The sequence below is a fragment of the Pimephales promelas genome, chromosome 16, assembly GCF_988280905.1.
Source record: "Pimephales promelas chromosome 16, fPimPro1.hap1.1, whole genome shotgun sequence".
Taxonomy (NCBI): Eukaryota; Metazoa; Chordata; class Actinopteri; order Cypriniformes; family Leuciscidae; genus Pimephales; species Pimephales promelas.
This window is the reverse complement of record NC_142784.1, coordinates 20655111-21231826: the sequence shown is the minus strand read 5'-3', so window position 1 is coordinate 21231826 and position 576716 is coordinate 20655111. Positions and strand designations below refer to the sequence as shown.

General features: G+C 38.2%; 14 protein-coding genes and 2 long non-coding RNA genes across 30 annotated transcripts in view; 6 read left to right on the top strand and 10 right to left on the bottom strand.

The window, feature by feature from the left end:
- The window catches only part of rtn4rl1b (reticulon 4 receptor-like 1b), a 175856-nt gene extending 118271 nt beyond the window's left edge, over window positions 1–57585 (top strand). Inside the window, exons 2-3 of the mRNA XM_039670973.2 lie at window positions 52404–52855; window positions 52965–57585. Coding sequence (XP_039526907.2) covers window positions 52404–52855; window positions 52965–53936 — 1424 coding nt within the window. The 3' untranslated portion in view covers window positions 53937–57585. The remainder of the gene's footprint in view (window positions 1–52403; window positions 52856–52964) is intronic.
- Window positions 57586–101698: 44113 nt separating this feature from the next.
- On the bottom strand, window positions 101699–129465 carry rpa1 (replication protein A1). The gene is made up of 17 exons (XM_039670667.2): window positions 129302–129465; window positions 128791–128838; window positions 128105–128183; window positions 127603–127711; window positions 126883–126971; window positions 125513–125593; window positions 124213–124330; window positions 124000–124102; window positions 123857–123925; window positions 123541–123733; window positions 122866–123002; window positions 121515–121663; window positions 112707–112833; window positions 105322–105498; window positions 104757–104864; window positions 104460–104546; window positions 101699–102331 (listed from the first exon to the last, which is right to left on the bottom strand). The coding sequence occupies exons 1-17, from the start codon at window positions 129332–129334 to the stop codon at window positions 102227–102229; spliced, it is 1812 nt and encodes a 603-aa protein (XP_039526601.1). The 5' UTR covers window positions 129335–129465; the 3' UTR covers window positions 101699–102226.
- An 865-nt stretch (window positions 129466–130330) lies between these two features.
- On the bottom strand, window positions 130331–134093 carry serpinf2b (serpin peptidase inhibitor, clade F (alpha-2 antiplasmin, pigment epithelium derived factor), member 2b). The gene is made up of 9 exons (XM_039670675.2): window positions 133957–134093; window positions 133092–133163; window positions 132920–132997; window positions 132529–132829; window positions 132259–132402; window positions 131653–131841; window positions 131344–131486; window positions 131055–131259; window positions 130331–130882 (listed from the first exon to the last, which is right to left on the bottom strand). The coding sequence occupies exons 2-9, from the start codon at window positions 133146–133148 to the stop codon at window positions 130551–130553; spliced, it is 1449 nt and encodes a 482-aa protein (XP_039526609.2). The 5' UTR covers window positions 133149–133163; window positions 133957–134093; the 3' UTR covers window positions 130331–130550.
- Window positions 134094–134620: 527 nt separating this feature from the next.
- On the bottom strand, window positions 134621–147236 carry wdr81 (WD repeat domain 81). Of its 2 annotated transcripts, none has more exons than XM_039670665.2 (12): window positions 147009–147236; window positions 145620–146029; window positions 141638–145155; window positions 141392–141499; window positions 141081–141274; window positions 140798–140979; window positions 140514–140679; window positions 140066–140231; window positions 139149–139976; window positions 137964–138109; window positions 137646–137828; window positions 134621–136491 (listed from the first exon to the last, which is right to left on the bottom strand). In XM_039670665.2, the coding sequence occupies exons 2-12, from the start codon at window positions 145976–145978 to the stop codon at window positions 136165–136167; spliced, it is 6177 nt and encodes a 2058-aa protein (XP_039526599.2). In that variant the 5' UTR covers window positions 145979–146029; window positions 147009–147236; the 3' UTR covers window positions 134621–136164. The 2 variants fall into 2 exon arrangements, with proteins under 2 accessions (XP_039526599.2, XP_039526600.2); XM_039670666.2 differs by having other exon boundaries at window positions 145620–146019.
- Window positions 147237–149645: 2409 nt separating this feature from the next.
- On the top strand, window positions 149646–158621 carry slc13a5b (solute carrier family 13 member 5b). Its single transcript, XM_039670673.2, has 12 exons — window positions 149646–149993; window positions 150788–150916; window positions 151002–151138; window positions 151232–151443; window positions 152206–152377; window positions 152475–152597; window positions 152678–152890; window positions 153113–153219; window positions 153360–153481; window positions 153843–154004; window positions 154404–154541; window positions 157187–158621. Exons 1-12 carry the CDS (start codon window positions 149892–149894, stop codon window positions 157310–157312), a joined length of 1743 nt encoding a protein of 580 aa, XP_039526607.1. The 5' UTR covers window positions 149646–149891; the 3' UTR covers window positions 157313–158621.
- LOC148973347 (uncharacterized) lies at window positions 150843–165812 on the bottom strand. Its single transcript, XR_016146869.1, has 3 exons — window positions 165633–165812; window positions 151017–152872; window positions 150843–150927 (listed from the first exon to the last, which is right to left on the bottom strand). It is a non-coding gene; the product is annotated as an uncharacterized LOC148973347 (long non-coding RNA).
- Window positions 161331–168215, top strand: slc47a3 (solute carrier family 47 member 3). The gene is made up of 17 exons (XM_039670674.2): window positions 161331–161598; window positions 162118–162219; window positions 162314–162382; window positions 162469–162617; window positions 162810–162852; window positions 163027–163071; window positions 163146–163243; window positions 163342–163439; window positions 163527–163640; window positions 164168–164235; window positions 164308–164416; window positions 164564–164639; window positions 165463–165532; window positions 165744–165876; window positions 166307–166401; window positions 166500–166542; window positions 166627–168215. Exons 1-17 carry the CDS (start codon window positions 161482–161484, stop codon window positions 166839–166841), a joined length of 1644 nt encoding a protein of 547 aa, XP_039526608.2. The 5' UTR covers window positions 161331–161481; the 3' UTR covers window positions 166842–168215.
- Window positions 167674–179552, bottom strand: slc47a4 (solute carrier family 47 member 4). Of its 2 annotated transcripts, XM_039670669.2 has the most exons (18): window positions 179386–179552; window positions 178901–179234; window positions 178157–178258; window positions 177963–178031; window positions 177011–177159; window positions 176857–176899; window positions 176723–176767; window positions 176536–176633; window positions 176351–176448; window positions 174497–174610; window positions 173192–173259; window positions 172981–173089; window positions 172801–172876; window positions 172568–172637; window positions 171713–171845; window positions 171498–171592; window positions 171299–171397; window positions 167674–169873 (listed from the first exon to the last, which is right to left on the bottom strand). In XM_039670669.2, the coding sequence occupies exons 2-18, from the start codon at window positions 179039–179041 to the stop codon at window positions 169571–169573; spliced, it is 1812 nt and encodes a 603-aa protein (XP_039526603.2). In that variant the 5' UTR covers window positions 179042–179234; window positions 179386–179552; the 3' UTR covers window positions 167674–169570. The 2 variants fall into 2 exon arrangements, with proteins under 2 accessions (XP_039526603.2, XP_039526602.2); XM_039670668.2 differs by having other exon boundaries at window positions 178901–179552.
- A 494-nt stretch (window positions 179553–180046) lies between these two features.
- On the bottom strand, window positions 180047–192783 carry slc47a5 (solute carrier family 47 member 5). Of its 4 annotated transcripts, none has more exons than XM_039670670.2 (17): window positions 192569–192781; window positions 192223–192324; window positions 191943–192011; window positions 191015–191163; window positions 190141–190183; window positions 189969–190013; window positions 189609–189706; window positions 188816–188913; window positions 188603–188716; window positions 188311–188378; window positions 184859–184967; window positions 184686–184761; window positions 184540–184609; window positions 184255–184387; window positions 183877–183971; window positions 182408–182479; window positions 180047–182329 (listed from the first exon to the last, which is right to left on the bottom strand). In XM_039670670.2, exons 1-17 carry the CDS (start codon window positions 192707–192709, stop codon window positions 182054–182056), a joined length of 1758 nt encoding a protein of 585 aa, XP_039526604.2. In that variant the 5' UTR covers window positions 192710–192781; the 3' UTR covers window positions 180047–182053. The 4 variants fall into 4 exon arrangements, with proteins under 4 accessions (XP_039526604.2, XP_039526605.2, XP_088977330.1 ...); XM_039670671.2 differs by having other exon boundaries at window positions 192223–192337; window positions 192569–192656; XM_089121204.1 differs by having other exon boundaries at window positions 180047–182479; window positions 192569–192783.
- Window positions 192784–197923: 5140 nt separating this feature from the next.
- pitpnm3 (PITPNM family member 3) lies at window positions 197924–278582 on the bottom strand. 3 transcript variants are annotated; one of them, XM_039671157.2, is made up of 20 exons: window positions 278298–278582; window positions 261108–261203; window positions 252143–252247; window positions 238003–238070; window positions 237689–237909; window positions 226110–226299; window positions 224880–224987; window positions 222431–222603; window positions 220407–220564; window positions 220094–220264; window positions 212428–212628; window positions 211387–211535; window positions 209295–209411; window positions 206318–206434; window positions 204264–204412; window positions 203881–204030; window positions 203357–203540; window positions 202605–202733; window positions 202115–202500; window positions 197924–200693 (listed from the first exon to the last, which is right to left on the bottom strand). In XM_039671157.2, exons 1-19 carry the CDS (start codon window positions 278320–278322, stop codon window positions 202180–202182), a joined length of 2832 nt encoding a protein of 943 aa, XP_039527091.1. In that variant the 5' UTR covers window positions 278323–278582; the 3' UTR covers window positions 197924–200693; window positions 202115–202179. The 3 variants fall into 3 exon arrangements, with proteins under 3 accessions (XP_039527091.1, XP_039527092.1, XP_039527093.1); XM_039671158.2 differs by having other exon boundaries at window positions 197924–200673; XM_039671159.2 differs by having other exon boundaries at window positions 237689–237906.
- A 1495-nt stretch (window positions 278583–280077) lies between these two features.
- Window positions 280078–305859, bottom strand: kiaa0753 (KIAA0753 ortholog). 3 transcript variants are annotated; one of them, XM_039671224.2, is made up of 17 exons: window positions 305467–305859; window positions 304713–305244; window positions 304531–304634; window positions 303964–304026; window positions 303617–303838; window positions 303343–303535; window positions 301810–301979; window positions 300956–301089; window positions 300723–300863; window positions 300455–300544; window positions 299623–299710; window positions 299302–299355; window positions 298980–299150; window positions 298425–298500; window positions 298093–298213; window positions 287835–288056; window positions 280078–281467 (listed from the first exon to the last, which is right to left on the bottom strand). In XM_039671224.2, the coding sequence occupies exons 1-17, from the start codon at window positions 305581–305583 to the stop codon at window positions 281329–281331; spliced, it is 2637 nt and encodes an 878-aa protein (XP_039527158.2). In that variant the 5' UTR covers window positions 305584–305859; the 3' UTR covers window positions 280078–281328. The 3 variants fall into 3 exon arrangements, with proteins under 3 accessions (XP_039527158.2, XP_039527161.2, XP_039527159.2); XM_039671227.2 differs by having other exon boundaries at window positions 300956–301086; window positions 301816–301979; XM_039671225.2 differs by having other exon boundaries at window positions 300956–301086; window positions 305467–305858.
- Window positions 305860–310309: 4450 nt separating this feature from the next.
- Window positions 310310–325247, bottom strand: ccdc9 (coiled-coil domain containing 9). Of its 2 annotated transcripts, none has more exons than XM_039670948.2 (15): window positions 325131–325247; window positions 323625–323680; window positions 323128–323232; window positions 322793–322942; window positions 320682–321017; window positions 320251–320334; window positions 319993–320160; window positions 319165–319349; window positions 318661–318719; window positions 316929–317043; window positions 316031–316172; window positions 315450–315921; window positions 314556–314672; window positions 314383–314481; window positions 310310–311621 (listed from the first exon to the last, which is right to left on the bottom strand). In XM_039670948.2, the coding sequence occupies exons 2-15, from the start codon at window positions 323625–323627 to the stop codon at window positions 311617–311619; spliced, it is 2040 nt and encodes a 679-aa protein (XP_039526882.2). In that variant the 5' UTR covers window positions 323628–323680; window positions 325131–325247; the 3' UTR covers window positions 310310–311616. The 2 variants fall into 2 exon arrangements, with proteins under 2 accessions (XP_039526882.2, XP_039526883.2); XM_039670949.2 differs by having other exon boundaries at window positions 319165–319346.
- A 1035-nt stretch (window positions 325248–326282) lies between these two features.
- Window positions 326283–332073, top strand: ppm1da (protein phosphatase, Mg2+/Mn2+ dependent, 1Da). The gene is made up of 6 exons (XM_039671219.2): window positions 326283–326879; window positions 328163–328391; window positions 329605–329729; window positions 330352–330533; window positions 330618–330848; window positions 330954–332073. The coding sequence occupies exons 1-6, from the start codon at window positions 326396–326398 to the stop codon at window positions 331329–331331; spliced, it is 1629 nt and encodes a 542-aa protein (XP_039527153.2). The 5' UTR covers window positions 326283–326395; the 3' UTR covers window positions 331332–332073.
- A 916-nt stretch (window positions 332074–332989) lies between these two features.
- bcas3 (BCAS3 microtubule associated cell migration factor) lies at window positions 332990–555490 on the top strand. Of its 5 annotated transcripts, none has more exons than XM_039671015.2 (25): window positions 332990–333325; window positions 334006–334097; window positions 334319–334373; window positions 334583–334658; window positions 335384–335490; window positions 341318–341399; window positions 344888–344960; window positions 358523–358630; window positions 358750–358826; window positions 361884–361960; window positions 363615–363698; window positions 366498–366668; window positions 369084–369177; window positions 383019–383152; window positions 389495–389759; window positions 403698–403848; window positions 411385–411429; window positions 417571–417695; window positions 417930–418095; window positions 418559–418659; window positions 423678–423778; window positions 425708–425904; window positions 426375–426472; window positions 539497–539664; window positions 553874–555490. In XM_039671015.2, the coding sequence occupies exons 2-25, from the start codon at window positions 334027–334029 to the stop codon at window positions 554023–554025; spliced, it is 2778 nt and encodes a 925-aa protein (XP_039526949.2). In that variant the 5' UTR covers window positions 332990–333325; window positions 334006–334026; the 3' UTR covers window positions 554026–555490. The 5 variants fall into 5 exon arrangements, with proteins under 5 accessions (XP_039526949.2, XP_039526950.2, XP_039526948.2 ...); XM_039671016.2 differs by having other exon boundaries at window positions 333184–333325; window positions 334009–334097; window positions 553877–555490; XM_039671014.2 differs by having other exon boundaries at window positions 333184–333325; window positions 334009–334097.
- On the bottom strand, window positions 366351–372714 carry LOC148973346 (uncharacterized). Its single transcript, XR_016146868.1, has 2 exons — window positions 372542–372714; window positions 366351–366651 (listed from the first exon to the last, which is right to left on the bottom strand). It is a non-coding gene; the product is annotated as an uncharacterized LOC148973346 (long non-coding RNA).
- An 8105-nt stretch (window positions 555491–563595) lies between the features above and the next one.
- On the top strand, window positions 563596–571517 carry tbx2b (T-box transcription factor 2b). The gene is made up of 7 exons (XM_039671020.2): window positions 563596–564369; window positions 565236–565503; window positions 566696–566842; window positions 567943–568019; window positions 568186–568352; window positions 568919–569532; window positions 570035–571517. Exons 1-7 carry the CDS (start codon window positions 564008–564010, stop codon window positions 570464–570466), a joined length of 2067 nt encoding a protein of 688 aa, XP_039526954.1. The 5' UTR covers window positions 563596–564007; the 3' UTR covers window positions 570467–571517.
- Window positions 571518–576716: the final 5199 nt, after the last annotated feature.

Below are 576716 nucleotides of genomic sequence, written 5' to 3'. Positions count from 1 at the left end.
ACATTCTAAGAAAAATCCTAGTAAAGAAAAAGATAATACAGAAAGTATTTTAACCCATAAACGAGGTCTTAAGGTCAAAATTATTAGGAGTAGAGACGATGACTTTTAAGAGGCTTAAGAGTTTCTTTAGCAGAGGAGGAAATGGCAGAAAGACGAAGAGGGAGAAGAAATGGGTGGAAAGACAATGGATGACAGTGAGTTAATAAGATGCTATAGATTGACACCCGGCCCGAATTTTCCTTGAAGGATGGCCTTGTGTTCATCCACTAACTGGGCTAACCACTGTTCCTCTGTCCAGTCGGACTTTCTCGTCCTTCTTGGTTTTGATTCCATGTTTGTTACATTAAATCAACATTCAAATTCAAACCACCACTTAGACATGCCAGCAATCAGTGTAACTGGAAAGAGTGGAACAATTTTTATCATTCTAAGCCAATCAAATACCTTATAGGAAATTAACGGCAAATATAAAAAAAATGATTTATATACATATATAATGTGGGTGTATGTGTGAGAATGGTCGAATAGAAAAAATTATGTATGTAAGTTCAAAGTAAAGGCTTAGCATAGACCCTATACTTAAAATCACAATTTTTTTTCATCTTGGACAACCAACCAATCACAGTCTTCAAAAGATTGCGTCACACATAGCAATGGGGTCAGCCCCGCCTCCTCACTAAGATGAAAGTTTTTTTCTTTTCCTTACTCAGAGTTGCTCTCAAATCGGTCCCGAATCGCTCTTATCTAAGACTCCTATATACAAGTTTTTAAGATAAATTAAGAGTTTTCTGAGAGGATTCTTAGAATCTTTAAGAATATGGGCCCTGGTACTAGGAATAGAGGCGTCTACCTCTGTGTGAGTTGAGCCTTGGGTGAATCATCGATTTGTAATGTTACAATTGTATGCCGTCTAGACAGGCCGACGTTGGGAGGGTGGGAGCAACGAGAGGGCCATATTAGTTCATTCATCTCAGAATGCTCTTCATCTTCATCTCTTAGAAATCATTCAGGCTGACACAGGATGACTGAACACTACAATCCTGCTAAAGACTTTATTCTTTTCTGTTTCTATTCTTCACTATCATGCAAATGCCTGCCTATAAGTCACGTTAAGGATGGCATCCACACACTTATGTGCCACATGTCCTTGAAAAATCTTTTAAAAAGCAGAACTCCCATCTATATTATATAATTTCATGATTTTTTTTGTTCCACAAGTTATTTTACCATTATTTATACTAATGTAATATGTATTCATATTTTCAATTAGCTTTTATATTCGAAGTTTTAATTGTATTATTATTTTTAATTTTTAATTAAAAATGTTGCCTTGGCAACATGTAATATTGCTATTTAATTTTAGCATTATCTCAAGGAAAATTATTTTTAATAGTTATAGTCAGTAACAACACTGCCTTGATTTTTAATGACAGTTTTCTTATGTAATCAATAAGTAGTGACACTGTTGTAATGAAAATATATACACTCACCTAAAGGATTATTAGGAACACCTGTTCAATTTCTCATTAAGGCAATTGTTTAATCAACCAATCACATGGCAGTTGCTTCAATGCATTTAGGGGTGTGGTCCTGGTCAAAAAAAAAAATCTCCTGAACTACAAACTGAATGTCAGAATGGGAAAAAGGTGATTTAAGCAATTCTGAGCGTGGCATGGTTGTTGGTGCCAGATGGGCCGGTCTGAGTATTTCACAATCTGCTCAGTTACCAGGTTTTTGACACAACCATGTCTAAGAATGGTGTGAAAAGGGAAAAACATCCAGTATGCGACAGTCCTGTGGGCGAAAATGCCTTGTTGATGCAAGAGGTCAGAGGAGAATGGGCCGACTGATTCAAGCTGATAGAAGAGCAACTTTGACTGAAATAACCACTCGTTACAACCGAGGTACGCAGCAAAGCATTTGTGAAGCCACAACACGCACAACCTTGAGGCGGATGGGCAACAACAGCAGAAGACCCCACCGGGTACCACTCATCTCCACTACAAATAGGGAAAAGAGGCTACAATTTGCAAGAGAACCAAAATTGGACAGTTGAGGACTGTTGAAAGAAAAATGTTGCTGATCTGATGAGTCTCGATTTCTGTTGAGACATTCAGATGGTCAGAATTTGGCGTAAACAGAATGAGAACATGGATCCATCATGCATTGTTACCACTGTGCAGGCTGCTGGTGGTGGTGTAATGGTGTGGGGGATGTTTTCTTGGCACACTTTAGGCCCCTTAGTGCCAATTGGGCATTTTTTCTGACCATGTCCATCCCTTTATGGCCACCATGTACCCATCCTCTCAGCAGGATAATGCACTGTCACAAAGCTCTAAACATTTTAAATTGGTTTCTTGAACATGACAATGAGTTCACTGTACTAAAATGGCTCCCACAGTCACCAGATCTCAACCCAATAGAGCATCTTTGGGATGTGGTGGAACAGGAGCTCCATGCCCTGGATGTGCATCCCACAAATCTCCATCAACTGCAAGACGCTATCCTTTCAATATGGGCCAACATTTCTAAAGAATGCTTTCAGTACTTTGTTGAATCAATGCCACATAGAATTAAGGCAGTTCTGAAGGCGAAAGGGGGTCAAACACAGTATTAGTATGGTTTTCCGAAAAATCCTTTTGGTGGGTGTATACATATATATATATATGTTTTTTTTTTTATTCATTTTAATACATAAAACATGTTCATCAAAGAATGTGTATTGAAGTCATTGTATGTTACATTGCAATTATAATGTATTTGTGAATAAATAAATAGATCCGATGAGCATCACATCATTGATCTCTTATCAGAGAGCACAAGGAAATCTTCTGAAGTTAACAAAAAAGCTTCAAAAAGCTTAACAAAAGCTTGCAGCATTTCAATAACATCACAACTGTTATGGGTTAGAGCCTTAACAGCCACCTGTCCATCACTACTGGTGGTGACCTCATAACGAATCACAGACATGTTGGGAAAGAGTGTACCATGCCCTTCATTATCACGGAAGGTCGGCTCCATCCGTTTTCTTCCTTACTTCCTTTTTACTTCAAGATTTCCATTTGATGTTCTTTTTTTTTTTTTTTTTTGAATGAGCAGGGACCCCTCTTTCCAGACAGCAATTCAGAGGGCCAAAGCAAGAGCAATCAATTCTTAAACCAGAGACTGCAAACTGAAAAAGAGCAGTGAAGAAAGGCTGCAGACGTATCCATATCAAAAGCTTTAAGGGCTACGGCTAAGAGTGGCGAGACGCTGAATGGGACTGAGGGTGTGCGGATGATTAAAGCTAACCTGCTCAGAGCAGCGACGGCTGTGCTCGGTTTGAGAGTACGCCACTCTCTCTTACGGGTGACATAATTGATTTCCACTGCTTCCAGCTTCGTCTGTGTTTGCCTGCCTGTCTCTCACTGAAATCAAGAGCAATATTGGACATTTTCTCTGGGCCCAAGAAGGATGCGGTAGGAATTAGCTAGCGGCTGGGTCAGTACAGCAAGGTTCTGCGACATTCAGAGTCAAATTGAGAATACCCTTTTAATTCAGTTCTTGAATTTGAAATGAGGCAACAAATAAGATGCAATTGCAATTTACAATCGCTTATTATTATTATTATTATTATTATTACAGACACACACACATACATATCCAGTTATAATCCAAATCGTTCAACCTCTATTGCAAATCAGGTTTATTGGCAAAATGTACAGACTTTCAGCTGTTTGGAATGAACAAATCAAACAGAAGTAATTGACATATCTCAACACAGCAAGGGCCAGATTTACCAACAGCTTGAGCCAGCTCAATCCCTCTTTTCGCGTTAAAAAACTACTGTCAGGATTTACTAAAGACACAGTGGGAAGGAAAGCACTTCTTAACCCAGAAGCTAACTGGTTTATTGTGTTGGTTATTATGGAAATGATCCAGCTGCCTCTGTGTTCTTTAATTTGTATGTCGTCAGTAGATCACGCACAGAACTTTCCACTTCCATCAAAGCTTTTTTTTTTTTTTTTGGGGAATTGCGATGTCACGCTATATTGCCCTGTTTAGTAAAACTGGACTCAAATGTTTCAATGTTTAAACTTCAAATGCAACTTTTAATGATTTCTGCATTCTCAAAACTATTAAATCCCTTCATGACAAGCATCTTTAGTACTTAGTAGAACACCCTTCTGCTGTTATGACCTGCTGCAAACAAGATGTATAACCAAACACCAGTTTCTGGCAGCGTTTCTGAGGAATCTTAGCTCATTCCTCAAGAGCAATGGCAATCACTAATATTCTTGGGTTTGCGTGCTGCAACCGCCTTCTTCACATTCCACCAAATTCCATTTTTTTCTATGGGGTCCATGTCAGGTGATGGCCACTAAAGAATTTTCCAGGACTTCTTCTTCAACCAAGCCTTGGTGGAATTTGAGGCATGCTTAGGATCATTGTCCTGTTGGAATGTCTAATAATGCCCAAGCTTCAGCTTCCTCACTGATGGTATGGTGTTTAATCAGAGGATTTCCTAATACACCAATGAATCCATGTTGCCTTACACATGCTGCAGGTTTCCAGTGCCAGAGGATATTGATAGGATAGCATCTTGCAGTTGATGGAGATTTGTGGGATGCACATCCAGGGCATGAAGCTCCCGTTCCGCCACATCCCAAAGATGCTCTATTGAGTTGAGATCTGGTGACTGTGGGGGCCATTTTAACACAGTGAACTCATTGTCATGTTCAAGAAACCAATTTGAAATGATTCGAGCTTTGTGACATGGTGCATTATCCTGCTGGAAGTAGCCATCAGAGGATGGGTAAATGGTGGCCATAAAGGGATGGACATGGTCAGAAACAATGGTCAGATAGGCTGTGGCATTTAAACAATGCCCAACTGGCACTAAGGGGCCTAAAGAGTGCCAAGAAAACATCCCCCACATCATTACACCACCACCACCAGCCTGCACAGTGGTAACAAGGCATGATGGATCCATGTTCTCATTCTGTTTACGCTAAATTGTGTCTCTACCATCTCAAATGTCTCAACAGATATCGAGACTCATCAGACCAGGCAACATTTTTCCACTCTTCACACCCCTAAATGCATTGAAGCAACTGCCATATGATTGGCTGATTAGATAATTGCATTAATGAGAAAGTGTCTATAACTGTAAGTAATTACAATCAAAATGAATTGAAATTCACAGAAGTTCATATAACTGGCATTTTTTTAACTTGAAAAGCCAATTTGTTTGTAATTGTGTAAAACTTAGATAGATGGATTGATCTGAGATGGATCTCATTTTGTCTACACCTTTCTTGCCATTCTTGCTTTAAAGTGGTCGGCTGATGTGAATCATTCATATTCATTTAACAATGCTCCACATAAATCTCCATTTTCAGGCGGAATAAGAGAATAGACCCGCTCTCAAGTTCTTCATTGCAACTTAATTATGTAAAGACTATCTGAAGTCCCGCCAAGGGAACGCTAATCTACACCTTGAAATTGAACAAGATATATTATTGATGTCTTGCCTTCTTTTGATTCATAATAGGAAAGCTACCCCTATCCTCCCACCCTTTCATCCATTCAGTCCCCTCATTCGCTCACTCTTACTCACATTAACTACCAAATGCGCTCTTTACACCTTCTCAATCACTCCTTGGGAGATCCTCCCTGTCCATTAGCATTCAGATTAGGAAAGAGAGGGTTACAAATGACTTCTCTGATTTCCTGACTCCATGAGCTTTTAAGCAGCATCTAAAAAGCCAAGGCTCTTGAGCTATTTGCTTACCCTTTTTGTTGTTTAGATGGCATGCTTTTTCAAGTGCTCCTCATTGATTTGATTAAGATCTGCCGCTGCATAAAAACACCACGGCTCTCTAATGTACTTTTCCTCGTCTTTTCTGAAACATAGCAGAGTGATTAGAGAGAGGCATTCATCACCCCTCATTACGCTAGCAGCTGCACTCTAAGAAACGTGATCTCTCGGTCTCTCCTCGCTATCTTTGACACATTAGCTCATATGCTCTGTCATCCACAGATACTGCATTCTGAAAGCTAGTTGCAGTGTATCTCCTCCTTCATCTCTGTTGCCATTGTCCTGTGTGTCTATCTCTCCTTTACAAACTTCAGGAGAAAACCTGCAGTTGTTGTTATGAGCACTTGAGCGATGTCAAGCATATTAGTGCAGTGGCATGTAATTCAGAAGACGGAGTCAGCTAATTTGCCACATACAGTTATAGTTGACAGAGGATCATTTCCAGCCACCTCAGCTGAAATGCTTCAGAAACCACACACTGCAGAAACATGCAAACTATGATAGCGTTACACATCTCTATAGGCTTAAAAACCAAAGCAGATGGATAAAATGAGATTTCTAATGTGTGGATGACTGCCAGTGTGACTCATATTATGTGTCCCTATCTGTCTTGTATTTCTTGAAAGCTAAAGATAGGCCTATCTGTTGTTGCTGGCAGTCAGATCAAATATGAAAGTTATTTTTTTTAGTAGTTTAACTAATTCAGAATTTAACAAAACTATAATTACCTTTGGTTGAACTGTACTACAACTACATTTTCAGAGCTTGACAACACTTGGTTATATTGAAAAGAGCACTGTTCCTCAACAAAGAGACACATATTCAGGTTTGGAACATGAGGGAGTGCAAATGATGACAGAATGTTCATTTGTGTGTGAACTATTCCTTTAAATGGTACTACTACCACATTTTAGTAGTAGAGAGTTATTAAAGCACAGAAGCCTGCAGTGGAGTATTCAAGGCCATGCCTCTCTCCAGCCTCAATCCGATTACCAATGACACTTTCACATCTACTTGAGGGAAGAGCTCTTTTGAAGCTTCCTCCTTTTCTTACTAACCCAGAGCCTGATTGTACATTAATGACATGGCACATATCACAAGGGCTCAGAAGCTGACGTTAAAGCCCATCGCTCAGCAATCCAAACTAGTCTAATTAGAGATGTGACACAGGGAAGGTCAGTGGCTGCCTTTGGTGGGATTACAGCAAATGGACTCCAGAGCAGCCTAATAGATCATCAGAGAAAGCCCCTATGACTGTGGTCCATATATTACCATATTACCAGCTACCGGTAATATTCCCACCTTGCTTTTTTGGGAATCAAGACACAAAGTTGCAGGTGTACTTTTTAAGTTTGGATCAGCACACTTCTAAGTGTTCTCGGTGGTGTAGTTACACACCGGCATCTGATCATTCAGCCATACTTCTCCATTGCAGTTAGCTAAAGCATACTGTACACTTTCCATCCATAGATTAAAGCACATCAGTGACCATCAGAGCTACAAAACATCAGCTCATATCCATCGTCATCAGGATTGATTAATTTCATGGACATTGTGATGAAAACAACATTGGACTTTGACAGATTTGGAACAACATGAGGGCTGGAAAATTATGGTAATTTTAATTTTTAGATATATCATTATGGGACAAATTTGGGTCTTCAGCAAATGTGTAAGATTTAACTTTATTTTAAATAAATAAATATAAAACTTTAAATTAAGCTAAAACCGCTAAAATAAGATTTTTCTTATTTTAATTTACCCCCTCAACAGCTTTTTTTTTTTTTTCCATGATATAAAATGGAAGCCTAATTTTAAAAAATTTGATTTCTGGAAGAGTCATGTAGTTTAATTAAATTTTTAATTAATAAACTTTGGGCTTTTTTGTAAAAAAAAATATGTATATATATATTTGATTTAAGACATTGTGACTTAAAAAGGAAAAGTAATGTAAATGTATTGGTTAAACCCTGAAGAAAATTCTGCTCCTAAAATTTCTGGAATTCTGAAAATGTAATTATTTTCATTCTAATTATTTGTATTACTTCTAAATAATTTTATGTAGTTTAAAATATTCTAATATTATTATGGACTTAAGGTTTGTCATTTATCTGGTTAGTCTGGTTGTGTAAAAGCTTGGTTAGGGCCGTCATCATGTGAGAAGAACCAGAATTAAGCATTCAATATATTATCTTGACAACTCTGACATTGATATCTCAGCTAATACAAGAGATTTTTTTTTTAATTTTTATTTTTTTACAATCATGGTTACAGTTAGGTTTGGGTCATCCGTTTTTGTATAACCCAACCTGTAGAAATTATTGTGAATGGCGAATGCTTGGTTAAGCTTCTCACCTGATACCAGTCTTGACCAAATTTGTATAAAAACCAAAGCTTAACCTAGAAATGGTTGGAAGTATTACATGATTTAAAGGGGATTTTGTACTGTTATAGTGACAACTATATTTGCCATGCCAGATTGTTACACCCAAATCACACAATACTATCCTGCCTCTTATGGGGAACATATTTGATTTGACATTAAAAGTGCTCGAGGAGAACAAAAATTATTTCTGACTTCTCACCTCTGAGCTTACATGGTAAAAAATCCAATATAGCAAAGCTGTAGCCTGGCAGGAGGTGTTAAACGGCATCTTTTAATTTCGGTCTCTCTTCATTCGCCACCCGTTCTCCTCTACTCTTCCTCTCATTCCCGCTCATCATACTTGCCAATCTAGAAGGAGGGAGGAATGACCTCCAGGGCTGATATTAAAGAGGGCTGAGCAGAGAGCTGCAGTGTGTGTCCAACAGACTGGGGTAGAGCAGCAGAATGCAAGCCAGTATAGTCCAAGATTCATAATTTATATTCCATTCCTCATGTTTGCTTCAGCATAGATCATTTCCCGCTCTCTCCACAAACACAAATCTTTTCACTATTCCCTGCTGCCTGCCCATTTGCCCCCTTCCCTGTCACAAGCATCCCTTTCCAGATGGCTGCCACTACATTTCAGTGTTAACTATGGTCAGCACGTCCTTCCTCAGGGGTATTGGCACTAACCCACTTTCCTAGCCCCCTAATATTGATCCCCTAATCATGAAGCCTCAACTACTTTACTATCTCTCCTCCTCACACCTCCATTCCCATTCTCCCAGGAAGTTGGGTGTGAATGTCTTCTTGGATTAACATGATCTGTTTTCCATTGAGAGATACAGTCTCTTGTTGGCAATCTTTCAAAGAGATACTGTCCAAGCAGCTTGGTATTAATAGTCAACTACATATGTAGATTAAACATTGAGTAATCTTTATTTGCCTTTTTTATAAGCAGGGGTCTTGTTTTGAAGACCTCTGGCTTTAAAATGATGGCAGAACAGCTAAAGTTGAAGAAGAAAAAAAAATGTTACAGAGTTCTCATCAAACGGACAAGAATGTATGTTTATTTGCACACTCGTGGACAATAAATATGGACAAACCCAGCCATTGGGTTACATTTTTAAATGACATTTTTAACCCAATGGCCTGGTTTGTCCATATTTGAATCAAAATTGGGTTAAAACAACCCAGCATTTTTTAGAGTGCGCACAGTTATTCTGCTTTAATGTGTCTGATTCAGGAATTATGCAAATCAGGTAACACGAAAGTGTTTCACTTTATTAATTTACTTTATTGATCATGCAAATTAGGTAACATGAAAGTTAATATGTTCTTCAGCCAGTTAAAAACTATTTGCTATGCAGTACAAAGAACAGACTTAACTCAAGATATATTCTATTAAAATCTTAACCTCCACGATTTTGCTTCTCAGGTAAATCTACGGTGTAAATATCTTTACTGAGAAACAAGACAAAACAATGATTAAGAAAATGATTTGTTTTTTTGCAATAAACATGCTTTATGGTGCTTGCAAATGGATTTTAAATTAACCTACATGAGGTTAAATCAATATCTGTTTGGCATACACACCTGACCTCCAACAGATAGGAACACATTGACCTGATACGACACCATTATATCTCCAATGTAATGCAATGCAATCTCATTTGTCTACTTTAGAATCTGAACTTTGGATTTTCTGTACTGTCTGCCAGCTAATATTCCAACGGTGGAGTGAGGCTGGCTATTACAGATTGACTGTTTTTGACATTATGCTGCATTTGTTTACAATGCTGCATGCTGAGACTTCATTCCTAATTGTCAGCAGTAAAATGCCAGACGGTAGCAGAGACACATCAAGGCCGGAGAACTCCTCGGTAAATAGCAGCCTAAGTGGCATCCCCCTTCTAAAATATCAGCGGGTGTGTTGAGTATACTACAGTTATAAAAGCTACTCAAACCGCCACTTTGGAGCCCTGAGTAAATCTACAAGCAGAATTCATCAGTTAACAAGGTGGTTCTTTGTGAGACCCGGCGCTTGTGACAGAAATGCATCTAATGCATCCTGAGAGAGGAAGATGAGGCAACCATTTGGATTGTGAGTTTAAAACGTACTAAATCATTCTGCTGAGAACTCACCAGTAGGGGGAATGTTACTGTTCTAAGCATTTACAAGGAACCAGTTATTGCTTTCAATAAAGGCTCAGCAATCCATTTGCCATAGACGGCACATCCTGGAGTGAGCAGTATAATACTCACAGCAACACTGATCTCAATAAAGAAAAGCTTTTTTTTAAAATCTCATTTTGTGTGGCAGCTGTGTGTTTAGCGACGTATAGGGTTTTGTTAGCATGTGTATGTAATCTTCACAGTGTGAACTGGTCTGATCGTCACATACAACTTTGAAACAGCCGTTGAAAGCTTCTATTACAGTTCCACTGGCATGATGATTTTATGCTTTAGGTACATTTAAGAGCATGCATTTTAACTCTGATACTTAAATAGACATCAATTTGAATAATCACAGACATGTCCCTGACGTGAAGGCCGTTCCAAACAGCAGGTCGCAAAATTATGCTACCTTCTAGAATACCTACTTTAAGTCAAATTGCATGTACTGCAAAAAGCTCAGGGGAAATGTTCATCCAAGAAGGCAGGCATGAGAAATGTTATTATAAATCTGATTATATTTTTTATTCAATACTGGAAAATATTGATTGAAAATGCTCTGCTCTAAAATTTTGAGTCACTGAGTGCCAGAAACACATTTGGAGATTCGTGCTCTGGAGTAAAATGGAAAGCCTCTTCTAATGATAGTATCATGTTGCAACTCCAAAGCGACTGTCACCCAAACTTTTAAAATTTGCTAGTGAAAAAATGACACAATTAGAAAGTATGACACATCAAATAAATGAATTTAGGTATATAATAATACATTTACATTAGTGGAGTGACTAAAATATTTCATTAAAAATCTTCAAATCAACAATTATTGTTTGAACACTAAGACTAGTTATGTACAGCATGAAACTAGAGTGTCTATTTACACCAAGTAAAAATAGCCGGTCTTGTTGGCAGAGGCTATTTATACAATACTAACTCCACCCACCAATTTTCTTACTGAGCCTGAAAAAAAGCTTCACTGGGCAGCTTCATTAGGTTTTGGAACAGAGATTTCTTTATGATATTTAAGTATTTTTTGTTGTTGTTTTTGTTGTTATTGTTGATAAAAGCCAATGTGATTTGAATGTGTTGTGTAATCATAAGCATCATTTCTGGCTTACGACACCCACAAGCACATTAAATTATGTAGGGATGTCAAATTTTCATACTCAAATACTGAAAATTGGCTGCGGCGTTATGCTGTGTCTACCCGGCTGATTTAATTTGGAGAATATTAGCTGATATTCATGTTTTGAACACAACAGCTGTGTCTCTGCCCCCGATTATTATTTCAGCATCCATTTCAGCTTTTTAAGAGCTCTGTCACAAAATCCACTACAGTTAAGCTGATGGACAGTGGGACAAAAAGACAGCTGTATCAAGCCTTTGCTTTTAACAAATGGATGGTTTTCAGAGCATAAATATCCACAGGCAGGCAATTGGCTGGCCAAAAACAATGGCAATAGCTCTTTTTATGCCCATATGTGATCAAGCTGTGTTGTACTGATGATAATGGGCTGTTGGATTAAATGCCATCTGTAAAGTAGCCATTAAAAGGGCTGTCAGGCCCATGCAGGCAGCTACTGTATAAATGTCACCCTTTAAGCTAACTACACAAGAGAAAGGCCTGTCGATGAGAGTTCAATGAGGGGAAGGTATAATATGGCCCCTGAAACAGCAATCGATGAAGTGTGTCTGTAGGGGTGTGTGTGGGGAGGGGGTTTACGCGGGGATACAGTGCTCCTCTGCCGCCAGAGATTGGATCAGGCTCTGTAATGGAAGCCTGGCCAGGGTGAGTCAGATCTTACTGGCCTGTGTCTCAAATGTTCCTATCAAAGCCAACAACCACTCCAGTTTCCATCAGCCTTCCTTCTGTTCCCACTCTACCAACTGTTAGCACTAGGAACCACCAGAGGAGAAAGACAAACACCCTTCCAAATAGTAGCCATGATGATGGGGGAATGAATGAGCAGACTGCCAGCAGCTTCTGTTCAGACTCTCCTCACTTGGGCGGCCCTCACACTGGAGAACCAGGGACAGATAAAGGGGAAAGGAGAGATATGAAAGAGACAGGCATGACATAATGATGTACAAACCTGAAAGACAAGAGGTACCGGATTAATAGACTCTGCTGTGCCACTAGAATGAGAGGTTAGGTCTGGGAGATAAAAAAAAATGGAGAGAAATAGAATGAGGATGCTCATGCTTTTGCCTCTGAATGAATCATTCCTGTCAGAAAGGATAAATGGATGTAGAATGCACATACTGTACACTCAGCTAAAGGATTATTAGGAATACCATAATAACACTGTGTTTGACCCTCTTTCGCCTTCAGAACTGCCTTAATTCTACGTGGCATTGATTCAACAAAGTACTGAAAGCATTCTTTAGAAATGTTGGCCCATATTTAAAGGATAGCATCTTGCAGTTGATGGAGATTTGTGTGATGCACATCCAGGGCACGAAGCTCCCGTTCCACCACATCCCAAAGATGCTCTATTGGGTTGAGGTCTGGTGACTGTGGGGGCCATTTTAACACAGTGAACTCATTATCATGTTCAAAAACTATTTGAAATGATTCAAGCTTTGTGACATGGTGCATTATCCTGCTGGAAGTAGCCATCAGAGGATGAGTACATGGTGGCCATAAAGGGATGGACATGTGGCTGTGGCATTTAAACAATGTCTAATTGGCACTAAGGGGTCTAAAGTGTGCAAAGAAAACATCCTGCACAGTGGTAAAAAGACATGATGGAGCCATGTCCTCATTCTGTTTACGCCAAATTCTGACTCTACCTGAATGTCTCAACAGAAATCGAAACTCAGACCAGGCAACATTTTTCCAGTCTTCAACTGTCTAATTTTGTTGAGCTCTTACAAATTGTAGCCTCTTTTTCCTATTTGTAGTGGAGATGAGTGGTACCCGGTGGGGTTTTCTGCTGTTGTAGCCCATCCGCCTCAAGGTTGTACGTGTTGTGGCTTCACAAATGCTTTGCTGCATACCTCGGTTGTAACGAGTGGTTATTTTAGTCAAAGTTGCTCTTCTATCAGCTTGAATCAGTCGGCCCATTCTCCTCTGACCTCTTGCATCAACAAGGCATTTTCGCACACAGGACTGCCACATACTGGATGTTTTTCCTTTTTTACAGCATTCTTTGTAATCCATAGAAATGGTTGTGCGTGAAAATCACAGTAACTGAGTAGACTGTGAAATACTTAGACCGGCCCGTCTGGCACCAACAACCACGCTCAAAATTGCTTAAAATCACCTTTCTTTCCCATTCTGACATTCAGTTTGGAGTTCAGGAGATTGTCTTGACCAGGACCACTGCCATGTGATTGGTTGATTAGAAATTTGCATTAATGAGAAATTGCTGCTAAATGGGCTGTGAGTCAAGGCTGTATTCTTTGTGTGTATGTTAGACAACTGGGAGCATCCTTAACCAATGTGACTGTGTTTTTGAAAACAGACCTTTGTCTGCAGCTAATGATAACTGAAACTTGATGACCTCGGAGTATCCCAGAGTCAACTGACGCAAAAAATTAAGTAAAATGTACCAGAGTCCCAGATCCTGTAAAATATGTGGGTTTTTTGTTTTTGTTTTGTTTGATTGAGTAGTCAGTCTTTCCATTGCTATACAAGAAGACAATTCTTTTATCCAGTGTGATAAAGATGACAATAAGTACTTTTCCAGTGTATGGCAGTCAGGCGTTTCGCTTGCAATAAACACAGATTTATAAGCTTCTGTTTTAATTTTGGGGCAAACAGGGATTTCCGTCTTCATTTTTTGGGGCAAACAGGGATTTCAGATAATACACTGATTACTTCTTTCCAAAAGGATTGTAAGTGCTCACATTGCCAGATGCAATGAAATAATGTTCCTTTATGAGTTGTACATTTTTCACAGACAATTCTTTTCCCAGATATTTATCTGGGATATTTGGATTGAATCTATTCAACTTTTCAGGTGCTATGTATGCTCTCATTATCCAATTATTGGATCATTTTAAAACGAGTGTTGATCAATAATGTTTGTGCTTGGACACAAGTTTTTTCCCATTCATTTTCTGTAACATCCATTTAGAGATCATCAATCCAAGCCAGTCTTTTATGATTTGTTGAGTCTTTATAAGCATTAACAAATTGGCTGTATATCATAGAGATTTTACCTTTATCATTGGGATTTTTAACCGCCATTTCTTCTAAACTACTTATGGGTGGTCAACTCCATTGACTTGACTTGGACAAAAACTACAATAAAAGTGAGTTTCACTTCTTTGTAAACTAGAGTTTAATGTGTTTTATGAAGGATTGTTCCAGTGCATTCATACAACAATTGTGGAGGTGGGGAATTGGGGAGTTGGGTCCACAGAAACTGAAAATTCTCGGGACAGCAGCATGTGTCCAAATTTTAATCTTAACCGTTTTATTTCATCAGAGACAAATCTAAAAAAAGGGCTTTAAGTGTAAAATACCGAACTTGTCCTTTAAACATTGCATATATGATAATTTCCCCTCAAATATTCGTTGAACTGATTCAGTCTCAGATTGAGTTAGTTTTAAATAAGTTGTTTTAACTTTGACAGACTAATACCGTCCGTTTACACATCCGAGTTAAACTGACTGACTCGTGAATTACCTCGGTTATGAAATCAGCATTGATAAATAAAACTGCCTGATGTTTCGGTCAAATAATAGGATCTTTTCATTGCTCTCCTGGCGCTTCTCTGAATTCCTGCATGCATTTCTGTACATCCCCTGCCGTCTTACAAATCTTCCACTGTCCCTTATTCAGCAAGCTCAGTTTGGCTGGATAAACAACTCTGTATGAGATTTTCAGTGTCTGGAGAATCTTCTTCACATCATCGAATTCCTTTTGTTGTTTCCTCACCGCTACTGAGAAGTCCGGGAAAAACATTTTGTGTTCCTCATACACTGTTCCCATCTCCCTGGCGGCTTGAATCACTCTCTGACGGTCACGGAAATTAAGGAATTTCATGATCAGGATTCGTGGGTACTGTTTGTCGGTGGCTTGCCGATTCTGTGTGCTCTTTCGATGACTATTGGACTTAGAAAGGTGGATGCTCGGAACACATCAAACAGCCACTTTTGGAAAGTTTGCTGCATCTTTCCCTTCTACTTTTCCAGGCAGGTTGACTAAATGGAGATTGGAGTGACGGTTGCGATTCTCTTAGTCATACAAAGCAGAGGTGAGGTTTCTGTAACTTTTCCACATTATCCTTGGTTTCGCTAATTCGGTGCTCCGCTTCTGATACTCTGCCCCCAAATTCGGAAATGTCATTATCTCATGAATAGCATTCAGGACGCCTTTGAATTTTAAAGAGAAAAAGGTCTTTATGTCAGCCTTCATTACCTCATTATCCTATAACGCTAGCTTTGTTCCCGTCAGGAGTTTCCACAATTTTATCCATATTTTTCTTTGTGGTTCCTTGATTTGCCGTGACGAATCAACAATCTTTGTGGTCACGGCTAAACTCGGATAATACTCATTCAGCTAAATGTCTTTAGCTGGCTGTTTGTGGTAGGAGCGTTGAGTCGTACGTCTACCTAGCTCGCTGTTGGATCCCCCAATCTTACTATTTTAAATAATATGTAAAATATAAAATGGTAAATAACGTTTTCTACTTTTATACATTTTAAAATGTAATTTATTCCTGTGATGCAAAGCAGAACTTTCAGCATTATTACTCCAGTCTTCAGTGTCAGAATCAGATCCTTCAGAAATCATTCTAATATGCTAATTTGCTGCTCAAAAATCATTATTTTTCTTCGTATTATTTCATCTTATTATTATTATTCACTAAAGAGTGAATGTGTCTAATAAATAAGCAGGAACAGTTCTGGTCACTTGCGCAAATGCATTTCATTCGAATAAGTCTTTCAACTTTTCATTCAACAATTCACATTCTCAGCATCACCTTGCAGAGTAATTTAACAGTACCTATTTAAAGAAAAATGCTAGATAAAATGCTTTGCAAATCACAATTCATTTAAGCCCGTGTAAGAAACGGAATTAAAATGAACTACTTTATGAGCACAAAAATCTCCAATTCATGGGCTGTCCTGCGAAGCTTGTGAAACTTGGATGCATGCAGCATTTGAATCCCAAACCACAATTCTACACCTCGACTCTCCACCATCAGGCCTGTCACAGTGCAGAGGAACACAGCACATGGTCCATAGCATGTGCCATCTGAGCTTTACACAACACAGTCCCTACCCACCATGGCAGACCTTGGTCTAGACAGCTCTGCTCCTCCAGCATACGGATGAGGGAAAAGAAACAGCTTGTACAAATCACTACTTCTCCCATATCAACACAACAATAGAACAGGACAGCAGAATTACTGTAGCGCTAAAAAAAAGGGGGGAGTACTTCGAAAACAGACTCGCATGAGGAGAATAAAGTAAACACTGGCTGTAAATTTTATTGTTCCATTAATCAATATGACAGCCGGCTGGCTCCCGTAGCCATCAGCAGGGGGAATACAGAGCAATGACATACAAAAGGTAGAATAAACCCCTGAATGAGTGGCCGTCATCAATCCAGACGACAAAACTACCTCTGACCCCGATGGGATTGTTTTTAGGCCACATGTATCTGTTGGCGCAATTGAAACCAACACTAGTCTTTCTGTGCTAATATTCCCTGCCTGTTTTAGTGATGACACAAATAATATGCAGACAAAAGTCATGTTTGTTAGCTGTGGTATCCTTATTGCTTTTACTGTAAATGAATTGTTATGGCAAAGAGACAATATACTTAGCATGTTTTCATGGTGAATAAACCGTGAGAGAGAGAGTGAAGGGGGGTGGGCATCTCTCACTATACTCTAAATGTTAATGTATAGCAAAAACAAGGTTAATGTGCGACATATGTGTTGCATATTTATCACGAGATATAAATACATCTCTTGGGTAGCAACCGTGCACGGTTATCACACATGTGAATAATGGATTTTTTCGGTTATGGGTTTTCCTTTGGTGATGGCAGTGACATGAATGACCGTTAGTCAATTAACTGCAACCTATTGCTTTGAGGGTTACACAGCGAAACTGACAGCAAATTCCCTGTCCATTATCCTCACCAGGAATCATAAAGGACCAACAAATATATGGCTTGCAGAATTTATTCTAGTCTTGTAAACCCTTTCAAAAAAGAAGTTTATTCAAGTGTGCAATTAGTACACTTTCTTTAAACTAAAAAAATAATAAAGTATACTTTTCAGTCTACTTTATTTATTTCTCAAAAATATCCTTAAAAACTACAAGGTACACTTGACTTACTGTATACAGACAGAAAAGTCCTAGTATATTTGCACTTGTACTCAATATTTTCATCAAGATATACTTCAGTATAATTATGTATTTGTATTTGATGCTATTTTCTTCTAGAAACAAACTTTGTTGCATTATATCACTTGAAAGCTTCTTTGAAACAATCTGTATTGTAAAAAGCACTAAATAAATAAAGGTGACCTGACTTGTTTCACTGTTATACGGTAGGGGGCGCTATTACTTATCTTCTGAAAGTGTACAGAATCTCCGGATCAAATCACAGGTGAAGAAATAGCAGACACAAGCGATAGAAGATTGATTACGCAATTGTAAAATAACGCGATCATCAAAACGTTAAACAGCGCAAGTTCAAAACTGCCCAACGTTACCTAATGAAATGTTGAACTCATGAGGAGGAAACGACTGTGAAGCTTTGGAGGTGTTGATGGACTGTTGTATGATGCGGGGTGCGATTGCTAATGAGAGACAGATATCAGCGCCACACGCGAGTCCCGCAGATATAAAGTAATAAGGAAATTTCATACCGAACTACACGCAAGTGCTGAATTACTCACACAGGTCAGTTTATTAGACGAATGAAACTTGTGAGGTAACGCAGCGCTGTTTCACTTGGTCTACACTATCACACTAAACTGCATTTGAGTGTGTTGAAAGTTATAATGTTATTCTATGTGTTAGTTTGTTGGCTGTCTGAGACAAGCTCGATCAACATTAGAATAACATACTGGTCATATTCTAACATTTCATCATGTTGTTGAGCTATATAACATTGACTACGTTTACATGCAGCCAATTTTCGGGTTATGGTCGGGTTAAGGTCACTATTCGGGTTTCTGAAACATTAGGAATAATCCGTTTACATGTGTGAGTAGAGAGAGTTTCTCCTGTATACATGGAATTGCAATATCCCAATGTAAACGGCAACCCGGTTAGCGTCTGGACATACGGACAACATTAAGACGCAATATGCGTCACTTCCGATTCTTCTTCCTGTATCCAAAGACAACAACAACAGCAGCACGCGGATAATGAATAGTTCGGGGCAGATAGCGATCGCCTTTGTTTGTGCTTTGATGCTGGTAATGTTACTGACCTCACTCCAAAAGTATGCTGTGCTGTGTCTCGCCTGGTCTCGTCATGTTTACTTCCGGTATACTGCACGCGGATTTTTTTATGCGCCGAGAAGTTTCGCTACTCAAAAAACCAAGATTACTTGCGAATAGAACATGCGCAGAACACAAATTACTATGGGGATATGCCGATACACGTTTACATGACCAAAAATTCGGGTTAGAAAAGGGGTACAATATCAGGTATAATATCCCGGTTTTTAAAATTCAGGATAGGACCATATTCGGGTTTTTGCCGGTGTTTACATGGCCGTTCGCGACCGGGTTATTGTTTATATCCTGGTTTTGAACGGGTTATTGGTTGCATGTAAACACAGTCATCACAGTCACAGTCAAACTTTCCCTCTTCTTTAATTTCCTAGCACATTGTATTTTCCCCTCCCTTGTTATCCCTTGCCTCTGAATCTGGTGGGCACAAAGAGTCTTCATTGTGGTGCCTGGGGAGATGTTTAAAAGCCTTTTCTCTGTGCTTATATGAAATGCTTGCCAGCCCTGCCATTGTGCTCGGTAACTGACCACCTAAAAATACATATCCATCAGATGCATTCACAAACCAGAAGCCTGCAGTGAAAAAGCAGTGAATAGCACCCCCTTTCTCCACTCTCTTAAAACCACACAGAAAACTTACACCGAGGGGCAACTCTCCAGACCTCCTCAGATGCTGCCCTATGCTTATCTGGGCAGCAGGAGAGTGTGGAATTGGATTTAGATGATGCTGCTTTCCAGTACTTCTTAATGCCACAATTCCCTCCTTGATACTGTGATTCCTGAAAGCCCAAGCAAGACTTGATGAACATATTGGGCTCCCTCTGCTTGTCTAATTTGCTCAAGGCATGGTCAGCTCTTTTTACAGTCTGAATTCATTTATCAGTCAAAATAAGTTAGAGCCTCTGAGTGTAAGAACTGGGATGTGAGACTGTAAAGTAGGACAGCACACTAGAGGAGAATGAGGATACAAATGCATTTTTACAGCTTCTAAATAAAATGTGTGTGGTACGACAATATTTGCCAACACCCAAGGTGTCGCTATGCGTTTGCTATGAGTTGTTGCTAGCTTGGTATAAACTGACCCATGATAAGAGCACACCCCAAAGGGCGTGTTCACACTTGGCAGGTTTGGTTCAATTAAAAAGAAACGTTAGTGCACTTTATTTGAATAAGTGTGAATGCTGCTATCTGAACTCTGGTGCACACCAAACAAGAGGACAGAGAATGCTGAAAAGAAGAGTATCTGTCCACTCCCAAATGAACTCCCAAATGGTGTTGCTATGCAGTTGTTAGGGTGTTCTTAAGCTTTTTGCTATATGTGCTAAATGAAGCCTCACTAAAACTGGGCCGTAACACACATGTCTGGAACAAGCCACATAATTTCACCAACAAATCAGAAAACTAATCAGAACAAAATCACTGGAAACAGTGAGATCACAAAACGACGGCGCTGCCGTCTCCCGACCAGGTAAACTCGGTTCATAACCACTCCTCAAGCTGAGTTGGCCCGCCTTGGACCAAGGTATTCATTGGGCCAAAAACACTGGCCGTTGACCCAGAGGAAGCAATTATGAGTCCTGATCAAGCCCCGGAAGTGACCATGGAAACGCGACTGGCCCTGGCACGACATGCCCGCTATTGGCCCGACAGTGGAAGCGCTGCTACAAGTGCTGCTACAAGTTACAAGTGGCTTGGTGATAATCATGGTGAACGTAATCATGGACAGATCAGGTTACTTTCCGGTTACTTTCGATATGAAACATATTAAACAAAGTCTCTTAAAAGACATTTAAACAATAAATACCGTCATCAAATAAACATGAATGAACATAAGAATGAATGTTGTTTTAACCGCGGAAAGGCATTAGTACACTTCATTTTTCAAAATCCTCCCATGTTAATCTTCTATCTCTCCTGACTGCTTTGTCGGACAAAATGGCGGAGGGCGAAGTATGATTGGTCAGATTACCTGTCAATCAAGCTCCCCACGAAGGGTCAACACTGATTACCTGACATTTCATGTTTGTTCTTTTGTTAAATAAATCTTATTATTAATGAAATTTCTATCATCATTTACTCACCCTCAATTTGTTCCAAACCTGTATGAATTTCTTTCCCCTGCTAAACACAAAAGACGATATTTACGAATAACGGTAACCAAACAGCTGAAAGATCCCACTGACTTCCATGCTATTTTTATTTAATATTATATTCAGCAGAAGAAAGAATGATAACAGAATTTTAATTTTGGGTGAACAAGGTTTAAAACTTTAAACAGTGGTGTTAAGTCTCCCTTATTTTTGTTGCAATCTATGCATATAATATTGTTTGTTCAAACCTCTAACCATAAGCAGTAGTAATAGTGATGTTTGCATAATAAAAGATAACATGAGGGAGTGAACAAGAAGCCCATGCATCCTTCAGCCAATCAGAAGCAGAGCTCTTTTTCTTTGTGGTTTCTCTCCATGACCTTGATCGCAAGCAGAAGCTATACAGTAATTAGTGCAACTTGTGGAGATGTTCATCCAAGAGGCATTAATGCATATCAGCCTTCAGGTCCTCATCCATATTTCTCCTCCTCCTCTTTCTCGTTTGTCTGCCGCTCCCTCTCTCTCTCTAGCTTCCGGAGTCACTCAACCTTGTGATTCTGCGCACACTGCATTGCCAAACAGGCCCTGGTCCCAACAAACAAGCACACAGCATTTTATCATTCCATTTACAAATATCTGCATTCATAGCAAATGCACATGGAATAAATAAAGAGAGATGCAGGGGACAGAGATGTTCTTTCCTCCCTGGTGATTTCAATGACACAGTGGTCAGATGCACAGATGCTGGAGGCTCCGCAATGAGATGCACTCCATGAAAACAACAAGAGAGAGACCTTAATTGTTCAGTCAAGCAAAATGATGGATTTTTTTCATAGAGATATGTAGTTTTTGATTTGGAATAAAATGCACAAAAAACAATGAAGTAAGAAAATCAAATAGAATAAAGTATAAGCCTTCATTACACAATCAAGCGGTAACCAGTCCTTTAAAGTAGAGATGGGTTCGAGTGCTTGGACGTGACTACAATGACTGATCATGAAAATAAAGGTATGAATAATTTCAAAACTTTTTCAATGAAAAAAATTCAGTAACAACTACACTAATCTATCTAATTTAATTTGGTTCATTTTGCATTGGTTAACTATACAGTAGTAACCAAATGTGATGTCCAAAGTGCATATTTTTCACACTAATGACATGCACTCCAGGTTCAATTAAACAATCAAAATATGAGGAGTATGTTATATTAGGAAGAAAAAATACACCAAACTTGGTTAAGGTCTTAAAACTACAAAATTAATTGGCAAGAAAGGCAAACTCCAGCATATAAATCGAAGAACCACAAAGAAAAATATGGATAAAATTGAGAAAACTCCTGACGGGAACGAAGCTAGCGTTAAGCCAGTGGGTGCTGTTAGCGTGATTTTTCTATTTAGCAAAAAACTAAAAACTCAAAGGAAATAAAGCATACATTGACTACTCATTGTAAGACCTGAATGACTTATCAAAATTCAGGTTTGTAATTTCACAGAGGGTTTAGGTCAGGGGACTGGGGCCACTTAAAGACTTTCATTGTTGCATGCACGTTGTTTTTGGGATCGTAACATGTTGGAAAATACAGGGATTTGATCTCCAGATTCTCCATACTTGGCTTTATTGCGCTCAGCAGGATTCCCAAGTAGCCTATTGGTCCATTTTTAAAGTGCCAGCAACTTTGTAGATCCATCCAACACCTTCTGCAGACATGCATCCCCAATACCATAATGTTTCCCTACCATGCTTAGCGGTGCCACAATTGTATATGGTATATGGTATTAAACCACTCCAGTCATCTCTTATGAGCATACCATACACCATCCATGGTGTGGACTTGTTGGACTGCAGAACACAGCTCCAATCTTCCACACTTCAGTCCTTGTTTTCATTGGCAAATGCAAGTTGTTGTTTTTTTTAACATTTGAACTAATAAAGGGTTTCTTTACTGGTACCTCTAAATCCAGCCTCTTATAGCTGTTGGCTAACAGTTTAAGATGAAATTGTGGGAGGTCTCATCCAGGTCTTTAGGTCTTTAGGTGGTCTTACATTTAGGTGATAAATGTATACTTCCTTGAAAAGCACAGCACTTAACTCTGCATGGTAGTGGTCTCACTGTGCTTTGAAATAAATTTGCGGAAATTGTGACCATTCACATCCTAGACATAAGCAATATCCAAAATTGGTTGCAGAGTACAGCTCCTTCCATCTGGCCATTTTCACTAAAACCCATAAAATAACATCTAACATAGCTAATACTTGCCACATAGTGATTTATTGAATCATAGGCTGTGAACAATGAGTGCAAGCTTGGTATGACCATTAGAAAAATGACATCCACACAATTCGGTATGTTTGGATCAGTCACATTGAATGAGTTGTACAACATCCATAACTTGCATACAAAATGTGATGACAATTTCCCTAAAGGCCGGACATCCCTTTTACTATTGTACATTTAATGAGTTCAGTTGCCCATAGAATCTTTAAGATATTAGGTTGAACTTATTTGGCTTGCTGTCCACTGAGCCATACAAAAAAGTATTCAAGTTTGAGGATCCAGAGAAGGCGAGAGAAACAGTGCTGAACTGAACAAAGCAAATCCCACTATGGGTTCGATGGACACCGATGGACATTGTTGGTTTTTCTGAGATGCTCTGAAAAGGGTTTTTTTTTTTCCAGAACATAAAGAGCAGAGATTTACAGCCTGAGGCAGAGCTTGTCAAACCACACTCCTCTCCTATACTCTGCTGTGTGAGACAGAGTCTAATGCTGCAGACATCCAGACCACTGCACTGCTGCAGTTCCTCAGCCTTCACAGTCTGCAAACCCAAACAGAAGTATCAAGCAGCCATTCGCTGATACATGATTCACCACTTTCAAGTACAGGAAGCATTATCAGGGAAGCTCTGAGAGTATTATGATTTTAAACTCTCCATATCATACAATAAAAGAGGCTTTCTGGTACATCTTCCTAATCGATGTGTGAATTAATAACAAGTTTTTGGTTTTTGCTCTGAAAATGGGTTGGAAGGGAGAATCTTTGTTGTATACATAAAAAAAAATTGCAAAGCAGCCCCTGTTCTGGCTCACCATTGAATAGGAACAAAACTGTTTCCTCTTCGTTTTTGTTCTCTACTGTTTTCATTTGTTGTCTTGTTGGTTGAGAGAGAGAGAGAGAGACACACATCAAATAGCAATCATAGCTTGATGGAGTGAGGCTGTGGGCCACAGTCAAATGGGAGGGAAGCAAATGACAGCCTGGTAGGTGTAAAAATGAGAATGCAGGTAGCAGAAACATTAAATCTGCATATAAACGTTCAGTTGACTAGCACAACCGAGACTGTTTTATGCCACAATGAAACCATGGACCTGAACATTACATGTCTTCACAAATACTTACACAGCAGCATATTAAGACAACAATTTACAACCAGTTCCATTATAAAAAGATCGATAGAACGACAGATGTAGAGATGGATGGACAAACAGAATGATAGATAGAACGAAAGACAGAAATATGCGGTTAGATGTTGCTAGTGTTCTAGCTGGTTGTGATTCTAGTTAACTGCTAAGATGTTTTGGGCGGTTGGTTGGGGGTTCGATATTAGACGCTTGCTAAAGTGTTTTGGTGATTGCCAAGATGTTTCCAGGTGGCTGCTAATGCATTCTGGACAGTTGTCATGATTTTTATAGATGATTGCTAAGTTGTTTTGGTCGGTTTCTTCTCAACCAGTCGTAATTATTTTATTGGCTTGCCACACAAGAGAAACACCTCTAACCCAAACACAAAGACCATACGTCCCATTTGCATGTTTTTATCTCGCTAGGCAAGTCAACTGCTTGATATTCGCTGGCTCACACAACCAGATGTGTTTTATAGTTTATTTGGATCTGGATCAGTCACAGTGGCAGTAGGACGGCTTAGATGTGCTCTGTGTTTGGAGTCCCCACCGGGAGGTGTGAGTCCTGTCTTGGTCTACTGCAAATACCTCACAACATGAAACAGTTGGACAATCATTAGGAGGAGGATGGAGTATTGAAGTGATGAAGAGGATGTCTCCTGGAAGTGTGTCAACAAGAAAGCTGAAAACTAATTAGCGAGGTTGGCTTTCATTTCTTTTGCTGGATATGCAACACGACTATAGGGTGAGGACAGTTGCAGGATTGAATGACATCACAGGATTCTAACAATATTGATTTTTGGCATGTGGGATATGTTTGACAGCTATCTGCTCACAGACAGTGGCCAGGGGAGCAAAACACAGCGCAAGTGTGGAAAAATCTAAAAATATAACAATGCATGCAGGCCTCAACAATGGATGTTTTCTGCTTCAGTAGTTCAGATTTTTACTGGCCCTGTCAACATTTCGACTGGTCCTAAGATGAAAAAGCAATATTTTACAATATATCTAGCTACATATTAGCATTGTTCTTAAGTAAATAAATTTAAAATCATCGCTGGGGGGGCATGATCTCTGTCAACCCATGAATCATGAGGAGTGTCTGTGGGTTTTACCTGATCTCTGATCAGTTTTATACATTGGTAGACTATTTAATTAGACATTAGTATAATTAAAATGAATAATGGTAGTCAGTCTCATGGGCCCATTTAGCTGAGCAATTCATAGAACTAACAAAACAAACGCTGATAATTGATGGAAGAAAATACTGTATATATACACTTGATAATCTTATTAAATGATTAGATAAATGCATTTGAAAGATTTACTTTCAACAAAACATTTGCAAAAGATTTGTAAAAGTTTTTTTGTTTTTGTTTTTTTTTGCATGTTTGGCTGGGTTATTGTTGCATTTACACTGTTCTGACCATTAGGGATCACCATTGAGACTTGTGTTGGATTGTTTCGAAGCCTCTGCACAATGGCACATTTTTTTCAACTGTTTCAGTGTTTCACAAAGCCTTAATCTGACCATCACTTGAGCCAGGTAGACATGCTGCTGCTGTATAATATAGAGTACATGATTACCTGTAGCAAATCTATACAGGTGGAGCTAGGGAAGGTGGAGGGATTCTGACCAAGTTGAGCAATAGTTAATTGGCTATTGATGCAGCAGGAACCAATCAGCGGTGCCCTATAGAGAATTATGTGTTTATAAGCAGGTGATTGTGATTGAGTTAAGTACCTACTGTATTAACACCATCTAAAGTTTAATGATATAACTTTTTCTATCATGACTTTTTTATTTTAACCTGTATTTTGATGGCACATTTATGCTAGCAGAATACATATAAATACTCAATATATCACACAAAATCAAATGTTTGCCAGGCATAAAAATACATAGACATACTGAATGAATGTAAGATGTGATGTTATGTTTGGACAAGCTAGCAAGAAACACTCTTAAACATCCTAAATCCAATGCTAGCATGACCCCTATTCTGGATTCAGTTAGCAACAAATATTAGGATCAGCCCTCTGCTATAGGAAACCCTAAGATCATGTATTTTTGTCAATGGCAGTGTTTTATAATATAATTGTGCTATATGTGCCAGTGAAGTAACTAAAAAAAAGCACAGATTCTCTCAGGTTCGGGTGTGTGAGCGGACGTTACTGCCAGCTGCAATTTGCTAATGTATTCAGAGTTGGTAAGTGTTTGTTTCATAGTTGGAGGTGTGAATATGCCTATTTGAGGCAGACATATGCTCTTAAACAGAGCAACACGGACCACAGGGAACAGATAGTTGTGGTACATATTGCCTCAAACCTCCCCGAATGTTCCTATAATAAACATGAAAACATAGCTATTTGCTCTTATGTTTATCAGAAAAACAAACAAAAAAAAAACATTATGCTTATACACCAATAACAATGTTTAAAGGCCCACTGAAGTGTACTGAAACGTGTTGAATTATTCATTGAGTTGACGTAATTTCCACTGAAACAGGAAGACAGGGCGGGACATATAAAATAGCTCCTCCCCTTTTTTTAAATAGCCAGTATAGTCTTTAAAATATAGCTCAGCTCCGCCAGAGCCCTTGAGCTCGGTAAAGCCGCAATTTTCTCCTCATCTCTAACCGCTTTTTTCTCTTAATATCCTCCATTATCGCTTTAAAATGCAGCATTCTGTGCAGATTTCAAGTGGATCCATTAAGTTTTCTTGTCTGCACCGACTCGCGCATATGATCTGCTCTGTACTAAGGTGTCTGTGCGATGGTTTGCGTGACCACACTTCATTTGCCCAATTGAAAGCATATTTACACCGTCTGAATCGTTTAGTATCCACTATATAGTGCACTAGTCCCTATAGTGTAGGGAGCAGGACACTTTATATTCTAGAGAGCATTTGATTGGTCAGAAAGAAATTGTTGATCAATATTGGTGGAATTAAGAGAAGTTTTGAATGCTTACGGTATATCTTCTAAATACTAATTTTGTAATTGTTTTGGAGCACATAGCTTATTGATTACAGTAAGGCATGTTCATGTTACTAAACATACAGTCATAAACATGTTCATACCTAAAGCTAAAAAAAAATCAATTTTGATTCCATGGTGAAATTTGTTTTATTTATTTATTTTACATATTGCTATGAGGTTGCTATGGTCTTCTAGGTGGTTGCTAAGTGCAACCCTCTTATTTCCAAGATATTCTAGCCCCTAGTTATGGTTCAGCTGCCTCCCCTTACATACAATACAATACGTAAATAAATACACACATTTGTAAGGTGTAAAACATATGTAAATAGATGCATCATGACACTTATCCCATTATTTAAGATCCAAAGCACCACCTTCCAATCATTCCAATCAAGCTCAATCAGATTGAGCTGTCAAATCCAATTACTAATAGATTATTTGATTAAATATATCTGTGGATTTTTGTTTCCCATTTTATACTCTGCCCGTCTGTTAACTAAAAAAACTAATATAACACTTCTTCTCTCAAGCTGCACAATTTTATATACGATTCATTTCTGTAGCAAAAAGAGTAAGTTGCCCTCTGATGTCATTAAGGGTTAGAGGCTTGTTCAAATTAATAACCCTATACTATTGCCCTAATAATAGTAAAGCTATTAATAGTGATGCTCCTCTTATCAAGCGCCACTTACAAGAAGCTATACATACATACTAATTACATTTGAAAGTACATCACTGCATACTTATGTAATTAAACTGTAAAGTGAACCCTAATGTAAAATGTATCCTGATTGCACATTTTACTGTGGGAGCGAATTACAATAGATTAATAGGTGGCAAATGTGCACCTTTGAGACACAAAGGAAAGTGTGGAAATGAGAGCTAAGAGAGGGAGGAGTGCGATAAAGACCAAATTAGGACATGGAAAGATATGCAATTTATGAGCTTAGTATTTCAGTCGGTGGATGGCAAAGAAGGCTCGATTGGACAAGCTCACTTACATCAGAGCCCCCACTAATACAGTATGTGGCAGTTTTTCAGAAACCCAGTTTAGATATAATAGCCAACAGCAGAATATATAGTGTGAAATGGGATGTGAAAGCTATTGTGAAGTTACACAAGTCACATTACTCATCAGCATTGAGCATCGTGTCAACTCTGCAGCGCTTTTTGAAGGGTTTCCCATCATGCTGTGTGCCAGAGCCATTTTGAAGGATTTACTATGTTACATTAACAGTATTGCAGTTTAGTTATATAAATCTAAACAGCAACTACCGCCTAACATTCTGTGTGAACATGTAATATATAAAGGTCAAGTGGGGATCTTGTCTCACACTTAAAGGCACACTATGCAAGAATTGTACCTTAATATAGCAGCAATGCAAGTTTGAGAGGAGCGCCCCCGACAAATCTCACGAGAATCACGACATGCTTCACGGCAACGACGTCACACACGTCAACAACAACATATGAAGCACGAAGACACTTGCACACATTTCAGACGTGATACTCGACGATGGAAAAAGCAAATAAAACGCGATCGGAAAAGACTAGGAAAGGGAAAAGAGAATCTGACCGCATAAGGAACCGGACAATAGTCCCACTCGGTCGGCCTTTCACTTGTTGGCACGAGCTAAAAAGCACCACAAGTTTGTGTGCATTTTATTTCATGATTTCATCGGAATGAATAGAGAGTCTCCGCAACTGCGATAGATTGAACATCGTGTCCGAGTGAAGACTGTGCGTGCGCCGCCACAAGAGACACTATGTATATCCATGACAATGATAGCCGCGAACACGTGCGGTCAGGTTGAGTTCAAAAACACATCTCTTATTTAAAAGCACCCTATGCAAGATTTGTACCTTAAAGGAGTAGTTCACTTTTGAAAAAACTTTTGCTGATAATTTACTCACCCCCATGTCATCCAAGATGTCCATGTCTTTCTTTCTTCAGTCGAAAAGAAATTAAGGTTTTAGTACAAGTACAGGTTTTAAGTACAAACTGCAAACTTGTTCAAAGGGCTTTAAACGATTCCAGACGATGAATAAGGGTCTTATCAAGCGAAACGATCGCTCATTTTATAAATAAATAACAAAGTTTAAGTTTTATAAGCTCAAACGCTCGCCTTGCCCTGTTCTGTAACGCACTCCTGTTCGAACTCGTTCATCAAAATGAACAACTCTTTTTCCGTGTCATTTGGTTCATTCGGTGAAAGAAACGAACGAATTGATTCGGAAAAAGATTTATTCATTTTGTTGAACGAGTTCGAACAGGAGAGTCACGAACGTACACCACAGAACAGAGCAAGGCGAGCATTTGATCTTATGAAACTTAAACTTTGTTATTTAAAAAAAAATGAGCGATCGTTTCGCTTGATAAGACCCTTATTTATCGTCTGGAATCGTTTAAAGCCCTTTGAACAAGTTTGCAGTTTGTACTGAAAGTTTCTTTTGGAACTTGAACCGTCTGGTTCCGACTGAAGTCCATTATATGGAGAAAAATCCTGGAACGTTTTCATTAAAAAACCTTAATTTCTTTTCGACTGAAGAAAGAAAGACATGGACATCTTGGATGACATGGGGGTAAGTAAATTATCAACAAAAGTTTTTTGAAAATCAGGCCGTGAGTGCAGAGACGCTCTGCGTGAGTGATATTTACGACAGTAACGTTAAATACAAGTACCCCACAGCGACTCTAGGAGTCGCTGTTTGACCAAAATGGAATTGCTGCATTGTAAGCCGTTAAAGGGATACTCCACTTTTTTTGGAAATAGGCTCATTTTACAACTCCCCCAGAGGTAAACAGTTAGGTTTTATCGTTTTCTAATCCATTCAGCCGATTTTATGATATTTAGAGGAATATCAGTAACCAGACAGTTTCTGGTCTCATTGACTTGCATAGTAGAAAAAAATATATACTAAGTGAATGAGACCAAAAACTGTCTGGTATCCCTTTAAGGTGTTTTACACTTGACTGCTATTATATTGACTGCTTGACTGTTTTACACAACTTGCTATTCTGTCCTATTTATAACTGAAAGACTGATCTGCATAACATTTGTATGGAAGTTGTAAGTAGTCATTGCACAATTAAGTAATTAAGCACCTTTATAAATATAAAATAACGGGGGCCCGAGGGAAACATTACTGGGACATATGACTAAAATAAATAAATAAACACATATTTATTATACAATATATAAAAACTAAACTAAATTTAATAAACTGGGACTTATGACTTGAAAATAGAAAACTTAAACAATTCAAAACTATAATAGCCCTGCCATTAACATACCTACTTAAATAGATTGCATATGAGTTCAAATGTACATATCAAGTGCACACTTAAATCCCCAAGAAGTAAATAGTCTGTTTAAAGTGTGCGCTTGAATTATCTATTAGTATGAATGTGTGAAATAAAGAGATAGTGTGCATTTTAAGCATTTTGTTTTGCTATTACTTGTGTGTGTGTGTGTGTGTGTGTGTGTATGTGTGTGAGAGAGAGGTTTAAGGTGGCCGGCTGTCAAAACCGGCGCCGGCTGCAGTCAGTCAGGGGGAACATGGTGCTTTCTGCTGCCACTCAACCCCCATGGTAATGATGATGGGCCTGCGAAATGCCGCGCTCCAGGATCTCGTTACACTCAAATAATTGGAGTTTGTTAGAAGCGGCTAGCTTCAATCTGGGGCCCGGGACAGTCAGGTGTGTGTCTGGGATTAGTTGGAGTGCATAACTGACAGCACAGCCCATTTGTATGACCTTATCACCTCTGACTCCCTTGGTCTGGGCCACCGCGCATACATTGGCATAGGAAAGAAGCAAGAAGTGAGCATTCAATATTATCATACCATATCTGTCAGCACAAATAAATAAGCATTTGTGCATGGCGTACTAACTGCACTATGCCCTCTCAAACTCTAGTACGACAAGATATCGTCTTCTTACACGAGGCCGAGAAAGTTTTTAGAGTTGGCCTGGATTGAAGAAGCTGCATCTTATTTGCTTTGAGATGCAATTTTCACCCCACTGCACACAAACAGACACACACGCATATTGACTGCTGCATGCTGGTGTTAATGAGTTACTAATACATTCACAGTCGAATGGAGGAACATCTCATCTTGTGCACACAGGCTTCTCTATCAGAAATTTCGCCTTACGCACACACACAGACACACTGCTGCAAGCCATTAAAACATTATTCAAGAGACGCTCCTTGGTTTTCCACTCTCGTGTCAGTGGCATTGGCGTTATTAGGAATATATGCTCTCACACATGTGCTATTAAACTTCACTTCGCATTTCACCGCATTTAAGCAGCAGTGAAAATCACCATAATTACTACAGCTTTCACGCAGCGGATGAGTGCCCCAGCCAAGGGAAGGCGCTGGGAATCGTTTGACGCAGCAATCCAAAATTAAACGCAACACACGTAAACAAGGGAATAATAGACGAAAACATGCAATTACACGTAATTAAAAAGTGAGAGATCTTTTTCAGTGGGGTCAATAAATCTCTTGCATGAGAGATGATGAGTCATTATCATAATATAGCGCAAATATAGCCTCACCAAATACACAACACAGCCAGTAGATTTTGTATTTGGTCGGCAAGCTCTCATAACCTTAATTTTTCATTCATCTGTTCAATTAAAAATGAAAATCATGACTAATCAATATCATTGTTAACTGACGCTTATGTCGTCAAAAACTCAAAAAGGAGATAGAAGATCTAAAGAGTATTGGCTGCTGAAAATTCAGTTTTAAGATATATTCAAATTGAAAACATGTATTTCAATTGTAATCATATTTCAATTTTGTTTTTATAGGATCAAAGACACTAAATGCAGCCTTGGCGAGAGACTTCTTCTGAATTTGAAATATTTAAAAAAAGAAAATCGTAATTTTTTCCAAATTTTTCACCAGTAGTATAAAGCCACCGTATGGCGTACAGCTTCAGGAACATGTTAAAATAGTGCACATGTAGCCTACTTTTATCATGTTTTTTTATGATGCTTTTATTGCCATTTTACTGAAATATGGAGCTTGACAGCATCTGGTTATCAAACTCTTTCACTGTACGTAAATAATAGCAGAGTATGCATCTTGTCTAATGGCAGCTTTTGTGGTCTAAGGCAGAAAGAACATCATACAGGTTGAGTAAATGATGACACAAATGTTCATTTTTTGGGTGAACTATTCCTTAAAGCTGTAAATCTGTTCTTGTCTCAGAGCACTCTGGCATGAATACTCATGCTGCTCAAATAGAATCAAAGTCTTAAAACTAGAAAAGTGCAAGAAAAGGGAATGTATTACACCCCAGTGATCATCAGAAGACACAACGGATGTTGTGGGGTGTAATGCATTTTCAGTTTCATAACATAAGAACTGCAATGTTTCATCTTTGGAGGGATTTTTTTTATTATTATTTATTTGATAAGCAATTTCATCGTAAGAAGGCAAACATTACTTCCCTAATCAGTGTGCGAATGTACACGAATGTTCGATGACGTGCCTACTTTTTATTAATGAGTCGACATGAAACAGCATTGACAAACCATGTTGTTGCGGGGCAAATCATTTTTTCATTTTATTTTGTTAACACTTTACAATAAGGTTCATTAGTTAACATTAGTTAATGTATTATCCAACATGAACTAACCATGAGCAATACATTTGTTACGGTATTTGTTAATCTTTGTTGATGTTAGTTAATAAATATCAAGCTGTTCATTGTTTGTTCATGTTAGTTCACAGCGCATGAACTAATGTTAACAAGATTTTAATAAAGAATTAGTAAATATTGAAATGAACGTTTACAAAGATTAATAAATGCTGTATAAATGCTGTTCATTATTAGTTCATGCTAACTAATATAGTTAACTAATGTTAACTAATGAACCTTATTGTAAAGTGTTACCTTTATTTTTTATTTGCACTGATGAATTGTGGATAATAAAGACTAGAATTGTTTATTAAGAAGCTACAGAGTCAATTTTAATTTCATGCTAACTTTAAGTACTAAGAATTGGCTTACTGGTTTTGACTTGGCCACAGCAACATGGCCAGAGTTCAGTAGTCAAGCACCTTCTTACAGAACAATCCAGAAAATTCAATGTGTGGAGCCTATGTGGTTTGTTCCTGGATTTGTTACTTTCTGATGGCAAGAGCCTGTGCAGCTTGTAGAAAGAGAGATTGTGAGAATTGGCTGTGTTTTATTTGGATGAGCATGCCAAGTGAACAAAGCACTGAAAAATGAATTTGTGCCGAACATAATATGTTTGTGCGTGCAATTCATTTACACTTCATAGAAGTTTTTTGTTCCTCGCTTACTGCAGCCCTGCGAAAGTCTCAATATGAACATATTACATAATTTAATCTATAGTGAAAACAAATTGCTTTTATTTACAGAAATATACCATGATACAATGATGGTTTCAGATGGTAAAGCTGTCAAATTGTATACTGTATACCCAGCCCATTCTCATCCCAAGGCATCATATACTGACGCTTTTGACAATGCAATGCGTATACAATATGACACGTAGATATATATGGGCCAGAAGGCGCCTCCTAGTGGTCTAACCCTAACCCTACCCCAGACCTAAACCTATCTATAACCGAAGTGTGTTATATTGACTCTAAAGTGTGCCATGTGCGCTGGATGTGTACGCACTGTCAAAAGCGTCAGTATATGACGCCCTAGGATGAGAATGCGTTGGTATACCATATACTGAATGATTATTTAAAAGTACCCCATGGTACTTTTGACCAAATTAATACTTTTGTTCAGTAAATATGCATTAAAATGATAGTGAAAGTGATAGTGAAAATGATACTGAAAGTGACAGTAACAATCTTTTAAAAAGATTTCGATATCAAATAAATGCTGTTCTTTTGAACTTTCTATTTATCAAAGAATCCTTAAAAATGTGTCACTGTTTCCACAAAAATATTAAGCAGTTCTACTATTATTACCATTAATAATAAGAAATGTTTATTGAGCATCAATCAACATATTAGAATGATTTCTGAAAAAAACACGAAAAGACACTGAAGATTGGAGTAATGACACTGAAAATTCAGCTCTGCCATCACAGGAGTAAATTAGATTTTAAAATAATTTAGAATACATTTATTTTAAAATTTAATAATTTTTAACAATATTACTGTTTTCACTGTGTTTTTGATCAAATAAATGCCGCCTTGGTAAGCATAAGATACTTCCTTTAGAAGCATTTTGCATTTTACAGACCTCATACTTTTTTAAAGATATTTTTACATTCCCATTTCCAGTTCTAGATTTCACTTTTTCTCATTTTTGCAGTCGGTATTGTAGGTATATGTAGTTCCAGACAGCCAATAGTAAATTCGGTCCCACTTTATATTAAGTGGCTTTAAGTGCTATGTACTTTCATTGAAACAAATAATTTGATACAATGGACTTATTGTGTACATGTTTTTACATTGTACTTATATTTTTAAAATACCAGCATGTAATTACAGCTGTAACTAATTTATGTAATTACATCTGTAATTACACAGCTGACCCATCCCTTACACTTTAACCTACCCTTAAACCTACCCATACCACCACACCTGTCCCTAACCTCACCAAGATCACACTTCAATTGCAGCAAAAAAGTATTTTACAATACAACATGAGCACAAGTATTGTACTTATTTTTCAATGCAAGTACGTAGTACTTAAAGCCACTTAATATAAAGTGGGACCGTAAATTCTTACAGATATCAGCATAGAGACATAATGAGCAATCCAGAGATTGTGTGGGTGTGAGGGCTAGTCATACGACCCAGCCTTGTCAGGCGCTTCAAAAACAAGAAAACAAGCAGCGCAGAGATCCGCACAATATTTTACTAGCTGCTCAGTATGAAGTTGTTATCATTCCAGTTCCAAAAAGTGAATCTGGCAGAGTAGGACAGCCCTCAGTCTCTGTTGTTCTTATGAGGTTTGAGCAGTCCCACAGCCTGCGACATGTCTTTAGTGGGAATGTGAACATAATGGGCCCAAAATTCACAGCAGACAGATGCAATTATCGTCTTGTATAAAGGTAGTTCGTAAGAAACATCAGTCTACAGCATACACATCCTAAGCAAAATTTGCAATAGCAATACCTCAGAGTAGCTTACAGGCATCGGGTCTTATACATCAAGTAGTAATAAGTTAAATCACTATACCTCTCAGATTTCCCTCATCAACTGTATTACGTTGACAGTGGGCCCACGGCTCACTTGTTTCTGTGTGAAAGATATGCTTCTAATTTTTGTTTTGTCATTTCTAACTGGAGCAATCCACCGAGCCAATTCCTGCCAGACAGCTAAAAAGTTTGTGTTAAAGAAACAGAAGGGAAGATGAAAAAAGAAGCCTGTCTCACTCAATGGGAGATTATTCAATAATTCTAAAATAAAAAGAGTTTGCAGGGACTTTTCATCCACCATCTCAATGTCCTATCCTCCCTGGAATCATTAGTCCCGTACTGGGGAACACAGACTGGGATTGTGAAAAAAAAAAAATAATAATAAATAAATAAATTCTTCTCGCCTCAAGCACAGGGTGTGTGAGATCCGCTATGTATTCTCGTCCGGCATTTACACACTGAAAACAGCTGAAGGCACAGTCAGGGACATGGAGCAAAGCCACCCGCAGCTGGAGGCGCTGGGTAGGCATAGCTGAATTACAACAAAAAATGTAAAGGCGATTGTGTAACTGTCTGGACTCAGTCCACCAATAACACTGATTCAGGCCTACCCTTAAAGCTGCAGTCCGCATTTTTTCCTTTTTGTCGCCATCTCGGTTCGAAATCTGCAGTTGCAGTCATTTGCGGAATTATCAACTTTATGCGAGTTGTAGTTCGATACCGCACAGTGTGGATGAACACAATGCGGAGAGTGCATTTTTTTCTGTAAGTTGGCCACTCCTAAGTTTGAACGAAGTCTTTTGCATTTTTTGCATGAATCTGTTGTCACTAGTGATCGTCGTTTGAAGCTTTCTGGATCCGTCAGGTTGTGTATTTTCTCAAATATGTATTTTAGATTATTTTTAACTCAAAAAAAGTTACGGACTGCAGCTTTAAAAAGAGAAAAGAAGATGCTTCAAACATAACTCTGTTTCATCTGGGCTAATTTGAACACCGAATAGCTTATTTAAGTTATTCAAAGGAACAGGCTAAAAACAACAAGCCAAAGCAATTACATGCAAAGGCCAATTTCTTTTCTGATATCTGTTTCATAAGTGTAGCTCACTCTCATAGCTCTGAATTTTTAAAGGGTGTATCGAACGGAGATGAGATGAACAATTGATCGAGAACAGTATACTGAGGAGACATGCTTCTCCTTCTCATTTTTCTGGAGGATGGCATCTAACTGTCTATTTGGACCATTTTTGCCCTATTGCCCTTTAATGAAAAGAGAATGAAGGAGCACACAGGGTGTGTGCTGTTGAAGTGACAAGCATTTAAGAGTCTCATTAAAAGTAGAGTGAAGTGTGTTGGGCTGGCACAGGATGCCCAGATATGAGATTGAAATATCAAATCTGTCTTCATGTAACCACAGAACCTGAGCTGCAAATATTATTTTAAATGGAGATGATAATAGTAATAATGATAATAAATGTGTTTTTAATAATAATACAATACAAATATGAACGTAAAATATAAAATTAAAATGTTGTTAAAATTATGTTATTATTTATGAAATGATAAATGATCTGCATACTAATTTTAAATTGTAAAATGAAAATATTTTAAGTATGCATATAAAAATATTTTTCACCTGAAAACACAGCTAATGATAATGATAATAATAATCATAATAATAAGCAGGTATTGTCAAATATCTATAATAAAATAAATTATATAAATCACAATGTAATTGAATATAAAATAAATCACATTTTGAAATAATACATGACAACTATTTTTAAATGACAAAATGTTCAAATACATCATATGTGCAAAAATATTTAATTTTATCTGAATACACAGCTATTTTGAATGGGTTTCAAAGGAAAATTATTCTTTTTGGTAGTAGAAGGTCACAGTGAAAGCATTTACTGTGAACCACCCAAACCTTGAAGTGTACCAGTGCAAAAGCTCATTTTCATTTCTTCTTAGTAAGCACAAAAAAAACAGTGAGAAAATAGAAGAGACAAGTTGTCTGGATGTATCATTTAAAAATTGAACTGGAAAAATGCTTAGTGTAGCACTTTGGTACTACTTGTAAAACCGAATAAGCTATTCTTGGAGTTGTGACTCAAGTATATGAGGATCCGATGGGAAAAAAAAAAGTACAGCTCTCCTTGTTACATTACATTCAGAGATGCTATTAAAAGTCATGTGTTCCCCTTCAAACCATCAGACCATGCATTGGGGGTTTGTAATATGGAAACATGACAGGCAAATTCATTCAGTTTTTGGTGCAAGAACGCTTTATCTGTCCCCCCAGACCCTGGGTCCCCTCTGAACTCTCTGCTGGTGAGAGATTTGCTCTCTCTCAGCTCTCCTGCTTTAATTTTCCTGTCTTCCTCTTCACTCCTTTGCTCCCATGAGTGTTTCCTTTGCCACTTCTCTCTCTCTCCCCCTCTTATTTCGGCCTTTCTCTCTTCATACATCTGCTGACGGGCCCTGTCTGAGACAGCTGAGCCCACAGTTGTCACCGGTGCCACTCAGAGTCCCTTCACAAAGCATGATGTGGAGCTGCCTGCAGTGTTTCATTAAGGCCTTACACTCCAAGTCCCACAGGCAAAAGGCCTAAACCAATCATTTCCCCTCCACGACCTTTCCTAAAATGGAAGTCCAGCCGAGTGGCCAATAGAGGCCAGCGTTAGTGGAACAAGGCAGGAATATGTGTTGATAATAACCCCAATGGGGAGATAAGCTGAGCAAATGTAATTTTACAGGACTAAGCCGGCCTGTTGTGAAAAGAGTGAAGACTGGCATAGCACAAATACTCTCTCTCCTTCTCGTTTTTTTTTTTTTTATGTTTCATACTAAAGTGTTCCTTTACGCTCATGGTCATTCTTCAAGGATAGTGAATTGTTACGATTCTATGGGAAATATGCTATAAAATGGAAATATGGATTTCCCTCAGCCAAAGGACAGCCATCCACAACAGATGGTCTTAGGATGGTTCATTTTTGTTGACATCCAGGTACCCTGCTTGGCTCTGAAAGGACAGCAAATGCAGTCTGGGAGTGATGTGAGGTATCATATCTCATTCCCTCTTCTATCAAAACACATGACAAACAGGAGGTTCAAATGAGGCATAATGGCACAGTTAAGAGTTCGTTTTCACAGGCGTTTATGGTTATATTTCTACTCTTAATAGTAATTTGTGTTCTACTGGTAGCAATCAACTGGTTAGTATGGTACAGTTAGCCCGTGCAGATGTTGCAACCGTATTGTATTTATAGTGTTGCTTGCTATGTTGTGATTATAGTATTCATGGAGTTGTCTAGCAGATATATCAGATATATCTATCAGTTGTCTATCAGATATATCAGTTTTGAGAGTTTGGGCTAGTTTACTCCTTCAATACTCTTCGCCCGGTGTGCAGGGGAAAAGGGGTATAAAAAGACTGAAAGGCACTCATGTTACTCCTTGTGTTACCTATGGTCTTGTTCAGGAGAGCAACCCACAATGTTCTTTCATAATCCAGAAAGCCCTTTTCACGGAACAAAAAAAGTTGGTTTTAAGTTTAAGTATTTAAGTAAATTAGCATGATGGAAGACTTTTTTGAAGCCTGATGAATAAACTTTGAAGTCGGTGTTCAGCATGATGTGGCTTCCGTATGACTCAGTGAATCCCGTAAGCTGCTGTACTATCTCTAACGTCCAGATTGGCTTTGCCTTAATCAGGGCCGTACACTGAATGTGTTTTATCCAGCTGAGCCTCCCGTGTCGCTTCTCCCGCTGAAACAACCAAACAAAAACAGAGCGGAAAGAGTAAACAACCCTGGGATAGTGACACTGGCCGAGTAGGAGGAATACAGAAGATAGGACACAAGGGGAAGAGTGTAAGAGAGACAGCGCGAGATGGCGAAAAAAAGGGTGGGTGTTGATTTGCTTTGCTAAAAGGAAGATTATGAGCAAGTATGTTTTGTCTAATATGTATGCTTGATGACTGTTGTCATTAGCAAATAAGACAAGGAATATATCTCCTTACCAAAATCAGGTTCAGAGCTTGTGGTAAACAGGGGAGACAAGGGCTAGATGTCACTCATGTGAATATTTGCTATTCTTCTCTCCTGGCATAAGTGATGTGATGTGTAGAAAGAAAAAATGACGTAAGTGCTCGAGTGTGGAACGGATTTTTGCTTTCCCAGCACCAGTGGTATTCTTTCACCATATAGATGGGCTACATGGCCCATCATATTATGAATTATACAACAGCTACTTGTTATACAACAGTATACTATCTGTTCCAAAAGTGCTAATATTAGTGAACAGCCCTAAAGAGACTTTACATTAAATTAAAACATAAAGACCAGGACCACCAGGACCAAAATGATTTTAAAACTACACCACGAATGCTCCTGGATTACAAGCCAGTACATAAACTTTACACAACATTTGGCATGTCACTGTCTTCTCACTATAGGCTTATACCTTTCCCAAAAGACGCTATTAACCCTCTGATGATCCTCGGTCACTTCTGACCGAATAATTTTATGTTTTGAATTATTAAAAATCACAGCTTCATCGGAAGGTTATGATACTTGGTGACTTTTATGGCATTAGGTATGTGAACACACGAAAAAATTGAGGTCATGATCTGAGCATGCTAAGTGGTCTTAAAAAAATAGTCACCCTTGTGGTCTTTGGTCAAAAATGAACCCCATAGGAAATGAATGGGAAATTGACAAAAACACAAAAAATTTTATTTAAAAAATTAATTACTATTTTTATCACAATTTATATTTATTTTTCTACAATTTTTTTTAATAAGAAATAGTTTTTGAGATTGTTTCAACTATATATTCAAATCCAGCAAGAAACAAAAAATGTGTTCATAAACAGCTGGGGAATTCACATGCCTCTCCATAGACAGATGCACATGCCATCTAATGATTACATGGTCCTACGCTTTTTCTCTATACTGTAACCAGATGGTGCTAATTTTCTTTTAAAAAAAAAATTTTCTGAAGGCCTAGACTCTATATTAAACAAAAATACTGCATTAATAATTAAATAATAATAATAATAATAATATATATATATATATATATATATATAGAGAGAGAGAGAGAGAGAGAGAGAGAAAAAAATATATATTTACATTGAAAAAATAGACCATAAATATTGCATAAATATTTATAAGTTCAATCAAATTGTCTCAAAATACTAAATTAAAAAGAATAAATATTATAGAACAAAAATAAATTGCATTGGTTTTACTGGGATGGAAGAAGTTTCTTCATCAGAGGGTTAATTATGACGCTCATACATTTCTATGAGATTGCTATTTGTTGCTGTGAGATTTGTCAGTCTTATCACAGAATGAGGGTTACCAAGCACGACCCCTGGGTAGTGGGTATCAATGTCCTCATCAGTTACACAGCAATAGAGTGCAGGCGAAGCCTGAAAAGAATATCCTGGGTCATAAAGTTCCATCAGTGACATCTGGAAATAGGCAAGAAGAAGCTCATGCTGGTCAAGGACATGCACAAACACACAGAGCTTCAAGCAGCATTTATATTGGGAAGAAAGTGGTGGCAAAAATGTTCAACAGTCATAAGCGCGAGTGTTTGTGTGAATGGGAAGCGTTTTAACAGCAGTCAGTGGAGAGGTCAGAGCAGCAGGTCTGGGGTCTCCTTGCTGTACGCCGGCTGTCAGGACTAATCTGTTGTGCCCCTGCAAGTGAGGGTATTACACATATCTTTTTCACACTTAAGTTAATGAGCTGATAGTGTATCTTGTTTTTATTAGCAATTTGCTGCTTGACTTCTCTTAAGAAGAGTTCCTTAACCCTCTGGGGTCTGAGGCGTTTTCTGGACTTTATTTGCAACCAATACTTTTAAAGCATATCTAATACGCATAAATGTTTCACAGTTGACAAATGTTTCAACTATGTAATGAGATGAACACCTAAGTCCCGCCCCTCCGCTTCCGGCTCATGGGACCTTATTTCGGAAAAAATATGTATGGTAGTCAATGGCGAGAGACAATTATCTTATTATTCCGGCTGAACTGTGCCCTGAATTACACATATGATGTTTGCCAATTTAAAAAATAATTCTAAAAGTGAAGAAAGTCGGCAGTTTGTCATAAAACAGAAAAGTAACATTTAGTTTTATGTGAAAAATGGTACAACACACTCAGGTATGACGGCGTAACATTACGATTATAACGTAAAACTATAGAAACAATGGCAGACATTAGCCTCAGTAAAGTTAGCTTCATTCATTGAGAGAAAATGTGCGCCTTTGGGGTTTGTAGCCTTTGTAATTACGTATTTTCACAGTCTTATACCTCAACGGTTTTACATCAAACTGCGACTTTCTTTACTTTAAAATGTATCTTTTAAATTGACAAACATCATATGTGTAATTCAGGGCACAATTCAAACGAGATCAAAATATTTGTTGTCTCTCGCCATTGACTACAATACAATATTTTTCCAAAATAAGGTCCCATGGTGGTCGACCGGAAGGGGAGGAACTTAGGCTCTCTATAGCGTCTTCGTTTCAACACTAATATAATATTATAAAATACGCTTACACTTTATTTGAAAGTGTCGGTGTTAGAGTGTTGTTATATTATTGCGAGACACGGCAGAGAAATACATTGATTTTTCATGCAGTGATCAGTTTTGAGATTTTGGGCTAGTTTACTCCTTCAATATGTGTTCTTTCAAACTGTTATAAAGAAAAAGTTGAAAAATATACTTTAGATGTTTATTTTATTACATGTTTAGGGTCAGTTGCATGTAAGTATACATAATTTATTGTTTATTACTATGGCATGCACATGTAACTTATGTAACAAGGGCACTGTATAAAAAAGTACTTCCTCACAAATACATAAGGAATAAATATAAATAAAGACGATTAATTACCATTCTGTCGCAGACTGCGGGATATCATTGGTATTTGAGGTGTAGGTTCACTGACTCTGGCTCAAACGTCCATGGCTAAATTTTACCAGTTGCCATTTTTCAACATTGAAAGTTTTTAAAACAATTCCATAATGGCGGGGACATTGAAAATTATTTCGATATGCAAAACTGTTCAAAGATGCGCAAAACTCAATCATAGCAGTCAGTGCGTGTTTAGTTTAGTCTTGAATGCGGAACCCTGATCAAAATTTTGTGTTACAAAATGAGGGTCAAAAACAGTCTAAATTAGGATGTCTTCTCTTGCTGACATTAAAATTGGACCTCAAAGACCATTACAATAAAAAATATGCAGTTCATGACCCCTTTAAAATGATATTCATTCATTCCATTCATTTTTCAAATAATATTATTTTATGTTCCACGGTAGAAAGAATCTCATACAAGTTTTGAATGATGACAAAAAATATCCCTTTTATGTCATTTTGACTTCAACACTTTTAAACCTGCCTGTATGACATGGATTATACACCACAAACAAACATACGCTCACACATATCCAGACACCGCGAGTGAGAGGGGTAAGAAAAAGAAGGAAAGAAAAAAGCTTCTCTGGTGGTGACAGCAGCAGTTTTCAAATTGAGGAGCTAAAAATAATTGGTCTAAACAAACAGCCACCATTTGGGGAACGTAAATAATAAAGAGAGGGATTTGAGCGGGGCGTGCAGATGAATATACTCTGTTGTCAGACGATTTAGGAGGTAACAGAAATGCAGAGGCGGACAGCTGAGGAATCCGCAGATGTTTAATACCTGGATTTTAATTATGGGAATTTAATAGATGTCATGGTGATGTTAATTCTATTTACTTGTGTTGAAAGAAGAAGGGAGGGTTATTGTTTTATGCTTTGTTTAGTATGCTGGACCTTCGAGTCATTAGAAAGTATTGGCGGGGGCTTCAAAACGTCCCGTTGGTCTTGCACAGCAATCAACCCCAGGATGGCACTCCTTTATCAGAGAGATAGACTGTGAATGATGATTCTGCGGTTTGAGAAGCCGTCTATCACTGCATCCCCAGTTCGGCCATGCATAAATCAGACCGTCACACCCGCCCAATGTTGTCTGCATGAGCTTGTGCCACTGTATAACATAATTAATAGCGCGTCGTATTGAGCCCTTTATGCTCAGCTATAACTCATGGAGCTCAATGGGATGCTGCGCAGAGGAGGCGTCTGAAGGCTAAAAGAGTTTTACATCCAGCACTTGGCCTTGTTCAGAATGTCTTGCACATTCTTTTGTCCTTTAAGACGGACTCGCAGTAAAACATCCTTAAAAAGGGCATGTTTTTCAGGTTACGAAGCTTTGGTCGCGTAGATTGTTAATGGCTCATATCAAGGCTAAATACAATTCACTTTGCCATCAATTCATCTTAGCTCCTTTAATGTTCAGCCTTATTCAATGGCTGGCTAATACAATGCCTAAGGACATGTATAGAGCAGTTTTCAAAGAGCTAATTTTCCAGTCGTCTTTAATTTAAATTTAAAGCTTGATGTTAGCCATTGATCAGCCAGACAGAATCGTCTGTTATTGGGCCGCTCAAGAGTGCCGTGTTTCCTCCACTGTATTCTTACTGGTTGAGCGCCGGCGGACACGCGACGTGCTTACCGAATGAACTGTCGGTAAAAGGTTTTTGTGATGAATGATTTACAGCTTGAACATACCTTGCTCAAGGCAGGCCTGCACACCCCAGTCTTGCTGCAACCAAAGGGGCCAATTTTCCAGCTCACTTCGTTTTAGTATTGGCATCCTTTAACACATTTCTGAGACTGCCTTCAAAGAAAACAGCGCTCCCTCACATGTGTGTGCCTATGCTGCATGCCATGCAAGCTAACTAGTCGCATGGCCCAGATTTGGAGGCAATAAATTATGGAACAGTAGTGGATTTTTACTCTTTTTTTTTTTTTGGCAACTCCTATCTTAAAAAGTAGTAAAGGCACACATACACAGACAGACAGACACACACACACACACACACACACACACACAGGGATAGTTTACAGAAAAATAAAAGTTATGTTATTTAATGTTTTTCTTAAGTGTATACAGTCACTATACAGTACAGCTTTAACGTTTGGGGAAGGTAATGCAAAGGCTGTGTTTTTCCACAACTTGGCACTGCAAATTGGCTTGAAATCCTTAGAGGCATATGGATTTGTTCCTGGATTAAGTTTGTGTCTCTCGTGTATTTGACGTGTGAATCGGTGGGCGGGGCTAAAAAGTCAATGATGTAGAAGCAGGTGTTGATCTTCTGCAGAGGCGGTCTTTCATCGCACTATGATGTCATACTGAGACCAAAACGAACTGAAATCGTTTTGGGAGCTTGGTTTTTTTTTAAAAAACTGCTATTTTTAACTATTTTTATTTTTATTTATGTATTTGGCCTCACTAGGAAGTTTTGAGTTCTGAAACAGGATATTTTTATAGTACAATGACATCTTGTATGTCAAAATACTGTTGACTGACTACGCAAAAAGTAAGTGGCTCATGAAAATTTGGTAACACTTCCTTTTACAGTCCAGTTACCCATGTAACTATGTACTTATTTTAGTAACTACAAGGGTAATAACTAGTACTAACCCTGAACCTACCCCTGTTCCATGTACTTACCTTATATTAGCCAGTACTTTCTAAGTAAGTACACTGTAAGTACTGTACTGTAAAAGGAAGCGTTACCGAAAATTTTGTACAATGGTTTTCCAGTTTTTGCGGTTAAGGGCTTTATATTTGGCAGCAGGGAGGCAAAGCCATTTGTTTTTAAGGCTAGCCTCGATCTGTTTTGCCCAGGTTTTCTTGAGTGCCATGTTGAACCTTCCAGCTCACAGGCCGCTGTCGCCAAGGTAGTTGATATGGTAGACAACGTTCGTTCATTCAGCATCCGTGACCGAACCACTGCAGCCTGCGCTTTTGGATTTTTTTTTACTATTGGCTGATTCCCACATCTCAGTCTGATGGTGTCATATCGAAGCTGGTCACCGAGACACCGGATTTGTCACAGACAATCCATTTGGATCACTTCTTGTTTATTTAAATTTGATTTTAGTGCAAATATTGCAAGATTTAAGAAAGTCTGCATTTATATCTGGATTACTTGTAGCCTAAAACAATGGCTAAATAGCAATATATTCAATAACCATCATGTTGGGACATATCAGTCAAAGTGAAGCAATGTGCTCTGATGATTTGTGCACAATATGAGCAGGAATGTATACAGGAAAGTAAAGGGCCAATTTAAAATGTAAAGGTTAACCATATTCATTTTTCCTAAGTCATTTTTTCACTCTTAGATATATATTCAGTGGCTATCTCTAATCTCAGACACATCTACTGGCATTACAAACCAATTAACTTGTTAAATGCACTGACTTTCAACTGCAACAACACAAGCGTAAAAAGCAAGCACTGCAAAATAAAATCAATATCGAAACTGTCTACTTAGCTCAGACACTTAGCTCGGACAGGAGTTGGCAAAGCACAGGGTTTCCGTCATGGGTGAACGGTGTCAGCACAACCTATGCCGTATTAGTCAACCTGGTGGAGAATGGTTAATATGGCAAGTGGGACTTACTAATTTAGCGCTAAAATCTCCGTCAGGCTAGAAATTAAGGATTGACACTGAAAATCAGCCTATGCTGATCCATCCTAATGTAGAAATCACCCATTATATGTAGCCTATCATGTATGAATGTGACGATTTTTTTATCAATAACAGTATGAAGAGCTATTTTATATTCTGTCCTGCTGCATCGAGTTTAAGGATCTGGAAGGAAACGCTCTCAAGGCTTAAGTTCTCCAAATGGCCACTTTGTAATCACTCTGCAAATTATAAAACAATCACAGAAAATAAGTGCTGGTTTTACTGAAGAGAGGGCCAAGACAAACAGTATAATTGCTGTTTTATTTTCCTATTTTCCAAGTGTGGAGTGATTGAGGAAAAATATTAGGAAAGTGACCCTCAACACGAATGCTTCTGTTATGTTATGTGCTGTATGGTTTTTTCTTGGGGACATTTGTTCCCGCAACACATGCACTCACTTGCAAAGATTATATAATCTAAATTGTGATTTCTCATTGATATAATTGCTATAATTACCTAATTGCTAATGCTTATAACAGACTAAATATCCTAAAATACAAAAATTTAACAAAGCCAGAAAATATTTAGAATAAAGATAGGTCAGAAATACACACACATATGAACTATACTTGGGAGGACTTCTCAACCTCTATTTTTCTGAAAATAAGTACTTTGAAGGTAGAAAGTTATTAAAAATATAAAGTTGCAAAGCCATATATTTTCAGGTCAAGAAAAAAAAACAAGCAACTTTTAATGATTGTGCCTTACGCTTTTAATGATTGTGGTTGATGGTGAACAAAAGTTTTTATTGATTTATTTTAGCAAGAAATCAATAATTGTATTCAGCGAGGTGGAATTAAAATTAAACTCTAACTCATTTCATTTGAGGAAAACGATTGCCTCAATTCATTTAAGTTTATAAAAACAATAGTTGAGTACTCTGAACTTATTTTAATCGAGTTCACAATAATATTTCTCAAAACACAATTAAACTTTACACTGCATTTAATAATGTATATAGCTGAGACTTCACTTTATTGAGTAAAAACAGTGTGCGACATTGAAGACTATAATGACGGTGAAAACTTCAACCATATGAATACATTTTATTTTAAATATTTAAATAAAAAACAGTTATTTAGATAATAATTGCACTAATAATTTAGATGATCAAATAATTGCAGCCTTGAGGGAAATAGAGGAACTTAAAACTTTAAAAACTAAATATAATCAAAAACATTTGAATGGTATAATTACCAATTTATTATTTTTGTTTTATTATTTACCAATTTTATTTAATGTGTACGTGATATTTTCCCATATATTGCCTCATTCCTGCATGGTTAGGACACGTAAGAGGGGTTTACTCTATTTATAAAGTAATACAGCCATGTGTTAATTTATTAATAACATTTTTTGGAAGAGACATAGCAACACACACACAAACACAGTCATTAATTATGAGACATCTCAGCCTTTCATTATTGTTGTAATTAATTAAGCACAACAGAATGTTGCCACTGCAATATCTTATTTAATAAATAATAACCATCTCTCTCTCTCTCTCTCTCTCTCTCTCTGATGAAGGGGTTAGGCCACTGTGCTATGAAAAGCAAATAAACAGCTTGTCATTTCATATTAAGATTGATAGATGTTACATTAGCTAGCATAAGCTTGCCGCTAACTAGCAAGCTCAGGGCGGGCTGTTTTGGGGAAACAGAACCACCATGTCATATTAAAGCAGCGGATCACACAAATATAATAAAGTCAAATTGCTGCCATTAATCATTGCAATAAACTAATAGCCACTTCAAACAAATGTCACGTGAATTAATGAAATCTGATTATTCAATGAACAGTGTTTAGTTGTTCACAGGCTAAAGCCTCAATCACTTCTTTGATAAAGGTCTGCCGTGCTGGAGAGATCAGCCTCGCTTTCCAGGTAATTGGTTTTCACACCACTAAAGTGACCTTGCGACATGATGACATAGTGGTACTTTTCTTTCCCTAAAACAGCTCATCCCGACCTTTATATCTTTAACAAATTGCCTGACACATAAAGACCAGTGGCCTTTAACCTTTTCCAGGACAAGAACCTCTCTGTGGATTTTGCATTTTAAGCTTGGCCTATACAAACACACACCTAATACAATGTTAATTTATTTACACACTGTACTTTGTGCACAAAAAATGTAGGATTTGCAATAAACATCATAAATGAGTCATACTTGTACATTACACATTCATTTTTAAAACTGAACTGAATTTTAGCTTTGGTTGAGGTGTGTTCGTTTGTTATATTTTCACAAGAATAATTGACGAACCCTCTGCGGTATCGTTATAGACCCCCTGTTGAAGACCCCTGGTTAGGTCAAAACGTGTCAGGAGGACAAAGATGAAGTCGCCTATTATGTCAGCAGTACATTAATCTTGCTTTTGTGCGACACAGCGAATACTACACTTTAGTTCACAAACAGCATGGGATCATGTTTTTAACCTCTCTACGATTAATTCATCTAATGTCTGTCTACGTATAACCACAGTTTAACTTGGAAAATAACTGTCTGCAATGACTAAAAACTCACTTGATTTCCCTTTGGCTATGCAAACAAGGCTCAAACCAATCAATGCAGAGCTTTATTGCTTTGCCATTAGCTTGATTGTCAAAGCTACTGTGTGTATGTGCGAACATCAGCATGAACACCTATTATGTGAAAGCATGTCATTTGCGGACTTGTGCGAGCAAGGCAACAAACAGCCAAGTGCTTATCAGGGTCCTTAGAGAGAAACAGGAAATTGAGTTTATCCAGTGTAATGGTGGGCAGAGTCACGGAGGGAAACAGACGGACCATTTCTCTCCTATTAGCAACCATGTGTTATTCATGAGGGCGAATTTAGTGTGAACTATGTTTCATTGATATTCTGTGCACTTACTTTGCACTGACTGTCTGGGGACCGAAGCCATTCTGTTTTATGCCTTTATTAATTTATTTATTTATTTCCACGCTTAAAATCTGCATGGCATGAAAAGGCATGGTGACCGGGGGTCAAGGGGTCAAACATCGAGCCCAGTGGAAGGCCGCTTAATCAACCTCAGCTTAACAAGCCTTCAAAAGTGGTAGCAAGGTTGAGAAAAAAAAGACAGACAATGAAAGGGAAAATAAAAGAAGGAACTGAGGAAGTGTTCTGGGTGAGATTGGTGGCTTACAATAGCATGAGACCAAGGAAAATGCCACGCACAACGACACGACTTCCATTGTTCCAAAACCATAATCCCTCTCCTAGCTTTGGGAGCTGGGATTGGTGTTATTGACCGAAGCATTGTTGAGACTGAGTGGTCAAAACAAATCATTTGGTTCATCAGCACTGTGAACTCAAGTTCCTCATTGGTTCTCAGTCTTTGTCTGGTATTGTTGTGTTTTACATGCAGACCATTCCCATCTGTGGATTACTTTTTCCTGTTTAATTTAATAAATTAGTTATTGAACTTATTCGGATCAGTCTTCCCCATCGTTGGACCAGATTGTGACAGGTGACAGGCTTATTGAGAGCAAAAAAAAAAAAACACATGATGACAATATTCATCCTTATGAAATATATTCAGTAAATGACAAACCCTTGGCCCCTGTGCCATCACTCCTTCTCATTATTACTTCTCATCACTTCACAGCACTAAAAATATCCGGCCTCCCCTATTTTTGCTCTCAACTTGTCTCTGGATGAGGAGGGTGTAAATTGCTGTGTGTAAGGGTTCCAAAAGGGCTGAAAGAGGACCAGGATCAGGGAGGTGACAGGTGCGAGGCAGCAGATCTCTCTGGACTTAGTTTAGTATTGCAAGGTGGAAAAAAGACAAAAAAAATCCTCACCAAAAATAACATTGAGCTAATGCATACCTGACAACTCAGGCATGGTGTGATATGGAGGCAGATATACTTTAATATATAGTGTGCAAGCAATTACCATGAAACCACCATGGTAACCAAAAACTGCATGCTATCATGCTAAAAACGCACTAGTTTAACCGCATGTTGCACAGTGAAAACATTCAGAAAACCAAGCAACTGCATAGTTTCATCCTAGGTTGTTCTGAGTGCTTTTTAGATGGTCATGATTAGCTTGTGATGATTAGATTAAAAAAATCTTTCTCACTTCATGCTGTTATCTACAAGGCGATGCCCAGTTCTGTTACAGTTTTATATAAAAACGGAAGGAAAAGCAGGAGTTTGAGGAAAATAATTACACCTGCAGTGTGACAAAAGCTGAGACAAACAGAGGGAAGCACAGTATGTGCGATTAGGTGATACGCCTCCACAAAAGCCAGAGCTACACCAAAGGAATAAGTCTATTATGTAAAGTGCTGAGGAAGAATTTCATTATATGTGATATGCAAAGTTTAATGCAAAGGGGTTTGAAAACAGACGTAAACAGCCAGCAAGTAAGGAAAATAAGGGGAAGAGGCTCAGCAGCTCCGCCAGTCAAAGCCGAGTTGTTTGCCTTGTCTTTTCCGATTTATTTGGCAGAAATCCCCAGAAGCTTAACTTTCCGTAAGCAACACAGCGCACACACACCGTCGCTCATTCACTCAAAGGACAGGTGTCACACTAACAAAACATATGGGGAAGGAATGAAAAAAAAAAATCCAGTAGCCTACTGAATGGATAACAGTAAGTAATATTGGATTACTACAGATCTCGTTATTTTATATCTTTTAAACATGAGGAGTTTATTACGATCTATCTTTTCAGCTGTTCCTCTCAGCTAGGTAATTCTCAAACCCACAGCTGTACACACAGCACTGAGATTGTTTGAGGCTTGTGAACCAGACATCATCAGATTGTTATCCGATTTAATGTGGAGATAGTGTATGGAAAGATAGGTGGCTATAATCCCTCATGCTCAATAACCTGAGAGAAAAAAAACCCCCAGACCTATCCCATCCTCATGTTTCCCATCAAATGTTTGCTATCAGTGCTAAAATTCTTTTTTTTTTTTTTTTTTACCATATCCAGGCTTAAATTCTTCAAGTTTTTGTTAAGAAACAGATAAGCCCATGTGTAACGAATCAATAGAATAATATCTAATTCTTCTCAAGGGCACTGTTTAGCATTGCTGACCGACATTACAAAAACAACAACAATTTTTCTGTTAATCCCGCACGTATGCACAAGGCCCAAGGGGGAGCTTGAGAGGGTTCCGGTTGCTTATTTAGTCAGTTGGTCAGGACATATTTCATTTTGGCATGCTGTTAGGACAAATGGGATTACATGGCCACTCTGGGAGCGAGACTCACTTGCAGGTGAGGCAAGCTGCTCTGGCGCTGTCATCAGACGCCCATGGAATCATTGGTAAAGGTCAGCAGAGTCTGCATCTGAATGCCATAGCTTAGACACATTTGGAGTCGAAAGCTATTCCAATAAATATCCGCTCATCTCCTGTAAAAGCGTAATTCCTGCCTCTGTATTTTGAAGGCAGAAACCTGGAGGATTATGGTGATGTTAAGAGACAGCAGGAGCGAATCAATTTTGACTGAATGACAGGAATGATGCTTTGAATAATGCATCTTTTAATAGAAGGGCGGGGGTGCCGGCGCTCATGAGCAAATGGGACTCTCATAATAGTGGAAAATTTTCTCCTTCTCTGCCATTCTGTGTGTAGATGAATTGGTTGATAGGTTACACAAAATGGTTCCAAGGAAGCATGTCAGAAAGCAGCAAGGGTATTGTATGCCTCTCAGAGGCTTAACACAGGTTTAACTAAGCACTCGAGAGGTTGTTGGTAGGCTCTGGGATCAGTCTCAGCTGAAGCAGGGTGAGCCAGATTTATACACACTTGGACAAAATAAATACTTGTAAAATACCAGATTTTGCAGCTTCCCCGAAGGGCTCAGAATCTCAAAAAACGATTCTATTTGCTTGTCATTGTTTATTTCCTTTTCAAAATGGGCTTAGTTTCAGAGGGCATACCTTATTTCATTGAGTCACAACCATTACTGCTGAAAAGACCATCTTAGACCAAACCAACCTCAACAACTAATAAAGTTGAAATTACGAGTATGGTACTTTGTTTCAGGAACTTTGTTTTGGTCACTCATCATCACAAAGTTTACTAGGATCTGTAAATGTATTCTCGCATCTATCCCACTCACAGCTCTATCCCTACAGACTAGGGTTGGGTACCATTCATATTTTAACCGGAAATTTGCTGCCGGTACCCAACGGTACCTTTTTTTCAGTAATTTAGGCAGGTTTACCTCAATAACTAGCACTTATTTTGTACTTAAGTAAAAAGTGTTATTGACATTATGCCAGAGCTGCCTTGGTCGCTGTCTGCCATTGCAGAGCAAATTCAAACAGCGAATTTATTATTCATGAACTAATTTAAATTTGGATCATAAATTCTGTATTGTAGGTTCAACATAGCAAACACTAAGTCTCTCTGTTTTTCTCTCTATCTCTTTTTAGGCTGTGGGCTGGAGTTCCTGTTGGTACTCTGCGGGCTAGAGCTCTCCTGGTCTTGCCCACGTCACTGCATTTGCTACACGGCCCCCAGCACTGTCAGCTGCCAAGCCCACAACTTCCTGTCCGTCCCAGAAGGCATTCCCCCACACAGTGAACGCATCTTCCTCCAAAACAACAAGATCCATCGACTACTGCGGGGCCACTTTAGCCCTACCACGGTCACTCTGTGGATTTACTCCAACAATATCACATATATCGAGCCATCAACTTTCCAAGGATTCACATTGCTGGAGGAATTGGACCTGGGAGACAATCGCCACCTACGTTCACTGTCTGCAGAAACCTTTCATGGGCTGAGCCGGCTCCATGCCCTCCATTTATACCGCTGTGGCCTCAGTGCACTGCCGAACGACATCTTCCAGGGTCTCCGCAACCTCCAGTATCTGTACCTGCAGGTGAGACACACACATAGCTGCTTGTATATAAAAAAATTAAACAGCAATGTAGGTTATCCTGTATTATTGAAGTAAAGATATAAACACTGTTTTGTTTGTGTGTCTGAAGGACAACCATTTGGAGTATCTGCAGGATGATCTTTTCGTGGACTTGCACAACCTGAGCCACCTGTTTCTTCATGGGAACCGTCTGTGGAGCCTACACCAAAACACATTTAGAGGACTGGGGGCTCTGGACAGGCTGCTCCTGCACCACAACCAACTGCAGTGGGTGGATCGTCTGGCATTTCACGACCTGCGACGACTTACTACTCTCTATTTGTTCAACAACTCCTTGACGGAGTTAGCTGGAGAGTGTCTGACCCAGCTGCCTGCCCTGGAGTACCTTCGCCTCAACGACAACCCTTGGGAGTGTGACTGTAAGGCTTTATCACTGTGGGACTGGCTCAAAAAGTTCCGGGGGTCCACGTCATCAGTGGGTTGCTTAGCACCGGCAGAACTGGCAGGCAAAGATTTGAAACAACTGAGGAAAGAAGACTTCCCTAACTGTTCCGGATCTGAGTCCCTGCACCAGAGTAAGACCAAGACTTGGGCAGGAACAGATAAGGTCTCACTGAAGCAGGAGCCCCATCCTGCCCAGCCTCCACAAACACACCCACACCACCCCCAACTGAATGAACAATACCCTTCTCCTCCCTCTCCCCTGCCCCAGCCACCCCCTGCCATAAATGGTGTACTAGCAGGACCAGGAGGGTCTCCGGGCGCAGACCCTGCTCAAAGACCCGGCCGCTCTCGGAACTGCACACGCCAACGTGTCCGAGGCAGAAAGGGAAAAGGACCCAACGAGGTCCATATCTTAAAAGAGATGGCGGATAAGGAGTATTCCTCACCCGATTTCACGGGGAAATATGATGAAACATCTTCCGATGGTTCAAACACCCGCAGAAAGCACAAATGTACCCCTCGGACCTCTGTGCGTCCCCCAAGTGGGGTCAAGCAAGCCAACAACTGTGGACACTCTCACGATACAAATCTCTTTCTCTCTAGTATTCTGGGAATGCTTGTGCTCATTCTGCGCTGAACTCAGTATTGGACTATCATGGATACGCCGCAGTCCTCAGATCAGTTCTAGCTCCAGCATTACCAGGCCTACTAATGTGTGTATGTTTGTGTGTGTATGTGTGAGTGATAAAGTGTAATACATTGTATAAGGAGCTTTGCCATTTAGACTGAAATAGATGAAAACTGAACACTGGATGTTATAAACTCAAATTTGGGTTGGGGAAAAAGAAGAATAGTAAAGCAAACCGAACATGCTTGCACTGCCACCGTTGCTTCTCCCCCCCCCCCCAAAACAATCAAAAATGACCCTGGGTCATTCTAAACTCCAGGTAAACTGAATCCTGGGTTTTCTTGCTTCACGTTTCACACTGCTCATATTTTTCCCTGGGTAAACAATTAATCCTGGGTTTCATAAAGTGAAGTTTCATATTGAACATTCCTAAACCCTGGGTTAACGTTCTTATTTGCATATTTGCAGGGTCAGTATCATTAGTCCCTTTCACACAGCAATTCCGGTAAAATTACCAGAATGACTTTAGCTGTAAATACACAAATATGTGTGTAACGCAGTTCAGATGTTATGGTAAGAAGGAGGTGGGAACCGGTGAAAATTTTAAGAATGTAATAACAAAGCAATTACAAAACGAAAGTAAAAGACAGCAGCCCCTCAAGGATGTCTGGTGTCACATAATAAAACATAAACAACCCAACATAAATCCCGGGCTGGCAACACGTTGAAAAAGCAATCTCGAGCGCAACACGTTGAAAAAGCTGCGAGTCCAGGAGCAACAGTCAAAATGATCATCTAGCCCATATTTAAATAGAAAAACTATTTTTCCATTAGATAATCACATAATCTCCATAAGAACTCTGATTGGCTCGAAGCAGACTTCTTACATCACCATGTTTTGACTATATACGTGTTTCATACCGCTGATATTCATTCTGTGTTCACACAGAGCATATTAGAGCCCAACCGATAAAGGATTTTGAAGGCCGATACCGATACAAATATTTTTGGGTTTTAAAATCCGATATTCCGGTATATCGGCCGATATTTTTTTTTATTAAATATTGTTGGATTTTACACATGTGTAAAAGAAAAACTAACTTTTCTGCAAAAGATACATTTGATACTTTTTATCTATGTCTAAATGTTCACTCCTCGCAAGTATAACTTACATTTTACAATACAGGGACTGTAACTAGAGATATGCTAGTTATAAATACAGTAATCATTACTTTATTTAACCAGTTTATTTATTTATTTAGTTTCCACAAGGAGAGATGATTGAAGCATGTTTCATCCGTTTTTATTTTTATTTTTTAAAAATTCATTTATCGGCCATTATAACTGCCGATACTGTTATTTTGGAAAATGCCTAATATCGGCCGATAATATCGGCTGGCCGATATATCGGTCTGGCTCTAGAGCATATTACCGATAATTTACTGGTAATGTTACAACTTCCCTCACTGGTAAATTGCCAGAACTGATGTACCGGTATTTTTGAAAAGGTCCTGTTCTCACATGATCTCTTACTGGTAATTTACCACTAAAGACTGTATGCAAGGGGCTATTGATTGGATGAATGCAACACAAAAGCTGTTTACATAAAAGCTCAAGAATTGTGCATCCTTGTATTGCCGACTGTAATATTGAGTTTATACTGAATGGATACTTTGGACTATAAAGGTAAGAACAAAACAGTCGCTTCAGTCTGCAGTGTTTCCGTGACTGTACAAAGCATGCATATATACGTATGCGACTGGTTCTCTGTTGCAAGGTTAAATCATCCAGCTTTAACATTCTAACCCTGCATCGTTTCACACTGTACAAGTTTGGCACTGCAATGTGGGGTTAACACTGCTCCGGAGGAGGGTTTCATGACCTCGGGTAAAAAGCGGTGCTAACCCTGCATCTAAACAAGTGTGAAACGTTTCTTTACTCTGAGTTAAAAGCAGTTTAGAATGAGGATAACCCAGGGTTATTATGCGCAGTGTGAAAAGCCCTAATGTGTAGAAAGAATGTGTGATATGAGACCCAAGCAAGCAACATAGATATGTGAAGATATGTGTAACATTACTAACACCAAACAAGCATATAGAATACCATCAAATGAAACGTATATAGTAAACATAGTAAAAGTACATTGCCCTTTGTTTAATTTATCACATTATTGCCAAATGTATTGGTGCACGGTCTCCTAAGATAAGTTTCAACCATTAGCAGGACTTCCTTTCTTTGTGGTTGAAATATTCCACTGAAAGATGTGAAACAAAACAAAGGTATTGTATGAAATGAAACAGTGTTATGAACGGAATAACCAGTTAAAAGCACATATATGATCTTTACCTCAGAAAAGGTAAGGCCCAAAACCAACATATTTTCACTTTAGATGGATTTTTGTTTCCTTTCAATACCTTCCTGCATTTATTTTTCAGATTTCCTTTACCTTTGCTCTAAAAAGTGACTTCAGGTGATTCATTCTTGTTTTGGATTGTACTGTTTATAACAGCACATAAAAGCCAATGGTTATACTAGCTGCTATATTGTTTATAGAAGCAAATGAGTCCCATTTTACCTCATCAGCTTAAAAAAAAAAAAAACTCAGTATGTGTGTGTGTGTGTGTGTGTGTGTGTGTGTGTGCGTGTCCAGTATAAAAAGCTATGAAAAAAAATTAGAGTTGTGTTTGTTTCTTGTCCTCTGTGTTGTTTGTTTTGTTTGGCTGTGACTCAGAGGACTTAGAAATGGACTGCTGATGGGGGTGTGGACTCTGGAGGGGACACAGGTCTAATTGAAGTGAACTCTATTTTGAAAAGCGCCTTCAGCCTAAGCCCGCCATCGAAAACATAGACACCTCTCTTTCTTAAAGCGGTGTGAAATCATCTGTTTTAACAAGACAGAGAAGAAAAAAAGAAAACGACAAATAAAAACACAAACATGAAAACTAAATGTATCTTTAAGAGACTTGATGACAAAAACACATTTCAAATTTAGCATGGCCACAAAAAAAAAAGACCTTTTGGAGCCATAGGCCTGCTTGATTGCCTCTACAGTGTCTGCTGTGAATGCAAATACGAGTCAAGGAGAGGGACAATCGCGTGAACACTCGGGACATTATGGACGACAGACCGTCAGGTTGCCCGTCACAGATGCTGTGGAAAACAGGAGAACTACGACTCCTGTTCTAAGACACACTTTGTAAAAATAAGGAGAACTGTATCATCACAATCTGCAATGGAAATATTAATCAGTACTATGACACTGACATCATTAATGACATTTTTGATTACAACAGGGTTCCTGAATCTCTGAAGGACTTCTCTTCAGAATGCAATTATTATTTTTAATATTACTTTCTTTTGATTTTTCTGTTTTTGTTTAAACATTAATTTGGTCTGTCCGTAGGGCACCATTTTCTGACTAAACTGCACAACCCAGTCTCCTCTTGTCCTTCCCTTTCTCTCTCTTCTGTGTCTCTCCATCCTAGTGATTTGATGGTTTAACGAGTCGTTCTCAAAAAAAAACAGGAAAAAAAACTTTATAAAGATATTAAAATCTATATCTTCTTATGTTAAATGTGTTTGTTTGCATTTACTCTGTGTGCTTGTTTACAGATGTTGAAGAGTCCTGACATAAGATGCAATTTTACATATGATCGCTTCTCCTTGCCTTAATTATTTTGAGACTCTTTGATGCCCCTGAGCACTGGCACCTAGATCGCAGGACAAGAAAAAAAAAAACTTATAAAATAATGAAAATAATAAACTTTCAACAAAACATTCAGGGAATTTAGAATGTTCTGGTTTAAGGGTATATATAGGCCTAGGCTAGAAATACGTTTGATAATGAATCGCTCGTTTTAAATGAGAAAAAATATTTGCTTGGTGCCCCTGGGCACTTGCCCAATTGCCCATATGATTAATCTGCCAATGGGTGTGCATTTTCATAGTGTGGGTATCTACAGGCCAGAGAAATGAGCGTGCCAAAAGTGGGCATGACAAAAGGTCGCAAAACCTGCCTGTTAGGGTGTTGGGTAGGGTTAAGGTTTCAACAAACATGTTTGGTCCTGAGACTTCCATAGAGGATACAGAATATATCTTTTTTATATATATATATATTTAGACCCCTTCTATTATTAATTGCTATCAGGACGTGAAGAGAGTTCCAACACTTTAATCAGTGGCCTATTTGTCTTTTTAAAATCTAAAAGATGTTAAATCTCAGTTTTTAGATTAGAATTTGGATTAAATTGAGGTTTGACTTATTTTGCAAGACATATTGGCAAGATATTTATATATATAAAGATAAAAAGATAAAAAGTTTAATGGGAAGACTAATTAAAAAGTAGGTAAACAACTCACCCACTTATCATTGCTTTATGTCATGCCAAAATCAAACTTGAAATGGCCTGAAAACATGTGTGTGTGTGGGGGGGGGGGGGGAAATAATTTTTAAAATAAATATAAAAACACTAACTTGATGAGATTTATACTTTGTTTTAATAAATAGAACAATACAAATCGTTTCAATGCAACTTTACAGAAAAAATGCATGTGTCTACATTACAATTTAGAGTGATCTGAGGTGACTGTGTCAAAGTAATGTCCACACTGTATATAAAACATTTATAGTACTAACAAAAACGTTCTCCCTCCTTTAGTGGATTTTGATATCCTAGGTACTACTAAAAGTCCAGAGTTGTGTGACCTTAAAGAGCGTGATGAAGTGTGAGCCATTTAGGGCCTTATAGGTCAGTACCAATACTTTGTAATCGATACAGAACTTAATAGGAAACCAATAGGGATGATAAATTTGGGGTTATATGATCATACTTTCTTGACCTGCATTTTGGACAAACTGTAGTGTGTTGATTGAGGATGCAGGATAACCAGCTAGTAATGCATTACAGTAATCCAGTCAAGAGATCATGAATGCATGAACTAACTTTTCTGCATCAGAAACTGATAACATGTTCCATAGCTTAGCGATGTTTCTGAGGTGGAAGAAGGCTGTTTTTGTAACATAAAATACAACTTTCAAAAGACAAGTTGATGTTAAATATAACACCAAGTTCTTTAACTGTAGAGGATGAAGTAACAGTACATCCTGAGATTCTGTGAACAGGTTTTTGGTCCAAAAGGTAATACCTCAGTCTTATCCAAATTTATAAGAACAAAATTACTGGTCATCCAATACTTTATATCTTTACCACACTCTGTCAACTTGGATAATTTAGAGATTTCAACTGGTCGTGATGAAATGTATAACTGTTCTAACAGAAGCTAGAAGGAAGTCATTTGTAATTTTAACAAGATCTGGATCCGACTCCTCCCCGTGGGTTTCATGTTCTGCAGTGAGAACCATCTCATATTTTGGGCGAACGTGAACTGAACGTACTGTACTACACGCACGCTCTCTCAGTTTAATTTCGTTCTATAGGGTGCCATATGTCTACAGAGCCTTCCAGGCGAAACCCCGGCTAAACACAGAGTTTAATGAGAAGGTCGGTGAGGGTGGGACAAAATCTCTGTGCAAACTTAGCCCGCCGATAAACTAATTGCTGACAACAGTAGTTCGGCCAGGATGTTGTCATTTAAAAAGTGAATTCGCAGCCCTTGACTGATGTTGATGTCGTCAAGTTGTGTTTGGTTCTGATGCGTCACCCTCCACCGATCTACCAATCACGGAGTCGGCATTCGGGTTGCCAGCTCTCCTCTAGTTACCACAGCTGCAGATACAAACATGTCGGAATCGGATAAAAAAATTCTAACGTTGCGAAACCCCAAAAAACTTGATATGAATCTGAAATACTTTGTTACACAGTCTGAAATAAATAATTAACAGAAAAAAACTCACTGTGTAGAACTCGTCACTTGCCATTAGAAGCTTCTTGTAGCAGCCTACGTTGCAATATATAAGTATTGATCTAATAATTATAAAATCTTTTTTTCTTCACCCGACTGGCCAATAGGAACATGGCCCCGGCCATGACAGTTTTCACAATGAAAGCAAAATTCTGACTCGAGAGCAAGAAATTGCATCGAGAGCAAAAAAAAAGCGTTTTGCGAGAAACACTTTTTTTTTGAGAAAATGTTTTCACACTGATAGCAAAAAAAATATGTGACTTTTTTTTTTTAAGTATTTTGAGAGATTTTTTTTCTTAGAAATAATTAAAAAAAATTCAAATTTATATTTTTTTATGTTCTATGAGAAAATACTTTCAAAACCTTTTTAGTCTCAAATATTATTTTTTGCTATCAGTGTGATAACTTTTTCTCAGATCATTTATTTTCTTGCATGTACTGTAATAAAGACACAATTCTAGCTCCATATTTAATTACCCATCTTACTAAACAATGAGTGACGTGCACGCGCGAGAGATCACTTGGAGAGTGAGAGAGCACCCTCAGATCACTTGGGCCATCAGTGTGTACTTACGAGTCATTATGTTTAATTTGGACTTCTCTGTGCATGCTCATTGAGGTGGTGACCATAGACCTGCATTATATGACTGACAGACAAGAACGGTTTGATCTAAAAATATCAAAATTGAAAATACTGCAGAAACAAAGACACCTACATCTTGGATGCCGTTGGGGTAAGCTAAAACATACCAAAAATTAATTTCAAAGTACACAGGCACAGGCTTACTGATATATTTGTGTGTGTGTTCAATCACTGAAACATGCAAAACTCATACAACTAACCCTCTATAAATCATCTCTCGAAAGCATTGTGTATTTATGAATGTGTCACTGCAAATCTGGAGATATTCAAGGTTATCGTTATGATTTTTAATCGGACTCTACAGCATAAATCCCATTTCCTCTCCCTCTATCCTATCCACCCACCATGATGGAAATCGATTCCTGCGTTAGAGTGTAAATTACTTTTTTTTTCTTTAATTCTGTTCAATGAAAAGAGGGGAAAAGTTAGTTTTCTGCATGGCAGAGGACGGAAGCAGAAATACATATGAATTGATGAGCATCTCTAAAGTGATAACATGGTGGATCTCGGCTCAGTCTCTCTGACGTGCAATCACTTGCTTCACCTCTCCATCTCTCTTCTTTCTCGCTCTCGCTCTATTTCACCATCCTCACCTCCACATTTTGTAGATTTACAGCATCCAGTGGATAAAGTAGGATTTCATGAGAGCCTCAGTCATATTCAATAATATTGGCACTACAGGAAGTGAACACAACATTTAAAGGGGCAAATTAAACACAAGGGAACAAAATATCCTTGAGCATCCGAGACAAACAAAAATGCTAAAATACTATGAAAACATAACTCAAAACTTCTTTCTTAGAAAAAGAGTATTGATTAAAAGTAAGATGCAAAGACTATTTATTCAGAATTTCGGTTACTTTGATGTCACACGGATGACTGCAACAATGCATAATGATCTGAGACCCTGGCTAGTCATGGTCAGGTAGTAAGGAAAAGTCAAATAGATACTATTATTCCTAAATAACAGAAGAACTTATGATATAAAAGTAAAATCAGGGAAAATCTTTCAAATTTTATGGAATTCCTGTGTGTGCATGGCACTTGCCGCACCACATATATCTCAATGTTAGAAACAAGCTGATGAAGTTTTTACATTAACCTTATCATGCCAGTTTAATCTCAACAGTTTGTATAGTATATAGTTAAGTGCAGCAGTTTGGTGATCACAGTAGCTATGTTTATATCCACCCAAAAATCTGCAATCTAGTAAAAATAACCATTTGTATGTGTATAGGGCCGTAGCCATCATTTCATGAAGGGGACAGAATGTCAAGTGTAATACCAGTTTTTTTCTTCAGAAATTTGTTGACAGGTTTTTGCTAAATTGACTTAATATGCTATTTATTTTTAAAGTAATAAAACAGAAAGAAGGAAAGAACGAAAGTTGTCCAGCACTTTATATTGCACAAGCAGGTTTTTTCCTGGCTTAAAATGAGGCGGAGGTGGTAAAATCCTGATCATGTATTTTAATAAGATAATAAAATGTGTATTTTTCGTAGACCATCATAACAATCTACTGTGTTTTTGTAGGTGGATCTCGGTACCTCTGGTGAGTCCGGGGGCATGCAAACCCTTAAAGGAGTAGTTCACTTTTGAAAAAAAAAAAAAAAAAACTTTTGCTGATAATTTACTCACCCCCAAGTCATCCAAGATGTCCATGTCATTATTTCTTCACTCGAAAAGAAATCAAGGTTTCTGAAGAAAACATTGCAGCATTTTTCTCCATATAATGCACTAATAAACTGCAAACTGTTCAAAGGGCTTTAAACGATTCCAGACGATGAATAAGGGTCTTATCAAGCGAAACGATCGCTCATTTAAAAAAAAAAAAACAACAAAGTTTAAGTTTTATATGCTCAAATGGTCTCCTTGCTCTGTTCTGTGATGCGCATTTGTGACTCTCCTGTTTGTATCTTTTTCTGAGTCATTTGGTTCATTCAACAAACGAAACGAACGAATTGACTCGGAAAAAGATTTGTTCATTTTGTGCTTTTTAAAGGCCCAGCAGCAAAAAAAAAAAAAAGGTTGCTGACACAAAATGTTTTGACACAAAAAACAACAACATTGAAGTAGTTATAAGTAATAAGATATGACACTTTAAAAGTGTGTGATGCAGATGACATTTTGTCTTGATGATCATCCCAGCTAGAATTCAAAACATTTCATATTTTAAACACTTGCTGAGGGAATAAAAGCAGCACATTAGTGGCTCAGCTAAACCCTGCGAGCTAAACTGTGTTCGAGCCAAGCAGTCGTGAGGGCCAGACACAAAAAAAAACATGCAGTATTTCTATTCCCAGCTCTCTGTTTTGCTCTCTATTTTACAGGAGCTGCTTCAAAGCTGCTAAAAATAGCCAGAGCTCAGTCCCCTCACAACTTCAAAAAACATCTGAATGAAGGAGGAGAGGATGTGAGAGGAAGAGAGGGCAGAGAGGGGAACAGGGTTAAAGGGAAAGAGGAGAGCAGCGGGCTGGGGAACGAGGTAAGGTGGGACCGATGGGAGAAGAGGCGATAAAAGAGACAGATGCAGAACAGATGGTGGGCCGGGGGGAAGAGTGGAAGAGGCTCACCGGGCCACGGACAGAACCGGAGTACGAGAACTACAGCAGTCAAGGGAAATGAGAGCTGATGAGGACGACCGGAGCTGAGGGAGAAAGATAATGAGAGAGTGAACGAAGGGTGAATGATGCTACAGTAGCTACTGAACGCAGTATGGCTCTCAATGTACAGTACCCTGAGATGAATTTGGACCGTTAAGCCGCACTCTTAAAAACAAAATGAAATCAAATCCCTTGGACCTTTTTCATATTAGTTGAAACATATACAGTAATATGAACAACTTCTACAGTACAATTTTAGACACAATCTAAAATGTAAAACTATATATAATGTAGGCTACACAACTTTAGGAATCAAAAATATGAATGTATTTGTATCTTTATGAATTATCTATTTTATATGTATAGTACTTGTATAGTTACTGTAAAATATGTCAATGTATTATTAAAAACATACGTACAGTCTAATGAGGTTCATTCTCGTGTTGCGCAGCACGTTTGAGCTTCTACAAGAACCAATGAGGGTTATTTTTGTTATGCAGCACGTTTGAGTTCAGCATGAACAAATGAGGTTAATTCTCGTGTTACGCTGCACGTTTGAGCTTCTACAAGAACCAATGAGGTTCATTCTCGTGTTACGCAGCACGTTTGAGCTTCAACAAGAACCAATGAGGGTTATTTTTGTTACGCAGCACGTTTGAGCTTCAGCAAGAACCAATGAGGTTCATTCTTGTAGGGCTGGGCGATAAATTGATTTTAACAATTAAATCGAATGTAGTTTACGGCAATTTGTTTGAATGAAAATCGGTTTTCTCTTTAACAACCGCCGACGCTCCCCTCTGGGCTTCCGACCAGGCTCAGCCATGATAGAGATACACAAACACCATGGCAAATTAACAAGACCGCGGCAGCACAAGCACACACATTCACATACATTTACCCGACAACATTTACATACTGCGGGGCCACCAACTCTCACAAATTCACTGAGAGACACGCAATTGTCACTTTTTACACACTCTCACGCGCTCTTACACATCCATAACACAGAAAAAATCGTGAAGCAAAGAGCACACTGACACCGACAGACAACACAGAGAAGGTTACTATTGATATGAAACAAATTCTCAGCTCTCAGATTCTGTCAATTTTATAATGAAATTCAAACAATAAACACAGTTTTTTTGCGCTTGTAAATGTGGCTTGAAAGATCGCTGACAGATCTTAGTTCAAGCGGCACGTCAACCAATCATCTGTTACTCTTTACTACATGTTAATAGTAAATTAACACAAATGATCAATAGGTGATTTGAATGATACAGTATAACTTACCGAAATGTAATCGATCGATCAGTGTTTTTCAAACACGGAAAACGACATATGTCACGCTAACGTTACATTTACCTCAGGAATGCCTTTTAATGACCCATAGCACGCATGTTAGTTGGACTTAAAATAATTGCTATAATTGCCATTTAAATACTGAACTCCTAAGCCGGGTTGAAAGCAGGAAATTTGGTTGAGGGGCCATCAACCCCTCCCCTGTAAAAAACCTTTTGCTACAGAAACCCCAAGAGGCAAAATAACACACACCATGGCCCTGGGAGAAAATGGACCTCCAACTGGAAGGTCAACTTAGTATAGTAAATGCAATTGCATTTACTACACTAAGGGGCAATGAAAAGACGGCTTTTCACGACCCATTTGATTCTTGTCCTATATGTTATCTTACTGAATAGTATAACTGAATAGATGCAACATGGTTTTACTTTTATAATGTATGTATCTAAAGTTATGACATTGACTCTTTGGTTCAAGTGTAAATCTATAGATTTATCTATGTTAATGTGCCACTGAGAGACTGTATATGAAACCAAAAGAGTGTGGTGAGGAATCCAGTATGCAAGTGAGATGCACAGGTTTAATTGACTTCCTTTCAATGGTGTGTGAGTTTAATTAAAAGCAAGCCTTTAGAAAATTAAAAAGTAAAAGAAAAATGGAGCGAGGAAGAGTGAGTGAGGAATAGCGGCAAGAAATGCAGAGAGAGAGAGAGAGAGACATGATAATTAACAGAATAAACGAAATGACACAAACGTCATAGCACCTGCCTCTCACCACCTCCCCTTCCTCCCCACGCAAGTCCCTCTTTCCCCAATCAATCACAAACCTAATATCATCTTTCTCTATTGTAAGCCTTTCCTCTCTCCACTCCACTGTTTATTTATTTAGCCTGAAAGTCCCATTAGGCCCTGCTTCAACCTCACTTGCCTCCGCTGCATATAAAACAGCAGCCACTTTATGGCTAACATGGTGCTACTTGACTCTGGAAGTAGAACTTTACCTGAAGAAAGTGCAAGAATAAAATACAACATGCATGAAAAGAGACTTCCTCAAGTCCTTGATGATTTTATTTGATCTCGTTTTTTTTAACAGTTCGGTTTTAACCTGTCATGAATGAGTTATTGCCACAAACTCATCTGCTTAAAGGGATACTCCACTTTTTTTGGCAATAGGCTCAATTCCCCCAGAGTTAAACAGTCGAGTTTTACCATTTTTGAATCCATTCAGGCCATTTTTCTGATTTTTAGAAGAATATCAGTAACCAGACAGTTTCTGGCCTCATTGACTTCCATAGTACATATTTTTCCTACTATGGAAGTCAATGAGACCAGAAACTGTCTGGTTACTGATATTCTTCTAAACATCTGAAAATCGGCTGAATGGATTTGAAAATGGTAAAACCCAACTATTTAACTCTGGGGGAGTTGTAAAATGAGCCTATTTCCAAAAAAAGTGGAGTATCCCTTTAAGCAAGTGCTGCCCGCCGGTCAAATGCAGTCTGGTGTATCTGCGGTGCCTTACTTTGATTTACTGTAGCTGTTTATTACCGTTTGGTAAAAGACAACTGTAATCACACAGGGAGAAGTGGCGTGCTGAAACCATCTCTGTCAAGCTAACAGCTGATCAATGGCTGTAATTAAAAAGCCAGATCAATTTCAGCTGGGGCAACCCAATGAAAGTTGGGCTCAAACTGCATGGCCCGTAGCCCCATCAGTCCTGAACAAATTCCTAGCGGAGATGAGGCCCTGACCAGCAAGGCTAATGGCATAACAGCACTTTCTGCCTTTCAATTAATCACACACACACACACCGGCATGACACAAGGTACACTCCCAAACACAAAACCATCCACTTCCCAAGGCTTTGTGACCCTCTGCAGAGAACCTGTGGCCATGTGCATTTTTTTATTCATTTTCAATACTTCACTTTTTATAACACAAATCCTGAAGTGTCTGGTTACCAGAACTCAATGGTCATGATGAATCTCAAAGGGATTTTTGGAATTTCCTGGCATTATTTACTTCCCTGATACCGATGTGATGTGCATAAGCTGCAGCCCTCAAATATCAAAATCAAAAATCAAAATGACGCTTGTTTATGAGAGACTTGATAAACAATTATGTGGCATGGTCGATAGCCATGGAAATGGAGCCATGGTAACAGCGTCTCTCACGGAGGAGCTCCGGAAGGATAAAATGAAGACAAGAGTGACGACAGTGAAGGCCAAGAACCAGGCTTAGAGTATTACGTTATGTAATACCATTTTTATTGTATTTTTGATTAAATAAATGCAGCCTTGGTGAGCATAAAAGACTTCTTCATAGACTCGTTCTTTATGTATATATATAAAAAAAACACCACATGGGTTTGGAATGACATGAGAGTAAATAAACAATCAAACAATCCCTTGAAGTAAAATTGTCCATTATCCTTCAGTTCAAATGATCACATCATGCAATAAAAGTCTCATCAGGTTCACATTTTCTTCAGGTCATTTATTTATTTATATTAGCTCGTAGTCTCGGTTTCAATTTGCATTGAGTATTGTTATACATACATGACACTGAAGAACATCATAATCCTCCAATAACATCTGCTTAATCACCTTGTTGCAACCAAACCAAGTCACTGAATCCTCAGTCCCCTGTGTCCCCGGCACCAAATAAACATTCTCAATAATGAAACGCCAATTAATCACAGGCTGGAGGACATCCCACACAAAAGCAGGTTCACAATGAGGGCAATGCACATGTGCTCTGGACTGAGGACACTTACGCTAATGACTTTTGAAGATCTGTGACAGACGGAAGCTTTCGTAAACAAGTGTTTCTCAACAAGCTGCAGTCCAGAGGCCATGAGAAACAGACTCATAGGAAAGAAAATCACACATGAGATACAGAGCAATGGGATTAAAAAAAAGTCATCTGCATGTTTTTCTCCTGTAAAAGTCAATCTGGTATTCACAAATGTCTACAAAGTGGAGAAGGACAAGAATACATGCAAAGATAAATCAGTGCACCAAAGCACAACTAAAATAAACTGCTACAGCAAAATAATTAAATAAAAATAATGAATTACATTTAAAAAAAAAAATTATTTCAAATTAGGTCTGAACTTGACCCTATTTGAGTAGTGATACCATCTATTGGCTAGAGATTTAAGAAAAAAAAATTATATATAATTTTTTATATATAATTGCTCTCTCACTCACGTACGTCTCATCTGGGGGATGGATGTCGGCAGCGGAGCCCCTTCTGCCTCTCACCCCTGCAGCTCTTCCTCAACTACAGCGCCGCATCAACTTTTATATATATATATATATATATATATATATATATACACATATTTATTTTTATTTTATTTTTATTTATTTTTTTGCTGTAAATTTAACTATTAAAGTTTTTACAAATGCCACATATACTTTATGTTGTAATATGTTGTAATACTGGCCATAACAGAATCATTGTATCAGTGCATCCTAAAAAAAAAGAATTACACATTAGGGAAATTTGGCAGTCCCCAAAAATGAACGGGGGGCTTTTCACACCCTCCCAATTGATGGGCTGCATGCTGCCTTCCAGTCAGAAGAAGAAAACTAATGCAGCAAGTGCCACCACAGCTTGGCCCCTAATTAAAAGGTTTAAGATTAAGTCAGTGTTCACGCGTATGCTCGTCTTGTATGTCATCCCATATTTTGTCTGTTGTGAACCACTAAAAACTCTGCAGAAAACTTTCTGTCAGACGACAATCAAAGACACTGAGATCCATTGCCATGTTCAAGGCTGACACTTTAGACACAGTTCCTCACCCCAAAAACACACTATAGAACATCATCTCTTGATTTGCTCTCTCACTCACATACGTCTCATCTGGGGGATGGATGTCAGCAGCGGAGCCCCTTCTGCCTCTCACCCCTGCAGCTCTTCCTCGACTACAGCGCCGCATCAACTTTTAAAACAAAGAAGAGATGGGTGAGCCTTTCTCTCCACCTCCTTGCTCTTCTGCGCTGTGGGAGGCTGCGCTGCTTGCGAGACGGAGTTCAAACTTCTGCTGTCTTTTAATTTTTACTCGGTTTCTCCTACTCTTTTTTTAGCCAGGAGCAACATGCTCTCGCCAAGCTCACACTGACAGAAGCTACTGTGTGCATTTCTCTCAGCCAGACACTATTATCGAGGCATAAGGTGACGCATATGCCAACACACACATACCTAAACACAAGTGTCGTGTTTGACAGTTACAAAAAAAGTTAGGCTACCCAAGAAAAAAGGCTGAGACCAATTTCAAGTCACTTGAAGGAAAGAAAAAAAAAAACACATTGGTAAACTAAAATGATTGATAATAATATATTTGTAATGCATCAGAAAAAAAATATGGGGCTTCTGGCAGCCCCAAATAATAGACTTGGGGGGTTTCAAATACAATTTTGCTTATCATATATTTTGTTCTAAAGATGGTTTACCAAGAAATGGTGATTAAGAAAATGATTTTTGAATTGTAGGCTATATGTCTGCTTTGCCTCTACTCATTCTCAAGCTCTCAAACAGTCTGACATTTTTGCTCCGGTGAGCATGTATCAGTCAGTAAAATTATAGTCTTTAAAACAGGTGCTGAATAAATCAGTCCAGATAGCAGAATTCAATCTGGAAGAATAGGGAAAAGGCAGCTCATTGTGATTTATATTGGAGTTGTGAGTCTTTATTTCCTGCAGAGAACCAGGCACTCACAGGAAATAAATGTCTTCAATGCACAAAATTACATGATGTCATGAGACATCAGAATAATACAAAAGAGAGACAGACCCATTTGCACAATGCGGGAATGCACCTTTCTCTCCAATTGTTTATCTGTGATTGAACAGAGCACAGATCTACTACTAAAACAGCCATGAAACCCATGACAGAACGTGTCATTTAGGTCATTTTGTTCCACTTTGTGAATCAGCCTATTCTGAGAGACGCTGCAAGCGGAAAACAATCTGGAAAATCTCCCAGTGAGAAGGTATATAATATGCGACAACTCTATACAACATAACTGTCACATATAAATGCATGCTAATGATATTTGAGCTTTTAAATCCTGTCGGTTTGTACCTACATGACAGTGACCAAATAACTGCAGTCAATCATTTTACACCTGGCATTCTACCTAACATCTCCTTTTGTGGACGAAAAATGCAATACAGGTTTGAGACAGGATGAGTAAATAATACAGAATTTACATTGATTATTCATTTAACACACACTTCTGCATCACATCACAAAAAGGACATCTTCTACATTGGAATTAGAGCCAGACCAATGTTATCGGCCGATAGACATTTTCCAAACCATCCGTATCGGCAGTTATAATGGCCGATAAATGAATATTTCAAAAATAAAATAAAAACGGACGAAACACGCTTCAATCATCTCTCCTTGGCCTGTTAAATTGAAAATTTACGTTTTACAATTTGCAGTATAATGTTATCTATTGCTTAATTATGGCTCATCATAGACTAGCTAACCTGACATTGTAATTATAAGGTAGCTTATAAGGCAAAGGTAGCCTGCGCATCAAGGTGAATCGTGGTTTAAGGACCCTGATTCCCTTGTGGGCAGTGGTGGAATGTAACGAAGTACAAATACTTTGTTACTTTACTTAAGTACATTTTTCACATATCTTTACTTTACTGAAGTAAAATAAATAGTGCATACTTTTGTTAAATTTTGCCGCAATTATTATACTTTCTACTCCACTACATTTCTACAACTTCTGTTACATTTTCATTACATTTTCTGATCAGTTTTTCCCCTGCCAAAACGTAATCTGACCGTCCGTTCGTTCGTTGCAAGTTTGTCTCACCAGTGACGTTTGGTTGCCATAGATATATCAACCCAGTCACACTAAATGCGTCTCGCACGCATCGTGCAATTTATACGCGAAAATTAGTTTTTACGTGCATAGGAAACGCACTTTGTGTAATATACGTTTGATTAGGATTATGGCAAGCCAAGAGGTTCAGAATAACACCATAAATTAATGACGTTTAGGCTACTGCCAAACATAGTTATTAACATATAGTAAGGATAAGCATGATGTGTAGCTATATTGCCTTATTGCAAGCTTGTTTCAGAAATGGTGACAACAATTTTTTTCCATCATTATTGAACATAATTATAGGAGTATTAAGTTGAATGAGTTAGAATTAAATGTTTTATTAATCATTAGAAAATAGACATTAAGAGAATAAATTGTTATGCAAGTACTTTTACTTTTAATACTTAAAGTACATTTAAAATAAGGTACTTTTTACTTTTTACTTAAGTATGGTTGTCATTGTGTTACTTCTACTTTTACTAAAGTAAATATTTATCTGGATATTTGTACTTTTACTTAAGTACTGAGATTCAGTACTTCCTCCACCACTTCTTGCGGGCTCAGGACTGGTACCAAGAGGGTGTGACAATGGGGACAATTTCCATAAGGAAAGTGGCCGAGCACGGAGTCGAGGACGGAGCAGAGCTTACCCATCAACTGTCTGGAAAATGAAAGCAGTTGGTTTAAACAAAATCTTTTGTTTAAACAAAATAGATTTTGTTTGCAGTGAGTCCTCATACACACATGGAAAACCAAAAGAGAACACATATTGCATCTTATTCAAACTTAAGACAGTAAAAATTGACTAATGACAAAAAAAAAAAAAAAAGTTTGTATCAGTCCAGAACAGATTAAAACACAAAGCAATAATAAAATAAATAAAACAAATAAAACACCTGTGCAAAGTATAGTTATGACTTCAGTGTAATGGCTGCAACAACAAAACTGTTTTTGTGTCTTTGTGCCACCTACACCCAGAGGGTAGAAGCTGAAACTCTGGGTGTAATTGATGGGAACTGTCATTTAAGATTAAACCAGTTATGCGCTGTAACTGTTTTGCGTACAAGGTCTCCACATTGAGCCTGCTAGACCACTTTACTATTTAGTTGAGGGAGTTTTTATTTTTCTAAGAGAGCATCCCCCATGCTGCTAACGCAAATGATAAAACTGATTCAATAAAAGCGTGGTACAAAAGACTCAAGAGTCATGATGGATTTGTCAATATGAAAGCGAGAATAGGCACTAATGCCCTTTTTTGCACACAACTTCACAGTTAGTTTCAAATGTGTTATTGTCTCCAAAAACCTTTGAATGCATCTTTTGGATATGATGTTTATTAAAGGGATAGTTCATCCAAAAAAATGTTTAATTCTGTCATCATTTAATCACCCTCAAATTGTTTCAAACCTGTATAAATTTCTCTGTTCTGCTGAACATAACAGAGGAAATTTTGAAGAATGTTTGTAACCAGCGGTTGATGGGCCAATCAATGTTACCAACCATTGACTTCATATGGGGAAATAAAATATTATGGAAGTCAATGATGCAACACAACTCTTTGGTTACAAACATTCTTCAAAATATCCCATGGTTCGTGACACAGAGAACATGGTCATGTGAAATGTCTATGGTCTCAGCTGTCCATTTTCAGACATGTTATCATAAAGCTACCAGATGTACAGTACACAAACATGAAAACCCAAATACAAGCAGCAGGACAGAATTATTGCACCAAACCTGCTCAGCTTGAAAAGGAAAACCACCCACGTGGCACCACAAGACACAATACCACAGCCCTATCATTAATCACATAGCTTCTCCCTGACCCCAGCACATTTCACCCACTTTACTCTAATGTGATGGATTTACGTAATCATTGAACATACAGCACATCATCCTAAAAATGCTAACATTTTTAGATTAGAGGCTACTCCAAGACTTATAAAGAACAGAGATCTATTAAATTAAGATTGCAATACAATGGCAATAAAACTGTGACGCTGTGCGGAGAAACAGAGCTGAGGCTGGGTCCAAACGCAGTGTAGCTTTATTAAAGAAACTTAAAACAAGACACTAGAAGCAAGAAACTTGAGAGCACCAACGCAACACACATAAATTCAACAACCAACAAAGACAGGGCAGAAACACAGGGCTTAAACAATCAATGACAAACGAGCTAGACAAGATAACAAGGGGGCGTGAGAAATGAGAAACACCTGGGATAAATAATGGACGGGCAATAACTAATAACGAAAACACACAAAATCACTACGTGACATAGCCTCCCCCCTATGGGCGGCTCCCGACGCCCATACAAAAAACAAACAGTTCAGGAGGGCGGTGAAGCGGAGACAGTCTTGGGGGAGGGACGGAGGGCCAGGCCCGTGCAGGGGAACAGGACCAGGAGGTAGCCAAGGCGGGCCTGGGCCGCAGAGCATGGGCCTACCAGACTGGGCCGGAGACCAAGGCGGAGCAGGACGTGGCAGAGGCCAGGGCGGAGCAGGACGTGGCAGAGGCCAGGGCGGAGCAGGACGTGGCAGAGGCCAGGGCGGAGCAGGACGTGGCAGAGGCCAGGGCGGAGCAGGACGTGGCAGAGGCCAGGGCGGAGCAGGACGTGGCAGAGGCCAGGGCGGAGCAGACACAGGCAAGGTCCATGACAGCCTCGCCTCCATGGCCCCCACAGAGTACCTACTGCCCCCCCCCAAAAAATACTTGGGGAAATTCACGGGAGGAGCCTCTGGGTGGTAAACGGGTTCAGGAAAGGTCTCCCGGAGCTTGAAGGGCGCAGTCAAGGTGATGCGCAGAGGCGGGGCCGGCAGGGCGAGGCGCAGAGGCGGGGCCGGCAGGGCGAGGAGTCTGGGCACGCTCACCGGGGCCTGGCGAACCAAACGAGTCCTCCTTCTCCTCCTCCTGCGGCGGCGCGTCACAGGGCTAGACACACTCGCTGGACTGGACAACTCACTCACTTGAAGAGGAGATGCAGCGCTCACTTGAAGAGGAGATTCAGCGCTCACTTGAAGAGGAGATTCAGCGCTCACTTGAAGAGGAGATTCAGCGCTCACTTGAAGAGGAGATTCAGCGCTCACTTGAAGAGGAGATGCAGCGCTCACTTGAAGAGGAGATGCAGCGCTCACTTGAAGAGGAGATTCAGCGCTCACTTGAAGAGGAGATTCAGCGCTCACTTGACTCGATTTGGACCTGGACACACTTGACTCACTTGATTTGGACCAGGACACACTTGACTCACTTGATTTGGACCTGGACACACTTGACTCACTTGATTTGGTCCTGGACTCACTTGACTCGGCCGTTGACTCACTTGACTCGGCCGTTGACTCACTTGACTCGGCCGTTGACTCACTTGACTCGGCCGTTGACTCACTTGACTCGGCTGGCACGCGCTCAGTGGAAAACTCTTGAGGCAGGAATGCAACGGAGCTCACGTGAATCGCGAGTTCGGCTGGGCTGACGTGAAGCGCGGGCTCGGCTGGGCTGACGTGAATCGCGGGCTCGTCAATGCGCACGTGAAGCGCGGGCTCATCGTGACTGACGTGAACCAGCGGTGAAGACGACGAGGGCTTCGCGGGTAAAGTACACTCGGCAGGTGTCGAGTAGAATAAGCGCGCAGTAGTGAAGAGGTCCTGCAAGTAACGAGCCCGAGCGACATACCCGTCAAGAGTCCAGTTGGCAAGGTCCCGCGGCATCCATCGAGCGATCTCATAATCCAGCCCATTCAGAAACAGGCCCATGAGCTGGATATCATTTAGCGCTCCCACACTACTAATGGACAGGAACTCCTTCGCGTACCTTTGGACAGACCGGCCCTCTTGCAAGACTGACGACAGGTATTCTGTCATAGCCCGGTTGCTGACGACTGCTGGACCCATATTGAGGTTGGTTGTTCTGTGACGCTGTGCGGAGAAACAGAGCTGAGGCTGGGTCCAAACGCAGTGTAGCTTTATTAAAGAAACTTAAAACAAGACACTAGAAGCAAGAAACTTGAGAGCACCAACGCAACACACATAAATTCAACAACCAACAAAGACAGGGCAGAAACACAGGGCTTAAACAATCAATGACAAACGAGCTAGACAAGATAACAAGGGGGCGTGAGAAATGAGAAACACCTGGGATAAATAATGGACGGGCAATAACTAATAACGAAAACACACAAAATCACTACGTGACAAAAACCATTGACAAAATATTTTTTAAATGGTGTCAATTTTATTCAATCTTTTGTTCAACCAATGTAACATTAATTATAAATTAACCCTATGAAAAGAAAATGTATATTTTTTTCAATATGGTGTTAAAACTCAACTTTTATATCACCAATAGGGACAAGAATTTTTCTTAGATATTTTAGTAATGAATCGTTTATTCTGACTTGCTTTGCACAGTTATTAGACCATGCTTTAAAAAAAATAAATTGCAAATCTCAGATGAAGGTGACAAAATGTTTTCAGGCACTTGAAAAATTCTAAAAACATTCCTAACAATATAGATTGAAACCATTTCATATTTAATATACTCAACGTAAAATATTTTTACTATTGAGAATTCACAAGGTTTATCACCATATGTTGATAATACCCAGATGCTCAGATTTAGTCTTGGATGAATTTGATGAGAAATATTTGTTTATAATATTGAATTCTCCGACAAGCTTGGCAAATCTAAGGGCAGTGTAAAATATTGTTGGGAAATCTTTGGAAACTGGCATTTTTCTGTCTGAAACTGGCAGCCTTCTCCATTTGCTTTCAATTTAATCTGTTTATGGTCTACGAGAAACGTTAAAGAGATTCCATTTGTGATTATTACTTTATATGGAATGGAAAAACAAGGAACTCAAGAACTGGGAGGTTTGACAGATGAAAGGTATGTCTGGAATGCCTTAATTTTAATCTGGGAATAAAACCGCTTGAGCGTTTGGTGAAATGGCGTGAAGAGAAAGCTCCAATAGACATGTAAAAAATAAGTCGGGAGGCATCTCACTCTGACGGTCTGCCCAGGGGACACAGAGCCCCACATCACTGACAGCACTGAGGAACACAGACCTGTGAGTGGCACTCTATCACTGGGGAGCACACAGCAGTGTTCTTCACACACACAGCCCAAACACAGGTGGAAAAACTACTGGTGAAAAGACTTTTTGCTTTGACAGTTCATACGGAATAGGAGCTTGGTTCCTGCAAGGACATTTCTCTGCATTGTTTTGTTTGTATGTAATAGAGAGAGAGAGAGAGAGAGAGAGAGAGAGAGAGAGAGAGAGAGAGAGAGAGAGAGAGAGAGAGAGAGAGAGAGAGAGAGAGAGAGAGAGAGAGAGAGAGAGAGAGAGAGAGAGAGAGAGAGAGAGAGAGAGAGAGAGAGAGAGAGAGAGAGAAATACAACCCCATAGAGTGGCAATTTCCATCAACTGAATAATTTTAAAGAAATTGATTTTTAAATACAGTTGTCGGGACCTTATTTGTCCTGTGGCCAGTACTGGAACATATTGAGTCTTCAGCCACCCAAATACCATACAGTTATTTTATTATTTAACTATACCTCCCCCCAAAAACTATGTTTTCTATGCATGTCTCCTAGCTCATATATACATATATATATATATATATATTCTACACTTTATTGGCTTTTCATTAATAACTACTGTAAGAATCATGGTATCATGGTAAGAAACTAGTCATGACTCAAGTGTTACTACATACTTCTTATGGGAATTACTAATTATTTGGATCCGTACTCTAAAGTGAAGATTATGGGAACTAACTAGTAATGATTCAAGTGTTACTACATAGTTCTAAAGAAATTTTCTAAAAGTATACTAAAGTTCTACTTAAGTTCACCAAAAATCTCAAACGCTTGAAATGACTTGTGTTTGGTTGCACAAATCATGACTAGATCATGTAGTAACACTTGAGTCATTACAAGTTAGTTCCCATGATCTTCACTTTGGAATACAGATCCAAATAATTAGTAATTCCCATAGAAGTATGAAGTACCACTTTCATCTGTGCACAATTACTTACTAATGCATTATATCAGAGTTTCTTTTTAGTTAATAGTAGTTACTAGATTATTAATATACTTTTTCAGCAGTTCTCTGGGAAGCAATAAAAAAACAGTAGTTATTGATTAGTTAATAGTGAACTACCACTTTCATCTGTGTGCTATTACTTACTAGTTCATAAATCAGTTTCTTGATAGTTAATAAAAGTTACTAGATTGTTAATATTGTGTTACTCTTGGGTCTAGTTATTCATTAACAAAGGAACCGTATTCTAAAGTGTTACCGCTTTTAATTGTCTTGTAAATGAGATATCTAAAAGTGATGGTAGCATTGAAGTCATGCAACCGTGGTGTACATCGTTTATAGCCTACAATTAGCTTTTGACTTCTGAAGATTGTATTTACTTCGAAATTTATAAACTTTGTGCTCATTTGTGAAGATTATCACGATGAACAAAGCATGTTAGAAACATACGATTTTGTTAGTCACGGACCTATTTACTGGAATAATACAAAAGCCAATGGAAATGTTGTTGAGGGAACACTAGGGTGATGCTAACTTCTGGGTTAGCCTACAAAAATGTCATCCCTTCACCACTCGATAAGGCTCAATTTCTTGCTTCAGACTATTTTATTAAATATTCATGTGTCGTTGATCATACCCCAAAACACAATGACCTCAGCTGAATTAACTACATTTTTTGATTGACTTTAAAAGATTAATGGAAACATAGTTTCAACATAAAAAATGGTTTTACGAACCACAGCAAAATGTCATCATTTACCAAGGGGCTCATACATTTTGGAGAAATCAAAGCGAACAAAGTGTATATCGCTCTGGTGTGTTCCTGTGTGGTTCACAGCATAATCGCATTCACCTGGCTGTGGATCCTCCATTCAAAGCATGGATGAGAAGGTGAAAGAAGGGACAATGATTAAAACAGCTCAGCTCTCCAGTGCCTCACTGTGTCCATCTCCTCCATCTGCCCTCCTTAGTCTAAACCCAGTCAATTAAAATTTGACTTGTCAGATCAAACAGACTTCCATTTACTTTTGCACACATAACAACCCCCTGAAGAATGCAGAGAGGCTGAAGAGCGCTGCCTTTTATTCACGACTAGAGACGGATCAGGAGAAGAAAGTTGACGTTCGAGGACAGGCGAGCACTCTGCCCGGAGATCCCATGGTGCATTCGCTGCTCGATACGTCCCTCACAGCTGCTCCAGTTCAATTAGGAAAGTGGTCTGTGAGGCCGTTTGATCTGCTTGAGGAGCCAAAGAATAAGCTACAATCTCCACATGAATGCAGAACACACACACACACACACACACATAAAGGAGGGTCCTTCTCACCTCCTATTTGCATACATTTCATAATTTAAATAGTTACATAAATAGTTTAATAGTTACAGTTATTTTCAAATATTATTACTTTTTTGTGGCATGATTAAGGAACATCACATAAATATTGCATAAACTCATACTACTATACATACAACTACCTCCGCCCCCAAAAAACTACAAGGATATTAAGATGACAAGGTCTTGTTTTATTAGACCGCTGACACTGGAATGGAATGAAAGACAGGGTTTTTGCTGGACATCAGACAGCACTGAGATCAGAAATACTTCACTGAACATCTAGCATACCACTATAGGTAATGAAATTGTGCTCCAATGCAATTCAATAATGCTAAAACACTCAGTTTCCAGTAGAATGAAAACAATGAAATATGACTCCATATGTACAAATATGCCACTACTGCAAACTGCTGACAAAGGCTTTTGGTCTAATTCCCAGTTTGTACAACAACATAGTGAGGCGAAAATTATTTTTTTTATTTTAGGATTTTGGATTTGTAATATTTCTATATAGATTTTCCCTCTGCCAAAAAAAAAAGAAAGGGAGTGAACTTTTCTGCTACCGTTGCTTATTTTGGAGTCAGAAATCAACTTTTCTCTTACAATGAAATATTTGATTTCAAAGGCATTTTTATATTTCTGAAAGTAATTTTCTTTCTAACCCTAAAATAAATGTGTCACCCTCATGTCAAATACTTCAATTAAATTAGTTCCTTGAGAATTATAAACTCTTATCCATAAATGTAAACAATTTAAACGTATATGCAGTATATATGTATAACCAGGCATATAGCTAAATATTAATGCCTATTTAAAATGTTATCAATACAAAATAAATTAATTCATTTCTGATATTGTTCTTCGATTTCTACAGCAGCATACAAATTATCAGACAAATTATCTATGAATCCAGATCTCATGTTACAAATGCTTTCAACTTGTTTAACAGAGCTTCACAGCAAAATCTCTTTAGGAATTTTATAACTTTAATATTTGAAGTTCTCCTAATGCTGTCACAACATTTTTTCCACAATAGCCTAATTTGAATCATAAGTGATAAAGGCGTGCATAATGACTCTCATTATACTGATATGACAGGAGAATTCAGGTTCCTTTCAGCGCCTCCTTTATTACGAGACTCGAGCAGCCATGATGAGGATTACAATGATGATGATGATGATGCTGACCAGTACAGTTACCTCTGAATCACACGAAGAAACACACACAGCATCAACACTGACTGAATTTACTTTCAAAAATATGCCTCAGAAATACTTTGAATAAGTGAGTGATATCTTCATGTTGATGGGACTGAGTTTTCTACGTGCTGAGATGTTCATATGTCTTGTCTGACCTTGTCCCCCTGGACAAGAGAGCCTTGACGCAATGACACATACAAGACACCTCATTTTGGAGAACTAACCACCAGTGCTTTGGCAGAGATCAGGTCAAACGTCTGCCGCTCACCCCACTTTTTACTTAGCTTAGCATTTTGTCAGGTTGCCAACAAGGCGCACTTTGGACATGACAGAAGGTCGACATTTACAAGGCACCCTGATGACCCCGCTGAACCCCGAGAAGAGAGGCCATGACGACGTCACTCACTACACCAATGGTTCTCGAACCCTTCTCATCAGCGCAGACGCAAGAAGGTCACGCAGACCTTGTAACGGGATAGAGTCTAAACGTAATCTGATGAACTGCCATATCCCATAACTGCCATCCAGCCTGAACGAGAGCAGTGTTGAGCTCAGAAAGGTGTCAGAGGGGAGCAGATTCTGACATTAAACAGTAAGAGCATTATCATCTTCACCCTGACAGAGCCAAAGACTAGTTTAAGATGATACGTCTGAGAGGGTTTAATGTCACTCGGTGGGAGAGCTTAACAATACCACCGGCTGTCAGACAGGATCTGCAAAAGAGCCTGTGAGGGCAGTCAGATGTCCTGCATCAGAATCTAGAGGGTGTTTCTCATTTGACCTCCTGAAAGGTTGGGGGGTGGGTTCATGCACTTGACAAGAAGAAGGATTAACCTTCCATGCAGCAGCAGGGGAGAGAATTAACAACGGTGAGGAAGAAATTCACTATTCTGCTTCACACTGACATTATTAGATCAGCAGTGAGTAATTCTACGAAAATCGGGACCATGAACTTGAATTAACCTAGACAACATACAGCAGAATTGTAATTCAAAATTGATTCATTCTGATTGATTTATTCTGAATAAAATAGTTCATTTCTTTCTAAAGTGAAGCTTACTTTCCCTAAACTTTTTAAACGTTCACCCCATAGAACGTTTTACTGAATTTTACACACTTTTACATTGTTACAAGCAAAGTCTTTTTCAAATAAATGCTGTTCTTTTTAACTCTTTATTCATCAAAGAATCCTGGGGAAAATATTATGATTTACACGAAAAAATAAATAAATAATATCAAGCAGCACAATTTTTCTCAACATTGATAATAATAAGAAATGTTTTATTTAGCAGCAAAACAGCAGAAAATTCAGCTTTGCCATCACAGGAATAAATTACATTTTAAAATTCATTAAAATAGAAAAGAGTTATGATATTTCACATTAATACTTTTTAAATGTATTTTTGATTAAATATATACATGGATTTCTCGGCAATGTCATCACTGCTTGCGCACGCAACCAGGAGGCAGAAAAAAAAGACATGTATCATGGTTTTATGTAGTAGTAGCATAGCGGCGGCATGATTTTGTACAGTAAAACAACTAAAGCACTCTCTGGCCCTGAGTTTAATGCCTAACCTAAAAATAGTTAGAAAGAACAATGTTGCACAGATACATACTGGTTTGGTAAAACATTAGGGTAAGTAAATTATCATAGAATTTTCATTTTTGGGTGAACTATCCCTTTAAAGGTGGCATATGTAATAATTGAGGTAAAAATATCAAAAAAATGAGCTACACGCATCAAAAGAATGAGAAGAAATAAGTGCAATGATGTAATTAAAAAACTGGCAAGTTATAGTGCTGCCGAGATATAAACCTAAATTAGCATGCTAAATTACTAGCCCCGGCCCGGCAGGTGTCGTAATACCAGTTCCGGCCATGGGAGGCGGTATGCGGCCGGGCAACGTTACCACCCGCCAAACTGCACTACACGAGTGAGTCGCGCTCGCGCCGGCTTGTGTGTACTTGAACCTGATGTCAGTCGTGTGGAAAATACAGCCCACTACTACATTTCAGTTCAGGGAAGAGTTCAAAAAATGATTGGTTGACATTATGCATGAGGAATACATTTTGGTAAGTTGTAGCATACTGTATCTTTCAACAGTGTTCGTGTTCTTTTTCCATTAGCTAGTAGAGATGATCGGTTCACGTGCGCTAGGGATCTGTAACATGTACAAGCGCCAAAACGGTATTTATTGTTTGAATTGCATAATAAAATTGACAGAATCTGAGAGCTTAACTAACCTGCTTGCTAAGTGTTAATTGCATGTGTCTCACGGTGAATTCATGAGAGCTGGCAGCAGCGAATACTGTCAGTCAAATTAATTCAAACTAACAATAAAAGTGTAATATGAACAAAACGAATACCATAAACTTAAAATAATAGCCTGCAGGCTTTTATTTTCCCATATCGTCGAAATGCAACAGCTTGTTTTTGAGACAGGCGTCTATGAGTCGGTCTTCATCATTTAGTGTTGAGATGTTGTTCATTTAGTCTCTGATCTCTAGAAATCTCCAAATGCTCCATGTGAAACTGCGGTCTTCCGACCTTTTACTATCATGTCAAATGATTTGAATAATGTGCAGAGAAAGAGAGCAAAACAGAGCTCGTTTGTGTTGTTTGAAGACGTGAGTGCGTGCGGCAGCGGCACAACACATTTTCTGGAGGTATACTGCCCCCATCTGTTATGGAATATGGAATATTTTTTGATTTTTAGTTCCAGATGGCACCTTTAATACCAAAGAAAAGCCCAGAAAACACACACACTCATATTTTTTTATAGCGTCCACACTAAAAAGCTAATTAAACGATCGATATTTGCACTAAACATAAATACAGAAGCTCTTGTAAGCTAGCTGTTTCTTCTGCAGGCCATAAATACTGGGCATTTAAAGCGTTAGTCTGGACACCGCACATCACTAAAGCCCCATTTACATTGTAGATCTTGATGCCCAATTCCAATGTGTTGACTATATGCAATTTTTTTTGACCACCAGTTTACATCTTCTTTTAAAAGTGACCCATATCAGATATCTCTGGCGAAACAACCCAAGGTAAACTTATACCCCTTTTCCACCAAAAAAAAAGAACTGGTTCGAAACTGGTGCTGGTTCAAAGTTGGTTCGGAGTTGGTTCAACTTGCGAACCTGTTCAGAACCTGTTTGTTTTTCCACTGACTAGAGCACCCAGGGAACAACGTCGTTACGTCACTGTGTACGTCGCCATACGTCTTAGCTAGAAACGCTTGCAAATACAACATTACTTTCCAATTATCTCTAACTCGTATACCAAGAAAGCTTTAAAAACAATTGAAATATGTAAGTCTTTTAATCTTTTCGTTTGATATGTATTTTTTTCTGATAAGTTGTGTACCCCTGTAATTGTGTCTTTTTTTCTTTCCATTTATTTGTTCTATATTGTGACTTTTCTTCTTTGCTTATAATGTCTTCAATAAAAAAAATTACAAAAATAGAAACGCTTGCGTTAACTTAAAGCATAACAATTACAAAGGCGGACTCCATCGTGTTTCTGCAAATGTTTCTCTTGGCTTTGCGATCCTTTATTATGGTCAGAAAATACGTTTAGAACACATCTAAACCCGCCCCCAGCCCCCGACGTAAGCATGACGTGGTAAAAGAACGGTTCTAGTCCAGCAAAGAGTTGGTGCCGCTTTGGAACCAGTTCTCTTGGCCGAGAACCGGTTCTTTGGCTGTCGAAACACAAAAAAACTGGTTCGCACGCAGGCACCGGCTCCGAACCGGCTCTCAAAATGCTTTGGTGGAAAAGGGGCTATAGTGATCCAGAAATCTGCAGCACAAGACTAAAAACAGCACAATTTGCAATGGACACAGACAAAATTATAACACAATCTTTTGCTTTCCGCACCATCTTTAAGGTCAACAAAACATTGGTTTAAGCCAGGGGTAGGCAAGTTCGGTCCTAGAGAGCCGCTGTCCTGCAGAGTTTGGCCCCAACACTAAAAAAATCTCACCTGCCTATGGGCTCTATGCACGGCGTTATTTCCGGTGAAGGATTAAGGATGCTCGATAACTTCTGCCGATCATAGAGTCCAATGCAATACCGAGAATTTATATTGAATTTTATACTCCATGGTTATACTAATGAAACGTTAGTCACAAAAACAGATAAAACAGACACCCCTCGTTGTGTTTATGCTTCTTTTTAAAATTATATTAAATAAACATAACTATATATAAAATTACATCTAAACGTATGTACGTTTCGTTTCAAAGACGGGAGGACAGTAAATATTGAAGACTCTGCCATAATCCCGTTTTCTCCGGTTTTCCTCCGCTTTAATCTACACAAACGGAAATGGACGAGCATCCTTACGTCAAATGCGGAACTTATGCGTGCATATTCACCTTTTTCACGGGACGCGAAACTACCCGTCCTGCTTTGCGCGTGCGCGTTGGCAGGATGCTCGAAACTTCCGGTTCGCATGTTGACGCGTTTAGTTTAGGCGTTATTGGACAGCTCTGAACCGAAGGTTGTAATCTGTTTTATATATATATGCAATATCCATAATGGCAACAAGCAATGGTAACATTAGTTCGCGATGGCAGCACGGGCAAGACTATTTAACGAAGACCGTAAACAACATAACTTTGTCTGTCCCTCATCCTACGAAGCTAACAAGCGCCACCTCCTGGATTGATGATATGAGTCAATGGCCAGCAGTCACATATGTTGACATAATTAATTATCTTGTTTTGTCTGAGGGTGTCGACGGCGAGGAGCTTAGAAATTATAAAAGCACGAAGGCATACAATTACTTACACAGTAATAAAATTGGTCGAATTCTGTCCCATAATCATCAGCAGTTCACTTTCTTAAAAGCGGAGGTAGAGCCCAGTCAGACAATAAATAAACCCAATCACATCGCGTGGGTTATGGTACAAACAGCTGGATGCTCCTGTGTAGCTGGCCCTGGTGGGTCTTGTAGCCATGCTGCTGCTGTGTTGTGGAAGGTGGGTATTTATAAATACCGTACACTGCTAGCCTGGCTTGACAAACAGCAACTAAGTTACATTTAAATAGTCTGTGCAGCATGGTTCAACATGAGTAAATTTTTACAAAGCAATATTTAAACTATAATTAAAATGTAAATTATAAAAAATAATACATGTAAAAATAAATATATTATTTATATTATATTCTGATTTTTGAAAGGTGCAGAATGCAGTGGTGTGACAGGGATATCTTGCACTGATGAACAGCGTAGATGGAATGCAGGGACCAAAAGAAATCATGAACAGAAAAGTTTTTTTTTTTAGTTTTCTGTAGCTGTTGTGACAGCCTTTAACGGCACAAATTCTACCAGAGCCGCCACTATTTGCCATCACTCGTAACTGCGTTTAGCTGACGACAATTACTTAACGGAAGTTGAGAGCATCTTACCGGAAGTCACTCGCCGCTATGGCGCCCCCCACGAAGAAGTGAGGAAAAAGGTGAATAGCCCATAGCCTTAGTAATCCTGAAGACATTGATTAGCTTGTTCAGGTGTGTTTGATTAGGGTTGGAACTAAATTCTGCAGGACAGCGGCTCTATAGGACCGAACTTGCCTACCCCTGGTTTAAGCCTTCGTCCTCCATTGTCACTTTGAAAAGAGTCACGCGATCTCGGTTTGTGTCATGCAGAGTTCACATAATTCAGTTGCTTTTTTAATGACGTATATGCCTCGCATTGACAGTGGAATATCCAATCTGTCCACTTGCATGGCAGATGCAAATGCACATAGCTGATTCATATCAGATTTATTTCCACATATGAATGAGGCTTAAAACCGATCGGAGAATATCTAAATCCATGTGCTTCCTGCGTTTGTGGGACATATCCGATCTGTGCAACATGGGAGAAAAAACAACCCAGAATTGGGTCGCTTGAACATGTAATTTAAATGCGGCCAAACTGACAAAGGCTGAGGCCAATAAGCCGCCAGCTCCACTTCAACACATGAATCAGCTGAACCAGCCACACAGCATTCACTTCACAATGACCGGCGGACACCAGGTTAAATATCCAAAGAGCACCGCGGAATGAATGACCGTAATTGCAGCGAAACCTGGCCTTGTCTTACTCACTGCTGAGGGAATTTTACCGTGTTTTTTCCTAAGCGCCCATGAGGTTATTTAGAAAAACGATTTCACCGACAACAAGCGTTGTGGTGTCCGGGAAATCATTTGATTCCATGTCAGTCTCTGTGTGCGAATTCTTTGATCACTGGGCAGAATCTCTAAGCTACCACTGGCCATGTGATTATCCAAGAACAACCTGTTACTCTCAGTTTCTGACCTAATCCTATCTTCCCCTCACAGTCCTTTTATCTGGCTCCCATCTCCCATCTCTGCTTCATCTAGAAGCACTTTCATTCCACACCACCTCCCAATCTCACTGTCTTACTTAGGCCACAGTCCATTGAAAAGCCATCTGAAGCCATAATCAATTCCAGCTGAATCAATAACACTTGGCTAGGAGGAGCAGGAGGTGACAGAGTGCTCATTGAGCTGTCAATCAAATACTTACTCCAATCTCAAAGTCCACAGCGTCCATAGCCTTGGGCAGGGTGGATGCCAAATGAAGAAAAAAACTGCAGAGCTCCCTAGCGCAATGTTTGAAATTCCAGGCGAGTAACGAAAACACTTCAATTCATGCCATCAAATGCAGAGTAATCGAAAACAGTTCAGTTGGAGTGTAATCTTTATTACTCCTTGTATGTTTATCAATGTGGGATTTGAAGCGATTTGATGGAAAGCGTTGTGATTTTTAACTTGGAAACGTGCCTGTTGTGAGTAAGAGAATTGCTTGGTGTTTTTAAGATTACTAGCCAGTGCAAAGTTTCTGGTACTAAGCTGATCTGGGAGAGAGAAAAAAAAAAAACACAGGGAGAACAGAGAAAAGAGTGCCAACAATGCATTTGTTCACCTGAATTGGTACTTTTTTGTTCACTAGACAGAACAATGTGTCTGGTGGGAATATAAAGCTAACTTTGTTTAAGGTGCACACACACACACACACACACACACACACACACATACAGGTGACTAAACTATGTTGTTCTTAACAGACTGTTAGCCTTGGTTCTTTTTCCAAAAAAAGGCTGTAAAAGGACCAACCATAGAGTCAGAAAAAATCGCTGTTATAAGTGACTGTGAAATCTAAAGCCTGTGGATCCTCACATCTAATGTTTATGTCTGCAACAGATATTTTATTTGTAAAATAAATATCTTAAGGAAAGAAAATCTTCTTCTGCATGAAGAAAATCTGCATGAAGTGATGTTTTTATGATCACCACAGTCATGAATCTGATCTGAACTACACTATTAAAAAAATAAGGGTTCAAAAGGGTGTCAGAGAAGAACTGTTCACCGGTTTTTGGTTGTGCTTCATCTCTGCATGATTGTGCAGGTGAATATGGTTTCCCAACTGCTTATAAAATATTCACTAGGATTAAGAGATATAACCAGTTTAGATGAAAAAGACCTCACGCTGATTAGCTGAAGACGTTACTGTTGCTATACCTTGACTATGTACTACTCCAGCACAGCACTACAACAGCCATAATATAATGACCCTTCATTCTCAAAAATTCGTTAATGGCATCTATGGTATCAACCTTAAACCTTCATAGAACCTTTTTGTTGCACAAAAGTTTCTTTATAGTGGAAAGGGGCTCTTTAAATTATTATTATTATTTTTTTAAATTTTACTTTCAGACTTGTTCACTGAAAGTTTCTTTAGGAAACCAAAACTGCTTTATCGGTTCACTACATCTGAACAGCATCCCCGCAAATTCTTCCGCAGTTCTCGCCATCTCTAATAAAGCCAAGCCAATGTTGATTCTTCTTTTATTACAAGCTCTGTCGCATTATCTTTTTGACAGCAAACTCTCTTGTTCAGTGTTTTTTTAAACAACAGGTGATTTCCCGGAGATGTAAGTGCTTAATACGACCTATCTTGCTCGTTGTAATATCTAACCTATGCTAAACACTACACACTCGTCAAAGTAGCTGGAACAACTTTTCTCTATTTGCGGATATGATGAGAGTCTGAGACACACATGGGCAAGTAACATGGTGAAATCCATCCTGCCCAATCTAAAATATAAAAAAATGATAATAGACTTTCCATGGTGGATCAAGGTAAGACAAAAACAAGTTTTGGAAGAAGGAGTGATGAAGTTTTTTTTAATTAACAGATAGAACAAAAAAGTGAAGTAGTGTACTTGTAAAAAAAAAAAAAAAACTCTTAGTGTGAAGAACATTTTAATAATCTTAACCACTATAAAGAAACTGTTTATGTACTGGAAATGTTCAATGGGTCTAAAAGGTTCTTCATATTTTTGTTTATAAATATTATTGATATCATTTGTTTATTTTAATTATTAATTATTTTTACAATGTAAAAAAAAAATTGACTGATATAAGTATAGAGACATAATTAAGATCATTTAGGAAAGGCCTTTGTGTGGGGACTATATGCTGCCTAAAAATGCTGCTGTTTTGGAGCAAAGCAAATGTGTTAGACATGATTATTTCCACTCTCCATAGCTTAAGATGAAAGTGAATGACTGTGAGGTATATATTATTTTAGAACAATCTGCATTTTTCATTAAACCCATTCTTAATAACTTAAATGCTCTTTTGATTCTCAAGCGTGTTGCATTTGACAAGAAACTTTAGGCGATCTGCAATAATTGTATATATTTATGTACAGGGAGAAAAAGAAAAGGAGACACACTAATGACGCCAAACGATGTTCCCCTTAGCCTAACATATCCTATCTCTCTTTATCGGTGTAATTCAGGTTTCAATGAAAGCTGCTGTTTGTTTTTCACATTATGTTCTGCCAGATCTCCCACACGGAGCCACAGGAGAATCTGGGGACAAGACCTGGAAAGAAAACCAATACCGTGGGCTTAAAAAAGGCTGGATTTAGTTCAGGGCTCGCCTTCTGCTCAGAACAGCTTTGAAGCCTCGAGTCGGCCCTTCGTCACACTGCCCACAGCGTCACTTTCCGTGGCAGAGCTCACAGTATACCTTTGCTAACAAGACATTTTCGCAGCTTACAAACAGACATATTTCTTTCTTGACAGGTCTGTGCAGTCCTATCACGTTCCAGAGCAGACTGCAGGACAGGCTGTGCTTCTGATCTTACAGAGGTCTGCCAACAACATCAATTGCCCACTAGGAAACATAGGGTCACCAGTGGGCCAATTTAGGACACAATGTTTCAGCATAAGATGGGAGAGTATTACTACAGATGTAGTGTCTTTAGCTGTGATGGTTAGACCTTGCCTCCTCACTGTCTTATCTCTCATTTTACAGGCCTCTATTTTTGATATTGGTTGCTTTCCAGTGATTATATCCACTCAAAGTTATGCAGTGGCATAACCTTGTTTTTTTCTTCCCTGATGCTTGTCGCAATGACACAATAAACACACCATTGCTCTCAACACCATGCACAGCCTGGGTCTGATAGCTCATTTGGCAGTGAGCTTACTTAGCCAAGCAGGTCTGTAAATAATGCTCCACAACAAGCAAAGTATCTGCCAAACAAAAACTAATTTGCCCAACTGCATTTACATTGATAATTAAAAAGATTTCTGGATTTGTTGGGCCACTGCCTTTTGTCTCTGTGCAGAGAAGGTAATGTCAAAAAAACATCATGAAATGGCATTTAAAACCAATTGAACCTTATGAACTTGGCACATTTCTGAGTGCTAAATGAAATGCAGTGGCAAATAAATATATAAACAAGGAGTGATTTGAGTGGATTACAATCAAAGCAATCAGCTTGATTCATGAATTAGATGGTGCCCAGTAGTTCTAACTGGGGGTAAATGAAGCACTCAACTGGGGGTAATGAAGTCCTGCATTTACATTGATAATTAAAAAGATTTCTGGATTTGGATTTTCAAGATACAAAACCATCTTGAACACATCTTGGGATTTACAACCAATTTAACATTAAATCAAACTCATAATGTCGAGAACAGGCGTACTCAACTCAACTTGCCACCCCTGGGGTTAAAATATTCCACCAGCGACTGGATACCCAAGTGTTCTCCATTTGCTTCCTTAGGGTCATGGGTGTATTCCCTAATTCCTGGAAGTTCTCTAACATTCCGTCTTCCTGCCACTTTCCGCTATACTGCGGGGATCGCGTGAGCTCAGGTTTGGCTCCTCAGTGAAGAAACATTTCTGTATTCTGCCGCCCACGAGGTGGGGCAGAGTTACGCCATGCAAATTCCACAGACCCATGGCATTTTTTTTGCCATTGGCTCGTTTTGTAATACTCAAAGTTGATAGGCTTCATAAGCGAAATTTCGCATTTCACTTAGAAAGCCTATCAACTTCGAGTTTATATTATAGAACAAAAAGTTAAAGTATAGTCAAGTTATGTTCACCGCAGGGCAGGCTTTATTTTACACATATACCTCAAAATCCCATTATAAAAACTTTTTACATTTTTCATTATAAAACAATTAGAAAAATCGAAAGAACCAGCAACAAATTAGACTTCCGGTTTTTGACATCATACCTGCACCAATCTTAACTGGATGGTTGAATCATTGTGGTGATCCAGTAAAAACTTCAGAAAAGAGAATAGGGCTGTGTTCAATTATATCAAGTGTTGTAAGAAAAGGCTATAAATCATCACCTCCAACATCCTCACTCGCAATAAAGCTTATATAGCCGAGACTCCTTCTTTATGTGTACAGATGTGACGTACAGTAATAACGCAAACACATATTCGAATTTCCTGCGGAAATCCACCAGTACCACTGGAATTAAAAACATTATTACAAGCATATACCGTTTTGAATCAAGCTAAGGTAAGGACAGAGTTTTGAACACTGGCTGGTTATATACTTGCTCAAAAATGTATTTCAACCCCAAAAAGTTACGGACTGGAGCTTTAATTAATATTTACCTCTTGATTATCTGTTGAAAAGCAATATCATACTCACAATTGTGCTGTTCGTCTAAAATATGTCAATATAAACCAACTTGGTTACATTACCTAGCAGTAGTTAATTGTTGATACGTAATTAAATCAAATGCTTGCTTTTTCGTTAGAAAAGCATGCACTTATAAGTTGTTCACAATAAAACAAATGACATTTATTTAGAAAATGCATTTTGATCTCATAATCTCTTTTCCACATATGTTGGGTGGGACCCAAGGAGGATTCGTATATTCACTGACAGATGGAGTGGAAACAGAGGAGATAAGAGTAATGTCTGACAGCACTGCAGAGGATTCTGTCATTGTAGCACTCCACGTTTCAACTCAGTCATCATCTGTCTGTCTTCTCCCCGGCCCACTCACAACCATACTCATGAGTGACTGGAGGGATCCTCTCAAATCTGCCTTTGCTTTTAAAATCTAAAATCAAATGTCAGATTCTCTCCCACTGACCTGGAGTAAAGATAACTGAGTGTGCTTTAAGTGAGACACAACATTCAAATAGACATAGACAGATTTCCCCACTCATCTTAAGAAGGTTTAACTGACAGAAAGAAAATGAGCCCACTTCTTTCAAGTGTATGAGGTGGTCCGGAACTAACGGCGGGTGGATAGAGTGCAGATAAAATTGCACTGATCAAACAATATCACACTAAGATTAGACAAAGGTACAGAAAGTGCGAATTCAATTCACTTCAGACATGTTCTTTTGTGATTGTACCATCTTTATGATTTTTTGAAGTGGAAAAAAACTATGATGGAGCCAAAGGAATAAATACAGAATTATATGACTCCAGGCGAATAATGCAGAAATCATCAGTGTATCAAACGAATGCGAAAGAAAACCGGTTCAAACTCTCTTCAAACATTTTTGGGTGACCTTTAGGCCTTAGCATGTTCCGATGTACAATTAAACGTACAGTATGCGATTTTTGGCCACCAGGAGTCACTTTTTGATGACGTCGGGAAAGAGCGTGGGCTCACGGGAGTTGTTGTCGCTGTCAATGACAACCAGCTCAGCTCATGGCATGACATCATCGTTTCACAAAATATACGGATATACGGCATCTCTCTGTAGATTTAGCTTGTCAAGAAGCTTTAAATGCAACCCCAATGTTTACCTGTGTCATGCTTCTCCTGTCCCAAACCCCTCTCGATTCATATTTTTCACCCGTACGTTAGAGCTTTACTGAGCTGGCTGCAGCAGCAGAACGTGCAGGCAAATCGTAATCGTGGTCCATAACAATAATACAGACCAGACGAATATAAATATTTATATTACGCTCCTTCAATGAATTACCTATTTTAGAACATTTTTCATATATAGGGCGCACCGGATTATAAAGCACATAAGATACTGCAGTCAAACGTTTGACTGGGTTTGCGTTATGCAGATCCACTATGTGCTAGCTAAGGGAATGTAGTGAGTGCGCGGCGCCGGAGGTGAGGCGTTTATTTAGTAAGCATGAGCGTGCTGAAGCGGGCACGTACATTCGCAGCCTGACTCATATGAGTATTCAATGTGCGCGGCTCGCTAACAGCAACGGTTGGCTGTTTTGAATCAGTTTTGAATGAGACGACCCGGTTACTGAGAACGGGGAGCGCTTTATGCGTGAGCAGTACCAGGGACAGTGTCTGTTAAGAGTGAGCGGGCACGTGATTTACACACATAAAAATATTCTTGGTCAAAAATTTCTTGGTCATTTTCTTTGCTTTATTGGCGACAGTCCAGTGTTCCCCTTTGTGTTTGGCGGTTTCGCCGGGTTCCGCAGGAAGTTAGAGAAAATAGAGGAGTCGTTATAGTATGACGCCATAGACGGGCGACGAAACGGAAATAAAGAAACGTCCCGTGTCTTCGAATTAAGCTATAAATTTCTCCGTATTTGAAAGTTGATGGAAACTGTCGGGATAATGTAAGTACACATCTAATAGAAATATATAACATAGATACAGTTATTTTTGCTATTTTTAAAGCAGAAAAATACATATTGTGGCTTTAAACTGTATGAATGCAATGGACTGTTACATAATCATTTGTCTGTACTCTGTAGAGAAGCAGAGAAAGCAGTTTACTGAAGTCCAGAGTTGTTAAAAGCTTTTCTGGATGGTGGAAGCACTGCAGCAGGTAGTCATGAAAGTGAAGCAAAGAAAAACGAGAAAAGAGAAATTAAATGAAGTGAAAACATTTCTTCCATTGAGCCATTCTGCCAGTTATTGTCAATATGAAAAGGCCACTATGTATTTTCTTGTAAAAATAACCTTTTTTTTTACAATCAATAAATAAATATATTGTAAATATTTATATATTATATTTCAATAATACTTCTAATATTTTAATATTATCAATTTGTCAATTTATCAACTTGTCATTGTTTTATTAAGTCAGTTGTGTAAACCTTTTTTATTTCTAATATCAAATCTGATAAATGTGCTAAAATGTATTGTGTAAAAAACATTTAAAACCTTAACCTTAGTTTTAATCTCAAATATTCCAGCTTGCCCTTGTGTCCCAGTTTGAAAACCTTTGTCTTATGATAATATTGTTTCTTCTTATTCCACCAGCAAGATTTAGTCTGAACATAACTTACAGTATAAAATATCAAAAGATTTTTTTGAGATTATCAAAAGTTGGAGTATATGACTTCAAAGTTAGGTTTTAAGGAGAATGTAGACGCGCCAGTGATGCGACACAACTTTGATGTTCTGCCTTTGTATTATGTTTCTTTTATGATTTATCTCACTTTCCAAAGCCTTCACCTGCTTAGTGCAAAGAAACAAAACCTCTTGACAAACACATTTTTGACAAACACAAATCAGTCCACATTCTCCAGACACAATAAATAACTACAGAATAGGTGCTTTATCATAATGGCACTATTAGTCTCCATCTCATAAACTGCACCCTGTGTCTATTTATCTCTGTTCAGTACAAGGCAGTTTAGCTCGGTTAACTGGATTGCAATTTGAGTCACATGGTCTAGTGCTGGAGGACCAGAACAAAAATGATCAGTCATAACTCAAACTCTGGCCTTATCAGATAATTTTGTAACCATTTAGCAGATATTAAATATTCATTCATTACAGTGGCACACTTTAAATTGCTCACTGCAGTCTCCTCATCCATACATTACAGTGATTTATGCATGCTAATAGTCCTGCAAGGCTTTAAGGCAGCTGAACATATGTTAAGTCCTCAAAGCCTTTTTGTTTGAATTGCACGAGGCTTTTTTTATGATAATGCATACAGACCTTTACAGCATTTTGAGACCAAATATAAACAGATAAATTTAAAGAGTCATTATAGCATCTCATATTTTTATTAGTTTTAAGCAATGCACAGCATGATCAATTAACTTTATCTTGCCTGTGTGTTTAGGGGCAATTGTGGCACTATTTAAATACAATACTGAATAAAAATTGAATAATGAACATTATTTAAAGCTGAAAATTCAGCTTTGCCATCACATGAATAAATTACATTTTAAAATGACGAATGATTTTCAGTGTCTCCAAATACAACCAGTTGGAACACGGTTTTGAAAATGTTGTGCCTCTGTCGCTACAAAATTCCATCCATATTTAAATGATCCACTTTTTAAGGGTTGTGGGGATCGGAAGGATGCTCTGCGAAATTTTATTTCCACAGACTGACACTTACACAAGGATTTACAGACTAAAGCTGAATAAAAAGGAATGATCCACATTTGGAGTAAAAAAGCTCCTGTGTGACAGATATAGGTGCTGCACAGGGAAATAACAACGCTATTGCTGCCAAAACATTATTTATTGGCATGAAAGAAGACATCCAAGTAATCCAGTATCTAACAATAGAAAACAAAAACACTATCTAGAACCTAATCCAATTACAGAAGAGAATAGGAGAGGAGTCACAATGTCATTTGTATCTACAAATTCAATCTTAGACACGTTTTTCACAGGATACGCAAATGGTTTTCTTTTTATCTCAACAATTATAAAAAGTATCTGCCTTGCACCTGCCAACCACGTAACGGTCTGTGGAATTTTCAAAATCTAATTGAATGTCATGAAGTGGTTGAAGCAAGGGAGGAAGCAGGATCCAAATGCAGCACACTTTAACAAAAGCTCAAACTTTACAAACTTATAGCAGGAAACAGGACTCAGGGACAGAACAACCAACATCAATGCTACAACATCAAGAACTCACCAAGACAGGGCTGAAACACAGGGCTTAAATACAGGGGTAAACGAGCTATACACACAACCAGCACATCCGGAAACTTAACTGTCAATTTTGTCCCCGCCCCCTTTTGGGGGAAACAAACTAGACTCACCATAGACATTTAATACAAAATAACGGCAAAAACCAACATCCGTACACAGCCGACAGTAGAGCTGGGTTTCGATTCAAATTTCAAGAATCGATTCGAATTCCGATTCTTAAGATCTTGAATCGATTATCATTATACGATTTGATCTGATTCAATCCGATCTTCGAGATTTAGATATTGGTTTTTGAAAAAAGCATTTTTTACCTGAAGGACTGTAGTTATGAAACATATTGATACTATTATTATAGACATTCAACTGCAAATTAATGTTGTATTGATTGTTGTAAAGAACAATCCCCCTTCCGTGTTGATACTGCTATCACAAACTTGCACTGGTGTAGACGACAGAGGACGCAGAGGTATATCACCAGGAGGATTGCAAGTAACCGCAGCCAGGAACCGTGATATTCATGTTTTTTATAAGGCTATACCCTTCTTGTTTTGAACTTAATGCATGTATATTGAATTGAATGTTAGACAAGTTCATAATGATAACGAGACTGTTTATCGTGGTGATGTGTAGCCTACAGAGGCTTCGGACAGACAGTGAATGAGAGAGATCGGCAGAGCGCGTGCGACCTGCGTCTGTCTTTGAAGTCATGTATTCGTGGAAAGGTTGCCGTGTCAAAGGAACGCGAAATAGTTTTCGAATCATCCTTTTAACGTTCACGTTACGGGTATTTGCCATAAATGCGCATCAGCAGCAGCGCTGGTCAGCATCCCACTGAATCCCATGAATGGGTTTTACATTTTACGTGCGAGCTTTGTCACGGTGCTCACACTATTGTAATTCACTTGCGCGCTGTGTTTATGCGCTTGCGCAGTTTTGTCCATCATTTGACACCATAGGTAAATTAGCTATATGCACAAGTTTTCTCCTGTAAAAAATAGTGGGTGAAACTTCCGTGAGGCAGCGGAAGTAGCATTCCAATGGTATTTTGTGTGTTAGTTAGCGAAGAGGCTAGCTGTTTTTCTGAGAATTATTTTACTATTTAAAGACGCAAATCTTTATGAAAGATGTCGTTACGGAGCTCAAGGACAACATGTGCTGTTCGCGGTTGTATGTATAACCGGACTAAACTAATTCAGTGGCTTAAACGTGATTGTTTTGGACATAAGCTGAAAACGAAATCAGAGTGATCCTGCCAGGGCCCGTCTCTGATCCTGCCAACGAATGTTGTTTCCATCACCTCCCAAAAGACGACTAATCTTCCTGTGTACATTTGTTTAAATTCTTAATATTCTATAAACTCTCTCAGCATGTGATTGGCTGTTCGCTACTGATGTTACACCTAAACTCAGGATCAAAGCCTGTGTTGACAGAATACCAAATGTGCCAGTTAATGTATTCAAGCAGCACATTCATTTATCATTTTGAATAAACTCCAAAGCACAATGACTAAGTGTGTATTTTTTATTTTCAATTGTTTGTCAGCTCGCACAACTGTCTGTCACAATGCCTTGATGAGTATTGATTATTAATAATGTTATTATAATACTCCCAATCAACTACTGCGGAGGGTAAAGGTACTGTTATTTCACCCTTTTGAATTTCGTTGCGGTTGTGTTCCCACATCGTTAGCTAGTTTGGATCGCTATAACTTGAATGATTGTCAACTGTTGAATGAACGAGCGTCAAGCATGTCAAGTCGCGCTTCGTTTACTTCGAACCGGAAGTCGCGCCCACTTTTGACGCAAGGCCTCATGGGGCGTAGGAAACTTGTGGATAGGATAACAAGGGGCTGTGGTTAATGAGAAACACCTGGGATGACTAATAGACAGACAGGGAACCACCAAACATGACCAGACAAACCCACACCGTGACACTGAAAGGACAGGACAATATAACTAAGTTACACTATCAGCAGAATGTTTTGTCTATCTATGGAGATGTTAATGTGTACATCTCAAACCCTGCTTGGACTATAAGTCTTACTGACACCCGCTTTCTCTCTCTCTCTCTGATTCTCTTTTCCAAGCCTCCGCATCTGCAACAGGCCCATGAATCTTAAGTGAGACGCCCACATACTGTTCTCCCCTCTCCATTCATTACAATTATGGTCTCCCATCTGAAGGCTATCTCTGCATTTGTCTCGGGCATGTTGCCATCATCAGTACTGCTGCTTTACAGTCTGTTTAAGAGTCAAATCACATGAACGCACAAACAGAGGCAACCACTTCCAAAACAAATGTGTGATTCAATTTGCATCACATTTATGCCACTAGTGACACCAAACCAGTTTCCACCTCAGAGTAAATATAGTATAGTATAGTTTACCCAAAAATGAAAATACGGTCATCATTTACTCACCCTCAAATTGTTCCAAACCTGTATGAATTTCTTGGTGCAGAAGGTGTGTGCATCAACTTCATTTGATAGAATGAAAACACTTTCAGTCTTGTCACAAAAAGCAGGGCTAGACCAGTGCAAGTCTAAAAGATAATCTTCATCGCTCCCCTGAGCCAAATCACTGTTTAAGGTCTTAATCAGGGTGGAAGGCCTCAGCGCAATGCAAAAACACAACTCCAAGCAACCAGGCAACGGGCATCTTCATTACCACACACATCTTCCTTTATCTGCCGTTCTGAGACCTGCCAAGATCCCTTTCGTAGTCTGGGTAATAGCAGAGTGTATCTCTCTCCAAGGAGTCTCCGATAATCCTCTTGCAGAAACTTCTTCACCACTCTCTTCTCAGCGGTTATCACTGCAGTGGATTTATAAGACCTTTCATGGTGTTTAGATTTTGTTAAGTGCAGCTGACAAACCGTTTATCTCTTTGGCTTTATCAGATAGGTAATAAATAATTATTTTAACATTTTATTTGTTTATATTGAGGTAATGTACCTTTTTTTTTGACTGTTTTCCCCTTTGCAATTGAATTGTCATTATATATGAACTACTGTGCACAATCAGAAATTTCAAATATAAATGTAGAGAAAGGTTGATTAATGTAGAAGAAGAATAAAAAATATGCTTATTTAGTTGCTTTATTTATTAATTTTATTCGTTTTTTTATATTTTCATAATGAGGTATTTCAGTTGTCATTATATTTGAACTTAATTTATTGTGCACAATTAAAAACACCACGCTTGAATACAAATTAGACCCAGAGAAATACAAACGATTCCAATTTTCCATTTTAAATTATTGTTTGATGTTCATACTAATGTTTACGCATGTTAAGTTCTTAGCCTAATGAGTCAATTAAATAAAATACTCTGAAAGCATTATGATCTTAAGGCGAGACAGGGAAAAACACGCATCTGTATATTATGAGATTTTGAGCTTTTCATAAAGTTGTTTTTAGATAAGCGGAAAGAAAACATCCAAAATACAATTTTAAGTCTATCTTTTAAAGAAATGTATCTATTTGCGTCTGCATTCATTTATAGTACATATCTTTAAAGGCTGTTTTCTCAAAATGAGTTTTTTCTCCTTTCTCCTGAGTCAGAAATCTCCACTCCAGTATGTAACATATAAGACTGAAGAGCGAATACAAATGCAAGCACTATTTTAATAATAATAATAATACAAAAAGGTAATCCAGGGAGAACAAGAACAAGGAGACAGCTACAAGCCACAGCAAAACATCGACCGAAAAACAACAACTAAAGCACAGGGCTTTACATACACAAGCAAACAAGCTAAACAAGATAACAAGGAGGCAGGGCTAATTAGAAACAACAAGAAAAACTACAAAGGACTACAAAACATGGCACAGAGCCCACACAAGACAAGGAAAACATAAGAAAGGAGTCGTGACACAGTAGCATTTATATACACCAAACTTTACAGTTCTATGCATATCTATATTCTGAAGATTTTAAACAGGGGTTTGTTTATATATTAGCCTGGTTTTATAAATGTAATTTTTTTTGAAAATGTCCAAAATCCCCTCAGTAAAAATCTTTGACTCTATTGTCAACAAAATGAAATAAGTGAATGAATAATTTTGAACCTGGCTTTATCCATTGATCAAATATTTGCTCTAGAAATGTATGCATTTTGTTGTATTTTTAATTAGATAATGCCTCATTTCAACATATTCACCAGATCCACTGTCGTGACAGTGACACTATTGATTGTGTTCAGTACTTGCTCTGCAGTAAATCGCTGAGCCATTTCAAGTTTCGCTAATGATACTTCTTTTGTTTTCTGCCTGCTGTAACTAAATGAAATGTCTCTTCATCATTGTGTATGACATTGCCACCTTGTGGAATAAAGGTGTTTTGCACATATTCAGTCATTGTGCAGAAAAAAATATCTTTACATGGTCACACATCTCGGATTGTTAGCGACCCTATACGATTTTTTCAGAAAATGAATGGAAAAATGGGCATTCTTTTAGAATTTTGTCATTTTTTTCCTCATACTGTTTATAATTAATTGATTGAGGAATACTAATAAGGTTGATAAAAAAAAAAAAAAAAATGAATGAGAGGGAGGTAGTGAATGACAACCGGGGTCACTAAAGACCCGAGGTAGGCGTTTAAGGGTTAAAGCAGATTGTGTGAGCCTTAGGAATATAAACGCAACTGGGAATGTAATTCTTAAATTGTAATGTGAAGAAACACAAGCTCAGTACCACTTTACCAGTACACCGTTAATGGAGACGAATGGAATATACAGACTTCAGATGGAAATATTCATATTGACTAAAGTGAGTTCAATATCACATAAAAAAAGAGAAATGAAGCCATTTTTCAATGCTGTTCTTAAAAGCCAGGGGCAAACTTAGAGGCGCAGACTTGCACCATGTGCGCCCGCCTCTATCCCAACCATGGACTTGCCCTGAGGCTTAAACAAAATACATATCACTCACTATGTCTCTATGCCTCATAAAAAACTAAGTTGCATTAATATGAAGCATTAAGTGATGCTATGGATGTAGTTTTTACTTAAATGTCTTTAAATAGTGCGCAAGTCACCGTGACGCTCGCTTCTCTCCTTGCGCAGATTGTTTCGCGTGAATAACAGGAATGAATATGAGCAGGCCTTAGTATTTACAAACAGATTTGCCAACTAGACCTTAAGAACAGGAATAATAAAACTAAGAACTACAAATCACAGCAGGCTGGTGAAGGATATGCAAAGGTGTGGTGATGAAGAAAGAAAAAAGAATAAAATGAAAACAGGCTGTTTGGCCTTCACGCAGGATACAACAAAGTACCTCCGATGTTAACAGTGTGCCAAAACGATGTTTATGTTGTGTGGTTGGCTGCTGGGTGATTTCACCAGAGCAGGTTATCGTTAGACAGCTATAGACAAACAGTTGTAAGGGGGCTTTTTAAAGATGTCTTGTGGTCCAAATAAGATATTTTGTAGGCGCATTCATCAGATATACTGTAATGGAAGGAAAAAATAAGTCTTACTGCTGCTTCCCTCAGAAAGTCCAGAAAACCAGAATTAAATAGATCACATAATCTTTAAACATAACTTTCAACAATACAGGTGAACAGCGGACAAATTTAGAAGGCCATGTTTTAAAAAGAGGTGTGGAGGAAGCATTATAGCTTACAAGGTCTGTATCTTAAACCATAAACCTGAAATGTAACAGACAAGTGGCTACTGAAGGTAAAAAAAAAAAAAATGCATCAAATGTATAGATTTAACTCATCAATCCAGTAAGGGTGTTCTGATTCTACGTTAAACTTTGTCTATTCTATGGCTGTCTCTTCTTTAAATGTCCTGTTCATGCTTTTGTTTTTTGTTTTTTGTTGTTGTTTCTTTTGTTTGTTTTTTTAAGCTTTGATTGTGTTTAGTGTGCAACATGCGTTCATGTTCCGCGTGTAAAAAAATACAACAGTATTTCTAACACAATTTACTTTTACCATATATTGGAGATGCATGCGCTGATTGTTATTGTAAAAATGTCATATTACCATATCAATTTGAGCCTGAATCAGGCCCGAAGAACATAGATGAAGAGAATCGATTAGAACCTGTTCAAACACGACTTTTGCAGGATGTTTCACAGTGGTAAGCTGTTTGTTTAGTTGTTGTCATACTTATAATTGGTTAAAACTATAGTATACGACGTTAAAAATAGGTCAAGAAAGCCTGATACGGTAAGGACGTTTTTTAAAAAAAACTCATCCCGCCCCTCCACACACACACCCTCTGTGCAACCTGGTGTCACTTTTGAGTTCACGTCAACGCAAGATTAGCAACACATGAAATGTTCTAAACTCCCCACCATCATTAGTCCAATACTACTAATATTGCTAAGGTTTTCAGTAATTGTTATTGCAGCACACAGCGCATCTTGTTAAAATTGGCGAGCGGCTCGAACAGAAACCCGCTCGGCATACTGAAATATATTCAAGCACTTCAAGAAATATAACTACTTTGACCCGTGATAGGCGATGCTAAACGGCTAACATTTCAATGCCGACCGTCAGCATGAGCAAGTTGTCAAACTGATAAAGAGCTATTTATGTAACACGTCACACCATAAAAGTATAAATAAATGTGTACCTGCTCAACAAAAAGTCAGCGTCGGTTTTCAGTGCCACATCTCCCTGAAGCTTCCTCCAACGGTCAATTGTGGATCCAATATTTCTGCTCTTTCCTCTACAGACTTTCTCTCTCGTCCAAACTTTACAGTAGGGGCAAGCAGGGGCCGCTTGCTGCTGTCGTTTATATTTTTATCCATTGCTAACCTGAAGTAACGTTAGCTACTATAGACTGTCTCTGTCAGCTGTTTGCTCGCGTAAGGAGGGGGCGGGGTCGGGTGTGGTTGGGTTGGAGACGCGAGCGCCAGGTGAGTTTCAAGTGGAGCTGGTGATTGGATGAGAGCAGTTGACCAATGTAAGCGGTCCGGCTGGACAGCTTACATTGGTCAACTTCTCTACGGCTGGACAGCCAAAAGAGTGAATGGATTTTTTTCATTCTTTTTTTCTATTTATATTGTTAGGATCGTAATATATAACCATAACCAGCATCTAAATGACAATATTAATAATGAACAATCGTTGAAATTGTATACCATAGCTTTAAATTATAATGATAAATGTTACAAACTGTTATAAAAGCTTGTGGTATATGGTTTTCTTCCGTATATCGAATTAACGGTGGTTGTTGAATTTTTTTAAACAAGTCCATTGTTTACTCCTACCTTAGTTACTTGTGCACGAGTTTTGATTAGTAATATGTTTTATAGGTGTACATATGGTAGAAAACATCTGCTGCAAAGAAATACAAAACTGATTGGAACACCTCCTAATTAAACCATTTTTTGTTGTCTAGTTCTTTTGAAATTGTTGAGAGATGTAGTCCAAACCGAACGTTCGCTGTATGCTTTGAAAGGGGACTTCTGTTAAATAAAATATCTCCCTAGGAATTGAACTTTGAGCTTTATAATTTTACAGGTATTGTTTATACTCTATTAGCAACATTACACACTAACTAAAGTTTGAAAAATGGAATCGCAAAGAACGGGACCATTAATAAATATCACACTACTTAGGGTGTATGTAATATTGTGTTAATACTTAGTGTTTGTGCTGTAAAGTCTGTCTCATACACCTTTAAGGTGGTGGTGGTCATCTAGAAGTCACTTTCAAAACATCTGTTGCCAACCCATTTTATGAAGCAAAAAATTCAGAACATAAAATAAAGCCACAAAATTAGACTTGAGAACACAAACAGCTTTATTACTTGTACAACAGAATTAGCAGAGACATACAGTGCATCTCTATATAAATACAGTGTGCAATGCAAGCACACAAGTATAAACAGGCTTATCAACGTTCTGCAGGTTTGGTCCAGGCATGCTTACACAAAAACAGGGGTTGTACTTTCCTCTAGCCAACCCAAGATATCACAGCAGCTGACCTCTGAATGTACACGATTTACGATTCTCCAAACTCCAAGTGCATTTCTATTTCCATTTGTCTCCAACAGTTCCGCCTCCATCACAAACCGCATCAGCATTTAAACTTCAGGGCCTTTTCAATCAGTCAATTCTGGTGGACAACTGCACAAGCTAATCTGGTCCTGCAGCATTTTTTTTTTTTAAAGTTTTTTTGTGAAATTGAATGGCAGAAAAACAAAATGGGGAAAAACAGCAACAGAAAAGAAAAAAATATACTGTAATAAACGTGGGGAAAACACAATGGCAGTGGGATTTGTTCTATGTAACTATGGCAGTTCTTCTACTGTGCAGCCATCTTCCTTATGTTGATGATCAGCCGTTTGCTGTATTCTCGGTGGTCTACAGGCTTGGCATCCACCACTGTCACTTTGATGCGAGATTCATCCTATGAAGACAAAACAAAAGGGATTACAATCCATGTCCCCAACTTCTACAACTCAATCCCATCCAAGAGTAGCTGTAAGTAGGGATTGTCCTGATCGAGATTTTGTGCCCTCAATCCGATCCGAGTCCTTGAATATTGAGTAGGCACCGATATTAAAATTTTGGCTAATACCGGCAACACATAATTCTTTATGAAGCCAAAAAACGATATATTGGCCGATAAATCTAAATTCAAATTTTTTCATTATTTTTGAGCCTGATTACAAAAAAAGTCACTATTAAAAACCACATCGCAAACACACAACTATAATGTTCTCATATGACAGACTTGCGCTGCATGTTGCACTGAACTGTTTTTTTTTTTTTTTGCAGTAATTTCAATAATATTTCAAGCAATTTAAAACCATCATGTGGAACAGTGTGCATCTCAAGTGTCTCAGCTGAAAGAAATAATCCATTATTTATCAGCTTTAATATGTAGGCCAAATTCTCTTATCGGGCCAATAACATATATGGTGGCCGATATATTGTGCAACTCTAATATTGATCTGCAAATAGAGAGTCCCGATCCCGATTGTGAATATGAGACTACTGATATAAACTTTTTGTAATTTATTTGAACAATAAGCAAAATAGCTAAAGCATGAAGCTCACGTTGCCAGAATGCCAGAAGTAATATTCTGACTGTTTGAGTTTTATTAAAATTAACCATTGGTCATCCCTTATCATGCATTTAGATCATAACCAGAGATAAAACTAGGCATAGCCTGTAGCACCTCACTATCATGGCATAATGTAACTTTATGGTTTCTATGGTATTTGTATGAAAAAGTAGCCTAAATACATTATTAAATAAAAGTTAATTTTACTAGGCTAACGTTACAGTAAATTCGTGGTAAATTATGAGAATTTATAGAGGGAAAAGCCTTTTGATTTTCACTGCGCAGAGTGTCTCCTGTTTGTCAGCGCTGTTTCATCTGCCTTTAATCTGGTTTAAATCACAGACATTTGTGTTCTTTGCTGAATTCAAGCGCTTCTCACTGGATCTCGTAACCGAGACCGATCCGAGTAAAAGCATCTGTTCTACTGAGCTCGCGCTGTGCTTTGTGAGCAGAGGAGGATAAATGGTTCCGCTTTCGTTCCACTTTTGGAGCATAAACATTATCGAACATTTATCGAACTCTTCAATTTTTCGAGAAAAAATTATATTGTGATAATTATCTTTATCGTTTTATCGTCGAGGCCAAATTCATATCGATTAATAATTTTTACTCATCACAAACCAGGTTTTTAATACTCCAAACAAACTCATGTCTGTATCTGGAGAAAATCCTTAAATCGGATAAAATCCATATTTTATTATTCACCCAAGTTAAAGGTGACCTTCACAAGTGCTGACTTTGGCCTTGTATTGTGATTTTATTACCTGAACATGCAATTTTTCAATGTGATGGCTGGAAATTTGGATACTGATACAGCATTTCAGGCGCATACTAATTTCCCTGCAGAATAATAAATCGCATTACACAAAGACCGACTGCAGCTCCGCTATATGTCCAACTCAATTAAAGAAATAAGCTAGCCAATTTAAGGCTATACATTATATGTAGCTAATATGGAATGTTAAAATTAAATTTCAATTGATTTGAAATTTGAGAAGTAACACGAACATCAACTCAGATTATCAGAAGGAAAATAAAGGTGATGGAAAAGAAAATAGCCCTGAGATTGGATTGGATTTGCATTGGGGTTTGTGACCAGGTGTGTTTGAGGAAGGCAAATTAAGTAGGTGGGGGGTTTTCGCTTCAGGTTCACAGAAACGACACAAACATCCTTAATATTCACAGCTAATCTGTCAATGGAGTTCTTACACCGATCTCGTGTAGCACGTCATGCGGATAAAGAACAAGGCACAGAGCAATTTTCATCAGCAACGCTGTGATGGACGGGGTGGCAGAGATGCTGTGTCAATTTCCATAAATCTCAATCACATGAAAGGAGCAAAAAACATGGCGAAACACGTAATTAAAAAACTGAAGAAAAGAAAACTGTAATTGGCCAACACCCAGCTGTACCTATATAGACCACATGCTGAAGACCCCTGAAATGTTTTTATCAGTTAAACTTACATTGTAGGTCTCCAGCTTCACTCGGTTCCGGAAGACAAAAGTATTGAAGTTTGCATGCTGAAAGACCTCGTCAAATGCAGCTTCGTTCTGTAAAAGCAAGGCAAGACAATATTACAAGAGGCTTATAAAGAAAACATTTTAAAAGAACAATTTTTGTCTAATATAAGAGCACTCCATGAGAGATTGAATCAACCTCCCAGTGATTGGTCTCCCGCACCAGAAAAAGAACTCCAAATTGATACACAATGTGCTGCTCTTCACCAGGTAATAAAAAAAAAGCAGGAAGAAGAAACTCACAGAGTCCTTGAGTTGGCCGAGATAACTTGAGTTTTGGCCCAGAAGGATCTCAGCAGTGTCCTGAAAGCAAGTCACCCATTGGTTGTCTCCAAAATCAGCGACGTTGGCCTGACAGAGAATGAGGGGGCAATTAATAAAAAGCACAAAATAATGAATTCACACCTAACTCATTAGAGGTCGCATCCAACAACAAAAAATCAGTATAGTGACACAGGCCCTTAACATCAGAGCCTCTAGTGCAGACCAGCAGTAAGGATTTATTTATTTCCCCATTCCTGCCCTGTCTCGGAATTCAAGATGCCACTTTAAATACAAAAAGAGCAATTAACAAAACACTGAGCTGATTAACAGCAAAACAGAAAAAGTAGCCTCAAATGAGCGATGCATCTAGATCTAGAAAACGGCAACAAACTCTGCTACCATTAATTTTAGAAATGACTATTTTCAGAGAGCATAAAGAGGATGGCAGAGATATTTATTTTACAGGACAACCAGAGAATACAGACTGGAGGAGCTCAATGTATTATTTCAGAAGGGGCAAAAAAGCCAAGGGCAAATCCCTTACCGAGAGCATGAGGCGGTATTTGAAGTCTGGGAACTCTTTGTCACATTTCTCACAGCGGTACATGCCATTCTGCTGGTCCACCACCTTCTTGTTGCAGTCTTTACTGGGACAGGCCTGATACAAGCAGTTCTCTTTTCGGATGTAGACTATGGTGGCGATGCAAGAGAAATAATCAGCCTGGGAAAAGACAAGAAGACATCATAATTTAAGTTGATAGGATTTTTTTTTTCAGAAGCATAAAAAGACTATTACAGTACTAATGTTTATAGCCAATTTATTAAACACAGTAGCAATTTATTACTATTTTGCACATAACGAATAGTAAAGACAGAGAGGGTGTGTCTAAACATTTGACTGGTAATGTATAAAACCTTAAGTTTTAGTGATATATGCAGGACTTGCATAACATGATATATAGAGATAAAAAAAAGCCACCTAGTTGCAAAATGGGCCAAGTAGAAAGGCATATAAAAACCCTATAGTTACAATGATATATTGACTTTTAAAAGTGGGATATGCAAAGCAGAGAATAATGCATAAACATAAAAAGGGCTTCTGAACAGCACTGGAGGCAGAAAGAAAAGAGAAACCATAGAGGCACCTGGAGGGGAGGTCAAAGGCTCTGCGCTAAATGTATGCAGAAGAGACAATAGGAGTACAGGAAGTTCAAAGCCACTGGGGCTGGAGATTAAAATGGAGACGGCAATACTAGGAATTATTTTGTGCAGTTGGCACTTTTACTGAATACGGTACACTTTGGTGTTCCAATGATGCCTTATGCCTGGTTCAGATCACACAATTTTTTTTGTCAGTTACGATAGTCACTGTGTCAGATTACGCGATTTTGACTCCTAAAATCTTGCGGTCATGGACAAGACACATGTCGGACTACACTTTGTTTCCTGACCAGTCATCGCATGTCGTCTTTAACGCCTTGCCTTTATGTTTCATCGAGAAGGCGAAACTAGAAGTGAGTGACTTCCGTAAACAAACAATGGATGAAGCGGTGAGTGTTGTATTGGCTGTCCTGTGTTCAGAAAAAAGTAAAAAAAAAAAAAAGTAAAAAAAAAAGAAAGAAAACCCGACAATGGACACGTTCCTGGATTGCTCGAAGAGGACAGTATGGTCTGTCAATCCTCTAAAGTGAACTTGAGGTAAAATATTGTTTTCTTATATATTTTTACTTTTAATGTTAGCACCATCGTCTCTCTTTCGTTTCGCCATTCTTGAAAGTTGTGTACGGAAAAGCTTCTGTGCTCCTATTGGTCAACCTCATACATGTGACGGAACCGTCGTGGACGACCGTTAAAAAAATTAAACATGCTAGTCTTTTTGTCGTGAAGCATCACAGACGCGACATAGGTTGTCGCCCACTATGACACACTATACAAGATGATACGATCGAAATCTTGCGTCCTGACGCCCGGTGTCATTTAAGAATCCCCACGACACCCTACGTCAAACGGATCGTGCCAAAATCGGGCTAAAATCATGTAATCTGAACCAGGCATTAGAGGCACACCATGTTTTTGTTGTGACAACTATTAGATGAGCCAAATAAACTATTATCTAAAAGAATAAATGCATAAGATTTTTGAATGAGACAATTTTTAATTGTTTAACATTTAATCATAGTACGAAAAAAAAATCAATGGGAATGGGAATTAGGTTTATCAACAACTACAAACCAACATTTGGTCCTAAACACACGGGTAACGAGTACAGTTCGCACTGTTTCAATAAATGGAACTAATTTTCAACAAATCTTTGATTCATTTTGTCCAGCATTTGCAAGCTGTAGAGACTGTGTCCAGTCAGAGACATATATTGTGTAATTGATGTTTTTAGTTTTCAGCTCAATTAATTCCATCCAAGTAAATGGAACACTCACAAGATGTCACCAAAGCCACTCTGTCCTCTTTAAATCTTTCAGAAACTGATGTAAGTGTACTGAATTATATCGAATCTTATCCATGACTGAATATCGTGAAATATGTCGTATCGTGAGCAGAATATCGCGTATCGTATCAACCCTAGATTACAAGGTGAAAAAGGGGTCTGTGGCTGGACCTCAGCACGACTCTGCACAAGGCTCTGGAGAAACACATTAAATCAATTTTCCTACACACACAGCACCCATGTTTACCCTGCTGACAACAGTGCTGATGAGAGAATTAAGATTTTAAAAAACCCTGCAATGACTAAGAATGAGCTTAAAAACACTGCTCAGAAACCCAGGTCTTGATTCATTTTTCTGCAGCGATGTTGACTCTTTAATGAAATGCAAAAAAATGGGCACACTGCCTTTCTGCGGCGGACTGAGAATTAAGCTTGCAGTGGATTTATCATCTCTCTTTAGACCATAATCTATACAGAGCCTCTGGCAGAGTCTTAACCCCATATTTTCTAAGGAAATGGGATACAAAAGCAACAACAAATGGCAAAAACGTGTTACTAAGGTAATTGATTTCTCTTCTAACAGGTTTAAAGCTGACCACCCAGTTGTTTCGCTTTGAGAATTTAACCCCAATTAACATCTCGAAGGGCTAGAATTGATACTCCATGTCACTTCAAATAAATAAAAAGCCTCCAAGGAAATGTGAACGACAAAGGCAGAAAGCATAGAGAAAAATGGGCTTGAAATTCAATAAGTGAAATATCTTTGTAAACTAAAGTAAAAAAAAAAACCTCTAAACATTTGTGCATCTCTAAAATACAATAATTAATCCAGTAAATTCCTATGTAATTATTGTCACATTTGTTTGGTAGGTGAATGGGTCTTCGCAGAGGGTGCAGAGAAGAACATTACTTCTAGTTTTCTGTCAATGTGGCAGACAATTTAACATTTTATTCAAGATAGAGTTGCTGTTTGTAAGGTCAGAGCAAAGTATATATATTAAAACGACACAATTTTCAATAAGAACCTGTTTAAAAGCTGCAGTCCATAACTTTTATGTGTTCAAAATGTACAAAATTTAAATAAGCAAATACATCATGAATACATTCTCCAAACCTCGTTTTTGTCTTATCCTGAGTCACTATGGTACACTTATCAAGTGTTTAAATTCAGACTATTTTAGACTGGTTCGGTAGTATCACAGCGGAGAAGCTCAGTACCTGCATGACTCGTCATAGATATAAACAGAGAGGCAACTCTGGCTATAATTGTTTTTCCAAAAGATGCACGCAGTTCTGTTTATTTACCGCTAGAGCGACAAAAGTTGTGGACTGCAGCTTTAAATTCCCAATGTGATATCCATACCTTTTAAACATTTTATTTCCATGATTTTTTATGATTTTAGTTGATACTGGATAAGAATGAAAAGGATAATATATTCATAAATATTTCTCAGTGCAATTCCTTGCTGATATGAAATATTTAAAAAATGAATACGAAATAACCATGACTTCTTCAGGCCTGGAAATCAATTAAATTCTTTTCAAAAAACTTTGACAAGGAGTTCCATCATGGCAGCATGGGACAGAATACTAGGACAAACTTTTTTGGAGGAATGTAGTTAATAACAAAGAACTGGCTGTGAGCTTTTAGCGACCTGGCCTTATGTCCCAACAGAGCAAAAAGTATTGGATCAGGGTGAAAACATGAGCATCTCAGAGAAGAAACTTATGAGGTTAAAGCACCTCTAATGTGACAGGCTGTGGTCTATCACAGCCAGGTATTTAAGCAAGTATAGACTTAAAAACAAAAAACAAAAAAAACATCCAGTATCTCTGTGTAGTGTTTCTCCAAGGATTTTAATAAGGGGGGAGGGGGTGAACCTGCTAGTGGTGCGGAACAGGCATGTTGTTTTTTAGCAATCAAAAAGCATGTCCAATTAATTGAAATTGAAAATTTCACACCAATTCTGTGTTGTGTTTTTTCTGGTAATAAAATGAAGACAAATTTGATCATTTATCCTAAATTTTAATCATATGAAATTACATAACCTTTTTTTGTCAAATAACGTGCTGCACAATGAGCTTTACTTTTATAATTAAAATGGATAATTCTTTAAATTAAGTATTGTTAAAACATTTTACAATTTATTTGTATTAGTGTTAGTGTATTATTACATTGGAACATATCTATATTCAATTGAACAACAGTAAAACATTTCTGTCAAGTTAAACCGAATTTTTATTTTGACGGGTTGTCATGAAGACCTTTTGAGAGTTTGAGTGTCTAAGTCATGATAGTTTTTCACAAATGAAGCGGGTAAATCATCACGAAGTGACTTTTAGAGTGGATCTAGAGCCTTGAGAGGAAGTTCATGCATTTGTGTCTTCATTTAGCCAAAAAAACAGCGCAAGCATCACACCTGCTTCAGTGTGTGTGTGGGGTAAATTAAACTGCATGACGGCTGCACCATTCATTCACACAGAACATGCAGGATTCATATTTAAATAGTCTTTATGTTTTAATATTCACACACACTAGTCTACATTGTGTTACTGTTTTGTTTTCAAGTGTACTGAACTGCTTTCTATTTATTCCTCAAAAAAATTACAAATTCAGTGTTATACAGTAATATACAGATTGTCACCCATCCCCCGCCCCCCTAAAACAATGATAATGGAAACACTGCTGTGCTATATCAAATACTTTTTCACAGTACAGAAAGCATACATAAGAAATTTACAATGATGAGAACACCGTACTCCCATTTTTCACCCTCTCATCTGATTGAGACTTCATTGTGTGTATGACACCCCCCTCCCCTTATCATTGATGTGCCCTCTCTCTATATAAAATAGAAATTTCTCCTTTTCTGGACATTCCCTCTTTATTATTTCCACTCAAACAGATAATGATCTCCCATTAGACATAACTAAAAAAACAGCCTGTTATGTTTAACTCGGGTATAAAAGAAATAGATCCTTGAAAACAAAACAATATGGCAATCGCCGTCTCTTAAAAAAAGTCATAGATATTAACTTAACATTACAATAATAAACTCTTTCCAACCAAACAAGACCAAGTTAGGTAAATGAAACTAAATAAATATTAATTTGTGTAATCATTTAATTTAGAAAAATAAGTTAAATTATTTCTACACTAAAATTATTTTGCTGCGATATTCAAATTGTCATTTACAACTGTGAAATTTCTGTTACTGATTTCATCCACAATGTTGGTATTATGACAACCGCACTCCCACATACATGCCAGAAAAATATTAAAATAGGCAGCAGACAAGGTCAGACTTATTATGCAGCTTATCTAGTATAATCTCTTAATTATTAGGCTCAGTAAATGGAGTCCTGCTAATCTCCATTTTTTATCTCCAGCGCTGAATGTGAGTAATGCTTAAGCACACACCTTGGGAAGATGGGAAGGGCATTAGAATGTGTGATTAATGAGGAAAGAAAAAAGTAACAGTGTAACTAAATGACTGCATCCCTGTGTCTTGTTTCAGAACATGCACCACACAGGACTGACTGATTACCAACTAATCAGATGAACAGACAATTAAGGTGGTGCTCTACAAGACATTTAGAGGAATTCCTCAAATCAAGACCAGAAAAATATACCCTCAGCCTCGCCTTGCAGTCGCTGCTTAGAAGTGCAACATTGTAAAGGGTCTATCTGAAACTGTCGCATGGCGCTGCAAATTAAATACATCGGTATGGCGGTATATTAAAAATTAATATCATAACAAAAATATACACCAGTTATCGGTATGAACCGGTATACCACCCAGCACTACTGTAACTGATATGTACTCATCGAATCAAAATCAGAATTGAATTAAGAATCGAAATCGAATCGTAAAATGTTTATACCCAGGCACCCAGCCATTTTTTAAGAGAGGAAATGTTAATTACAAAATGAATAGTTTATCCAAAAATAAAATGTCTTATAACTTCCCATTATAATGTTTGTGGTACAACTGGTCAAGACTGTTTTCCAAAGATGGTTCCTGCCTGTATACACGAAGTGGACTGTCTTTATAAAATATCTTATTAAACTGTACACTTACAGAGTTCTCAATGCTTTGTTTTATGTAGGGACCCTCATTATATTACTGTGTGGCTATTTTGAGCCTTGTTAGAGATATTAACTAGTCATTTTTATTTTTACTTAAGCCTAGTTCACACTACGTGATTTTAAGCCCGATTTAAGCCCGATTTGCAAATCGTTGAGTCGCCGACAAGTCAGGGTGTTATCGCGTGCAAATCGCGGACGATTAACGCTCGCCAATCCGTTAGTGTGAAAGAGCCAACAACGCATCAAAGACAGCTCGCAGACAGCTCGCAGACAGGTCACCGAGCTCAGAAAAATATCTAGCATGCTAGATATCTCGAGCAGTCGCGCGACTCAATCTCAGTGATGTCATGAGTACAGCCAATCATAGCAACGCATGGGTTGAGGACACCAGGTAAATCTTTTTCTTTTTTGCATTTTTTTTCTCAGAGCAGATCGTCGAGCAAACAGTGTGCAGCACTAGTTTCTGTCTGACGTCCATATTCGCGTGTTGTGTTCTTCTCTGTAGTTTCGCGTCATTTCTGGTTCGTTTTATTGCGTGGTTTTTCGTTACAAAACATGGTTTCTAGACCAGATAGAATCGTGTTGTTGTCAACTCGTTATTTATTTGATTATTTTCAGGATTTAGACCGTACTATAGTACTGAAACAGCTCTCATTGAGTCACAAATGATATGCTCTTATCATCCGATCGTGGTTGTATCTCTATGTAGTGCGTTGTTAACTCGTGTAGTGAGTTACCTCCTGTTGTGGATCAATCACGTTGTGTTGTGTGGTGTGAACAGCTAAACAACTTGAACACTCATGATTTCACTGAGAGCAAGTCATGTAGTGTGAACTGCACAGTTCAGCCCAACATTTTAAAATCATGTAGTGTGAACTAGGCTTACACTCTATATACTTGCCCTATATACTAGCGTTAAAAGCTAATCTGTGGTTCGAGCTAAAACTGGGTACATTCCATTATCATGAAAACACATCCCAGAGAACGGTCGACTCGGTACCCATGTGTTATTAACCCCTAGGTTCATTTTGAGCAGGAATTGTCCTTTAACATAAAAAGATCTTAATAATTCCAAACTTCTGACCAGTAGTGCAGGTATACAAGTTTGTCATGTGCTACATAATGACCTGTAATACATTTTATAGTAAGAATTGGTTATGTATAAATGTGTGCAACCATGTGTTGATTTCAGAAGGAGCCGCTTTAAAATTATTAAAAAATATTAAATATAATTAAATATACATTTTAAATAAATAAAATGTATAATCAAAGTTGTGTAGATAAACAAATAAAAAAAGTAATGAAGTAATTTTTTGGAAATGTATTCTAATGTAGTCTCTACACAGACAACAAATTAAATGTCTTTGAGAGTCAACTAAATATTAGGGCAACTTACTTTGTCTCCATGGCCTAAGTGCTCATTCTTGACTTCTGCCAGGGTCTTCCAGTTTGTGTTTCCACCACCAGGTCCTCTCAATTCAGTCATCGACTGTCCATCCAAAGCATGTCCTTCCTTATCATACCTGTTTAAAAATAAAAATAGCTTTTAATGCTGTCAATCATCAGAAAAATAAATCAGTCAGGCATCTGTTCGTCTCTACATACAAGGCAATACCTCATCTGTTCAGGCAGATAAGTAGCAGATATCCTAACTAGATCTACAGAGACTGAAAAAAGCATTGACTAGCTACGGAGACACAAGCAAACAACAGCAGCGGTGGATGCAGAGGTGCTGGAGGCTACTTGTGAAACGAATCAAGTGTAGGAATGGTTCAGGGACATGGGGTCAGGGCTGGAATGGTGAAATCAGAAACCCATTTTCACTGACGCTACAGAGTGGCTGGGTAGGAAAAGAGAGTAAAAAAAAACAAAAAAAACAAAGCTCTCTCAGGATGAAGCCGTGTGTCTGAGGAATCGATATAGCATTATAATCTAGAAACCGGAGGACTGGGTACCAGAGGGGTAGGACGGGTGGATCGGTAAATACAAGGGTTCAGGGCTTGTTCTGGGATGCACGACTAATTGAAAATATCCACATTAAAAGACAAGCGTGTGGCCCTAGACAAATGGGCTGTGTATTTTTTCCAACTGAAAAATGGGCTTAATTTTAAAGCACAGTCTCTCACCTATGCTTTCAGCTCCTTTGTTATATTGCCACACTTGCGAAATTCCCCAAATAATTCCCTTGAATATAGCGCTAGTCGTGCGTTTCAAAAAAGGATCACTCCACTTTTGATTAAAAATATTGTCTTTTGTCCCCACCATTTCCAGCACGATTCGAGGAATTGCAGATAATCAGAAAAGTCAGGCCTGTTGTCAAGTATATTCATACAGTGTGAATAGTCGATACTATGGTGAAAAAGTAATTGTGATTCATAAAAATAAACAATTCAGCAGAATAAAACAAACGCTTCACATAGACAAGACCTGATGGCGTGTGGTAATTGGCTGACTGAGCTCGAATGTATGGATGACGGGCAGTGCCATCGAGGAAGGCAGAATTCACACCAGAGGAGCAAATTGGAAATGGCATGTGCTTTAGAGCAGTGGAGTGACAGGCTGGCGCTCAGTGCAGCATGTCTGAATTGAGCCGAGCAGACAACAAGAAGAAAGCAGCGAGATTGAGCACTGAACGGAGTGTCACATGTCAAAGGACATAAAACACTTGTGACTAGAATAGTAAGAAGCAAAGATAAATAATATGCATGAATCTATCAGGGTCTGCCATTAATAAGGTATTGGTATAACTAGATCCTTCACCTTAAAGAAGTAGATAATTAACGTAGTGATTAAAAACTAAAAATATAAAATGAATGTCATAAAAGGGACCAGGGGCATCATGCACATGGTATTTTGGAGGGGATAACACTCATATGGGGGAAAAACCCAAATAAAAAAAAGGGTTATTCTTTAGAATAAAACTTAACTTTAGATTTCATTTAAATAATATCTGATTATATTTTGAATTATCAAAGCGAGAATATACATTAGGACTATTGATGCATTTACTGTCGCTATTCCTATTTATGACTATAAATCCTGCATCGATTCAGTCTTACATGTATTTTTTAGGTTATAGAAACAAACAAATTTAAAACATAAGCACCGACACTGCAAGGTAAATTATGGTTTTGCATGAATTATCTACAACAAAATTTGAGTACTACCTACAATATTAAGTTTACAGTAAAGTTTCCAATGTGTATATTGGATATCAGTGAATATTTTACAAACTATTCATGCTTTTTGCTAGTTGTCTGTATTTAAATGTCAAAAACTAAAAAAAGTAAACATTACATGGTTGAAAACACTGAACAGTTGTGATATATAATGAGACTTGAGTGTGTCCGCCACAGCTCAGCCAAAGCGTGAATGCAGATTTGAACTTAGCAATAGATAATGTGAAGCACAGCAGTGCGATTGTGTGCTTCAAAGGGTTAATTATCAGTATTATAAAATTAGTATTATTCATCTTTTGGAAGCTGCATTCAAATCCATGAGGCTCAAAAATCTGAAGGGGGCATGTGCCCCCTCGGTCGGAAAGGGCATGACACACCTGCACGAGACAATTTTGTTTTCCTTCAATGGAGACAAACCTGAACCTTAGCGACGTTTTAGATTTTTAAATAAGATACCAGTTAAAAAAAAAAAAAAAAAAAAAAAAAAAACACCAGACATATGGACTGCTGTCGTGGAGCTTTGCAGAATAAATCCTCTTTAACTGTATGGAAAAAACATTCTGCCCAAGATGTCCTTTTGTGTTTCACAGAAGAAAACACTGGGTTGGAACAACATGAGGGTGAGTAAATGATAACGTTTTCATTTTTGGGTTAACAATTCCTTTGACCTGGAAACAGCACGGCAGCCAACGTTCTCTTAAAGCTTATTGTACAGTACAATAGCGTTCCCCAGGAAGAACTTTGGTCATGACAAGTGAGCCAAGCGGACACCACCCAAAATCCCATTAAACAAAACGGAATCACTGAGAGTCGTGACCATCGCTTAATATCTCACAATGAGTTTGATTGAGATATCTAATGTAGGTAGGGCAGGTGCAAGCACAGACAGACTCCTGGGTGTGTGTTGCTTTATTCCGCATGCTGGTTTGAAGGCTCTGACAGGTACGGAGGATGCAGGAGAGGTTTCACTGCCTCTGTGAAGACTGTCGAAAATGAGCCAGTCAGAGTAATTGGCAACCTATGAGTAAGAGTGCATCAGTGAACGAGAAAGAATGATAATGAACAGGTCGAGAGTGATGGGAGGCATGACCGATGGTGGAGTGTGAAGTCCACTCTGCAAGAGCAGCAGATTGAGAATGTTTCTAATCTCTGACGCCATCTATTGGACAAAAGAATGCTTGCATCATAATGCTGAGATATCCATTACCTAGCAGCATTAGGGTTAGTTTATATGCTTATGGAAGCTTTGACCAAATGTGTAAACTGACTGCTAGGCTAAAACCAACCGATGCAAGCAGTTGTGACCAACATGGGTTTTCCCCATTTGACTGGGTGTCCAGGTGCAATATTAAGACAGAAGAATTCACAGAACTTCATAGGTCAAATATTGTCTGACAAAGAGCAATTGTTTGCTAATTAAACAATTTAGAGCGGAGCATAAAAAAGAAATTATATATATATTTACTATAGAAATGACTAATTGTAATGACTTTCCCAGGCTTGGAAAGCGCAAATTTAAAATGTCTTTATCTGGGAGTGTCCAAAAGAGCGTTACCCAAAACTGACATTTATTTACTTAAAACCATATTAACACATGTGTGTAAACAAAACCATGCGTCTCAACAGACATTGGATCATTAATGGATTTTTAACATTAAATTAAAATCACATTTAACTACATATTCCATCAATTCCTGCACTATAAGTTTTGAAGAAATGAAACGCATTGTCTTGAGTGTCAAATGACACAATGGCAGAAATTCTGACAGTAAAGCAGCACAGCAACGACACTACACTGAGCTCTAGAGCGTGAGAACGAAGGATCCTCAATCAATGTGATTAATTGGATTGACTTTAAATGGCAGGCAACATCTGAGTGCCCCAACATGTTCAACTCCATGAGGACCAGACTTCAAGGGTAAATCCCATTGGGCCTACAGCTTAACAGATGAAAGATGGACAAGTCATTTAGAGTCAAAATGAAAGAGTTAGTAACACATTTCACATAATTTATGTAATGCATTTTCAAGTAAAACAGGAGATAAGAGAAGAAAAAAAACAGGATGTGTGACAGATGGTTGGAGGGAAGGGGATAAAAAACAAATGTATTTGGTGAAGCTCAGTCACAGGAAATAAAAAAATTCAAAGCAAACTATTAGACAAACTTTCCTTTGGACTACCATGCACAATAAGACTGGGAATGTGTATAAAACAAAAAGAATTTGGATCATATAGACCCTATTGTCTTCCAGTCTGTATTTTCACAGTGATCTTGCCTATTTATGAATGAACAATACATGAAGAGTTCAGATGCAAAAGCCTCTAAGTGCCATTTGAAATTTTCTTCTAGAATAATCATTTTTATCAAGCTTGTATATATAAGTTCAGTAATTTCACTTAAATGACAATTCATAGGTAATCTTCATTGCCATTTAAATGAAATTACTGAACTTAAATATACAAGCTTGATAAAAATTATCATTCTAGAAGAGAATTTCAAATGGCACTTAGAGGCTGTTGCATCTGAACTCTTCACATGTTTTAAAATCTTCCCAGTCTACTGACATTTGTTAAGATATCTGCTTTAAACATTACAATCCTCATGATAACTTTCTTTAACTTTACATTAAGTAAATCCACTTCCAAAGTGTATTACTCCTGGACAGCAATGCCATAGAGATATACAGAGCGACCGCAAAAATGGAAGTTCAAAGACAACATTCTAAAGATGACGGCGCCCTTCTTTCTCTGGTGCATAAGGTCTATAAGCTGAACATTAACAGATGTGACCTTAACTTAAAAACAACAACAGTATTTTCTTAGCACATTATTTTAACCACTGGTAGCAGTCAAATGGACCACTACAACAGCTGCAGCTTAAGTTACAACTTCGAGAGGTCTGCGAAGTAGAGAACTGACACAGTGTGTCAAGTGGCTGAATGAGTCCTTGTACTGCAGGCCCTCAACACCTCCAGGTTCAAAACACCACTTACTGCAGCTCTGCTAATTGAAGGACATCTATTGATTCCACGGTTGCCCGCTGGACCTTCAGAAATATGGCCAAGAGGCCGTGCACTGTGCAATGGCCCATGATTTGAAAGCTCATTATCACTGGCTTTCCAAGTGAGAAGAGGACAGATGTGAGCCTAGAGACAAAGTGGTTGAACTTGCCTACTAGAGATGCGCGGTTGGCTGTTACAGCCGCGGACTCCACGGATAAACTGCGGATCGGGCAGATGACACGACAGTAAAAAATATTTTTACTAAATTCGGGCGGGGGGCGTTCGGTTGAACCAATCATATGAAAAATATATGTACACATTGTTCAATAATAAAATTGTTATCTAACTATACCTACATCCCTACATCCAAAAAAAAAAAAAAAGCACATTTTGAAATAGTCAAATTTTCGTTATGCAATATCGAGGCTCTAATTTATTATATGATTGTTAGGCCTGTTGATGGAATAAAATGAATTGCACTGTACCTGGAAAAAGACGCATTCTCTGCTCTCTTCCTGTGCATTCAAAATTAACGGGAGTCTTCAGAACAGGCTTGTCCTATAGTTGTCACCCTGACATGACAGTGCGTAGTAATGTTTAGCCTACAATGTAAATTATTTGTAATTTTAATCAAGCTTTCTATTTGCTAAAAAACTAAAAGTGAAATATGCATTTATTAGTAGTAGGCTAAATAGTTTAAAATAGGTTAAAACTATTTAAATAATATGCAAATTAAAGTTTCACCCAAAACATTTAGATTTAACATTTAGGTGTAACATTTAATATTTAGATTTAACTATCTCAAAGCTGACAAATATTTTTGTAAATATGCTAAAAAGTGAAAAAAAAAATTAAGAAAATTTTTTTTTTAAACATTGTTTGAAGCTAAATGTGACAAAACGTTGCTGTTATTTCCAGCATGAGCCACTTTACAAACGGCGACCCAAACAACAGCAGCATGTTGAAATTATGTGCCAAAATGCAAGTTGCCGAAGTGCATTTAATTTAGGAAATTCATTTATTTTTGTCCCTGCGTGCGGATCGGAGAAGGAATTGACTGCTGATATTCTGAGAGCTTCCAAGTCACGCAACTGTCAACAACACACCCAATCAGAGGATGGCGGGAGGGTAAGGTTTTGAAAATTAGTCAAAAACGTTGGTGCGGATGGATGGTTGACGGATGAGTTTTGTGACGCAGTTGCGGATGAAATAATAGCCCATCTGCGCATCTATTACCTACGACTGGATCAGCAAAATTTAAGTTCTGAAACGCTGACAAAGAGCTTTTTTAGTCCTTAAAACAATGCAAGGAAATACGCAGTCCAAGGCCTACACAATGCCATGCAGAGAAATCAGACACTTTGAGCTGACACTCCAAAACTGTAAGGAAAGCTGATCTACCTCACCCTGTGTTCAGTCACATTCCACTACACTCATTATGTAAATGAAGCCCCAAAAATAATTACCCTCTCAAAATAGTAGACTAGAGGCTGGCGAAACAGGTTTTAATCACTTGTCAAAATGTCCAAAAAAGTGGAAGATAAATAAACAGAATTTCAATTCTGCAACCCCTCTTATGCACCACTTTCATGTTATTTCCCTTCAAGGCTGGGGGTCTGTGTTACTGGTAGGTAAACAAATGGAGCACATGGAGAGAAATTGATTGAAACCTGCAGGGAGAATGAAGAGAGACACTCATGGACTGCTTTAGCCAGGTGGGCTGTTAGGTGGCAAGTATGGATCGTAAACAGGTGAGAAGTAATTAGTCAGTGTGGCCCTATAAAAAAAAAAAAACAGGGTTAAGTGAGGTTCGAGGCAGAGTAATACTTCATAGGTAGCATACCAGGACTCCAGACTGCAACCAAATGGTCACTATTTATGACCTTTTACGACCTAAATTTAGTTCAGATTAGTTTAGGTCGCACTGGTGCCACCACTATGCTGCCCAACTGATAAAAGCTGCCATTTCTGTTGCATATGAGAAACCGCAAAAAAAAAAAAACGAAAGCAGAACGAAACCATGCTACTCCCTTGAGCTGCGCAGATCGTTTATCAGCTTGGACCAATAATAGACAGTGCAGCGCTAGCTCAGAACCAGTTTACTAATGGTGGGCCAATCTTCATCACGTGACAATACTACATAGTGCTGGGTAATCTATTAAGAGGCATTTAAATTCAGCATAGATACAGAATTCTCTGTTACAGATTTTAGATCAAACAGAGCTGAAGTGCATGAAGCTGAAGTATACTCCTGTATATGTATTTTGCTCGTAAGACTAGTAAATTTGTTACTGGTCACAATTGTGACCGGTAGTATAACAAAGTGCTTCAAGATCTTTGAGTTCAGCTCATAAAAAATGGAGGGAAAAAACAAAAGTGTTCCATTTAAAATTTTGTTTAGTGAGGCAACGTGGAGGCAGGATGGGGAGTCGCAATGACAATGATGTGCGCACTTGGTGCGCGAAGAAAATCTGGCAGCGCTGCTCATATCATCTCTCATGATCTGTGCCTTGCCGTGGCGAGTGAGCTTTTGAACTAAACAGGTCTTGTCTACTTGTTTTTGTGTGTCATGAATAATATATATGAGCCCCATACATGGAATCAGAGTGCTTACTGTATGTAGTAAATGGAAAATCTCTACTTCAAAAGGCAAACCACTACATGGATTCAGTTTCTTTCTATCATTCATTGGTAATGATTTACACAGTTTGTTTACTACTAACAATATACATGAGTATTCAGATACAATATAGCATAAAGAAGGTGAGGGACATTTTTGTGGGGAAAGAAGTGCTGCATTTTATCATTTACACGTGACTTTTAATGAAGATTCTATAATCCAAGATTGCCACATAGGATGTCATGATATGCAAATTAGATGGGAAAATGTAATCCTGCATAAACTTTGGGTCTTCCTTAATATTTCTCTAATTTACAGAAAGTCTCTATCTTTTATCACTTTTAAGATATAAACTTTTCAAATGAAGATGTCAAAATTGAACGTTTTTGGAAAAAAAAAAAAAACTCTGGTGCCTAAAGAATTAAAACAACATTAAATTCCTATTTTATAGGAAATAAATTATTATACAAACAGTTAAAATTAACTACCTAGTTAAAACATTACACTTCTACCTTGTTTAGATTTAAAAGTGGAGCTGTAAAAACAGAGATGATCCCAGTTCATTTGCTGGATTCACATAAAACTACTTCAAAGGGAAAAGCAGATTACTCCATGGATTTCAACAATTAGATGACAATTTATGTTTCCACTGAAAGTGCTCAATGATTGTGGCTTACTCAAATCATCACAATCTGGTGATTATGTAATAACTGTAACAGGTCCATTTAAAATATTTTAGGACACAATTTATTAATTATAAATTTGGCAGCCCCAAAACAAACCTAAATTGGCATGATAAAGCAGAAGAAAACAAGAGTTATTGAGTCATAAAAGTTTTTAATTCCTTCAACAGCCAATAAGAAGAATCTACAATTAGGACAGCCCCTGTGCTCAAAAAACACAGGAAGCCATCATATACTCATTGCGACTTCCTTGTATGCACGTATTTATAACATCATCTCTCAACAACGCATTCAGCGCCTCCGTTTCCCCATCTTCCTTGTTTCACATCCCCAGAGCAGAAATAAACATTCCTGTTCTCAAAGGACCCGAGTCACACGAGTTCACCAAGGAAATTGAACATCTTGGCAGGGGATTAGCAATAATTTGCATTCCTACATCAGCCTGAATGCAAAGCCCAGCAGAGTGCCACTGATAGAGTTAATCTTGATATCAAAGGCATGAGCATGCTCACCCTCTCTGAGTTCTGGAGTGTGCATTTTAGTGTCTGCTCTCTGCTCGTCCCAATTCTCACAAGTGGAGAAATAAAAACAGGGGAGCATCAGAACGCATCTGTTTCATCTAGGACAAACACTTAACAACAGATGCAGCGTATATTCTGGGTTGTATGATTTGAGAGAAACAGAGGAGGTATATTAAAAAAAAAAAAAAAAACCACTCACCAGCCCCGCAGTTTGTATGCCTCAGGAATATCGGGGTTGATCATGACTGTGCTGCTGTAGAGAGTCGAGAGAGAACGCCCACCAAAGTCAGATAATCTTGCCCCCTTAATGGCCAAGATTGGCTGCCCACTACCATCAAATGTCTCTGCCTGGAAAGCGAGGAAAGAAAAGGCAAATAGTTAAGCACTAAAAGTGCATACATTCCTTCTACGTTGTAAACATCTTTTACTTGCTAGCAACAGTGCAGAAAAAGATCCATAAGGATTTGCCATTTAATTGTAATTTTATGCATTTGGTCTTTCATGGCAAATCCTGATGAGACGAGAACAGCTGAAATGCGAAATAGAAGCTGAAATCTGGCAAATGTCATAGAAGGAAGAAGTTTTTCTCCCAATGATCGAGAACCTCATCTGGTACAAGATCACAGTGTTTAAGGCTGGCTATCACTGTTTGCATGAGGATTCCAGTCAGTTACCGTTACACTACTGTTCAAATGTCTGTGGCCAATACTTTTTAAAAAGAAATTGATTAATTGAATTGATCAATAGTTTCAGTAAAGACAGCTGTTACAAAATATTTTTTACTTGAAATAAATGCTGATGTTTTGAACTTCCTACTCAAAGAACATATATATATATTAAACAAATGTATATTATATATATATATATATATATATATATATATATATATATATATATTACACACACACACATATATATATTACACACACACACACACACATATATATATATATATTATATATATATATATATATATATATATAAATATAAAGCAACACAACCGTTTTCAGCATTGATAATAAAAAAGAAACTTTTGTTTGGGCACCAAATCAGCATATGATTTCTACAGGATCATGTGACACTGAAAACTGCTGAAAATTTAGCAATTTAATTTAATAAATTACATTTAAAATTGAAAACGGTTAAACTGTGCTCATATTTCACAGTATTATTTATTTATTTATTTTTTTATTACTGTTTTTGATTAAATGCAGCTTTGGTGAACAAGAGATTTCTTTCAAAAACAACCCCAAACTTTTGTGCAGTAGTTTACATCATTTAGGCAATGCAATCGGTCATCCATGTAAAAACATATGGTAGCACTTGGTAATTAGTCTAGCTTTTAAAAATTTGTACACTTTTGAGTTGACAGTATTCTGACAGTCATATGAAACTTTATGGTCCAAAAAACTAAATATAAAAGGTAATGGAAAAAAGGTAATGACATTTTTTTTCATTTACCTAATTTATATTGAGAATATTTGACATTTTACTGTACTATAATGCACTGAATAATAAAGTAAAATTATTAAGATGAATTAATTACATACATCATTGCCCCACATGGTGAGCTGGATGACTCTGCCGGACATGTCCATCAATTGGATGTTTCTTTTGGAAACCTCACGACTGGTCTTGGTCACGATGCGCGTCACATCTTCTGTGTTTTTACATACTCCGATCACATCTGTAAACACATGCACCACACAAGTTAACAACACTCCTACTCCCACAAATTCCAACACTCATCCAAAATGTAATTCCACAACACCCGTCAACGCTCCATTGCAGCGCGCCATCTTAATCCTCTCACATCAGACGCCGTTATGAATCATTTAGCTGCCATTAGGAGCGTTTCACAAATCACTGCCAGCACCTTTCTCAAATCTCAGATAAGAAATATGCCTGCCGCACACAGACATGCTCCGACTGCTATTACCATAATTAGAGGCATACTTATTGACTCCTCAGTCTACCAGTGACAGCATCTTTTTCCTCTGGTTCTGCTAGACCCCGACAGGGACACAAAGTCAATCTGCGCTACAGGCCATTACTGTCATAAGCATTATTAATATTGTGTTCATCATCAACGTTATAATTACCACAGCCTCCTGGTCCTCAACACATTTGTTACGCAGAGCCATGCTACTGTCTCCACAGCAGTTAATTATTAAAATGCTGGTTATTGATGAAGCCAATCGCACAGAGCAGGGGGCGATGCTCACCTACAATGGTGTCTTTCTCCCGGGACTCCAGGTCAGCAATGGAAATAAACTCGCACTGTAGCATGGGGACATCCTGGCTGTCCTCACAAGGGATGATGCTTGTCTCTCCATTGAGAGTCATCTCATAGTCATTCTTAAGTGAAGAGAACTGTTTGTTAGCGATCTTCAGGGTGCCTTTGGAGATGAAGTAGACCTGACGACAACAAGAGAGAAAAAAAAAAATCAGGTCATGTGATCAACAGCTGTTGCATCCTTACATTGCTTAGCCCCACATTGTTTGATAATGTGGGGCTAACAATTAAGAAGTAGGCCTTACTTTTCCCTGCTCGATGAGCGAGTAGAATTTATCCACCTCGTTATTAAACCCAGTTGCTCTGATCTCCCCCTATAGTAAACAAAGCGAGATGTCATTGCAAAAGAATACTCTTACAACTTTCTGATCTGCTGATAAATGCTTACGCTTTCATCCACTAGCTCCATGGAGAAAAGCTTCCCTTCTCCCCTGGAGTTACTCCATGTGCGGATAGCACTCTTGTTGGTGACCCGAGCTCTGACAGTCCACCTAAACAAAACACACTCTTATGATCTATGCACAACACAATGTTATATGCAAAGGTCAATTGGATAGAAAAGAGGGAAGTTCAGGAGTGTGGATGTGAAATTTAGACTGACTTTGACTGGTATGGATTCAGGCCTGCAATAGGCACAACTTTAGAGCTGCCTCCGGGGGTGTTGGGGGCAGCCATGGGCTTTTTCCCGAAGCTCTGAGCTGGAGGTCTGTTCATTGAACCTAATGAGAGTAGAAGAGAAAACAACAGATCACCACAAAACACTAAAACAGAGTCACAAGATAATCAAAATAAAATAGACTGCAACTTTGCATTTGACATGTTGTCGTGAAAACACCTTTAAAACAATCTTCGGTGACAATCTTTTAAGAGTGAATTAAAACGGCTGTTTAACACAGCTTGAAAATCCTCACTGAATTTTAAACTCTCACCAAGAAGATTAAACTGTGCCAAAAATACATGAAATTAAGAAGCCTTCAAATGCTTAAATAAAAAAATGGGTATATGAATATTAAAGGGAATGAAATAAAGACTTTCTACTAGAGATGCAATTATGCTACATTTTTCAGCGGATACTGACAGTTTGATTTTTTTTTAAGGAGGATGCTGTAGAATACTAATGAAAGTGTAAACTACACAGGGAACCCTCACACTTGATACATTACTTACCTCATTACTCATTACTAAGAGGTCAAAATTAACAACAGAACCTTTATATTCTGCTCACTGCTTTAATCATTTTTTCATTTTCAGATTTAATAATCATACACAAATAAGCACCAAAATGTTATATAAACACTTGTCTTAATGACAATTTTAAAACAAATATACATATTTTTAAAAAACATATTAAACAGTAAATAAGCTCCTCTACAGAGCTTTTTAATAGCTAACCAACAAACTGAACATTGGACAACTTTCCTGCGGTAAATGCAACACCAAGTGACATTGTATCTCTTTTTTATTGACATCTTTCCATGGTTGAAAGTAACACAGATTGAAGAATTAAATGAGACATGAAACAGATTTTGGTAAGTTATACTGTAACTTTTAATATACCGTATGGTGTTCAAACATATTTTTTCGTGTTGTAACTTGTATTAAAGTGAAAGAAATGACTCACTAGGGAATACCAATATGGCAGCACCGTGGCTTCACTGTTTATGACGTCATGAGCTATCCAGTCATTCTATATAGATCAGTTGTAACACTGCACTTTGTACACCTATGTGTATCTTTAAAATTTGTCAACCTTCAACAAAAATACTTTATTAACCATATGGTCAGTCAGCTAATACATTACAGCTCAGTAGCACTGTATGGTAATGTAAACATTTGAGGGATTTTAAAGAAATAGCTACACTAAATAAATAAAATATATATGTGCGTGTTCATTTCTTTACCTTCACTTCCATTCTGAGGCTGCAATGGACGTACAGATGGAGCTGGAGCTGGAGCTGTACTCTGTTGTGCCCTTGACTGACCTACAAAAAAAACATGACAAGAATATTAACATTAAACATTTGATCAAATTAAATCCCTCTAGACAAGGTGACATGCATCAATGCTCAAATGAAACTGTTTATTAGACATCCCACCCTGCAAACATTTCAGGGAGATATATACAGAGCAAAATTAAATGTATTAAAATAGAGTCTCAAACATCAATTTCATTACAAACTTACTTATTTTAGCACTTCTGTCAGTGACTCAAATCCCACAGAATGAATTAGTTTAATTTCATTCAGTGTCATTCCAGTGTGTCATTCAGTGGGACTCAATATTGTTCAATATTGTGAACAATATTGTTCTCTGTATAATCTTGTGTAATATGACAGTCCCAATAGTCATTATTAGTCGTGCATTGTCGTTTGAGCTGTGCACGCTAAAGATCATGTCAATTCTTAACCAAATGCATCCAATATGAGATAAATCAGATATAGATAGGCGAACACCAAAATAAACTATTACAACTTACATTTGCACAAAACAAAAGGCTGCAAACAAATAAAACAAAACAAAAACTTAGTCGAAGTTGACGAAGGTGTAAAATAGTCCCAAACAACTCCAGTGTGTATCATTCCAGTGTGTCATTCAGTGGGACTCAACACTTCACCACACGGGCGCGCTCACTTACATGTTTCGTGGTTGAGCAGCACGCACGCACTGCTTAATCAATGAGATACATTTTATCGATTAAATGTATTATCGACAATTAATCGATCGTCGATTAATCATTGACATCCCTAGTGTGATGTAACATTTAATTTCACAAAGTAAAAGAACATTTAAAAAATAAATAAATAAATAAAAATTGGCACTCTATTGGTGGGGCAGTTGTCAAGTTAACCGGTATAGCCCTAGTCATAGGAGATGCAAATGAAATGCATACCAGGTGTAAAAGGTAATGCCTCTTGACTGACCACCTGTGATCAGATTACTGAAAACACAGAATAAAAGGACAAACACATTTCTGTGGTTGAAACCGAAAATTCTCGGGACAGTAGCATGTGTCCAAATTTAAATCTTAACCGTTCTATTTCATCAGAAACGATCTTGAAACAGGGCTTTAAGTGTAAAATACCGAACTTGTCCTTTAATACCAGGTTGAAACCACCTCACTCGATTATTAGGATATTCTACATAATTTGCAAGCATAAGGGAGCCACTATCAATTTGCGGGAGACTCCAGGATGTCTGCTTTATATGAGCAAAAAAAAAAGAAGAAGAAGAAGTTTCCATTAAATTTGACATGGGTCAAATGTAATCTCACCTTCTACATAAGGAGTTGGGTCTCCAATTTTTCCTGGCATCTGGTCGGCAGGCTTGAGTACTTCCATGTCCAGTATAACCACCACACGTCTGTGTAGAACAAACACAAAAGCTCAATAATATTCATTAATGAAAATATACTACAGTTCAAATGTTTGAGGTTAGTAAAAAAATTTTATAGAAATTAACACTTATTCCACAAGAATGCATTAAACTTCCCACAGGTATTCATAATGTTATTCATAAAGATTTCCATTTCACATCAACACTGTTTCTTATTATTCTTTAAAATATCCTGAAAATAAGCATACAGTTTTCCACAAAATATTATGCAGCACAACGGTTTTCAACACTGACAGTAAGAAATGTTTCTTGAGCAGCTTAATCATCATATTAGAATGATTTCTGAAGGATCATGTGACAGGAGACAGGAGTAATGATGCTGAAAATTCAGCTTTGCCATCAGGAATAAATTACATTTTTAAATATTTTAAAATAGTAAACATTTATTAGTATATTTATAATATTGTTTTACTGTATTTTTGATCAAATAAATGCTGCATTGGTGAGCATAAGAGACTTCTTACAAAAACATAAAACAAATCTAACTGCCCCCAAACATTTAAATAGTAGGATAAACAAAGCAGAGCCACAGGGACATTTGCTAATAATAACTACTGTAAGAAATGTATCTGATAAAGACCTGGAGACGAATCCTTACCGTCCATCCTTGAGAACATTAGTGACGCTCCTTTTCAGCATACACACACAGTTAGAGGCCAACTGGTTTTGCTCAGCCATGGGATTGAGCTGTGTGGAGAGCATGAATGCTGCATGCAGGGGACAAATATTAAAAAAATACATGGTTTAGGACAGCCTTTCTCATATTTGCATGTTTTAGAAAACCTGGGGTTTACATCCTAATGACATGAGCAAAAGACTACTTTTAACAAATATCACTTACTCGCACTTTTATAGTCACACTGCTTATCCAAATTATCTCAAATAGACCATTCAACTTTCCAACACATAAGCACTGAACATGGACATTTAAATGTGCAACAAAAGTACTAGAGAAATATATGGCTTTGGTGCTGATGATCAAAAAGCAAACAGATGTTTTAAAACAACATCCTACTGCTGCACATGAAAAATGACAATGTATTTTAAGGACAGACACCAAATGAAACACACAAAGGCATCTGAAAATTGATCAAACTTACAGGACATAGTGTGCAGCCCATCACTCATCATGAGACGGAAACGGGACAGGCCATTTCCCCCATCAATCTTGCGGATGTTCTGGAGAGAATATTCAACATTTAACAGTCTAATAGTAAAGATAACTAGAATGGAAATAAATGGTCTGGAGTATTAAAGAAACCAAACTTTCAGAAGCTAATAAAAACATTAAATTACTAAAAATACTAATAAAAAAAAGGCTAGACTTAAGGTTTAACTTGTTAACATGAACTAAAATTAAAAAAAAAAATCTACAGCATTTATTAATCTTAGTTCATGTTTATCTCAATATTTATTTAACAAATGTTAACAGACACAACTTTTAATCTTAAAGATGTTTAATGCACTGAACACGAACATTTGTATTAAATAAAATTAACAACGGTTAATAAATGGTGTTATTAATATATTGCTCATTGTTACATGCATTAACTTGTGTTAAAAAATTATACCTTATAAAAATACATTATTTCATGCATTAATTTACTTAAATGTATACATTAACATTTTATTCCCCTCGGAAATCACAGAATCTGATAATTGTCATTGTTTACAATATTGGTCTTTTGTCATTGTCTAAAACTTGGATACCTAGAATATAAGGTGATGTAACAAAATAACTTTAATAACTTGTAAACAGTGTGCAATGAATTGACAGTTAACTTACCACACATTGAAGAACAGGGTTGCTGACTTCCACCCCTTTAGTCAGGGACTGGGGGGAAAGTACACAATACAAAACACTGTTACACTCAGATCATAAATCATGTCAACAATATCAGTGAATTCAGATATCGGACTTATTCCACACACATTCACAGACCACATGATTAAGTATTTTCCATCTACAATGACAGAGACTGTTTTTATATGTTCTGTTCAGTATCCGCTGCTGCAATTGCATTGAGCAGTTTAACGTTAACGTTATATAAAAACACTTGCGTCTCTGCATTGCATCGACACGTTTCATCCTGGATTTTAACCTTTTTACAGTTCACACGTGTCATTATCGAAAAGGGTGAGCAGAATAAACAGAAGGCAATGTTAATTTTTTTTATTTTATCTCACTCACTGTCACAGTCCGAAACCGAAGAAAGTCTTGCTGGCTAAGTAACGTTAACTAACTTAGCATGTTTTGGTCTGCAACGGTTGAAATAATGCTGCGGTCTTATTCTTACCTCAATTGCCCCTTCTGACAGTATAACAGTCATGTTTTCACAAAAATATAGCGAACGAAAGATTAATGTTGTATTGACAAAAGATCACAAGCGTCTCTGGTCCGCAACACTTTCCTGTATCCTCGCGCCAACTCACACCAAACCCGCGAAAGTGCGATAGCGATGACGCGTTTCCCGTTTCGATCTACTTCCGCTGAACGTCAAAATAAATACAGACAGAGATACACATAGACATATGTCTATGGCGATACAAACCATACAGACGAGACAAATGTTTCTTGAAGCGGACTACTTTTATTCCTTTTTTGATTCAGTAAGTTTTGCGAGTCTGAAAATGTTTTAATCATTTGTTGTGAGGTTGTGAACTATTTAATGTGCTAATGTTTATTATTATATAATTTTATAGATTTATTTTAAGTTAATTTAAAAATAAGAGTAATGTCTTAATAAACTAAATAATTGCAGTTTTTTTTACATTGCAAAAAAATGTTGCTCTGAAAATAAAAAATGCATTTTATACACCCCAGTTGTAAAAAAAAAAAAAGGTTTCTATCTTCTTTCAAAATAATGATATAACAAATGTAGGCTACAATTGTTTCTTTTTTCCAGTCCACAATGTGCTCTGTGTAAAACGGATAACTCAGATAAATCATATGATATATTATGATATATCATTTAAATTTAAAAGAAAGTTGTTTCCCCTGCAGCATAAGAAAAACTGACAATCAACAAACCTACTTAGTGTTGTCATGTGACAAATACAATTTAATTTATAAAATACAGTTGATTATTGATTTGTGATTTTGTGTCCAGTACATTTTTACCAGTATTTATAAAAAATAGTGATAATCTGAAGAACGTTTGTAAAATCGGACACAATTCTGAAAAGTGATATCTCTGTTAACAGATTGTTGTTATCGTACCTGAAACAAGGCAATATTTCACTAAAATAAAATAAAATCAAAATGATAATTTTCATTTTTGGGAGAACTATTAACCCATTAAATAAATCCACTTATGAGACACATATGAATTTCTGTTAAAAATGTCTTTAATTAAAAAAAGAAAATCATGACTTTTTAACAAGATTAGCAAGGACAACATGAATTCACATAAGGGGGAGTAATTTCAAATTATCTTATAGACCTCAATGTACTTTTACAAAATATGTCCTTAATTTGCTTCCCAGTGGGGACCAACTATGCAGTCAAAAATCACTTACGGACTCATTCTGCTAAAACTATGAAAACTACTTTGGATCAACTTCAAAAGATACTGGCTTGTCATTAGTTTTATCTGAATTTCCAGGGTTTGTGACCATAGTGGATGCTCCAGGGTTTGGGTTGGAAATTACTCCCAGAAAAAATGGCGTTTGGCTCAGGTCATCCATTAGGGCAAAGAAAAATGGCTGATTGACAGTAAATGTAGGGTTGGAACGTGAGATGACCACACTTGTTGCGGCCGCTGCCTCTGCTCCTTCTTCGTTTATCTCAATACTGGACATATGCTGCACACTGGACACAAACAAGGGGCCCTCTGAGATGCGGTCCAGCTTCGGGTGACTAAATAGCATTCCTAGACCTGGATTACAGTAGAATTATATATTTGTTAGCATACATAAATGGAAGAAATAGTAAAATGACTATGAATCCAAAGTGATCTCCTTGATCATGAGGCAACTGAACATACAGTATAGATGCTCATAGCTGGTTAAACTACTAACAAGTCATAATGTACATCCAAGACATCTTACCCATGCTTGTCATGGCCTCTTGGAGGTCCTGGTTGAAATCAAGCTTGAATTTTGGGAGTTTGACTTGCATGTTTCTCTCTCGTGGCAATCGAATATACAGATCTGAGATATTGAGCTTAGCTGCAATGGCTGACACATTCACATGTCCAGATGTTGGCATTACCACTACTAGACTCCTGTCACCTTTAAAGGGGAATCGAGCAACCTGTAGAGGTCAAAGCAGAAGAAAAGGTGAGGAAAAGAGATTTAATCAGTGCTATTTATGAAGTAGCATCTTAAAGGCAGTAACCTGGGCATCCAGCTCACGGTGGGGGAAAACACTGAGAGGATACTTTGGCCCAAGCATCATGTCCACATTAACAATCTGGTTTTCATCTATGTAGAAGGGCTCAGTTGAGGTGAAATGAGGATCAAAGCGGGTGAGCCACTCTCCTGTCAGAGAGATAATAAGACTTGGATTATATGGTCCTTTTTTGATTTACACTTGTGAAATAACAAGGGAACGATAATGCAACGGATCTGAGTAATGCTGACGTGACTCACTGAAGCACAAGAGGAAATTGCTAAATACTTGCTGGTAACAGGTGTTTGTTCTGACCTTTGTAGTGCATAGCATTGATCAGCATCATAACAATGCTGGGAGGAATACTGGACAGAAACTCTGAGATGTGCCCATTTGTGGCTTTCTTAACCCATTCATTGATCTCATTGACATCAGTCAAAATGGCTGGCTCTGAGTCATACAGTTTCTGAGAATCTTCCATGAACTCCTGTTTTGCTTTAAATCCTGAAGGTAAGAGAAAAGAAAAACATTAATAGCGTTGCATAGTACATCCATCCATCCATCCGTCTATCTTTCTGTCTGTCTAGCTTTTAAAACTACTAAACTAAAACTTAAAACTATTTCAAACTTAAAACCTTCAAACTTAAAGCTGTTAAAACTACTTTAAACTTTCTGGCTTGGTCTACAAACTTTTTAATGTAGTTTAAAATAAACTGAATGTACATATTAAATATGTTGATGTGTGAACTTAAGGGGAAATTACTTCATAAATGCACTAATGCATAATTCACATGATTTTAAGTGACCTAAATATACACACACACGCACACAAAAAAAACTTTGGGGGGCCACTGTATAGATCTGCAGGCAATTGCTGACAATGTATATATTTTGTGTAAGCTACATGTGCGTGTCTCTCACCAGTTTGCAGATAGATGCGGCTGGCGAATGACAGGCTCCTTTTGCGGAAGTTGCGCAGGAGGCTGCTGAGTGCAGTGTGGTAGCAGGGCAGTGCGTCTGCATGCAGGTGGTGTAGAAGCAGCTCTTCTGTCTCATTTGTCGCTCCTGAGATTCAAATAAACAAGAAGATTGTCTCAGGTTTGTAATATGTATGCATGCAAAAACAGAACAGAAACCAAAACATTTGCTATTCAATGAGTTTTTTGTTTTTATTGTAAATTTTGAACTTACCCAGCGCTAGCTGTGAGAGTGCGACGGACAAGCTAAGAGGGGAAATGATGAGATTGGGCTGCTCAGGACTAGGCTTCAGGTTTTCCAGGAACCAAAGGCCAAGCTTCATAATGCCATTTCCTATGGTCAATTTAATCTGTTGGCTAGACATTTCCCCATCACAGAGCGAATCAAGGTCCTCCTCAGAGGAGCCCTCTTTCTGCCCAGGAGAGGGAACCGTGGCTGAAGGATCTGCTTCCAGGCCATCTGGAGTACTCGTGTGTGCTTTTGATATGGTGGGGTCAAGAGTGCCTTCCAAATCCTAAAACGGGACAAAGCGATTGGAGTGTCAAATGTCTAAATGTGTGGATACCCTTAAGGATGAGCACTGAGCATTGTGGGTTCTTCTTACTGATATGGGTTTACTTGGCATCAGTGGGACGAGAGGAATTACAGGATCCCTTCCATCCTCTGGTTCTTTCGCATCTTCCTGCAGTGAAAAGGAGCAATTTATGGCATTTCATTGGAAAAAAAAAAAATCATTTTAAAATAAAAAATAATATGAGATTTGTTGAGTGCTTTACCGTCCAGCCTTGCTTGGCATAACAGAGGAGGAGGAATGCCAGAAAACACAAGTTCATGTTCTAAAAGGTTCTCTAAAAACCAAAGAACAGAACAACTTATAAAGTATTTGGAATACTTTTTTTTATTGATCACTGGTCATTTGTTCAAAGGTACTCTTTAGTTTTACATATTATTATGGATAAAGTACATATTACATCCATAAATACAAATTTTGCGATCTATTGTTAAGATGTTAGCACAAGAAGCACCCTCATACATAATTTATTGATGACAGAAAATATTTTCAAAAATAATTCCTGTAGGTCTTCCTCACTTGCACAGAAATCCATAATCCAGCAACTGGCATTAAAATCCGCCAATAAATTTCAAATATAGACGTGAACTCCAATTTCAGGTGGATTATTTTTAAATTCACAGATTGTCGAATAATCAATAAATGCTTAACATGGCTAAAGGTCTGTCAGCTCTTGCATAATTCCAGGGTTAAGCCTTTTACATTTGTTTAAAGCTACAGGTTAAAATAAATTGAGATCACAGGAAAAACAATATACACTTATATATATATATATATATATATATATATAAAATAATAAAAATAGATATGGAAATGTTATAGCATTTTACCACTGATACTCCTCTGTGTAATTTGCATTTTCAAAAACGCATTATATCAAAACATTCTTATGGGAATTAAATGATAATTATACTTCAACGAATCACAAAGATGAAATGTACATATTTACTAAGCCAAAGAGCTGGCAACAGAATCAACTTCTATATTTCAACACAATATCTACCAAATCCATTGCAAACAACTATTTACAGAGAAAATTTATAAGACAACAAACAAAAGTGTGTGCTTACCGCGCAAATCTCCAGTTGTGGGATCCAGCCCTGATTTAGGAAAGAAACGCACAAAATAAGCAATGGGAAAATTCTTGGCTTGGGGGTTGGCACTATCAGAGCAGGCAGTTACATTTCAACTTTCATTGATCTTTACCTCATATATTCTTAGTACCTACCTCTTCATAGATGTAAATATCGAGAGACCTTGGGGTCAAACATCAAACTCGAGTGTGTAGATTTGTGGATCTGTGAAGTTTGAAGTAGAGTATAAACTAAACTGGAACTGTATAGTTTGCTGAGCTGCTGAAAGTGAATGTCAGTCACTGAGTTTGAGTAAACATGCTGCATAAGAAAAACTGCACACAAATGAGAAGGAGATGACAAGTCAGCTCTGCCAAAGCTGATATTAATATACTGTTATTGGATAGAGAGGGCTTTTATATTGCTTTCTTATATGCCACAAAAACAAACCAGTGGCATCTGCCAAGATCTCCAAATTGAGAGCAGTTGAAAAGCAGTACGTTGCAAACAATCAAATGAACTTTGTCCTATCAGAATAACCTCTCCGTGGGTGGGTGCTCTGTTTCTAAGCAAAAAAATCTACAGAGCGAACCGGACACATTCATCAATGAGGAGGTCATTCAAATTGTTTTTCAGTTGACCAAAGAAAATACAAGACACATTTATTATCTATTTCTTTTACTTTAAATCATTGAAAAGGTTCATTTTAGTGAGAATATAGAAAAAGGTCACATTTTAAAAAAGAAAAAAAGAAAATTTACTCACAATAGAATACAAAAGAGCAATGGCCAATGTGGTTTCAGACAATGTGTTGCTTATGTTATATCAGGCAGATGTTTTTAGCATGAATTATAGGAGCATCAAGCTGTTTGAGTAAAATACAACCAATTGTAATTTTAAATACTTACAAGGAGTCAGATATAAAGCAATATCCACTTTTCCAAATTGTCTGATTCGCTGAAAACCTATACTTTGTAACATAAAATAATGTGCTTTAAGAAATGAAAACTTGAACACTAATCAGTCTATTTCAACACATTATAATAAAGGCCTGAACTTATATCAGAACACATAATTCTCAAGCCAAATGGGTTTCAGAAAATATAGCGGTGAATTAGAGTCTCAGTAATGTATGTTTTAGAAATCTGAATAAATTCTCACTACATGTTCTAAAGCTATATATGGAATGTCAAGAGACAATATTGTTTTATATAAAGCATTCCAGTAATAAATTAAATAGGTTTGATTCTAGTTCATATCTATTCAAGGGCGTTGCAAAAAAGTATTCTTTTAGATATAAGCATTAGGCTCAACAAAGATATACATCTTATATTTCATTAATATATAGATGTGTATAATATACAAGCATACATACAGTATGTTGTGTGTAAAACGTAACATGTCACTTGACCTGGGTTTGATGTGACAAACAAATGAATGAATACATCATCAAGGTTAATAAGATCTAAATAGTCTAGATACATTTTAGGCCCTTTCAGGATTTAGGACCGTCCCATTGCATATTAGGTGTTTACACTCTTAGTCAGTGTATAGTAACAGAACGAAGAGTCATCCTGAACTTGACCAAGGTCACATTTCGATTACATTTGTTTTGTTCATTATGCTTCAATGACATGGATGTAAAAACGTACTGCGTAGTATAGAAAAGAGTGCCAAACATGGTGCACTATAAACGTCTACCATGAATACTGCATAGTTGCTGAGCAAGTCTGGTGAATCGAATCATGATATGATCAACATAGTCTAACCTGTGATTCTCACAGTGTTGTTTTTGGTGATTTCACTCATCTAATGGAAAGTGTAAATGCTACACTAGAACCACACTTGAACTTTCCTGAGCAGCTCATCTCATGCATGCTTTTGACTTTTTGAAGAGAATTTACAGAGTCGATTCTTACATACAAAGCAGCTAGTGCAGTTATATCACATGAACCCTAAAAATCATAAAAAAGACAATTCTTATGATTGTATGAATCAGAGGCAAAATTCAGTTTTGGTCACTTACTAAGCAAAGTTGCGGGTTCTTTTTCAGTGAGGTTAATATGGAAATATCAGGCTTGCTCCTTCTACGACTAAAAAAAAAACGATTTCTTTGTGCATGGTTGGCAAGATTGTTTCATTCTGGGGAAGGAGCCAAAAGTGGCACAAGGAATATATTAAAAAAGCAACACAATACTAGTTAGTTTAAGCCAGCAGCCTGATGGCACCGTTGTCAGATCCGAGCAGCAGAAGCCTCTTGGTGGGCAGCACAGAAAGACTTGTGAGGGTCCCACGAAAGTTCTCTGAGCTGAGCTTGGTGGATCCCGCCAGGTTAGCTGTGCTGTCCAGAATGGAGTACACCCCGATTTTGTTGGCAACAGTTCCTGCCACAATCTCAGCACCGTAAAGATCAAATGCATGTATGGGGTCGGAGGGAGTCCTGTACTGGTGTAGTGGCTTGTGCTCCACATCTTTCCAAACGGTCAATGTGTGGTCGGATGAAGAAGTAACGAGCAAATTTCCGTCTGTTGCCTACAAAATTAAAAAAATCACGGTCAAGTAACAAACAGGTGGGGAAGTGTCAGCATTTTTAAATGACCCAGACCCAGATTTTTTTTACTTGTTGCGTCAACATTTTCACTGGCCCAAATATAAAAGAATGATTAAAAATTTGGGGTCAATTAGATTTGTAAATGTTTTTAAAAGAAGTCTCTTACCAAGGCTTCTTTGATGAATAGCAAGTTGAAAAGAACAGCATTTATTTAATATTGGAATCTTTTTGTAACATTATAAATGTCTGTACTGACATTTTGGAATTGAAATTTAAATGTATCCTGGCAGATGATTTAAAATTATGAATTATATGAATCTTACAAGTCATGTTTTGCAAAAATCTGTTATCCAGCCAGACAAAATTATCTTATGACTAATGAGCAGAAAATGACAAGAATTATAAGAGCGTCAGAAACACTAACTTTTAAATTCATAAAGGCATAAAAAATGGATGTACCATATCCATAAATGTGAGATTATCAGTAGCAACACAGCAGCAGCCCAAATCTCCCTCACACTTGCCTCAGGGCAGCAGGAACCCTGCTAAATATTGTTGAACCCTGCTAAGGTTCATCCATTTCCTAATAGAGTCAAGAATAATAAAGTAATTGTGCGACAATCTGCAAAGCTCATAGATTTTGTCCTAATGAGTAACTCGTGTCTATATTTGCCCAAACATGGGCCTCTGGTGGCAGAGACAGACCTTTGACCCCACAAATCAGGGTTAAATAAAGTTTGCCTAGTTCTAGTCGCTTGTTGACTGCATCTGAACAAACTAACAACGTACACGTTTTACTCATCATACTGAAATTCTAAATATTGATGTGAGTCAAGACATCCCAGACATGATGTGAATCAGTCCATTTCCCATAATCCACTCGACCCTCGTGATTTCTGGTCCATGCAGTAGATCTAATCCTGTACAATTGGACTAATAACTCATGATGTGTGCAAGAGAAGTAAACAATACGATTCACAGTTTTTATAAACAGTCTGTCTCCATATTACATACAATTCCCTAATATCAATAAAGGCGCAATTATTGTTTACAAGCATGTGAACTGAGAAAACATCAAAGGACATCAGAGAATGCAATCGTGCATTACACATTAACCAAGGACATGCATACTCACTTTCATTTGCAGTATATCTCCCTCGTGACCAGTCCAGCCTCTTAGCACCAGACCCGTTCTTGCATCCAGCAGCACTATGAATCCAGTGGAGAAACCTGCCGCCACAGTGCGTCCCCCCGGACTGACAGCCAGGCAGCGGATCAGCCCAGCACTCATGTTACTGTAGGCTAGACGGAACTCATGCTGTCAACAGAAAAATAACATGGTCCTAACTAGCAAATAATGAGCATTGAGGGAGGGAAAAAACAACAGCCTGGCCACTATAATGACAGGTAATAATAATCTAAAATGACTGGATGACAGAGGACTGAGCAGTACCTGCAAGCCAGGTTTGCGCGGGTCTATGAAGCGCAGCACAGAATCAGCGCTAGCAAACACTACGCTGCAGTGAGGAGCAGGCATTGTGGTGACAGCTGTGATTGGGTTCTTCCCATCCAGAGGTTCATTACAGCGTATATTCGTACCTAGTCATATGAGAAAGAGAGAGAGCCAAACAAGGATCATGTTAAATCTGTTGGCCAGACAGACATAGTCAAATCACACAATCTGTACAAGAACTGTAAACTTCTCTGTAATGGAAATTGTAATGTATACGTTTAGTAAATACAATGATTATATTAATAATAGCGTTCTGTGATGGAAATTACAGTTGTCTGTAATAAAATGGCATACTCCTTTGTCATCCTATGGCTAATGTAACAGCTACCATTTTATGCATCCAAAATGCAGGAAATTAAATATTTTTATTCTTTTTGCATCCCTTGCCAAAATTACAGCTTAATTGGATCTCATATTTCACTGGTGACACTAGAACAATCGTAGACATAGTCAAATCACACAATCTGTACAAGAACTGTAAACTTCTCTATAATGGAAATTGTAATGTATACGTTTAGTAAATATAATGATTATATTAATAATAGCGTTCTGTGATGGAAATTACAGTTGTCTGTAATAAAATGGCATACTCCTTTGTCATCCTATGGCTAATGTAACAGCTACCATTTTATGCATCCAAAATGCAGGAAATTAAATATTTTTATTCTTTTTGCATCCTTTGCCAAAATTACAGCTTAATTGGATCTCATATTTCACTGGTGACACTAGAACAATCGTAATTTAAAAAAAAAATGGAATAAAACCATTTCAGTAAATATTTGAATTAATGAATAATGAAGATATGTTGAAATAATAATAAATGTATTGTAAATTTAATGTGCGTTGTTTTTTATTGTTAAATTAATCATTTATATTTTAATGATGGATTTACAAAGTGTAAAATTGTAAGTCTAGATCAGGGACGAGGGTAAACAATGCATAAATCTACATCATTAGTAGCAAAAATAAATTAGTAAAGGCATGAGTTGAATGAAGAAACATAAAATGTTACTCTCATATGAATGCAAAAACAAAACAAAAGGTTAATCACACAAAAATTAACTATTAACATGCAATATACCACAAAAGGTTAGTAATACTACAGATGTATAATTACTTCCTCACCTGTGAATTGATCCCACAGATGCACAGTACCATCACAGCTCACCACTTCCTGTAAGGCCTCTAGCTGGCCAACATAAAATACAGATTTGCGGTGCTCTGCATATGTGAGTCGGGGTTCAACCTCTCGTGTGCCATCACCGTGGTTATAAAGCGGCCACAGCTTTACAGTTTTGTCTTTACTCCCAGACAGGAAGTAGTCCTCCCCTGCTAGTGGAGCCAGACATTTTGCAGTGCCGGAGTGACCCAAGAAACTCTGGAGACGGATCTGGTGGAAGTGGAAGTGCAAGTCCTGCTGATTAAGGCCGATCTCATACTGCCAGTATGCAAGCCAGTTACCTTGCAGGGAGCGGCTGCTGCGTGGGAGGTCCTGTTTCAGTGCGCTGTCCTCAGGAGTGGGTCCCAGGACCCAAGAGTATGAGGAGTGAGAGAAAGAAGGTCCAGCTGAGGAAAGTGCAGTGGTGGCTAGACTCGTCTGGGGAGCATTGCTACCGTAAGGGCGTGTCCATGTTTCCAAAGAGGACAAGTTTGGACTCCCACAGGCTTCGGTGTCCCGGAGTACCTGGATACGGTTTCCCACCAGATGACTGCCAAAGGTTCCTGACTCAGGCAGGATGTCTCCACCTAGTGGTGTGGAAGTGGACGAGGGAGCAGGGAATGGACTACGACCCACATGGCGGCTCATGCTAGGAGAGAGGCCTGTAGCAGATGTTCTTTGTCCTCCAACTAAGTTGGCTTCTGGGCTACCTGGACTTGCTCGTTCATGATATGATTGGGCAAGACTCCAAACTAGCTCATGATTAAGAACCAGTTTGCGAATGGCTGCATCACCTTAAAAAAACAACAACAAATGAGTAGAACACCTTTAACAATGCTTACGAGATGTGCTTGTTAAGCTAACCAGTAGAAATGTGTTTTACCAATGAGACAGTAAAAAGGAATATAAGATGCATAAGCCATTTCAGGATTAAACACAGCCTGAAGTTCCTCCAAAACCCCAAGCTCACAAGTAACCACTGTTCCATCTGGAATGCACACGTCTAGGTATGTGCAGTCTCCAACCTCCCTACGTGGGGCACTTCCCATCTGCACATAAAGAATAGTCATTTATATCACTATATATATTTGAGTAACGGTGCCAAGTATTAAAGGGATAGTTCACCCAAAAATGAAAATACGGTCATTATTTACACACCCCTACACAAGTGGTTCCAAACATTTATGAATTTTATTTCATTTAGAAAAATATGGTTAACCAAACACTTTGTTGGAAAAAATATATTTAGTTGAAAATAAGAATTCATTGTGACTTGCTTGGTTAAATAAAGGTTAAATAACATTAAATTAAAATAAATTGTCTTTGGTTACCTGATTTTGCAGACAGTTCAGGAAGGAGAAAACATGGAAGAACCTACGGAGAGTTTCTGCCATGTGCTGCTGTACCATCTCTCGGCCAATACGCAGGCAGATCAGTGCCATAAGGCTCAGAGTCTTCAGACACAATGCAGAACGAGTCTGCACTCCACTAGGAAAGCTGAACACAGAGAATAAGCCATTTTAGCCCACGTGGAGCACAGCAGAGGGCAGCTCTGATTCTCATGGGAAGTTTTAACTTCTTGACCCTGACTGATGCACTACAAGTAAGCTTTTACCCCATCTTAGTTGATGTTAACAAATCCAGCAGGGGCAGCAGAACCTCCTGGTTGATCTTCATCAGCATATCCATTAGAGTGGTGTCTGACAGGAACACTATAATCTTCTGAGTGAGTACTGCAGCACCCAAAAGCCCAGCCTCCTTTCGAGTGTTCAAACGGCAAAAAGAAGGTGGAGAGACCTGCAAGTTTTTAAGGGAGCAGAAATCAATAGAGTTTGCCAGGCTATTTTTTGCAAAACATAATTTTTCCATAGAATTTTAGATTCAAGAACTTTAGTTACCAGGTAACCAATGTAAGGTAGATATTGGTATGTCAACACTGGTTCTCCGTAGAGATGCGCTATGTAAATAAGACACTCGAGAACTGGTCTTGCAGTCTGGTCACCAACAACTGGTTTCTTTTCATATACACTTCCTATGCTCTCAAGGCTATTTTCCTCATTCGTAGTGAGAATAAACTGGTGTTTGTCAAGACCTTAAAACACAAAAAGATTATTTTTAACAGAGACCATTATGACAAATGTTCAAAGCCAAAACCACCAAGAATCTTATAATACAGAGATAAATGTCAGTTAAGAAATTGTAGATGTACCTATATAGCATGAAGTAAGTAATCGCAGCAGGTTCCTAGCGATGAATCGAGATGTCAGTGTCGGACCAAGTTTTGCAGACAGCCATCTGACAGTTTTGCAAACAGTGTCTGGAAAAGATAATGTATTTATATTGTATAATTCAAGTGTACTGTTGAATATTGTAAAATATTGTCTGAATATTAAAGATGTACAAATAAATCAAATGCATTAAAAATGACCAAAAATATAGACCTGTTTTAACTAACCTAACAATATTTTGTGTTCTTTTTCCTCAGAGTCCTCTAAAGTGTCATGTTCGGTCTCTTCTTCCTCCATGGTTTTCTCTTCATCTTCTTGCACAATTCCATTCATGATGTCTCCCTCAAGTGTGGCCACGGTTGCCTCAGACTCTAGAATCTCTAGACTGGGCAACCTTTGCACTGTAATCTCTCGATCTTCCACTGTCTCCTCCTCATCCTCAAGCTCTCCACCATCCTCACCATCACTAGCTTGCTTCAGGTCCTGACAGCTGTCAGCTGATTTTAAACTTGCCCGGTCTCCAATGGACACCTCACTAGCACTGCTCTTGTCGCTTAGTTTACCCACACTGAGAGATTCCTGGTCTTGGTCTTTATTAGATGGGCTTTGGTTCTGCTGTTTGGCGGAAAGCATTATTGTTGCTCCAGATGCATTATTATTCACATAAAAGCCATTCTGAAAGTCCTCACCTTCAGTCAGAAAAACCTGGTCATTGAGACTGATGCCTGAGGAGTAATCCACAAGTCCTTGGTCTCCAACAACCCCAACGCCTCCACTACCACCTCCACTGCCTCCTCCGACTTTGCCAGAAGATGTGGCAGTAGATGACCTCCCATCCTCACACTCATAGTCCTCCTCTTCTTCATCTAAGGCACCAGCAGCTCCCCTTAAAACTTTTAAGCCCTCCCATTCAGTCCCTCCAGCTGTATTGCAGCTTTCAAAGCCAGTGATGACCTGCAGAACATGTGGAAGAAGGCTGGAAAGAAAGGCCTGCAAACCAAGCCTTACGATAAGCTGCAACACAAAGCAATCTGTGTAGAGGTAGAAGCGGCCTCGAAGGCATCTGGGATTCTCGTACACCTCTACCAGAGGCTTTAGTAGGTACTTGGAGGCATTGCGAGGCCCAAGAACCCTGGACACAGGCTCAAATAAGTACCAGGCTGCATAAACAGCAGTGGACTCCTCTAACATCAAAGAAAGCACAAAGGGTAGAAGAATTTCAAGCCCCTCTGCAGTTATGCCACCCTTTAGAAGCGTCTCCAACTGTTGCCATAAGTTGAAGACAATGTCACGGCCCTGAGCACTGTTAATGGACTCCATCTTGGAGTGGTAAGAGAATATGAATCTATGCAGTGTTGGGAAATATGCTGGAAAGGGTAGAGGGGACAGAACAGGACTAAGCAGTTGCCAAGGGTTTGGTGGTGGAAGACCCTCACAAATAGGGTCATATTTGAACAGAAACGGCAGCCCTTGTTGGTGTATTGTGAACATTTCTGTCTTGGAACAATGCTTGCGGACCTGCAGAAGAGTCTCTAGTGCATGATGGAGTGGTAGTGGGACATCTCGAAGGTTTGTAAAGCATAGCTTCAATACTGCTTGAAACCGATCACTCAAATGTGTTCCGGGACTCAGTCCTCGCAGTTTGGAGGAATAAAAGATCTCAGCGATGAGAACACCCAAGGCTTGCATATCTCTCTGAAAAAGATCTGTGAATGACAGAGGAACTTTCAGTACAGGTCTCAGGACTTTCTTGTTCATGTCAAGATCTATTGTATGATGGACTTGGGAATGAAGACCTTTCACCAAGAAGTTGTTGAGCTTTTCTAACTCTTCCAAAGGCTGCAGAGGTTTGAATCCCTCTGGCAGGCTTATCTTGAAATTTTCAAAATTAGAAGCTTCGGGCTTTTTACTAATAGAGGCTGCTCTGTGAAGCATAGATGCTCTAATTCCTGATCCTAGGGTATTTGTGACATTTCCAGGTGTTTCACCAGGGAGAGAACCATGGGAAGGAGACACAACCAAAGAAGCACTCTCCCCACTGGTCTTTCCACCACCAGAAACCAAAGGGATTGGAACAGAAGATGATGATGATGATGAACCACTTAAGTCAAGGGCTTCCATTGCGTGTTCAAGCTCCTCATCCCTGCCTACCACTGACCAGCCACTGGATTCACATCCTGTTGCTTCTGGGACCAATCCATCCACACCATCCAGCATGGTTTCAAGTGGTGGAATCTGCCATGTTGTTACTTTCACAGGACCAAAATGAGGAGGTTCTGGAGTTGAATACTGGTAAGGTGCAAGACGAGGTGGGTGAGGGTGTTCAAACAGTTGCACAACTCCATAGCTGGTGAGATGGGTGTGGTTATCCACCAAGTGCAAGCACACATTCTTAGCTTTGACTGCTTCTTTACCTGATAGCTTATAGCCAAATGTTAGGTCGATCCAGTGATGCAACTGTTGAGACACTTCTCGACTCTCTAAGAGTTGTCTATGCACAGCAATAAACTCTTCACAGGAGTTACACCATGGAGGTACATCAAGGTCTGGCATGTCTGGGTGAATGGAGTGGAATATAGAAGGATCAGTGAAAAATTCTGGGATGCATTCATCTGGGGTCCAACTCTGAATACGTTCCATACTAGCTGGATATTCATTGGGTTCCCACTGGGAACGAACATGGCTACACAGTACAGATTTGGGTGTCTGTCTAGCTTTGTAGACATAATAAGTGATGTCTGACAGAACATCTGAGATATGATGGGGAACATGGAGGTGATCCGACTGTCCTGAGCCACCAGGTACAACAAGTCCACCAATATCTGAGGCAAAATTGCTTCCACCACTTCCATTAGCTGCTGCTAGTGCTTCTTTGGTCATTTCATATGTGAAGTCCAGTTGTTTATCGCCCTTATTCAGACGAAATTTCGACTTCCTGAGATCCCGAAACCTTCCATATGGCACAGTAAAATCGACCACCCAAGGTAAAACTGGGTGATAGTTTGGGTCTCCCTCACGCCTCCCTGCCAGTCGATTTAATTCCATCAAATATTGGAAGTTGCTGACTCGACCGTTGACCCAGTCTAGGACCAGAGATTTTAGTTCATCCAGACAATTTTGACAAAGCTGTTCACTCACACCACAGTTTTGACTCTGATTCTCTTTTGCTGTAACACTTGTTGGCACTCTACTTCCTAATGCATATGGCACCTCACCCCTGTATTCTCCAAACTTTTCATAATGTGCCAGTGAGATCTTTAGGCGACTGCAGAGTTGCTCATCAACTGCAATGTCAAGTAAGGAGAGTTCACCACACAATAGCCCTGAGGCATGACATTCGCGCATTGCTATGAGTAGTTGGTACAAAATGAACAATATCTTAGCGTGGCTGTTAGCCAGCTTAGCTGGACTGTAGGTGACAATATCATGAACAGTGTACTGCGTGTATGGGAAAACTACATAAAGAATCTCTTCTGACTCCAACAAGCATTCTACAGGAAGCACATTTGGACACACACTGTCAGTAATTTGTTTGGGGGATGAGCTGCTGGATGGGAATGGGCAGTCTTTCTCCTTCTCTTTGGCTGGAGAGAGGGACGGTGACACTCGATCGGTAGAGATAAAGGCGGAGCAAAACAGTTTCTGCAAGGCTTGGCGAACAGCATCTATGGCCAAAACAGGTGTCTGCTCAATCAAATCTGCATATGGTTGCACATGATTCATGTAAGCTTCATGCCACAGATTTCTGAAGAAAAGAAATGCAGAGAAAAAAACTCAACATAAGATATGACAAGAAAACACTAATTCACCAAATGTGTATTGCTTGGCAAATAGAATAAAAATTAACACCACAATAGATTTCTCACGACATCATAATATCGAGCATGAAAAATGGATATTATTCAATTTGATATTTGCTTAAGATTATATTAAACAGTGTTATTAAATTATTACATCTTTTAAAGAATAACTTGAAGTGAACATTAGATATGGCAAAGGCAATCTAAATGTAAAACTAGTACAAAAGAGCAAGCAAAATTAAATATCCAATTCTATCAGCAACAACAACAACAAAAAACATACGTAGTTTGTTATACATCACAATAAAAGATACATTTTAACAGATTAATTTGATAAACAGAATTAAATACAACAATTATGCAAGCATATTATTCTCATAAAAAACATAGTAAAGACAGAGTAATGTACCTTAAATTAGACTGGGAGACCCCCTGCATCAGAGTCATGAAAGAGTCCTGAGAGAGTCCCTCCCCATGGCAGCCTGGCTCCCTAGCTAATCGGTATCCCAGTTTACGCTTTCTAAGGCCTTGGATACAAACACGTGTCCAACCAGATGGCAATTTCATCTGAGAGCGCTGGAGAAGTGTGCATATTTCCCCCTCACTAAAGCACTCATATCTTGCACAGCGAGTAACTCTCCTGTTTCTCAGGGCCATTACCCAGCGAGTTGGGACCAGGACCACCAGTTCATTGGGTCGCTGACTGGGTCCAGTCTGCCGCTGATCAATACCCAGGTCCCTCTCCAAAGCTGGTGCTAACCACTCCATGATCTCTTTCAGTAAATCAGACTGTGGCCTTTGTACGCCCCCTATAAGAAGCTAAGAAAATGTCAGGAATGACAAGAAGTAAAATAAAAAGCATTAAAGATACTATTTTTTGTAGACATGCATACTGTATACCACATATGCTCAATCTCATGGCATAAAACAATAACTTTTTAGGAAACACCTGGAAATGTGTATTATATCCACTGCAAAAGACTGCAAACTTGAGTAATATACTATGGTAAACTTAAGTAATGTACGGTGCGCAAGTCCGGTGACACGAAATATATAAGTTACTGTAGACTACTCTAGATGATCTTAAAAAGCCATTTTACATTTCAGTATCCACTCAACACTGTATGACAATAATGCAGTACTCAAACAAACTAAAATTATTACAACATTTAAATGTAAAGCTTATGACGTAAGCTACAGATGTAAATTAGTGTAAAATAAAACTTTAAAACATTGTGACTTTATAATATTTTACAAACTTGAATCATTTTATAATTATTTTATTATACAAATAATGTTATGCATATAAAAATTAAAATATGTGATATTTAATAAATGTAGGTGTCCATATGTTTGCACTGTAGAAGCTTGCAGATCAAACCATCTTCGCTCAGCAACAACTAACGTAATGATTTGTCGAGGGAAGTAACAGTTCCTGATGTCATCACGCAAAATGTCATTACTCCGTGACTGTTCTAAAACACTTCAGCAGAATAACTACAATCATAATCACATCATAATCCATAACCTAATCAACTGAAAATATCGAGCGATAAAATGTATTATTAGGCTACATAAATTCGGTAACATTTTCAGTTCCTCTTAAAACTGCCCAGGGGATAAGGAAATGGTGCAGTTCTGTCAGTACTCGCCTGTAAAGTTACTCAGAGTAGCACTGCTCTATACATTAAATCAAAGGGCAACCTGTTAGGCTGATGTAAATACACAATCACTAACGTTACCGTTAAGCAAACATTTGGAAAGGAGAACAGTGCATCTAGCTGTTGTTGTTGCTCACCTCTGCACTGTTTGCTGCTTGTCAGCAACTGAGCTCTGGAAAAGCTGCCGTTACGATGCAAAGTCCCATGTTCGCTGGATGTATAAATTGTATTTCCAGTACTTTAAGGACCGCCATAACCACATAATAATTTCCTAAGAAGTCGAGACTATGTTGTTGTCCTCAGAAGCCATAGTGTTGAGTTCAGAGCCTCACGTGACTCGCATCTCTGTGCGTGCGTGCGCTCCCAGACCGTGTGATTCTCAACCCTTAACTGTGTCATAATACAAGTCACCGCAATATTACAGAAAAAAATAAAATAAAAATGAAATGACCAGATATACACGGTTTAGTATTATAATTTTTTTTATAGCAATACAACATGTTTTTTTCTAAGAGAGGTTAAAGTTTTAGAGAGAAATTCTCAACTCAACTGATCTGCTTGCTAAAAAATCGTTTAACGTTAGTGCTGTACGTACTTGGTGTCGTGGGAACATATCTATACAATAATAGTTATTAAGGAGATAAATAAAAAAAATATATTGTTAATTTTACATTTGAATAATCTTGGCTAGGCTGGTCCATGACCCATACATTGAGAAGCAATGTTCTATGGCCATGTAGTAGATAGCTTAGGATTTTTGAACCCATAATTACATACTATGCAAATAAAATAATACTCTGGAATAATGAAAATGATAAATACTGCAATTATAATACAATAATATAACTAAAATCTCTCTCTAAATAGTATATATGATTTATTATTCCTTATTTTCTTATTATTTCTGTCTTCGTGTAGCCTATTTGTATTAGTAAATATTTTTTGAGTCTGCATGCTCCTTATGTCCCTAAGTTCGTTGTTGTTGCTGTCATTTTCTCTTACTATGTGAACTGTGGCCCTGTCCAGACAAAATATTTAGCTCATTCAATTTCCATTTAGATCATCTTGATATTTATGCAGAGCTGTCAAAGTTAGAAAACAGTCAACTATAATGTAAAAACAAGCTCTTTTTGACACTGATGTAAAATTTGTGAGACATTACATTATTACCATCGAAATCATTCTTTGTGATCTTTATCTGACAGATACAAATCAGTGTTTGTCATTTCTACTCACTGGTGCCCCCTAACGTTGCACGTGTTTCCCGCGGATTCACTGACAAGGCTTTAGTCCTCGACTAAAAAAAAATGAAAAGATTTTAACTGAAAAAAAAACTTGGCATAGTGCCATTGTTTTGTGTCAAGATGCACACCAGTTGGCCTAATGTGTTTTTCTAAGGCATAGGGATACAAGCTAGCCTACTTGATTGAACTAAAGTGTGAGGCGAAGCGTTCAAAATGTACAGTGTTGGGCACACAAGAGCAGGAAAAACACTGGGATCGAGACAATTGAAAGACATAGATAGGCCTAATTGTTAGTTGTATGCATCCACATTACAAACAGACACATTTTTCATTTAATGAGCAGCTAATGATAGATAGACCATGCCTCTAGTCTAATCTAATGACTGTAAAGCGATTTTGTGCTCAATCTCCCCGAATAAACCTGCTGCCTATAGAAATCCACTAGAGGGCGTCATGCTATTGTTTCTTTTGTGGATCCATGTGTGGATCAAGACCTATGATTATGACTTATAACTAATAGTGAGCGGTTCTAATGTTCAAAGACAAAACTAAATGAAAAAATGACAAATTAAAATGTCTGTAGCCTCGACAATCCTAATTTTCAGTTCACTGAAACTAGTTAAAATCAATGGAAATTGTGGAATGTCAAGCCAGTTTGTCACATGGGAAATTTGTCACAAACATTTTCTTTTTCCATAAGAATCCTGTCCTCCCACAGTCTACAATGTCATATTTTATAGATGTCATGTTCATAGCTGTCAGGAGCGCAAGATTTCACGTTATTTAATTTTTTATACAATTTAGCAATAGCTCTTGGATATTGTGAGGCCTTTCACATTTTATTTCAATTATGTGACGTTTTTAATGAATTTACAAATATAACGAGTGAATGAATGAATGAATGAATTAAAGCAATGCACACACATGCATATAGCAGAAATTTACATTCAACAATACACACTGATAAATATTCACTCACTGTAAAAAGTGATCAGTTACTGAGAAATATATCACTGAGAAATATTCACTCAATGTAAAAAGTGATCAGTTCACTTAACTTTAAAAAGTGAGGAAAACCATTGCTTTGAAATGATTAAGTAAAACTTACTGCATAATTGAAAAAAAAAGTTATGTAGAATTGTCAAATTCACTTAACTTTTCAATTATGCATGAAGTTTATTTAATAATTTTAAGGCAATGTTTCCTCACTTTTTTAAGTTGACTCAACTAAGGTCACAGAACAAGGTGTCCCTTACTTCTTAGATTAAATTCATCAATGTACATCCAGCTAAACATTTGACTAGTATACATGAAAACATTCCATCTAAAACAATGCAGCACAATTTTCTTTCATTATTATTGGGCCATTTGGCAAAGCTGTTATAATGTAGCCCAAACAGGCACAAGTCTGTAACTGTGTTAAATAGCATCCACTTTTCTTCTAAATCTCATCAGCCCAGAAATAGCAACTGATTCCCTAGTATCATCAAGTTCTATATAAAAAATATGGTGCTGGAGTCTGTAATAATAATTGCTTTTTCTCTCTCACTCTCCCTGTCCCTCACTCACACACTCAATCACTCACTCTTCATCTCTCTCTCTCTCTCTCTCTCTCTCTCTCTCTCTCTCTCTCTCTCTCTCTCTCTCTCTCTCTCTCTCTCTCTCTCTCTCTCTCTCTCTCTCTCTCTCTCTCTCTCCACCCCGTTGAGCAGGTTAAAAGGACAAGTCCAACCGTGTCAAACTTACTTTATATGTAAAATCAGTCTTTATTTTGAGATGTTCCCAACACTAAAATCCATATGGAACTTGAAGAATGGGATAGTTCTTTTCTTCACTCCTTTGATTCTTCTCCCACTTCCAGTAGTCATCAACACAAGGGTATGTAAATTAAAGCTTTTATCTGAATTGAACAAAATGTTGGCATCTTTTTATTTCAATGCTGAGAGACTTAGACTTATCGAATTACGTAAAGTGTAGATTTTGCATGCTTTTTGTCAGAGGTTATGCTTGTTAGTGTTTATGCACCTGTCAAATGCTTTAGTAACGTAAATGTAAATGTATTCTGTTTAGTACATAGGACTACATTCGTACCCTGAGGCCTCCATGTACAATAATTCATGGTGCCTCAAAACTGTTTTTTTAACCCTTTGTCATTGTGTATGTTCAAGCGTGGGAACACATAGTATAGTCTAAATTCCTGACTCTGAATCAATGTGCTTTGTGATCATGGCTGTCATGTCCACATGACACAAAGTTCGCTCCCACTGATAGTAAATTAAATGAGTATTCATGTCTCATCCTCTGCATTTCCAGGCCCATTGAAGCTTTTTAAAGATTTTTAACAAGATATTTAACATATTTAAAAAGGCAATAAAATTACAGTGGGGTCCAAAAGTCTGAGATCACATTGAAAATCTGGGATTCATCACTTAAAAAAAAAAAAAAAAAAAAAAAAATTCTGTCATTAAGACATTTTCTGTCATAAAAAAAAAAAACTGTCAGTAAAGCGAAAGACGGACAAACCAAACGCTAAGACATTTTAAATTTAACTCAAACTTTTCAATCAGATTGATTTGTAAAATAATAAAATTATATAATAAAATAAAACAGTAAAATAGCATTATAGTTTTTATGCCTATCTAGTTTTTAAAGGGCATGTTTCCATCTTCCAGGAGGCCAGCTGTGCCTATGTAATCATTCTGATGGCAGTATACTGGTGTACTGAAGCTCTTCCTTTAGCTGTCACATCACTGCTACCTGCTGTTCTCTTTCCCATGCTCGGTATCATGCAGTCCAAAACGGTAAGTTGTTCCTGTCAAACGTGTGAATGAAAAGAATAGCCCGAAAGCACACATCAAACGCTAAAGCTTTTATGTTGTTCTCTAGGTGTGTATGCAGTACCTGAAGGACACTAACATGCTGTTTGTGGGTGGACTGATGGTTGCGGTGGCAGTTGAACACTGGAACCTGCACAAACGTATCGCCCTGAGAGTGCTGCTCATTGTTGGTGTGCGCCCAGCGCTGTAGGTTAAACCCTGTACCAGGCACAATAATTGGCAGATTATTAAATCCAAGCTTTATTCATAGATTTCAGTGCTTCCTCTGTATCAATACAGCCTGATGCTGGGTTTCATGGGAGTGACAGCGTTCCTCTCCATGTGGATCAGTAACACGGCTACCACGGCCATGATGGTCCCTATAGTGCAGGCTGTGCTGGAACAGCTGAACAAACAGGAGACAGAGCCTTCACAGATGACCTGTGGTGAGGAACGGCCCCAGGCCCCTGAGGCGGAGTACAAACAGACGGCAAAAGACAGAGACAAAGAAGGTCAGGCGAAGAATAAGATGTAGCGCATACACTACTGTTCAAAAGTTTGGGGTCATTAAGACTTTTGAAAGATATAAGTACTTTGGTAACACTTCAGTTTAGGGTCCAATTCTCACTATTAACATGCATTTGACTTGATATTGTCTGTTTATTAGTACTTATTAAGCCCATTTTAATGTTTACCTTACCTTTACTAACTATTAATAAGTGATTAAGAGTTTGTTGAGGCAAAAGTCATAGTGAGGTAGTTGATAGTGAGAACTGGTGTGACCGTACTTTGATCAAAAGTGTCAGGAAAGTCATTATAGCTTAATGTTTTAAAGATTTCCATTTCAGATAAATGAGCTTAACATCAATGAATCCTGGGAGAAAAAAGAATCCACTAAAATCAACTGTTTTCAACATTTATAATAATAATAATTAAAACGTTTCTTGAGCACCAAATAATCATGTATTAGAATGATTTCTGAAGGATAATGTGACACTGAAGACTGGTGTAATGCTAACATAGGATTTAATTAAACATAGGATTTAATGAAATTTTAAAGTACTTTAAAATAGAAACCACAGTTATTTTAAATTCCAATAATATTCCACAATATTACTACTTTTTCTGCATTTCTGATTCAATAATTGCAGACTTGAGCACAAGAGACTACTTTTAAAACATTACAAAGTCTTTCCAATCCAAAACTTTTGAATTCCAGAGAATGTTTATTTTTGAATGAACTATCGCTTTTAAGTATATTCCCTATTTCTTAGTGGTGCTACGCATTCTGGATGTCTCAGCAGAGGCCAAGCTAAAGGAGTCTGCAGAAAAGAGGCGCATGGGTAAAGGCATGACTCTGTGTGTGTGCTATGCTGCCAGCATTGGGGGAACGGCCACACTCACAGGCACTGGACCTAACCTAGTATTTAAGGGTCAGATGAACCAGTGAGTATTAACCCTCTGATAAAAAAAAACAAAAAAACACTTTACTACTAACATTCGTGTTTCAAGTAACTGAACCCATTGCTTTATTTTCCTCCAGATTATTTCCTGAGAATGGTGACATTATCAATTTCGCCTCATGGTTTGGGTTTGCGTTCCCTAACATGATCATCATGTTGACGATAGCTTGGCTCTATCTTCAGTTCGTTTTCATGGGATTCAAGTATGATATTTAATCACTTTGTTAGATTTCACCTTTGCTTTTAACATTCCTTTCATGAGGCTTTTTGTTCACATCTGCAGCATTAGGAAGACATGGGGATGTGGGGTGGTAAAGTCCGAAAAGGATATAGCCGCCTATAATGTGATCCGGGAGCAGCATCTTCTGCTGGGGCCGATGTGTTTTGGTGAACTCAGCGTTCTGGCTCTCTTCAGTTTGCTTGTGGCACTGTGGTTTAGTCGAGATCCTGGATTTGTGGCAGGCTGGGCAACACAGACCTTTAACACAGAAGCAGAGTATGATTTGTATCATTTATTTATGGCAAATTTGTAATTTCTTGAAGTCAACCATGTTTGATATCCATCTAAAATAAATGTAAATGATTTAAGCCATTTTTCACAGGCTAAACTCAAAATAGATTATTTGATATTTATACAAAATTATATTATCTGGTATTAATAATATATTTAGGACATTTTGGAATAACAATATTACTTTGATGTTTAATATTCATTCAGATATGTGACAGATGCTACAGTTGCAGTCTTCGTTGCCATGTTGCTCTTTATTCTTCCATCAAAACCACCTCGGCTTTGCTTCTGGTCATCAACAGGCTCTGAAACAGGTAGTAATATTTTACACAACAAAAATGTCTAGACTGAAAACACCAGAGCCTATTAGAGCTACTGTATATGTCAGATGGCTGAGAGTTTGGATTCTGTTTGCTATGGACCACTATATATATATATATTTTTTCATTCACAGATCCTCAGCTCTCTTCTGCACCCAGTACAGCCCTGCTGTCCTGGAAAATAGCTCAAAAGAAGTTACCCTGGAACATAGTTTTGCTTCTAGGTGGAGGATTTGCCCTGGCCAAAGGTAGTGAGGTGAGAGTGTTATGCAAATTTCTCCAAACCGTTGTCATGATACCGCAGCCATTTCGCTTGACCAACTTGATCCCTGCAATGCAAAATCTATGTAGGGAAATGTTTTGCCCTCACACAAATTCCTATTGAAATTACAATGATGGCGAACACAAATTTCACCAAGCAACGGTAAATGTGACCTTTAGGTCTCATATTGATATTGTGCATCACATGTCCAAAACCTCATAATTTACTACTAATAATAAAAACTTGACCATAATGATGAATTGATGTAATCATCATTATGATTAAAATAGTGAATAACTTCCATATTTTTGACCTGCAATTAACTTATATCTCTTCTATCTCTTTTGTATCTCAGGAGTCAGGTCTATCCAGATGGATTGGAAACCAGTTGACTCCCCTACATAGTATCCCTCCCTGGGCCATTGTTATCATCCTGTGCCTCGTGATTGCCGTTTTCACTGAATGCACCAGCAATGTGGCCACAGCAACTCTTTTCCTCCCTGTTCTTGCTACTATGGTAAGAATTGAATGCAACACAGGAGCAAAATTGAAAGCCCTAAGGAGGTTTTCTCATACTTATCAGGGAATAGGTGCTGGAAAAAAGCCTAAAAGTATGCGTATGTGTACATGTACATGTATATTTATATTTATATGTGCCCAAAAGGCACAGGTGCTCAAATTCTTGAAATAGCATCATCAGCCATGAAGTTGTATTGCTCACCAGCTGTGCAATGCTTTAATAAAAGAAGCCGCTCTGTGCAGACATGACTCACAGTTTGCTCTAATCTCTAAGATTACAGCCCTATTACAGACACTTTATGACGAGCTTAGAAAACAGGCACTTAGATCAGAGACAAATGACTCAGCGCTATCCACAATTAAATCTAATTCAAACATTTCTGATTCTGTTTCACAGTCTCAATCTGTTGGAATCAACCCTCTTTACGTCATGGTGCCATGCACACTCAGCGCATCCTTCGCGTTCATGTTACCTGTGGCTACTCCTCCAAACGCTATAGTCTTTTCCTACGGATACCTCAAAGTTTCAGATATGGTGAGTTTCATGATATGTTTTCGCTTCGGACTCGGACCCAAGAGAATCTTTTCACTCCACAGCCATTTCTGACTCTCTTGATTACGCTAGAGCAGTGTTTGTGGATGACTGACATTCTCCTCGCAGGAACGTGCCCATCAAGTCAATACGGTCGAGACTCAATGATCTCGCTAGAGAGAGAGCCCCCTCATCCACACCCCAATCTAACACTCTCCACATGAGGTGCTACTTCGGCTGGTGGCCGAAGGGTGTGAGTGTGGAACAAACCGACGACTGTATGTCCGTGGACCACGCCCCTCTCTTCAGTGACGCAACCCGCGAGTATTCAGGGGATTCCCCCGGGTCTATTTTCGGATGCCCTGCGGGTTTCCCTTGATGCTCCAGAATCGGATCTGTTGTCCATTGCAGCATCACAGGGCGGGCTAGAATCTTCAGAAAGTGAAGATTCGACAGTGCTGTCACTTTCGGGTGTGCATATGGCATTTGTCGAGTCAGATCCTGAGATGACGGCCATGCTTTCCCAGGCTGCTGCAAGCATCGGACTAGAGTGGAACCTTTTACCCTGTCCTGGGCGCTCGTCAGCACTCCTGTCAGCGTCCACTCTAATATCTTTTTTCCCGGATGTGTATCAGGAGATCTCGATATCCTCGAAGACTCCCATGTCTTCCAGCAATTCCTCGTTGATCTCCTCCTCCCTTCTTTTCCTCGACGGGGCCGCTGCCCATGGGTACACTGGGGTCCCTCCGGTTGAACGCTCTGTCGCGATGCTCGACTGTGTTCTCAGAGTGCTTCTTCTCGGCGCGATCCTAAGCACCCGTCTGAAGCCTGTAGTTTTTCGTCTACACTTGTGGCGAAATTCTATAGCAATACAGGACAGGCAGCCGCCTCAATGCATGCGATGGCCATTCTGCTGGTCTACCAGACCCAGATGCTCACGGACATGCACAAGGGTGGGACTGACCCAGGGCTCTTCAATGAGCTGTGCGCCACCATTGACCTTGCTCTCTGAGTGACGAAAGGGGCCGTACGCTTCCTGGATCAGGTGATGCCTACCAATCTGTGGCTAAACCTGATGTGCAGGATGTCAGGCGGACCCTTCTGCTTGACACCCCCATATCCTTGGTCGGCCTCTTCGGAGGTGCAGTTAAGGGCTTTGTTCTCAACCGCCCACAAGCAGACTGAGGCTTATTCTGCCCCGGCGGCCGCGCCGTCCGTTCAGATCCCTCAGTCCGCCCACCGCCAAAGGCAGCCTCCTGCAGCTCCCACCCCGCCCGTTCACCCGGGCTGGCTCTGGAAGCAGCAGGGGAACGCCACAGCCCTCTCCAGCAACCTGGTTGGGGTGCCATGTTCAATGGATGTGCTGCTGCGGGCTCCTGGACAGGACCCCAGCGCCTATAGCACGTCAATACGTTGAAGTGGAACCTCTTCGTCAACTGGTGCTCTTCTCACCGAGAAGATCCCCGGAGATGTTTGATCAGTGTTGTGCTTTCCTTTCTTCAAGATGGGTTGGAGCAAAGGCTGTCTCCCTCAAAGTCTATGTTCCCAGTATTGTCACACACTATGACCCAGTCGAAGGTAAGTCTGTGGGGAAGCATGACCTGATCGTTAGGTTCCTGAGTGAAGCGAGGAGACTGAATCCTCCTTGCCCTCCTCTTGTTCCCTCTTTGGACCTCTCAGTGGTTCTAACTGCCCTGCAGAGTGCTCCCCTTAAACCTTTGCAATCAGTGGAGCTTAAGTTCCTGTCAATGAAGACAGTGCTCCTGGTTGCATTGGCCTCCATCAAGAGGGTGGAGGTGCCCAAGGTTTCTACCACTCCCTTCCAGGACCAGGTGGTGAACCTACAAGCGCTGCCCCTGGACGAGGCAGACCCAGCCTTGGCACTGCTTTGTCCAGTACGTGCTCTCCGCGCCTATGTACTGTAGACAGAACGCAGTGTTTCAGGACCTCAGACCAAGGGAAAGACTCTCTCCAAGCAAAGGCTGTCTCACAGGTTAGTGCAGTGTTTCCCAACCCTGTTCCTGGCGGCACACCAACACTGCGCGTATTCTTTGTCTCCATTACCAAACACACCTGATTTAACTCATCAGCTCATAATCAGATGGGTTCAGGTGTGTTTGATTAGGGAGACAAAGAATACGCGCAGTGTTGGTGTGCCGCCAGGAACAGGGTTGGGAAACACTGGGTTAGTGGACGCCATTGCTTTGGCATACCAGCAGCAAGGTCTGTCTTCCTGCCACTTTCCGCTGTACCACGGGGATCGCCTGAGTTCAGTCTTGGCTCCTCAGCGAAGAAACATATCTGCATGTTGCCGGCATCCTCCTTCATACCCATGAGGTAAGGCAGAGATATGAAATGCAAATTCCGAAGATCCATGTCACTTCTTTGCCATTGACTTGTTTTGTATACTCGTCAATAAGTCAATAGGCTTTCTAAGCGAAACCCCATTCGTTGTCATCCGACGGAATGTCTCCGTTCCCTACTCAGGGTCGGGGTTACATCCGTAACCGAGACGTTATGTCTGTGAATGTAAAAACAGAGAATTGTTCAAACAAATGTGGCTCCATACATAGACAAACCATAAGTTGTTTTACCACTTCTAAAAGATGTGACTCACTCAGTGACATTTAACTTTTTGTTTTTCTCAGGCAAAAACTGGCATGATGATGAATGTCATAGGGATTTTCTGTATCACCTTAGCCATCAACACCTGGGGAAAAGCTATGTTCAAGCTAGATTCTTTCCCTGCATGGGCCAACCAAACAGTAATATGATGGACAGTATGAGGCCGAATGAAAACCAGCAAGCTGCTAGTTTTCTTCCATTATTTTCATAAACTTCATGGATCCAGGCTGTAGTACAGAGAAACTGAAACCTGCCATGTCTTGCAGTACTATTTTGCACATTGATAACCTCTTTCACTTAAGGGTCTGACTAAATAAGCAGCCATATATGCTATGTTCAAATATTTGGGGTCAGTAAGATTTTTTGATTGTTTTTTTTTTTTTTTTTTTTTAGATGGGAAAGCCGAAATTTTAGCATGCAATACCAGTCTTTGTGTCGTTTTTATATAAAAGCATTATTTAAAAAAGAAAAACTGACTCTTAGTGACCACAAACTTTGAACAGTATGCAGGATCATCACATTTTGAGTAGACATAAATTAATCTAACAAAAATAAGAAAGCATTTTAAGCAGCAGGTTAGAAAAATTATTTTCAGAAGGCATCCTAATCTGTCAGAATCACAACTAGAGCAATCCTTTCCTCAACTTAATAAGGCAGCATTATTGACATTAACTCCAATTGTAATTACCGTTTTGAAATTCTTATGACTGAGATATGAAAGCCTCATCCACAACTGCCTTAAATCTCAGGGCATTAAATAGAGAAACACATCGGGCAACTACATAAAATGAAACAAATACCTCATAGTTCATAACAGGTGTACTGAAACTTTTCAACATAGATAGATTTGGGCAATCAGATTATTAAAATATATCTATGTTGTTGTGTTTTAGCAGGTTTTACAGTATGTAAATATGCAACTTCAATACCATGTGTACATCTACGCTTCAAGTTTTTATAATTCCACTGAATCAACCAATCAGTGATTACTGTACCTATAACATCAAAATGACTTGAATGTTCTTAAATGAAATACTGCACAATTGTAAAGCATTTGACATTGGTGTGAATGAGGGACAGTCTTCCAGAGTTTATTGCACCTATACTATATATTCCAGTGTGATGTGTGAGTTCATTGATTCATTGATTTTGTTTGATTGAATGCAATGCTTACTGAATACTTATTTTGGAATTTTGGATAAATTATTAGAATAAATAAATCTGTTTATGAATATAAAGCACTTAAAGTGCATGACTGTAAATGAAATATGCTCTCAAACTGCTGTTATGTTGTGTTAAAGAGATAAAACTGAATAAAACCATATCTTTCCCTACAACAATGCACATTCTGTTCAATGTTGATTGTGGTTATGTTATGCTTCTGGTAACATGCCCAATGTTAAAAAACTGACACCAGCTGCTGTTTAATATACTTAAACATTGCACACCAAGAAAACACTAAAAGGACTTTATAGTCTTCACTTTCATTAAGTTCAAAGTGATCCCGCCAGTACAAATTAAATGTGAAGCAAAACTATTTGGGGAAAAGTCATGGCACAGAAATAATGACAGCAATGACAATGTTCTATAAACATTGAGTCCTATAAAATAGCTCAGCTGACTCTGTCATCCAAGCACAGCCAGATATGGTTCACTTAAAAATAAGGAGCCAGTCTGTAATATAGAAAGAAAGCTAACAGATTTTCTGCACAAATATATATATGAAGAGTTCAGATGAAAAAAGCCTCTAAATGCCATTTGAAATTTTCTTCTTTAATGATGATTTTTATCAAACTTGTATATTTAAGTTCATTAATTTCACTTAAATAACAATTAATAGGTAATTATCATTGCCATTTAAGTGAAATCACTGAACTTAAATATACAAGCTTGATAAAAATGATTATTCTAGAAAATTTCAAATGGCACTTAGAGGCTTTTGCATCTGAACTCTTCATATATATATATATATATATATATATATATACACACAAAAAAGGAAAAAAAAAACGTGAGACTTACAATTCAATATATTTAGGTTTCTTCCAAGCAAAACTAATGTTAGCGTATATGATTTCCAATTGGTAACAATTAATGAATTAACAAATCAATAAGTAATTCTTCTAAGAACTTTTTCCGTAGGTTTAACCAAAAACGTACCTTGTTACACCGAGTTATTACTGACAGCCTAAAGAGAACGTTCACAGGACATAGTTATTTTTACATTCACAGAACTAAAAGTTGTTAGCTGGGCCAACCCTAAAAAATGTGGAAAAATTCTGGTCTCAAGCAGGAACATGATGTATCCCTAATATCAACAGAAAGCAGGGGGTTCCACACAAAAATAGTAAAAAGCGGTTAAAACAGTGATGACTTTAAAAATCAATGTTTGGTTGTGACTGTAACTCTCAATGACAATCTGGTCAAGTTAAATCCTAAGGGGCAGACAGTGCTGCACCACTGCAAATCCACCTGATGATTTCACAAACCATCCTTGGCTAGAAGCACTGGATTAATGATAGCCCATGGTCTTGTGGAGACAAAAGACTAGACTTCACAACCATGTGTTTATAGTGTCATGCACAGCGCATAATAATCCTCAATTGCTGAGGTATGACCAGGTTGAAACCTCATGATAATTTCTTGCAATTGCTGCAATAACAGGAATGTTGCAATTTTGGTCAGGTTTAGATGCATGCGGCCAAATGGGCTGCAGAATGAAAGAAGTGTGCCAAACAAAGAAATCCTTTTTAAAAATAGCAGTCACATAACACACAAAACTCTTTGGCATGAAACAAAACGAGGAAATTGAATTACAGAAAGTGATTCTCAAAAAAGGTCTGCCTTTCACCACAGAATGCATTTTTTTTTCTATTTAAGAAATTTAATTGTTACAGGCCTAACAAGTAAGCAGCTAACAAGTGGTTGGGTGTGCTGTGACACTGTGATCACTGTGATCTTAGATCTTTGAGGGAAGGAACAGATATAATTACAGTGCCCTTTTCTGCTTTTTGGCATCTCCAACACCCACTCATTATCCAACTGAACCAAAAGCGCATATGCCTCAGCCTCCAATTTGGCTGTATTATACATATAAGAAGCCCGCAAAAAACAGTAAAGCATAAGTTAATTTTTGCTTGACTTTTTGTTGAACTAAGTGAACGTGGTTAACTCTTTACTTTCTGGTAAGTATATGTTGGATAAAAAGGCTAATTCATTTACTAGTAGCCTGTATTAGTGACACAAAATAAGTATGCTACTTTGGGAGAGAGCGGGGAGAGTTTTGTCAAAGGTTTTGTAGGTTAAAAGCTCTCCAATTAAAAGATTAAAATATTATATTATTATAGGCTATATAAATTATCATCGTTAAACTGTCTCTGTGCTTTCATCTAGTTAATTGTTGCGTAATTGTTTTATAGCTTAAACATGCTTATAGAGCTAAACTCTGACTCCCTGAGAAATATTCATTGGAATAAAAAGTGTATCCAAGACGACAATCTATTTTAATTTTAGGACAAATAGCTCCACCAAATGGCGACACAAGTAGTGCACAAACGATCTGTTTCACTAAACATAGAAACCAAGTTGAAATATCAAATGTCAGTTTTATGAGGATACCTTTAAAAATTTCATGTTTTTTCCCCCCCAATACTTTTATAAAAGGTACAGCAAGAAGTTGTGGACTCTCCCATAATAGAGCAGTCTCTTCCAGAAGCGGCTAGCCTAGCTGTGACAGCGCGCTGGCTTCTGTATTATGTTGGAAATTCCGAGGGTCACATTTGCTATTATACTGCAAACTATTAATGAAGTACACAAGACGTTTGGATGTTCTCTTTCTCACTACGATTTTAAAGTGGCAAAGTGCTGTTATAGCCTATAGGCCCTATATCTATTTACTGCTGCTGTTTTTTCATTATTACTGTGCGTGTTGAAATGAGCAAAATAAGAGATTCCTATCATTCAAAATGTACACTTATTTTTTTTCCCACTTCAGGCCTTACGAAACGCATAAATTTGGACGATAAACAAATATTAGAGTTTGAAAACTCATTTCCTCTCGACAGTGGCCAACGTCTTTGTCCAAAATTAATCCGAAATATTCATATTTCAAGATCGATCGATCCGCCCATCTCACGTGAGCTGGATTGGACTACGGATCTGTGACTCATTTATGACCAGGAATGAAAAGTGCGGTTGAACTTAATATTCAGCATACAGATAGGCAAAGGGGAACAATCATCTTAACCAACGGCTATATAGCTTTTTCACGGCTCGTGTTTCAGGTTTCTGTGAATCATCCATCAAGCTATTTTTCAAGATGAATGAAGCAGAAAATACATCCACATGTCAAGGATACTCAAGATGTTTTCTAAGTTTTTTACCTGTGGACTTCACAAGAGAAATAGTAAACTTGTGCTATATAGCTCTTCCCGTGGTAAGCCTGTAAAGTATTTTATTTTAACTCTAAATTGCGTTTAACGTCATGGTTTAATCGATTAACTGATTAATATTAGCATTATTTTATCAGTATTCTTTATTAGTTTAACCACTAGCCTTTTATTGTGTACAGTACATCAATTTGACGTCCAATGTGATTGTGAAGTGACGTAATTTCTGACCCCAGTGGAAGCAAACGGAATAACAGCGGTTATGTAAACCGCACTTTATTTCTCCTCCCAAAAAATAGCTAAATAAATAAATAAATAGAAAACCTGCTTTTTTGAAAACCCATAGGACCCTAAAAACCCTAAATTTCCTGGTTTGGCCCACAAATTGACATCACTTTAAAGCAAAGCCAACAGAAGAAGTGTAATCATAATTTTTGAGAGAGTTATATAAATCATTACATTTAATTATCATTCTTTTGAGTTTGGCTAACATCACAGAAATTACACACTTCACCTTTATTAAAAGCCGTGTTACCCATTAGACTCTCTCTGTGCTTTCTTCTCAGTTTTTGTCTTATCTTTTCGACTATTTAATCATTCTTGTAAGCACTGTGTTTTGTGGACACTTGGGAAAGATAGAGCTTGATGGTGTGACGCTTGCCATAGCTGTGAGTTTTAAATATTTATCTCCTTTTCAAATGTGTAATGTCATTTAAATTTTAGCCTAGAGAGTAATAATACATTTTACCATGTCCTCACCAGGCTATCAGTGTTATGGGTATTGGTATTGGCTATGGCTTGTCTGCAGCATGCGACACGCTTATTTCTCAGGTAGAGGCTGCCATGCATTACTCCGTTCATTCACACACAAACAAGTACAACTTTATATGTCTCACACTCTTGCTCTATCTTTGCAGGCTTATGGAGCTGGTAACTTTCATCAAGTTGGTGTTATAACTCAGAGAGCAATTTTAATTCTGTTACTCGCATGTTTTCCATGCTGCGCCTTTCTTATCAATACAGAGTCAATATTGCTGGTTGTGGGACAAAGCCCAGAGGTTGCCAGGTGAGAACAACTATTCAGGACTGGTATTATCAAACAGGGACTAGAGGCAAAAATGCAGACCGTCACAGACTACAATAGTCCATGCAATGCTAGTAATATTTTTATGGAACATATTTGGGTACTTCACTGGACTTAGTTATCAAAGAAAGAACAGGCTAAAACATAATTATCATTAACCTTCTTCTGTTTCAGAGTATCTCAGCAGTATGTGAACATTTTTTTGCCAGGTCTTCCGGTATGTTTTTCATATACACATTATCTGAAAAAGTTACCACACATCAACGTAACACACTTATTTAGTCACATCTCAAATCTACTGAATGCCTAAAAAAATTTTGCACCACTTATGGTCTAATGGTTGTTATTTCATAAACTCTGTGACTCAGTGTAGTATTTTTTTATCTCATAGGCTGCATTTATGTTCATTATTGAAGCGAAATATCTACAGAATCAGGTAGGAGAAAAATATGAAAATGAACGGTTCCTAGAAAGCATGAATGTGAAACTTAATGAAATCTCTCATTTTAGGGAATAATTTGGCCTCTGGTCATAACTGGAATACTGGCAAATGTCCTAAATGTTTTAATCAACTATATCCTCCTCTTTGTTCTGGACATGGGTGTTCCGTGAGTTTCCATAACATTTGCTCTTAAACTACAGGACAGAAAGGAACATAGAAATCAAAGACATGATAGCTTACTGACCGTGTGTATTTCAACTTCAGAGGATCAGCAGCTGCTAATACCATCTCTCAGTACAGTTTGGCGATCATATTGTTAATCTACATCCGATGCAAAGATCTTCATAAGGACACTTGGGCTGGTCAGTTCAAAATCTGTATATATTATTATGTGCAGCATGTGAAAGCCAATGAAAGTTGACGGATATATTTTCTTTGTGGCCGTATAGGTTGGTCGATGGACTGTTTGCAGGAGTGGGGCTCATTCATTCATCTGGCCATTCCAAGTATGCTCATGTTGTGTGCAGAGTGGTGGACGTACGAGATTGGAGGGCTGTTGTCAGGTTAGAGCGCATGCTTCTCAAACATTTACAGGTACAGCAAATAATATTTTTTAGAACATGTCTAGTCATTTAAGTATTATTAGAGTTGATATAAGAGTTCAATAGGCCACAACCCACAGGATGGTGAATTGGAATTATAGAAAGAAGAATGAACTATAATCTTTGGCTATTTGAACGTAGCCTAGTGTAAATAGTAGTTAGATGCTATTTGCATACATTTTATTGTAGTAGATTATAAAACAGTATACTGTAATACCAACATATTCAGTGTATATGATTAATGAAAAATACTTCAAAACAACTGCAAAACGGTCTTTAACGTTTGGTTTTGAAAGGCTTTAAGGATACAATTCTGGAAAATCAATTCTACTTTGTTATATTCTAAATTAAATTACAATTCTGCATTGCTTCTCAATTCAAATTCAGGAAATGATTTGGAATTTAAAAGGGGGTTTCAATCCAGTTCTGAATTTCACAGAACCCTGTTCCTGACCTTTGATTTATTTATTTATTTATTTTTATGGCAGGTCTGATAAGTGAAGTGGAGCTTGGAGCTCAGTCAGTTCTGTATGGACTGGCAAATATTGCTTACATGGTATATTTTCATTCGTGTGAAAGTGTTTTATTTCAAGTATGTGAACACTATAAGTGAGTGGCCTGTGTTCAGTTCCCTATAGGTTTCAGTGTGGCTGGAAGTGTGAGAGTGGGGAATGCCGTGGGAGCAGGAGATGTTGCTCAAGCCAAGCTCTCTGCTAGACTCTCTATAATTTGTGCAGGTAATTCTAAGAAGGAACAAATGACCCGCTGTATTGGATATGTTCTTTGCAAATAGGTTGCTTATCCATTTTTCATATTATTTATTATCCATTTATTCTTATTCTTAAGAAATATGTGTAAATTATGATTTTGTATTTTATTTACAGTTTCTGTTGCAGTGGTTTTGGCAACTGTCGTTGGTTCCTCAAAGAATGTAATTGCTTATATCTTCACAAATGACAAGTGAGAGTTCTTCCTTTAGTTAAAAACCATTTCAGTCATGATAACATTTTAGTCTCAGAGTGGATTATTTTAACCAGCATTTACTGGCATGGGGCATGAGCTTAATTTTGGCGGAAGAGATCTGCTACACTACTGCTGCACAAATGCAAGAATCAGCTTAGTCAAAAGGACAGACTGCTGCAAGAAAATGGTAGAACCACTTTAACCGCTTTAGGTGATGCTGGGGAGGAGGAGGCATAGACAGTAGTTTTCATAATCATGCAGGAGGGCAATCGCAGTCTAAGGTATGAGACATATGGTTTCATGGATTAGGAAGTACTTCTGATTGGCTGATGCCACTGCATTGGAAGAACCAATCAGCGCTTGGTTAGAGTTTCATGCCCGAACTATGTGTTTGCAACTTTTCCCGTAATTATCTTCTGTGTAATTTTCTCCTGGAGAAAATTGGAAAAACTCCAGAATGAACTTTGCTCAGGTGATGCTTTATTAACTTTATATTTTTAAGGCATTTCAAAATCTTTGCTCAAAAAGAAGTTTTAGATGAACATTTTTCCAGATACAAAAACAAGTTATGTATGCAGTATACACGGGATTTAAAATATACATTTTATAATTAAAAGGTTTCTTTTTAAATAATTTTATATATATATATTTTTAATAATAATTAGTTTTCTTTATAATAATTCTAGATTTTACATCTGTAAATAACAACATTAACCTGTGTTTAAAAATAACATACAAAGCCCCAAACTCATACAATAGCTAAAAATGTTTCTTGAAAAAAGCATTTTGACCAAAATAATAAATGTCCTTCTTCTCACAGAGACATCAGAGCAAGGGTTGCCACGGTAATGGTTTTATACGCTCCTTTCCATCTACTTGATGCCACAGCGGTAAGTCATTAGCCGAGTTGTGTTAGAGCATTCACAGCCCTCATTAGTGTTAATAACAAAACTGACAACAACACAATGATTATGAAAGTTGAGTTCAAACCTTAATTGCATTGGATGTTGTCCTTCATGCATAAATAAATCGGAGGCTGCACTGGAATGGGTCATCTGGGGAGATGATGTTAATTATCGTTTCTTCCTTTAATCCAATCAGGCAGCAGGTGGCAGTATAGTGAAAGGCCTGGGAAAACAGAAAATGGGGGCAATCTGCAACCTTGTAGGATATTATGGTGTTGGCTGTCCAATTGGAATATCCTTGATGTTTGCTGCTAAAATGGGAATTTTTGGTGAGATATGTGATAATACATTTTCTAATTTTCTATTATATATATACTGTATATTGTGTATATACAGTATATATATAAATATGTATATATATATATATACACACACACACACACACACACACATATAAATACATATATATATATATATATATATACAATTTATATTACATATAATATAAACATATAAATATAAATAAATTGTATTTAAAATGTTAAACATTTTTATATTTAACAATCTATGTAATTTGTTTTCACTGTCTTACATTTCATGTAAATCATTCATTTATACAGTTACACATGAGATAAGAGAAATATTAATTATAATATATATTATAATTAATATTTCTCTTATCTCATACGTGGGGGAAATATATTATTTCTATATCTATATCATGCATTTTTTGTAAATCATTGCTTAAATCTCCTCAAGGTCTGTGGACTGGCCTGTTGATTTCAGTCTTCCTTCAGTCAGTGTTCCTTATTGTCCTTCTTTTCAAACTGAACTGGAAAAAAGTAACTGAAGAGGTGATATCGGATTTCATTTTATTAAAAGCTTTATACCTTTAAACTGCTTTAGTTCTTTTACAGTGCATTTGAGCTTGATCTAAATATGAACTTTTCAGGCACAGATCAGGGCTGGTGTACTGCCAAGAAGGACGGATGATGGTACTATGTTTGTTTAGATGCTAATAATTAAAAAGTCTGATTATATATAATGAGGCATGCAAATAAGAGTCATTTTCTTGACAGGTGCACAAGAGGATGGCAGACATATTGAGGACTGTGCTGTGAATAATGCTACCGATGTGGATGGGCTACTGGATGATCAGACCGATGTGATAGTCGCTACAGTGAGGATGCAGCTGCCACTGAGGGTGTTAGTGCTGCGCCGTTGCCTGGCTCTGGTAGCTATGCTTTTGCTCCTCGCTGCTGGATTCACTGTTAAATTCTTTCTTAACAGATGACAGCCTAATAACAGTCGAAGGACTGGTATTGGGGAAATGTCTTAAAGCAGACAGACAGACAGTCCACCCACATTATGGATGGTAGGGTGCCACCCAAAAAGGTGCGCACCTGTGCAACATGTCCACTTTGTATCTGAAAAGCAGGTACAAAGCGGGGCACCTTTCCGAGATTTCAGATGGTGTCCATGCATTGTTTACAAGTACCAGTGCATTATTTTATTTTTACATCACATGGGGTGAATCATTTTGTACTTGCTCATATTGTGTTAATGTTTATATTTATTTATATAAATATATTTTATTAATCTGACTCTGTGAAACAAAAACAACCTGTACAATCTCAAGTCCTACAATAACGCTATTACCACTTGCTCTCGCATCTTTATCATTAAATTAATTTATGTTTAAAAGAGCAAATGTGTTACAGCAAACACAAATGTGAAGAATGGAAAGATGTGGAAAAATATACTTTATGCACGCTTATGCAAAAATATACACACACATTGGTTGTCATTAAAGTCAACATGCGAGGCGAGAGAGCGAGACGATAATTCCTTTCCTCTAGCAGCCTGTCACTCACATGGGATTGCAGCAATTAGTAAACAGCAGTGATCCAATTAATTATCAATAGACAAAATCAAGCCCCGCACCAAATGTACCTCATTCGAAAAGTCATTTCACTATATGCCACAATAAAGAATCAAAATTTCAGTTTTATGCTAACTATAATTGCTGAGACCATGCCACATTGCTATGATTTTCACATAGACTTTGTTCGATCAACACACAAGGATCAAGGGATGAGAATTTTGTTAGAAAACGTATTTTTCGTTTTCATTTGACCTGGCTCTAAATATAGCTCTGATGAAAAACCAGTGTTCGATTTTGCTGTATTTGTCGCCAATTTATTAGATCTCTCTTATCCATAAAATAAGTAAGCATGACCAGAGTTCTTGTGAGAAGAATTTATTGAAGGTAGTACTGTAGTTCTTGAGCAGCGATGTTAACATGTCAATCAAAGAATCTAAACCCTTCTAAGAATCTTAACTTCTCCCAAAGTTCTGTCTGTGGGACAGGACTTTATACCTGAAGACAAAAGGGCTACTAACAATAAATACTGTTAGGACTTCCGACTGAAGATGCAATCTACAATACATTCCTGAGGAATGCTGTTCTTTTGTTATTCTAACTGTATGAACCACTTGGTTCACACCTTTACAGACACAGTTTCAGTGAAATTGCATCTGAGACACAGTCACAATGTAAATGACTAAAGATCTGACTAAAGATCACTGAAATACATGAAAACTGCTCTGAATCAAATGTGCAGTTTTACAGCGGTTTTAAATTACAGACTAAGTTAATTATAGATTATCTTTTTACAAAAAACAATTTTAAAGATGGGGTGAGTACTAAAGACCGCCCACAACAGGGCATAAATAATGTGCTTAACCAGCAATATTATTATAATATGTTAATCCTGATGCAACAAACACAATGACAGGAAAGCTCTGGATGGACATATCAGCATGGATATATTTGAATATGTGTAAGCTTAGACAAGAGGCAACATTTGTATTTTGGATCCAGAAAATTCAAGATAAAAGTAGATTAAAAATAGTATATATAAATGGGCCATCCTGTTTATGTGCACACAAAGGCACTTTAATTTAAGATATATAGTCATATGCCAATAGAAGAAAGCTTACAATCTTGATTGATAGCCTTAATAGAAAATAAAAAGATATAAAGTATAATGGATGTCCAACCATAGATGACCTTAACCAGATGGAGCTAGTACATTTGATGGTTCACCAGTTGTCTGTGGATATTTACTGTAACCTTTAAAAACTCATATGTATGAAAGCTTGTTTCCGCCACTAAATAAAAAAAAAATTAGATAAAAATAATTGAAACTTTTATCTCACAATTGTGAGATATGAAGTCGCAATTCTGAGAAATAAAGTCGCAATTGCGAGATATCAAGTCGCAATTCTGTGAAATAAAGTCGCAATTACAAGATATGTTAAAATAAAACTTTTTATAAACATCAAAGCATAGTGTCCGTTCTGGCAGGTCACGTTAGTGAAATTCGCATCAGCTGACTCTCAGCTGATTCACGTCTACCTATAGGAATACGACGCCTATCACTGTATACATATATAAGCTCCTTGAGTATTATCAGCAGCTATCGCGTTTCTCAGGAGCTAATTACCCTCCTCCATCCCCAGCTCCTCCTCTCGTCATTCAGGATTTGCCATTCAGATTCCCCTTGAATCAGAAAAAAATTCTCAAATCATGTTGTACTATAAAAACTTGAATTAATGATATCTGCAATATATTCATGTTGGTTCACCATGTTTAATAATACTGCTTTCTGTATGTGACAGCGTGGCTTTGTAGAATATCTTCTTTTTAGCAGTATTTCTCCAACAGACGCCTGACTACAAATGTCAACTGAAGAGATTATATGACTGTGTCACTGGGGAACAGACCTTTTTTCTGCTAAGCTGGTCGATTTTCTCACCATTCGGCCTAATGATGTGGACAAAGCAAATGCACTGAGGATAAAATACATGATCATCTGTCTAGGTCACAATATAGAGGCTGAGACGACTGTAAAAATGTGTCTATTTTTCTAATTCAATAAAAAATGTTGTTGCTTCTCACAGCATACAGATACATACAGATAATGTTCACACACATTGAATCTACCTAAGGTCCTATTTTCATACAATACTTGTTGAATAAATAGGAGCGGCTGTGGTAAAGTTTGAGACCAAAGTAAAATTTGCACCGGCACCATAAGACACCTCAGGTAAAGGCACAATGAGATGGATGGCTATCCCTACAGCTAGGATGAGAAGAGCAGCGAGGGTAGTCAGACCCCTCCTGAGGATCAGCTGAGAGGTAGAGAGCAGAGCTGTGGGCTTTTCCTCCACGCGAGTCACGTTTGGCTCCTCATGTACCACAGTACTGTTGAGCCCCTCCTCCTGATCGTGAGAGCTCACAACCATGTATCCATTCCCATTCTGATACAGTGAGACACAATTTTACTATTATAAAGGTTTTAACTGTGCCATGGGTGATGCATTTTTAAAAAGGGTTTCTTAAAGGGATAGTTCACATTGAAATTAATTTTTTGGTATGTTTCAGCTTACCTCAAGGGCATCCAAGGTAGGTGTCCTTGTTTCGACAGTAGTTTCAATTTTGATATTTTTAGGTCAAACCATTCTTGCCTGTCAGTCATACAATGCAGGTCTATGGTCACCACCTCAAAGAGCATGCACAGGGAAGTCCAAATTAGTTTAGAATCTTCACTGTGAAGGGTAAGACTTCTGAAATCTCTGTGTAAACAATGAGTGAAATACACACGCGAGAGATCACTTTCCGGCGCTTGTGCAGACCTAAGCGCCCAAGGCCTCAGATCACTTGGACGTTGCTGTGGTTACAAGAGGAAAAACCGCTAAAACATAGTGTTCGTTTTCTCATAACAAACCACTCGTTTCATGTCTTAGGCCATCAATGTGTACTTACATTTACGAGTCATTAAATCATGTTTAATTTTGACTTCTCTGTGCATGCTCTTTGAGGTGGTGACCATAGACCTGCATTATATGACTGACAGACAAGAACGGTTTGACCTAAAAATATCAAAATTGAAACTACTGCGGAAACAAAGACACCTACCTGTACATCTTGGATGCCCTTGAGGTAAGCTAAAACATACCAAAAATTAATTTCAAAGTGAACTATCCCTTTAAGGGGATAGTTCAGCCAAAAATAATTTTACTCACCCTCATGTCATTCAAAACCTGTATGACTTTATGAAAATGGTTTCAGTGTTTTTTGTCGAAACAATCAAAATGAATGAGGTCCAATTATGTTTTGAACCCCATTGACATTCATTATCTGGACAAAAAACTGTTGCACCTTCACCAACGCATTCTCACCCCAAGGCGTCACCTTTGACCATGCTTCAATATTTGACGTTTTAGGCGCCCTTTAGCGTCACTTACATGACGCGATCCTACGGCGTCATCTAACTGACGCTAAAGGAAAGCGTCAGTTAGAGGACGCGGTTAGGTTTAGGTGTGGGGTGGGGGTAGGGTACACGCGATCCTAGGGCGTCATCTTACTGACGCTAAAGGGCGCCTAAAGCGTCAGATATTGAAGCATGTCCAAATGCTTCCCAAGGCGTCAGTTAAGTGACGCCTTGGGGGTGAGAATGGGCTGCCTTCACTTGTGTTCCACAAAAGAAGTAAAGTCATTGTTATCATAGGAACAACATGAGGATGATAAAATGACAAATTCAATTTTTGGTGAACTATTCCTTTAAAAACACATTAAAGAATCGTCTGACTGCATTCATTTTAGCATGTTATTTTTTGAATTAATTGTGGTAAAATAATGCATACTTTTTATCAATAGATTTTACTGATAAAACAACAACATACCTCTGTATTCAGGACCACCTGGTAGAAGCTGTTGCGATGATTTGAATCAAACTCAGGGGTCACTCCTCCATTTGCACTCTTTCCTGTACGCTCAATTGCCTTGCAAAGAGAAAAAGTTACAGAACTCAACTATAATCACATGATCATGAGCAGTATAATTAGAAGAAAGGTCCAGTTTTAATAGGTATAACATGCCTACCTCTTTGGTCATTTTCTTCCAGTCTAATTTGAAAATGGCCACAACAAAAAAAATTGCAAGCAAAAAGACTGCAATAAGGAGGCCCAGCCAAAAGCCTGAAAGAGCGGGAGAGAAATCATTGTATATATTAAAAGGTTCCCTGATCATTTGTGTACTTAAACATCAATAATTGTAACAGGAGTCAATATCATGCATTTAGTTGTAACAAGGCGAACCAGCAACTTGTAACTTGGCCGTGAACATCAGAACAATGCACGATGGGAGTCCAATGCAGTAGTAGCCAAAGAGGTTAGCAATAGCAGCTATCTTCTGCTGCCCGGTGCCAATGAGAATGCCCATGCCAACACACTGAAAACAATGATGAAATAAATAAAATATAAATACATCAAAATACTAAACTTGATTTAAAACAATGTATTTGACAAGATAGCTAGCCTATATATAAAATATAAATACACATAATTATATATATATATATATATATATAAGATATATATATAAGATAAACATGACTGATATGGTGAATGTAAACATGGTTTGTGCAACATTAGCAACACATTATTAGCTGTTTGATAATGTAAATGCTAATCATATTAATTACCAATATGTGTCCGACATTGTAAAGAGCGTTAACATGCAGCGTTTACTACAGTAACTTGACTGAGTGGATCTCTATCCGCATACTAAATGAAGCAAGGGTGTAGAGTTAAATTCAAGCTATTTTAAGGCTTTTTTTTCCACATGAAAAACATTTATTAAAAAATTATTAAAAGGGATAAAATTATTGACTACAGGGGGACTTTAAATCATCAATATAATCTGACAATATAATCTGATTATTATCGTTAACTTTTTTTGTTTCTTCGAAGCAAAACACACTTTAACTAAACTAAACTAAAATATTTTAAAAATTCAACTATTTTACCTTTGCATTAAGGGCAACATTTCTCATTTTTGTTTAGTACAAAAAATGGCTAAAAATTCAAATTTCAAAAATAAACATGATTTAATAACGTTAAATAAAACAGTCTCTGGGAAAAATGAGGAATAAAAGTTTGTGCAGAACTCACCACTACTCCATTAAAGAACTGAAGAGGGCAGTAGATGTTAAGTAGCTGAGACACAAGCTCTGCTATAGTCCTAAACAAACATCACAATGGAAAACACAGCTGTTGTTGACATTATTTCTGTTAAATCATAATTTTTAATGTTTAGACAAGAGCGTTTACAGATTTGTTCAAGTGTACTCATGACAACAAGCATTTTGTTTTACATGCTTGAAATAATAAGGAAAGCGGCTTACTCATCTGAAGTGAATATGAAGCCAATGACCGTTTTTGTTGAGCCCAGGACTAAACCTTGAATGATTGCTATAACAGCTGGGGAAAAAAATTAACATTTACAAGACATCAATTGGTGCTTCATATGACTAAGTGTCATGAAAAATTTAGGAATGATTGATATCAAATTAAATGAGTTTTACCTGAGCTGATGAGAGAAACCTTGCAGGTGACGATGGCAGCAGCTGTTTCCCCAGCGCCAAGTGCATTTCCCACACGAACACATGCTGCTCCTTGCATTCCTAATGGGATCTGGAATATCAAGATGGATATGATAAAAACCACACAATCATGAAAAGGATAAAGGTCAATTTTATATGATAATATGAATATTCTCAGATAATCCAAACACACCATGAAGTTGATGTACGCCAGCATTATAACCACGTGTTGAGCAGCCAGGTCAACCTCACTCAGCATTCCTGATGGGATGAGAAGAGTCAGTGGGAATGGGATAATTCAGTGGAAAAGCAATAGTAAAATCAAACTGGTTAAATATACAAACAAACATTTATTTTCTGTTCTGTGAGTGTAACTGTGATGATTTTTGCATCATCGAGATTTTAGTAATTTTGTTGTTTTTGTCATTTTTTTTAGTACATCTAGTTAAACTAAATACACTGAGCGCAACACTTTTGTTTTTGCTCCCATTTTTCATGAGCTGAACTCAAAGATCTAAGACTTTTGTACACAAAAGACCTATTTCTCTCAAATACTGGTCACAAATCTGTCTAAATCAGTGTTAGTGAGCACTTCTCCTTTGCTGAGATTATCCATCCACCTCTCAGGTGTGGCATATTAAGATGCTGATTAGACAGCATTATTTATTCCACAGGTGTGCCTTAGGCTGGCCATTCTAAAAGTCTAATGGAATTTTTTTTACTGTATTGGGGGGTCCAAAAACCAGTCAGCATCTGGTGTGACCACCCTTTGCCTCACGCATCTCCTTCGCATAGAGTTGATCAGGTTGTTGATTGTGGCCTGTGGGATGTTGGTCCACTCCTCTCCAATGGCTGTGCGAAGTTGTTGTATATTAGCAGGAACTGGAACACGCTGTCATATACATCGATCCAGAGCATCCCAAACATGCTCAATGGGTGACACATCAGGTGAGTATGCTGGCCATGAAAGAACTGGGATGTTTTCAGCTTCCAGGAATTGTGAATAAATTCATGGTCAACAGCTCTGGTGGATATTCTTGCCGTCAGCATGCCAATTGCACACTCCCTCACAACAATGACATCTGAGGCATTGAGCTGTATGATAAAACTTCACATTTTATAGTGGCTAGCCTAAGGCACACCTGTGCAATAATCATACTGTCTAATCAGCATCTTGATATGCAACACCTGAAAGGTGGATGGATTATCTCGGCAAAGGAGAAGTGCTCTCTAACATAGATTTAGACAGACATGTGAACAATATTTCAGAGAAATAGGCCTTTTGTGTAAATAGAAAAAGTCTTAGATCTTTGAGATGAAAAATGGGGGCAAAAACAAAAGTGTTGCATTTATAATTTTGTTCAGTGTAAGAAAGAAATGTTGCCTTGATAACTTGCAGAAGTAAAATAAAAATGATTTATTTATTTCAGCTAAGTTATATTGCATTTTGAGCAACAAAGTTATGGTTTAGTTAACTAAAAAAAAAACTTGAATGTACCTGCCAGGAAGCCTCCAACTTCATAGATCCACCATTCAAAACAGGTCATCAGGGTACTGGGGATGGCCAGCTTCATATAGGAACCCCATTCCTGCAGGGCCTCAGAAGACCACCCTGTTGGACGAAAACAGTAAGGCCCTGTTACACCTGGTATTTACGTTTTGGTCGATTGGATCTAGACGAGGGACACACATTCCCGTTTACATCTGGTGCTTTAAAACTTCTCTTTTGTACAATTTCAAGCACGTCTGCGCTGATTTCTTCGAGGGGAGGGTCTTTGCACAGATAAATACATAGGTTTTTTCAGATCTTTCGATCTAATGGATAAAATAACGTCACGCAATTTACGGTAGCAATTTTCCCCATGTACATACTACAGTAATTGCAATAACTGCAGTTATAAACTAGATAACGCTAACCCTATAATCCTATAACCTTAACTCATGTAGTTACCTTATATTACCCAGTACTTTCTTAGGTGAGTACACTGTAAAATAAAGTGCCACCCAATTTACATACGAACGCACACAGAGACGACGACAAAACATATGGAGAAAGGCAGTTCTTGTTTCTGCACTGACAGCTGTAAGATCACGCCGAACGCTCTGAGTGCTGTTAAAAACCAGGAATGGTGGAGAATATTGTGCTTGGTATGCTTTATTGTCTTTAAACCAAACTTGGGTCTTCAGCCAACAAAGTCTAAATCCTATCTGACTAGTGCGCTTCCCATAATGTTTACACATTAAGTCAGTAGGTGGCCTTTTGTGGTTGTTTGAACACATTCTACCACATGAGTGTCTACACCACGAAAGCAATCAGGTCAAATGTATTTTCGACTTCCTCTGGAAGTGATCAAAAGTTGATTAGCTGAAAACGTTTTAGAGCCCATTTAAACCTGTATTTAGTGTAGTTCACATGTAAATAATTCACACTTCTTACGCACATGACAAATAGCACTGTTTAGGATGCACCGATTCCATTAAAATTAACCGGACTTGTCAGGCAAATGAACAGATAGCCTAAAAAACTATTTGTGACCATCACCATGGATTCGAGTATTATAGGCTTTTTTAACAGAATAATTTTGCTGCTTATTGCTACGTTTTACTCTATATACTAAGGATGCACTGATATAAAAAAATTGATAATAACCGATAATTCTTTATATTTGATAACTGATAACTGAAATTTTGGCCGATAATATAATTTTTAAGAGCCTGATGGCAAACAAAAATTTTCATCAATAAAAGCCATATCCCAAGCACACAATTATAATTATAACACACTTATTATAATTAGATGTAGTATGACAGATGCTGTACCCTGTATATGTTGCTGTCAACTGTATTTTCTTTTTTCAAAACCATCATGGTGAACACTGTGCATCTGAAGTGTCTCAGCTGAAAGAAATAATCCACTATGTGCTTTAATATATTGATCAACTTTTTTTACCGATAATGATAACATTAAAAATAAACATATCTTGGACTATACCGATATAGTGGCCGATATATTGTGCGTCTCTACTATATACTCTTATTTAATTCATGACATTGTCTGTTTATTGTTTTGTGTAAATGTATCAAGTTTGAAGCTGATTGAGACTGTGTATTTGTTTATTCAAAATCAAACCAATGTTGTTTCAAAAGACTAAGATACAAATCTGAAACTTAAACATTCAAGAAAATAGTGTCCCTTATGGAGTTTTATTTTGTTAGTATCTTGAGGTGTTTTTATTTAGTCTTTTTCCCTTCAAAAGTGCTTGACTAGATTAATAATACGTTTTAAATATGAGTTGGTAGTTTGGCAAACTTATGTTTCAGAGTAACTTCCCTAATATTCATAGACACTCACCTCCCCAAGTTTTCTCATGGAGCTTCTGCCAGCGAATGAAATAAAACAGGGCAAAACAATTAAAGACCTGACCAAAGGTGTTTGCAGCAGCAGACCCACTGAAAATGCACAGAAAACAAATCTTATTATCAAAATACTAAAAAAAAAAAAAAAACACTAAATATGAAAAACATACTTATACTCACTAAACTCCAAAATCCCACCAGTACAGCAGAAAGTAGTTCACTATCACATTGGCAACATTGGCAACTGCAGATGCATACATCTGAGGCATGATCACTCCCTATACAGATGGTTCATGAGTATTACAAGGACAACATACAGGAACCGAATGCAGTTATTAAGTTGTTGATTTCCTTAAAAGATCTGTACCTGGTTCTGAAGGTATGACAGTTGCAGCTGATACAGAAACATGGCCTGTAATATAGACAGATTCAAAGAATTATTGGATTTGAGTTTAACAGTACTGGAAATGCAATCCATAATCATCCATTAGTGGACCTTACTGGAATTGCTGGCAAATATGCAACCACATAGAGCTGTGCAATCCTGAGAGAGAGAGAAACTGTTAGTTTTCAGTCTGACACCATATTTTGAACTAGTACAGTCAATGTCAATACAAATGTGTTCAGTCAGTGAGTGTCAAAGAGTGGCACTTACCTGGCCACCTCTGGGTCCTGTCCCAGATAGAGAAGGAGCGGTTGGGTGTTCACAAGCAAAGCACAACAGGGCAAACTGAAGAGCATCAGAATTACGATGCCTCTCTGCAGTATTATGCCCACACGGAGAAGGTTCTTACTCCCAAATGTCTGAGGGCAAGATGTTAGACTGCCATAAGATATCAGTTATTTTACCATACATGCGAGAATGGTCTGAGGGATATCCAGTGTTGTGGGAAAGTTACTTTGAAAAGTAATGCCTTACAATATTGCGTTACTCCCTTAAAAAGTAAATAATTGCCATACTTAGTTACTTTTTTAGAAAAGTAATGTGTTACGTTACTTTTGCTTTACTTTATCTCACCTGGGCAGGGCTTGTTTGTTTTTGCTTATGCCAAAAAAAGTTCTATTTTGGAGCAAATGTAAAACTAAAAACAACAAAATGCAATTTCACACGTGTACAGTAGAGGAAAAATCGGAAGCCATTTTTATTTACGGTTTCATTGAATATCAGCAGCAAGTACATTGGTCAATAATGTGTGATTAAACGAGTTTTATTTATTGCAGGTTTGCGTATTTTGATTTTGCATTTCACTGTTTTTATTCATTTTGAGGAATACGGATAATTTTTTTGGTGCAAGTGAGATCTCTGCACTTGCAATTTTTTTTCAACATGATGACAGGAGAGCTTTCAGTCAATAAATAGGAAAGCAAAGTGACATGCATTACTTATTTGAGAAAGTTATTTCTCAAAATATTTTGCTGTAAATTTAAAAGTAACGCGTTACTTTAAAAAAAAGGATTCTGATTACGTAACTCGAGTTACTTGTACTGAGGTTTTAAAAATAAAACATAGTAAACATTAAGTGAATCTTAGTAGGCCTTTCATTGTCCATGCTTTTGGTTTATTATTTTATTACACAGTTGGAGTGCTATTTGTATGGAAAACACACCTGTGATACCAAAGTGTCACATGGCAAAGCAAGTCCAAACCCCGTCGCTGCAGCTGTTACATTGATAGTCTGAAAAATAAATGCATTGGACAAATTGTGTGAGCTTGTGAATCATTGCTCATATTGTATATCTAAAAAAAATGTGGTACATAGCACATATTTGCCGGCAGAAGTTTTGATTGAAGCAGACGTACAGCTGAGGCCATGGCGTAGCCCGCTAGCACAGTGTTCCCCATACGTCCACAAAACATTGTCACCACAAAGAAAAGGAGGAAATTCAGGAACCGACACACAAGCTAAGAATACAAACAAAGAAATATTTAGCACAAAATGGAGATGAAAGTCCTGGAGTCACATGGACTGCGGTTATTAAAGTCCACAGTCACATGGATGAAAAAAAAGCACCTATTTATCTGAATTTTTTTCTAATTATATTTTAACAGATCTAGTCTGGAAATATACTGTAAAATCTGCTTTAACATAATTTCCAATTTTTTTACACAGCTTATTTTATACAGGATGCAAGAATTAACAATCGAGAATCAACTCTTCTAGGATTAATTTGTGTTCAAATGGACATGCATGGAGACATGATACAAAATGTAACCAAAACAGATCATGGTCTATTCAGGAATGGATACACTCTAAACAATGCTGGGTTGTTTTAACCCAAATTTGGTTCAAATATGGACAAACCCAAATGTTGGGTTAAAAATGTAATTAAAAATTTTAACCCAACTTCAACTTTTTTTTATTGCATTTTTAACTGCCAACATTTGGTTTTGTCCATTTAAGACCCAAATTTGGGTTAAAACAACCCAACATTTTTTAGAGTGTAATTTCTATGTAAGCCACTGCATTTCTTTGCCAGCTCTTTCACTATTAATACAGAACAAGTATAGCACATTATCATGATGTGTATGTGACAGAATCCTCACCAGGGGTCCAGTCATCCGCAGGATGTGGTAGAGCTCTTCTCTGTATACCAGAGGGATGCAGCGCCTTAAAAAACCACAGCAAAACAGCTTGGCACTGGGCTCCATAGACAAAGTGTCAGTTCTGGGACTCGAGACGTCCATGATCTTTTCAGATGTGATCCTCGAAGCCACTGTAAGGGGTCTGACTGCTAGTTCATAGACTGTTAGGGGCCCTTAGAGCTGTTCATTCTTCAGGTCCACATTCACAACCTTTGAAGGCTTACAGATTAACTGAGGTGAAGACAATGTGACGCTTTGATTTAATCCACAGGATGGGAGGAGAACGTTTGCAGTCCTGGCAAAGAGTTGCATTGTTTTGCAAGATCAATCGGTTATTTAAAAAAATCCAATTACAAGCTGATTAACAGCTATATTTACAGCACATTAATCAGCATAATGATATTGAATATATCCAGTGCTGCTTTGAATACTCATGGTGTACTTACGGTAACTGTGTAACAGCAGAAGACTCCCAGCTCTAACATGCCACAATTATACAGTCCAGCTCTAGCTCTACCTCAACAAAGAAGTTACAACGCTCTTTTCTGGAAAGTGTTACGCATTACTTATTGTTACTTAAAGGGTTAGTTCACCCAAAAATGAAAATTCTGTCAGTATTTACTCCCCCTCATGTTGTTCCAAACCTCTATGTGTTTATTTGTTCTGCTGAACACAAAGGAAGATATTTGGAAGAATGTTTTAATCTAACAGATCTCATTCCCCATTGACTACCATAGTAGGAAAAAATACTGTACATACTATGGTAGTCAATGGGGAATGAGATCTGTTTGATTAAAACATTCTTCCAAATATCTTCCTTTGTGTTCAGCAGAACAAATTAACACATAGAGGTTTGGAACAACATGAGGGTGAGTAAATACTGACAGAAGTTTTATTTTTTGGTGAATTAACCCTTTAACTTAGTGTATCATAGCTTGGTGGAACATTTACTAGAGTAGTGTATTCTGATATGAAAACTGCACACATGCAGGACACTCTGACAGGATGCCCATATCCCTGATTGAAAGAAACATGACCTATATAGTTGTTTGAGGCTTGCAACGGCAATATATTGAGCTTTTTCAGTATCATGTTTATCAGTTTCAGTTTATTATGATAATGCGCCATGTAGTACTCTAACAGTCACCAGATTTCAATCCAGATGCAATAGAGCACATTGGTATGTGGTGAAACGGGAGATTCACATCATGGATGTGCAGCTAACAAATCTGAAACTGTGTGATGCTATCATGTCAATAGGGACCAAAATCTCTGCCGAATGTTTCCAACCCGGTAATAGCAAGGTTTACCTAAAAAAGCAGTTGTGTGTGTGTGTGTCTCCCTGCATGTGTGTCACCTACATCATGGGGACAAAATGTCCCCACAAAGACGGCAATATTCAAAATACTTAAGGGGACTTTTTTATCCCCATGAGGAAAACAGCTTATAAATCATACTAAAATGTTTTTTTTGAAAATGTAAAAATGTAGAAAGTTTCGTGTGATGGGTAGGGTTAGTGTAAGGGGATAGAATATACAGTTTGTACAGTATAAAAATCATTGTGTGTATGGAAAGTCCCCATAAAACATGCAAACACAACATTTGTGTGAACTTTGCATACAACTTTTTTATTTGCCTTGTGCATGTCATACACATTTTTTCATGCTAGCTCTCTTTTTTCTTTTTTCACATCCCCCTCCATTAACCCATTTAAAATGATTCATTCAACTGCTCTTTCAGTTTTCAAATTAAAACCACAAATATGACTTTAACATTTCAAAACCCCAGAATTGTTTATCATTACAACTGTCCTTTGCCGGTAATGTCAATTTTGATCTATTTTGGCTAGTTTCTGCATACATCTCACAGCCGCATGATCATTTACAAACAAATCAGTGAATCATCAATCAGGTTCCAAAAATTAATTAATATCTAAACGTGTGTTATAATATGTTGCATCATCATAGATACAGTATGTTATTTAAGGAAAAATGGTTACTTTTTTAAAGGACAGAAATAAACATTAACATCCTCCTCACACCAACCTTTGAACCACTGGGATGTTTAAAAAGCTGAACGATCTGGCAAGATTTCAAGAGAAAGAATAAGAAAGAAGAGAAATAAAATACAAAAATGTGTTGTACAGCTGCACTGAATTGCTACAGAACTGAGCACATGAATTTTAATGTTGTAAACGTGATAAATATTAAATTATACATGTACATGTGTGAGTGAAATCTAGCTGTCCTGCTTTCCGGAGCAATCTGAACCGAGAGCTTAATACTTATTATAATTCTTAAACATGCGTCATTTAAGTCATAAATTGAACGTTTAATACGTTTCCTATCATCTGTCAAATAAATCTTGCTCATACACCAACCGGTCTCCTTTTATTTCTTATAAGTTAATTTTGTATTAAATTAAGGATGTATGCGAGAGATTAATAAATATCAGGACATCGGATTAATCATTTTCAACATTAATTATTTTAAAATATCAAATCAAGAATGCCGAAATCTACAAAATACTATTCAGAGACTGCTTTTGATTGAACATTAAGCTCTCGCATTAAGTTAAACGTGTTCTACTTTATATTTAATTTTTTTTCTTCAGAAATGCTAATGTAGTCATGCTAAAGGCTTAATGTGGCAGAGGACAGGTACAAATCCCAGATTTTTACTAGGGATTGTGGCATTTTCCTTTCTTATTACTGATGAACATGGCCATGCAGGGCTTGCTTCATTCAAAGTGACTGTTAAAATGAGTTTCTGACCCATGAATGCTTGGGGAAAAGTTGGATTATGTCTTTCTTGTCACTCCCGAACAAAGACATTAGTATTCGCTGCATTAGCTGTATTAGCTGGGAATAATAAAATGTGAATAAAATACATTTTAAATAACGATCTTCAATTTCTACAAATAAAAAAATCTGCATGTTTTTAAATTGATATTTCAAAATATAATTTTCTTATTCAGTGTTTGTCTTTGCAATTAAAAATATATATAATTTAATACGCAATATAATATAATATAATATAATATAATATAATATACATTTGTTATGTATGTAATGCTCCAACAATTGTTTGTAGCTCTATACTCTTGTTTTCAGATTTAGATTGAAGTTGAATGGATGAGAGTTGACGGTGTGGTAAAGTTTGACTCTAAAGTAGTATTTGACCTTAGAGCATAAGACACCTCAGGTAAAGGCACAATGAGATGGATGGCTATCCCTGCAGCTAGGATGAGAAGAGCAGCGAGGGTAGTCAGACCCCTCCTGAGGATCAGCTGAGAGGTAGAGAGCAGAGCTGTGGGCTTTTCCTCCACGCGAGTCACGCCTGGCTCTCCATCCTGATCATTTGAGTTCACAGTCATATACTCTTCCCCATTCTGAGAGCAGACAAGACACAAGCTGAGTTTTCCGAGATGGTTTTTTGTAACAGATACAGTAAAAGTCAACAGACATACCTCTCTGTGCCTCACAGTGAGACTATCAGGGTACACTGTAGAGATTTGACTCTTTCCAGCTCGTTCCACTGCCTGAAATGTTATGTATATAACTTTATATCTAGTTATATAATTCAGATGAGAACAGAAATTAATTAAAGTCAGCATGAAGTCAGTGTTTTTCTTTCATAATGTGCTATCTGAGTGAAACGGCTTCTCGAACAAGGAAATCGTCATTTTGCGTCATTGGAGGATTTTTTGGCCAGAGGCTACAGACCACAGTAAGTAGAAGGGGCTGTCCCACATGTTTTCAACCCGACCATAGAGGGTGGGATCTCACTCACAGCATGTACACATAGTGTCAGACATCTTTTTTTGGAAGGCTCTTGTTCGGTAGAGAAAGCTGAGTAGTAGGGGTTACCATCCTCTTTTTCCCGGACATGTCAAGATCGTAAAATGTCCTGGATTCAACTTTTGCTTTCTGCAGTCGCCACTCATTGTTTACATGTACACCTTTTGTTTCAATCTAAATGAATTCATTTCGATTGGTGAATCTGAATGTAGTGTTTACATGAACGCTAAAAATGTGATCGGTTGATGTGCGTTTTAACATTGCTAAGAAAGTTCCCGCTCCTCCGTGAGAGATACGAGACTGGTGCGTCTCACAGGTCTCGCTCATCAGTAATCACGACACCGGCCTTGCTCGGTTCTCTCACGGCCCTCAGTCTCGTCCTGCTTGCCACAGTAAACATAACGAATGGCGACTGTAGAACGCAAAAGCCAAATCCTGGACATTTTGGGCGATCTCAAAATTCCGGACAGACCCAGTAGCCTAGATTTGTTGTTTAACCACTGCGCTCTATTGCGCTGGCAGCGAAGCAAGTGCATTTTGGGAGTTGTTGTCTTTCATCCACATAAGCCAAAATACATTTTCTGGCTTTTCTCAGTCTAGAAAGCTCCAAATCCAAAAATTATTTCACATTTCTTCTATAAGTGACCCATTTTAAATACAAATTCATCTTTCCAGAGGTGAAGTATCCATTTAAATACGCATCTCTTTAGGCCAGATAATGCAAACTCAGTGTGTTCACTACCTACAGCTCCTAATGTGTGTGCGCTAACTTGGATGGGTTAAATGCAGAGGACAAATTCTGAGTATGGGTTACTATACTTGGCCTTGATGTCACTTTTAGTCATTGATTTAGCAATGCAGTCTGGCTCCATTTTGATAAATAAAAAGCCACTTTTCATAATCCGATCTAATCCTAATGACAAAATCAAGTCCCATATCAAGTCTCATACTAAATGGACTGTGAAAGGCTCACAAAAACCTAAAATAGAAAGCACACCTAAGACTGAAATATGCAGTATACAAAGAGTTTAAATGGAGTCTGCTAAATTAGCCAAAGTAGAAGGAGAAGAATTGAAAAAAAAAAAGAGTCCTATTACGAGAGTGCTACCTTGCAAGAGCTGTAATTAAGATGGCCTACCTCTTTGGTCACTCTCTTCCAGTTGAGTCTAAAAATGACTGCAATGAAAAAACTGGACTGCACACATACACAAATTAGAAGTCCCAGCCAAAAACCTGTGAAAGCAAGAGAGGACATTGCTCTAGGACAGCTGTTATCTCATTACAGAAATGTTTTAATGAATGCTGTGCTCGAGACATATTAATGCAATTCTGCAGGGACCCGTGCTGGGTCCACTCATGTTCTCTACGTGCTTCAACCCGATGAAATTATGATTTATAAAGCACATGTTAACATGGTGACTAGAGAAGATGACAAGTTCACAGAATATCAACGAGTACAAGTGACAATTTAAACTGTTAATAAGATCACAGAATAAAAAAATGAAGGAAAACAAACCAACAACTTGTAATTGTGCAGCAAACATGAGGGAGGTGCCAAGTGGAAGTCCAATGCAGTAATACCCGAAGAAATTAGCAACGGCTGCAATCTTCTGCTGCCCTGATCCTAACAGAATACCCATGCAGACACACTTGAAGAGAGAGTAAAACAATACATTTAGACATTTTTACAGACTTTATAAGTGACTGTGCATTTAAAGCTGCAGCCATCTAAACACAGCCATCTAAAACGAGAAATAAAATAAATTCCTCAGAAAAAGTAAGAGCAATGCGAAGTACTCACAACAAGACCGTCAAAGAACTGAAGCACACAGTAGACGTTAAAAATTTTGGAGACAAGCGCCACAATACGCCTACAAAATAAGACACAATCTTTAGTACAGTACTGTCTAAAGAACATCTTTCTCTGATTTGGAAAACAATACTTACTCGTCTGATGTAAATAAGAAACCAATTATGTTTTTTGTTGAAGCTAGCACAAGACCTTGCAAAACAGCCAAGACAGCTGCATCCAGATGATAAAGGAAAAGAAAAAAAGACATGTCAACCTTGAGCAGACGCTGAAAGATGAATGTGTCAAAGGAATATGGCTGTTTGTAAACCTGTGCAGGTCAGCGAGACCTTGCTGGTGATGATCGCTCCGGCCATATCTCCAGCTCCAAGTGCATTGCCAACACGTACACATGCGGCACCTTGAATCCCTAATGGAAACTGAGATCCCAGTAAAACTTGTTAAGAAAATAAACTACCGTTCCAAAGTTTGGTGTCAGGACGTTGCCTTTCGAGAACGGCTGACTCGTATAGTGTAGCTCTATACTATGGGAAAACACATTTTCTCGAGAATATTGAATCCTTTAGTTTAAAAACGCAGTGCACCTGCACAGCAAGCATAGTGCATGCTGTCTAAGCGCGCTAATTGGCTGGGCTGTAGCAACTGCACAAACCTATGGCGAAGCAGCAAGGACACGCAAACTTATCAGGGTGTTTCCCGCTTTGCATGTGCCGAAACATGCCGGAATGGACGTGGCTGCTGACTATATAAATGGCCCATTTCGCCATAGGAATCAGATTTAATCTCCTTCGGTGAGCCTAGATTAGCATTTTAATTAGTCTCGCATCTCTTCGCTGACTTTTCTGGACAAAGAAGCCTCTATCGCCGTTGGCCCAGCAGTGGAACGCAGTGACCTGCAGCAGCTCAGCGACTGGCGACCTCCTGCTCAGCTTCCTGAATTCGCTCTTCACGAGCTCTCTTTATGTCAGAGAGCAACCCTGCCCCTCGGGTCAGAGGATGAACGAGCTAGATCACGCTGGGTCAGTCCCCATGTGCCTCACTCACTCCAGAGAGCGAGTCACCAGGTCTATTCACAAAGACGGACCAGTGCCCCTCCGGCCCCATCTCAACTGTTGACCCCGCCCCCCGTCTCAGCCAGACAAAGGCACCTGGCCCGCGAAGAGCTGGGTCTCGACTGGTCTACACTGGAACAGCCTGCTAGAAACCGCCTCGATGAGTGGTTCCTGCCGAGGTGCCAACAGGCCCCTCGCCAGCAGCCAGCTCTCTTTTTCCCTGAGGTCCACGAGGAGATCACAAAGTTGTGGCATGTGCCCTACTCGGCTCGCCTGTGTACTTCAACCTTAGCGAAGCTCTCAACACTTGATGGTGCAGGGGACAGGGATATGACAAACTGCCCCCCCCTGGAGTAGGCGGTGGCTGCACATCTTTATCCTCCCACCGCGGTTGGATGGAGGTCTAAGGCAGCACATTCTTCTAAGTCAGGGTTCACCAGTCTCGGTCCTGGAGGGCCACTGTCCCTGCAGAGTTTAGCTCCAACCCTGATCAAAAATGCCTACCTGTGAGTTTCTACTGATCCTGAAGATATTGATTAGCTTGCTCAGGTGTGTTTGACCAGGGTTGGAGCTAAACTTTGCGGGGACAGTGGCCCTCCAGGACCGAGATTGGTGAACCAAGTTCTAAGTCATGCAGAACAACTTCAGCTCTCGCAGGCCAAGCTTAGGGATGTTGGTGGTGGAACCTGACCTTATTAATTCAGTATTTTCATCCTTTTGTAAATCTTTGTATAGTTTTGAATTTCCATCGAACTTGACTGATATGGATGTGTTTTTACAAGATCAAGACTTTCCGGATATGAGCACAGATGCAATTGATCAGTTGAACTGTCCACTGACTAAGCAAGAACTTACATTGGCTCTACAAAATATGCAAAATAATAAGGCACCTGGGACAGATGGGTTCCCGGTTGAATCTTTCAAGGCATTCCACAATCAACTCATTCTGCTGTTACATGATGTTTATGTAGAATCTCAGTCAAATGGCTCTTATCCTTTCACTTTGAGACAGGCTTCTATTAGCCTTCTTCTGAAAAAGTGCAAGGATCCCGAACTTTGTACTTCTTTTAGACCTATCTCTTTGATGAATGTCGGTACCAAGGTTAACAGTTATTGAGATCTGTTCAGATGAGAGCTTGGCTCAAGCCAGACCGCACTCTATTCAACAGCTAGCTGCTTCGTTCAAAGCGGGCTCCCTCACGCCCCTCGGAACGTTTCAAAGGGCACTGGGCGTTAAGGTGTCTGCAACGTAAGTACTTCAGCTCGGTCTACTGTGTATGCTGTCTACTGCAGCCCCCTTCAACATTGGCTGAAACCCCTAGATCCATATTCGTATGAAGCACCACCCGGACTTTCCTTTCTCTAAGATCTGCTGGACGCGAGCCGGACCCCCGAGTTCAAAGTGCATGAGGCTGCCATAGCAGCCCTCCATGCTGCTGTGGCCGGCCAATCTTTAGGATAACCAGCATGACCTCACCCTCTATCCCTGCCTGGGACCAATCTACGTTCCTCAAGGACCCCCTTTTGAGACCCTTCAGTCGGTTGACTTAAAGCCACTTTCGCTCAAGACCGCACTCCTGCTAGCCCTAGCATCGGTCAAGCGAGTAGACGATTTACAAGCACTCCTCCTGCCTTCAGTTTAGGCCCTACGACTCCATAGTTGTCCTCAAACCAAGACATGGTTATGTACCCAAGTTTCTCTTGTTCAGAGCCCAGGTTATTTCACTATCGGCTCTTCCCCTGTAGGAAGACAATAGAGACTTGAATCTACACTGCCCTGTCAGGGCTCTCAGAGTCTATTTAGGAGCATTCTGCCTGTTCAGGCAGTTGGAATAGCTTTTTGTATGCTTCGGTGGCCGCACAAAAGGGTCCCCGGTCACGAAGCAGAGATTTTCACAATGGATAGTAGATGCTATCTCTTTAGCCTACACTTCAATGGGCCTTCATTGCCCCATAGACGTCAGTCAGGGCTCATTCCACAAGGGGCATGGCCTCTTGATGGGCATGGTCCAGTGGTGTACCAATTGAAGACATTTGTGCTGCAGCCGGCTTGTCTTCGCTGTCCACATTTGTACGATTTTACAACTTGGAAGTGCCGACCCTGCAGGCACGGGTCCTTTCTATATAGGAGGTCTTGGTCCCTGTTGGGCCCAAACCTCTACATATCCCTTCGAGGGCCCCATCTCCCCGTTGGATTTTGACTTTAGTTCTAGTAAAAGTCTCAGGCTTGTCCGCTCTAGGCGGTAGTCAGAGCGAAGTCATCAGCTAATAGCTCAGCTTTTTAAAATAGTTTCCCATAGCGTATAACTACGCAATACGAGTGAACAGTTCTCGAAAGGGAACGTACTTGGTTACTAACGGTTACCTACAGGTAAGCAGTTATGGTTCTTTAATGAATAGAAAGTTTAAAAAAACTTAATTTATTTGAAACAGAAATCTTTTGTAACATTATAAATATTTTTACTGTGACTTTTGATCAGTTTAATGTAAAAGTGCAATTAAGAAAATTATTTTGAACAATAGTATATGTGTGTAGCTAGTTCATAATTTATTAGTTCTCTATTCTCTATGATTCTTTATAGCCTATACTTTTTTGTCTGGTTATGTGAAACAAAGTAAATCATTGTTTGATAAGTAGTGGGAGAAGAGAAGCATGTGCCATGTTCCTTCTGGAACTTAATAATTGGTGGAATATTGAGGCTTAAATTACCATGTAGTTGATAAAAGCCAGCATAATGACTGCATGTTGAGCTGCAAGATCCAACTCTCCCAGCATCCCTGAAAGAGACAGATATTTGGAAATGTGTTTCATTTGCAAATAGCCGCTGCCAAACTAACCTGAAACCACATTAAGCACTTCATCCAAACAAACATTGTAATTAGAGGATGTTCTTCATGACAATAGGCCTAATAAAATGCATAGTACTATCACATTTTACAGGCTTTCTTTCTGTATATAAACACAAAGAAATTGTTTTTGACTTCAGTCCTTTAGAAATTACCTGCTAAGAACCCTCCAGCCTCATAAATCCACCACTCGAAGCAGAGCATCATGGTACTGGGGATGGCCAGTTTCATATATCCATCCCACTCCTGTAGTGAGTCACATGACCAGCCTGTGGTGGGCAGAGAAAGATACTGCAGACACAGATGGAGTGGTATTTTATGGACTTATTAAAAGATTATTCACCATTAAGTTTATCTAGTTTGCTCACCTCCCCATGTTTGAATGTGGAGCTTCTTCCAGCGGATATATAAATATAGGAAAACACAAATATAGATCTGAGATATGGTATTGCCTGCTGCAGATCCACTGAAATACAAATACCAGAAAAATGCATGACTTTAAAACTAGTACGGTAGTTCAATATCATTGTATGGATGGACATATAAGCAATATTAAATGAAAAACTGTCAAGGCACGAATATGAGTGTCTTGTGGTTTATGGAAGGATTATGTTTGATAGTTTTTATACATTTTTATTTGACACTTTAAACACATTATGGTGAGTTACTGCATGTGTTTTTAAAAAATAAAATAAAAATAATCCCAAACAAGAATCAGATCATGCGTATCCAAACAACACACAATGGCATTTCAATTCATTCGTCGTTTCACTACCATGCAAATCCTCCCCAAGGCCTCATGGGATAAAGTGTCCATTAGATAGGCACTTCAGAATCTCATCCAGATACTTTTCGCCTACTGTTTTATGAATACTGTAAATTTTAACATTTTACTGTTTTTCACCTACTATATATAATAGAAAAGTATGCGATTTCAGATTCAGACAGTCACTTGATTCGTTGCTGAAGGAATCCGTTTGTTTGAATGAATCGGTTGAATGAATCACTAATAAACATATAAACAGTGAAAAATCCCTGTAGCCTACAGGACAAAATATTAGGAAACAGCGCTTAAACAATCAATTTCACCGACTGTAACTATAATGAATATCTAACACAATACATATTGTATGTAAATGAGATGACAGCACATCGACTTACTATAACCCAAGGTTCAACCAGTTGAGAAGGATGTAGTTTGTCGCCACATTTGCAATGTTGGCTGCAATGGCTGCATACATCTGAGGAAGAATCACACCCTACAGACCCAAAACAGCTACTGTTAAAGCTTCCTTTGGATTTATAGTCACTGCTGTGACATTATATTGAGTGACGCATACTGTATGAAGCTACATTTACAAATCATACAGCAAGAAGATCTTTGCCAGTAAAGATCACAGTTGAAGGCTGGATTTGATAGGATACTCTGCAGGTTCTAAGATCTTGCATGCAACATTACTTTGAAGAGCTCAGCTAAGGTGCTTATCTACACTTACAACTAGCCAAAAGAAGATTGCATACCTGGTTCTGGAGATAGGCTACTTGCAGCTGATGCAAAAACATAGCCTGTGTGAAGAAAGAGAGAAAGGGAAACACTGCTGGCTGGAGCTGGGTGAATATGTGTATCATTTTTCAGGATATAGAATGTAGATTATATGGCAAGAGGAAAATTATGCTATTTTTTATGACTCACTGGGACTGCTGGCAGGTAACAGACCACATAGAGTTGAGCTATCCTGAAAAGGAACACATTTGTAACTGATATAGAGGACAAGGCACCATGAATAATTTTAAATAGAATGCTGCGAGTTATCACAGAGCAGAATAAATCTGCTGCACTGTCATTTCCATCCTGGCCTGCATCTAAATTGTTTATTAGTGCATGTGTCTTTGCACATTAAAACGCCTCATTTAATATTTATTTAGGAAAGGAAGTCACAAAATATGTTTGTAGAGATAGGGAGAATTGTCATTCTAAGACGCTCTCTTGTTTGCTCAAAACCTTGGGGACATATAATTTTACACTAACATGCATAAATATTGTTTGTTTTTTTGGCTCTAGTCAAAATGATTTATTCATTCTAAATGGTAAACAATAAGTCATTCAGCACATACTTTTATTAACCTGGTTTAGTTGCAGTTTAAGCCACCACACCATAACATTTTACAGTTTTAACAGTTTTTTTTTCTTATCCAGTAAAAATATCGAAATATCTACACATTTTCTGCAAAATTTCATAAAACATGTTTTCGTAAAATATAGATTTGTCCTTGTTTTTAGCATAAACATCAAAAGATTTTGTTAGGGTTAAGAAAAAGCACTATATGTATACAATTATTAATGTATTATACTTTCGGTAGGGTTAGTTGAATAAGTTGACATATAGGCTTGCAAAGATAGTTAGTATAATGTCTGTTGGTGGATGATCAAAATAAAGTGAAGCAGATATTAAGCAGACTGTCTGCTTGACATGTACATGTAGGTGCAACGTTACTTATAGTAAACACAGTGTCTAAAAGGGACCATCGAAATAAAGTGTTACCAATTTATTTGTTTATTGACTCACCTGGCCACCTCTGGGTCTTGACCCAGCAGAAGAAGGATGGGTTGTGTGTTTATTAGCAGAGCCCAACAGGGCAAACAAAAGAGCAGGAGGATCAGGACACTTCTCTGCAAGATGATGCCAACACGGTACAGGTTCTTCCCACCAAAGGTCTGAGGGGAACATAAGACCAAATCTCAGGCACGGCACTTTAAACTGATACTGTATTCCTGAAATGTCTCATCTGGTACCAAATTCAGAATTTCAGTATTCTGTATTTAACTGCAAGAGTTCCAGTGGGGTGCAAAAATTGCTTATTTAGCATTTTCCTAATTTAATACACATCTGACTTTCTGTACAAAATATTAAATTAATACATTTGCAAGGGGGTTTTGAAACCTCTCCAGTGTGGTATGAGACTTTTGGACCCCACTGCATCCACACACACTGTAAAATGGATATGCTTTATCTAATCAAAAAAAATTGTGGCAACAGATTACAAGCAATATTATTAATTAAATTTAACAAATTTGAATTGAGTAATAATTAATCAAATTAATTCCTTAAAAGTCAACCATTTAAAATTAGTAAAACTTACAATAAATACAAACAAAACAAAAACATAAATTGAAGTCACCATTATGGTGATCAGTGTTTTTCTCCTTCAGTGATTCTGCTTGTTAACATCAGGTGTCTTCAATGTTGGCAACATAAAATAAAGAGTTCTTAATTAATCTTTGACGTCTGTCTGTTCGTGAGATATTTTTGTAAATTTTTTTGGTGTAAACTTTACTCATTTTAAATGGTTAACATTTAAGGAATAATTTGATCATTTATTACTCAATTCTAATTTGTTAAATTTAATTAATAATATTGCTTGTAATGTAATCTGTTGCCACAATTCAATTGATTAGATAAAGCATATTAATTTTTACAGTGCAAATTTTCATACCTGAGAGATAAGCGTGTCAGCAGCCAGCGCAAGACCTCCACCTGTAGCCGCAGTTGTTATGTTTATCGTCTGATAAATCAGAATAACCCGTATCAGTTACTTCTCAGCCATGCTCTGAACTCAGTACACTAGCTTCAAAACCAAGGGCTTATGATATGTCAAACCTCTGATGGCTGAACTTTACGACACTGTGCATTTCATACACCATTGTTTATTTTACAACAAAGCAAACAGGTTGAAACACTCAAGAGGAATAATAAGCAGACTGAAACAAACTCACAGCTGAAGCCATTCCATAACCAGCCAGCTCACTGTTTCCCAGGCGACCACAAAACATTGTTATGACAAACGGCAGGAGATAATTCAGAATGCGCGATGCAACCTGGAATGACAACCTGAGAATTGTCAGTAAATGAGAAGTGTGTGAGAGCACTAAGCCATTTGAGGAAATAATGACAGTCCTTCGCAGATTCATTCCTTACCACATGAGGTGAAAGTTATGGTATGTTAATATGAATTACCACATGAGGTGAAAGTCTATTATGTTAATATGAATATGTGAATATTTCATCCTTATGTTATGTGCATAATATTAGTGTATAGGTAAGAGAAGTAAGAGTTCATACCAGGGGTCCGGTCATGCGCAGGATGTTGTAGAGCTCCTGTCTATATACCAGAGGGATACATCGTCTCACGGATCTACAGCAAAAAAGCTTGGAACTAGGCTCCATTGACGAAGCTTCAGTCCTGGGACCTGAAACATCCATGAGCTTCTTCGGCCTGATCTGCAGTGAGGCCAGAGACACAACAGGGAACGATCCTGCTGCTCCAGCAGTGTTGCTCACAGGTCAATGTTGCAAAGTTTCACCATCTTAAAAGCTTACTGATTAGATGAAGCTGATGTGTTTAACTTTGCATTTAGATGACCTAAAGACAATTCGCATTTCTTGAGAATTTGAGAAATGTGTTCAGCATGTGCCATTACAGTCAGAACTTTTATTAGATGACATAGATTTAGATATGATTAACAACATATTTGTGCCATTTTAATGCTAACCTTTAAAGGTGCAAAACTATTTGTTAAATGGAATCATAAGCAACTGGAATGGTTCCAGATTTCTATCCCTATTATGTCAATGTGATTCCATATAACCTAACATGTGGCCAATGATTGGAGTTCACTGCATGAACTACATACAAGAGGGGGAAACTGTGCTTTAATTATAGGCCTATATGGAAAATGCAGATGTTGGAATTGAGAATTTATTCACCTGCAGGTGATAGGTGCGTGAAAAAAAAAGACCAAATAAGTAGGTCATAAAATCTACAAAAAAAACAAGGAAAAGCGTATATTTTTCGACAGCACTTGATTCAGTTGTACTAACACTTTCTCTTCTCTTCTATTTTAAAAAAAATTGCACTAAAAGTAAACTGAGAGGGGTTGTAGCACTTACGTATTGTTGTCCTACTGTTAGTTTAACTGCTTCTATTTTTCGCTTTGGATAAAAGCATCTGCTAAATGAATAAAAGTAAATGTAAATCACCAAACTAATTGATTTAGAGACGATAAATGATGGGGCTAATGAAATTCTGCCAATTATGTTGAATCTTTGCAACTGGCTATTTAGTTAGCTGGTAGTCCAAATAAATACAGCTTGATTTTGCCACATGCATCAATTTGGTGCTTGTTTATTCACGTTCCTCACCAGAAGTGGGCTCTCAAAACACTCTCAGCCCACTTTTGGCTATTTCTGTCAGGTATAATGTATTGTCCACTGCGTTTAGCTTTGGCAGTCTGAAATGAAAATAACCCAAATGTGAAGAGCCTTTCACCTCCTGTACTTTCTATTTTAGCCGGTTGCAGGTATAGGGAAATAACAGCATAATTTATCCTGCACAAACTTTTTGACACATTTGTAGCAATAACGAGATGGCGAATGTGATTTTTTATCAACTTTACCATTACAATTCAGCAAGGTTTTAAGTTTATGCAGCAGTTGGCAGTGAGGCAACTGCCGCTTACTTTCGTTTTGCCAATTATGTTTATTTTGTTATTAAAGTTTTGCTTGCCGGTTCCTACCTTGTTCTTCCCAGAGTTTTTAACTTTGTTAGTATTTTTAGCCAATCAGTTGAATTATAAATGCCAATTAACAAATCACTTTATCCTCACGTAAAAAAATCATATAAAAAAAGAAGCTATGTGTGTAAAGTTCATAATAAATTACAGAACATCTATGAAATAAAATTATAAAATAACTTAGCCATAATGCAAGTATATGTCAGACAGAATAAACTCATCACCATTCCAACATAAAAAAAAAAAAAAACAATCTCAGGTGTGGCATATCAAGATGGATTATTAGGTTGATTAGGTTGAGTCCATTGTGGTGTCAGTGGACAAAAAGAGAAAATGTGTTCTAGATCTAGACTACAATACCATGAAATTAGTAATAGAAAAGTTGAGACGAAATGAAACAAGAAAAAAATAAAAAATAAAACAAAAAGCACAAATTTAAACCCTAGGACAAAATAACAATAAAAAACAAACCAAAAACTAAAAAAGAAAAAAAAAAAAACATAAAAAAGCTAAAAAAACAACAAAACAAATAAAAAGAACAGCAAAAAAAAGAAAAAAAAAATAGAAAACCAAACTAGGAATGAAACAAGTTTCTCAGTACACTGTAAAACATAAACCGTAAATTTTACGGTAAAAAACCGGCAGCTGTGGTTGCCAGAACTTTACCGTTAAAAATACGGTAGGAACGTTAATGGTTTTACAGACTTAAAATATGGTTTATTACTGTAAATTTTAAGTTATTTTCTGATTAAATGTTGATTTACCAACTTATTGATATCTGTTTTAGACCATTGTAATACACTGACAACCATTAATCATCACAGCAGTGATGAGAGTTACTTGAGCAATCACAGATCATCATAAGTGATTGCCTATTTAAATAATACTTATATAAAGAAGCTGCACAGTGTCATTCACACAAACATTAAACACCATCATGGTAACACACATTAAATTAAAAAATGCAATAAACATTAATTTAACAACATTAAATGTAACATAAAACCCTAATGTACATAACGGATTAGAAAAAAAAACAATAAAACTATGAGGAACTATAGTTATTTCAACAAAAATACATCAAATGTAAAGTGTCACACAGAGAATTGTGGGAATGTCAATTTACGGTTTTTCACTGTAAATTATACAACGATTTGTTCTTTTTCACTTTCAAAAACTGTAAATTTAACGGTATTTTACTGTAAAATTATATCACAGTTATTTACCGTATAAAGTACGGAAACTTTCTGTTAACAAATTAACAGTTTTGCACTGTAGCATTTTTACAGTCTTTTACTGTTAAAATCACGGATATTTTTTACAGTGTACGCACAAAAAAATAAATAAATAAAAAACACATAAAGAACTAAAGTAGAAAACAAAAGAACACTGAACCCCCCAAAAAAGGCCTTTTCACATTTATAAGGTCAACATGCAAATCATACAAATTCTAATTGTATATTCTTGCATTGTAAATATTTTCTGCTATTTCACAAACGTTAAAGGAGTAGTTCACTTTAAAAAACAACAACAACAAAAAAAAACTTTGCTGATAATTTACACCCCCCCATGTCATATAACACATCCATGTCATTCTTTCTTCAGTCGAAAAGAAATTAAGGTTTTTGATGAAAACATTCCAGGATTTTTCTCCATGTAATGCACTTTACGGTTCAAGGTACAAAAGACAGTTTCAGAGCAAACTGCAATCTGTTCAAAGGGTTTTAAACGATTCCAGACGATGAAGGGTCTTATCAAGCGAAACGTTCGCTCATTTAAAAAAAATAACAAAGTTTAAGTTTTATAAGCTCAAATGGTCGCCTTGCTCTGTTCTGTGATTCGTGTTCGTGACTCTCCTGTTCAAACTCGTTTATCAAAATGAACGAATTTTTTTCGTGTCATTTGGTTCATTCAACGAACAAAATGAACAAATTGACTCGGGAAAAGATTCGTTCATTTTGATGAACGAGTTCGAACAGGAGAGTTGGATCTTGGATGACATGGGCTGAGTAAATTATCAGCAAAAGTGAACTACTCCTTTAAGGCAGTAATGATGATTCTGGACGTATCAACTGTACCTTTAACAGGAACTTGCTCGAGACACTGCTGGATGCTACACGACTTTCTCATAAACAACAGTGAGTTGAAAACTAGTCCCCGGGGGCTCATGGGCTTGACCCTGCAGCTGAAGAATGTTCTGTAGCAGGATATGAATTTTCACAGACTAGCTGCTGTATGTAATAGTTAGTGAAAGAGTACGCTATAGTGCTTATTTATGGTTGTTTTGCAGAAGGTTTTTGCTTGTCAGGTCAAAACAAGTCCTTGTCCAGGAAGTCATTTGATACTAAACTGCAGTCTCAGAAAGCTCCGGATCATCAAATATGCATCATAATGAACACTGAAAGTGTTCTACTGTAGTGGAACTACTGGTCTTAAAGGCCCCCTTTACAGGAATCATATCTACTATGAGTTTGATTTGCTTCCATTAAAAGGCTGGAGAAAAAAAAAACCCCTCAATGATATTGCTGTGCTGGGACCAATGTTCATAATGATATAAAAGGCTCTAATGTGTAGGCTGAATATTCATTTTTAAAGCCATCAAGTTAAATTTACAGAATTATATCAGATTGAAATAGGCTCTACGTTGTGAGGTTTCAAAATATGGTCCCTGCCTTTAAAAAAAAAAGGTTTGTAGTATTTCTATAAAAGCAATAGAGTTCAGATCAGATCAAATGAAATTGCAAGGTAAAAACAGGATGGGACATTTTCTAATTAAAGTAACCCAAATGACAGGAAAATATAAACATGAATTTGCAGAGAAGATGATTAATAGTAATGCTCATTTTGGTGATAAATTAAGTGATTATCAGCAATATTTGAAAAGAGGAATTACCACGCAAATATGATAAAGATGCACTCAATCGAAAATGTGCAACAATGCAGGCAGGTCAAGATCAATAATCCAATTGATAAATTCACACAATTTAAACCTGCTGACCTCTCCAGTACATATCTGGAGCATTAATATAATATGCTAAAGTGTGTGAATTGTGATTAAAGGATTTCCATAGCATGCAAAAGAATGAACGGGATACATTTATTAAAGGCTTAGTTCACCCAAAAATGAATGTAATTAATTACTCACTCTCATATCATTCCAAACCCGCAAGACTTTCGTTCAAGTTCAAAACACAAATGAACACCTTTTCGATGAAATCTGAGAGCTTTCTGTCCTTCCATGACATCTACGCAACTGAAACTTTGACGCTTCAAAAAGTTCATAAAGAGATCGTAAAGCGGATCCATATGATTTGAGCAGTTTAGTCCGAATTTAAACAGAAACATAAGATTAATCTCTATGAAATAAAAAATCTTTGGAGACTTTTGGGATATTGTAAATGCACAACTGCAGGAAATATATCACACTGTTACCTATAACAGCCTATTAGCCACTGAGAATATGTTCACCTCCTGACTTTAAAAGACCTGCGACAATATCTTGAAAACTGTCCCTTGAGAGAGAAAGAAAAAGTTAATTTCACTAGAAACCTTGTCTGCACATTTGTCACTTTCAAGGATATATGTTATTTGAGCTCGGTTTAAACTACTCAGAGTGGCTGACACAATTGAGTGCTGAAGACAAAACTGACTGGTATGTTTTGGATCACTCACTCCTTTGCTCAGGGATAATTTACACCAGCGCAAAAGCGATTTGCATACTTATTAAAGAATAGGTCCGTCCATCTAAAGCGTTGTGACTCTTGACAGAGTAATTAGTATAATATCACTGAGCTGCTTCCTGTATGTGTGTGTGAATTGATAGAGCTGTAGGCTACTCATCTTTCAGGCTGGTCAGAAAAAAAAAGTTCACGACTTCACAGTACTGACAGAGCCACAATCTGAATTGATATAACAAGCAGGTTTTACAATGGTTTATTTAGTTAGTATACAGCTCGGCATAGGCCCAACAGAAGCACATCCACTGAAATAGACTGACTTGACCAAATATCACAATAATACATGTTGTCAAGAAACCTATTATGGGAGGCCACTGACACAGTTGTGTATTGAATATGTCTTTTACTTGTTTTAAAATACAAATATACTTTTTCACACACCATCCAAGAATATAGATATTAGACAAATAAATATACCTCTTGATAAGGCTGAAAACAAGTCCATATACAGTATATTGACAATTCAGCAATGTTGTTTCAATGATCACACACACAAATGAATTAAAAAGTCTGCCTATAAAATCTACTTAAATTACAGGCTCGGTTTAAAACTGGAACTATCAGAGGATTAAAAGGCCACTGGCACAATCTCTGATTAAAAATGTATACAATAAATACAAAAATCTCCAAACTAACACTCACACAAGACTTGCATACATGTAATGTACATACACATATACGTAGATACAGATCCACACAGACCAAAACACTCATGCCTAGTACCCACTTTCACACAGTTTCTAGGGCGATATAAAGAATTACAGTTAAATATACAAGAAAATAAAATAATAAATACTTTAGTTGTGAAATTGCAATTTTCAATAGACAGCCCCATACAAAATACCAAAAAAATCAGTAATTGCAATAGGAAAAAATGTAACATTACAAGAACTACCGACTATGGACACCCTCTGGCAGAGTCATCGTGACACCATCATTATAACGGCCTGATAGTGCCTTTTGTTCAAACACAGTAGTTTATTTACATTTATTTATTGTAACACCAAGTTTATCCTCAAGTATAGCATAAAATACTAATATAGTATGTTCTTCAACAAGACCATCATACTCGGTGAGATGGATTTACATGTAAACAATATCAATGTCTGTTTGCGCAAGTCGTTGTACCAATAAGACTGATTAATGTGACAATTAGAGCCCAACCGATAAAGGATTTTGAAGGCCGATACCGATACAAATATTTTTTGGTTTTAAAATCCGATATTCCGATATATCGGCCGATATATACATTTTTTTTTCAGAAACGTGCAACAAAACATTAACATATTTCCCTAACATTAGTTATTTGTAGTTATTTATGAGTTTTAACTAAAATAATATGACAATGCATTTTAAAAAGAAATATTTTATTTTTGAAATATTAATTTATCAGCCATTATAACTGCCGATACCGATAGTTTGGAAAATGCTTAATATCGGCCGATAATATCGGCCTGCCGATATATTGGTCTGGCTCTAGTGACAATGACATCTTGACAAGCAAAATCACGTTACAATACAAATTTAAAATATTAATTTGGCCAGTGCACTACAAAAAATATTTTCACAATCAGATTTTGTATTTTTGGTTTTCAGTCAAACTTTATAAGTATTCTTAACAAGATGCATTTGCTTAAGAAAAAAAAATATTCAGAGAATACACACTACCGTTCAAAAGTTTGGTAAGATATTTTAATGTTTTTGGAAGTCTCTTATGCTCACCAATGCATTTATTTGATTAAAAAATATATATATCAATTTATACACATTTTTTTAAATTTAAAAATAACTTTTTTCTAAAGTCATTTATTCCTGTAATGGCAAAGCTGAATTTTCAGCAGTCATTACTCCAGTCTTCTGGGTCACATGATTTTTAATAAAAAATCTTTATTAGATTCTTTAATGAAGACGGGGAGGTCATGTCTTTCAAAAATAATAAAAAACCCTTAAGAACGGTAGTGTATGTTCTTTAATAAAAAGTTTGTATATATTTTTATTACATGATTATAATTACTTTTCATACCCTACTGGAATTTTCATTGAAATCTAACAATTTTTCTTTTATACATCTATTCCCAAGATATATTCAAGTAAATGTATCTTGTTTTCAGGATGTTTAAATATTTTGACAAAATACTGATTAAGAAAATGCTTTATTGCAGTGTGAGCACTGCTGCAGTCAGCTATTGACATGCTCGTAAACATCAAACATACTGCAGTACGTTTGTCTCAGTGCCACCACTTATATTTACAACATGGGTAAGAGACAGGCACAAAAAAGCATCATTGGTTATAAAATGCTTCTGCAGTGTACCAGAGAGCTGCGAGCTGTGGCGTGACCCGTCAGAGGAGTGGGCGGAGTTCAGCATCGCTGTCAGACTCTGTTCTGGCTGAGTGGCTGTACAGAGACGGGGCAACAAGAGGCCGCCACACTGGCACAAAAGGTTAATGTACAGTTTTGCAAGTCCATCTGGCCACAAGCGGGCCGTAGGCAGCCGCCCAGAGAGCAGACAAATGCCTGCAATATTAAAACAGGGATTATTGCAAGAGTCAGCGCTGCCACCTGTCCGAGCAGCGGGATGCTCGCGCTCCCTTTTCCTCCATATTGCTTAGGCAAAAAGAAATTTGATGTTTTCCCTTATCAGATATCCTCTTTCTTCCTGACAGGTGATGAGAGGAATCCTTCAGAGGATGCTAAATAAATCCAGAAGCTCCTGACGTACAACTCCGAAGCATCACGGACGGATGAAACATGGATGAATTGAATTTCGAAACAAGACTCCTCCGCTCCTGCTGCTGAAACAGAGGATCAAGACTCAAAAGTTTGTCTGCCGTTGTGTCAGATCCATTCGGGCGGCACTTCACGGAGGAGTTTTTATCCGCTCAGGTGGGATCTGTCTTATATGGTGTGTGATATCTGCAGAAGTAGTAAAGATGCTGTGAAGTTGAGGGAGGAGAGAGATTGTGAATTAAGGAATGCTTCGCACAGCAGTCACGCTCCAATAAGCATCTATTCCATGATGAATATCATCAGAGAAAATTACAAATGGCCATGGATGACATCTATCTAATCATTATTTGGCAAAAGGGAAGAGTGCTGGAGTCAGGGCATGTCTAGGCACTCTATTTGCAGATCACTGGGCCCAGCAGAGAAGCTTCCCAGTTGCACATTTGCATTCAGATTTGCGCAGTGTGATGGGATATGAGGTGGTGGGAGACCGAGAATCGATTAATAATCCTGCAGCCTTTTCTACAGTCCTGATTATGAATGAGGTGGAGCTGGAGGAGGGGTACCCTCTGATTAAATGTAGATGTTTGGAAGGATGTTGAGGTACTTGTACTGTCCCTAATCACTTTTTCCCAATTTGAAAGGATAAAGTCGCTAAATTATTCAAGGAGAAAACCGATACCGTGGGGGGTGAGGGCTTACTGGGGTCCGAATACAAAATTTGGGTTATTAATTCAACGAAGCTGAAATTGAATTTAGGAATATTTTACAGCGCAATTGCGATGAGATGAGAATATTGGATTTATTAGAATATTAGATGCTCATTTGAAATTTGAATTTAAATAAATGAACATGCTCCATCTTCAATATGAATCTATTTAAACTGTTTTCTTTTACAAAAACTAGGAGAGGCAACATATTAAAATATTTACAGTAAATAATTATAAATATTTTAATTCTGTAAATATAGTTTACACTTTTTTATTATCAATGAATTTACATGACCTTTACATTGTGTGATTACAGGATTTTCCAATTTAATATTTTTCCATTATACAATATACATTATACATTTTTTTTTTATAAATTTTATTGTCTATTCATTTGTCAATTTGTATTACCAATAAAGTTACATGACTTTTCTATTTTGTGATTACAGGATTATTCAATCTGTATTGTGAAAAGCGCTATATAAATAAATAAATGTGAAAAACATCTACTCACAAAAAGCTATTTTTACCCAATAAAAAAATTAATATACATTTTAATGTATATACATTTGGTTGTACTGTATATATAAAACTTCTATTTAGTATTAAAAATATATATTGAATGACTTTTATTAATTGAAGTTAATTGAAATTAATTGAAGATTTTAATTTCCATGACTTTTCTTTCCGGGAAAAGAGTTCAGATTACATTTTGTTTAATAGTTTTTTTTTGGTTGTTGTTTATTTTAAATCTTTTTTTTTTATTAATAAAAATAATAAAGTCTTATTTTAAATAATTTTAAGTGATCTTGTGGCCCCCTTGGAAGTGTTCTGAGGCCCCCTAGTGGGTCCCAATCCCCTGATTGAGAGCCACTGGTCTAGATCATGTTTACATTCAAATGGACGTGTGAATGGCTTACCTAGGCTGTCCACCGAGAGATCATTCCCATGTGTCCTTTTCCATCCCCGCTATGTTTCTCGTGGGTCAGGGAGTGGTGTCACCACGGTGCATGGACCCCCGTGCCCACATGGCATTGCCTGGACCCCCTCCACCTCCATGGTCCTTGTCCGACTCGGGTTGGCTCTGTGCTCGTTCTGGCTTAGGGTTGGGTGTCATGGGCGGCTCAGGCTGCTGCACCGACATCGTGCGACGAAGGTGTGTGCGTTTACACAAGAAGTCCGGTTTGGCCGAAAGACCAAATGAGCCCTTTCGAAGCACCATTCGCACTGAAGAGGTCTTCTTGGGCCGGGCTCTGTGACTGAACTGCAGGGAGGAGAGATGCACCGCGTAGCCCTCGCTCAGGAACTGTGATGGATCACAAGACATGAGAAAATATTAGAGAAAACTTGATCATTTTTTTCCAGTAATGGTGGAAATTGAATGGAAGACAAGGAAGAATCAAAGTTAACCTGGCACTGATTCTGGTACTTCTTGGAGGGCCGTCCCACTATATATATCTGGTTGGGGCTGAGGTCCAGCAGGCTGTAGACGGATATGTCCTTCATGGAGCCGTAGGCACAGTTGATTTTAATGTGACACTGCCAACATGAGAAAAGGTCAAAGTGTGATAGACGGCCTGAGGGTACACTAAGAAAACACCTCAGTTCCTGTATGACTACTCATGCGTGAGACAGGGGAAGTGAGCGTGAGAGAACGAGGCCAAGAGATAAAAAGGAATAAAAAAAAGTGATGTTCAATCCTACTATGTGGTATGGTATACTTTTATGTCCCCATCATATATGTCTACTATACACAGTTGTTCAAAACTTTGGTGTCAGTAGTCTCTCTTGCTCTGTCACATGATCCTTCAGAAATCATTCTAATAGGCTGTTTTGATGCTCAAGAAACATTTCTTTACTATTTTTCCAATGAGCAATTTAAACAATTGAGGTGTTTCTTACTTTTTTCTGAAATTACAACATTTAAAATCAATACATGTTTTTTGAAGAAATAATTCATTGGTAATTATATATATATACTGTATATAGGTCCTCAACTTCTCTTTCTTTCATGTTATTTTACCAAAAGCAAGTTCCTCAATGACATCATCATCAAACAGTTACTTAAACTACAATGCAGCCATATTCATATATAGTTCAAAAAAGTACTGCAGAATAGGAATGACCTATGTATGTGTGGACACGGTAGCAGACGGATTTACCTCTTGGACCAGGTTCCTGAGGAAGATGGTTTTCTGGCGAAGTGGGTCGTGCACCAACCCCTCTGAAAAGAAGATCATTCCCTGGGGGAAGTTGTGTTGAGACAGCCAGGACACAACCCTTTGCTTCTGCATGTCTGGACGGCCAGTGATGTAAATGATCAGGTAGCCCAGGTCCTGCCAATGCCTGCAATCAATATATTATCATTAACCCTCTGCACCATCCCATGATTTGGGGACTGATTTGGGGATAGTCATAGTGCCTGGTCCTCCAACAACAGATTGCATTTGACAAAGCAGTAAATTTGCCCAAGGACAGTCTGGGAAACAACCCAAGATTGTCCATTTGTGAATCCCAAACCCCATCTGATATCTGGTATCAGCACTTCCCTATCTGTCTATTAAATGAAATCCAATTGTGTTGCACCGGCAGGCCAGTTCTTTTCAATATTGCTATGGCATGAAATGAAAGCATCGATTGTCTCTCACACACATTTACACACAAAGCCACTCAGTGAATTTGTTACCTGACCACATCCACAGCTCCGGGCCGTACTTTAGGGTCGCTGCCCATTATAGAGACGCTAGCGGCAAATGAACCGTCGATGCTAAAGACGACACACTCCATCCCCCGTGGCAACACCGTCAGGAAGGCCTCTGCACTTGTCTGGTCACCCCTGCGAGGAAAGAGGGACATGAGGTGCGAGGAGAACAAAGATCCGGCTCTTGATCAAACCCGAGCTCAATTTAACAACGAGGAGTTGTTCTCCTTCAGCCCTCAGAGTGAGAGTTTTACGAGTGCCAATTGAACGCTTCTTAGTATTCTCACAAATTATCCCTGCTCTGACAACCTTGAGATAAAGCACTTTTGGGTACATTACAAGTAATCTTCAGGGTCCCATTGACTTACTTAACAACCATTTTAATGGGGTAGACTCCCACTGCCAGATTTTTGCTTTTGGGAATGGTGTAGGTTACTCTGCCACTGCTGTTGGTCACCTCGGTGTCTAAGTGCACCCAGCGACCAGATTGTGGCTGGGTCATCACGTACACATCGACCTGAGAGACAAAACAAAAAATGAAGAGGTCAATGAAAAATACTAAAATAAAGGTCACTTTATCCCATAAAATTCTTAATCTTAATTTAAAATGCATTTTTCTAAACCTAACTTGGGGATTAATGGTCGACAGGGGAAGCATGTCTTCTACAATGAACCCTGCAACAATCCTGTTCATTTCGTTTTGTGTTATCCAAGAGTTCCGAGCCTTGTTTATTCTCGACGCGTCCGCACGAGCGCAAAGGTGCGCGCGGCAATAATTATGTCATTGTGGTGTGGGCGCTCGTGCAAGACCCCATTTTACTTGAAGTGCACGGCTTTTTTGCGGTATTGCCACTTGCCGAAACCCCGTCTCCATCTCCACTTCCTTCTCTCCTTCGCACCGGCAGCTATGTCACTCAAATCGGTCTCTATGGCAACGGTGCGCACGCACCACTAGACGGAACTTTCCACACAGGCAAACACGGCTTGGGTAACGCAGGAAAGCGCGTTCCTATAGTATAGTAAAGTAGTGTAGTTACCAATATTTTTAGTGTAAAGCTTTACTTTATTTCGTTAACCAAAAAAGTAATATTGTTACTGTAATTTGTTACTTTGTAACTCGTTACCCCTAACACTGATACTAGGGTTGCCACGACACCAAAATGTCAATTTTGATACCACTGAAAACACTATTTTGCTATTCAAAGTACTCATTATTTGGCAAGTGGCAGCGGTGTTGCAAAAATCTATAGAAATATTTTAAATGTTACTCAGAAAACAGGTAACAGGTTTAATTCGTTTGAAGTACTTATGCTAAATGTTAAGCTCTTAGATGTAAGAAAGAAATCCCTATAGTCTCTAGCCTTGGCTACAGTATATTAGACCTCCAGGGCCCTATGCTGATTTCCTTTCAGATCTATTGGTCAAGGTCGATAAAGCAATAATTGTTTAACATACACGTAGATAACACAAATGGTGCGTTAGGGGCTGCGTTCACAGATTTATTAAACTCCTTTGGGGTCAAGCAAAACGTCAGTGGTCCCACTCATTATCTAAATCATACACTAGATTTAATTATATCATGTGGAACCAATCCAACCGATATAGATATTATACCGCAAAGTGATGATGTCACAGACCATTACATGGCAACTTGCATACTACGTACTGCTGAAATTTGTCATGTTGCACCATGTTATCGACCAGGGAGAACAATCCTTCCAACCACAACCACATTTTTTTTTTCTCATGTTCCATGTCTGTTTGTCATGTGATCCAGCCATGTGTCTTGTCATTGGTTAATCGTCTGTCCATTGTTCACAGGTGTCCCTTGTCTTGTCATTAGTCTCTGTATTTAAGCCCTCATGGTTGCCATGTGTCTTGGTCAAGGATTGTTTCCTCTAACCTTTTTGCATGAGTCCATGTCCAGTTTTGTTTCATGCTACGTCATGCTTTTGTTTTATGTTTTGATCTTGTTGCATGTTACTTTTGAATAAATACTACACTTGGGTTCTCACTACAACTTGCCTCCAGTGCGTCCCTACAAATAGATTCTCAAATTGCTTACCTGATCTATCTCAGTTGCTCAGTGAACCCAAACAAACAGATGAACTAGAGGAAATGACTAACAGTTTGAGCACCATTTTCTCTAGTACCTTAGAAATTGTTGCAGCAATTACATTAAAAAAGGTTATAGAGAAAACTAAAGCACCACGGTACAACAGTGCTACGCATGTTATCAAGAGAGAAACTCGTAACTTACAGCGTAAATGGAAACAAACTAATTTAGAGGTCTTTAGAATTTGCGATATGAATATTAATAAAACAAAACAACAACTACCCCCCCACCCCACCCCCCACCAATTTATGCATGCAAATAGCGTATTTGAATGTATTGACAGATAGTGGACCACTGCTTTCTAACCTTTTCACCGGTCAGGGTTACCATATCCAGAGGACCGTACATGAAACGACCAACCAGGGTCTGGTGCCAGTCCTCGGTCGCAATGACATCATTGACTCGGTGGTTGGCAGTGACATTCTGCAGACAGAAAGTGGAGATTTTAGGTTGCCTCTGCTTTTTTAGATATATAATTTGCCACAATAAGAGTAAATGACACTGATTCGCCATTACTGCCTTGCACCATTATTGACAGATGGGGGGAAAAGAGAAAGGGGCAGTTTCATTTGTATGCAGTACAAAGTCCTTCCAAAAGAGGGTGTCACACTCTAATCCTTCCCTTCTTCAATAAATTTCATTTTAATGATAACGCTGTTCACACAGCGCCCAGTGAAGATAAATGCGACAGCCCCTGCTGAGTGTGAAATGTGAAATTAAAGCAAGCAAAAGATAGAACTATGCAAATCCTGAGAATAACTGTCCACAGTCACCTTCATGCCAGCAGAGGAAGCAGACAAACATAGAGAGGAAGATAAACACAAGAAGCTTTTACTCTGACGCTTTATAGAGCAAAAGCAAGACTTTGAGACAGCGTCTGAATTCAGAAAAGCTTCCCCCATAAGCACGGCTTAAACGTCCCACTCACATACTGTACCAGCTATTGTAGTAAAACGAATACTCTAAGCATGAGACATCGTCTTCTTGATACTTGAATTAGCAAGCCCAACTAAAAACTATCAGTTTAAGTTAACATGTCGTGTAAACATTGACAACCATAAATCGCCAACTCTCATTGAAAATTAATAACTTAAGGTCATTTGGTCATGTAAGTGTGAATTACACTTAAAAAAACAAACAAACTACTTAGCAGCATGGTCACTTTAGGATGATAAGCTAATTACAGTGACTTTTTAAATATTATGCTATCGTGTTATGCATGGCATGAGCCCACACAGAGCCAGTAAATAACTAGACCACACAAGCTAATGAGACTGATTGTGCAGATTTGTCATTTAATGAAGCGGTTAAACATTTCCCAGCTTGCAAGCATTTGCATATTGATCAAGTTAGTCAATAAATCATCTTGGCATGGGCCTATACATGATTGCCATTTGATGGGCTATCCAAACAGACACGTACTGGGTGCACACACTGACAATAAGCAACACACCGTTGCTGGTGACACACCTGAGTGGATCTTAAGACACACGACTGATCCAACATTGAAGCATGTTGCTATTGACTGTTGTCGGGTAGGTGTCGACTTTATGCCTCGCAGGTCGTTCACTGAGCCAAAATTATGCTGCATACAGTATATACACAAATGCACAAGTGGATAAAGACATTCTCAAAACAGAATCAGGAGAGTCTATCGAAAACAACACGACTGCATTGAAACACCTTTGAAAGGCAAGCAAGAGCTCTGATCAAACTCTATTGAGGCCATCAGCGCATTGAGAAGGGCTCAGCGGGCGGAAGAAATACATGCAATTTCAGATCAAGGTCCTGAGTGATCAAAACACCATTCCCGGTGAAAAGAAAAGGTAGCCGTGATAACACACAGAAGTGTTTCTGTGAGCTATACTTAATTTCAGTGAAGGACTCGGAAGAACTGGTCTTTGTTATGGGGGGTTTGAAGCCTAACACATAGACTAGTAAGCCTGCACAAGCACTAGTTTAGAAACACACTATTAGGTAATTGTGTTGATGTGCCTCCGAGCCCTAAATCTAGGTCGACTGTGATGCTTATTTTTGTAAAGCACAGATTTCTGCCCACACACACTGAGCCATTGTGCCGCTTTTGAGAATCTCAAAGCATTGGCAGAGAGGGGATATATTTACTCCTTCTATAATGTCAGGACTCCACATTTTTACTTGAGTGATATGAGTGTGTGTGTATGACCAGAGCTTGAAATTAGTCAGGGCTTGGGGTGCTGTTGGATGCCATTGAAAGGGACATACTGTAAACGCTCTGAATATTCAAAGGTAAGGGCCAAAAAATGTCCCCAATCGAAACACCAATCTATTACACCAAATCTACATTGACAGCAGACGTATACCTTACAATTTGACATTGAAACAAGCCAATTAATTTAAAATTCAGCACTGACCTTAAAATTGTGCCGCATCGATAAGATGATATATATTTTTATGTAGGGCTGTCAAATGATTAATCACGATTAATCGCATCCAAAATAAATGTTTGTGTTTACATACTATATGTGGGTGCACTGTGTATAATTATTTTATATACATATATAAATACACACACATGCCTGTATATATTTAACAAAATATTTTTATGTATATACTGTATATAGATTTATATTATATATAAATCTAAATATTTTTTATATAAATAATCTTTTTTTTCTTAAATATACATGCATGTGTGTGTATTTATATATATATACAAAATAATTATACACATCGCACCCACATATACTATGTAAACACAAAACTTGTATTTTTGATACGATTAATCGCGATTAATCGTTTGACAGCCCTGTTTTTATGTTATTATGGCTGATAATATTCTAAAAATAAAATATTAAATATAAAGTATATATTGGCAAGAAATGGAAATTTACCCTCTCTATTTTCTAAATGCATTTTGTGAATTGCAATAAGGATCCAAAATTTATAGCTACAATAAAAAAACCTATCAGCCGATAAGCAATATAGTACCAATATCATGTAGTGCAATTTATAAGGCTATAAAAAAATATTTCCACATATTAGCTTCTGAAAATCAATTCTAAGGGTAAAATTTTACCTCTAAATATATGACACTGCTGCAAACAGATACTTCAATCACATTGACATCTAACGGATGGCTAGCCTTACTTAGCAGATTCTACAATTAATCAAAACAGACACTTATAATAAAGTCATCGTCTTCAGCAGGCCTGGTCTGAAGAACAAAGCTTAATGGTGATTGGAGATCTTCCAATGCATGTGAGGGTGCGTTTTTTGTCAGCATGGCCGTGTTTGTCCTTACCCTAAGTTTGACGTGTGTGCGTCTGCGTAGCCACTTCTCTCTTGGGCTTGAAGGGGAGAAGGGGGCGGAGTCAGAGTTGTCTGTCTCTTGGGCTTTCGCATAGTCACAGTGCATCACCTGTCAATCAATCACAAAGTTATTAGCAACCAACCATTACTGTCATCAAGAGGCTGTTCAACCTCTAAGGAAGATTAAAGGTGAAATAGGACATTTCTGCGGCACTAGAAACCCCACAGAGCAATTGCATTTGTTTTTCAATAGGTAATACGTTCCCCGCTTGCCCTTGGTTGGACAAACATATAATCCCACCCTAAATGTACGCCACTGGTTAAGCCAGATGCAGTAGCAGTTTTAAACATTATACTTGGATAGAAATTATTCAAAATGGACCATAAAATGTTAAATCATCTATTGTTATAGACAGTGCTTTATACAAAGCAGCTTCACAATTATAAGGAAATCAACAGAATCAATGATGCAAACCTCATCAAATATGAATTTAAAGCAGCTCTAAAAGTATAATATTGCAATTATTCAACTCAAGTCAGGTCAGTGTTGGTTCAGTTCAAAAATGTGTAATGTATTAAATCCAACTATGAGTCAGCAATATTGTCCTTTTTTCTTAAGGAATGACGAGTCAAGCTGTAATCCTTTTCCATCCAAGCGCAGATAATAAGAAATGCTATTTTCCTCAAGGATAAACAGCAAAACGTTATTTAAATGCTGCAACTGAACAGGTCTGATTGAATCAAAGGGCAGGAATAAAAACGTCAAATGAAATACAGGTCTCAAATTTTGTATTTTTTTCTGTTTCCTGCAGCAACATGACTTGCTTCTATAAGAAATACACCAACAATCAAAAGCGTTTTTATGACCTCTGGTATTTCACGAAAAACTTCACCCAGTGGATTCGGGTGTAGATGAAACGTCTTTGTTGCTGCAACATTTGAACCATATCAAGAGGATCATGTTTACCAGTCTTTCGTGTTACTCTTAAGGCTTGACGATTTGCTGAATGTAAGAAAAAAGCTGCATTTGAGGACATCAATTATGTCAATCTTTGACTTTGATGAAGTTGTTTACATGCAGACTGTCAGGGAATGCGCTAACTGAATACAGGTGACAATGAATCCTAAACCAGATTCATTATAAGACAAGATCCAAATGATCATTTTTGTGTTCAAATGACAGCCAATCAGAATGTAATTTATTTGTTTAATATACAGCTATGTGGAGAAGGTAGGAACAATGAGATTTTAGTGATGCTGCATAGAAATCACATCACGTCAAACTTGCAAGTTACATGTCAACATGTTTTATTTTGAACTAAATTACCATTATTTTTTTTCTCTGACTTAAATAAACCTTAATAAATATTAGATTCAAAACTTAAATTTGGAATTGTTGCCTTGCCAACTAACTGAAAATACGTCATTGTGCCACGTAGCTTGAAGTGACCCTAAATGGATAAAAAAAATAATAATTTTCATACTAAACGATCTAATCTGGCGCGTGACACCTAAAACGAACACTGCAGCTGGAACTCTTGTCAGCTCTTTCATGCAGGCAAAGACAATTATGAAGGGACTGCATTCAGAAAGATAGATTGGTCTATGATTTGCCTAAATTGACTACTTCCTCTTCACCTATGCCGAGACATCTTCTTAAGAATGAATTTAATAAGAGGTGCCATTTGCATTTGACACTCTGAAATGAAGCCTGCAATGCGAAGTACATTGGTGATTTGATCTTCAAAATTCTGAAAGTGAAGGATGTGCTACATTTATTTGTCTTTCAGCCAGAGGTTTGACTGATAAAAATAAAAAAGGCATATTAGAATCAGATACAGCCTGTTGGGTGAATTGAAATATCCAGCACAAAAGACCAAGAGGAAGTAAGGGGACAGACAGAAACTCTGAGAACAGAGTATCTAAAATCTTTCTTACTTCAATCTTGTAATGTTGTACTAATTTGATTTCTCTGGCATGAGGAGAGCAAGTCAGGGACTTTGAAAAGATATTTACATTTCTTTGAACCTAAAGATGCACAATAAAACAAAAAGGGGCTTGGCTGTAAATTGCTGTGAATGTACCTGTCGCAGAATAAAGGCGACCACATCGGTTGATTCCCAGTAGGAAGCGTGGAACAGGTGAGGAAGAGCCACTGTGGGAAACGCTGTCAGGACGTCCGGGCAGTACAGAGAATAATCCAACCGCTTAGACCCCCACCATGTGCTGGAGACTATCACACACACACATTTACACAGTTTAGTTCAAAATGTTGGGGTCAGTAAGGTTTATTTATTGTTTCCCCACTTTTAAGTCTGTTTTTATTAATAATGCTCAACAGGCACACTCGCCTCTATTGTATTGTTAAAGGAGCCGTATGTGAGATTGTGGCCAAAAATGGTACTGCAATCACTTTCAAATTACTATAGAGTAGTGTATCCCCTCCTGTATCCCCTGACTCGAGGTTGCCAGATAGGCTTCAAGATCCAACATTTTTGTAACTGCAGCTGTGGTAACTAGAGCAGAGCTGGCAACCCGGATGCTGCAACACTACTGACTTTGTGATTGGTAGATCGGTGGAGGGTGGAGCATCAGACCAAAACACAACATGACAACATCAACATCAGTTGAGGGCTGCAACTTCACTTTTTAAATGACAAAATCCTGGCTGGACTACAGTTGTCAGTGATATAAGTATTTGAAATGAACATGATTTCTTAATGTCTAGTGACATATCACGGCCATTTTATGATTATTTGAAATACATTTCTTACATACAGCTCCTTTAAATACTTCTCATAATAGTGAACCAGGTCTTGTCAGTATAAAGCAGTGTACAGTAAATAAAACGTCCATGTATTGGACTAATAACTGCCACTATGTCCTTTCTCTGCAGCTGAGATACTTCAACTTAAACAGGGTTAAACACACTGCGGCAGGTCTTTTGGCAGCATAGCGAGCTCTAAACACTGCATTGCTTGGCTGGAGAGCAAAAAGCATCTCTAATTATTTTAGGTTTGTGAAGTATGAAGTAAAGAGTAGGTCTGATGAAAAGATAAAAGAGCTTTAGATAAACTTAGAGTTTAATTTTGTACCCGAAGCTCGCCCACCCACGGCCCACTCACTGTTGGCGATGATGGTGCTCAGCCTGCTCTCCAAGCAGCCTGATAACTGGCTGTCCATGCTGGTCAAACTGGACCTGCGGACCTCAACGCCCACCCGCCCACCTGTGCCGTGTTCCGTCTGGAGAGAGGAGGATTGCGAAGTGCCCACTGGAACTGTACTACCGGGAAGGAACACGTCAGGGTAGCTGTTGATGTCGTTGACTGGAGGGAAAACAGATCATGATAGTGAAAGTTCGAAATGTAGACAGATTAGGGTTGGAACGATATAACCATTTTGGCTTCAGTACAATATCAGCCTCTGGTACTAATATCAAATCAATACCTCAGGCAGAACAAACAGCCTAGGGTGACTGATGGAGTGAAACAAAATTAAACCACAAATTAAACAAACCTCCATATTACTTTTCATATACACACATTCACACACACACACACACACACACACGCACACACACACACACACACACACACACACACACACACACACACACACACACACACGTAAATGCATACATACATTTTATATATATATATATATATATATATATATATATATATATATATATATATATATATATAAATATATACACATACTCATACTGTATATATATATATATATGAAGAGTTCAGATGCAAAAGCCTCTAAGTGCTATTTTAAATTTTCTTCTAAAATTATCATTTTTATCAAGCTTGTATATTTAAGTTCAGTAATTTCACTTAAATGGCAATGAAGATTACCAATTACTTGTCATTTAAGTGAAATCACTAAACTTAAATACACAAGCTTGATAAAATTGGTCATTCTAGAACAAAATTTCAAATGGCACTTAGAGGCTTTTGCATTTGAACTCTTCATATATATATATATATATATACTGTATATACTGTATATATATATATATATATATATATATACATACATATATACACACACACACACACACACACACATATACAGTATATATACAAAGTATATATATATATAATTTATTTATTATTATTATTTTTTAAATAATTATATAAAATGAATCAGAATGATTCATCAGTTGGGCAAACATTCTTAGAGATTTTCTTTGATTTAAAGGAAAGACTGTAAATTTGAATTCACATAAATGTGTGTTTGCATTTGTGTGTGAGAAAGACAGAAATAAAGAGAATTGGATTGATTATAGACAACACCACATCATGACCCCAGAAGAGCCTGTTTAAATTGAATTTATAAAACCCTCAGCCACTGCACAACCAAACAACAAAAGCCTCCTTTCACTCTCAATATAACTCACCATAACGTCAAACTATGTTTGTGCAAGGGATCTAAATTCCTCCTGACAGCGATCTTTTTTCTCCCCCTTTGACAATACAGAATGACATTCTTTAAGTAACCGTCCTGGCTAATCTGTCCTTTTACATGCCTGCTGCCTCATGCACACATGGCCTGTTATTTCTCACAGGGGCAAAATTGAATCTGTTTTCATTAGTGCAGCAGCCTGTGCAGAAAACATCCCATTATGGCCCCCATTAATGGCACAACCACATGCATATGTGTGAGCTTGAATATCTGTGTGTGACCTTGGCAGCTGTGTACCACTGACCACTACAGGTAGTAAAGATCACCTCTCTTATGTCATTCTAGCAACTGGCTTCTCTCTCATTTGCCATTGGCTCACAAATGGCCAGGGCTTCAATTATAATGAAAGTCACTGAAATGTGGGGGGTGGGGATGGTTGGATGTCAGGAGCGTAGGAACAATCCGAAAAGTGAGGGGGAGGACACATTATACATTATATCAGCCTCTTTTCACAAGCGTGACATGGTTGCCACGGACACACAACAATCTTGTCCACCTCTTTGGACAAGACATAATTCTGCTCGCGAAATTCTGTCATTGCCACTGTACCGATTTTCTTTAGCCTTATAACAGGCATTATGAGGTTGACGACGTTATACTATTGAATGGTTGTGCAACACTCTCTCATTTTCCCCTGAGATGAGAGAAATCTGCAATTTACCTTTTTCACTTCCTCCTACATATTTATCGGTTGATATGCATTTTAACATTGCTAAGAAAATTCCCACTCCTCCGTGAGAACGAGACCGGTAACTTACGTCTCACAGGTGTCGCTCATCAGTAATCACACAACCAGCCTCGCGTCGTTCTCCAAACGGCCCTCACTCGTCCTGCTCGCCACAGTAAACATAATGAATGGCGACTGTAGAACGCAAAAGCCGAATTCCGGACATTTTGGGCGATCTTGAAACATTTTCGGACAAACTCATCACGGAGACTTTTAGCGGCTTTTGCATCTGAAGTAGTATATATAATATCATGGCACGGCACTAATATTATTTTTTATTATGGTCGAGTAAACTGATTTTCTGAAAGGCTGACAATATTGATATATTAAAGGTGCATTGCGCAAGTCTCTGAGTTTATGCAGAACTATGCCCCCTCTGGCGACAAGCGAAACTGCAACAAAAGATATGCATGCTCATGGATCGTTCTTGTACGAGCTGTTCATAACCAAAGGAGCATCAGCCGTACAAATCTTTTGTTGCAATCATAATGTCTTCAGAGGTAATAAAGTTATAAATCTGCAACTAATTTTAAATGTATGAAAGGAAAGACATTTGAGTAAATTACACACTTATGTGCAAGGGGAACACGGGGGTAGTAGAAAACTTCCATCTATCTCCATGTTGAACTGTTTTATGTGCTTACTGTATCCACTTATTATGATTGTATTATTATGGAAACATGTTCATGAACAATATAAGTTATTACTTTGTATAGGATCCTGTTTGAGCCATAGAGCAGACCAGAGATCTCTCCATTTGTTGAAAGCCTTCCAGATGTTGACTTTGGAACTAGACAAAAGCTTTATTTTTCTTAGATTTTCTTGGTCTTATGTGGAGTTTGCGCTGGTATTTGGAATGAACTACAAGCTGGTCTCTTTGAATCCATCTTCTACTTTTGTCGATAGTTGACAAGAAGTTTTGTCGCTCGTGTTGTCTTCACGCTGATGGCGGCGAATACACAAACCTGCCAGACACAGCCAGGAGCGTGAAGGCGCATGATGTCACGCCCAGTCTCAAATTTCACCTGTACAGGACTATATAGAGGCTCTATTCAACCCAATTCAAGGCAATTGTTTAAGCATGTATGGGTTCGAAAAAAGGGTATTTTTAACATGAAATGTTGCGCAATGCACCTTTAATATAAATATATAATATTTTTCTGCTGGTGGAAATCTTACAAAAAAGGAGATGGGACGAGTTATAATGATTGCAACAACCCTGGTAACAGGGGTCAGGAAAAGGGGAAACAGAGGGCTAGGAGATGAGCCGGATGGAGAACTGGTGGACAGGGAGCACAATCCTGAGGCTGTGTGTGAATTCTAAACAGGGGCAGCCCTATCAGTGCTGGTCATCAGAACAAGCTCCTACCATTTTATTGCTTTCCAGTTATGCTGACATCTCTGAGAGGTGGGCTAAGGCGTGTTCAGAATGTGCTTATGCCCGCTCCAACCATAGCCACAAATCTGCAAAGCTCCAGAGAGCCAAGCGCTCTGCTCTCCTATACTATCTAGGTATGTTTTTGTAGAGTTAACCCCTACAGTCATTCAGCTTGACCTTTTCCAAGGAGTTTTTGTAGGGCGCAGGTTGCATGGCTGCTCTGCTTAATTTCTCATGTCACTAAAGGCCCCAGAGCCAGACGCAGAATACAAATTCACAGGAGCTCTCTCTTCAGAAAGCGTGGACTGGAATCAGACAGCACTATTACACCAATCCAGGATGAATACAGGAAACAAGACTGCTCTTTATGCAGACAGGAGGAACGGACAGGGAGACTGATCGCATTTACGATACAGTTCATTAGCGTTACCAAAGCCATCTATGTATGTGAGCGATGGGCTTTTTACAACAATCCTACTCAGCCTTACCAAGATGAAGCATGCATATAGCAAACATATTCTGTTGCGATAAAGACACTGTTGAAAACATTTAAGTGAGAGATTAGTTTGACAAATGAACAAACACTTGACTTGTGTGCAGCAAGAGTACACAAATGCAGTGCTAATACATCAAAGGGGATAACCAAAAATATATAATTAAATAGCCACTTCAATGTTCATGAGTCATCCATTCGATTATAATTGACAAGTGAGACATGAGCAACAGAGAGAGTACGAGATAGGGGATAAATGTAGGGAACAGAGAGTGAAACTGAGTCTGTGAAAGTGACAGTGTTCCAGAATGTGACCAAAATGGTTGCAAGTGCAAAACTAAATATAAATGCTATTCAAAATTACAGGTACATTTTACTACCATCAAGGGCAATTACGCTTAAATTGATCAAAAGTGACAGTAAAAGTGACTTTTACAGCATTGCAAAAAATATATATATTTCGAATATATTCTACTCTTTAGAACCCCTTTCTACCCAAAGAATCCTGAAATTTATGTTTCTATACAATGTGACACATTTTCACTGATTCATGTTAATGAGGAGGTCTTCTGTATGTGAATTTTCCTATTCTGCATCATTCTGTTCTATATGGCTTAAATGAACAAACACAGTGGACCCGAGATATCCGAATTGCAATTTTTTTTAAATGAATCAACAACAGATGATACAGAGACCTACATTTACCAACATGTAACTTAAAGGGTTAGTTCACCCAAAAATGAAAATTCTGTCAGTATTTACTCACCCTCATGTTGTTCCAACCCCGTAAGACCTTCGTTCATCTTCGCAACACAAATTAAGATATTTAAGATATTAAGATTGCTCCTGCATACTAGTCCATAGGCTTCTTGAGGGAATGACTTGCTGTCCTCGAAAAGTCATTAAAGACATCGTTTAAAATAGTCCAAGTGACTACAGGGGCTCAATCTTAAGTTTATCAAACGACGAGAACACTTTTGTGCGCAAAAAAACAACAAAAATAACAACTTTATTTCAACTATTCGTTTATTTCTACCTCTGCGTGAGTCAGGTTACTAGTTTAATAGCGTAAGCTTCTGTTATTGTACGTCACACACATCACACACATGACCAGCGTCAGCCAATAGTGAGCCTACGTGTGACGTAGCTTTACGCAATCACACTACGTTAACTGACTACAGGCCCATAGAGAAGGAAGTGAATAGTTGAAATAAAGTCGTTATTTTTGTTTGTTTTTGCGCACAAAAAGTGTTCTCGTCATTTGATAAAGTTAAAATTGAGCCACTGTAGTCACTTGGACTATTTTAACGATGTCTTTAATGACTTTTCAATGCCAGCAAGAGCCAGTCCCTCAAGAAGCCTATGGACTAGTATGCAGGAGCGATCTTAATATCTTAAATATCTTAATTTGTGTTGCGAAGATGAACGAAGGTCTTACGGGGTTGGAACAACATGAGGGTGAGTAAATACTGACAGAAATTTCATTTTTAGGTGAACTAACCCTTTAAAGATAGACAATTGTATTATTTTGAATTAAAATGGCAAGCATATGTTTGGTACAATCTTTCTCATAAAACATGTCAGTGATTTCAGGTTAAACAGCAATACACTATACACCAGATGTACACAACTCATCCCTTCCATCTCTTTTGTGTTTTCAAATATGCCTTAAGGACTTGATTAGCTAGTGCGTTTAATTAGGGTTTAAACTAAACTCTGCAAGGCTGTGGCTCTCATGAACTGAGTTTTCACCCCTTGGTATTCACTTGAAGAACACTAACACACACTATACATTTAATGAACTGCAGTGCGTAAAAAGGAATTGAAGAGTTCAGATGCAAAAGCCTCTAAATGCCATTTGAAATTTTCTTCTTTACTCATGATTTTTATCAAACTTGTATATTTAAGTTCAGTAATTTCACTTAAATAGCAATTAATAGGTAATTATCATTGCCATTTAAGTGAAATCACTGAACTTAAATATACAAGCTTGATAAAAATGATCATTCTAGAAGAAAATTTCAATTGGCACTTAGAGGCTTTTGCATCTGAACTCTTCAATTGTATATGCACTTCAGTCAGAGCAAGACCGCACTTCCGAATATCCATCTATATTGAGTGATTATATAATATTTAAAACACTTTAGGAGATAGTTTTAGTCTGGAACCTTGGCTGAAGGTCAGACAGAGACATGATGGTAGGGATGCATCACTTAACTTTTAGACAGGAAAAACATTCAAACATACACTAGAGCGCAATAAGAAAGGTCAATTGAGCTCAAAATACAGGCTTATTGGACTTGAAAGTAATCGGGACGACTCAGAGAAGATTGAAGACTAAGACACGGCAGGATAGAGCATTTACTGTGCTGTAGAATAACACAAGAGAGACCTTTGAGATGAGGCCGAGGTGGTGTATGAGCTTTGGGCATGAGGGGCTGAAGGCAATATGGAGAGGAATACGGAGTTCAGTGGAAAGAATCATGCTGCTCTTCAGCGTAATGAGAAAAAGACCTCTGTGATGTTGCTCCACATACGGCTTTAGAATCTCACTCCCCAGTTTTCAACTACTTGAAATGAATGGCTCCGGATTTTCCGGACGCCAAATGAAATAAATCAATCCGAATGCACAGGAACAGCATAAACAGGAAAACAGATTGATATAAGATACATTTCTTACATTAAAGGCCCACAGAGTAAATCTGTTATGATTCATAATGAAAAAACCTTACACATGGGAGGCCGTTCCAGAGATACTCCATTAGCAATTATTAACCACTGCATTAAAACAGAGCATGTGTGAGTGGTGTGTGAGTGCATGCATTAAATTAGACACATCCACGCCTCAGTATCTAACAAATATTGTGACATTCTTCGTCTATGATCAGCAGAGTGAGACTTGATATAATTAAAAGTCAGTGTCACATTTCCTGTGAGAAACAGACTCTTCCCTCTAAATGGCTGATGCCTCTCTCTGTTGCATTGTGCTGATGAGAGTTATAATCCCTTTTTTTCAGGAAGATTGCACAGCTAACACCGTATATATTTGCTTTCCTGTCAAATGATCTTTAAAACGGCTTATTTACACAGAATATTAGGAGTTGATTTTTTTGTTTCTCGTGGAAATCTTCAAGATTTTCAGATGTTTACTTTTCATTATTTCAGTTCATTATGTTAAATCAGTGTTCTCATCTAAGTATGTTTATTTTTGTTGATTGTATTTGTTTCAGTTCGTTTCGCTTCTCCGTTTACTTCGTTACTTCTAGTTCTAGGCCTAGTCTAGAATATAGGATGAGCCTAAAATGGATGACATACACCAATTAAATATGTCTGCAAAGCAGGATAAAATATGCTCTAAATAAATCAGGACCTCATTACAGGGCGAGACACCAGCCTGCAGAACTTGGTAAAGCTCCAGGGAATCTGACACAGAGTAAAATTATGTAAGGCACAGCTTTTCTCAGGTTAGCGGTTATCTGTCACCGGAAAAATCCAGAAAGAAAGACTGTAGTTTCTTCCCAAGAAAACATTGTGAACGACCGAACAAGAATCGTTCCTCAAAATAGCACATAATGTGGCAGCCCAAGATAAGCGCATTACTGTGACAAAGTAATTATGAAACATAATAAAAGGAACAAATGAGTGAATATTGTGCTTTATTTGTGCATGTGGTTTATCGGTGAACAGTTTAATTGATTCTCAACAGGATATCTCACTAACCGATAAGGGTGGAGCGGCCGTCTCCCAGAGGGTAGCGCTGGTAGCGAGGCACAGGGAACGGAGGCAGTTTGTGGAATTCGGAGTGTAGCAAGGGCTCCAGTCTAGAGGCCGACGGGTCAGAGGGATAAAACAGGTTGAAGATCTGTGAACATGCAGGCCGGAGCTGAGACACTGCAGGATAAAAAGAAAGGATAGAAATGACTAACTTAATTGTAAATATGACTGAGGAGGAGGACAATCTAATGGGTATGTCTGCCATTGTATCAGGAGGACAATGTGTTCTGGTCAGTGATAGGAGAATTTCTACACCAACCCTGGACAGTGGGAAGCACAGTGCGTCTCATGGCTAGCACCAATCCAAGAGGACAGCCCAGAAGAAAACAATCCGACACCTCAAAGTCAAAGCGACCTGGATTCAACATTATACTGGTTCTGCTGCTTGGTCTCAGGTCTGTTCCATCCTGTATCAAACTGAATACACATATACAAATACATAGATGAGATTTACTTCAAAAAGGTACACCACAGAGTTTTTGCCTTTGGACGACTCTGGGAGTTGTTTAACTCGCCCAGACAAAACAAATCTCAATACACAGTTGTGCTCACGGATAGTTTACTTGCTATTAAGGGCTGTTGTCTGTTGTCTAAACCTGGTTCTGGCTTCGGCAAATCCACCAATTATTTCTTAATCAAAATGTCTGAACCAGTTTTCTTTGAAAAATGAAAAGAAAATAAATGCAAGTATCTAACCCTAATGAATTACAGAAAGAATCTTTCTGTTAGACCATCAACAAGTATTTCCTCACTGCCTTTCAAACCTCCCCTCTTTTTGCACATTATTTGTCTTTATTATCATCACTCTAAAATTGATGACAGAAAACCTCTTAAAGACTTTGACTGGCTATCTCACCTCAGACTGAGTGTGAAAAGAAAGGGGCGTACAGGGCCCCGGGGACAGATGATTGTGAGTGAAATGTAGTAGAGCTGAGGGGTGTGAATGAGCTAAGTGATAAGTCTCCCTCAGGTCCAGTGCTATCAGTCCTGGGTGAGACCTTTATTTCTCTAGGCGGCCCTATAGTGACTACACAAAGCCCAAGATATAAAAACTATGGCAAGATAACTTGCAATTCAAGGGCTAGTAGTGAGAAGGTCGGTAGATCAATCATCAGTATCAATCACTAGGCCAGCCAGCACCATGATGCCCTAAAGCAACATTTTTATTGTAAAAAAAAAACAAACAAAAAAAACAACCTAATTTATTTGTTTATTTTTGCATATCAATATGTATTTTTTTTCCAAAATATTTAAACATACTTACAAATATGCAAAAATAGGTTGCACATACAGTATATCATGTTACATTTGACAAAAGATTAAGCATGGATTATCAAATGAAGCACTTTTACCAAAATGACACCTGTGGGGTAAAGTGTGCCAGATGCTTCCGCATAAGTTTTGCTTAAGTTGCTTAACTAATTGTGATAGAAAGCTTTGCATCCAGGAAATATGAAGTAAAAAACATGTTGAAACATGTTCTTAATTTATTCTTCAGTGACTTAATTTATCCCTCGACATGACACACAGCTTAACCCTAACTCAAATCTGCAGAAGTAGACTACTTTATTGATATATGTATGCACAATGACATTACAAGTTGCTAGCTCAAATTGAGGGTAAAAAAAACGGACAGCTACTGTTTTAGGAACTATTTTAATAAAAAAGCTGTACTGAAGGTTTGTGACAACAACAGTGCTGAGAAATCTCTCTTGACACATCAATACCCTAAATAGGATCATTTAGAAGATAAACAGTTGGATGTTTGGACCTTTGCCGCCGTGCCATTGAGCAACTTCTATTGAAAAGGCATCTTTCAGTCTGCGCCTCATTCTCTCATACAGTACAAGCACACTGACTGCAGCTGTGACTATTAATAGCACTGCAGCACGCAACATGCCATCGAGCAGCCAATATTGATAAACAGAAATGGGAAAAAGAGAGACACATTTATGGACGGCTTGGCCAGGGGGGCACATCTGGGTAATCTTGTTCCGATTTACCAGAAAATAAGTACATTCATTGATAATCCAAAAAATAGAGAATGACTAATCTAATCTTTCCTTCTCTTCAGCCATTGTTTGAACAAAAACATAGTCCCACCGGAAACTCGCTATTGGTTAGATCAATGTTAACATGTCAGACTACTCCAAAAAAAAAAAAAAAAAAAATGGTGAAAATGCCTCTTCAGGGATTGTCTCTGCATGGAGAAAATATTGTAACAGAAACACTCACTTACAGCCTCATAAAACAGCCTTTGGTCTCTGTTCTTGTATGCTGTACCTGCTGAGGAATGAGTGGTGCTGGCTGCCAGAAGAGTCTCCATCAAACGAGTCGCTCTGTTTGCGGCTGAGTGGAGTTTTCCGGTTGCGGGTCTCACTGGGGGCAGATAGGTCGATGTTGCTCCTGCTAAGACGTTTGCTGGAGCTCAGGCTCGGACTGACCTCAGGGTTATCCTGAATGTGTGGAAAAAGTGAGACAGCAGCTTGAATAGAGTCATTGTTTATATAATTGTGAAAATAATATAAGTGAGTGCGTAAGTAGAGTGTCAAATAAAGTCTGCCTGGTGTGACAGTTGGTCTATGCTCCCTGAAGATCACAGAAATGTGATTGAAAAACCCACAGGAATTTGCTCAGAAGTTGCTCCTTCATAGCTCAGAGAACTAAAGTGAGCTCTTGGTGACTTTGTCTCAGAGCGCTCAGAGATAGAAATAGACACTAATGAGACAACTGTCGACATTCAGAGTTAAAGCTATCAAATAAATGTGGACAAAATAGCTCAGATTATTTTGCTATGAATTTTAATGAGACATTTTGGATATTGAGATATTAAAAATTCAGGCTTTGACATCTTGGCATATCTGAACAGAGTATGCAACATTGTTGAGATCTCATCTACAACCTTAAAGAAAAAAAGATGTGGGGAAAAAACAGAAGCAGAAGACTTAAAGGGTTAGTTCACCCAAAAATTACTCACCAAGACTTTCGTTCATCTTCGGAACACAAATAACGATATTTTTGATTAAATCTGAGAGCTAGATCAACTCCTTCATAGGCTGCTAGGTAATTGAAACCTACCTGCTGTCCCAGAAAAGTTGGTAAAGGCATTGATAAAATAGTCTAAGTGACTACAGTGGCTCAACCTTAGTTTACCAAGCGACGAGAATACTTTTTGTACGAACCACCCCCAAAAATAACAACTTTATTCAACTATTCATTTTCTTCTGTTTGGGCCTTATTTTAGGGGGTTTTTTTGCACACAAATAGTATTCTAGTCGCTTGATAAACTAAGATTTGATCTAGTCGCTTGATTAACAATGTCTTTAATAACTCTGGACTGGCAGATATCAATAACCTAGCAGCCTATGAAGGAGTGAGCCAGCACTCCGATTTCATCAAAAATATCTTAATTTGTGTTCCGAAGATGAACGGAAGTCTTACGGGGTTGGAACAACATGAAGGTGAGTAAATACTAAACGAATTTTCCTTTTTGGGTGAACTAACACTTTTAAGCAAATGACTCCAGTTATTGTCCAATAACATCTCTTTGCAGTCTAAGGCCGGATTCACATATGGCGCCTAAAAACGCGTAGAAAACGCTGGGCGCGCCGCATTCTCCATTTTCCAAAGCGCCAGGGCGGTTGCGCTTCAGTTGGTTCTTGTCACATGACCTATTGTGTGCGTATGGTGCGCTTGCGGTATTCTGAAAAGTTGAGATGTTTTTATCTCGACGCGGCGCGGACGCGAATGGGAAAAACGAGCGCGTCGCACCGCTTCCATTATGAGCGCGCATACCGCACGCCTACATTTGAAATAACGAACTTGAGCGCGCAAAAGACGCGATATGTGAACCGGCCCTAAGAGATCTCAATTTTAGGGATGCAAAATATATCAGTATACCAGATTTGTACGTTTTCGGTATCAGTCAATACTGGACATTTTCATAGAGTGTATATATATATATATATATATATATATATATATATATATATGCATTCCCACTAAAAGTGATTTTTTAAGAAAGAAAAGAATGAAAGAAGTTACAGATGTGTTTGAAAATGGAATGAGTCAGTGTTTAAACCTGCAGTACAGTTTTTCCTCTTTGGAAAAAATTTGCGGAATTATCAACTTTACGCGAGTTGTACCTCGGCATGGCACAGCGTGGATGAATCCAATGCTTTGAGGAGAATGTGGAGCTGTCAGTCACCGCGCCGGTGTGGATACTGACATTCAGAATCACAGATTATACTTTTTGGAAGTATGAACAACGTAAGAATTTTCACCCTAAAATGTCACCTGAACAAGTAAGTAACATCCACTTCTGTTCTGTTCTGATCAACTAACTGAAAATGTTCTCAAATTGATAATTGGTAACAACATCAGCATTGCGTGACTACAAAGTTTTCACATGGGCCTTGGAGTCTCTTTTTACAAACTCTCAATCCAAAGTCTTTTGCATTTTACAACGGGTGAATCTCTAGTTGTCACTGGTGATTGTCGTTTGAGCCTTTCTGGATCCGCCATCAAATTAATAAGTTTAATTATATCAAGTGCGGTGAGAAAAGGCTATAAATCTCCACCTCCAACATCCTCACTCGCAATATAGCTTATACTAGCTGAGACTCCTTCCTTATGTGTACAAATTTGTGATACAAGTATCGCTGGAATCAAAAACATTATTACAAGCTTTTTAACCCCCAAAAAGTTATGGATTGGAGCTTTAAGAACATACCTTTAAGCTCTCTGTGCTGTTATGTCGGCTGCTGTGTCGTGGGCTGTTGCTGAAACAGAGAGCGTCGAAACACAGCACACCTCCCACACAGTCACCCAGCAAACACACCTGTATAAAACACACACAAATTAATTCAGCCAGAATCAGGGCAGCGTTATTGTATGCAATCAACACTTTCAGGCAAATCTCAGGATTGCATAATGACAGCTCAATCTACAGTGCAGCCTGACAGTAAATAACACGTTTAATTAATTGCACAGAAATAACACAGCAGCAACTCTAGCGCTTTCCTATTTGATGTTGATGAGCACAAATAATGTATAGATGCTCCAAAAACAAACAAATCCACAGGTCTAATTATCATTGTCGGCAACAGATAAGTTTGCGTCACACTGTAAATGAACTACACGGCAAATGGCTATGTCAAAAAGCACATCAATTTTTCAGCAAAACATGAGAGCTAATGCTATTTGAGTAGTCCGGCTCCCTAGAGAGTCAACACATGACACACAGATCATAAACTGCGGTCACCACTTTAGGAAATCATTGTGCCTCCTAAATTGACAGGAGTGTGTTATTGTATTTATTATGTGAGATTATGGAGTAAGATGAGTGGAAAGACCCCCTCCTTTTTGTCGGTTTTGAATGACTCATCACTGATGAGTCACTATCCCTGCCACAGACCCACACACCCTTCCCACTGCTGCTCCAGACAGCATTTGCCTTCCTAATCCTGATCTGGGACTGCCTTCATCTGCCTGTTTGGCCCAATCTCGATTGTCATGGAAAAACAGTCAAAAATGGTTTCAGGGTTGAGATGCGATCACATACAGTCACTTTTACCATTGCCTTGGTTCCAGAAGTATTATTTACATGAATTTTTCCTATAGGTTATTTAACAGGTTTAATGAGGGAAATAATTAATTTAAAGTGGTTGATTATATGAATAATAAACAATACATTTTAGGTTTATAGAACAATATGCATATACAAACCATTAAGCATTTTGAGAGAGTAGCTGTTGACATTGGGTTTTGCATGAGGATGTAAAAGTTTTCACTCATGAATGTTTCACTCATGTTCAATTTATGACACAAATTTGCCACCTTGACCAACAGAAAGCTGCTTGGTTTGAAAGGGACTTCTGTATGAAAGATACTTTATGCATGGACCTTTTGCCCATGGCTAATAAGACCGCAACTTAATATTGTTGGGCGCTCCTGAACTCACCTGCCCTGTGAACCCCATTCCCTCTGGAGACTGCAGAAAGCTGTGGTACACCTGGTTGGCCCGGGAAATCACCGTCGCGACGGCATCTTGGTATTGTGGAGCAGCTATGGCGAGCAATGGTAAAGCGGCCAGAGGTAGATGGTCTACACTGCTAGACACGCAACTCTCATCGTAGCTATAAGGGTTCAGACTGTGGAAGAGAAAAGAATGTTAGAGTTCATACTGATGGCCATGTGACAAAGCAACTGACACAAAACATTTTTGTTTTGCTACTTTTCCAAACTTTAAAAGATTTAGTTCCCAAAACACTACAGCAGCAAGTTTAAAGATGGCAAAAATCCATCTTAAAGGGATACTTTTTTTTGGAAATAGGCTCATTTTACAACTCCCCCAGAGTTAAACTTTCTGATATTTAGAAGAATAACAGTAACCAGACAGTTTCTGGTCTCACTGACTTCCATAGTAGGAAAAAAATATACTATGGAAGTCAATGAGACCAGAAACTGTCTGGTTACTGATATTCTTCTAAAAATCAGAATATCAGCTGAATGGATTCGAAAATGGTAAAACTCGACTGTTTAACTCTGGGGGAGAGGTAAAATGAGCCTATTTCCAAAAAAAGTGGAGTATCCCTTTAACATAGTAGCCAGATTCTAGTTGGCCTAAACTAGACATTAGCTAATCCAAGCTGGTCATAAGTTGGTGCAAGTTGGACATTAGATAATAGCCAGCTACTATGTTACAAAAAACTGTTTAAGTTATAGTAGTAAGATCAGCTTATAACTCGTTTGTTGTTTGTCCAAGATGTATACCAGCTAAAAACTAGCTCAGACGAGCTAATAACCAACTCGGAGGTGATAATGACAAGCTCAGACTAGTTGATGACCAGTTTTGACTAGCTAATGACCATCTAAGACAAGCTGGAATAGCTCATACTACCTAATTACCAGCTTAGACCCGCTGAAGACCAGTTTTGACTGCCTACAAACGGATTACCATGTTTCAATATACTGCTAACTGCAGAGAAGTTGGATTTTTCAGCACAGATGATTAAAAGCTTGACTCAGATCAGAGAGATGACGATGATGCAACTCGACAAGAGGAATTACAGTGCTTGTCCAAGTACCACTGAGCAAGCCGAGGTACTTTATCATGCTGCACTGCATGCGTCTGCATGAGCCCACAGTATAAAAAAGAGAAAAGTGAAAGATCGGCCTGACCCAACGTTGTCACCTTGAACAGCTGTGCTAACCCCAGAGCCATTGATCATGCACAGCGATTAGTGACCCGAAGGCTCTGACAGAGAGACACAGCAGTGCTGGGGCAAGAGCTCCAAAATACCTGTACCTATTTGAGGAGAAACACCAATCAGCGGTCTAAGTGGTCAAAACGTGCAAATATGGCTTTATCTGGTTTGACAAACTGCCCTTAGTTAAAACAATTATAGTTAGAAGTTTAAATCTTTTAATTCAAATTCGAATTGCAATTCTGGATTCTGTTTGCTACCTCAATTCAAAATCTATTTACATTCAAGTACTGATTTGAAATTTAATTAACATGCATTCTCAATTCTAATCTGACTGGTGCCAAACCCTGGCAACAAAATGGCAGTGATGTGCAGAGCGAATATGAAACTTCCCAAGTGTGTAGTTGTGATAGGCTGTTGCTTGGCCAAGTGTGGCACAGGCTATTTGTGATAAATGACTGTTGAAGGTGATGCCTCCAAGTGGAAATGAACAAGTCCCAAATGGATCTGTCTGCTCGAGACCTGAAATAGTAGTCAAGCTCATTTTATCATCCTGTTGTCTGGGGCAAACTATGTAGCTGAAGAAAGACACAGAGGAGTCACTTCTCTGATTATAATGATAACCCATAAAGCATTTTAATCAGTCTTCGGGTGACATTGCCCAATGTTTCAGAAAAGCAGGTCTATTTACAGAGAAAGTCTGCTTTTCCTTTGTCCTTTGTCCCTCTCTTATGATCTTGTAGCATTCTTCGGTTAACATGCAGAAATTTCCTCCAAACTGTGCTCTGGCCACTGGTTTTTACCCTGACTCCTTACAAGGTTAGGCTAATGCGCTATGACCCAGTGTGAACAGAAGTTCCTGTCATGTTTACATGAACTCGCCTAGCTGAAGAAGGACACAGCCATTACAGTAACAAGGCTGCAGACCAGGGGCCAGCCCTATTAGACATGCTCCACAGCAGGAGAGGAGCACCTCCAAACCACTCAGTATGCCCCCTAACCAAATGTACTGTATTATTTATTTACACAGTCTTTAAAGGAGAACTCCGGCACAAAATGAACCTTTGGTCTAATTACACATTGTTATCTAGTCAACTGTTATCTGAGATTTGTTTTCATGATTGCCGAATGTAAATAGTTTTATCTCTAAAAACAGTTTAGCCTATAACGCTAGTATAACGCTAGTATATAGGGCATAGACTAATGACAAATAAAAATCGCTTGTTATTACCACTAACAAGGCTCAAAATTGCCCCACACTAACACGGTAGCATAATAAGGGTCCCTACATTCAAAGCGAAGCATTGAGAACTTAGTCAGTGTCCATACAGTACATAATAAGAAGATATTTTATATATACAGTCAACTTCGCAAAAACAGGAAGAAGCCATCTTTGAAAAATAGTCTCTACCAGTCGATCTACGAACGCCGATCCAAGTGCGCTGAACTGTGCAGAATCTGATATGGTCCGTTGTTTCCGGAAGAAACACAAACCATTTTCTTCTCTTCAATATGTAAACGTAGCCTACTGTTCGCGCTCACCTTATCACCTTATTCACATCTCACCAGCGCACTTGGATCGGCGTTCGTAGATCGACTGGTAGAGACTATTTTTCAAAGATGGCTTCTTCCTGTATTCACGAAGTTGACTATATGTAAATTAATAACACAAGCATTTATCCACCCATCCATCCATCTAACATCTTACTAATCCTAGAACCCCCTTATTAAAGATGTTGGTAAAACTGACACAGGAGACGTGACCCCTGTTCTTTCAAAGACAAAACTTTCCAAGCCTACTCAGAACAAATGAAGACCCCTATACTCCCCACTAGCCTGCTCCACAGGCGATGGCTTCTGGGTCTCAAAATAACCCAGCTCCAGCTGAGGAGGGTGAGAGGAAGGAGTTGTGATCAATAACCAACCTTTAGATTGCCAAAAAACCTCTTACAAATGCACAAGTGGGAGCTAAAATCTAACCAGACATTCACAAACACTGCTACAAGTAAGAAAGTGATCTGAAGATCTAATTTGCAGGGGAGTCATAAGTCTCATTTATGTTTCTAAAGCATTCGCTCTCATTAATGTGATCTCTCTTCCGCCCATTAGGGCCTATAGGGCTCAGAAAAAAGATATGCATCTCAAAGCTACTTCTTTCTATCTTTCAAGCAACATAAGATTGTTAAATAGTAAATATTTCCTCTTCCTTTCCATGATGTTAGGGACCTACCAAGATACATCGGACACAAATAAATTCATTAGTAAACACAAATAGCTTTAAATTAGCACCAGTAAACTAAAGTTAATAAGCAATACCAACAACATGCCTGCTTTGTGATGCAGCTTTTATGCAATAAAGTAAATATAGTTTCTAACATTTTAGACACATTATTGCACTGTACAAAACTTGAAAAAAGTAGGGCTGTGCAAAAGTTAATTGCGATTAATCGCATCCAAAATAAAAGTCTGTGTGTACATAACATATTTGTGTGTGCTGTATATAATTATTTTGTATATATAAATACCTATGCATGCATGTATATATTTAAGAATTATTTGCGCTTAAATTCTGTACATATTTATAAATACATAATCTATATTATATAAATATAAATATTTTATATATGAATAACACATTTTCTTAAATATATACATGCATGTGTGTGTATTTATATATACAACATAATTATATACAGCACACACAAATATATTATGTAAACACATACTTTTATTTTGGATGCGATTAATCGCAATTAATTTTTGCACAGCCCTAGAAAAAAGTTGAAATGACTGATTTTTACTGTGCTGGTTCAGCAAAAATTCCACCACTGTTAAAATCTCGTACAACAAAAAAAAATCTTGGTATTCATTTCCACAAACTTTTTCTTGTTGACTCAACTTTTGTAAATAGCAGTTATACAAACTAAAAAAATAAGCTGTCTGTGACATACAAAAAACCCAAACCAAAACAAAAACGTTATCTGTTTTCAAATCTCTCATAGTTGAACCAGTTAAAAAATTGTCTATTAGACACAGAAGTTCTTATTAAGAATAAACAGGTTCAGATAGCTTTTTTATGTTTGGTCACCATTGTGGTGATGAGCATTTCCTTTGACACACACATACATCAAGAATCAGCATATGAATCACAACAATGACATGTTTCAAGCCAATTTATTTTATTAATATTTTACCAGCAAAACTTGCTTGCAGCAGATCAGACATTCTGAATTCATATTTTAAAACGCATTATGGATTTTTGGATGTTTGGAAAACGCACTTGGATTTTTCATAGTATTAAAATCATGGCTCCCAGTCCAGCATGCATTGCGGCATTAAGCATGTCACCATTGTTGAGATTCATATACTGATTCTTGCATATGAATGTGTGTCAAAAAAAATCCAAAATATATTTTCAAATATGAATTCAGAACGTCTGATCTGCTGCAAGCAAGTTTTGCAGGTAAAATATTAATAAAATAAATAACTTATCTTTAGAAATAAGATTAGGGATATGTTCTAGTTTATGAGGTTTATGATCATCTTGGTTTCTTTCTTATAGCAAGTTTTTTTTAAACACAAGACCAAGTGTTTTTTAAGACACAAAGACCACAAACTCACATAAAAAGCCAAACTGACCAACCAAATTAAATGCTCATCACCAAAATGGTGATGACCAAATGATTTTCTATCAAAAAAATGCAAATAGACAAAAAGTGTTGAACTGGCTCAACTACAAAAGCTTTGTTACACAATAGTTGCACCTCTGACGTCTCCAGAAAACAAATAATGTCAAGTTGACCCAACTAAATATTTTGTGTGTGTCAAAGACAGCTTATTTTCAGTTCATATAACTGTTATTTACAAAAGTTGAGTCAACAAGAAAAAGCTAGAGGAAATTAGCACTAAGATTTTTTTTGTTATGCCAGCTTACAATTTTTTTACAGTAGTTACAAAGTAACTGTTTTCACTCTGCCAATGAAAATGTTTCCAAACAAATGCACAGCATAAAGTTTTACACGTCTTCGAGCAACACGCTATAACTGAATGAATCTGTTTTTCAATGAATTAAGTGAATAATGTAATAACTTGTTCCTGAATGAATCAGTATTTTTTTTTTACAAAACTAAATAATTAAATAATTCACTCATACATAAATGAATTTGTTGAGTGAGTAATGACTCACTAATTTCTGAATGAATCAGTGTGTTACAACAAACTGGTTGAGTGAATGATTCAATAATTCACTTGTTGATTAATGTATCAAAGTTTTTGAACTAATCAGTTGAGTGAATAATTCAATGACTCTCTCGTGTCTGAATGAATCAGCATCTTTGAATGAATCTGTTGATCACCGACATTCACTTGTCACCACCTACTGATGCAACCATGTAAAAGCCAATTAAATCTCCACCACTAATGCAGACTGTTCAAAAATCAAGGACCAGATAATAAAATGGATCAATAATAAAATGTTTAAAGTTGCAAAGATTCATGCCTAAGACTAACGAGGAGTTACAGGTTGTAAACCAAAGCAGATGAGGAATACGGAGCAGACTTGCACCTACAACGCTCAGGTGGTGCTGTCCTCGAGAGACGAATCAGTGTACATATCCTACCTATCTGAGCTGTGACTGAGCACCAAATTGTTTTACTCCAGGAATCACGTATTGAATTGACTTGCACACTGTGCTTTGGTGAGAGAAAATCAATGTGGAAGCTTTTTTACCAGAGTTGCTAATTGGAAATCCTGTGTGTAGACGGCAAACACAAAACTCCATAACATTCCGCCCCTCCTTTGCTAATGCATGTTTGAGTGTTTTCTGTGTGTAAGACGCTGCTTCACAAACACACACACACACACACTGTAAAGCCACATCTGTAAGCAAACCTCATTAGGAGAGGGAACTCATTATCAGCCATGATGGCTTGGCAGGACCATTCCCAAAGCTCTTAAACTGAGAACATACATGCATGGCAGCTCTACTGACAAAAGATGTGTGCGCTATAAAAGGGGCTCTAAACATGGCAGTGAGCCGTTAACGTCTGGACTGTCTGTCAATGGGGAGAAAGCAGTGAGCAGTGGGTGATTCTCACAAAAACATGCCAAGGTCATATTTTACCCCAAAACAAAAAAAATGCATTTTTTAACGTCAATTTATAAAAAAATACTTTATAAAATGTATATTTTTAGAACCATTATGTTTTTCACACCAATCATCGCAAATTATAACCGAAATGTTTTACTTTAGTGTTCCTGTGCAATTCTTAATATTCTGAATGGTGATTCTCAGTAGGTTCTATTGACTATTATACAAAACTTTTTAAAATCCATTACTTATTATAAATGTATTATTACTGTATTATTAAATAAATAATCATTTATTATCATTCATATTTATCAAATAAATTAAATGGAAAAAAATATATAGTACAATAAACAGATCAATTCCAAGAGGGTCCTCTCACCATCGGTGCTCGGGCCCTAAACATATGCTAGAAACTATAAATTAGGGCTTAAAATATGCTAGAAAGTATAAATTAGGGCTGAAACAATAAAAAAATTATAAAATCAATAATAATCAATAATGAAAATATGATGAAGTAAAAACTTTTCACAGAAAAAAAGAAAAAAATATTATTAAATAAATATACTTTCATATGGGCAAACCATCGGACACCGGTATGTTTTCAAATATTTTGTATTATAAAAGAAGATTAATAGACAAAACTAGCAGATCAAATAGACTAGATATTCATATGTATGTGTGTAATTCACAAACTGCAAGAAAAATGTCAAACTGCAAAGAAAAAAATTGTTTGACAGGTTTTGTTAGATTCACCCCATTGTTTAATCCTCGCTGCTGCCGTCCAACAGACAGGACCCAGCAGGAGATAAAATCAGCCACATGTCTCTTCCTGGAGCACCAGAGCCTACTGATGTTGTTTTGGCTGATCCCGGGGTAAGTAACAGTGTAAAACTGAGCGCCTAATGCCTTCATTAACCATGTAGGAAGGAAAAAGGAAGTCGTGCTGATGAAAAGAAAACCCTATTGTATGATTCTGAAACATGTGTGTTTATGTGTATTCTGTATCCAGGGAACACAATTATGACCGGCAACAGTTACTACTGTCTCTCTCTGCAGGCTGTTGTTCTATATTATATCACTTTTATTATTTACCCTGTCTCAGTAATGGACAAATGCAGACAGTATAAAACTGGTTATGCTTTCTGCATCTATCCATTTGTCCTTTGCTCAGGTTGGTTAATACTCCAGCACTGAACCATAAAATCACAAGCATAAGAGCAAATGCAGTTTGTATGTCACTCATGAACAGGGTTTATCATGTTAATCTCCACGGTACCCCAGTGATTGACATTTTTTTATTAAACTGTGTGCGCCATGGGAACAGGCAGAGATTGTGATCATGTGATCAAAGATCCTCTTCTGCTCTGTTTGTTCCAACTCTATGGAGCTCCTCCATTTTCATTGCTTCACACAGGTGATGACAAAGGCTGACATAAAAGGCCTAAAGCTATAGAAGAAATAACTCAGAGGGGCCCTGAGCCACTCAGGCCTTGAAGCGAAGGATCCACTTTCACAGCTTAAAAGGGACTCTGTTCGTTTTAAAGACTGATTCTCACAGAAAGTATTAGCGTTATATGTTGACTTGGGGCTGTCTTCTAATTCTTATTCGCTTCATCCCTTATAAATGAACAGGGGCAGAGAGGGCCGACAAAAAATCCTTATGTCCCCTCCCGAGCAAACAAAAATCACGCTAAGCCTAAGCTTTGTATCTTATTCTACCTGCATGAGATGAACAGATGCTGAGAAAAAGGCAATGCAAATTAATATGAATTATTATGAATTCTCTCTAACCTCGGGAAGTGTTTTCAGGACTTTTCAGAGGGAAAATTGAAAGTAAAAAATACACTTTATAATTTAAAACACTGCATTCCCTTCTGGAATTTTCAGAGTGAAAATGAACAATAAATAAGAGCATTGGCCATAAGGGTGGAGAATTTACATTGCAATACACTGATCAATTTATTTTTGAAAGATTTATAATTGTATTCAGCAAGGATGCAATAAACTGCAAATTGTGACAGTACAGACTTATATAATATTTCAAACTAATGCCGTCCTTTTTGAACGTTCTATTCATCAAGGAATCCTGGAAAAATTGAATCACAGTAAACACAAAAATATTAAAGGGGACATAACACGTACTGTAGTTTCTGCCAATCTCATGTTAATCTTGAGTACCCATAGAGTAGCATTGCATCCTCATGTCTCCGAAGAGTCTTTAGTTTTATCAGATTTATATTAGACAGATACGCTGTACCGAGTCTTTCCAAAAACAAAGTTGTACCAAGTTGTACCGAGTCTTTCCGCACTTGGAGGCGTGCCGTGCAGAATTTGTTTAAACTTTGGCCATGTTTAGCATGATGATTCAACTCTTTAACAGTCTAAATAAGTCAGAATGCACAAAATAGCATTTGACATCCCCTTTAAGCAGCACAATTATTTTTTTAAATGATAATAATAATAAAGAATATTTCTTGAGCACCAAATCAGCATTTTAGAATGATTTCTGATGGATCATGTAACACTGAAGGCTGAAAGGTACAATATGTAGGATTTTTCACCACCAGGGGTCACTAACCTCTTACAATACCAAAAGCATATATCGATAATGCAAAGCATTAAGCGGAATTATGGATCTTGTGGTCAAGCTGATGGATCTTAACATGACTGTGGTATGAAGCAGGGTGTGATTGCTAATGAGAGACGTATACCAGAGTCACCACGGATATTAAGGAATAAGGACATTTCATTCTACCGAACTACACGCAAGCGGTGAATTAATACTCACACAGGTCAGTTTATTAGATGAATTAAAACTTGAGGTGACGCAGCGCTGTTTCACTTGCTCTAACAGTTACACTTTTACACAAAATGACATTCGAGTGTGTTGAATGTTTTTAGTTAGGTTGTGTGTTGGCTGTATGAGACTACCAGTAAGCTAAATCAACACTAGAATAACATACAGATCATATTCTAACATTTCATCATATTGAACTAAATAACATTGATTCGTTTTATGTACATTTACTCACCTATCTAAGTACATGGAACACTCGCGTCTCTGTCAAGTCGAAGTTAGTCGCGGACGTGGAGCTCTCGGCATCTCGAAATATTTTGATCTTCGTTCTAGTACTCTTTTTCTCTCAAAGTCTGCTTGCCATTGTCCAAAAAGTTTGAACAAAACAACAACAGCGTGAGCGTCTTGCTAAGCATAAGCCAGTTGTCCGTGTCTGTCGCCATGGTTACTATGGCAGTACGTTCGGAAACCGAGGGTAACGCAGATATGACGCCATTGACTGGCGACTCCTAACCCCTGCTGACACATCCTGTTTCCTTAGTTAAAATCGCAATTTTCTCACGATTTACAAATAGTTGGAAACATTGGGGATATTCTAAGTAATCAATTAATCAAAATATATAACAGTAGTAGTGTATAACAGGCCTAGTGGTTTTTGGATATTTTTCTGCAAAAATACTACATATTGTACCTTGAAGCAGTTATTTTAAATTGTAATTTGCTATATTAACGTTTTTACTGTAAATGCAGCATTGGTAAGGATAAGATACTCCTTTTCAAAACATTAAGTCTGTAATGCGGCTGCTGTTAGATCCAAGTGCAGTAAAAATGTAATGAAAAAGGACAACTGAAATAACTCTAGACAAGCAACACGCTAGGCACGTGGAGGTACGACAAACGCACACGATACAACCATGTATAGAGAAGTTTAGACAAAGAACAAGAGAAGCACTGGGGTATAAATAGACTTAGGGTGATGAGCAAACAAGACACACCTGGGAAACAATCAACCTAATCAAGGTTACTATGGAAACAAGCAAGGCAGAAGGCAAACAGGAAATGAACACACGACCGGGGGGACAGAAAACACTTCAACATAAAAGTCCTTTAGGAAACAGAGAAACGCAGGCTACACAGTATTCTACACACAGGCTACACACTATTCATACTAAACACACTATTCACACAGATTTAGGGATCATGACAAAAACAATGGGTGCTTCTCAATTCTTATTTGTGCATCCACCTTTCCTTTCCTCGCGTCTCAGCTCCACCCTGTAGGATGCGAGGGAAGGCTGCTGCAAGGAAAGAAAATGAGGACGAAGGAATCGAATGAACATTTTTTTTACATTGGAATACTTGATCACTCGAGTGTCACTTCATTGCATCATCAGCAGAGCTCAAAGGATCTGCCCTTATGTTGTTGAAGTTTGGTTATTTAAGAAATTAGTAATAAATAATAATAAAGCAAGATACCCTGTTGAAATAATTATGTGAGATGTGTGGTTTATATAAACTGCAAAGGTAAAGTCTTAATTAAAATTGAAATGTGCGTCAAGTTTAGTCGATAAAACACTTCCGCAAAGCATAAAACTGTGCATCCTCGCTCATAACTCCTCGATGCTCGCCTCGTCGCTGTGCAATTAGAGAATTGAGCTTGATTGGTTTCCGGGTCATAGGATGGAGGACGGAGGAGCGAGGAGACGAGGGATATTGAGAAGCACCCAATATTAACAACTTAAAATGTTTGAACAGTATAGACATTCTCCACCAGGGGGCCAATGGCAGGCAGTTTTACTTTCTTTTTATTCATATTTAAACAATTTCTTTATTTGTGAAAAATACTGAAATAGGATTAATGTGAATTATGTGAAGTTGCCATCTAAAGTCTGTTTATATTTAATTCATTGATTTATTCATTCAAATGATTTATTTCTAATTTATTACATATTAAGAAAAATAAATATTATATATATATATATATATATATATATATACTGTATACACACACACACACACACACACACACACACACACACACACACACACACACACACACACACACACACACACACACACACACACAGTGAGTTCAGAAAAACAACTGCTACTGAATCGGTCAGCATTTTCCCATAAAATTAGTTTTGTGCATTCAGCCAGTTTCACCTGAGGGTGTTCCCATGACTTCAGAACAAAACATCTATGTATGTGGGATCTCATTTCGAAAGTGTATTTGCACAACGGATCAAAACCTTCCATGCCAGAAAAGGAAGCCAGTCAGACCAGTTACAAAACAGTACTGTTGAATGGAAATCTTGATGGTATTAGATGATAGCCTATACACAATGGTATTTACTTCAAAGAATACCATGGCACATTTTCAAAAAAAAAAAAAAAAAAAACATGTTTTGTTTTTGCTAAAATGCTTTCAGTAACAACTACTTACTTGGACACAAGGCAGAAGGCCTCTGCGCATATAGCTGGGCACGGCACCAACTTGATGACGACATGCTGAGCTGCAGCTTGGAAATGAGCTTGAGATACTTTTTCCAACACTGAGGACAGGGTGTTTACATCTGCAGACTTTGCACCTGGCTCTCCGCCCACCGTGTCCAGTATGTTCCCCCCATGAACCACCAGCACCAGCAGATGTGTTTGACATTTCTTCTGGTGGACAAGGCACAAGGAAAAGTCACAGCACAGTATTATAGAAAAAAAAAAATCTGTAGAATATTCAATATTTAAAAAGGATAATCTTACCTCAGGTTCCTCTCCATCAATGCTAGTCTGAGGGACACATTGCTGCCTTTTTACACGGTAGAGACTCTCTGAGCCCATTAAGGAAAGAACATGAGATGGATAGATGGGGATACATATAAAAAAAGAGAAAGAGAGTGATTATAGCCACTTTGCACAGATGCACAGCAAACAAAACCACAAATGATTATCGATCCTTCAAAGCACACTCATCCGCCTCTTATAAATGATTTTACCTTCTGTTTAATTTTCTTCACAGTACAACAGAGAAAATGTAGTGTAAAAACACCATACTGGTACCATCATATTTTTAAACAGGTCAATAACAAACAGACAAAGCTTAAGATCTGTATCAGACAAACTCTTTCATTTTGATGTCAGATGGTGTCATAAAAAATAACAAATTACACACAAGAGGAAGTGTACAGGGCCAACAAAAAGCTTTTCGGTGCCTCCGAATTTCCAAATATGACTGCTGGCCTTTAGCCAGAGTCATTATACCTCACCTTCACCATTGCATGCTCTATTTTTTTTTTTCCATTTGTAGCTTCCCGCTACGTTCTGCCATCTCATTCTCACACTCTCATGATCTAGCACTCCTGATCTGTCTGGCCTCCAGTCATTCTGACAGCATAGAGTTTGTGCGTCTGCCATCTCAATGTCTTTTATTAGTCTATGTGCTTTTAAGAGGGAAATGTTGGGAACTCACAATCCACGAGGTTAACATTTTAAGGAATTAAATCCCAAAAGTGATTGTTCAAGGTAACATTACACATATTTACAACATGCCTTCTAAAACCAGTTGGACATTTGTCAATGGAAAACTTATGAATAACAATAATATCTGGTTTTCTTTTCTTTTTCCATATAACTTAGTCCTACTCTCATTATCGTCAAATTCCAGGTGTTTTTTCAGTGATCTAATCTGCAACAGTTATTGAAATCCAATCCCATCGTTATGTAATGAGAAAGCATAATCTGTAAAACAGAGCCAGTTAAGAGTTATACAAACAAGCACTGGATTGATTCCATCCTTTCACAGTGTGCGAAACCGCATTTATTTTGACCATAGATGATGACAACCCTGAGCTGCTGTAACATCAAACAGACTGAGCCGATGATAGACCATACTACTTCTCTTAATGGCATATTCATTCACTTCTAAATCACTAGGTCTCCAAGAAGCAATTGTGCTCAGTGAAAAGCTGTACCCGACTGCAGAAAACCCTCCCAATAGTGAGAGCCTGTGCTCATCCCAGCTGCAGGCTTTCATTCACAGTCGCACCATAAGGACACTGTATGCTGCCAATAAGCCGCAGCATTTTCGGCTCCATGCCACTTTCTTCCTATAGCCTGTCTGATTACATCCCCAGATGCATGTAACACACAAACAATTCAGCTTACGTAATGAGTCATATATATGGATAGACAAAGACATACAGACAGACGGATGGTGAGCTTTGTGTGTTAATGACATTCTACAGTAGGAATTTAATGCTCAGCCACAGCGGCCGAGCGGGAAACGCTGAGAACTCCCACAGTTTAGTTTCAATTGGGCTCAAAAGGTGAGAATATGATGGCAAAGAAATGGAGAGAAAAGAAGAATAACAAGTAATAAGGATAGGAGAATGAAATGACAAAGTGGGGGACAAAGCAGTCGCACAATAGGGACATTTTGTTCTTAATTCAATCAGCTCTGGAGTTGCTTTAGCTCACGTCCTATGTTTCCTACAGCTCTACCCCTGCAGATTTATAGCATCCTGAAGAGAAATACAGAATCAATGGACAGGGAGAGAGAGAGAGCAATTAGAGAGAGAGAGAGATACAGACAGGGAGGGCATGTGAAGAATGCGATGGAGAAAGGAAGAAAGGAAAGGAAGGAAATACTTCCAACATGTTGGACCAGGGTCAAATGTGTATTGACTGAGCTCATTACACATTTTGATTCCACAATCATATAGTTTAACAAAACGGATCTCTGCCAGGGAAACTGAGCCAGGATAACACTACAGTGAGGACATGCCAAAACAGTCCCAGCCTGAAAAGCACAGTCTGAATCATGGAACGAATTAGTTATTTTGACTAAAAATGAGTTAAAAAACTTCAGTGTGATTTTTGTTATCTTTGCAAGCAGCAACATTAAAACGCACATTTTTTAAGCTTGAAAACTATGAAACTAAAATCAATGTTTACCTACTTACTTTCATATAAAAACATACACATACAGTATACAACAGAATGTCATAGAAATAAATAAGACTGAAATAAAATAATATTATTATTTTGTACATAAATATTCTTATTTAGATGAATATTCAAATGAATAAAGGGGACGGGAATTTTTAAACTAAAATTCCGGATGGAAATTTTTGTATAGGAAGAAAATTTCACTCTCGTGTGTTCACCAATGAGAATATTTACAATATTTTTTGATCAATTCAGTAAAATTTATTGTAAAACTTTTCAAAAACAAATTACCTCTAGAGAAACTCATTAGGAAAGAGCAAAAGCTGTCTCATACAGCTGTAAACAGCTGCGCTCTACCAGGCAAACTAAAACTCTGGTCATTTCAGTTTGGTTTTGGTTTTTAGATTAGTTTGGGCAGATATTGTGTTTTGCGGTAGGTAGTATGCCATATGGAACCGTTGCCACTGAACCTACTTTAATGATGACAGTGGGGCTCGACAGCCTTAGTCAAACGGGTTGGCGCATATGGTTGGGTTGCGGAGAGATTGTGGTTAGGTCACATGTGAACTACGAGGAAGGAGCAAACTCAGCAGCAGGAGGGATGTAAAGGTCAGTAAGCTGGGCTGAGTTGAGTGGGGGACGGAGGGGGGGTGACTCTGGGATGCCAGAATCACAATCGAGCCCTCTTGAGGTGTCGTGGGCTAGTCGATGAAACACTGAGGATGGAGGGTGTCCACTTAAAGACCTCCACTACTCGGCTCAACCCAGACGGTTGTCGTGCTGGTCCACTAGGGAACCGCACTGTAGTTGCAGCCATTGTGTGTGCTGACCCACCAAGTACACTGCAGCCTTTAACGCCGGACAGAAGGAGATTCCCATCGCCATATGGAAAGAAGCGTAAATGGATAGAGAAGCATAGTTTACTGTAAAGCTACTTCTTAGTTTGTGCTTATCTTGGCGAAAGCCGTGTATAAATCAGCAGGAAGTTTTAACATCTATTCTCGTGTATTGGAAATCAAACACAAATGACCTCTAAAGACTCTCATTAGGAAAGAGCAAAAGCTTAGATAAAAATAAAGTCTCATAATTTGATGGAAGGCATGATGCGGCTGTCACGGTCACCAGCTCTGTCACCTCTACGGCACTACACTTCCCAGCATCCCTCATGTTTTTCACTTGGGCACTATCGGACATCACCTGATCACCCATCACAGCTATTTGTCATTGTCTCATCATCATCTTCTGCTTCACCTGTTTTCTGTTAACCAGTGTTCATCTGTGTTTGTATTTAGTTCCTTTCTGTTCAGTCAGTCTCTGTCCTACTTTGTTTTAGTATCTTCTGCTTTTCTGTACCTTTAGGATTTATATTATTAGTAAAAATCTGTGTTGGAACTGCTGATTCTTCTTCTGTATCACACCGTGACAGCAGTAGACAGTCAAGACAGAGAGATATAAAGAGAAAGGGATCAAGGAGAGAGAGAATGACTGAGTAACAAGAGAACAGAAGTGACAAATGAAATAGATCGAGATTGAACGAGATAGAAAGAGGGCTGTTCCGAGTGCAGTTGTGCATGTATAATGGAGATAAACATGAACGTGTTGCCAAAAATATCACGAGGTTGACAATGGCTGCAGGGCAGGCTGCCTTTAACTCAGTGATCGTTTAGCACACACAGAGTCTCAACAGAGAAGTTACGAGTATATCTCAACTGAAGAGAGCTAGAGATGATATCAATGAAATGTTGCTCTGATCACATGCTGTAGTGTAGAGGACCAAAAAGAGACATACCAAAACTGAATTGACAACGGTGCGGAACAAGCAGTAAGTATTTAAAGAAATGCAGAGCCTATGCAGATTAGATGCAAAAATACCAATCGCTTAGCTGATAATGCTGGAGTTTATGGTGGATACAGAGCTTAAACCATAATAGATTATTTAATTCAGATTTTAAATGTTATTATTTATAAACATATGCATATTTATTGATAATTTATTATAATTGATTAATTGAATTTACCAATACTCCCAGTTTCTGTTGATGAAAAAAAAATACTCTGCAAAAGGTTTTGTCATAATTACAGGAGAAATATTAGAAATACTGAAAATATTAAAGTGCTCGTATACTATATATATATATATATATATATATATATATATATATATATATATATAATGATAATTTTTATGTTGAATTTTGGTTAAAAACTGTGAATATAAAAAACTTGAATATTGTGTTGGATAACAGGGGCCTTTGAAAAACATTCAAAACATTTACAAATACACACCCAAAATCAGTGATGTACTGTATGTCATTCTGACCACTAATAAAGGGGTCCTCCTATTATGCTTTTTCACTGTTTAACATTAGTTAGTGTGTAATGTTGCTGTTCGAGCATAAAAAAGATCTGCAACGTTACAAAGTCCACTCTAAAGGGAGATATTTTATCTCCAAAGAGAGATGTTTAACAGAATCTACCTTCCAAGAACCACAACAAACAACATGTTTGGCCTACAACGTGTTATTGTGGCCTTTATGAAGTCACAATGTTACTCATTTAAACATTTCAGCCCATGGAATAGTGTTACAAATGTATTAAATGTTTAATTAGGTTCCAATACAATATAACTGCACAGTGTTTTCCATTTTGAGGCATAGATGAAGAGATTTAAAGAGCAATGCTGCTTGCTGACATTAACCTTTTGTCACTTCTCAAAGTACAGCTGGGCCTTTGTCTCTATGATAATGTTAAGGTTTGAATAATCTAATCAGGTTGATTGGATCACCATCTATACATGACACTGTTAAGCTGATGAGAACAGGAAATCTCTGCAAATGAGCTGACTCATTTACACGCCCCCTTTATGCAATTGATCCCACCCAGTTGAAATGTATATAAACTGTAATGTAAGATTCCCTTAGTTTAGACTTGACGAATGACTGCAGATACCAAAAGGAGAGGCTTCATTGAAACATGAACCAACAACTCGTTCAAGACAGATAAGGGAAAGTGGTACAGCGAAAAATATTTTTTTTTGAACAATCAAGCATGAAAGCATATCCTGGTACACCCCAAAACAAAATTAAGACTTTGTAAAAGTGCATAATAGGACCCCGTTAACAGGATTGCTTCTGCATGGTGTGATTGATGTTTTGTTGATGGGAAAAGTGTTGCAATTTCAGGAAGAGCAGAGAGGACATTTCTGACCATCTGGGAACACACCTGGCTGTACCAAATCCCAGGTGCAGAATGATAAATATAACACATTCCAGCTTGTCGTCAAATTTGCTATGGACAGCAATATGGTCAAGTAAAAAAATACATTCAACAATCTGACCCCAGCACTCACCCTCTCAGATAAGAAAATATGAAGGGAAAATACAAACTTATGCACACACAAATATATCGCCATTCGCCACACATTCACTGTGAGGAGCACAGAAGCTGAATTCCACCCAAATTCAAGTCTGTGTGTGTGTGAGCATGTGATTGAAGTTACTGCAGGAGAACATCTGTACTCTCTGCTGTGTGTATGTTGGCATTCTGTGAGTAGACAAGTCTGGGCACCCTCGTTGCACAAGTGACGAGTCCTGGTCTAACACCTGTGTCCACCAACATCACACTACAGAAACACATCAACCTGGGAGGACACAACACAACAGGTGTGTAGTGTTAACACCGAACAAGCCCATTCATTTTGGCTGGATGCATCAACAGCATTTATCTCCCATTGTAGATTAGAAATGTGTCAGCCCCTAGAGATTCTGCTGTAACATTTGCACTGAAGTACTAATCTAATTCTTGCAATATTTTTCAGATGATAATATGCTGATAGTTATTGCTTTGACTCTAGAGACTCTGACTCTAGAGACACACCAACAATTCTTGATTTTTAGTTGTTAGACCCCTAGACTGAAGGTATGCAATGCAATCACCTTCTTCATCTTTGTTTCCAAACGCAATGATTTGCATTATAGCTGTGGTAAGCAATTTGGCTCATTGGGAGCATCTACAGTACATGTTGAACAGGAATGGGGCAAGGACTGAGCCTTGAGGGACTCAGGCCCACTCAGACTTATTGTCTCCTATACTCACATAATAACCTCTCCCTTCTAAGTATGACCTGAACTATTTTAGGATTATCCCAAAAAGCCCCACCTAGTTTTCCAGCCTGTCAAGAAGTATGGCTACGTTCACACTGCAGGCTGAAACGACCTAATTCCGATTTTTTTGCCCCTATGCGACCTGTATCTGATTTTTTCATAACAGTCTGAACGACACAGATCCGATCTTTTCAAATGCGACCCGGCCACTTGGGTACGTGGTCCGTGTCCGATCTTTTGAAATGCGACTTCAATCTGAACGGCCAGATCATATCCGACCCGCACGTCATTGCACGCACCTGTAGCTAGCCAATACACGCTAACTCCAACGCGTTTCTGCACTGTTATGGGCCGCTGCAGACGTGTCTCTTCCCCAGTGTTGTGCCTGAACGCGTTCAATGAACGATGAACGCGTTCATATACTGTATTACTGCCTGATGAACATTACTGTGAACACGTTCATTCTGGTGTCTGTGAACGTGCGCTCTCTGTCAGTTTAACTTCGTACAGTAGGGTGCCAGATTTCTATAGAGCCTTCCAGGCAAAAACCTGGCTAAAACACATGTAAACATGCCTTAAAATGTAGCGAAAAAACTCCCAATCTGGCAACACCAGCCACCAGTGTCGCACCGCGGCCGCCGGTGACAAAGCAAGGAGCGCCGAGGACGCGCACTATCAATTAAATGGGTTTTATGACGAGGTCGTTGAGGATCGGAAAAATCTTACATTTATGTGCAAACTTTGCCCGTCGATAAAATAATTGTTGTCTGTGTAATTGTTGTATATGGGCTGTGGCAATAATAATAATAAAACAAAAGCTTGCAACATATGGAAAAAAAGAACTATTCGCAAACAACAAGTGACGTCGTTGACCGTTGATTACTCTTCTGCGCATGCGGGTCACTTCTGGGTCATTTGACGTCCACACAAGAGATCACAAAAGGTCGCATTTAATTGAAAATGTGAACGGCCTAGCAAAAATTGAGCATTAAGCCCTGCAGTGTGAACGTAGCCATGTCGTGATCGACAGTGTCAAATGCAGCATTGAGGTTGAGTAGTACCAGTACTACTACAGATAATTTGCCTGTATCAACATTTAAGCGAATATCGTTCATCATCTTTATGAGCGCTGTCTCTGTGCTACGATGCGATCGGAAACCGGATTGAAAATTGTCAAAGTATCCATTCCAGCTTAAGAATTTGTTAAAGAAAAACAAAGAAAAAGTAATTAAATGGGAATTAGTGTGTTAGGGAGATTGTGCCTACAAGAGGCATATGTTTAAAAAACAACTTGGCAGAGGCTCGCGAGGGGGAGAATACAGATGAGGCATGTTCGAGTGTGTGGCCGCGGTGAGGCACGGAGGGGCTGTGTCTGCAAGCAAACAGAAGTGATGTGAGCCTGTCAGATAAGCTGAGCAGATAACGTGTGTGATTCGATCAGCCAACAGAGGCCAGGGCTGTTATTTTCTGCATTAATTAGTCGTCTTTTCAAATGTATTCAGCCAGAGCTTGAGGTCTAATCAGAACCTGGAGTGCACAGAGTTTGCTCTTGTCGCAATGGCGCCGACTAGGTGATTAACATTTGAGTAAAATGTTAAAGGGGAGAGAAACAGACGATACATTTCTGTTATAGTCCCAGACAAACACTCTGGGACCCTGAGATGCTGGCTGAATCAAGAGTCAAGAAAAGTTGAGATCAATAAGCTCAGATCGGTTCCCCTGGTGGCTATTTTATTGGTGGCTATATAGCTATATTATTGTTCCCGGCTGCACATCTTGCCACGGCTTTGGAAGATCTGATAATATATGAGGGAAAAATAATTGAAAACTAGCAAAATATATTATTTTACATTAACAATATTTTGTATTATAATTACAATAATTAATGATATTATATAATACTTTAACAATGCATTCTCTTTCTGATAAAAAATACATATTCTAGATGGGAACATGCCTGTAAATAATTGCATTGGTCTAAAATGATCACATGAAACTGCTAACAACAATATGAAATACTGTTTTAAGATCGTTTCTGATGAAATAGATTGAAATTTCAGATTGAAATTTGGACACATGCTTCTGGCTCGAGAATTTTCGGTTTCTGTGGTAGCACACCCCCCACCTCGACAATGGTTGCATAGGTGCACTGGAACAATCATTTCTAAAATGCATTAAACTAAAAAGACATGAAAATCACCCAGTGGTCTGGGGTGTTCACTGATATGCACTGGTTTTACAAAAGTGATGTGACGTGATGTTTTTGTTTTGTTTTGTTTTTTAACAAAAATTACGACAAAACCTTTTGGAAGTTTTCTAGGTTTAATTCACACTTTATTACACATCCTCATATTTTCACGTTTTTCAAGACTGTTGGTTTTTCAAAGAAATAAACTGTTGTTAAGGGGTCAAATTAAAATAAGAAATAGAGATTTTAAGTTGTTTTGTATTATTTTAAATAATTTTAGATGGAAGTTTAGTTTGGTGAAGTGGGCCCAAGGTGGACCTTGGCCCTTGGTTTAGAGCCACTGTAATAGGCACATCTAAGCAAATTACATAGAAGCAGCATAAATGTGCATATGGAATTATAATCATGATAAAAGTGCATAAATGAAGAAAAGGTCAAGCTTTAAATCTCCAGCACTAACCTACTTGAGTACATCATATGTACAATGGACAGAAAAGGTATAAAGAGGTACAGGGGGAAAATTAGAGATCCAGAGACAGGAGGTTCTGGCTTCTGACTGGTGCCTCTCTATGAGGCATCATCAGCCTGTTTCAATGGCTCTGCCAATGGGCACCCAAACCTCTTGGCTCCACAGGGATGATGTGCCAACTTCCATCTGTGCTCACATAAACAATCACTGCCCGCACAACGCCCATGTAATCAAGATGATTAGGCAATGCCACTGACTGAAAAGTAATTACTTGAAAGAGCAAAAAAGCAAAGGCGTACCTGGAGGTACCCAAGACGCAAGTTTATAAGTCTCCAAATCCCTAAACTGTCTGGTGTGGCGCCAGCTATCCGTCACAGATGTGATTCCTTAAATAATCAAGTCGTCAATTAGATAGTCAATCAGGTAGCCCTTAGGGAAGGTAATCCAGATCCTCTAGATAAAAGATTGATGAGAATTACCTGTGAGGAACTGCAATTAACTGAAGTGTCTGCTTTAAAAGTCTTAATGAGCCCCCATTAAATTAAAGATTTATAGAATCATTATCATCTCGCAATGAAAAGTAAAAAATGGTGGCATGGATAATGCATAAGTCAGATTTTTAAAAAGTACCTATAAAGGCAATCCCTCAACCTCTATGAGTTAAGAACCCAGTCAAGTACAGCAGGAAACAAAGCTTGACTCATGTAAAGCCAGACTATATTCAGAAACAAAGAATAAAAGCAACAGGTACTACCAAGAGAGAGAAAAAAGAAACATGCAGTATCACTGATTTTACTAGATTTGACATCAACGGACTTGATATAAAGGACAATCAAAATAGCTCTAACACGGATTTTATGTCAATACGGAAATAACTGGGATTTCGGAACAGAAAATTCCCAATTGATGAAGAGATTGATAAGGCTGAATGTTATAGTTATATAATGTCAGTGTTATTTATATGAATCAATCTGTCTATCTATTATACTGTAGAATAGCATTCAAAAGTTTGTAGCCAATAAGAGTTTTTTTTTATAGAATTTGATACTTTTATTCTGCAAGAATGCATTCAATTCATCAAAAATGACAGTAAAGACAATAATGTAACAAAATATTTCAATCTATTCAAATAAATGCTGTTCTTTTGAAAAATCTTTATCAAAAAAATCGGGAAAAAAAGATCAGTGTTCACAAAAAAAATGTTTAGCAGTATTACCATTTTAACTGGGATGATAAGAAATGTTTTTTGAACACAGAATCAGTATAAATAATATGAATTTGATGTGAAATATATGATATAATTAGAAGTGTGAACCAGATTCAAACAGTCATTGAAGCCAAAAGTAAAAATATAATTTTTCAACTTCTTCCAACTAAATATATTTGTACAATTTCATCCTACATTTTAATACAATCTCAATGTTTATATGAACCTAAATATATTTTTACTATTACCCCCACCTACATTTTTACATTTCAATAAATGGAAAAAATAGATTTAATGGAGGATTTGAGTTCTTTGCAAAACTAGTCGACACTATCTTTCAGAAAATGGGCAAATAAACATAAAAAATCATTACAATGTTGCTTAAAGTTGTACTGCCATAAAAAATAAAAAAACAGACAGAAATATAGTGAATATTCAATAGACTGAGCATTAACAAACTTATTCTAATATCCTGAAGGCATGAACCTGCATTTAAAATATATATTATATTTTTCGGCATAATGAATGAATTTCTTTTACACTAGGTCATAGTTATTAATCACAGCTCATGGTCTTGAGGGGAGATTTTATGCATGGTGAGCAATTTCACTAAAGGGACCGCCTAAAGCTAAAATCACTTTCATCTGGCAGGAAGAAGCATTCTGGTACAAGACACTTGAAAACTAAGCTGATAGGGGCTTGGCAGGGTCAACGCCTGCCTCTCACTTAGCTCATTTATCGCTCTGCTGCATCAGCTCAAGTCTCCATCCCCCTGAGAGCCATCCAATAGACTAATCATATTTCACACGGGAGCCAAATAAAAATGTGAGAAAAGGTCACTGGAATTATTGAGGCAAAAAAGGGTGAATTATCTTGATGCACAATCTAGGTAAAAAAAAAAAAAAAAGAGGTAATACTGCACTTTCCCTCACCGCCGGTACCAAAAATATGTGGAATACAGGACAACAAACAGCTCAGAAAACTCAATAATATATGGGAATGTCATGGTTTTTATGGAAATTGGCATCTGGATGTGTGTGAGGGGTTTTTATACGGTGGCTTTACATCACTGGTATCCCTCACTATGGGCAAGTAAATCGATATGTAATTGATGTGTAATTGCATATGCCACAGGCAATAAATCACAAGAGAGAGAAATATTTTATACATAAATTCGTTTTAGACCCATCAGCTACTTCACAAGCAATCCCAGCAGAAATGTACACTATCCTCCTTCTACGTTACACTGAACAATGGTAAATGCTAGCAGTTTTCACTCAGAAACGAAATATAACACAAGCAAAACTGAAAACGTCGGCGCAATATTAGCGTGAAATATTAGAAACAGAAAATTCCCACTCGATGAAGAGATTGATAAGGCTGAATGTTATAGTTAAATAATGTCAGTGTTATTTATATGAATCAATCTGTCTATCTATTACTGTAGAATACCATTCAAAAGTTTGTGGCCAATAAGATTTTTTTTTTAGAATTTGATATTTTTATTCAGCAAGAATGCATTAAATTCATCAAAAATGACAGTAAAGACAGTAATGCAACAAAATATTTCAATCTATTCAAATAAATGATGTTCTTTTGAGATTTCTTTTTCAAAAAAATTCGGAAAAATGATACGTTTCCACAAAAAATGTTTAGCAGTATAACCATTTTAACTGGGATGATAAGAAATGTTTTTTTGAACGCAGAATCAGTATAAATTAATATGAATTTGATGTGAAATATATTATATAATTAGAAGTGTGAACCAGATTCAAACAGTCATTGAAGCCAAAAGTAAAACTATAATTTTTCAACGTCTTCTAACTAAATATATTTGTACAATTTCATCCTACATTTGAATACAATCTCAATGTTTATATATAAGTGTAAGTGAAACTAAGTGTCACGTTGTGGGTTTTGTTTCTTGTTCTTTGTTCTTGTCTGTCACGTGATTCCATGTCTTGGTTATTAGTCTCCCCCAGGTTTCTCGGATTTACCACGCCCCCTTGTTATCTTGTTTAGCTTGTTTGTCTGTGTATTTAAACCTCTGTGCTTCAGTTGTTGGTTGGTGGTCGCTGTTGCATGTAGCTGTTTTCTTCTTTGTTCCTTGTTCCAAGTTCATGTTCTGTTGTTTTGCCCAGGGTTACCTGTTTGTTTATTAAATTATTAGTACTTGTATTTGGATTTTCTCCGCTTCATTCCTGCCTAGTCGTTACACTAAGAGCCTCTAAATTTCATATATGTATGGACCTTTACACAAATACGAGATGTTTTACATTATGAAAATCAAAGCCTGAAAGCATCTTCAAAAAGAGATTTCTGAGCAAGTGAAGTATCCCAATGTTTACTTCACTAATGACTCATGCTAGCTAACTCTTATTATTACAAGAATAGGCCAGATAAGGACAAAGAGTCAGAAAAATCAATAGAGACAGCTGAGACATGATGCTTCTTAATGAAGCCTGATGTCTGTTTCCGCTGTTTTCATGGTGAAATGAAAAATTACAGATTTGTTTGGCAAGCAGCTGTTCAACAATTTTTGTGACATGGGTGGTTGATGTAAAGCATAATGAGATGCGTTATAAAATTCCATTTCAAATTATGGTGTCCTTTGTTTTCGAGGATATGAGCTAGTGATGTGCATTCTGCTGGTGGACTCGAGTGAGGTTGATGGGTAGCCGTAGCTGACGGCTACCCATGTTCAAATGAGTCAGGCTTTGTCTTTGGTCATTGCATCATGTCTCACTGTATTTTTGTCAATGTCTCACCATGAACGATGCATTTTCAAATATATCAAGTTAAGAATTGTTTTAAGTATTATTCAGATGTTTATTCGCCCTGCTTTCATTTTCACTGACCCCACCCCAAATATGATACAGATACTTTTAGCAAGTATTTTTGTAAATATTATTTTTATTCTAGTATTTTTTTTTCTTTAAAGTGACAGTGCACCCAAAAATGAAAATTCTACTGACCCCATGCTGCTCCAAACATGTATAAAACATGTAAATGTAACATTATGTATAACTTACTAACTTACTTTATTTCTTCCACTCATTAGTTTGCTTATTTTTTGTTTTATTTTAAGGTTGTTTTTAAGTCATTACAGCAGAGTTACCATATATTTGGGGCCATTTGCATGTTGATTTTGACAAGAGGGGGCTTTCTATGCCCAAATAAATACCCCAAATACTTCTGCGGGAATCTATGGTATCCGATGCATTGATGCAAAACATGACTGATTTTATACCACATGTCATTGATACTTTCTAGTCGGGTTGGGTATCCATAAGTTTCCTGAATCAACTTTGATTCACAAGTTTTTGATTCAAATTAATATGAAAGAAATTCTCACAGCTGGTGCAGCGATTCATTTGTCAGTTGTAGCGTATAATTTAATACTTTTTGTAGCCAAAAAAGATGGGTTATTAAGAGTCATTAAAGTTATTCATGAATCTGACTATGCAAGTCAAGTCTAGTTTGTTTTTCTTGTATGCAAGGACACCTCAATAGAAAAGATATTTGTTTAAAAGTATTAACACAACTCAAAATGGACTTGGGAGTAGTCATGCTTCCACTAAAAATAGAGTAAGGAGTAATAGAGTATAAACGATCCTGGGGCTTTAATAATCATTAACAAAGCTCATTTAAATTATTCAGAAAATCTGTAGTAACTAGTCATTTCATCTGTGTAAGCAAGCTCAAAGTTACCTCTGTGCTATATTTAAATCAGCAGATTGTGCAACAACAATCCTAAATCCATCACAGAAACCCAAATGTTTCAGTTTAAAGCACAAAAACACACATAGAAACAATGCAACAATTTGGTCCAAAACTCATATTATATCCATGCCATCAGTCTCAGATACACGTGCACACAGCAGTCCATGTAAACAACTTTTTAATATCGCAAAACATTTGTATCTTGATGTTTCATATTCATACGATTGCTGATTGGAAGCATAACATTTACATTTATGAGCTCTTACCCTGCGTCTGGTCAATGTGGCCCAGGGTTTCAATCTGTTCAACCAGATCATTAGAGTTCCACTGACTCATCCCCAAAAGCATGGCCGTTTTCCCCTCCAGCACCTCTGAAACACATCACACACAAACATACACTCAGTTAGACTGGAATTTGTTCAGCATGAGACAATAATTTAGCTCATCATCACAACAATACAGATAATATTATGTTCATTTCAGCTCAGAAAATCCACGGAATGCAGCAGTAAATCAAAGACTATTAGGATTCATCGAATTATCTTTAAATACAGCTCAAGCCATAAAGTGATGTCTGACTAATGAGCAGAGAGTGAGCGATCAGCCACTCTGCTGGTCCTTGTGAGACAGCCCTAGTGTTTGATGGAGGATTCAGCTGCGCGCTTCACAGCGTGTGACAGTGAGCTGCAAGCCCAGTGCCATGTCGGATCTCGCCTGGCGATATTTCAGTGTGGAAGAGAGGTTGTGACAGGCCTCCGTCAGGCCTGCTCGTCTGCATCACCCACTTGAGCCGATCGGTCGTCGTTTGTCGTGTGCTATTTGCTAGACTGTCGACTGAACTGTTTTTTGGACTTGGTTCACACAAGGGTAGACAAACAAACATGAGCATGCTCACAGAAACAATGCGAGGGAAGATCAGAGTTGAGAGACGAAGGGTTTTAAATCATAATCCAAATACTGGCAGTTACTGAGTCGTGTCAAATGGAACGGCGCTTGGAGAGAACAGGAAGAGCATAGATCTTCTGAAGTATGAAATGTGCTTAGCACAAAGAAGAGCAACGACAGCAGCTCGGCTCCTGAAGGAAAGACAACCATCTACTTCAGTGAATAAAAGAAACAAACTGATAACACAAAAGGGTCTGTCGGCAAGGAACACTGCGAAAGAATGACAGCAAAAAGTGTGAGTAAAAAGGAGAAAAAGAGAAAATGTTTAAAAATGAAATTTAAAAATGCTGGAACATGCTCTGAAGAGATCATTTTAAAGCACCATTATGAAAAACACACACATGCAATCTATATTGAATTAAGACTGTATATTAGTTTATATGGAAGTCAGGAATGTGCAAAGCTAAATATTTTTATTTTATTTTTATTTTTATGACCGACTAGTCAGTGGATTGCCTAAACAAGGGTTCACATACAATTTAAAGGGAAAACAAAGACTTTGCAAAATGTACTTTTAAGGAACTCAAAGTAACATTCACTTAGGCCGCGTGTCCACCAAAGCGTTTTTAGCCAGCTGAAAACGCCAGACGCTCTGCTGAAGACACCGTGCTTTGGGCGCTTGAGAGCGTTTTGTCAGCGCGGCGTTTTTTCTGTTGAGACGTTTCGTTGCTATGATACAGAATATCTGCAGCACAGTTTACTTGTAACTGATTTCGCATATAATTTGTTTCACACAAAAAAATATTTTTTCATCCATTTTGTTGGGTTAGCACACAAAAAGAATGTTGTGACAGTTGGTCAGTGTGGTATTAGTCCCGCCCCTCCTCCACTGTGATTGGACGGCTGGGTAAGAAGTGACAGTGATGAGCACTGCGTTTTATCCAAAGGTGAACACTTTTCAACTCTCGGCGACCTGTAAAAAACGCTGGGCGCTCGGTGCTTCATCGTGAAAAAAACACTCAGCGCCTCGTTACGCTCATGCGTTTAAAAAATGCGGCGCTCCCATTGAAAACAATTGAAAACATACGCCAGAGGCGTGGAAAAGCGCTTTGGTGGACACACGGCCTTAAAGGTGAAGTATTTAATTTCTGCGACACTAGAGGCAATTCGCGGAATTACACAAATAAAGCATGTTTATCCAACCTTATAAACACCACTTTCGTGTGTTGAACCTCCCACAACACAGATCACAAATAGAGTGGTGCAGGTCACTTTGTAGACTAACCGGCAGTTCACATTGTAAGACTGGAAAAACTAGAAGAACTGGAAGAGAGAGCTAACCTCAAAGGAAATTAACATTTGAACTCACTCTTGTGAAGTTAACATTACCATTTGAGACGAAAAGTCTCACCTTAGAATTGTAGCATATCTGTACTGTGTCAGGATGACTCATTCCATTTTACATGTGAAAATGCTTTTAACCCCTTTGACTCTTATCCGTAACTCTGGCCTGGCACCAGAAAGTCTGTAGTAGATTGCCTTTTTGGTACCTCTGCATTTCAGAAGACACACACACATATATGGACTTTTACATTAAACTCAGAATATGAGCCATTTTTAACAGTATAGACCATTTTGCAAGATGTAAACAACACTGGTCCAGAAGCACTTCCTGTTTCAGTTTTTTAACACTACATAAAATCTGGGATAAAATACAACCAACAGAACATATAAAACTGAATCGAAAAGTTAAACAAACATCTTTAAGATGTTTTCTTTACATGTAAAATAAAGAAAACAGTTACAATCTGAAACAGGAAGTGTTTCTGGACACTTGTTGTTTACATCTTGCAAAATGGTCTATATGATGCGTTCATGTACATGTTTTCTAGCTCATAATAGCCTAGTTATGACTTTTTAGTTGCATTAGTTGAACTCTAAATGCCTATAGGAATAAATCTCTGTTGTTGTATGTGCCAAACACATCTTTCTTAGTGTTGATGTAAACCTCTCGGTTTGCCGTAGATTGTGATAAAATGTATTTTACTGTGTTTTACCATCTCCTCAGTGAGACGGACCACGTTTCTGTTACTGCCATAAACAAAGCAAATTACGCCGTCCTGACAAGACAAAGAAACTTTCCCGCTCAAGGTTTGCTGAACGACTATTGGCCAGTTCACTCCAAAGAGGTGTGAACTCCACTGTCCTCAAAATGATGGAATGCCAGTTCCTCTCCCTCTTTCTTATTCATTTCTTGGACTCTCTTCAACATTTAGACCGTTGGCTACTTTTTTCCTTTATGGGTAATTTTAATCTATGTATACGATTACAGGACATATTCGTGAACAGTTATATATCCCCTTTATTTGAGCTAAGAATCACTACAGAATAGATCTCTTTCTCTCTCCCCTTACCCTTCTCCCTCATGCTGAGATCACCTAAAACTTGCCCAAAATCTATATAGTTAGTTTGTGAACAATTATCATACAGTTTTATACATGTTTGGCATCATTTGAAATGTCTCAGTTTGACTTAAATTTGTAAACCAAAAGGTAATAGAGTTTAAAAATATTTTGCACACAGAAGGGTGTGACTTTGAAGCAAATGTTTCACTGCTCTCAAAAGGTGTAACCTCTGAATGCAAATTTCCAATGTTAGCAAATATTTCCATGTGAAAGGGGTTTCTGTCTATATGAAATGCAGCAAAGGCCTCGGGGCAATTCTGTACCTCAAATCAGCTTATGAATGCTGAGAGTCGGGTTCGCTCACTTTCACTTTCGCACAAATACTATAGTCAAAAACTATAGTCAGCATCAAAGTCAAAGGGAAAACCAGCAGCATTTACTGCACAGACATCATTTTAAACTTATTTAGACTAATATCTTGTCCATGACCAGAATATGACCGTAGATGCTTGTGGCTGTTTAGAGCCAAAGAACATAAGACTCCATTGTCAGGCACAGTTTCAAGAAAAAAAGCTTTTCATGGAAAAACTGGGATTTAAAACTTCAACACAAACACTAAGAAACGGATTTGCCTTATGTGATTGGCCGTGACAGTCTTTAATAATGAAGAAAAAAACTTGGACTTGCACAATTTAACATTTAAAAGAAATGCAACGTATATGCATTTCAATTGCCTAAATTTAAATTCAAGACAAGCTCTTAGATGGTTTTATGATATTCTGTTTAGTAGTACTGATGCTAAGATGCTAGTATTTTCAAAGTATCAGGGTCTTTATATTAAAAATGTAATGCAACAAGATTTAAGAGATGCATTTTAATCTGATAGAAGTTATAAATATCCTACTTGATTTGTCAGTGCAGATAAATCTTCTATCGAAGGGCCCAGGGCTACCCGACTCCAGAGAACAATCAATGCAAAAGAAAAACACTTCAGCTCAAAAAGCAAAGCCTGGGAAGGTAATGCTAATCAATTAGCATTAAGAGTCACAATGAATGAATGCGAATACATACAGCAATCTGTCTACAGCTCAAATTTACACAGTTTTAAACGAGGGTCCGATCTTATTTCAGGTTGTACAAATGGGTTCTGTTTAGGCACACTCTGACAAATCTCATTACTCAAATACCCACACTCACTCCTGAATTAACCTAATTAGACATTTGCCAACATGTCAGTTAAATATTGTCCTAAATACCCTCATTTATAATCAAGGGTCTTGTTAAAGACCCCATGACATCACTTAACAAGCACAGTTTGCTCTGTTGTGTTGACATATTTCCTATTAAAACATGAAGTTTGGTCAGACCAAAATATATGGCAGTACAGCTTTGGGCGACCAGAGTTCGAGGTCCTTTCCCAATCCTGTTCCTCTACACTGTTCCATTCAATAAAGTCAAAAAAGGCTATAATGCCCTACAAAGCAAAAAGGCAGTAACTGCAGTTTTGGTAAAGCATTAATTATTAAAATTTTTATGACATTCAAGGCATCCTTTGTTATATGACAAAACATCTTATCTTAAATGCGTGTCGTTTTAGAGAAAAATGGTAGTCGTTTGTACAGTAACTGCAAAAAGCCCTGGCAAAAGTAATTTTTCTCAGTTCTGCACTCTGCGTAGTTACTGCCTTTTTGCTTTGTAGGGCAGTATATATATATATATATATATATATATATATATATATATATATATATATATATATATATATATATATATATATGAAAACACACACACACACACACAAAAAAAAAAAGTTTAGACAAAACTAATTACTAATTATTGTTAAATTAATTAAATGTTAATTCAAATTCATTACAAATGAATGAAATTGTGTTTTTTATTTTAAAATTTAAAATTCAAATACATTTGAATACAAAAAAATACATTAAAAAGTTAAAGGTCAGTAGGTTTTTTTCAATCTAAGAGTTTTAGTATCTGAGATTGTATGGCAAAGGATAAATACAGAAAAAACGCATCCCTGTATCCGAGAGACACTCCATGATGCGGCTTGAAGGAGATCAGCTCAGCGGATATGAGAGCCATGAATAGGGCAAGTGAGAGTCTGACATGTGTGAGTGAAAGGGGCTCATGTGTCATTGAGGTGAAGGCAGGCTGACGAAGCTGGAACCGTGATGAGCCTCAATTTATCTGCTGCTCACATCATCTGTAGCACACACTGACTGACAGGGGTCAATCTCACAGGTCAAAGAAGAGGAGTCAACAACAGCCAGTCACAGAGAGTATCTACACAGAGCATTAGACACATGACACAACCTCTGTGATTTCACAAAGACACCTTTGTGGTGTCACTCACACAAAAAGCAATTAAGTTTGCACTCAAGTCTGAGCCAAAACACTTGACTGTGGCTCTCCTGACAAGAAAGATTGCTAAACACACACTCAGCCACAAGAAAACAACATTTAAGTGTGCATATTTCTTTTGTCGTTTCTGAAAGAGTTCTCTACAGGTCAAAGCAAGTCTGAAAATAACACTCAGTGCAGGCAATTATCTGCAATGCTTTGAATCATGAAACAGACAAGTTTAATTCTTTAGAAAACTTTTTTTTCTAAGAGTAGAAACAATCATTCTCAGCATTAATGAAGCACTATAATGCTGCATGCTAAATTTCATGCTAATTTCTTTGGATGGCCCTACCCAGAGTGGATTCTCATTGGTCCAACTACACTACTGTTTAAACAACCGGTTGGTAAGATGTTTTTGAAAGAAGTCTCTTATGCTTACTAAGGCTGCATTTATTTAATCAAAAATACAGTAAAAACAGGAGTATTGCGAAACATTAATATAATATAAAATAACCATTTGCCCTTTTATAATACAATTTATTTCTGTGATCATTACTCCAGTCTTCAGTGTCACATGATCCTTCAGAAATCATTCTAATATGCTTATTTGATGCTCAAGAAACATTTATTATTAAAAATGTTGAAAACTTTTGGTGATTCTTTTCTAAATAAAAAACAAGAAATAGAAATCTTTTGTACTGTAACAAACAATGTAAAAATCTGCACTGTCACTTTGATCAACTTAATGTGTCCTTGCAGAAAAAAAAGTAATAATTTCTTGCAAAAACAAATTACTGAAATACTGAGCCAAGTGTAACTTCTAGACATGTATTTAAAAGATGAAAGAAACTGGAAACATCCATCACACTAAGAAAGTAAACAAAAATAATAATGTTTATTTATACCTTATTTATCTCTAAATCTTTTCTGAGTTGAGTAATATAAGAATGCTTTGTATGCTGTTGGTCCCTCTGTGCCACCAGCCTCGGTAATTCCCTATAATGCAATGTGGCAGTATGATACAATTCTTTAAAGTCCCTTTAGGGAAAGTCAGATCAGTCAGCAGTCATCTTGGTAATGTACCCAGGCAGTTATTTTTTATGTGGGCAATAATGTCAGTAGTATAGTGTTTAGAGTAAACAAACTCTCCCATGATCATTCAAGAGTAATGCTAATGTTTTATGCTAACTCTTCTCTAAGTCTAGACAAATTGCTATAGTAAGAAAACCCTTTACATCAATCAAGCTGATAAACTGCATTTACTTGAAATAGAATTTTTTTTGTAACATTAAAATGTCTTTACTGTCATATTTGATCAATTTAATGCATTCTTGCATAATAAATTTCTTCACATAAAAAAATACTGATCCCTAACTTTTGAACAGTAGTGTATATAACACAAATGCTGTGTGTTGTTGTGAACTTTTTTCTTCTAAAGTGTTTGAAAACTCAGAAGCGAAGACCAGGAGACTCAGGTGTAGCCTATCTTTTAGGCAGGATTCTTTATAGAGAAACACAAGCTGTTGGTAGCTGTATCGTCAAGTCTGCTTCGTCCAACAATCTTACCCAAGTCTGACTTAGCCAAAATAACTTGTGTTCATATACTTTACAAGGCAGAGGAGTTACAGTAAAGGTGGAGACACTCTGAAACAGAGCATGTAAATGAAGCACAGGATTCAGCTTGTTACCGGGAATTCATCAGCACAACAGTGTCATGTATAGATGGTAATCCAATCCTTCACGTTATCATAGAGCTTAATGGCCAGGCAGTCATAAAAACAAAAGATGATAGTCTCAGTGCTCTGATCAATTAAACTTACAATAGAGAGATCATGGCAGACAGGAACAGGGAGGTTTGTGACATAATTTACCTTAGTTACAAAATTCACACAAATAACTTTCCTCAGTTTATATTCTATAGTATTGAAAATCTAAACTAAACATTTTAATAAATTTGTAACACTACAGTGTCTTAACAAAAATATCTAATAAAAAAAAAAAACTAACAAACAAACTAACAGCCAAAAACATATTAAAACATATTAACATATGTTCTCCAATCCATGCCACTGTAACATCTGGACTTTAATTGAGGTTCTGTGCGGTGTAGCAAAGCGGGGGGCTCATTAAGAATGAATGCGAAATGTGTCTCATGAAAGACAGATGTGGAAACATGCAGGTTACCAGTTGCATTATACACTGCTTCAACCCATTCTTTAACTAATATTTTACTAATGTATGGGAGACACAACAGCTCATGTTGACAATGTGAATGAATTATAGCTCTAGATAAAGCTAATTTCATTTTGAACACCAAAAACAAAGTAACTAATTTGGAGATGCGACTCAAGAGACAATGTGATCTTGTTCGATTCTCTAATGGGGAATTATTCACCGTTCTTCACTTATAGATATGTATTTTGTAGATGCCACATTTGACCCCTCCAGTCACAGTAAGAATCATTGGTGCCACAACATTGCGCAGCTTCAGAGATGTAAATTGTCAAACAATTGGGATAATCTGCCACAGGTGAGAATGTCTTGGTTTGTGTTTTTATGTTTACTTTTTGACCATTCCAATATAGCGAATGACATGCGTATCGTGGCCCATTTAAACGGCAGCTAATAAGGAATCTATGTAAATAATTCTGTCTTCACTGACCAAATGTGAATGGCTGATCTAGAATTCGACTGGACTAAACTAGCAGGAAACACCCTGTATCTATTCATCTGCTTATTTACATGCACCATTCAATGTTGACCCAATTTCTGTGCCTATTACACATTCCAGAACATAATGAGTTAACTTAACGGTGCATGTTATTCCAAAGAAAAACCTCCAGCAATATATTTGTTTTGTTAAACATCCAGCATGGAAATAAGTCACAAAAGGAAATAAAATGGGTAGCAATGGGTTGCTTGAGTATGAAACATATCCTCAATTATCTGGATGGTAAGTTGCTTTGGATATAAGAGTCAGCTAAATGCAAATTTTGGAAAAGATAATGGAGGTGTAATGCTGACAAAGGCTAATTGAAGCACAGTCCATTTAGAAAGAAGATTTTGTTTCATCATGGCATTTTGCTGAAGACGCTAATCTTTTTTATTGCTATTTACCGCTATTTATTGCATAGGCCTCGACTGACTCGCTGGTGCAGGGACACTTATGAGCTGAAAAGCAGTTTTTCCAGTTTTCATCATTCTGATTATAAAGGCTTGTTATTTGGACCCCATTACGATCACAAGTACGCTAATGTTATATCAAGGATTGGTAGGTGCTAATTTAGAGGAAACACTAAACTGTTCAACCATGTCACATCGCAACAATCCACATCACAATAACAGAATGCCACAGTTTAGCATTTGTGTTCAGAATGAAAAAGGCCTACAAATCTACTTTATACACATTTACAGCTGTTTTAGTGCATACTTGAGATACATGTGAGGTACAATGTGAGGAAATACCTGTAATATACAGAATATATGATGGATATAAAAAAGAGAAAGAGAGTAGGGCACAGATGCAGTAGAGCCGAAGCCATCAGGTCATTACAAAGGGTAGAAAATAAGTCACACTTACCTCGAGCATCAAAAAACTCATCATCCGAGCTGTCAACAGATTCCTGTGCGATGTTCTGCATGCGCCAGTGAGAAGCGCTGTGCTTCCGCAGGGTCGCTAAGGGGAGAGAACATGAAAAAGATGTGATCAAACCAAAGGCCACAAGTTATGCATGCAATTATTGAGCATTGTGTGAATACATAATTAGACATGCATTATGTTAGTGTTATTTAATATTACGAAGTAAAGACGTCCAAAGGAATGGCGTGGCCATATTTATTTGAACCCGAATACACGGACGCACAAGATAACACGTCAGCAGCTTCTTGTCAACAGAACCGGAAGAGAATACAATGCTGAAGTCGTAGTTTGTGTTATTTTTGGACCAAAATGTATTTCCGATGCTTCAAAACATTCTAACTAAGCCACTGATGTCACATAGACTACTTTGATGATGTCTTTATTTCCTTTCTGGGCAAGGACAGTATATCGTACATACATTTTCAATGGAGGGAAAGAAAACTCTCGGACTATATCTAAAATAACCTAAACTGTGTTCTGAAGATGAACGGAGGTCTTACGGGCTTGGAACGACATGAGGGTGAGTCATTAATGACATCATTTTCATTTTTGGGTGAACTAACCCTTTAAATGCTTGAAATTACTAAGACAAATATAACTGTAAATATATACATAAACTTCTATTTTACTTATAGATTACTATTTTCAACAAATGAATAAACTTATGCTTAATACTTTAATTTATTTACATATATACATAAGCACGTGTGTGTGTGTGTGTGTGTGTGTGTATATATATATATATATATATATATATATATTAAGTGAATATATAAATTAGATTTGACAAATGAAAAATTCATTTGAGTTGAAGAGGACATAAATGTGGCAAATAGTATTGCAACGTTTATAGATAATTAGACTTAAAAGAATGATAGGCATTATGCTGTTGAAAAGCACATTGAGGTATATCATCCCTCATCTAGAAAATTACTCCACTCAAAGGCTGAAGAAGACATACACTAGTACTTGTCAACTCTGTTATGTTGGTATGTGATTTGACTTCTTTTTGTTGCTATTAAGATGACATTACAAAGCAAATGGCAAAGATCTGAATTATATTCTCGCTTAAACACAAGATGATTCAACCAAGCAGTTATGACAGCAACTATATTCCCCAACTTTGCACAACACATTAGTACAGACAGCATCTATATATATATATATATATATATATATATATATATTTATTATTAATCTCTCTTTATTGAACATGTTAAAAAAGACAACAGCAAAAACTAAATAAAAAAATTAAAATAAATAGTTAATCATCAACGTCAAAAAAAAAGAAAAAAAGATCATCTACAGATGGTCCAAACAACAATCATGTTCAAAGGGGGTAGGAAGAAGTTAGAATAACTTTTCTTGTCCTATCCCCACTTCAATAAATTCATATTCAACAAATTATTTCCAACTAATGACATGCTCACAAAGCACAGTCACAATAATCTGGGCCTTTTGGAACAACACGTTCTAATAATCATTGGACCCATGGGCTGTTTAAATCTAAAGTTAATAACTTTCTAATCTAATGACAGATAGCGGCATTACCAATCAAATTGCGAATCAGTGTAAGTCAAACGAAAGTTATCCTCTCCAAATCAAATTAAGTGGGCCATGATTTAATAATTATAGATCTGTGTCATTGTGAGAGAACATATAGCGAATAGCGATGGGGATTTTGGACGCTTTATAGCTCAGCAAATTGCCTCTTTACTCAAAGGCAAAGCATTCAAACATTTTGTATTATAAGTAATGTAAATCCAGTAATTCCCCCAGCCAGGCTTAGCAAGATCACAGCTACATTCATATGCCTTAAAATCAAAGCACACTGAAACAAACACGACAAAGAAAACCAACTGTATTCACTGAGAAAATTTCATTTATATTGATTCTGTTAGCAGATAAGCACTACAAATGAAGAAAAATACAAGCACAAGAGATCAATAATGGAGAGCTATTATCAGCAGGGCAACAGTAAATGACTTTGCCAATTTGGTTGGCATTACTCAAAAAGTGTCACCTAAGCTGTCAAGTTTTCTTACCCCTGCTGTCTTGTGTCTGAACCTCCACATGATCCTGCTCAACAATAACACCTCACCTTCCATTACTGGCGCTCGGTGTAGTGCCAAGGTTTTCATTCTCTTCCTGTGTCTGCTGAACATCACCATGCAGAAGTTAATGAGCTTTTCATCTCTCCCACAATGCCAGTAGGTCAAAAGTTGTGCACTATTAACACACACAACGCATTTGACAGCAGCTTCAACAGCAATCAGCCTTTTCATTCCTGGGGCCTTTGTCTGGACCCTACTGAGACCGTATCAACTTACAAATCTCGACAATGTCTATAGATAACAAATTGCTTACAATATCAAAGTGGCATTTTACTTTTTGTAGCATTTTAGCATTAAATATTTTTTTTTTATCATTTAAAACCAAACATTTCAATCTACTGCAATAACATTTTAAAATATTATGTCCAAATTAAAGGTGCATTGCGCAACTTTTCATGTTAAAAATAGCCGTTTTCTAACCCATACATGTTTAAACAATCGCCTGATGGGCTGAATGAGCCATTCTTTGATCACTGCGATCGCCTCTATAACCCTGTACAGTGAAATATATAAGAGGGATTCGGGCTCGAATCTGAGACTGGGCGTGACGTCATGCGCGTTCACGCTCGCCTGGCTATGTCTGGCAGGTTCGTGTAGCTATTCGCCGCCGTTCTCCGTATCAGAGAAGACAACTCGAGCGACACAACTCTAGTCAGCTTTCCACAAAAGTAGACGATGGATTCAAAGGGGCTGTTTACACCTGGTCACTTCATGTGTCTTCTGTGATCGGATAGCTATTCGATCGTAAAAAGACCAGGGTGTAAATGCCCTCCGAAACGCATTCGAGACGGATTTGAATTCGATCGCTCAAACCACTTGAGGACGTGGTCTGTGCCGTATTCCAGACGAAACTGGACAAGTGTAAATGCATCTGGTTGTTGAAACCAAGCTATATGTCATGATATTAGTCATATATGACGACGCGCATCACCTGAGCAGCTGAGCTGAGCCCCTTCATCAAGCGCCGCAATCTATCGCAAATCAAAGTGAATTAGTGAAAGTAAGTCGCAGACGCTTAACACTACCATCTTCATTAAAAGTAAAGAAATGAAATGATCTTACCAGGCCTGTTGCCGATCTCTCTTATTGCTGTCTTTGCTGATTTTGAAATTAGCCGATGATTAATAAAATCCAGCTCATATCTGTTGCTTTCGGTGACGTGCACTTCATTAAATCTGTATATGGCGCGGAAAGAGACCGGCTTTTTTTAGCTCATTACAAACCCCAACGCAAACTCCACGTGAGACAGAAAATAAAACTTCTGTCTGTCCAGTGCCAGGCGTCGGAATAAGACGAGAGTCAACATCGGGAAGCTTTCAACAAACGGAGAGATCTCCGGTCGTCTCTAGGGCTCAAACGGGTCATAGCCTATACAAAGTGATAACTGAACGTGTTTCCATAATAATTCAATCATAAGTGGATACAGTAAGCACAGGGAGATAGATGGAAACAAAAACCGAAGTTTTCTACTACCCCCGTTTCCCCCTCTCACACAAGTGTGTAATTTACTCGAATGCCTTTCCTTTCATATATTTTAAATGACTTGCAGATTTATTACTGTATTACCTCATTATGACTGTAACAAAAGATGTGTGCCGCACAGTGTGCGGCTGATGCTCCTTAGTTATGAACAGCTCGTGCAAACGTGCGTATGTGTGTGTGTGTGTGTGTTCCTCCATGAACGCGCACAGCTCTGGTTGCAGTTTCGCTTGTCGCCAGAGGGGGCGTAGTTCTGCAAAAACTCAGAGACTTGCGTTTAGCTCCTTTAAGCTTACACATTCTTGATCCAACTACATCAAAAAGATTATACATTTAAAAATTGGTCCTAAAATTCCGCTTTGCAATCATTCAGTAACCAATAAATACTGAACTAACTATCTTACATTGGTTTTGGTTAATCGTAGAGAGTCCAGAATTTTCTTTTAAATACTTTGATGGAGATTAAATGCTTTTTCCATTGGGACGCGGGAGGCAGGGGGGACTGTTTCATTAATGCAGTTTAAACATTGAGAAATGGCTTTTAAAGCTTGGAAAATAGATTTACAGAGGATATAAAGAGGTGCAGATTAGTTCGAATGAGGGAGTCCAGTGAGGACTGTCTTCAAAGACAGGAGGAGGATGGATTTAACCTCAGCTCCTGCACTAAAGTATCTCTAATTGAGTCTTTCCAGCATTCACATTTCACATTTCTAATCACATTCATCATCCATAATTCAACCTGGAAAGAAAGGGAAATGTTTACTTTTGTGGCAAAGGAAAACCGCATTAAAAAACATGAATGTTTTCAACCAGTAACATAGATGGTTATCATGATTTATTTCGCAAGCTATAATCAAAGTAATATTATAAACCACTGCATCGCTGAACCGAGATGAATTTCATTACAACTGGCACCGTTTGCCTGCATGGCTTTAGTCTAGCAAGTCTTGCAGGTGATGCTTTTGCACTAAAACAGCAAAAAAAAAATAAATCTGGCTGAGAAGAGGATTTACTTCAGCCATGAAATTGTAATGGTCTCATGAATAATACATTTAAAGAAAACCATATACAATAACAAATAATTTGGCCAGCTTCCTCAAGGTCAGGATATCATGTGCTGTTTAATTGTGTCATCATACAAGGGAATTAAAAAAATAATAATAATTAAATGCATTAAAAAAGTTTTCCTTTAAAAACTTTAAAATTGAGTTTGAACAAAAATTCAACTAAAAGCTCTTAAGGAAAGATGACTTTGTGGTCACATTTGTCTGAGGACAATATTTTAACTTTAACTTCCGACATCTTCAGACATGTTGAAAGGTAAAACTTCCGAAATCTCTGTGTAAACAATGAGTGATGTAAACACGCAAGCGATCACTTCCGGCGCATGCGCAGACCGAAGCACCCGTGCATTCAGATCAGTTGGACATGGCTGTGGTTACACAAGGTAAAAACGATATAAATACTGTTCGTTTTCTCACACAAACCGCTCGGTTCGTGTCCTAGGCCATCAATGTGTACTTACATTTACGAGTCATTAAATCATGTTTAATTTTGACTTCTCTGTGCATGCTCTTTGAGGTGAACTGAGGGAGGACCCCCTAAACCTGCATTATATGACTGATAGACAAGAACGGTTTGACCAAAAAATGTCAAAATTGACACCTACATCTTGGAGGCCCTTGAGGTAAGCTAAAACATATAAAAAAATAATTTTAAAGTGAACTATCCCTTTAACAACCTTTAAGATACTACGACACCTCTCACCATGCGTTGAATTGCACGCATTTTGCAACACGAACTGTAGGTAAGCAACAGTAATTTGTAGCTAGTTTGAACTACAGAACTTAAAGATCTCCCTCTTTTCATTTTTATTTTAATTTAATTTTTGCTGCAGATAAAATGGTTAAACTTCTGTTTTCCCGCAGGCACAGTGAGGGAAAAAACACTGAGTTTAGGGCAATCGGTTCGTAGCTTTGCTTCAACTGTGCGATATAGTCACGAGGAGCGACCAAAATTTCTGACATGCCAGAAATTCATCCGACCATCCGATTGTCGATGGATGCCTCTCGTTTCTCCCTGTACACTGCACAAACACTGCACGACAAACGACGCACGACAAAGCTGAAAATCGGTCCGACACGTAAAAAAGAGTCGCACGCACGAGTCAGAATTCGGCTCAAAATAGGACGAAAATCGCACAGTGTATGCCTGCCTTAATATAACTATATGTCTAATTTTAGAGTTTGTTATGAGTTCTGGGTTAGGGATAGTGATTCGGGTCGATATCTAGGTTGGAAGACAGAACAGTACAAAAATAACATTTTCTCCTGAGCACTCATGATACGACTCACTGAGAGCCTCGCTCTTAATCAAAAAACATAATAATTGCTAGAAACGATATGCTTTCCTCAACCTCCCTTTTGCACTTTTTCTTTCCTTTCCCGTTTCAGCCTCAACCTATCATCAGTGCACTCAAAAAGCTCATCCACCATTTCTACTAATTTGCTCATCCGCCTCATGTTAAAGCCCCAGCACTAGAGAAATATGCTGAGGTAAAGGCCATGACATCAGAAGGATTACATAGGCTCACCGCAGTGGTTTTAAAGTTGCTTGTGTATGTTTTTCTTTTTGTTGTTGTTGAAAGAAACAAGAAAATAAAGAAAGGCCATAATGGCATACTTGTGGGAAAGTAACATGATTTTGTGATTGCAATGTCTAGATGTTTGATTAGAGGGGCTGGCATGAATCATTTCCTTATGAAAATCAAAAAGCTGTTTTCAAGTGATGGTTAACATCAAACAGCTTTTTTATTTATGTAAAATGAGAAGTCACGGGTTGATTTCTCAGAGCATGCATGACATGATAAAAGGTGTACCTTGCAACATCAGTCACCTTGGATGAAAGTAACTGACAAATACATAAATGTGAATCAAATTATTTTATTAAACAGTAATATTGCATAATGTCATAAAAAATTATATTTTCATTATATTAATAAAAATTATAATATTATTAAAAACCGTTTTCAATTTCAACATACTTTGAAGCTATTTGTTCCAGTGATGGGAAAGCTTAATTTTCAGCATGATTATTCCAGCCTTCAGTGTCACATGATCCTTCAGAAATCATTATAATATACTGATTTGCTGTGAAAAAAATATTTTCAAGATTTGTTGTCACAAAATATTTTTTCTTTTGCCAAATCAACTTAAATAATTTATTTAGTTCAAACAACTTATTATTTTGAGTTTCTGATGATTAAATCAATCTCCTTCATTGTATAAACTCACTTTTTCCAGTTCAATCAACTTAAAATTTTAAGGCAACCAGGTTACTTAATTTTTTAAGTTAACCCAACAATATTTTTATACCTCGATATACCTTGATATAAATTTATCAATTTTATTATAAATTGATAAAAAAAATAATAAATTTTCTATGAATTTACCATCCGTCCAAATTATTTATTTTAAAGAAAATAAATGAGGTCAATTATAAAGGTAAGGTAAATTATCCCAGCCGTATATTCTGGAATTGATGTTATTCTTTTCCGTTGCACACTTGAACAATTAAACCTTAGAGACGTTTATACCTTTTTAGAGAGAAACAGTACAAAATAACACCAGTTCTCAATCAGTTGCATCAATTACCCAGAGGACTACTCTCATCTTTAAGCCTGCACTACCAAAAAAAGTGTGCGCTTACAGCATATGTGCTGTGCAGCTTGTAAACATCTCCGTTTGGCAGCCCAAAGCCGCACCGCACATGCTGTGAAACGCCACATATGCCACACAAAAAAAAAACCGCTAGTGTGACAAATAACTTTGCATTAAGAACCAGAACTGTGATACTGCAAGCCTAAAAGACCATGCACAAATGAAAAAGCTGATGCTGCAAGATGATGCAAATACAGACAAAGGAATTTTTTTTTCCAGGCAATTCAGGTTAAATCCCACTGCATGATCTTTCCCGTTCTTTACAATTGCTGCTCGTCACATCTTGGGTAAAAGCCAAGGGAGACTATGCAACATCTTAGGACTTTGTATATAATTTGACAATGCTGCTGACTGTCATTAGATGGCAAAATCATAGCCAAAATTGGATTATGTGCAGAGAAGAAGACCTTCCGACTAATTGGAAAGGGTTTGAAATTGGAAATTGGACATGCAGACAACAGCATGTAAAGGTAAGTAAAATCTTTCTCATCAAGGTCACATCATCACGAGGGGATTGTGAGTAAACTGCAGGGAACAGAGCCACTTGACTGGGTTACACAAGAGCCTCCTCCACCGCCTGCCAAAGCTCAGCTGAGGACTGAAACTCTCCCTGATGGACGTTAATTGTGCCTTTACATAACCCGGCTATGTATACAAACACAAAATCGAGACACTGTTAACAAGACAGTGCTGTCGTATCGCTTCCAATTTGTGATCAGTTTCTGTCACCTCATTTCTATTGAGTTGAGGCTGTTCAATAAAGCACATCTGCACACAGCGAAATTAAGTGTTTCTTTGACATGGTATTATGTGTAAATGTGCTTTCTGAAATGTAAAGATCAAATTATGAAGTCATCATTTTATTCCTTTTTTTATCATGTAGTTTTATTAAAAGAATGTGTCACCAACAACTCAATGGCATCAAAGGCATGCATAAATAAAAAAAATAGAGTTAAGAATGATAATTTGTTTTTGTTAACAGTACACCCTCCTTTGAACCACAACAATGGCAGGTTTTTACTGTACTGTTGAATGATGAATAAAAAAATTAGATTCTTTAATAATTTTTCTACTATTTATTAAATATATAACGCTTTCTTCTTGGTTACAAAAAATGTAATAAAGTACTTTTTTTAAATTATAAAGAATAAGTATACAACACTAATCCAAAAATAAACCAATAATTTACAATAGCGCTTTTCCGGAGCAATATCACAATTGGACCCCAAAATTAAAAAAAAAAAAAAATGCTTTGTTTACTTGAGTCATATATGGAGAAAAAAAAATTCCACTCAAACTTGTTATTTGTACATGAATAAGACTTTAATTTTTTTTAAAGAAAACTTGAAATTTTCTTTCTTATCTTTTCCCATTTAATCCTACTTTAATAAAAAAAAAAACATGCTATTACAATCCGCTCCCAAAAGCAACACTGTTTGATAATGAATTAAATGAAAAATAGATTAGAGCCCGACAGATAACGGATTTTGAAGGCCGATACCGATACAAATATTTTTGGGTTTTAAAATCCGATATTCCGATATATCGGCCGATATTTCATTTATTTATTTGAAACTGGACATGATAGTCACAAATTTTGTCATGTTTATTTGAGTTAAGAGAACTGATGGGGATGTTCTTTGAATTGTTATTCAAGCAATGTATGTATCGTGACCAACTCAGCGAGTGTTGCCAACAGGAACGGTGTAGAGTGCCCTCTGGTGGACAAACTATACAACTCCAACACTCATGACATGGTTCAAGCATGTTTCGTCCGTTTTTATGTTATTTTTGAAATACTCATTTATCTGCCATTATAACTGCCGATACCGATAGTTTGGAAAATGCCTAATATCGGCCGATAATATCAGTCTGCCGATATATCGGTCTGGCTCTAAAAGAGATTTATTTCTTTCATTTTATTAAAGCTGCAGTCCGGCATTTTCCCTCTATGTCGCCATCTCTGTTCAAAATCTGCAATTGCAGTCATTCGCAGAATTATTAACTTTACGTGAGTTGTACTTCAACACCCTCGACACGGCACAGCATGGATGGACACAATGTTTGAGGAGATTGTGAGGCAGTGTCAGTCACAACTCCGGTGTGGATACTGGCATTCAGAATGACAGATTATTCGCAAGTAGGACCAACATAATTTTCACCGGAAAATGTCATCTGAACTAGTAAGAAACATCCACTTTTGTTCTGGTTCTGACATTGCAGCAAATTGTGCTGATTAAATCCAACAATCGCTTATAAGTTATCATATCACACAAAACCATACAAATTATACTTTGCTCTCAAATTGTTAATGTTAACAATGTAAGCGAGCATTGTGTGACTACATGTAATGTCCTTTCGATATGTATCCTTGTTTTGTCATGGGTCCGGTTGCAGTCTATTTTTTTCTGTTGCCACTCCGAAGTCCGAACAAAGCCTTTTGCATTTTACAGCAGGCGAATCTGTTGTCACTGGTGATTGTCGTTTGAACCTTTCTGGATCCGCCCTCAAATTTATAATTTGAATTATATCAAGTTCTGTGAGAAAAGGCTATAAATCTCCACCTCCAGCATCCTCACGCAATATAGTTTATACTAGCCGAGACTCCTTCTTTATGTGTACAGGTGTGACGTAATGACGCAAAGACCTGCTCGAATCTCCCACGGAAATCCACTAGTACCACTGGAATTAAAAACATTTTTACAAACTTACCGTTTTGGATCGAGCTAACTAAGGCAAGCAGATACACTGGCTGGTAATGTATTTTCTCAAATATGTATATTGGATCATTTTTAACCCCCAAAAAGCTACAGACTGCAGCTTTAAAGCAGATGTTTTAGAAGAACCATCTGTCTACTACATCCAAACTCTATAGAACATCAACTATAGATGTTAGTTACAACATCTATAGTTAAATTATGATATATAGTTCTATCTCATTTTAAACCTATAGCCCCTGGTTAATGAATCCAATCTACAGTAAACTAGTCGTCTCACATCTTATAAAATCATTGCATCAACACAACAATGAAAAAATAGAGACCTAAATTGCCAGTAAACACACAAAAGCCAGACTGCAGTACTATAGACGATCATGAAAGGCTGTCACTCTCTTTTTCTCACAGGACCACAGGGTAGCAGTGAGTCTGTCACTGCCTCTCGTGCAAGGCTATTTTTAGTACCGTGCTCAACCTAATCATTGTGCACGTTCGCTAGAACACAATTACTATGAAGGAAATTTGAATCTGCCCTAAACTGTTGCGCTAATAATGAGGTATCAGGTACCTAAGCGCTGCGTTTTATTAGAAAAATGGGATTTTGTTTTTCTCATTTCAGCAAGGGAAACAATTTTTGCAGATATCAGGCAGGTTTGAGGTTTCTACTTGTTGATACACATGTTCCAGAAGGCCTAGAATCTTTTGACTGACACACCCAAGACAAACCTGCCATCACTTGCCAATGCCACAGTTTCACAACTTCCAATGAAGAGAACGTGCACACCATGCCAAAAATCTAACCTTTCGCTGAAGGGGAGCTAGGGGGATCACATTATGAAATACATGCTTTTCTCCAAAACATGTTGGTCCTAATCTTTGTCACTCACCAAGATAACAACTTTGTAGTAGTTGCATCAGCACTCTGAGACCGTGCTGCATTCCGGATATATTCAGCCCAGGAGAAAATTCTTGGGGTGCCAATAATTGTGACCATGATGTTTTGGGGGGAAAACATTTATCTAATAATGTTTTAATGAAAGATCAAAAGGATAAATGATACAGATTCATTTTTACAGCCATCTTAGAGCCAGACTGATTTATCGGCCGGCCGATATTAGGCATTTTCCAAAATATCGGTATCGGCAGTTTTAATGGCCGATAAATGAATATTTCAAAAATAAAATAAAAAGGGACGAAACACATTTCAATCATCTCTCCTTGGCCTGTTATATTGAAAATGTATGTTATACTATTTGCAGTATGATGATATCTATTGCTAAATTATGGCTCATCAATAGACTAGCAAACCACAAAGCTATAGCTAATGCCACTATCATCAGTGGAAGACCGCTAACGTTAATATTAATGAGCTTGGAAACCACAATGAACTTTTTCTGCCTAAATAAAGTAATGATTACTGTATTTATAACTAGCATATCTGTAGTTACAGTCCCTGCATTGTAAAATGTAAGTTAGTTCACGAGGACTGAACATAGAAAAAGTATCAAACGTATCTTGTGCATAAATGTTCGCTTTTCTTTTACACGTGTGAAATCCAACGACGCCAAGTTTGCGTTGCAGATTGTCGTTCTGTAATGGATTTAGAATCTCTAAATTGTAGGTATTAGGAGCCAGGCAGCAACTGATGATTGAAAATGGTTTGATGTAGCTTGATGGAAAGAATTTAAAAAGTGCAGGTAAAGGGATAAGCAAGCTGACATTGTAATTATAAGGTAGCTTATAAGGCAATGGGACTAATTATTATTTTATTTATCAGAACTTTAATATATATTGATGTTCCTCTGTTCTGTTGTGACAATAAAAGAAACAAGTTTCTTTTTAAAATGCTTTATCATATTATTTTAGTTAAAACTCATAAATAACTACAAATAACTATGTTAGGGAAATATGTTAATGTTTTGTTGCGTGTTTCTGGAAAAAAAAAATATAATTTTTAAATATCGGAATATCGGATTTTAAAACCAAAAAAATATTTATCGGTATCGGCCTTCAAAATCCTTTATCGGTCGAGCTCTATATTGGTGGTAGTTGAATGTAGTTGTTTGGGATGTCCCGAGTTCTCGTGATATTAAAACTTAACGATATTTCTCATCAAGGTGACATTTTTATTTTGAGTAGTTTGTTGCATTATATTGTTCTGTCTATAACTGCATTTGATGATTGATAATCAGAAAGTAGAATCTGGTTATTCATTAAAAGATGATTAAAAATATTCCAAATGTACATGTCCTGCATAGTTTTGTATTTTGTGACTTTCAGTCAATTAAAAGACTATTTTTCCAGTCATATATTTCATCATTGAAGATTTATTAAAAATAGTGTTAAAATAATGTCTGTCTCGTCTCATTCTCGGGAACCCAATATCATGCATCGTCTTGTGAGCTAAGTGTATTTTAGTAATTGTAGCAAAGTATAGTAAAGCATATAGTAGAATGTAGTACAGAATGACAACCCTATATCAGCCCCTTGCTAAGAGCTGCATCTAAAAAATCTGAACAGTAAAGGATATTAGAGAGATATAAACTAAAATTTTAATAAAATTGTATCCACTAATCTACAAGATCCTGGATGATCTGTTATGCTTTTCACGGTTACATAAATTCACCAGTTTTCATCAAGTATAAACGCCCTTGATGTATTTAACGGGAATAACAGTCATTTCGCACTATACTGCGTGGGCCCAGCAAGTGTTGAATTTTTGGGTGTGGATAAAAATAGAATTTCATTTTCTCAGTGACAAAAAAAAAAAAAACAAGACAAACAAAATAAACGTGAAACTGCAGTACATGCTGTTTGCTGAGAGATAATACTAGATCATTTGGGTCTCGTGGTCTGAAAGCCAAAGATCTAGAAACTGCTATTGACTGAAATGCCATTACACAGATATAGTGTCACAATGCTTCAATAACCAAAAACCCAATATAAAAGCGGGTTCAACGGGAAACAAAATGGGGGAAAAAAACAAATGGAAGCAAAATGTTTCTCATTTGAATGTACATCACAAGACGCCACAGAAAAACTCAGACTGAGGTGCTTGATAATTGGTTTGGCAAAAACAAACCAACTTTGCCTTTCAATCTTGGTGCTATACAATCAGTATTCCCTGTTTTTATTGTCAACCAAAGTCAAGCCAAATTAATTTTTGAGAACAGACACAGAAAAACTACTTGCTTATCTGCCACTAAAAGGTCACTTCCTGAGTGGTCACGATGATATATACACTATCACTGGAGCACTATGACCCCCATATGATGCAACATCACATTAAAGCTTTACTCAAGAAACAATGTGAAGAAACATCTACCGGTTATATTCGAGACCTGAATTCCTAGTAGCGATGAGTTCTTAGATCTCTTTTTCCAAGAAAGGCAACATGGTTGGATGGTTGGATGGTTTGTGCACACACTGAAATGAATTTTGTACAGAGGGAAATCGAACCCTTTTGAAGCTTTGAGATCATGCAGAGCTAGACTTAAAGACAAACATGACATGATGGTTTGACTCACTGAAACCGCTTTTGATGCATACTGGGGCTCTTTTGCTGAGGGAATATCACTGTTATTTTTAAATAATAGAATAAAATGCTATTGCTAATAATTTATTTGTGGTCTGTATCCTGGCTGATAGTGAAAGAGCATCAACTATAAAATATATAACGGTACGGAATAATGTTGGAAAAGGTCCAACCTCCAAACGTTCTCCCTCCATTGAAAATGTATGAAATAAAGACATCATCAACGTAGTCCATGTGACATCAGTGGGTTAGTGACCGTATACCGTACATACATTTTCAATAGAGGGACAGAAAACGGAGAAAATGGAGGTCTTACGGGCTTGGAACGACATGAGGGTGAGAGTCATTAATGACATCATTTTCATTTTTGGGTGAAATAACTAACCCTTTAAGGCATGCCATGAAGAATCCTTGCTATTTATGAAGCCAACCAAATAGTGCCAAGTGTTTGCTGATTGGCTACCAGTTCTGACAAATGTAAAATAACTAATTTTACTCCAGTGAGGAATTTCTGCTTGTTCAAATACAGTGAGCACTTTGATGCAATGGCATTGGCAAAGATGTAGTCGACTTGCACCAGCCGTCACTGCCAACAACACTGATTCAGTAACTAGAATCTTGAAACATTGTGATACATTATTTTGTAACCAAACCAAAGGAATCTGTAAAATAACATCCCCATTTACAAAACCAAATATAACTTGACTACCTATATGACAGAGAGAGGAGAACTTCTTGGCTGATTTAGAAACATGCCCGAGGAGTAATAAAATGCTTATGGCAGCTTATTAGCAGTCTAGTCATTCCCGCTATCCAACTTAAAATGGAAACTCTTCTACTTAAATGAAATACAACATGGATGGCAGGCTGTCACATCAATATCTCAGAGATTCAATAAAAAAAAAAAAAAAAAAAAAAAATACAAAAAAAACATATGACACATGCTATGAGCTTGACATCATGCTACGAGTGACAGGACTCGAGGCTACTGACGTTCTCTCCACTGGTTTCCTGATCAGTAGAGACTGATCAATGATCTACATAATACTGTTCGTATTACAAATACTCACAAATACTGTTCGTTTTCTCACACAAACAGCTCGTTTCATGTCTTAGGCCATCATTGTGTACATTTACGAGTCATTAAGTCATGTTTAATTTGGACTTCTCTGTGTATGCTATTTGAGGTGGTGACCATATACCTCCATTATATGACTGACAGACAAGAATGGTTTGACCTAAAAATATCAAAATTGAAACTACTGCCGAAACAAAGACACCTACATCTTGGATGCCTTTGAGGTAAGCTAAAACATACCAAAAATTCAATTCAAAGTGAGGTAAGCTAAAACATACCAAAAATTCAATTCAAAGTGAACTATCCATTTAAGCTAGGTTGCTTTGGGGGAAAAAATAAGTATTTATAAACAATACAATTATTAGATTCCTCAAAACAAATCTCTGCTTGCATATACCTCAGCAGTCAATGTGAATAACATAATCAATAAACTTATAGAAATGCAAAGCACCACATGACCTGACATTTACAATCATAAAATGCAAAGGGTAAGTTTCTTCCAGATCAATAATTGCTCTGACATGCTGGACAGAATGTGCTGCCATTGGATGTGTATGTTGAGAAGTTCAGTGCAACAGTGTTTTTTTAAATGACCCTGATTAAAGCATATTGGTGTAGGGAAATATGGATCATCACTGTCCAGCTGGGCTCTTATAATGTCAAAGATTGATCAAACGTCCAGTCATATTCTACCAACGTCTGGAAGAAACAAACATTCAGATGAGATTTATAGATAGAATTATTAATCACACTATATTGTCAAGAAACCTGAAGAAAAAAAAAAGTGAAAAATTAAAAAAAAAAAAAGTCTGGAGACACATTTCCTTGTAAGCCTATTGCTTGTAAGTTCATAACACTATTTTACGACACTATTCATAACCTAAATATATTATTTGCTCTATCTACTGGGGATCCATAAAGATACTGCAGGGGTCTGTAAACTGAAATACAAAACAAAGAAACTTGATGTTTGTTAAAGCATAGACCCCGCCCTGAGCGTTAATCTCCTCGCAAGAGCATTTAACAGTATCATTCAAGAAAGAAATGTTTTTTTTTAATTATAGTTACTAAAGTTGTTCAATTAAGAGCAGCAGTGAGTTATTTTCTGTTTTTCTTTTGTTGTTTGATTCATATTTACTTTATACTTTATATTACCGGTACGCTCCTTTTACTTTAATACACAGATCTAATATACACATGGGATTTCTTTACTTGCTATTTACATTTACAGACATAGTTCTTTGTATGTTTTTGACAAAACCTTCAATGTATTTGAAAGTTTAAGCGCAATAAGATGTGAAAGAGAACTTAGTTTAATACTCTAGAGCACACTGTGCTTCAGATATGTGCGTTTATAAAACCATATATCAGAAGTTTAGACTTATATAGCTTTAAAATGCATGCAGACAATAAACTATTATGAAGAACTGCAATGTCACGTGAGCGTGATGGTCGTGACCGCAATAGATATAATCAAAACAAAACATATGTTTTAGTTTTTGGCAGACTAGCAATCTGTAATCCTTCCTCTTCTGGAAAGTGGGGTGGGAGCAACATCTTATTTGCATTTAAAGATACATGCAGAACAACAGCATATTTTTCCTTCCACTCAAAAATGAATTCACAGACACATTCGGGGAACCTGAGACTTATATTACATCTTGTAAAAAGGGGCATAACGTGTCCCCTTTAATATCAGATCTACTGATAAGTCAGTATGTCTTGTTGTAACATAATAACACCTCTGTGTCTTTAACATGAAACAGTGTTGCTCACAGGTAAATAACTTTTGCTTGAATAAAAAGTTCATTTTAAAGCTATTCATTTTCAAGTCAGAAAAAAACAGCATTTTAAGCTTAACTTAATTCTTTATCAATATAATGACAACTCTATTAGCCTATTGCTAATAATAATATGTAAATGAATGTTATTTAATAATTTATGGCGTTGTTATTATTATGGAAAAGAGCAACCAAAACCTAATTAGAACAGTGATATTAGTAGGGTTATATCAGTCGTGAAAATATAAATCGTTTTCTAAAAGTTATTATTCAGTGTTACATATAAAACCTATATATAATCTATATCGTATTAGGGCTCCCTGGATTGCCTGAAAGTCTGGGTAAGGGTCCCTGGATTAGATATGGATGGCAACCCCCTACAAATATTCTACATTTCAGAAAAAGGCAAATTTGTTGAGAGAACATGCTAAATAGGAAAATAGGAAAAAGCCAACGTTTGGACTGGTTCTCAAAACCATAAGCAGTGGAATGAGCCAATGACGCCCAAAAAAAACGCTGTCTAGGTAGGCAGGAGCTCACAAGATTTTGAGACACAACCCTCGATCATCTCACGCATTCCAACAGAGATTGACGCGGAAAGTGAAGAGAGCAAACTGACTGTCCACTCTTTCTGCTTTAATACCTCAGCTGCACGTCAATCCCGTAGATGTCACATCACACACATGAAACACACAGACATCTCTCACCTTTCCCTCTGGTCTCCTTAGCCATCCTGCGTCTTTGCAGTTAGTTTGGACAGTACGCACGTCTCTTCCCTCTGTCCTTGTCTGCGCGCGGAACAAGCGATTTAAAGTCTATGCGCGTCTCATGTTTTAAGATGCAGTGGAAATGACATGTGAAGGTGAGAGTATCCATTAACGCTGAGAGAAATCCTTTTGTTGAAGTAAACGCGGAGTTGGGGCTGTTTGCATGTGTGCAGACTTTGCTGTTGCCCTCCTCTCCTCCTGTTGAGTTCGAGGTGTGATGTTCGACTGCCTCCAGTGGATCCGCGCGAACTGCAGTCCACTTGGAAACCGCCAAGCGCATTAATGCAGGCTTCAGACCAACCGCCTTCATATATTAGGTAGTTATTTATTCATGTACGTATTTAGATAAAAAAAAATAATAATATTAGTCTAGCGCATCCTTAAGGACAGTGATGTAGTGGATGTAGAAGTGGGTATACTCTTAATTTATGCCCCCAATATTTTTTTAAGCATCCCAGCAAAGGATGAATGCTCTGTGTGTTATAAACAGTGACATGTAAGACTACTTGTCTTGCATTAGTATTCAATATGCAAGACTATAGAAAAGAGTAGCTATACTGAATACAATAGAAAACATAGAATCAGTAGTATTCTTGCATATCAGGACCCCTCATATGGTTTTCTAAATACCCAGGTGCCAGGTCCCATAAATTATATTGTTAGGGGGGTTCGGGGGCAAAAAATCTGAGAAAAAACTTTTTGCTGAATATACAGTTTATTACACTTAGTTATGTATGTGTTAAAAAATTTAGTTAGAAGTTGTGTATGTTGTTGCAGGTTGTTGTTTTTAGCATCTGCAAGTGAGTAAGATGACAGAATCTGTCATAACAATTGAATGGCTCAAAACTCCTCTGAGATCATTGTTAAAATTGTTGTAAAACGAAACCACAGGGAAACTCTCAACAAGGGCCTTGCAACATTGACAGGGAGTTACCTTAAAAATCCCCTAAGTGCTTCAAAATTTGGCCTACAGTAGAACTTTCACTCAGCCGATACAAACAGTTGCATAGCTGAGGGACCACAGGTGCTGTCCATGCCTGCCAGCAAACTGAGTAAATGGATTGTGAAATCATAAGTGCAAAAGGGAGTGTGCAGTAGAAAACAGCAGTAAATATCTTCACCCTGCCAATGGCACTAATATCTCTGTTGTCCTATAGTAAGATGACTGTGCAAAATGTTAGCTTGTTCATAAATCATGATGTTGCGATTCCTCAGGCCTTTAAATAACCACCTCGGTCACAGTACATCTATCATCAGATCGTCTGATTAATGTTAAGGTGTAATGGCTATAAAATATGAGTCTTGTGCTAGCTGTCAAACAGTAATTGAATGAAAAAACCAAGGCCAAGTGTGGTCCATTTTCCATGAACATGTTCAACAGCTCATTGTCTGTATGAAAAGAGTGTTTTGTGTAGCCATGTATATAAAATAACCCCAGCTCATCCTAGTCTAATATCATTGCTGCAAATCAGGGACCTGCTCTGGAGTAGCTCTAAATGACTATTGATAGAGGTGAAGTCTGGAGTTTTTCAATTCTAGGCAAAGCCAATGCAAAGCAAAAGGACTTGGCCTATTTGCAGCAGGCAGGAAACCCCAATGACAAAAAATACATTGACGAGTTTCTCTGGTAAAATTAGCAGAAGAGAAATAGCCTGCAGACCCAACAAGCAGAAAGATAGATAACACTGATTACGCCGAAAAAAAACTATAATTCAATTAATTTCCACTTTTTCTTTCAAAAGCAATTCCACCCAGGGTACAAGGCCAGGGAGAAGCTTGAAAGGAACCTATATTTCCAACATAAATTAAATCGTGATTATAAATACAATACAATTCAACAGTTGTCTTTCACAAGCAATAAAAACACACAACCAAGAACAAGTTCATGCCAAACTGCTGACTATTTCCCTGTAGTCACAGCATCATAATAATTCATGGCACAAAGCCTAGAATTTACAGGCAAATGCAGTTATGTTGTGCTATTTGCTTTTGCCAATTAAGTAGGTTGCTGAACAGAAATGGAAGAAACCTGTGACTCACATCTGGGGGGTTTAAACTGCAGCTTGACAGGTTAAGAAACGTTCCCTAAAATCTGCTCACTACATTAGAATTAAACCGTAAAAGGACAACCGATACTTTTAAAACCACACAAAGACACAGACCCTCATTTTAGGTGACAAAACTACACACTTTCTGATTTATATAGCCTTGGTTATTTAAGAGCTGTAGGCGTGTATCATTTCTGCACACGGTCCCTATTGACAAAATGTTTGTAACTATGTGTCCTGTCCGGTGACATTCCCAGCATACTGTACCTGCCCAACATCTGGAGTCAACTGGAGGTCATTCTCCCCTCACGCCTTGACACATAAACGATACACATTCTCTAAATACCTCACCTATTAAATCACACTAGGGATCACAGCCAACAGGGGTAAGATAATTAGCATAGATGAACAAAACATATGCTTTAGCGTGTGTGAAATCAGTTCACAAAGCAACAAGTTTGTGTTCTGATGCGGATCGCATTAATGCCTCTAATAATGCTTATTCAAGAGGAAGTGAGTGATCCTCTAGTGTGAGGTATTTATGCATAACCGTGTAAATCGTATAATTCCCAATGCATTAATAATGTAGAGTTTTTTTTAAAGCTTTTCGCTATGCTGAATAGCCACTAACTACTGCATTGACTAATGCACAAAGGTTGCATGACACATTGATGTGACATTTGTTAGCCGTGTGTGCAAAAAAAGCATCTGTTTGCATTTAGAAGTCAGACCGCCCACTAAGGTTTCGCATTACAGCAAAAAATGCCGGTCTGAGTAAATAATGAGCTCTAACCGGTAAGTACTATATTTAAAGCATTGAATCATAATTCATGGAAAAAATATAATATATAAACCTGGATATTACAATTTTCAATTACAAAATCATTAAAATGTCATTGCTTGTAAGTTGTTTATGGAAGCTTCTATGACACGGATGTAGTGGGAGACTGCACAGGCTGGAGGAACTCTGACGTGAAAACAGCTTCCGCATACTCTTCACAAACATCCTGGAACTCTGCAGCCACATCAGCCAGTGCCTCGGCCAGTAGCTCATCCGCCAGACTGAGGGAAACAAGGGAAAAGAGAGTTACAATCTCATAGCGCTTGCATCTCAGTTTACTTTAAAGGGATAGGTCACTCAAATTTTGTAGTTTCTGCGACACTAGTAGCACCAAGCCGAATCCCAAAAATCCAGTAAACAGCCCCTTCCCACGCCAAGGCCTCCCCAACACAAACATCACAAACACAGCTCTTACGGGTGCCACGTGAAGGCATGTCACAATGGGTAAAACTAGGCTACTTTCAATGAAAGATCCCAGATATTAAGAATATTTTTTGCTGTATTGCTATGTGTCATGAGTAAGCAGCTGAGCGGGTTAACACTCTGTTTGAGGCTGTCTAAAATCTGTACACATCAAAGTCCATTGTAAGACGTTGCATCGCAATACCTAGTTTGCTTTGGCGTGTTCATGACCTGTTTGGTCTTTTAAAGATCTAAATGCAGTGAATTTTGGCTTGTTCTTCTGTAACCTGTAAGCTGAATGTCTTTTCTTATGGCATGACTTTAGAAAAATATCAGTCTACACATGCATTTTATATTTAATATGAGCGAAATACACATAACACAACAAATATTTAACTTTTAGGTGGCAATTTTTTTTTAGTGATTCTATGAATTACACTGCACAAAACAAAAGTAATAGCCTACTAACTGGATGAAGAAGGGTCGGCATCCACAGAACATAAAATATTCTTTTTATTTTATTTTTCGTGTTCGCATTTATGAGAAAAAAAAATGTTACAGACGTGACAGTTCTCCATTACGGACATGACTGCTCTGAGAGCGACTTTAAAGGCAAACCACAAAGCCTTTCTTTAAAGTGAATTTCGTTTTTTATTAATTATATCTTAATTTCAATCAATGTTTCATCAACCAATTGCTGGGTTTTAATAAATAAGAAGTAAACATAGTAGAAAATAGATCATCATGACGGAGGCGCAAAATGGACTTGAAATGGAAACTCGCCGTATAATTTAGCCTACTCTCATCACAGGTCTGAGAAATATATAGACTATGCATCTTTGAAAGCAGAGGTAGACAGGAGTCAAAGGGCTAACCAGCCTAAGCTTATTGCTTGGGTTATTCTGCAGCAGTCGGGGGTAATAGAAACTGTCGGATGTTCATATATTGCTGGATTAGGGAGATCGTGCAGTCATGCATCAGCAATCCTTTTTAGAAGTTAAGAAGAAATTAAAAAAAAAAATTTTTTTGTTTTTATCTGTGATTAAATAAATAATAATAAAAAAAATGATAAGATTACATTTGATGAATGTTTTTTTATTTTATTTAGTTTAGCTATGTGGGGGGTGACACAATCTGAAACACATGGCAAATGCAAATAGACCAGATTCAAACCGGAGTCGTCGTCATGGCAGCGCACATTAAGAGCAGAATAAGGTGGATGCAGTAGGTTAAGATACAAAGAGATTGAAAGATCTAAGCAGAACGCTCAATGTTTTAATGGTGCCTCTGGGCTCGGTGTTTATACTCTCGGGGGATATAAACCAATTAATGTGATACTAATAGTAGTCAATAAACAATAAACAAGATTAAGATAATGTATTTTAACATAACAAATAGTACGTACTTCCCCTTTAATCTTAGTTATTATAACTGCCTAATTCAGAATGAACATATTTTTCAGCATCAGTGTTGTTATTGATCTACTATTGTATAAACGTGTGTTATAAATCTTATTGTGAACTATTAATTTGTGCATATTTGTTTGACCTCAATGTTTTGACTAAACTGGACCTTCAGGTAAAAAACGACTCGTCTCGGTTGAGGTATCCAAACTTCTACAATCATTTAATTTGCCATATCTCAAAATCCAATCAACAACTGAAGCATAGATCCAAGTCCCTGCCCCACAATTTTACTTTTTGAAAATCCGTTTCACTCAGAAGTACATCACAATACATAGGAATTAGGAAAAGATATGTCACTACTTCGGTTTCATCGTGACTTTTAAGACATAGAAATATTGTAATTAAATTAGATAATTAAGTATTATTAATAATAACAACAACAACTAATAAACATGACAAAAGCACATAAAATTGCAAAAAAGAAAAATGAAATCTAAAAATAAAAAGATATTAAAATTAGAAATATTAATAAATACAATACTTGTCTAATAATACAATAAAACTGTTTTGTGATCTCCCAACGTAAAAAAAAAATGGTTACTTCTTTCCATACTTTTAGAAAAGAGTCCAAGGCACTTGATCCAGTACAAAAAAATGGATGCATTTCAGCCTTCAACCTTTCTTAGAGTGTGTCAGAAACAAAATAACAAAATCCTTCTGTCTATGTCTTTAGGACAGTGATAAGATCATCTAAATTCCTCCTTTGAGGCAAATACTTCTTGGCATAAAGAGCAGAGCTAACCAGAGTCCAGTCAGTCTGTGCTCACTCAAGGCCTTGACTGCCTTCAAGGCTCTTATTACCCACAATGCACTGCAGACTGACAAGTGCCCGCACCCATTCCCAGCAGCAGCACTAATTGCCGTGACATTTCACATCTTCTCTATTTCTCTAGAATAATAACCATTCAGAGTCTCTACGGTGCAACACTGACCTCTGCAAAAAATAAAAATAAAAAATAGACCCTCAATTTCATATTGTATCCATGCAATAGCTTTTTTTTCAAGTGAAATATTTTCACTTTGATTCCTCACTTTCTTGCTTCCTTAAATTATTTTCCCAACAATTCTTCTCGCCACCCACACAGCCCATGGCTGACAAATGACACCTCAGCTCTAGGATAAGATTCTGTTTTTTTTCTTCCTCTTCCCACCACTGTTAAAAGTGTGCTCTCTGTAGACTAGAAGGACTTGATAAATATCCACCGCATTGCACCAACTTAAAAATTCTGTTAAGTATGCTAATGTTGAGGTGGGTGTGCAGGAGCACTAGTGGAACAACAAAGACGCTCGTTTGCACAGGAGCACGCTCTATTAGCACCCATCAAAAAACAGAGCTAATATTTACATTTAAAATATCATGGTGTGCGAGGATCATTATAGCCGAGAGGCTGCAAACAATCTCAACTCCTACTAGCGGTGTCACTGTGGGAAACACACTGAGGCTTATGATTAATCTGCTGTTCATCTGACTGAGTGCATATAAAAGAGCTGAGCTTTTACTGTTTATACATCCAGGAACATGTCTTAAGCACAAACAAAATATGATAGGAAGTAGCAGATATCAGTGCAATGATTAAGAGCTAATTTAGGTTATATGTCTATGGGACACATGCACACTTCAGCTTGTTTCCTGAAGTCACCGCATTGAAATTCAGATAATGGCAAATGCAAGATTCCTTTCCAACCCAGACTCATTGAAAAACCTGCCTGTGGTGTAATTTCTGAAAAATATTTAATTTCTTGCAGCAGATTTCACAACACTAAAACATGAAATGTCCAGTAACCAGTATTCCATAGTGTTAAAGGAACACTCCGACTTTTTGGGACTTTAGCCTATTCACCTTACCCCCCAGAGTTAGATAAGTCCATACATACCTTTTTTATCTCCGTGCGTGCTATAAGTCTGTTTGACGCACCCACCGCTAGCCTAGCTTAGCACAAAGACTGGATGTGAATGGTTGCAGCTTTCATACTAATCCAAATGAGTGACAAAATAACGCAAACGTTTTCCTATTTACATGTTGTGGTTTGTATAGTCACAGAGTGTGCAAATATCAAGGCCATATGAGACACAGACATCTTTTGACCGAATAAATACTATACTTCTGAAGGGGAAGCACTGCTACTTGGGCAGAGTGATAATCACCTGAGACGCACCGTGACGAGGAGCAGAGAGTTCGCTTCGCTCAGCGTTGGAATAAAGAGTCAGCAATTACTAACGTTAGATAGAAAAGCATAGTTTATCATGGGTGTTTGCTTTATTGTATGAGCTGTGACAATAAACAGGGGAGACCAGGTAATACAGTACCATGTTTCATTGATTTCCAACCAAAAACGCACCCAGATTTATAAATATCACATGAATAAATAATTATTATTACAGGAATCAATATATTTTAAATGCAATTTATTAGCTGAACCAAATGTATTCAACAGTAGCCTATATAATATACAGTATTGCATTACTATAGGATAGAATAAGGGGAAAGTAATAGCACAAATTGTTTTTGCACAATGAACTCACAGCCTATCGTACCCTTTTGCACGCTCAAGTTCGTTATTTCCATGGTTATTTCAAATTTAGGCTATAGGCGCGCCGCGCGCAGGGTGCAAGTTCAACGCGGTGAACGCGCTCGTTTTTTTTTCCCAAGCGCGTCCGCACCACATCAAGATAAAAACATATTCATACCCTAATCATATAATAGTGTCACTAACGTTACATTAGATCTGGCTAATGGCACTGTTACAGTAGGTCATCTAAAAACATAACGGAACACTTACCTCAGCCGCAGGTGATCCACTTGTCCTGTCTGTGCTATCGATGGGATGGCCGTATCCTTCAGCACATTATGGTCCGTGTGGCAAATTCCATTTTTTCAAAATAGTCGTCCTCATTGAAATGTACCGAGCAAACATAATGTCCCTTGATAATCTTAGGTGTGTTTGGATAAATATCCAGAGTAAGTTAGCCATTTCTTCATCCAGTCAGCGTTTTTAGTTGGAATTCTGTGAAACATGGTTACCTCCCCTGTTTACAGTCGCAGCTATTTACAATAGAGCGAAAACCCATGACTCTAAACTACGCTTTTACTATTTATAAATTGCTGACTCTATTACCCAAACACCGAGCGAACTCTCCGCTCCTCACCACAGCGTGTCTCAGGTGATGCGGTTATTACGCCGTCAAAGTAGCAGTGCTTCGCCTTCAGAGAATAGTTCCCAGGTTTTATACGGTTAAAAGATGTCTGTGTCTCATTTGACTTTGTTATTTGTACATTATGTGACTATACAAATCACAACATGTAAATAGGAAAACGTTTGCGTTATTTTGCCACTCATTTGGATCAGTATGAAAGCTGCAACCAGTCACATCGAGTCTTTGTGCTAAGCTAGGCTAGCGGTGGGTGCGTCAAACAGACTTATAGCACGCACGGAGATGAAAAAGGTATGTATGGACTTATCTAACTCTGGGGGGTAAGGTGAATAGGCTAAAGTCCCAAAAAGTCGGAGTGTTCCTTTAAAGGAGTAGTTCACTTTAAAAAAAAACTTTTGCCGATAATTTACTCACCCCCATGCCATTCAAGATGTCCATGTCTTTCTTTCTTCAGTCGAAAAGAAATTAAGGTTTTTGATGAAAACATTCCAGGATTTTACTCCATATAATGCACTTTACTGGGAACCAAACGGTTCAAGGTCCAAAAGATAGTTTCAGAGCAAACTGCAAACTGTTTTAAGGGCTTTAAACGATTCCAGACGATGAATAAGGGTCTTATCAAGTGAAACGATCGCTCATTTAAAAAAAAAAAAAAAAACAAAGTTTAAGTTTCATAAGCTCAAACGCTCGACTTGCTCTGTTCTGTGATGCACGTTCGTGACTCTCCTGCTCGAACTCGTTCGTCAAAATGAGCGAATCTTTTTTCTGAGTCAATTCGTTCATTTTGTTCGTTGAATGAACCAAATGACTCGAAAAAAAAAATCGTTCATTTTGATAAACGAGTTCGAACAGGAGAGTCACGAACGCGCATCACAGAACAGAGCAAGGTGAGCATTTGAGCTTATAAAACTTAAACTTTGTTTTTGTTTTTTTTAATGACTGGTCGTTTCTCTTGATAAGACCCTTATTCATCGTCTGGAATGGTTTAAAGCCCTTTGAACAGTTTGCAGTTTGCACTGAAACCTTGAACCATTTGGTTCCCATTGAAGTGCATTATATGGAGAAAAATCCTGGAATGTTTTCATCAAAAACCCTAATTTCTTTTCGACTGAAGAATGAATGACATGGACATCTTGGATAACATGGGGGTGAGTAAATTATCAGCAAAAGGTTTTTTAAAGTGAACTACTGTTTTAACAAAAGCAAACGTGAGAAAAATCATTTTCTGAAGTAACCATACCATTTTAACTTGCTTCTAGCTCTTTTATTGCAGCTAAGTGCAATAATGTGCTAGGCATGCTACTGAGTAAGTTTACGATGTCAGGAACGCCATAAATATGTCAAATTGTTTAGAAACCATGCACGATAGCAAAAGGTGTTTTGAGGTTATAATATACTACCGTGCTATGCAACTAATTATTAATCAATAATCTGCCCCTGTAATCTTAATTTGTGTGAAAAAGAAAAAAAACAAACTTCCATTTACTTACATTTTCATTTGAGTTCTTTCCACATTTTAGTGTTAATTGATATGTGTTATTAATAAAGAAATTATTAGATTCAAACCTGTCTGCTATTGCCCAGGGATTGAAGCTGCCCAGAGCCTCATGTGAGACCAGGCATAGGAAGGCATCATGGTTCTCCCTGTATTTCTGGATACTCCTCTGCATGCTGGGCGGCACAGTAAGGTACGTCCCTCGTGTGCTTTCCCCTCCAGCTGAGACTGGATTCCTGGGGTCATTTAGAGTTAAACACTCCTCATCCAGCATCGACGTGTCTGATGCAGCCCTGTAAACAGAAGAAAAAAGAAATCCCCATGCATTTTGCTCACTCTTTCATAAAGGTCATATTTCAAATGTGTGCATCCAAAAGCCATAGAAATTATTTTCAGGTTTTCTTGTTCTTGTCTTTTATGCACATAGCTAAAGGCTACACCAAAGACAGCAGTTTGTCATTTTTATTCTGTATTAAACAATCCGATTACAGTACTTGACCGAATATATATATATATATATATATATATATATATATATATAAATAACTGTGTGCTCACCAAAGCTGCATTTTTGATCAAAAATACAGTAAAAACAGTACTGCTGTAAAATATTGTTACAATTATAAATATCAAATTTCTATTTGAATATATTGTAAAATATAATGCATTACTGTGATGGCATTTCACTTTCGCATGATCCTTCAGAAATTCTACTAATATGCTGATAAGGAACATTAAAAAATCTTAATTATTCAAAATGTGGTTAAACAGAAACATTTCCAATCAAATCATCATGTCTAAATAGAAACATAAGTAAGATCTATTCATGCTTCAGACGATCATACTGTTAAGGGAATTAACAAGCGATACAAACACAACCACAACAAATTAATACTCTAAATTAATATTCAATTTTGATTTAAGTGGTGCTAAATCTAGAATCAAAAGCACTCGTGTAAACATCTCTACCCCTCCCTCAGGTCACTTCCATGTGAGCTCAGCGCACCAGCCGTCTCATCTGGACCACACTGGTACACTTAGTGTTAATCAGACCATCTGAAGTACACTTTCCACCTTCATATTTAGCAGCAGAAGTAAGAAACAACTCCCCTTCTAGGTTGCCTTTAATAAAAATATTGGACGCAAGCTCAGTCTAGACACTGAAATCGCAAGGCCTCCAAAAGCTCACAAGGGCCATTTATTTTCAAATGGAAAATTATGGGGGCCGGCGCTGCTATTGTACAATCACTTCCCCTTTTACCGTTCCCACAAGGCACCTCTTTGTGCGGCTAATAGAATACCGCTCTGGCTAACAGCTACCTCAAACGTTTCAAGCGGGCTGTGGTACTCTAGAAAAGAGAGGAATTCACTACGGCTGGGAGAATAATGCCAAACTTTGAGCAGCTGAACAGTGTGAACAAAAAAACGGGTGAAAGGACGGTCAAGGTAAGTGCTTAATTTAGGGATTCAAATTAGAAGGCGTCCCTTGTGTTAATTTGGCTCTGAAGTTATGCAAGCAAGAAAGGTCATACGAGGTTCTGAAGGCACATGCAGTTCTGTAAGATGTAAAAAACAAACATGCACATGCACAGTGAAACGGGGACAGGCTTCCAGGCTTCTTCTGTCAAAACAAGCCTGGCAAGGCATGGTGGTGAGCCAAAATATAATGACCAAAATTTCTCCCTTTCCTCTGATCAAGAGAAGCTTCAGCAGTCAAAGTCAGAAGAAAAAAACTGTCAGAGCTCCACATGTGATTTATACGAGCAGACACAATGCTGGGCTGACTTGTGAACATGTTCAAGTGTGTTTGGCCGATAGCACGAGGCAAGGGAGATGTTAGGAGAACTGCTTCATAGGGACGCTTAATAAACAATGAGGAAGCCAATAACAAATTGGTAGAAGTTAACACCTATAAAACAATATTTATAGTGTTATAGTGAATTTTACACTTCTCCAGAGTGCCAGAGCCTGCCTTAAGGCCAATTAGCAGGTTAAAAAGGAGGGTGAAGCACCATAGTGAACCTCTTCACAGAGAATATGAATAAAAACACATTTACAGATGTATATTTTCTAGAATGTATATTTTCCATTTCTATTCTATAAGAGTGCAACCAGTGTAAATTGATTCAGAAGTAAATTACTTTTGTGAAAATCAATGAGTTCTTTCAATGAAAAATTATCCACTTTTGACAAACAAAATAAAACATTCAGAATAGTTGTTCATTTGCAAATGTACAGTATAGTTAAGAACACAAAATTGTGTAATAAATTATTCTAAATAAATAAGTCCCTTATACATGTATAAATGTTAATAATAGATTATATTTTATATTAAATAACTTGTATTTATACATTTTACATACATACGTAACATTGCAGGCATGTCGTTCTGTGCTTTTGGCCGACAAAGGTTTAAGAGATCGAAACATAGCTTTGAAGTTCTAGTAAGGAATACAGAATGGACCAGAAAAGCAGCAGACCATAGACGAACAGCGTTTTGACCTGATTCAGACGGGAGTGATATAATGGTAAAAAGGCAGCTAGTGCAAACAGAAATAAGACGTGTAAAAGTCAGTGGATGAGATTCTGGACGGCCAACGCTCTATCAATATTCAGAAGCCAGAGAACAAAACCAATAAAGCTAAAGGGCTCCAGTTTTGTGGTTTTCATCCAGTGAGAGGGCCATAACCAACAGCAAGGTTACCGTCAAGGAGCCAGAGAGGGAGATTAGCCAGACAAGGTTAGATGGAGAAAGAGATGGAGGGAACAGAAAGAGAGATGGCGGTATGAATTAAAAGGTTAGAGAACAGAAAATGAAGATCAAAACTGAAAGAGGCAGCCTCACCATGAGCTCTGCATTGATCTCTTTGAGCTTTGAATGAGAAGTGGGGGATCAGACACTCTCTTAAGTCCATTTCACACATACTCCGTTTGCAGTGTGTATTTTTTTCCCCCGTACCCATAATAACAGGTTAGAGCTGTCACACTGCACGCGGATACAGTCCATTGATCCGTTCCAGTTGCGGTGCGTATACAGCAGTGCAGAGATTGTTTATTTTTGCTGGGCTGCAAACGCTGAATTAAAGTGACAGCGCACGGTTCGTGGTCAAAATGAACACAGATTGACCTGAAAATGTAGTAGTTTCACCATAAATGCATTTAATTCAATAAAATGTAGTAATCACACCATGAATGTATTTAATTAAATACTACTTTTCATATTTTTACTTTAAGACCAGGGTTAAGCAAGGAAAACTACCATTTACCTCAACAATGACATAATGAACGACACTTGTTTCATTCGTGGAGGTGGAAAAACAAGTTCTTTGTGACATGCAAGATTTATTGTAGTAAAATTTAAATGCAAAAGAGAAGTCATGAGTCGGCTGTTTTTGTCAATTTTAAGTTTTCATTTTAAAATGTTTGCGATTTTAATACAAGTACATGGCTAAATATTTGACCACTTGCTTGAGCAACTTAATATGTAGAAGTAATGCATGGAATTATAGGCCTATGGATCAGTTACGCATTGCAAACGGAGTAGGTGTGAAACGGGCATTAGATGTGTTGGTCACTTTATTGTTAAGACCTCCAACACCCATAACTTCTTTATGCGGATGCAAACACATAAGCAGCATTATAAGATATCACCACTTATATCAATCCTTTATGACTCCTGTTCCTGACACTTCTGCTTTAGAAAACCTCATTCAGTGAGAGTCTGTTGCAGAGTGTAAGATTTAATAGCACTCTACTGCAAAACATCCAAGATCAATTAAAACAAGACAAATCAAGTCAGCAAATTTGTATAAGATTATAAGTTTTGTTTGTAGCCCTCAGTCGGGTCATGGCGTCTATATGACCCCAATCGACTTTTACTTAACAAAAAAAAAAGGTTCCCTTCATCTCAGTGGAATAAGATTTTGTGACTTTTCATACATTATCTATCTATACACAAACAAAAAAACTGGGCTTGATTCGGTTGTTCTGAAGGTAAAATATCTCTCTCTATATATATATATATATATATATATATGAAGAGTTCAGATGCAAAAGCCTCTAAGTGCCATTTGAAATTTTCTTCTAGAATGATAATTTTTATCAAGCTTGTATATTTCAGTTCCGTGATTTCACTTAAATGGCAATGATAATTACCTATTAATTGTTATTTAAGTGAAATTACTGAACTTAAATATACAAGTTTGATAAAAATCATCATTAAAGAAGAAAATTTCAAATGGCATTTAGAGGCTTTTGCATCTGTACTCTTCTTATATATATATATATATATATATATATATATATATATATATATTCTTCATGTGTAAAAAAAAAAAAAAAAATCCGGCATAAATCTGAAAACTTTTACACAGAAATGAAGGCCTAGTACTAGAGCATAATGCTAAAGCTAATGGTGTAGTTGAGGAACTGTGTGGTATATGGATACAAAAGTATTTTATATCTCCAAAAACACAGCATTAATGAATAGATGAGAAGTAAACAAAAAAAAAAAAGATATATTATTTGTATGATTAAAAATGTATATTTTTTGTACAATTACTCTATCAAATGTTGGGGTCATATAGACCCCGAAGCCCAGAATTGTAAACAGGAAAAGAAGACCATTTGAAGGTTAAAGAATTGACCCTGAATTATGGTTGTAGAACTATTTTCTTTTTCAATATATTTTAAATTGTAATTTATTCCTGTGCTGGCAAAGCTGAATTTTAAGCATCATCACTGCAGTCTTCAGGGTCACATGATCCTTCAAAATTCATTCCAATTTGGTGCTCAAGAAACATTTATTATCATTGTTGAAAACAGTTGTGCTGCTTTATATTTTTGTGGGAGTTTTTTTTTCATGGTTCTTTGATGAATATAAAGTTTAAATGAACAGCATTTATTTGAAATAGAAATCTTTTGTAACATAAATGTATGTATTGTCACTTTTGAACAATTTAATGTGTCCTTGCAGTCTGAATAAAAGTATAAAATAATAAAAGCCATTTAAGTAGTTCAATAAAAGAAATTTTCCAAAATGTAGTAACTCGCTACATCTCTGATCTTCTCCTTTCCTCTACAACTACCTGTAACACTTGTGTGTGCCGCCCACTTTTACTCACGGATAAGAAGTGCAAAATGTTTCAAATGCCATTTTGTCAAAATGAAATATCAACCTAGCCATTCAGAAAAAAAATGGTGAGAATGAGAATCCACATTGAAGACTTCCTCACTTGTATTGTGTCTCCATGTATTGTCAGAAATTATTGATGTTGAAAGAGCGCACTAAAATGGACTAGAATGGAAGAGGAGTGGCTGGTGATGATTTCAGAGCACAGATTGGTCTGTTTGATGCTTTTACCGCTATACATCAAATGACACTTGACTCTACAATCCACTGAGTGAAAAATCCAAACAAATCACAGAGGGAGAAAAAACGAGACGCAAACACATGTATTGCGTTAATGCGTTTCATTATAAATCTGCCACGAGGATTGATTATGCTCCAGCAGAGCTTTTTAGCTTCTCCCCTAGGTCCCCTAACATTCCTTTTCTGAAGCCAAAGTGGTTCTCTGAATATTCATCATATCTCAATAATAAAAACTAAAGCTAAAAAGCAAAGCCACTGACAGCTCTCTATCAGGACACACATTGCTTCTTTGCAACCAGTCTAGCAGTGACAAATGAACCATGTGCAGCCTTCTGAATCCAAGTCTAAATCCCCAATCATTTACAAACTTCACAGTGTTTCCGTTTCAAACAGTGTGTTGCCTTCACAAGTAATCGGAGATTAGACAACAAATAATAAGCTCTTCATGCTAATCAACATCAAGCCCCTATATCCGCTCTTTTAACTTCCCATGAACGTGCTACACCGCCAGAGCCCCCAGTTGTTGCCCCCTCTAGTGACACATTTCATATACAAATAACATTTTACTGGTTTCTCATCATAAATCCTCTGCAACTAAAGGCCTTGGCTGAATAAAGGCCTTGGCCTTTAGTTGCTGTACTAAAAGCCGAGTAATTACCATAATTCTTTGAATAATTCATTTTCCACGAGTTGTATCTTTCTTGGCCACATTCGCCCAATAATCGTCCATTCTGATGTAAATAAGCTGCAAAAAGGATATAAAATGCTCAATGAGTTTGATTGAACTATTAGGTTGATTCTAATATATAAAACGGTAACATCAGGAGAGAATTAACGATGGAGGCCAGAAGAATAAATGACAGTAAGAGACAGATTGACCAACTTTCTGATCAAGAGTGTAATGTCCATTTGTGTGTTTTTTAAACGAATAGCGGTTGCCAAGTTGTCATTAAACTGTGCAAGCAGGATGAATGCAGATATGGACACTTCTTTTGGATGGATTAGTCAAGAATAAGTTGCAAAAAGCTTTTGATGACAGTCATTTCCTAAGTTAAAGAAATAAAATATTGCATTTCACTGGCCAGCTGACAACAAGACAAGGATCCCAAAGTGATGTCAAGATTTTGTCCTTTAAAGTAAGGTGATAGCAAGTAAGTTCGTTGCTTTGGATACAAGCAACTGCTATTATTACTTACTAACTACAACGCTGTGGGTAAAAGTTAGTGCACCCTATTAAGAAAACAAAGCGTAGGCCTTACTTTTTAATGTGGTTCAACTAATTTGCACTTCATTGTATCTAACTGATCAAATAAAAGGTGTACTAACTTTTTCCATACAAAACACTTTCATGTAGTGTATTAATTATTTTGCATATTAGAATTTCTGAAGGATCATGCGACACTGAAAACTGGAGTAATGATGCTGAAAATTCAGCTTTTTCCATCTCAGATAGGGGTATTGCTTTATTTTATTTTATTTTTACTCTTAACTGTTTTTATTTATATTGATTGTGTTTACTGAATGAGCACTGTGCCACTGTTCGTCCGACTGTTACTGTACTTCATTTTATTTTTTATTCTAAATTGTTTTAATTATTTACTGTATTTTATTTTTATTATTATGATTTTTTTATTCTAAACTGTTTTAATTGTTCTGATTTCTTTTGATTATTTTAATTTCTTCCATGTAAAGCACTTTGAATTGCCACTGTGTATGAAATGTGCTATAAATAAACTTGCCTTGCCTTGCCTTTGCAATCACAAGGAATAAATTACATATAAAATTGCACAAACATATTTCACAAACTGTTTTTACTGTTTATTTTATCAAATAAAGGCAGGCTTCTTTCGAAAACATTACAAAATGTTACCGACCCCAAAAATAATAATCTAATGTGATTTCTCTACTGTATAAGTGATAGACCATTGATCCCTGCATCAAGGTTACAGTCATTGCTCATGTTTAAACACAGACAAAAGAGAGACTGAAGAATAGCCTCCTAGTGCAGTGACATTTCAGAGCCAGTGTTTTCTGACAGCATAAAGTGACTAGCCAAGGATAAATAAATCCAAACAAAGGTTCAGATCAGGGCAGTGGAGAGTACCCATAGCCCATGCAGTGAGTGCACTGGAATATGGGGAGTAAACAAATCTCCAAGTGGGCCTACTCAGTCCTTATGGTTACCATCAGGGATATTAATTGACTGTTTACATGCAGAGGTATGGTAACACAAATATTACTATAAAAGGACTACAGTGCCTTGTCCTCTATCTGTGCCGGTTCCAGATTGAAGTTGCTGCTTTTTTTAGGGGGGGGGGGACAAAGACAGTCAGTGAAGCATGATGCTCACTGATCTGAGACAAGTGAACAAATGCCCAACAATGCAACACTGTATGTATGACAACAGACAGACAGCAACAGTAGGCAGCCATATCTATCTATCTATCTATCTATCTATCTATCTATCTATCTATCTATCTATCTATCTATCTATCTATCTATCTATCTATCTATCTATCTATCTATCTATCTATCTATCTATCTATCTATCTATCTATCTATCTATCTATCTATCGTAATATTTAGCATTTCCAAGGATTAGCATCCTCCCCTAAAAATGATCGGGCAGACCAAACAGTAAGCCGTAGAGACTTGAAACTTTGAGGGATGGTAGTGCCCACCCCGTCCACAAAGTCACCTAGGACCAAGGCTTGCCCCAATCAGCCTGATGTTGGCGCTACAGCGATCAAAAGTATGCAATTGCTCATAGCCCCTAGACAGTTTGTAGTAGGCTCAAGTGTCAATTTATAACTAGTCAATTTATAACTAGTCCTAGGTTTTTCGCTGGATCGGTACCAACCAGCGCAGAAAGATTATCTAGAGTCTGATTGTCAAAAATAATCCCCCTAAATAAAATGTTTTTAAAACTCGACATTTCGATTGACGTCCGCGACGGGATGCCAAAATGATTGAAGTGACCATTGCCACTTTTACTTTTGTTTGTGTGTGTGTGTGTAAGCATGCTTATTGTGTATCAAGTGTTATTGTTCAAGCTTTCGTTTCTCATGTTTTAGCATATTCTTTTTTGTGAATATTTCATGGTGTCAGCTGTACATTTCAGGTCCACATAAACCCTAAGAACATAAATGGCATAAAACTATTGAACCCCGTTATTTATTATTGTAATGTGTATTATTTCTACATGTAAACTTACATGTAATATATATTATAAATTATAAAATGTAATATATTTTGTTTATAATATTCACATGTAGAAGCTCTTTTGCTAGATTGTATAATAATTTTCTGTGGAAAATATCATTTAAGTCGATAGATAAAAGACTACTTATTAGTTCTACCACATACCAATAAAGACATTACATCTACCAATTAATATTCAATAGTCATTCAGTGACAGAAATGTGACATTTTGTCATTTTGTAAAACACAGTGAAAAGCAGCACATGAAATACAGTATATACTGTCAGAATGTAGCAGACAGAATACACACTTGGAAGGCTTGTAGACACTGCAGTAATACCCTGAGATTAGACACGAGATGATGCTTTGAAGTTTGTTTAGACATTGTGCTCCTATGTTGAGAGAGAAAAAGAAAGAGGAGGCTGAATGTTTGCACTGCGTCCACAGAGCTGAAGGGCCTCGCTGTGAGCTGAAGCCGACGAGGAGAAAGCATTCTAATCTTCTAATGTATCTATTGAACCTGTTCCACTAAATTTTCCATCTCTCTTGCTTTAGACAACTCTAACACTCTCAAGACTGTCCCTTTTTATTCTTTTATTTTCCTCATTCATTTACTGACCCACAGCTGCTGCCAAAAGCTTTGGGCAGAAAGAAGCGAGGCTCCCGCTCTCTCTTGGCAGAACTACAGAAGGAGGAGATGGAGGGAGAGAGAGTTTTCACCAGCATATACAGTGGTGTGAATAAGTTCGGACACCCATGCTAAAGTTGCCTAAAAAGAGGAATAAAAAATCATCTTTTGGATATTGATCTTAATGCCTTAATTAGAAAAATGAGGAAAACTCCAACCTTTAAGGACACAAATATTCTTTGTGAATGAATAATGCATCATAAATAAATAAATGTTTTTCCTTAAAATACAGGGTGCATAAGTCAGGACACCCCTATGTTAAATTCCCATAGAGTCAGGCAGATTTTTATTTTTAAAAGCCAGTTATTTCATGGATCCAGGATAATATGCATCCTGATTAAGTTCCCTTGGCCTTTGGAATTAAAATATCCCCACATCATCACACACCATTCACCATGCCTTGAGATTGGCATGGTTTTACTTCAGTTAGCCTAATAGCTGGTTTGATTTGCATTGAAAGATGATCTTATGGAAAGTACCCCATGCCAATCTCTAGGTGTGGTGGAAGGTGTGTGATGATGTGGGTCTATTTTAATTCCAAAGGCCAAGGGAACTTTATCAGGATGCATATTATCCTGGATCCATGAAATAACTGGCTTTTAAAAATAAAAATCTGCCTGACTCTATGGGAATTTAACATAGGGGTGTCCTGACTTATGCACCCTGTATTTTAAGGAAAAACATTAATTTATTTATGATACATTATTCATTCACAAAGAAAATGTGTGTCCTTAAAGGTTGAAGTTTTCCTAATTTTTCTAATTAAGGCATTAAGATCAATATCAAAAAGATGATTTTTTATTCCTCTTTTTAGGCAACTTTAGCATGGGTGTCCAAACTTATTTACACCACTGTATTTTAGATTTTGATTTTCTTGTGGCTGTTATTGAATTCTCCCTAAACAGACAGATGCAGATTACAGTGCAAAAAAAAAACAAAAACAACACTCTGGTCAATGTGCTGTTCTTCTGCAAATTCAAGTAAAGACTGATTAAATTGTGACTGATCCAAATGTTCCTGGCATATATACGCAGCCAATGCACTCTAAAACTAGCTGACAGTCACTCACCCAGTCTCCACTGGCTTTTGCAGGAGGATGTCGGCTGAGCCGGGTGCATTCAGGACTGGTTTTGTCAATCGGATTGGTTGAGGAGAGGCTGGCCTGGAGCTAGAAATATTCCTCGGATCGTCTGCAACACACAAGATGTGTTACACAGCTGCCATCTGGTGGATATCACTGTCATACCAGCCAAACAAAATGCAGAGCACATACTTGTCTGTCTCTCTGGGGACAAAACTGGGGGGTGCAAAGACTGACCTTCTAATGCTCCCACAAGGACAACTGATAACTACTTTTGTCAGGGATGAATGTAAATGGACTGTGTTGGTACTGTGCCTCACCTGTCCCTTTTTCCCAAATGAGAGGGTCTGAGTATGAGATCATAGCAAAGCGTCGACGCACATCTTCCTGGTCTCTCTGAGTCACAAAACAAAGCTTAATGTGTAAGGTGATTTAATACTTCAGTTTATTTTTTGACCCAATCAAAATTATCTTTTGACTTCTTCAAAATGAAGTTTTTCCCCAGTAAAAAAAAATAAATAAATAATAATAATAACAATAAAGTTTTTACTAACACAAACATAATTAAAAACAATTACCTAACATAAATTATTATTTATAAAAGTTTTTAATAATTTCTTTTTATACAATAATTATAATAATTTCATATTACAATTGTTAAAATAAACATTTTGCTTTTTAATAATTATAATAATAATCAATTATTAAACCATTTTAATAATTATAATAATAATAATAATAATAATAATAATAATAATAATAATAAATAAATAAACATCAAGTTCAGTCCATTACATAACATCATGGACTGAACATTGGCATAACTCCAAACTCACAAATCTTATAATCTAGGTCTTTATCTCCCACACACTGACCTCCATCTCCTCCATCCTCAGCAACATGCTCTCTAATGTGGGGTCCTGTAGCTTCCTCTCAGCATCAGTCTCGGCCACCTGCTGCCTCTCCGTCACCCACAGAGCTTGAGCTGCGTCCTCCAGAAGATCGTCCAGAAGAGCGTCACTCAGAACATCCGCCCTCCCCCCAGGCTGCCAGCATTTACGACACAGCACAACGTAGTCACATTCTCACATTTTCTTTTTTATGTGAACTTTTGTAAATTGAAAATGGATTGAAAAATCTCAGTGCTCATCCAGGAATGCAAAGTAAGTCGTTTTAGAAAAGTAATGAGTTTCTCACCTTATCTGCAACCTTCAGCTGCTCTCTGAGAGTGCCACTTCCTGCTTCACCCACCTTTTGTACAAGTATGAGAAAAAAAAAAAAAGAAATGGAACAGAAAGAAATTACTGTCTATTTACATCAATGTCGACACACATGCACAACAGCTGGGCTGTTCGAGGGGAAGAACATATAATTATTGTAGAAAAACAGTCCAATGGTACACTCAGTCTTGCAAGAGATTAAATCTCCAGCACATAGACTCACTTTGTCCGTAATTTTATTTATTTATTTATTTTTTTTTTTGGTTTTTTTTTGGTTGGGGGGGATGTATGTGTTTACCTGTGCTCGATCCAACAAGGGCTGAATTCTCACTTTAATGTCCTGCTCAGTTTTTTCAGCCCATTGTGTCGATGAGCCCACTTTGGTCCTACAATGCCCACATATTAATACACATCAATGATAACATGCACTCAAAAAATTTTAAGTTCAATGAACAATTAAATTTGAGGAAAACTTTACAAAGCAATTAAATTAAGAATTTTCGAGAGAAAAAAAAGTATGCTAGTTACTAGAGTAGTTAGCCTACAACATGAAAAGGACTGAGCAGAGTTTTTAATACATACTTAATGCTTTTTTCTAGCATACTAGTATATTCTAGCATACCATACATACTTGAGTAGTACATTTACTACGTTAAATTAACTACACAAATGCATGTAAGCTTGTTTTCACCAAAGAATAAAAAAATAAGAGGTAATTTTGAGAGTTATATTTTACAATTCTCAATTTATAACATGCAATTCTTACTTTATATCTCACAATTGTGACTCCTTTTCTCGCAATTGTGACTTTAAATCTCTAAAACCTCAAAATTGCATGTTACAAAGTCAGAATTGTGAGATATAAACTCGTCAGCATTTTTTCCCCTCATAATTGTACTTTATAACTCGCAATTGCGAGCTTATATCTCACAGATCTGTATTCAAATAGCCCCAACGCTGCTATGATTGTCAACTTGCATTCTGATTGCAATTATTTAAATCTAGCGACAAAATGTTCAAGAAATGCATTGCATGAACTCTTTTTAATTAACTAAAATGAAACGAGCACAAGAATTCAGTTTTTGAACCACAGGTTAAGTATAATAATGAAGCAGCTGCTGTTGTTGTACCAGAGTTTGTTAATGCGGTCAGCCTCTTCTTTACTCAGACGATTCAGCTCTCTCAGTCTGTCTGCAGTCACCCGGTCCAGCCAGGCTTGCCTATTGCACAGCAATGAACATCAACAGCAGTCACATACTCAACAGCGAACATTAAAGCATCTCACAATTGAGGATCAGAGTGATGATTGTTTATATAAACTGAGCCAGGTAATCATTTTTTTCTTTGGAAAATCCAGATATATTTCTTAAACATCTGGAAAGAGGGTTCAATATATACCTGAGGGCTTCATTTTGGGCTTGTTTCCTATCATGTGATAAGAGCTGCGTACTGGCATTGGTCTGTGGCTTCTGCTTTATAGGGCTCTTTTGAGGTGAGAACAGACATCTGGGCTCTGGCCGGCTGGACACAGCACTACACCTGTGTTTATAAACATACATTTGAGTAGAACACAAAGGTGCAACCATGTCAAGTCTGAATAAGTAATGAATAAGAGGGTTGGATGTACTGACCGTGGGCGAGGCGGAGAGTGAGGAGAAGTTGGCATCCAAGGCACAGTGGGCTCTTTCTGGGGTACCTGGTTTTCTCTTAGTCGGGATGAGACAGTGGGCTGCTGGAAGCTGGCATCACGAAGATGAGCCACCTGCTTAATTTGAGGCATAGTGTGTCTTATCACTTTAATCAGATTTTTAAAGAAATCTAAAATCATCCAAAACAAGATCATCAACATGATCTACAATCATACACTATCATTAAAAAGTTTGGGGTTGGTAATTTTGTAATGTTTATGAAAGAAGTCTCTTATGCTCATCGAGGGTGCATTTATTGGATCAAAAATACAGTAAAAAAACTGTAATATTATGAAATATTAGTAATTATTAAGTAACTCTTTTCTATTTTAATATATTTTAAAATGTAATTTATTCCCGTGATGGTAAAGCTGAATTTTCAGCATCATTACTCCAATCTTCAGTGCCACATGACCAGTCAGAAATCATACTATTATGATGATTTGATGTGTTTAAGAATCATTTACTATTATTATTATCAATGTTTAAAACAGCTGTTATGCTTAACATTTTTGTGGAAACCATGATAAAAAAAAATTCAGGATTATTTGATGTTCAAAAGAACAGCATTTATTTGAGATAAAGCTTTTGTAATAATTGAAATGTTTAACTGGTATTTTTGACCAATTTAATGCCTCCTTATAAACATAAGAATTGTTTTTTCAACATACAAACCCTAAACTTTTGAACGTTAGTTTATTACATTAAAGTAAAAACGTACTACATTATTATAGTAGTAAAATGCTTTTATGACTAAAACTAACATCACTGAATTAATAAAAAAAATAAAAATAAACCTTAACATGGTCTGGGTTGATGGCACTGGTAGTTTTGTTGGGTTTCTGTGCTTCAGCCTCTCGTAGTTTTTGATGATGTAGTAGGTTCTCTAGCCCTGCCTTTAGAACTTCATTGCGCTCCTTCACCAAAGCCTGTGAGGCCTTGTGGGATTTCCCTGCCAGTCTGCTGCCTGCATTCATTAACAAAACTGTCACATTTTCTTTTGCAATCCCCTGAAACAAAACTCATTCTACAAATCATTTTCACATCAAATAAATAACTCAATATTGTTTTTATTTCAAAATACAGGGGCGCAGAAAAGTATTTGTAGATTTTAGATGGTTTGGTCACATAAAAAAGACCCTTTTAAAAATGTTACAAAAAGAATACAAAAAAACCCAGACAAAATATAGAAAAAAAGTTGCATCTGCATAAAAATGCTGCTAGAGTTTTTCCAAGACGCGTGTTTGTGCTCTAAAATTGGTAAAAATAGATGCCAATTGTTTTGACGTTTTCTTTTTTTATTATTTTTAGTGTGTGGAAATTAAATTTGATATAGTTTAAGTGCGGCTCAAGTGTTCAAATAATTTTTGCACATTATATACAGATACGGAAAGAAATCTTTTTCCGAGTCAATTCGTTCGTTTCGTTCGTTGAATGAACCAAATGACACGAAAAAAGATTAGTTCATTTTGATAAATGAGTTTGAACAGGAGAGTCACGAACACGCATCACAGAACAGAGCAAGGCGACCATTTGAGCTTATAAAACTTAAACTTTGTTATTTAATGACCGATCGTTTCACTTGATAAGACCCTCATTCATTGTCTGGAATCGTTTAAAGCCCTTTGAACAGTTTGCAGTTTGCACTGAAAGTGTCATTTGGACCTTGAACCGTTTGGTTACCATTGAAGTCCATTATATGGAGAAAAATCCTGGAATGTTTTCATCAAACCAAAGAAAGACATGGATATCTTGGATGACATGGGGGTGAGTAAATTATCAGCAAAAGGTTTTTTTTTTTAAGTGAACTACTCCTTTAAGAATAAATGACTTACATCAGCTGCATCCGTGTGCTCCTCCTCGAAATGAAACAGGTACCCGAGGTAACTTTTCCAGGATTATTATGACAGCATTATTCCTCATAGCGCAGCAAGACGAGGTAAGGTTAGATTACATCAACTGAGAATAGTTGCTTTTTAATATAAATTACTTTAAGAGAATTTCAGCTTAATAAAGAGAAATCTTTCGTGTCTCTGTGACAAGTATTTAATGAGTTACAGTTCATTTTTCGGACGCATTTTAGAAAGATTTTTGTGGAGTAATTAATAACTAGTATTTTAAGCCTATGTTGCAGCTATGTAAAAAAAAAAAAAAAAAAAAAAAAAAAAAAAAAAAAAAAACGAACGAAACGCGGGGACGCGTTTTAGGGGTTAAAGTCTCATGGAAGAGCATTAAAGTTGACTAGTCTACTAGTCTGTGCAACCCTTAACAGATAAGACACCAAAAAGCTTTCTGCAAAATTAACATCACCACTGGTCATCATGACTCACCACCAGGCTTTTTTGGAGCAGCTGACTTTCGGGGTCTTCGTGAGGTCCTCTCAGTTGGGTCTCTGGCAGGACGAGGAGGGGACTTGCTGCGGGCCCTGACCCGGCTGGAAGTCTTTTCCACTGGGTTGACTATCTGCAAATCTACATCTCTTTTCCTGGGTGCCTTCTGCTTACTCAGTGCAGAGTCAAGAGTCTGAGGAATCAAACACAAATAAGAATTAAATAATTTTTTTAAAAATACATTTTTGCATTTAGTATGTATTTAATTAATCACCTCTAATTTCTGCAGGATGTCGAGGGCTGTCTCTGGTACGGCAGATCCTTGTCCCGCCTGTACTTTGGCTGAGCAGAGAGAGAGCTGGCGAATCAGCTGGCCCAGCTCTTTGCAGTGGGTGGGCACTCTGCTCTCTGTAGGGTCTGACAGCTGGTTGATAAAAACCTGCATGGCTCTTACAGCTCCCCGGTGAGCAGCAGCCAGTCTGTCCATTGCCTTGGACTGAGAAGACAAGCAGAGAAACATTTAAAGACCCTGAATGTCTCATTCATGCATTTCAAAAGCAAGCTAAAATGAAAATTAAACCTTTTTGATATTGATTTGTTGGGTAAAATAAACTTTGGTACCTTTTGGGTGTGTTTGACATTCTGGGAACGCAGCTTGTCTAGATCCTCCTGTATCTCTTTAATCTTGAAAAGAGAAACAAAACAGTCCCGTAGTGAATCTCTAAAACCTCATTTTTCTCTCTGATAAATGACAGAGCAGAAGTGATTCATTTCCAAAGGAGAGTAGCACAGGAGCAGCGTGGTTTGTCGTCGATACACTTATTGCAGAATTTTCAAATGCAACTTGAGCATCAGGTGCTTTGAAATGTTTGAATTTTGCCACTAAACGGTATGCGACGGATGTGATGTATTCTGACGAGAGAGGTATGCATCAACTCGTCTTAGTTAAGGGAATAACATGGTTTAATAGGAAAAAAACGGTGGAGTATCCCTTTAATAAGCAGAGAGTAAAGGATGCTTCATTCCCAATTTAAAAAAGTTCTGTGCGTCTGTCACTTGAAACGCGACGATCATACACACACAAATATCAAAGGTGGTGAAAAGACAGCTTAAGTTCCTCTTTAGTACTCTTAAATACTTCATATTACTCTGCCGCCATTGTGTATATGAATTGCAGTGCTTACAGACCTGCTGTTGTAACACATAGATGATACGTGCGGAACGGGCTGCCTGCTCCTGCCGCCGGATCTCCATCCTGTGCTTCTCATCGGGCTCCAGAACCTCCACATGTCCTACAGAAAACCCACATGCAAGCCTCTTTAAAAGCGAAAAAAAAATATTATTTGGGTGACTAGGAATAATAAGAACACCTTTATTAACCAACTGCTCTATCCTTTGAACATATGTGTTCAGTTCCTTCTGTAATTTACGGATCTCCTGGCTGAGCTGAGGTTCACTGCTGTTGACTCTCTGATCAAAGTCTTGCGTGGGTGTCGGGCCCTGTTTAAGTTGCCTGTTGGGATTCTGAGGAGTATAAGCAAGCACCTTATCCCCGTTTTTTATTTGCTTCTTTGGACCTGATATCTTGGGGTAGATCACATGAGGACTGTAATCGGTGTTGCTTCTTTCAAGGCTGATAATCTGGGATCTCTCTGCAGGTTCAAGTGAGGAACGGCTGATGGATTCCTGTCGTTTCCTGCGCAGATCTCTCCTGGCGAGTTTGACGGCAGCCTGCAGGCGCTCTTCTGAGAGGACTGAGAGGTGTAAGGAGCTGCTGCAGCTCTCCATACCATCCTGCCTCTCCAGACGGGGTACAAGTTTCTCTATCACGATGGGAGAAGGGGGTCCTACACCGGTGGCTCGGTTAAGAACACTGGGTGCCATTGTGTTATTGAACTGAAGCTGTGATCAGAAGAATCAGAACCAATGAGAATCAAGGAGAAGCTTGTTCAAGTTTGCATAAGAATACAGCGTGTAACAACACACACACACACACACACACACACACACACACACACACACACACACATATATATATATATATATATATATGTGTGTGTGTGTGTGTGTGTGTGTGTGTGTGTGTGTGTGTGTGTGTGTGTTCTTACACTACAGTAACGTTACCTGTGTTTGCAGACCAGCCATTTGAGACACAGGGGAGCCTTTTTTAATCCATTCACGGTTTACTGGACCCATTTCACCAATGGTCATGGCATTTCCCCTTTGGAAATCGGAAATCATCCTGATAAAATCTTATTTATGAGCTGTCTTGATGAATATAATAAATCCCGCTTGAGTAATCCTTTACAGAGCAACTATTGACTCTTCCGATCGATTACAAAAAAAAGAGATTGGTTTATCACACGAAAACTCAATAAATGGACAAGTAAATCAGTGGTAATATGTTTTAACATGACAGCCAGTTGTTAAACAGCCACTAAGCTCAATAGTTGAAGTGTCCGGCAGTTTAAAACACCGCCATGACAACATTACACTTCTTCGTGATTGTTTGTCAGCTGCTGTTATAATTGAGTTCGGGCTTGTTGTCGCCCCCTGCCGGTCTGGGTACTGCTAGCTCGCAATGCGTTCACACACACACACACACACACACACACACACACACACACACACACACACACACACACACACACACAGACTTTTAATATAAGGTCTAGTTAAATTCTTCATTCATAAGTGTAGAATTGTGAAATCATCTTTTTTTTTTTTAATGAATTTAAACAGCATATAAAATCCTTAAAAATTTTGAAAGGTCCTAAAGCACAAAAATATATGATACCCTGAACACTTCCCAACTGAGATAAATGGATGAACAAAGACTGAATTTATGTTATGTCATGTTATGTTATATTATAATTCCTTACCGTTTATTTATTTAAATGTTTATTTTTCCTTATAAATTATCCTTATGTACTAAGACTACATTTAGCCTATATTCCTGTTATATTAAGACCTCCCTCAGGCTATATTTTCTTGGTATCCTATTCTGAAGAAAAGGAAGGCAGCCATGTTTGTCTGTAAATCTTGATATTTAAATAATAATAATAAAGTAAAAAAAAAAATCAGATGACACTGAAAAAAAAAAAACTTTTAATTTTAATTAAAAGTGGGAGTCCATTAAAGGGATAGTTCATCCCAAAAATGAAAATTATGTCATGATGATGTACATCGACAATGTATAATTTTGCAAAAAAAGAGTTAAACAGATCTAAACTTTTGTGGTAATGCTATAAGTCAGATTGACCAACTATTAAAATTGTGAGAAAAAGATTACAGTCCAAAATTACTCACATGCAAAGTAACAATAGCAACAATATTTCCGAATAGAATCAAAAAACACCCTTGCATGTTTACTGAAATGTAAACATGTCCAATGTTAGTTTGCTGCAACTGGCAGTTGTTGTGTTGAAAGCATGTGATATCTGGCCAATTTTACAAGTCTGTATTTAGCCTCATCACAATACATCTGCTGGAAGTAAGAAACGGAGGGAGATCAAATGTGACTTGACAACTTTCAGTTCAGTTTAATTATTGAGCAAGTGAAGAGACACAGTGTCTCCAGTATTCACTCATCAAGCACACACAGACCTAAGATACACTGACATAGACTAACAATGGGTAGAGGCATGAGTAAGAAGATAATAAATCCATTTATGATTTACTGTGTGTTAAAATACAGTCCTGTCTTGCTGGCATCATTACATCCCCATCAGATCTAATTAGGAGAAACAGAGCACAATTAAGTCATAATGATTACTGCATTACAGAAAGCTTAGATGGATATAACATTGGTTTGTAACAATAACCTTTGTTATTGCTCATCAATACACATAAAACTGCTATTTAATTGCACGATGTGCTATATATATATACCTATATAGACTTTTAACTGCAGGGAGATAAAAGTTGTTAATCTGAGAGCCAGTCATTTATAAACTTTTAACTATAAACACTCAAATGCAGCAGATCTCAACGTACCTTTTCTCATTCAACTTTTACAATCAAAGCAGGTAAAATAATAATTCTGGTGACTTTGGTTTAGTAGTGCAGTTCACAAAGGTATTGATTTGACTAGTGAAAAACACAAAACAACAAATGAAACCAAGTGAAATATCCGTAGACATTATTTAAAAAAGTAAGCAGCCCAGATTTCCTGGATGGTAAAAAAATAAAATAAATAAAAATCCATATGGGATAGTATAATACAGATGGAATAATACAAACATTAACATCCATAAATAAAGGTTTATATTCCAAAATATAAAAAAGGAAAACAATGAATACAGAAGTGTTCTGCTACAAAAAAAAAATTAATAATAATAATAATAATAAATAAATAAATAAAAATCTGCAGGTGCTAAGGTGCTTAGTTTTAACATAACTAATATTTTATAATGATATTTAGCTGTTAAAGTGTAAATTTAGTGTGTTGTTAAATGTAGTTCTAAAAGACATAGCCTACACGTTTCAATATTTTATTGTAGTAGTCTAGCCTATACGTAAAATTATATTTTTATAGGCCTATATTGTAAAGTAACTTAATGAGTTAACTATAGCACTTTAATTTCTTTTTCCTGTGTAAATAAGGAAATTATTCGATTCTAAAGCCAAACGTCAATGACGTATGTGCACCAGTGAACCAGTAGCTACTGTAAAACTATTGCTATTAAACTATGCACAAAATACCACAACACAATAATAAATCTTGTAGCCTATTATTATTGCCATTAGGCCTAGCCTATATCACAATAATATAAGAAAGTTATTAATAAAATGTAAGTTTACCAGTCGTCCATTATAAATAACCAAAGTCAGAGTAGAGGTAGGAAGGATATCTGATAAATAGTGATAAACAGTGATTCGCACTGATGTCTGTGGTGGGACAGTTTGCGCAGTGCATTAGAAATAGCTGTAACAGCTCGAGTGAATCCAGCGACGCACGTCTCTCTATCCCGAATTGCACAAGACGTTTGTTGTCTTCGTGGTGTTCTTGGAATCACCTGGTGTCCAGAAGAGCACATAGTAGATGGCTAAGAAGAAAGCTGCTACTGAAACACACATAAAGTACGCGATACCCATCGCCACTTTCACCCAGATCTTCGTGGCTCTTTTGGCGTGCTTCACCCTCTGGTCTCCTGGGTAACTAGGTCGCCGAGTCTCCTCTCCTCCGTTTGTCCGGACGGGTTTGTCTCCTCTCATTCTGGAATAACTGATTCGTGATAATCCCAGTGGTCAGTGTTTGTTGTTCAGAGGCTTTGAGAAATCTGCCGTGAATCCTGATTCAGGTGAGCGGATTCCTGCACTTCTTCTCTGAGGGCTGAGTGTCGTCTGCACCATCAGAGTGCTTTGACAGATGCACACAGACACAGGAGTTGTAGCCTACTGGGTATAAACATTGGGCGGAGTTGGCTGCCCTTCATCTCTTATAGAGACAATTCTTTAATTATCCAAAAGGTCTTGACTCTTGACAGAAGTTAGGATTTAGAAATATTTTAATTACTCAAATAAGAGATAATTAGAAATGCATATACATCACTTTCAAATATGTGCTATGTGTAACAATATTTAATAGTATATATATATATATAGTACAATATATTAGTAGCCTATAATTGCTGACTGATTTAAATAATTTTCACTAATGTACTCTACAAAAAGGTTAGCAATTTTAATGAGCAAATGATCTTTAAAAAACAGTTAACTGTTACTTACCTTATGTATGGTAATAATAATAAAAGTTACTTTAAAAATTTTTAATTGTTTTATTTAAAAAAGTCAATATTCTTCAGTGTAAAAAATAACCGTGATTTTAACGGTAAAATACTGTAAAAATGCTACAGTGCAAAACTGTGAATTGGTTAACAGAAAGTTTCCGTACTATACACGGTAAATAACTGTGATATAATTTTTACAGTAAAATGAATGTGAAAAAGAACAACTCATTGTATAATTTACAGTGAAAAACCATAAATTCCCTGTGTGACACTTCACATTGGATGAGTTTTTGTTGAAATGGTTCCTCTTAGTTTTATTGTTCTTTTTTTCTAATCAGTTAGCCTATGTACATTAGGGTTTTGTTACATTTAATGTTGTTAAATTAATGTTTATTGTTTATTTTTTTAAATTTCAAGTGTGTTGCCATGCGGTGTTTAATATTTGTGTGAATGACTCTGTGCAGATTTTTTTTATAGAAGTATTCACTTGTAATGAGCTGAGATTTCTCACGTAACTCATCACTGCTGTGATGATTGTTGGTTGACAGTGTATTACAATGGTCTAAAACAGATATCAATACATCAATAAGTTGGTAAATCAACATTTTATCAGAAAATAAAATACGGTTTATAACTGTAAATTTTAAGTTAAGTCTGTAAAACCATTAACGTTCCTAGCGTATTTTTAACGGTAAAGTTCTGGCAATCACAGCTGACGTATTTTTTACCGTAAAAATTACGGTTTTATCTTTTACAGTGTTGTACGTTATAGGGGGAAGAGGTTAACCAACCAGGCTACATGTAGACTAATAGGCTTATAAGGTAACTACATGGGTTAAATGAATATTTATGTTGTTTCAAGAAGATATTTTGAAGAATGTCAGTAACCAAGTTGATGTTTGAAAATCATTGGCCACTAACAACCATTGCCTTCCATGTTTTTCCTACTATGGAAGTCACTGGGGACCAGCAATTGTCCGGTTACTAACATTCTTCAAAACATCTTCCTTTGTGTTCAACAGAAGAAAGAAATTCATAGGTTTGAAACAACTTTATGGTGAGTAAATGACAATTTTCACTTTTAAATGAACTATTCCTTTAAGGTTAGGTTTAGGGGTAGATTCAGGTTAGTACCTAGTTATTAATAACTAAAATAAGTACATAGTATGTGCATGAGGAACAGGAATATTAAATAAAGTGATAGTGATAAAATGACTGAAGACAACATCTTGAGCCAAATTTGACTTAATAAGGCAAAGATGTCATTTATTTGATATGACAGATTACAAAGGACAGAACCATTTGCACTGCTTACTTACAGTTCACATTATAATATGGCGATAAAAGTAACCAAACAATATCTCCAGAAAACTAAAACAATGATAATATTAAAAAAAAAAAATTAAAAAAAAATTGCATGTAGTCTTAAAAGAAAACTTAGGAGGAAAATCCTACAAACACTTCAGTATCATGCTACATGCACATTTGAAAAGCCAATCCTCCTACAAGAGGCAAACCAAATTATATATATAATTACCCCAAACAGGAAGACATTTCATCTGCAGGGAGATGCAGCAGGTACGATACAATCACAAATGTCATGATTCTTTCTGCTTCATAAGCTCAATTGAAAAACAGGGATATACAACTCACATGTGAAGAGAGAAACAAGCTCGCACAAAGCATTGGAATGTTTGTCAGTTTAAAAGTTCCAGCTCAATTCATTTAAATTCAGGAACGCACAAATATACTTGTGATAAATGCATAAGATTAAACAAACATGATGAATAAACAAACCACTAAAAATGAACAAACTAATATTAGATTTGCTAGCAATGAGGTACACATTATCTGATGCCCCAATTGTTAATTTTCCTCAATCAAACCCAAGAATTCACCATGATTTTTTTTTTCTTTGGTAAGTGTGCACATAATGTCTAGGACATCAGTTGTTTATATTAAACTTAAAATCTACAGCTCATCCTCATGAAAATAATAGTAAAATGTAATTTGAGAATTTCATCTATGTAATCATTTCAAAAGTAGCCCTGACAAAAAAAAAAAAAAAAGTAAAAGAAAAGAGTAATGCCCTATAAAGGGATTGCAAAAATTCAAGCATGCCGCTCTCAGCAATAAAAACACTTTATGTTCCTTATCAACCCTCAAATGTAAATCTGAACTCAGATATTATGTATCTTGAGTGCCAAAAATAAATAGTTGTTGGATAAAACAACGTTGGGGAACAGGCACTACATCATAAAAATGTAATCTTGCTGTTTGAGAGACATGCTTTACTGTTTATCAAGGTAAACGTGAGAAAAGAGCAGCAACACAACTCGACAACAGCATAGAGTCCCAACCAATGAGGAATAATTAAACAATGCAGCGAGTTGTTTGGATGAAGCGTTGGCATCCAAAGACGCTTTCCTCGACCCCTTTAATTTAGTCAACAGTAGTCCATATTACACCTGAGGTCTCCTCTTTCCTCTGCTTACCTCCTCTCTCAGTCTGTGGACCACTGAGTTCACCTGCATTTTAGTCCTCAGCCTGTTGACATACATAAAAGTAGTCAGGATGAAAAGATTAACATGAAAACACTCTAATAATAATAAGATGATGATGCTAAACCACCATTTAAGTTGGATTGGTTGACAAAAGAGCAAAAATGTAAGTGTATCACTTCATTAAAGTACTAAAAGACAAAAAGTTTAAGGGTTTAATTACCGCTCTGATCTGAATGTTGGCTGCGGTTTCCTCATAAAAGCTTTTTAGCAATAATATACAAAAAAAAAATAGCATTTTCCTCCTATTAAAGATGCTAAATGTTGTATAGTAACTGAATTACAGGAAATACAAGAATCTTGTTATTGAGCCATTAGCGTTTGTTGATTTGATAGAAATCTGAAAGAGGGAATAGGCCACAAATCACATCCACTCATTAGTTGCTAATGAGCAGTTAGTGAACTGGGATGATGTAATGAGAATAAGCAGGAGAAGGACAGTGATCCCAAGTGACAGGGTTGAGGCGGTGGCATCGGAGAGGATATGACATCAAACATTCACAAAACACTGGGAATTCAAATTGGCTCAAAGGAAAGGGGAAGACAATCAGTAAAAAGCAACACACTATTTATTTGCCATTCCAGCATCATGCCAAATGTTAACAGTATAAACTAAAAATTCATCACTTGTGTAAAAAGTAAAACATCCTACAGACACAGAGGTGCGGCCCGAAAAGAGGCACAAAAGCTCCATTGTCTTTAGTCAATAGTTTAGCGAGATATAAAGCACCGCTCACACAAAAGCTTTTAAACCAAGAAGTTTTATGTTGGTCAATGCTGCAAATTTGCATGACCAATTTAAACTGCAAAAACTCCTTATGGAGGGAATTAAAAAGAGAATTTCAGACTTTAAAAAAACAAACTCATGAGTATAAAGGCCACCAATTTCATTTCTTTCATAATTTCTGGTTAGATTTATTAAAACAAAACTGTTTTGAGCAAGATTTATATTTGTGTTTTTCAAAAAACAATTAAATATATATTTCGAATTGTGTTTTTTTTTTCAAAATCCTGTTTCATTTTTGCTGTTATAAAACCACCAGGAATCGAGTGTGATCCTGAGTTCCCGTTCCTTTTGAGCAATGAATTTCAATGTTTACAACCACTGGATGAGTAATCTTTCAAAATAATTACGTATTTACGAGATTACAGGGGCAGATTTAAGTGCAAGATAGAAATTAACACAAAAAAATCAGATTTGAATGTGCCCAAACGAGTCAAAACTACGGAGCCCCCCCTAGTCCCACTTTGGCAAAAAAAAATAATTATAACTATCTTGTGGCCTCAAGATACTATCTCGTGGCCTCAAGGTAGTAACTCATGGCCTCAAGATAGTAACTTGTGGTCTCAAAATACTATCTCGTGGCCTCAAGATACTAACTCTATCTTGAGGCCATGAGTTACTATCTTTAGGCCACGAGATAGTATCTTGAGGCCACGAGTTACTATCTTGAGGCCACGAAATAGTATCTTGAGGCCACAAGTTACTATCTTGAGGCCACGAGTTACTATCTTGAGGCCATGAGATAGTATCTTGAGGCCACGAGATAGTATCTTGAGGCCATGAGTTACTATCTTGAGGCCACGAAATAGTATCTTGATGCCACGAGTTACTATCTTGAGGCCACAAGATAGTTATAATTATTTTTTTTTGCCAAAGTGGGACTAGGGGGGCTCCGTACAAAACTGTTAATCAAAGCGAGTAAAAAGACTAAAGTCTTAAGTCTAGCCAATTAAATAACTTGAGCACTAGAAAACTAGCAGATTACTCACATATTACCATGATTTTGAAGATTTAATTACTTTTCTATGCCTGAAAAGCATCATTTTAAAATGTCTTACTATTTCCGTGTTTTATAATACTGTGGGGAACCTTGATCATTTCAGACGACTTATTTTACAGTCTATATGAATAAGGGATGGATATTATCTGTAAAACATACCCTGATTTGCACACTGGTAAACTTAATACATTCATTCTGTGTGGCTTGATAGACATTAACACATGATAAACATTAAAATGACATAAAATCTAATAAGATGCCATACAGTCTCTAGAACCACATTTGGTTTACCCTGTATAATTTATCTCTCCAAGCTGCTCTGGGAGAAATGCCAAACAGCTTTCCCCCACAATGACATCCTGTTGGGATGATGTTACAGATCATTCCCATTTACAGTCCACAAACTCACACATTTATAAATGCTTTTGCAAAAAATGGAATAAAATTAAAAGAATGTTTATTTGCTCAAGCAGTTTGTGGCATGCATGGAAAGGGAAAAAGCCATAACCCATATCCAAACACATCATCCCGGGAGAGGTGCGAAATCAAAGAGGTGCATGAACAACAATGAGGGTGATCCGGGAGAACAGTAATTGTGGGATATTAGTCGTGCTGGAGGAGGTGTGCAAGGTTCACAGTGGAAAATGACAGCCAGTGTGAAGCTGCAGACAGAGGCAGTCGGTCCCAGAGGAGGGAAGGACTGTCAGCCTAAGGAGCTGCATTGTCATATGTCAGTCGATAGAGAAAAGCCCGAAAGCAGACACCATCTCATGCCATGAGACATGATGGACATAGGAACATAAAGGAGGCATGAGTGTAGTGAACAGGGAGGGAGAGACACAGAGAGACCACAAAGACTAAAGACTGAAAAAAGGAGGACGTTGATTAGTTGTTAGAAGCCAGCCGAAGTAAGGGACTTCTTTCGAAAAGCCACAGTCTCAAAGCTGGTAATAAGAACAGCACCTGAGGACGGTTGCTCTGAAGAATCCACTGCCGTTCCCTCTCCAGGCTTTGTTTCAGAATCACTCTGACCCGGCTCTAAAATAGGGACGTCGCTGTCCTCTGCATCAAGAAGATATTAGAATTAATTCTGTATTTGGGAGGAAATCATATATTAATGAAATGTTTTGACATACTATTGTCTGGGGTGGGCAGCACTTCGGAATCTGCTGTGTCATGGCTGCTCGAGGTGGTACAGTCGGCAGATTCAGCAGGTACCAACTCTTGTGTTTCACAGGAAGCTGACCCCACCACTGAATGTGAAAAGACACTTAAGTTTCACTTCTAAGAATCACAGAAACTCAGACAATACTAAAAAACTTTGCAAAAAATCAGTGGGCTTGAGCTTTATTTCAATTAACAAAAACTAGTTTTAATAGTTTTAGTTAGTTAGAGATTTGCTTTTTAGTGTGTTACCATGGATGTGGTTACTTGAACGCTAAAATATGCTTCATTTTCAGTTTGTATTTTCAATATGCGAGAAGGTCAAATGGTGATTGTAAAACTTGACTCAAAGACTAGAAGAACACAACGGTACCCGTCTGTATGAGTTCATGGGCAATGGAGTCTAAGTTGAAAGACTAGAATGCTTGACCATGTTTGAGATGTAATACGCCTTATTCACGGCAGCGCCATCTTTGATTTTTAATGAGAATGAAAGCGAGGCTGTGAGGGATAGACTTGCATCTCTTCAATGGGCTGTACTGTTATTTAATGTCTTTTCGGATTGTTCTGCTCATGAAACACTGGAAAAATATCTTTCCAAGAAATGTCAGTTGACAAAAAACTCCCGACAATGTAAGCTGAGGAAAATTGTAAGTAATCTAGCCGCTTTATTCAGCTTTTTACAGCGGATGCCATTGGAAACATGGTAAGTCTATCCCTCACAGCCTCACTTTCATAACCGTCATTGCGCTGCTCTGAATAAGGTCTATGGCAGGTGGAAAAACAAAACATACCCCAGGCTTTGTCTTAACAAATACCACTAACAAGAGAAACTGTGTCTTAAGTAAAGACCATGATTATTTCACCTGTAGATGTACTTTCGTGTCTTTCTGGTTCTTCTGGCTGGCTGGGGGTGGTGGACGTGTTAAGTTCGGCCTGGTTGATCTCTTGTTTGGCTGGACTGCTTTCAGTGCTGCTGGGCCTCAGAGGGCTCTCGCCCAGACTGCTCTTAGGAGAATGCATCTCCATTTCTTCACCCCAATCAGACACCGGCTGGTGGCTGTCTAGTGGGGAGAACGGGCTAAGGGGTTTGGGCCCTTCTGGTGTACTGAGCGTCTCCTGCGGGGAAGGTATGTGGACTTTGGGTCTCGGGGTACGTTTCTCTTTTGGGCTGGGAGTTGAGGGTGCAGGAGAGGAAGGGGTCTTTTCTGTTGGTTTAGCATCTTTCGAGGATTCCTCGTGATCTGCTTTTTCATCTTCTTCCGCGTTTTCCTCTTCACCATCACTGGCATCCTCCCACTCATCTTCATCCTCTTCAGCAAGGCCTTCATCACTCTTCTACACAGCAGGAGAAGGTCAGGAATAAATGAAACAGACTAATTAAAATCAACTTTTCTTCTTTTCTTCATAATATTATATACCTATTAAGTGTTGTTGGACATCTCACCTTGTCTGACAATGGAGCCTTAGGGGTGACGTCCTCACTCTCATTTTCTTTCCCTTTGTCCTTTTCATCCGTCTCCTTCTCTTGCTCCTCCTTTCTTCCTTTCTCCTCTTCATTGTCTCCTTCCCACCGATTATCATGCATGCTTTAGGAAAAATCGTGTCGCTCAATGAATGTTGTTTCAGGAAATGCTCTCTAGAACGATAATATCTCTACCCACAATGCCGCCTGCCCCAAAATAGCAATTGTATTTAATGGGATTGGAATTAAGATGCACTTTTTGTGATTCGATCACAAGTGGTCAAGCTAAATAGAAGGTGTCTAAAACATTTAGCAGGGATGTGATTGTGCAAGTGAAAAAAAGCAGGAAATTCAGGAAAAAGTACCAGTATTACTTTTGCACATAAAGAGCAAGCCTAATAAAATCACTCTATATATAGGCCTAGATATGCAGTGCCAGAAACAATTGGGAGGCTGTCCATAACTTGGTTCTAGCGCGATTTTAAGCACACACAGAACTCTAAAAAAATAAATCACAGAAACGTGCGGCGAATCTCTTACATCGAATCTGCAGTTTGTTGTTTATGATGGAATTCAGTCAGCGCACTTAAACGAAACTATTCGTTTCAGCGATGACTAATCTGCCTAAACGCCTCTGATTGGTCATCACGCTCATAAACGCAATGGACAAGTGTGCGATTGGTTAAAATGCTCAACGCTGCAAAACAAAATCTGATGGAAATGCCGTATTTGGATGGATCGGTTTTGTAGTTTGTTTAACTAATATCATCACTTAAACATATTAAATATTTTGAAACAAATTACAATGACTTTCCCAAAACCCCCCAATTTTTTTTCCCCCCAAAAATTATTCTCCACAATGAGGAGAACTATTGCATACCTGTAGCTTTTGCCCTGACCGCGGCCCATCCCTCGTCCACGGCCTCCCTGTCTGGGTTTGCCCTGGCCCAAGAACTCGCCAAAGGTTGGTGTCTTGGGCGGCCTCTTGCTGTCTTCTGCATGACAGAGATTAGAGCAATATTTATCCTTGAAGGGTGTCATGGGGCTAAGCAAGACCTTACAAAACAATTCTGCATATGAAATCTGTGGTGGAGAGAGATGACCCTGGGCACACAGTAACAGATGGCCACCTGTCATTCTGGATTGTTCAGTTCTCGCGTATGCGTCATGGAAATCTCTTGAACGTCTCAGGCCCAGAAGGAAGAAAATGAATAGCCGAATAAAGTCGTTATTTTTGTTTTATTTCCGCACAAAAAGTATTCTCGTCGCTTGATAAACTTATAGTTGAGCCACTGTTGTCACATGGAATATTTAAACATTTTCATCAATGACTTTCTGGGCCATCAAGTTTCAATCCCTCAGGAGCCTATGTAGCAGTGATCCACCTCCCAAATTTAATCAAAAATATCTTCATTTGTGTCCAGAATATGAACGAAGGTCTTCCGGGGTTGGTACAGCATGGGGGTGAGTAATTAATGACTTAACTTTCATTTTTGGGTGAACTAACCCTTTAACCAGCTGCTTTTAGGTACATTGTGATGTGACCATCAACATGCATCACATATATATTATACCTGTTTCTAGCAAGTTAAGGTTACAGGGGTCCAACTATACGTGACTTCACCTGATTTACAGAATTGTACCTCTTTCATGTGTATTTCTCTAGGGAGCAAGGTGTATCTGCACCTCTTTCTGATTTATCAGCCTGTTTTGGTCGACTGTTACTATGATGTAATAAGGTGGTAGTAATAAGAAGCTCAAGCGCTCTTCAGCCTTGATGAGAACTATTTTTCGTTAGTGCTTTGTGTGTGTTTGACATTCTGTGTAGGTTCTGGAGATCATGATATACCACAAACAGATGCCTTTCTTCAACCTGTGAAGTCACCCCAGACCTAAATCTAGGAATTGGATGACAACTAGCTTGACTAATGGCGATATACCCCCATATCTATCCATATGTGCAAACTTTAGACTTAATGTTCTCTTAACCAATCAGATTTTGATTTTGTACGATTTTTTGTTAGGTAGAGTGGGCTTTCGACCTCTTTGTGAGACTAAAATGGACGCTAGCTCTAACGATGAAACTGCAAACTATTCTTCAGTAAATTTGTATATATTTGATTGAACCTCACGACTTCTGGTCTTATTTCATCATATCTGGTTCTGGGTCCTTAAGCTGTTACCCCCTAACAGAGCCATCCAGAGAGCTGCATCTTGAGATAATCCAATCAGATACACACCCACCCATTATAATTTATTATGAAGGAATGTAATGCAATTAGAAGCTATCAGTGCAGGAACCGCTGTTTGCTTGCACTCAGACCAGGGCCAATATGAAGAAGGGTAAAGACACACACACACCATTGATGTACATGGGCATTGCACCCCCTAACTGCTAAAAGACCACAGCATAGAACATCACCAAACAGCCGAAAAGACAAGTTTCACAAAGCAAAAACGTCATAAGTGTGTATATGTAACTACTCTATATTGATTGTAGTATGACAGACTATTGATTGTCTGGCTGTATAAAATAATAGACACTTCAAAAAACATGGTGGTTTTTGCAGAACAGGTGTCAGGTGGTCACTCTGTGTGTGTGTGAGATTTACCTCTCCTGTTGCTTTGTTCTTGTGTGCCCTCTCCGGCCACAGCTGAGTCCTCCTTGAACCTGTGAAAACACCTCAGGGTCACTGGCTGTCTTATTCTCACCCAGTCAGCATGCATTACTCCTAACCTAACCTTCTCTGTCTCTCTTTTTAGCAGTTTGACAGAAATAAAATTGTCAGAGCTGAAATTAAAGGGATAATTCACCACACAATAATAATTCTGTCATAATTCACATAATTCCAAACCTGAATGACAATCTTCTGATGAATACAAAAAGGAGAAATGGTAAATAATGTACTGGTCTCTTTTCACCATATAGTGAATGTGCAGCATTCATTTATTCTTCTCTGTTCAACAGAAGAAAGTAAGACATAAAGGATTGGAACAAAATGAAGTGGAGTAAAACGACAGGAATAAAATTTGAGTGAACTGGCCCTTTAAGAGTTCAATGACTCTATAGCATATTCATAGATATAATAGTCAGCATTTATGCCTTTGACACTCACATTGTATCCGTTTTCTGTGCATCCCACTCTCGTTTCCATTGGCCAGTTGCGTTACGGTGACGAGCCAGCCGTTCTTCATCAATCTTCTCTCGCTCCTTTTTCCAGCGGAGATACTCGGCTCTTTCTCTACCCGTCATGGACAATGTCATATCCACTGAGCCTCTACCACTTGGCCTACGATTCTGCTATTAGATTGAAAAAGAGTAGGAGAGTTTGATAAGAAAAAAGAAAAAGTAACCCAGTAAAACAGTTTCTGAAGAAAATGAAAACCCTTCATAATGTTAGGGTATTGTAGGTTGCCAGGGTGTTTCTATGCAGTTGCTAAGGGGGTCAGAGTATGTTTTGCGTGGTGTATAATTGATTTTCTGGTCTCTTTATACTACCGTTAAAAAAAGTTGGTAGATTTTTTAAATGTTTTTGAATGAAGTTTCTTATGCTTTCTTAATTTGATTTAGAAATACAGTGAAAAAGTAATATTACGATTAAAAATATTTTTTTTTCTAAATGTATACATTTTAAAACATATTTGTTTAAATAATAATCAAATAAATAATACAATTATTCTAATATGATGATTTGGTTATTATATTATAATGATATATTATTATAAATATTGGAAACAGTTGCTGCTTAATTTTTTTTAAGGATTTTTTGAGACAAAGTTCAAAAGATCTTTTTGTAGCAATGTTGTACTATCACTTTTGATCATTTTAATGCATCCTTACTAAATAAAAGTATTAATGGGGTCTTACTGACCCAAACCCTTTAAGCGGTTTTGTATGCATCTTGTGTATTAAGCTAAACCAACGAAATTCAAAAGTTCAGTACCGTCCATTCTTTCTCAACCTCTGCACCAGTCTTCACATTATCAAAGTCAACTCCACCCCAGTTGCGCACATGTCGTCGGCTTCCCTCCTTGCGGTCAATGTCTGGGACTGGCCCACTGCGCCGAGGGTCATCGAGGAAGTTCCTGATGGGGTTTTTCTCTCCCTCAGCCTGCAAAAGATAAATGTTTATAAATATATCAAACAGATAATGGCTGCTACATTAATAGTAAAAAAAAACATTGAGTGCATCGAAACTTACCTTTTGACCTCTCTCATATTCGGCAATCTTTTCCATCTCCTCATTCATCTTCTCTATGTTCTGTCTTCTTTTCTCCTCCCACTCCTGAAGAGGAGAAATTGGATATCAACGGCATATCAACTCATAAAAAAATGCTTCTGTCGATACTAAATCTTTGTTACTGTTTTGAAAGATCTAAAATATTCAAAACGAACATTCATAAAAGAATACTCAGTACTGGAAAATTCCTTTTATTTATTTAAACAGCAATGTTTCCTCTTACAACGATATAATATATGCTTGAAGAAGCACCGCTGTGTATAAATAATAAATTTAGCATTCTACTTTCTGTACATTTTGCACACCTCCAAATGACTTTGTAAGTGAATATATTACAACAATGTTCTACAATATCTCAACCACAAAATCATATAGAACATGTCAATAGTAACCTTTGATTTCCTGTCTGAGCCTAATCCTCCTTGCGTTCCTCCTCGTCCTCCTCCTTGAGTTCCTCCTCTTCCTCCTCTCCGCCCCGCTCTAAAGGAGTGTTCAATACGGGGAGGACCCTCTCCACCTTCACCATCCTGAGATTGCCTTTCTGGCCACGGTTCGCTTTTGTTTGGACGAGGCTCTCTTCTTCCCCCGCGGTGGCCACCTCTGCTCAGCCGGCCTGATCCGGTTCTGTTGGGGGGACTCTCACAGCGAGGCCAAGCAGACTCTTCTTCTTCTGGACCCTGGTCACCACGATTACCAGCTGGTTTCCTGTCATTCACCAAACGCTTATCCTAGAAAGGCAGGGTAAAGTTTTTGTGGATTCTAGTCCATGAGTAAAAAGCTCATGACCTGTTTTTTTCGGATACATTCATAAGCAGCGTAATTTTAGTATTATTTATATACAAATAAAGTATTTATTATTTTTAACAACTTATAGTACTTACTCAATATTTTAAATCAGCTTTTATAATTTCAGTTATCATTTTAAACTTAAAGTTTAAGCACAGTAGTCTTGTAGTTGCCAAGACACCATTTCTAATTTTTCCAACCCGATCTCACGAGAATTCGTACAAATTTTACGAGGTGGCTAATTCGTCACAATTCGTACGACCTCACTCGTACGAATTAGTACGCTTTTGCTAAATCGTACATATTTTACGAATTGGCCAATTCGTATGAATTCGTACGAATGACCTACCCCTGACCCCGTCCCTAAACCTACCCATCACGTGGGTTTGGACAAATCGTATGAGTGAGGTCGTATGAATTAGTACGAATTAGCCACTTTTTAATCACTCGTACGCATTCGTACGAATTGTTTGTGAGATTGCGTATAATTTTTCACAATTGCTTACGTTTTTAAAGTCGTTCTTAAATATTATATATTTAAGACTTAATTCAATTCAAAACTATTTTTAATTACAAAACAGCCTATAACATATTACCATCAACAATATCTGCGAATCAGATTGTTTTACAGGGCAGCGATTCCCATGTCCATCTTTCTAGTTTAACAAGTTTATTTTCTAAGAAAATTCTCTTATCCCTCACTTTTCAGTTACTGACAGGCACGACCTTCACAGACCACGATAGGAGGCTAAATCACAGCTGCATGGGCCATCTGTGATCCACTGAAACTCTACAGGTATTGATTAAAATGCTCTACAGCTAGTCTCAGCCTTCCCCAGGTGGGAAATTAATAGCTGTGAGGTATGGGAGTGGCAATTAACTTTTACAGGCTCTTGTTCACTATTAAAGCTGATGCAAATCATTAGCAGTCTTCAAAATCAAACTTGATCCTTTATACTTATCCAAAACATTCTCACATATCCAGTTCCCATATTAATGTTTTAGTTTTAAATGGGCATCTCTCTGATAAACGATGGACTTTAGGGCTTTAAATATATATCACAATTCTTTGTAAGGGTGTGCAATATGTCTCATGTCGAAAACAAAAATAAATCCATGCAAAATGTAAATGCATTCATGCCTCCTCTGATCTGTATTAAACAGTCTAAGAACATCTAAGTAACACTTTTTTTTTAACCTTTTTTGTCAATATACAACACTAAGAACTAATTCTTTTTTTTTTTTCAAAATACCTTAATATTCAACACTATTATTGACCTGACTGTACTGACACTGAGTGAGAACTGAACTTAGCTGAACAATGACATTTTTGCAGAAATGCTTTATAGATTAAATAAACTAATTAATAATCTTTACAATGGAACACTGAACTGAGTTACTTCAGCGGAACAACAGCAAAAATCCATTATTGTCCTTTCATCACTGTAAAGCTGCTTGAAAACAATCTATATTGTATAAAGCACTATATAAATGTGACTTGATTTGACAATATTGCATTGACACTGGTATCAATATAGTTATTTCCTACAATTCAGTTAATGAAGCAGGTCATCTAAATAAACAGAAGTTCTTATACAGTATTTCTCATGAGTTTAAATCAGATAAAAAATTAGGCAAAATGCACGAGAGATCGCATCTGATGGAGAATCAGTGATAATGTAATATTCTATGAAATCATTCTGCCATCTGTCTTTACCCCAGCTGGTTTAGACAAGTCGACGGTCACTGAGAAGTTCTCCTTCTCCGTCTTTCTCCGATCCGACTCAGGCTCATGAGGGCGGGCTTTGCGAGTTGTTGTCACAGCGATACCCTCCTGTTCAGCCTTTTTCTTATCTTCCTGAATTTCCTGGTGAAACAAGAGAAAAGAAAAGTAAACTAAATGAATTATTAAAATCAGATCAAGTTAAAGCTTTGAATCTGAGCATCTCAAGGGCTGAATGTTAAATACAAAGAATACTAAAAATAAACAATACAAAATAAACTAATTGGCAAAGTGGCAGCAAAATATCAGATTTCAGTATCCAAATTCACCTGATATCTCTTGACCAAAGCCTCATTCTTCTTCCTTAGAGCTTCAATCCTTTTGTCTAACTCAGCATCTTTCTCCTCCTTTGTTTTTAGATCCACCACAGCAGACTGACCAAACGGGAAGAGAGATATGTCACACAACTGTAGCCAATACACAAGACAGGAATCAACTATGTGATTACATTTTTCTTCATTGCAGTGTTAAAACACTGGGTCGATATTTTCAACATATGTAGACCAGATCTGCTACTGGGAATAATTTGTCCATGAATTGGCATTTTTTTATTATGTTTAACATAAAATATAATTATATAATCAATTCATATAATAATACAAACATAATTAATGTATATATGTGTGTGCGTGTGTGTGTGTTATTCTTGTGGCAAATGTCACATGATCCATCAGAAATAATTCAGAAATCATTCTAATATGCTGATTTGGTCATCAAGAAACATTTCAAGAACATCTTGTATGATAGTGATGATATTGAGCCTCACCATGGCTGGAAGCCTGTCCTAAAACAAAAAGTAGAGAGATGAAGAAACTCCTATACCTAAACGGGAAGAGACCAAAATGAGATGATGCAATGGCGTCCACAACTATTATTATTTTTATTTTATTTATTTTACAAATGTAATTGCATGCGTGATCACGACTCCATTCAAATCACACAATATTTAGAGAGGTTGGCATCATCATAAACCCTCTTATGAACACAGACTATATAAATCCCTGCATAAGCGTATTAGTGAGAACACAACACTAGAACATGTGAGCTAAACGTCTGTATAGACGAATCCGGCGAAACTACCGGAAGTAAGCGGGCGCCATTACTGAGCTGTTGCTGGGTAGCGTTGCGCCATTGCCTTCTATTGTTTTAGTTGCAACTTACGTCCACTGGAATAAACAGCTCGCGATTTACGACTGTCACTAACGTTACAACGTTAGCCCTTGTATAATGTCGAGTGGGTAAACAGTTTCCGTTATAAAGTGTTTCAATGGTGGCAGTAAAATTTCAATTTTGAAGAGAAAACATTGTGAATACCCCGGGTCGACTGCCCCTGTCTGGTGCCGTACGGTTTACACAGATTTCCTGGGCGAGTACAAGACGCGGACATTCGCGTATAATAACAATTATTTAATGACATAAGTAAAAAAATATAATAAATGTGTGATATAGTGATCAGCAAAATCTCCTCTCTTGTTATTTTTTCTATTCAATATGGTCATTAAATGGCTTTCCTGAGCTGAATGTAACGTTATGTGACATAATTGTTCTCCTGCTGTTATATTGACCTCTTTCCATGGTTTAAAAACAGTAGTTGGTCGATATTATGTATACTTTCTAGCTGTAACGTTACCTTACCCATGCCCGTTGCAATGTAAAAATGAGATAAATAATGCACACAAATGAAAAACATGAAATTGTTTATTTGATTTCATTTATTTATTTATTTATTTATTGTTGCCAAATGGACAGATCTTTTTTTAGTTTCCTCGGTAGCAAACGTTAGCCTAGCTAGCTTGCCAAGCTATTTTCATAAAGTCTGTAAGATCGTTTGTACCTTCATCTGTGACTGGAGGCCAATGTCTAACATCATCAACCCAACAAGTCTGCCTGGCTGTAGCTGTCATCAAGGGTGCGTTATCACCTTATCTCCGAGGTTTGTTTACATACCGGTGCATATGTCTATGCCGGTGTAACAGCTCAGTAATGGCGTCGCCACAAGATGGCAGCCTACACAAGAACGCTCGTCGGATTCGTCTATACAATGGCAGTGCGTTCACAGTAAACAATGTAACTGAATGAATGTGTGGACTATCACAATGTATCAATATCATCAGAGAAGCCGCCAAGTGACTATGTGCCCTATTCAGCAGCCATGCTCAAGTCGTTTTTTATTTATTCAGTAAAACAAAAAGGCAATTGAAAATTACATAGAGACACACTCCAGCATATATACATTCATACATTAGACCGTAACAAATTCGCATCGTTTTACCTCTGGCAAGTGCAGCGCCCCTAAAAGTGGCTTGTAAAGTGCACTCGATCAACGGAGACCGATTACTCAATCTACTTCCGTTAACATTAGCTTCCACTTCCAGATGATGTGAGCGTCAAAAAAAGAGAGGCGGAATTGCAAAATAAAAGTCATTTAGTGTGGCATTTGACTTTTTTTCTTTCTTTTTATTTTTTTATTGTCTATGGATTTGACCGTTTTGATTTGCTACACCTGGTGGAGAAAAGCACGAAAAGGGAACAATTATAATTTATTAATTATAATTCATTTTTTATTAATTATTTTATTCATTAAATATACATTGACAATTACTTACTACGGAGTCTTATTTTATTTATTTATTTATTTGTATAGGTACAAAGCATGTTGATGACCATTTGTACAGAATACAAGATTTATGTCCGTAGTCCTTAGGCAGGTGCACACAATAACAAATACTCACTACACGAGACTCAACTAAAAACACAATACATAAAAACACATCACAAACATTACTAAGAAAAATGTTTACACACTTGATTTTGTGTTTAAACCCCCTGGATTAAGCCCCTTAAAAATACAATGGATTAAAATGAAAGCGTGGTTAACGCAATGCATTCAATTGGTGCAATTCATAAGCTTTTTGTTTCAAAAACATTTGACATAATTTACCTTCCATAAGCAAGAAATATAAGATTTCACACCATAAAATATGAAAAAAAGGGTAACATAACATAAAATATGGAAAAATGGGTAAGCACTACTAAGCAGATCATGGTCCTGAGTCTTTTAGGCTTACAGCTCCATCTGCTGGAAACAGCAAGGATTCCCAAAGCAGATCCATCCATCCGCAAATACTTATTAAACACGTGTGTGTGCATATATGTTGTATATAATATATATATATATATATATATATATATATATATATATATATATATATATATATATATATATATATATATATATATGTGTGTGTGTGTGTGTGTGTGTGTATATATATATATATATATATATATATATTAGATTTTTATTATTTATTGTATTTGTTAATACTGTATTACCTTTTTATGTTATAGCAATCAATGGCTCTTTTCCGTCAAACCAAAGGATAAATAAAGACTTCCAGTGACCTGTGAATTACCATGGTGGATCTGCGCATGCCCACAACATCGAAGGTAAACAAAGAGGAAAACGCGCACCCGGCCTGAGTCCTGCTTAAAACATTAAACGCTGCTCTTCTATCGGCCTTTCTACCTGATCAAAACATGGATGTTATATTTTCATGCCGAGCCAGTATTTATTATGACCAAGGCGGTAGGAAATACATGGAGGATTTAGTGACGATGAAGCAGGAGGATGAGCCGAGTGAGGATGAACTGGACGCCGCTGAACGTGGCGAGATCGCGGCACCAGCAAAAGACCAAAACCACGACGCCTCAATCCAAGACTCCATTCCTGGATCTATCACTGTTACCTATGTTCAAGATGATGATCCTAGCTCTACTCTTCAGCAGGCGTCGATGCCCACCTCGTCTCGCTCGTCCAAACACACCCGTGGTCCGCGGGCTGTGTCTATGTTCGCCGTGTTCGACGGACATGGGGGTCCGGACGCTGCGCGCTTTGCTCGCGACCATTTGTGGGGCCACATCAAAAAACAAAGAGGCTTTTGGTCTGATGACGACGACGAGGTGTGCGCGGCTTTGCGAAAGGGATTCATCTCTTGTCACCATGCCATGTGGAAAAAATTACGTAAGTTGGGATATTGAACGTTAGATTACATGCATATACAGTTCTCGTTTAACGCTGCTGGGTTAAGTCCCTGCCATTTTGGACGTGCATTGCAAGGGAGAGAGTCGGAGCACATTTTTTGAATGAGGACTGCAACTGCAGATACATCCCGCCAAAATAAGTTGCACAATCCCTGCAGGTCACACCGAACAATTTCTAAACATCTGAACTTAAGTGATAGTCTCATGCTTACAGGCAGAAATCACAACTCAACACTCCTGACACTTTTCTAGATGCACACATAGCATTTTTTCTGCCAATTGAAACGGGTTTTTACTCAAAGAAATGAACAGATGTTTTAAGAAACATACTTTAATGTACATTATGTACATTCACATAATATGAATACTGTAATTGTATCAGTTAAAAAAATTAAATCTGTCAAATGCCCTCATGGCACCGCAAATTGACAACACGTGGCTAGCGTGTCATGCAATAGCAAAAGAACAAGAAAACCAAACAATAAGGACAACACAGACAGTATATGTATTAAATACACAACATTTAATACATATGAACAAAAAGGAATGGAGCAAAGTTAAAGGGATCGTTTACCCAAAAATGAAAAATTTTCCCCCATTGACTTCCATAGTATTTTTTCACGGTCAACTGTTTGGTTCAGAAAAAAATGTGTTTGGCAGAAGAAATAATTTCATACAGGTTTGGAACAACTTGATATCTAATTGATTCTGCATTAAAATGATAATTCAACCAGAAATGTTCCATGTAAGAAAACCACAAAGCTTTGGAATGATGAGGGTGAAAAAATTAGGAACATTTCAGGTTGAATTATCCTTCGAATGCAGAATCAATTAGATATGAATAAATTTTACAATTGGTCAAAATAATTAAGATCATATAATCACTCTGAACTTAAAGGGATAGTTCACCTAAAAATGTTCCTAATTTATTCACCCTCATCATTCCAAACCTGAGTGGTTTTCTTACATGGCACATGAAGAGTTGAAGTGGAATGTCTAGCATGGGTGTTCCTGGACTCCATGCACTTCCCGTGTAGATACATTTACATTTAGACATTTTGCAGACGCTTTTATCCAAAGCGACTTACAAATTAAGAGTAAATTAAGCGAGTCATCGTGAAGAGGCAAAAACAACGCAAGCTTGGACTTATTTCATTTTTTCTTCCACATCTACAACAAAATCTTCATTTGTGCATCTGTTTTAAACAGAATAGTTAAGTAATCACTGATCTGTTTTGAAAAATATAATCTGCTTTCTTATAGCGGAATGGCCAAAGACGGTTACTGGACTTCCTAGCACATCAGGCACAACTGCAAGTATCGTCGTAATACGACGTGACCGAATGTATGTTGCCCACGTTGGGGACTCAGCAGTAGTGTTGGGGGTGCACGATGACCCCTTTGACGAGGTGATTGGAGCGGTGGAAATTACGCAGGACCACAAACCTGACCTCCCGAAGGAAAGGCAGAGAATAGAGGGGCTCGGTGGCAGGTGATTTGTTCATTCAAGCATTCAAAGTCACACACAACTAATCTGAACAAACTGTATTCACACACTTTTGGTACCTTCTGCTTTTGATAAAATATGTGTAGAGGCCTGTGTTAGCCACACAGATGGAAGAGATTATTTTGTGATTTGATGGTAGACTTTCATGTTTTGCTCTTTTTGGGTTAACTTTAACATGCAACCATCATCGTCCTTTTGTTTTATGACTCAACACTCATCAAGAAAACACAAACTTCAACCATGTGTGTCTGCAGTGGTGAGACTGGTTTTTGTTTGTGCACCCAGAGCTTTAAAAATGGGACAACATTACCAGACATGCTCTCACATTTGTTCTCATTTACATAATCCAAAATCAAGCTTTCTTTGTCTTTTAGGCACAATACACGATATAGACCAACATTCAATATTAATGTCTAATATTTAAAAAAAATAATGTTTTTAAATAATGACTTAGAGTAATGATTAAACTTCAGTGAACAAATTTTATTTGAGGCTTAGTTTTGGGTAGCACAAGGAATGAATATTTTTGGTCAGCATTTTTTTTGGTATATTAAAGAGACACTGCATTTTTTTTTTCTCCAAAATGTTTCCAAAAAAAAAAAATGTTTTTAAATAATGGCTTAGAGTAATGTTTTTGGTCAGCATTTTTTTTGGTATATTAAAGAGACACTATGCAATTTTTTTTCCAAAATGTTTCCAAAAAAATAATGTTTTTAAATAATTTTTTTTGGTATATTAAAGAGACACTATGCAATTTTTTTCCAAAATGTTTCCAAAAAAATAATGTTTTTAAATAATGGCTTAGAGTAATGTTTAAACTTTAGTGAACAAATTTTATTTGAGGCTTAGTTTTGGGTAGCACAACGAATGAATATTTTTGGTCATCATTTTTTTCGTATATTAAAGAGACACTATGCAATTTTTTTAGCTTAACTGAACAGCTTTGGAGTTATTGAAATGGTTATGACTTCTTTCGACTTCTTTTATAACCACTAACAACATATATTAGATCCCCTTAAATGACAAATTAAACAGAATGTAATGTTGTATACTATTTACTACAGTAACATTAAATACAAGTACTCCACAGCAACTCTAGGGGTCTCTGTTTGACAAAAACGGAATTCCTGCATAGTGTCCCTTTAAACTTAAACTCTGATGAGATCCACAACTTATCATTGTCCCATCTCTCTTCTAGTGTCATTAAAAAGTCTGGAGTCAATCGGGTCGTGTGGAAGAGACCCAGACTCACCCACAATGGGCCAGTGAGAAGGAGCACCGTCATCGATCAGATCCCATTTTTGGCTGTGGCCCGAGCTCTTGGTAAGGTGCACATGAGGATTAAGCTATTTTGTAACATGAGGTAATCTTTGGAAAAACAGTGACAATGTTGAGTTTCAATGCATCTGACAAGTCAGCAGAGACTGTGTACTGTCCTACAAATTGCAACATGCCACCATGATAAACTGTTCTTTAGCAACAACAAACAGAATGTGGAATTGCAACACTGGCTGATTAGAGGTTAAGCAAGGTTTTCAGGGCTCGGCAATAAGGACTGTGATGGCCTGGGGCCAGTGTAAATGATGCTCTGGACATTTAATTGAACTTCATCATAACACACCTGAATGGACAAATACAAACACAAATGTATCATCAACAACATGCCCATGAACAGTTGGGAAAAAATTAAATTTCAATATATTAGATCCCAGCATTATGTTTTAATGTCGGCGTGAAATGGAAGTTGAGATTGTCATTTTGTCCTTGTTGTGACGTATATCCGAGTGAAACGGCTTCTGAAATTAGAAAAAAATAGATTTCGTCCTTCGGGAATTGATTGGATCGTTGGAGGCTGGGTGTTGCAAACAAAACGTTTTTTTTTGTTGTTTTTTTTACAGTTTTTTGTTGTTGTTCATATTCAGTAATGTAATGCACATGTCTTCAGGTGATCTGTGGAGTTACGACTTCTACAGCGGAGAGTTTGTAGTGTCACCAGAGCCTGATACTGCTGTTATCAAGCTAGATTTGAAGCGGCACCGCTACATCATCTTAGGCAGTGATGGGTTATGGAACATGGTATCGCCGCAGGAGGCTGTGTCTATTTGTCAGGACAATGACAATGCCAAGGTGAATAGGTGTAAATTGATGCTTTAACTAAGGTTGTAATCGTCTTTCAAAAACATTTGCTTACCTGAATGTTTATTCCAACAGGCGAAGAACCAAAAGGAAAATGTTTCAAATGCAGTTCTGCTTGTGAACCATGCCTTACTGAGATGGCGTCAACGCATGCTCCGTGCTGATAATACCAGTGCCATTGTTATCTGTTTGGAGCCGTTCGGGACATCCAGTGAGTGCTTGCCACCTTATGAGATTGTGTATAATCTACAGGGACCAAAGTGTGGCTCTATTCCCGAATCTTGCACTGACTCTTTGCCAACTCAGGTTAGGAACGTTTATGATTTTCTAATTGACAATACAACAGTAGTGTAGATTAAGATGAAAAATAACCCCACACTCAAGCTTCATATGTGGTTCCTTCTTTTATAGGTCCCTGACACTCAAGGACAGCACATCCCAGAGAAGAAAAATGGCAGCTGTGATACAAGCGCAATATTTGAATCATCTCCTGAAAGCCTTACAAGCTATGAGGACTTGCCTTGTAATGACTCAATGGAAAATGAGGCCAATTGTGATAGAGTGCCTACAGGCAAACGGATGCTAGAGGATTCCTCGTCGCCTGTGCTGAAGAAACCACGTCGTAGTTTGTCCCAGTCCCCTGTACATGAGTCCTCATGTACATCCTCACAGAAACCGAGCATACAGTCCTCTGCGAGGAGCGACGGCGAAAGTAATGGTCAAAAACAGTCTGAAAATGTCCAGAAGCTGCTTCAGCAGCATGGGAAGACTACTGTATGTGTTTGCTGACATTTGTGGTCCTATTACAATGCAATCTGTACATTCAAGCTGGATAGACAGACTTTATTCATATAGTTCATACAAGCTACTGAGAAACCAAATCCTGAAGCAAGTAATCATGTCAAAAGAAAAATCACTAACTTCCATTCACAACACTCATATTTTAGTGTGTTTTATGTATGTTTTACTTCAGATTTTGAAGACTAATGAAAAGAAAACGTGTTTTGTTAGATTTTAAACGAGTTTTAGTTTTTCCTCCATTTTTGTAATACTTCAGGTCTGTCAGGTAGGCATGATTGGTCAACTAGGGATTTTTGCACTTTAAGTTGAATTTGTGCAGTCTTTTTTGGAAGATGGGAAGTTTGTGAAATATGACCAAAAAAAAGAAACGGTATCTTCTGAGAAGATAATTCCCTGCAGCTTACATGTCATCTGTTTAAAAAAAAAGTTCATCTGCTTGGGATCAATGTTATTGTTTTTCGTGTCCATGGTTTTACTGAGTAAGAAGAATGGTGGATCATGTGTAGTGTTCCCTTATGTCTTAACCCTTTGTCATAAGGTTTAATGTTATATGCAAGCATGAACTTTATTAATTATGCATTATGGATTTTAAACATTACACTTATTTGAATGTTTCCAAGTATTTTATTAACTTTGACAAATTCTCCCATCAGAGAAAAAAAACATTCTAAACTGAAGGTGCTGCTATGCTAAACAGGTCAATAAAGTTTTGTTTTTTTTACAACAAAAACTGTTTGTTAATTAAATCTTTGAACTTGTTGAGAGGACTAGTGAAAACAAGAAATAGGATTTTAACATGATAGCATATTAAGTTATTTTAATATTACAGGTTTAAATATTTTTAAGTTATGCTTTGAAGTTTATTTATTTATTTTATTATGCCTGCAAACCGTATAGAGATGACATAAATGATATACAACTTTGCATACAATATGAAAAATATATCAACAATATCTTCAATACAATATAACAATACAATGAAGCTCTTATTATTTACTGAGGATCAAATAATGTTATGGTACATTTTAAGTTCTTATTTTAAAAATGGAAAAAACTAGTTTGCTGTTGTTGAATTTACTTTTATGTATATAAAATTTGCTAAGAAAATAAATTAAATTTATCACAAAGCAAGCTTTGTTTTTAGGTCCAAAATCAAAGTATCCTAAAATAATGTCTTTAATGTTTACAGATACATCTTGCTGGATATTATCTTTAATACATGTGTCAATTTGTCCATAGTTCAGTACAGAAACATGACCAAAATAAATGATTAATAGTTTACGTGTAAACTTAGCAAAATTAACATCTTTAATATTAATTTTATATTTAATCAAATCACAAAATATTTAACAGGGTAAAATGTTTTTTATTATTTTGAAAGACACTTAATTTTTACTTTATTAGTAGGATTTTTTTTTTCATAATTCTTGTTGTAATGAACATTCAATTAAAATTTTTAAATAAATGATTCCAGTAATGTATCGCGGCAGGAGACTCGAGAGTAATGCTTTAAAAGTTGAGAACAATGGTTGAGAACCACATTTTTTTTCCGGAAAAAGCCGAGGATGAACGAAGTAGCTCGGCTAGTGATCATCACGCGATATTTCGATGTAAATAAACACATCAGCGTGACGTGAGGTAACATGCAGGTTTATTCGGGATGCTCTGCGCATTTTTAAACGTCGAAATGTTCGAATCGCGAACCAAATAAACCTTTCTATAACACTCCACCATGTTGTGAATGTTAATTTTAACGACACATCAGAATTGTTCAGGGAACAAAAAAAACCTAAACAGCTCCTGCCGCCCCCGATTGGTCAGAAATTACTAAATGCCCGCCTTTGTCATGAGTCTATTGGCTACTTGTCTGCTATGCTCACCTCTGATTGGCTGAAGCATCTGTTGTTTCCGCTGCATGTCAGCTTCACTGTGGCGTTTTGTGAGGACCTCTGTTGATCCGAATTCAAAACACAAAACCTCGGGTTAGTGCAAATGTCTCTTCTTTAATCATTCACCTGCATGTTTCTAGCATACCTTATGTATATATTTCTTTCAGGAAGTCTTATAAGTTATTGTCATTTGTTCAGTTTATGATGACAGCGGTAACGTTAACGTGGCTAAGCTAACAGACAAACTGGAAATAGTTGATATGATGAAATGTCTTGTACTGACACAACTGACAGCTGACACACTATTGAGCTCTCTTTGGACATTGTTTCACTATAAATTATTTTAAATTTATAGTTAAATGTTACTAAATCAAGAGTTACTCACGTTGTTATACTTGCAAGAATGTATTTACATCCTATAGTTTGGTTGTTTGTAAATATTGCTTCAGAGTGTTTTCTTTTGTTTATCTCGCGCAGATGTCTGTTGCTATTATGTGCTCTAAACATTTACAGGATCAATATTTAATAGGAATGTGCCTATGGTGCAGATTAAACTGATCCAGGCACATCTTTGCCTTATTTGTTTACATCCATCTGCAAGGTGGATGATCTGCAATGATCATTTGTAGCCTAACACTTCTGTTGAATTTGGGGTAATAGAGATCATAAGGAACAATGATAAGCAGTACTCAAAAGGGAGGCATCTCTGCAGTAAAGTTTAGAGTAATAAGCATGTAAAAAGTATGACCTTATCTTCTCATACTCTGGTCCAGCAGGATACTGAGTGGTTGGCCATGGCGTCTGACTCCCCGCGCAGACCGAGCCGCTGTGCTGGTGGGGTTGTGGTTCGAGCCCAGGCTGCAACGTAAGAGCATCATTAATCGTTTGTGAAATTAAATTTCTGTTTTTTTTTTTTTTTTTTTTTAATTTGTAAAGCCAAATGTTCAGAATTGTAAATATTAAGATGTCACAAACAAATAAGGGACGAAATATTTTGTCGCTGATCAAGCTATCAGTATTGTCTGGTCTCTTCTTGTGTGGTTGTTTTTTTTTTTTTCTTTGACAATTGGGTTTACTCTTTTGCAGAGAACAATCATACATGGAGAGCGTAGTTACGTTCTTGCAGGATGTAGTCCCTCAGGTAAATGCATTTTTTGCATCTCTGTGTTTAAAACTGTAGATTTGCAGTTTTTTTTATTATTATTTAATTTACATGACATGTTGATCTATGGAAAATTCAAGTGTTAGTATATTTCTGTTGTAAAACTTCAGAGCATTAAAAAAAAGTTAAGATAAAATGATTGATAGTGAGGGTAAGAACGATTTATTAATGTGTCTTTGAAATTTCAGGCGTACACTGGGACACCTCCAAATGATGAAAAAGAAAAGATAGTTTGGGTCCGTTTTGAAAAAACAGACATCAATGGTGAGTTAATTCTATTTTTGTTTTAGATGTTGTGGAAAAGAATACATTTTGTTTTGTCATGTTAAATTGATGCATTCTGCATAAAACACATTTTGTGAACCATTTTTATTTATTTTTAAGACAAGTGTTTTTATACAGCACAAGAAACCTTTCCAAAGTACACTACCATTTAAAAGGTTTCAGTTTGTTATTCAATGTTTATTGTCACTGTTTTTTCTTCCTTTCTGAATGTTGACTGACCCCAAACTTTTAAAAAGCAGTGTAAGAAGCATTAAGAAATCCTAAACATGGCTATCACAGTAGTTCATATTTATCTTGCCATATTGGGCTAAACAAGTTTTTTATTGCACCAATGCTAGGTCAGCCAAATGCTGTGCAGAAAACATGTGGATAAGATGACTGGCAGAAGTTTAGACATAATTTTCCTCTCAGCGACAACTCCGTTACAGACAGTTTTCTTCATGAGTATATTTAGCCTGTTAGCATCCATAGCTTTAATCCCACAACATTGATAGAACAAGTGTCAACGTCTTGCTTCACTTCATAAGACTTGTATTGACAACCTAGCCATGAGATTTACTTTTACTTTTTCACTTTTATCATTATTTATGCATTCTGTTGTTGTTTGTTGCATTGTTTAACACTTAACATGCCAAGACTTTATTTGCTGTGTTCTGTTTCATGTCTGTTTTGCTGACAATGAGTGTTTCCTGTCCTGTGTCTAGATGTGTCCCGCCTACCAGAGTTCCAAGAGATGCACGGCAGCGGCACTGACCCGCCTCTCTGCTTGATGATTGGCTACACTGATGGAATGCAGATTTGGAGCATATCAGTGAGTGCATTTTAAACTCTCACTCTGCCTTCACCACTCTGGCGGCAACCGAATGCGCATACGTCTATGTAGTTAACGAAAAACAATGTGAAAAGAGCAGTATGTCAAAATTCACAGTATTTGAACTGTTGGCCAAAAAGTACCCGGATGACCTACTACTGCTGGCAAGGTTCCGAAATACACTGGACAATTTACTATCCCATGAGGCTACTAGAGAGAAGTCGTGAATGGCAACTGATGCAACTGCAACTGACACTATCTATCACATGACAAATGTAGTCACATGTCTATCACATGACAAATGTTCTATTTTGTACGGCATTCATAATACACACATTGCTACTAAATTGAACATGCTTTTTCAAAAGAAGTATCTACTCAGAGAGTATGTGATTTCAGACGCAGCCATTGTGTTTTTCCCCTGGACCAGTCTTTCTGTATGACTGCTATAAGGGGATGTACACACACACACAATGTTTTGCACTGGGAAAAAACCCAGAAACCAGTCATTTTAGTGACAGTGATAGTTTAGACAGTGAAAGTCAGTGGTAAATCCAGCACTGACTGACTCCTCCTGACTACCTGGTGTAAACTGTGTTATTTGTCCTTCATTTTTTAATTGAATAGAGATTTTTTTTTTTTGTATTGAAATATAATGTTCACTCAAATTTGACCCAGAAAGGACATTAAGATTGATATTTTTTGATATCACTTGGTATTGCTGACTTGGTGTGGTTTATTTTTTGTGTAATGCTATTACTCTTTATCACCACTCGGTGCCGCCATAGACAAAGGTAAGGCTGTGCCCTAGAAGAATAGAGATTTTATTATTGAAGTTGGGTCAATGATATTGGATATGAAGACACATGCTAAGCTCTGAATCAAATGTCAAATGTAAAAAAATAATGGTAACTACAAATTATATCACTTCCCCAATAAAATAGTGAAAATGTCAGCGTTTTGATTTTACAGTTTCTCATGGTAATATAGATCAAGATATCCATCAGATGATGTTAGTTTCAACCTAACTTAGCATTTATTTTAGAAATTTCATGACAGTTATCATCTCAGAAAGGAGTTGCTTCTCTATTAAATTAATTTGGATGCAGTTCAGCATCATATCATCACAGACATGGGCTCACTATTTTGAAAATGCAAAAATGAATATCACATTTTTTTTTAAGAAGGTGTTACATTGTCTGGCCGTGAGTTGGCTGCAAAGCGTTTGTGACAGTTGCTTAGATGACACCTTCTGTAATGGCGTTGAAGGGAGGAGTAGGAGTGGCACTAGCTGTGGTACATTTCTGCGTTCCTGTGCATTAGCATCTTGGTGGAGCGGAATCTTTGATGGAGGTGTTGCTGGCTCGCAGGAGATAGCATGAAGATTAGATAGGGCTAATTGAAGTGGTGTTGGAGTAAAGGGATGACATGCAGTACATTGGAGGTGTCTCTGCTCTGCTGTTATTATTAAAGCAGCCTGATGCGTTTCACTGTTTGAATAGGTTTTGCCTGATTTATTCCATATATAAAGGGTGATATGTGTAATTTTTTTGTTGTGTAAATACTTTTATATCAGTTGTGGTGCTCCCAATGTGTGTGTAACGAGAGTAATTCATTAGGTATTTAATTGTTAATTTTTGTTTCCTTATTTATTTATTTACAGTTTTACTTTGACTTTGCCATCACTCACTTTATTTAAATTTGATCTTTAAAATCACTTAAAAATCGAATCACTTTAAAATCGCTAAATAATTTGATAAACACTGTTAAACATAATTTTTAGAAAATCAAATTTAAATACAATTACTTAATACAAGTGATTTCAGGTTTTAGTGTTTATTTTGCTTTACTTTGAATTTATTAAGAGAAAATGGTATAAATTATATACATTTTTAAGCATTATCCGCAATAACATGAAAACCAATTATCTGATTATTAGTTTATATAGGCTTACGAAAATCAAATTTTCTAAAATCAAATTTTAGAAAATCAAATTTAAATACAATTACTTAATACAAGTGATTTCAGGTTTTATTGTTTATTTTGCTTTACTTTGAATTTATTAAGAGAAAATGGTATAAATTATATACATTTTTAATTATCTGCCATAACATGAAAACCAATTATCTGATTATTAGTATATATAGGCTTACGTTTTAATATATCATTTTAATTATTACATGATATTATGCCATTTATTCCATATTATTAGATTATGCCATTTAGATATTATTGTATTATCCAAATCCCACATTTTCTTTAGTATTAGCTTGTCATGCACATTTATTGTTTTTCAAAAAAAAAAAAAAAGTAAACCTTTAATTATACCCATTTTATTTATGTCTTGTATTGTTTTTTAATGCATAAAATGCATAACGTCAGAGAGCACATGCTCTCTAGATAATGAATTGGATTTTTGGAGTATTGGATAGGCTTTATTAGGGTCTCTTATTCTCAGATGAAATATTCAATTCCCTTTACAGAAACAAATGATAATTGTGTTGAACATTTTAAAGTCTAAAGACCATTCTAAAAGACAAATTGTTGGTTGCAGTCTATAGAAAGCAGATCAGAAGTTCATATCTATTATTTCTATCATATCAAGAGCCCTGCAGACCAGGAGACAGAGAGGTCACCAATCATTCTTGCCTAATGTGGGATATTGTCGTCTGTTTGTTGCTCTGCTTTCAGATGCTCTCCGCTTTCTAAGTATACAAACGGGGCTGCCGTCTCTCTCTCAGCTCCAGATGCTGTTGGTTCACTCTGATTTGCTGAATTCCATCACACAGAGTGGCTGGAGATTAACAAAACTCATTGTACACTGTATCTAGTGAATGAAACTACAAGAGGGAAAAACAACCAAGAAGCTTCAATTTTGCATATTGCTGTGATAAATAGTAATGTAATAGCTGAGAGGTTGGTGATAGATGCCATCACTAAAGCCGCGTAAAGCGAGGATGAGCAGTCTGGTAATACACTATGACAGTCGCATTAATGTAAACCTCACAATCCTCTAAATTCCATTATTTCTCTGCCCTATTTGCTAGCCAAGGGTTTTGTTTTGTGGTGGCCCAAGTGCATTGCCTCTCTCTCTTGTTTTCTCCCTTTCTGTCTCTCTCTCTCTCTCTCACATCGAATGTACCGTGCTGTAGATGCCATATTAATCTCCTACTTGGCAGTTTCAAAGTCTGCACCGAGCACTTTTAATAAAAACATGACTGATCCTGCATTTGAAAAAGCTACTAATTGTGCAAAAGAGCGATCATCCTCTGTGGGCTTATCTGCTTGAGACACATGGATTATGTCCAGTAATGTGATAAAGGACGTTTCTGTAATTTAACACACATAGAGACGCACATTCAGGGCTTAATTCTTAAAACAAAAAGCTTGCATAAAAGGCTGTAAGGCTGTGGGTCGCCAATCAAAATATTTCCGCCCTTGCGATGTGATATGCCGCTCCCAGCTTTGGTTTCACAGATCTGGATTTCCAGCAGCTTATTGCAGCGTCAGTATGAGAATGACGTGATTAAGGCTAATTTGATTTTTTTGTTTGTATTAATATTACAATCTATCAAATGTAGCTGTTTGTTAAGTGTTGGATATTGGCCCGGGCTAGTTAGTCATGGCAGAGCTTTTTTTGGGGAGCACGTTGACGGAGTACATGGTAGCTTTAGTTTTGTGGTTTTAGTTGTTTGCTCATTCTCCATCCTTCATGAGAAGTTTGTTTCTGTCAGTTTTCCTTGATTTGTCCTTCTCCGTGAACAAATCTCTCTTTGTTTGCCTCCCATTGTTCTTTGATTTCTCACAACCACATTTTTGCCCCTGAGTGGCATGGAATTGATCAGCAGTTTTGAGTTTTCTTACATGGGCAAGGGCAGGAAAAGGCTTACTAACTCCAACAGACCAGATATTCTTAAAAAAAAAAAAAAACTACAATCTTGAAACAAGTTTCCCCTAAACTTTAATTGGTTGCACAGGAGATAGTACCTCCCCAAAATTACACCATTGGTTAAGTCAGTGTTGCTGGATGCTCAAACAATAGCACAGAACCACAATGTTACACTTTTCAGGGAAACCAACTTACTAGTGCCTTACTTATGATTGAATCTTCATTCTAAAGGACTAGTTTACCCCAAAATATTATGTTTGTGTCATTTATTCACTCCCATGTTGTTCTAAAATGCATTTTATTGATCTTTTAACACCTGTGACTGGATCTCTTGAGTTGAACTCCAACCCAATCACTGCACTGTAAAAAAATATTTTCATGATTAGTAATCACAACATTTTTTCTTTTGTCAAATCAACTTAAAAAATTGATGTAGTTCAGAGAACATAATATTTTGAGTTTCTGATGCATAAATCAATCTCCTTCATTGTAGTAACTCAATTTTTCCAGTTTAATGAACTTAAAATTTTAAGGCAACCAGGTTACTTAATTTTTTTAAGTTAAACCAACAATATTTTTTTTTTACAGTGTTGTGAATAAATCATTCACACCACTGTTATGATCTGGATAAATCGATTATTTAAAAAGATCCAATTCAAAAGAATGATTAGATTGTGAATAGAACGTCAGTGTTTCGCATTGCTAGCCTACTTCTCCAAGAAGAGGATCACATTTTGAATAACAACTTAGATTTTAGTCAAGAACAGACCAAAAATGTGTTACTTTACGGCTTCAGAAGGCATATAATGAGTCATATTTATAAAACTACATGGGGCTTTTTTTTTTTCTCATTTTGGAGCTTTACAGCCCCAGTTCTCATTCACATTCATTATATGGAAGATGATAGCCTCAAATTGATTAACAGTTTCCTGTTTTTTGCTCCACTGAAGTAGAGTGATACAGGGTTTCGAACAACATGAGGGTGAGTAAATGACTCACCCATGATTTTAATTTTTGGGTGAACTATTCCTTTTAAATAGGATAGGATATTTAACTATAGTATGAAAAAACAAACTTTATCTTTTAAAACATCACAAGTGTCATGTAATGCCAGGCTTTTTTTTTTTTTTTTTGCTGTCATACAAGCTCTCTGGCGTTTTTTTCTTGAGAGAAATCATGTGGAAATCTTTGATGTTCGTATAGTTGCGGCTCGCGTTGTGTGAGCGGAATTACGAGCCGAGCCGAGCCGAGTACATTACGAGCACCTCTCAACCTCACCGATAATTTTCAAACATGTTTATGTTTTAAGTGTCTTGTAACGTGTGCAATGGCGCATGGCCTCCCAAGTCGCACAGTGTATGCCTGCCTTAAGAGCACGTTTGTCAGTGACTGAAGCCTATTGAGCGTTGCGGCTTTCATCCATTTTCTGTTCATATCCGAAGGCCAGATAAAATTACACATCAGTGTTTTTTGTTTTTTTTTGTTGTGTCTTGCTTTGCTTTGTTCACAGATGTCTGATGTTTATCTTCCAGTTGTTGGGTGACTCATTATCAAGCCACATCACAGCCACTGCAGACCAAACAGAGCATTGTGTGATTTACAGTCAAGTACTTTTATGTCAGGGATACCACAGTATTTAGGGCATTCATCATGGGGTTTCTCTGTCGAACAGAATGTGTTAGCTGATGTGCAAATAAAAGATAAAATGTTGGAGCCTCGTCAACTCTAGTGCAGTTTTATAGATGCCTTTTTGTCCCTGGCCTGATAAGCTGTGTGATGTTGCTCTGGTACAAACCCATAGAAACCTTCAAGTGTATGCATCATCACATTCACACACCCACCGTCCTCTTTTCTGTGTCTTTGAACTTTAAGTTTATCTTTCTTAATAGACTGTCTGTTGTTTTTTACGTTTTCTTTCTTTGTTTCTTCTCTGTGCAGCTGAACGGGGAGGCGCAGGAGCTGTTCTCGGTGCGACACGGGCCCGTGCGAACTGCTAGGATCCTGCCTGCTCCACATATCAGTCAGTATCAGACATCCCACTGCCTCTGTCTCTCTCCTTCTACAGAGCCACCCATAGCCACATGCATGCATTACTTTTATCTTAAAGTATCCCCTTAAAACTTTTTGGGTACACTTAAAATGCATGAATAAATGTGCTCTTTGAAATAAATTATATTTGGGGCTCACTATATAGTTTAGGACTTCCTAAAATCTCCACTCAGATTTTGTCTTTGTAATCAAACAAATTAAATGCATTAATGCTTCGTAATTCCAGCAATATGTAAAATTGTTAACTTGACATACAGTATACTAGCATTCACAATTTTGTGGTCAGTATTTTTTTTTTTTTTTTTTTAGAAAATAAATGAATTATTAAGTTTTATTAAACAAGGATGCATTACATTGATCAAAAGTGACAAATGATTTTTGCATTTTAACATGCAAAAGATTGATCTTTTTTACTTACTATTTTCCATTTAAATGCGTCAAAAATACGGGAAAAAAGTGTATTACGGTTTCTACATAACTATTATGCAACACAACAATATTTTAACATTGATAATAATGAAATGTTTTTTGAGCACCAAATCAATATATTAGGATGATTTCTTAAGGATCATGTGACAATGGAGTAATGGCTGATGAAAATCAGCTTTGCATCACAGGAATAAATTACATTTTAATATATACAAATAGAAATGTTTTTTTTAATTTGTAATAATATTTCAAAATATTACTGTTTTTATTGTAGTTTTGTTCAAATAAATGCAGCTTTGGTAAGCATAAGCGACCTCTTTGAAAAACACTAAAACAATCTTACCGACATTAAACTTTTGAACGGTAGCATCTGTGTCTTTGTTAATTGAATTGCAAGACAATTAATTTCATGTAGTGCTTTTTCTTTCTTATAAAAACTGTTAAGACATTTAATTTTGCCATCCTAATTATGCCACCCCGGAAATATAAATATAAAATTAAAATGAATATTTTTTGTTGTTGCATTTTTAGCATTCCCCCCACCCCACTGTTGTCCAAAATAAACCTAACCCATTTTGAGGTCATGAAGCCCATGACAGAATTCTTTTCATCACGGCATTTAAAACTGCTGCTTTGAAATATTATTACAAATTCTACATTCCAGTGACATCTTGATTTTCAGCTTGTCAGGAACAAGTGTCCACCCCCAAATTGAAATATGCGTTGACAGAGTGTGATCTCCCACTACACGTCATATGTTACACAAATAGCATGTCATGTTTGCCACTGTTATTTGTCTAGAAAATTGGAAGGAAGTAAAATCAGTTTTCGGCAGTTACATGCTTTTGCGAATCAAGTTAAACCGAGATGTGGCAATTTCTACAATTCCATGTCTCTCTTCCTTACTGGCTTTTCCATATATCATGTTTAAATTAAAGACTGCCTCCTGTTTCTTAATAGTGCAGAGCGCTTGCCAGAGCCCCGCTGTTTTCCCATCATAATATTAAAATCAGTCCTTCACGATTATGTTGGCTTGCTGTCAGCTGGCTGCCTGGACTTTTACCGCCGCTCTGGCAGAGAGGAACTGCAGACTTCTGAGATTTTCCTTCTCTTTCATCACGGCTCACTCATTGGCCATCGCATGCCTGCTTTCATTCCATTTGTTAAAGGATGAAAATGAATCCTCTGACAAAAGAATGCACGCTACATCTTACTAAACAAAAATACATTCAACCCAATGAGCTGTGATTTAAATATCGATGTTTTGTCAAACGGTCCCATTTTAATTTCTTTGTCATGATTTATGATTTTCCATAATTTCTGTGACGTGTATAAAATTCTGAAATCAGTTAAAGTATTTTTGTTTTGTTTATGCCTCGCTAAATAAGTGTCATGGGCATAATCAAATGTAAAAACAAAAGGAATAGGAAATGCAGTCATATTGTAGTGTGACATTTATGTGCCGAATTTGCGTTCTGTCCTTTCTGCAGATTTAAACAATGCACAATAAAGGCATTGAACGGCGGCTGGATTTGGATAAAAGAGAATTGTCATAATAAGAAGCAGCAGACGGCCAACACATGAGGAGAGCGCTTCTCGGCTAAATCAAATGAATTGTACAAGTGGGGAAACTGATTGCGATCTGTTTGGCGCAAACAGTGTCACACTGTAGTGGGATTAAAAAAGAGTAATTGTTTTAGCTGGGTGGGCGGATTTGGAAAGTCCTGAAAATAGGTGTCAATTTTAATAAGGGAAGGTCTTTCCCAGAATAAAGGAGGAAGTTCTGCTTTCTCTAAAGAGGCAAACTGACTTTTTTTCACATCCGTTCTGTTTTTGACTTGTGCTGTTGTTTTTGAAATGATTTATTTCTAGGTGACTGCTATCATATCCACAGCTGACCAAAAAATATGCCATTGTTTCCTCTCCGCTTAAATGCACTCCGCTTTATCCCACCTTCGCAAACGGCCCTCCTATCAATGTATTATTTACTGAAATGCAGGAAATGTGTCATGTCTTCCAGAAAACAATCTCGTCAATACTACTCGGCATGAGTTGAAAGCAGACATTGGAAAATACAAATGAAAACCACTTGTTTCAAAGACCAGCCGTTTTCGAGGCACACCGCTACAGGCGGAGAGGAGCACGGCTTGGTTTTCTGCACCTTAATTGTTCTTTTAAATAAAAGGCAGCTGTTGTCTTTTAGAGGCCTGTTGTATTTGCATTCTGATTGGATATCGTGACCAGTGGCAATGTTTGATGACAGAGATGTGAAGATGGAGGAGAGGCCCTTTAAAGTGTTAAGGTTTGAGAATGACACATTCTCATGTCTCACGCCATGCCACAGGGACCATACTTTTCTGGAGCTGATTAGTGTCATGGCATGACTGCACAAATTACAGCTCCACAAAGGCTAACATCTTCTTCTATCCGGACATGAATGGAAACCAAGAGAATTAGATAAATATGGGATCTGTAAACTTACTACGACATGTTTTCTCCACCCAAAACATGCCTACCGGCCTTTTGCCATTCTGTAATTCCTCCGAAGCCTTGAAATGAATGCCAGTGAGACAGAAGACTCCTTCTATAGCTTTGAAGGCTTATTCTTTATTAGAGTCAGAGGAGAAATGGTTTTCGTTCAACACATTGCGCAGAGTGGCGTTTCTGTTCTCTGTCTCAATTTAATGTCTTGCATGGTGGTATTTCAATTTCAAAGTCTCTGTGAGGACCAGGGCATTATATTTTGGTGGTAACAGTGTGTGAATATCAAGGGCTGACAGGAAAGAGGTGCCCGCTTTGTTTTTACATTTTTTTTTTGTGGACATTTTCAAGGCATCATTTTTAATTCCAGAACTCTTGTAATGCAATCAGTACGCTTCCTGTTGCTGTAGTTTTTTTGTAAAAGCTTGAGTTCGAAGGGTGGGTGGCTTTGGCAGAGACACAACGGGCCTCATATGCGTGTGGCTAATGAATGTCCCTCTTTATGTGGGTCAGTGGTTAATTTTCCCCTTTCTGTCCCTCCGGCTGCAGGTTCCCTCAACACTGACAGCTTCGCTGAGAAACGGCCCCTCCTTGGCGTGTGCAAGAGCACGGGCTCTTCGGGGTGAGTGCACAACGACGATGTCACTTCCACTGTCAGCTCGGCCTAGTGTTTTGCATGGTGCCAGAGTTTTCCTATTCGCAGGTCTCTGCTGATAGTTTTTCAGCTACACACAAGCACAGTTTCAGCACAAGTTGGGATTTATGCCACAATAATAGAAGGATTTTCTTTTTGTACTCTGGTATTGGCAATCTTTCAACATTGATAATAATAAGAAGAAATGTTTCTAAAAAGAATAGAATGTTTTCTGAAGAATCATGTGACACTGAAGACTGTAATGGCTGAATAAATGATATATAAAAGTTTTATATTTAAAATATTATGTATATACACACACAGTATTTGAAACATACATAGTGAATAATTGTTAATTTTCAGCTTGTCAGAAACAAGTGTCCACCTAATTAAATTGTTGTCAGTTTTTTTTTTTTTTTTTAAACTCAACAACCATTGTTTTTATTTGTCACTGTGAAGGCTTGAGCTGTGAAAATATTTGTGTACGGTTTAAAATATTATTTTAGACCTTGTTCTTTATTGTTCATTTGAGAAACGCCAGTTGAGGTTGAATGCAGGTCAAGGGCATTTAAGATCTTTGGATTTTTCCCCAAGTGACATTTTATGGGTATAGTAGGCTTGCATCCATCTCCTGCTGTGTGCGACACAAGTGGAGACATGTAAAACTCTTCATGAGGTGAAGCCCATGTGCTAATGGAATGTTCCGTCGTTGTCCGGTTTATGGCTTTTTCCCGTTTTAAAGCGTGGTTGAGTCTAAGCCACATCCCTTAGTGTGTGCAACATTTAGATGTTATGAGCTACAGATCCTAAGTGCATTTGAAAACCTGTAATTTGTTATACATAATAACCTGCATCAAAGGTCTGATGGGACCAGGGAGTGGTCTGGAGAGAGACGGCCAAACCCTGCTGACGAACTGACCAACCCGGTCAGCTCCAGAGGGCCAGATCTGCAACCTTGGACTCCTGACAGAGACAGACTGCGATCTGTGAGAAATATGCCCCCTAAGGGAGTGAGAGGGAGCAGGGCACATCAGTTATTGGCTCTTCTCCTCCCCTCAGCTACGTCTGCCACCTCTTAAAACGAACTCCTCCGCTGCTGCAAATCTTAACTCAATATTTCCTCCCGAGGAAATAGAATAAGGAAGTCTGTCTTCAGCACACTTTGATGGAGACCACCGTCCCAGGCGTTCCAAGACTAGAGCTTTGCTCTGCCGGCGCTTATGCAGCCAAACGCCCCGTGTCCGCCCCGGCATGGAGACAGGCTCTGGCGGTTTGGCTTTGTACTCCAGCAACGGTTGGTCTAATGCTGAAAACATGCCTCGTGTTGAAAACCATAACCCTCTCCCTCCGGGTGAATGGTGTTGCCGCTGCTATGTTCCAGTAGAAGTGTTTGGTAAATAGCCTAGCTCTGTGTTTTTCTTTTTTCTTTTTTTTTTTTTTTTTTGAAAGGCTGCACTGTGCTCGGTTCTTTCCCCTTTACTGAAATAGTTCATAAACTTACCAAAGTCCTCACACGATTTTTAGTATATAATCATTTTGAAATAACAGCTTTTGTCAACCACCATTGTGGATGCTGTCTTGCCACTCAAATGGAAAACAGATTGCAGTCTTGGCCGATACAGCACTGCTGGTTTAGAAGTTGGTTCACTCAGCTTTAGGCTTAGATTACAAGATTTGCAAATTAAAGGAAAACCAGAAAGAGGAAAAAACATGTGCGCTAAATCCTTCGTTGCAGAACTCCAGCCAGACACATTCAATATCATTTTATCAATGGAGGGGATTATGTCTTAAGTCCAAACAACGTATGGATCTGGTGAATTTCCTGACAGCAAAGTACACATGCCGCCCTTCTATAGCGCTGGTACAGTTTGCAAATTAGCAAAGAATGAATGTGCTATTCAATCCACTGTTGGACCCCACTTGTATCTGGAAAGGATTTGGTTTTCCACAGTACTATTGTTTTCTTTTTACTTTAATTAGGGCTACAGGTATTACACTGACCAGGTTGAGCCTGTGTTCTTTTGTGCCAAAACGTGTCAATCATATCTATTTAAAACAAGCATACAAAAATAAATATGTAAATTGATTTCAGTCTGAATATAGCAAGAGTAATAATTATACATCGCATTACATTGTTAGTTGGTTGAATATTCTCATTGAAGAAAGTGTATGTGTGGGTGTCTGTACTGTGTGTGTGTATATATATATATATATATATATATATATATATATATGAAGAGTTCAGATGCAAAAGCCTCTAAGTGCCATTTGAAATTTTCTTCTAGAATGATAATTTTTATCAAGCTTGTATATTTAAATGCAGTATTTTCACTTAAATGGCAATGATAATTACTTATTAATTGTTATTTAAGTGAAATTAATGAGCTTAAATATACAAGTTTGATAAAAATCAACATTAAAGAAGAAAATTTCAAATGGCATTTAGAGGCTTTTGCATCTGAACTCTTCATATATATATATATATATATTACATTTACAAGTATGCCAGATGGAATATAGCCTTGCAACTTTTAATTCATGGATCTGAAATCTAACAACATTAAAACCATGAGTAGAAAATGAAAAAATAAAAAAAAATAATAATTTCAAACGATTGAAAATGTAAAGGATGTAATTTTAAAGGAAAATTAAATGGTTACCAAAAATGTCAACCATTTAGTTGCAGAACATTTGGTATAACCTCAGTATCAGAACATAAGGAATAAAAATCGGTCTTTAAGCTGGATTTAAAAGCATGTCATTTAACCATTTGTGTCCTCTGCAGTGAGTATGTTTGGAAGGGGTAAAAGTTCACCCTCGCAAGAGGCCTGCTTTTGTTCTCTGGATTGTAGAGAAATTAAGTCGTTGGGCAGGCAGAAAACAGTGCCCTCTCTTCCTTCCCCTCAAATTTCCAGATCTCCATGGAGAGGATGTGGATGTTTTTTTTTTTTTTTTTTTTTTTTTTGCAATCCTCTAATGCAATCCTCTGTCATTGTGGAGATTACGGCTGGACTGCTGTCAGGGGTTACAACACGTGGAGGTTCGGAAGAAGGTCCAGTCCTCACGGGCATAGAGCCATGACTTCGGCCACACTGTCCCTGGCTCCGGGATGGTGGCAGAGGTCCAGTAAATCTCCCACTGTATGGCTCTGAAGAGCAGAGCATCAACCCACTGTCTGCTCAGTATTATCAAAGAGATCTCTTTTTCCTTTTTCTTTAACCTTGTCCCTGATTGTCCTTACTCAAAGCTGTATCCATGCAAAGTCCTGCTGGCACCCACTGCCTGCTTATTAATTACACAATGGCTTTGAGGAGCGGAAAGCCAGTGTTGTCCACTGACTATTTTTAAAGCGATTTAGCTAAAGCCTACTGTGCTATTAAGCTGTGCTTTTCATTGCGTTTTTATTGAGATGTGAGAAATCCCTCTTAAGTGTATTAAATGATAAATCTCTGTGCGTTTGAATTAGACACAGGATTAAGGGAGGATTGGGAAGTGATGCTTTTAGAGCCCATGAGCCTGTTACTCTCTTGCCATCACACCTGGATCTGTGAGATCTCTTGGCTCGGTGGGTGCAACCTTGCAGAGATAAGTGAATGTAAATAGGAGACATGTCATCTGGTGGTGGTGTCATTGAAAAATATTGCAAACACATTTTACTGTCTCCCAAAGTAAATTTAAAGGAACGGTTTACCCAAAATTGTTCTAGTCGTCGTTGTACCTCTATAAATTAGATGGTAATTTATTAAGTGGCTAGAATGAATTGTTTAGCAATTTTTACATTTTTAATTTGTGTGTATTTAGTTGGCTGTTGTATTTATTTATTATTTTTTTTGGCACACACACAAGATATTAAGGACTGTTTGTCTCTCTCCTCTGCCATTGCACTTGATGCATGGGTCTGCTATAAAACCATTGTTTACTTTTGGTCTCTTATGTGTGGACATTAAACAAGATTAGAAGAAATAAAACCTCTATATGGTCATGAATCATCAGAGATGTCCAATTCTTTATTTGGAAGCTCAGGGAGTGAAACGCAATGTTAAAAGTTTATCACTCCGCCTCACACATAATCTCATTCTCCTCTGTCATTTGTCATGTTTTACCATATCTGTATTTTGCTTCATGTTTCAGTGTAATTTGAGGTAGGCGTTATGATCTGTTGATAGGTCTGACAGACACAATCCTCGCTCTTACAGTCACGTTAAAGATGAATGCGTTTCCTTCTTCTGATGGATCCTCCACCCTTCAAGTGATTTGGAAAGTTCAGGCCAGGTGCATTGTTGGGTCTCAGATCATCCCTGTGTGCTTTTTCATGCTGACTCGATGGCCACATAATTCAAGCTCTCTGAGGATGGGAATCGCATGGCTTTGAAGTTTTCCCTGTTTTTAAGGGCATTTGTCTCAGATCGGTTTTCCATGAGCAGACTTCTCCTTATCTTTCCGATTAATTGCAGAGGAGGCGCACAGGCGTGTAACATCATCTTTTTCATGATTGTGCAAATTTAGGACTATTGTGCCTATTACATTTCTTAAGTGGAAAAAAAAATCTTTTTTTTTTTTTGAAGATGTGATTTTTTTTTCTAGTGCATTATTTTCAGTATTAGGGTTTTTATTGTTAAATAATTTGGTAATTGTTCTAATTCCACTTTTAATGCCAATCAATGATTTGCAATTTGAGCTTATCCATAAGTTCATTTGAGGTATCATGAGAAGCTGTTCTCAGACCTGTCCACCTTGCCATCCCATTCGCCATTTTTTTTTAGTAATTAAATGCTGTAAACACCAGTACAAGAGCACCAGTGCCCCTGCAACAGGCTCATTTCAATGTGTTTCCAATATGCATGCAAATCTGTGTAGAGCCCAGTGAAAGGGGAGGAAATGTATTTCTGGCAGTGCTGCAGACATGGAGCTGCGGTTGAACTTTTTACCCTAATTACTTTCCCGCTAATGCCCACGGCGTGCTGGAATCAAAGGGCCCCCTCAGGCCCCAAGAAGCCTGTGATGTGGCCAGCGTTTGTTGTGTGTTGAAGCTCGGCTTGAGAAAGACAGGGGCAGAACGAGAGAGAGAGAGAGGGCGCAAAATTGTGACAGCTTTTTTTTTTTTTTTCTTCTCAAAAATGTCTCCGTTACCACCCACCTCACTTGTTGCCTACAAAAATAGAGTAATTGTTTTCATCTGTGTTTTTACATTGCCGTACTTGGAAATAGCTGTTATAAATCAATACGATGCTGGCTCGAGGGACTTATCACGGTCCAGAGATCAGAGTTGCGATTTGTCCGTTTCTTCATTTTCCTCAAACACCTTTTGAAAGGAATGTCTCACACTTTAAGCATCTGTTTTTCATGTTTCTCAAATAATAACAAAAAGCCAAAGAGGATAATAAAAGATCTTTATATCTTCCCTTATCTCAGAAGAAATGTTACACTGGGTGGGTTTATCGCAGTTTTAGATGATTGAACTTTTGAACAGACTTCAACTTTGTCCACTTTTAACAGATTTATTCTTATGTTTATTAATGGCATGTTTATTGAGTTTAGTTAGTGAATTAAGCTCCACATTATGTTCTGCGGTGTGAGGGTCGCCTGGTATTTCATTTGGTAAGGCAGTATTTGTTTTGCATTTCCAGAGCATGTAATTGTCTGTTCGTATTCGGAAAGCTTGTAAAGTAGCTGAAACCAAAATGCGATGACGTAGCCCTATAAATGGATTTACTCGCTAGTGCTGATCTGCGCTTCCAGACTTCCTATTTTATATTCCTTTACTCTTGTCAGTTTCCGTTCATGATAGTGAAATGATTTAAACCTTACAATGTTAAAAGCACCAAATTGGTTATCTAACAGGGTTCAGAGTCATGCTAAAATACAGACATCAAAAAGTTTACGAGATTATAAAAGTGATGAGTTGGCTAGCTTGTCACATAGTGGCGTAATGTGCGTAATTACCATTGTAAACATATGTGTTGCTAAATTTAAGCCTGACCTTAACTGTAAAAATTGTTAATGTTCCACTCGAGAGTGACTTCTCCCATTTGGTTACCACGAGGGAGGCTGAGACCAGAAAAAGGGCCTTTTTTTATTGTCTTACCACGTTGAGGGGAGATGGATTTTGCAGGTGTGTCTTGTGAAGTTTTGCGTCGCAGTTAAGATTGTTTAAGCCGAGCCGAATAAAGATGTTTGAATTTAGCAGACTTGAACTTGTGAGTGCAGGTCACCCTCACTTCCTGTATTTAAAATAATTGTGACAAAAAAAAAAAAAAACTGACTATTTTTTTTAAACACGGACAAATTAAGTAGTGCATTTCAATGAGAAATAACCAGGAGAAAAGTAGATTTTTCTCTTTATCCTTAAAAATTATGCTATTAAAAAGTTAATGCACAATAACTTTTATGACCCCATGTTAATCAGATTTAGTACATGTATTAACTTGGCCTTTGCTAAAGAAATGGCCTGGATGAAAGTGACATATATAAAGTTGGATGACTGAAACCATGGGACCAGGTCATAATATCTGTGCTCGATATCACCTAAAAGTGTGCTACACTGAAACGCTGATATGATTTTATAACGATAATTTAAATTTACTGACGCTTTCAAATCGAAGTCTCGATTCTCAGCGAGAGGAAATTGTATTATGTTGAGCGTGCACTGCATCCATTAGAAGCGGGCCATTAGTTACAATGCAAAAAGGCAAACAATTGAAGTGGCCAATTTGATGATTCTTTTTTCAAGGCTATCATTGTCCCGTTAATCAATCTGGGAGCATATCATTTGTGTCACATTGGCTCTAAAACGCTTTAAATTGGATTGATCTGACCCAGATTATATTGAAATCAATGAATAGTGGCTCTAAGACAAGTTTAGGAAGTTAAATGCCCCTATTAATCTTGGTGTCTGAATCCAGTGGGGGTTTTAGCCATGATGATAATTTTTTTGTAGATATCTGTCTCTCTCACAGAGACTTCAAGCGTCATCAGAGGGGAATAAAAATGCCGTCTAATAGCGTTTGCAGATTTCTGCAGTCCATTTGACACACTTAAGCTATGTTCACACAGCAGACACTGCATGGTGTGTCCCCAAATTCATGATATTTAATGTGTATACACCCACTGGCCACTTTATTAGGTACACCTTGCGAGTACCGGATTGCCTTCAGAACTGCCAGAGCTGTAATCTCCACTTAATTCCTCTGACCTCTGGCATCAACACAGCATTTTTGTCCACAGAACTTCCACTCACTGGATATTTCACTTATTTTCAGATCATTTTCTGTAAACCCTAGAGATGGTCGTGGAAATCCCTGTATATCCGCAGTTTCTGAAATACTCAGACTAACTTTTTTTTACTAGGAACACAGTGACCCCCAACTGAAAATTTTAAGGGCACAACCAGAAAATTTAGGAGCACACACTAAATCAACATTATACTAATTTCTAGTGTATTACTAATAAATACTTTTATAATAGATGCAGAAATTGCAATGCCTTTGCCCTTTGATTTAACGTTAAAACCTCTTGTCTTCTAAAAGCAAGTGGCAGTGTCGTTTCTTTTTAATTTATTAATATGTCACTGCCTACTCTATGCTTGAGGCTAAGATTGTGTTAAACTAGCGTATTGTGTTGAAACTGTGAAGCACTGTCGACAAACTTCATGTTCCCCGCAGTTATGGGGTAGCGACTGCAACATTCGCAGTTCATGGAGTTCGTCTCCTTCCAGTACTGCCTTAACCAGCTGAATTCTCGCAGCCAGTCTTCACAAAAATGGTGGCTTTGGCCTTTTTGACCACAAAAACCTCACACTCTGAATCGTCTTCAGACTGTGACACTATCCGCGATGTTTCAAATAGCTCACGGTTCAGTTTGTATCATGGTTTTAGGTTCACGGTTTCGGTATGATTCGGTATGTGCTGTGTTCAGTGGAAAAAAGACTACTGTCAAATAAAATAAAGAAAATATGAACAAAAATCAAAAGCACAAGCAAAAGCACAAATAAATACAATAGAGCAAAGATACTAATAAAATAAACAATGCTTTTCGGGTAGGTCTAGGTCCAAATTGAATAAAATGATCAAATGTAAAATAAAATTGCATATTTGACTATATAATCTAAAGATGAATCCGTATTAAAGTTACAAAAGCTATTAAATTCAGAGCTGATTCAGTAGGCCTACATAATGTCTTTCTTGACCGTATAAGTTCACTGTCTTAAAGCATAACAGACTATGTCTGCTTGGATACCTATCAAGACAGACATGTTGACATACTTTTTGTGTGAATTTGTTCATTCCAAGTGCAAGACTTCAGGAGAACTCAACAATAGAACTCAATATTTGCGCGCTGTCTGAGATGAGTAGCCTACACATACACACACCCGTGTGCGCACAGACAAGCGCACTAATCTTATAGAAGTGAGTTCTCTTTCGCGTCTAGCTCTTGAATGTTTACATTGGCAAAACTTAAATGAGTTTAGTTTAAACACCGATGGTAATGTCTGCAGTTCAGGTCTCGCCTGCGCTCGTGTACTATCAACTCTCGGGTGATTATGGCGTAAATGACAGATCATCTTCGAGATTTGGCACTCACATTGAACAGTGTTTACGAAGAGTAATTTTTTTGATCTTCGCTTTTGTAATGTATTATTTGGGAAGTCAGCTAGTGAATTTAACTGGCACACTAGCCACAGATTGGAAGAATGAGTCAATAGTTTGCTTGTTCATTGCACAGCAGGTCGTCTCCGTCTCCTTCCGAGAGATGTTTAAACACGCATTCCCTGACCCATTCGCATGGCCATTCCCTGCTCTTCTCTCACTCATTGGCCAGCCACAAATTCCGGATTCATTGATAAGCCCCTTCCACCTTTAAGGTGTAAAAAAAAAAAAAGGACAAATTTACTGGTCTTACATGTACAAATGGATGTAAAATTCAGTTGCACAGTCAAATTTTGGTTGCAGTCTGGAGCCCTGCTCAGACCAGCCTGTCTGGCACCAACAACCACGCCACGTTCAAAGTCACTTAAATCAGCTTTCTTCCCCATTCTAATGCTATGTTTGAACTTCAGCAGATTGTCTTGACCATGCATGCTTTGAGTTGCCATGTGATTGGCTGATTAGATGTTTAACGAGCAGTTGAAAATTTTTACCTAATAAAGTGGCTTCTAGTTATAAATGAATATTATTTGTAATATAATATTTCTTATATGTTATATTAATTGATATTGTTTTATTTGATTAAATTTACTATATTTTATTGTTTTTAAATATACAGTATATTGATATGATATACTATATGTATTTTTTGTGGAAATTATAATTAAGATGTGTACATTTACATGTATGCAAAGAAAAATGTAAATTATTTAAAAATTGTACCTATATTATATTATATTATATTATATTATATTATATTATATTATATTATATTATATTATATTATATTATATTATATTATATTATATTATATTTTCTAGTTGATGGATGCATCATATGACATTTTTCCTTAAAGGGCCCCTATTATGGATTTTTGAAAATGACCTTTCATGAATTTAGTGTGTAACATAGCTCTAAGTGAATAAAAACATCCTGCAAAGTTTTAAAATTAAAAGTAAACCATATTTAAAGCTATAGTCGACTCTGAATCAGTGAAATGAAATAGAGCTTGGCTGATGTAAACATTGCATACATGCACTGTTATTGATACAGTTTCCACGTGTTCACCATAATATATTACAAAAGTACTTGGTAAATAAATTAGTAAAAGTAAAATAATGTTTTTTTTGAAGGAAATGCACTTGTTAATGCTGATGGTGAGGAATTACAGTTGCAACATCTCATACCTCAAACTGAGTACCTTTAGTGTATCACTGAGAAACGTCCTGCAGTTGTCCTTGAGAGGGAGGTTTGGGTTGAATAACTAGTTCTTCCAATGACAGTCAGAGCTGACGTTGTTATTATGGCAATGGGCATTTTGGTTTTCAACACGGTAAACCAATCACAACAGACTGAACTGTCTGGCCAATCAGAGCAGAGTAGCTCGCTGAAGGAGGGATTGATTCATCTGACGAGTCATTTGAGATTCATTGAAAATTAAAGTGTAATATGAGGAAATTAAATGTTTTTTGACCTTTGATGCATGTAATCCTGTTGTAGGAGACTCCAAAACAACATTAGGAAACGTTAAAATAGCATAACAGGGCACTTTAAATTAAAAGCTTTTCAAAAACATGTGAAACCGACCTGAAAAGAAAGTACATTTCTGATTCTGAGAACTTGGCACGTGTTTTTAAATTTTTTTTTTTTTTATCGTCTCTTATTTGTCATTGACACAAATCAAATGAACAAACTCATGCACTGATTGGAAAATTCTGATTGGAAAGAAATATGTACAACCTCCCTCTTTTTTGTTGTTGATTCCAGCAGAGTGTGTGTTGTCGCTGACCTGTTTTTGTGTGCTTGTATTTGTGATGTGGCTCTGAGACAGCTGGCCGATGTAGAGATGCAGCTATGGGCATGCGTTCATGTCTGCGGTGGGTTCTACCGCTTACTGGATTGTGTTGTTGACACGCGTGCTGTAATCCAGCCCTGGGTAAGCCTACAAACTCCCACAGTGGGCTCAATCCAACCACGGGTCAGTTTTGCCGCGCAACTTTACCTTTTGGCCAATCCAGAACTCCAAATGGCCAAAGCATGACTTTAGACTTGTGGGATGATTCCATCAGTCACCAAAGCATCTGAGACACTGAGTCTCAGCTGCAGGCTTGACCTTTCAGGCAATGAGAATGGGATGTCTATCACACTCAGCGAGCCTCCTGCTCCTAAAAATTATCATGCTCTCTTAAAAACATTATGTGCAATCTGTCCACCCTGACCTCAAGCCAGATCGCTGAGGAGAAGTGGCTCAAATGGCAGCTGTTTGGGAACATGCTCAAAGTACAGGCTGGATTTGCACTCGTCACGGCTTCACTCAGAGATCACTCACAGTCTGTGAAAGTAATGACAAATTAAAAACCTCCCTGGCTCTTCATCACTCAGAATCAAAACTCTAAAGTATAGGATGTTGAGACGCACCACAGCTTTTTTCATTTATGGTTTAAGTACTTCCATGTTCCACAATTTGTGGTTTGATGTCTTGGCTGCTTTGTAAAAACTGATACGTGCATGTTTGAAAAAAGAAAAAGAAAAAAAGAGTTGTTTCCTCGACATGCTGTCCGTGCTGTTTTATCTAGTGTTTGAATGCTTGTAAAAACAAAGAATTGGGTTCATTACAGAATACAATATGTTGAATATGCAATCATTTTCATGATGATATTTTTTTTTTAAAATTCAGTCAGTGTAATTTTATTAAATCCTTCCGCTTGAAAGTTTGCTTGTTTTGATGGCTAATTATTATTAGCTAGTTGTCTAACAACCAAATAGTTCATTAGTGAGATTCTAGACTATTAAATATTATTATTTATTTCTATTGTTTTTCCAGTTGTTTTTTACTGGTTTCTTTATTAGCAACAGCGTCCTGTGCTTTAGATATAGTTTGCATGACAAAAATCCTCTTGTAAAAATCGAAATATTCATCCCGCTGTAGCACCATTGCTATTTGCTATATCCATACATATTCAGATGGTCTTCTTTTGCCGTTGTGTCACGTCTCGTTGTTTTTTGGGCATCCTGAAACGTACGTTGCAATTTTAAGACTCTGTGACAAGTTAAAACACTTCAACTTTTAAAAATGCAAGATGAGCATTTTGAGTCATAGATTTGACTATATTGTTGAACGTTGCATTTGCCAATTAGTATCTAGGATCTGATCTATAAAACTATCTGTTTTATGATGGCCTTCTTGATATCATCAGTCAATAGGCCAAACCCTGTCAAACCCTTGTTTTCACAGAAGTTGTTACATTAGCAGCATAGCCAATAATGCTGCACACTATGCACTATATATTTTATTGCCAAAGTAGGTTAATGCTAATCTATGATGCATGATGCATGATATAATCACTTCTTGTGAAGCGGCAGACAGTCGGTCGAATTAAGAGTCAGACACAGTGAAATCATTAGTGGTTGCCTTCAAAGCCAATTGTTTTGTCAATGAAGCACAAGCTATTGATCATTTTCATTTACGTGGAGTGCTTGATCAGCTCAGAGTCGGTGTCAATAACCCAGCCTCTTCAGTTCCAGCTTTGTCTATTGTTAGCCTCCATAGATCCTTAAGTTTATTATGTGGTTTGAGCAACTTATGTACACTTAGCCACGGCTCCAAACAGAATACCTGACTTGTTGGATTGGTATTCTGATCTAGTCCTACCGGGTTGGGCAGTGCTGATGCCATGCGTATTACTACAAGACTAATATCCTGTGGAAAGCAAAGTGCCCAGCACAGCGTCTTACCAGAAACATTCTGTTAAGATGGTTAATATGGCAGGCCAGGCTGTGCCAGCTCAGTGCGGAATGCCTAATGAGGATTAATATCTGCCTTCATCACAAGCAACAGCCACTGCTTTCTCTTAACTCTCATCTACTTGATGAAGGTAGAGAGGAAATAACTACAGGATGTGAGTGTGAGAAAGTTTCTGGCCTGTTGGGACTTGTTTTTGTAATGTGTTTTTATTCTTCATGAACTTAAACTTTGGGTATTGTGTTATTGGAAATTACGTTCAAAACGTAGTTGCCATTTTTGTGTTGTTTTTAAAGGTTTGTGGTCAGTAAGACTTTTAAAAGTGGTAAAAAAAAGAAAGAAAAGAAAATAACTATTATGCTCACCAAGGCTGCATTTATTTGATAAAAAATATAGTTGAAAACAGTAATATTGTGAAATAGTATTGCAGTTTAAATAATTTTTATTATATTTTAAAATGTAATTTATTCTGTTATGACAGCTGAATTTTCAGCAGCCATTACTCCAGTCAGTCTCACAATCCTTCAGAAATTATTCGTATATGCTGATTTCGTGCTCAAGAAACTTTTCTTTTTATTATCAATGTTTTTTTGTTTTTTTTGGAAATCATGATACCTATTTTTCAGGATACTTTGATAAATAGAAAGTTTAAAAGAACAGCCTAGAAATCGAAATGTCTTTACTCTCACTTATGATCAATATATTGCATAAATATAATGTTTTATTGAATACGAATGTGTCTGGAACATTTTTGTTCACAACTAGACCATGATTCCAGCTCACTTCCTAGATTATTTGACATTAGTTTACATGTAATGTAGTTAAGCAGACTAAAGGCCAGTTAGCACCAAAAACGATAGCTATAAACATAACTTGAATGATAACTATAAAGATAGCTATAACTATATTAGCGATATCTGTTTATTCTAAGCATGTGCCTGTCTGTCACTTTAAGTGCTCGAGCTCGGTTTCTGATTGTCTGTTAGTGTTTTTATTGTTCATCAGCTGGATAAAATCATTCTAAAAGTGATTCCAACGACATCGTTTCTCTTTGCCGTTATTGTTATAACTGTGGTGTGAACTCTGCTGCTCTTTAATATTGAGAACACATTTTTATTTATTGTGAACAGGCCTTAACTAATCGCTGCTCTGTGTGTGTTTTGCAGGACAAGTCCCCCTTATTGTTGTGTGGACCTTTATTCCTTGAGAACAGGAGAGATGGTCAAGTCCATTCAGTTTAAAACGCCCATCTATGATCTTTACTGCAACAAAAGGTGTGTTTACACACGTGTGTCCTGCACTTCACCTTGTAATCATTTTAAATGCAACATTAAGCTTATATATACTTTATTATTTTTTCCCCAACTCCATCTCCATCCCTTGATGGCCACAGGATCCTCGTTGTTAGTCTTCAAGAAAAGATCGCTGCCTTTGACAGCTGCACCTTTATGAAAAAGTTCTTTGTCACAAGTAAGTTCTTCATGTTATAGATGTGTCTGCTGAACTTGACCTTTCATGACCTTCTCTAGTCTCCGACACAACTTTTCTCTGCCTCTTTGATCTGCAGCTTCGCAAAACATGAAACCTAGTCTTGATTAATCCTCTTCACACACTGACTTCATTAAACCCACAAAACCCCACTCAACCCTTATACGTGCTGTCACACCAACGGAGCCGTTTTCCCCCGTGTCACTCCTCAGGGCTATACGATATCAAAGCTCATCCACAATCAACAGGCCTGCTTGTTTACACAAATGGCTTTTGTTTTTTACAGTGTGTCAGAATTGGGCATTACCAGAAACTATCTGTGTCAAACCGTCATTGCGTAAACAATAAACAATAACAAACAATTGCATATTGTCACTCAGCCCAGCTCTAGCACATAAAGTGCCATTTCCTCTCCTCCAGGCCAAACCACAAGCAAAATCCAAATGGCTTTTTAGCACTCTTGAAGGGGATGCTACTCATAAGGTCCCAACTGTCATGTGCGCACAACTGTGTATAGTTTCAGAAAAATACACAGTCCATGTCACCACGTGTAACCAGGCCTCTGCTGCCCACTTAAGCAATCGTCTGTTGTAAATTGCTATTAGCATTGTTTTAATGGCTCTCATTGTCTATCCGACTTCCCCGTCAATGTCTGCGCCACAGGAAACGGCGACGGTCAATAACCCTTTACATCATTAACTGCTTCTCTAAAGCTTCCTCAACATGGGAAGAACAAGACTTGACTTAATTTTTAAAGTAACCGACCGAAAAAAAGGGTTATTATAGTTAACTAAACCATAAAAAACTGAAACCACCAATTTCGTTACTATAATAATTTGCATTTTTGATTTATCTGAAACAAGCTGCGACTTCTTTCAAAGCGACAAAGACAATGCAACTAATGTCAAACACACAAAACATGTGCAAAGCGCACATTTGGATTTGTGCTAAATAAGAGAGAAATAGGTAAGACATGTATTTGTAATGTATGCGCATTACTTTAATGTAATGTGGCGCATTAACTTTATGCCCATAGTTTTAATTTGGCTCTGAATAAATTTGATTAGCCTTGCTGTTTATAATAAATGTTGTTTATATAAGGAATGCTATTATAATTTATGTTCATTTTATACTTAAAAAAAATCTGTTCTTTTCTGAACACTGTTGAGTTTACATTATTTGTTGTGGAGTGAGGGTACATAATCATAGTGTTTATGTTTGTAAACGTTTCATTTTATTTACTGGTGTTTTACATTATTTCAGAATGTAAAAATAAGATATAAAATGTGCTTTTTTTCTCTCTCAAGAATGCAATTTACGACTATCGCGGTGTAAAAATGCGAAGTCCCACTTTATATTAAGTGGCTTTAAGTACTATATACTTACAATGAAATTAATAATTTGATACAATGGACTTATTGTGTACATACATGTTTTTACATTGTACTTATATTTTAAAAAATACCAGCATGTAATTACAGCTATAATTAATTTATGTAATTACATTTGTAATTACACTGTTGACCCTCCCCTCACACCTTAACATACCCTTAAACCGACCCATACCACCACACCTGTCCCTAACCTTACCCAGATCACACCTCAATAGCAGCAAAAGTGTTTTACAATACAACAGGAACACAATAATACATTGTACTTATTGTTCAATGTAAGTACATACAGTACTGTAGTACGTAATGCCACTTAATATAAAGTGGGACCAAATGCGAATATGTATTATTGATGTAAGCGATATAATTTGCGATATACAGCTAGTTTTACCCAATGTTCAGCTTACTCTAACTATAATTCACCTGAAAACTCACCCTCATGTAATTTCAATTTATATACGACGTTCGCTCAACTTCCAAAAACAAATGAAGATATTTTTTTTATGAAACCTGTGAGATTTCTTTCTCTCCATTCTCATTCCTCTGAAAAATGTCTAAAAGATATCGTACAAATAATCAATTGAGTGGTCTAACCCAAATCCAAGTCTACTGAAAAGACACAATGGCTTTTTATGATGAACAGATTTACAACGGCACGCATGGTAAACACGGACGTTCAAATGCTTGAGTGACGCGCAAAAACAACATGAGAGTGAGTAAAAGCAGAACATTTTGGAGTAAACTAAACATTTTGGTGGAACTTACAGTTTGGAAATAGTCATTTTGACATGCTTACTAGATGCAATTAGAACTGTGATTGATTGCATTGATCATCTGATGCGCATATACACACGCTGGAACGGCACAGAGAGTCTATCTGTGTAATGGAAATGTCAAAAAATTCTAAACTTTAACTAAAGTTAAGATGGAAACATAATCCATTGTGGTTTTTGAGTTAGGTCTTCTGTCTCCTGGCTGTGAGATCTCAAAACAATTGTGAAAATTTCCCAAGTCTAGCTCACAGGATGTGTTAAACATACGTTATCTCACTGCATCGGCTCCCTCCGCCTTGGAAAAGCACAAAAGGCTTTTGCGTTACTGTGCTTGTGGCTTACCTCAAGCCCCATTCACCCGAGTTTCAGATCCTGACTCTACACCCTAAATTACTGCCTGCATATATTTTATATTCACTCTATGCTATAAATTACTGTCAGCACACTTCACACTGCGATATGCACTTGCGTAACCTTTCCGTGGCGTTTGCGAGGGTGGAGAAAAAAGTTAGGTATTTCTGTGCTTGTTTATTAGGATTTTTAATCAGACCCTATCTGATTTGCATTTGCTTGCGTGTTTGCCCTGTTTGAATGTGTCCCACATGTGATATACAGCTACATTATCATGGCATGTGGGGTCGTATTGCTGTATTGCTCTTATGGGTCAATCTGTCTGGTAGTTAATAAGCTGAGGAGCCATTCTACTGTCACAAAATGCCATACCCCTTATTTAACCTCTGGTATTACTCTAACCCTAAGCTCTAGTAAAACACAGTCTTGGACAAGATGCTGCTATGATGGATTATGTATGTCCTCTTTGTCCTGTCATTTAGTTTATCTCTTGTTATATTTGAGCGTTTTCGTTTTTGTTGCAGGCTGCTACCCCTGTCCTGGGCCCAACCTCAACCCTATAGCTCTGGGAAGCCGGTGGTTGGCCTATGCTGAGAACAAGGTAGTACAGACACCGAATATTTTAAAGAACTCCAGATGTACCAAAACACTGGTTTTCAGAAAGACAACTAAATTAGTTATTTTATTTTATACTTTTACTTTTACTTTTAGTTTCTGTTTTATTATCTTTTATAAATGTATTATTTACTACAAATGTATTATTGATGTATTGTTGAAATGCTAAATTTGCTATTACATCTGGGGTGAACTTGAATAGGCTTGGACTTGGTCCTGGTCCCCAATGCACAAGGCAATAGTGACACTAGAATAAAAATGTTCATGATTCTGAAGCTGAAAATACAAAATTATGTTAGACTCCTATGCTTGCACACTCTCTCTGACTAAATTTATATATAAAAAAAGATATGCCCTTTTTTACTGCTAAAATCTGACATTTGGCATTATAAATACCCATAAATATTGCCTTATTTTGTTATACATTCTATTCAACATTATATATTGTAGTTTTAATGTAGTAATGTCACTGAAACTCTGGAAACTTTAGTTTTTCTTCTTCACACTTTCACTTTCAATGCAGGCATTTGTTGCATCTCTTACACAGACAAGCCTCGCACACAGACTCTCCCGTTGCTCTCCCTCTAATGCACATGCTTGATTAGAAGAAAGCTTTTAAAAGGCTTTGTATAATCATACTACTAAAACAAAAAAAAAACAAAAAAAAAAAACGCTGTGATTTAAATTATGTTTGTGCCACTCCAACGCTTATGCACTTTGCAAACACAGCTCTAATCACGAAGCGTGTCTAAATGACTATTCCCAAACTTACCGGAAATTACAATTATGTCTTCATTTACTCATCATTTACTCAGCCTCATGTTGCTCTTGCATGTCACACATACTGTACACATAAATGACAAATTCTTATTAGAACAATCAGTTTAAATCGTTTGAGATATATATATATATATATATATATATATATATATATAATTTTTTTTTTTTTTTACAATGACTTTTATGATTTTTTTGGGGGGGGATCTTTGAAGTTTTAAAATAACACTAAATTTTATAATAAATGTGATTATTTATAATTGGTGATTATTCATAACATGGCCTGTTTGAACTCTCAGCACCTCTGATGAGTCAGCCTAATAATTTAGGCCTTCCTTCGGACTGATTTGTTACTTGGAAACAGTCCTAAGTCAAGCTGCAGTTGCCTTCTAAATGTTTTTATTTTCGTACGAATTGCACATATCATTATAAAGTCAATGTGTTTCATATCGATAGGAGCTATCAATATAATGTGACTTATTATTAAGTAGACCCTTGTTTTGCCGCCATTTATGTAATGGGTGCGGTTTGGTTGCCTTAGAGAGGCCAGTTGCTGCCTAATAATGGACAGATGGGACAGTGCGTCTGGGCAAAGGTAATGAGTTTCTGGCCAATGGCAGCTGAAGTGTTGAATAGGTCTGGGACAGGGACCCTAGAGGGAGTGCACTACAGAATGGGGCTGAAGAACTGTTTGTTGTCTTAATGGCATCCTCCTCCTCCTTTTACTCACCGTGCCCGCCTGCAGACGTCCTGGCGCGGGCTGTGACAGGCCTCTGTGGGTTAATGAGTGCTGGGGAGCTGAAAGGTTCTGGATGATAATATGACTCTGTTCTGTCTCTGTTTGTGTGTGTGTGTGTGTGTAGCTGATCCGGTGTCATCAGTCCCGTGGTGGGGCCTGTGGAGATAATGCCCAGTCCTATACTGCCACTGTCATCAGTGCCGCTAAAGTAAGTGCCATGCCTGCCACACTCTTCAACACACATTATAGTGCACTCAAAAAGTATTTACACACCTAAGCCACAAATAAATATCAGATAGATAGATGGATAGACGGGTAGAATAAGCATACATTTTAAATAATTAATTTCATAAAAAAAAGTTTATTGAAGTTTTTTTTCATATATAGAAAAATAGATATACTGCTCAAAACAAATACACTAAGAACTGACTGGTTGTCTAATGTTAATGGATAATAGCAGATGCCACATGGTTTGATATTTTGTACCTAATTCAGTGAAGTCTTTGGTGTCAAAATACTTTTTGTGGTCACATTGACTGACACTTTTGTCCACACATTGACCAACAATTTTTGCTCAGATTATTTCAGTTGTGTCTTGCTGAGAGACTTTCTTATGAGTATTATTTTGTTTTTATAAGATTAAAGCCAGCCATTCTGTGGTAAAATCTGACATTTATAACTATTGGTGCACAGTTGGCATGTTGTGCTGAGGATCCCCATTGCTTATAAAAATCATTCAACATGGTGAGGAAATGATTAGTTTATTTTAGCATTTACTTCTGGCCCATTGATTTTTAAATCTTAAAAAGTTGTCACATTAATTCATGACTATCCTCTTTACAAGACAAGAAATCAAACCATACACCTTAATGTGGCTCTTTTTCTCCTGTTATTTTTTTTTTTTTGCTCTTATTTGTGTGTTTTCAGCCATTCTTTCCTTCCTGTTTGCTCTGCTCTAAATGAAGCTCATAATGTGTGCTCTTCCACTCACTTTATTCACCATATAGCATCGCAGAGCGTTCTCGACATAGTCCTTAGTGATTCAGAGACCCACTAGAGTTCATTTAGTGGTGCCAGAACCTTGGTGCTTAACCTTTCATATGGTTCCAGTCTCCTCTCCTGGTTGCTTAATTGATTTATTAAGCCCACATCTGTATTCCCCGGCCGCCGGCCTGATCACTGCCTAACGAGCGCTAACGGCTTACGTGAGAGAAGAGCCATTAGCCTTAATGGCGGTATACATCAAAAGGAGCACAGCAAAGGTTAGCAGGGAGGAAAACAAGGTTAAAAAAGCCTTGATACGCAGACAGGCCGTCTGCAGACGGGGCTGTGATTTATAACCATCTCCTCCACTCTGACACACAGTCCCTGTGCTGAGTGGCTCTGAGTGCGGCCGTCTGGGGGCCAGGGGGCCATCTCCCATCAATCCTGTAACACAATCACAAAAGGAGGGGGAGGGCGCCTTTTGCAAAATTGAATTCTTGCAAGGTACAGATTGTGTAAATGAGAGCGATGTGACCAAAAGAGAGATGTCATTGTGCTAGCCACAAGTCTGCGTGAGCGGGGTGCCCCAGGGCTCTGTTTTCAGACTTCTGCCGCTGTGAACTGTGTTTGGGGTAAGTGGATAGCACAGCTTAAGTAGGGTCTCCTCTAGTTCTCACTTAATGGAGTGAGCGTTGCTGTATGTGTGTGTCTGTCTGCCAAGGCCCCGGAGAGCTTAATCAGGCATTCAGGCCAAGCGGCAGCGTCAATACCTCGTGGCGCCTGTGTTTGTTGGGCCCTTTGGAGAATGCTCTGACAAGCCCACTAACTGACTGTGTGTAAATTGCTTTGCCCCATCAATTATTAAGAGAAGCGTTTGCCTCCTAATTGATCAACACTAATGTGTTTTCTAATCACTGCAGTTAGAGTTTTTAGTGCTAATCCAAACAGTCCCCATTGATCAGGGCTAGCAAGGGGAGGGGCGGGCGGCCGGCTGGTGGCAGACACTGTACCGACTGCTGTGCCAGAACTCGGACATCTCTTCTCAGCTCATATCTATGAGTACACACTCAAACAAACGCTAACCGTTAGCCTACACGGCTAACTCACACACCTGTCTGTTGACATTGCCTCAAGCAACACTGGATGCAAACATGTTTTTAGGTCATTGCTCAACAAAATCTCTAAATGTCGGAACATTGTTTGCGGTATTGATTTGAGTGTTGCAATAGAACTTATGGTTGGCTAGCACAAATGTGGCGGAATGAAATGTTTTTTTTGTCTTAACCCTTTGCATGAACTACTATAATTTTTTGCTTTATGATTCATCATTTTTTCTTTTTGCTTAAGAACAAGCATAAAATTATCCCACATTTTTTTCAAAATGATGATTTTAAAAGATCTATCCATACGATAAATGCTAGTAGAATATATCAGCTGTTTTAAATTAATCCAAACATTTATATTTAATATTTAAATAAAATAATAAAGGACATAATGAGTACAGTCATTTACAATTATGAGTAGTAATCAAAAGTTGTGGTTTGGATGTAACCTCATCCCTTAAATTGTTAACTGTGATCTGAGCATATCAAGGGTGAAATCCAAGCAAATTCCAGTGTTCTTAACTACCGGTAAGTGATGCACCAAAATTTCGGCAAACTGAAAATATTTGAAAAAAAAGAAGAATTTTTGGTTTCAGCCAAAAAAGTTTTGGAATTCTGAAACCATTGACCGAAACACTGACATTTAACCAGCACAATTACTAATTAGCACTTCAAAATGGTTTGGCTAAAATATAGATATGCGGTTTGGTGCCAAAGAATTTAACTACAACTGGTTTAATTTACCATTTGGGAACATGACAGTGAACAGCATATCAATTACCCAAATTTAATTGGTTTCATTTCATTTTTCAGATACATGAAATGTAGGTTTCTTTATATTTGTAAAAAAAAAAACAAAAAAAAAACACTACAGCATTTTTATTTCTATTTCTATTGTTGTGTCTCTGTCTTCCTGTAAGACTTTGAAGACGGGCCTGACCATGGTGGGCAAGGTTGTGACCCAGCTTGCTGGTACGGTGCCATCAGGGGTGCCTGACGAGGAGGGCACTGCCCACAGTGGCACCCGCCGCAGCCCTCACCAACCTGGTGTGGTCACCATCATAGACACACACACTGTGGGAGAAGGACAGGTAAGAAACGCTCATAATCAGTATGGTTTTGCCAGGGATTGAGGTCTGAATGACGAGATTTCTAGCAGTGTTTATGGTACTTTCTTCACCCTTGTGACCTTGATCCTCAAGAACCCAGATTCATTCCTCTTTTCTCTGAGATAAATAATCCATTAATCCCATTCATAACTCATTCAGTATTAGAGCTTCTTGTGGCCCAAGGGGTTTGTCATCACCTTGTCATAAGAGCACATGCTCCACCGTTCGTTCACAGACTCCATGCCAGGCCGCAGTCTCCTGATCTCATGATTTAGCCATTTCCTGTGGCTCTTTCCCCCTTGGCTGGCACAACCGTAGACTTTTAGCATGAGATCACAGGCAGGTCATCGCAGGAGCGTTACCGTCCTTTTCTTTTCCATCAAGGTCTGAATGTGTGTTAAAAGAGGACTTATAGGTGTGTGACACATGATCACTTTAATAGAGCACTCGGTGTAAAGGCTACCTGTAATATTTACAGTTCTCCTGTTCAAGGATTTTTACTTGGAGAGAGGTTAAGTTGGAACAGATTTTGCTATCCTATTGATTCTGACCCATGTAAATATATCCTTCCATTTAGTGGACTGTTAAAAATAAGATAAAATGTGTTAAATCTTTGTTTAACACGTTACTCTCATTTGAATGTGCTAATTTATAAACCTGAGTCAACACTTTCTACTAAAAGAGGTTTCCTGCATTTATATCACAAGAAGCTGCGCTCCTCCCAAAGCGGACTAGTTGTGTTTTCGGTGTCCACACAAAACAGATTTTGGGATTTTTACTGTCAATGCCATTCTCCCGTGACTCCAGCAGTGGTCTTGGCATTTTTTTTTTTTTTCCCCATCTCCCCCTCTCCCAGTCTCAGGGGACACACCCCTACCTTCTCATCTTCATCATCCCCTCTCAGCTTTGTATTTCCTGCAGGTTTATTTGCTCTTCATATCTATCCACACACAAATTCTTTTCTGAAGCAATAGTATATTCATGTACAGAACAACATTGTCTTTTTCCCCCCCCCAATAAAAGCGATCTGGTTTGTGTCACAGGGGCAGTTTTTGCAGTCTAAAATAAATGTCTGGGTTTTAGAGCAAGGCTGTTTTCTGTTTGGACTGGATCCTATTAAAAGCTGCCTTGCTCCTTAATGCAACACTCCACTAGATTTATCACTCTTCTCTCCGGCTGTCTCATGTCTGGGCTTGGTTATAATCTCTTTCATGAGCTAACTTAACAGAGGACCACTGACCAGAGAATAGCCCTGTATGAGCAACACAACTCTCCTTTTTCTTTCTTTCTTGCTTTCAAGTTGATAGGCTATTTGAAACCATTGGAATTTATATAGAATTTTAATATTTACATAATTTTGTGTCATAATTTTGTTATTTATTTACATCTACATTTATGCATTTGGCAGACGCTTTTATCCAGAGCGACTTACATTGCATTTCAAGGTACACATTTACATTCTTATCAGTTCTTGCTTTCCCTGGGAATCGAACCCATGACCTTGGCGTTGCCAACGCTCTGTTGTTTGTGCTACAGGAAGGATGTATTTTTTAAATTTTAATACATTTAATTAATTGATTTATTAATTGGTTTGATTAAATAAAGAAATGGTTAACATTCTTTCTCTATCCCTCCCTTATTTTTCCTTTATATTTTTCTTGTCATGATGCACATAAAGGGATGAATTACGGATCCACATTACAGTTCTTTTTAACTGGGAGCTATTAATCTCCTTTGGGTACCAAAACGTGAAGAGACACTATAGAGTTTCCTCCTGCTGTGTTTGTTTTAACTCCTTCAACATGTCACTTTTTCTTCCTGTCTGAAACAATACTGTTGCGCTGTGGGCTTTGGCAGAATATGCACATTGATCACAGTGGTCATGTGGGTTTGTCTTTCTTTCTTTGAAGCAGTGTTCATAAAACACACCAACATATTTGCGGACATCTTTTAAAAATGTTGTCAAATTTATTTGAATTCCACAATGAAACTATTTTGCCCCACCATACGTCATTTAAAGCTAAAATCTTCCATTGTGGATTAAAGTAGACACAAGGATAATTGTTAAGCACCCGCAAGAGGGCAACATGTTTAGGGTTGAATGACATGACGGGGAATGGATGATGATCATAAAAATAGACGTGGAAACTTTTTCAGCCCATTTTTTGCTATTCGAGCACAACTTAAAACGCACTTGGTTTTAAACAAAATGCCAAAACACATCTTTGTTTAACTGATTCAATCTTATGTAACCGTGAAGATCAGATTGCACTGGCCATTGTAGAGCCAATGACCAGCTATGTGTCTAAAACACTAAGACATGAGGTAAACAAGAAGTCAGCCTTTATTTATGTGGCTTCATCAACTTACTGTAGCTTTATTGTGTGTATGTTTCAGGTTCTTGTTAGCGAGGATTCCGATGGAGAAGGAGTGATTGCACATTTTACAGCACATGATAAGCCTATATCCTGCATGGCGTTTAACCCGAGTGGTAAGTGAACACCTCATTGTGATGCCTCACTGAGTTCTACCAAAGCACAAAACTCCAGGAACTTGTTGGCAGGCGTTTACATGGTCTTAAGGGGTACAAGTTGTGGATGTTCCCTGCCTTATTGTATTAAAACTTTGAATTACAATGCAGATGCATTCTGCTCACTACACTGAGTTCCTTCCCCAGTCAACCCAGACCTTTTAGACCAAGATACAATGGTGTTGACCTGCTCTGACAGCCGACCTGGTACGACACGGATACATGGTGGTTAGCCAATCATAACAGACTGCTAATTCATTTAGAAGTCTTAAAGGTATAAAGCAGCTTGTGTGAATAGATCACCAAAATTAAGATTCCATTATATTTTGCTTATCTTTTCTGTTGTTCCAAACCTGTATGTTTTCATGCTTAAATAGAACACAACCGGATGGTGTAAACCAACCCGATTTTAAGACCAAATCGTACGAATTCGACGAATGATTAAAAAGTGGCTAATTCGTAACAATGCATACGACCTCACTCGTACGAATTAGTACGATTTTGCTAAATCGTACATATTGTACGAACTGGCCAATTCGTATGAATTCGTACGAATGACCTACCCCTTACCCCGCCCCTAAACTTACCCATCACGTGGGTTTAGACAAATCGTACGAGTGAGGTCGTACGAATTAGACACTTTTTAATCATTCGTCGAATTCGTACGAATTGGTCGTGAGATAGCGTAGGTTAAACTGGAATATTGACTGCTGTTTTCTAAATAATAGAAGTGTATTGGACTCTTGCATATATTCTTTTGAAGTTACACAAATTAGGGTATACAAAAAAAATTGGGGGGTGAACTATTCTTTTGATTATAGTCAATTAAAACCAAAGTTTGACTTTTCTTGTGCTGGAAGGCTTGTATAATATTATAAGTAGACTTCAGTGGAAAAATGGAATGATAGAGAACTGTAAAGTATGGTCAATTTGAGAAGGAGATGACGGTGTCAGTCATGTCACCTTTGTGCATGTAACCTCATCTTGTTCCCTAAGCGTTCCTGTCTGCTTGGCCCTTGAGATAATGTGAGACCTGTTGTTCTGAAAAGCAGCATTTGTGTGTCTTTTGGAGAAACTACCCTCTAGCACATCATTCACTGTCATTTTTTCCCTCCTTTTCCTCTTTATCTATCCTTCTCGTTCTCCTTTCTTGTCTCTCTTTAACACATAGTGGAATATTTTATTCTCAAAGATCTTGTTCATGTCAGTCTCTCCTGAAGTGTATTGAGGTAACAAAGCCCTCTGTCTCTTTTGGATGAAATACCCCAAGCACTGATCAGGTACAATGTCCTCACTCTGTTCAGAAGGTGTGGGACAGGTTCATAACTCTTAGAACCTTCACTCAGCCACGTCACAACACGCTTTAGGCTTGTTGGTTATTCATTACCTGTTGCCTTTTCCACCTTATTTAAATCTTTTTGAGGAATGACACCATCAGGACATTATGCAGGCAGGATTCGAATGCTATTCTGCTTGAGTACCATGACTTGATGTGTCTGGAGCAACTAGGACATGGCTCCAACAATTTCTTGGATTTTATGAAAAAAAAAAAGAGTAAAACCAAGGCTGGAATGTCCTCAACCTGACCTTGAACGAGCGTCTTGGCTCATTTTGATAGGCAGTTATCTGATCACTTTTTAATTTTACATATAGTCATGTTTGTTTCTCCGGATATCCAGTCCAGTCACAATGGCTCATTGTGAGATGTGTGTTGCAGATTGAGGGCCCTTCTTATAAGAAGGTGCTGAAAGCTGCTGATAGCCATTGCCCTTAGTGAAATCCTTCACATATGTGTTCTTACTAATGAACACTCCATTGGGGATGAGTCATTGTATACATAAGTGTACACCTTCGGGGTTCAGATGTTTTGTGCACCGTATTACTGAAAGATTATAAGGAAATGTTGCATATCTTGGTAGATCAAAACATTCCTGATGGATGTTCTGTCTCAACCGCACAATATTGAACTGATGCCAAACCATGCCACAAAACCCGGGCATGCCAGACTGAGATTGAGTTTGGGAGCTGTGATATTATAAATGGGATTTATGCAAAGAGTAGTTTAGAGCAAATAAATAAAACTTTTGAATTTAATTTTTTGAAAATAAATTATAAAACAGTGTTGACATTCACTTTTACATTCTACATTTTAATTAATATTTACTGTTATTTTATATATGAATTGTTATAATTATAGCGCTTTACTGTTCTCTTTTGGGAAGAAAAATGGTTAAATACTAAGCTTTTATTTGTATTAACCACAAATTATTGGTCAGGGAATTAGCTAAATGTATGCAAATGCACTACTTAAAAAGCCATTGTTGTCTCAGAAAAACATCAAATACAGAATTACGTTTTTGGCAGAATATGGGATCTTGTGTGTGGAGTGATGAACCACAATGAAACATGAGTTGCATGATGATGCTCCAGAGTGGTGTCTTCGGAAATCTGCTGAGAAATCTAATAATAAATGCATCTTTACCACCGTACCACAAGCATGGAGGAAGAGCTGTCATTGTGTGGGGAGTCTTTTTAGCTGCTGGTACTGGTGAGCTACTTCACAGAGAAAAGTCATTTAATTTTTTGGAGTACAGGAGGATATGGCTTGTTTTTCACAATTGAAAAGTTATCTAAAGAGGAATGATCAGAAGTTATTTTTCAACAAGACAATGCTCCTGCCCAAACTGCAAAGAAAACCAAGAAGTGGCTTGAGAACAAGTCCATTTGGCTCATATTTTGGCCTGGTCAGAGTTCAGATTTGAGCCCTATAGTGAAATTTACTTAATAATTAATAACATTTTTTCAACTTCTCATGAACAGTTTGAAGCCATCAACTCTTCTTCCTGTAAAAAGCTGTCTGCAAGTTTACCCACATGGCTTAAACATTTAAAGAAAACAAAATGGAAGTCTATTCAGCGCAGTTATTTTATATACATTATTTGTGCAATTCTTACTAATTTCCTGACCAGTGAATTGTGATTCAGATCACTAAATATTTTTACATTTTTGGCCTGGCCCAATTTTTGATTTATTTTCTGCTCAGGAGTGTAGCCTACTTGCATGAAATTTAATTGAGAAAAAGTTATCTTCTCTGAGCATTTTTTTTTTCTCTTCGTGTAAAACAAAGGTCTTTGTTTGCTTTTAGTAATTGTAGTTTTTGTGTTAATGTATCATATCTAAATTCTTTAATCTCGGTTTGGAAACCCAACGTTGTTGTTTTTTCAGAATTATACAACTGTTGCATTCTGCATTTTGCTTTTTTTCTAATTTAAGATGAGTGAAGAAAATGCATTGAATTAAACCGTTCTAATTAGATTGTACTAACCTGGCTTTGGAGATAACATGATGGTCTCTAGGTGGCGCTATTGTTTAACCTTTAGACCTCAGAGAGTGAGCCACCTTTTCCCCATCAGCATGTGTTGAGCAGAAGGTGTAGGTGAAGTCATTGTCCCACCACCACAACTGCACTGGGACTCTCAGCCCAGAAGTCCTTTTATCTTTGTGAGTCAGTTAGAGAAAAGTGCTATAGATCGCAGAGCAAAGCAAACATACAGTCAACAATCAAGGCCCGCTCAGGGACGTTACTTCTACAAATATTAGTGCAAATGTGTGTTTTTCTTAGATCATCAAAGAATTGAAGGTCTCCGTAAAAACAGAGTCAGTAGAGACTTATCTGAATTGTGTGCTTAATAAGGACGGTGTGAAAGATAGTGTGTGAGACATATTTTTCAGCAAAAGTGTGTTTGTGAATTTATATATATATTTTTTTAGAAAATTACATTGTATTTAATTATTATATATATTTTTCTAAAGAAAATATATTTATTTCTGACACCATTTTTTTCATAGTCATATAAAATGTTTTTGAAAAAAGTGTCATGATCACCAATGCCAAAATTTTAGATTGTAATTAATTCATGTGATGATGGATTTTTCAGTATCATTACTCCAGTCACATATTCTAATATGCCGATTTGTGGCTCAAGAAACATTTCTTACTATAACAATGTTAAAAACAGTTGTGCTGTTTAATATTTTTGTGGAAACCATGGTTTTCCCCCAGTTTTCACTAATGAATAGAAAGAACAACATTTATTTCAAATGTAATCTTGTTGTAACTGATTATTATAAATGCCAATTTAATGCATCCTTGCTGATTAAAACTATTAATATCTTTCAAAATAAAATCTTTTGTTTTTTGAACGGTTGTAAAGATTTAATTGGGTCAGTGAAATTATAGAGTACAAAGTACAAATCTAACCAGCCTAACTGAAAAATACTTACCTTTCTATGAGAATCACTTTTCATGAGTTTTAGTTCACTCTATCTAATGTGAATGGTTGGTGTAATGTTTTAAGTTACTCTTTCTCTGAAGATTGTTCCGGCCCAGGGAGGCCCCAGCCCCGGTCCCTCGAGTGCTGAACCCCCTTTGTCAGGCGTCCTCTGCCCTCATGTGGAGAGGGCTCTGGGGCGACTTGTTTTAGATAACAGCGGGGCGCTGTAAACTTCAAACAGTTAAACCTTCACCTGTCAGCTTTATTCAGAAATAATGGGATGTGTCTGTTATCACCTCATTTGCTCGAGCATAAATTGAAGGGGCTATAATAATTGTTTTGAGTTATGAAATTGTTCGGCACCAGGAAGGCTGGAAGAAATACCTGTCTTCCATGATAAAGAAAAGAGTCTCCAGATATGCTGACCAATAAGGTCAGGCTGAGCATTCCCCAAGACCGGTGTTCACATCCACGCTGTAATTTACGTTCCTGACATCATTAACATATTATCAAAAACAGCTCTTTGAAAATTGCAAGAAATCCCCTCTCAGCACTGTGAAAGAAACGTGAACGGCAAATTGATTTTAAAGTGAGAAATTTAGCCTCGTTCGCTTAGCCTGACTTATCTGTCCAAAATTATCTATGTTAAAGCCACTGGCAAGTGTCATTCTGGCCTCAGGGCTGACCGCTGCTCCATCCGGACGGTTTTTATTTCAGAGAAGGAAAAGGCCCGACTTGAAAAGAAACAATGTGGTTTCTTGACATTGACTGGAACGTGCAAATCTCCAAAAAATCAAAAGAACTTATGTAAAAAATCCAACTCAACAGTGCGTGTTGGACTAAAAACAAAAGGGCGAGGGTAGAAAATGGTGGCCAGTTGGGTAGCTGGTGGCTTCTGTGGTGTTGGAGCTTCTATTCATAGGCACATAATTAAAGGATGCTACTCCGAACAGCGGCGCACAGGACTCACTTTAGCCAGCACTCCTTGTCCTCTCCTGGTCCCTCCTGGCTTTCTTCTCCTCTTTAAGAATATTTCTACAGTTTAAATGACGCTAAACTGGTCTTGATCGATTAACAGAGTAAGCAATTGTTGTAAAGGCACGGTCGCGTGCAGTGCGAGGGAGGACAGGTCTCACGGCTCATGAGACTGTAATTCCACTCAATCACGGAACTGATAAGCATCAAGGAATCTGCTCTTGCGAGGCCGCTTAGTTTAGCCCAGTTCATTCTGGCAACTGTTTGTTTGTGGGCTCTTAAAGGGAAAGGGTGATCTGAAGAGTCTGTTTGTCTGTTGCGGATGTGGCCTTTCTAGCACCCAATCCCATGAGTCACTCTCAAACACCCAGCTGGAGGTCATGCTGTTTTGAGGAGAAAAATGTAAGGAAAAGCCTAGTTTGATAACCGAAGTTGTATTTTTTTTAAATTGTATCCTGCACTATTACATGAAATGAGGAAATTTGTGATACTGAACATGTATAAGATGTAAAATATGTTCTTGTTTCTCTTTTGTACATTATCAGATTTTTTCTTGCGCATTCTGTCAGCTTTATTGCTGTCATTTATGTCATTTATCAATTGTCATTTATGGCAAAGTTAAATTGTTATGCCTATAATATAATTTGAATGAACAAACATTTCATGTTTGATGTTTCAGGTAAAACATGCTTGGATGGCTTGGGGAACTTTGCAAGACACTTCATTTGACAAAGTCAGTGCCATCCAAAGGAGTTTTGTAAAAAAATCAGTTTGTAATAAAAAAAAAAAGTTTGTAATAAGCGATATATTCACACAGAAGTAGCAATAGGAGATTATCATGCTTCCGGGTTTCATGGGCGGGATTTGTCAACTTGGTGCATGTCCACTTCCGACTCAGTTCAACAATGGCTGAGACGAAGGCTATATATGTCACTGCTCTGTTCCAATTTGTAAATCTAACCAACAACGCCAACCCTACGTAAGTTTTCATGGATTCCCGACTGAATTGAGTATAAGGAAGAACTGGATTGAAACTTTAAAATAAAACAAGGTAGCACGTTTGTTTGCTGCCGGCACTTTAGTGAATCAGACTAATTTACCAGGGATGCCGTATAAATAAACTTAATGTTGTCCTTCATCGGTTCGCCAGCGAGATCGGTGATTCAACGGAAGTGGCAGTGCACAAAGATCACTGAATCCGGAAGTCCTACGTATCAGCGTGATAATCCCCTATTAAGGATGGATCTGAACTCCTCTGCTTCATTGAGAAAAAGCTTGTTTGTTGGATTTAGAAACTATCATTTGGTAAATTCACACATGAATCTGTTTGTGCGCGTTTTATTTAATGGGGCTGTGACCGTGTATCACCTTCCATTTTGCGCCGTGCCTGAGCACAGTGGGACAGTCAGCAGGGATTAAGGGCCCAGGCTGAGACGTCGCCTTTAATGCACATTGCAAACAAAGAGCAGGACATTAGTGGAATTTGCCTGGAGCATGAGCTCTATTTTATAATGGCATTATGAAATCTGATGATGTGCATATAGATTTTTTTTCAATGTTCTTTTTTTTTTGTGTTAATCTTTGAAATACATCAGACCCCCCTCCCCCAATAGATACAGTAGGAATTCTGCATAATAGCTGTTAAAATCCCTGGCCGCTCCTCTGTGTTCTAATACTTTCAGAAGAATTAAGAAGATTATTTTATTTAAAGAGGTGCTATTACGCTTTCAATTTTTCAACTTTAGTTATTGTGTAATGTTGCTGTTTGAGCATAAAAAAAGATCTGCTAGGTTACAAAGCTCAAAGTCCACTCCAAAGGAAGATTTTTTTTTTTTTTTACATTTAATTTTTATTTAACAGAATCCACTTTTCAAGACCTACAACGAACGGCTTGTTTGAACTACAATGCACTTTTCCTGGATCTTATGAAGTAAGCTTAATGTACCTCAGTTAAATAATCCCTGCCCACGGAAAGTTTTTGAGGCATGGTTGAGCTGCGCTAGAGAAGATGAAGAGTGTTGTCACTGTTCATTACCTCTCCTTGAAAAAGTTTGTCCAAAGGCTGGTGAATTTGGAGAGGTTAATTTATTTTTATACGCACTAAAACTTCTCCTGAAAGACGTAGGCATTCTCATTTTGTCAGGACAAATTTGTTGTTTATGGATCATTGTAAGTCTTCTTATTTGTAGTTGTATTTTCTATTAACAGTTCTAATTATAAGCTTTATGTAATTTCTATGATAGCTATGAGGTAAACGCCGCTAACTAACATTACAGTATTGATTTAGTGTTTCTTTTGTAAGCTCTTGGTTTTGTAAGACTGTTCACCACCCCTTAGTAAAATTATCAATGATTTTGCGATTGATTACTGTTTGTATTACCATAGTTTTCCAACAAATGTGATTAAATGTTAATGAATTAACATCGTATTAATAAAAAAAAAAACCATACTGACACATCCTATCAAAATCCACGCTTGCAAAGTCTGTGCTTGAAATTCGTTCAGCTCAATCCTCTTGTTCATTAACATTGTCAGGGTCTGAATCAGGCTCTAAATGGTTTGAAATGTTCTCCATTGTTAACATTTACATACCAGTAGAACTTGCAGTTATGAAGGGGCGTGGCCTTTCCCAAATAGGCACCAAGCATTGCCAATCCCAACACACTGGCCAGCTAACCAATCACAGCGCATTTCGTGTTTCGGAAAGGAAGGGGCTTCATCGAAAACGACGCAGTCAACCAGACTGGAGATAGAAAGGAGCTGTAATAATGTAAATATGTGCAAAATAATGCGTTTTATTTTTTTTCAACAATCAAGAAAACATTCTAGTACACCCCAACAAAATCAAGACTTGGTAAAAGGCCATAATAGGACCCCTTTAAAAAAGATTTCCTGAACTAAAACGAAGAGTTGACATTTTAGCTAAAGATGACCAGCAGAACCAGCATGTTAACCAAAAGATTTATACTTGCATTAATAAAAATTACTGTGTATGGTTTTCTGTAAACAAAACAGAAATATATGCAACAAACAAACATTTCCAACTATATTAACTGTCAAACAAAAAAAGCTAAAAGTTTGTCAAAACATTCTGTTGGCTGTTTTTAATGTTGTTTCCAAAAGGTGGTAAAAGTGGTGTCTTGGTGTGTCTGTACCTCAGTTTGTAGTTGTAAAACCTTGGTCAAGCACTTTGGTTTCAAGGCTTCAATGGAAACACCCTCCCTTTCATTCCTCTTGACCTGAGGAGGGTTACTTCTCTTCTTCACCTCTAGATACTAGTTTGTTTTTGTAGGAATGATTGCCTGTGTGGACCACGTTTTGCTGACAGCTTTATGCTTTTACGCTCAGAGGCTTTTTAGCAAATGTAGTAGTTAGTTTGGCCGGTTGGCTTTAGTCTCCAAAAGTTCCACCAGATTCCCAAGGAACATCCGACGTTAGTTTTCCAACACCTCAGCTGCAATGAATGATCCATTGTCCCAAGAAAATCTTAAGGTCGTCCCTCAAATTAAGGGCATTAACAACGAAGCACAGCATAAAGAATTGTGGAATCGTATTTGCTGTGGTAAATGTTTCAGAGGATTAATTAGCTAACAGAACCCTTTAAAATAAAAGAGAGCAGTGAAATGGAAAGAGATTATTGCGACTGTCTGTTTCCTGAGAAAGGATTACTCTCTACTCCTCCTTTCTGCCGCCAGACTCTTATCTAGAGATTGTGGTTTAGCTCATTTATTTGGGGCTTTTAAAAATCACAAAAAGGCCTGTTTTAGGCTGACTAAGCTGTTCAAGGAGACTGTGCTTTTCTACCACTGAGCATAAAATAGATTTGTACTGCTGTCAAGCATCAGCTGCATTTTGTGGCCGTAGAAAGATCCATAAGAAGAACCTAAAAGACTTGAATTGTTACCTAAAGACTAAAAGATAGCACTCGCCACATGCCTCCCACAATGTTTTTTTTTTTTTTTGGTACATGAAATTGTAATTTGGCTTAACTTCTAATCTAATATATATATATATATATAAAAAAAAAATCGACCACAGTTGTAACACATTTATGTTTTCTCTCCACGCCACAGTGGCAACACATATGGAAATCACCTTCATGTTACTCTTACAGGTCTTGTAAAAATGTTGATGCTTGACGGTACACATCTGTTTTTAAATATTTAATTATTTTCTAATGTTAATAAAAAAAATCACATTAATTGATCGCAATAAATGACATCTCATTCATTCCAGAAAAGTCTGCTGCCCATAATGGAACAGATTTCCTCCCACAATCTGCTCAGGAAATGTGAGTAAAAAGTGTGTCGATTTTGTGTGGGCCTATAGTGATAACCTACACTTCCATCCTTCCTTAATGGATGTGACCTCGTGGTCACCTTGGTTACACTGAATCTCTTGAAGGAGAATTTCGCTGAAGTGTTGTATTTAAGTAATGATTGCCTCCTGCCGAGAAAGGCCTTTATGATCTATTAATATTCAAGCGCTTACAGGTGGTATGGCTGTAAAGCAAATACATAAACATTCTCCTTCGTTACACTCGAATGTGCATCAAATGAACCGTGGGCACCTTTTTCCTCCTCCCAAAAAGTTTTTCCCCTTTTCTTCCTCAAAGCCCTCAATTGAATTGTGAATGTGGTTTCGTAGCTAAGAGCGTTGAGTGCCTCTCCAGCCAGCATGCCCACAGGAGCAGTGTACCATGTTTAAAAAGCATATCCTTGGTACCAACGTGCCTAGATAAACAGTATCCCTGGCCACACGAGCCTGTGAGACGTGCTCACGGGCCCCCTCTGGAATCCGCAGCAGTCATCCCTGCTGCCCAGAGGAATGGAAACTGGAGACGGCATTACATCTGCCCGGCTCACCGCAAAACACTGCACAGTCACCATGCCAGGGCCCAATCTGCCACCCCGTCCTGGACTCCACACACACAAACACGAGCCGCCTCCAGGTTGGGATCAAACAGCCCAGCTTTTAGAAGTTCTCACTTAGTCTGTAAAAGATTAACAAGTTATTGACTGCATGTTGACCCATGCCGGTCTCCTCCTCTTCTTCATACTGTTATCTGATGGTTGGAGTAAGGGTGGCCTCTGGACTAAGTGAGTGTTGCTCGCTCCAGGCTTGAGTGGGCGGCTTTGATGTGAGATGTGCAACCCTGTGTGTGTGTGTTCCACAGCTTTCATAAACACCTCCACAAGTGCAGCATGACAGAGGAGGAAGCCGTCCAATGGACTCGCAAAGGACCACAAACACATGCACGCACGGTTGTGCTTTTACAGCTAATGCGGGCAGCCACAAGGACAAAACGCAGTGATTGATGTGTTTATTTGTTCTTTTTTTTTTTCTTGCGTAAAGTTCGTGTCTGCGGTATTAGAGCACAACGATTCCCAGCGTCCGCCCTTTAAAGGTTTATCCACATGTTTATAATTTGAGATTTCCTCTTTTTCAAAGGTCTTAGGCGAGTGCTGTTAATTTGAAAGGCATACTTTTGTTTCAGTTCTCAGACTTTGCCAAGTTGGAGGCCTCTGCTTGTCAGGCTGCTGAGATCAACGGAGTCGGTCGGGGGGAATGGCTCAGACACTTTAAAAATAAAACATTGCTGTGTGGAAGTTAAGCAGATGTTTTGTTTAAAGACTTGTTAAGGGGGGAACAACAAAACTATGAAAAAGGAAGCCATGGTCACTCACTACAGCTTTTGGTGTAGACTCAAGGTCTTTTGGTCAAATTGTGTGTTTGTGAAACAGCCAAATCTGCTTGATATGGGGTACGTTTCATATGAACTGCAGTGTGTTTTGCAGTTAATATGAATAACTTGCGGAAGTGAACTCCTTTCAATCCATGATTTCGAAATACAAATTGACAAACCTTTCAATAAAACTTCAAACATTTACATGCATTTAAAAGTTCAGTTTTTGTGTTACTTTTACAGTAACTTAAATTGTTACAGTGCTGCATTTCCTCTATGGTTTGGTTTACTTTCACAGGGCAACATGTGAGTGAAACAGTCCTCTCATTGGTCAGAGTGCACCTGTTTATGTTCCAGAAAGCAGTGACGTTTTAATGAGCCTGGTGTAAAAATGCATACATTTTTCTTTTTAAAATGTCACATTAATTTTTTTTAGTCTAGCTGAATCCAGTATGTGTACATTGACTGTAATTCAACTAAAAATCTTCCTTTAATTGCCCACGTCATTCCTAAACTAAATACTAAATTGCTCTCTTCTTTTGTGGAGCATTTGAAATTTATATATATATATATATGTAAATGTATATTTTGTTTCTTTGCCTAGAGTACGAGGTGTTATAAATAGTATGTGTCAAAAATTGCTTTAACATCTCAGGTTCCTAAAATTTTATGGAAGCTTACCAGCACAGAGAAGCTCTCTTTTTAATTTAGCTTCCCACAGGCTAACCAACTGACGCCTCTTTGCGAGGCCCTGTATTTCGACAAGGCCACAAAAGCCCCAGCGCTTGGTTTCCATTCTCCACTGGCTTTTGGAGAGCAGAGTGTACCATCAGCAAACTTGTGTCCCAACAAGCTGGCCAAGCCTAATCTGTCAAAGCCAGGGTGAGCGCAAGAGCGGCAGGGCGGCGGTGTGAGGGAGAGGAAGCTCCCAGATAAACATACCGCAGCGCCTAAACTCCTAATCACTCTGCGCTTCCGTTTGTAGCCTCTATAATTAGAAGGCACTCTTTTCCATGTATTCCCAGTTGACGCAAATGCTTCTTGTGGCTTGGCACCTCATTTGGGGCGTGGGTTAGTTTATGGCCGGGCCATAACTTGGTTTAGTCTTCTGATACAGCATAAATAGCTAACCGCGGTCTTATTCACTGGCCGACTCTGTTTTTCTTTTTCATAGGCGCAATCTCAGCGTGACCCTTTCCTTCGCTGCCACGGCCCATTCCCCTTGCTTCCTGTCTTACTGCTCAATGAGATGGCAAAGCAGATGCTAAGTGTGAAAATGAAAACTTCTATAGGGCAGAAATAGGGCGGATGACCTCCTTTAGAACTGCCGCTGGTCCATTGTCATGTCATGTGTGTGTAAGAGTTTGTCAGACCACAAAGTTAATGCTTGCCACAAATTAAACCCCTCTGTGAACTCTGCATTAGAGATTCAGGATTGGAAAATCACTAATTATTGTCATCTTAAATTACAGCAGTGAGATCGAGACCCGGTGGCTATATCCATCTTAATCGTAGTGTTGGAGAAACTTTCCAAAGCGGTAGTGACCAGACTTTCATGTGTGTGGAAAATAGCCTGTAGAGCTGTCACACTGTTTTTAGGAATAAGTTGTATGTGAGGTTGCGTTGCCATGAAGGTTCGCTTCGGGTTTTTTCTTGTGCTGTGGTTTAGTAAGTGTGTTGTTTACAGTAAGAGCTTATAATTTCTGTAGTTTCACTTACTTCAAATAAAAGTGGGAAAATGAGAGGGCCTGTCATCAGAGGTTCCACTTGGGTTCTCCTGCGGTTGTGTTTAAAACAGATCCACATACTCTGGCCCTGACAGCTGAGGGAAGATCTTGGCATGCAGTTAATTCTAGAACACAAGTTGCAGTGGAACTCGGCTGCCCTTTACAACCATGTAAACGTGTCTCATGAAATGTTCAATACTTATAGGCAATCTGGGTGCCATTGTTTTGCATTTGTTCTTCTCAGTTTAAGCCCACAACTTTTGCATTGTAGCAAGTAAAATGTTGACATGATTATGTATATATATATATATGTATATATATATGAAGAGTTCAGATGCAAAAGCCTTTAAATGCCATTTGAAATTTTCTTCTTGAATGATGATTTTTATCAAACTTGTATATTTAAGTTCAGTAATTTCACTTAAATAACAATTAATAGGTAATTATCATTGCCATTTAAGTTAAATCACTGAACTTAAATATACAAGCTTGATAAAAATGATCAGATTTGCATCTGAACTCTTCATATATATATATTTAGATTGGACTACAACATGTATGGCCCTTCTCAATTGATAGTTTGTTGGAGCACACAGACTAATCGATAGACCACAGATGATTTTAGTCACATTGCCGATCACCAAATGAAAATGGTATACCCAAATACAATTTAATAGATAACTAGTTCTAAATAAGAATAAAAAATTGCTTCATGGGGCTGAAGTAAGCAGTATAATGAAGGGTGCATAATTTGCATGAACATATAACACAAGCTATAGGAAGTGGAGGAAAACATTGTAGCATCAGTAAGTGGAAATAAATGCTGTGTTACTTGCAATAAGCGGCCCGTATTAACTTCCAGAAATTAATGCAATAAATAATCAAATAAATAATTAATGTAATGCAAAACCCCACTTCCTGTGGCTACTAGCGTTATAAATGTATGCCAATTATGTGCCCTTCATCGTGCTGCTGCAGATTGTTATCACAATGTGATTAATTATTTCTATTTTTAAAAATAGATTGACAGCCCTCAATTTAATACTTCCTGTGTCACCAAAACTGTGGGAAGTAGTGTTAGATTGATAGTGCTTAGAAGGTCCAATATGGTCAAATAAATGGTTCTTCTCTGATCTACAGGTATGTTATTGGTGACCACAGACACCCTTGGTCATGACTTCCATGTTTTCCAAATCTTGACTCACCCATGGGTGTCTTCCCAGAGTGCAGTTCATCATCTATACACTCTTCACAGAGGAGAGACTGAGGCTAAGGTAAGAATACATGTGTATGTCCCCATTTACATAAAAGCTGTTAGGTAAATGCACTGTCCTTTAGTACAGGGGTTTTGCTGTTAGGTAAATGCACTGTCCTTTAGTACAGGGGTTTTCAAACTGTGGGCCGCCACCCCTTTGTGGGTCGCAGATTGGGAAGAGGTGGGTCATGCAATCGCTAAATTGGCTGCAGCTGGATTTATGTTTCATGAGTCGCCCATACAAACAGGTTGCACGATGAACCAAAAAGAAGAAGTTAAATTTATATAGCGCCTTTCACATGCTATAGAAATAAATGTCACGAAAGGCTGATTCAGGTCTGGGCTGCGTTTCCCAGAAGCATCGTGAGCTAAGTTGATTGTAGAGACCATTGGTGGCAATGGTTCTACGATCTACTTAGGCATACAATACTTTTGGGAAACCTCTGTTGTCTGTTCAACACAGCGCTGTTGTCTTTCAGAGATATGGTCGCCGTAATGCCGCCTTCACACTGGCAGTTGAAATCAGCTCCGATACGGCTCCGAAACGACCAGAAGTCATTAATTTCCTATGGAGATTCGTAGACCGCATGCGAATGGGTCCGAAATGGATCCGACCGAGTGCGGCGCGAAGAAAATTGTGTTAGTCATCCGGATGCGTTAAAAAATGTAACTCTTGCGAAAAGCTACGAGCAGTTCCAATCCAACAATTCCAGCGGAAGTTAGAGTTGCTATGATACTGATAAACAAACTTGAATTCTTAATTTTTAATAAAATAAATAATGATTTTACAATGATCATTTTTCATGTCCTTTTTTTTATTTTCATGATTTTCTAATGTTATTAGGGCAGTTGATACAATTAAATTGTAGGCAGACTTCGAAGTATTATTAGTACATTATACCACTAAATAGTAGTGAATGCAATGAAACTCAAAAATATGCAATGAAAATACAGGTATCGTACTAAAAATAAATTTCGGTTTGTATATATATATATATATATATATATATATATATATAATATTATGGCTCCCTCAAAAATAAAATTCTGGTTAAAAAATATGCCACTGGTCAAAACTCAGAAACTCATATTCCACATGGAATATATATCAACAACAAAAAAAGAAGCTGTCTTGCGTTCAAGTAATACATGGACAGTGTGGGGGATATTAAGTCAAACTTCAAAGCTTCCCGTCCCATCCCTTGCTTTCACACACATGCCTGTGTACGCTCACGCTATTTTCGGGGGAGTTATTGAGATGAAATATTGCCTTTCCGGACTCTTTTAATCATTAGCATAATCATTTAAAGTCTTTTTGGGCCACCCACAACTGTTTACGGTTGCCTGTGGTTGTATGGCTCTGGAAATGTGCAATTTGAACATGCTTTTCATCGTTGGTGAATCCTTGCGTGTTATCTAAATACTGTCAAGAGACATAAGGCTTGGTACCACTGAGCTCCAGCACTGCTGTTTCTTGCTCTTTTGTAGTGTGTAGGGCAGTGTGTATTCAACAAAAAGTGTGAGTATGACCCATCTGTTTGATCTTAAAACTGACTATGAAATACATGACCCCTCAATACTGTGTTATAGATGCAAAATGTGAGCTTCACTGTATCTATATACAGTATATATATGAAGAGCTCTTTTCCAAAACGCTATAAATCCATTTCAATAGTTTTCAGGAAAACTACATTTTTTACCTAGACCCACACATTTTGTGAATATTCAAATTATCCTGTTTAAATGTTTTATTGGTTCAGTCTGAACATTTTGAACAATAATTATTAAATCAAACAACAATATTGTTAATGATAATTTAAAAGTTAATTTTATTTTTTTCCAAAACGCTATAAATCGAAATAAACCTCAAACAAATAGTACCAATTTCAACATATGCATGAAAAAAAACAAATTATTAATACCAATTTCAACATATGCATGAAAAAACGAATTATTAAAAATGATCAATATATGATAACGATATTCAAAAAAGGGATGGGCACCCCTCCAGCACATGCACACACACACACAGGCTACATAACATGTGAGCAAAGCGGAGCAGCATGACGCTTAAATATAAGTAAAAAAAAAAAAAAGTAAAAAAAAAAAATAAACGTTTCACATTTGTTTTTAATAATATTACATTACTTATTTTTATTATTTCATCTATGTTGAGTAGGCTATGAAAAGGGAACCGCATGAGATGAGTAAGATAGGATCAAAATTCAAAAGCTGCCCAATATCGGAAAATATTTGGAGTGCGTCAGACATGATTTTGACCACTTATTAAGTTTTGTTTTGTAGAAAGCTTGTAAATTTCGTTTCATATAAATTGTATCTTCATTTTAATAAATGTTTCATCGACAAATTGACTGGATTAATACATTAGAAGTAAATATCAGACAATATAATCAGGACACAGAGGCGCGCAGGTGAACCGGAGCGCGTCTCATAATATGAACCGAAACACCGCGATGCTTGCCTCACACAGGCCTGAGAACTAAGCTACAGAAAGCTTTAAATATCTACTTTTAAACAAAACAATTAAAAACTAAAATAAATTGGCAACTCTCTGCGTATGTAGGCTAATTCGAAGTATGCGTTTCTCTATGCGCGTTCACTGCGAAGATGGCGAGTAAGCATCATCAACTTTATCTTTGTTGCTGACACTGACAGAAAACACTAGTTTATTAATAAACAATTCAAATGTTTCATGCATAATCATTACTTTTGCCGGTTCTTTGTGGCAAGCTTTATGCATACGTTGAGATGCGGAATATGCAATTAAAAACGCTCATATGGTTTCTCTCCCATTTAATTAAATCAATATATGTGATTACTGATAATACAAATGGCTTAAATGATCTACTACTAGTCGACTAGAAAACTGGGACTCATTTTGAGGAATGAATGAACATAATAAACCTCTGTTCAGAGTGCTGCCGTGCTGGATTGTGTAGAGCGCTCATTGAATTTGAGGATTTATCGTGTTTAGGCTAAAAACAGGGCTGGTGCTTATCGCGGCTTGGGAAGAAACTGTATCTTGCAGTACATTTTAAACAAGGAAATATAGCGATTCGGCATGAAACGTTGATAGAGCAGTGAAAGGGTTCTGTCCGCAGCAGAATGACACGACAAACTCATTTTTTTTAAAAATGTCGTTTAACGCGTTTTGGAAAAGAGCTCTTCATATATAGTTTAGTTTAGTCAGTTCTTGACTTCATTTTTTTGTGGTTATAACTGTCCATTTTCCTTTTGTTTTGTACCTGGAGAACATTTGCCCCCAGTACAAAGCAAAATTACATGGATTCACATGAAATATTTGGGCTCTCAGCGGTTAGTCTTTGCTTATTCTAAAACTTCCTCCCCTGTGGCTCCCACGTTCAGTTTTCAACACTCTGGAATCTGAAGACCTGAAACTATTAGTGTTGCCAATGTGTTTTCAATCACCATGGCTGAAAAAAGAGAAAAGTTGCTAAAAATACCCCAGACCGCTGGTGAGAGCTTAGATTGTGCTCCTGACCGAGCTTTTACTCTTGCGCCTTGGGGTCAAGCTTGGGACTTGTAACACCTATGATATCTTAGGCTATAAGGTCATGGACAAGAGGACATTCCCACTGGGACAACATGGTTGCGCTTGTGACTTTACACAACTCTTTCTTAAATCCCTGGAAATAGACCTTGGGCAGCGCTGAATATAGCCCATTTTAGCCCAGCTTTATAAATAACAAATCTAGAACAACTAACGGTGTTATTTGAAACAGAAACCTTTGTATTTTTTTATTGTTCAGAGAACTGACAGCACATCTGTCCTCAAGTAATACAATTTGAAATATTGCCCCACATTTTTTAAAAGTTATTTTATTTTCTAATATTTTATTTTACTAGTCAAATTAAGGCAATGAATGGTCTCAATCAAAGATATTGATCATTCTTTTAGTATGGTAGTATTTTAAACCAATGAATGATGGTCAAATCTACATGTCTTTTTTTTTTGTATTTTATGTAACACTACTCAGGTTGAATAGTTTAAGCGGACATCTAAGGACATGATCTGATCATTAGTGTCTGCCAAGCCTTGGAAATCTATCTGGGTGCTTAAAAGTTTAATTTACTTTTGTGCTCTATTGGGTTATTGCACAAATCAGTTTGGGAAATAACTGCAGTGATTTAGTTTTCATTTCTCCTAAATGCTGTTTCATCCATTCAGCCTTGCAGCTGTTCCACCACAATATCTCCTTCAGTTGGCAAATTGTAAGGTTTTATTTGCTTAAGTAGAACTAATATTTATTCCGAAAGGGCCTAGACCCTTACTTACTCAGCTAGTGTCATGTTTGGATATGCACACAAACCTGATCTCTGCTCTAGTTCATAGACTCTCACTCTTACATTCGATGTCTAAAAGCATGCCAGACATATTTCCCCAATTTAAATCCTTCTTCACATGACAAATATTAACACTGCAGTGGAATAAAAACTGTTTCACTGTATGTTATTGTCATATGAGTGCCATATAACTGCAGCACAATCAAGTGTTATGTCTATAAACAGACTTGTTTTTAACTACTAATGCCATTTTTTTAATAGTATGTCCATTATAGTTTTTTTTCTTTTTTCTTTCTGAAATCGCTTTGTCCCTTTACCCTTCAAGTGCACTCTGAGTGAGTCAAAAATGCAAAATTGCAAGCTGGGTACTGGCCCGTGGGTGAAGTTTATGTTCCTCTCTCGTACCTGCTCCTTATATTGAAGGTGTGATTACCTTAGCCGGTACCTCCAGGCATGGCAGAGAGCTGGAACCGAGTGTGTAAAACATTCTCATTTTCCCTCCTTTGTGAGCACAGGGCCATGGTGGCCCGCAGCTCTGCTGAGATGAGGAAGGTGGTTAATCTGTCACCGGCTCATGCCAGGTTTGCTGCCTGGCCATGCGTTGGCTTTGATCTGGCATTGTAAACAGTGCAAACTGCACAAAGCAAGCACCCTCCAAGACGCATTATCTTGAGCAGAACAAATAAAAGAAGTGATAATGCCTCGTGGGCGGACACAGGCACCCGGCCTTATCTGACTCCCAACCTGCTCCGAGCTGACCTTAGTGTGCGTGAAGGTAAATAACCTACCAGCCAACGTTGCCTGAAGCCATACACTATTTAAGCTGTTCTGAGTAGCACATGACTGGCCAAACACCTCATTTGATGTGTGTCTGATTAATCAATTGAAATATCCCAGTCTTTGTCTTTGGTTGCCTAAATCTTATTTTTACTCCTCAAGGGAAAATGAACAGATTGGCGTTGTCATTGAACAGGAAGTGGTCACTGATCTTGACTCGTTTGCTCATGTCCTGGTTGGCGTATTCAGCTCGAGACGGATCTGAGACAGATAGAGCAGAATGACCTAGAATCAGACAGATCTCCAGACAGCTGCATTCCAGTAGCTGATGGCTATCCATAAAAAGTGCCATAAAAAAGCCATTAGCTGAACCTTGCTGATAGCAGAGTGCTGTTTGGTAAAGTCAAGTGTAAGATTTCTGGACCATGTTTTGGGGAAAGCCCACCATCAATTCATAGAGCTACTTTAAGACAAGTTTAGCACAGATGGAGCAGGATTTCAAGATACTCTCTTATAAAACAATGCTCATGGCGCAACATGCTTAAAAAAACAGGGTTTGACTAAACACCCATTTTGCACATGTCTGATTGAACGTAGGAGTTGTAACACAGGAAAACAAACAGGAAGCACTGTTTTGGCAGTCTGATGGTTTGTCGGGGGTGAGATTTTAATAAATACAAAAGCCAGGTTAGAAATTCAGGTTTTTCTTGGCAGTAACCAATATCTGGTGATCAGTTCTGAAACCTCTCCACCCCAACACCTTGTTGTGATTACCAACACCTCTCTTTCATTCCTTTCAACCATTCCAGAACACATTTTTTGAAGATTATATCTTCTCGTCTTTACCAGAAGCTATTTATGAAAACATAATGTCACGACTTGCAACACCAGAGAAAATTCCTACAGAATGTCTTTTAAGTTGGCATGAAATAAAGATTCATCTTATCCTTTTTTAACAAAGCATGTTATTAATCTTATTTTGAATGATTCATATTTATGAGCTGGTCATTTTTAATTGGCCCTTTCTTACAGTCGACGGCAAGCTCAATAAACTCCTAATAAAGAAGAAAAGATCTCTGAAATTTTGAAGGAAAGGCATTGCTTTAATGTTCGTACTTTTCACCCAAGATGCTACATTCTAGCAACTTTCTACGATGACAATATTATTAATTTAATGATGATTTTATATTTTTGATTCCTAACCAAAGGAGCTTATTGTATTGAACTTACATTCGTATCTTTTCTCTAACCACTCTAGGTACAGGACATCTGCTTCAGCCATGACTGTCGCTGGGTGGTGATCAGTACTCTCCGTGGCACCTCGCATGTCTTTCCCATCAACCCATATGGTGGAGCGCCATGCGCACGCACGCATATGTCTCCCCGTGTGGTCAATCGCATGAGCCGCTTTCAGAAGAGTGCCGGACTGGAAGAAATCGAGCAAGAGCTCAGCAGCAAACAGGGCGGCCGATGTAGCCCCATTCCTGGCCTTTCCAGTAGCCCATCCGGATCACCACTACATGGTTAGTAAACACTAGCAAAGATTATGCCGGGCCTTTCTGTGACTGCACAGTTGCAGTGTTTCATTAGTTAGTAACAGTAGTTATACTAGGTCGTTCTGTTCTAACTGTCATGGAAACTATTAAGTGACTGATTTGAAACATTCAACATGGGGAAACAAAAATTGCTCTGCTTGAGAGACTAAAGGGGGCTCTGTACAGGATTTTTGGGGCCGATCACCGATTACAGATCACTGGAATTAGTATTGGTTGATACGATCACTCATACCAATCAATAAAATAAATAACACTAATCTTAATAATTTTTTTCTTTTTGTTGTTGTTGTTTTAACATGATTGACACGAGCAGCTGGAATATTAGGCTGTTGTCACTTTAAGACCTATTGCACAGATCCAATATACTGACACGCATGCGTCTTATTTCCCAACTGTTCATGCTCACTTAGACATAGATGACAGTGTTTAAGTGATTACTCACCAAGCCAGGCATTTTTACATATATCTGTGAGTATTTGGCCATTATTTAGCTCAAAATTCACTTTGCTTTTTCCACTCACTCCGTCTCACACACAGAAAGACGCCTGGAGAAAAGTATCTCTTTCGTGGCTTAATGCAGTATTTATGACGTTCTTTATTATTGAACACATTCTGCAGTTTAGCAACAGTAGACTGTATTTTATGACAATCACTAATCTTGCAGATTTGGATGTTTGTAAGTTTGGGTTTTAGGGAGGAACGAAAGCACACCGCTGTGAAGGAAAGACATGCACTAAAATCACACAGCCCTAGATTATTGCTGTCATTGCTGTAGGGTTGCTGTTGTTGTAGGGTTGCCAGACCGGTGAATGTAGTGAACCAATTTTTGCTGCACATAGAAAAAATTGTATTGCGAGTTTTGCGTCATCTGATCAACTCTTCTGATCTGCCTTTATAGAGACCACCGATCAAACTATATAAAGGTATTATCGGCCGATAATGATCGTCTCTTGATCAATTGGAGCACCCTTATTGGAGACTCAACCCAAAATTGATTTTAGTTGAGTTTGACGTTAGCAGATTGCTAAGGTAACTGCATTATTAGCTAATATTCATAAAAAAAAACATATAGCACACTCTAATATTGGGTAAAGTAATACATTTTTAATTACTCTGAAATATTTATAATTTTTTTTTTGTATAGCATTGAATAAAAATAAAAGTTCATTCATAACTGACCATGGTACACTAATACTCCTTTTAGTGGCTCAATCAATATTTCTAAGTTTAGTTTTTCATCTTTATATTTGATTTTCTTTCAGCTATATTTGAATTAACAAAAATGTTTTAAGTAGTTTTAGTGAACGATAATAGCCCTGATTTTTTTTTTTTTTTTTTTTGGCACCTCACTAGAATTTGAAACAGAGTAAGTGTATCCTGGCCATTCAGGAGTTAATCGAGTCACCCTAGCAGACCCTATGCTCGAGCCTGTTGACCTCTTTCACAACACTGCAATGTTTGTCAAACACTGTCCCTGGCTGCAAACACACACACTCTGACCACATCTGACTGTTACGTACATACACACCCACTGACACACACTTCTCATGCCTGTGCTGATTGCCACAAGAGCTGGCACGCCTGTCAGTGTTGTTTGCCCATCAGCACTCCAAAAAGCAGAGGTCTGATTAATCAATACCCCTGTACTCACCAAAGGCACCCTGCTGATACGGACACAGGAGACTGGTCAGTTGCTGGGTGTTTGCAGAGCTTTCCAAAGGGTTCAAGAGAGCCTTGCTTACTCTGACCGCTTACACACGCTGTAAAGTTTCTGTAGTAACAAACGCTTTTAAATAAAGGAGTGAGTCCCCTAAATTATCATTCCGTTTGTGTACGAAACACCAATGAAATATTACAGCGACAAAAGACTAGTGAAGTTCAGCTATTTTAACTAAAGCACAGTTGACAGTGTTGTCCTGTATTGCTTATGATTGATAAGGCTGATTCACAGAGCATGCTTCTGCAATGTTTCCATGTCCACTTATTATAAGCATTTTTGGCTTGTTGTTTAAGCTTTATTTTAAGCTCTACAAGGTGAATTGACAACCGTGTATGTGGCCTCTGTCACCCAAAGTAATATAGCAAATAACATCATATGTGCAAGTGCTCATTGTGGAAGACACCGAGGGCCCTTTCACACTAGCGCATATGGTTTCGAATGACGTCAGATTTTGGTTTGTTTGGATGATGTGAACGCTGTCTTCCGAACTCGGTTGCGCACCCACGAACAGATTCATGTGAACTCGAGTACGGTTTGCTACTGAAATGAGCACAATCGTACCAAATCATGGAAGTGAACCACTATCGATGACTAACAATATTGGAAATAAAGCTTTACATGATCTATTCTATAATCAAGAATGTAGTAATCATATTAAAGCTCAAAAAGTAAAGACAAGTAAACATCAAAACATTTGTTGTACCATTTTATGAAGTTCCTATCCTACTTAACTCTACAAAATATTTGATTCGTTTTCATAAACGTTAACTTTCGTGCGTGTGTTTGTGTGTGACGAAAAGCGGGATTGACACACTGACACGAAAAATTGTTTTCGATGGACAGTCCCCTGTCTTTGGACCGATTTTAGTACTTTTGCGGCAGACAGACACAAGTGTGTTTCTGTATCTTTTCTTTGAAAACAAAACCAAAGGTTAAAAAAAAAGAACGAGCAATTCTATCCATTTTGACGCCTTTTCATTCAAATAATATAATGTGAACACAGTCTATTGGGGGCAGAGGAAGGGGGGAGCAATCAATCGATCCAAGTGTGAAAGCGCCCTGAAAATCACCAAGATGGTATCCTTATATGTAAGAAATACAAATAAATGAATGTATGTCCGTATTTATTTTATGCATTTATTTGTATATAAAATGCAAAATACACTTTTATCTAAAGTGTCTAAAATACACTTTTTTTGGCCAATACATTGTATCTTGCTGATTTTTAGCTAATTTAAAAGATTAAAATGTCATCTTTTATATATGTTCTTATTTTTTAAATAATCATGTTATCAATATATACAACATGAAACCACGAGCGTCGCGTTTTAAAGTTACATTTATATATTTCTATATGTATATATATATATATATATATATTTTTAAATAATCAATACAATTAATATGAGTGACTCATCTTTTCTTTTGACAGTCTCCAAGAAAATATCAATAACTTGTAGTCTGTTTTGACTTTGAAGGCCGTGACATCACGGGACCGGAATGCTTGGCGTCTCGTATAGGGATGTTACCAGCAGCCGTGAATGTCGGCCATAGAAGCCCTGTCGTAAATCAGACTCACTTTTCAAAGTCGGGCATTAGAAGCACCTGTCAACAATTAGTCCTATCAGCTTCAGCCCGATGAGCCACTTTGACAACAGGGTTCTGAGGTGACATTTTTTTGTACTGGGAACAGGATGGGAAATCTAAGAAACAGACATCTGATGCAGTTCGTATGCCTTAGAGGCAACCTTGGACTGTCCGGATTTTATAACCTCAAGGATCATTCCATAATTCCTTAAGCCAAAAGATGGGAGGATAGCAGGATGTGGCTTTTGAATTAAGATGAAACGGTGTGGGGGAGAGACAAAAGTGGTTTGCACTTTTCCGTGGTCCCTGAGGGCCTCTCCTATGGGCTCGTACTTTAAGCTGGAATGCTTGAGCCGCTCGCATATCCTGCCAGAATTGTTTGCTTCTTTTTCAAATTAATAATTCAATATTTCCCATTCCCATTTTAGGCATTTCAATGTATCACAAATACACATTACACACATTACCCTTCACATTTTGTTCACACATGAATTTTCATAGCCTGTGAGAATACAACTTTTGTTTTAATGCTTTTTTTAATGTCTCTTATGCTCACCAGGACCTTTGTTTGTTTATTTGTTATTACAATTTAAAAGAACTTTTCTATTTGAATAGATTTAATTGATCGTTTAAAATGTAAAATAAAATATCTTGTGATGGCTATGGTGAATTTCCAGCAGCCTTTATTCCAGTCTTCAGTGTCACACAGAAAACTGTTGTGACTTTTAATATTGTGGAATCCAAATATTTTAGGATTTTTTTTGATGAATGTAAAGTTTTGTTGAAGAACAATGTGAAAGTCACTTTTGATCCATTGAATGTGTCTTTGCTGAATTAAAGTATAATTGTTTTTTCAAAAATACGATTTTGCTGGTAGTGCAATTGTTCGTTTGCTAAACAGTATAATGACAACAGGATTTCTACAAAAAAAAAACAACAACGAAAAAAACCAGGAAAGTTTCTCTCTAGGAAACTGCATTTTCCGTCATCGAAAAATTGTTTTTGTGTATGTCGCACTTTTAAATCCTTTTCCGCTATGATTAGATATCAGACACAAAAGGAGAAAAGGCTATCAGCGTCACTTTCTGTTAGCTTTTCCGTCGGTTTTGTTCATTTTTGGGTCCATGAGCGTGAACGGAGGCAGCAGAAATAAATGATTGATAAGAAAAGCTGAGACACGGTAGCCACAACAGTAGACTTGCAATTGTCTCCTGTGACAACTCATTGATTTAGGGAAGGAACTAGAGAAGTACACATCCTTCAGAGCTGGCACTCTGTAAAAATAGAAACCACAATCGGGCTTTCTTCTCTTCCAGTTTAATTGTGGACTTTTTTCAGTCTATTTTAGGAGGCACATCCCCCTCGCCTTAGGTTCATGGCATTGTCAGATAATTCAACAAGTCTTTCTTTGTTCAGTGCTAACAGAGAGTTAATTCATTTGTTTAGGTGGTGTTTTTTTGCTAAGTTGTCTATAAACTACCTATAAATGAACAAATGGTGAAAGAAAATGCTTGATAAAAGCATAACTGTTGGAGTGTTTAGGACTCATGTGGCTTTGATAGCCATATGCAGCGGTTAAGTTCTGGTTGTGAGGAGTGCGATTGAAAGTGCCATCTGGACTGAGGTTGTCACCTTTAGTCACATTTACAGGAAATTATGTCAATTTTACAAAGCTTGTTGGTCTGCTTCTTCACCTATGTTCATTGACTATTTTGAGAGGAAAAACAAGATGCAACAGGAAGCTGTTAATTCGCTGTTATTAAGTTAGGGATATCGGGATACTTCCTTTGAGCCATTTAAAGTCCGCATACGGCTTGTTTGGGTTTCAGGTTGTTTTATCAGTAACTACGCCTGTTTACACCATTCCTCTTCTTAGAGCGAAAACAGGCAGACATGGATGCTTTTGCAAAGCTGTTGTTTGGAGCAGAATGTTTTAAAAAGGGACACTGGTTGTAAAGTTGACAGGTGAAATCTTATTGAAATTCTATTAAATTCTTGAAATTAATGTTGATTATTCTGTTTTATAAATACACTTCTGCTCCAAAGCTTGGGGACAGTACTTTTTTCTTTTATTTTATTTTTAAAGAAAGGCATACTTTTATTGAACAAGGATGCTTTTAAATTGATCAAAAGTGACAGTAAAGACATTTATATTGTTACAAAAGTATTCTATTTCAAATAAATGCTGTTCATTTGAACTTTCTATTTCAAAGAATCAGATAAAATGTGTCACGGTTTCTGCAAAAATATTACGCAATTTATATTTAAAAAATAAATATATTATATAATCAATATAAATATATTGATTATTCTCTCCTCTAGTGTTTTATAAATACACTTCTGCTCCAAAGCTTGGGGATAGTACTTTTTTCTTTTATTTTTTTTTAAAGAAAGGCATACTTTTATTGAACAAGGATGCTTTTAAATTGATCAAAAGTGACAGTAAAGACATTTATATTCTTACAAAAGTATTCTATTTCAAATAAATGCTGTTCTTTTGAAACTTTCTATTCAGAAAGAATCAGATAAAATGTGTCACGGTTTCTGCAAAAATATTATGCAATTTATATTAAAAAAAGAAATATATTTAATTGTGTATCAAAAAAAAATTGTGTGTATTTTGATCAAACAAAAACAGCCTTTGGTGAGCATAAGAGTCTTTTTTCAAATATGTTAATTAAGTCTTACCCAACTCATCTGTAGTTTATTTTGCAGTGAATGCAATTTATTACATTATTTAACTTTTCACTCAAATGTATAACATGATTTGTAGTGAAATAATTATTTTATTGGTCTCAGAGCCTACTGTATATTTGTGTATAATGCCTAAGCCAAATATGGGTTCTAACTAGTCTTTAATCTTCTATTTAATGTTTGTTGTTAGGGCCGTATAGTGCCTTTTAGAGCAGAGTAGAAGTCTTGCTTTCTGGTCGAGAGTGGCGGTAAAGCGTGTCACAGTCACTGAGTCATGAGCTGAATCATTTACAATCATCAGATCTCGATCTCTCTCCCTCTCTCTCTCTCTGTTCATGTGTGTATATGTATATGGTCGTGTGTGTCTGTGGGACATGCAGCCAGATGAGCCGATCTGATCTACAGAGACAGGGCCAGCAAACACTCTCTGTAATCACAAACTGCCTCCTCCCTTGTTTGTGACACTCTCTCTCTCTCTCTCTCTCTCTCTTAAATTCCATCACAGCTTCACAGTGGCTCTCTGATTCTTAAAGATAAAGCTCAGCTCCTCCGCTCACAAAACAACAGTCGTGCAATCAGCCTAGGCATCAAAGCACTGCTCTTGTTTTAACATACCACAACTCTGCATCATGTACAGTCTCATTTAGACTCTCTATCCTAAAGATTTATTACTCTGGTCTGTCTGGTTACAAAGTCTTGTCCTATTGCTCTGGGTGCAGTACAAGTGTGGGCCTCTCTGTGGCGCTGTGTTCTCAGCTTTTTGTTAACAGGCCAGTTTCAAACGATGGACCTTATTTTACTCCATTGGCAGAGAGAGGAAAAATACTTAGGCCTAAATCATGCCACTACGTTTTGTCTTGATATGAATCTAATCCAGCAACAGGGCTGGAGTTACTCTGTAATTTGTCCTGAATTTTATGAATGGCCTCCTCTTAAAAGCAAACAGCAATGCTTCCTGTCCAGCTTCTGCCTTAAAGATAAATGATTTGTAAAAGATTTTTATTGCTTGTCTTTTACAAGATTTTTTAACTTTTTTTTTTGTGAAAAGAAAATATTTTAATCTAACATTTGTCAATCTATCTATCTTTGTCGGCCTTCATTAATTAAGATATATTTAAAAATACATTATTTTTGTAACATGTTTTAAAATATTCTAAATGCTGCATATGTTTTCTTGTTTTTTGTATATTAGTATTTTTTAAAATATTAGTATATTTTGTATTCTTTAGTTGTTTTATCAGAAAATTTTGCAGTTTTACTTTTTTTTGCGATACATATTTATTGTTTGATCTTAATTTATAAATATAGCTTTGCCTAATTATCATTGTTATTGATTACAACAATTTTTTTTCTTCCATTTTACTTGACAATTATAATGCTTAATGTTGAGCTTAAATATTATTTTGTAAAGAAAATCTTTTCTTAATTTTTTACATTTTTTTCTAGTATCATTGTCTTTCCCCTGGCACGATGATTGTAAACATCTCATGGAGCCTGCTAAGTCTTGCTCTCATGCGAAAACTTTTCTTGTGGGCTGGTGTGTCTTTATCAGGCATAGTGAGCCATGATGATAGGCTGCCCTTTCCCACTGTGAGGAAATGTGATTTTGACACTTCTCATGACCTGGGACCCTGCACTGTCCCACAGTGAATTTTTTACTGTACTATGATGTAATGCAGCATTTCTCATCTTGCTGTCTGCCAGTCTGATATAGTTCTTTGAAATATTAGTTTAGAATTTATGTACACATGTGTATTGTATTTACGACACACACACATATATACTCACTTATATATACTTTTTTTTTTGTATTTCAAATGTGATTTGAAAGCTTTGGTGGTTGAGTATATTACATGAACTAAATATTTTTGTTAGGCTCCTTTTAATGTGTAATTTAGGCCAAAACCACTAATTGCACTGAGGAAATGAAAACACTGATATGTTTGTGTTTGCACAATATAGTTTTATGACAAGCAAATACATGGATTAAATTGCTTATTTTGTGTCTGAAACAGCTGTTGGATATGCATGTTTTTGCCGTATTGTCAAATCAAGACCAATAATGATGAAATGTGTGGTTTTTAATTTCTTGTTGTACTGTAGATGCTTTAATGCTATTTTATGCAGACCCTTTTCATGGTTTTACCAGTCAAAACCACCTTTAGTTTGTAATTTTGGATGTAATTCTGATCATGTCTGCAGAGTTGATGTTGTGGTTTGATACTAGATATTTTAATTACATTAATGAGTTTAAACAGTGCTTGGTCCCAGGGTAAGATTACCGTTTTTTTGTCTTCGCTTGGAAATGGAATAAAGCATTTGAGTTCTAAGAAATTTTGAGGCTAGAACAATTAAAAAATATATTTATTGAAGGAAACATCATTTGTCAGTGCTGCTTAACACAATCATGGCACAAGAATCAGGAAATTCTGCTATATTTCCTTTTCAGCTGTTGCAGCATGGGACTGCACTGCTCTTTTAGTTTCAATAGTAGTAGATTAGGGGCAGTCGCTCGTGGCCTTATGGTTAGAGAGACAGACTGGTAACTTGAAGGTTGTGGGTTTCGTTTCTCAATACTGGCAGGAAATGAATGAGGTGCCCTTGAGCAAGGTACTTAACCCTCAATCTCTCCCCGGGTGCCACAGCAAAAATGGCTGCCCACTGCTCCGGGTACAGTATGTGTGTTCACTTCTCACTATTCCTAATGTGTGTGCACTAACCTAGATGGGTTATATGCAGAGGACCATTTCCGAGTATGGGTCATAATAATTGACATTCATGTCACTTTCAATTTTTTTATTTGATTTTTTTTTTTAATTGTCATTATTAAAAAGCAGTTTCTTTGTGTAGTCATTCACATCTTGGGTTACCTCTACATTTTGGATAGCCTACCTTCATTATTTACAGGCTTTAAAGCCAACTATAACATTTATTTTCTACTTTTGATATTTACAATTTCACAGTTATTCTTATGATCGATTTTCACTTATGATACATTTTCAAGATTTAGAAGCACTAAATGTAATAATTTTAGATTCAACAATTGTTGAATAATCAGAATATTGGGAATAACATGACCACTCACCGTCCATAGCTGTTATGGCCCTATCAGGCTGCAAGTTGATTGACATCCTGCTGTTTTGAATTGGACTTATTCACTGGAAGATTTCTTTTTTTCTCTCTCTCTCTCTGACACACCAGCATAGGGTTTCATTTAGACATGTTTGAAATGACACTGCAGCGTTCATGATTGGGAGGAGAGAATATGGTTCCCACTTACCCATAAGTAAATTGACATGATCAGATTACGTGCTCCTGATCAGAGCCACATGCCGAGGTGCATTGATTGAGTCTGCGGATGCCTTCCTGTTCATCTTCTCATGCACCGTTTGTGAAGTCTGCTCGACTGAGGTGAAACATCCTCTCTCACACACACACACACACATTGCCTTGCAAACAAACTCGCTCACATATGGTTTCAGTAAGGCTGTTATCTGAGCCACAGAAGAGTGTAGATTCCCACTGTCACCAAGGTACTCCTCTGATGAGCTGTAAATGCTGACATGTTGTAAACTATTGGATCTGATTTCAGACAGTCTTTCGGATGTAGTTTGTTTAGTAAATTACACACTTGAATGCTTTTACATTTTTCTTTGATAAATACGTATAAAGCAGCAATAGTTTTTGTCATGATGTAATGGCTTGTAATCATATGGTGAACACTACAGTGAAATCAGCACATGGAATGAGGGGGAACAAAAAACTATCATTTTATAATGCAGTTTGAGGTGAAAATACTTATAAGGCACAATGTCTGGTAATAGTCAGGAAGTTTCATATAATGTTTCTGCTCATTAAAGCAGATTCCGTTCAACCCGAAAACTTTGCAGGGGATAAAAAAACTCTGCTGTCACTTTAAAAGCACTCTCTTTCACTGGCGGTTGGGGAAAAGACTGGCAGTTGGCCATTTTCACATAGGCTGGCTTGACCCCACTACTAGCCTGAAAATAGCAGTGAGCAGATACTGTAAAAGCAGAGGCAACCAGAAATGGCTTTTCCACCAATGTCTGATTTCTTCTGAAAACAGTAAATCTTGTGAAGTTTATTTTCTTTGCAGCATCTGTCTTTTATAATGGTTCTTTTAATTTGTTTTCACTTTGTCCACCGGGATTGCTTTTATCCGGCACTTTCTGGCCTCTCCTTTTACTTACTCTCCCCCCCTCACTTCCACTTGTAGTACTCCTCCTTTGAAAGTGTGTATTTTAATAATGATAGCTCTGGGAATTGGCACAGGCAGACTTGACATGACAGCGCCGTCCCCCTGAGTGCGGCGGTACCGCCATTGTTCCTTTTCCTCTCCACTCATCCCTCTTTTTTTCCCTCCTCCCCTCCCGTCCTAATCCCTACCTCCTGTGAACTACACTCTTACAGGAGCATGTCTGGGAAACCTGGACGAGCGCGAAAGACATGAATGGGTGAAACAGAATATATCAAAGTATTCCCAAACTGAGAGAGTATGACTTTTTTCTAGGAATTCAGATCTTCTGCAGATGCTCCTTAAAGCCCAGCGATTTCTCAATGGCTGACAGGAACGTCATGCGCTTTATTTTGTCCCTAGGATTGTTATTCACGTTAGCTTCCGTCACGGTTGTGTTTTTTAAATTCACTTCAGTTTTAATGGGATTAAAATGGAAGGATGTTTGCGTAAGAATGTTGTGTACTGAGTACACAAGCGAACTGAAATTGAGTACGAAGTTTGAGACATCGTCATGTCTCTCAGTTTTCCTCCGGCCTGAAAACAGCCGGCCAATCAACAACCAGAGGGCGGGCTGAGAGCCGTGACGTAGATGCTAAGCGCCGAGTTTAAGATTGTACTTTAGGTTAGCGAAATTGAAAACGACCTCGGATATGGAGACGTGGGATGCAGTTCGATCTGATGTGGAGAATATTCCTGGCATTTGCAAAGTGAAGCCTGAACAAGAAGAGTCTTTGTTAAAGATTTTTAATGGAGGTGATGTTGTGGCCCTACTCTCGACAGGTTTTGGGAAAAGTTTAATCTATCAACTATTACCGATCGTCAGCGAGAAACTGGGAGGCCAAAGGCCGGCAAGGCGATGCACTCATGGAGGATCAGGTTAAGGAGGCAGCAAAACTCGGTCAGCCATGTTCACTCTGGTATTTCACTCGATGGTTTTGTTTTGACATCATACATGTGTTTACAGTGGAAGTTCGATGCGGCTGAACTGGCGAATAACAAACAAATAACCAGACGTTATGTGATTGGCTTACGGGTAACCAATGATTTTATGCTCACAAGCGCCCCCCCGCAAGAAAGAAAACACTTTACAATTATGCCACGCCCAGACTCTGTCTACGAAGCAAAGTGAAGTAGCAGAGTTTGGTATTAGCAGGCTAGTTGTTTTTAGCTATTTGTGTGCAAATCAAGCAAATAACGAATGGAAAAGTGCCAGTTTAGATGGATCGCTTGTGTTCATTGCTTTATCAGATGCAAATAGAACAGCTTGGGGGAGAAAACAAGATATCAGTGACAGGGCGGCCAGGTCTGTGCCATTAGAAGAAAATGCAAATGGAGCGGAGTGAGCTTAAACAGAAGGGTCAGGTGACAGAGGGTGACCCGGCTTACCTCTTGGAGTTTGGATTTGCATCGATAGATCTTCTTTCCATTGGCTCGTCATGTATCACTGCGCAGGCCATCACACATGAGTCATTAATCAAATGACAACTCCATAAGCAGTATCGTTTTGACTGGCCAGGCGCCTTGCCGCTCTCGGATGTGCCATTCTTGAGGGTTCCGGCCAAACCTGCCACACTCTGGTTCGCGTCATTTGGTGGCTGAGTTTCACATCATCCCATGCGAGGCGTCTGCTTTTTTTGAAGGCTTAAGCTTTGCCGCCGTGACGCTGTTTGCGTGCGTGTCCACGAGCGAGTTGGGTTTTGATTTAGTGGGGGTTAAAAAGTTTGCAGAGACTGAGTGCGTCCTTCATGGAAAGATGCTAAATTCATTAAGAATTTTCTTCCTCTACTCCTCGTCTTTGTCCACCAGAAGCACCATTATGGGTTTTCAGGCTGCTTCCTGTTCAAATTCCTTTTCTTTTCTGCTGCTCTTGCACACAAAAGGTGGCTGCGCTTGGGGTGTAGTGGTTTTGAAATGTGAAGGGCCCTTGAGATCGGGGCCCTGTGTGGAATGGCGCAGGGGTTTGTGTAATGTCTCCAGCCAAAGCAGGCCTTTATCGAGGGCCATGAGGCCTAAATGGTCTCTCTTTGGTTAAGCACAAAGACAACGTTTCTGGGTATTAGAGAGACACAGACAGGCTGGCTAATGATCTAAAACCCCTCCAACACTGTGGCACGGCCGCTCTCAGCGCTTTTGCCCTCAGATAATCATTGTTTTGTGTCTCAGGTATTTCTCGGAGCCCCTGAATGCCCTCTTCCTGGTGATTACAATGGAAGCAAGGAAAATCTTCGTTGAGATTATTGGACTGGTCCGAAATGTTGAAAGGGAAAATATAATGGGGTTAAAAAACGACTTTGTGTGAAATATTTGTGCAGCGTACATATGCATTAAATAGGTTTGTTTTTGTGGCGCGGAAGTGTGGATCAAATCGATGCCTGTATCATTTGGATTGAAAAGACAAACAAAACACAAAACTGATGAAAGTTGAATAGTTAGGGGAGAGCTATAGAAACCTTTTATCTGTTGTGTTTGTTTCTCTGAGAACACATGCTCTATTGTGAATTAATTGTATATTTTAGCACAACTGGAATGCTGCTTTCACCATTCAGCTTATTTTATTGTTAATTGTTATCACCTTATTTTTAACGCAAGAGTGGGTGCTGCCATTTGTAACTTGAATGTATCTGGCTTCCCGCGTCATCATCTTCCAGTTATTTTTAGCTGTACAAAACAGCTTTTACTACTTGATATTTCGAAGTGGTTTGTTTTCTTAGCATAATATTTTAAGGTATTGTTGTAATTCTAATCAAACTGGTTTGTATAAATAGTTTTAACGTTTACTGCACTTTGCTATTCTCTTAGTTATTTACCTATAGCAAATGAATTGTAAGTCTCACACATTCACAAAAAAAAGCTTAATTTCACATTGCACAATAAGGTCGATATAACATATCAGTTAGGACTTAAAGGGATACTCCACCGTTTTTTTATATTAAACTGTTATTCCCTTAACTAAGACGAGTTGACACATACCTCTCTCTTGTCTCAGTGCGCACACTTAATCGCCCTGGCGCGCGAGACACTTTGATCGCACTTAACTTCATTCATTAGGAATCGAAGCAGAGAAGCGACCAAAACACCTCCACGTTTTCCCTATTTAAATACAGTTACACGAGTAGTGTAACTCGACCAAGAATGATGACACAAAATAAAACCTTGCGCTTTTCTAAGCGTGTAAAGTGGATAACTATAATGTATGGCGGAATACCACAGCAAGTGCTCAAGTCTTAGTGCTCCCAAGCACTTGCTGTGGTATTCCGCCATACATTATAGTTATATTTAACATAGGCTGCTTATTTAACGTTTGGGAAAGTCACTAATCTCACCAAGGTCTCATTTATTTGATAAAATATACAGTTAGAAGGGTAATATTATGAAATATTATTACAGTTTAAATAACTTCTAAGTTCTAACGTTCTTTATATTGACAAAGCTGAATTTTCAGCAGCCATTACTCAGTCTTCAGTCACATGATCCTTCAGAAATAATTTTTGTATGCATGAGTATAAATGTTTTTACTGGATCTTTTGATATGATTTAATGCATTAAATGATGAATAAAACTACTTATTCCTTTTAAATAAATCTTAGTGTATTATGTATGTGACCTATATAATTTTATAGCTTAAATTTTTCCTTTTCTTCCACAGCCAAACTCACCAGTCAAGAATCCTATAATAACTTCACCAACAACAACATGGGTAACCCACGCTTGTCTGCATTACCCAGTTTGACGGTCGTACTACCACTGGCTCAGATCAAGCAACCGATGACCTTGGGCACCATCACCAAGCGCACTGGGTGGGTTTCTGAACACTATTTAGCACTTAAAGGTGTTCGGTATAGACATTTGAATGTTATATTACTTAGGAACTTACAAATTATTATTACTAATTATAGAGTTATAATTGAATTCTGACTGATTCATGTAATCGAAAATGAAATGTTGATGCTTGAGGACAGGAACGGGAAAGGCTGTCTTCTGTCTGGATAGATAATCTGCTACTTGCTTTTGGCTACAGTCACCTTTTGGCTACAGTTACCTTTGCCATTTGGTGTGTTGTGACTTTAAACCAAGAAGTGGAAATTATTATGTTGCCATTTTAAGGCACAAGGTACTTAATACAGGTAATATCTCAAACACCATTGATTTGTTTCATCTATTAGACCGGTTAAAAATGTCTTTATTATAACTTTACACAGTTAGCTTTCGTTGCAGACCAGGCTACATTGTCAATTCTCAAGCAGGTTAACGGAATATAATTTTTGTAAGTCACTGGAGATGTAAAGATCATTGATGCTCCAGCCATTACTGGCGATAGCATTTCTCATTTGTGAGAACTGTGTTGGGGATTTGAAACGTAGTTGAGTATGCATGAACTCAAAAGTGTCATTAAACCGTCATTTGCCAGAGGATCGCCTGCATTTACACAAACATGCAAACCTGTATTCTCCCACATATGGGACTTTGCTGTAGTCGGTCGTTAGTTCCTAAGCCAGATGCATTACAATCATTGGACGGAGCATGTGGTTGCTCTCCATGTAACATGAACACGCTGGTAAAGACTGGTTGCCATATCAATGACTGCAGTGTGCATTTACATACTGACTAAACATAATTATGGCTTATTCCACTTGTTTATTTTTATTTAAATGCAAAGTTTGAATGGGAAATTCGCTAACGAAACAGTGGCACATCGGGTCAACTTTAAATAGGCAGATTTATACAAAGCCCTGTAGCTCATTGTCGTCCAGAACACTTTGCGCTGAGATTGTTTTAAGGGCTCTCACTTCTAGTTTTGAATTGAAGAGTCATCAAGAGTGCATTAGTTTGAAGATTGAATAATTTAGCCTTGCGTAGGGTTTAGTTTCTGGCTTATATGAGCTTAGTCTCCATTTAAACAAGCTTTTCTACAGACGTGCTGAGTCTGAGGCTGTACATTGTGACAGATTGTCTAGTCCCTTTTCATTTGTCTTTCTCTTCTTAGCTGAGGCTAGCATATGTGGCCACAGACAAGAGACATCCTATGTTGTGCTGAACTGTGTTGTGTGTCTACGTACAGTATATGTCAGTCAGTCAGCTGTACCCACCTGTCTCTGCTCATATTGTCCTTGCCCATCAACATGCCTTACACTCAGATGTGCAGCACTCAGAGCTGAGGCTGGTGAATAGCAAATGATCTGGCCACCACATGGGAGATTGTCCTCCTTACAGACTCGGTCTGTAATAATGCAACTGGACATTTAATGTTGTGGCTGAAATCAGAGGAAAAGCAGGTTGAAACAGTCTTTGCCACAAATGTCTAACTTCAAGTGAGCGATATTGGATATTTCCGAAGCAGTTCGGAGATAATTTTCTTGATTCCAATTTTATTTTCTTAGCTTGATTAGATTCCTTTTGTTTCGATTCCAATTCATTTAAAGTACATTTTAGTTCAAATGTCGTTTTTACTCACATATGTAAGAAATTCTCTCTCTGTTAATGCTGAGAATGCTGTCAATTCTGTTTTTATATTATTATTTATATATTTATTATGTATTATAATACTTCAACTTCTATTTCGTTTATCTGGCAACGTAATCTTTCTAATTTTAAATCTTTTAATCTAGTTTTCCATCTAATAGGGGTCTTAAATTCAGTTTAATTGATTTAAGGCCGTTGAGTCTTAAGTCTTAAATATCTTATTTTATATGGAATAAGAAGAAAAGTATTAATCATTTCAAGAGATGTTCAAATTTAGGGACAGAAAAACAGGAATTGCAACATGGCTTAATGTGTTTGATTTTTAAACTTAAAAAGTAATGATTTAAAATAAATGTAACATATAATACATGCCCCTGCGCATTCTCCTGGTTCACGCTAAGTTCAGCCAACCCAGAGTATGTTCACGGTTAACACACAATACATTCTCAACAGAGCAATGAATCGAAAAGAAAAAGTGCGCCATTCTACTTTCTTTACCACGCCCATAAATCTATCACGCCCACTGCAGCCTCATCAATAGGGCACGCGTGCACTGAACACCTCTGAAGTAACTAACCCTGGAACAGAACCTGCTCTGGAGTAGGTTATGTTCAAAGAGTAATTTGGTATGACTACTTGCATTCCCTGAAAGTTGCTTCTGTTTTTGGAAATGAAAGTTGCTTATCTTGATATCCGGAATATCCCCACACAAAACTCGGCCCATATTTTCACACAGCAGCCGGTGGATCGAAAATAAGCAAATGTGCACATAATCAAATAATTATGAGAATCATTTATAATTTTTTTAACATAATTTTCTTAAAAAATGGTGTAAAGGCCATAATGTGAGGTTTATCATTTTATAAAACTTTCTTTGTCAACCTGTTTTTGAACAGTACATTTGTTTAAATTGTAGTTTATAAAGTCATTTTATGGTTATATTACCAAAAACACTGTCCTACCCCTTTCAAACAGCATTGATTTAATCTGTGCAGGTCTTAAAAAAAGTCTTGAAAAGCTTTAAATTTGATTAAAAAAACACTGCGGATATAACCTGTTTTATTTCAATAAACGAAAAGATTTTGATTCACTGTTTTTCAATCACTTAAAAGATCCTCGTTCAAACTGCAAAATCGCATTCTTGTGTACTTCCGACATACTTTTTTTTTTATATTTAGTACTTTAATATAAAGCTTCAGTGCGTTAATGCTTTTTTTTGCTTTGATGATGATTTTTAATGCCTATGCTGCTATTCAAGTTTGATTTTTCAGTAAATACACAAGAAAGAGCACAAACCTCATGACTCCCACATAAGCACCATGTTTGACCACAAGCCACTGTTCCAACTACTGACTTTTAGATCTTTTATCCCTGCGTAGTTCAGTATTAACACATTCACTAATACTTAACTTGCTAAAAACACTCATCTTGTAAGCATGAGAAGTGTCTGGGTGACACAGCAATGTGAGTTTTGAGCTGTCTTAATGTACATTGCCATTCCAGGAGCTGTCACTGTGTGACTTTCTTTTTCTGCGAACCACTTCAGCTGTTCTCCTGATTTCAGCTGTCAAATCAGCCAGTGCAGTGAGGTCTGATAACAGCACTGATGACTTCATTGCCCCCTTTCCATGTGTCTGTTAAGTGATGAGTAACCTCCTTTTGTTCTTTACTTCATCCTCCTCCTCCTCCTTTGTCAGCCAGCTCAGTGCCATCCTTAGACCACTTTTACCTGCCTACTAGTATACGACTGTAGTGAGGGTGCTAAATGGACGCTAATCCCACTGATGCTATAGTGGTAGTTGGTCATGACTGACTTGTCACTGCGTTGGTGTCTTATTCTTGTCTTTAAAGACGGACCATAACAGCAAATAGTATTACAGTGTGGGCTTGAGCTTGATTTAGTCCCAAGCAAATTCCTGATTCGGTTCTATTTAATGTTTACACAGTTTTACCATTTATTTTTGCTATAGGCCTGTCTGACCTAGGCTGCTCTAAGGTTACAATAACTTGATTTATTTTCCTACCTAACATATTGTTCAACTGTCATTCATACGAGCTGTAGCTATTCAAGATAGAAAACTATTAACAAAGCCGCAAAAGTATGTGTGCAGGTTACATTAAAATACAGACTTCCAGTGTTGGGAAGGATACTTTTTACTTTTAACGTATTTCGTTACAGAATAAATGATATAAAGTTATTAATTAATTAGAATTTATTAGGATTAACCCCTTGAGATAACATAACAAATTTACAATTTACAATACATCAAACAAGACACCAACAATACACAAAAACAAAAAAAAAAGAAAACAATGTATACATATACATACATATATGCACACACATATACATATAAGCAACAATACACAACAACAATACACAAAGCTACAACACCAGTTTCAATAAAAGCATGAGCAGTCTACTTTTAAATAAAGTAATAAAGATTGTTTAAACAACCGAAGTGAAGTAATGGATCTAATACCAGGTAAATTATTCCAGTCTAATGGAGCTTTAAACATAAATGCTCTCTTACCAATTGTTCTTTTAACACGAGGAACAAAAAAGTAAGTCTGGACAGAATGCCTAATTTGATAGTTTTAGGAAAAGAGTACAAAATATTGTTGTAAATAACTAGGATAAACAAAGTAAATACATTTAAATATAAATTGAAGCCAATGCATCTGCCTTCTCACATTCAAGGGTGACCACTGAAGTGCATCATACATTGTACAGTGGTGAGTGGAAAAAAAAGTTAAAATAAAGTTATTCATTGTCAAAGTGACGCCAAAATGAATGGGAGTCAATGGGATGCTAACAGCTGGTGAAGTTGTGCTACAATGGCGGCTACCGCGAGGCTTCAACTTCCGGCTGATGGATTAACCCCTTGGTTTTTACCGTAGTTTCGAGCCGCGCCGTGTAGTGGCGGGAACGTCGAGCAAACTGCAGCGAATAGCCTCTTTTTTATAATGTTCAGCACCCATTCTGATACCCCAGGATTTTTTGTCCATGCATTTGCATGAATTGCTAGGGGTAGAATTAGGGATGGGAATTGATAAGATTTTATCGATATCGATGCCACTAACGATTCTGCTTATCGATCCGATTCTTTAACGATTCTCTTATCGATTCCTGATAGCACTGTGTGGGAAAAAGTAGTCATATGCTTTTTTGGGGGAAAGAAACAATTGGTTTTATTTGTTTTAAACCTTACAACACTTAAACACTTGACAGTAAACTGTACTTTTGATGTAATTTATATAATAAATGAAACCTTATGAGTTCAGTTCAGTGTTGAGTTCAGTTCAGTGTTGGAAGATCAGTTCAGTTGTTTTAACGATTCATTAAAATGAATCGGTTCAAATGAGTCATTAGTTCGCGAATTGAACGTGTCATTATCAGACGTGTGCGCGTTCCGACACAAGATGTGTGTCATCACAGAAAACATTTCATCTTTTGGTCGTTTTTTCCGTTTATTTGAAGTGTGGTTTATGTCAGCTAAATGTGCGGACCGCTTTTTAGAGAAGATAAGGCAACGTAGACCTATTTTAGCACAATTCACACCCAGCGGTAATTCAGGAAAAACAAATCTCCGAATGCTGCATATGAAACTTTAGTCTCCCGACCTTACCATTGTGTCGATTATTTTGATTAATATGTGCGAGGGAGAAAGAGAGCAAGACAGCGCTTAGTTTTGAGCAGTGAAGCCATAGAGAAGCGCGCGCGCACGACCGGGGCTCTCTCTCTCCCTGCTCGTTCAGTTTAACACGAGCCCTGTCACGAACGCAGCGGTTCATAACTACAGAGAGAGACAATTTTACCGGTACTCACCGATCAAATAAGGCTTTGGTGGTACAAAAAATCGCTTTGGACGCCGTGCTGGTGCTTAATAAAGGACAAAGGGACAGTTGTTAGTTCACTGTCTGAAGCCTACATACTGGTTGACTCAGAGCAGGAGCATCGATAAGAGGAATCGTTAACGTCGAGCGCATACAATATCGATGGATCGTAAAATTTAGAACCGGTTCTCGAGTGGAACCGGTTTTCGATTCCCATCCCTAGGTAGAATGAGATCTGGCCACAACATAGTGGCGACAGGAGAGCTTTAACGTAAAAAGTGTGTTTGCAGCGTTTGAGGTAGGGGGCGGGCCGATCGCAGCGGGCAGCTTGGCTGCGCTCGATTCCCTTATGGCAGTTTGCTGAGAGAGAGTAAGCGGGGCAAGCCCCGTGGTGCTTAACATGTCTGTGAGTGAATCAAAACACTTCTTCTCTGGCTTTTATAGGTAATAATATTATAATAAGACAATATTTTGTATGAAATATATCACAATATTACCAGTTGTAGAAAATCAATATCACATTTGCACTCTTGCTGTATGGAATAAAAACAACACTTGTGATATTGCTCAACTATGTCATACCAAATAGGCTTGTATATGAGACAAAGAGTCGTGTGTTGCTGGATGGCTGGATCCAACCTCACAGATTTATTAGGCTTAGTGTAATACGTGAATTGAGCTGCTTTTGGGCCATTGTCTAATAGTGCCATAATGACCGCACGAATAGCTTAAAGAGCTCGGGTGCTACCCAGCCATGTGACCTGTCATGGCGTAAAGCTTTTGCTCAAATCATCTCATTTTAATGCCTTTGGAAGTGCAGCATTAGGATCACAGAGAGCAGAGAGATAAACGTGTGAAAGATTATTCTGTTGAAGTGGGGTTGTTGCCCTAAATGCTCACTGGATGTCATCATGCGACGACTTGTTTCCTGTAAACATTTCTCAGGAATAAAAACCCTCATAGCACTCTACGGATTTGGATGAAATGTACTTTTTCACTTGCTTTTTATGTTATTGTTATGGTTTTCTGGCAGGTCTGATCTTATTAGAGTGTGTCATGTGATGGACAGCATGGTGTTGCTGTCGTCCTACTTATTTTTGTCCTAAAATCTTTTATATGCATTTTATATCTCACAAACACCAAACCGATCCTAAATGCTGCTAAACAACCCAGGTTTAACATATATCCATCTCCTTGGAAACATATTCATTTAGCATTGGCGTCCATCCATTTTCACAGCTGGATATTTGCTGTGTCCATTCAGCTGAAGTGTCACACTCGACGGTTGTACTGCGCCACTTGAGATGCAACTAAGCAACCTGCCGATTTGATTGTTTAGCTCGGCCCATGATGTTTGAGTATCTTACGCCCTTTGTGCAAATATGATTAATTCATTTTCCAGAATGTCAAACACCATGGTAATTATAAGATAAACTTAGCCTGACCATCACTTAAATCTCTCACCACGATTTGTTTGATCTAAAAAATTCTCCATGATAGAAGTTTACCAATGAGAAAGATTAAATGCCTGTGTAAAACTGTAAAGGTTTTATTTTGCAGACAGTGATTCACCCCTACTGAATAGTAAACTCATCCAAAGGGCCGATGAGTGTGCGACGACGTCTGCCAGAGTTGGATTTCATGTCCTTTTTATTGCTTTTGGGAAACACTTTTGGCTGTAAAATGTTTACGGTCATCCATTGCTCTGGCTGTAGATCAGGGATCCACTTCTCCTTTCTACTAACCCTTCAGCATAAAACAACATCTCTCACAGCATCTTACTTACAATTAAACCACTATTGAACTTCTATTGAACTGTCAAGAAACGGACCTCATGTCTCCCATGTCCCACCTAAATACCACCAGTGGAGTTTTCTTTTGACATTTAATGAAAATTGATATATATTATATATATATTAAAATCCCCTATTTTATTGCTTTTTAACTTATGTATCATAAAACCGTAAATTGTTTACCCAGTCAATTAATAATAATGCTTTTCCCATCTATCTCTGTGCATCTGTCCCTTCATGAAGACCCTACCTCTTTGGGGCTGGATGTTTTTCCATTAAAACTCCATGGTGAGTTTTTCCAATTCACTCCCAGCATGCTTTGTTCGCCACTTATAAAATGACTGCGTTCATTCCATCTTTCGTTTTTTTCCAAGATTTTTTTTTCCTGTTTTTCGTTTCTTGAGTTTATTCTAGCACGCTGTGGGAAGAACCGAGAGATGCGCTTTTTATTGTACTTTTTTTCTGTTTCTGTATGTGGATTTGTTGTTTGGCTTTTGTGTATTTTTTTTTATTTGCTAACCTAATTCTTTTTAATTGAAAATGTTGCCTGTTGAATTGTACTGTATGGAAAGGACACTGTGAAAGGAATTTTGTTGGTCATAAGTATATCTAAGACACCAGCTTGGCATGGTTAGTCAGTGTCATTGAATTCATGGGAAAGAGAGAAGAGTTTTTGTTCTAGAGTTCATGGCAAAATATTGTGTTTTGCTACATTAGACAATATCAGAGCTCTGTTTGTCAGTCCGTCCGGCGGTTTAAACGAACCTACTCTTCAAAGTGATCCTTCCTTTCCTGCTTCATTTTTTTCCCAAACAGACGACAGAGGTTGTTTATTCAAAAATGCTTTTGTGTTCACATTCATATTGCTGTCGTTATGATTTTATTGGCTGGTGACATTTGCAATAAGGTTGAAAAAATGATCGGTGCTCCGCAGTCCGCACACAGCTCTCGGCGATGGTTGAGTCAGATGTGTGCAATGCAGTTCCAGCCATTCATCTTCTTCACCCTTTAATTTGATTTGACAATTTTATTTGGACAATGTATAATCACTGACTTGAATTTATATGGAGAGAAACACTCAAGCAAACCCAAAAAGTTACTTTACTATCAAAAAGGGGGATTATTATAAAAGCAATACATTATTTTGTTGAAAAAATAAGTGTTTGTAGGTGTCGATTAGGCTACTATATATATATATATATATATATATATATATATATATATACATATTAATGCAAAAATCTAACCTTTCATTGAAGTAAACTAATTGAAAGTGGGGTGAAAATAACATTTGAAATAAATGTTTTTCTCAAACACATTGGGAACAATTATTTGCTCCGTTTTATTAAACACTTTTTGCAACCTTCCTTTTTTCAAGATAACAGCTTTGAGTTTCCTCCTATAATGCCTGATGAGTTTGGAGAACACCTGACCAGAGATCAGACTTTGTCTTTTAATATTTTAGTTGCAGCTTCGAAGATTGAATCTCAGATAAATGGTCCACCCTGCATCTAAAAAATGTAATCACATGTGCTGCTGTCATTCCTCTTGCTTAGGTTTCAGCTTTTGTTGCGGTGTCCCCACATACGTTTTAATTATTAGATCTTTTTCCTGCACTGCTCTTCTGTGATCTCTGAGGACGTATGTGTTTCAAAGCATCATCATTAACATGATAAATCTTAATATTCCCCATAGCTTCCTCTTGACTGGGCGAGGCACATTAATGTGCGACACAACTGGAGCTCCACATTTCATTGGAAACATATGATTGATTTTAGATGTAGTACTAAATGGTAATTTAGTTTTTCCTTTTAGATAAGTGAAATGTGCTTAATATCACGTGGATGTATTAGAGGAATCATCTAGTATTCCAAAACAGGAACACTCCCACGCAGAAAAAAAACGATGGAAAATATCTGCTCAAATACAAAATGGCAGAACATAAGATTTCATTATGAATTAAAGTAAATTAAAAGTAATTAAATCAAGAGTAAACTGATACAAGAGTAAAGAATAATGCTATAAAGCGCCGTGGCTGTCCACCTTTTTACCTTGGTCCTGGAACTATTTTTCATTCTCCAAAAATACTGATAGAAATAGAATCTGCAACATTAAAAAAAGAAGAGGAATGGTAGAATATGAAACTGTTTAATTGATGTAGGTTATGTAAGCTTTAACATGTTGTTTTTTTTTTTTTGGACACTCACAGAAATATCCTGTACACCATAGAGCCAAGAACGAAGTACAACCATCACAAACCTCAAAACCTGCCAGCTTGTAAATACCATAGACAGCTGTGCTCACACCTGGGGAACTCATATTTTCCAGCATCTCTCTAAGGAAAAGGGAAATCATGCCGAATCAGGCACCTTCCTCAACAATATCCCAATGAGCTGGAACGTTGGAAATGGAGGGGAAAAATTTCTGTTTCTCTTTTTGCGTTTGATGCCGGCCTCCCAGATGGCTGCCACGGTGTGTGTGGACTGTGGCTGTGTGCCTGAGCCATGTCCGAGGAAAAGCTGCTGTGAGATAATAAATGTGACGTTGAGAGATATGTCTGCATTCTGCACTATCCTTTCATGAGCTTTGTAACACAGGCCCCGCTGCCTGACGTACACCGACCATATGGTCAGCTTGTCACGGCAAGTCCTCCCATACGTTAAAACGAGGCCTGTGCTTCTTCTAGCCGTTTAAAGCACGCCGTCGCATTTGTTTGAAAACAAATGGGGGCCGCCTTCCCCCTGATGGCGCCTCGTCTGTGGCCGGGACTGTAATGTGGCCGGGCTTTGATGGTGGACATCACAGATTGAATTATGCCCTTGAGGAAAAGCTATTAGCTCACGTCAAGAGTCCTCATATGTTAAATTAAAAGTGGAAATGACATGCAAGGAGTCTTTTCAGTGAATTAGTTAGAGAGAGAGGGGAAAAACACTCTAGAAGCAGCAGGGGAAATGCCAATAGGGGGAAGATGAAATTGGCTTCTGTTTAGTAGCGTCTGTCTTCCCTTCTCCTCCATCTCACTAAATATGTTTAAGTTTCATAATTTATTGATTTTCAGATACATTTTTGTGTAAGCTGCGCCCCATGCCAATATTTATTTAGAATAATCCGTTCGCTCAAATGGCCTGCTGAATCACTACAGCTTGAGTCATTTTAGCCACTTTAAGAGGAAAAAAAATGATTTCATATACAGACGAACCAACTCCAGCGGTCGTTTCAAGGAAATTCAGACGCAACGCGAGTGTGAAGTGCACTCAAATACGAACATGTTGACCAAATCATCCTCTGACCAAAGCCTCTTCAAAAGACCTCTTACCATAGTTGGCGCACCGCTAGCAGATGAGTGCTCAAAGTTATGCCCGGCTTTTAGCTCAGACTGGTTCTTTGCAGTGTTTTTGGTCTCATCATCGTTACTGGCATGACATTATATACCTTTTAAAGAATATTTCCAGATTTATTATGCAAAGCACTCAGAAACGGATACAGTTTCCTCTCAGATTTGTGGCAGACGGCGTCAGCCTGTGATCTCAGAGGAATAAATGTTTAGTCACACCGAAGTCGGTTTGGTGTTGTTATTAAAAACATCTGTGCGCCCATCTTTTACAGTTTTCCTTTCAAGAAACTGCGTCCTGAAAATGGCAGAACTTTACCTGCATCCTAGACTGGAAAACTGCTTAGCTCGTTCACTTTCCTCGTTGCATTGAACTCAGCGGTGGGGCAGGAAGGATTTAAATGCTTCACTCAATGTATTTCTCTACGGTCGGTGATGGTCAGGGCAAAGGAAGTTGCATTTTGAGGTTATCAAAATGTCTGCTGTCTTCTCTCCTTTTTCATCCCTCTTGGGATTCCTGGTTTTATTCGGCGGGGCGGGGGCTCTTCAAATCCTGTGGCGGCGGAGCGTGTTTGTTTAGTGCTGTGTGTGTCCACTGTTCCACACTGACAGATAGCGAGACGTTCTCGCCTGCTTCGGCAGAGGAGATATACTAACAAACTTCTCCTATCTTCCCATCAGCAGCACGCACTGCTCAGCTTTTTAGTTATTCGGTTTACCTCCGTCCAACACCAATAAACATGTGCCAATATCTCTCCCTGCTTTTCTTTACTTTGTCTTTTTCGTCTGTAGTTCTTCCCGACCAGCAATCCTCGCCTGGTGTCGGCTAAACAAAGATGTCAACATCACTCCTCGTCCTGAGAGTAATTTACGACTTGATGACAGTTTTAAGGGAAGTGACAGAGTGAGAGTGCAGCTCAGCAACAGGTCACTCAACACCTATTAGTGTAATGCAAGGCTGGAGGAGTCCCGGTTCAAACACTGGACAATTCATCCACATTAACTCCCGGTCCAGACTCCACGGTCTACAACAATTTCATTATAATCGGCAGTTTTGTTTTGCAGTTATCTGATCTTTTAGTGCATAATGACTAGGGCTGTCATTCGATTACAGATGGGAATTGAATTAATTGCATAATATGCTGATGAATTAATCATATGTATCAAGGGTTTTCAAACTGAAAGGCAGTGTCTGGGGCCTGCAAAACATTTTAGGGATTAAAAAATAACTTTGCATAGCATTATACAAACAAGTTTGAATTGAAAATATTTATCTTCTGGTTTATACATCTGACATTTTTAGATAATGTGTTCCAAATAATATTTTAATTGTTTGACTTGGCTTTAGTACTATAGAATTATAAAAAAAATATACTCAAGCATTTGGGGTCGGTTTTAATGTTTTTGAAAAAGGTTTTTTGTGCTCACCAAGGGTGCATTAATTTGATCAAAAAACAGTAGTATTGTGAAATATTATTACAATTTAAAATATTAAAATATAGTTTTCTATTCGCAAATGCTTTAAAATTTAATTTATTCCTGTGATTATAAAGCTTAATTTTCAGCATCATTACTCCTTCAGAAATCTTTCTAACATTCTAATTTGCTGCTTAAGAAACATTTATTATTATTATTATTATTATTATTATTACAATATTGAGCATGCTGTGCTGCTTAATATTTTTTGTGAAAACTGTTGTGCATTTTCAGGATTTCTGGAAACTTTGATGAATAGAAAGTTCTAATAGCATTTAATTGAGAGAGAAATATTTTGTGGCATTGTAAATGTTTTCACTTTTTAAAATAAGTGTAAATAAAAATAAAAAAACATCTTTACTGACCCCAAATATAATACTGTAAAATGATATTACAGTTGATTATTTCATTTAAATATGAATTTTTATTTTTGTTTTGTTTTTTTACAATTTTTTTCTCACTAAATATAAATGGAATTTTTTACATCATCTAAAAATGTAAAAAGTCCAAAGTCCCCCAAGTGAATATAATTTCGACATTTACATTTTTTGAAAAATTGATATGAAAAATTTATTAGAAAGCAGTCGCTGTTTATATATATATATATATATATATATATATATATATATATATATATATATATATTATTTATCGTTTTGTGCATTGTGCTGGCTCTCAATCCCATCCATTTGTGTGTATTTGAGTGTGCATGGCTGATGGTTCTGTATCTGGAGTGTGGTTCTTGAATGAGATATAGAGGACAGGTTTTACAGTGCCGGTTAGTGCAGGAGTCAGACAATGATACCACATGGCTACTGTTCTAGGATGAATTCCATATGCAGGCCCTTATCTCTCAGCCCATGACCCTATTTTCTCCTTGGCTTCTTCAAAATCTTACTAACATAAAGAATTATTAAATAGGCCCTAATCATTTTTCTCAAATGCCAACACTGGAATGAGGCCTTCCAAAGCAACTTAAAAGCCTCCATTTGAAGGATCTTTATAAGAAAAGTACTGCCATTATGTGGTATCTGTACCAACTATAATCCCGGAGAGTGTTTGTGTGTTGAGCTTTAACAACACCATTATACACACACAACAGAAATATAAAACATCCTCAGATTTGGTGAGGCCATGTTTTTTTTTTTTTTTTTTTCTGAGGTGAAATTGTACTTTCTAATTAAACTTAAAGGTGGCTATTTCTTCCAATACAAATGAAGTGAAATTAGAATTCTGTAAAAATTATTATTTAAAAGCATTTACAATTTATTTTATTAGCTTTTTATTTATTAAATTGTTTGATTTAATTGTATTGTAAGCTGTCTTTTTTGGATTGTGACTTTAGTTTTTTTTTTACTTGCATGAAGTATGAATTTGTGCTGTAGTATGTTGTTAGTTACAAGCCCAGTATTTTATTTGTGGATGTGCAATTTTCATTCAAAACTTTGAGTGTTATCATTCATATCCAGGAAGATTTGTCTTGATTCTGTACCTCTCAACTGTGTCTCTTTTCTCGTCTGTGAGGTGGCTTTATTTGTCCTCTTTTACTCTGGATTTCTTTTCCCGAAAGCAGAGTTTCACTCTATATAATCTTATTGTCATTTATGTCTCTTTTTTTGCAGCAAAGCCAAGCCGCCTCCCCAAATCTCACCTAGTAAGTCCAGCGGTGGGGAGTTCTGCGTGGCTGCAGTCTTTGCCTCCTCTCGCTCTTGGTTTATCACCAACCCCAACTTGAAGAGAGAGAAAGGTTTGACATGGGCATTTTATCTTGGGCTTTATTTAAACATACTTTTTAAGCTTGAACTTAATTTAGTGGTGTATTTTTCTTTACATAAGTTAATTTATCATATGCTTTGGTATGCTCTTTTTGCTTCTTTAAGTGGTATCAGATGGAACTTCAAAAAAAAATGTTGAGGCCATGTTAGAAACCACTATCTTAATCTTTTTTAAAAACGTGTATTTGGCTTTTCTTCCCTTTTAGATCAGTCTCGACAGGCTGTTGTTGAATCGTTGTACATCCTGAGTTGCTACGGAAACCTTGTGGAGCATGTGCTGGAGCCTCGTCCAATCAGCACGGCTCAAAAGATAGGTGACGACACGCCTCTGGAGCTGAACACCTGTCCGAGAGCCTGTTGGAATCTAGCCAGGTCTTGCCCCGAGGCTCTCAGCACCACACCTATTTACCTGCTTTTACACTTCACCTTCAGTCCTACAGAAGCACCTGACACGACCTACTGCAGTCGTGTCATTTCCATAAAACAGCTTATATGGCTCCTTAATGAGGGCAAGCAAATGATTAATGTCACAGCTCGCCACGGACCCAGGCAACCGCTGAGCTCAGTCGTAATGCAATAATGCTTGTGACCGAGCGAATGAAATGGAAACAGGCAGGGGTTGCTCTCAGAATGGCTTTCTGATCTGATTGTACATGTTCAATGATTATATGTACTGAGCTGTATAGCTCGTGCAGCTCACATGAGATTTGAGAAATGGAAGTTCTGCAGGGCTGCGTCCAGTTTGAGTCCATTATAGCTCAGCTGGAGACTGTTATATACATCTGGCCCTTTGATATGCGCTTCCTAAATTGATTTCTGTGTTTGTTTTGAGTAGGACACCGCAGTGGAATGAGCTACAACCACCTTTCAACAGCAACCACCCCTTGGTGCTGGCCTCAGACTTCGTGCAGTACTATCAGTACCTCCTGGCTGGATGTAAGTATATGTGTGTATACTTGGGACCGTGACAGTTGTTTTTAGCCCTTATTGGTGCACCACAACACAAGAAGCATGCACGGTAAACTCAATCTCTTCTGCCTGCACGATTTTTGAAAGGTTGCTGAAGATAAGCCCGTTCCATTTGACATACGTAGCAGCTGGTGAAGCGCTTTTCTGTTTCCGGTGGTGTCGTGAATCAGGCCTTTGTCACTCTGTCGTACATCCGTGCCCTGAAACTCATCGTAGAGCCAAATTAACCTGAAGGTTAGATTAAACCAATTAGTGTGGTTTTAAACCCATGTAATTTAATAACAAGTGCATAGAGAGTGTGAGCACTTTGGGTTGACATGAAAGGCAAGAGAATGCAACTCGAGGGCAGGAGGCTCACGGATGACCACACATCTAATATATCTTGAATAAGTGAGCATTGTTACGTTAGCTGGATAATCATAAACATTAATGAGTAATTAGCTGTCTGGGTCCTTCAGGCCAAGCTTCACATTTCTTCTCTGCCACTAAAGCCTAAGTGCTCAAGGCCTAACGGGTAGAATATTCTCCAGAAGTCGGTCTAATCGCCATGCATGTGTCAGAGTGATGAAATAGCCGGGCATGAGCGGTCGTGGCAGCGGCTCGGTGTGGATGCGGTTCACCAGGGGCAAAGAACGGCATAATGAGCTTGCTCAGTGCATTATCGTTAATGTCTAATTAAAATAAGCCAGAGATCTTTGCCCCGTGCACTTCTGTTACAGCTGAACCTCCCCGACCTGACACTCAGGAGAGTGTATGTGCATATGTATTTGGCCATGATTACCCGTCGCCCCTGGCCCTCAGTGTGCTGGGCAGCCCACGACGTGTCACCTTTGATTGCTCTCTTCTTTGTATCGCGCTGCTTCCTACTCCCTGAACACGGTATTAAAGTGGACTTCACTGACAATAATATGTGACAAAATAACGCCAAAATTTTCCTCTTTATATGTTGTGAATTTTTTTAGCCACAGCGTGTACAAATAACAATGTCACATGAGACACAGCCATCTTCTAACCATATACATACTGGCACTATATTCTCAAAAAGCGAAGCACTGCTACACATGGGTGGAGTGATTAGCGCAACACCTGAAAAGCTCTGTTGTTACCTCCGTCAACAAAACCAACGTGACTAGCTAGTAGCGAACGTGACTGCGAGCAAATCACTCCACAGAAGTAGCTGTGCGTCGCCTTCTGAGAATATAGTTCCCAGTGTATACGTTTAGAAGATGGCTGTGTGTAAATTATTATATCTGGAAATAAATAGTAGTTGAATATAATAGCTCTGTTATTAGTGTACCAAATAAGAAAGGTTCTTTGTATAGTTTGCAACCTATTTTGAGAGATATTTAGTAATCCATAAGAAAAACCAAACTATCGGTAGGCTTATCGGCATTGGCCGATATCACTCTGATTAATCGGCTATCGGTATCGGCTGAGAAATTTCATATTGGTCCATATATATATTCATCATATATGCAATTAATTTTACTTTAACATAGCATCTAGTTAACTTGACGAAATTGCCATTTATTTCAAGTGCAAAATTATTCAGATAATCAAATATTTATATATTAATTAAGATGTATATCAGCATGACATTATTGACTATGATTGGATTATCTAAAACACTTTTTTTATTTATTAATTTGTTAATATCCTGAAGAAAAAAAATCCCTTTTTTTATGATTATTACCTTTTATTTTATTATTACCTTTGGTTGTTCGCTGCATTGTGTCGGGCCATTAACAGCAACGACTTATGAATGCAATGTACGTGATTTTAGATTTTTCCAGTGTTCATTAATTTAAATAATTATCATAATGATGCACTTTTTTGTCTCATCTTTGTTAACGTTGACAAAAAGAAAAATCTTGAACAAACATTTCCTTTAATAATTTTGTTGACAATATTCTCATTGGGGTCTTCTCAGTTAAGCAGTTGTACACAGGAAGTGATGCGCCTCCTTTTGGGATTAAGCACAAAGAAGCCTTAGCTGGGCGTTAATGTTATCAGCCTGTCGTTTTCTTTGTAATTACTCTGTAAAAGGCTACTCTGAAGAGAAGAGAATACAAAGAAAGAGAGCTAGAGATAGCAGAGGTGCATTGGTAGTGGACAGTTCCCAGGCTCAGTCGTCTCAGAAATGGGTGGGGTGCGTGCCTTTACCCACAAACTGTGAGGACTCGCAGCAAGCAGGGCTTTGTGATTGACAGCTCTGGTCTTGCTTCTAGATTGGATGACCTGGCTGATTAAAAATGCAGCATGTGGACGGTAGGGTCAGAGGAGCTGGAGCCTGCACGACTGGTGATAAAAGCAACCGTGGCGCCACTTCTTGGTCACTATCTCCACCTGTCCATCTGCCCAGCCTTTGGCAGCTCTCGGGAAGGGGAGCATTACCCAGCCACTGCTGATGATACCCAGATGATGGGTAGATAACAAGGACACGCTGGCCCAGCGAAGCTCCTTCGGTCCAACTCAGAGCGCTCAGGGAATCCTCAGTTTGCGACATTAGCTGTCGTTGAGCAGAGAGAGAGGCGGCTGTGAGTCTGAGAGCTCTCTAATGAATGAGTCCTGATTTCTTAAGGAAAGGTGTGAGGGTTTTGTTCAGAGCTGCAGGAAAGTGCAGACCATAACCTTTTACAACATTTAGCACATTTATTTAAAATTATCGTTCATTGTATTTTTGGAACACAAAATATACCCAAACTCCTGGCATTATTTGTATAGCTGTGTTTGTAGTATACTAAATAATTAAGTAAAACAATTTTTTTGGAAGTGACAGAGTAGAAAATGACTACAGTACTGACAGAAACATTTAATGCAAGACATTAGTCATTAGACAAACATCACCAAAATCAAAGGACCAAGCAATAATTCATGCATTAAAGGAAATAATAATACAATAAGTCAATTAATAAAATAAATAATACAAATTTAGTAGATATGTAAATATTTAGATTTTAAAATTCCTTATATGTCACATATTGAGTAATTTATGCAAATATGGAAATAAATAAATATAGTTTTAAATAAACGTATTTGTTTTTGGAGAAAAATAATTAATAAACATGGATTCACTTTTTTGAAATTTTTTTGATTTTGAGGAAATGTGGGGAAAATAACAACAGTAATAGAAAAAGCATTTAATACAAGCGGAGACCACACTTTTGAATGAATTAATAAAAAATAAAATACACATGCAAATATCTAAATAATCAGTGTTGGGCAGTATCTAGTTACATGTAACGGCATTATGTAATTTAATTACGAAATAAATGTAACTGTAATCCTTTAGAGTTACTTAGAGTTACCAGTTACTTAGTTACATTACTTCTAAAGGGGTGGTAAAATGCCATTTTCACAAGATGTAAAATAAATCTCCGATGTGTGTGTGTGTGAAGTTTTAGCACAAAATACCCCACAGATATTTTTATATAGCATGTTAAAGTTGTCACTTTTTGAGGGTTTGAAAAAAATGCACCGTTTTGTGCCCAGCCCTTTAAATGCAAATGAGCTGCTGCAGAGGGCGGGGTTAAAAATTAGTGTTAAAAATTAGTATGATCTTTATTTCTGTAGTTTTTTTCTAGTATGGAGAAAATAACTACAGTAATGGCAACAAATCCTGGTCTGGCTTATGTTTCCAGGTGTCAATATACACAGTTATGCACCTGAACAAACAATATATAACTGAAAGGTCGTTTGTACATAGTTTGCGTGTTGGTGGCCAAAGCAAATTTGTAACCAGGCTTTGACTGTGATACTGCGGGTTTATGTGGTCAGGGCCTGTTTCCTGTCCTTATTCTGTTGCTCACACTCTAACTCACAACAGATAAACTGCTCTTAACAGTCCAGGAGCCCTCGACCTCTTAAGCCCGGCCATTATGAACCCACTGTAACCTGATCTACAGAGCCAGCTACTGTTCTTACGCTTCAATTATTTATTAGTCAACACTTATTGTCCCCCTGGGCTTTGGAAGGGGGGGAAGGAGGAGGACCAGAGCTTGATTGTGTTTAAGAGGTAACATGGCCTGGCTCTGTTCTGACCCATCAGAGGTCGGTAAGTCACTCTACGATTTATGTCGGCATAATGCAGCGTGCTGGGATAGCGGAGGCCGCGCTTTGGCAGCGGCTAGTGTTACTGTGATTGAGTGGGGCCGATAGCGAGTAGATTTCCTCTTCGAGTGGAGGTGTCAGTGTATCTGTTACTCACACAGTAGTGACTGTGCCATGAACCTGGCGGGATCACCTCATCAAGTGTGTCTGAACACCTGGTGTGTGAGCACTTATGTCTGCGAGACAGATAGAGAGAAGAAGAGGGAACAAGAGCGACGGGCTCCTTGTGTCCTCCAGATGAGGACTTGACATCTTTATTATTCACTGCTGTATTATGTACATTGGTAACAAAGGCATGTGTTTGCCTGGAGGTGGGAAGGGAAACCACTGATTGTGCACATTAGTCTGAATACTTGGCGCCTGCTTAGCGAAGCCTCCAAGTGCTCCATCTGTCTCTGTCCTAGCTGTCTTTGCTGCTGAAAGCTCTGCACTCTTTTATCTGTCTTACTTTCTCACATACCAGAACACACTGTGGACATTTTGACTGGCTTTCTACAGCACAGATATGTTAATTGCTAATTAGGTGTTTTATTGGTGCTTTTATGCAAAGTGATTTACAGTTCAGAAACAGTTCTCATGGAACGACCTGAAGATTGCAAGGTTATAATAATATAATATAATAATAATATAATATAATGGTTATTTTATGCAAGTGCCTTTTTGTGCAATTCTTACAGAAACAGTCATAATGGAACAACATGGACATTTTATTATTAATATTTTATTTTTGCACGTGTCTTACAGTGCAATTCTTACAGAAACAGTCATAATGTAATTACAGTTTTTATGTATTTATATATTTATTGGCAAGGGGATAATATAATATAATCATTTTCGTACATGACTAATCTTTACTTGTTTCTCTCTGTGTGCAGTGGCACCTCCTGGCAGCCCCGGCCCCATCACCCGGCATGAGTCTTATGACAGCCTGGCTTCCGATCACAGTGGCCAGGAGGATGAAGAATGGCTCTCACAGGTCAGTCAGAACTCCGGCCTTCTCCTATGACCTTCCATCTCTACATTAGCTTAACTTTAACCGTAATAAACAGCACTTAAACTACACACATCATACATTTCAGTGAAACACTTACAGTGATAATGCATCACTGAGTTGCTGCCAGTAGAAGGCATAAATAATTTCTTGCGCCATTACCAGGTACGTACACCTAACATGGATCTGATCAAATTTGTTATCCTTTATTTCCACCTGTCATCCTGACTAAAGCATAGCACTGTTCTGCAGGATTGTCTGATTTATTAGACAAGAAAACAAACTTTTTATTTATTTACTGTGTTGTTTTAGTATTATTTATACAGCATTGTTTATTAGCCATTTGCTTTTTAATTTTATGTTAAGTTTTAATAACAACAGCACTAGAGTTGCCTTCTAAAATCATGTAGCATATTAAACAATCCTTATTTATTTTCCATCATTAAATTCTTCATTTTAAATTGTTCAAAATCTTTTAAATTAGGTTCTTATTCCCAGATTTACAATCCGGTCTCAAACTTTTGAACCCCACTGAAAGTTTTATGATCTAATATTCTTGATTACCCAGATGCAACATGTCCAGCATGTGTGTGGCAGTTTTTGTGTGGCCTGAACGGCCCCAGCCAAAGCTTTTAAACCTTAAGGTTGTTAATGTACCAGCATTAGCGAAAGCAGACCCATCACATCCCCCATCACATCCCGCCTGCCTAATGACACCATTAACACGTGCGGCGACAGCTATTGGCTAAACACAGTCTAAACCCTGTTGATGGCTCTATTTATCTGCTTTATATGTGATTGCAATTAGTCTGCTTGTCTGTTATGTGTTATGGCAACATAGCATAAAAAGCACAGTCCTCTGTGAGCGCTATGTAATAAGTGCTGTCAGTGTGAGGCGGCTGCAATATGGCGGGCTCAAGGCGAAGTGCAGAGAGAGTGCGGAGGGGGGCAACATCTGGCCATAGCCTCCTTGAAAGCATCTGTTTCTCTCAGGCCTGTGCAACACTGTTGGTGTTAACTACAGTGAAAAAAAAACACACATACCGCTAGCCTCATTTACACAGATGTGACAGGAAGAGGACGGAAGAGCTGACCCCACGCTCCTTCAGAAAAGATGGAGAAATGAAGTGGAGAGAGGGACGCTGGCCGGATGGACGCTCTTCTCCTCCGCCCTTCCCTCTCTCTCTCTCTCGCTTCATGATGTTAGTGTCATGCCATGTTAATGCAGTCCACTGGGGAGGAAGAGTGGCGTCTGTCTAACACGCATGTAACCCCCCCCCCCCCCCCCAATTCCCCTGATTTGACATTGCTGGTCGAAAGCAGACACTTACCCACACATTCCTTTGAGTGTGTGCTTGTTTGTCTATATTGGAACTGTTGGTGTCACACAATCCCCAGTTTAATGCCATGTCAATTTGTTGGTGACTGAAGTTTTATAAATTGAATGTGGACTGATAAATGTAAAATATTTTATATTATTAAAGTTTTAGTTATTAAAAAAATGTCAGTAAAGTTTCCTCTTTGTGATTCCATAGACAACAAAGCCATACATCAGAAATAAGTTCATTTTATATCATTTAAGCTGATCATATTTAAATAGTCGTAAAAAAATGTAAGAGCGCAGATATGTCTTTTCATAAATGCTTTTCTTTATATACCCCTACATATACAATTTATATATATAAGGTATATTCTTATTTATTTATTTACACGATTTCCGATTTCCTGATTTTTTTAAATGTTCTTAATATAATTTTTTCTAATCTTGTTTTTATTATCTAAAAAAAATCTGGGTGCAGAGTGAGATTGACTCAAATATTGAGCACTAGAAAAAAAAAAAAAAAAACTTTCTCAAGTTAAATGTGTTGCAAATCCGGTGCTCCACTATATCACTATGTGTGTTATAATTTACAGGTGGAGATTGTTACCCACACTGGCCCTCACCGAAGACTCTGGATGGGACCTCAGTTTCAGTTCAAGACCATCCATCCTTCAGGTCAGACCACGGTCATCTCCTCCAGCTCCTCTGTTCTTCAGTCACAGGGGCCCAGCGACACCCAGCAGCCTCTTCTTGATTTCGACACAGACGACCTGGACCTACACAGCCTTAGGTGCCGATGCTTTAACACACATTCACACACAACACTGCTCACATTACCACCTGCCATCATCAACACCAAATTCACAGTGTGACAGCATAGACTCATGTTACTAACCACAGAAATTCACTAAATACACATATTGACCAACTCTAGACCAGCACTTGCACAAACACTCTACCAGAGCATCTCTATCTGTCTATCTCTCTGCCAGTTTGCCTGCTTGTCTAATACTGTCCGTCCGTCCGTCTTTCTGTCTGTTCTATTTTGTCTGTCTTTCATTCTATTTTTTTTTTCTAGTCATAATTTGGTTGCTTTTCTCAGCAAATACTAAAAAATGTTAAATTATTATTGGAAAAAAAAGATTGATTATTTAGCATACTGTATGTAATTAATTAGATTCAGGTTAAGCATAATTAACTAGTGTACTGCATACAAGTCTAATTCACAATTTTTGAATATCTCTTAATCCTGGGATGCAGGATCCAGCCTGTGCGTTCAGAGCCTGTTAGCATGCCTGGGTCTTCTCGCCTGGTGGCCGACCGTAGAGGCCAGTCCACAGTCATAGATACCGGCTCAGGTAAGACCACTGGCTTCTCTTATGTTTTTTTTTCCACAAGTTCTGAAGCTCTTGGATTATAAACAGCTTCCACAGGAATTGTCTCTTAAGCCAAGTTCACACTACAGGATTTTAAGCCCGATTTGCAAATCGTTGAGTTCGCCGACAGGTCAAGGTGTTATCGCGTGCAAATCGTGGGGGATTAGCAGGCAATGAACGCTTGCCAATCTGTTGGTATGAAAGAGCCAACAACGCAGCGAAGACGCTCGCAGACGCATCGTCAGAAGCATGCTAGATATCCAGAGCCGTCGCGCGACTCAACCTCAGTGATGTCATGAGTACAGCCAATCATAGCAACGCATGGGTTGAGGTCACCGGGTAAATCTTAGTTTTTCTTTTTTTTTTGCATTTTTTTCTCAGAGCAAATCACCGCGCAAACGGTGTGCAGCGCTAGTTTCTGTCTGACGTCCATATTCACGTGTTGTGTTCTCTTCTTCGCTGGGTATTGGCGCACGTGCTGTTTCGCGTCATTTCTGGATGGTTTTATTGCGTGGTTTTTCCTGACAAAACGTGTTTTGTAGACAAGATAGAATCGTTGGGTGACAGAGTTGTTAACTCATTATTTATTTGATTATTTTCAGGATTTAGACCGTACTATAGTACTGAAACAGCTCTCATTAGAGTCACAAATGATTTGCTCTTATCATCCGATCGTGGTTGTATCCCTATGTAGTGCGTTGTCAACTCGTGTAGTGAGTTACCTCCTGTTGCGGATCAATCACGTTGTGTTGTGTGGTGTGAACAGCTAAACAACTTGAACACTCTTGATTTCACAGAGAGCAAGTCATGTAGTGTGAACCGCACAGTTCAGCCCGACGTTTTAAAATCATGTAGTGTGAACAAGGCCTTACTCTGCCTTATACTGAAACAGTTGCAACCTGCCTAAAAAGTACAGTATCAGCAGTCTACATTTGGTAAATATGCTTATTGTGACCTTTGAGTTAGATTAAATGGATGTTGTTTAAAGGGATTTTGATTTCTCTTTTTTTATTCCTCCAGTTGTCATGTTGAGATAATCCAATCAACAGATATCTAGATAGGCTTTTTTTTCCCAATTTGAGCTTCTGTAAATGTAGATCTACAGTCTAAACAAAACAAGAGAGAAAATCAATTGCAGAGAATCAAAGAACAATGCACTGTTTGCTCTTTTTCAGTCGCAGAGTGATATTTTGCTGTGTATGCTCGCACGTATATATGCGGACGACACAGTCTTTCATGTTTCATTGAAATCAAAAGCAAAGCTCCAAAATGTGGTTTGTCAGTAGAAGGTAGGCTGTGTTGACTGTTGTGATGTTTAGTGCTGGGCCTGTAGACACACATTAGCTGCATCGCACTGTCAGGCGTTCTCATCTTTAAGATTGCACTCTCTGCGGTGTCTTCAAAAGTACCCGCTGCTCCTTTGCATCTAGTGACTTCCTGTCAAGAAAACTGTCTCGTCATCATCTCACGTCGCCCCTCCTCTAAACCCTCACCTCCAAAAGAAAGAAAGTAACCGTCTTTATCACACAGCTCTCCTCCCTCTCATTCTCTCTTCTCCGGCCCGTCTGGAGGAGAGCTGCCGGAGTCTTTTTTATGGGCTGATGCTTATCAGTCTGTGTGTGATTGCTCAGCTCTCAGGGCTTCAAGCAGTGTGGCGCCTGCTCTTATCAGCGCTCATCGCTTTGTCTTTGTGCCTTCAAAAGACAGCGCAGCCCTGTTTGTTCCACTCCTCTGCCGCGATGTATCTCTCTAGTCCAGGCTGTCCTGGAGGATCTAATGCTGTCCTGCAGGACAGTGTCTCGATCTTGTTTACTGTTTAGGCCCATTTTAAACTGTCTCGACCATTTGCCCAGTTTCATGTCTGCTCGCACTCTGTTAAGGCAACTTAATTACCCAAAGGTCAGTGTAAAATTTAGCATTAACGTTTATGCCTAAAGGGTGTTTTTTTTGTTGATCTTTAGAAGTTGCCTAATATGTAGAATAAAATAAGATACAAATAAAATGCATTCATTAAAATGTTAATAAAATAGTATATATTTCATACATTTTGTTATTATAAATAAAGTATTTCTAGAACTTCGTGTTGACAGATATGTGGAATAAAATATCTGTATTTTTTACAATAAAATAGTGTACATTTTATAAAATAAAAGGTTTGAGAAAATAAAAACATTTGATTTAATGATACTTTATTTTGGCCAAATTCTTAGGCAGCGTCACACGTATCCTTTGTGGAGAAGGCAATCCCATAATGCATTTGGACAAGCTTGGTTAAAATCAGCAAACTGAAACAACAAAACTACAATTCAATTATTTTGCCCAAAAATGTTTGGATGTGCTATGTTTTTTTTGTGTGGATGCTTTAAAACGTTACATGACTGTATGTAGGCAGCTCACAAACCTGTGGTCCTTACATTGTGAAAGTAGGTGTTTCAGAAAGATCACATGAAGATACCATAGCTTCCCTGCCTGCTACAGTATATATTAATGCTTGTTATGTGATGTCCTTTGTTATATACCACCCCTAAGGGAGCCGGCTCCATGTGGCCATTTCTGCCGGATGTGTGTGCTGACACTAAACCCATCATAAGCAGCGCCTGTCTGCTTGACACAGCGTATCAGGAGAAAGAAAAAAATCACACAGCCACTGTCTCAGCTTCCCAAAATCAATCGGACATGCAGCCGGCATTATCGATACTCCTATCTGGTCCCAGGAGCGTCACTCTGGCCCTGCTAGACTACACAGCGTATTGTGCGAGAAAAGACAGGAGGCGTTTTATCTATTTGAACCATAAAGCGAGCAGGAACACAAATCTCTTTTGATTGTATTTTGTTATGACTCAGTAGCAGAAACACCCCAGCATTTGTTCGGCGAGAGCACTTTTCCTTCCTGGCCCAGTTGTTATGTGTGTGGCGTGGCGGGGTGGCAGGGGCCTGTCGGAGATCGGGAGATGAGCGGGCGACAGTGCACGAAAGATGATGGCGTGTTGTGAGTTTGCTATCGCGTCTTGGAAGAAGCCTGACTGATAACTGCAAGTGTGTCTTGCATTGTGTTGGGGCCGATGACGAGTGTTTTTTTTTTGTATTCATCTGAGTGTATATTGTTTTTACGTTGGGGTATGGATTTAAAGTGCCAAATAACTGGATTTACTCACTAGTTGATCAGTAACGTCATTAGGAACTGTAATGTAACTACATGGTTTTAATTGAAAACAAGTCATACAAAAAACCTACTAATGAAAACAGCTCTCGAGAGTTGAACATCTCTGTACTTTTACCTCAGCGTAAAATTGACCAGTATGTGTGTATTTTAGGTGCCTAAAAAGGTCCTTATTTTGTCCCGGACACACAAAATAAAGTAAAAATAAAAAATATATGACATAAAACTTAATTAAATTAATAATGTAAGCAATATGATACATTTAACACCGAAGTAAATGATTTTGTTTTTCTTCAAAACCGAGAATAGAAGAGAAGAGAAAATTCAATACATTAATTAAATTAATTATGATTATAATTATGTATGTAAATATGACTTTTTAGTGAGTTTTTTTGAGGTTTTATTGATGGTTGAAATAGAGAATGGATGAATGAATTAATTGATACTTGTATTTGAGTGACTAATTATAACATTTTATATTGTATATTTTGTATTGTAATTCACCTGCTCGGAGACTGCTGATGGATACTAGCTTAAGCTAAATCTGGTGCAAAGCACCTTTAATTAATGTTTTTTGCACATTGTCCCTGTTGAAATAAATAAATGAATGAATGAAAATGAAATTTAATTTTTTTAAAGAGAATTAATTAATGAATACATTAGTTAAATGGGCATCACATTTCAGTGGATCACATTTCAGTGAATGGTATTTTTAATGGTACCAAATGTTTTCTTTTCTACTCTACATTTGTTGCCTACATTAGTGCGGTCATGGCAGTGGTCACTGCTGTTGGCTGTTATCACATTGTGACTGTAAAACTGCTCTCACCGATACTTATCGTCATCAGAGTGTGTGCCCTGTGTTTTATCTACCGCCCTTACACAGCCCTTAACTCAGGTGCAGGGTGTGTGTGTGTGAGTGTTTGTGTGTGGCAAGACAAAGCCATCTCTGTGCTTTAGTGTGGTATAGTATGTTCCTCTGTGCTGGTCATGCCTTCAGGCCAGTGGGACAAGCCTGATCGCTCCCCTGGTTTCCTCTCCCAGCATGGCTGAGCGCTCAGAGATTGGGCACCTGGACTCTACCTGCGTCCAGCAGTAATGGATCCTCACCCGTGGTCTGTAATTACCTGGATGGGCATAAAGGTGGCTTGTTGTCGGAGATACTGCTCACATTCAAGCCAGAAGGATCCTGACGCGGCTCAAGGAGGAGCTCGTGCCACATGATCTCCCCGAACAATGAGAGGTGTTTTTGAGCCGCCTATAGATTGGGGAGCCATTCCCGTGACCCAGCGCTCTCCCTGCCGCCCTAGCCTGTCTCTTTCAATAGGGACTCGCCACCTGCCCCAGGCCCCCTCTCCGCCACACTCACTGACTCCATTCTTCTGCCCCTGACCTGGAAGTCCCCGCCACAATACAGAAGCTGCCGCGGACGCCTGGCCAGATTGGCTGATCTGACTGTGAAGGATGCCATTCTTATCATCAACCTACTGTCTGAGAATCAGAGACCCAACGGCCTTATCTCACACTGCTATCTCTTCCCTTCCTATTTTTCTCCTTCTTTCTCTTTCTGTTTTTCCTCTTTTTTTTTCCTCAATTACTTTATTGGCTAGACTGTATTGCCACAGCATCAGTACAAAACAACAGCGAAACAATTGACAGAAAAAGCAAGGTGCAAGTTTATAGACATCTTAGAAAATAAATTATAAAACGGTTAGTTCCAATCCTTGATTCTGATTGGTCAATAGAACACGGCGATGACCGCTTCACCCAACGGTTCTATTTCATATCACTGATCAACACTGCAGTTCCTATGTTGTTTTTTTATTTAAGCTTTCATTTCTTTTAATGATTTTACTTCATGAAAGTTGCACTAAGACATATTGTTTTTACTTTAATATTTTTATTGTGTGGTAACCATTTTATAAAAGCAATAAGGTACTCGAGGCAAGTGCTGTATCGTGAATAAGTATAAGTATAGTGCCTAACAACACCCTTCAGCCGTAATTTATTCACGATACAGCACAGCTTCTCGTACCTTATTGCTTACATATAGTACTATTGTTTTATTTATATATTATCTTGTCATTTTATTGTTATTTTATATATAAATATACATAAAATATAATAAAATGATTAGCAATTTGTCTTTATTATTAATACAATAAAATGTGTTTTTTGTTATCAAATACAATTACATAATAAAATTATTATTTATAATTTAAAAAATACAATAAAATTAAATAAAATGGCATATAATATAATAAAATATTCAGATACCACAGAAAATATTTCTAATGAGATATATCAGACTCTTGGCCTTCTGTCTTGAATAAATAATATTAAGTTTTGAAAATTAATTAAAAAAAAAACACTGACACAAATAATAACAAAAAAATGTAAAAATACTGTGGTATATTTTAACATTTTCAGTTTATTATTTGGAGTGTGTTGTATCATTTATTAAAAATAAAAGCTTTTGAGTGTGACATTATATCCAGTTACTAATATGGCCATCTACGTGACTTTCTTACTAGACATGCAGCTTTGCATTCTACTATAGCAACCACACAGCAACATGATGGAGAACACTCAGAACACCTCTATATGTGTGAACCGAGGGCAGCGTTGTGTGTGTGTGTGAGAGAGAGAGAGAGAGAGAGAGAGAGAGAGAGAGAGTTTGTGTATGTAGTGCCAGGGGCGGGAGCAGCTGCTCTTTAAAGCGACTGAATGGACAGCAATGTGTCAAGCATCTGCTGTGTACTCACTCAAAGCTTTTACCTCCACAGTGCTGCAAGCCACTCCAACAGACAACCACTCGTTCTGTCAACATATGAACCCCCTCCTCATCATCTATACAATGATAAACAATTGAATTGCTAAGTTGTGATTTAGGATCAGTTTTTTGGATGCTTTCCAGCCACTTTGCATTTGATTGAACGCTTCGTCCATGGCCTTTGAAGGAGTTGGGTTGTCATTTGTAGGCTTGTGTGAGTGTTTTAGGGCATAATCGAACACATCTGGTCGAGTGGGGTTAGTTGTTGGAGAGTGATGAGGTGACAGGAAGGACATGTGCAGACCTTGGCACTCCATGTGCCATTAAGATCCTTGCAGCCATTATGACAAACAGCAGTGGGCAAGTTGTAGACCCTTCTCACCTTGACCTCAGGTCAGTCTTACAGTATTTGACTGTCTGTTCTCAGCAGGATGTAAGGATTTATTAGTTTATCTAATTGTTTTTTTTTTTCCCTCCTGGTAAATTGGGTCTTTAAATTAGGGATGCATGGTTTATATGGATCATATCAGTTAACAGCAGATATAAGAGTTTATTTATTTTTTATTATTTATCAGTATTAGTCAATTTTGGATATTTATGTATACAATATTGGCAGCATGTATACAATATTAGTCTGTTGTCACTTTAAGACCTAATGCGCAGATGCAATATAATGATGGGCATCAATTTTCTTTCTCAATTGTTTATATTCACTCTAGACACAAGTGGCTGTGTTTACGATGATACTTACAGAGACGGGCATTTTGACATAATTTTGACAAAATATGTGCCTGTTGAAGCACAAAAGAAGAGACAGAAAACGGAATTCAGTGTTAGGTTCTGTGTAGTGCATAAAAAGTTCTCTTTTACGTCTTTTTGTTCTTTAATGCTTTAAACTAACTTGAAATTTTAAACTGACAGGACATAAACAAGTGCAAAGTACACATTTTCACTCTATGATAATTAAACTGCAATTAATCTGCGACTCACATGTGGACCATACGGATCACGGATAAACTATGATCCCTACTTGACATTTCACATCTTGCGATGTGAATTTCGTGGATGCACACATTGCGATGTTGATGCTGATGTATATTGTGCCTAATCCCTGCTTTGAATTGTCTTTAAAAAATTACATTTTTGATAAGATAAACTGTATAAAGGGTGTCAGATGCTTTCAGTCCCAGGCAAACTAAGATTATTCAGCTAGTTGTTCAGGTACTGTTCAGTTATTCAGCCATAAATTCACACATTCTCGTCTCATGCTGCTGAAGTTCTTCCCATTCCTCTCTCATCAGTTAGGACCGCTCAGCCTGTGAAAGTACATACTTGCTTCGGGCACACTGTGTTCTGTCTCCATCTTCCCCACTGTGTATTTTTGTTGTTGCGTGTGTGCGTGTGCCCGCCTGCGTGTTTCTGACAGCCGCCAAAAAGCACAGCTCTTAGTTTGGGTCCCGCTGTCCCAGCCTGCCACATCTGAGCGTACCAGCACGCTCTGACGGGGGTCTCAGAGTGATTGGCCCCCTCCAAGGTGGGGCCACAATTAAAAGCTAAGAACAAAAGCTCTCCGCGCCAAAGCGTGGGCCTCAGCGACTCAACATATGCCCGCCGCTCCCAGCACAGCCCTCCAGACACTAATGGACTCTGACAGCGTCTCCACACGAGGCGGCATTATCTTCCCCCAGCATGCACTCTCACTCCATAATGTATTGATCGGGCAGCTGCGATGGTATTTTTTACACCTCAGAGTCTGCGCCTGATGTACGCCACTTCATTGAGTCATTACGGTGAGCGGAGAGCAGCGCAAAGCAAGAGCTGTTAAAAATGAATAGAGGATGAAGAATGAGAAAGCATTCCATCAAACTCCACCTCTTCCGTGCCGCTCTCCGGCCAGGAGACAGCAAGTCTGTTGTGTTTGTTTTGTGACTTTCCGATTGTCGTGTGAGCGTGTGTCATAGTTAATGTTGGTTTTTATAGCGTGGTTCTGTTGAATACTTTGGTTAGTTCCATATCATTTGTGTGTCTTGTACAGGACCATTCAGCACATAGTTATAGGCATCTAAAGATTTATATGCCATCCGTTTCTCTTTACGATCGGTTTCTCTATAGAAGTCAGGCCACTCAACCGAGATAACGTAACGTTAATCCTGTCAGATCGTCCATGCATTGAGTGAGCGTGTAGGCGGCCACGGGTCGGCCGATCTGGTTCTGTCCGTTAAAAATAACTTTTGGAAATAACAATCGCGGCCCTGGACACTGAGTGACCTTACACATTAAGATAAAATCTGATTTTCTCCAGTCATTGTTAAAAAACAAGCTAATAAATCTTGCTAACTAGCATTAGTGAAGCGGCCAGAGGGATCGTTCTGCCTCCACCTAAGCTCCGCCCACATAAAAACGTCACCATGTTTACCAACTGAAAAGGGGTCTATTAAATGCATGTATTACCAAGATTATCTCATAAGTTGACTAAAGGAACTGTTCGTGGAACTGTTAAAGAACTGAAAGTTGAAATTGGAACCTGTGTCATAATCATTCTAAACCCTACAATTTTAGTACATTTGCCCATATTCAGTAATTCCTTATACATTTTATCATTTTATCAAATTCTAATAATATGGATTCTTTTTGACTTTTTTGTAATCTTTAGAATAGAGTAAAATGGCTGATAATGGCTAGTATTGACTTCAATCTGATCCTTTTGAGTGGGCATGTCCTTTCCGCGTGTGTGGAATGAGCTGCTGTTGAAGGATGACTGAAGGGCTGATGACAGAGGCGAGTTCCTCTTCTGGAGGTGAGGTAATGTGACATGGTCAGATTCTCCTGCACAGCCCCTCCTCTCTCCAGGTGTGGAGGTGAGGTGCTGCGGGTCATTTCCTGTGCAGATGAGTTTCAGTCTGGGAAGATTATCTGAGCTCACCTGCCCACCACGGCCCACAGAGCCATCCTTTGTTTATTCATTTAGTGTCGCAGATTAACCCTGGCCAGCGGGCCTTCCTGGAAACGGTATCCAGGTGACTGTGGAGAGGTGAGGAGCCTCTGCCTTTCTCTCTCCTCACCTGGAAATAAATGTCTGGTCATTTACACCTGTGTGTTTCCAAGGAGCCAGGAACGCCTAACACGCCTTAGCCAGATTCCTCCGTAGATTCCTCTAAATCAGTGGTTCTCAACTGGTTTGATCATGGGACCCACATTTTCCCATGGTCATCAAGTCGTAACCAATTTTGCTTTTAGGAATTTTACCTGATTCCTAATAAGTGTTATATTATGCGTTATAATGTGTTGTGTTACACATGTGTTATATGTGTGTGATTCATACTGATGAATAAACAGTATAAGCTAAGGCTATTTAATAAAAGCCCCAAAGTAATTTTTGTTAATACAATAAAGTTTATAGAGACACTACGAATAAAATATACAAAACAACACAATGTGAAAATGAAGTGACATTTTGGGGTTAAGGAAACAACAGTTGCCATGGTAAATACACAATACTAGCACGAGCTGTAAACTAAACATATGTAAAAAGCTCCTGAATATCATACCTGCATGCAAATCCTTCCCAGCTAACATGCAAAGTACCAGTTGCATAATTTATTGGTACTTCTTGGTAATTTCATGATTTACCAATTCACAACATACCTGCGATGTTGCATGCTAGTAATTTATTTATAATCAATTGATAGGCACGTGCAAAAGCTGTGAGTATGAGCACATTATAATGGCTGACAGGACAGGAAAGTTTGTTTTTCTGAGGTGAGGGACATAAAACTATCATATAAGTGGTCCATATTACTTGTGCACTATATATCAAATCTTCTGAAGCCAAATAGTTGGTTTGTGTGAAATATGGATATTGATGTTGTTGTTGTTTTCCAGGTCGTTAATGGGAAATGCACAGATGTTCTATTTTATTAATACAGGTCTGGTTGATGAATTGTTTTATTCATTTCACAAAATCTGTCTGAAAGATTTGTTCACACATCCCTTGATCCAATTTGTGAGTTCAACTTGAGTGTGAGTTCAGATTATAAATTAATAATAAGACTTGAAACAGCCATACTAACTACTTATGATTCTTTTATTGTGTTTTGGGGTCTTTTTTGAAGGCTGAAGTACTATACAGTTCAAATTCATTGTAACCGCATTTAAAAGACCAACCAGGACGTTATTCAAAATTACGTCTGTAAAGAAAGTCTTAAGATTTTGAAACGACCTGAGGATGAGTAAATGATGTCACATTTTACATTTTGGACTGAACTAATCCTTTAATTTATATTTCTGTCCTTTTTCATTCTCCATATCTCTTGTTTTTCTCCATCTGTCCATTCTCTCTTGCTCTCACTGAGCTGAGGTGCACTGGCATCATCAGCCGAGAGAGTGAGCGAGGCAGAAGCGCACACCTCGCACATTTGATTCACAATCTGTTTTGGCAGGCCAGGCAAGCAGGAGATACGGCTCTGGAGCATCAAAAAGGTCTTGGCAGTTTTCTTAGCATGAGCTTTTTCTCTGTTCATTTTTTTTGTTGTTTTTTGTAATCTTAATATAAGTCGATTTATGACATGCATGTATGTCAGCGTTTGTTTGTGTAGCTACAGAAGGAAAGCGTGTGAGGTTTGCTGTCCAGTGCTGTGTACACTTTAGAAGACCCTGTGCCTCTCTCTCCCTCCCCTCGGGAATGTTATCAGTAGAACAGGAAGCACAAGTTATCACATTCTTGGTGCACACGGCTTCAGAAGAATCCATTAATTTGACGACAAGAGCACAGGACCAGATGTTAAAATCTCGCTTGATTTGAACTTTGTCCAGATCTTATCACTGTAATTTATACCTCATTGTCTCAGTCCAGGGCTGGAAAGCATCATTTCCAGATCATTTTAATGGATTTCTCTCCCCACTCCCTCTCCCCCTTGTTTCAGAGGCCTAGAGAATGTGGGTTTGTGTGAAATTATGAAAAATGCTTTCATTAGTATTCCTCCTCCTCACCGAAACAGACCCCGCACATGGACCAGTCTCCCTTCTGTGCGCCCCCGTGCGTAACGACATTAGAACGGACTCCGAAACGCGTCCCTCCTCGGGCCAAAGGGCTCGCTGCCAGGTACACCCATTATTGCGAACTGTCTCTGCACAGGGACGTGCTCGCCGGGATTCGATCTAGGGGCTCTTCCAGAGTGATTGACGTCCAGTGCGGTCAAACAAATGTGCTTCCCTCGTTAGAGCCACCGCTGTGCCACTATTGAACCCATTCGGTTACATTTAACTCTGCCAGCCGTAACACAGTCACATGGGAGCGGAAATGTATTCAGGAGCGCCGAACACGCAAAGCGGTCTTTCCCAGAAACATGTGTTTCCAATGAACTCCCCAAACTGCTCGCATGTAAGCGGTGGTCAGGCGTTCGGGATAATTTATTCTGCTCTGGATAGACTTGTCATATTAATTATAGCCCAGGCCAGAAAGGCTGGATGGCAGGTTGGAGTCACCTCGGTTATTTTTGGAAGCCTTGAGAAGGTACTGCACGCTTTCTTTTCACCTGACTTAAGGAAATGGCCTCAGTCAACACTCATGCTGGACTGCATACGCCACTCCTGTCGAAACAATGTCTCAAGTGAGACATTTTGGTCCCAACGAAGGTCCACATTATTGCAAACCCACACAGTTCTATAGTGGTCTCGTGCTGTATCTTATTGGCTCTGGAGAGTCGAGGTGCTGTTAGCGTTAGTTAGACAGACATCCTGGCGCCTGTTTGCAATGAGGTCAAGGAGGCCAGAGATGCACCTCAGTTGTCATCAGCAGTGGGAAGATAAGCCCTTTAAGCCTGAACCCATGGGCAGAATGTGTCTCTCTTTGCGCTTCTGTCGCCCCAAACTAGGCTGAGTGCTAAGCGGAACATAATTCAGTAAATTAGTGCGAGTAAACACAACACTGAGCCCCAGAGCCGATCAGAAATAAAAAAAGGACAGAAACTATGAGGGACCGTGAGCAAAAGATGCCAGAACTATTGTGAATCAAGCTAAAAGTATGTGTAAATGATTTGGTTTTCTATTTGTACCAGCAAACCGTTGACTCCAATGCGTTGTCCTGGTTTAAGCTCGATTTGTTCTTGTGCGTCTCAGACAGAGATCGAGCGGTCTGGGCTTACTTGTACTGACCCCAATAGATATTTCCACTGAGGCTTTGTTGTGAATTCTAATAAACACCATGATTTGAATTAACCGGCAAGCATTTTGAGTCATTTTAATAAATTAGCTCCACATGTTTCTCTCCCTTTTCCCCTTCCACCCCATCCTGTTCATGGAATCACCCATGTTTGGACCAAAAACAATCGCTTTGCGTGGTCTGCCAGTGTATGGATAAATGTACAACACCCGGAAGCGATACGCTTTTTGTTGTGTAGTTTTTGGAGTAGGCTGAATGTACAAAAAAAGTCAGAAATGAGGGAATATGTCTTGGAGTTAGAGACGTTGACGTCCAACCTCTGACTTCGCTCAGGCAGCTGGGGCAGGAAAATCAGGATACAATTTGGCACTTAAGGAGACTAAACGATTTCCTCCTCCCTGATGATTTCTACTGGGAAATGTGTCCGTGCACTGAAAATTACATCCGGGAAAATGTTTATGTAGTTTTTTTTCTTCTTCTTCTTCTTTCGAATGAATGAATATTCCTATATCCTTTAACACTCAACACAATGTAGCCCTCTTTTTCCTCTCATTAACCTCTTTTCTTAGTATTTTTACACAAACATGTCACCACTTTTTTGGCAAATGCCTGTTTCCAGGAGGTTGGCAGGACTCCTAAAGAATGGCATTTAAAGACCACTCCTTATGCAACCTCCCTCCTGATCTGTAAGTGCTGAGACCCATCATGCCGAGTTGTGTAACCCAAACCCTGACCCATCAAATTGGTAGATGTAAAACAGTGCATTACTTAATCATTTTATTCTGGCATCTTGCACCCAATTGGACCCACTTTTAACCCCTCTGGTATTTTAATGTGGTGTGCTGGAAAATTTGAATGAACTGAGGTTATTTGATGTTGCATGTTGTCTTACCACCAGTTAGACACTAAACATAATGACATTTTCTCTCAATTATATTATGTCCGTTCCACCTAGAGCACCAACAAGCCTCTTTCTAAAATTGTTTTTCTTTCCTTTTCCTTGCATTTTTTTCCTCTCCATTCACAATAAAACTGCAGTTGTACACATCCACCACAACCCGCTGTCTGGAAACAAGGAATTTAAAGCCTAAACCATGGGCTGTTAAAGCCTTTAACAGGGCTGACAGGAAAACTGCCGATAAACCTAAGTCTTGTGTGAAAGATTCGCCTTGTGTACCTCAAACTGATGTTTCCAGTTTTGTCTGTTCTCTCTATTCAAGGCTGCCATTAGGTAATGTGATGTGTGTTCGGGGTTAAGCGGTTGGAGATGCTGGTGCTTAGTTTCTCAGATTTCTGATTCATTTGCTATAAATAAGCCCTGGGGAACCAGAGGTGTTGGGTCACTTACTGTAATGGCTGAGGAACTGAGAGGGGAGGAAATGGAGGGATGCTTGGAGAACAACTCCACTTTTGTTTGTTTGAACAGCTCATGCACATAACACATTTTTACAAAACGCATTTTAAAAGAATACAAAACAAAAGCCCATAGGCTCACCCTTAAGCAGGGACATTATAGCCATACAGTAGGGTTGACAGGTGGCACTTTTGATTTGGACCAATACCCAAAACATCCTAGCAACTCTCAAGCAACCAATTAAATTTAACTTAATTGCATTTGTTTGGGGATATTCCGATTAACAAGCCATTGATTCAATTTATTTATTTATTTTTTAGTTGATCAGTTGGTTTGATTCGATTTAGTTGATTCTTTTTGATTAAAATTCATTTATATAAATACATGTCAGTTTCAATAGGCATTTTGTTTACAAATGGAATTTTGATGTAACATTTGATTTCATTGATTTGGGTTCATTGGATTAATTTGATTCAGTTGACTCAACAATTAAATAAAAAATTAATTGTGGAAAAAAAATGTGGATACCAAAATGAAGTAAACTTAAATATTTTGTGTAAAAGTATTATCATAACATAAAACTACAAAAACAATATAAACTTATGAGCACTACAGTACACTAGAATAGCTCTTCATGTCAGCAAAAGTACTTTTTTACTTTTGCACAAAATCCCCATATAAAATGGAAACATTACATTTCTGTTGAACATCATTTTCTTTTCCTCCGTTAACTCTTTATAGAGCAAGAAATTGCATTTCTGCTGTGTAAAGCATGACTGTGTATTATGGTGTGTGTGTTTTCATCCTTCTGAGGCTTGAGAAATCCCCAGTGGAGCCTCTGGACTGTGCTCTGCGTATGTCCAACATATGGGAATCAGCATGGTTGCAGTCCCCTCACAACAGGCAAGTGCTTTCACTTGACTATATTATCTGTTAAACATTTTTTCCTCTCGTTTTTTCCTTCAGCACTTGAAAAAAGGGGGAGCGGTATGTGACCCTTTCTCTGCTGAGGGGTCAAGTGGTGATTGCTGATGTTGTCTGCTCTAAACACATGTTTAGCCCAGTGCCGCTCACCCAGTCCCCCTAAAGGTTTGGTAACCATTAAGTTACTTCCTAAGTCAGTTCCGGAGTCAGGCCTCAGAGGACTGGGCAAGAGGAGGGCTTGTGCGTATGCGTATGATTTAGCATTGTTGTCCTTTTTCTTATTACTTTTTTTGTTTATCTACGCGTGTGCGAGTTCCCTTATGGATTTTCATACAATACATTCAGTCATTGGCTTCCTGGTCCTTTTCACACAGGTGAATATTTGCCCGAGACGTGGCACAGCTCACGCGATTCTGTCCCAGACAGGAAGTGCCATGGTAAGCCATGTTATGATAGTGGATCAGCTGCTAAGAGGAAGAGCTGTGAACTTCACATGGGAGCAGAGCCGCCGAGTCCAACCGTGGCCGCCACCTCAGGGCCCAGCGGCCCGGCAGGAAATGAAAGGATCATTTAGTTTGTGGCAGATGAGCATGAGGGGAAAGGGAGGGGACGGCACAAACACAGACACACGATTTTAACCCTCCTGAGACGAGCAAAACAAGCTCTGCTCAGATGTGCTGTGGCAGAGGTGTCAGGGTGTACGTGTGTCTGTGGTGACCCAGTGGAGGGTACGTGTCTGAGAGTTGTGGTGGGAAAGAAAGGGAGAAAGCAGTTGTCATGGCTGCAGCAGTAGCTGTTTTAATGCTGTTGGTGGTTGGAGATTTGTGACAAGCCAGTCCAAAGGTGGCTAGCTTTCCTGTCCAAGTGAATGTATCGCCTTCATTTCAGACCTCGAAAGCTTTTACTCTCCATTCTGACACCTCACCCCACAGCCAGGACGCCTCCTTTGAGTCTCACTGCATTTCATCATTAGCTAAGGCAAACTTCACTGTTGAGTTTTACACAACCACTAACTCCTAATATTACATTTTTTTGCACATAGTATGTCTCATACTAATTGTGCTTTGGACATAGGGTTAGTTCACCCTCCAAAAATAAAAAAAATTCTGTCAACAGTTACTCACTCTCATGTTGCTCCAAATCCTTATGACTTTTGTTCTTTTTTGAAACACAAACGAAGATATTTTTTTTTATATTTTTATTGAAAGAGAGAAACCTCTAAGAGATTTCTGTCCCTCCCTTGAGAGGCCATCCTAAACATTTATAAAGAGATTGTAAAATAAATCCATATGAAGCAAGCAGTCTAATCCAAGTATTCTGAATTACTAACTCTTTAAATGATACCAGTTTTTGTGTGAAATTTTGTCACTTCAATCACTTTAACTGCACTGAAGGAGAGTCCTAAGTCCAGAATACCATGGACACTTGGTACCGAACTCTGTTGACTTGGGCCAGTAAGCGACCCCTTGGCAACCACACAGAACACCTTAGAAACCACCAAGCAATGCCCTGGCAACCACCCACGACGCCCAGGCATTGCGGCCATGAGTTTTGTTCAATCAAGCACCATTTTCTTTTTAAGAAAATGTCCATTATAATGCATTTCATGTGGTGTATTTACTGGTACTTCAGATATTTTGAAATCCATGGATTGTCAAAGGCAATGATAGTCATCTCATAGTCCTTTTACCTTAATTATTGCAGTCTGGCCTCTGATTAGAGATGACTCGGAGCACATGGCGGGCAGATGGATGCTGTTCCTATACTTCTCGGAACTTCCTTTTTGGTCCTAGAGATATTTAAGCGGTTTAGGGTTTGAGATGATGATGATGATGATTTTGGATAAAAGAGCTATCTCATAAGTTATGAAGACCACTTTGAGATAAGAGTGTTAGCCTTAACATCTTATTAGTATAATGAGTTATCTATAAATTTGATAGAACTGTTTGACTGTTTACTGTCTGTGCTGTTGTTCATAACATTGGAAACTATGATGGCAACATCTGACTTTTAGAGTTTGCGTTGACGTAAGATTTATTTAAATTTTCAATCACTCTGTCATATTTAATTAAAATAAAATATATATTATCAAAGTTAATATTGAAAATGTACCATTGTTTGAAAGCTATTGTTTTACAATGCTTTTTAATCGTTGTCTTAATTACTGTCACTATCCACTGAAATCTATGCATTTATGAAATTCATGTCAAATTGTATCTCTTCATTTTATAGCGTCTTGCAGATTTGTAGATGAGATTGCGTAGAGCCCCCTATTGTTTGAGTGTGAGATGATGGTGTTGCTCGTGCATCACTGCTTAGGCTTGTTCAGGTTAGACTGCAGTGGGGTTGTTTCCATAGTGCTGTGGGTGAAAGTCTTAAGTGTTGTCACTTGTGAGAAACACCTTACTTCCCCAGAACTACATGACAGCAGGCGCAAGCCACGCTGAAATGACTTGCCGTCGGATACAGCGACACGCAGCACAAGAAGCCTGTAATTTGGCCGAACAGGCTGTCTTTGGAGTGAGCACTGCACATTTTCAGAGGGCAGCAGGCGTTTGGGAAAAACTGCAGAGGGTGCCTCTCCTGAGCCGTCACCTGTCAGATGGAGGTTTTATCTTTAAGTCAATATAGCGGCATCATTGAAAGCGTCCTGTCTAAATGTTTACAGGAAATGATTCAAAAAACCAATGAAATGCAGACCGAACACAAACACAGATACTGCTGAGTAAAGAAAACAAAAGGTTAGGTCGGGTTGGGGGAGGTTCTATTGTAGTACTGGCTGGAAGTGGCACATGGCCCGAGGTGCACGGCTCAGACATAAGAAAGAATCTGTGTGCCATTAGAAGGGTGATTAGGATGTCTGCTTTGCCCCCAGGCTCATGACAGCCTCTGGACTACACAGGCCTTTACGCTTGCTGGTCTTCTACATCCACGGCCCCTGTCTGCCCACAGCGCTCCACTTCAGACTCCTTATGGAACCAGTGAGCAATCACAAGAGGAGGTGCCTTGCCATAAGAGCCCAAAGTACGTTTGTGTGTGTCCGCATGAGTGCTTATGTGAGTGCTCCGACAGTGTGAACCAGCGAGGTGCAGCGAGACATTGTTAACACGGTCCAGCTTACAGGCGTGACCAGTATTCTTCAGAGAGGACGATACCGAGGCCAAAGGAAATATTCCCCACACTCGTTTATTTCTCATGGCACTGCTGGAATGTCCCATTGCATCCTGGGTGTTCCACTCGCTCACTCGTTAACAACTTTCACACAGGGTACCAATTAACCTCTCACATCCTGTTCCACAACAGGTTTTTTTTATTCCACAAATCTCTCAGCTTCTACTCTGAGCGACCCTTTTAACAGAAAACACCTCTCAGTGTGTCTAAAGTCCTCACACAACATCTCCATTAGACTCGGCGTCCTCAATTTATCCCTCTTGACCTTTTGCCAGAAGGCCACTGGCAGTTTCAATTCAGTTCACTGCACAATTTCCTTGGGTTCAGTTTGTGAATTGCTACAAAACATTACAAAAACATTGGAAGCTATCAATGATGATATAATGGGGGCAGTAAAAGGCGCAGGTCACGCCAGCCAGACATGCATCCAAACCTTACTCTGCTGGTTTATGCTGCAATGGAAATACTTTAGTAGGTATGCACTGATATCGAAATTCTTGCAGAAACTGATATTGTCTGCTGTTTTTACTAAATAACTATACATACATAATTGGTAATATCATTTTAATTAGTTTTAATTGGCCAATAACTGATATGGTACCAATGTTCTGAATGCTGATAATATAGATTTTATTTATTTATTCATTTGGATGGTTTTTATTATGTTGATGTTTTACTGTTGAAACGTCTGGGCTCTAAAATTCCCTTATGCTATTGATCAAAAATACAGTAAAAACAATGTCACCTTTATTTTCAGGTGACACCGTTGCATTTAATGCATGTTGAGAGGATGAGTTCATGTGAGCATGGGTAATGTAAAGACTCACACACGTCTTGTGTTGCCACCATGCAGCTCTCCCCGGGCTATGTACAATCCTGTCACATCACAGCCTATTCACAAAAAAAAAAAATGGTTAAATGTACTTCTCAGTATTTGTTCTTTAGAAAGTAGAGAAACCAGGTCACTGTAGCCCCTTGCAGTCAGCTCTTAATTGGTTCTCTTGCTCCTGGCGCGTATGTTGCCGACAGCAGAAACCGTAACTTGTGTGCTTCTTTGTCTAAACTTCACTGATTTCGTCTGAGCCATTGTTGAGCCCTAACAAGTCAGACACCCCACACTTTCCTCCTCCCCGGAGCCTCAGATGTAATTATGGAGCTTGTCTCCTGGCAGTTGCAGTCGGAAAAAGTCACCAACAGCCGAAAAGAGAGTGTCCATTAAGGATTGTTTGACTCGACCCCGGTGTTTGGAGGGGGTGAAGCGAGGCGCAAAAACGTGGCGCGGGCAAGTAGCAAACACGTCTGTTTACTGGAGCATGCAGCAGCCTTCCAGCTCCTGCTTCCTGGACTTGAGCGCCTACCATGGGTGTGCGAGGACTAGTTTGGAAGCTTGCGCTGTTCTTGTGAGTCAGTCCGCATCGCTATCAGCCGCCCACTAATTGCAATGAGGTTTCCAGCGGCATTAGGTAAATGTCACTTCACAACGGCAGCTCAAATAGAGAAATCGCCTCATCAAGCATGTTTTACACACCATGGGTGTCTCTGTCAGCTGGTAGAGCCGTCAAAAACATTCACAGATCCATGGAGTTCGAAATCAGTTAAGTTTAAGTGCTTGCCTTCAACATTTTGAGTTTTAGTGATCCTCAGTTCTTTCCTCTACAATTTGTTTTCAGGAAAACATTCTCTCGTATATAAAGATGCACGAGTGCAGCTGTTAAATTTAACACTGAAATGCTTTAGTTTTTTTCTTCTTCTGTGTCTTCTGTCGCTGTAAAACAAATGCCTTGATAGTAATCAATTAGACCATAGAACCATCCGCTGTATATGGGTAATTACAACAGCAACAACAACATAATTGGCTTTTAAATCACTTGCGAATGACTGAATTCAAAGCATATGCCCTTGGAGCACACATCCAAGCAAAGTACACCATTTCTACCCATCTCCCCTCAGCAGCGGGGCAGAGACAGCCTGTCAACCTACAGCACATTTTTCCATTGATATAATGTTATCATTAATGGTTTATCTTAATTGACTTTTTCAGGCCAAGATTATCTTTAAAAACACTAATTATGTAATAACAATTTAATAAATGTAATCTTTAGCAAATCTCAAAACGAATATCCACATTTTTGTACTGTACATTATAATGTTGTGACGCCAAAATTTTATAATATATTTTATATAGTATTTTATAATGATTTATTTAGACGACAACATAAAGAATCTAAATATTGGCAAAAGGGGCAAATTATCGTGTTTATAACCCAAAACATATAATTTTATTATCAGCTCAATTATTGAATGTATTTTAGCTAATATTTCATATTTAAAGGGTTAGTTCACCCAAAAATTATGGCATTAATGACTCACCCTCATGTCATTAATTACATAATTTTTATTCTTGGGTGAACTAATCCTTTAATGAGATTCTAATGTTGAATTTTTTTTTCTTAAAAAATATTACTTCTGTTAAATGAAAGTTTTATCACATCTCATAATGAAAAATGTTTTTCATACTGTACATTATATGTTCTGGTGCCAAAATTCACAGCAATTAAACCTACTGTTTTTAAGGAGTTATTTATTTAACGTATTTAGACAAAATAGTATACATTTTAATATCAGAATCAGGGGATCCCTATTTCAGTGTCATGTCCTGTTATTCAAATTTGGAGGGTCTCCCAAAGTCTCTTCTGCTCTTTTAATTGTAGGGGAAAAAATATATTTTTGTCATTTTTAATTGATTGTCTTAATGAGAATGTGGTCATCATGATCTCATCTTTCATGCCACTAATGATCTTTTATATATATATATATATATATATATATATATATATATATATATATATATACAGTATATATATATAAGGGTTTGGTACATTTAGTGCAGTTCAGGGCATGTCTTTACGATTTTTAGAAAATTAAATATTTAAATTCTTAGGAGAACATGATGTTTCTTTTCATGTGTTAAGATGCCATCTCAGTGCCACTTTGGGTTATAGCCACTCCTGTCACTGCAGATAATGGACAGCTGACATGCTGGTGCAGAAACATGGCTCTGGGCCGTCCGGCGGTGACATCCCACTAGCAGACTGCCACTACGCTCGATCACTTGAAAGCCACGCTCAAAAACTCGCCATGACAGACATTGATCACCACTGTCACTTGTTAGCCATGTCGTGATGAGTTTGAAGTCACACGCTAGACATGCAAATGCCACGGCGTGACACTGATGATCATATAGTTTTTGCATGTGCGTGCTCGAATGTGTCTGCCTGTCCGTCTCATGTCTCAATTGAGAACTGAGGAGAAAGCAGAGAGGGGGAGAGGGGGAGAGGGGGGGGGGGGGGGGAAGCACACTGCTGGACACGCATAGTTTGCCAATTCGCTGTTTGTTCCGGATTTCTGCCAGTTTACACACTCTGCTCATTTTATTCTGGCTTTGGTTGAGTTCCATGTTCCGTTGCCTTTTGAAGTCACAATCGTTCTTTCTGGCCCTAAATTAGCGATAACATGATATCACTGTATTGCTATAAAAAGCTTTACTCCCTGCATGGACTTGTCTTGTTGTTTTTGCTTTGAAACAAAGCGAAGAACATACAAACACTCGGAGCTGTTTTGGGGGTTTACAGCTGCCCAAATGATTTTCTTTCTTTTTTTTTTCTTCTTTTTTTTGAGGGGGCATTTAAAAAAAAGAAAAGTTTTCTAGTTCAGGAAAAGTTTCCTTGAAGAACACTTTATTGAATGCCAAGGCTAAATTAGCTGATGTTCAGTGGAACCTGAATTTGACATCATTCCTGAACTCTCAGCTTTGCCGGAGTTGTTCTTGTTGCTGTGGATCTCTGGTAGGATGTAGTTTGTAATTAGACACAGATGTTTCTAAAGCAGCTTGGCCAGACTGTTATTCTTGCCTTGCTGAGTACTTATTTTACCCTCCTCTTTTCAAGCTGCACTCACTTTAAAACTTTTCCCAAAATTCCAAGGCCTAATGCAGTTTTATGTGGCATTTAGTTGCACAGCAGCCATGTGATGTTACAAAAGGGCCTTGCTCTAATTAATTTCTTCCATGAATTCTGTTATATATATACAGTATATATATATATATATATAATATATATATATATACTGTATATATATATATATATATACAGTATATATATATAACCAGCGAATTATTCTGGATATTTATCAATCTAGCATGGCTGTCAACCCTCCTATTTTTTCTGGGTTTCTTACGTATTTTAGCTCTTTTCCCACTGTCTTCCCGTTTTAGTATTTTCCAGTAAAATATCCCGTATTTTTATACACTGATTGTGTGAGATGTACAAGCTCGGACAGATTTGGCTTGAAGTCAGCGCCGCGCACGCTGTTACAAAAAAGCTCTGCACCAAGCGAAATGAGGTCTTGTGCACCGAACTTGTCACTTTTGCTGCGCTCGTGCGGACGCGTGTCAGCGTGCGCTCTGATCGGTAAAGGTGCACGGACCTCTCCCGAATCATCTGCAGCACTCAGCCTCCGAAGCACCACTAACTCCGCCTCCGTTTCCCTCGTAAGCTGAAATTAGTATTTAATTTTTTTTTTAAATGACACACTGTCTTTTTTTCTCTCGTATATATATACACACACACACACACACTGTCTCTTTCTCTCTCACACATACAGTATGTAGGCTAGTTCGTCACCATTCACTGCGTCATCATTACACGCGCCAGGTGGAGAAACCAGAATAACCCTGCTATTTTTAAATAGTTTGGCCAGAGATACACTCTAAAAAAAATGGTGCTAAATAGCACTAAAAGTGGTTCATTGGCTTGTAATCATAGGGGAACCACTTTAAGTGCCATAGCACTTAACTTTGTCATATGGTGCTATGTAGAACCATAAGAAGTGCCATAGAGCACGTTAACCACCCCAGAGAACCACTGAAGAACCACTGAAGAATCGCTGAGGAACTAAACTGGGCTTAACTGGTTCTTTAAATGGCACTGGCAGTGGTGCTATATAGCACCATGACCATCGCAAAGAACCCCTGAAGAACCGCTGAAGAACCTTTTTTTTTTTAGAGTGTAGTTACAAAACTAACTACTATTATTATGGCAACTCGTAAGAATATGCCGTGGTCAAACTAGGAAGTGCAGACGTCCTTTGTTTGGTGGCCGAAGAGAGGATCCTGCGAGAGATTGATAGGGCAACGAGGAATGAAAGGCACCGCTATGACGACCGGGTACTATTTGTGGCGGTACTGTCTGCAATGGAAAACCGAACGAAAAGCGCGCTGAGTCGAGCCAAGCCGAGGCGAGCCAAGTTGAGTCGAGCTGGTACTGGTAATAGAAAAACGCCATAAATGACTGATTCGGAGCTATCTACATGCAACCACGCATGAAGCACATAGAGACTGAACTCACAATTGATTTTAGTACAGATGATACATCAATAAGCATAAATATACATTATTGATCATTTTATTTTATTTAACTTTTTCCCCGCTATTGATCAGTTATCTTTGTCTTTTATAAGCAAAGGTTTCCCTGCCATTGATGAGTTTTTATGGCTTTCCATGTGATCACTGTTATAAGGTAGGGGTTGCTGATCAAAACACAGGCAAAGAAGAAGCAGGAATGAGGGATCTCATATGCAAGCAGATGCGTATGAAAAATAATGCAATCATCAACAATAAACACCACCAAGCTTTGGTGGTGTTGATGGACTCGATCTACTCCATCTATTGATTTATTTTTTAAATGACTGAACTAATTAAATTTAAAATCAACAATTGAAGTATATTTATTTAAAGCTGGGGAGTTTCCGGTTCGGTCTGAGCGAACGCTGGCGTGTCCTGACAGCCGCTGCTCTCCTGTTATCCCGTTGTTTTCGTGACAAACTGTGGAGTAACTATTTATAGTACACTAATAAAAATGATTTTGTGGTGTAGTAAATACTACAGAAAAAAACAATGTAATTTACATGAAAAAGTTAGTTAATTTAGAATTAAAAAAAGTAAATTCTATATACTCAATTTGAGTGTGTAGAAATTAAAGCATAAATATATGTTATATAACGTTATAAAATTAAGTAAAATTAGCAACATGACATCATGACTTTTGCGTAAACATACACGCCACTTTCAAATCAAGTTTCAAATCACGCCACTTTTCAAATCAACTTTCAAATCATAAACACACTGAACAGCGATTATGCGTGTTAATAGCATGCCAAAAATGGAAATACGAATTGGTGTGCCATACACATGCAATTTCATGAGATCAGTCTAAAAATTACTGGTTTTCCCATCATGCACTGGGACACATTTTCTTTGTTACTTTCACTTAACTTAGTTAAGTAGAGTTTACTTAATTCCATATGTGAAATTTACTCTACCCAGAAGAATGTTAAATTAAGTATAATAAAGTTGCCTATTTTCTTGAATAACCCTCATGCACTTCACACCTTAAAATAATGTTTAGGGAGGCATTTCACTAGGTTTCGGGAACAGTAGCAAAAAGAGTGAGCATTTTAATAATCTTCTGATGATGCAAGCAGTCCTTTCACTACGAGAGACTGATGCCGCAGCTGAGCATGCTGGTTTGAGCAGTTGCTAGCAGTGTGTTAAACTTCTGAACTGAAAGACACATTGTAAGAGGCAATTCCGTTTTCATCAAAGTTAAATCAGTCTCTCTTTAAAGTGGCTAAAACTGTTCAAATTAGTGGTGGGCTTTTCCGAAGCCAATATATAGGAGCCTCTCAAGGCCATGTGTTTGTGGGCTGTGGCGTGCCTTCTTTTAAGGTCAAATGTTGCGCAGTGTGCTCGTTGATGACTCGCATGGTAAAATCCACTTTTCAGAAACCATCATGAGCTCATCTGAGCTTCAAACTGTTGCACCTGACCGAAATCCTGAGGAGATGAACAAAGTTAATACCTAAGAAGGAAAGTATGGTGCTGTCGTTCTTTGCCGAGGCCGTGATTTCCTCCCAAAAGCCGGTCTAAGTGTGATTAGTCTGTTCCATCAGAAATTGTATTTTTAGCTCTGGAGTGACTAGAGAGTTGGAGAGAGAGAGAATATGGGAGCAATCTCTGACTGGCTGGTATCCACATATGGGCCTGATCTGCCTGTTTGATGCAACTTTGCGACTTCCATATTGAAGAGATTTCCAATTGCAATAGCGCCCATGTGCCATGTCTGAAAGCATTGAGTTCAGCACAGCATTCAATGAAAAGGATGGGATAGGCTATTATTCTTTCAGTTTTGTGTAATTTTTACACTATATTTGTGAAACCAGACAGATTTGAAATTTTGAATAGTGAATATTTTAAGTAGGTTTTGTCTTAAACAGTTGAGAAAAAAATTAGATGTGTATCATTATATTGGATCCGTGACGTCAGTCTTGATGTGACAGCAACTTGTATATGCCTGTTGCTGTCTTACGCCCATTTCAAACATACTCCGTTTGCGGTGCACATGCGGTGTTATTATTTTTTTTTCGTACCCATGTCAACAAGTGAGAGCTTTCAAACTGCATGCGGATGTAAAATACTGTAAAATACTGGCAGCAGAGTCGCCAAAAATTTACTGTAATTTAACATTTATTCTTAATGTGAATTATTTAAGGGATTTTTTCTGTAAAATAAAATGCAGTACATTTCTGTGATTATTTCAGTTTACTACATTATTGTTTACTTTAAATTCACTCTTTTTATACAAAGGCATAAAATAATGGGTTGAAATAATTCATTGTAGATTAAAGATTCATAATTTAATTTATTTTTTAAAACTTTTTAAAAAAAAATGTATTACACAATTTTTATTTTTTAAGATTTATTTTAAAAGTAATGAATCTTTAATCCAATAACCAGAAGAACATTATTGTTACTACATACTACCAGTCTTCAAAGTTTATAGATGATCTAATACAAGCTGATAAAACCTAGTGATTTTAAAATGCGTGTTAACTATAATTTAGATGTTTTTTTTCCTCATTTCAGCGTTGAATAGACATTAAAACATGATGGCTGTAATTAACAGCAATTTTTAATTAGCAAAATAATGTGCAGAATGCAATGTTTTTTTACAGTACATTACTGTTTTAATGGAAAACAGTATTTTACTGTCAGATTGTTTACAACAATTTTTACTGGAGCAATAACAAATGAGTACTTGGTGCCTTTTTCATTTTCAGTTCTTTTTAAATGTTTATACTTGGGGGCACATTAGTTATGTGTGCCAGGATACTTTGATTCCTTCACTGGAAAAGGCAACCACACAGAAATCACACCATTATTATCTGTGCAGTTATTTTTATGTAATTACTTGGCAAGCTATGAAAACATTTCCCTTCCATCTACTCATACCACCAGTATCTCAGTGTCATCCTCATATTGATAAATAAGACGTGGTATTACCATAATCACAACCAACCTGTAATGGTTTTTACATGATGACCAAATGTGCAGCAATTTGACTGTGGCTTGAAAGTGAGGAGGTGCAAACAGCTATTTCTTTTATTCCCAATTTCCTTCGCTTTAGAGGATTTTGTGGTCGGTAGAGTGAAGTATTAAATCTTTATTTCACCAAATGTAATACCCAACCAATTTTTAAATTAAGTTTTAACATATGGGAGACCCGACCACAAACAAAATGAGTGCATATTGTGAACTGTTTTGAGGACATTTGAATACATTAAAAAAAAAAAAAACGTGGAGGTTTTGCCAGAAAGGCTTGTTTCTTTCTGCTTCTCTCTCTCTTTCTCACACACACAAATATTTCCCCACAGAGACGAGAATTTTGCCATCATAATAATGTAGAATTTACCAGAACCACACACATTCACTAAGTCTCATTCTCTAATAACTCCATACTTGTGTACTTGCATGCACAGAAAAGGTAATGCTCATGAATGCTTGGAATAATTTTATTATTTAAATGTAAGAGTGTGTATTCAATAATTGTATTGTGTGCAAACTTGGCAACGAGTCACGATTTCCATGTGAAAGCAATCTCAAAATTGCGCATGCACATGCACATGTATGATTAGTTTTTGCGATTCTACATGATGCAGTTACATCCTGTCCTGTATTTGACTGGAAAATCTCTCTCTTCATCTCATCGCTTGCTCTGTCTTTGACGAATGAGCATTTTTCCCTGTGAAATCCTCTCCACCAGTCCGTCAGTCAGTCTCGCTCGTTTTCTCTCTCCTATTCTGGGCCGTCTTCACCTTTCCTGACAGCTCTGTGCCTCATCACCAGCTATCTGAAGTGACAGCTCACATCCTGGGGCTGCAACGGGGGCTGGCTCACTGAAAAAGAGCAGCACAACACACACATACACGCACCCTAAACCCTCCTTGCACTCCCCACGCTCTCATTCTCTCGCTTTCTCTGTCACACACATACATTTACACCCACGCAGACCCCTCTGGCCCAGTGTTAATTCATAAACGCATTTGCTCTAGTTCACTCTTGGTGCTGCGGGGGCATCTGTGGGGCTATGGTGATACGCTGGGAGGGGGCGCCCGAACACGCTTCACACGCTACCGCTTGCATGCTCAGCCTGCTGTCCGATGAAAAACAGACGGCTGCAGACACATAAAATGAGTGTTCTGCTGCACGGAAGGTTCAATGGAGTGTGTGCTTCTGAACGGCAGCAGAGAGCCGCAGTTGGACATTAGTGCTGTGAGAGGCCTACAGCTGTAGCACCAGCCTGAGGCTGATGCTTCAAAACCCATTGCTGTTTAGCTACCATCCAATGGCGGCAGTCTATTTGGGATAATTTGTCATTTTCATTCGATACTAGTGACTCCACAAGTGTGAAATGCATAGAGGTTAGTGTATGTGCTCTGACACCTTGAGCTGTGACGCTCATGTAGACTACGCACTTCCCTCTGTTTCCCCCTATTATTTTATTTTCTATCTTGATAATATGTTTCAATAAAAGCTGCAAAATGATCAATAAAATAACAGAACTGCATTTATGTTAAGTTTATTTTTAATTGATAGACATCCATTGATTTATTTACTTATTGTTAAATTTTACACATTTTAAAGACACTTTAAAGCATCATGCAACAGGCCTAAATGTTTTTTGAATTACAGATTTGTCACCGTAGATTTTCGTTTTTTTTAGGGTTTTTTTTTTTTTTTTACATACTTAAAGCCTGAGATTTGTAATATATAACCAAGTCTGGCAGCTAGCTTGGCTCTAGACACTGAGGCAAGAGTGAAAGAACAAAGTTGAAAGCGCCTTGGGATCTCATGAAAATCAAAAACAAATCTTCAGGAGCAGCAAGGTTAAACCTACAGGCCCAGTGGCCCTTTGAAGTAAAAAGCAGTGTTGTTAATTGTCGGAGCTGGCTTAGCGAAAGGTGGTAACAATTTAACAAGAGTGTAGGGCAGCAGGGTGCTTGGATGTGTATCAGGTGTTTGCAGATGTTGTGTGTGGAACAGAAGAGGGGAGGGTTCTCCAGAGATGAGAGGCCAACTTAACAACCAATAAGTCTTTGTTTGCTCTGCCAATCGCACTGTAATTGGCCAGGGAGTGAAAAGAAGCCGCGGGATTGGACGGATGGACTGGTTACTGCAGCTATTTTTACTGTATGCTACTAGACAGACGTTAGCAATTATACATCCGACATCTATCTGCTTCTTGGTACACTCAGTCTATCAGAGGAGAGCTCTCTCTCTCTCACCCAGCAACAGGTTTCAAATGTAGCATGGAGGATGAATGAATCTCATTGGCTGCGCTTATGTACAACAGCCTGGGGAACTTTCTCCCAGCTCTTTGTCAGACCGCCGTCCTCAGATACACGCTCGGGACGCTGGTGACATTTACGGTCACTCACCTCCCATTTGAACCTCTGAGTCTGTTGTTGTATTTTACGTTTGCCAAGTTTGTGTCTGGTTTGTACCGTTTCCACATGTTAAAAATTAACACCACCTGCATTTCGCTGTTGAAGGCCTGTTTGCTTGTGAGTCTGTTGGCGCTGACTTCATCATAATCTCTGTCTAGCATATGCAGTGCCATTTTGAAACAAGGGGTCAAGGTTTGGCTGGTTTGCATGGTCCAGTTAGCACCTGCATTGTGTATTAAAGGTCCATCTAAATGATTCATGTATTCAGAAAAAAAAAGAAAAAAATCAGATATTAAGTTTATATGTTAATATATACAAATTTATCCCTAAATTATCCTCAGAAGAGTCCTGTTAGTGTTGAATGAACCTAACGAAATTAGGATGTGCGTCAGGTCTTAAAGTGACAGCAGCAAACCCACTGCAGTCTGTCATTAATGTTAATTAAAGAACAAAACACACAAATCACTCACTGCTCTTGACTGAATAACATTTGTAGCTTTAATAAGAATTAAATGATGTATATTTAATTTATGTAGTGAAGACTGTGTTTGATAACTATAATCAATGTTTGTATATTTCCTACCTGTTAGCTTGCTTGCTTGCTTGCTAAATGTGAAATTTATTACAATGAGTTTATGTGAAGATTGTTTTAAGTCACTTAAATGAATTGTTGTAATAAATTTTAAATCGATAGCTTTCAATTATTGAGAAACAAATCTTAGAGACTTGTATATCATTCAAAATCAGTATTGGTATCAGTCAAATTGACTGGGAATGTTAAAACAAATGTTTAAAATGTACTTTCTCTATGTTGTTTGTACACACCCACACACACACACACATATATATATATTTGTAGTACAATATAGCATGTTTGTGACTGTATCTGTCTGTCTGAGAGGAGCTGTACTTTGCTGTAGGTTTTTTTTTTTTTTTTTGAGTTTGTGTGTGTGTGTGTGTGGAAGCCGTTATGCTGAAATAGCGTGTCACACTAATTGCAACTGGAAACTCTACAAAGCAGCAGCAAGTAGCTCATGGCTGCTGCTGTAAGAAATGACAGAACTGTAGTTACAGAGCCAGGCTGAGTAGTTAAAGGCTCTTGCAGCACCCTCGCAGCACGCTGTGGATGTATAGGGGTGTTTGAGTAAACTAATTAGAGGTCAGTAATGTAGAGACTTTAATGCCATCTGTAATTAAAATTTGTTTGACTTCAATCCAGTCACAGTGCACATCGCTTAACATAAAAAGTTAAACCACTGTATGTTCGTGTAAAATGTGGATGTAGGGCTGAAATTAGAGCTCACTGCTAGTTGAGGCTTTGCCCTGTGCACAACCAGTGAGAAACAGAGAGGGCGTGTGTTTGTTGGGTTCGTTAGTGTTTCTGCGTGTGCTGTTTTTCACTGTGTGGGTGTTGTGGCTTTCAGACTTTAGACTGGACTAAAGACAAAAGTGGCGGCAGAAAGGCGCAGAACTCCCAGTGTGCAACATGGACACTGTTGATCCTCAGACAGAAACTGAACATGAACTGCAATCTCTTTATTTTATTCTGTCTCTTTTCTCACCCCTCTCTTTTTCAGCTCACGTTTATGCTGATGTGGTTTGATCCTTTTCACTGGAATTTCAGCTTAAATTGTATTTCATGTTTCTCTAATTTATATTATATGCATTCATATAGAATATGTATATGACATCCTCCATTGTCCTCATCCTTTTCTCCTCTTGTTGAATCTCTGTTTTCCTTTCTCTCTCTCTCTCTCTCTCTCTCTCTCTCTCTCTCTCTCTCTCTCTCTCTCTCTCTCTCACCCCCCTGCTTCTTTTCCCAGTGGGGGTGTTGTTTATAGAGCATTATAATTTATAACTGAATAGAGTGGATTTAATTTCAGCGCAGAGCCTCGCCAGCAGGGCGCCAGGCTGCAATCAGAGGAATCAGTGCGCTGCGAGCCCTGTTGAATGGAAAGTATTATCACCGGCCACAAACGGACACTGTTTCTCCTTAAACAACTCCCTTGATGCTCCGTGGGTCCGGCTTCTCTTTCACTCCTATTCCTGTTCCTGTTAACCACCCTCCCTCCCATTGTCCTTCAGTGCCACTTCCCTTGCTATTTCTCTCTCTCTCACTGTCATCTCTTTTTCCTCTACATCTTCCTCTACATTTTCTAGTCTTTTGGTTCTTTCTCTTCAGTGTTTGATGAGTTTTTTTTTTCTGACAGCATCCCTTGTTCTGGATCGATGCAGATAGTTCTTATAAAGCGCATCTGGCACTACAGTTGTTTATACATCTTAATTTGACTTCTAGTTTGGAGCATGAACAGTTTTTCCCAGTCTTTTATGCCACAGATGGACTAAGAGCAATAATATGTAAACTTTCAAGCATTACTGGTCTTATGCGTGTTTGCGTTTAGAAGTGAAGTTTCTGTCTTCAGTAGGAAAATTTGTGCATTGATCATGGGAATCTTTGATGTGTTAAAGGGATAGTTCACCCAAAATTTTGTCATCATTTACATCAAGTTCCAAAACTGTCTTTCCAGGACTGTACCACTTTTTCTGTGGAACATAAAATAAGACATTTTGAGAAATGTCTCAAGTGTTTGTTTTTGGAGTGGACCCCACTGATTTCCAACATATGGACAAACAAAAAGAGAGAGAGAAAAAAAACACTTGAGTGAGATATTTCTCAAAATATGATAATTTCTGTTATTTGTGGTTCCTAACGTTCTTCAAAACATCTGTTGTATTCTTTTGTGAGAGTAAATGATAATGAATCTTTCAATTGTGTTAATTTTCAGTAAAAATTTTGACTAAGATTTTTATGGAAAAAAAAGATTAAAATGCAAAATAGAGGCATGTTTACTCGTGTACCCAGCCTTTTTCGGATCACACTGGATATATTTTAATATATTTGCTGCTGATGTTGCTTTGTGAAAGTTATAAATGTCCCATGCTGATATTTAAGTTAACCTTGACACTGTCACTTTCCGATTACTTTCTGACTACATCCTTATTCCTGTGCTGAGTCTCGTCTGGGCTTTGCTTTCCGCACTCAGCATGGCTCGATTATACTGATCATATTTTAAATGGAGCGCAGCAGCCAACTCTCTCTCCCTTCTCTTTCTCTCTCCCTCTATTCAGCATAATTAATACCTTGCATTTACACTGACTTAGATGAACTCCACTGTTTTGTTTTTTTCTGTCTCCTCAAACCCAAGCCATGATTGCAAAAGGGTTTGAGAAGCTTTATGGACTTCGAAGAATAACACGCTGGTTTGAAAAAGAGAGAGGGAGCGAGAGCGAACGGGTTGACATCAAAAGCCACAATTAGCTCATTACTTTTACTTGAAGTTTGCAGACCACATAAAATGAAAGGAAAAAGTCATTTCTTTCCTCTCACTCAGTGTTTTCTCGAAGGACGCTAGCAGAGTGGGTTCATAGGAAGGGCTTGTCTAGTAAAAAACCAACAGTATGATCATTTTTATTATCAAATATGTCCCAGTAATCCTTATGGTTGTCGCCTGTTTTTCCCATCGTCCTGCATCGGTGGCATTTTGGTTCTGTCCTACTCATGATTTCACATGATGTGCTTTACATGAGCCATTTTCTTGTCACAAAGTCACAAAACTGTCAAAAAGTGATATATGTGGAAAAGTCTTCTGGATTGACTCTTGATTCGCTCATTTACATTGGCTTTTTTCAGTCTGGTTTGCAGCGCAAATAAATTCTGTATAGCTTATCTACTGCTGGAAAACACAAAACAATGATTTACGGTGAATTATCTTTTTTTTTTTTAAATAAAATCGAGAAATTGTCTTTTTTTCTCTCTTCAAACATCCATTCGGCATGTTTTAGTTAATTTGTTCCTTATGAGTAGTTTTCTTATTCTAAGGCCAGTCCACTGAAGTTATTAGCTAGAAACCTGGGAAGAAGAGCCAGGCCTGTCTTAATCGCACCCTCCCCTTCCCACTGTATCAGGACTAAAGAGCATCCAGCCTTAATCAAAAGTTAACGATTCAGTGTAGAATGTGCCCTGGGCAACATTAGGGTGCTACGTTATTGCTAGTGTTCGTGGGTAATTTGCAGAACGGCCTGAGTCAATGGGAGTTTGCTTTGCTGGCGCTGGTTGGGGGAACACATGTGATGTGCCTGAAAGATCAAAACACACACTTGATGAATGTGAGGGCAGAGCCTGGCAGAGGAGGGGAATGCCCTCTAATCCCTGCTTTGAATCACTGATCAAGGTCGTTCTCAGTTCATTAAATTCTGCTGAGAATCTCGGTCTCAGTAAGCAGCACACAACACACACACTCTCACAAACACAAGACATTTTCACCTGCCCTTGGACAGACTTCACGCTTTGTTGGTTATGATTTGTGTGAGCGATGTGGTTTATTAATTTGTTGCAATATTTACCAAGCTTTGGGTGATTCAAAACTCATTTAAGGTTTATTCCGGGTGCTTTATATGTTAAACTTAAATGACAGAATTTGTAATATTTGTTATATTTACTGCAAAAAAAAAAAAAAAAAAAAATCAGACTAATTTCTCTTCAAACATCTATTTGGCATGTTTTAGTTATTTTTTTACTCTTGATCCCTCACAACGTGAGGTCGTATTTATTTTTTAACGTGCAAAAATTTAGGACGAGACCTCCAAGGACCTTTACTCATAATGGAAGTAAATGGGCTACATTTTTGTAGGATTTACAATGAAAGCAAATGGACATAAAAACAGAAATGTGTTTTAGATCTTTATAAATACATTTACGTTCATCTACTGTATTATTCATCTACTCTTGTATTATTTGAGCTGTTAAGTAAATAAATTTTTTCCGGGTTTTTTTTTTTCATGGTTCTAGGTTTTATATTGTAAATTTAGATAAAACTAATAAGCAGAAAAGCATTTTTTTTTTCCACACTGAAATTGTTTCCACATATTGTTGTACTATTGGTGAATACACCCTACCTCTATTGTATGGCTCAATGTAATGCAGTTTTCTTTCTTTCTTGTTAAAGAATAGGGGGACGAGTGAAATAGATTTTTGTGGTAATCAGTGATACGCTTTAAATACAGTCAATTGAGCTTAATTTGTAGTGAACCTGGATTTTTCCTTTAATGGTTTACAAATAAGAGGGAGAGAATCTGCCCCTCTCTGCTTACACGATGGTGAGCATGCCGAAAGTCATCCGTCTGCTTTACGCTTGATGTGCTCCACCTTTCCGCCCATCTGTCCGGTGCTGGAGATATGGAGGTGTGGGGGCGGATGGGGTGGAGATACTGGCTGTCACGCAGTTGGGCAAGTGCAGGGCATCTGGCCATGGCCTGAGGACTCAGGCAGATCTTGAGTGTAAAGATCTTGTCATCTCCAAGATGGGTAAGCGAGCTGAGTGTATGGGGAAAGCCCTTAGTTTGTGTCAAGTTTAATGTGTTCTGCTTGTGCAAATGTGCTGTACGTGTATAGTTAATGCAATGTACATGTTGGACTATGCAGAAAACCAGGCATAAATGAATCCGTAATTAAATATGTGCATTAATGCTTTGAACGGGGTACATTTATCCTAGCAACAAACTATGATAGGAAGGAGTTTTATCAGCATGAACCCGTCTTTAAAGCACATTTGGAGCGAACATGAGTTTACATCAAATCTCTGATCTTCCTGCGGGCGTATGGCAAAGGGGGAAGTTGTTTTAAGTGCGGAAATGGCTTAACTTGATTTAACTAACAGCTTCCACATAGCCTGCTGCTTAAGATACGAGGCCGGCTTAATGCACTGGACTCAAATCAAACCCAGAGTCATATACTGTGCAGAAAGAGTGCTGTGTTCGCTTGCCATCTCAAGCCCTGCCACTCAAAGTCAATATCCCAGAATGCCTGCCGCACTTAATTTCATTTTCGTGTAGTGACAGATGCACTGTGTGTTGATCCACTGGTACTTTTTTCCTGTTCTCATGTCATTTGATTTAAATTTTTACAGCACGTATGCACACACACACACACACCTCTTGTTATGTTTCCTGGGAGATTATTGCATCAAGAGGGCCGAAGCTACACAAGACTAAAGCATTACGTGAGAATACCAAGCACGCACTTGAGTAAAAGACAAATGGTAATATATGCGTAGTATATTTAGCCAACATGTCGTAATATTTAGTGTTTATTAATTTATACTATCATATTTTAGTCATTTTATTTTAATAATTTACACTTTAGTTGATGGGACAGTGCAAAATGAAACCAAATTTTTTTTTACACAGTTTATATACTAATTTAAACACTCATTGACATTTAAAAAACATGAGAACGCAACTGTACCTCTTTTTTATGCTTTAGTTATGATTCGTTGTCCGTGTTTTAGTGTGTTGTTACGGAAGGAGTGCATCCACAATGTGACCTACACATTCTGACTCGCGTCACTTGGGCTACCCTGTTTACACCTGGCATAAAGATGTGTTTTGGTCAATCGGATCACAAGTATACTGTACGTGGCAGGTACCGTTTACACCTGGTATTTTAATCCACCTATTTTGTCCAATTCTGTCCTGATTTCTTTGAGGGGAGGGTGGGTCTATATCTGTGTGGGTCTAAGTGATCTTTCAATCTAATGGACGACATAAGCTCATGCAATTTACATATAAACATGACCGGAGATGGTGGAAAATGCACTTCCCATTATGTTTTTACATTAAAGGGATATATATATATATATATATATATATATATATATATATATATATATATTACGATACTCTACTATCTACTACTATTTTTTGGAAATAGGCTCATTTTACCACTCCCCTAGAGTTAAACAGTTGGGTTTTTACCGTTTTCAAATGTATTCAGCTGATTTTCTGATATTTAGAAGAATATCAGTAACCAGACAGTTTCTGGTCTCATTGAAGTTTCTGGTCTCACTCCACATACAAAAGCAATCTGGTCGAATGCTTTTTAGACCACCTCTGGAACAAGTTCAAATGTTTTAGACTCTGTTTACACCTTTATTTAGCATTGTCCACTTGATTGACCAAGACACTTTTTAATACCAGGTGTAAACAGGGCCTTAGTTCAAGTTTCCTTTGTGCATTCATGTTATGTATAGCAAATCAATTCAGTTTACCAGTGCTCATTTATTGCTTCAGCTCAAACAAGTTCATCCCCAACAATCAGTTCCATTATAGAATTTTTTTTTTTTATCAAAAGCCATTGTAGTTTTATTTAAAAAATGTTAAATTAGCATTAGAATATGCATCTTTCGCCTTTGCTTTGCATGTGAGATTGTGTCTAACAGCAGCAGTTTCCTAGCGAGGTCGTTGACCCGTAGTCCATGAGTCTGGCAAGAAAGTCTGGTTTTAAAAAAGTGAGCAAGTACGATGGAAGAGGAAATTTGTTTCCCTCAGGAGCGGAAGCAGAGAAAACCGAGACAGTTCTTTTGCCCCCAGAGTCACATCTGTATGGTGTCTTGGCAAGGGTCTCCTTCACATTACCTCTACCTGGCTATCCATGATCTTACATATCACAGCCAACTCTTTTATTCTGAGAGGAAGAGAGAGAGTGAAGTAATGTTAGTGGCTGTGCTGGTCGTCTTGTTTTACGTTTTGGCAGACAGCACCATGACGCATGGGCTTGCATCTCATTACAGCAGGAGTCTGGGGCTCGTCTCTCTAATCAGCGGACCTGCTTATGTCTTTGGTGTTGGACCTGGGGAGAGCAGCGGCGGCCCATGTTTTCAATAAAAACCCTTCGATGGGATCTTTTCCTCGGCTGTATCAAAGGATCAGGGAGCCACAGGGTATAAAATGGAGCTTAAAGGGATAGTTCACCCAAAAATGAAAATTCTGTCATTGTTTATTCGCCCTCATGTTGTTTCAAACCCGTCTGACTTTCATAGAACAATAAAAATAGGGAGGTTTTGTAGAGTGTCAAAACTGCACTTTAAAAGTGGAAGGAAACCATGAAAAATGTGTACTCCATAGAAGAGGTTTATATAACTTGTGCTCTATTTTCCAAGTCGTCTGGAAACATATGATAACTTTGTGTGATGAATAGAAAGAATTTAAGTTGAATTTATTATTGAATGTAAATCTTGCTTGACAGCTACGGTCACCATTGACTTCCATTTTAATGGAAAAGAGCAGCTTGGACCTTCTGCTTGGAAATATAATTTTCCTTTGTTTTGATGATCTTTAGCAAATTAACTGATTGTGTAAGCAGTGTGGCAAAGGTTTAGTTGTTTAGAACCACTCATTAATTTTTTCCCACCTCCACCCATTTCTTTACAGCCATGTTCCCATTCCTGTTGGTGACCCAGACTGTTGCGCTGACCCTCCTCGTTGTGACAGTCAGGACATGTTGTCTGTCAGCCAGCTCATCTCGTGTGGTTTAATAATTAATTTGGTTTGTTTGTGTTTCTTTTGCTGCATTTTTTCGCAGTGAAAATTACAGAGGAAGTAAACCGTGCACATTGATGGTTATGTGAGTTAGCAGCAGTGGATTATTTCCATAAATGTGCGGAGAGCTAATTTATAGTCAGTCAGATTTCATACTGCTCTCATTTATAGTAAAACCCTGCATACATATTTATCTTCATTGTTTATACTTTTAATGTAAGTTTACTGCATTTTAATCACCCTTGGGGGGTCGGCAAGAATGCATCTGGAAGCCAATAACAGCCATGTTACCCGTTACCCAAACGAGGTTACCGTTTGTTACATCTATTTTGGCAAATTAGCTAGAAACGGGCAAGCATAAACAGCTGTTGCTGTTGGACTCAAGCGTCTGTGTGTCCCTCCTGCTTGTGTGTTTGTGTGAAGGAGAGCAAGAGGGGGAGAGGAGACTCATTGTATTGTGCTGACCCGTTTTTGTCCCACAGGCTTAACCCCTGCTCCTCTCTAGATTAATTTTGCATGTGTTTGTGCTTTATGGTGAGGCGTGGGCTGAAGGGATTTACCCTGTTTGACACCTCCTCAAATAAATTGTGGGGATTGTCTTCACATTGTGCTTGCAGGATTGTCTGTCACCTTCTGATTATGAGGGATGGGAGGGGGGGATGATGGTCCAGGTGGCTGTGGCAGAGTTAGTCAGTCCGTAGGGTTTCTCTCACCATCTCTCTATCCATCTTTCTGGATGTGGCTTTTACAGCTATTGATTCAAACACCCGACATCTGTGATATGATCTCTTACAGGAAACCATAAGGTCCGCCAACAAACATCGTAACAACAGTTATGGATACTTTTATAGAATTATATATAAAAAAAAATATTCATTTGTTCTAAAACACATAAATTGCATATGTTATATTTTTGTAATAATTTATTTATATTAGACACAATGCATGACTCATTGCTATTATTATTATTATTATTATTATTATTATAATGATTGATAACAATAATATGTATTGTGTTGAATCTAATATAAATAAATACATTTTTTTATAAAAACAGAAAATGTATTTTGTTAGAAAATACAATATGTTGATGTATATATATTTATATATACATATATATATATATATATATATTATTATATTACATTAATATGTAATATTATATATAATCAATATATTATAATCAGTAATAATCTATATATATTAGACACAACACAATGCTATTTAAAACAATAATAATACTATTAATATATTAATATCATTAATATCAAAATAATAAAAATAATATTTGTTTATATTAGACAAAACAATACTTTTTGTTGCTGTTATTATTATTATAATTATAATGAATAGTATTATCAATAACAATATGAATCGTTATAATAGCATCTATTGTTATAAATTCAATTAATATTTTTAATATTTTTATATTATGTTTATTTTATTTTATTATTGTTATTAACAATAATACGCAAAGATCCAAGATAGATGATTATATAGATAACTCGCAATTTATTACGAACACAGAATAACAACCCAATATGTGTGACAGTGTGCCGACAATGAACAGAACACGAGGAACTTAAATATTTAGAAATTATTATTAAAAGACAAACAGCTGTGATGATTTGTGTTGTGTCCATTGTGAATGATCAGTGGTGGGAAAACAAAAACAAAGAAACACACCTGATAAATTAAACAAATTAGAATCAATGATCTGAAATAAATGAAACATAACGGTGACAGAACGCCCTCCTCCGGGAAGGCACGACCTCACGCCGTGATGACGGAAGATATGGGAGGCGGCTTTGGAGGAGGGCACAGAGGTGATGAAGGGATGGTGACAGGAGATGGCAGAAAAGTGATGTGATGACGATGATCCCCTGGCTACAATGGTTGAGATGGTCCTCTAGCACAAACCCAGAGCCAAGAGAGGAAGCAGTCGAGTGATGCCGCGGCGACAATTGTAAGGGCCGAGGTAGAGCCAGTGTGACGGAGGACAGAGGTGATGTTGAGGGGGAAGGAGGACCCCACTCGAGCCTTAGGGTGGAGGAACGGAGCGCAGCGGCTGGCTCACAAGTCGGTGGTGGAAGTAGTGTGTCCAGCAGGACGAGGGAACCCAGTGGAACCTCAAGGCCGAGTGTCTCCGGTGGAGCCAAAGGTGGGAGGATCCAAGACAGTGCCAACAGGTCTTGGCCGAGATGGAGTGAAGAGAACAGAGGCCGGGGGCGGAGCTGCAGATGGATGGATGACCTGCGGCTCGACGTCACAGGGACTCCCTGGAGATTGTGCAGGGCAGTAGACATTTGGCAGTCGTGGGACTGGAGGACTGGCTGAGCTTCATGGTGCCACAAAACTTGCAGTAAAGCAGTCCAGTTTATGAAGTCATTGGTGTTGTCCAAAAACAGCGATGATAAAGGTATCGGTTGGTATAGGGTGGGAGTCAATATTTCCGAAGTCTATCAGCCAGTCCTCATTGTCCATAGTTACGACTCCCTCGTCCGCTGATGTCGCGGTCTCACACCCCTGGTGTTCTCAGCGGTCCAAGGTGATGATTTAGTGATGGTGAAGTCACATTATAACACACACAAATACTTTTATTTCACCCTGATCTGTGTTCATCTCACATCTGTACTTCCTCTTAATCTCTGAGCTTGATTAACCCATCGGCTCTGCGTTGCTCGGCCTAACCACATTGATGGCACTGTGCCCAGCTTCAGCTTTAGAAAGACCCCCTTAGCCTTCTCTAGAGCTGAGAGTTTGCTTAAACACATATGAATGGGGTGGCACTGTCAGTGTTTCATGGCATGTGCAGTACAGGATGATCAGTCATACCCTTTTCAGAACACAACCACCAACTTTTCCAAATTTCACAGATGTTTACTTGCCCTGAGGGTACTCCATGGGTGAAAGATGAGACCATGCCTGGTCCCAGCCCCTGAGACACAACCGGAACAAGAACACAGCAGAGTACTGAAAGAAAGCTTCCCTTATGTTTTCCCTCTGGACTGGTCACCTCTTGTTCCGTTACTGCACCAGTCACTGGTTGATATTTTCAGCTGGGCTGTTTTTTTGTGAAGATTTTGCACGTTCTAGATTTATGCAGTGCTTAGTGTTTCCTGCCCTCACCCCAGCCACACTCCTCCGTGTAGCTGCATATAAAACAGGCTGGATATATTTATATCGTGGTCTCTGAGCCTGAGGCAGAGGCCCCTCTCCACTAGTTCTGGAAGAGAGCAGCTTTGACTCCTCAAAGGTCAAGGGAGTATTGAGGTATCGAGATCCGGTTCTGGATACTAATTTTTTGGATAATGGTTTTTAAAATTACTAAAAACAAAAATTGTCAATATGTAAGCTTGAGGAAGATTTTAGCCATTTTGTTTAATTTACGATCCCTTACGATCATCAATTCTGGCCCTGTGAGGAGCAGCGCCTAAGCTGAGAGAACAGTTCATCTGAAGGTCATGACGGCCTTGTTCTCTTTTAATTGAGTTAAGATGGCCAAATAAATGGTCTGCAGGCTAGCAAAATCATTACCCTCACTCAGCGTCTACACACGGGCCACTCACACGCCACTTACTCGCTTTCACTGTTCTGACAAGTCCAAAGCGCAACAGTCAAACACACATGTTTCTCTTGTGTTTTAAACACATACTTAGAGCGTTCATCTTTTTTTTATAATCGCAGTTCTTTTCTTTGATGTTCAGTGAATCTTCATGGTGGTTTACCTCACATCTTTGCTGGCTTTTTACTGGGATTCACTCGCTGGTGTTAATGTACAGTCTGCGTTTCCCGCTAATGTCTTTAACGGATAGAAAACACTCCAGCAGCGGTATGACTCTAATAAGCTAATAGCACAGTCTCTTGACAGGTCCATGAGAGTTCATACATTAAATGGATAAACGCAGGCTTTTCTTCCCAATGAGCATTTCTTTCCCACACCACATAGACTCACTTAGGAACAGTGTTGGGGGATGTTACTTTCAAAAGAAATGCTTATATTTTGGTATTTTTTAATGAAAAGTAACAAATTATGTTATATTGTTACAATCTTTAAAAATGTCAAGTTGCTTTTACAGTATTTTTTTTTTTTTTTTTACATTTGAAGTTCTATTTTTAAGTGTTTTATGCCCATATTGCCTATACCACCAAAAGTGTGGTATGAGTGTATTTACATTGAAATTAGAATCACAGTAAACGCCTCACTCCTCTGAAAGCTCAATTTTTCATTTACAATTTTTTAGTTTTTGTTTTTAAACCTAACAAAATAGTTTTTTAAATATATTTTTAGGATTAATTGAAAAATGTATTTTTCCATCTTTCCATGTTTTCACTGTTATATTACTGCATTTCTATGTATCCAAATAAAAACAGAGGCAGAACAACCAATTAAAGCATTACTTATGCATGCTGCATTTTTTACAAAAAAAACAACAACATGATTTTCGCAGCCTTTTTGTTTAATTTTTTTTGTTTATTAATGAAACTCACATTCAAATGTTGATCAAAAAATGCATTAAGCTAGAATAAAACTTTTTTTTTAAAAGCAGAGGCTCTTTCTTTTGAAATCTAGTATGTTCAGATATGCATACAAAATATTCTGGAGGCCATGACATTTTTGTAAAAATTATCAAAAACCCTGGCAATGGCTGGCAAAAATGCTGGCGGCGAAAGAGTAAAAAGAAACAAACAAACTTTAACATATTAACCCCAACACTGAATGATGGAATAACTTGCATGCTTGAAAAAGTGTCCACCCGGCATTAAACGCGCTTTTTTCTTTCCTTTCTTCCTTTTTTCTTTTCTCTGCAGGTATATCCTAAAGGACACTCTTTCTCCCGTTTATCATTTCCGCATTTTCTTTTTATTATCAAATATTATTATTTTCCTTTTTTAAGCATGCACATCTACTCCATCACTCTTCCCCTTTCATCCTCCTTTCCTCCCTTCATTTTCTTCATTGATTTACCATCAATATGTGTGAGTGAAGAAGAAAGGAGAGGAGTGGAGAGAGGAGAGGACTGGAGAGAGGAGGGCCACAGCCCAGCGCAACACCCTCCCCGCCATCGGTGTTCTTAGGGACGCTAGTACAAAAATGTGGATCAAAAAGCAAATAATGACCGCCGTGTAACCAACACTTACCTACTGTGCCAGTTGGCTCGTGTTTTGCGGCCCTTTGAAATTTTCAGACTGAAAGTTATGTTCAAAATGGCCTCGGAAAGAGGAGTGTTGCGCAACATCTAAGTCAGGACTGTGCCACAATATAGTTTAGGTGGCAAGAAGTCTTGATTTTACTGTCAAACATAGCCTGCACACAGCACAAACAGATCAGTGTTCATTAGGAAATTAGTTGATCTGACAGAAGTAAAAGCACAAACAGTGCCAAAAATATGTGTGTCCATTTTCTCTCCTGTTCTCGTCATATATATCAACTATAGCGGAGCTCCAAATGGTGTTCTGATGCTGAGACCCATCCAGCTATTTGGACATCTTTTGGAATATACAGCAGTATTTAAAAAAAACAAACAAAAAAAACAAATAAGCTTTAGATAAGTAAATAAATTTGTCATGAACAGCACTGGAGTGGTCCATCAGTTTTATTTTTGCAGCGTACGTTGTGTTTAAAGCGTATATCTAACACAGTGCCCTTACCAGATTCAACACAATACAGCGTAAGGTATCCTAACCAGTTTTTCTACCCTAATCTTTGCTTTGTCCGTAAGGCCTATAAGCTTTTTGACTTGAAAGATCCTTATGCTCACCAAGTCTGCATTCATTTATCAAACCACAGTAATATTTTAAAATATGATTACCGTTTTCTATTTTAATATACAGTATTTTAAAATGTTAATTATTCCTGTGATGGCAAAGCTGAATTTTTGGCAGTCCTCAGTGTCACATGATCCTTCAGATATCATTGGAACATAAGGATGTACTGTATATTTATTATTATAATCATTAACAAAATTATCATGTTAACAGATTAAATAAATTGAAACACTATTTGCTGGAAGGACCTTGTAAAGTAATGAAAGAATGTGCTCATTGGTTAAGTTTCAAACATGTACTTTTAGGGAAAAAAAAGAAGAAAAATCCAAGGCACTTCTTCCAGTTCTGAAAATATTATTATGTTGTTAAACAGTTGTGCTGCTTAATATTTTTGTGGAAACCGATGCAGTTGTCCATGCTTCTTTGATGAATGAAAAGTTCAATGTATTTATTTGAAATACGTGTGTAGATTTCATCAATATAATTTGCCCTTACTGAATAGAAGTATTATTTTCTTTTTTTATCTTACTGACCGCCAAAGTATTGTCACTTGTGATTTTTGGGTTCATTGTGGGCAGAGAAATTGTTGGTCGCTAGTTAGAACATGGTGTTTAATTCCAGGGCTTAATATAAAGGCACGATTGACCACGGGTTATCACTTAGAATTGTTGTTTGTAACACAAGTTCCCGGTATTGCTGCTCAATATGTTGTAAAGTGATCTGTTTAAATAATAGTAAAAAACAACCCCTGGCCAGGTTTGCTCAGTGCTGTGATGTTACCAATGCCATGTGTACGACTGGTGGAGTTGTCTATATTAAGCGTGCGTCTAGAAAAATAAAAATTTTAAATATTTATGCTCCAAAATGTTTCTTCTTTCTGCTTTTGTGCCCCAACTATCCATTTATCTTGGCGTGTTTAGAGTGTGCGAGTTGTTTTGTACGTATCAGCTTGTTGGAACACCACCTGTGATGCTGGAATAGATTTTGGACAAAACCTGTGTTTAACAGACCTCACTGGCTTCATGTGTGCACCCGTGTGTAAGATACACAAGACAGTAGGACTAAAAAGTAGGATGTGTTTGTGTGTGTACTGCATTTTTAATGAATGAAGGCTTGCTGTGTTTGAACTTTGTAATCATCTGCAGTATATTGGCAGGGGGATGCAACTTTGTGCTGGATCTAGATTGCATAGAAATGTTCATATCGTTCTGTATCCCTTGATATGACTAGTTATTTTATGAAGGTGGAGAAAGAACATGGTCGACATGATCTTAGACATCCCATGCAATTTAGCATCGCCATTTAAATGGATGAACATAAGCTATATTACACAAAATATTTAGCACAAAAAGCTAAAGTACAACAAGGCTTCTTTTCACCAGGCATTAAAGGAGTAGTTCACTTTTTAAAAAAAAATCTACTATTCGAACTTCATCAAAATGAACAAATTTTTTCCAGAGTCAACTCGTTCATTTTGTTCGTTGAATGAGTCACAAACTCGCATCATAGAACAGAGCAAGGCGACCATTTGAGCTTATAAAACTTAAACTTTTTTTTTTTTTTTTTTAAATGAGCGATCGTTTCGCTTGATAAGACCCTTATTCATCATTTGGAATCGTTTAAAACCCTTTGTTTCGTTTAAAACAATTTGCACTGAAACTGTCTTTTGGACCTTGAACCGTTTGGTTCCCATTGAGGTCCATTATATGGAGAAAAATCCTAGAATTTTTTCATCAAAAACCTTAATTTCTTTTCGACTGAAGAAAGAATGACATGGACATCTTGGATGACATGGTGGTGAGTAAATTATCAGCAAAAGTTTTTTTTAGAAAAAAGTGAACTATCAATTTAAAGGGATAGTTCACCCCCCCCCCCAAAAAAAAAGACATATCACCGATGTTGTTCCAAAACTGTATGATATGGGTTCTTCTGTGAAACTTTAAATTGTTTCACTGTTTTTTGCCCATACAGTTAAATTCAATGGATTCCAAAAGTTGTTTTAACCCAAATATTTCTTATTATTATCAAATTTCAAACAGTTGTTCTGCTTAATATATTTATGATTACCATGATATATATATATATTTTAGGATTCTTTGATTAATATATAGTTTGAAAGAAACACATTTACAGTAGTTGCAATAGTGCGAATATTAGAAAAAAATAAATGAATGTTTTCAATCTTCACTTTTCATGAATGCATTAATTTCTTTGCTGAATAGTATAAATAAATAAATAAATCTTACTGACCCTAAACGGTAACTTTGCTTATTTTACAGAATAGAATGGAATGAATAGAATGAATCTATTCTATTTCCTTACTTTCAAATTGCAGTTTCTGCATTGTTAAGCAAGCAAACAAACACGCTCTTTAATGTCAGGAGTAAATGAGAGTCCAGACTAAAGTGTGCAGAAGCCCAACCATGAGTGTAAACTATTGTTCTCAGATTCGTACATGAGCGGGAAACAGTAATGAGCGTGTGATTATGGATTGCTGCGAGGATGGATCTCCTCCAGCTGCTCGGTACCTCCGGTCAACGCTCGTCTCACCACCCCATGTCCCGGCCAGCTCCATCCGCGACCGCAGTGTTCAGAAGCTGCCATTTGTTTAGATAAGCCTTTGATTCTGAATTTTATACTTCTTGGCTTCACATGATGGCAAACTCCACTTTTTAACTCTTTCACGCCACGCCGCTGTGCTTTGTAATAAGCTGCGACGATTATACGATTGAAAATATGCTCTAATCGCTCGCGTGTTTATTTTGGACTGCGATACTTGGCCAAAAACAATACCAGTCAAAACAAAGCAGGGGTTATGTGGACTCGCAGTAATTTGCGCTGTCTGTGAAGAGGTTTTTGCCTCTCTTTGAAGTGTCCAGTGCCCAAATTACAGTGCTGCCATAATGAAGTATTACCATGCAATTACCCAGCGGTGCACTACACACAGCAGCCGAGCAGAGAAAGTGCTGGGAATAGTGTGTGTGTGTGTGTGTTTATGAGTGTGTTGCAGTGCCACGCTGTGAACAGGACGGCTTGGCTCTACAGTGGGCGGCCCTCACCTGAGGTGGCCGGGCACGATGAATTATGGAGCGCCGGCAGCCTCATCAATACTGCAACGTGAGCGCAAAATACGCAACCTATTGGCACCAGCCTACGCGTTAACAGCCAATGTATTTTTAATTAACGCAGAGCCTTCCTGCTTCGTTTGACAGTTGCCATAAACATGACAGAGGTTGGTGACAGTTATTTCTGGTGCTCAGGTAGCACAAAGGCATTTAATTTTTCACAAACCGAGACGGCGCCTTGTCTTTGCGCTTAGACCCTTGGGGCACTTTCTCCTCTTCTAAAAAAATAAAACAAATGGGAAAAAGGAGCACTACCAGGTCGACACAAGAGTACGTGCCAACCATTCAGAGATGGTTTTTAATTTGTTGCCGCTTGCTGCACGTTTGGGGAGTAGTATTATTCAGGCTTCCATAGAAACCCATGTTACACATCATTGGCAGTTAAGTCCGTGAAGAAGGAGGTCGACTCCTCCCTGTTGCAGACGCCTTGATTAAAACCAACATGAGAGAGAGAGTGATGAGACAAACCACATGGTTAGTGACTCATACACACCAGGCCTGCAGCAGATGCACGCTCTGAGATCTCTAATCAAATCTCAGTTTAGTACATTGTGGAAGCGATCTGAGACACAAATTCACTCTTTATGTCAATAACGGAAGTCATCACGGTTTTTCTGAAGCGGAATCTCCTCGCTCGCACTTACCTCAGCGGCCCCTGCTCTTGGACACTCGGGGTCAGTCGCGGCTGAAATGAGAACCAGGGACGGGCGCGGGGTCAGCAGCTGGTGGAGGATATGGCAATCATTTATAAAAATATGCTTTCCCAAGCCCACAAAAACAAAAGCCCCAAACTCAACAGCTGGGAAGGGTTGGGAGTAGCCCCAAGGCTGGCAAGTTCCCTTCCAGATGGAGAGGTTAGGCCGAGGCTAGCCAGGCAGCTTCACTTAAACTTCCGATTCCCATTAGGCACAGAGAAGATTGCAGGGGAAGGGAAGAGGAAGAAAAGCAATGAGCATGACTGCTCTGTTTTTTCACCCCGCTTAATCAAATAAAGCAGGAAGCTTCCGAGACGGAAGAATTGTGTTTATTGATACTTAAGCATACTCGGAGTTTGTTTGTTTTCGAAATCCTCTCTCTCGCTGTGTGATATTGGTATTGGTGGTTTTGTCATTGCTTTTTTTTTCTGCAAATCTTTTTCTGGGAGAGTTACGTTTTCACTTTTTTTTTCTATTATTATTATTAATAGTACATTTTTTAAAAAATAGAACCACTGGGAAATTTAGCTAAACCATTTGGAGTTAATAGCCAGGGCATGTCAAATAATGAATGAAACAGGTCTTAAATAAGAATTGATGACCTTCTCCTAGTCTTCTGTTGATCTGACACCCCACGCAGCACAGAAGTAACGGGTCCTTTTGTGGATATTAAGTTACCACCGGCTCAACTCTTTTGAAATGTGCAATTGCTGTCTTAAAGGAACTCCAGAACCCAATGAAGACGGCCCCTTATTAAGAGTAATGTACACACCAAAGCCTCGGGAATAGATCCACGGCACGTAATGCGTATCATTTGTGAGCCCGGTGTCAGGAGCTAGTGGCTACAGATAGACATGAGGGGAAGTTGACACGGGGTCCACACAACCTGGCAACCTTTTGAAACAGTACATGTGATATTCATTGAGAAAGACTCTGAACGTTTACCGCTAGAAGGCCGGGCTGCTGATGTATTAAGCTCTATGAGGTCTGATGGGAATTAATCAATGAAACGGCAGAAGCCTGAGCCAAGTTCGTACCCCTCCTTCAAGCCCCCCAGCAAATGTCATAATCAGTTTTTTTTATAGAAATATGGAAAAACTCCATTTACAGCCTGTCTGAAAAAGTAATAGTGTGTTTTGTTTAGAAATGAAACAGCTCTTTGGGTCGTTTTCGCACGCTTTTTGAATGAAGGCAGTGGCTTAGTTATTATTATGAAATGTGGATTTGATTTTAATGCACATGTGTAAAAGCAATTGAAATCAGATCGGATCCCACTGAAGACATTACCCTCACCTCAACTGGCCATTTTTGGATATGCTCCCATATATATTAATGATCTGAAGCCTCACAAGTGAGTGGTGACTGTCTGGGCTGCCATTACAGTGCCATTACATTACACAAAGCATTTGGAGATTTATTTTGTGATTTTTTTTTTTTGTCTCATTTTGGCTGAATATGTTTCTCCTGAGGCTGTAAGGTAATCCAGCACCGCCTTAAGCTGACGACCATCGACCCCTTTGGGCTGTAAACACACCAGCAAAGCTCAGGGGTCATGACCTCATGGCATGGTGAGGTCAGGGTGGCGGACAGCAGGGGCAGCCATCACAGGCCCATTACTGCAGGAAATTGGAAACACTGACACAGCTCAGACACGGGCAGCATGCGCTCTGACGCCATTTGTAGCGCCTAATTGTGCCATAATTAAGATGAACTGAAAGGGGGGATGGGAGTGGTGCTGGAAGGAGAAGCAGACAGGAAAGAGGAAAGCTATCATCACATGTTAGCCTTAGTGGACGTGACTACAGTGTGCTTTTTTTTTAGCTTCATAATCTCACAAGGTTTAGTGTCAGGATGTTTTTTGTTGTTATGTTTTAACATATTAAACTTCTTATTTGTTCAGCGTATTGTTATATGACACTTTAAAATTCCTAATTTTATGAGTTTTGAAGATGAGGGCCCACGTTTGCCCATGGATTGCTGAAAAATTATTACTGCATTTGATTGAACATGCTGCCTTGTAAATTAACAGGAAGATATAAAATGTTTTTTTTCCTTCCATTTTAAAAGTTGATTTGTCATAATAATAATTATTCGTATTCATCTTTGGGTTGCGAGACGCCGTTTGAGAACCGCTGATTTAAAGGACAATTTTAGACATGTATTACATGAACGAAAGAGGGAAAAAAATGACAAGTTTAGCTGTGTGGTTTGCAATTTTGCCATCAACTTATATTACATAAAACAGGCCTGCGACCGCAGCATAGCGATCCTGTGTAACACAAGACCGTGAGTTCTGGGGCCACGATCTTTCCCCATTTGCATGTTTGAAACGACAGGGCCTCACCTTTTAATGAAAGAAAGCAGCTCCCTTCCATGTTCATTTCAGCCATGTTGAATTAGAATAAAGATCTCTGTGCTTTCTCAGTCGAACTCCCATTCTCACAAATTTAAAACCTCCTGTCTCAAACCAAACCAAACCACTGATCAGAGTCAGATGAAATCGGATGTTCGTTTAAACGTGGATTGGAGTGGTCAGATATTCTGTTTGTTTATGTGTGTTTGTGTGTCAGACAGAAACGAAGGGCAGTCATTGGCCTCCTCGGGCCTGGCCGCCCTGTAAACAGACACCTACTGGCAGCTGGGCACTTGGCAGCTGGACAGGCCTGCGTGTAGAGAAGGACACTGACCCCACCGTCTCACTGTCTCCACCCACCCACACACACACACACACACACACTCACAGAGGTCTGTGCTACCCCTTCCTGTGGCTCGGCCGTGACTCGTCCCGACTCCCACTGTGACAGACAGCAGTGTGTTTACTGGCTTTCCGGAAACCTCGGCAGGAAGAGCATATCTCTCCACTTCCAAATTTTTATTTTTAAATCAACACTTTGGACCATTTATTTGTGCCCAACAACAAGCCAGCGTGATTTATTTTGCTGTAATCTAAAGCGAGCGTCTCCATTTCCTAAAATAAAGCGCTGGAAATGCCTGAAAGAATGTAAACCGAATGCTAGAGAAATTATACAAATACAGATAGCTGCGAGCTCTTAGTCAAAATGTTTTCTCTGAAGTGTGCTGGGGAGCCTCTCGAGGCTTGCCAAGAAAACACTCTAACATTTCTTTCTTCCTCTATAAGCTTTTGCGTGAGACCTCCTCCTGGAGTGAGAGCTTAAGTACTCGTTTTAATAGCTAAACGTGCTTTTATCTAACACATCAGCCTTTATCCCTACGATGAGGATGACGCGTATAATATTATTATATGATCAAGCTAAACTGTGTAATAAGCCTTTATCTGACTTTCTGAATTCTTCTGTGCTCTAAATCACTCTCAAATATTTTGACAGCCTGATAATCTCTATTCAGTTGTTGCAAAATATTAGTTGTTTTCATGCCTTTTGCAAGACACTGGACCACTTCATGATTTTCATGTTCAGAAAGGTTTTTTTTTTCTCCTACCCAACTGTGTCTTGCTTAATAATGTGGAACAACCTCTAAATAGGGTTTCCATTAACCTAAGACCAGACAAACTACTTAATAAACCTGTCTGAGATTGATACCAGTTATCTAAAAATACATGCGTGTGTGTGTGTAATCATTTTAAAATAATTTTTATCCATACAATTTAAAGTTAAATTATGCTGGGTTATAATGAATGGTTATTATTATTATTTTTTATTTGTATTATTCTAAACTTGTATATATATATATATATATATATATATATATATATATATATAATGTGTTATATTTATTTATTATCATAACCCAGCATAATTTAACTTTTTATATATATATATATATATATATATATATATATAGTGTTTTATATCTTTATAATATTTTTGTACAGTATTTATTTAGACATTTATTGATTTAGTTAATTTTATGCATTTTATTATTATATTTATACAAATGTGATATATATATATGAAGAGTTCAGATGCAAAAGCCTCTAAGTGCCATTTGAAATTTTCTTCTAAAATGATCATTTTTATCAAGCTTATAAAAATGTTTAAAAATATTTATCAAGTATATTTAAGTTCAGTAATTTCACTTAAATGGCAATGATAATTACCTATTAATTGCCATTTAAGTGAAATTACTGAACTTAAATATACAAGCTTGATAAAAACGACCATTCTAGAAGAAAATTTCAAATGGCATTTAGAGACTTTTGCATCTGAACTCTTCATATATATATATATATATAAAATCGTATTTATTATTTACATTTTTGTGTGTGTGTGTGTGTGTGTGTGTGTGTGTGTGTGTGTTTTTCTAAAAAAGTGGATTCTGACAATTATGTTTACTGCTAGCCGACGTGTACGTGCTTATGGAAGCGCAGCAGCTGTCTGTTTGCGGTTTAAATCAGCATCATTCTGTCTCTTCTCTTCTCTAATTATTCATCGAGAGAACTGTTAATATCCTGCATGTGGTTTTTCCCTTCTCCGCTCTCGCTGTCCTACTCTCTGATCATCACTCCTAAACAAGCTTCGCTTTATCATCACTGCCAACACTTCTCTAATGAAGGCCTGTATGCAATCACCAAAACACACCAGAGGTTCGCAAATTATAGCCCGTTTGTTCCCGCAGCCTAATGCCGGGACGCCGCCACCCCCCACCCCCCAGACTCTTCAGTCCGGCTAAAATTAGGGTCTGCCATGCAGCAGCCCATGATTAGCAAGTTGTTTCTCCATTTCCATGATGGATTTTGAAGTAGGTTTAGTGTTAAAATGAGAGTTGGATCTTCAGCGGAACATCAGGATCTCTGCGTGGCAAGGAGAGTAAAATGATTAAATCCGCATGGCCAGCTCTCTTCTAAGGTTGTGTTCTTTCATACTGCAACCCCCTCTAATACCCTAACATCCACTTAACAAAATGCCTCGCTGTCTCCTCCAACTGTCCACCCTGTCTGACCAAAGGGAGACACATGTTTTCTTCAGCTACTTGTGTTAAATGTCACGCACATTGAGGCGATCTCTGTCTGCCTGTGTCTCACACACACACACACACTTAGGACCCACTGAGGGCATAAGTGGCAGTCTCTTATCACCAAGTATGTGAAAAATGTGTAATGTGGGCAGAACTAAATTCGATTAAAGTGAGGAAGTTTACAGAGGAGGTAAAGTTTGATGAGCAGGCCTGGCAAAGTGGCAGAAAGACTAAATTGGTTGTTTTGTTTCAGGCACGCAAGGAGAGTCTTTTTTTTTTTTTTTTTTGGCCTAAAGGGCTTTGAACGTGAAAAGAGTTTAGCAGATGACTAAAAATGTCATGTGTGTTCTGTCAACTTAATTGTTATTATTGCATTATTACATTTGACGGAGATCCTTCTAAAAAGATGTATGCAAAGATTTAAAACTTGTCTGATTGAACTTTAACGTCTATAATGGAAGGAAATGATCAAACACTGGTAGCATGCTTTGGAAAACAGTCTTGGAAAACTGTTATTTTTATTTATTTATGTCTTTAGTTGTTTTAATGGTTTATAGTACTTTATTTTGTATTCTCTATTGATTTATTATGTTTTTTTCTTGTTTATATGCGTGTATGTATATGCATTTATATTTTTTTGTTTTATAAAAAGTTGATTGATTTATTGATTTATAATTGTATTGATAATTCTATTTTAGTTTAGTTTAGTTTTTATTATTTTATGATTTATTGTTTTTTTTTTACAAAAAAAAAAAAACAAAACATGGTGATGATGAATTTTATAGATATACAAATATACCAAATGGCAATACAAGTACATGCAAGGCAGCAAAAGAATAATGTTGAAGTTCTAGTGTACATTGTATATTACGAAACCCTAGCACCCTGTAAAACGATATGTATAACAGGCCTCTCAGACCGAGGCTCCGTCGAGTGTAAATATTTGGAGTGTTGAGAGTCAGCGCAGTCACTGTTACAGTCAGAAGGCCCTTGAACTATTCGTCTCTCATGCAGTGGCGAGAGGGATGTACCAGTCCGTCTGCTGGTTCACTCCTTCCCTCTGTGTTCCGTCTTTGACCTCTGGAGCCAGACACTCGGGGTCCTCAGTCACTCCTCAGCCTGAAGTCTATGGTGGGCGAGCAACTGGACAGAGTCAGTGTTGTATTGGGGAATGTTGGTGATTGTGAATGAGGCTAAAGGGGCAGGGAGGGGTGGAGTTATTGTTGTGCTTCAGGGCTGTGCTGAACTTCCTATGGAGGTGTAAAGGATAAAAAAAAAATCGGTGGGAACATGGTGAGCGTGAGGCGACGTACGGAGATGAGCGTCTGAGCCTGGGATTATTTGTTATTTCACCACCATAACCCACTCAAGATGCATCACCTTTCAACTAGTACACTTTGTACCCATTGCATACTTGTGGATTGTGTATACTGTATACTTGTAAGTATATTGTTCCGTTTTCAAAAGGAGAATAGTTTAATACAATGCGTACAATGTGTGTATGTATATATTTATACATACACAAACACACAAGCATTCCCACTACGTGATTCAACTGACCTTTACCCGACCCAGGCACAGAAGTGCACAGCCGTCTTCATCTTCTGCTAAAGCTGTGCCTGCCCCAATTTCTCTCCATCATTATTTTAATAAAGTGTCATTACCATACAATTATTGAGGTGATTAGCTTGTTAGTAGACCATCCATCATAGAACAACAACAAACAAGTGAGGTCACAGTCAGCAGACATAAATGTCAGGTCACGGTGTGGGCGAAGGAGGCGTTGTCTGAAAACACCCTGTGTGTCTTAGTGCGGGGGGTTGCCGCCTCCTTCGAATTTCATTATGGCTTTAAAAGAGTGACTAATACTATGCAAGGGCTGGCATTAATTGTTTGTTTTCTGTTTTCAATCTCATGGTTTTTCATGTCTTTGAGGGGGTGCATTTGAGGGGCCTTTGTTCAACGTGACAAAAAGGAGTACTTTGTGAACTGGGCCGGCTTTGTTCCTGTGCGACATTGCAAAATATGATTTGAGATGAGGACCCCGGGCCCATGCTTTTCAATGGGCAGTTTTTATATTCTGCCAGCATTCTAATCAGCGCCGGGCCCTTGAGTTGAAGCGTTGACATAAAGCCACACTGTTCACCCCGAGTCGTCTCAGTCCTGTAGGCGCAAGGAAGGAATTTAGGGATCTGTCATCTGCCAGACATTAAACTCCCCACCCTACTCCCCACATCTCCCCAACCAGATTCTTCCTTTTTTTTTTCTTTTCTTTTTTTGATTGACCTCTTTGTATGCATGACTTACCTCTATGGCATCTTGCTCATCTAGCTTTGGCAATCAGACTTAAACTCAGAGTATCCAGCCCTCCTCTTGTAGCAAATAAGACTGTATTTTTAAACAAATAAGTGCAACTTCGGTTGGCAGACCAGCGTTTTGAATGGTAGTGTAGGTACTCAAACACATCAATAACACCTGCAATAGGTGGGTACATGTTGATTATTATATATGCTTGGCTCGCAAATCAGATAAAATGCCTATGTTACTCCACAGGATTGTAGTTCTCTCAGGTAAAGAAGCCTGACAGGAGGAAACTGTTTCTGCTTTTAGACAACACCAACACAAGCGGTGTCCTTGTGCGTATCCTTATTTTACATGAAATCTTAATGGCGTGGGCAGAGAAGGCTGCTGATGAGTTCAGCAGAGCTGTGTGCACGATGCATCAAGAGAGGAGGTCTCATCTTCTTGGCCAAAGATATGGAGATTGAACAGGACAAGTCATTAAGATTTCACCAGCCCGCTCTTTGAGGCAGTGCCTCGCACAGGGCTCCCTAACCTCCCGATGCACTACGGGATAGAGGATCAGGGTATCACAGCAGCAGAATTTGTACGAGAGCTTGAGGCAGTTTACGACACTTCTTAGTGCTTTCCCTTCCAGCTTTTTCGGTCTCATGCACACTCTTTCTGGAGTAAAGGCTGTGTCAGGGGAGCTGCTTTTGAGATAAATGACAGGGTTTGGGGATCAATGTTTACCCAAGTATCTTTTTTTGGCAGTAATGAGAAGGAAGTGTTAGGGTCTTGACCATGCCAGCACTGCCACGCTGCTTTCTGGACGCAGCACTTTGTTTACTTTTGCGCAACATTAGCTTCAGAGTCTGGATTACAGATCTTACACGAGGAGTAGCGTTTGTGGCTGTACTGGGAGATTTGTTCAAATTAGACCTCTAGAGATTATATAACCTAAGTGGAAACAAATGTTGCCACTTTTCCAAGTTATCATCCTCCGTAGCGGCCGAAATGGCGGGGCTGTGTGAGAGCTAGAGCTGTGAGTGGGAGTCCGAGCTATGCCGCGGCCCTGGCTTCATTCACGAGCCGCCGCGTTTAAGATGGTAATGAATGGCCGTCAATGAAACGGGCTCCTGTGCTGATGTACGCAACAAGCTTGCCTTTCTCACGGCACCGCAGCGGGCAAAGAGAGGCGCCCCTTTGTCACGCCGGCACATGTGCTCTGTCGGCTTTTTGCATCTAGTAAAATATGCCCCTTTGTCTTGAATGTCAACTCTGTAGATCTCCAGACCGACAGCATTCTTCGAGTCTGTGACTTTGTGGACTCACATTCTGCTCACCCCTCCTTTATTATATTAACCATAGCCTTTCTGCCCATCCATGTTCTTCTGGCATTACAGCATTATAGTTCTCGGTATGAAAAATGCATATTCATTTTTAGATTTGCTAATGATTACAATTAACGATGCGGGGTACCTTTTTTTTTTACAGTTTAGCATTTAGCTTTTAATACTTTTATTCAGCAAGGATGCTTCAAAAGTAAAAAATGTAACAGTAAAGACATGTATAATATAATATTACAAACAATTTATATTTTAAAAATAGAAACTTTCTGTTCATAAAAGAATCAAACATTACAGACCTTTGAACAATGGTGTAACTATTAGTTTTTAAAGATTATCTTTGGTTGAAAATCTAAGGTAATCTAAATGTAAAAATAGACTAAATGAGCATGCACACATAAATATTACATATTGATAATATACAAAAATGTATCTTGCATTTTTAGTCATGGGATGTTTTGCAACATGTTTTGTTTTTAAAATAATTTATATTGAAACATTGAGTCTGCCAGCTTTGCAGGAGAGCAGGCCTGAGCTGGCAGTGAAAAACATTTATTTATAGGTATCTGAAAGCCACGTAACCTGCTGACTTCTCTAATGTGTGCTGTTGGCAAATGAAAACTCTACTTTTAAGAACTGATACAGCTATTTTCAGCACTTAGCTCCCAGTTGAAAACCATAAAAGCATAGTTTTTTTCTTTGCACTGCACATCCTTATAAGTGTTTGAAACCGCAATGAAAGGCAGGTGTGTTGTGACAATATATGTCCCGTTTACCCAAAGGCCCTCCCCTTAGTACTAATTTATATATGTGTGTGTGTGTGTACATACGTGTGTGTTTGTGTGTTCTTTTGGGTTTCCTTCTGTTGTGTAAATTTAATATTATGCATTTTCATGTAAAAGTGAAGTTATTGCAGAGCCATGACTCGTTGATTAGCTGTTTTTCACTGATTTAGTCCAATTTTTGTGTAATATTTCTAGCAACTGTGATGCTAATTTCATTCTGAGCCATTTTTCACTGGGAGGAGTGAGTGTAGAGTTAATGTGATCTGGCCATATGGTTGAGGTGAATTGACGACGGATATTCGACTCTGTGTTTTAGTGATGGGAAGCAGTGGGCCGTATGCCACGATGATACTGAAACAATAGTGAGACACAAGCGCATGAGGTCAACCGTGTGCACGGTCCCTGCCTGGAGGCAGGAAGGATACAAGCAACAAAAAAAAAAACCCCAAGAGAAATAGCCAAAGGAAAGAGAAAAAAATAGAAGCGGTACAGAATGGATAGTGTTTGAGGAAGACATCTTCCCTTTCTCCTGCATTGTGCGGCATATACAGCCACGGTCTTTCCAAGAGGTCACGGTGCACTTTTGAACTTTCACTCTATATGGACATTGGCCCTGTGTTACCCCGGGAGAAAATCCATGCCATTTCCCATGAAGCGAACACATGGGGCGGGCGAGTCAATTGGATCATATTTGAACAAATCTCTCAAACCAATGAACCTTCTCTGAAAACGTACAGCTTTTTTTTTCCCCAACTCCAGCTTTTCTGTTATTAGATCTATGATATTAGAGTGGCATATTGAATATTTTATCGACTGTCTGCATGCCTTGCAATGACCTGCTTGACATGCTAACTTCTTCTCTCAAAAGAGACTCTGTGTCACTCTGTATCAGGCAGCCAGGCATGATGCTCCCCGCACATTTCCTGTGAATAAACTCCTGCTCGGCAGGGGGAACACAGAGCAGAGGTGAGCTGTGCACACACACATACAGTACACACCAGCCCCCCCTCCCCTGACAGTCCCTCCTTCCCCCTGAGAACGGCCTTATAAAAACCATGGAAGGGCTCAGTGAGTTGAAGCCTCCTTAAACCTCCTTTTATCACATGGAGCGGCTCTTCTTGTGGAACACTCTGTCCAGGTCACGGCGCATCTCGCTTTACCCAAATACAGTCATCCACCTCTGAGGTGGGACGGACACTTCCTGGTTGTCCTTATAGGCCACATTCTTCGTCTCAAGTAAATGTGTACTGTAGGTGAATAGTGTTTTTGAGGAAAATGTTTTTTAAAACTATTTTATTTCACATAATTTGAGTTGCCCTGTTATGGTGGGCATCATGTCCAGATCGCTTGAAAAGCCATGTCTCGCAATTTGAGTTGAGTCACTTCATTAACTTACATAATGTGACACATTTCACAGACTTTTATAGAAAGTAACTGCATTAAATTGATCAAAAGTGACAGTAAAGACATTTATAGTATTACAAAATTCAATTTCAAATCCATGCTGTTGTTGTTTCCACAAAAATTAAGCAGCGCATCAGTTTTGACATTGCTCTATACATTGATAAAATCACTTTACATCAACTTATTTTTATGTGTGTATAGATGCGACAATAAATGAATTTACAGTGCTCCTAAAAAGTATTTGGACATTTTTGGACATAGACATCTTTGTGTGTAGCGTAGTAGTGTATGGTCATTTATACACATTCTTGACGACATTGCTCTTTAAAGTGCTAAAATCACTTTAGTAGAGGTGCCAGCCACAAATATAATGTGTTTGTCTCACATTAGGGCAACATTATAGACCATCCCACAGTTTATGTGGAATACAAGTTTCTCAGAAGTTGTTATTATCTATAAATACCTCTCCCCATTGGTCGTTTATCATCCCCCAATTCAATTCCTCTACACATTGACCACACTGTTCTTTACACATAACAACACAGCACTTACACCCCCAGACAGGCCAGAGACTAGAATGTCAGTCACCGTTCGCTTGTTACAGTGGTCATTTTACAGAAGTCGTTTTCCCCAGCCCTGTTTGACTTGTTTGTTTGTTATGAGTGATGTCTTCCAGAAAAGTCAACCATGAGCCGTGAATAACATCTTCAAAGTTCATATGGTTTCGCCACTCTCTTATTTTGCATCACTGGCTCGTCTGAATTATGTCAAAGTGTCCCCATCTGTCCTCAGAGCTGTGGAGAGACACTCAGTCACCCGGCACCCTGCTCAATGCACGTCTTTGTGTCAAAGCTTTTATAGGCTTTGGCTCGAGTTCATAACGTCATTGAGGGACTCAGACTACAAAACATTGGTTACGATGCTGACTAATGTCATGTCATGTCATATCTGCAGTGGTGTTTAAACACAGTGGTGTTTGTGGTCTTTATATGGCATCATATTGTGCTCCTCAGGTCTTATGTGACTCTCCAAGCCTCAAGTGTGACAAAATGTGACAATACATAAAAAGCTGTGGAAGGAAGTACATGGCATTTAAAGGGAAGTTACAACACTCAAAGTTCAATGAAAAGGGAGATATTTTCTTTTAAGGGGTTATATAATGCCATGCTATGTTTACTGATGTAGGGGGTATACATACTCAGTTTGTAATAACACAATAACCATAGCGTGTTGTTCACTATAAACATGGGATTATGAATTATATTGAGAACGTCGTACATAGAAAACATACTGTAATATACCCTGAGTGTAAACTTTAGTCACATTCATCGTGAAGCGTGCAAGCGATTTGCAAAGATGAATATAAAGATTAATACAATTTTACACTCACTTCTTCTGGAGGTGCAGCGGGGACAGGAATGGTTGTTACAGATTCTTTTTTTTTTTTCAGGAGCAGCTTCTTAGCAAAACCAGCTTTATTCTGATCCTCATTTAGAAAGAGATCAAGGAATGGGATCAGAAAATAATGTGAACCAGATTCAATTGTGTCTCACCACATGAGAACTGCAGCTCAGTATATGTCATTCACTAACCACTATGCCAGAGTTCCAACATAAATTTGTTTGAATTATTTTTGTGATGTTTTTAATTTTCTATTGCATATAGTGTGTGTGTGTGCGTGCGTGCATGCATGCGTGAATAAATTCATTTAGAGTGCAACTAAAAAGTTTTAGGACACATAAATCACATAGCTAAAAAAAAAAAAAAAATCATTGTATTAATACAAATTGTCAAATGGTTATCTGAAACCAGGTAATACTTTACCTAAAACTTTTGAAACTGAAATTTAATTTTAACAATATATAATTTACAAATATTATAAATATTATATATTTTCTCTAAATAAATATTATATTTATTTTATATATTTATAATTATTATATATTATATGTGTTATTTTAGTATTATTTTATACAAAAATAATATTTATTAATATTTTGAATTAGCTTTTATTTTCATAGTTTCAGTCCATTTTGATTTTAGTTGAAGTTTTATCATGTGCTTTTGTCAGTTCAGCACTTGACTTAAATAAACCTAAATAAAAAGGCAACATTTCTATTTTTTTTTTCACATGATTACGTAATGCATGCCGCATCGCAGGGGTAGTGCAAGACGTTAATTTATAGTTAAAAAAAGTATATATACATTACATATTTTTTAGAAAATGATAAGCCCCATATTCATCGGCTGGGATCGTGTAGATCCCTTTCAAGCTGCAGTGAAACTGCAATTTGGACCTTTAAAGTGTTGCACCCCATTGAAGTCCACTACATGGAGAACAATTCTGGAATATTTTCCTGAAGAACCTTCATTTCCTTTATAATTTCCTCAAGTGTACATTAATTTCTTTTTGACTGAAGAAAGAAAGACACGAACATCTTGGATGACGTGGGGTTGAGTAAATTAACAGGAAATTTTAATTCTGAAGTGAAGTAATCCTTTAAGTATTCAAATCCTTTATGGGCCTTCACTGCTCAGCTTGAGTGGTCAGCAGTCTAGTCAGTTGAAGAGGTTTGTATGTGCATGCATTGCCCCAGCTCTGTTTCATTCTGAGTGCTACCCGAAAGCCTAGACCACATATTGATTCCTGCAGGTTAAGCGTCCAACATTTCCAGAGCATCGTAAGGGACATGATGGAGGCCCATGCATTTAACATAATAAAAACCACCTCACTTAAACCTGCACATCCACAGAGATTCAAAGTCTGAGAGGGAGTTCATCCTCCTCACTCAGAGATCTCAGCAAAAAGCTCTCTGACATCTCATAGGGCTTTTCTCTCATGAGGTGTTTTATCCCTTGTCGCAAAAAGTGTTAAAAAGAGGTCAAAAAAGGCAAAGTGAACTTTGCTCAAATGTTTTCTGGAGTTGCATTTATGGCCCAGATGCGGCAGATGTAGTGAATAAATAAAGAAAGCTTCTTGAGGGTTAGACCCAGCACTGAGAGAGTTACTATTATCCACGTAAATGCTGCAAATGTAATCCAGCCTGAGGTTGGAACTGTAAAAGTGAGACCGACATGTTTTTTCTCCCCTTTTACCTTCTACCTTTTAATACTTCTGAGTGTAAGCTGGCCATTTTAAAAGGTTTTAAAAGGTTCAGGACTGAAGGTCATGTGATGGTGCTGAGGCACAAGCCACCCCTCCCTACTCTTGCCTGGAGAAAGCACCATAAAACTTTGATGCCCAAATTAGGTTGTTACTCATCTTGCACCTTCCTGCTCACAGTATTGACAGCGGCAGTGAACTGCTGCGGGGAGATACTGTAGCATCTCAGCGCTTGGGCTGGGTACTCCGCCTCGCGGCCGCTGACAACAGCAGAAGTGTTTTAACAGGGTTTTAATGGCCGGCCACTTCTGCTCCTGGGAGCATTGAAAATAGCTGCTGTGAAAAAAAACAAAAAAACGTCTCTTTGGCTTATGGGAGCTGACATGGCCTGCTTTTTCAGTCGCCATGCTCATGTGACTTTTGCATCAGAGCTGCTGGGAACATCTAGAGGGCTTTTTTCCCACTTTCCCCCCCCCCCAATTCCCCTCTGTCAACTTCTCTGGAAGGAAGACAGGAAAGGAGTCACTGAATCACCCCCTCCCCTCTTGTCTGAAATTTTGATGAATCCACTTCATATGTGCATTTTATTTTAACTTAACTATATGATTTCATATAAATGGACAATTAAACACTTTAAAAAGTGTATAATTTATTATAATGGATTTTACAATGTAATTTATTCCTGTGATTCCAAAACTGAATTTTCAGCCAATTACGTCTCTCTTCAATAGCACATGATCCTTTAGAATTATTCTAATAGGCTGATTTGCTGCTCAAGAAACATGTAATTTTATTATCAATGTTGAAAACAGTTGCGCTCCTTAATATCTTTGTGTTATCCAAGATAAAAAAATAAAAATGTTTTGATGAATAGAAAGGTACATCATTTTCTTAAATACATTATTTTAACAGTTTAAATGTTTTTATTTTTTATCAGTTTTTTTTATTTGACCAATTTAATGCATCCTTGCTGAATAAAAGTATTAATTGGAATATTAAAATAACATCTTGTTTTGATTGGCAGTGTATTTAATTTTTCATTTGTATTTAATAAAAATGTGAATATGAATTTTAAAGAATTTTAAACAAGTAAAAAATATAAATTAAAAAATAGAACTTAATAAAACATTTTCTATAGCTCTTAATGGAACATGGGAATGAAGCATTTAGTTTCTGTGATTCATATTCATAAATTTGAAAAATAAAATAATAATAATAATTTATGAATACGAATTACATAAACTGAAATGGTCCATTCCCTTGTTCCATTAAGTTTAATCCACAGATTTATTCATATTATGAATTAAAATTCTTAATTCATAATATGAATAATTTGTACCTATTATTCAGTTCAATTTGCTGGAATTTTAAAATGGGATATGTTTTGATGGCTTCTGTTCATTTTATCCTTTCTGTCCACACGTTCCCTCCCTTCCACTGTCCTTATTTGATTGGCTGGTCATTAAAGTGTGTACTGACAGAGATTGGGCTTTGCCCTTTTGATAGGGGCTGAGTGCCCTGGCTGCCCCTGCCAGCCCCCCACTCCAACTGCCCACTGTGGAAACCTGGCCCCTGCATTGTGCTCCTGAATGGGGGCCCTGTGTTGCATTGTGGCCCCGCTGGCTACGCTCATTAGCAGAGTTTGGCGACACACAGTCCCCCTGAATGAGTCTGCTTGTTGCCACACAATAGATAAGCCCTGAATGTAGGCTCAGAGTCTGGCTCCATGCTGACACCTCTCAGCAGCCACACCGCTCAGCTCTCGGCCTGCGCCGTACAACTGCTGCGCTCCTCTCTGCTGGTCCATTCTGTACAAGTAAGAACAAGGATGTGGCGGAAATAGACTCATCAGTCATCACATAAGAAAGAGTTGTTTAATTGATGTAGCTGCGATTTCCAATGATGTCCTCTAGCTCGTTCAGCTTCCTGTTCACCACACTTATCAGCACACACCCCCTGTGACCCCCAAGCTGCATACATGCACACAGCCACACGGCTCTGTTCAGTCTTTAAAGCAATATTTTGAGTTCAATACAAGTTAAACTTAATCAACAGAGTTTGTTGCATAATGTTTATTACCACAACATATATATACACATATACAGTATATAGACAGTGTGCCATTTACAATAGAAGTGAATGAGGCCATTTATTAAAGTGAATGTGAAGCTTATAATTAAAAAAAAGCTCTTGTATTAATTATTTTATGTATTATTTGAGCTGTAAAGTTGTGTAAATCATTGTTTTTATGGTTGTTTTAGGGTTGTTGCCATTGTGTAGTCATAAATTCTAACACAACTGTTACATTCGTAGATATGTGCATTTTATTCACACCGAAATCATGTCAACATGCACATTGAGAATTGTCTTGTGACAATACAATTTAAACACAGAGTATTTTAATGTTATAATTATGGATTGGCCCCATTCAATTCCGATGTAAGTGCCTCACTGTAATCCAGATTTTTGCTTTTTATTTAAAGAAGAGGGACAAGTCAAATTCATTTTTGTGGCGCTGTGGATTGAGCTTAATTTGAACCCGGAATAAAGTGCTCTGCCTGTTCCCAACCATTTGAAATGTGCCGGATGGAACACATCAGATGTGATTTTCCTCTCGTCGGCTCAAAAATTCATAATCTGGAATGAAGGCAATCAGCTTGAAAAGTTCATGCCTCTATTTGCTATCATCTGTTTGGGTGGTCGGTTCGAGGTGTTCCACGCTTCAGCCATCGTCTCGTCCCCTCCGAAGTGGCACAGCTGCAAAAGTTTGTTTTCACCCCATCGTCTTCCATTATCTGCCTTAATCAAATTCCTGCTTTTGATCACAGTGAAGGGTATATGCGGTCAAGCCAGGGGGACCTGGCAGGGGGGAGAGTGTGGGACATCAACAGGGGGCTTTCATGTTTCCCATCTCCTCTTAACTGAGCTTCATTGTATGAGTGTGGGTCAGTTTAAAAGCAATTGCACCAAATCGTGTAACCTGAGCCGTTGGCTGAGCGCTGGGCTATGTTGATAAGACCCGAACAGAGAGGAGAATAGGTGATAGCTGGGTCAGATACAGGGACGGACGTGTCTGTCCTCCTGAACACTCAGGGAACAGGATTGAAATGATTGCTCATACTCTGAGTGTGTGTGTATGTGCGTTTATGTGTTTGGGCGTGTGTGTTTTGGAGTGTTGTTGCCTCTGCTCCTCTCTTTCAGCACATAGGCTGTGTGTTCACTCCCCCACCAATTAAACTGATTGAATTAATTGTACGTTCTTCACTATGCCCTTGTGTCCCTCACACTGATTGGCTGACCTTCGTGTGGCTGCTTATACTTAAAGTGAAGAGGTCAAATACCGGGCTAGCTGATACAAATTAACACACATCTCACAATGTTCACAAAATTAAGTTAAAGGGACAATGTATATTTTATTATCTAAAATCAATATTTTTATTCATAAATATGTCCTCAATGGTGTACAAACACCTCTGCCAATTATCTGACTTATCCTCGTAAATGAAGAATTTATTATCTTTATATACATGGGAAGGGTAGATCCAGGGAGGCTTTCATTTAGTTCCGCCATCTTGAAAAACTATAATAGCAGAGAGGGACAAAAAGTACTAGGCCAACGCGTTTTCGTTCGGAGCCAGCGTCACGTAACTGAAAGCAGCAGAAACAGAAGAGCAGAGCAGTGTGAGGTGCTCGTCACTGTCCCGGCACAGTCACAGTCTGTAATTCATACTGTAACATTCATTTGTTCATTGTGTCAAGTTGCAGTTTGTTTGAAATAACAAACCTGTTCACCCGAAGCAGGAACACTCGACGAAGTGCTATTAGAAGACATCCTGTCATAGCTCTTTGGTACAGTACATAATGGTTACCGTAGATACAACACGCATTTGAAAAAGTGAGGCACTAGAGAGCACAATTCATTTGAATGCCAAATACAATTTCTCCACTAGATGGAGAATAGACTAGATGAAGTATACAATTCCTACACTATGTCCCTTTAAAAAAACTATACATAAATGTATGTATATATATATATATATATATATATATATATATATATATACAGAGAGAGAGAGAGAGAGAGAGAGAGAGAGAGAGAGAGAGAGAGAGAGTTGTTTCACTGCTTTCATTCCATTAAACATTCATCATACTTATTCAATTCATAACTCCTGAGTCTTTTAGTCTTTTAACTCCTGAGTCTAACTCCATCTGTTATGGAATCAGATGCTAGTCACAGTTGTTTTGACAAAATGTTGTGGTACACACAAAAAAAATCCTTTCTTCTCATTGCTTTCAGACTGCAAACCCACATTTAAACTCTAAATGAGTATTTGTAAACTTAAACCATATATACAGTAAAATGTCTGAATGTCATTTGGTGAAATTCATAAATAAGTGTGACTCGAAGGGTGAAATTCTTATTTTATATCGATTTCTGTATTTTGCTTTGTGTTCAACACAAATTCAGCATTCACATTTTGTGAATACAACTTTTCCTCCCTTCATTCTTTCTTTGACTTCCTCCACCCACTTCCCCTTTGTACCTTGCTCTTGGTCTGCTGGTCAGATGGGCTGGGAGAAAGCCAACAATCCTCCAATCTCTCACATGCTTTTCATTCACAATATCACGCGTTGTAATGCCCTGACCTCTCCATTCATGTTTTACAAGCTGTTCATTAACTCTCCGAGTCCTGTTGCTCGAATTTATGGGGTTGTAGCAAGTTTGTACATGTTTTCAGTAAATTAAGCAATTGACATTTAAGGGCCCATCAATGGGGCTACAAGACAGACCAAGGTGGACGTTTGTGTGTGTGTATGTTCTATGTTAGGGGATGTAGCTACAATTGCAAATGCAAGACCAAATATTAATACATACTCTCAAACACCAGACACACCCAGACTGACACGTATAGAAACAAAACAACACGCACTTTCAGCCCCGCTCAGATCAACATAGTGTAATCATGTCATTTAGTGGCATTACTGCATTAGCTAAGTATAGCTAATGGCCACAGCTGTTTTACAACATCTTGTGATGCTCTTATGATATCCAGGCTGATAATTGTTGTTCGCTCATCAAGAGCCCCTTTCATTTACAGCAGGCCATCTTTTAACGCTCAAGCAGCTATGTGTGCGAGTCAAGAGCCGCGTGGAGTCGGGCACCTCCTCGCGGAGACGCAGATCCACACATGCAGGTGCTGTTGTCCTCGGGCTCCGAGCTAACACCTGAGATCTTAGCTCCATAACAGGCCCTCCTGTGCGGCTCGGCTAGGTGTCGCTGGGTTTGTCTGGAAGCCCGTCAAAAAAGCTTCAGGATGAATCACACTCTGTGTGTGTGTGTGTGTGTGTGTGTGTATACAGTATATGAGTGTGTCCAAAGCCAAAGCATAGCCCAGACATCGGTGTTCTACCACAATTTATACCCCAGGTCTTTTTTATGACACAGTTTGTGCCACTGAAATGAAAATATACAATTTTGAGAAACTTGATTTCTTAATCTTCTATGAGAATAAAGGTGTAGTTTATGGGAGTAAAGTAGTAATATTTTAATATTACAACTTAATTGTAATTTTGTAAAATCTATTTTCAAAATTTTTTAAATCTTAAAATATTCTGCATGACAAAATAGATAGCTTGGCCACAAATTCAGAATAAGTTCCCATTCTTGTATTTATTCAAATGTGACCACGTTGTAGTAATTTATTCCTAACATTGTATCTTTTCGATCTCTTTACCGGCTATTCTAATTGCTCTTTTCTGTTGGTATTTCCCACACAGGTCTAATGATTCGCTCTCGCCATGTGGCCATTGTCATTTTCAACCCGGGGCGTACAGATGAAACTCCCCACGATCCCATGTTTTGCTTTCATCCCCATCAGGTCATTGTAAAAAGTGTATCTATAGAGCAGTGTTTGGGGATCAAAGGCTCTCTGAACTATCTCACTCACACGTTCTGCTCTACTTCTTTATCTTGCCCTCTTCCCCACTGAGCTCTGTGAGAGCTGTGGGTTCAAACGTTCAAGTTCGGTGTCGGAGATGTCCGCCGCTCACACCTCCTCTCCCCCATGAGAAACACGAGCCTCCTCCGGACCGACGAGAGGAGGAGAAGGAAGAGAAAAGAGAGAGAGAAGGGGAAAAACAGCGGCTGGAAATGGCTGTTCAGGGGCCCGGCCGGCTAATGGCTTTCACAGAGCTATCACCCTCAACTAGCATGTCTTCTCCATTAGTGAATTCTGTTCCGATGTGCTAAAGCCTTGTTGTTTTCTCCTCTCTTTTTCTCCTCCCTTCACTTCGGTGTCACTTTCACTCGGGCAGGTCTCCGAGTGTCTTTTAAACGGTTCGTCCCACTCTCCGACGGCCTAGGGTCCCGCATGACCTGTGCGTATGTTCCTTCCCTGCACTGTGAATGACTCTGTGCTCAAATAAACCCGGGGCCAGTCGTTGGCTTTGATCAGGGCTTTGTCATCTTTATGGGAGTGTTGAGAGGAATAAGCCAGGGCCAGCAGTGCAAGACCCCAGATTAAAGAAGACCAGAGACGAGGGGGTTTGCGGCCCTCCCTCTGGAGCTTAACACCACAACTCTGTTGGCTGATTTTACTCCACTGATTTCAGACACATCAGCGATCGCGCACTCAACAGCACTGCATTCGCAGAAAACGGAAAAATGGAGCGTCAATCCACAAGCTCATATTTGTTTCTTCCTCTGGAGAAAGAATGTAAACCGTAGGCTGTCGTTTCAAATACTACATTATTTGTGGGCTTTGAAAAAAAGAATCAGGCCATGTTCAGTCACATGTGTGAGCCTATTATGAGGCTGGGAAAGAGTGTGAGAGGATGTATGTGTGTTTGTGGTTTTGTGTATTTAGGATCCAGACACACTCCAGTGGTGTTTGAGAGATAAAAGGAGAGAATCAGGGTTCCACCCCCTCACGCACCACAGTGTCCAGACGGCATTCGTGTTTGTGCCCCGTTTCCGATAGCATGGCTTTCCGCGACTGCCTTGACATATTCACCTCTCAACTTTACTTGAACTTCTGCTAAAACAACGACAGAATTAGACAAACGAGGCCATTAGCCTCTGCTCTACAATATGTATAACCGCACGCACAGTTTTATTAGAAATGCACAGACGAACATAACTTATAACAAAATAACAGTGTTGTGTACACATAAACATTACATTTAAGAGGCACGGACCTTTAACCTTCTGGGGTTTTGTTGTGGTATAGGGTGGCTCTTAGTGCTAGATTAGCTTGTCCTGCTGCTGTGTGTTTGGGCTCATGGCCCCTGCGTTCTTTTGGGGTAATAAGCTTACATGACAAGACTGAGGGTTAACGTTGTTCCCTGTGCTCAAACAAAGGCTGATTATGCACTGGCAGAGATGGAGGAATGCATCAGTACAGCTAATAAAGAAGTGAAAAGTGCTCTTGGTAAAAGTTGGTGTTAGTTGTGAGGAATGCTGCTGTACTATTGTGGTAAATGCCTTTGTCCATTTTTGCTGCGTCCACTGTGGCTTTTGGAGATGTGAATTGGTTGTATAATTGTGGGGAAATGTGTAATCAGTGGCAAAAGATTTAAGGTCTACAAAAAACATGCACAAACTGACAAGATAACAATTTTTTATACACATATAGTTTAAAGTTTATATGGTAATGGTAATGGACTGCATTTATATAGCGCTTTCATAGACCTAATAGCCACCAAATAGCTTTACATATTGCCTCACATTTTATAATTATATTTATTTATAATTGCACAAAAATGTATTCTGCAATGAAGTGTTATTTTCGATTAGATATAAACTTATTGGTTGGACACATCAATTTGAGAAAATATCTGCAACAGAGCCTCATTGTATTATTATTATTAATACTTTTTAAAGTTAGGAAATTTAAAGTTTAGAATTTTTTTCTATAATTAAGTATCTTTTTTGTGTGAATTGGGCACACTGATTGATTATTGAGTATTTGTTTCTTTTCTTTTCGTTTTTATTTTTATTTTTTTATTTTAAAAAAATATATTTAAAGTGGTGATTTTTAAAATATATTTTTTAAGCATTGGACCGATCTTTTATCCAAAGCTAATTACATGTAAATTCCATTTAAGGTTTATTAGTTTGTGCATAAGATTTTGGACTATATATCCAGATTTATTTCCAAAAAACAAGTTAATCAGTTTGACCTCAGTGTAGGTGTTTTGCTTCATGCTGCTTTGTCACATACTCTTGGTGTGAATAGACTTGTACAGGCGCTGTGTTTTTGTCACTACAGTAAATATGTCAGCAGTCACCCTAACAGAAAACACAGGATTGTTAAATGTATTAATGTGCACTCTTACAATAATTTGATCTGTCTGCATGCAAGTATAAATCACATTTAGTTGCATTATTAAACAGGATGACAAGTAACTGTGTGTGTGTGTTGCAGAGAGGTCAGTCATGCTGTATAGTCTATTGGCTTGTGCATTATTCCTCTTCACTCTCTTGCTCTGCTAAATGACTAAAGCTGCTCTCTAGCCTTAGGCGACGCTGCTGGGAGAAACTGCTCTTATCACTCTCCACTGACTGTGCACGCATGGAAGAGAGAAAGAGAAGTGTTAGTGTACATCGAATAAAACCCCTAAGAGCTCTGAGCACACCTCACCTTCATCGCTCTCTTCTTCCATGTGTCTGTTTGCGTGCGGCCTATTTCAGTATCTACACAGAAGTGGCAAAGTCTTTCTCGGTAGTCAGACTGCTCGGGTTTAGAACAGGTCTCTGGATCCAGCCGGATCGGTAGCTAGCGCGACTGCTTAGCTGCGTTTGAATTAGATTGGGTGTTACTGAAGCATCTAACAGGGCAGATTATACTGCAGAATAATATTGTGAGGAAAAGTCCCTGAATGAAACGTGAGCTCGTGAGGGGGAACTTCAAACGCACGGCAGCTGTTGATCCGCGTGGGTCAGCCGGCGGTCAGGGGCTGGTGTGAATGCTTCGGTCTCATCAGGACTCTGACTGCAGCATGCACGCTGTGCTCGCCCTCTCTCGAACCCTGTCTGTGTGTTTACTGTTCCCTTCTCCAACACAGCCAGCGCTGGCCTGTTTACGGAGTGGGAAGGAGGAACGGATGAGAGGAAGATGTCTGCAGGGCTACTCAGTGAGGTGCTGAAAAGTGGCCGGCTCTTGCTTTGGCATGTGCTTCTGAAAGCAGCCAATTGTGAGAAGGATTTAGGGGAGATAAGGAGCTCAAGAGCACCCACCTGTAAAACATCATGGGTCCTATGGGTGAGAGGAAAAAAATAAGTTCTATCTTCAGATTTTTCATAGAATTCTTCAAACAATAGTATAAGTATATAAACTTGCATATGCATTCATGGTTGAAGCAAAATACAAGGGCAGTTGTGGGCTTCATTGTACAGAATATGTTCTGTAAGAACATTATTCTTTCATCATTCATCGCATGGGACTGCGATCAAATTAAAACATTCATCTTTTTGTTTTAAGACATGCATTATTTTTTATTGAAGAAATCAATTGCAAAAACTGCAACAAAGCCTCATTTTAACTTTATTATTATATTTTAAAGATAAGATATAAACTTGGACATCAATTGAAAAAAAAATCTCTGCAATAAAGCTTTTTTAAAGTTTTGTTTTTCTTTCTGGCGAAAAACTTTTTGCTTTAAATTTTGTATTTCTTTCTGGCAAATAAAAACTGATTTTTTTTATTGGACACTGATTGCTGAAAATACAAGAATGCTTTTATTTATTTATTTGTTTTTTACAGTTTTTTTTAAAGTGTTGATTTTTTTAAAAAATGTTTTATTTTTTTATTTTTTTATTTTATATGTACTTAGCTTGAAAATGTGCAGGTTGACCCGCACTTGCATCTCTAAATGCTTTCATGATGCATAATTAGTTTAAACATTTATACAATACAATATTTATTTAAAGAGCACATTTAAAAACAACCAAGGCTGACCAAAGTGCCTGTACAGAACAGATAAAACTACCAATAAAACAAAAGAAAACAATAATTGTACCTAAATCAAGGAGTATTTATGTCATAAGGGCAGGACAAAACATCTGAATCATTAGAATAGAAAATAGATAGTGATTTTATTAATCAGATCGGATTGTGAGGTGCCTAAAGGTTCCCTCCCCCCTAGTGGGTCCTCTGAAAATGTTCACCCATGTTCACCATTCACTTTTCAGAAATAAGAGGGAAGCGGTGACCTGTTCATCGGCACACGGTGACCGGTAACCCTATACCCCCTCTGCTCATGCCCCGGTCCAGCTCTCCCCTCAGGCCTGTCGTAAATCAAAGCCAAAGCAGTGAGGTCCATGGCCCCTAGCGCTGCTCTCACACCCCTGAGCTCAGCTCTAATCTGTCTGCATCCCGCTATCGGTCTCCTCCCGTGCGTCAGTCACACTGGCTGATGCGTGTGTCTGCAGGCGGTCCTCCACGCAGAGATGATGCTACCCTCGTCCTCCTCTTCTTACAGATCAGGATTAAGAGCTTGGCGATTCCTCTTTATTTAATTCTTTTTTTGTCATGTTTTTTTTGGTAATCTTTGCCTCTGGTGATAATCTGCAGGAGTGTGACAGATTAGAAAGGAGGAAAAAAAAGGGAGACGCAGAAACTAAATATTAAAACAGCTGGGTGAGCAGCTATCGGGTGACCTTCAAAAAGCCGGCCTGTGCAAAGCATTACCACGGCCTGAGGATGCAGAGAGATGCAGAGTGTGCAATTCTCTCACTTTCTTGCTTTCGCTGCCTTTGAGCCCTCTCACCAGTTCATACTCATCCGGAAATTTGTGCCTTGCTTATCCATCTGCCATCTGTGTTTCGGTCTGTTCCTGTGCTTTTAAAACACTCACTGCCATCTTAATTAGAACATGGAGGAACACCCAAACCACTCACAGGAACCTCTCGACCTTTTCTTTTGCACTGCCATCATTTAAAGCTAATAAAATCTTGTATGCACATAAGATGTTTGGCATTTAGCACACCACCAATGCTAACAGTTTTTGTCCGTGAATATATAAAAATTGCACTTGCCTGGCTTTGACTTTTTCTGGTCCTCATGGCAAAGTATCCCTTTTTTCACTATGTAGGTTGTTGGTTTTTTTTCCATTTTTTTTCTCTGCATCCTCTAGAGGACACTTTGGGGAATGCCTCTGGTGTGACCGGTGTTTGAAGCACATGCTTAAACACGATAACGTCATTGATGACAGATGACAGTCTGTGACGTCACTACTGATGCAACCGTGAGCATAAAGGGCATCTGTATTAGACGTCATACATTTTTTCATATTCACGATCCATTTGTATGCATATGTGTGAATGGGAATATCCAGCCCGTTCTCATCCCAAGTCGTCATATACTGACGCTTTTGACATTTCATCTACAACGCACATGGCACCCTTTAGCATCAGTATGAGATGCAGATATATACAGAAGGTGCCTCCTAGTGGTCTAACCCTAAACCTACCCCAGAACTAAACCTACCATAACCGAACAAAGCTCTGTGCGGGTTAAAATGACGCTAAAGGGTGCCATGTGCATTGGATTTATAGTAGACGAAGTTTCAAAAGTGTCAGTATATGACGCCCTAGGATGAGAACGCGTTGGTACATCATGAAGAAACACTCTGCCAAGTGTTTTCAGGAAGCATTTGTGCCTGGTGTACTTTGTGCATGAGTGAAGAGCACTCACATTTAGTTCTTGAGGGTGCTGAATGCATGCATTGTGATGATTTTTCAATTTAATGTTTTATTTTGTTTAACTGATGAAAAGCAATAACTGACTAATTATATATAGCCTATTTTTTGGGGTTATTTATCCAGAACTGGCAAAAGTAGAGACCACTTTTCGTTTCACTCTGTTTGTGCATGTAAATACAATAATGGTGCTGCTTGTGTGACTAGTAGTCATAACTTGAGCTCATATTGATGAGTTGGTATAACCTAAGTTGCAATGTCCTTGCCTGGCTTTGGCTCTGCCCTCGATGGTTTTCATAAAGTACACGTGGGCTTTGTTAATGTGCAGGATGGATTACATTTAATTACAGCCCAGTACAGTCCAACCAGTTCTGCTCTTGGCGAAGAGAGGTATGTTGGAAAAAATTCCTCTGATGGTTAGAATCTCTATCAATCTAAGAACTTTTCAACAGCTTGTTTTGGTCAGCAGTGTTATTTTCAGAATGATGTTTAGCTTTAAACCAAAGAAGCACCACATTAGACAGCCTGTTTTGTTCAGCAAGGTTATTTTCAACATGTTAAGCCCAACGTTTTAAGCCAAACGCCATATTTCCCGGCTGAATTTTGCAAGACGATTGGCAAGTCGGCTTTGGTGGGTGGCAATGTGACGGACATGACTGACAAGGTGACAGGCATCTTTTTGAATTAACCTGAATGAATGTGACTTGATTAGAAACATTTTTCTTAGCCTTGACTAACAGAACTAGCTTAAACTAGCATCCAATCAGTTTGCAAACTGAACAAGGATGAAAAGGATTACATTTTTCTGCTCAGTTTCTTTTATGTCTATAACGGGCTATTTGAGAAGACAAAAGAAGTGTGTGGAGATTAAATTGTTTCCATGAAAGCTTATTATAAAGGTATTAGATTGACAGAAGGGGGTTTTTGACTCTGGCAACTTTGTTCTTTTTCTCCCAGCCAAAGGACAGCTGGTTGTTACCTTGCTTCACAATTAAAGGCTGTGACACCAAACCGACATCATATAACTAGCAACTGTGCCATTGCCTTTTGTCTTGCGTGTCTTAACCCAGTGTTTTAACCCAATTTTGAGTCAAATATGGACAAACTCAAACATTGGGTTAAAAATGTCATTTAAAAATGTAACCCAATGGCTTACATTGGGTTTGGCTTACAATGGGTTTTTCCATATTTGACCCAAAATTGGGTTAAAACAACCCAGACGGCCATGTCGTTATGAAAATATTTGCATATTGTAATGATCTAGTAAGAAAGTAAGCTGAACAGCCAGTCAGAGTTCTTGTGCCGAACACACTACAAATACTAAGCTACTAGTAGACACTCAACAACGGCTTGATGTGTCAGGGCCTTAAGACTCACCTATTAAATCCCCTACAGAAGGTCTAAATTAGTGTGACAAATCCGAGGGTCAGAGTATGTGTGTTTGGGACATTCTTACTGGCTCCAGTCCTTGGCTTTAGCTTTCTCTGGACCTTGAGATAATTAGATGTGGATTCACAGCCTCTTTGTTGCCAACAAAACTAACTGTGTCTCGTATCCGTTTACTCTGACCGGTTTTACCGTTTGATGTGAAATGCGAGTCCTCTCGGTGTGGTACTTAGTTGTTGTAGTCATTGTGCTGCCAAAGTAGGAATGGCTGCTCTTGTGTTTTAGAGGCTACACATCAGCTCAGAGAGTGTTTTGACAGGACAGATGTTTTGAATGCTGATGTACTCTTTGTTGCATCAGACGCTTGCTCTTGTCCTCGAGGCTGTGAAGAGGAGGAAGTCTGCCTGCCTCTTCAGTGATGATTTAATAGAGATTGGTATTGGATATGGCAATTTTAATGTATTTGGTCTTGGTGGAATAGATCTGCTACTTTGCTGCTGCTGCTGCAGAGCAAGTACAGAGACTTGCTACTGCCGATTGATGTGAGCATGTAAGACATGCTGCTGCTGCTGCTGCTGCAAATGTAACAAATATGATTTAACCCCTGTAGCAGAACGATATAGATGAAGCTAGGGATGGTGGAGGGTTTCTGAAAATGCACTGCACACTGCAACCAGCAACACCCCTGTATTTGTTTGAATGTTGAGCCTCAGATCATTGGACTCTGATCCAACAGCAACCTGTCAGCTGTGCCATGTAGATAATGATGTGATCGCTATCAAATGAGTCAAAGACTTATCGACATGATAAGAGTGTTGGCCTACATTTGGCCAAGAGTTTCATGCCAGAACTAGGTATTTATATTGCCTGCAGATTTAATCACGGGTTTATTGCTTTATTATATAGAAATGCTTTGTGCAGTCATACAATGGCTTCTCATTGACACACATATAATGGGCCAATACTTTTTTTTTTCCATCTAACGTTGGATCCTTGTCCCACTTCTCTACATGTTTTTCTCTTTTTCTGTACGCGTGGACATGTAGACCACCTAACTAGATCCATTTGTCCAGATTATTTAAAGGGGTTTAACCTTGCAGCCTCTTTAAAACAGAGACATCCTTTAAAGGCTGTGCTTCCCTTAAAAGCCAAGCCTGTGGCCATACATCAGAAAACAAGAGCTGCGCTTTGATAGCCGCTGCCATTAGATGCAGTCCTGTAAAGGGGCTTTGCCGTTCAAGGCACTCTGGAGATAATTGTGCAATTAGCAAAGAAGATTGTGGAGTGCTTTGATCAGGAAGCAACATGCAACTTCTCAAGATATCAGAGTCACCAGAAAAGATGCACTGACAGCCGGGATTTCGGTAGACTTTGTTCAGGGTGAGATGGAGTAAAAGGGCTCTGATTTGCTGAACTCTCACACTATCAAACTTTAGTTCTTTCATCTACTGTCCTAGGTGCAGATTATGCACTCATTTATAATGTTTTGTTTCAGTTACTGATGAGCAACAAATACAGGTTACAAGATGGGGGTGCGAGTAGTTCATGGGAATGCAATATCCCTCAGGAACAAGAGAGAGTAAGTATCTTCAAGTTTAAACCCCATTAAGATCAGATTTGACCAAGAGGTGAGAACCATCATCCAATCATCTCTTATTGGTAATAAAGAACCAGCTCACTTTTCATGCGGCTGACTTACTAGTGTTGTTCCAGTGTCGCTGTATTGGAAAAATAATGCACTTGTTAGACCTGTTAACAGGACCAAATATCTTTTGGTTTAAAAAAAAAAATGTAACCCTGTTCCCAACCTACTCACAATACTTTTAAATGCGTTACACATTTGAAAGGCCAGTTTGCTGAGGAAGGCAATGCGGTAAGATTGTTATATAAAGCCGGTGTATATTGGAAATAGATCTTAACAGGGTTCTTGTGAATGACTGCCAGGTCAGGAAATAGAAGTGCAAGGTTTTGGCCCTTCCTTAGTTCCTCCACCTCAGTTTCATAATACCCCTCACCTCCTCTTCTTGGCCACACAGCCTGCCGAGAGTAGCTCTGACGTTGGAGAGGCCTGGAGGGTCAGCTTGGTACTCCTCTTTTCTCCTCGGATTTTCACATAACCCGAGGCTCTGGGGGAGAAGAGAGGAGGCAGGCTGCGCTATGCTCAGGGGGCATGAATCACTTCCAAAATAGCACTGGGTAAATAAGATCGCATGGGAACCAAACTTTGACTTTCTATGCCACATTTAGGCTTGTCCTGCAGGGGTCAGGACTCTCCATTCCTCAAATCTAGACATGAGTGACACCCTGAATAAATCACACCAAGCTCAAAAATCCCCTCCCCAAGCATCATGGGTATGCTAATAGTTATGTTGCCCACTGGGGCCTCCTGTGCTTTAATCAGCTTGCCATGGGCAATTGATGACAGAGGGACCACCATGCTTCTGATGGTTCTGAGGTAGACAACTCCAGAAAGTAAACCCCAGCTATCATTGCTGGCACAGTAGGTACACCAACACATTAGTTTAATGGTGTTTCTTTTCAATTTTGGCCACATGTTCTACAGTTTGATTTTTATTCAAACTGGCAGAATCCAGCCTTTTTTTACTCATCTGAAGGTCACATTAAAATAGACTTCTTTTTTTACGCTTGTTCCCTTGGATTCGATAAACTAGAAAAAACTTAAACTAGAAAATCCTTCTTTTAAATATTATTATTATTTTTTAAATAAATATATTTTTTCAAACTATTATAATATAAACAGTTAAATGAACATACACCATTTTAGTGTATTTTTAAAGATTTATATCATAAAAAGAACTGTTCCTCAATCATTTCCATCACTTCAAACTATTTTGTATGTAATCATTTTAATGTATTTATTTAGTCCTTCAAAAACTTTTATTATTTATTTTTATTTAATTAATGTATTTATTTTGTCCTAAATAAGTTTTTTTGTTTATTTATTAGAAAGTTAGTGTACTTGATTATCAGAGAGATAATAGTGTCAAGGAAGAACATATTTAATAAGAAATATGTGGCATAATGTGTAACACATGTCACAATTTTATAAAATAAAGTGTTTGATTTCCAATAGAGCTGTAATTGTGGCCACATGCTGCAAAAAGATTTATTATCTAATGTTTTTGTATTTAGGATACCTAAAACACAATCTATGAAATTAGATTTGGCAAGTCAAATGCCATTTTATACCAAAATGTTATTTTGATTGTTTTAAACAATCACAATAGAGATGTGGTGAAATTTACATCGTGGAGAGTTTCCCATACTTAAACGTGTTTCTGGATGTCCACTGTACCAAAAGTGTCCATTGTTGAAGAAACACACTTTTAAGTGTCTCTCTTGGGTTGTAAAATCTTCAGTTGCATAGGAGATGAAAGCTGGAGATCACTAGTAAAAAAAAAATATATAAAGAAGGATCTTTATCCACTGTCATTTCATAAATAAAGTCAGTCTGCATTGTATCATTGTGGGCTTATCTGCATCCTCGAATGCCTCTTTCATGTATTTGAGATTTCTGTGTTTATGTAGTCTCCATATGGCTCTAGTGCAGGCCTCGTGGTGAGCTTTGAAGGTATTTTTTTTACAGTGCAACTTCAGGGCTTTAGTGGGTCTCTGCACTTAAGACAACCATCAACAGCTGCTCTGTGGCCTGTGCTGTGAATAATGCACTTCCAGTGTGTCTGTATGTTGTTGATCTGAGGCATGGGATAGAGTTTACACTTTTCATGTTCCATCAGTTCAGCTATGAATGGAATTAAGGCCACCCCTGACACACACACACACACACACACACACACACACTGCTGTTGCCTCCACCAGAAGGGCCTGTGTCTTGGCCTGGCAGGCCATCAGAAACCATCATAGAGCAGACTTGTGATGAGAGGCACAGAGTGACACCCTCGACCACACACACTCACACATACATATACTCACACATACACTCCCCAGAGTGTGTCAGTGTTGCCGCCTCATCTGATTAACAGGAGCATGAGGCTTTACGTGACCTTTTTTTCCAAGAATTCTCTCCAGGGTCGGGATGCTCAACCTTTTTTCCCCCCAGAAATTTCTCCAGTGCCTGGATACTCAACACAATCGCTGACTGTTTGCTCTTCACTTTAATTTTTGCCAGTATAGTCTACGTTCACCCCTCCCCGTGTGCCCGTTTGCGTTTGCTGCTGCCGGCATGAATGTAGCCCTTATTAAAGGAAAGAAAGTGTTTGTGACACCTCGGCCCACCGGTGTGGCTCTGCGGTTGGGTTGTCTCCTCTAGTCCTCTCACATGAACACCCTCAGTATATCGCAGGGTTCAATCAACACTGTTTCCTCACTCAAGGTGTCACGCTTTATAATTAGCACACACACATACGCATGCATAGCTCTGGACTGCACTAGAGGAGACCGTCCTGTCAACGCACATGTACTCCTGTAGATGTCTCATTAAAGTGATTCGATCATGCTGCAGAGTCTGTTGTAGGGCACAGCCTGTGGCTGAGATGTCCATTGTTGATGTCCTGATATGCACAACCCCACAACCCTGGCTTTTAGAGCTAGGTAATAATATTGATTATCTGATTTATAACAATCTCCGTTTTCATTTGAGTGATCTCTGCCATAGCACAATATTCAATATCCCACCAAAATGCAATGTCCGATTCATGCACATTATTCTTATTAACCAGTTATTTTTCATGAACCAACCTACAACGTACCCACAGTCTGATGCATGAACAAATGACACTCATAAACTGGTTATTTTTAGTAAATTAAACCCTCACAGTAACGTAAAGTACAGTAGAGTGTAATCTGTATAGTCTGATTCACACAATATTACTCTTAAAAATCAGTTCTTTTTACTGAATCAACCTACAACTCAACCATTATAGTCCAAGTCATGAACAAATTGCTCTTATGAACCGGCTCCTTCATATATTAAAACCTACAGTACAGTACATGTACAGTCTAATTCACACAAATGGGTCTTACAGTATGAAAATTCATTTTAGTCAATCATTTAAAAGGACTCATATATTTATATATATATATTTCATAATGTACATAGCTGGAAGGTTCCTTGTATAATATACAGCAATTAGCTAAGAAAGAATGGTTTATATACATATGAGATCTTCTAAATTGTGAATCTGAAATTGAATTGTTTATTGAAATCCACCCCTGATGTCTTTGCCGTCGACTTTCGGTAGTGTGGGCAAGCTCTGGGAAAAACCAGGCTGGGTTGATGGGAGAAAGGGTTGGCTGGGAAATAGGGTGCCGGCCTGGGAACCAACGGTTCTGCCGAGCAGCAAAGGCCAGGCAGGGCCTTGTGGAGGGGTGGGAACTTGAGGCGCAGTGTCCTGCCAGGCTGCTCTTCCCGCGGGAGCCTCGGACTGAGAGACAGTCAGAGTCGATAGGCTCTCTTCCTGCCGCAGGGTCAGGCCCCCTCCACAACTTCCCACCGACCAAGCAGGGCCCAGCTCACAGTGGCAGGTTAAAATTAGTCTCTCTGGCTGAACTCGAGGCCTCCTTCTCTCAAGCCGCACGCCTGGCTCTGAGAACCAGAGAGTCTGATAAAGCATGCAGTTTTCACACAGTAACTCTTCGCTGTCAGAGAGACAGATACTATCCATTTTCTTTTGGCCCCCACGCTGAGAGGCGGAGGATGATGAGGCTTTTGCGCGCTCCGTACTTGGGAGTGAAGCTCAGTGCTGAACTCTGTCTGAACCCCCGCTCCATGATTTCTGCTTTATTATGACGCCAATTTCATTTTAAAAGCTGAATCAGGCCGCAGTTCCCCTCAGAAGCAATTAAAACACAGCAGGGGCAACCTGTAGCATATCCTTCGCTGTCTCTTCAAGAGGGCCAGATGCACGCAGAGGCAACCTGTTGGTTATAACAATGTTTTTCTTCGTCTTGTTTTACTCCCTTGCTCACGCTATCCCACGTTAGTCATCCCAAATCACTCACAGGTACTCTGGCACTTCATCAAAGACGGAATATGCCACATAGATTCTCATTTTTAACGTTAAATGTCGTTATCGGTTCGCGTTTTATAACATTAACCCAACGTGTTTCGATAAAACACGACGTAGCACTAATTGGGGTGTTTAAAGTTTGTCAAGCTTTCCAGTCTGTTGAAAGGTGCTCCTGTAACTGCTCCCAGTTGTTAATTCAAACAAACGTCAGCGCTAATGTGTCCAAATGCTCCCAAATAAAGCGAGTGTTTGCCCGCAGAAGTGGAAGCTCCTTTCTTAGGTTCCCGGTGTAAGTGATATTGACCAGTACAATCCTGGCTGGTCTTCTGTCGGCCTTCCCGTAAGAGGGTGTGCGTGTGTGTGTTTGGAGGATCGATGCATGTGAGGCGAGTCAGCACGTGTGTTTATACAAGTTTGAGGGGATAATGGCTATTGCTGCTTGGACACACCGATCTAATGGAGACGAATGGCTCCAATCCTCATTAAAAGCAAAGCCAATGGACTAGAGTTTCGGTGTTAATGTACTGCTTTCAGTGTTAAGGTGTGTGCTGGCTCTCAGAGTCAAAACAAGATAAGAGTGTTTTCACACCTGGTTAGTGTAGTGGTGGGTTTTCAAACCCTGAGACATTTTAGTCAGCAAGTTTGCAGATAAAATGGTGACATTGAAAATTATGATAATGATAATTCAAGCTACGGAAGTTTTTTTTATATCCAGCTACCTACCTACGTGGATATAGACACATGTTTAATGGTACAGTCATTTGAAGGTAATTTTTTGGTCCCCCTTTTGAGGTTTGTTAACACAAATATCAGGCAAATAAAATATGGTTGCTGTATGTTTCTGGCAATCCAATTCAAGAGTCTATCCAATATCAGCTCACATTGATTTTACAATGATTTTTTAACTCAAAACATAGCTGCCAACTTAAACAACAGTATTGGGTGTCACAGGCATTCTTCAATATACAGTAGTTTCAGATAGTTGTTTGTTCTCAACCATTCTTGATAGTAATTCATTTATAACAAATAAATACTGTATATAATAAATAAAACATGTAAAATATTATATACATTTTGGTTGTATATTTACTGTTTATATTGAATTTATTAGGAAATATTTCATTTTAAAATAATATTAACTTACAGGTGTGAGTTTCATAATGTACCATTCACACAGCAACTTACAGTAGCATAGCATCTCAAGTATTGAATGAAAGTGCAATGGGACACAAGCTCATACTCTTACCAGTAAGTGACAGTGACCACAGTACGGTAATATTAACGATGGGAATATCCATAAAACTGAAAATTCATATAACCATCCGTCAAATCTTACAGTTCACCTGTAAATAACTAAACTGTGTGTGAATGTAACCTTAAGAGCAAAAATACAAGACTAACAACTGTAATCTGCTGCTGTGTGAACGTGGCCTTTAAATATTGTATTTGTTTTTGTAATTTAAAAATATTTTTATTTTTATATTTCTAATGTGCATATATTTTATAATATGTTATAATACTTTATAATTTGTAAAAAAAAAAAAAAAAAAAAAATTTACCAAAAAAGTTTTGCTGAGCAAAAACAAATGACCCCAGTGTAAAAGCAATGCCACAATTAAAGTGTATAGTCTTGTTGCTCAAATACGTAGTCACTGGCCAAGATTACATCACATACTGTACGCCCTTAGAGCAAAACGTAAAAAAAATAAATCCAAGAAGCATTTTTTTTTTCTTCTACATATTTGGTTGTTGTTTTCTCATGGCAGATTCGACTTAGAGAGAAGGGCTCCAGAGTTCATGAATGACGCTGGGTTGCATTAAGATGTCTGTGCACATTCTGATGAATGGGATTTGCCATATCATGCAGTGCCACAGCCAGCAGAAAACAAACAGATAACACATCCTTCTCACATTCATCAAGCTATATTTCACAATCTCTTCAAAAACGAATGACCAGAGCCGCCCATCAGTGGCCAATTTGTCTCTCCTCTGCCCTCTGATGTGTAGGAGTAACAATTATCAGCAGTCTGAGAATGTGTCTATACAAAATATTCACATAACTTTCTTTATTTCTTTCTCTTCTAGACTGCAAAGTTTATCCTGTGCTAGAAGACGTGGGCGATTTAACAGCTAACCATATAAACCGGCTCACATATCTCTTGGCTTTGTTGTTTGGCCCAAGCTCGTGTGTTTTGTGATCTGTTTGGTGGGTGGGTGGTTGTATTTTTGAGAAATTCTGCGAGTGTGTATACCTCAAGTTTACAATTGCATCATAATCGTCATCTGTGTATGATTATGTGATACAAACAGTGTGTGTACACACTACCGAGACTCTGTGTGTGTGTGTTTGTGTGTGAGAGACGTCCCGGTGTAGGACTGGCTGGAGGGCAGGGTATAGCGTGCATGTGGAGTGTCCGTAGCAGGGGACGCCAGGCTGTCTCCAGGATCTGAGGCCCTCCCCACCAGCGCAGACACAGGAAGAGCGTTCCATAAATCAGCCCAGATTAGAGGGGCCGCTGGGCCGAGCTCCGCAGACTGCGCTGTTTAATGTCAGAGCACCAGAGATGGCTTAAACAGTCCCTTCTCGCTTTCGCTTCACTTTTTATTAAATCTATCTCGCTCAAACTCAAAGGGGGAGACCGAGAATCGAAGGTGAGAAAGCAAGAGGAAGAATGGGATCCGGAGAGCCAGCAATGATGAGCTTTCCAGTAACAGAGAGACTGCATTTACAAAGTATCTGTTGTGTTAGATAGCTGAGACTAATCTGAGCCTGGGGAGGGAGACGGCCATCCTGCTCACACTCAGTCCGGCCGAACAAAGGGCCCTCGATGTCTGCACGGAAATGCAGCGTCACACAACACATTCTCTCGGACTTGATGCGCACACACACACACGTTATTTTTTCTCACGCTCGCAGACAAATGCTCTCTGTCACAAACTCTCGCTGTCATTTCCCGCTGCCTGTATCAGGTACCACATGTTTTCCTTATTATTAGCTCTGCTGTCGGAACCCTCCGGGGCAGACAGCGCTTGCTTCTGATGACACTGCATTGTTTGGAAAAATCAAACAGTCAGCTGTATTTCTGTGGTCATGTACAGTAGTTTCTAATATTGGCTCATAGGAGAGGCCTTTCAATATGCCCACACCCCTCATATCCCAAATAACCCTTTTATTTAAAACATTGTTGCATATTTTTAGGTATGTATGTTTTTTTCACTCAGATGATGACAATCTGAGTGGTAAACGATTAGGATATTTTTCTAACAAGACAGGCAGAACTTCAACTGTGATTTGAAATCTGACTGAATCAAGATTATTTAAACTGTTTATAGACACACTTTGTCATTTTGATTAATTATATGAATTGCCATTTGGAGATAAATATGATCCTGATTCTCATAAATTCACACAAGGGGATTTAAACAGATCTCCGGAGTACCTCATTATTTTCCAGCAAAGTCTGTCAGCGTAAAGTAATGGCTTTCTTGTTGTTTTTTCCTATTTTTGGGTATAGAGACTGAACAGTATCATTGTGTTGGCTCACAGACATTTTCTCCCCGTATTTTAAAAATAATTATATTTTGACAACTTTTTTTTCCCCATCACAATCCAATTACAGTTTCCAATCCTGTCCTAATGATAGCTTTTGAATGTAATAAAGTGTGTATGATATCTTTGGCTGAAACCAAAGGAAATCCTTCAAAAGTGAAACCATTCCAGGAAAAACACCAGTAGCGCTAACCTCTTGTCTTTACTCTCCACCGTCTACTCTACAGTATGTGTTGGTCATTTAAACACAGCCAAAGTTTGGTCTGTAATCTGTAAATCAGTGTCTTTCTCTCTGAATTGCAAAGGACTCCAGTGAATGTGATGTATTTCTCATTATACTTGTAGGGAAGGGCCATGGGAACTGTGCATTGCGTGAAGTCACAGAGATATTTGTCAAAAAAAGTTGTTAGAATGGTCATGCTGACGTCCCTCCTACTCTTCAGCATGTCACAGGGAAAGTATTGATCCACAACTTCCCAAAGTTATTTATAATTGAAGATAAACAAGGCATGTCCATATGCCTGGGAGCCATGTCAATGGGGGTGCGTTGTTGTTTTTATTTTCTGTTTTTCTTATTTCTACTCTTTTTTTTCTTGTGAATTCTTAAAGGAAGTTCTCAAGGGGAAGAATTTTTTTTTGGAAGATAAGTAAAAATAAAATAATAAATAAACATGTATATATATATATATATATATATAAAAGAAGTGATAAACCAAGTGACACCAGCCCACGTAACGTGGGAAGGAAACTGTTTGTGTTATGGACGTAACACATCCTATTATTATCCCACTGTGTGTGACAGCTCTGACCAGAGCTGCCCTTAAACACACACTGAGCTGTTTGAGGAGAAACGCTACTTCCTCTGTCCGCACACACACACACACACACACACAGACCATCTAAGGCCAGACCATTCCCAAGTCTTATTTCTGACAGCCTTTATGGGAATGCTTAAATATAACCCTGGCGGCCAGCAGAGACATAATAATCAAATGAGTTGAGCAGCATTTTTCCCACTTCAAGGTGGTCCTGCTAATCTTCTGGGGCACTGTCACCATCTTGGTTGGAAAGAAGTACTGGCCATCAATTAGGGCATTTAAGGGCAGTGTTGGCCTTGCCAGACCCATTCCCTCTTTCACCACAAAGCAGTAGCGTCTTAAGCCACAGCGACTGATTCCTCGCCTCTTCACATTTAACCTTGACATTATTTTACACAAACACAAAAGCTTTTTCCGCAGATCATCAGTAGAAATTGATGTTTGTGAGTCAAATAACAGCAATTAGCACTAAGGATGCTTACATAATGGAGCTTTGATGGAGAGTTTGACAGATTAAGTTGGATAAGTATTATCTTGGGTGTGTAGAAAGAGCCAAATCATCCTTTTTTAGGACACAAACCAAGGTTACACAATCAGGGCCTGAAATTAACACCCGACCACCTGCCAAATGCGGGTGAATTTTGCTATTGGCGGGTAACACTGTCAATCTACCTGCCACATTGGCGGGTAGCCAATGAGAATTGAGTGATTCATTAGGATTTTTACATTTCAACGAAGTCCGCTATTGCGGTGGACTTTAGCTAAAATGTGGCGGCACATTACTGGGGTAAAGAGGCCAGCTGAAACAAAACAAACAGCCAACAAAAAGACGAGGATGAGAAAAATAAAAGTAAAGAAGACATTTTAATACAAAGTGAACAATCGGCGGCAATGGCAAGGTTCGTGAGCGACTGATTTATGACAGCGACTGTTGTTTCGTAACATTCATGCGATCAGAAAGAAGATGAGGCTCTTTTTCTGACTACGTGTGCGAGTATTAAACTGTTGATGAGATGGGATGAGATAATGTAACGCGTCGCTGTTGTAGGTTACAGTACAATCAATGACAGTTGCACAGATGTGTGTGCGTGTGCAACTGTGCATGTTGGGAGTTGGGAACCGGTGAGAAAATGTCCGGTACCCGGTAATTTTATCAGTAATAACATTATTAATTTAGTTCATATTTAACCGTTCCTGAACGCTGTAACTAAAAGCTGTTAAGAGTAAGACCTGTACGTGACTAAATCCGCCATCAACACAGCCGCGTGTGATTTGTTTACGAGCTGCGGTAGGTCTATCTGTTGAGTATATACTATATATGTTGTGTGTGTGTCTGTCAAAATCAATGAATAAAAATATTTTTTTTTTATGTATGTTATTAGAGTTATTATAACTTGACAGCACTAAAATGTGTGTTCTTACAAGTTAAAGAACAATATTGTGAAATTCCCGGGTTTGTTTTTTTTTTTTTTTTTTTTACGTTTATGAGGCAAAAAAAAAATGGCTGGTAAAAAGTCTCTGTGGCGGGTGAATTTTTAAATCCACCTGCCACAGTGGCCGGTGTCCGAAAAAATTAACTTCAGGCCCTGTACACAATATATCGGTAACATAAAGGTGGTGTTGACCGATGATTTGATTTTTAATTGTGCATACACATTTCCCCTGTTTTTTATTATTTAGATTACATTACCATAATCTATTGTACACTTAAATTTAAACTTTAAAAACACTATCTGTACATGCAAGGTCTCTCGCTAGTTGATTACGAGTGGCTCAACAGGTAGATATAAAGATAAACTCATCTTTCAGGCATTTGGCTGACTGGGTTGACACTTTAGAGTGAGAAATCGGGGGTGTGAATTGGGTCAATTGCATGAGTCTCACGCTGAATTCTTGAGAGTTGGCAGCCCTGAGGAATATTAGGCTGCTGTCACTTTTAGACCAAATGCATGGACCGGATATACTAACACACATCCGAACACACTTATCATTATGATTGCTATCTTACCAGAGATGTGAAAAAATCCTACTCCAGTGTCCCTGTCCCTAAAAATGTTGGTTCTCAAAAGCGTTCCACGTATTCTGCTGTGCACAGTTTGTTTTTACCACGCAATGGCAGTAGTTATGTGCACCGCTAAATAAGAATATATAAAATAATTGATTTTACTTTTTAGTGTTTTATTTTTAATTTATCTAGACAAGATAGTAGTAAATTTTAATATTTTAAGGAACAGTTGCAACATTTATGTTACTAAATATTTTGAATACATCTTTAAATAATTTTTATTCATCAAATAATCCTGAAACTGATAATAATAAGAAATGTTTCTTGAGCACCAAATCGCCATATTAGAGTGATTTCTGAAGGATCATTTGACACTGAAGACTGGAGTAATGATGCTAAAAATTTAGCTTTACCATCGCTGGAATAAATTATAATTTCAAATATTAAAATTGAAAAACAGAAGGAAAAAACAACAACTTTTGAATAGTAGTGTAGTATCATTTATCACCACATAAAACATTCTTTGTAATTGTAATATCAGTGCATCCGTAACACTTTGGCGCTTATCAGAACAAAACAAAGATATGTCAGTGCTGAGGTATTGAATCAGATCTTCTGGAGGAAGGAAATGCACTTGATAGAGTCATAGTGAATTGGGAAGTGATCTCACAGAGCTCAAGGTTAGCAGGATTGTCTGGACCTCTCAACACCACTCGGCGGCAGCCCCACCTGCCCCACTCCCACTCTCCTCAAGGCTGAAATAAACCAAATGCTTCCCCGAATGTACGTTATCCCCTCTCTTTCATCAACAAACTGTGCTAATGACTTGTTCAAAGCTGTTTGTTCATGCTCCTGCAGAGAGAAAGCTTTGATGATGTATGGCGGTCTCGGGTGGTGTGGCCCTTAAGAAAGCTTTGACACTTGGAAGGCCTCCCATTGCCTGCGAACTGGTTCAGCGGCACTGGTCCTCACGCTTCATGGTCTAAAACTGTCACCATGTGTAGAATTACAACAATTAGAGTGTGATTTGTGTGCGACTGTGGCCCGAGGCTGTGGACCACCCATGCGTTGCTGCTGGGGAAAGGTGCTGGTGACTCAGCCCTCTGTAGGCGTCGGTGGAGCCGTTCTCCAGATTGAGCAGCTGGCTAGGAGGGGTGATTATGATTATGTGATGGATTCTGTTGAGGGCAATTGAATGCATTTTTAGCAGGATAACTGCTTTTTTTATTACAACTAGTGCTCTGCTACTACATACCATTCCAGATAAGTTTCAGTGAACTATTGTGTCATTCAAGTTTGCCTTTGGATCAGCTGTAGATGCATCTGATTCTTTTTTTTTTTTTTTTTTTTTGTGAACAGCTTTAATGTACAAATTAATTAGGCTACACATTGCAAACAAGACCCTCTTGGTGACTGGCAGAATTCCTCCCACAAGAGAATAAACCTATATCTCACGTCGTCTGCTTTGATTGTTTATCTATGCCTGGGGTGGCCAAGTAAACAATCTCTTGGCCATACACTAACACTAAATCTCACCTAAACTCATTTTTTAGGGTAATTCTTGACTTTTCTTGACATTTGTGCATTTTTATTCACAGTTTTATTTTATTTTATTTATTTATGCACCGTTTTGGGTTCAATGATTAAATTTACTGTCATGGATTATAGTGATCTGTTCATTTCATTTTGTATTCATAAATATATTCTTTGTATATTTTTTATATTAATTCATTAAGAGTTTCACGGTGATAAATATATTTGGGTAATGGACCCTTTTTTGTTGGTACAATAAAAAATACAAATATATATATTTTTCAAATAATACATTTTAAAAAAACTAATCAGTTTCTAATCAGATTTAATCAGTTTAATTGTATTATATTTTATTATAATAATATAAATCTAATTTATTATACATTTATTACATTTTATTTAAATACACATATCTGCGGCTATATAAACGACTTCCTAATGAGAACAACTATAGAAAAAAAAAATCTAAAAATGATAATTCTGTCATCATTTACTTACCCTCATGTCATTCCAAATCGGACTTTTGTTTTGTGAAACATAAAAGAAGATATTTTGAAGAATGTTGGTAACCAAACGTTGGATTGTTGAAAGAAAAATAGAATTGAAAATCAATGGGAAACAAAACTGTATGGTTAACAACGTTTTTCAAAATATCTCCTTTTGTGTTCCTCAGAAAAAATAAATACAGGTTTGGAACGACATGAAGGTTAGTAAATGATGATGACAGAATTAAATTTTTTGGGAGTACTATACTTTTAAATGTATATTATTAACTGGATTTAATGTACCTTGTTATTAGCGACACCAGTGGTCATTAAGACATTCATAGATCAAGACCACATTCATAAACACATAACGTACAAGAGACTGAACGTGTTTCAAGGTCCCGATAAGTTGGAAATACATTTGCAGTGATATACTTCTAGCAAACATCCCAACGCCGTTCACACTGCTTTGAGCGACATTTAAATGAATATGTAAATACATATGTGATGCATGCGTTCTGATCATAGCTTGTCTATATATTTGCACCAGTTTTTCAATTTCAATGGTAGTTTGATTAAAGTATATTTGAGACTATAGACTATATATGGTGATGTGAGACTATAGTTTGATTGAATGAATTATTTGTCGTAGCATAACACATTGACATTACAGTATGGCAATTGTGGCATTGTCCTGAACATCGAAAAACTGTGCGCTCACTCCGCCCCCGGCGAGAGCATTCATTTCATGTGTCATTGAACGGAAGAAAGGCTCTTAGGAGCTCTTCCTGTCTACAAGACAAACTAGTCAGGAAAGGTCTTGTTTTGTTTTGTTTTTTTTTGTCACAAACTTCACACATTGGCAATAAATACACAATTTATAAATGAAAATTCATACATATGGCCCCTTCAATGTTTATAACTTTTTTAAAAAAAAAATCCAACATGTTCATAATGATTGTGATATCCATACATTTATGCTTTTTGTAAGTCACAAAGCCATTTAAAAAGAAGAAAGAGCACTGTTTGGCAATGTCTCCAGGTATGCTGAATCTCCTGAGATCATCCATGATGGACTAAATAACCTGAGATCAGTGACGGCTGAAGGTAAAGGGCTCCATTTACTGTCCCCTACTATCTGAATGGAGCATCTAACTATTGCCTATCCAACAGGCTTCACTCTCTCTAATTGCGAGTAACTATTTGACTTTGAAGTCTGACATGTGGAATCTGTGGTATTCTTCAGAGTCTGTGCCTGAAAAGAACGTCCTCTATCCACATTCATTATGTCCCAGCTCAAGTGTATAAACAGTCGAATTAAATAATGGGAATTGATATTTCTGAGCAGAATGGATGTTTTGTGTTCCGCGAATGCTTGTTGGTGATTTATGTAAGTGTAGTTTTTGAGCTCTTGTGTGACTTTAAAGGCTCCCCGAATCTAAAGGTCCTGCTTTTGCTAGACTTAGACACCATTGACTTCTAGGTGAAATGTGCTTTCCTGAGACCTAATGCTCTTAATGAATATGTCCCTGAACCAGCCCACCCTTTTTCCTTTGTGCCCCCATCCCATAGCGTGGTACTTCAACTTTGAAAAATGCCAGGAGAGTGTATCTCATGGCCTGAAGAATGTTTTATCTGCTCGAGTTATCGTTTTTCACTTAATGACTGCCATTATGGCCTCTGAGCGGCAGAACAGGCAGCAACTGCAAAAGAAGTTTGAAGTTTTTTCTTCTTCTCCGTTCTCTCTCCAAGGTGTAATGCAATCTAACCTTGGGAAGAGGCCTGGAGTGGCTGGGGCCTTAATGTGTAAGAGGCTCCTCTGTTAAAAGTGGCGTCACAAGGGATGGAGCGAGGGGAGTTGGGGGTGAGGAAAGGCAAAGAACCAGGTCTGCTTCTTGTCACTCAGGGCAGCTTCTGCCCAGGGAGTCTGTAGCACTGCAACCCAACATGGCCAAGCAACCACGCTCACACTGCGTTCAAATGGCTACAGTGGGATAACCCATTTAAGAAGAAACAAGCCTCATCATCCATTAGATCACTCTTAGACCAGGAGAATGTGTCCAGAAGCTCCTCAATGAACCTCTGCAGATCATGCTGGGCTGACCTGGATGACTGAGAATCACTATAGACGTAACCCCTGCTAATTCCAGCGGCTAAACCCCTCTGTTTTGTGTCACTTGTGTGAATAGGAACCGGGAGGCATCAAACCAGTGTTTGTGTTTCTCTGTTTTAATGGGCCATTTGAATAAGCCTGGTTGTGACCTTCTGACACCCATCACAATGAGCAGGGCAATAGGGGATTAGCTTCTATTTTCTAACAACTTTCTCTCTCTCTTCTCACATGCCCTCTGAGATCTTTCTTGGAAGCATCTCTTGTGACAAGATCTAATGTAACGCTTGTGTATTTGAGGTCACTTCAAGTTCAATTAGCCTCGGCCACCTGTTTGCCTCTAAAATTTCACCCAAACAACACTGGTCATCTAATCAACGTGCTGCTTAAGGTAAACACACACAGAAACTGACACTCTCCTAGTGACGTTGAAAGGCATATAGCCTTGAATTTATATTTAAGTCAATGACACAATTTAGGTTTTTTATCATTTATTTTGAAATGCATTCAAAATACAGTTCATACATAGACTTTAGTACACCTCTTCCATGTTGAGCATAAATAAATTAAAAATGTATTCATTTATTAAGTATAATATTTTTATAGTTATTGAAAATGTTGAAAGTGTCCTGCGGTCTGACTTATTTTTGTATTTATTGATTTATGATATAACTTTATACAATATACAATTTTTACATCAAACGTATTTAGAAACTTTTTTTTAGAAGAAATGGCGAGTGATGCGTACACTCATATGTATTCAAGTATTCGCTGTGTAAGAATATAGTATAATTTGACTTTGACGCCACATGAGTCGTTTAAACTTTTCTTGAATTTGTTTTCTTTAACATGGACGCATTAATTTAATTGACCAATATGTGACTTTTATCGTGGTCCCTTATATGTCCCTGACCCATGTTTAAGTGTAACTATGTGCAGTATATGGTTCCATTCCATCTGTCCTTACGTTTGCTCTGATTGAGTTTTCAGGCTGGGTGTTGAGAGCTGCCTGTGCTACTGCGGATATATTCTCTCTGGGATTGGCCTTCACCCCTGCGGATCAGGGCGTAAAATTGCCGTCCCTTTTGCACCCACATGTGTTGATAAGTCCCATTAATATCTCACTGATCCCTGCCAGCTCAGAAGCAGTGTGGGAACTCTAAGCCTCATCATGTAGAAATGGCTATCAGCACTATGATATCGAGTAGAGAGGGAGTGGCCGGTGCTGATCCCCAGTAGGCCGGATCAGGGAAGCGTATGCGAGCCTATTAGGCATCAGCACTAACCGATGAGGGCGGGAGGGATGGAGTCAGGTCTGAGCCAGTGACAGGTGCCGGGCCTGGCTTTGGCTTGCCATGACCCTCCGTGCTAGGCCCACCTAATCCCCGGCCAGCTGTTGCAGTTGTCGTCCCAATCAGGGTAAAGTGTCAGGGCAGGTGGCGGCTGGTTCAGGTAGCTTCGGCGCATGCTGATCGGCAGATCCGTGTGGCAGTGACAGAGCTCTACTGTCATGGGGCTGCTTTGTGCTGACGGCCGGCTCCCTGAAAAATCTAGGCCACATGTTTCAAGAGCTGTCAGCGGGCCTCCGGCCTCCCATCCATTACTCCGCTGACGCTATGGGGCTGCAGCATCTCAGGGCCCACGGAAAGGGCAGGAGGTGGGTCAGGGTGCAGCTAGACACCCCTGCTGGTGGTGAATGAATCAGTCCGTCTCTGTTAGAGCAAGTTGTCACAGCGCCATCCATCATGGCAGGAGGTTGTCTGTCTGAAGCGTTAGGTCTGCTGAACAGAAGCAGGATGTTGTGTCTGATGCTTAAACCTGGAGAGGTCATTTCCCCGGCCTTTACTATGACTTACAAGCTGAGTGTCTTGGATATTTTGGATATCTGGAATTCTACTGGAAGCTTGTTGTAAATCAGCATGCGTGTTTTGGCATGGACATTATGTGCTAACCAGATTCAGTGGTTACTTTGCAAATATAAAGCAGAATGATCTCCTGGTTTAAGCAGTGGACTGGAGTGGAGTATATTAAAACAATCAATACAGGCTATACATGAAGATGAAGATGCTGAGTGCTCCCTCTGATCAGTCAATACAATGGTTAACGTTTCTCCCGGATAGGTTTAACATCAAAGTCAATAACAAGCTTTGTAAAATGCTGCATTAGAATAAAAGATCACTGGGGCCCAACCTTCTGCTCCCCAACCTTTGATATGAATTAGATCATTTTGGATAAATCCACTGTCAGGTCCGAGGATGTGTGTTTGAGATTTATTTGCAAATGTCATTTTCAAATACCTTCTCTGATCCTGAAAGATCTCTCTAGCATCAGGATTATCTGCTGTAATATTACTTTAATGATGTATTATTATGAAATTGTTCTGATGTTGTATCATTATGTTTGTGTCATTGTATAGGGCTGTTTAATCATTGATCTGTTGACTGGTGATAATTTAATCTTTTAAGCGTTTTCACTGTTGGTTAATCAGTGTAATAATAAAATAATAAAGAATTAAACAAATTGAGTTCCTACTGAACTTAAATGCACATTTAGCAGACTAAAAATGATAATACCAATTAGTTAATGTTATTTATGTGATATTTCTCTTATATCAGATATATCAGTGAAAAAAAATGTCATAGTGTGCTGTGAATATTCCTCAAAATTGTCAAATTTCAGCCATTTTTTACCAACCAAGATCTAAAGATGTTTTTATTCTATTGTTTTTGCTTTTTTTATAATATATTTTTGGAGTCAGTAGCTGATATAAGGTATTGTAATTTTCCGAAGGGGAAAAAAATTGTAGTTCAATACACATTTACATGCTTTTTTGTTTTGTGAATAAAAAAGCACTCAACTAGATTCTGAAACAACATACCTCATCCCCTCTATAAGCAAAATAATTTTGTGTATGGTCTCATGTAGAGTGCATGTGATTGTATTTGTGGGTTTTTTAGATTATTATGTGGGCACATAGACTTTATATGTGGTCTCTCTAGAGTCAGTCTGTGTGCGTTAGTGTGTTGCTGGCATAATACGGGTAAGGTGGTCCAGCAGGGTTTGGCGTTAATACTCTCCATAAGTATCCAGTGTCCGGAGGCAGTGTTCGGATGGGAGTGTATCAGTTTCCATAAGACTCTTGCAGTGCTGATTCGTCTGTGGTTATTGGGCCGTACAGACAAGCTTTAACAACGGTGTCTAGTGCTGGAGCAGAGGGGAGAGGGTCCTGCCAGCCTCAACCCGAGAGTCCCTCAGCACTCTTTACAGTAATAAAACAGCACAATATCGGACATCCGACACCCCAGATCAAACCCCATTACATTAAGGAAATATTAGACTGGAGCGCCGGCCTGATGCATGCACATGTCAAGATGGCGGACAGGGCTGGATGGCTTAGTCTGTGCTTTGAGAGGAAACAGACATGAATTAAAATATGTGTTTACCCCCCAACATTGTCAGCATGTTGGCAGGCTCTTCACAATACTGATGCCGTCTTTTCATGGGCCGGAGCATGTATTGATTACGGCATATCACTTGCATCAAATGCATTTTTCTGCGTTGTTGCAGTTTGATATTTAGAAAACTATTAATGGCAAAAAATGTTAAAACTAATTTAAATTAGTGAAACATTGTCATAATTTACTCTGCGTCATCATGTCAGAACCGGTATGATTTTTTTGTGGAATAGAAAAGTGAATTTGAAAAATGCAATGAAAGTCAATGAAGTCCAGCATTGTTTTAGCCCCAACAACTTTCATTAAATGGACAAAACAGTTGAAACATTTTTCAAAATATCTATTATATTCTGCAGAGGGAAAAAAAATAAGTTATTTTGAACAACATGAGGGTGAGGAAAATAAGACATTTTTGTTTTTTAAGAATGAATTGTACTCTCTGATATATCAGATATACTATATATCGCTATATACGGATATACGATATATCAGATATACACTATAGTGCCAATTATTTTCACATACTCTCTCCATTTTTTTGGTTCCTGGTTCAAAAATAATTAGATCTGCTTAAAAAATGTGCTAAATATGAATGATTCCTAATCATGCAGTTCATTCCTAATTAATCCTGCCCATTTAAAGTATGTATGCAAACACATATTGTATATAGTTTGTGAACAAGGCACATTGTACAATAAGGACAATTACGTTGAATAGTGGCCTATTTGCACTGAAAAAAAAAACAAAAAAACATTTAGGCTATTTAATTGAAACTTGGCATAGCGCTATTGAGCACTTTTATTGCCTCGTTTGTTAGCGAGAGAATAAGGTTTGAAATATATGGCTTTAGTGAATTCATCCCTTGCTGTGTTTTTTGTACTTAGGAAATATGATAATACTGTGAATGTAGTCTGAATTGAATCGAGTAATATTGCTTTTTTCCTGTGTTTCCATTATCACAACATTTGTGTTCATTCATTTAGTATACAGGCATCTTTCTCTGTGAAACCCTTCATCACTCTGATGCTCCTCAGCACCATGACCAGTGTTTTAAGCTCTTCTGAGCCCATAAACATGATTTTGGTCTTTTAATATTCCAGCGTTTGCTGTAAAGCTAGATGAAATAGCGTTGAGCGTTGCCCCTCAGCTTTTACTTTGCCTCGTGAGGTTTGACTTATGCGATTAAGTACATTTGCAGATCAGGGGACTCATTCAGGAGGAGCTGAAGTGGTCATTCTTGAGCAGCGAGAGTGAACGGAGGCTGATCTTCATTAGAGAGGGGCTAGCGAGGGTGGACCTCTGCAGCTCGGATGATTTAAGTGTCCTCTCTCCGCCTGGCCTCTATAAGGGTCACGGTGGGCCTTTGATGTTTCATTATGTACAGCGCTCCAAGAACAAAAACATGCAGGCCACATCAAACGGCCGCCCTGCTGAAGCGTCAGGAGAGGCCTCTACCCCCGCCCCTTCGCTCTTAGCACTAGATTACTAAAATCAGCTCTGCCAAAGACGAAAGCCAAAACAACATCAACGCGCCCACAGCAGAAAAATTACACCAGTGTAAATCAAGGAAAGCCATCAGCTGGATGAGAAACAGATCTGCTCCCACTAAATCAGACGGCACCTGTGTCGTTACAGCGCACAAAGTCATCAAACTTTAGTTCGTCTGGTCTCGGAAACTCATTGGCTAACTGGAAAGTGATCGTTTTTAATTCGTTTGCTTGTTTGTTTTACAGTAGCTAACCTACAACACGAGATACAATGAACATGGAGAAATATCATGTCTGGACCTCTGCCGAGGGGCTGTTTTGGTCTCTCATGTCCTGATTTGATTGCGTTCCAGCGGAGGTTAAATGGGTTAAGAATCTTAACCGCACTAAAGCCCTTGGAATGGTTACTTATTAATCTCTTTCACTTCGAAGACATTACCACCAGGTTTAGCCGGATTTACCTCACCAGATAACACGGCCAGATTTGTCAAAACAGCTCAGCTGAGACTAGGAAGGGCGGCAGATGCAGAAAAGAATCTCTGCAGCCATCATGATTCACTCACCCTCTCTTTCTTTTCTAACTTCAACTTTATGGTATGCACACAGGAAGGAGAATCCTCCAAGTTTCCTGGTAATCCTGTCTTTTTCAGACTTTATCAGGCCATTGACCCAGATTCCTTTTTTTTTTAACATGCCTGCAGTATCTCCTTAAAATACTGATACAATCATGGGGAATGATGTCAGCGCAGTACCATGTGCATGAGTCTAATGGATGCTCTTTTGTTTATCAGAAAGTATTGAGCACCTTACTGGAACTCTGTCTCAGACTGTCTTCATTTGATTAGTCATGTCTAGAATGGTCAAGCCATACTGCAACACTCCTGAGAGTGCAAAGCAACTTTTAATTGTATGTATCATTTTGGCTTGAGAGCCTTGGTGCACTGTAATCTTTAAAAAATAATGTTTAATTTTATTTAAGACCTTAAAAAAGTACTTTTTTGAAATTCATGATTGTTTCAGTGAAATTCAGTGAATTTTGCTGGACTACAACTCACAAGTATGTGTGATAACACACTTTCATCATCATTACTGATGTAAAGTGCTCTTCAAAATAATGGCACTCTTCTTATGGTTGTTTTGTATTTCGTTTAATTTTTTTATTCACTTTGTCTGTGACTACATTGATTTTTTTTTTTTTTACTCATTTTAATATTCATTCATTTTTCTGTTTGTTATACAGATAATATAATTTGTAATATGACAAAGTCCCACTGTTGATGTATTATTTTTCTAAAATAATTTGCCTGAACTGCGTAAAACAGATCCACAGAGACAGGAGCCTCTTATAACATGCGTGAAGCTCTTATGCATCTAATCTTTCCTGTTCGCGGGGTTTTATGTCAGTGCGCGGGTCATTGGTGTGAGGTGATCAGTAATAGGTGATAAAATAGCCACCTAGACACAGGAGAGGCCCTGGGCTGGACGTTTGGCTGTTTGGTTAAGATTTTAGGGTAATGGGAGGTTACGCCGCATCTTGCCCCAGCAGTGCTGCTGTTGCCGGGCTGTAAATGGGCGTGTCTGTGAAATGGTTTTTATTGTTGGTTAATCTGTGGACAGTGGCAGGCCCATTTCACACTGAATTCCACCCTGTGGGGCCGTGGCTAATTGGACAAATTTGCACAGCGGGGAAGGAGGCACAGAACGGCGGGAGGCTTGATATATGGGCACAGGGCTGCAAAGCACAGTTGAAGCTGGCCAGTTACACACACACACACACACACACACACTCCTCCAGCTACCATCCATAGATAGACCACAAAGTGGAGGGAGTTGTGTTCATTATGTCATGAAAGCAAAATTCAGTTTAGATAAAAACTAAAAGGACTAATCAATCAGATTTACTGACATCAAAATATTGAATGGCTTACTTAATTTAGGAATACCAAGAGAGGAAAAATATTATATATATTGTAAATATTAAATATTATATATTAATTTAGTTAGGTTATGCTTGGTTATGCTACAAAATATATATTCTAAATTGACAATTATTTGAGAGAAACATGAAATATATATATATATATATATATATATACTGTATATATATGATTAGTATAAGTATATATATAAGTAAATATACATAATATTTAATTTTATAAACTGGATTGTATTATACATGAATATAATACAATTATACTAAAGTATACATTTGATGAGATTTGTAAATGTGTGTACATATATAAGTACATGTATACGTGTGTATATATGTATATATATTTATATATACACACACACACATACACATTAGGGCTGTCAGTTAAACACGTTATTAAAGGCATTGACGGCATACATTTTTTTATCGCGTGATTAACATTCCTTTTTTCATATGCGTTTGCAACTGGACGAGGACGTTTTGTTGCTTCGTCGACCAAAGCGCAAGCGGATTTTACTAGACCACAAACAAAACAGTTGTTGCCACCATTTTAGCAGAACTTCTCCTGCTGTTAGCATTCCATGCTTGACTCCCATTCATTTTCATGTCACTTTGACAGCGAATAACTTTCTGAGGCGTCCAAAGACTCCATTGTCCATTTTTTATTTCTAAAGAAAAACGACAATGTATAAAAGGCTCTATTAACTTATCTTACGTTGCGTTAGTATCTTACGTTATGGCCCCTTAGAAGCAGTTTTTGTAAAAATAGGCTAACAGTTGCATCATAACGAAACGGCTCTCCGTCGCACAGTAGAAAAATTACCATATATATAGGGGGAGAAGCTCGCAGGCAATCGGGGGGACGTGGAGGCATAAAGTCGAGGGAGAAGCCCATCGAGAGTCATAAAGTTGATCCTGCTGCTAGCTCATGGACAGCTAATACCCACGCTCTCCGTCTCTGTGAGATTCGTAAGGGAATTATTCAGATTACACTCAGCACAGCTACTAGAAGACATACAGGATGTTCACATGACACACTCAGTTTGAGCCTGCGCAGTACACCTGGCTATCAGCTTTTAACTTCAACTTTCTCCATTGAAATCAATGGGCTCGCAGTGTCCATTTCTTTTACCATCTATGCGCCACACACACTTGTTTGGGCTTACGAGCCTGCGCCAAAATGGATGCCATTAGATTCTGATTGGAAAGTTTACTTTTAAAAAAAGTTGCCAAATAGTTCCATTGACAAGACCAAAGTGATCTGTGTGTTTTGTCGTTGTGAACTGAGCTATCACCATCACAGCATGTCTGAAATACCACTTGATGATGGCCAAGAACACACACAACTTGATGCGAATTCTCCACCCCCTTGTCAATATCAGCACCTCATTGTCAGTATTTCTTTCACCCTTTTACTGATTAACAGTGTTACATTGTGTGACATATTATTTGCTCCATTTGACAATGTTAGTGTGAAATTGAACACAGAATGTTGTTTTCAATAAAAAAAAATAATAATAAAATTGCACAAAGCAAGCCGATCCACTTTTCCATGTTGATAAGAGCATTAAAATGAGGAAAAAATAATGGGACAAAAAATATCAAGAGACATTTAGAATAGATATAAAGGTGCTATGACGTACGGTGTGAAGTACACACACCGTACGTCATTTGCACACAGAGACCGGAGATTGTGCTGCACGCATACACAAACAGGAGCACAGAAACTTGTCAACGCTGCTCCGCAACTTTTAATAATGAAATAAAATAATAAAAGCTACTGTTATTATATTATTCAGCTAGGAAGTTAACGTCACTATTTTTGAAGTAAACTCACAGCTTCATTGTTAGTAGAGAGAGGCTGCACACACTTGTAATTTACACGCACATACATACTGTATCCATCTCATTTAAAGTGGACTGAATGGTAGATTTAATGGGTGGGAGCTTATGACAATAACAATCCTTTCAGTCAAATTTCATGCTGGAAACATCAATGACAGTTTTAACTTGTGAATGCTGGCAAATGACATATATTTATATATACTCTAAGTGGAATAATTCAAGTCTAGTTGTGCATTAAACGATTTAAATGCAAATGTTCTTTGCCTCTACGTTATGCATTAAAATAGTTTAATGCACTGCAAGCCGTGGATTATCCCTTACAGATACTGCATATAGCTGCCTTGTGGAAAAAATGACGTTCAAATGTGTCAAATTATCTTGATCTTCTCTTTTCGTTTGTTGCTTGTAGTTTTTTAGTAGCAGCAGTCTTATGTGTTTTTATCTTTATTTGACTTGACATGAATAGCAGGCTATCAGGATCCGTGATCCGTCCACGCACACTTTTTACACAGACACTGCCTGTTGGGATATCTGAATCAAAGAAGGTCTACTTGCAGTGACCAGAAACTTGTGGAAAAACATGGTCTCTTAAATCACAGCACACGCAGCCCTGGAGTGTGAAGGCCAGGGCTTAAATGTATTTTTTTCTGCAAGCTTTCTCCAACCTCAAACACAGAACTGCACTGCTGTCTTAAAGTAGCTGACGGCTTCTGTTTTCTTTTTATTATGACCAAAGTCCCGTTTTATGTTCTTTTATTCACCCGAGATCTTTTTCTGTTCTGTTTTGTCATCTTTGAAGTTGTGAATGATGCTTTAATTAATAGTTTCGCTTCTTGCAGAAGGTTGGTGGATTATGGTACAAATGAAGACATGGGAGGGGAGAACGCAGTCTGTGAAGGCTGTGAAACCGAGCCCAAGTTGAAATGGGTGGTAATTTCAGCGGTCGAGCACGTGTGAAGTCAGCTCTCTGGAATTAAGCTCCGGCTCTAATCACGACTTGGCCACACTCCCTTCATGTATGTGTATGTGTGCAGGTCGTAAGTAACAGTTTCATCAACGGCCTGGAAGTATAAATCTCAGGCCGGAACCCACCGCAACACCAGCTGGGCTCCAGCTCTCCGAGTGGTGAAAACGACATGTAGCCGAGCATCTTGACCCACATAGTGGGAGATTTCTTCACCCAGACCACAGCTAATACAGAAAATGATAGGGGAAGGAGCTTGGGGAGGCCCGGCCCAAATCTGACAGTGATTTTCTCCGGCTCACTTGTTGTTGTTTTTGTTTTTCTGTCATGGCTGCAGTGCTGGCTTGGGGCTGGGCCCTGGGCTCTTTGATGTGTGAGCTACAGGGGGAGGCAGGCCGCAGAATATCAGCATCCGTCTGCTCTTTCTCACACAGGCCGCTCGGCCTCCTCGCCTCACATTGCCTCGCTGGCCCATCTGGATTTAGTTACCTCATATTACTGTTCCAGCATGTTGCCTCATCCTTCTTTCTGTTGCTTTTCTCTCTTCTCTTCTATCTATTATTCTATCTACTATATATCTTCTATCTCTTCTCTTCTATCTATTATTATCTATTATCTATTATTTATCTATTATTTTTTGTCAAGTTCTGTCACGTTCATTGATCTCTGACTCTCATTAAGTCATATTCAGCCTCTGTTTTGCCCTCTTTCTCCATTGCCTAATCTTTTTCTTCATTGTTTGTAATTCAGGCCATTTTAACTGAAAAGTGTCATGGAAACAACTTTTAGCATCATACTTTGCTTTTAATGTTTGAAAGAAAAGTAATGGCTGGGACAATCTCAGAAAGAAATTGCTAAATTAAAAAAATAAACGCAATTTTTTTATTTCAAAATAGCATTTTTTTTCTTTTTAAAGTCCCTGTAAAGGCAATTCTACAAAAAAAATTCTGAAAACATTATAAATGTTACAAATGTATTGCTAAAACATATTACAAAGATTGTGAACTGTGAAGTACTGAAATGAGGAGTTAGACCATTAAACAGTTTTTCATCATTGCTATTTTACGGATTTTTTGGGCGGGGCTAAAACAGGGCTCGATGACGCCCCAGGTCACGCCCCACTTGACGCTCTGAGGCCACTGAGGCTGATCTCTCCAATAACAATAGAGCACATTCCCATTCGCCGCTCAATCGCAAGTTACTGTCAGTACTATTGGTTACTACAGCCTACCGTTTGCTAGCTAGCTATGCCTTCAACACGGAAATGCATAGGCTACTACCTGGATGCGATCATGTACAAAACAGATTGGTGTCTTTTTTTAAATTTCCTAAAAACGATCACATCAAGAAGAGGTGGATTAATTTTGTGGAGAGCCAACCTTGATGAAGAGCTGAGGATCACCGCCAATACCCGCCTCTGTAGTGATAATTTTTCACAGGATCGTTTTATAAACTTTCCTCATTGATAATCCGCTGTTACTGGTGAACGGGGCCGAACGACTATCTCCCGCCTCAGCGTTCATCCTCCCGTCCTGAAAGCAGTATCACCTAATATAATCGTCGGCAGCTTTCCTGCCAGTGGGTGTGGTTTCAGCACAGCCAGCGGACACGCCCCCACCCCAGCGTTTGAGAGCAGAGAAAACTGCTCATTTTTTTCAAGATTTTGATAGCTTATTTTATGTAATTGCTTGCTTTTTTATCATTCAAATTTGGCTGGGTGGCTAATAACACAGTTTTCTGTGGTGTGACGATCTTACATTTCAGACTTTTTCTATCAATTATTAATATTTCCCCAAATATTTATTTATTCATATAATATATGAATTCCCTTGACTTTTTTCATGAGATTCACTCAATTAGATTAGTACTTATAGAGTGATTAGCATTACTGCGAATAAAGGATCTTAAATAAAGGATCATTGTGCCATCTGTCCACCTTTGCAGTGGATTATGTCAGGGTCTTTCCCCTTAAACACATCAGATTCCTGTCTCTGCACACTCATCAGTCTCTGCGTCTCTCTGTTTGTAGTGGTGTGGCGTTGAGGCCGTGGTTAGGATGATATCAGGCTGATATAATGAGGCAGTTCCAGCTTCCCTCTCTGTTTCTCCCTCTTCCGCTCTCAGATGATGTGGTTGTGGTTTTTGTAAAGAGGTCGCTGCTTCAGACGTTAGCTCAGAGCCCATTGTCCATCAGAGAGCCTGAGCAGATGTGGCAGCTTCCAGTATTTCACCTCTTTCTCAGTACTGCTTACACACACCCCGAAATGTTGAAAATCTAGCCCATGTGCTGATGAAGGGGAGTGCTGCTATACCTTCGTTCTCCTCTGGTGCCTGCAGCCTGAGTGGAGGAAATCTGACCGCTGCTTTGATCAGGGGAAAGCCTGGCTCTGGTGCGGGCTGCGTTGCGGTGGATCAGCTCTAATTCTGACACGCTGTCCTACTGCTGGGTTTTGGGGGCTGTGTTTGCCTCTTTTTTGTGCTCTAACTGGATCTTCATTTAGTGAATCATTGCTCTTGTTTCAAGCTGTGGAGACAGAGGCCCTTGCCAATGAGGCATCACTCATCCTGGGCATGTGTGGTGTGAGTTGACCAGGCGATTTATGCTCTACCTCAGCAAAAACAACTCTTCCATTTGCCTCTTATTCATTTCATATTGAGGCCAAGATGAATCTTTACTTTATCAGACGATACTGGTATCTGATTCGAGATTAGCAGTTTCAAGCAGCAATTGGAAGACCATCCAGGTCTTAGACAGTTGTTCCTTTAACCTCATTTGCTCACTCAAGTCGCAAAGTGATACTTTCTGAGTATGTCTCATCTTGTCGCATTTTTTGCAGAAATCCCAGTTGTGCTCGGTTCTCTTGGCTCTAACCGCATCCTCAGCACCACCGCTGCTGCTTGGGCTGTTCTCAAATCAGATTAACCATCTCCATTTTCCACTCGTGTGCAAGAGCCTCATTTCTGCACTCAGTCACCCCCTCAGAAAAATCTATGAGGTCTTTCATTTATTATTATTCTCCATCTGGAAGTACTTTATCATTGATGGGTACATTGTATGCTTTTTTGAATATGCAGTTCTTCCAAAAACAATATTTGTTTATTTGTTTATGCACCTTTTGCAATAAAAAGCACTGGCAGAAGTGGTGAGAAATGAAGAATGGGAGTATTGGGGCGTCACACGCAACTTTGATGCAAACTTAGATGTTATCTATTGGACGTTTCACACATTTTTGGGAATAGACTTTTGTCTGAGCCAAACGTCCCATCTAGTTTACAGGTGTTTTTGAGGATCACGTGGATAATAGGTGTGTTTAACAGTAGGTGGGATGGTGTGACACTATGTTGAGGGGGTCGATTGACTGTAAGGGTAACAGAAAGAGACTGACCCTGCTCTGCAGACTTCTGTCGTCCTGTGTTTGGCTTGGCTTGGTCCAGGGCAGATCGATGATTTGTAAAGTGGATTTGTTATTGCCTTGTTTGCTTTGGCAGATCTTGAAAGCGTCCGGCTGATTACAGTCCCAGATGTCATTGCACACATTACCGCTCAGCGTTACTCCTTCTTTCTTTTTCCTTCCAGGCTGCCTTGCTTCCGACATTTTATTTGCATTCATACATGTCTATGCACACTTGGCTGCTTAACCAGTTTAACCATTCAAGTTTTGTTTAAAACATCTAATTTTAAGTTGCTTAGCATTGATTATGTTGCAAGTCCTTGACCCTTTGTTGCTCAGGGTTAGTCTCTCTATTGTTTGTGTATTTTCAGATGCAGACACATAATTTTAGATGATGTACTCTCCTTTAATTTAGTAATGGACTTTTATTACATTTCTGTCTTATATCTTTACATCACTTTCTACAAGTAAAAGACAGGTTTAATTGAACACACATAATGTTAGCTGTATCACTGGCCAATAGATTTGACTAGCCTTTAGTATAAACGCTAGTATAAAAGTATTTTTATTAATATTACCTTTTTAAAAAAATGTATATTATTTATCCAAAATATGTATTTAGTTAAATAAACAAGAATATTATGATTATCTATATTCATTGTTCTACACTCTAAAAAATGCTGGGTTGTTTTAACCCAATTTTGGGTCAAATATGGACAAACCCGAAATGTTGGGTTAAAAATGTAATGTAAAAAATTAACCCAACGGCTGGGTTAGTCCATATTTGACCCAAAGTTGGGTTAAAACAACCCAGCATTTTTTAGAGTGTACAATATCAGTATCAGTAAATATCAGTTATTGCCCTGACATAACAGAATTTATTTTATTTATTGTTTTATCCTTCATTCAACTTTTCATTCGTAATTTGAAACATGATTGTCTGTCGGATTTAGATCAATGTCTTTAAATTATAACATGTTACAAATCTTTGCTAATTTATGATTGTTCATATACTTCAATTACTATAATTATATCTGTGAATTTGCTCAAAAAATGTTACAGGTATTTCAAACAGTTGTCCGTGATTAGTTCCAAATGAAGCTGCCGTAGAAATTGTCAAGCATGCTAACTTGGTTCACTTGTATGTGTGTGTTTGTGTTTATTGTAACTGGTTGTGTTACAGAATCTTGTCCGTCCTGACCATACACACACTGCATAGATCAGATAACAGCTGTGAAAGTGTCAAGCAGATCTGTGTGTATTACCAGCACAAATATATATCCGTCCCTGAAGTCCTTTGCCGTTTTAGTTATCCTAAATAATAGTTGGATTTTTAGATTACTGGTTTAAGCCCGTCTTGCTGGAGACTCTGGACTCCCAAATGAGGAGATTTGAGACAAGTCCTGTTTGTCCGGTTGGAACGGTGCGCTGTGGCTGGGATAAGCAGCTTTAAAGGAATGGAAGGAGAGAATGAGTGAAGTCCCAGGTGGATGGCTGGATTTGGCTACAATCACCATATCAGATGCTCCTCAGTGTCCGGCAACTCACAGTCCTAAACTCACTGCCTGATGAGACTTTACTTCCCACTTCTGTCTCTCCAATAAGATTACTTCCACTTAAGAGGGTTTAAACTTGACAGTAGAGAGGAAATATAATGGTGACTGCACAGTCTGTGTAATAACCCGAAAACGCTCAGATTAAAGACACATTAGGCTGTGATTTCTCATTATCAAATGGGATTGTGACAGATTGCAGCATGTCCAAATGAAAATCCTCTCTGCCTGCCCTTTTTACTGCCAAAGTGGGCCATGACCTCTTCCTGGACCCCGGGGACTGCAGGCTGGCTGCTGGGTCGATCGTTTGGCAGTACGGGTGGTGCTTTCCCTGTATGGCCCTTGAGTCTGGAGATCAGGGCTGTTATTACTGCGGGGAGGCGCTGGTTCACGCTGCCACATCAGAACGTGGCGGTCCGGTGCTCGCCTCCACTAAACCTATAATTGAACTTTCGGCACGGTGCAGGAAGTGTTTGTAAGTGATTATAAGCAATATGTTTTTCTAAATTAGGCCTTTAATTAGCTCCACAGCTTGTTTTTCTGCTTCAATTGCTGCAGTTTTTTTTTTTTTTTTTTAGAATAGTAAGGGTAAAGTTATTGCCCTTTGAATAACAATGATAAGGTTTTTATCACTCGGCCATCCAATGAGAGAGGAAAGTGAGACTGCTTCACTCATAGGCCAATGTCAACAGCTGCCTTTAGAATCATGCTCATTACTCTTAAACAGTCATTCATTAACCAGTTAAAGGGACAGTTCACGCAAAAAGGAAAATTCTGTCATCCGTTACTTACACTTAAGTTGTTCCAAACGTGTATTGTTATTATTTTTTTCTTCTGCTAAAGACAAAAAAAGTTGTTTTTTATTTGAAGAATGTCTGTAAACAAACTCTTGATTAGCCCCAATTGACTTCCATAGTATTTTTTTTTTCCATACTATGGCAGTCAATGGGGTAATCAACTGTTAAGTTTCTAACATTCTTCAAAATATCTTCTTTTGTGTTCAGCAGAAGAAATAAGATTAATAACTAGCTGTTATTAGCTATTTCATCATGGCTTAACCAATCAGATTTAAGAGCTTGAGTTACAGAATCAGTTTTATAAATACAACGTATAAAGATCTTTCCGAACATTATCTGATTTAACCTTGTAGCCCGCCACTGGTCTGTCATTGAAGAGGATAATCCATGGTTCTCAGACCTGGTGGCCAATCAGGCCATTGTTCCAGTCAGGTGTAACAGTGGCTCCAATCAATCAGATCACTTTCTCCCGTAGTGCAGCCTCTGTGGTGCACATCTCCAGTCTGATAGATAATGCCATCTGACAAGGCCAGGGCCCTGTGGACGTGTCTGTGCGAGGGGGGAACTCTAAAGCGCTAACCTCCCATCTCACAGCCAGCTGAGACCTCTGTCCTCTGCACGTCTTCACTCTCTCTCTTTCTCTCTCTCTCTCTCTCTCTCTCTCTCTCTCTCTCACTTTCTCTAGTTTTCTCTCCTCCCCCAGTGGTGGACATGAGACAAATTGTTTGCCGTGCGATACTAACTTAGTTAGCTGGACAAACGCAGGAATCACCGTCGCCATGTCTGTCTGAGCGTCCTTCCTCATCACAAATGAGATCACGAAGCCCCCAGAGTGCCCTGAACATGACTTCTTATTGCTGCTCGCATGAGAATATCTAAATAACGTTCTGCTATTTATTCATCGTGCACTAAACCAACAGTAAACAGAATGCAGCGCAAGTTTATGTTTGTGCTGGGTCATTTCCTGACTGAAAGTGTGAACTATCAAGACCCTCGGAAGCGCAAACACTGTAAATAAATGCTGACAAAGAGAGAGAGATGCTCGCCATATTTTGGACTTGTTGCATGGATTAAAATGCTTTGCTTTAAAAAGTATTTAAACATTTAACTCAGTTCAAAATCAAATGTGAGAATTACATCACATTATATAACAAATATTATACATGGCAGTTATTTTAATGAAGGAGCACAAACACACTTTAAACTAAAGATAAATATTACAAAATGCTCAAAAAATGCGTTTTAGTCCTGGACTAGGCTTAAGCCTTGTCTGAAACCAGGCAGTATTGTTCAAAAGACTTCACACATCCACTTAAAATCAAAAAAAGTATTAAAAATATTGAGTCCATTATACATTTTTTAAAGAAGCCTCTTGGTTAGATATTTTATTATCTTTCTACATTCTAAAATGTCCAAAAAGTTCCATATTCTTTCTGAGGCCACTGTACACTTTTCTACACAGATCGGTATCTGGATATATGATAATAAAACACTTTTACTAAATATAATTAATATACTTGTACCAATTAAGTCAGTCATTAATTTTCACGTAATGGCCTTTAAGCCATAAATGACCAGTATTAAAACTATATATAATGTTTTTTTTTTATAATACATTTAAAATAAAACATTAAAATCTAAAATCAATCCTTTAAATGCTACAAGTCAATTTAGGCATCACAAAGTGTAATCCATAACTGTTTAATGTTGAAAATACAATTTTATGAGTACAAAGTCCTTCATATGTCATGGACATGTTCCTGTAGTAAGACCAGATGTAACAGGAATGTTACATTTTAAATTTAATGCATTGATCTAATGCACACTGTATTTTGTGCATCTTCATTGCTCTGAGGTATTAGAAGTATGTGTGTGTGAGACTGACAGAGAGTGAGTACAGGTGTGTGTTTGTGTTATGTGGGGATTAAGGCCATGTCCATCCGTCAACTGCGGGCTGGCAGTCTCAGGCGGTGCGTGGGCTCGGGTTTCCGCCGGCAACAGCGGTCTGATGGATGGGGTCTGCTGGGATGGGCGGTATTGTGATTAATGTGGATACTCACCCCTAGCGCCAGATTTTACGCTTCTCTCATTGATCTGAGACACAAGTTCACATCTACACACACAGTACGCTTTGACGACATGCTGTCTGTCTGTCTGCCTGCCTGACTGTTTGATATTGTTCATTAGTTGTTCAATAGTTTTCGTTCGTTTAATAATTTGTTCATTCGATCGTTCGGCCTATAAACCTTCAAACTAAGGGTTTTTATGTTTTTTTTCTTCTAAATGTTGTCTTTGTTAATCATTTGTCATTAAAATTTTACCTTGTTACATTCAAATTGCCATTCTGCAGTCTGTTTGATTCAATTTAGAAACATTTAGACATTCTTTGTTCATTTCCTGGTGCACAACTAGTTGTTTTATGAAAAGCTGAGTTGGAACTATTAATTTTACAAGTCTGAGCACATCCATAACTGTTTCTCTGAAATGATCTACCAATATTGCAATTTGCCAACTGGGATTACCTACACCTTTTCCATGCACAGCAACCATCTTGACGGTTACCTTAAGCTTAACTTTAAGGTACTTTGTCTGTTGTTGCTTTGACTAAGGTTTGATTGTGTTTTGAGTGCTGATTGTTGAGTCAGGCCCTGGCATCATGTTTTGCTCTTGGTTCGGTGTGGTCCCGTAGGGTTTGGCTCCGGCAAGCACGGGAGGGGCTCGATACGTTCCAGCCTGTCAGGGAAATGAATGCACTCAAGTAGCTGTGAAACACATTAGCTTCTCAGCATAAACAAGACGTCTGCCTCATTAAGTTACAGCGTAATACAATACTCTTCCATATCAATTAGGCGTCCCTGCCACTTTGGCTTGTGGAAAACGGCTTCTCGCTCGTTCGCTCTCCATCATTAGGCCACGTTCTGTTTACACGGACTCCATCCGTTTCGTTTATTAGGAAAGCATCGGGACACACCTATTATGTGATTGCTGTTTAACCGAAAAGCATATATTACGCTAATGTGCCTCACTCCGGCGTGAGTGGTGAAAGACTCGACCGATCAACGCTTGGATGTTTGCGTGCGTATGTGTGTGAACCCTGCCAAACAGGGCCATGGGATTGCGCTCTCTCGCCCAAGCTGTCAGAAAGTGAACCAGTTTGTCACACCCTGCAGGGTCTGCTCTGCGTCAAGCGTATCATTCGCCTTTAATCATTGCTGGGGCTCCGGCGCTCTTCATTATTAACGCGGTCCCGCGGCCCCCAATTCAAGCAAAGGAATGAGGAAAGAGAAACACACAGCAGTGTTGTCCCAAGCGAGGTCGCATACGTTTCTGCCCTCGTTTATTTCCCGGACAGCAAGCGAGAACCGCAGAGGCTGGAGCGGCTGTGCCGTTCACTAATGCTGACGTTTGATGTTGAGTTATGGGGTTCTGAGGGCTTCTGAGAGCAACTAATGAGAAGTGGCTTGAACTTGGAAATGGAGGTGGATGGGACAAGTTCAGCAGCCCCACTTCTGTCAGGAATCACTAAAAGGTGAAGCAGACTCTATATAAACCAGTGGGTTTGATGCTGACGATACCCTTACCAATCACAACATTACCCCTATTGCTTTAATCATCAATGCAATGGATCCTTTCTACATTAGCAAGACACACACAGCACCTGTGTACTCAGTATCATATGTGGGCTTGTGAAAGCTGCTGTATGGTTTTGTAATCTGACACTGGTTTAAACACATGTATATCCAAACTCAGTAGTGACATATTCATGTTATATATACTTTATAATATATACTTGTATTAGTGTTGTATCTCAGGTCTCCTTTTCACATGGCATTACGATGCATTTCAGCCAGATATATTTTTATTCAAATTGATTTAAATTCACTACAATACATTTCAAGTGTAATCAGGTTTGAGCATCATTACTCCAGTCTTCAGAAATCAGTCTAATATGCTGATTTTCTGCTTAGGAAACATTTATTGTGATCATCAATGTTGAAAACATCATATTTTTGATCCACTTCACAATCTTGTCACCAAAAAATGCATGTTAATGCCAGATGTACTAGTTGAGTTTTTGGCTTCCTGTTTCTGCACATTCTCTATCCCATCTCTCATCTGAATGAATAGGTGTTTTGAAGCCATATATAATTAAAGGAGGAGAATACAAAGGGCAGAGCGTATGAATACATAAAGACATAGGCTTCTCTTAATCTATTAAAGGTGTTTAGGAGCCCAGGCAGGTTTTTCTAATCCAGATGGGCTCAATGGGTGCATTCTGATCCAGCGCTATGATCATTTCACAGCCCTTTTGTGAAGACAACAGGTCATCATAACTCTTAGTGGGATTATCACGGATTTAACCCTGGTTTTTATCCCCCTCCTGCAGGAAGAGCCGTTTCACACCCATGGAATGAATACATCTGTTTTTATGAATAGGAGACACAATGTCTCTGAATACACTTTCACACTGACAATTTAAGGAGCTGCAGCCGGTGCCACACACGACGCGTTGCTCTCTTCGCTATTAAAGGTTTAAGGCTAATTGTCAGACGCCGCTCTGTTTGCCTAAGTTTGCCGACCTGGCTTTTGAGCGGGGTGGAGAGTGCCGTGGCTTGAGTGAGCCGGAATCCATTGTGTGAAAGAGAGCGTAAAAGCCCGCCGAGAGTATTGATGGGATTACTCACACTCTCACAGCTAAAGAGCGAGAGTGAAAAGAGAGAGCGAGGGAGTAAATGATTTAAAAGCCAGTGTAATGTAATGAGGAAGGGGGCCTTGGAGGTGCGGGAAAAACTTCCTTATGGCCATCTATCTGACTGCTAATCCTCAGAGCTTACATCTACATTAACACTCACACATCGCTGCTAAACACTTCTGGCAGCTTTTGGGTCTGTATCTGTCTAGCTGTGGTTCGCTTGTCTGCAGCACTGTCAGTCTGGCTTTTAGGAGCTGTTGATATTGTGTGCGTCTGTATACCGGTGGCACTTTAAAGTGGTCTCTGATTGAGAGCCAGGGAAAGCAGGGTACACACAGAGGGGCTGGAGGGCATGGTAATAAAGCCGGCACGAGTGCCCGGTGTCACTCTTATCAGGAGAGTTGGATGGCTTGATCTCTTCGAGGAGGACACTCACTCGAGCAAGGCCATAATCAGCTGATAATACAGTTTACTTGGCTAACCACAGTCCACAGGCCTTGGCTGCAGTCTGGCCATGCTAATTTCCTACCAAAATTTTGGTAATCGATTTTAGTAGTTGTTAGTAGTTGATAGTTCACCCAAACATTTTGTCATCATTTCTCACCTTCATGTTGTTCCAAACCTGAGTGTTTAAGACAGTTGGCAGTAGCCATTGACTTTCATAGTAGGAAAAAAAACTATTGAAGTCAATGGCTACTGTTAACTGGTTACCAACATTCTTCAAAATATTTTCTTTTGTTTTCAATAAGGTTTGGAAGAACATGAGGGTGAGTAAATTATGACCGAATTTTAATTTTGGGGGGAAATATCCTTTATTATTATTATTATTATTATTATTATTATTATTTTATGTTAAAAGTCGCCTTTTACTTTTATGTTACTTGTGAGTCATCACCAAAATTGTGTTAATTGAGTTTTAGTAGTAACAGTAATACCAATTACATATATACTGTTAAACATTTTATTGTATCTTCAGTAAAAGTCAGCTAAGAAAAACCAAGAGTGTTTTTGATTGTCTGATTGTGGTTAGCACACATGCTCCAAAACATAAAGTATGTAGATCATGTGGGCACTTCCTGTTTCTGATCCACCTCTCTCTCGCTATCATTTCCTGTCCTCTCTCTACCCTCTTATAAATAAAAGTGGCAAAAGGCCAAAAAAGGTGGAGGTCTTCTCGGCAGAGGCAGTCTGAGCAGATGCCGCCTTGGACAAAAGACAACCCGTGATTTACACACTGCCCATTTTCCATCAGAAGTTTGTTTGTTTTTCGATACAAGTGACCAACATTACACAAGTCTAACACACTTTCCTAGGGATAATTGCTTGTTAGCTCAATTTCACTTATGGCCCCTTAATAAAACCTAATTGAATTAGTCCCACCTTTGCTGTTCTTTTAGGTGTTTACGCTTCTCTGGTGCCCCTTGTAGCCCAGAAACAGGATAATGTGTGTTCCCTGCATGCTTCAGTAAACATGCTGTAACTCAAGGCTGTCAAGTGAATGTTCTTTGTACTAAATGAAGCAAATCTCAAAAAATAGATAAGTAGTCCTGCAGTCGCCAACATCTAGGAGACCGCTAACCAACATAGGTTTTATGATGATAAAAACATGTTGTTTTTTTCCTCCTTCCTGTTAAATGTTAACATCATGCCCTCATACCTCAGTGGTTCAGACAGGATTTCCAAGTGAAGAAGTGTAAGCGAGAAGAACTACGTGGGTCGGCTCAGGCCTTTTGTCTTACCCAGAACCTGCAAGGATTTTTATTATTGAATTGGTGAGGCTGAGCTCTGACGGGTGTGAATAATGTGGAATGTGGGCTGTGGCGGCTGTCAGCCATCCTGATGAAGAGATCTTCCCTATTGGTGAGAATGAACTTCTAACCCCACATCCTCTGTGCCGTTCCCCTTCAGCTGTTGGACTGCTCTAAAATAACGCTCACAGAGGTGTGCTCTCTCCAGCCTCCAAATCTCGTTTAAAAGTGCATTATGAGACTTTCAACAGGTCAAATACCCTGACAGGTTGCTGACCAGTAAGCTGATGCATCAAAGTTAAGGAAGGACACAATAAATTGTGTAACAGTACACATACAAACACACACACACACATAGTATGTATTATCTTGGAGACATTCAGAGCTGTTGGTTGTAGCAGTGTGTGCGTTGGCCACTCCCACTCATCCTGCAGGAAGTTGCTTTGATGGCAGACCTGTTGACTCTGGCGATTTCAATGCTTTGAGGAGTCAATGGCAGACACGGGACAAACAGCTTTTTATGAAGTGGTATGAAGTTATCTGCTGTCTGTGAGTCTGGCCGGGCTGGTGTTTTACAGCAGATAACTGCAGGCCTCTTGCCTCCATATCAGCTCTGCGCCACCGGCCACCTGCGCTCCTCTCTTCGCCGCACATTAGCGCTTGTCAGTGGCCTCGAGTGTGGCTGAGGGTTTGCAGGGGAGGCCAGACAAGGCCAGATAACCGTTGGCCTGCAGATCAAAGGGTCTCCCTACAGGCCGTTCAGATAAAGCAGCTGTATTTCATGCAGCAGGTATCTGTTATAGAAAGACACCCTTGTAATGCCACCGTCTGAAATGCAGCATCATGGGAGACAGACGAACTGTGCTCCTTCACACACCCGACCCCTTATGGGGCCCCTTATGCAATATCTATTTTATTGGCCTAGGTGCTTATTGCTGGAAAAAAAATGAGCCCAGTGTTTTTGTTTGAAGTCATATTGGCCCACAGTGGTGTTTTTCAGGGGTCAGTCATTTCCTCTTCACTATCCCTGTCAGAGGAAGGCAGAGGGGCTCGGCTGGGGCTTGAGCTGCTATGTGTGCCAGATGAAACACAGATAGCCGTTTATGACCTCCGAGTTACACCGGTGTGGCCATAGACACTTTTCAGGTTCATTATGTATTATGACTTCATACTTACAGTATTGTTTTCAAGCCAGCACGATGTTATTCTCAACAATTCACTAAAATCGTCATAGGTATCATACAATAAAGGAGAGGAATAATGCAGTTTGCATTGATGAAATGAACTTGTAATGAGCTTTAATGCAGTGTGAATCAAAATGTTGAACTGTTGTTCTCTTTCGTTTTTCTCTGGCAGGCATGTTTGACCGCAGTGTCACCCTGCTGGAGGTGTGTGGCAGCTGGCCTGAGAGTTTCGGACTGCGTCACATGTCCTCTGTGGAAGCAACGGAAGAGGGCCTGAAGGAGAGGCTGGCAGATGCAATGTCTGAGTCGCCCAGCAGAGACATTGTAGGCTCTGGGACAGGTGAGCACACTCTCACTAATGATAGGGGTGCACTAATGCAAGACATATACACTGGGGAGGAATATTTTTTATAGTATTAATAGTATTAGTCTTTAACATTTTCCTGTTTAATTTAGTTTATTTTTACACCAGTTTGTTGTTTTCCAGTATAGGCAAAGAATGTAATATTTCATGCAAAATTTTTCATTCTGTCATAATTTATTCAGCCTTAAGTCCAAAACCTGTATGACTCACTCTTCTGTGGAACACAAAATAAGATATTTTGAATGATGAAAGATGGAGGGAAAGATGGAATGATGTATTTGAAAGAAGAACTTTGAATATGTAATGATAACTCGGGTATTAGTTTTCCTTTTCATCAGCCAAGTTTGTTCTTGTCATTAGTAGCCCATTAAGTTCAAAGGCAAACTAACTCCCTCGAAGTTGATGTGGTAAACCCTATTTTGTTCGATTTGCTCTTGCTAATACCTCCAGTGACTATGTGAATCAGTCACTGATCCTCAATCCTGTTTGAATTACGCTGAGATAAGAATACGTCCTGGCGTATTTGCGTGATTTCTTGTACAGATCTTGGAAAAGACACATTTCATAGGTTTTACAATAACAAATTAGGTCATTCACATTGAGGGAGAGACAGAGCGAAATGAGGGGGGAAATTGCCACCCTTGACAATCCAAATGTTTAACTCATTTAGGAAGCTGCTGCTCTCCGGTCCTCCCCCCCCCTGTCTGAACAAGACTTTCTTTGATATCTGGGGAAGATGGAGGTTGGATCCTGGACGCCGCTGCTTGGAGCTGCGAGGTCACAAGGCCCTAATGCATTTAGCATCGACTGGCCCTCTCTCGTAGCGCGTCTATTAGGCACTAATTTGATTTGTACCTATTCATTTGCAGTCCCTGCAGCAGCACCGAGTTGGCCTTCTCCATAATTGGTTCTGTCTCTATTTTTGCATCATTAGATTAAGCCCGACTCCCGGACACTTGTAGTCTGCGCTTGTCCGTCCATTTATACAGCCTAATGTAACACAAAATTCATTACTGATCACATTACTCTCAACTTTTGGCCCCACGGGCTGGCGGATGAACGTAACGTTAAGCATCTCCTGAAGCAGGAAAGCCAGACTACGGACGAAAAATGGATTGTGGCGAGAGGCTCTAAATAAGCAGCATGGTGGTGGGGGACAGGGTGCTGGAGCCTCTGATGAGCACTAGCCATTGGTTATGTCAGTCTGTGTCTTTTTCGCCCAGACGTCCGGCTGCAGTTAAGAATCAGTGCCAGACATTAAAAGATCAAGCCATTCCCATTTGTGTCTTTGTTGAAGGTACCGCCTAATGTGGCAGTAAGTGCTGAGGGTAACGGCCGAATATTGGTAATTACCCTATAGTCATCCAAAGTACCCTCTTCATTTGTTGTCATGGGTCGTGTCTGGGTTGTGTCTAGATGGCGACTGTTGTTCTGTGAAAAGCAAGATTCATGTGCAACAGTGTGTTTATATCTCGACTAAATTTGACAGGGTGTAAAAGAATGGTATGAATTTGTTGATTTTAATAGAGATGGTACACATCTCAAGAAAAAAACTGAGGATTTGTGAAGGCAATGTGACCAAAAGTTAAGTTGAATGTTTGAGGTTGCTTTTATATGATCAAAAATACAGTAAACGTTAATATTCTGAAATATTATTACATTTTAAAATGATTTATGTTTATTTTTACGTTTTTTAAAATATAATTTATTCCTGTGAATGCATTTTCATCTGTCATTACTCACTGTCATTAAGAAGCTGATTTTCTGCTCAAGAATCATTTCTTATTATCAATATTGAAAACAGCTGCACTACTTAATACATTTTTGGAAATTCATGTTATACAGTATATTATATATATTACTGTGATATTTGGGTAAATGATCATTATTACGAGTATTTTTATTTATTTATTCATGAACTCCCCAGACTCTGGTTTGAAAACCCCTGCTCTAGTATGTAAGTGCCATAACACTATTCTTAGGCTTTTCACAAAATAAAGTTTGCCATCAAGACTTTTTGGCTGATGGGCGAATTATCTGATGAGTTGTAAAGCAGTGTGGGGTTGTGTTGTTAAGTTGTGGATGAGCCAGTGCATCTGCGTATGTAATACCTGACCAGCTTGCTTTGTAGCTGTGGGACGCCCCATTTAAGAAGGCAGGTTCAGCCCGGGAGCTTCTTTGAAGAGTCCAAAGCAGATGGTTCGACACTTAGCAGCTCCTCACGCACAGGCACTTCTTCAGAAGAGCCTTGTAGCGTCAGGGGACATATCTGACTCTTCTTCTTCTTTATCAGTCACTAACTACTTCTCCATGTTTCATTCCATCCATCCACTTCCTCCAGTCCTCGGTTTTCCCACTCTTGCCTGGCTGACCATCGATGAAATTGGGAGATTTCATTGGGAGCTGGGAATTTCTTTACATGCAAGTGATATGGAGCGAATCCAAGACTCCCAATTTACCGTAACACAAGGCTCCTACCCTAACAGATTGGAATGTAAGAGAAAACTCTTGAAAACGTATAATTAGATTTCAGCCAATGGCATAAAGTTGCAAATTAGATTTTTCTCATTGGTGCTAACCCAACGTAAATTCCATTTAAGCAGGGGGAAGTGGACAGGGCTCAACCCTGTCAGCCGTGGCTGCCCTCCCCACACCACCGCTGCCAGTGTTTACTGAGGTTACACACAGGAATTATGTCTCTGTCATTCCTCATTACTCCAGCTGCCCCAAAAAACACATTTATATCTATTTCCCCGTTAAGCCTACAGCACTGTGAGCATCCCCATCAGCCTTACAGAGCTCTCAGAAAGTAGTAGTGATGTAGACATGACTCTTAAAAATTTGATAATGCTAATACGTTGTCTGCCTTATCAAATGATGCTGCAGCATTTTTCTTTTACGTTTGATTTAGTTTAGATTCATCTGATTCACTGTTTGAAAAATTATTCACTGAATCTTTGTACAATTTTTTGGTAGTGACATTTTTAGTATACTATACTGCTAGAGTTTTAATTAAATTACTCATTTATTACAAATTTTGTGTTTCAAGTTAAACACAAGTCAAGTTTTTTACCCTAACAGAGATTCCCATTGTTCCCACTAATGTAGTCATGACTTGTAATGTATATATCAATCTATATATCAATACAACAGTGTATGTGCTGCTTCGTTGATTTAGACATTTGAACGTATGCTTGTTTGTTCTGTATGGCAGTGTGAAAGTTGAAAGGACTTCCCTTTCTTCTCTACTGAACCAAATATATGTGTTCTTTTAAAATGATTAAGGCCGATGGGTTTTTGTGCTCTTGACGGAGATCCCACAATAGCTTCATTGTGAAGAGGATGTTAGCGACAGCTCTCAAGCACCCTCTTTTTCTTTCTTTCTTTCTTCTTATTCATCTTCATCCTTGAATATTCAGTTTGACCCTCAGGGCACATCTTTACTGTCAAAGCGAAACACGTACTCTGGAAAATAGCATAAATCCACACACAAAGACTCTTTCTTTCTCACTGTAGTTGAACTGCTTTCATTTATGAATATCTAGTCACAAGCTATTGTTTCAAAGTAGCCTCCCAACACTGTAACGAACTTCCGCTTAAAACAGTCATGCATGGAAGCTGGTGAAAGAAAGAACACATTTACGTGAGCATAGTTTTCCCAACATTAACGGACACATACATGCTGTGACCACCACTGAGCTGACTGAACTGTGACCGCCTGAACTTATGATGATTAGAGCTTTTGTCACGAAACGAGGAACAATGCGCTTACATCCGCCAGTAACACTCGTCTGTACATACTTCTCCATTGGCCAGACACTCCAGGGCGCCAAAAATCTGTCTTCCTTTCGATTGGCTGTTAGCACTCGTGAATGAAGCAGGATGTTTGTTTTCCAACCTCTCCAAAGTCATCAAAACATTCATCACTTACTACTTTAGCCGTTGCACACTAGTTGTCAAAATTTAAGTTTATAAAATTGTCAGGTTCTGTTTGAACTGGCTCTATGGTTGAGTTAATTATCTGACCAGGGATTGGTTATTAGTTGACTCTCACGCACAGAAATCCACAGAAAGTTCCAAAAGATTGGAATGGCGTCATTCAGAAAATCTGCAAGCACTCGCGGTTTTGTTTATTTCATATTTTGGCTAATTTGATTATATGTTCAGCTATTAATAGATTGTAGTATTCTCAGCTCAAACCGTTTTACCGTTTTAATTACTTCTGCAGAAGTCAGCTGATTTTCCACCCTAAATCAGTGCAGAAATGTGAATGTCTCCCTGCTGATTGACAAAGCTGATGTTTCGAGCTTTATGCTGAACTTAACGTAAATTTAAATGTTTGTGCTAATGCTAACACTGAATGATCCTCACCCGTTACTGTATATATCATTCATGCTAACAGAAAAATTGAGTTTTTATTGAGCATGAATCAAACAGGCTTTGAGTTGGTGATATGCAACAGGCATATTTGCATGTCATTATTCCAGATACTGTAATGGAATATAGCAGATTATCCCAGTGTACATTGGTGTAGATCTACACCGGCTTACAGAAAATACACCATTGTTTGCTTACCTGGTTAATGACAGTAATATCCCCTGTTTAAATTGGACTAACTCACAAGCATTTTTGTTGCCAAATCGTTAGCTATTATCAGTGAGACCGTTCCATATCTTAATGTCACGGCTCATTTTAATGTGGCACGATAACCATCACTGGATCAACAATACACAGCTGAAAGCACAGCAGCCCAGTCACTCGCCGTGCAAAGGACTTAGTTTGCGCTAATCAATCATCCGCCACCTATACGCAGTACACGGACGATGGATTGCATAAACAAGCCCAGCGCTAATCTGGGTCTGCTCAATCTCCTGCCAAACCAAAGTTCCTCAGTAGAAGTGTGCTGGACCATGAAGTTGTGCTGAAAGACTGTAGCTTAGGTAGAACTGTATAGCTGCTCTGAAACGCCTGGAGCATGCGAGTTTGGTAAGTGTTCCTGCTCCAAAATACATCCGTATGTCATTTAAATCTTACCTATATTTAATCTACCCCTTTTTAAACTGCCTCTCTTCCAGCACACTCTTCCAGGGCAGGCGTGATCATAGGAATATTAGGTCCATTTCTGCATGCTGTGTTGATCTGACCTGTGGAGCCGTTGCTGAAGATAAGGGCCTGCAGTGATTTTACTGTGCCATTGACCCTGATGTTGAGCTCAGCTGTAGCTGACATCGTTACTTACACACTGAGATGAGGAACACAAATACAGATATCTCTGTGGTTTTAGCACATAGCTTTAGAGGGAGAGAGAGAGAATAAAAAAGAGGTCAGTTCCAGTGTTGGACTATGAAAGACAGTGGAAAGTGAGGTGGTATTAGTGCATGGCTGCATGGTGAGGTGGCCAGGAGGGGAATGAAGTGTGAAAACAGGAACACAATCATTATTTCCTCCCTTCAGCACTCACCCATTCATCCCATGGTCAGTCTCTTCAGTTCAATCAAAGGTTTGAGAGTAATGCGAGAGTAAAGAGCCTCTCTTTCTCTCTCCGCCCCAATCCACGAGTGACACATTGGGCCTGGATATCATTTTTGCGTTTATCCCCTGATTTTTTCCCCTCCTTACTGTTCTTCTAGCCTACAAACTAGTTGCTGAGACAATAAAGAAAAGGACAGAAGCTAGGACTCCGAAGCTTGCAGTAAATGGGCTTTTTGTGGGATTTTTTGAGACTGCACTTAACAGCTCGCTCAAGGGAGCGACAGTCAGAAAATAGCGGCTCGGAAAGAAAGAAGAGAGAAAGAAAGCGGGACAGCTGAGGGGGTGGAATGAGCACTTTTAAAAGATGTTCCAGGATGTCTAGACATGGTGTTGGTGAAACATGACGAAAGCGTCAGGCATTTGAGAGCGCTGCAAATGGAAGCAAGAGGCAGGTGTCGGTGAGACATGCTGCGTGTCAGGGGCCTGCTCAGAGCTGCGATTCCACAACTGATCCGGACTCGTAAGGCATTTACTGTGTTTAGCCTCTCAAGAGTATGGAGAAGAGTTCATTATTCGATATTCACATTTCTTTCTTCTCTCCTTTCTCGCAAACTCTCCCTTCCTCTCCTTTCACATCTACACGTGTGCTGCTGTATATATATCAGTAAAAGAGGTTGCATGAATTAGTGATAGAGGACATAATGGAGGGGTTTCTTGAAGGCGCGGCTGAAAGGCGTTACAACGCTAACGTTCCGCACCGATATGAGATCACTGACCTGACTGCAGCACTTTCCAGGAAAGTGAAAAGAGGAGAGAGGACGTGAAGCAAGTGAGGGAGGGAGAATGTGACTGTCACTGCCTGTGCACACACACAATGCTCTAATGGCCTCACACTTAGAAAAGCACTCACACACGCCTCTCTCAGTGCTGTGAATAAATATTTTCTCTCTTTCTTCCTCGTTCCGGCATTTTAGGTGATCGTGCGCTCAAAGAGGACGACATCATTTAGTACTATTATTTAATTGCTTAGTGATGATCTGACAAATGCAAAGCAAAATGGCAATTATGCAAAGCAGATAAGCCATTGCTGTTTATTTTCTAATGTGTTTGTGGCTGGTAGATGAAAGCTCAGATTTAAAGCGCCGTCGTCCGGTGTGGTGTTGGTGAGCATGTGCGAGCTTCAGGGTGAGTGAGTGAGCAATGGTGCTTTTTACTGAAAGACCAGCTTGAGTGCAGGATTCCTCCTTGGGCTACAGGGCTTTAGTGAACCTCACTCCATCAGAGAGTGTGTGTGTGCGCGTGTGCGTGTGTCTGTACAGGCCCCACATCTCAAGATGCTTGGCATGGCGTACACGGCCGTCATGCTGACTGTGCCCATCAATCAAAGAGACATAAAGCAATATGGACAGCAATTAAATCAACTAATTGAATCAAAACTCAAATTAAGCCACCAGCCTGAGTGGTTTGTAATTGTAAATGGCATGAGCCTTCCATCCCACTGGCTTAAATTTGAGACCTGCGCCTTAAGCAACTATTTAACCAATTACTCTGCTAGCAGTAATAGACCGTCTTAATGCTGGCAGAATCTGAGTGATTTTGTTTGACTTGGGTTTTTATTCAGAGGCTGTGGTCTACTTGTAGCCCGTGCGATAAATTAAGAATCAGTCGTGTTTATCTTAATGGATTTTGGCCACGTTTTGCCCATTTAGCACATTTGAAAAGTTTGCTATCACTGTATACTATTCAGAACCAGTTCAAATAAACCAATTGGTTTACAAAAGAAGTCGTTTGAAAGTCATTAGTGGTGTTGCTAAGGCGAGCGTCCCTATAAAGTGCACGCCCACATTTTCAGCTCGACTGCCCCTGGAAGTGATTTCCCCTGTCATTTTTTACTATAGAGATTCCTCATGCTAGACTTCTAAGGCATGATGCAAGCCAACCAGCTCCAAGGTGAGCCACAACATTACAAACTTTGATTTGAAGTTTGAAAAAAAAAACACAAACAAAATTACAACATTTACTGTAATGAGGGAAATGCAATCCCATAAGCACTGCAAATGCAGAAAATGGCATTCAAAAGTTTGGGGTCTGTAATTTTTTTTGAATAAATTATTTTTTTTTTTATTCAGCATGGATGCATTCATTTGATTAAAAGTGACATTTATAATGGCAAATGCATTTTTAATGGAAGATATTTTTAATTCAAATAAATGCAGATTTTTCTATTCATCAAATAATCCTGAAAAAAAAAAAAAAACATATCACGGTTTCCACAAAAAATTAAAAGGATAGTTCACTTTGAAATTAATTTTTGATATGTTTTAGCTTACCTCAAGGGCATCCAAATGAAAATCAATGGAAAGCAGTAAAAGTTAAAATCTAGTTTATATTCTACATTTGTAGAAATAGCTTGAGCCACTGTTGTTTTAGACACGGCAGACATTAGCATCATGTGTCCGGGAAACATTTCCTCTCACATTTTCTCATTTTCTCTTGCTCTTCCGACTCATCCGTCGCATTATTGCAGTGAAAGCAAGGAAAGGAAAGAGTATATCTGAGAAGAAAAAATGAATCATTTAAACCTATAAGTGTATGTGTGGAGAGTCATTCACACCTCTGTGGTAATGCTACACTAGAGCCTCGTTGAGTTCGGACATTACATGCAGGAACATGAATATGCTTTCATTTCGACACGCACTAAACTCACTGTGTTCTAGTTAGAAACACAGCAGCAAAGTGAGATCTGAGAGTGTGGTCTTGTTCATAAATGTGATTAATTTTTTACGACTGTACGTTTTATCATTCATAACTCATATTGCTGTCTGTCACAGTCCTACTTTTTAGGCTACACTCACTAGATTTCTTTCTGGGGGGAAAAAATAATGTTGGTTGCTATGGTGTTGCTAGGCAGTTTTTAGAGTGGTCGATAGTAATGAAAAGCACTTTCTGTGAAATGATCATGAAGTGAAAGAGTTTGTTTGGTCTGTCTTACGTTTGTAGCCTCCGGGCCGTCTGCATGCTGAGAGAGGATGTCTGATCCCTCACACGCATCACTGTGGCCTCCACCAATAACTCGGCTCTGGTTCTAATGAGTAAATGAGAAATGTAGCCTTGCTGGAGGATGGTATGTGCCAGGGCAGCAGAGGTTACAGTAGGTTTTCATTATATTTAATTGAAAGCACAATGGAGGCCAGCCACCTTTACCTGCACCGCTCTTGAAAGTTTATTCTGCATTACCATGAAATATTGAGACTATCACATGTGGGCTGGGCTGAAGGATTGAAGTTCTTGCCTTCCGTCCTCTCTGATAGGGTCTTGTCAGTTTGGCACTGGACTTTGCTTCCAGTCCGGAAAGGGTCACTCACACACATGACTATTAATAGCCCAGACAGAATGAGTAAACTGGATACAGGATGAGGTCCTGTTGGAGTAATAGTGCCCCATACACTCTCACCATGCCCCTCAGCTGCTAATGCACACCTTTTGACGAGGATGGCTCTCTTAATGGCAGCTTTACATTTGAATGATAATCTCAGAGGAGCTGTGAAATACTGTAACAACTTATCAACTGTGTGTGTCTATGTGTGTGTGTGTGTGTGTGTGTGAGAGAGAGAGAGAGAGAGAGAGAGCAATTGTATGTGTGTGTTTAAAAAAACTTTTGCTAATAATTTACTCACCCCCATGTCATCCAAGATATCCATGTCATTTTTCTTTCAGTCGAAAAGAAATTAAGGCTTTTTGATGAAAACATTCCAAGATTTTTCTCCATATAATAGACTTCAATGGGAACCGAGCGGTTAAAGGTCCTGGAATCGTTTAAAGCCCTTTGAACAGTTTGCACTGAAACTGTCTTTTGGACCGTGAACCGTTTGGTTCCCATTGAAGTCCATATGGAGAAAAATCCTGGAATGTTTTCATCAAAAACCCTTAATTGCTTTTTGACTGAAGAAAGAATGACATGGATATCTTGGATGACATGGGGATAAAACTCTTTACATTCGATAATCATGAAAACAATTCTCAGTGAACGGTTGACTAGTACCAATGTGTTATTAGACCAAAGGTTCATTTTGCGCCGGAGTTCTCCTTTAACAACCTTTTCATTTTTTAATATATTTCTATATGGGTAGCCTAACTTTATGCTTGCAGCAAAGTGATTAAAAGTAAAGTGACTAAAGTGATTGTTTCATTATTCATACCACAACAGTAAATAAGTGTGTCTTTATAAAAGTTTTACAATACATATTATCTTGAAAGATACAAAGATTTTTAATTGACAGCAATATATTCAACCATGTCTGACAACCAAATAGTTTTATGGTCTTTAAGTGGTCTTTAAGTTAATTCCACAGATTTCTATATACACTAATTATTTAAAACTATACTGACAGAATCATAGTTATACAAATGAACTAGATAAATGCATTTATTTCCATTCAAATGGATGGAAACTGATAAAAAAAATCATGATGCTAAAAAGATCCCCTATCCTGTGGCTTCCTCTAGTGTACAACAATAATATCACAGCCTTCGTCTTTCATTTGAAATGGCTGAAAGTTGTATAATTTGATAAATAGAATTTGCAGTTAGTATCATAAATTCATTAGGGGTCCAATTCACCTTTGGCATTTGAACCCCTAATAACAAAATATCAATATCCAGGGAACACTTCAACACATTCTAAATGAGCTCGGTCATCTCAAGAAGAGTTAATAAAGAGTTAGTATAAATAGTATGCAGTCTACTTGGAAGACATAAATATCCCAAGTTTTAGTGCTTTAAGTTTAAGATCAACAAAATTACTGAGACTTAAGACTTAGCATGCTTCTTGATGTCTGTATGTGGGCATTACAGAAGGTCACCCTGAACAGCCTATTAACCATATAACTTTGCAAATCAGGTTTATTGGCAACAGTTACATACTTTCAGCTCTTTTTAATGAACAAATCCAACAAAAGCTCAACACAACAAATGTTTCAAGTGTTTTCCCCAAATTCAACTGACAATGCAACTTTTAATGACTTCTGCAGAATCAATGATTCAACCCCCTGAATAGAATACAAAAAAATCAAGGGTTTCATTAGGTGCATCAGGTGTGCTTTAGCTAGAACACATGAATGGAAAAACAATTGAACTGGTTGTGCTGTGTGTTTTTAATTCACCAAGAACCCTCTTCATATGAGAGTGACCTGTCAATGAAGTTTGCTATACAGAGCGCGAGCAACCACACAGCAGATCTTTTTATGTCATCACATTTAAAGCGCAGATGCTACAATATGGTACAGAAAACACTGGTTACAGTAATATTTTATACTGGGATAAATCTGGAGTGGCACCGTTGCAATAGTTTTTCTTAGGGTGGCAGTTGCCACCCCGGTAGATCCGGCCCTGCTACACTTACCCCTACACATGCATTTAGCATGTCAGGCACAGAAACATGACCTGGAGAGAAGAATGACAAGAGACTGCTAATCAACTGCAGCTGCGTCCATGTTACGGTTTTGCAAACAAGAAACTGAACTCTTAAAGGGTGTACATCAGAGTAAGTTACACACTCTGTCCCATTTACCCCCCTCTCGCTCTTTCTCTCTCCCTCCCTCCCTCCCTTATAATGGGGGCACAAATTGGGTCCACTCTCTCATTGGCATTTACATTGGCACAGCAGTCTGATGAAGGACTCTTTTGGTGCTTTGATCCTGTTTGGTTTCCATCTAATGATCAGCTGACTCCTCCTCAATGAGCTGCGCTCAAGCCGCATGTTCTCTGTCACCGAATTGTGTTCTGCCCTGAGGGAGTCTAATGTGTAAGCATGCGCTGGTTACCCACAGCAAACAGCGTTCTAGGATCTAGCTGGACTGGTGTTTACTGCCTGTTTGATCATATTGGAGCCTGGTTTCTGGGGACCAGGCTCTCGTGGTGCAGCCGCAGGGGCCCCACAACGATCAGACATGCCTGCAGTGATGCAGAGAGAAGGAATAGAAACAGACAGAATTGTAATGTCCATATAGTCAATGAAATAGTTTTAGGAGTTAGATTTTTTTTTTTTTTTTTTTGAAGTGTTTAATATAAAAGAGAAGGCTGCTGGTAGATAATGAATTAGATCTGTATTTACAACTTGTGACTTAACCAATGTATAACGCATGCATGTATAAAGTAGCTGTTTTTTTTACTACTGCTTGTGTTTATCTATTATAATTTATTTTCATAATTTTATATAGACTTAATACGACAAATATTCCTAGCTTTTGGTTTTCGTCCATCAAATGAAATCCAAATTAAATTTAAAGTAAAGTTAATTTTAAACTTAACTTAAATTTAAAGAGCTACCATTTAATTTGTAAAATATTTCATTCATTGCATACTACTATAAATGAACTGCTTTACAAATTAATGGTATCATATTATCCTATATTTAATTAAATTAAGTTCATTGGATTTTACTGTAAAAGTACTTCATCTATTTATATATTTATGGATGTATGTGTATATATGGATGTATGTGTGGATGTATGTGTGTGTATATATATATATATATATAGTGTATACAATACATATTATGGTATTTTATATAATTCTACCATTAAAAAATTAAATTTATTGGATTTTACTGTAAATTAAATACTTAAATTTACTGAATTATAACAAAAAAATATTCATGCATTTTATGAATATTTATAGGCTAGTTCCAGTGAAAAATGACTCATACCGTGATAAAATATTCTGGTCATACTCCTCACCCCTAGTGTGTGGCGTCATTATTTACACTGCACTAAGGCCAAGAGCACAGTTTCCAGCGGAAACTTATCACCGCTGGCTCTCTGCCTTACATGCAGATTCACAAACAAACACACACCGCCTGCGGTCCACAACAGTGCATTTCTCCGGTGCAGGTGTGGGCCCTGACCATCTGCGTCCTCCCTGTAATTAGTAGAGCGCTGCGTGGCATCATGTTTATTTGCTCTGAGTGGTGCGTATGCCCAGTATGCGAGCGGGTTTGCTCTGCCACACTGTGTGCCTGTGCTATCTGCTGGGCACATGAGGAAAAGCAGAGTCACCGTCTCTTCCCTGGCACACTTCTCTAGCTTTGAGCCTGTAGAACAGGATTTACGAGCACCTGTCTCAGGGGTATGTGCACTAAAGCAAACAAACAGCTCCTCTCCTCCACCACGAGCGCAAATCATCAGGGGGAATGTGGCCACCCAGTACCTGCTATCATGTTAGCACCGTACAGTGTGTGTGTTTGAGATGTTCTGTATACACACCAGATAAAAACTGAAAAATTATGGACACGGCCAATCTGCCTCTGATGTATGTTCAAAACACTGCATATATCTCAGCGGTTATGAGTCTCTGCTGTCGGTGACTGTATACGATAGACAAAGTTTAACAACATGTAACATCCGCAAAATATACAATACAAATCATGCTGAGAATAACACTTTCCACAAGTTGCCAAAACACAGTCTTTGTCCTTTATAAACACAAATATTTAGGGCCCTAGCACCGATGGTGTGATAACCCTCTTGGAATTGCTCTGTTATTTATATGTATATATTTTTCTATTTAAACATGTCCTTTTTTGTTTTTATATTCAGTTTATTTATTTACTGTTTTTTCCCCATTTGATCACACACTTTCACCATCTATTAATTAAAGGGTCTTATAATATATGATTTTATTATTGATAGCATTGTGTGTGTATCTCTCTCCCTCTTTTCTAGCAGCTTGTTTTGAGAAGTTTGGAAATTACAGTAACTTTTATGAAAGTTTTTTTTTTCAGGCCGCAATCTGTTAGCTACACCATTAACTAAACATTGACTTATATTAAAGATAATTTAAACAAATGCGAATTGTCTTTTTTAGATATATTTGTAATATGTAATATTATACAATAGATTTGTAATATACTGTATGTACTTTTTAAAATCAAGTCATAATGACAATATTCAATCCAATGATGATTCTAATGTAAAGTAGCCTACTTAGGAGTGACCTGTTGCTATGGTTACTTCTTCATGGGAAGACTGTTTATCTTTAATTTTTTTAAGTATTTTATGCTCCGGCTATATATTTTTAATAGATCAAAAATATAGTAAAATGGTAATATCGTAAAATATTCAGAAGTATAATAAGAAGTGTTTTATTTTTTAATATACAGTATTTTCAAATGTAATGTATGCCTGTAATTGCAAAGCTTAATTTCCAGCCTCATTACTCCAGTCTTCAGTGTCACGTGATCCTTCCAATTATAATATATAAATAAAAATCACTCTAATTGGCTCATTTGCTGCTCAAGAAACATTTATTTTAATTATCAATGTTGAAAGCATTTTGTAAAAAAAAAAAAAAAACATAAGTCTATCACTTTTGAACAATTTTGCCAGTTTAACTGAACCACGACATGTTTTTCTTTTTTCTTTATTATATAAGGATCATTTTCCCAAGATTCTTACACAGTCCTGACATTGTTCTGAAATGTGAAGTATTGTTCCACTTTTGAACCACATGTTCTTCCCTGCTTTGCAAACACTTCATTTATATTTAATAGAACTGAACAACTACAAGTAACTTGTGGGATCTGTGTATTTATTTAACTAAATTCTACTAAATGTACACTCTCACATAAGCGTGTGAATCATGTTTATGTTGTTATTTGCTTCATCTTCCTCTCTCTCTCTGTGTGTGTGTGTGTGTGTGTGTGTTTTGAATGCAGCAGAGCTGCAGAGGGAGGGAAGCATCGAGACTCTCAGCAATAGTTCTGGCTCCACCAGTGGCAGCATTCCCCGGAACTTCGAGGGCTACCGATCCCCTCTCCCCACCAATGAAAGCCAGCCTCTCAGCCTCTACCCCACCGTATTCCCCTAAAACCAGCCGTCCCGCCCAAGGAAACCTCTGTGTCGCCTTTGGACAGTACAACCACAACACATCACCCCATGAGAGAAGCCACACACTCTCTCTCTCTCTCTCTCTCATTGTGTTTTCATACCATCCTGCTCAGCTATGTTTTCTCTATTCTTTGAAACGTGGATTTTCCTTTAATCAAACTTGGCATGCAGGAAAACCCTGTTCAATGAGGCCCAGAGTTGACGTCCTTTGTCATTCACTCCCCTTGTAGATTAATTTCAATTAATTCAGAGTGCACGTATATATTAACCTTGATGGGTGGGATGTACCTTAGAAGGGATTGTTGCCACTTTTCTCAAAGACGTGTCATATTACCAATATCATTTTCAAAAGAAACTTCCAGTGCGTATCGTTACTGAGAGTGTGTGTTCATAAGAAAAGTGTCCTGATTACCTCTCAGTAGTTGAAGTTTAGATTTGAGCTTATAAAGCATTATGCTGATTTTTTTTGTCTCGATCAACATGCTATAATCAGACAAATAATATGTTTTAGTAGATGTACTGTAGTTAACATTTGAATTGATTTGAATTTTTTAGGTAATTCAAATTGGTTATGTTTACAATTTATTCTTGTGTTACATTATAGTGTTTGTTATTCCACACATTTCTTTCTGTATATTTGATTCGCTTGTTTTTAGTCCGTTTCTTGGACTTCTTTTTGGCTTTATAAATTCATTGGATTCAAATGATTCAGATAACTTTCAATTTATGGATAAATGTGAAATTGATTCTTTCTAAAGGGAAGTTTGTTTACTAATGCTTCCGCATTTGACCGGCTTTATAGGATGTGTGCGAGGCTGATGTTTATCGAGGATCCACAGCGAGTTTCATTCGGCTCAGGTGATTTAGACACTACCCACATTTTGTTTTGTTTTTTAAAGTAGTTCCATTATTGTGATCATTATCATCAATATATCGTTTTGTATTAGGTTGTTCATTTAACTATTTTAAATTGCTCTGTTTGATGAATATCTAAGTTGCTTGACTGGATGTAACATTTTACACACACACACACACACACACAACTATTGATAATTACCAATTAAACTGATTTAACAACTGTGAATAAACGGCCCAAATCATCAGACACTTAAAGAGCTGCTGTAGGCTGACACCTCTGTGCATGAGGAAACATGATGGGGTTATTCAGCATTATTCATAACAGCATTCAAGTTGGCATGACTTTCAATCTGAATGCAGTGCATATGCTTTGTATGGACTACGATATTTTTTGTAATAATTCTTGCGTAATGTTATCTTGAAGTAGGAATTTATGCAAGTGAATTGAACACGTCTTCTATACACTTGTGTGTTTGCTTAATACAGTATATGCATTTTGACTTTCACCGTTCTTTTCCCTTGTTAACTTGCCTTGCTTTCTCTTGGATATATTTGTTATACAAAAACAATAAATGCATTTAAATGACGAGATATAAATCTGGGCTTGAGGCTACAAATCGCAATCACTGCTTTTGTTTAGGGAACTGTTTTTTCTCATCATGAATCAAGTCCACAGGCTTCAGGAGATGGGCTGAGACTTCCTCCGCTGCTGCTTTAACTGCATGCGTGTAAGCTTTGTTTCGTGATATTGTAATTTCCAGCACCAGCTGTGTGTTGTAAAAATTCATCAGGAATTTATCAACGTTATAAATGTGCTCTTATTTTGAAATATTTGAGATAGGTAACAATGTATAATAACAAATGCCATTTTCTTTAATGACAATTATTTTATCATTCAGCTTAACCTGATGCCCAGTGGACAGACAAAACCACTACCAAAGTCATTGTTGTGTCATCACAGTGATATTTATTGTGCCGAGTCAGACAAGCAGAGATATGTTGCATGCAAGGAAGGATTCAAGGAAGAGGTAATTTTTTCCACTATTACTACTGAACTCTTAACCCTAACCAGCATCTTCAGGTGTCTTCTCAACACTCTCACCTTACACACACAATCACCCTTAAACAGAAACGCACAGTGACTCGAAGAGGCGACGTGAAGCAGTCGTCTAGATGGTGTGGAGGACGGTGGCAGAGCTCACACTCTCCGTCTGAGTAGGTCAGTCCTCGTTTCTTTCTGTCTCCCTCCAGACCGCCAGTGCCACCTTATCACCCGACCGACAGCCTATAAATACCAACAGAAGATAGCATTCGTTTCAGTGAGGAGTGTCAGAGGTTTCCTCCTCTCTGCGGGGTCAGGAGGCTGCTGTGGAAATTAGTACATTTAGTCTATGAACAGTCTGCCGTTTAGTCGCTGTGGCACTGATACACAATCTACCAGCGTCACTCTGTCAAGGTGGTTGGCAATTCATGTAAGATTTTGTGGCTGTTTGTTCCAAAACACTCCCCCACACTCCATGTATCCCAATGGGAACGGTCTCCATTCAGTAACAAGCTGTTTTCTGGAACGGCTGCTGGTCTTTCCCCTCTTCAGAGGTTGTCCATCTCTTAACTACTATTTGAACTAATGTGACTGCTCCTCCAGAAAACATAAGATGTCTTTAAGGGGATAAAAGTAGAGAAAACCATGAAGTATCTTGGAAAGTATTTTACTGTACTTTCACTGTTTTCTTGTGAAACATCAAACTTGTTTTTCATCTTTTATCTATTGTTTGGCCTACTACCAGTCTATATATATATATTGTACTAGCTATTTTGATTATTTTATTCTCATTATGAATGTTTTAAATTTGAGTGGACCTGTTGAATTAAAAATCAGGTGTCTCCTTTTTTCCTTTTCTTTTATTAGTAGGAGAAATTTTTAAATGGTCAACCCTGTTACTTCAATTTTGTATAGAATTGAAATATAGAAATGAATTTATAAATCTCAAATACCTTGTTAATATATGACCTTAAAAACACAAGTTTTATATTAAACTGTCAACCCTGTTACTTTTTACTATCCATATCCCAGCATATACTAAAATGTTTTAGATTACTCGTTACCATAGAATGTTTTTTAATCATTTTTTAAAAATGAAAAAGCTGGCAGCATTTCGTGAAATAACAAACCCATGACAATCTATTTTCGCGGATTTTGAGCCTAACGAGAGAGGAGCTAAAGTGTTTTCCATGTCATTTATTTGCTGCAGCCTATGCTATATGGGCCCATTTACGACTTAGATATGTATATACAAAATAAATACTTAAAACATGTTGATTGGAAGTTGTCTGCTGCCTTCCCGTAAGCCGCAACGCACTTTTGTAATCGCTTTGTGTTGTAATAGCATTTGTTATTTGTCAATCAGACGAGACGTGTAGCCTATAAAGCACTCATCTCTTCAACTGTTTGAGAGACAGTAAACTGAATAATGACTGAAAGCTCCTGAGGGATTTAAAGGGGTCAGTGTTGACATCAATGTGGGAGACACACACACTTTTCTTTTCTTTCTTTTTTTTTTTCAATTAGGCTGCTGAATAGCCTCGATTAGATCAACTTATCTTTAGGATCCCCACACCTGGACGCGTCGAGCATCTCAAGTCCTAATCGAAACACAGGCGTCTGAATGCTGTTTACTGACTTGCGATACACACAGCAAGAACAATATTTATTTATCTTCAAGTCATTCTCACTGAATAGCGCCGGATTGACTGTGGAAGGGGTGGTTGTTTTACTGATGTCCTCCCCCCATGTCCTCATTAATACAATAACAAGTTAACTTTCATATTCGAAACTTGTATGTGCAATCTGAAGAAAAACAATATTTAGTATTTTAGGGAAAGTGTAAAGTATATTTAACAATATAAAGTCGGAAAAACATGAAGTGAACGCAAATAATGCTATGTGTAGCCTATATTTTGATACTGCTCGAGATATTTCTTATTGAAGGTAAAATTACTTAAAATGCAGATCCATTTGATAGTAAAAAAAAAATATTTGCTTATTTTGACTTGATATAATCACCAATGAGTAAAGTCAAGGTTGACTGAACCGATAAAAGCACAACGGTAGCTAATTCCTTAGATGTGCGTGATATTAAAAATAACAATGAAGATCTATAGCCTAGCCTACCTTATAACAGCTGTATTAAAATTACAGGATCTGCACGTGCCACGAAAGGAAAATAGATGAACATTTAACGAATGATTGTATTTCCCTAGTGTTTTAATAATTAAAAATAATTAATAAAAAACATAGCCGATTATCAAAACTAGGCTGTATGGAACGGTGTGCTCAATGTAAAAACTAAATCAAATAAAATTGTTCAAATCAGCATTTCACTTTTCAGTTGAAACAGAAATTCAAAGACAGAATTTGTTGATTGAACGGAATAAAATAGCTATGTCAAACGTCATGAAAAAAGTTTAGATCGTGTATCACTATCAATTTGGGAGCTAATGCAATTTTTTATCAACCACAAATAACTCTACAAGTCAAAATTCACAGAAGGGTAAAACACTTGTTGTATTTAGACGGAACAGGAGGCTTGATCGCTGAAGGGGAAATGATGGGTTCAGCATCACACAAGACAAAAGCTCAGGGGACCGAGAAAGTGTGTGTGTTTGTGTAATCATAAAGGAAACAAATATTCCACTGATTACTAGTTTGACATTTAGAGATGTAACATTGCTGTTCAAGAAGCCTGATATGCTTCATGGCTTATGTAATTATAGCCTCAATATATGGCTGTATCGAATTAAAGGCTATTGCTTTGACTACAAAAGCATAATACAGTAGTCTGTTATTATTTTCAGGGTCTCTGGATGTATAGGCTACTAATGTTTGCGAAATTGCAAATCAATTAAAAATGTGTCATAAGCTACACGATTTAGCCTAGTATAAAATAACCAAACCGAGCCAGGCGTTTAGTGTTAAATTTATGCTTGTGGGAAAAAAAGTTGTTAAATGAAGAGAAGGACTAGACCACATTTGAATGCTTGTTTTAGTCTCGGGTGATGACACAGTACGGGCTGCAGAAGCAGACACTGATTCCCTGAGGTCATTAGAGCGCCCCCACCTGTTACCTGAAATAGGTGTCACTTCAAATATTCTGCAGTCGAGATACGGCCAAATCGATTTTAGCGTCAATTAGAAGCGGATTTAGTCATTTCGAGCATGTTCGCAATTATCAAAATTTTATGAGAAAAATTTGTAACGATTTCCTGATACCGGGCTACTGAATATTTACCAAAACATATCATGATGTAGGCTACAATTCCCACTAGGCTATTGTCTATATACCCAAATAATTATCTTGATTGTTTTGCAGCGATTGGTTGTTGATCACAGAGGCCATTTGTCCTTTAATGCCTGACACCAGTTTTATCCGAACCTGTTAGCATCCTTTGAGAAACTAATGTCTTAATCACTATTATTATATCCACTGAACGCCATGGCGTATTGGCTCTTAAACGTAGGCTATGTCATCAATGGTAAAAGTATGCTATTAACATATAGGCTTACATGAGGCCTACATAAATATTTTAAAGCCTTATATTTTTTAAGTATTAGCTTATAGTTGTGAATAAACTGTTCAAAAAAGACTGAATTCAAAAAACATACCATTTATACTAGGCTATCTAGAAAAATATTCTCACAAATAGTAAAACCCACTTGTGTTGTGAGGACATCTATTCTACAGTGATTATCATTCATATAGGCTAGTTCATGTTTGGTTTTAAATCTCCTGATTTCAACAGGTTTGTGACATTATTAGGGTAGGGCTAAGGTTTAGCATAGCATCACCTCGGAAAAAAAGACTGTCCTCACTATTAAGTTAACGCAACAGTAGGCCTACGGTATAATTTCGGAATGTGCTTTTGTGGAGTGTTGCCTATTTACTTTAAGAGAGAAGAAGAGAGAAAGAGAAGAGGCAGAGCACCAGCTGTCTTATAAATTTGTTGTTTCTCATCCATCAGGTGGCTATGTCGATGTGCAGAGGTTCGGCTGACTCTGTTGGGTGATACAAAATGGGCTATGCGAAGAGCAAATTGTACAATTTGGCAAAAACAAGCACGAGCATATCAAATACACTGCCCTAATGAAAAAGAGGAGACATTTGAAAATGTATCCAGGGTGTTTGGATAGGTAAGAATGGAGGAGAGAGAGCTGGACGGAAGGGAGGAAGAGAAGAGAGGGGGCTGCTAGCTGGTGCAGGCGCTGGGTATACATGTGACAAGGGGAAATATGAGGGACTTTGACAGGTCTTAAACGGTCTGGCGCCAAGGCCTCAGTCTACTGGCTAAATATAGTAGGAGAGATGATGCACAGAGATGATGAAAAGATGAAAAGAAGGAGCAACAATGTAAAAGCAGAAAAAAGACCAACGGTCATTTAATGATCAGCCCTAGAGGATCATCTGGTTTCATATATGTGAAGGTATTGCAAAGGTTTGCGTTATCTTTTAGCAGGAACATATTCATTTCCTCAGAACCCTGGAAACACAATTAGACACATTGTCTTAACAGCGGACACCGTCTCAAGGACACACAAGCTGACAGAAGCAGATCATGCATAAAAGTTTGGCATCGGGCTATATTTAACTAATGAAAATGTTCTCTGCTCGAAGCTTATGCACACAGACACTGCTCTGACAAACCTTTAACCTTGTTTTTCATCATTACAATCATTATTGGTTTTTCGACGCCTCGTTGTTTTGGCAGTAAACGGTGGCAGCGCCGTGAAAAGTTTTTCAGCTTGAACGCTTTTTCAATTACGTGGGATAAGAACTCGGCGCATGATTAGCCTACATTCTTGTTGGTTTAGATGTGTTACAGCGGGGAAAAATAAATCTGCCGTAATTGCAGAGACTTTGTTGATGTAATTACTTCCTTAAGTATATACATAGAAAAGCATTACCATGGTTAATCAGTTCTTAATCCAAATCACTCTCTCTGCGAAGCTCAGAGATCAACGACTATCGATTAGGCTATAGCCTGTTTCAACAACTTGCTGCAGGTAAAAGACTTCACATACAAAACAAATAATTTCATAAATAATCTTTAATATTTACACTAAAGCATGTCGAATAACTGTAGGAACTGTTTTTTTTTTAATGTCAGGAAAAAAGTTCACTAAACCAGAGTTTAGCCTATTATAGGCTATTGTTGCCGGTTTCTCCCCTAGAAGGATTTAATGTTAAATATATTACTTTTTTAACTTGTCAAATAGATTATTGTATTATTTTATTTTATGATTTTGATTTTATTTTATGAGATGTTATCTTATTATGTTATTTATGTTATATTATTACTTATGTTATATTATTTTCTTGTTTTTCATTTCATTTGGCTATTTAAACATCTGTCATTTGAAAGCAGAAATTTTTTTTTAAATTCATAGAGCTTTTGCCTGATATTGAACACATTCGTAATAATTAATTTTCATTTTATATTATATGTAGGCTATATGATATTATTTTCACGACTTTTTTTAAAAAGAAAATTGTATCCTATTTGAATGCCATACCTTTATTGTAGGAGCGTGCATATCCCATAATTGAGTGTCAGTTTCAATAAATCCCGCTGTAGTTGTCTGTTCACTCGTGACATCGGCAACAAGTGTCTGCCTACTTTTTATCGGTTTGCTTGGTGTAGATTTAACTATTCTTGTGCATAGTTATGGTGTGAATGTGACATTTAACTTCTCAACAAACAATAATGAAATTGCAATCTATTCTTATTATCCTTTAATATTTAATAGGCTACCCAGTTCGAAAACGCAATATAAAATAATTTTACAAAGGTTAATTTAGCTGTTTTAAAGACATTTTGGCGTGAGTGGCAATCCACAATATGCCCGCTAAACCACTCTAATACACTAAATACACTTAATCCACTTTTTCTTAATACAAAAAACAAAAACAAAAAAATAATAAAAAAAAACGTCGTCGCCGTTTTAAAGAACAGCTGCAAACATCACGTTTCTGTTCAGCTGTTGAGAAATACACGCTGATTTTTAACATTTCGGTAAAATAAGCGATGTTTAATGACTCTATTAGGTCCTCTCTGGCGCAGTAGGGGTTAAACATGCAGCCTGTCATCGTGTTCTGCTGATTTGTATCGAAGTGTAAAGGTGACAACATTCCGCAACCGGTTGAATCCGTCCGCACAAAAACATAGATTGGCCATTGATGCGTTTTAAAAATATTGGAACTATATGAATGCGATATCTGATGGAAAAGTACGTTGACATGTTAACTTATAATGATCACAAGTCATTTGGAGACAAAGAAGGCAAGCGCAAGCCAAAAGTTTGGCGTAAATGCTAAAGGGATTGGAGTGCACTGTTAGAGGATTTTGGAGTAAATATGAACTGACAAGAGACGGTTCTTACTGCGGTACGTCAGCCGACTGGCGCCAAGCGGCTATCTAACAAACCCAATCCAAGTAAATCTAGAGTCCACGAATGGATTTCTTAAAGGTATAGACTACACTCATGGCTCGACCCACTGCTGAAACTACTGGTCGAAAGTAGACGGTGAACCTTTATAGTGGTCTGGCACTTGATGTAGCAGCCTAGCTGTGTGTGTGTGTGTGTGTGTGTGTGTGTGTGTGTGTGTGTGTGTGTTTAAGAATATAGTGAAGCAGCTTTTTCCGATCTCCTAAATATTCAGAGGAAGGATAATCTGCGCACAGAATGTTTGTAGCCTACTTTTGTGAAAATAAAACATTTACATTCCCCAAACAGTTGTCGTTTATGTATAATAACATATAGGCTATAGAAAATTAAAAGTAGCTAAACAACCGCAGATGCTTGTTATAGTTAACAGTTAAGAGTAATGCAGCACTCACCAAAATGATCTTTATATTGGTCTTTAGATTCCATCAACCCTCTTCCTCTTTCTTCAGTATAGCGCGTGGCTGTGCGCTTTGAATGACCCGGGGCAGAATTTAAAGCACCAATGTCCGGTTATTGGCTGCTGTTCCTCACATGAAGTCAGTGCACAATGACACACGCACAAAGTACGGAAATAGTTATTCACATAGTAACGCACAAGGTCCTTTGGCTGTGAGAGTGCAGCGCTATAACAAAATACCCGTACGCGTCACTTTGACATGTAGGTTACAGCGAAAAAGATAAACGCTGTTTGCTGTGTTCCTTGTGTTTTTATTGCGAATAGTTATTCTCAATTTATAATGTTTTAAAATGTTCTACCAATGAAAAGCACATAACATCTTTGCGATGATCCGGCATAACAATTTGGACTTTTTTATTTACACGTTAGGCTAATCTTAATTCCTAAGTTTTCAGTCTATCTGAGAGTGAGTTTTGTTCTCCGAACAAGGAGGCATCGTAATTATAAGCGTAAGCCGACGGAGGTGCAGTCTCCACCGGCTAAGCACTGAGGGCTGACCCGCCGCTTGGCTTGGAGACGGGGGTGGGATTTCCCGATCTTTTCTGTCATTGGTTAATATTTTATTCTGTTGACATGTTTTCTTACTGCTAATGCTTCCGACACCTTCTTGTCCACCCCCTCTCCTTGAGCCTGGCCGGAGCTGTCAAAACCACGCCTATGGAGGCCCACAATTGGTCCAGAAAGCGTAAAATCAGCAATCAAGGGGGCTTGGTTCATTAGTGCTGGGATCAGAGCAGGAAGGACATGTGAGATAGTTACAGTTGTACAGTGGACAGAGCAAGATCTAACCATTTCAACTCCGTGTCTGCGTAGAATGACTGCGCTTGGATGGACATCCGCATCGAAAGAGTAATCTTTTTATGAGAGCAACTGTTGGAGAACAGGAATCCCCAAATCTGCCTTCAACGCGTCGCTGCTCTCTCACTTTGACTGATATTATTACGGGGACTTCGTGGAAACTAGCAGCTACGGGAGTTAAGGTGGAAGATCCTTACCACTGTCTTTGCTCGCCTTTTCGCGATTCGCATTTTGCCAAAACTGCGCTTTTCCTTTCCGTAGTGAGACAATCTATCGTCTGGATACGCGCTCCTTTTTGTCAGAAAACAACACAAAATATATTTTTCACTACGATTGTTGGATGCACCGATGAGAGATCCAGTTTTTACAGGGACTGCGATGGCTTACCACCCTTTCCACGCTCACCGGCCGACCGACTTTCCAATGTCAGCTTTTCTCGCGGCCGCGCAACCCTCCTTCTTCCCGGCGCTGACCTTGCCTCCCGGGACTCTAACAAAGCCGATCCCGGACCATGCCCTGGCCGGAGCCGCGGAGGCAGGGCTCCATTCTGCTCTGAGTCACCATCATCAGGCAGCTCATCTTCGCAGTCTCAAGAGCCTGGAACCAGAGGAAGAGGTTGAAGACGATCCAAAAGTCACACTGGAAGCGAAAGATCTATGGGACCAGTTCCACAAAATAGGAACAGAAATGGTTATTACGAAATCTGGCAGGTGAGTTCACAGTTGCTCTGTTTTTAGTATTTTGTTCCAGTGTTTATACGAGTGAATGCTATGATGCACTCCCCTTCTCACATATATTCCGCCGTCTGGCGCAGGGGTTAACAACATAAAAATATTGTTTCGTTAGATGGCTGTGTAGTTCACCAGGCCCAGTAAATTCACTACCAAATCTCTGTCTTTTGCACATCGCTCTCGTAAGTCATTTAACGTTTTGCACCCTGAACTGGCTGAGCCAATTATTGTCAAAGAGACTGTAGAAATGAATGCCTTACTATTAGAACATGCGTTGGATTTATCTGCTTATTTGACTTATGAAAACGAAATGGGGAAAGTACAAGCGATGCGTATTCTGTGGCTAAGCAAAGGGAAAATAGCTGAGGCTTTATGCTGCTTAGGCTATATCAATATACACAAATATTGACTTTCAAGGTACGGTGTGGCACAGTTAAATCCTGCTTTAATTTATTCGTGTGGTCTGCCTATGTTCTGAGGTGACAATATTCTATGTAAATATCCTGCCACTGTCATTGAAGGTGTAAGCCTTGCGGCGAGTTAAATAGTCTGCAGCTGAGTGGAATGTTAATATATATATATTGATATAGACTTGCATATAGGCAGCATAAAGCATCAGCTATTTTCCGCATCGCTTGTACTTTCCCCATTTTCGTTTTAGTATACACATAAATATAATGCCGTTATAACTACAAAATAAATGTAGTTAAGCTAAATATTATCCCCGAAAACAGTGAATTATTATTTGGTTTTGTTGCTAAAAAGTTAAGCTTGCATTTGACCACATATTTATTTAGGCTATTTTTTAATTATTTGATTTATGGGAATATTTCCTTTTTCTTCAGGAGAATGTTTCCACCCTTTAAAGTCCGCATTAATGGACTCGATAAAAAAGCCAAGTATATTCTATTAATGGATATTGTTGCTGCCGACGACTGCCGTTACAAGTTCCACAACTCTCGCTGGATGGTCGCGGGGAAGGCCGACCCGGAGATGCCAAAGCGAATGTATATACATCCGGATAGCCCAGCTACTGGGGAACAATGGATGGCTAAGCCTGTTGCTTTTCATAAACTGAAGTTAACCAACAACATTTCGGACAAACATGGATTTGTAAGTTACCATTTTTCTTCAATAACCATTTTGTTGCGTTTCGTGTTGGGCTATTATAATTGTGCTGCTGTGTAATAATCTATAACTATAAATTTACTGCCATCTGTGGGTTGCAATGCTTATGATCTCAATGATTGTCCATGCTTACAATATCGCTGTTTATTCCTGTGTGGAGTGAAATGTGAATGCTCTAAAATATCAAATTTACTTTCTTAAAATGTATTGTAAGATGCACATTTATTTGCTGTCGTGACATTCATTTTTTAAATTTATTTCGTCATGTCTACAAACCAGATATGAGGTTCGTTCAAGTCATAATTTTATTCGTTATGAATAATGATCGAATTGTCTGCTTGGTTACGTAATGTAAATACTTCATCCTGAGTTTTTCTCTTGGCCACTGTTACTTCTATTGTTTATGATAGACGCAGAGCGCTATAACTTTTATGAGAGGGTGGAAGTTACCAAAAAAAAAATTAGGTCAAGGGAACGGGGGAGATCTTGAATCACGCTACAGTAGCTAAATGGGTTTACTATTAGCAACAGTGAAAGTGTATTTCGTCCTGTTTTGAAGCAACATATTGCATATAGAGCGACCTGTGCATTCTCTGATGTGTTAGTTTCAGTGAACACTGTTCACTGTGCAATGTTGAGACAGATGCAACGATCCTGAACAATACTCTATGTGAGCAGTCAAATACAGTGTGTGCCCTGCTCCCTTACGTGACTTGCAAACAAATCGACTAGAAACAAATGGAACATTTACTGATTTACATGCATGCCACAAACCATTTGATATAGTTATATGGTCAAATAGAACATATAGGGTTTTAGATCCTATCATAGGCCTATATGGTCAAATAGAACATTTGCTATGTAGCATCACATTTTTTTGTTGTGAACAAATTGCTTCCTTAACTGTAAAATTAAGAAACTCTTATCTTATTTAATTATTTCAGATGTAATTTTTGTTATAATGATTGCGCCACAAAATAACTCATGTCTGTGTGACTGGTTTCTGTCTACCTGCCACTGGCACAGGCCTGTTGTTATGTAAGAACAATATTTCCACTATTACTAAATAGCTATATGCGGCATTTATTGTCTAAAACGATTTTTAAATACTAATTATTTGAAACGGATAATTGTTGTGACAAGCACTAATACCTCCCATTCCTCTTCTTCTTATTAGACCATCCTGAATTCAATGCATAAATACCAGCCCAGGTTCCATATTGTGAGAGCCAACGATATTCTGAAGCTCCCGTACAGCACTTTCAGGACATATGTTTTCCCCGAGACTGATTTTATTGCTGTCACAGCTTATCAAAACGACAAGGTATGTACCCATATTTTGATTAATTTAAGCATTCGTTCTCTGAACCTTATAGATGTGCAATAAGCATGTATAATGTAGCATTCGTTCTCTGAACCTTATAGATGTGCAATAAGCTTGTATAGCCTATATAACCTTACTATTCGTGTTTATTTATTTATTTATTTTACACACATATAAAATAATTGCATACTTACTTGCGTTTGTATACTTTCTACGGCGTTTAAAGAGATTTACTGTTTACATCGTACGTTGACCTCATCAAAAGGAGAAGTTGTAGGCTAGTAGGCTATGTGCATGCAAAATTATACCTTTAAAACATTTCAAATTCCTCATGTGTCCAGTGCTACTTTCAGCTACTGCTCATGTTAATTGTCGCCTGTGTCCGAGGGGCCTGGTGAGCTTGTCGGTATCGTAAAATTTATGACACAGTCACAATCGATTAGCAGGCACTTAAGCTCGCCGGTTTGTCCGGGAGCTACACTCGCTGAGGCAGAGCAATCAAAGCGGGCCAGTTTCTGAAGTAGAGGCCATCTAGCTTAGCAATCTATGAACTTTAAGGCCCTGGTTTCTCCTGAATTTACAGCCTACGGCGTCCAAATCACTTGGGCACAACGAAAATCGTTCTGTTACATCGCTTTGTATTTTCATGGAACTTGTAAAAACTGGCAATGATTCAAACCACACTATTAATTATTGATACGCAGGTCGGCGTCACTCATCTAGTTCGCCTCTCTCGTTCTCTGTTGTGCTGTAGAGAAACAATTTGACAAATGGAAAATGTTTATTCGTGCAATTTTCTCAGGGGGGTCGTGATTAGATATTTTTCATTAAACATTTTTAATAATTAAATTATATCCCCGGAGTAGTCTGCGTAGCGTGTTTAACAGTGTTGGGATGATAACTGATCAACACCACATATAAAGGCGTTTCTTTTTATACCTTTAAATTTTGTGTGAATAAGATTACTTGTGGATTATGGATTCGTGAAGCATAACAACAACACTACTGCGACGGATAATACTATACGGCTGCTAATCATCATTCACAAACAAATGATAAATATAATATAATAAACACAACTATTTGTACTTTTTATTCAGATAACACAACTGAAGATTGATAATAACCCATTTGCCAAAGGCTTCAGAGACACAGGGAATGGAAGGAGGGAAAAAAGGTAGGTTTTACCTTTATTGTTCACATCCATTGTTTCGCAATGTAAATGGCCTAGGAACTGCAGAATCAAAGCCTTATTTTTTTAAACTGTGCATAGTGTGGGTCAATTCAGGTCATATTTTCTTGATTTATTATTATGTTTTTTTATTTTATTTTATGTGTTAAAGGAAACAACTGACCCTTCCATCATTACGCATGTATGAAGATCAATGTAAAGTGGACCGTGATGGCGCGGACTCTGATGCTTCCTCAAGCGAACCTACAACCGGCAGAGATGCTGCTCACTCACCTGGACCGGTTTCCAGCCCACTTAGATTAAACCGGGGCAGCAGAGGTAAGTCTAAAACTATGAATAAATGATATAGCTATGCTTCACGATCACTGAGAGGAAACAAGCCTAAGTGTCGTATCGTTTACAAGACGCTAGATTATGCCTTCAGCGTTTTTCAAGACTTTTTAAATAATTGACAAAGTCATTTTAATAAAGCAATGTGCTGATTTCCCAAATACGTTTTAAAATGAAACAGTATGGAGCAACACATAGGGCATAGGCTAGCCCTGAACCAGGCTAAATTTCGTTTAAAAATATAAATGTAAAACTTTTTTTTTTTGTAAATGTATAATTATTTCTAATATCGCATATTGGTCTCCTATTGTACAAGAGTTAGCCTATTAGCTACATATTAATTCAGAGATAAATAAATAAATAAAAAATCGTGTAGGAAAAAATTGGTTAGCTTTGTGTTGGAGTGTTATGCCAGATCGGGTATCTACGCATGGCATTAGTGACTGTAAAATGTTATCTTCAAATATAATATCAACATAAGTAGGCAACTGCGTTTAATTTCGTCTTATATCGTATGGATTAAAACTTTTATTATTATTATTATTATTCATCAGACGACAAAACATGCACTGACAGTGAGCAGGAATTGGACAATCCTGATGACCGGTGTGGAGGATCCAGCAGTCCTGGACCAGAGCCTCCATCTCCATTCAGGTCGAGATGTGAGGACCGGGACCGGGGGCGGGAGAGGCCTGTTATGGAGAAGAAAGACGATTATCCGGAATCCCGAAAATCAAGCGATTCTATATTTAGCATAAGAAACTTGGAGAAAGACAAGCTAGAGAGCAGGCCGAGGAAAGACACAGACTTCTCAAAGAAGGACACAGAAAACGGTGGTCTTAGCAGCAGTAAAGAGAGCTTTTCTCCTCTGATGGTACAGACTGAGAGTCCATCACACTTTGGGGCAGGGCACCTTCAGAGTTTGGCGCTCTCCGGTTTACACAGTCAACAGTTCTTTAACCCACTAAACACCGGACAACCTCTATTATTCCACCCTGGACAATTTGGAATGGCACCTGGGGCGTTTTCAGCAATGGGAATGGGACATCTATTGGCTTCAGTATCAGGAGCTGGTGGCCTGGAGAATGGAAGCCTGTCGGCCCAGGGTACTGGGAGCACCACGAGTCCCTTTCCCTTTCATCTTTCTCAACACATGCTTGCCTCTCAGGTAAGGAAACTCTCGCCATTAAAATTTTAAATGATACGAGCTGTCTGGTTATGGAAGCACGCGAATGAAAACAGGCTATCTATCTAGCGATAGTTTTTGGTGAGATGCTCTTTGGTTTTATAGAATGTTTTTCAATAAATGGCCGTCGAACATTTTTATTTTTGTTTACAATTAGGCTACCTAGCCCACAAGGAAAATGCATTGTTTATATAGGCTACATTTATAACAAAACTTTTGCTATTTGAAAACAGAAGATATTTTAAAATGTCATTGCAAAAGCTTCATTTAAATAAGGTCGATTATTTCCGTTCCGTTGACAATCAGCGATATATTGTTTTTTTAAATGAATAAATAAATTCGCTTGCCATTGAAATCGGAAGGATTGCAAACAGGTGGCTCTGGTTAATCTAATGAAATACTGGCTCTCTGAAAAATTCACCAAGTAGCAAACTATCGCATGTTCGGTGTGGTCAATATCCCTAACGAATGTATCTTATTACAGGGCATTCCGATGCCAACATTCGGTGGACTTTTCCCGTACCCCTACACCTACATGGCCGCCGCAGCTGCAGCGGCCTCCGCCCTTCCCGCGAGCAGCACAGCCGCCTCGCTCTCCAGGAACCCGTTCTTGAGCAGCTCCACTCGCCCTCGGCTGAGATTCAACCCTTACCAGCTCCCCGTCTCGATCCCTCAATGCACAAACCTGCTTACCACCGGATTGCCAAGCGGCCTAAACCCCTCGTCTGAATCGTCTAAGTGCGGGAGCAGGGAAGCGAGTCCTGTGCCTGATCACAAGTCAGGGGCGAGTCAGAAAAACGGCTCACCTAAAACAACAATGAAGGAATCCATCAATGAACTCCAGAACATTCAGAGACTAGTGAGCGGCCTAGAGAGTCAGCGAGAGACCTCCCCGCCTAGGGATTCGCCCAAGTGATCAAGCGTCCCCAAACCTATCCAGGGCATGACTTGAATTGCCAGAGGATTTTAAGTTCTCTGCGAAATATTTCATCAAGTACTGTTTTTTTGCGCATGGATGACTGAAGTGGAAAAAAGCAAACATTAGTCAACAAAAAAAAAAATAAAATAAAATAAAAAAGGCCTAATAAAATAAACCGTGGGACCTGGCGCTCTTGGTGGCGGAGATCTACGAAAGTGCTGCGAAGACAATCTACTGTGTAGCCTAATTGACTCTGTGTAGAACATGCTGACAAGACCACACCAATCTGTTGAAAAAGAGGAGTTTTAAAATAAAATACATTTTTATTTGCGTAATGTCAGTAGGATCACTGCTGGTTGGTTGCAATATCTAAATGGTGATTCACATAAAACCTGTGGACTGAAAACCACCAAGCTACATCCAAAAAAATAAAAATAAATAAAAAAAAAACATAAGAAAAAGAAATTAAAAAGGATATTTGAAAAGGGATTGACATGGCAGTTGGACCGTTAGTTAAATCCGACAGACAGTTATACCTGAACTATTTAATGTAATTATTAATAAAAGAAACCTAATTCTGTAAATAAGCTACAAGAACCTAAGAATATGCAAATTGGTATTAATTTATTCAAAGCTGTGCATTTGCGTGTACATAATATTTAGATTTTAACTCATTGCATTTTTTTTCTTCTCATTTTTCACTATGGTTGTTGTAAATGAAAGCTATAGCGTTTGTTGTTTGGAGACAGAAGGTGTTCCTATCTGTGTTAATCTGCCTGTGACACGTAATGAAAGCGTGTGCCATCAATGCATTGTAGCAGTCGCTGTAAAAACACTTATCACGCTGCGGGACTCACAAGGTTTGGGAACAGAGAAGCCTCAGGTTAATGTACTCCAACTGAAGAGACCGACATCCTCTTCTTGGGATGAATTTATATAAAGAAATATATGAAAGCGTCCCGTTGTGCTGGCTGTCCGGATTTTTCTGTTGTTGTTGTTGTTGATGTTGTAGGATTCTTTCACGATTTCAATAAAAAACAAAAATCAACGTGTTTAAATATTTTACATTCATGGCACTCCCTTAATGATAAGCTGCATGACAGACCACAATGATTGGCCCGCATGCATTAGATAGGGAGCTTATGAGGTATAACGACAACATAAATAGAAACATAATAGCTTACAATTTATTTTTTAAAAAAAGAAGAAGAAAATAAAACAGCTACAAACAGAAAACAAGTGTTTTCTAAATGCATGGGCCAGCCAGACCCTCTATATCTGCTTATGGGTCACTAATAATAGCCTAATAAACGTTATGTTTTAGAAGAAATAATCTGTGCAAAATAATATGTAGAAAAAATTGTTACAAATGTTTTTTGAAGGGGTTTTCAAAAACGTAGCATAGGAGCCGATAGCAAAGCTATACTGCGCCCTCTGTCGTAGACTCGCGTCACTTCACATAATTTTACCCTCATCTCAACTTCAATAATGTGATTTTACCGCTACAACGTGTGGCGCTCCTATAGGCACGTCCAAACAATTTTAGTTTAGATATGTGTTTATTATTATTAGCCTATTATTATTTTACATGAAAAGGGGTCTAGCCATTGTAAAAATACAAATAGGCCTACGACACACATGCCTATAGCCATAAAAAAGTAGGAAGTAGCAAAAATGACACAATATTCTATAATCTACTACTCTCTAATAAGCTAATAATAATAGGCTATAGCCTACCTCATCTAGTGAAATAGGCCTTGTGATAATCAAATCCATAACCAAACGTAAGGACAGTGTTAATGTTTGTTCAAGTTTTCTCTGATGATGACCCTTACAAAATAGCTATAGCCTAGTGTCAGGCTACCTTTTGAGCGAACGAGATAACGGCTACGTCAACCGTGACTGAATTATAATTTAATAAAGGCTATATAATCTAATAATAATAATAATAATAATAGTCTAATAATAATAAATCGACTACATAATGGTACCAGAGACCAGAGGTCTAAATTTGAATTCTTTATCGTTTCCCGTGGAGTATATAGCCTACAATGTCACCTATTGTTTTTGTAAGCCTATTTATAGTCATAGAACTGCAATGGAAGAGTATTTATAGAGAAAGCTTGACTCGGAAGCAGAACTAGCCTACGCTCCACTCTCCCCACCTCCTTTCCTTCTCTCTCTTTGAACGACCCAGATATGTTGTGCGCTTTTTGGCACCAATCATTAATGGTTTGAGCGCGCCCAGAACACAGTTTATGCTGCCGAGTCGTAATAGATAAGCTGCACAGCAGAGAAGAAATAGGCCTGGCCTACTCTCATGTTATAGCGAAAGGGTTAAGTGCTGCGGATAGGAGGTTAGGGAGGATGAGAGTTTGGACGCCCAACCACTTTGGCAGCAGACAACCCTTTGTCCAGCAACCGGCGCCTGTCGCCTGCCTGCCGGCCATGCAGCTTCCCCACACCCGCGCACAAAGGGACAGATCCCGAGAGTTACAGCCCCTAATTAGAGATACCCCCTTGTTTCTCCTCTTTTCTTTTTCGTGCAATAACCACAAGCCCTCGTTTTCATTAAGGGGCCATTGTTAAACCCTGTTATATTCAATTAACAGACCGAACAACGCAACCTAACTCTTTGTCCAAACTAATCAGTCAATGACCAATCAATAAACTGCGATGACAAGCAATTACGGGCCTGGTACTCGACAAAAACCAGCCAAGTGTTTACATATTTAGCTTTAAGTCAACCAAATCGGAAATCGAGAAGGACCAAATCTTTAGTAGGTAAGTGACATTATGCATAACAGCCAATTATCAGTTGTTTCGTATATATTAATGGGAGAGAAAAAAATCCAGACAAAAAGACCATTGACAAGAAGCGGTTTCTCACAGTCGTCTGGGTGAGTTTATATCTGATCTGCAGAAGTTGAAACTGAACACTGAGAAGCTTGAAAATCTATGAAGGCACTGAGGGGTTGAGATGACTGGATGCTGATATCATTCAATACTACCAACTTCAGAAATACCATGTAAAAGAGAGCGCCTTCAGGCTTATTGCCATTATTACAGTACCACATCAACATTAAAGGTCACGTGCACCTGATCAATCACTACTGGTCTGTAGTCGTTTTTTTTAAGGACATACAGTCCACATGTGTTTTATGTCACTTCATACTAATATTTGGCCATTGAAGCACTTTTCAACACCTAAAATTACAATGAAATGTATTGTATAATTTCTATGAAATTAATCAAAGTGAGAAAACACATTGACATATTAATATTTAATATTAAATTCTTCTAATAGGCTATAATTTATTATGTCAGGTAACAAATCCACTACAAATGTTTACATTTGTACAATTAATTCATTACTAAACAATGGTTTGTTATTTCTGTTCATTTCCTTTTACATTTCTTAATGAATTGTTTGACCCTTGCCTTAGCCCATTTAGTGACAACACTGTGTTAAGTGGATCTGTATCTCTCTTTTTTTCTAGGCAATGACAGTGGAAATGTAACAACAAGCAGTGTTCTCACCAAGACGAGAAGAAATTGATAGAAAGAAATTGCCTATCCCTTAAGAAATACCCAAGTGGCAACTATAGCCTGACAAAGACACATATCAATCTCTTTGAATGTGGGTGGTGAGGAACAGTTGCTTTGAGAATGTGTTAGGTAAGACAGTGGTTTGATGGAAATGTTTAAATATTACAGTGCACAAGACAAACGTGTAATTCTCACACACCTCCTTGTTGAAGCTTTCAAGCTTGAGTGAAGCTGTCAGAAGCTGTGTAGATCCTGGGGAGGAGGAGTCCCATTCTCACACAAGTTGTGCATTCAGAAAGGCTGATGGTGAGTTTCTCTGCAGTCTTATGTATTTGTTTTGTTAAATTACAAAGGCATTCGGTTAACACACAAGACAAAAAACAAAACAAAAAAAAAACCTTTTTGGTCAATCAGAATAAAAATCTGAACCAGTGATCCGTCGCCACCTTCTGGACATATTAATGAAAGGAAGCGATTACTAATATTATGTCTATATTATGTTCTTGAATGCTTTCTTACAAAGCAATTTATAATAAAGTGTAGGCCTACATAGCTTTACAACTTCACAACGTCAAAGGCAATTATCCCAGGACAGCAGAGAATTTACAACACAAATACGTGCACTGCAAGTAAACACATCACAAGTAGGCATCAAAAAATCAGAACAAAAATACTTTTAGTGAAAGAAAGCAGACAGGTGCCAATTATTGTGCATGTGAAAGTGTATTTATATTATAAAACCCAATACTGATTCATCATATCTGCACTAAAATTAACTTATATCAAAATTTAATATTTACATTTTTTGTTGCTGTTGTTGTTGCATAAATAAATCGTTCACGCAAGCAAAGTATAATTTATCATCCAGAGAACCCTAACCACAAAATGCCCTGTGTATCCAGTGGACTGTCACCCTGTAAATAGAAAATAAAATAAAACTAGCTCACTTTTCTACAGTACATGACACAACCACTAGGTGTCACAATATCCTTCTAACCATTTCCTTTCTTTCTGTGCAAATCAAACAAATCTGCCTCAAAATAATTTTCTAATGACAACATTTACTAAGCCCAACCTCAAATCATTTTAAATACCGAGAAAAGCACTCAAAATTGGGATTGCTTAAAAGAAAGACAGAATAATTCAAACATCAAAATTGACCATTTAGAAGCAATACAACATCAAATCTATCTTCTCAAACTCTTCACCACAATGTAGAAATATAAACAACTGATAAATACAGACTGCACTCAAATGGTTGTGATTACACTGTAAACCAATTTCATTTTCTGTTGAATCAGCCAGTACAGCTCCAGGTAACAGAAAGAGAGGAATGAATATCACCTCGAAGTCACCAGAGCGGCTCAGGCAACAGGCGTCTCCAAAATCCCACTACAATAGATGAAGTTAAAGAGGGATTTGTGCGCCTGACCCGTACTCGTCTACCCGCAAGCTCAGATCCTGAGATGAACACAAGAGATTACTAAAGACTAACAGTTGATCATGATGAACGAAGCGTCAGGCCAGGGAGGGTCAGAGACTAAACTAGTCAGCCCTTCTCAAAACATGCAATTCTCTCACACTTAAGAGGGTACATGCACAAGTGGCTGGCTAATTTATGGCCTGTTTTATTAGCTTGCGTATTGTGAATTGATTTAATAAAACAATCTTTCATTAATACCGCTCCCACAAACATTTCAATTTAAGTTCTAATGACTCTGACTTGTGTGTATAGAAAGGACATGTTTGAGATCATATGCCAGGTTCATCAGTGCTGAAGCAAATCCGGAGGTCAATGTTAAGGGTCATTTTAAGGGTCTCTGGGTATGTTAGAATAATATCCTCTGATATGACTGTTTGTAAGTGATATTATGAACCAAAAGGATAAACTATGGCAGCATGCCCTGACAGGATTCATCCAGAGAAGCATTCCACTGAAACACAGAGCAGTAATAAAAGTTACAATTGAAGGTATCTGCAGGTGAATGTGAGTAATTAAGATTAACAATCATACAAACTTTACTTAAGTTGTCATGTTGGCTAAAACATAACAGGACATACTTGATGTTTTAAGAACATTAAAAGTAGATTACAGGCCATAAAAATACATCCGTGTTATAGTTCATTTTATGAAACAATAATTAATTTGGTTGCACTTTATTTCAAAAGGTCCATAAACACTCTACCGTATAAAATGATATGATCAATAAGTTATAACATGTTTTTTTTTTTCATTGCTTAAACTAATCAAAATAAGTAAAGCAATTTTTACGTTTTTTTTAAGTCAGTTTAATGCAATTTAAGTTGAAATGATTCAAACATCCAAGTTGTTTGTACTTAAAAATTTAAGGCAGCAAAAAACGTTTTATTTTTTTATTTTTACAGTAACTAAAAGTAACTTTTCAACTACATGTGAACTCATTTTTAAAATGGAGTTATGGTTAGGTGTTAGGGTTCGGGTTTTAGAATAAGCTGACATTTAGTTGTATAGTTACTTTTAGTTGGTAGAATGTATTATGGGGAGCATCTAAAGAAAGTGTTTGCTGATAAGTACAATAGTCAACTAATACTGAGAGTTATTTGACATGTTGCAAAGTGATATAGTTAGTAGAATGTCTAAAGTGGGCCATCAGTGCTACCATTAATTCTCCTTTTACATTTTTTATTTTATTTCAGATTTTAGGATGTCTCGCAAAGA

Coding starts and splice junctions, on each gene's coding strand:
- rpa1 (XM_039670667.2), bottom strand. CDS start 129,334: ATGACTGTTATACTGTCAGAAGGGGCAATTGAG. Junction 124,331..125,512: donor GCCTCAGAATGGAAGTGAAG/GTAAAGAAATGA, acceptor TACTCTCATTAG/GTTCAATGAACAGACCTCCA. Junction 123,734..123,856: donor CGCTCATCGAGCAGGGAAAA/GTAAGGCCTACT, acceptor TGTTGTCGTCAG/GTCTACTTCATCTCCAAAGG.
- serpinf2b (XM_039670675.2), bottom strand. CDS start 133,148: ATGAACTTGTGTTTTCTGGCATTCCTCCTCCTCTGTTATGCCAAGCAA. Junction 132,830..132,919: donor TGCCAAGTAAACCCATATCA/GTAAGAAGAACC, acceptor GTCCCGTTTTAG/GATTTGGAAGGCACTCTTGA. Junction 131,260..131,343: donor ACCGTGAGCTGGATGCCCAG/GTTACTGCCTTT, acceptor TGACCTCTACAG/GTTGCTCGATTCCCCTTTAA.
- wdr81 (XM_039670665.2), bottom strand. CDS start 145,978: ATGGAGTGGTTAGCACCAGCTTTGGAGAGGGACCTGGGTATTGATCAG. Junction 140,232..140,513: donor TGAACTGTCTGCAAAATCAG/GTAACCAAAGAC, acceptor CTTTATGTGCAG/ATGGGAAGTGCCCCACGTAG. Junction 139,977..140,065: donor TCCTTTTTACTGTCTCATTG/GTAAAACACATT, acceptor TGTTTTTTTAAG/GTGATGCAGCCATTCGCAAA.
- slc13a5b (XM_039670673.2), top strand. CDS start 149,892: ATGTTCCCAACACTAAAATCCATATGGAACTTGAAGAATGGGATAGTT. Junction 151,139..151,231: donor GTTGGTGTGCGCCCAGCGCT/GTAGGTTAAACC, acceptor GTATCAATACAG/CCTGATGCTGGGTTTCATGG. Junction 152,378..152,474: donor TTTAAGGGTCAGATGAACCA/GTGAGTATTAAC, acceptor ATTTTCCTCCAG/ATTATTTCCTGAGAATGGTG.
- slc47a3 (XM_039670674.2), top strand. CDS start 161,482: ATGAATGAAGCAGAAAATACATCCACATGTCAAGGATACTCAAGATGT. Junction 162,220..162,313: donor GTGTGACGCTTGCCATAGCT/GTGAGTTTTAAA, acceptor TGTCCTCACCAG/GCTATCAGTGTTATGGGTAT. Junction 162,618..162,809: donor CAAAGCCCAGAGGTTGCCAG/GTGAGAACAACT, acceptor CTTCTGTTTCAG/AGTATCTCAGCAGTATGTGA.
- slc47a4 (XM_039670668.2), bottom strand. CDS start 179,041: ATGGACGTCTCGAGTCCCAGAACTGACACTTTGTCTATGGAGCCCAGT. Junction 176,900..177,010: donor CAGGACCCAGAGGTGGCCAG/GTAAGTGCCACT, acceptor TCTCTCTCTCAG/GATTGCACAGCTCTATGTGG. Junction 172,877..172,980: donor GGTTTCTCTCATCAGCTCAG/GTAAAACTCATT, acceptor TTTTTTCCCCAG/CTGTTATAGCAATCATTCAA.
- slc47a5 (XM_089121204.1), bottom strand. CDS start 192,709: ATGGATGTTTCAGGTCCCAGGACTGAAGCTTCGTCAATGGAGCCTAGT. Junction 190,014..190,140: donor GTTACCTGCCAGCAGTCCCA/GTGAGTCATAAA, acceptor TTCTTCACACAG/GCTATGTTTTTGCATCAGCT. Junction 184,610..184,685: donor TTCTTATTTACATCAGACGA/GTAAGTATTGTT, acceptor CTTATTTTGTAG/GCGTATTGTGGCGCTTGTCT.
- pitpnm3 (XM_039671157.2), bottom strand. CDS start 278,322: ATGGCTAAGGAGACCAGAGGGAAAG. Junction 238,071..252,142: donor CCACATTGACCAGACGCAGG/GTAAGAGCTCAT, acceptor TAATGGGCTCAG/AGAGTCTCTACCGTGTAAAA. Junction 204,031..204,263: donor CCCATTAAAATGGTTGTTAA/GTAAGTCAATGG, acceptor CTTTCCTCGCAG/GGGTGACCAGACAAGTGCAG.
- kiaa0753 (XM_039671224.2), bottom strand. CDS start 305,583: ATGATTTCCGATTTCCAAAGGGGAAATGCCATGACCATTGGTGAAATG. Junction 303,839..303,963: donor ATGTCAAACACACCCAAAAG/GTACCAAAGTTT, acceptor TTGTCTTCTCAG/TCCAAGGCAATGGACAGACT. Junction 299,356..299,622: donor CCTTGTTGGATCGAGCACAG/GTAAACACATAC, acceptor CTTGTACAAAAG/GTGGGTGAAGCAGGAAGTGG.
- ccdc9 (XM_039670948.2), bottom strand. Junction 316,173..316,928: donor GGTCAGGGCAAAAGCTACAG/GTATGCAATAGT, acceptor TTTTTCCTAAAG/CATGCATGATAATCGGTGGG. Junction 315,922..316,030: donor AGGCTCCATTGTCAGACAAG/GTGAGATGTCCA, acceptor CCTGCTGTGTAG/AAGAGTGATGAAGGCCTTGC.
- ppm1da (XM_039671219.2), top strand. CDS start 326,396: ATGGATGTTATATTTTCATGCCGAGCCAGTATTTATTATGACCAAGGC. Junction 328,392..329,604: donor ATAGAGGGGCTCGGTGGCAG/GTGATTTGTTCA, acceptor TCTCTCTTCTAG/TGTCATTAAAAAGTCTGGAG. Junction 330,534..330,617: donor AGGACAATGACAATGCCAAG/GTGAATAGGTGT, acceptor TTATTCCAACAG/GCGAAGAACCAAAAGGAAAA.
- bcas3 (XM_039671015.2), top strand. CDS start 334,027: ATGGCGTCTGACTCCCCGCGCAGACCGAGCCGCTGTGCTGGTGGGGTT. Junction 344,961..358,522: donor AAGAGCACGGGCTCTTCGGG/GTGAGTGCACAA, acceptor TGTGTTTTGCAG/GACAAGTCCCCCTTATTGTT. Junction 425,905..426,374: donor CTGGACCTACACAGCCTTAG/GTGCCGATGCTT, acceptor CCTGGGATGCAG/GATCCAGCCTGTGCGTTCAG.
- tbx2b (XM_039671020.2), top strand. CDS start 564,008: ATGAGAGATCCAGTTTTTACAGGGACTGCGATGGCTTACCACCCTTTC. Junction 566,843..567,942: donor CAGCTTATCAAAACGACAAG/GTATGTACCCAT, acceptor CTTTTTATTCAG/ATAACACAACTGAAGATTGA. Junction 569,533..570,034: donor AACACATGCTTGCCTCTCAG/GTAAGGAAACTC, acceptor ATCTTATTACAG/GGCATTCCGATGCCAACATT.